Here is a 576,716-nt window from a genome sequence, read left to right on the forward strand (position 1 = left end):
ATCTTCATACTACAATATGGGTTGCTTCACCGGCAATGATCTAGGTGCCGTACGGAACCGACGTCGAAAGCGGAGCCTCATCCATCACGGAGGCTGCCACCCGAGACTGACAGTGTTAGGAGACCCCTCGTCCTGACCGCCTCCATTATGTATGAGGCTTCGCTTCCGACGTCGGCTCCGAGAGAGGCGACACAGTGGTTAGCGCACTGGACTCGCATTCGGGAGGACGACGGTTCAAATCCCCGACCGACCATCCTGATTCAGATTTTTCGAGATTTCCCGAATTTCTTGAGGCAAATACCAGGGTGACTCCGACGACAGGCCACGGTCCATTTTCTTCCCCACCCTTGTGACATTCCGAGCTAGTGTTTTGTTGCTAATGACTTCGATGCCGACGGGGCGTCAGACGCTAGTGTTCCTTCGCTCAGGCGCCGAACCCGCGCGGACTGTAGGTCAGTGTGTCTGCTGCAACCTATAAGTACGAAAGTAAACTCTCCGTGCATAGATGAACACTCACGCAGTTGTTCGTTTGTTTCTTCCAACTCCCACCTAATTTCTGTGCGTTTTTAGGCTTCTGTACATTAATCGCTAAAAATAGAACACTTATAGGATTACTTTGTTGTCCGCCTGTCTGTCTGCCTGTCTGTCCGACTGTTAAAAACCCTTTTTCTGAGGATGGGTAGACATAATTTATCAAGTGGAAATTTTTGGCAGATATTAAGGTTAGTGATCCATTGGCAGTGTAAAAAACGTAAACTTTGAAATCTATAAAATCAAAAGATATGACCATTTAAGGCACATACTTTGATACTCGCAAACTCATTCATCAAAACCCATTGGGTACTTCCCGTTGACCTTGAAAAGTGAATTTTGACAAGAAACAAGTTTAATATCACAAGTAAAGGAAGAAATCCATAATTATTAATTTTCAATAATATCGCCCGAAAACAATTTTTAAAATGGATTCACCTAATGTGTATACATGTTTGGGTCGGTTACTTGTGACAAATGAAAATTAATGCCGCACCAGGACCCGAATCCGGATTTACCGCTCGTATAAGCAATCATCTTAACCACTTCAGCTCTACGAGCGCGCCTCCATCGACGCGACGGTTCAAATCTCCATCCGTCATGCAACCACTTTTGTGTAACTATGCGTAGGAAGACTATTGTAATTATGTACGTCTGCAGGATTTCATGGTCGTTGTCATTAAAGTTAAAATCTTCTGGGTTATTTGCCCGCGTCATATTTCTTCTAAATTAATCGACGTTTCGACCACTCTGCTTGGATCCTCTTCAGGATGTTCTGGTGAGAACACTGTGAGAGAGCAGTGTCGATTTGTATTATAAAGTGGAGTTTTCTCGTTAAAATTCTTGTGGCTACTGCTGGTGGGCCATTGTTATAGGCTAATATTCCCACGCTGATGCAGAAGGGGCATTATTGGTTAAACTCTTGTGGATACTATTGGTGGCCCATCGTCACTGGGTAGACCGGAACACCCTGAAGAAGATCCCAGTAGCAGGATCGAAACGTCGGTTATATTAGAGGAAATATGACGCGGCCTAATAACCCACAAGATTTCAACTTTACTATTGTTATTACCGTCACTTTACTCCCACCAGGCGTGACTATAACATGTCTGAACGACATTGTATTGTAATAAATACAGTTACTGCATCAACACATACACTTTCGCCATTAATGATATATTTTTTTGTCATTCACCTCTCTGTCCGACCGTCTGATAAGACTCCATTTCTCAGGATCAAGGAAGCGTATCAAGTCGAAAGTTATGTCACATAGCAATGTCCACGGTTTCTTGGCGGTGTACAAAAGTTAAGTTTCTAATTCAATGCAGTCAAAAGTTATTTTATATCACTTTTAACAGTCACAAACTCTCCCATCGAAGCCTGTTGACCTACAATCATGAAATTTAAAAGAGGTAAGATTTCTCGGTACAAGTAAAGCAAAAAAAATTAGAAAGTTGTTACTCTGTATTTACATCACACGAAAAAAATATTTCTTTTGTCATATATTAACCGACTTCAAAGTCGAAAACAAAATTAAAAATTCTCGAAAGTCACGGAATGCCCGAAACCGGTATCTTTCCGGTATCAATGTCGGTAATAGACCAAAGTCGCCGAGATTCTCGGTTCTCGGGATCGTTTGGGTTGGGTTGTTTGGGGGAAGAGACCAAACTGCGAGGTCATCGGTCTCATCCGATTAGGGATGGAGGGAGAAGGAAGTCGGCCGTGCCCTTTCAAAGGAACCATCCCGGCAACACTAACCAAAACGGCCTTGCTGTGCTGGTACTGCGAACGGCTGAAAGCAAGGGGAAACTACAGCCGTAATTTTTCCCAAGGGCATGCAGCTTTACTGTATGGTTAAATGATGATGGCGTCCTCCAGGATAAAATATTCCGGAGGTAAAATAGTCCCCCATTCGGATCTCCGGGCGGGGACTACTCAAGAGGATGTCGTTATCAGGAGAAAGAAAACTGGCGTTCTACGGATCGGAGCGTGAAATGTCTGATCCCTTAATCGGGCAGGTAGGTTAGAAAATTTAAAAAGGGAAATGGATAGGTTAAAGTTAGATATAGTGGGAATTAGTGAAGTTCGGTGGCAGGAGGAACAAGACTTCTGGTCAGGTGACTACAGGGTTATAAATACAAAATCAAATAGGGGTAATGCAGGAGTAGGTTTAATAATGAATAGGAAAATAGGAATGCGGGTAAGCTACTACAAACAGCATAGTGAACGCATTATTGTGGCCAAGATAGACACGAAGCCCACGCCTACTACAGTAGTACAAGTTTATATGCCAACTAGCTCTGCAGATGACGAAGAAATTGAAGAAACGTATGACGAGATAAAAGAAATTATTCAGGTAGTGAAGGGAGACGAAAATTTAATAGTCATGGGTGACAGGAATTCGGTCGTAGGAAAAGGGAGAGAAGGAAATGTAGTAGGTGAATATGGATTGGGGCTAAGAAATGAAAGAGGAAGCCGCCTGGTAGAATTTTGCACAGAGCATATCTTAATCATAGCTAACACTTGGTTCAAGAATCATAAAAGAAGGTTGTATACATGGAGGAATCCTGGAGATACTAAAAGGTATCAAACAGGTTATATAATGGTAAGACAGAGATTTAGGAACCAGGTTTTAAATTGTAACACATTTCCAGGAGCAGATGTGTACTCTGGCCACAATCTATTGGTTGTGATCTGCAGATTAAAACTGAAGAAACTGCAAAAAGGTGGAAATTTAAGGAGATGGGACCTGGATAAACTGACTAAACCAGAGGTTGTACAGAGTTTCAGGGAGAGCATAAGGGAACAATTGACAGGAATGGGGGAAAGAAATACAGTAGAAGAAGAATGGGTAGCTCTGAAGGATGAAATAGTGAAGGCAGCAGAGGATCAAGTAGGTAAAAAGACGAGGGCTAGCAGAAATCCTTGGGTAACAGAAGATATATTGAATTTAATTGATGAAAGGAGAAAATGTAAAAATGCAGTAAATGAGGCAGACAAAAAGGAATAAAACGTCTCAAAAATGAGATCGACAGGAAGTGCAAAATTGCTAAGCAGGGATGGCTAGACGACAAATGTAAGGATGTAGAAGCGAGTATCACTAGTGGTAAGATAGATACTGCCTACGGGAAAATTAAAGAGACCTTTGGAGATAAGAGAACCACTTGCATGAACATCAAGAGCTCAGATGGAAACCCAGTTCTAAGCAAAGAAGGGAAAGCAGAAAGGTCGAAGGAGTATATAGAGGGTCTATACAAGGACGATGTACTTGAGGACAACATTATGGAAATGGAAGAGGATGTAGATGAAGATGAAATGGGAGATACGATACTGTGTGAAGAGTTTGACAGAGCACTGAAAGACCTGACTCGAAACAAGGCCCCCGAAGTAGACAACATTCCATTAGAACTACTGACGGCCTTGGGAGAGCCAGTCCTGACAATACCATCTGGTGAGCAAGATGTATGAAACAGGCGAAATACCCTCAGACTTCAAGAAGAATATAATAATTCAAATCCCAAAGAAAGCAGGTGTTGACAGATGTGAAAATTACCGAACTATCAGTTTAATAAGTCACAGCTGCAAAATAGTAACGCAAATTCTTTACAGACGAATGGAAAAACTAGTAGAAGCCGACCTCGGGGAAGATCAGTTTGGATTCCGTAGAAATATTGGAACACGTGAGGCAATACTGACCCTACGACTTATCTTAGAACCTAGATTAAGGAAGAGCAAACCTACGTTTCTAGCATTTGTAGACTTAGAGAAAGCTTTTGACAATGTTGACTGGAATACTCTCTTTCAAATTCTGAAGGTGGCAGGGGTAAAATACAGGGAGCGAAAGGCTATTTACGATTTGTACAGAAACCCGATAGCAGTTATAAGAGTCGTAGGGCATGAAAGGGAAGCAGTGGTTGGGAAGGGAGTGAGACAGGGTTGTAGTCTATCCTCGATGTTATTCAATCTGTATATTGAGCAAGCAGTGAAGGAAACAAAAGGAAAATTCGGAGTAGGTATTAAAATCCATGGAGAAAAAATCAAAAATTTGAGGTTCGCCGATGACATTGCAATTCTGTCAGAGACAGCAAAGGACTTGGAAGAGTAGTTGAATGGAATGGATAGTGTCTTGAAAGGAGGATATAAGATGAACATCAACAGAAGCAAAACGAGGATAATTGAATGTAGTCGAATTAAGTCGGGTGATGCTGAGGGAATCAGATTAGGAAATGAGACACTGAAAGTAGTTTAGGAATTTTGCTATTTAGGGAGCAAAATAACTGATGATGGTCGAAGTAGAGCGGATTTAAATTGTAGACTGGCAGTGGCAAGGAAAGCGTTTCTGAAGAAGAGAAGTTTGTTAACATCGAGTATACATTTAAGTGTCAGGAAGTCATTTTTAAAAGTATTTGTTTGGAGTGTAGCCATGTATGGAAGTGAAACATGGACGATAAATAGTTTGGACAAGAAGAATGCTGAAGATTAGGTGGGTAGATCACATAACTAATGAGGAAGTATTGAATAGGATTGGGGAGAAGAGAAGTTTGTGGCACAACTTGACTAGAAGAAGGGATCGGTTGGTAGGACATGTTCTGAGGCATCAAGGGATCACCAATTTAGTATTGGAGGGCAGTGTGCAGGGTAAAAATCGTAGAAGGATGTAGGTTGCGGTAGGTACTGGGAGATGAAGAAGCTTGCACAGGATAGAGTAGCATGGAGAGCTGCATCAAACTAGTCTCAGGACTGAAGACCACAACAACATCCCGGCATTTGCCTGGCGCGATTTAGGGAAATCACGGAAAACCTAAATCAGGATGGCCGGACGCGGGATTGAACCGTCGTCCTCCCGAATGCGAGTCTAGTGTGCTAGCCACTGCACCACCTCACTCGGTTTCTCGGGATGGATGAACTGTCTGTATAGGTATAGGAACCCTCTGAGCTCGAGTCCCATTAGCACCTGCCCAATGTTTATCATTGTAACTTGTGTTCTGAAATGTATTAAGAGTTTATTCAGTATTCACCGGGATTTCTAAGATTATAAATTCGTCTGCATACCCAGCCGATTGAAGTAGATTGTGTGTTGTCATGCCCAGCCATCTTGTATTTTTAGAATAGGTCCACAATCGAAGTATTGCTACCCAAATCTGCAAGTAGGAGCGCACTTATGTCCTTTGATCCAGAGTACTTCTGTTTCAGGTTAATGCGTGGGAATACTCTTTTCAGAGGAACTATTGAATAACATTAATATGGCGCCCGTATTTTATTTGATTACCCCGGAAAATCATACAGGCAAAGTGGGTGTCATGCGTAATTAATTGTTATCAGGCGGTGACACGTCCAGTACGACTATGCGTAACAAAGTACTGTGGTGCTCAAATTAGCTTTCGATTGAGGAGAGGATTTTTTTTGTACCAAAATTGCTTATTTCCTGTCTTATTCTGTTTGCAGACCTGGGAAAATAAAACGGTGTGTCAGTTTTCTTCTGTTCAGCGTCACTAAGACACCTGATTTTTTGCGATTAATCGAGAAACTAAACGCTTATCTCAAACATGGATTGTGTTTGCTTGAGAGAATAGGGAATGGGGAAAATACAAAATAAAATGGAAGAGTGGAAACTATCTCAGACTGAGAAAAGATTGTTAAAAACAAAGTAATAGAGAGAATTATTGTTTCATGTATTTGTGGCTACATTACACTACGTCAAATGGTTATTCTAAGCGTGCAAAATTTGTGTTACTCATTCAAATAAAGGATTGGAATACGTTGAACAGAGATAAAAAACTAATTCTATAATCGTACGGCTGTACCGGCAGCAGAATCCTGCCAGGCTAATCAGCAGGAGAAAATGGTGTGAGTAGATTTCGTCATCATCAGGACGGTATGGCAGAGAGTGAATTACTGTGAACACTTCAGTGATAGGATGTATTACTCGCGGCAATTCGCCGATTCCTTTAAGAGTTCGAACCTGGTGTGCATCTGTGCTGAAGAGATTATTGGCCGTCTCTCCTTACTTATTTCCCATTATTTTCAGTTAATTATCCCCATTATTTTCAATCAATGCCCGCTCGCCGGCAATGTCTGTAATTCTTTTGTGTCTTAATTCATAATGGCTACTGGATCAAAATTGTGTTTATTCTTTCCCACAAGTAATCATGTAATGAGGATACTGGGAGATGGGCAGTACATTAGTAGTTGTGCAAAAGTTGAAAATATGGGTCTGACGGGAGGCGTCCTAGGGTAGTCGGTGCAGTTGCAATGCCTTCTGTGTACGGATTGCTTAGTGATCGGAGCACCTGCCGATCCAGCACAAATTTTCAACTTTCACCATTGATTTCAATCAATGACCACTCGCAACCAATGTCTGTAATTCCTCTGTACCTCTCTTGTCATTAGAATAGACAGCAAAACAACAACAAAAATGGTTCAAATGGCTCTGCGCACTATAAGACAACTTCTCAGGTCATCAGTCCCCTAGAGCGTAGAACTACTTAAACCTAACTAAGGGCATCACACACATCCATGCCCGAGGCAGGATTCGAACCTGCGACCGTAGCGAACAACAACACCAACTACACTTATGGTATACATACTGACGTCACAACCAAAAGATGACGAGATAGAGTACATACGGACATCTAACGGGTAATTCTGTATGCGAAGGTAGATGAAAATCTAACGAAAAGAAGGAATGATCGTAACGCTGCAAAGAAACCTTGGGAAACACAGGAAATACTTCAGTGAATTGAAGAAATTTGGAAATATAAATATATTAAGAAGAAGGCAGAAACGCAAACATATAAGTCGCTAGGAGTTAAATGAATAAGAAGTGCGAGGTGTAAGGTACCTTGCTGTAGACGGCCGTCAAACTATTAACTGGTATATGTATTGCAGTTACTTGGATTTAGCAGTCTGGCCCGAACCGTCGTGGCCAGCGGTCGCTTACCGGAACTCTCTGTGGTTATTCCTCGCGAGGCAAGCTTGTTTACTTCGTTGGTTGCAGTTTGCACTACTCAACCATGATATTATTGCACTTGAGCTTTGTCGGAAACACACGGTGTTGCAGTAAACGAGTACATTGGGAAAAAAAGAAACACATTGCAGTGTTAATGCTTTCGAATCAGTTGTGCACATACGTAATGTCAATCCTGATTACGCGTTGACTCACGGTAAACGGACCGAATCACCCTCACTCCCAGGCGTAATAATATTGGGTCGACCAATAGCTGTATAGGGTATTTGCTCGTTTTCCGGTATAGGTTGATGATTGATCTTTTTATGTATAATTTTTGGTAATGTGTAAGATCCCTCGTAGTGAAAGATATAACCGCCGTTTGACTGTACAACAGGTTTTACTCCACAATCTAGTTTTCGGCCTCAAGTGTTACATCTGTAACAGATTAAAGCACAATAAAAGTACAAGTATCAGAAAAATAACTGGACACAAAACATTACGTCACAAACACCGTGTAGGCCCTATCAAATGTGAGGACGGGGCGTAAGTCGTGCTTGGGTAGCTCAGATGGCAGAAGCAAAGGTCCCGAGTTCGAGTCTCGGCCCGGCACACAGTTTTAATCTGCCAGGAAGTTTCATTTCAGCGCACACTCCGCTGCAGAGTGAAAATCTCATTCTGGAAACATCCCCCAGGCTGTGGCTAAGCCATGTCTCCGCAATATCCTTTCTTCCAGGAGTGCTAGTTCTGCAAGGTTAGCAGGAATGCTTCTGTGAAGTTTGGAAAGTAGGAGACGAGGTACTGGCGGAAATAAAGCTATGAGGACGGGGTGTGAGTCGTGCTTCGGTTGCTCAGCTGGTAGAGCACTTGCCCGCGAAAGGCAAAGGTCCCGAGTTCGAGTCTCGGTCCGGTACACAGTTTTAATCTGCCAGGAAGTTTCAAATATTTCACTATCTTGCGTGATTGCACTTCTATGTTTCTTTAATTACGATGGTGTAAGTCGCGGTTTTATATGCACACTGGGAAGTTGGCTCTTCACGCCATGTAATGTAAACACTGGCACACTGCCCGCTTAAAAGATAATGTAACCAGCTTGTATATAAAAAAAAAAAGAGTTCCACTACCAGTTCCCATGACGTATCGCAGATCACATGGTGCAAACTGGGATGTCTTTATGATGCTCTTTGACAATCATTTCACTTACGTTTATGTCAGTGGCTGCTTAGATACAGTGTAGCGAAGTTTCAACCTGTGATTTTGTCACCTGTTTCATTCCTCGGCCCTATCAAGCGAATACGTCATAATCATTACCAGTAAATTGGCTTATTACACAAATGTTCTCGCATTTACTTTTCATAAAATTGGTTTATATAATTTAATATACATATTTAGACCATGACTTGTGTTCTGTTCAAGTCACATGATGTACTCTTATTGTGTTTTAATCTGTTTCAGTTGTAACGTCCTGCCGTTTTTCTTATACTTGTGCTTTTATTGTGCTTTAATCTGTTTCAGTTGTAGCACTTGTAAGACCGTGGCGTGTGTTGTATTCAAGTCAAATGATATAAGTAAGAGAACAAATCCTGCAACCCATACATTAATTGGACTGTTTGCCCTGCGATTTTTCTGATACTTGTACTTTTATTGTGCTTGAATCTGTTTCAGTTTTAACACTTGTAAATGGTCTAAGGCCGAGGTCTATATTGTAGAATAAAACCTGCTGTCCAGTCAAATGGGGGTATATCTTTCAAAAAGTTTTATGTGATTGTGGCTCGACACAAAAGTAAAATTATTAACTTATCATTCAGCCGTAAATGTCCTAAGCCTAGTCCGCTTGAAATTGGTAAGTTTGTCACTGACACAGCAGGAATCTCTTTAGACCATACAGTGTGACACTTACTGAAATATGTGAAATAAAATCGTCATAACTTCAGAATGGTTTGCGTTAGGACGTTCAAACTGCACGGGAGGTCGCAGGGGGTGATGGGAATTGGCATGCGCTGCATGGTTTAGTTTAGCGACGAAGACCACTTTCATTTGGGCGGGTTTGTCGATAAGCAAAATTGGCTCATTTCGCGATAGAGAAGTATTTTCATCCTCAATGGGTGACTGTATGGAGTGCAGTGTACAGTCACGGAATAATCGGTACGATATTCCTTGATGGCACGGTGACTACCGAACGGTACGTAAAGGTCTAGGAAGATGATTTCACCCGTATTATCCAAAGTGACCATGATTTCGACGAGATGTTGTTCATGCAAGACGAAGCTCGACTCCATCGAAGCAGGAGAGTGTTTGATGTCCTGAAGAAGCACTTTAGGGATAGCATTCTGCCTCTGGGGTACCCGGAGGCCACTGGCATGGGCCTCGATTGGCCGCTATATACTCCAGATCTGAACACATGCGACGTTTGCAGCAGCATGGACTATCAGCTCGGAGACCATGGCTGCAGTTACCCTTGACGCTGCATCACAGAGAGGAGCGCCTGCGATGGTACACTCAACGACAAACCTGAGTGCACGAATGGCAAAACGTCATTTTTTCGGATGAATCCAGGTCCTGTTTACAGCATCATGATGGTCGCATCCGTGTTTGGCGACATCGCGGTGAACGCACATTGGGAGCGTGTATTCGTCATCGCCATACTGGCGTATCACCCGGCGTGATTGGTTACACGTCTCGGTCACCTCTTGTTCGCATTGACGGCACTTTGAACAGTGGAAGTTACATTTCAGATGTGTTACGACCCGTGGCTCTACCCTTCATTCGATCCCTGCGAAACCCTACATTTCAGCAGGATAATGCACGACCGCATGTTGCAGGTCCTGTACGGGCCTTTCTGGATACAGAAAATGTTCAGCTGCTACCCTGGCCAGCACATTCTCCAAATATCTCACCAATTGGAAGCGTCTGGTCAAGGGCTCGTCACAGTACGCCAGTCACTACTCTTGATGAACTGTGGTACCGTGTTGAAGCTGCATGGGCAGCTGTACACGTACACGCCATCCAAGCTCTGTTTGAGTCAATGCCCAGGCGTATCAAGGCCGTTATTACGGCCAGAGGTGGTTGTTCTGGGTACTGATTTCTCAGGATCTGTGCGTGAAAATGTAATCAAATGTCAGTTCTAGTATAATATATTTTTGCTATGAATACCCGTTTATCATCTGCATTTCTTCTTGGTGTGGCAATTTTAATGGACAGTAATGTAATTCACGTTATTTTTTTAAATATAGTTAAGTGATTCTCACCGTATATCATTGGGATTCTAGTATCGCAGGTAGCTGCTGTCCTTTACGTGAAATGAATGGCTAAGAATTGTGCAATGGAATTGCAGAAACCATTGGATGTGTCTTATGGTTCACGCACTTGGATGGAAACAGCAGCGAAGTGAAAAGTGTCGCGTGGAGGAATGAGCTTTCGTATTGTGGGAGTTTTCGAACTGCCTTTCGAGAGTCCTCCTGATCATATTAGCCGGGTGCTTATTAGTTGACACGGTCGTGTATTTTCAAATGGTTCAAAGGGCACTATGGGACTTAACATCTGAAGTCATCAGTCCCCTAGACTTAGAACTTCTTAAACATAATTAACATAAGGACATCACACACATCCATGCCCGAGGCAGGATTCGAACCTGCCGCCATAGCGGTCGCGCGGTTCGAGACTGAAGCGCCTAGAACCGTTCGGCCACACCGGCCGGCCGTGTATTTTCAGTTTTTTAGAATAAATGGGGTAGCTGTATTCCACTGACAGTGTTAAACGGTGTTCGCCAGGTGAAAATTGATTTGCTGAAACACATTCCGTCGTTCATCACTGTGTCAGGCTATAGAGCCCTGGTCGTGTATGATGGACAGCCAAGAACGTGCGCTACTGGCTGCTGTGCAGAGCTCGTACGCGCCGAGCGGCCGCGATGACGTGGCACATCCAGCCGCACCCGCCGTAAAAAAGCTGTTGACGTAATCAGCCGCGTCTTCGGCCGGCAGGAAATCCCTCCCGTGGAACAGCCACAACAAGTAGACTGGGGGGCGCTCGTCATCCCACTGCCGTTGACTGCGGATTCATCTGTCTGTTTCACTCCCTGGCCTGTCAATTCAAGTAGAGAGTTCTGATACAGATCGCTCCTGCGCTGGCGCAGGGCGAAAAGTAGCTCCTACTGCCGGAAGTCACTTAGGATGTAACCTTTGTAGAGACACGTAAACCGACGAGCTATGACGTTGACTTTGGTTTAATAATTGTCAATCCCAGTGACCAAACATTACAAAAACCTCTGGGGGAGGGAAATACAAGTGTAGAAAATAAGTCTGAGGATTCCGAACCGATGTTGCAACGAAAGAAGAAACAACGTATACCATAGCCCATCTAACGGCAGAGAAGTTCGCTTCTACAACAAGAGAGAAACTCTCACTGTTTCAAAGAAAAAACAGAGCACTGTGTGAACAAAGAAGACAGTGGTGAAATCAAAATTACAAAATAACCTAGGAGCACAATCAGTGACATTTGTTCCGGCGCTGCAACAGTAGCATTAGGGAGCAGTCTCAAAAACCGTGATCCCAGCAAAACCGGCGACGGGTCAAACTAAAAGTCAGAGGCGAACCATGTCCTGGACTTGTCAAGTGACATTGAAAGAGATGGGGATGCAATGCAGGCCGCGGAGAAGACAACAATGTCACTAAACATCTACATCTACGTCTACATCCATACTCCGCAAGCCACCTGACGGTGTGTGGCGGAGAGTACCTTGAGTACCTCTATCGGTTCTCCCTTCTATTACAGTCTCGTAATGTTCGTGGAAAGAAAGATTCTCGGTATACCTCTGTGTGGGCTCTAATCTCTCTGATTTTATCCTCATGGTCTCTTCGCGAGATATACGTAGGAGAGAGCAATATACTGCTTGAAGGTATGTTCTCGAAACTTCAGCAAAAGCCCGTACCGAGCTAGTGAGCATCTCTCTTGCAGACCCTTCCACTGGATTTATCATCTCCGTAACGCTTTCGCGATTACTAAATGATCCTGTAACGAAGCATCTGCTTTACCGACGATTAATTTTATATGGTCATTCCATTTTAAATCACTCGTAATACCTACTCTCAGATAATTTATGGAATTAACTACTTCCACTTGCTGATCTGCTATACTGTAGCTAAATGATAAAGAATCATTCTTTCTATGTATTCGCAGCACATTACACTTGTCAACACTGAGATTCAGTTGCCATTCCCTGCACCATGCATCAATTCGTTGCAGATCCCCCTGCATTTCAGTACAATTTTCCGTTGTTACAACCTCTCGATTTACTACAGAATAATCCACAAAAGGCCTCAGTGAATTTCCGATGTTATCCACAAGGTCATTTATATACACTCCTGGAAATGGAAAAAAGAACACATCGACACCGGTGCGTCAGAACCACCATAATTGCTCCGGACACTGCGAGAGGGCTGTACAAGCAATGATCACACGCACGGCACAGCGGACACACCAGGAACCGCGGTGTTGGCCGTCGAATGGCGCTAGCTGCGCAGCATTTGTGCACCGCCGCCGTCAATGTCAGCCAGTTTGCCGTGGCATACGGAGCTCCATCGCAGTCTTTAACACTGGTAGCATGCCGCGACAGCGTGGACGTGAACCGTATGTGCAGTTGACGGACTTTGAGCGAGAGCGTATAGTGGGCATGCGGGAGGCCGGGTGGACGTACCGCCGAATTGCTCAACACGTGGGGCGTGAGGTCTCCACAGTACATTGATGTTGTCGCCAGTGGTCGGCGGAAGGTGCACATGCCCGTCGACCTGGGACCGGACCGCAGCGACGCACGGATGCACGCCAAGACCGTAGGATCCTACGCAGTGCCGTAGGGGACCGCACCGCCACTTCCCAGCAAATTAGGGACACTGTTGCTCCTGGGGTATCGGCGAGGACCATTCGCAACCGTCTCCATGAAGCTGGGCTACGGTCCCGCACACCGTTAGCCCGTCTTCCGCTCACGCCCCAACATCGTGCAGCCCGCCTCCAGTGGTGTCGCGACAGGCGTGAATGGAAGGACGAATGGATACGTGTCGTCTTCAGCGATGAGAGTCGCTTCTGCCTTGGTGCCAATGATGGTCGTATGCGTGTTTGGCGCCGTGCAGGTGAGCGCCACGATCAGGACTGCATACGACCGAGGCACACAGGGCCAACACCCGGCATCATGGTGTGGGGAGCGATCTCCTACACTGGCCGTACACCACTGGTGATCGTCGAGGGGACACTGAATAGTGCACGGTACATCCAAACCGTCATCGAACCCATCGTTCTACCATTCCTAGACCGGCAAGGGAACTTGCTGTTCCAACAGGACAATGCACGTCCGCATGTATCCCGTGCCACCCAACGTGCTCTAGAAGGTGTAAGTCAACTACCCTGGCCAGCAAGATCTCCGGATCTGTCCCCCATTGAGCATGTTTGGGACTGGATGAAGCGTCGTCTCACGCGGTCTGCACGTCCAGCACGAACGCTGGTCCAACTGAGGCGCCAAGTGGAAATGGCATGGCAAGCCGTTCCACAGGACTACATCCAGCATCTCTACGATCGTCTCCATGGGAGAATAGCAGCCTGCATTGCTGCGAAAGGTGGATATACACTGTACTAGTGCCGACATTGTGCATGCTCTGTTGCCTGTGTCTATGTGCCTGTGGTTCTGTCAGTGTGATCATGTGATGTATCTGACCCCAGGAATGTGTCAATAAAGTTTCCCCTTCCTAGGACAATGAATTCACGGTGTTCTTATTTCAATTTCCAGGAGTGTATATTGTGAATAGCAACGGTCCTACGACACTCCCCTGCGGAACACCTGAAATTGCTCTTACTTCGGAAGACTTCTCTCCACTGAGAATGACATGCTGCGTTCTGTTATCTAGGAACTCTTCAATCGAATCACACAATTTGTCTCATAGTCTATATGCTCTTACTTTGTTCATTAAACGACTGTGGGGAACTGTATCAAATGCCTTACGGAATTTAAGAAACACATTTACCTAGGAACCCGTGTCTATGGCCATCTGAGTCTCGTGGACGAATAGCACGAGCTGGGTTTCATACGATCTTCTTTTTCGAAACCCATGCTGATTCCTACAGAGTAGATTTCTAGTTTCCAGATAGCGAAGGAGGAGATGTAGCCTTGGCAGTTAATTCAGAACAGGTTCGACTTCTGTCTGACTCAATCAGATGTGCAAATCTCAACTCAGTGTCCACTCCACTCTCTGGTGATTACTGTAATATATCCCTGACAAATGGATATCAGCATGGTTACAGACGTCTGTTAAATCATTCACTGTCTTCAATACAGGAGTAGACGTATACTGTAATAACGTTAAACATCAATAGGATACAATCTTCAGTGAAAGCAGTGCATTAAAGGGATTCCTATATGAATCAGTCACAGACATGTCGACGTTACAAGAAGTCAATCTTAAGGTTCTGCGCATTTACAGGTATCCACAGATCTTAAATGTGGCAACCGAATGCTCACGTGGGACATCTTTTATAGTTAAAGAAGGCATACCTGTAGAAAGTGTAAAATATTTGCAGTGTGGGTGAGAGATTAGTTGTAAGGTTTTTAAAGTGACTTATTAATATATAGGTTCGATCAGGGAATACTTCTAAACAGGAAACGACTAGCATTTCAAACATGAGATTTAATACCTGCTGAAAGCTGAACCTGAACATCTGATAATCTGGGGTGATTGGAAATGTGTACTTAGTACTAAGGGCCAAGCACCCAATTTCAATTTTCCGCACGAACTCTCTGATCTACTTAAGAGTCTGCAGTTGAAGAATGCTTGGGAAATATTTTATCCAATCACTCAAGTGATAGGTGTGATAGGTATTCAGGAAAAACGACACCTGTGTACATAAGGTGACCCTCTGACGCACTATCAAAGCTGCGTTACAAAAAGTGACAGAACCTAAGAGCCTCGGCAGTTTGACTACTGCTGCACCAACTAATACCAAATTGAAACGCGTGAGGCAATTCTACATCTGAATCACGCAAAGAAACAAGTCACATACAAACAATCGTTCCATCGTGGACGGGATTCTGCGGAATAGGAAAGGATTCAGAATGGGATAGGAATACCCAAACAAAAACTGGAAGATTTTCTGAAAAATCTCGACACAAACATCTTCTCAAGCGATATGTAGGAATCCTGGTACAGAGTGGTAAACAACGTTATCAGCACCAATGACAGACTTCATTCAGTTGCATTATGCAACGCAAACTTCTGTCAAAAATGCCTTCTCGTAGAAACACTGTGTCACAAATCCATATGCTTAGGGTGCAGAAGCGCTTGCGTTCAAATGCCGAACGAGCCCTCGCGTTTTGTGGAAACTGCTAGGGTGTCGGTGGCTGCTTCCTGCATTTGCTGCTCTTCAGGTCAGCGTAACAATCTGGAAGGAGATACAAGGAAAAATAGCTTGCATTAGGACTGCTAGTAAATATACAGGCATTTCCGAATTGTTAATTCCCGATCAAGTAGCATACTCAGACATGAAAAACAACGCCATTGTCTTGCCTTCCGGAAATCAGGCCAACTACTCGTATATTGCTTATAAGAAAGGAATGACAGTTTGAAAGAATTTCAGAGTTATGTCGAAAAGGAATATTGAAGAGCCCATTCATTAAAAGAGCATAAAGCACATTTTGAGAATATGCTAAACATTCTGTTCCAAAATACAGGTGCAGTATAAGGCATATGTGGCGCCGCATTTTTTTTTTTTTCGGAGAAACATTAGAGGGGTGATTGGCAATATGTAGGGGATTGCGGCTGAGGGCGAAGTACGGTAGGGACTTGTAGGCCTCGAGGCCGCCACGGTTGCCGTGAAGGTCTCAGCAGAACCTTGTATCTTGAAACACATCATGTTTACGCCAAAACATCTGCACTTGATAATGGCCTAAGGTCGAAATTGCAATAGTATAAATAAAATGTCACTGGCGTAAACATGATGTCTTTCAAGAAATTTCACATGACTGTGAATCCCAGTTAAGAAAAGTTAATTAAGAACCTTGTATGTCACCCCTCACACGAACTATCAATAGATACTGAAACTAAGATCGTTTAAAATGTAAACGTGGAAATAGTACCCATAAATAAATTGAAACTCAACTTAAGGATTGAGGAGTCAATAACTGATACATATATAAATCAGGAAGAAGTAACTTTTAGTTTCTACTCTTGTGGTTTGACTTCATTTAGTGTACCATTTTTATATCAAGAGAAGAGACAATTTTTTTCCATAAATTAAAGAAGTTAATTTGGTTTACTTTTATTTTATAATATTTATACCACAAGAAGAGTAATTGTTTTTCGACTAATTGAAGAATACAAGTTTGAAGCAAAAATGCCTTCTCAAGAATTTTTTTTTAGTTCAACACACGAATCTTCGGAAAATCGCTAAAGAAGAAACACAATTATATGTTAATAGAGAGCCAACGATTCTTATTTGTTCATCAGAAAATATATAGTCATAAAGGCGATGATGGCGGTCCGAGAAGGCACAAACTGGCGAAAGCAAACAGGGATATGATAGAGGGGGAGGGGGGAGGAGGTCATAAACTTAAAAAAAAAGGAGATATGGTTCATAATTAAGGTGCAGTAGTTCTCGCGTTCAAATCCCGGACGAACCTACGAGTTTTGTGGAAACTACTCGCACGTTGGTGGCTACCTCCTGGATTTGCTTCTCTCCAAGTCTGCGGAAAAATCTGGCACCTATATACATGTCGTTAAGGCGATCGCTCGATACAGGCACGGGATTCGGGTTCGAGTCCCGGGTCCGGCGCGAATATTCAACTGTCACAAGTAGCTGACGCTAATATGTATTCACAATACGTGAATCCGTTTCATGTCTGTCACAGCAGCAAATCGTCAATGGTAGTTCTGTTCCTTCGGATATGCACGCATGTGATAAATTTATTTTTGTCATTTTTTATCCGACTGTCTCTCTGTCCCTCCGTGCATTAAGACTCTTTTTCTCTCAGGAACGGGCAAACGGATCACGTTTAAAGTTATGTCGGATACTAATGTCTATATGGACTCCTGGCGGTGTACAAAAATTAAGCTTATCAGTCAATGCAGTCATTAGATACTGCCATTTACATCACATATTTTAATAGTAGCAAAGTCACTCATTGAAACCTGTAGGGTATTTCTTGTTGATATAGAAACATGGAATTTGGAAGAGGCAACATTTCACAGTACAAGTAAGCAAAAAAAAATCAGAAAGTTGGCGCTTTATATCACGCGGAAAAGTTTTTGTTTTGTCGTTTGTTATCCGACGTGAAACTTAAAATTAAAACATTCTCGAAAATCTTGGAATTCCCTCGAACGATGTGTTGCCAGTTTCAGTGTCGCAACAGAGAAAAATTCGTCGGGATTCTCGAGTCCCAGGACGGAGAATCTGTCTATATGTGCGGAACCTTGCACGTACTAGCCCTTGGCCATTTATCATTATAACTTGTATTTTGAAATGTATTAGGAATATATTCGGTTTTTACCAGGAATCCTACGTTAAAATCTTCTGCATACCCAGCCGATCGAAACAGATCGTGAGTTGCCAGGGCCTCCTATCTTTATTTTTGGAATAGGTCCACAGTCGCAATATTGCTGTCCAAAATTGCACGTATGATCGTACCTACACCCTTTGATCGAGAGTGTTTCTGTTTCGGGTTAATGTGCACGGATACTCTTTTACAAGAACCGTTGAATAACGTCGATCTGGCGACCGTATTTTATTTTTACTCAAGAAACCACACAGGCAGAGTGGTTGCCAGGCGTAAGTAATTGATATCAGATGGAGACAGGCAAAGGGGTGCGCTACCACTACACTACCCCCAACAGGACTACACTTGGCAAAGGACTGTGGTGCTCAAACTTTCGGCTAAGAGGAGGAATCTTTTTATTAAAATTTCTCCCTTCCTGTCCTATTCTGTTTGCAGACGTGGGTAAAGAAAAGGAAGTGTTAGTTTGCTTTTCTTCTGTGTCACTAAAGACACAAACATGTTTGTAGTAAACCGAGTAACTATATGATTATCTCAAGCATGGTTGCTTAAGATAATAGCAAATGGGATTTTACAAGAAAAGAAGAAAGTGCAAATTATCTCAAATTGAAAAAAGTCGTTAAAAATATGTCAGTAGAAAGTGGTACCACCGGTTCCCGTCAAATCACCGTAGTTAAGCTCTGTCGAGACTTGGATGGGCTACCATCTGGTCTGCCGAGCGCTGTTGGCAAGCGGGGTGCACTCAGCCCTTGTGAGGCAAACTGAGGAGCTACTTAATTGAGAAGTAGCGGCTCCGGTCTCGGAAACTGACATACGGCCGGGAGAGCGGCGTGCTGACCACATACCCCTCCATATCCGCATCCAGTGACGCCTATGGTCTGAGGATGACACGGCGGTGGGTCAATACCGTTGAGCCTTCATGGCTTGCTCGGGAGGAGTTTAGTTTTTTAGAAAGAATTATAGTTTCGTTTATCTGCTGTCAGATTACTTTCCTAAACAGAAGCATAAAAAGGGGTGAGTAGCACAGGGACGGAGCACGGGTTAATTCTGTATTTGAAGACAGACGAGAATCTAATAATAAGCGGCGAATGTAAAGCTGCGAGGAAACCTTGGGTAATGTAAGAATTACTTCAGTGAATCGAAGAACTAAGGAAATGTAAAAATGTTAAGGAAAAGACAGGGAACCAAAAATATATGTCACTTTGGAAAGTGCAGAGAGGACAAGACGAAATTTTTACAGGAAAAATGCGAAGAAATCGGAAAAGAAACGGTCGTCGGAAGGATTGATTCAGCATATAGAAAAGTCAAAAAAAGCTTCGGAGAAATTAAAGGCAAAGGCGGCAACATTAAAGTGTAAGAGGAATTCCATTGTTAAACGCACAAGAGACAACAAATCTGACGTAACGGAACATGTGGGAATCGATGTGGAAGACACAGACACTCAAGAGTTGAACAGAGCTTTGGAGCCGGCCAGTGTGCCCGAGCGGTTCTAGGCGCTTCAGTCTGGAACCGCGCGACCGCTACGGTCGCAGGTTCGAATCCTGCCTCGGGCATGGAGGTGTGTGATGTCCTTAGGCTAGTTAGGTTTAAGTAGTTCTAAGTTCTAGGGGACTGATGACCTCAAGTCCCTTAGTGCTCAGAGTCATTTGAACCATTTTCAGAGCTTTGGAAGGCTTGCGATCAAATAACATGGAAAGCATAGATAACACTTCTCCAGGATCTCTGAAATCACTGTAGAAAGTGGCCACCAAACGACCTTTCAGTTTGGTTTGTAGAATCTATGAGTCTGGAGGCTTACCATCAGACTTTTGGAAAAATATCATTTCCAAAGACAACAAGGGTGGATAAGTGTGGGAACTGTCGCACAATCGGCTTAACGTCCCATGCATCCAAGTTGCTGACAATACTCATATACAGAGGAATGGAAAATAAAATTATGATGTGTTAGATGATGACCTACTTGGCTTTATGGAAGGTAAAGGCACCAGAAGGGCAATCCTGGCACTGCGCTTTATAATGGGAACAACACTTCAGAAAATCAGGCTGCGGCAAAACCGGAAAGGAAGATAATTTTAGTATTTAGGACGTGGTGCTACAGAAAAAAACTGAATACGCTGATAAGGTCTTATATAAGGAGGCTTTCTGCAGAGTCATTGAGGAGAGAAACACATGGAAAATATTGGTAAGAAGAAGTGACAGAATGATAAGACGATTAAAATCAGCCCACTCCATGACTACCGCAGTGCCACTGGTGCAGCATCAGTAATAGATTTTTAGTCTAGTTGCTGGCATGACAGCGCGCGTAAACAGACCACCTTTGTGTTCATGGGGCAGTTTCTCCTTGGGTAAGTTATCGTCGTTACAGTCAGTTTTCCGGTTTAGTGTTACTTCTCGCTTCGTTGCTTCAATTTTTACTAAAAAATTTTAGCTGTTTCTTTATTCTTATTAGCGCCCAGTCATTTTCCAAAGGTGGATAAGCCTAGCCCTTAGGTGGGTGTATTTTGCACTCGTGAGTTTTTTCTACTCCTAGAAGATGCCTATTTGCCTAAGTTAGGTACCCCTTGTATGTTTTCGTAGCTTTCTTTTTTCCCTACTGTCATTACCTTTCTTCGTGTTGCTTCTAGGCGATGTAATGACGCACTGACAATGGCTAGCTGGCTGTTTACTCCCAGTTCTTTGGGATTCTTAATGACGTTTGACGCCTCGGTTACCAGTAGGTAGAATTTTATCGGTGATGTAATGAAGCACTCAGAGTGGCAATCTGGCTGTGATCTCCCAGTTCCATGTGAATCTTAATTACGTTCGACGCCTCGGTTACGATTAGCAAGAATTTCTACTGATAAGTTCAGTTGTGGTACAATATTTTATGAGTTGAAATTTATGCACCCCACACCCACGCGAAACACAAATGTGGCCCTGTGCTCCATAGTCCAGTCGGTATATGTCTTCCTCTTCTCATTTTTAAATTACTCATTTACTATTGGCCTTCATAGCAATTTGCACTTACACCAGTTTGTAATTTCGCCAGATTGTTTGATGATGCCTAGAATAGGCGAAACGAGTCACATGTGGAGAATAAATAAACCTATCTTGTGCAACCAAGAAGTTTCTTCCTAAAAATCTTTTACCTTTGCTGCACCAGTAGCACGCGGTAGTCAGGGAGTGGAGATCCTGGCACTTCTTCTTACCAATATTTTCAATGTGTCTCTCTCCTCGCAGGTTCTGCGGAAAGTCTCCTTATTTATGATCTTAGCAGTGTATCCATTTTCTAACATCCGTCTATAGTACCACATCTCAAATGCTAAAGGATGATGGGACATGTGTAAATGGATGCAGGAATGACAGTCATGGTACATGAGGGAGATGTGGAGGGAAGAAACTGTAGAGGAACATACGTGTTGGAATACATCCAACAAATAATCGAAGACATTGAGTGCAAGAGCCACTCTGAGTTGAAGAAGATAGTACGGGAGAGGAATTCGTGGCGGCGACGCCAAAGCAGTGTGAAGAAAAAAGAAAAAAAAAATGTGGCGGCCGCTGGCTCGTTTGCCGTCTCGTTAGAATGTGCGTTTGCAATTCTACCAGCTGAACTGAAACAATGGTGCCTCATCTGTTAACAATGACAAATTCCGACCGCAGCCCCAACTGCCATTAAACATTGCACAAGATTGCGCGATTTTGCGGCTATCTGTTGACGCGCAACTGCAGCTTTGTACGCGACCTTGGTGTAGATGCGGCATCGAAGGCTCCATGCGAGTTGCTGGAATATGAAAAGCGTCAGGCAAAGTGCTCTTTCACTCAGCCTGGAACACAATATCACGTCGAGAATTCCACTAAAGACAAAGCATTTAATGTCGTTAGCGTCTTTTAAGTTAGTGGCAATAAAATTCATAGTTAGCGCCACGCATGATGTAGCATATAAAGTAAACTAAGCTCTATAAACCTGTATCCCATATTAACGACAGGAGTAAGTTGTAATGAAACTTCCTAGTACATTAAATGTGCGCGCCAGAAGATGAACTCATCTAAAAGGCGGATCGCACCAACTCGTCATCACCGATTTCGTTCAAAGTTATGGTACTTGGCCATAATTGAAAGTGACGGAAGGGGGAGCTCCAGAGCAAAATATCATTTTTTATGCGAGCGGGCATGAACCATTTAGGTCAGCGTAAAATCCCGGTAGCGTTTGGCGCATCGGGGAAAAGTCCAGAATGGTAATTAGAGGGTCATGGTGGTGGTGGTGGTGGTGGTGATTAGTGTTTAACGTCCCGTCGACAACGAGGTCATTAGAGACGGAGCGCAAGCTCGGGTTAGGGAAGGATTGGGAAGGAAATCGGCCGTGCCCTTTCAAAGGAACCATCCCGGCATTTTCCTGAAACGATTTAGGGAAATCACGGAAAACCTAAATCAGGATGGCCGGAGACGGGATTGAACCGTCGTCCTCCCGAATGCGAGTCCAGTGTGCTAACCACTGCGCCACCTCGCTCGGTAGGGTCATGGAGTCGAGTCACTATGCAGAGAGGTTTTTCTTTATTATTTTTAATTTTTGCGTTTCTTACACTGCAGGTAACCGAAATAATGCTAAATATACTGTATTTATAAATATTTTTATAAAAGGCATAAAAAGGAAAGGCAAAGGAAAATTTGGCACTGCAAACAAATTGCCAAGAGAGGTTTGTGCTCCGCGACGACTCTGAAATAACTTTCCGAGAAGAGATTGTAATTGAAGCGTCCAATCAAACAGGTAAGTCGAGAATTCTCATTCGTCACCGCAAATTGAAATACCCTTCCTAATGCTGCCAGTATCATTCGACTTATAACCGCACCATGGACCATCGAGAAGCAAAAGCAGTTCCCTTGAAGCGACAGGAAAAGAGCAAAGTAACCCACTCGTATGCTGCTCAGTAGGTGATAACCCTTTCTGGAAAATTATTGCCAATTGCCTACGTATGTATTCTCGCTCGACGTTTCAAAAAATGGAGGATGAGAAAGCCGTAAAATATAGTAATGACCTTGTAGCGACGCCCCCGCGCGCTAATTCAAGCTCGCCGGTGTGCGTGTGTGTGTGTGTGCGTGTGGTGTGTGGCGTGTGTCAGTGCAGTGCTGTGCGGTCGTAATTACTGTACACGACGTCAGTGTAGTTCCGCGCCCAACCTCTAGGGGCGCTGTGTTTTCTAGCTTTTATATACGTTTTGTTTCTTATTATTATTGCTTGTTTTTTGAGTTAATAAGTAGTTCCGTGCCCCTGGCTTGTGTGGACGATTACTGTTTTTTCTCCTAACTACGGAAGTTTTCCGAGGATTAAGGATCCTTCTGTATAGGCCGGAAGCAAATTTCGTAACTCCGATCAGTCCATGCAGGCCGGGCGCCGTCAGATACGCGCTCGCAATAAAGTTATTGTTGCTGAAGTGAAGGTCTTTATTCTTCTGAATCACGTTAAGCAAAGGTCGGACAGCCACCAGTTTAGCGGAACCCGACAACCTCATTAATCCATCAAAATCTGAGTGACTTACAACACCCTCATACAAACATTTTTGAGTGGTGCGATGAACCCCATTGTGCAGGAGAACAAATGTCTTCTATTTATTGACTCGTGGGGAGGTCAAACAAATCACAATTATACGACGAGCTTTTTTTAGGATGGAGCAGGATGTCATCGTGCAGTTTTATAGTGATTCCTATAAAATTCAGTCTGCTTGTGCAACCTGTTTCTCCATATCGTGTCCTCAAGGTCCGACTACCTCAGACTTTTACTGTCTTTGATGCAGAATTGTTTGCGATCTTGCGGGCACTGGAGCACATAAGACATTCTTCCTCTCCTAAATTTCTTGTCTGTTCCGATTCATTCAGTGCCCTTCACTCATTGCAACGTTTGTATCCGGCAGACAAAATTGTCCAGACCATCCAGGATGCCCTCCTCCGACTACAGCGACTGGGGAAGGTTGTAGCTTCCTGCTGGGTTCCGGGGCATGCTGGCATTGCTGGGAATGAAAGGGCAGATCTCGCAGCCAAGGAGGCGTGTCTCGCCCCACAAGTATCTCAGTGTGCTATCCCCTTGCACGCACTCACCTCGCTGTTGAGCTCACGGGTCATGCGTCGGTGGGAGGATAAGTGGCTGGAAGTGACTGACAATAACCTCCGTATAGTCAAGCCCACAACGCGTGTGTGGTGTACTTCCTTTCAGCGAGACGAGATTCTCCTCACTCGGCTTCGAATAGACCACAGCCCTATGACGGACGGCTTCCTGCTCCGGCGAGAGGACCCTCCAATGTGTGGTGCTTGCGGCGTCCAGGTCACTGTGCGCCACGTTTTATTGGATTGCGTTTTATTTTCTGACCAGCGGGTAGCGGCTGACTTGCCAGCGGACCTGCCGTCTCTTTTAGGCAACACTCGGACGAATGTGGTTAAAGTTTTAAAGTTCTGTGCCCTGTCAAATGTTTTTACGAAGATTTTATGGAGAGGATTTTAATTTGCTCACTGTGTGACAGGCTCACCCATATTTTATGTAAGTGGCCAGCCAATAACAATTTCCTGTGACATTCTTGTTGCTATGTTTCCCCTTTCCTTAGGTTTTACTTTCTTATGTAGCATTTTCCTTCTTTTCCTGCTTTCTTTGAGTGTGTGCTTTAGTTTTCTTAGGTCTGTCCACATTCGTTCCTTTTAATGTGTGTCAGGGCGCTGATGACCTCAATGTTGAGCGCCCATAAGCCCCAACACACCACCACCACCACTTAATCGTCAGCTAATGAATTTGACCAAAAAGCACCAAAATTATCGAGAGGGATAAAGAAATCACATCCTGATAAGACAGTGCGAAATACATTCCACTGTACATTACCAGCTATCCTCCGCAGTAATCCGCAAAATGATGCGTTACGTACGGTTTGCTGCCGAACTGGTCGATCAGAGTCAATCTTTTATAGATGTAAAACAAGTTTGTTTTTCTGTAGGAACTTTAAAACAATCATGCAATTGTAAAAATGCGACGTTTATAAATTGCGGAAGAGGCCGAGAAAATTACTGCTGCCTCTGTTTTTACGATATATGTCATCCAAGCACTTGTAAATCATCAACTGTGAAATAATAGAAGTATCTAATTTTACAAAAAGTGGTTCGAATGGCTCTGAGCACTATGGGACTTAACATCTGAGGTCATCAGTCCCCTAGAACTTAGAACTACTTAAACCTAACTAACCTAAGGACATCACACACATCCATGCCCGAGGCAGGATTCGAACCTGCAACCGTAGCGGTCGCGCGGTTCCAGACTGAGGCGCCTAGAACCGCTCGGTCACAGCGGCCGGCCAATGAGGTTTTGTTTCATTTGTGTTGCACTCAACTGCGCGGTCATCAGTGCCCATACAAAGGCCCAATTTTCACACAGTTCAGTTTTTCCACATTCCAATCTAGAAACTGTCACGAATGATGATGATGATGAAATGATGACGACAACACAAACACCTACTCCCTGGGCAGAGAAAATCCCCAACCCGGCCAGGGATCGAAACCGGGACTCTGTGATCCAGAGGCAGCAACGCTAGCCGCTAGACCACAAGCTGGGGACCAGTGGCCTGATGTTGGACTGCGTTGAAAGCAGGCACAGTCGTCGCCAAGGTTTCGGTAGACCACGTCTTCCACATCAAAGAGGTTTTCTATATTGTAGAGCAAGCACATCGTGACGCCCTCACATCTGTGCCTGCCCTTCTAGAACAAGTAACAGACTCCCCGCAACAGTCTGGGTCATCTCACACCACTGGTCGGAGACTAGCAACCGCGTAACTAGGGAATTATCGTTCTGTGTGCAGGGTGCCGTCAACACCACAACAGACATGGCTGCGTTTCTAATATTACAATGACTAAGGATCATGGACTGATGATGAATGGCTTCGCATAGTATTCGGAAATGAACTGCAGTTCTGCACTACCCTGGAGGACCATTGCAGGCGAGCATGGCGGCGTTCTAGGGCGAAGTCCCACTCCTCCGGTGCTTTGGAGAGGCAATAGTTACTCCTAGAGTAGTGGTGTAGGCAGGTATCGGGTAGGACTTCAGGCACAATTAGTAGCGATTGAGAGAACTCTGACAGCGCAAAGGTACATCACAGACATCGTGTGATACCTCTCATGGGATGACATTGTGGTGCCATTTTTCAACATGATCATGTTCATCCTAGGTGGAACACGTCTCCGTGAACTGTTTCTGTGATGTTCACGCACTCCTGAGGCCATCATGCGATGGTATTGCAGTGCCGTTTTTCAGCAGGATAATGTTCAACTAAATGTGGAAAATGGCTTTGAGCACTATGGGACTTAACATCTGTGGTCATCAGTCCCCTAGAACTTAAAACTACTTAAACCTAACTAACCTAAGGACATCACACACATCCATGCCCGAGGCAGGATTCGAACCTACGACCGTAGCAGTCGCGCGGTTCCGGACTGAGCGCCTAGAACCGCTAGACCACAGCTGCCGGCAACTACATGTGGAACACGTCACCATGGTCTGTTTGTGTTATGTTCACGTACTGATGAGGACAGCAAGAGCCACTGATCTGTCGCCGATAAAACTTGTGTGAGTCCAAGTCAGATTCCATCTCCATCCCAGTTTCAGTGTCCAGGCTGTCAAGGACCAGTTGCGACAGATGTGGGACAGCTTGCCTCAGAAGAGGATACGAGAGACTTATGACATCATTCCCAAACGATCTAGTGCACGCAGATAGGGTGCAACGGCATAATGCTGAGTAGATTCTTACTTGCAGCATCACGCAAATTTGACTCGATTTTGTAATCACTGAAATAAGTTCATGATACACTCCTGGAAATGGAAAAAAGAACACATTGACACCGGTGTGTCAGACCCACCATACTTGCTCCGGACACTGCGAGAGGGCTGTACAAGCAATGATCACACGCACGGCACAGCGGACACGCCTGGAACCGCGGTGTTGGCCGTCGAATGGCGCTAGCTGCGCAGCATTTGTGCACCGCCGCCGTCAGTGTCAGCCAGTTTGCCGTGGCATACGGAGCTCCATCGCAGTCTTTAACACTGGTAGCATGCCGCGACAGCGTGGACGTGAACCGTATGTGCAGTTGACGGACTTTGAGCGAGGGCGTATAGTGGGCATGCGGGAGGCCGGGTGGACGTACCGCCGAATTGCTCAACACGTGGGGCGTGAGGTCTCCACAGTATATCGATGTTGTCGCCAGTGGTCGGCGGAAGGTGCACGTGCCCGTCGACCTGGGACCGGACCGCAGCGACGCACGGATGCACGCCAAGACCGTAGGATCCTACGCAGTGACGTAGGGGACCGCACCGCCACTTCCCAGCAAATTAGGGACACTGTTGGTCCTGGGGTATCGGCGAGGACCATTCGCAACCGTCTCCATGAAGCTGGGCTACGGTCCCGCACACCGTTAGGCCGTCTTCCGCTCACGCCCCAACATCGTGCAGCCCGCCTCCAGTGGTGTCGCGACAGGCGTGAATTGAGGGACGAATGGAGACGTGTCGTCTTCAGCGATGAGAGTCGCTTCTGCCTTGGTGCCAATGATGGTCGTATGCGTGTTTGGCGCCGTGCAGGTGAGCGCCACAATCAGGACTGCATACGACCGAGGCACACAGGGCCAACACCCGGCATCATGGTGTGGGGAGCGATCTCCTACACTGGCCGTACACCACTGGTGATCGTCGAGGAGACACTGAATAGTGCACGGTACATCCAAACCATCATCGAACCCATCGTTCTACCATTCCTAGACCGGCAAGGGAACTTGCTGTTCCAACAGGACAATGCACGTCCGCATGTATCCCGTGCCACCCAACGTGCTCTAGAAGGTGTAAGTCAACTACCCTGGCCAGCAAGATCTCCGGATCTGTCCCCCATTGAGCATGTTTGGGACTGGATGAAGCGTCGTCTCACGCGGTCTGCACGTCCAGCACGAACGCTGGTCCAACTGAGGCGCCAGGTGGAAATGGCATGGCAAGCCGTTCCACAGGACTACATCCAGCATCTCTACGATCGTCTCCATGGGAGAATAGCAGCCTGCATTGCTGCGAAAGGTGGATATACACTGTACTAGTGCCGACATTGTGCATGCTCTGTTGGCTGTGTCTATGTGCCTGTGGTTCTGTCAGTGTGATCATGTGATGTATCTGACCCCAGGAATGTGTCAATAAAGTTTCCCCTTCCTGGGACAATGAATTCACGGTGTTCTTATTTCAATTTCCAGGAGTGTATATTCACAACCCACGAAGTTTCGTTTCGTTTACTCCTCAGCCTCCATGTTTTTTTTTTTTTTTTGTTTGTTTTTTGCCACTGAGTTTACTTAAGATAGAGACGGGTAGGGGAACAGCAACCGCTGATCGGCTATTTTGAAGCGCCTTTCTGCTGTCAACAGAGAAAAACTTGTGTACTCGCTGCCTCTGATAGCCTAGCGGTCCATCGTAAACATTTATTCTCGATGGTGTTCACTTGATTGTACATTTACTTTTACAATTTGGTTATTTTTGTTTCATGAGTAATTGGTAGTCTTCATTGGCGTTAGAAACTGAGAAGGTTGCGTAGAATAATGCGTGACTTAAGAAATGTTTTGTGAGGCTGTTAATATGTTGTGATATTCCAGAAGAACTGTAGTTCACATGTTATCATGCAGATATAATAGCTTAAATGGTAAATAAATTTTAATATTGCTACAGCCCTAGTGACGACTTGATATTCTGAAATTTATTAACTCTACAGAATAACATTTCTGATCTCCTGTGCGATAGCCGTTAACAGTGCTTGTGTGAAACCAACAACAAATTCTCCCTCGCAATGCCCATTATCATGTTTGATTTGTCTTGTACAATTGGGCGAGTAATTTTTTATTATTTTTTGCGTGAACCGCTATTATTAGTCTTACATTGTATTCTCAATCGATATTTGAATATGTTATGAAACAAAGTACATGATAAACTCAGAGACGAAGGAGCAGGGTGTAAGCGGTGAAAAAAGTCGGCAACCTTCCAGCTTTTCTTTCAATTTATTTAAAGTGCGATTTGTGATTTACGTTGAGAGTTTATATGATTCCTTGATCTATTATATTCTCCAGGTGCTAGTTATCTTGTCAACAGATTTAGGTCGTCTTGCATTTGTTTGAAAATGAATTCCAGGCTCTGGATGTATGTATCGGTCGCGGTATTAACGGTGCCTTGTTCATTTTCACTATTAAGGCATTTCCTTCACACCACATCCATTACGACTGTACCACCTTCGCAAAGGCTCGGTTCCAAATTTTAGCCATCTTCACAGTGAGTTTCATTTGCTATTTTGATCTCAAAAACGTCTCTTTATAGCGGTATTTCAAAACCTGTGTATCTTTCAACAGAGGTCTTATTCAATATAGCTATTTATGTTCTAGGATGTGTTTTGTTACATGTAGTTTTCGGGGTAGCGTGGAAGATAACAGCTCTGGATTTCCTCCCAGAATTACTCTACAGTACACAGCGTCTGCCTATTACATATTAATACAGTACTTTAAATGCAGTGAATATTCTGAGACTGCTACTCTGTCACTGGAATTAGGCGTTGCAGTATTTTCGATTGAGGTCTGAGGACTGATTTTCCCAGGAGGCGATTTACTTTTCTCGCATCTGAGGCAGAATGCAACGTTTTTGCTGTGTTTCTACACGGTGTTGGTCCTGCGTATCCTTTGACAAATGGCATAACTGTGACACTGTCACGTGCTGCTGCAGGCGAAAAGGCAACTCTGCCCCACTCTCAGCATCCTGCTGGCGATAAAACTGAGCGGCGGTTCACCACTAGTGACCTCGGCGCCGAGTTAACGCTGACACAAGGCATGTGATTAGTGACAGCGTTTCGTGCCGAGTTAACTCCGGGAACGTGGGGGTGGCGATGGGAAATGGGAGGAGCGGGAACTCACGCTAACCGTCGAGACGGAACAGTCGCACTGCTGCAGCACTAGTACGTTTTCTCAGACAGATAAACGCTACGTATCCTAAAAGGAACGCTAAGTAAACTTCTATTTGTAGTTGCTTGCACATAGAAATTCTTAACCTTATTCTGGGAAGGACGCAAAATGAAGAGAAAGAGGTAAAGAACGGAAGTCAACGGATTGGTAAGTTTTTAAAAACATTAGTAGATATATAATAGGAATTTATGTAGCAGCCTGGATTTGAAAAGTCTGTTCAAACATTTCCATTTTCGGATTACAACATTCAGTCTTCTAATCTACCCTTGTTAAATGTCAAAGAAACGGAATATGGGGTTCGGTAGTACAATTACAAATGGAACACTGCACAAAACCGGGACCGTTGAGCAGCAGCATTAGAACAGTTCCAGTGTAGAGGACGGCAGGGATTCAGTCATTCTGCCCTATTATTCAATTTGTGAACGATACAGGCTTGCCAGACATCAAAGGATGATCATATAAGAACCAGTTATAACAAATGGAAAAACAGCCCTTTCGTTTACAAAAATATCTAGTAAAAGGCTTTGTTTGTTGGAGGGTAGTCTACGAGACTGGATATGTACCATGGGAGTTAGAAAGAGTATCACTCAAACAATCCTGAATCTCGCATGAAACTCAGCTTTCCCTGTACTCCCACGATATCCTACAAACCACTGATGGAGGGCACAGGCAGATCGCTTATCCCTAGATTTCCAGAAACTATTTGATACAATGCCCTACTGCAGATCGTCGACGGAGGTCCAAGCTTACGGTTTAGATTCTCGTACATGAGAGTGGCTCGAAGACTTTTCAAGTGATAGGACCCAGTCCGTTGTCCTCGACGGCGAGCGTTCATCAGAGACAAGGATATCGTCAGGAGTGCCCCAAAGAAGCGTTAGAATGGCCTTCACTCTAGATACATAAATTACCTGGTGGACAGCATGGGCAGCAATCTGAGGCTGTTTGCTGCTGATGCTGTGGTATACAGGAAAGTGTCGAAGATGGGTGACTCTATAAACTGTCACTTAATCCGAGAAACAACAGAACGACTCACATCAAGCCATGGGGCCACATCAGTCCTGCTTCCATATTTCCTATGGCCCTCCACCGCAGAGTATCTGGTAGGCCTCTCCTCTGTGCCATACTGCACCCGTCTGTGACTGTGCACGCAGCGATTGTGGATGTGGAACTACCCGGCGGACACTACCCTGTTTCATAGGTGCCCTGACGTCAACGTTGACGTGATTGACCATTGACCGGAGTGCCATCTTCCGTGCAGAACACGATTGTACGGACATTTGTTGACATTTTGTATGAGTATACTGTGAATTTGACACAACACGGGATAACAGTGGTTTTTTTGCTTTAATTTTGGACAGTGGATTTACTTATTTATTCCTTCATTCAATCATGCATTCGTTCGCTCATGCAGTTATTCACTCATGCTTCCGCTCACTTGTTGTGTTTTCTCTATCATGTCAGCCAGCCAGTCAGTCAGGGAGCAGCAGAAGGCCGAGACACACGCAGCAACAGGGAAGTAACAGAATCTGTGACTTTTAGGAGTTCCCAACCAGGACCGAATTTTATGATATCATATGTGTGCTTCAATAATTTAGTTTCTTGAGTTTCTGCGTGTTAATTTAATATCTAATAACCACAGTTCTCGCGTTTTCGTTTGCGTCGGAAAGTAAACCGATTTTGTGAAATATTAAAAGTTCCTAATCAGGGGACTAGTTATTGAGTATTCACCTCAGTGCTTCACTAGTATGGTTTTTGAATCTCTGCGTATTAATGTAATTTATTAGACACAGTTCCTACGTTTTCATCATTGTTTACAGTTGAGTTGCGCAGCACGTGCCGATAGTCTGTTTATCTGCACAGTTTAGTATTCCACGGTCTTTAGTATGGACAGGGGATGCGATTGTTGTGTGCCGATGCGAGCCGAGTTGGCGACACTTCGTTCTCAGCTTCAGGCTGTGATGGTCACGGTTACACAGCTTGAGGCTGCAGTGGGTGGGCACTACTGTTGTGGACCAGCCGTGGGGATCCAACGGACGTCCAGCACGCCCTAGTCCTCCGATCGGTCCTCACCAGTGGCCAGCCCAGTTACTGCTTGCACTGAGGATGACCCCTCACCTGTGGTCGAGTGGGAGGTCGCCCTGAGGCGTAGCAGGTGGTGAAAGATGTCCCAGAGGGCCGCAGATGAGGCCTCCCCAGTTTGTCTGACAAACAGGTTGCAGGTGCTGTCTGTGGGTGACACTGTCGCTGAGCCAGATGCCGTCGCCTGTCCTGATTCAGAGGAAACCTCTCAGACTGCAAGATCTGGGCAGTTACAGAGGGTGGAATTATTCATAGTTGGGAGCTCCAACGTTAGGCGCGTTATGGGGCCTGTTAGGGACATGGATGTCAAGAAGGAAAAGAAAACCAATGTGCACTCCATGTGCATACCGGGTGGAGTCATTCCAGACGTGGAATGGATCCTCCCGATTGCCATGAAGAGCACAGAATGCAGCCAACAGTAGGTGGCGGCTCACGTCGGTACCAATGATGTGTGCCACTTTGGATCAGAAGAGATTCTGTGTGAATTCGAGCGGCTAACAGAAGTGGTAAAGACTGCCAGTCTTGCTTGTAAGATGAAAGCAGAGCTAACCATTTGCAGCATAGTCGACAACACCGATTGCGGCCCTCTGGTACTGAGCCGAATGGAGGGTCTGAATCAGACGCTCAGACGGATTTGCGACCGTGTAGGCTGCAGATTTCTCGACTTGCGCCAAAGGGTGGTTGGGTTTCGGGTTCCGCTGAGTAGGTCAGGTGTCCACTATACGCAGGAGGCGGCTACACGGGTAGTAGGGGCTGTGTGGCATGGACTGGGAGGTTTTTTATGTTAGAGGGTCTCAGGAAAACACAAGAAGGGCTTCAGTCACAAAGGGAGCCGGCTGAACACAGGAAGAACGTAGATAAAGGAACCACTGGTGTAACAGTTGTAAATTGTCGTAGCTGTGTAGGGAAAGTACCAGACCTCCAAGCGCTAATAGGAAGCACTGATGCTCAAATTGTTATAGGCACTGAAAGATGGCTAAAACCGAACATAATCTCAGCCGAAATTTTCGCGAAGAACCTAACGGTGTTCCGAAAGGATAGGCTAAACATGGTTCGCGGTGACGTGTTCGTCGCTGTCAGAAGTAGTTTAACTTGTCGCGAAATTGAAGGAGATACTTCCTGTGAGTTAGTATCGGCAGAGGTCATTGTTTCCAACCGAAATAAAATAATAATTGGATACTTTTACCGACCTCCCAAATCAGATGATACAGTTGCCAAAGGGTTCAAAGAAAACTTGAGTTTGATTTCAAACACGTACCCGACTCATATGATAATAGCTGGTGGTGACTTTAATTTACCATCGATATGTTGGTGGAAATTCCGGAGGTGCGCATAAAATATTATCCGAAATTGTGCCAAACGCATTCTCTGAAAATTATTATTAGTTCATGAGCCCACGCGAATAGTAAACGATTGTGAAAACACACTTGATCTCTTAGCAACAAATAATCCTGAGTTAATAACGTGCGTCAAAACCGATTCAGGGATTAGTGAACATAGGGTTGTCGTTGTGAGGATGAATATTGTAATCGCCAAATCATCGAAAAATAAGCGAAAAATATACCTATTCAAAAAAGCAGATAAAAATTCACTTGACGCCTTGCTAAGAGACAATCTCCACTCATTCCAAATTAATAATGTAAGTGCGGACCAGATGTGGCTTGATTCACAGAAATATTATCGGCAGCAATTGAGACATTTATACCAAATAAATTAACAAACGACTGAGCTGATCCTCCTTGGTACACAAAACGAGTTAGAACACTGTTGCAGAAACAACGAAACAAACATGCCAAATTTAAACAGACGCAAAATCCCCAAGTTTGGCTATCTTTCACAGAAGCTCGAAATTTAGAGCGGACTTCACTGCGAGATGCTTATAATACTTTCCACAACGAAAGTTTGTCTAGAAACCTAGCAGAAAATACAAAGGCATTCGGGTCGTATGTGAAGTATGTTAGCGGCAAGAAACAACCAATGCCTTCTCTGCGCGACAGCAATGGAGATACTATCGATGACGGTGTTGCCAAAGCAGAGTTACTAAACACAGTCTTCCGAAATGCCTTCACAAAAGAAGACGAAGTAAATAGTTCAGAATTCGAAGCAAGAACAGCTGCCAACATGAGTAACGTACAAGTAAATATCATCGGAGTAGTGAAGCAACTTAGCCGTGCGGGATTAGCCGAGCGGTCTGGGGCGCTGCGGTCATGCACTGTGCGGCTGGTCCCGGCAGAGGTTCAGGTCCTCGAGCATGGGTGTGTGTGTTTGTCCTTAGGATAATTTAGGTTAAGTAGTGTGTAAGCTTAGGGACTGATGACCTTAGCAGTTAAGTACCATAAGATTTCACACACATTTGAACAGTTTGAACAAGCAACTTAAATCATTCAATAAAAGCAAGTCTTCTGGTCCAGACTGTACACCAATTAGGTTCCTTTCAGAGTATGCTGATGCATTACCTCCGTGCTTAACAATCATATACAACCGTTCGCTCGACGAAAGATCCATACCCAAAGACTGCACAGGTCACACAAATATTCAAGAAAGGTAGTAGGGGTAATCCACTAAATTACAGGCCCATATCATTAACGTCGATATGCAGCAGGGTCTTGGAACATATATTGTGCTCGAACATTATGAATTACCTCGAAGAAAACGGTCTATTGACACACCGTCAACATGGGTTTAGAAAACATCGTTCTTGTGGGACGCAACTGGCTTTTTATTCGCATGAAGTGCTGAGTGCTATTGACAAAGGATTTCAGGTCGATTCCGTATTTATGGATTTCCCAAAGGCTTTTGACACTGTACCACACAAGCGACTTGTAGTGAAATTGCGTGCTTACAGAAGATCGTCTCACTTATGTGACTGGATTTGTAATTTCCTGTCAGAGATGTCACAGTTCGTAGTAACTGACGGAAAGTCATCGAGTAAAACAGAAGTAATTTCTGGCGTTCCCCAGGGTAGTGTCACAGGCCCTTTGCTGTTCCTTAGTTATATAAACGATTTGGGAGACCATCTGAGCAGCCATGTTAGGTTGTTTGCAGATGACGCTGTCGTTTATCGACTAATAAAGCCACCAGAAGATAAAACAAATCGCAAAACGTTTCAGAAAAGATATTTGAATGGTGCGTAAATTGGCATTTGTCCCCAAATAACGAAAAGTGTGAGGTCATCCACATGAGTGCTAAAAGGAATTCGTTAAACTTCGGTTACACTATAAATCAGTCAAATGCAAAGGCCGTAAATTCAACCAAATACCTAGGAATTACAATTACGAACAACTTAAATTGGAAGGAACGCACAGAAAATGTTGTGAGGAAGGCTAACCAAAGACTGCGTTTTATTGACAGGACACTTAGAAAATGTAACAGATGTACTAAGGACTCTGCCTACACTACGCTTGTCCGTCCTCTCTTAGAACACTGCTGCGCGATGTGTGATCCTTATCAGATAGGACCGACGGAGTACATCGAAAAAGTTCAAAGAAGGGCAGCACGTTTTGTATTATCGCGAAATATGGGAGAGAGTGTCACTGAAATGATACAGGGTTTGGGCTGGACATGATTAAAAGAAAGGCGTTTTTCGTTGCGACGGAATCTTCTCACGAAATTCTAATCACCAACTTTCTCCTCCGAATGCGAAAATATTGTGTTGACACCGACCTACATAGGGAGAAACGATCACCACGATAAAATAAGGGAAAACAGAGCTCGTACGGAAAGATATAGGTGTTCGTTCTTTCCGCGCGCTATACGAGATTGGAATAATAGAGAATCGTGAAGGTGGTTCGATGAGCCCACTGCCAGGCACCTAAATGTGATTTGCCGAGGATCCATGTAGATGTAGATGTAGATATGATTGAGCCCGAGATTCGTTTCCTCTGCACTTACTTTCTGATACTTAATATTAGCTCTCCACTTAGTCCAGTCACAAGCTTCAGCCCCGTGATGCTATTCGCACTACGTTTTTCTTGAAATGTGTCCTTCAAGCATGCTAGGGACCACGCTACAGCTGTCTGGAGATTAGTTCCCAAATTTCCCATCGATAACGCCACTTGTTTCGATATTAACTTATTTATCACTAGATTTTTATATTACTTACTACGCTGCTTATGTTCATTTACATATTTGTTTATGACGTATGACAACTATAGTTGTTGTGTTTTATTGTTTTATCGTACTTTCACTCACAGCCCGAGACTAACTTTAAGATATGCATGTAATTAGCTGATTAGTTCCTGTTCTGGCATGATGTTTGCACTTGTTGTTTCGCTTCTTTATACTATTTTTATACAGACACTATGAACCACACGAAAGTATATACGAGCTCATATTTTTGTCTTCGAATGTATTTATAATGTGGATAAAGCCGTTGACAGTTCAGTCCAAGAAAGGCAAAGCGTTTGCACTTAAAGGAATATGCCAAGCTGATGATGTTACTTTCATCGAAAAAGGTTTGCTAAACTACTCTGCAGAGCCAAAAAATAATGAGCACCTGCTTAACAACTTGTTTTTCCGCCTCACATCACTGATTCTATGGATCACGCATCCGACAGTTTGATGATAGGTTTGCGGAGGCATGAACCTTAGATGTCTATGCACAGGTCGTGTAATTCGCGTAAATAATGGGCCGCTGTTTTGCGTACGCGGTGATGACACCAGATAGCGACCCAGTTGAGTTCCATTGGACTCTTACATCAGGCGAATTTGGTCGCTGAGATATCAACGTGAGTTAAGTATAATGCTCCTCAAACCACTGTAGCACTGTTCTCGCTCCGAGATATAGACAATCATACCGCTGAAAGATGACATCGCCATCGGCGAAGACATCAAGCATGAAAGAGTGCAAGTGGTTTGCAGGTGTCAGTTTGGCTTCAATTATTATCACGGGTCCAAAGCAACCGCAGGAGAATGTCTACCGTATCATAATACTGCTTCTACCTGCCTGCGTCCGTGGCGAACTGCTTCAAGCCGAAATTCTCTTCGATGATGGTGTTTGTGAAGACAAACATCGACCTTGTGTAGCGAAAATGTGGTTCACCCGAAGAGCCGACACGTTTCTATTAATAGACACTCGAATCCCGATGATTCCGTGCCTACTGCAATCGTAACTGACGATGTCGTTGGGTCAACAAGTGAACGCGTAGGGGTGATCTGCTGCGGTGCTCCATGTTCAACAACATACGATGAATGGTGTGCTCCGAAACACTTTTGCGTGGACCAGCATTGTGCTCTTTCGGCAGAGATATAACAGATCACCATCTAATCTACTTTACAAACTAGCCTTCGAATACCACGTTCTGTGAAGAGTCGTGGACATCCAACCGCATAGTAGGCGCTAAGTAGTTGGACGTCCACAATTTTTCCTGTCCTTCTTTCTCTTTCTGTAGGTGCTCACGAAAGTAGCACGTGAACATTCGATCAACTTTGAGGTACTCGTTCACAGGCCTTGCGTAATAACAATCTGTCCTTTGACAATGTCGCTTATTTCAGTGGATTTCTTCATTTGTAGTGCATGTCTTCGCTAGGGTGATCCCCTGTCCGTCTCGCTGTGGTTACATACTTTACATAGCGCGTTACGTGCCCACAACGTCACCAGTCGGTATCCAGCCTCGCGGTGGCCGGTGTTCATAATGTTTTCGCTTATCAGTGTATGTCCGCACTGACCACTTTACCCCGTTAGGGTGCCCGCCTGGCTAGCCGTGCGGTGTAACGCGCTGCTTTCTGAACGAGAAGGTGTGCCGGTCCCAGGCACGAATCCTCCCGGCGGATTAGTGTCGAGGTCCGGTGTGCCGGCCAGCCTGTGGATGGTATTTAAGGCAGTTTTCCATTTGCCTCGACGAATCAGGGCTCGTTCCTCTTATTCCGCCTGAGTTACACTATGTCGGGGATCGCTACGCAAACAATGTCTCCACGTGCGTGCACACCACAATTACTCTACCACGCAAACATTGGGGTTACACTCATCTGGTTTGAGACGTTCCCTGGGGGAAGGGTCGGGGGGGAGGAGGTCCACTTGGGGCCGAGCTGCACTGTAACTCTGGGTTCGGTGTGGGGCGGCGTTGAGGTGGGCCTGTTGTGGGGTTGTGCACAACTTCGGACTACAGTGGGACGAAGCCTCAATGTCATTTCCAGGTCCCCAGTTCAATAGTTCAATATACACACACCACAAACACACACCCCGTTAGGGTGGGAAAAGTGACCACTGTATAAGGCTTCGGAAAAATGGGTATAGATCTTACACATTGTATATCTTATTACCTGCAAATATTCAATGTGATACCTCATATTATGTAGAGACAGATTACGTAAGTTGCGAACTTTATCAATAGTCATACTTTGATGAAATGTCATTTTCCCTTAGAATGACCACTTTCCCCCACCTTCCCCTACTGTCTCAGCAGATGGCCATCTACACCAGGTCCTCTATTATCGAAATGTGTGCTTGCATCGACCACTGTTCCCCTGAAATAATGTCGATTCGACTGTGCGATCCATTCCACGAACTAAAAGAAATGTTTGCTGAGACGACTCGTGTCCGTCCACTTACATAGCTAAGGTTTTTGTCCCCAGAAGAAGTGTTGAGGCCGTTCCTGACGTGAGGAACACACGCCCTTGGTATCCGCCTGTAACAAGAAGTACGGATGCTATCCGATATGCAGCTGTTTATAGTTCCCTTTTCAGCTCTCTCTGCGCGTTTGGTCTGTTGGTCGATGTTGGAGTAACCGTGGTGGGACGCAGTCCAACAGCTGACACAAAGAGTATGAATCGACATGAAATTTACGCAGTGAGAGATAATGACTACTTGCAGTACTGGAATTAAAACATGAATTTTTGTATTAACTAAATTGGCCACATGAACAGTATTCCTCGCAGCGTTAGAAAAATACAATGGAACGAACCAATACTGAAGCCACAAAAACCGTATTTTGGAGCAAACTAGGTGCTAGCAAAAAGTCAATTGTTCGACTGTTACACACATATATATATATATTTAACAGAAGTCATTAAGGTAAGCAGACATCATTAATTTACCTCTAATTTTCTGTGGTTGCCGATCATACAGTCCATCCACTAAATCTCAATGATTAGCACACACACACATATATATATATATATATATATATATATATATATATATATATATATATATATATAAGGTACGGCCAAACTTTCAGGAAACATTCCTCACACACAAATAAAGAAAAGATGTTATGTGGACATGTGTCCGGAAACGCTTAATTTCCATGTTAGAGCTCATTTTAGTTTCGTCCACCTACGCTCAATGGAACACGTTATCATGATTTCATACGGGATACTCTACCTGTGCTGCTAGAACATATGCCTTTACAACACAACATGTGGTTCATGCACGATGGAGCTCCTGCACATTTCAGTCGAAGTGTTCGTACGCTTCTCAACAACAGATTCGGTGACCGATGGATTGGTAGAGGCGGACCAATTCGATGCATGTATCCTCGCTAACGGAGGACATTTGGACATTTCCTGTAACAAAGTGTTTGAAGTCACGCTGGTACGTTCAGTTGCTGTGTGTTTCCATCCCATGATTAATGTGATTTGAAGAGAAGTAATAAAATGAGCTCTAACATGGAAAGTAAGCGTTTCCGGACACGTGTCCACATAACATATTTTCTTTCTTTGTGTGTGAGGAATGTTTCTAGAAAGTTTGGCCGTACCTTTTTGTAACACCCTATATATATATATATATATATAATTTTTATCACACATAGCTTTTGCTACACAGATTGTTGACGCACGGGTAAAAATAACACGGCCTTTTGTGTGAGATCTAAAACATAAGTACTCTCAAGCGAAATTGAAACAAAGTTGTTATAAAAAGTTGACTATTCCCCGGCCATTGCTCTTTTGTTACAAAGATAATTTTAAAAGCCTATCTTTGCCGTTTCTTGCTGCAATGTAAAAATTTCTTATTACTAATGAGGAAAAAAAAACATTCAAATAAATTAATAACGAGAAAAATAAAAGATATGATATTGAGAGTTAGTTGTTTAGGTATTACACAACTGCCGTTGGAAAGCCAAATTCATGTTCCGTCTTCGAAGCCGATGGCCGAAATATAAAGCATTTTAAATTGCCCTCTACAGTCCTTACCTTTGAGTTAGAAATGCAAATCTCACAATCAGAACTCGAAGTGAGTTATTGCAAATGCGAGTGGTCATTATAGAAGATTTTAAACAGCTCAAGGTCGGATACTCATCGAAGTTCAGTTATCGTGTGAAATCACGCTATAAACATTTGATAAGAGACGGGAATTAATGACCATGCGCGTGGAAACGTTTCTTATCGCTGAAAACAAGCATGCCGTAATACAATTGTTACACATGATAGTGCTGTGTGATATGAAACTGATGTCAGACAAATCAGTACTCGAAGAGTGAAAACGCTTCACTGAGATTAGCGTTGCAACACTGAAAAAAAAGATGTATTATCATTCATCTGCGACTAGGTTATCAATCAATTCTGTTGAGTGCAAGCAATACGTTTTGTAGTTTTGTATTGCTCCAAAATAATGGTTCAAATGGCTCTGAGCACTATGGGACTTAACTTCTGTGGTCAACAGTCCCCTAGAACTTAGAACTACTTAAACCTAATTAACTCAATCCCAAAGAAGGGAAAGCAGAAAGGTGGAAGGAGTATATAGAGGGTATGTACTAGAGGACAACATTTTGGAAATGGAAGAGGATGTAGATGACGATGAAATGGGAGATATGATACTGCGTGAAGAGTTCGACAGAGCACTGAAAGACCTGAGTCGAAACAAAGCCCCGGGAGTGGACAATATTCCATTAGAACTACTGACAGCCTTGGGAGAGCCAGTCCTGACAAAACTCTACCATCTGGTGAGCAAGACGTATGAGATAGGCGAAACACCATCAGACTTCAAGAAGAATATACTAATTCCAATCCCAAAGAAAGCAGGTGTTGACAGATGTGAAAATTATCGAACTATCAGTTTAATAAGTCACGGCTGCAAAATACTAACGCGAATTCTTTACAGACGAATGGAAAAACTAGTAGATGCCGACCTCGGGGAAGATCAGTTTGGATTCCGTATAAATATTGGAACACGTGAGGCAATACTGACCTTTCGACTTATCTTAGAAGCTAGATTAAGGAAAGGCAAACCTACCTTTCAAGCATTTGTAGACGTAGAGAAAGCTTTTGATAAAGTTGACTGGAATACTCTCTTTCAAATTCTGAAGGTGGCAGGGATAAAATACAGGGAGCGAAAGGCTATTCACAATTTGTACAGAAACCAGATGGCAGTTATGAGAGTCGAGGGACATGAAAGGGAAGCAGTGATTGGGAAGGGAGTGAGACAGGGTTGTAGCCTCTCCCCGATGTTATTCAATTTCTATATTGAGGAAGCAGTGAAGGAAACAAAAGAAAAATTCGGAGTAGGTATTAAAATCCATGGAGAAGAAATAAAAACTTTGAGGTTCGCCGATGACATTGTAATTCTGTCAGAGACAGCAAAGGACTTGGAAGAGCAGTTGAACGGAATGGACAGTGTCTTGAAAGGAGGATATTAGATGAACATCAACAAAAGCAAAACGAGGATAATGGAATGTAGTCGAATTAAGTCGGGTGATGCTGAGGGAATTAGATTAGGAAATGAGACACTTAAAGTAGTAAAAGAGTTTTGCTATTTGGGGAGCAAACTAACTGATGATGGTCGAAGTAGAGAGGATATAACATGTAGACTGGCAATGGCAAGGAAAGCATTTCTGAAGAAGAGAAATTTGTTAACATCGAGTATAGATTTAATTTCAGGAAGTCGTTACTGAAAGTATTTGAATGGAGTGTAGCCATGTTGTTGTTGTTGTGGTCTTTAGTCCTGAGACTGGTTTGATGCAGCTCTCCATGCTACCCTATCCTGTGCAAGTTTCTTCATCTCCCAGTACCTATTGCAACCTACATGCTTCTGAATCTGCTTAGTGTATTCATCTCTTGGTCTCCCTTTACGATTTTTAGCCTCCACCCTGCCCTCTAATGCTAAATTTGTGATCCCTTGATGCCTCAGAACATGTCCTACCAACCGGTCCCTTCCTCTCGTCAAGTTGTGCCACAAACTCCTCTTCTCCCCAATTCTATTCAATACCTCCTCATTAGTTATGTGATCTACCCATCTAATCTTCAGCATTCTTCTGCAGCACCACATTTCGAAAGCTTCTATTCTCTTATTGTCCAAACTATTTATCGTCCATGTTTCACTTCCATACATGGCTACACTCCATACAAATACTTTCAGAAACGACTTCCTGACATTTAAATCTATACTCGATGTTAACAAATTTCTCTTCTTCAAAAACGCTTTCCTTGCCATTGCCAGTCTACATTTTATATCTTCTCTACTTCGACCATCATCAGTTATTTTGCTCCCCAAATAGCAGAACTCCTTTACTACTTTAAGTGTCTCATTTCCTAATCTAATTCCCGCAGCATCACCCGACTTAATTCGACTACAATCCGTTACCCTCGTTTTGCTTTTATTGATGTTCATCTAATATCCTCCTTTCAAGACACTGTCCATTCCGTTCAACTGCTCTTCCAAATCCTTTGCTGTCTCTGACAGAATTACAATGTCATCGGCGAACCTCAAAGTTTTTATTTCTTCTGCATAGATTTTAATACCTACTCCGAATTTTTCTTTTGTTTCCTTTACTGCTTGCTCAATATACAGATTGAATAACATTGGGGAGAGGCTACAACCCTGTCTCACTCCCTTCCCAACCACTGCTTCCCTTTCATGCCCCTCGACTCTTATAACTGCCTTCTGGTTTCTGTACAAATTGTAAATAGCCTTTCGCTCCCTGTATTTTATCCCTGCCACGCTCAGAATTTGAAAGAGAGTATTCCAGTCAACATTGTCAAAAGCTTTCTCTAAGTCTACAAATGCTAGAAACGTCGGTTTGCCTTTCCTTAATCTTTCTTCTAAGATAGGTCGTAGGGTCAGTATTGCCTCACGTGTTCCAAAATTTCTACGGAATCCAAACTGATCTTCCCCGAGGTTGGCTTCTACCAGTTTTTCCATTCGTCTGTAAATAATTCGCGTTAGTATTTTGCAGCCGTGACTTATTAAACTGATAGTTCGATAATTTTCACATCTGTCAACACCTGCTTTCTTTGGGATTGGAATTATTGTATTCTTCTTGAAATTTGAGGGTACTTCGCCTGTCTCATACATCTTGCTCACCAGATGGTAGAGTTTTGTCAGGACTGGCTCTCCCAAGGCCGTCAGTAGTTCTAATGGAATGTTGTCTACTCCCAGGGCCTTGTTTTGGCTAAGGTCTTTCAGTGCTCTGTCATTCACGCAGTATCGTATCTCCCATTTCATCTTCATCTACATTCACTTCCATTTCTATAATATTGTCCTCAAGTACATCGCCGTTGTATAGACCCTCTATATACTCCTTCCACCTTTCTGCTTTCCCTTCTTTGGTTAGGACTGGGTTTCCATCTGAGCTCTTGATATTCATGTATGGAAGTGAGACATGGACGATAAATATTTTGGACAAGAAGAGAATAGAATCTTTCGAAATGTGGTGCTGCATAAGAATGCTGAAGATTAGATGGGTAGATCACATAACTAAGGAGGAAGTGTTGGTAGAACAAGTTCTGAGGCATCAAGGGATCACAAATTTAGCATTGGAGGGCAGCGTGGAGGGTAAAAATCCTAGAGGGAGACCAAGAGACGAATACACTAAGCAGATTCAGAAGGATGTAGGTTGCAGCAGGTACTGGGAGATGAAGAAGATTGCACAGGATAGAGTAGCATGGAGAGCTGCATCAAACCAGTCTCAGAACTGAAGACCACAACAACAACAACAACCTAAGGACATTAATTAAAACTTCCGGGCTGAGTTGCCGTGGTCCATATATAAAACTGCTTCTCCTTCCTGACGTTTCGTTGCCTACTGCGGGCAACATCTTCTGAGGTGAGTCGGCGACTGGCTGCTAGGCGCTGAAGCTCCCGCTTATATAGAGCGCTTAGATGGCGCCACCACTCATCACTTGCTTTCGACTTTAAAACTATCTCAGGCTAGTGCCATGTCTCTCGATGATAGGTAATCGATAGTCACCTCGTTGGTAGAGAGTCGATTGCCATATCTTGTCTAGTTGTAATCCTTCTTCTTTTTTATTAAAATTATATTCGTGCTTGTAGATCTCTATAGCTTCTCTATACATGCGGGTATAATAATGTGAGATCCTAGCTATCACGTTTGTCTCATTAAATTTTATTTCATGACCACCGTCTTTGAAAACGTGTTCCGCTACAGCTGATTTGTCAATTTGTCCCAATTTACAGTTCCTTTTGTGTTCCGTTAGGCGGGTATTAACATTCCTTTTAGTTGTTCCAGTATAAACAATGCCACAGCTACACGGAATTTTGTACTCATCTGCGGTAGCTAAGGGGTGTCGTGCGTCTGTCACCGATCTTAAACTTTCACTAATTTTCTTGGTAGGTCGAAAGATTCTCTCCACTTGAAACTTGGCCAAAACTTTCCCAATACGGTCCGTGATGTTGTGAATAAATGGACGGTTGTTGTTGTCGTGTATTTTCGGACACTTTTCTTCTAGGGCGGAGTGCTTGATCTGTTTCATTGTCAGTGTACCCATTTCTCTTGAAAGCCGTTCGCAAATGACTTAATTCATCTATGGCGGTCGACTCTGTACCAGCGAAGTGTCTATCGATTACCTATAATCGAGAGAGATGGTACTAGCCAGAGATAGTTTTAAAGTCGAAAGCACGTGATGAGTGGTGGCGCTCTATATAAGCGGGACCTCCAGCGCCTAGCAGCCAGTCGTCGACCTACCTCAGAAGATGTTGCCCGCGGTAGGCAACGAAACGTCAGGAAGGAGAAGAAGTTTTATATATGGACCACGGCAATTCAGCCCGGATGTTTTAATTAATGAAGACGCCGGCCGTGAAAGCTTACATGTTATGATAACTTAAGGACATCACACACATCCATGCCCGAGGCAGGATTCGAACTTGCGACCGTAGCGGTCGCGTGGTTCCAGACTGTAGCGCCTAGAACAGCTCGGACAAAGTATTGCTCCCTAAGGCACTTTAAAAGATTGGCTCTTCTCATCCAATTTCAGCTGTACTCCGCTAGATCAAATAATTTCCTTCTGCCAAGCACGAACGTAGTCATTCAGCTATTCGAGACACATTCGCACTGTCCAGTCAAATTGATGTAACCACCTGTCAAAAGCCTGAATAACCAGCTTTCGCAGCGTGGACCGTTGAAAGAAGTGCAGGAAGAAAGTCAGCGAGTTTTCTGGAAGGTATTGACAGGATGTGGAGGCATGTAGACTCCAGTGCTTAGCCAGCTGTGCTAGGTTTTTCTGCTGGCATCCGTGGCGTGAACAGCACGATCTACGCTGTACTACGGATTCTCGACTAGGTTTAACCCGGGAAGAGTGACCTGGAGAGCATGGTAAACTCTTTCTGGTGCTCTTAAAAACACGCATCTACCGGTAGATGCCATTGTTACGAGGAAAAACTAACTGCATGTAGGGGTGGACATGATCTCCAAGGATAGATGAATACTTTTGTTGACCCGTTGTGTCTTCGAGGATGACGAAATCACATAGGGAAGGCCATGCAATCATTCCCCAGACCACAACGCTCTCTTCTCCGACCTGGACCCTTCCAATGATTGTTGCGGAGTGTTAGCTTTCAGTCCGATCGAAAATAAAACGTTATTAATCCGAAAATTCGACCTGTTAAAACTCAGTGGACGTCTAGTTGCGGCACTGGCTTGCAAATTTCAGTCCTGGTCGCCGATACAGCACGGGTACATAAACTAGGCGAATCCTGCAGAGCCCTGTACGCAGCAACGTTCACTGCACTGTCGTTGAGGAGACACTGTTGGTAGCCCCCTGGGTTCGGCTAGGCAGTCAGTTGCTCAGTGGTTGCACATCTGCCTGCCCGTACACATCTTCACAGGCGTCGCTACTCTCCTGTCATCTGTGTCCTGTGGAGCACCACTGTTGACTTGGCGCCACTTTTGGGTACCGTCATTTTGCCATGCACAGTGTGCTTTAACCCTGGAGGCAAGTGAACAGTTTACAGACATAGTCATCTAGGGAATTCTTCCACTCTTGGCCCAAGAGCCGATGATCAAGCCCTTTTGTACATCACATAAATAGGACCGTTTCCGCATTATGACAACAACTGCACTGTTTCCAAGTCCCTCCAGCACGCTTTATATACCCTCCACTGCCAGTGCAGCTATATGCCATCTTTAAGTGGTTATTACATGTTAGCATCGAGCGTGGGTGATGGTCCCATTCATGTGAATCGACCGTATATAAGAAAGCATGGCACAGATAGCTTCAAGATGAGAGAGGATGAGTCACTTTCTCACTATTTTCCGTATTCAGAGCTACTGTTTAATGATGATTTTACTCCTAAGATATCATTTTTGTGAGACAGCTGGAAGATGTCAGCATGAGCAGGCATTGATGGAAGCACATAGTTAATGCATGCAGGATTTCTCCTTCGAATAGTATTTTTCTGGAGTTGAGAACAAGCAGGCAGTTTGGTCATTTAACAATAAATCTTGCAGTGGACGTTCGGACCTTGGAAGCCTCGTGCGGTAATTAGGGGGAGAAACATCATGAAGCACTTACCAGGGACACAATACTGCTCCCAAGAATTTCTTGTACCGCGGTGTGCAAATAATGTTGTCTACTGAAGAGGCAGAAAAACTGTCTACCTGGACCCACCTGCTAAGCGCCTCTAGCCATGGCAGGGCAAGGGCGTGAGAGAAATCTAGGCTACCCAGTGAGCGCAGGCCGAGAGTGCCTTTTGTCAACAGGGAAGGCGGCAATAAAAATTCGTGAGTTTCCATGTTCGCCATGGATTGGACGCTATCGAGGAAGTCGTCAGGTGGTGTCGTCCCTCTGCCTCCAGAGTTTTTTGGGAAGCTTCAGGCCTTCTAACCAATTTTAGAATGAATGTAACATTTGTGGATGATCTAGGATGGTCGATGTTGGGACACAAAAGCACTTCTCTTAGTTTAACCGAGGCCCTAGTCAGACACAGTATAGCGTTCAATCCGTCCAGATAATGATCTCCACGATAAATGTGTTGTTCGCTTAAGAGCTAAGTGGAAACTCAAAACGCACAGCGTATGGTGGCCGTGAAAAAAAAAAAAAAGGTCAGGAGCACAACGTTTTCTCTTCTCTGTGCGGGAATCTGACATCAGGGGTCGGCTGCTTCACCAGAAAAGAGAAGAATATGGTTAACTTTGATAAGGATTGGCCAATGGGTAGAGCAGAGACGTGGAGCTCGTCTTATGATTGGCACGAAACTCTTTAGGGAGCAGTTGAGTGAGTGCTTTGGTGGAGTTTACCGATGTTTGATGGAAAGTGATCAGTGGAGAAACTGGTCTTCTGATTCAGACTTCAATCTGGAGGGGATTCTGGTCTTTTGAGTGGGTTGCGTTTCAGACGTTTGTCCTGAGCGCGACTTTGTGCTAGCATTGGTCTTGACTGGGGACACTGCGGTTAGGACTTAGTTATACCGCCAGTTTAGACCTCAGTCCTGTCAGACAACTCACTGTGCCAAGAGCAATCTTGTTCGTGACAGGTCTGTTGCCTTGACATATGATTTCCTTGTGTGCACTTCTGTACAAGTGAATCAAACTGGTCCATGGTACGACCACCAAATCGGAGTGTCACAGCTGAAATCTGTGGAGATTCCAGGGCTCCATTAGATAGTTCAAATGGTTCAAATGGCTCTGAGCACTATGGGACTCAACGTCTTAGGTCATAAGTCCCCTAGAACTTAGAACTACTTAAACCTAACTAACCTAAGGACACACACACCCATGCCCGAGGCAGGATTCGAACCTGCGACCGGAGCAGTCCCGCGGTTCCGGACTGCAGCGCCAGAACCGCACGGCCATTAGATAGTAATTGTGATCTGCCTAACCGATCAGCATCTACGACTTTGCATATTTCATGTCCACACATCGCTGCTCTGCAGGCGCTTGAACCGCAACCATCATCTGAGACAGCACTGCACATCGAGAAAGGGGTACAGCATTGCTGCTCCAGCTTGTCAGGGCAAACAGAGTCACAGGCTCGCGACAGCTGTACTAACGTAGTATAACTTCTCTGTAAAATAAATCCATTTAAGTCTATTCAGCGTTAGATAATCTCGGACTGAGTTATGCATATTTTGAACCAGAGTAAATATTTCAGTCTGACGAAGTTCAGGCTTTGCCAACCGGTCGCCACCCAGTGGAGTGTTAGCTATATGTTGCGTCTATTTGTGTTGCCAACAGTCCACATTTAATTCGTCATCACGCATAACATGTATGGTTTGTCTTATTTATTAATCAATAAACTTCAGCCGTAACTTTTATAAAAATCAACCCCGTATTGACATATTAATCCATCAACAATTGACTATAATATGGCAGTGCCACCTTTACTTTTGCTTTCAGGTTCATTTATAGTCTAATAAATGTGGTATCCTCTAATGCAGGCTAACAACAACAACAACAAACACAGTCAAAGGGCAAAATCAGTTTAGCAGAGGCATGGGCCAGGTAGTCAAGTGGAAGGCTTACTAGTTAAAGTGATTGCTGCGAGGATGTAAACTCTTAGTCTGCTGTAGTCTTTCATATCGTAACGCAAGTCCGGTGTTTTGTGTTAGCAGAAGAGCCAACACCATGTTACGAGTGGAGGTCGAAATGGACGCGTTTTGCCGGCCGGAGTGACCGAGCGGTTCTAGGCGCTACTGTCTGAAACTGCTTGACCGCTGCGGTCGCAGGTTCGAATCCTGCCTCGGGCGTGGATGTGTGTGATGTCCTTAGGTTAGTTAGGTTTAAGTTGTTCTAAGTTCTAGGGGACTGACGACCTCAGAAGTTAAGTCCCATAGTGCTCAGAGCCATTTTTTTGCACGCGTTTTAGCTCACGCAGGCTGGCGTGAAGAGGGAAGAACTATACTGACGTGAGGTCTGGAACATGACAAGGAATGAGAATTCAGAAAGCGGACATAATTAGTTTCATACTTTAATCCATTAATGATGAACGTCGCTCTTGACAGTACATGATTCACAATATTATCTGTTCATAATACATTCTTGAAGATAGTAATGATAGTAACTGAATATGGCGCCTTTCTAGGTCGTAGCAAATGACGTAGCTGAAGGCTATGCTAAACTGTCGTCTCTGCAAATGAGAGCGTATGTAGACAGCGAACCATCGCTAGCAAAGTCGGCTGTACGACTGGGGCGAGTGCTAGGGAGTCTCTCTAGACCAGACCTGCCGTGTGGCGGCGCTCGGTCTGCAATCACTGATAATGGCGACGCGGGGGTCCGACGTATACTAACGGACCGCGGCCGATTTAAAGGCTACCACCTAGCAACAGGGATGGGCTATGATCGCGCTCGAGAAACGCGCGACGCGAAGGCAATTTCTCGAGAATTTCTCGGGTACGCTCGAGAAGTTGACAGTGCTGCGCTCTCTGAGAAATTGCGCAAACCTTCAGCACACGAAGCACTGAGCCGCAGCGGTCGTACTCGTCGTACGATCGTGCTCGGAAAACTTTGAAATTCTATGATTCATATCAACTGTACTACCGTTATTAATGTGTACTGAAGGATTAGTATATGTCTCATAAGACAAAAATCATAGAATTGTTGTTTAAAACAAAGGACAGAATTCGCATAAAACAGAAGCTTCATTCTTACAAAATAAATTACCTTGTACATTCTGCATGTATGCATGCATGCTTAAACGTAAAAGACAAGTGCTATAGCCTTTTTTTTATATACAGAAACTGCGTATGTGCGTTTATTTACTGAAGAAAGAAAGGAAACAAAAGTTGTTCAGCAGAAGGCATTTTTACATCCCATTGCTACACTGCCGTCGATTTTTGTTTAGAAATATGATTTTATTAACCAATTGGCCTTTTAGTCTGCTTATTTGTTTGTTTATAAGTAGTCCTGTTTTCGAAAATATTTTCACTGGGAACAGAAGTTGCAGGTATTGCAAGATATTTTATTGCCACGACAGCTAGACCCGGGTAACTGTTTTCATTTTTTTCCCAATAGTGTTAAGGATTATCATTGCGTTGTAGGTACGGTTCCTACAAATATCGTTGTACCTCCAGGTCTATGCTATCACAATCGCTTTTCATTAGATTTTTGTTGGAAACCTCTTCATCGAAAGAAGCCCATAAGGAACTACTGCCGTTTTGTACGAAATGTTACTCCTGGCTAGTGTCGTTAGCAGCCGAATGAGTAGATCGTACGGTCTCTGCCACGTTTGTGCACTCTGCAATTGGGCTTGCAATGTCATATTTTGAATGAATGGGATTCGTAAATGGTAACGTTTTGAATCTTGGGTCGAGAACTGTGGCAACAGCATGTTCTTTGTTTCTATTAATCCTAGCCGGGCTATCAGTGAGTTGTGCAGACGTTGCTGTAGCTCTTGCGCTGCCGTTGTAGCCCACTTCCCATTGCATACGGTTAGGATTAGCTGTCTGATTACTGGAATAGCTTTCGAAAGAGAGGTATAGTTTTCAGTTGAGATATCACTTGTTACCACTTCAAATGGCTCCAGTACACTCAAACATTCGCTCAAAATTCGCCACTCGTCAGCTGTGAGGTTCTCTACACCCGAATACAAAGATGATAAACAGGCTGCAATGCATTCCTTTTGCTCCACTAGACGTTGTACCATACAAAACGTACTGTTCCATCGGGTTTCGGTTTCCTGAATCAATTTATAAACAGGTTTTTTCATTAGATCCTGGATCTCATGGAGTTTTTCATAAGCATTGCAACTTGTTTTAAAAGAGCTAACAATTTTTCTGACCTTTTCGCGCATTATGCAGAGCTCACTGTTGCTGTTCAAAGAACTTTTCACAACTAAATTGATGGTGTATGCTAAACAAGGCACATGCAGCATATCTATGTTGCCACTGTGAATAAGTTGTACGGCTGCCGTCATGTTACTGGCGTTGTCAGTTGTGATGCTTACAACTTTGTTTTCAATGTTCCATTTTGAAATCACGTTATCTAACGCCTCACTAATATTTAGCGCTGTATGCTTTTCTGGGAAACGGAATGTCTCGAGAGCTAAAGCTTGCAGGCACCAATTAGTGTTAATGAAATGACCAGTTACAGCAATATATGCCTCACTATTGAGTGAGGTCCAAATATCGGTCATTAAAGAAACACGAGTAGAGTCTTCCACTGCCAGGTTTACAGCCTCTTTCTGTTTATGGTAATCGTCCTCAATCATGAGGCGCAACTTTTTTCGATTTGGTATCGAGTATTGTGGGTCCAACAGTGAAACAAAACGTCGAAAACCAGTGTCCTCGACGATTGAAAGCGGTTGAAAATCGTCTGTTATCATGGCCACTAGTGCTTCATCTAGCTGTTGTTGCCGTTTACTTCCCTCTATGAAGAGAAAAGTAAGATTTAGATCAGTGCTCCTGCAATCGGATACGTTATGCTCGACAACTAGTCCAATAAAATTACATATCGTATCGTGCAAAAGCTAGGATAGTATAGGTTTGATTTTGGGGTATGTTGTATGTTATCGGAGTACGATTAAAAAATCAATGTTTTTTAAGCGTGGCGGACCGCTTCGGACACTATCCGAACTTTTGCACGGAATTCACCTTTTGTACTATACGTATCTGGATATTTTGTCTGCCTCGCACTATTGCAAGAATGAGCCTCTTTATCCAAGGACGTCGCTGTTTCATTGCTCGATAAATTGTGCAGTTTAAGATGTATAATCATGCCCGTTGTATTTTTTGATACATTACGGAGATTTTTACGACAAATGTTGCAAGTAACGTTATCTCCAACCTCCGTAAAGTATTGCCAGCACCATGACGTTCGTTTTCGAGTGTCCATATTGATTTGAATAACAACTTTACTCGAATGAAACCTGAGACATACTAGTTACGAGCACAGCGAGCGTGTTTGTATAGCGGCGGCATTCAATTCATAAAACAACAGCAGCGCGGCGTATGTTGTCACAGCCAACTGGCGCGCAGCGGCACACGCCGCCGCGCCATTTCTCGTGAACTTCTCGAGAATCGCTTGTGAACTAGAGGCTCGAGAAATTCTCGGTGCGCTCGATTCGCCTCGCCTCGCCATCCCATCACCGCCTAGCAAGTGTGGTGTCTGGCGGTGACACCACGTCCGCAGCTCGTGGTCGTGCGGTAGCGTTCTCGCTTCCCGCGCCCGGGTTCCTGGGTTCGATTCCCGGCGGGGTTAGGGATTTTTCTCTGCCTCGTGATGAGTGGGTGTTGTGTGATGTCCTTAGGTTAGTTAGATTTAAGTAGTGCGAGGTGCCGGGGCAGGCAGTGTATTTAACACTAAATTCTTCTAGAATCTACATATGTAAATGATGCTCTAAGCCCCCCCCCCCTATTCTAACTCCGACTTTTGCTGTTGCACATGGATTAAAAAATATACGCGAACTGACTGTAATCAACCCTGCAAGTGGAGTAGAAAAGAGTTTGGCACCTGCAATAATTTAATTTGATAAATAAGTTAAATAAAGGAAGGTTTCATTAACGTAGTGAGAAATGATGGGTTGCTCTACCGATTAACAGAATGAAAGTTCTGTCCAAAATAACAATATGATTTATTAAGACTAAACACAAAACAATAAACAAAAACACATGAAACATTTATAATACATCAAATTGGCTCAAATTGGATACTCAAACAAACGCTGTGAAGGTGAAGTTGTCCCTAAACTAGATTGTGAGGTTTATGACGAAGTGGTATGTGGAGCCTATTCCTTGCCACTCAAATCTTAAGAGAGACACACAGCTAACCCAACATTAATTGCTGCTACTCAAGACAGAACAAAGTTAGAAAAAGACGAACAGGCGCGCTCTGCTGAGCTCTGATTATCACCAAGGAAAATCCCTATCTGCCGGTGCTGCGGACATACATTACCAAACTGTCTTCTTAACAGCCAGAACACGATCTGGCGTACCGGAGGCGATGGCTGGTTGCTTCGACGTCCTCGACCGAAAGGCGAGAGCCGACTACCCTAGAGCACCCGTACATGTCGAACACCGAACATTCCCGCCCCCACGACAGTGGCCGTGGTTAAACGTTCCAATCAGCAACTCGAAAACAGGCGGAAAATTCCACTCCATTGCCGGAGCACTACCATTCCACCAATGGAGATCCTTGGCGCCAATTTCTGCGCTGATTTTGCTACGTCACGGAGCTATGCCCTGAGCAAGCCAATCACAGTTACTATTTTGCAGAAAGCGCGGGAATTTTCCCGCCACAACTGCCTGGGTACACAAGTCATTCCCACGCCTCGCTGGTAGCCCGCCAGAAGGTGTTTTCGCTAAGGTTCTGCGAAGTAACGGAACCTCTAGCCCAGCCGCTACTTCAGGCCCCTCCGGGCGTATCTTTTGACAATGTCGGCGTCTGTAAAGCATTCACTCGACTCCCTCACACCCTTTCAAAGTCAGCAGAGCCCGCCTGTCACCGGACGAGAGACGCTGCGTGGGAAGTCCGCATGTGAAGGAATAGCAACTTTCCACCGCATGCAATTAGAGAGGAAAATCGTAAGATAGAAATATGAGAGGGGGCTCATGCCACCTCTCAGTAGTTCTAAGTTCTAGGGGACTGATGACCTCGGAAGTTAAGTCCCATAGTGCTCAGAGCCATTTGAACCATTTGGTGACACCACACGGTGTAATCACGCAAAATCTGTTGAGCAAGTGAATTCCAGTATTGAGGTAGCTGTTTCTGCATCAAGTTCGTATCTTCTCAGACTTACACTCATGCTCATAAATTAAGGATAATTGCAGAATGTGGTGCCACACAGCATGGCACTACACAAAACTGGCGCTAATAGCATAGGCACATAGGGTACACACACGACACAGATCTGCAAGTCCACGGTATTGGTGATAAGTTCAGAAAACCGTACCAAAACACATGCGCTACAAAACGCCACTGCTTCCTACGTATGTACCCCGACATCAATATGGGATATGATCACCTTGCTCACGTACACAGGCCGCACAACGGGTTCGCATACTCTGGATCAGGTGGTCGAACAGATGCTGGAGTATAGCCTCCCATTTTTGCACCAGTGCCTGTCGGAGCTGCTGAAGCGTCCTAGGGGTTTGAAGACGTGCAGCGATAAGTCGACTGAGAGCATCCGAGACGTGCTCGATGGGTTTTAGGTATGGAGAAAAGGCAGGCCACTCTATTCGCCTGATATTTTTTGTTTCAGGGTAGTCCTCCACGGTGGTAGCTCGGTGGTACCGTGCATTATCACCCATCAGGAGGATGGTGGGACCCACTGCACCCCTGAAAAGGCGGACATACTGGTGAAAAATGGCGTCCCGATACACCTCACCTGTTACGGTTCCTCTGTCAAAGACAAAAAGACATGCAGGAGTTTATATGCACCAAGCATAATCCCACCCCACACCATCACACCACGACCTCCATACAGGTCCCTTTCAAGGAAATTAAGGGGGGATGGTATTTGGTTCCTGGTTCACGCCAGATGAAAACCCGGCGAGAATCACTGTTCAGACTATACCTGAACTCGTCCGTGAACATAACCTAGGACCACAGTTCCAATGACCATGTACTGTGTTCTTGACACCAGGCTTTACGGGCTCTCCTGTGACGAGGGGTCAGTGGAATGCACCTTTCAGGTCTCCGGCCGAATAAACCATGTCAGTTCAGTCGTCTGTAGACTGTGTGTCTGGAGATGACTGTTCCAGTGGCTGTGGTAAGGTCCCGAGCAAGGCTACCTGCAGTACTCCTTGGCCGTCTGTGGGCGCTGGTGAGATATCGGTCTTCTTGTGGTATTGTACACTGTGGACGTCCCGTACTGCAGCACCTGGACACGTTTCCTGTCTGCTGGAATCGTTGCCATAACCTTGAGATCACACTTTGTGACACACAGAGTGTCTGTGCTACGAGCTGCTGTTTTTGACCAGCCTCCAGTCGCCCTAGTATTCTACCGCTCATAGCGTCATCAATATGTGTTCTTTGAGCCATTTTCAACACAGTCACCATTAGCACGTTGTGAAAACGTCTGCACACTTACCCGCTGCACTATACTCTGACATACACCAACGCACCTCTACGTATGTGGTCTGCTGCCAGCGCCACCGTGCGACGACCGCAGGTCAAATGCACCGCAAGGTCATACATCGAGATGTTTCACCATGTATCAATATTATCCTTAATTTATGAGCATGAGTGTAGTCTATGAGTCATTGTCTATCTTTGTAAGTAAAGAGAAAATTGTGTATTCAGCAAGGAAATTGATCACAGCATTGTTTGAAGAACGATACTGGCATTCACCTCATGTGACCTACGGCTACCATGGAAAACCCATGAGTGTGGTGCGATTTGATCCTCGATGCTCCTGGATACGAGTCCAGAGCCTTTACATTTGTACTGATCTGAGATGATCTCGAGACAGATTTAACATTGATCGAAGATGGTCTCGTGACAGATACCCTAACATCAATCTAAATATTCTCACTTCATTCGAAATTACAGCCATTCGTCACTCTGTCTCGAATCTTCAACGTAAAACGTCTGGTACATCGAATAGAATGCTTTCGAGAAATGTAGCCCGTTGCATTACCTATCAATAAAACGTGCTACTCACAAGTCTTGAGGTGTATGTCTTGCAGACCGGAAGGATACTTCCACTTTTAAGGGCTTCTCCACTCTTCAATAGTTGCCCTAAATTACCATTCGCCAGTTTTCACTATCATGGCGTTCTTTCCCTTTCAGTTCCCTCTTCCTCATCATTGAAATTACTCTCCTTGTTGTTCTCGGCCGTCCACGCTTCCTCCTTCCTGGCGGCAACCATTCCAGAGGATAGCTTCTGGCCGTGCTCTGTTGGCCGTACACGGCCATACCATTGAAAAGCTGCAGTTCTTTGCACGACTGGTTGTTCCACGTCTGTTATCTCTCTAATTTCCCCATTTCTTCTCCTCTGTGTTCTGTACCTGCTGACTGCCCTCCTTATTCCATCTGCGCTTTACTACTCTGCAGCTCCCACTGATTCCATCCTTCTGCAACATGAGTTAGTATACTTACTACTACTGTTCGCAGAATCCTCTTTTGATGTTGCCCTGCTCTACAGAACTCCATTCATCATCTTAATTGCTCCTTTTGTCTGCTGACTGCCGCGTTCCACATCTGTTTCACAGTTTGCTGAGGAACGAATAATCGATCCCAAGTACTTAAATTGCTTTACAGCTTTAACAGCTCCTTACAGCAGAACAATATCCCTTCCGTGTCCTCCCACTAGTAAATATTCTGTTCTGCCCAAATTTATTCTAAGTTCGCCTCGTTTAAATTCTTCCATTAAGTTCCTTATCATCCAATTCCGTACTTTGTGCTCTCAATACCTGATTATAGGCAAATAATTAAGAGTAAATAGGACCATGCTGGAAAGGAATTCCCATACCTCCACATGACAGATTCCACTTTTCCAGTACATGCAGCATTTTAATACATACTGCAACCATGTCTAAATCCTCATTTTGTTTCCAATGGCTCTTTCACATTTCTCCCTACCTTGTGTATTGTGTATTGAACCGGGGACCCAGAAATGACGGAGAGGCTTCGTCCCGACATAGGCCTCAGTGGTTCACAATCCCACAACAGGCCACAGCAGTCCACCCAACCCACCGCCCCCCCACGCCGAACCCAGGGTTATTCTGCCGTTCGAACCCCCCCCCCCCCCAACCCCTCCCAGTGGACCCCCACCCCCTCCCCCGGGAATATCTCATCATGCCAGACGAGTGTAACCCCAAATGTTTGCGTGGTAGAGTAATTATAGTGTACACGTACGTGTAGACAGTATTTGCGCAGCAATCGCTGACGTAGTGTAACTGAGGCGAAATCAGGGGAACCAGCCCGCAATCGCCGAGGCAGATGGACACCGCCTTAAAAACCATCCACCTGCTGGCCGGCACACCGGACCTCGACACTAATCCGCCGGGCGGATTCGTGCCTGGGACCGCCACACCTTCGCGCTCGGGAAGCAGCGCGTTAGACTGCACGTCTAACCGGGTGGGCTCTCCGCACCTTAATTGCTGCGTACACTTGCTGGTATATCCCCCGACTCAGAAACTTTTGCTGGGCTTCTATACCCATATTCTCCATCACCTCCCACAGTGCGTTGATGGCAAAGGTGCCCATACGACATTTTGTGTGTGTATGTTTGGGGGAGAGGGGGGGGGGGGGGTTACGGAGTATTTATAATATTTTGGAAGACGAATGGCGACTTGTGAATACCCATAAAATGTTCTAGTTCCGACACTGTTAAAAACATGCGTGCTATGACTTTCAAATCATTTACTTGAATGAAAACCACCTGCCTACGCACTACTTTTTTTCCTGAGAGTTAAGAGGGCAGGCAGCGGCTCCTAACCCTCCCCCATTGTACAGAACCATACGCATTTTGTAAACTCACAAATACTAGGTGTACTTCTTGACCCTTGGAATATACTTTCTCACTTATTTGTCTAAGGCTAAAAATATGACCCATACAAGATCGTCCAACGGTAAAACTTGCCTAGTCCTATTGCATCTTTCCCTCAATCACATTTTCCAACCTGATTTTCAGCATAGCGCTAAAAAGTCTTATGATAGATGTTGTAACACTGATTCCTCCATAACTATTTGAGCGCTTCTTGTTTCCTTTAAACATGGCAGTTTTGTATAATACACACCGCTCTTCGTATTTCCTCTACCTGCACAATCCAACTGAACAATTTACTTATAAGTCTCATTATTTGAGGAGGCCCATATTTCCACAGTTTTATCACAACTCCTTCCAGTCCAACTTACCTTTCTATTTCTTGCTCTTTTCAGCATCTCTTTTATTTCTTTCTCTAATATATGATATGCATTACCTCATGTACTGCTTTTGTTCCTGAATTATATTATGTGGTCTCTTCTTTAAGCGCGCATGGCTCGTGTTCATGCCATTTATTGTTTGTCATCCTCTACTACCGTACTGCCGCCTCATTTTGTTGTTCCATTTACTGGCGTCACTAACTTCCTGCCTCACTTGCCCGTGAGCAGTAGCAGCAGCGGGTATCGATAAGTGCACTGTCGTACCATCGCTGGAGCGACCGATAGTATTTCCGGGCCGTCGTGTGTCTGGCGGTCAGTTCGGAGACGGACTGGCAGTGCAGTCGGGATGCAGCAGCAGTGAAGTCGGGGGACGGGGCGCCGCTGAGGCGCCGACAGCCAGTGCTCGCCGACCGCTGGCGACTCACAGATGAACTGCCCGACGGAGGGAGATTGGAGCGGGACGACCGTTGGTTGGTGGTTCCGTTGGTCGTCTCATCAGCCGATGTACATTTTGTCGTTTCACCATTTCCGGGCCTGGGCAGTCAGTCGGTTGGCGTGGAGCAGCGAGGAATTCTCCACGGGACGGAGGTTGGTCGGGCCCGCTGGCAGTCTCTACGCGGCCTTAGAGTATGTGGGGCTCTTCCCATTGCTACGAGGTCCGTGGCTCACCCACCCTGGACACGAAAGTTTTGATTTAATTTATCAGCAAGTCAAGGGTGTTCACATTGTGTCATTTCGATTTCGTTGTCGGCTGTTGGGATATTCCCGCGAGCAACAACGTGGTTTTCAAGTTGGAGAATTCTAGCCACCCTCTGGTGGAGTTTCACTGTATTTGGTTACTTGAATTGAAGTGCGGCAACAGAATCTTCTGCCTTTTGGCCGTTAACGTTCCGGTTACCTGCCCTGGCCGTTGACGTAAATTACAGGCGGTGTAGTTTCCTCATCGTGTTGTTGCTGTCCAGCACGGTGTGTAGTTTGACAACTTCATGTATGATTGGTAGTGGGCGCCAAGATCTTCTACGTTGTTCCGTTGAACTCCCGGTTGTGTGCTGGTCGGGTGAAGCAGAGTTTATCTTGCCGGTGGGTCCATTGGCTGTGGTCGGTTGGGTTGTCGACAGATCGTGAATGGTTGGCCCGACTGCCTGTCTCACCTTAGTGAGCGTTAGTGTTTGGATTTCAGGCTGACCCACGAACATCTGAGCACCCTTGTGTCTACTGCCGTTTTTTTATTTGTTCTTGTTTTTGTACTTGTATGGCTTCTAGTCGATTTTTGTTTTAAATTAAGGTTGTTCTGCCCTTGAGGCGTAAGATTCTTTAGGCCTTCAGCCCAATTTAAAGACCTGTTTCACGTAATACCTTTGGAATTTTTAAAGGTTTTAATGTTGCTGAATTTTAAGCGTTGGGCCTTCAGCCGATTTTGAGTTTGAGTTGTTTTGCTCTTAAGGCCTTCAGCCTAGTTCAACGAACTGTTTCACGTAAGGCCTCTAGCATTTTAAAAAATTTAATGTTGTTGAATTTTAAGGGTTGGGCTTTCAGCCGATTTTGAGTTTGCGTTGTTTTGCTCTTAAGGCCTTCAGCCTAAATTAATGTTTCTAAGACCTCTGGTATTTAAAAAAAATAATGTTATGGAGTTTTAAGTGTTAGGCCTTCATCCGATTTGAACTTCTTTTGAAGTGTCTGGTTCTTTGGGCCTTCAGCCTATCTAAAGAACTGTTGTAAGATAAGGCTTGCCTTTTAAATTTCTGATTATGCTTGCGTTTTAAGTTATTGGCCTTCAGCTGTTTTGTAATTGAAGTGACTTTCAGCTGGCAATTAAGTCCCAAATTTTTTTGGGCTCTTGTAATGTTTGATCAAATAATAAACTTGTATGTTCGAGTGTAACTGACAGCCCTTTATTTTGGCCCCCTCCCCACAATTTGTACTATCTGTCCTGTCATGCGGGTTTAGCAGGGCGTCTCATAAGCGTTTTCTCCACTGTGCAATACAAATACGTAGATTGTATTGTGGGTGCGGGACTGCTAGCCATTTTCATCTTCCTTCTCATCCGCCACACGTCTGCTGTTTTCTTACATCCAAGCGAATGCTCTATTTCCCCACATACTCTTTCCCATTCCTCTTCCTTAAGCTTAATTTCTTATCCCTCTTTTTATATACCACGTACCCATTCCATTCCTCTTCACTCCCAGAGCTTAACTAAATGTGATATAGTTTCTTCTTTCCCTCACCCACTTCCAAAACCTCTGTGGTTATCCATTCAGTTCTTCCCAAAGCCTCCTCCGCTGCTTTCTTAATCTATTGGTCCAGGAAACCACATAGTTCATTGACATTCCAGTCCTCCTCCATCGCATCCAGTTTTTGCTGAAACAAACGTTAAACACTTTCACCTTGCAGCAGACGTATCCTATATGTTGGATCCTCTACAGTTACACTTCCAGCACTCTGCTTATTCTCCTCCTGTTTTATATTGGCCTTTATCGGAAAAGTACTTTTCGAAGTAACTATAAAGTGATCAGAGTCACATTCCGTTTCTCTTTTTACCCTTACATTTTGTAAGTTAATTGCTGTTACATAATCTATTATTGATTTTTAATTCCTTGACGGGGTGATCAGATGTATTTACGTATTTCTTTGTGCTGCAGTTGGCCATTCATTACTGTACACCTCTGAACCTTACAGAAGTTAATCAGCCACATCCGTTATCGTGCTCGACATCCTCTCCTTGTGGTCTTACAATATTATAATTTAATTTTTTCGAGTCTGTACTTTTAATTCCCTATTTCTTAGCCCTCTTTATATACGATGTACCCATTCCAATCCTCTTCACTCCCAGAGCTTAACTAAATGTGATACAGTTCCTTCTTTTCCTCTACCACCTCCAACAACTTTGTGGTTATCACGGTTATCACGTCCGTGTGGACATTCGTCACAAATTTATTGGGTCTCTCCTTCTTCTCAGGAGCATCATCATTAGGGTCAAACACCCCAACTAATTTTGATTTTATTCCATGGACTTTTATTGTTACACTGATTTTTCCACCATTCATTTTTTTCCAATTAATTATTTCTTATTGCATTTTCTTCTTGTACGAACTGCTACTCCAGAATCTGCTCTTTCAGGTTTCTTGACTTCAGTCCAAAAGAGAATGTAGTCCGCAACCACTTCTTGTCCACATTCTTTCATTTTAGCTTCTGTCGTTATCTGGATATCCATTTCCAGTACTTCTGTTTCTTTAATTATATTCTCAGTTTTTCCTGCTAGCCTCTGTACGTTCCGTGTCCCATAGATCAGAGTCCTTGTTCTTAACCGGAGTCGATACCTTTTTACTTTGTCTGGGAAATGTAGCGAAACCTATTTTTACTAGGGTGGGATGCCAACCTCCCCACCGAAACTCCAACTTAGAGGACGAGTTTTTCTTCAGGGTTTACTCCCCTAGTGAGGCTGCCTTCACTGTCCCTAGGAGTGATCCCTACCCTATGTTGCCATGTCAAGAAAGCACACGATCGGACAGAAGAAAGGATAGACACACCTTGCCTGGTTCATCTGCAAGAAACCTACACAGCGTGGCAAACCCGACCACTAACTACGGTACCGCCAGCACAGCCATCTGCTTCTGTGGTGTCACCGCCAGACACCACACTTGCTAGGTGGTAGCCTTTAAATCGGCCGCGGTCCGTTAGTATACGTCGGACCCGCGTGTCGCCACTATCAGTGATTGCAGACCGAGCGCCGCCACACGCCAGGTCTAGAGAGACTTCCTAGCACTCGCCCCAGGTACAGCCGACTTTGCTAGCGATGGTTCACTGACAAAATACACTCTCATTTGCCGAGACGATAGTTAGCATAGCCTTCAGCTACGTCATTTGCTACGACCTAGCAAGGCGCCATTACCAGTTACTATTGATGCTGTAAAACATGTACCGTCAAGAGCGATGCTCACCATTTATGGATTAAAGTTAAGTATTCCACAGCTACGTCCTTTTTTTGCTAGTCTAAATTCCTTGACCTGTTCCAGACCTCACGCCAGCCTGCGTGAGCTAAAACGCGTGCCTTTCGGCTTCCTCTCATAGTGGGTTGGCTCTCTTGCCAATCCACAACAGCTTCACTGAAAAACGCAAACCCTCTCCACCTGACGGACAGTGCTACTTTAAGGCGGTGTCTTCTAGAGAGGGAGACTGAACGATAACGTCTTCACTCCATGTTCTTTGGTTTTGTTTATCATGAACTGAACAGAGCGTTGGTAGATAACCGCTGATAGTTAGTGTTATTTTCTGGAATTTATTAGAGACGAACATGCTTTCAGATAACTGTCGCAAACTAGGCCAAAGACCTGATGTCGTGATATACCTTTCCAGTGTCATGTACGTCTTACTTTGGATCATCGAGTGCAGCAGATTTACATCACACAGGTTTTGCCAGTCGGTACAAACAGTCATATTTTCATTACGCTGTTTTGACAGCCAAATACAATTACGCTTTTGTTGCAGGCAAAAGACGTGACGTCGAAATTGATGATTCGGTTCTGTTAAAATGTATCATGGCTGGCGATACAGGTAAGCGTACCATTAATTGGAACCGCTCAGAATAATTCGCAAGCTATTAACAAACGACTCAGTCAGATTTACAAGGCTTATTTTCATTCTGAGAAATGTATTATTGATAGAGTAAATAATGTCCATGAAGGGCTGAACGGGACTACCAAGCAGCTGAACATACAGATTTCTACTCGATGACAAATTTAGTTGCTCCATAGTCTCAATGATGTCAGGGAAACGTTCTTCCTGTTATTACGGAACCAGCAATATGTTTCACAGTAGCTTGTTGATTTTCGTAGGTCATCGCTTCTTGTGACCTTTTCTACATCTGAACACAATCATTTGGCCGTACCAACTCAGTCTTTGTCAGCCTGTGATCGGATGAATTTGCACACGCACAGGCGTGACTTACTGGTTCTGATGGCTTCTCCACTTCGTAGTCTCCTATTGCATTCTGTCAATGATAATTCACTGCTATGATTTCATCTACGCAACTCTCACATTTGTCTTATTTCATGTTTATGTTACGTTCTACAGTATCGACGTCTGCAAGTACAAACAATTGTGCTAAAGGGTTGCTTGTGTAAGCAAGTAACAAAATATGGTCAGCCAATGCACTGTCAATGATGGAAGCTGATGGCTACAAATAGATGCCCGCGGTACTTTCTGACACCATGGACCGAAGCCGAAGTGACTTTAGAATTTAGATGCTCCATTTACCTAACTTCACATACTATTCAACAAACATACTTTGCTAATTTCTGTTGCAGAGTCGTAGGCTCTTCAAGACACATATAACCGCCATGTTGAAAACAGCAAGGGACTTAAGATCACAGGAAGGAAAGGAACTGGTATAGAAGTACACTGCGCAACACAATTAAACGATTAGTTTTTTGGAAACTCCTATTTGTACCCCCTTGCGAGTATCAATTTTAAATTTGCCTCAGAGGTGTCTACAGCCTTACTCTGTAATCATGCAAAGTCATGGCGGCCTGCGTCGTTACCCTCGAGCTGGGGGACGCCTCAGATAGCAAAGTGTCGACACACGCGAAAAAAGGCCGCAGCTCAAAAGCTCATGTTAGCTGGAGGGTGGGTTAATGACGTCACATTGCCACAAAATTTCACCACAATTCTGCCCAACGACAAAGTGGGCGTGTCACACGATGGGAAGGTCGTCGCAGCCCCTTCTTACCCACATTTCACTCTTTCTTTCGACGCCTCTGCGATTTAAGTCAAAACCGCGATGCCCAGCGTTGAATTCAAGCGGTTTTTTTATGGGTGTCCCAAAATTTTAGACATCTCCGCTCAGTATAGACACGGAAAACCCTCCGGGGATGGCATAAAGGGTGTTAATGAAACCACCCCTTCCTTTGCGGCCTTGATTGCCACACACTGCGTGGTCGAAAGTAATAGTCACAGTGCAATGAGCGACAGGAGGACATTCTTTACTACCTTTGCCACTGCTCACTCCTCCGGACGATTCTCTAAGGACATCGTTTGCCTGCAACACATGGAGCGTGATCGCTCGACTTCCGAGTGTAGAGCGACTGTCATTTTCACTCTGGTGTACTAGGTGAAGCCACCAGCGACCGTTCAGACCCATTTGACGAAATGTGAGCATGATCCAAAGCAACGCTATGCTTTTTCAGTTCTCCTGTTTCGCACCGTCCCGCGTTGTTATCACGGGGAAGTACGATATTGATACATGAGTGAATGAAACGGAAAACGGTCCGTCTACGACCACCCAGTTCGGCAGCACACTCATGCAGGACAATGCTCAGCCCCACACCGTCCGATTCGCCAAAGATCGTCTGAATGCAGTGGTCGACACAGCGATGGAGTAGGCTGCCAACAGCCTAGACTTAAATTCAATTGAAAATGTGTGCGATTACACAGGCCGGAGGCTAAGGCGCAGGAAATCCCAGTCACAAACAGCAGAGTAATTGGCCAATGCCTTAAAAAACATCAGGATCAATATCCCTAAGGACTACATCAGCAGCCGGCCGGAGTGGCCGAGCGGTTCTAGGCGCTACAGTCTGGAACCGAGCGACCGCTACGATCGCAGGTTCGAATCCTGCCTCGGGCATGGATGTGTGTGATGTCCTTAGGTTAGTTAGGTTTAATTAGTTCTAAGTTCTAGGCGACTGATGACCTCAGAAGTTAAGTCGCATAGTGCTCAGAGCCATTTGAACCATTGACTACATCAGCAGCTGTCGTCACCGATGCCAGGCGGTTATTATTGCTAGAGGTGTTGTCATCACTTTATGAATATTCATTGTAATCGATAAAAAATAATTGAATTTACACTTACTTCGGTTTTGAAAATGATTTTCTGGTGCATCCAAACAAAACTGCTGAGCTGCACTACGCCTCTACACTAGCGTTTGCTGACCATATGTCAGCTGTAATGTGCGTCGAAAGAGTTGTCTATACCACCGGCACTTACGTCTCACTGAATGGTCGGTCTCTGTACAGGTACATTTTTCATGTCCTCAACAAAGGAGCATGGTTGGCACCGAGGGTGTTGCCTGGCTGGTGGGGGAGGTATAAACGAACTGTTTGCCGTTTTATGAAAGTATATGAAATATGTCGCACTTCTAGGAGGGTGCTAAACATGACGGCTTATAAAGCATAACTACGCTTTGCAGCTTCGAATCACGTTCACATTAAGCCGGATGGATTTAAGCACTCCCTAGTAGTTCCACCCTTTACATGAGAGCAAAAACTGCAGTCGCGTTATACTCCGAAGCCGTACGGTCACGTCGAGTGGGGCTGCAGACGTACAAAAGTGTGGAATAGTCTGGGAAGTGTCAGCAGTGTCAGTTGTTGTCAACAAAGTCTTCCTCTTGCTCATCGCACTGCGAATTGTCCTTTCGACCGCGAAATATGTGGATTCAACGCCCCAGGGGAAGGATGATTTCATTGAACCATTTTCGCCGTCTCCTGAGGCTATTTCGAGTCAGTTAAGAGTGGTAGTGTCTCTAAAATGTTCTACTCGTCCATCCACAAGAAAGGCGCATGATTTAAACGCTGGGCGTTGCGGATCTGACCTCCATTGCAGAGCCGTCAGAATAGGGGCGAAATGTGTGTGTGAGGGGTTGTGATAACCTTTCCATCGTGTGACACATCTGCGATGGCGTTTGGAAGATTTGCGGTGAAATTTAATGCCAATGTGACATCATTAACCCACCTTACGCCTCACATGAACTGGCTATTTTTCCGGATGTGTCGATACGTTGCTGTTTGCAGCATTGGCGAACCCGAGGGTGACGTCGCAGTGCGCCACGGTTTTGCACAATTACAGAGGAAAGTTTTTGGCACCTTTGAGCGAAATTTTAAACTTATGCGTCACAGTGGGAGGCATTTACGGGGTTTCGGAGAAGTGATGCTTTAAGTGTACTGCGCAGTGTTGTTGCAATCGGAGCACTAGTTCAGGCGACAAGGAAGCATAGAAGGGTACAGCTAAGGAGAGGGAGGGGTTTACGTTGTATGGAAGGGAGCTACACTGAAGCGCCAAAGAAACTGGTGAAGGCATGCGTATTCAAATACAGAGTTATGTAAACAGACAGAATACGGCGCTGTGGTCGGCAGCGCTTATATAAGACAAAAAGTGTTTGCAGCAGTTGTTAGATCGGTTACTGCTGCTCCAATGGTAGACTGTCAAGATAAAAGTGAATCTGAACATGGTGTTACAGTTGGTGCACGAGCGATGGAACACAACATTTCCGAGGCAGCGATGAAGTAGGGATTTTCTCGGACAACCATTTCACAAGTGTACCGTGAATATCAGGGGTCCGGTAATACATCAAGTCTCCGACATCGCTGCGGCCGAAAAACGATCCTGCAGGAACGGGACCAACGACGACTGAAGAGAATCGTTCAACGTGACAAAAGTGGAACCCTTCCGCAAGTGGCTGCAGATTTCAATGCTGAGCCATCAACGAAGTGTCAGCGTGCGAACCTTTCAACGAAACACCATGGATATGGACTTTCGGATCCGAAGGCCCACTCGTGTGCCCTTGATAACTGCTCGACACAAAGCTTTACGCCTCGCCTGGGCCCGTTTTTGATGACTGGAAACATATTACCAAGTCGGACGACTCTCGTTTCAAATTGTATCGAGCGGATGGATGTTTGCGGGTGTTGAGACACCTCATGAATCCATGGACAGTTGGAGTGATGTGGGACACCTGATACGCCTAGATACGACTGTGATAGATGACACTTACTTAAACATCCTGTGTGATCACTTGCATCCATTCGTGTCCATTGTGCATTCCGGCGGACTTGGTCAATTCCAGGAGTACAATGCGACACTGCACACGTCCAGAATTGCTACAGCAACACTCTTGTAATTTTAAATACTTCTGCTGGCCACCAAACTCTCCAGATATGAACATTATTGAGCATATCTGGGATGCCTTCCAACGTACTGTTCAGAAGAGATCTGCGCCCCCTGCTACTCTTACTGATTTATGGACAGCCCTGCAGAATTCATAGTGTAGTTCCTTCCAGCACTTCTTCAGACATCAGTCGAATCTATGCCACGTCGTGTTGCGGCACTCCTGCGTGCTCGCGGGTACCCTACACATTAAGCAGGTATACCAGTTTCCTTGGCTCTTCGGTATAATATTGAAGTTGTTCTAGACGAAGCACTAGTTCAAGATGTTGGGCATGACGTTGGTGAAGGGAACAATCCAGCGTAATTTGATGTGATTAAGAGGAAATTACGGAATATTAAACCTATCTGGCCACGCAGTGATTCGAATCCCCTCTCCTCAATGGAATTCCAGTGACTTGAAGGTAGCGTCTACATTGAGATTCTTAGACACATACCATTCGCTAAGCTGGACGATAAATCTGATGGTTGGTTGGAAGGGAATTTCATTTTCAGTCTTACCAAATGTGAGTGTTTTTACTGGTGCGTTATCTCGTTAGCTACGGTCCTGCTGGCAGTAGTAATGAGGCTACGACTATTTGTACATTATTCGCGCTGTGGTGGCTACAATACAGTAGATTACGTGCGAACTGCTGTTTCGTCTCTATCGCTCTCGAGTGAGCTGGCACGTCAACGGATAGTTTTCTAGCTTTCAAGCTTCACTGAGCCATTACGCTGCGTACTAAACTCGACTGTGTAGTAACTGTGTAGTAACTGTTCTGGAAATACGACAGTTCTGACCCACAGGAGTACGAAAACATATTTAGTGAGTGGTTTCCATCCTTAACAATAAGCCGTGAAACTAGCAATAACAGCAGCAAGTTGCAATGATAACGCTCCTTTATTCTTTGCACGTGTCTTCAATCGAAAATTTTTATAGCGGTCGTTATTAGCTTACACGTATTACATTGCTACCATTGGAGCTTACAGAAACAAACGCGGCATCAAGGCGGAAACTGCGAAGTAAAACACTGGATTTTCTTTCTGCAGTGATTAATGTGCGGCGGTTTGTGAGCGATTGCTAGGGTATCTGCCTAAAAATTATTTGTAGACAGCTAACTTGTATTTTTGTATTTTCATACTTGTTATGTTATTGATTTAATTTTACTTTGAACGCACCGTTCGCGCGTGAGTATTAATACGTGTGTTTGCAGCCATGTCTACGAATACTTCTCCTTAAGATAACTTAGCTCTTTACAAAGGACATTTTCGGGTGAAAATTTCGTATCTCTACAGATACTAAGGAACAGCATTCGAGCGTAGGACGCACATAAGTATAGTACAGCTGCCACTAAGTACAAAAATTCGCTTGGTAATGACGACGAATGAATCTTAAATTTCGAAGGAAAGCGTGAGAAAGTCAGTGTATGACTCTCATACGTCAAAAGTGGAGAAATATTAAAGGTATTGAGAGGTGGTGCAACCAATCTAACATAGCAACCAAGAGAGAAATCAAGATACAGTAGCAAAGGTGGCGCAGCACACAATAAACTCAGCTTAATATATTAGAATAATGTGACACGGTCGTGGTTAGCTCAGTGCGTAAATAGCTGGAAGTACCGCCTGTCTCACACCACGTAGCTTTGGCCTACAGTGCCGTCGGCGGACACAGCTCGGCACAGGTCACCGCAGACACAAGTAGAGTCCGCTGTAATTACTCTCGCGCCTTCATTTCCTCATTGCTGACTACGGGATGTACGAAATAAAACTGTCAGTTCTTATCACATTACCTCGATTCCCTGGTCCCACACAGTTAAGGCGAATAAAAATTTATAAGTTCCATAATTCGCATGAAATTTAGTCATGGATCATTCCCCAGGTATCTTCATCTAACACACGGTCGAAAAAATCCTTTTTGTGAAGATGATGAAAAAACTCTAGGTTCACATCAATCAAAGTTTTTTTTTTTTTTAATGCAAACTGTTTGCAAGCCAGTAAGTCGATTTCATGAAGCAACTAATCCAATATCATCAGCTATTATCAACTAGTGTACCAACTCTCACTCATCAAAATGATATTATAGTTTTAAAACTAATTATGAAATTGTTTGATAAATGCAACCTTATTCTGTAAAACTCCAAAACATTGATACAGGGTAGCATGGCCTTCAGGCCGAAAATCGCAATATGCACACATAAAAAAAAGTTTTGCGTCACCCCGGTTCCCAGAACTCCTGAAGACAGACGTTGACTGTGGATATTGTATCACAGACACAGTCCCTTTGACTGTTCAGAGATGTCACTTAAACCGCCCAGAGATGTAAACAAACATGCATGAGCAACACCTGTTAGACGGAGGGGGTCCGACAGCTTATCACTTCCAGTCATTCCAGCAGGAAGGAGGTACACGGCTCGTGTTGTCTGTAGTCCAACGAAGCCTAGACGGTCAATACTGCGGTTCGAACGCTTTCGCATTGTTAGTTTGTGCCAGGCAGGGCTCTCAACAAGGGAAGTGTCCAGGCGTCTCGGAGTGAACCAAAGCGATGTTGAAACTTTCCTGGCAGATTAAAACTGTGTGCCGGACCGAGACTCGAACTCGAGACCTTTGGCTTTCGCGGGCAAGTGCTCTACCATCTTCTTTTTAATAACATTTTTAACTTTTTATTTTTATTTTGTATTTTTGGATTTATTTTTGTTTCTTTGCAAAAAAAGGTCCTACAATTGCCGTAGCCGAGCGTCCGAGTTGTCTTCTCGTCTGTTTGGAAGGGGTACCCCCCTATTCCGTCCGTAGAGGATCAATATGCTCGAGGATTCTTCTTCATTTTCAGTGTCTCATACCCGGAACGCCCCAGTGAGCAGGAGAATCCGCAAATAATGAACCTAAATAATTTGTGAAACTGGTTCTGTACTTCGGGTTTCGGCTGAGTGTTGCATGTGTCGTCATCAGTAGGGACCAAAAGTCGAGTGTGCTTTTTTGAGCATCGAAAAAATATGTAGTAAATGGCCATGCCTTTTAGCCAGTTCGTCCTGGTTGATGGAAAGTATACGCCGTCGAGGCGCCATATATCGTCAGGGGAGACAGACTCCGGCAATCGCGGCAAGAGTAATGCCAGCATGCGCTGCGTCAGTAGCCAGCACTCGCTGGTCGCGGCACAAGTCAGACGGTGTGCATCCGAGTCAACGACTGAGCACGTCGGACATAAGGGGTCGTCTGTCAGGTGAATGGAATGTAGCGTCTGACGAGGAGCGAACTTCCTATTCACAACCACGTACCACAATGAACTCACCGTCGTAGGCAGAAAAGGCGTGTGTATTGCTCGCCACACCGTGTTCCAGGCAACTTCAGGATGTCTGTGTGCTACCGTATTGATAGGTTGCTGTTGTTGATAGAGGCGATAATAGTCTTTCGTACTGGACATCCGTGTCGTCGGAAGGTCTGACCATCAAGAACTCTCTGATGTGGGCGAGTGCCGGTGAAATGTGTCCTACAGAAACCGGGGGATGCAGAGAGTGTGGTGCCACTTCCGTTATCAGGTGCCTGTCAGAGTGGCGTGGGCAGAGGTCCACGTGCGACACACAGTGTTGAGATAAAGCGATCGCGCACGGTTATGGACATGAATTAATCCGATACAGCCCGCCCGCTGCGGCAGTGTCAAGGTGGCGTATCGGACTTTAAAAACAAGGCCGGCGCTTACGAAATATCCATATGCTGCTTGAAATCTGTCGGCCATCGTAGCCGTCAAAGGAAGGACATGCACAAAATAGTTCAGTTTGGAGACTAGATAGGTGTTGACACAACGTGTTCTGAGAAGCATTGAGCCGTAATAAAGTTAGCTTTGAAAAGCGCGCCGCAGCGCGTAGCGTGAAGCAGTCGCCCTCCGTTTTCTGGCGGTGGCGCCATTGTCGCAGTTTAAGGCATCGAGGTCTCCCTCTAGCGGTAAAGGGGAAAAGTGGACTGTTCGCGTGGGTTTAAGAAGAAGCTGTATGGGCTCTCGTGGAGAGTTGGCAGTCGGGGCATCAAGAAGCGACTTCTCTGCCGGTGATAGAGGGACAGCACGCAGACGGCGGCATCAGCGTAAGCGACGCGAGCAACGGCTCCGTGGTATGGGGCGTTAACAGCTCGTCGCGAAAGGAATCATCCTGAGCGTGGGTCCGCAAGGGGCCTAATCTGCAGTTCGGCCGTATGCTGTCGACCAGCGAGGAGGTTCTGCAAATCGGTGCGCCTTCCTGCGTCCGTTGAAGTTTAATTGAATTCAATATACTTATTCTTGTTAATTATACCAGCCGTATATACATATATATATATATATATATATATATATATATACTCCTGGAAATTGAAATAAGAACACCGTGAATTCATTGTCCCAGGAAGGGGAAACTTTATTGACACATTCCTGGGGTCAGATACATCACATGATCACACTGACAGACCCACAGGCACATAGACACAGGCAACAGAGCATGCACAATGTCGGCACTAGTACAGTGTATATCCGCCTTTCGCAGCAATGCAGGCTGCTATTCTCCCATGGAGACGATCGTAGAGATGCTGGATGTAGTCCTGTGGAACGGCTTGCCATGCCATTTGCACCTGGCGCCTTAGTTGGACCAGCGTTCGTGCTGGACGTGCAGACCGCGTGAGACGACGCTTCATCCAGTCCCAAACATGCTCAATGGGGAACAGATCCGGAGACCTTGCTGGCCAGGGTAGTTGACTTACACCTTCTAGAGCACGTTGGGTGGCACGGGATACATGCGGACGTGCATTGTCCTGTTGGAACAGCAAGTTCCCTTGCCGGTCTAGGAATGGTAGAACGATGGGTTCGATGACGGTTTGGATGTACCGTGCACTATTCAGTGTCCCCTCGACGATCACCAGTGGTGTACGGCCAGTGTAGGAGATCGCTCCCCACACCATGATGCCGGGTGTTGGCCCTGTGTGCCTCGGTCGTATGCAGTCCTGATTGTGGCGCTCACCTGCACGGCGCGAAACACGCATACGACCATCATTGGCACCAAGGCAGAAGCGACTCTCATCGCTGAAGACGACACGTCTCCATTCGTCCCTCCATTCACGCCTGTCGCGACACCACTGGAGGCGGGCTGCACGATGTTGGGGCGTGAGCGGAAGACGGCCTAACGGTGTGCGGGACCGTAGCCCAGCTTCATGGAGACGGTTGCGAATGGTCCTCGCCGATACCCCAGGAGCAACAGTGTCCCTAATTTGCTGGGAAGTGGCGGTGCGGTCCCCTACGGCACTGCGTAGGATCCTACGGTCTTGGCGTGCATCCGTGCGTCGCTGCGGTCCGGTCCCAGGTCGACGGGCACGTGCACCTTCCGCCGACCACTGGCGACAACATCGATGTACTGTGGAGACCTCACGCCCCACGTGTTGAGCAATTCGGCGGTACGTCCACCCGGCCTCCCGCATGGCCACTATACGCCCTCGCTCAAAGTCCGTCAACTGCACATACGGTTCACGTCCACGCTGTCGCGGCATGCTACCAGTGTTAAAGACTGCGATGGAGCTCCGTATGCCACGGCAAACTGGCTGACACTGACGGCGGCGGTGCACAAATGCTGCGCAACTAGCGCCATTCGACGGCCAACACCGCGGTTCCTGGTGTGTCCGCTGTGCCGTGCGTGTGATTATTGCTTGTACAGCCCTCTCGCAGTGTCCGGAGCAAGTATGGTGGGTCTGACACACCGGTGTCAATGTGTTCCAGGAGTGTATATATATATATTTTTTTTTTTGGGGGGGGGGGGAGAGTTCCCGCCATTCATTCCCGTCTCGAAAGGGTGGTCCGTTTGTCCCCTTTCGAGGACGAAAGGGGGGGAGTCAGAGTAAATCTGTGGTTCGGATTGCTTCTTTCCCCTCCCAGCTTACCTACGGGTTTATTCGACTGTTAGCCTCTGCCATGTCTGTGAAAGTCTAAGGCACCAATGACTGTACTGTTTAAAATGCAAGGCGCTAACACCTGATCCATTCTCTCGCCTGCCATAACTAGTATTACTAGACTCACGTGTAAAAGGTACTCTAAGAAAGAAGAAAAATTCCTTTTGCCTCGTGGTAAGAACTAGTCAATTGCATAACGAATTCCTGCTCATCTGGAAGCTGTTACTTACGTAAATTTGTGTTTATGTATATTTGGCTATAATGAAGCAAGGTTAATGTACGCCGTAGTGGATTTTTTTAATATTGTTTCTAGTCAGCAAAAAACTGTTGTGTCTTTTTCCAATTCAGTACCTCTTAAGGCTTTTACTCAATGTGTTTATGTGTTTTATACAGGTAGTTCGTTATTAGTGTGTTTTCTTGCAGTGCAAAAGTTTGCCATTTCATTACAGGTAGAAACTGTTGCCTTGAAAGGAGAGTGTTGTAAAAGTTCACAAGTCTTACCTGGCGAGCGTGTGTGTTCGCCGTAAGTTAATTGGCAGAAATTTGTAAAAAATTTTTTTATATATTTTGGAAATGTTAATGTTATTAACTGTGAATGTGTCCCTCCCCCCTCCCCCGCGTGCATGACTCATGCGTTTTGGTTTTTCTATTTTGAGAACGTTTGTTGCAGACAAGTTAGATTCTGCGCCATTTGGTGAATGGAGTGAAATTCACCTGTAATTTATCTGAGCTTGAAATATTATACAGCGTCGCGTTGTATACGTTAAATTGCTTGCCTGTACTTGCCATTTACTGGCGTGAAATTTTTGTAATAATTTAAAAGTCCTTTCCTATCGTAAGTTGTAACTTATTTGTTAAATGATTGTGGTTTTTTTAAAAAAAAATATCGTAAGTTCTTGCACCAAATCTGAATAAAAATTGTTACTGAAAATTGTGTGTAATTTCACCAGTTATTCCTTGGCACCTACTTCCACTTTACATTTTGTGTATTGATTGAGATTAATAACCTTTGGTGAACCAGAAGTAATTTTACGGTTCAAGCATATCCATGCGACGCAATTTGTTGTCCTACAACAGAGCACGTGTCTGGTGTAGGAGCCGGCAGTACGTAGCCGCCGCCGTGCGGCAAACATTGCTATAGAACTGCGCTGCTAAACATTTGAGTCCGCGCACCTTGTCAAAGGGCATCGCCGTTGCTTGGGAAAGCCCCCTCCGATATCCATGTATTTTGTCTTCTTTACGTTGATGAGGCTCCCATCGACCGCCCCGTACTGGCGTAGTCACTGAAGCGCCATATGCATTTCATCCTCTGATCTGGCCAGGAACACAACGTCATCGGCGAATGCACCACAACGAAAGGTCACGTCCCGCATGGAAATGCCTGTCAATCGCTGCCGTATACCATGTAAAGCTGGTTCAACATCTGCTGCAAATAATATACCGGTACCCGACAAAGGGCACCCTTGTCGCACTGACAGTCCAACAACAATGTGACAAAATTGGTAACTGTTGACCATCATGCGGGAGCGCGCTCCGTCGACCAGTCGAAGGACCACCTGTGCAGACTCTTCAGAGAGGCCCATGTGTTCCAAAACTGCGCGTAGGAAGCCGTGGTCGACGCGGTCGAATGCGTGGTCAAAATCGACGGTGGCAAGAGCTCCACGTATTTTGCAGGCCGCCGTCAAAGCAGTTACGTCGCGGTATGCTCCTAACGCTGTATGAACGTCACTGACTCCACCTAACCAGGTCTGATCGGTGTGGATGGCTTTCCCGATAGCGGTGGGAGGACGCGCGCGGGAGATACGGGCGAAGATCTTGTAGTCGTTGTTGAGGAGTGTGAGTGGGCGAAAGTCCTGCCACCTACAACCACCATTCGGTTTCGGTACTGGGATCAAGATGCAGTCTGTGAATTCTGTGGAGACAGTGAAATCAGGGCTGATCAGTTCTTGAAACATTTGGAGCCACTTGTCACCCATAAGGTCATAAAAAGTGCGGTAGAATTCCAGGGGTAAACCGTCCGGCCCAGGCGATTTGTTCGGTGCTCCACGTGCCAAGGCCGATGTCAGCCCGTCGAATGTAATGGGCAACAACGGAGTATCATCGGGTGCCACGTCCCTAGGGGCGAGAAAATCGTGCAGCAGCTCGTCATAATCACGTACGTTTCGCGGATTTTCCATGTACAAGGTCCCATAGTGTCGGGCGAAGGTGTGCGCTATATCCGTTTGCGTCACTGCGCGGCCGCCCTCCTCCGTGTTTACCGCCGTTATGAGCTGACGTTTGCGGTGGCGCCTCTCGCGCACAATGTGACAGACTGATACCGTTTCGTTGGGGATACAGTCTTGCACTCGCGCACGGATGCGGACACCTTCTAGCTCCTCTGCCTTGATGCGAAGCAGACGAGCTTTGATGCGTTGTACGGACATCTGACGTTCGCGAGATGGCGGTTGCGTCGCCAGCTCACGTAACGCTGTATAGTAAAATTCCAATGTTGTCCTTTGCCAGTTCGATCTGTCACGCCCGGAGGCCACAGGGTCTTTCGGAGTGCAGGTTTGACACAACCCAGCCACCACAGCAACGTGGAAGCATACATGGGCAGGCGCCTGAAACAACGACGCCACGTGTCAGTACCTGCTTGTCGACAGCGCTTCCTCGCGAAGGAGGAAGACGTTCAGCATCCACGGGCCTCTGCTGCGTCTTGTGAGTTGTCGGGGTAAGGTGATAGCGCAGATATACGCGAGATGATCCGTGAAGGCCGTCGGCCAGAGTTCTGCATCACGGGTTGCTGTGCGGAGAGCAAGCGAGACGTATACCCGGTCCAGACGACTGGCAGAGTAGCTGGCAAAGTGCGTATATCCCCGCTGGTTCCCGTGATGTAAGAGCCATGTGTCGTGGAGCGCGAGGTCACGTATCAGTGCTTGTAGCGCCGGGCATGGGACGTAATGCGTTATCTGGTCTTCGGTCCGCAGAGCACGTTTAAAATCGCCGCCCACTATGTAATGGTACATATTTCCTTGCAAAGTGCGGCTACTTCCTCCGAATAGAAGACATGCCTGTCACTACGGTGCGAATTGCCGGAGGGAGCGTAGACGTTAATGAGGCGGACTGCGCCAAGTGTGAGAGCGATGCCTCGTCCGTTCAGCAAGTATGTCACGTCCGTCGCGTCTCTGCCATCTCGGAGAAGGATGGCCGTTCCTTCTGCGCCATCACCAGAGGGTAAGCTGTATGTGGTGTTGCCATATAGGTCTAAACGCAGCTCGAGACGTACCTCCTGGAGAAGGGCAATGTCCAAGTCTGCCGCTCTGATCATGTCGTGTAACATGCGGGTCTTGACAGTGGAGTGGACACCATTGACATACACTGTTACCACGCGGTATAACTGAGACATATCACGTCGTAGAGGCAGTGTGCTGGTGCAAGCCCACAGTGATCTCGCACGCCACACAGCCATCCAGCTGCATGCCGTGCATTACTGTGGCCTATGATCCCCTGACTGGCAGAGCCCTCCGGGCTCAATGTCAGCCATGGCCTCTGGTGGAGGTATCGATGTGTGCTGTGCATCATCGGCCTCCATATCGTGTGCCCAGTAACCAAGAGAGCATTGGGAGATCAGTGGTGGCTGGCCGCTTTCATAGCCCACAGTTTGTGAGTCTGAAGGTCTCGCAGTACGGTGGTGCAACATGCAATGTGTGGTTTTCATGAGCAGTAAAAAGGATGTAAATGATGTTTATTTTGATCTTTATTGCAATTTTCTGTGCAGGTTCAGGAACTCTCGGATACAAAATTTTTTTTGATGTGTATATAAATAAATAACCTTTTTACTATAGTCATTTGTTACCACCTTTGGGCAGTGTGCTCTGTAAGTGACTAAAATACACCTTTTGTCTGCTGTGAAAAAAAAAATTACGTTCAAGGTATGCGAAATAAAATTTTATCGTAATACGGTATTCTCTCTAGTATTTGTAGTGACATACAATCTATATACAGTTCTGAATATTATGGCCTTAGTCAAATGCTAGTGGTTGTACAACACTGTGAAAAATTTGTACTGTTTTTCACTTTTTTTGAAACTTACGAAATTATATAAAGCTGCTCTATGGGACACAGTGCAACAGTTTAATGTGGGACACAGTGATGTAGACAGCGCACCCTTTTTCTAGATGCCAACAGCAATGAACAGGGCCAGTGAGCCACATGAAGACTCTTCCAATATACCAGGTGAGAAGGACGAACCATGACAGAATTTATTTAGTCCTAGTATTTTTCGAGGTTTCTGCAAAGCTGGTGAAAGTACGAGCAACTAGCAAATTGGAAAGAGGGGAAGGACAACAAATAAGCGAGTTAGAAAAGTGCCAAACATCATTCTTGACATTGGAAGATAAAGCATGCAAAGAAAACCAAAACTAACAAGAGACATCTGTCTTCAAAAGAATCAGATTTGCCTGGAACAGCACAGGACAAAACTATGATCTCTTAGATTACTCAGGCAATGAGGATAAAATGAGGGCAAAGAAGAAAACCTCAGGCCGCTGTGAAGACGACTGTGTTTTGGTTGAGTCCCTGACAAGAAATCATTTCACTTTATTGGTTAAATTTTCAGGAGTAAGGATAAATGTGGTGACGATGTAGTGATATTTCTCTGTGTGATGGCTAATAATCCAAATGCATTTGTATAACCTTTTATTGTAGACACAATGTCAGAAAAATGTATAGTAATGGTTTTACCAAAATCTATTTGCTTGGGAAAAACAAAAAAGTAGTAGGCATATATTAAGTTGAAGTTAAAAAGATTTAACATTTGAAGAATATTGTAAAAAAAATGTAAATTATTATCAAAGATTTTAAAAATTAGTTCTTAGTAACATTTAAGTATAGCTTGTATTCTGAAGCAGCTGAATAATAGAAATTACGCCAACATGAATACAATTGCTCGCGCTTGTTACAGTGTACCTCAGTATATGTTACATTCCATCCCAGACTGGAGCACGCTTACTTAATACCAGTTTTAAAGTCATACCAAGTCTGTGGGCTTTAAATGATTGCTAAGGGGTCCTTAAAGAAAAATGCATAAAAAGAACAATGTCTTCAAAAATATATTTCTCAAAATTTACGGAAACAACTTTTTTTACAGTGTGCCCAACCTTTCTAAGTAATTCACCTTAGAGCCAAATGATGTGCTACGGGCACCTCTTATCCATACTTTTTTCCTAGCCTTTCTGTTTAGAAATCTGAATATTTAAAGATACACCCTATTATGTTATGCATAACGTAGTGAAATGTCAGTCTCTTCTGGAACGCTGACAGATGACTTCTGTACTTTACATGCAAAGAGAGTGAACAGAACGCACCATGGCTATTTCAAATATATGTATGTACTAGTCACGACGGCAATGCAGTTCAGAATCCTTTAGTAAGAAAATGTTTAATTGTATTTAAACATGAATAAAGTCGCCACTGGGCACACAACGTAACTGCATGAAACACGTGGAACAAAGAATCAGAATAGGTACAGTACTTAAGCAGGAGTGGGGATGTGATGAGTTCAAATGCTCTAATACTCGGAGGGATAGATATAAACCCGATTCTGCATCGTGCGTCGTGCTCCTAACGTATTGTCTTAACACAGAAAGGGCTCATTCAAGTCCTTTAAATGTTGGAAATAATGTCACAGAAAGCGATGCAATGCGAATAAAAAATAGGCACGCACTTATAGCGCGATGTCTATGAATGCACGACACCCACTGACTTATGAACTACATACATTATGTTCAGGTACACTGAGGTGACAAGTCATAGGATAGCGATATACAAGGTGTTACAAAAAGGTACGGCCAAACTTTCAGGAAACATTCCTCACACACAAATAAAGAAAAGATGTTATGCGGACATGTGTCCAGAAACGTTTAATTTCTATGTTAGAGCTCATTTTAGTTTCTTCAGTACGTACTGTACTTTCCTCGATTCACCGCCAGTTGGCCAAGCTGAAGGAATGTAATGTTGACGTCGGTGCTTGTGTTGACATGCGACTCATTGCTCTACGGTACTAGCATCAAGCACATCAGTACGTAGCATCAACAGGTTAGTGTTCATCACGAACGTGGTTTTGCAGTCAGTGCAATGTTTACAAATGCGGAGTTGGCAGATGCCCATTTGATGTATGGATTAGCACGGGGCAATAGCCGTGGCGCGGTACGTTTGTATCGAGACAGATTTCCAGAACGAAGGTGTCCCGACAGGAAGACGTTCGAAGCAATTGATCGGCGTCTAAGGGAGCACGGAACATTCCAGCCTATGACTCGCGACTGGGGAAGACCTAGAACGACGAGGACACCTGCAATGGACGAGGCAATTCTTCGTGCAGTTGACGATAACCCTAATGTCAGCGTGAGAGAAGTTGCTGCTGTACAAGGTAACGTTGACCACGTCACTGTATGGAGAGTGCTACGGGAGAACCAGTTGTTTCCGTACCATGTACAGCGTGTGCAGGCACTATCAGCAGCTGATTGGCCTCCACCGGTACACTTCTGCGAATAGTTCATCCAACAATGTGTCAATCCTCAGTTCAGTGCAAATGTTCTCTTTACGGATGAGGCTTCATTCCAACGCGATCAAATTGTAAATTTTCACAATCAACATGTGTGGGCTGACGAGAATCCGCAGCACGCAATTGTGCAATCACGTCATCAACACAGATTTTCTGTGAACGTTTGGGCAGGCATTGTTAGTGATGTCTTGATTGGGCCCCATGTTCTTCCACCTACACTCAATGGAGCACGTTATCATGACTATATACGGCATACTCTACCTGTGCTGCTAGAACATGTGCCTTTACAAGTACGACACAACATGTGGTTCATGCACGATGGAGCTCCTGCACATTTCAGTCGAAGTGTTCGTACGCCTCTCAACAACAGATTCGGTGACCGATGGATTGGTAGGGGCGGACCAATTCCATGGCCTCCACGCTCTCCTGACAACCCTCTTGACTTTCATTTATGGGGGCATTTGAAAGCTCTTGTCTACCCAACCCCGGTACCAAATGTAGAGACTGTTCACTCTTCGTGCTCGTATTGTGGACGGCTGTGATGCAATACGCCATTCTCCAGGGCTGCATCAGCGCGTGAGGGATTCCATGCCACGGAGGGTGGATGCATGTATCCTCGCTAACGGAGGACATTTTGAACATTTGCTGTAACAAAGTGTTTGAAGTCACGCTGGTACGTTCTGCTGCTGTGTGTTTCCATTCCATGATTAATGTGATTTGAAGAGAAGCAATAAAATGAGCTCTAACATGGAAAGTAAGCGTTTCCGGACACATGTCCACATAACATATTTTCTTTCTTTGTGTGTGCGGTATGTTTCCTGAAAGTTTTACCGTACCTTTTTGTAACACCCTGAATACATATATAGGTGGCGGTACTATTACAAACACAAGGCATAAAAGGACAGTCCATTGCCATAGCTGCCATTTGTACTCAGATGATTCCTGAGAAAAGGTTTCCGACCTGATTATCGCCGCACGACAGGAATTAACAGACATTGAACGCGGAATGGTAGTTAAAGCTAGATGCAAGGGATACTCCATTTCGGAAATCGTTCAGGTATTCAAAATTTCGAGATCCACAATATCAGGAGTGTGCTGAGAATACGAAATTTCAGAGATTACCTCTCCTCACGGGCAACGCAGTGGCCGACGGCCTTCGCTTAACGACCGAGAGCAGCAGTGTTTGCGTAGAGTTGTCTGTGCTAAGAGACAAGCAACACTGCTTGAAATAACGGCAGAAATCAATGTGGGACGTAAGCTGAACGTATCCGTTAGGACAGTGCTGCGAAAGAAGGCGCTACTGGGCTGTGGCACCAGACGACCGACTCGAGTGTCTTTGCTGAGAGCTCGACATCGCTTGCAGCGCCTCTCCTGGGGCCGGGACCATGTGGTTGGACCCTAGACGACCGGCAAACCGTGGCCTGGTCAAATGAATCGCGATTTCAGTTGGTAAGAGCTGATGGTGCAGACCACAGAGTGTGGAGCAGACCGCACGAAGCCATGGACCCAGGTCGTCGACAACGCACTGTGCAAGCTGGTGGTGCCTCCATAATGGTGTGGGCTATGTTTACGTGGAATGGACTGGGTCCTCTGGACAAAGTGAACCGATCATCAACTGGGAATGGTTATTTTTGGCTACTTGGAAACCATTTGCCTCCATTCGTGGACTTCATGTTTCCAAACAACTACGTACATCACCAGACCACAATTGTTTGCAACTGGGTTCCAGAACGGTCTGGACAATTGAAGCTAATGATTTGACGCCCAGATCGCCCGACATGAATCCCATCTAACATTATGGAACATAATCGAGAGGCCAGTAGGTGCTCATCCTGCAGCGTCAACACTTCTGCAATTATGGACGGCTCAGTATTTCCATAGGGGACTTGAACGACGTTTTGAGTCGAGCTGCTACACTACGTGCGGCAAAAGGTGGTCCAACAAGATATTAGGAGGTATCATGTGACTTTGTCGCGTCAGTGTATAAAAGGGTGTTACCACATCTGCGTCTCTCGAGCATCAGCCTCCGAGTAGATACTCTCTACCAACCACATGCCTTGTTCACCACTCATTGGCTTGTGTGGCTGGGCTCTGCAAAGAGCATCTACAAGACAACCTACTAAGTGTAGCCAAACACAGCAATGCTTCCAGAGATCGGTAACTTTCTATAGAAAATGTCTCTACAAAGTATCTCTGACTTAACAAAACGCGAAAGAAGACCAATACTAAAAGTTGCCAGTTTATGAGATAACTTTCAAATAGTATCATTTAAATGAATGAAAGGGATGTTTCATATCAGTGCTGATTATTTCATGATTCAAAAAATCACCATCGTGTATGTACCGATCTTAAGAATGTAATGGCTTGAGGAAATAAAACATTAAAGATAGCGATATAACCGACCTCGTCAGCTTCATCGTAGTTGCCACCAATAAATGAAGGAAAGATTAGAATATGTCTCATCGACAATGAAGTCGTTAGAGTTGGAGTGTTACCTCAAAACTGTTGTACACAGTTCGCTTGCAGGCCTCTGGTCCTGCGTCATTACGTTTAAGTTTTGAGCGTTTAGTGCGGGAGGACTCACTGGCGTCTTTGCTCTCATATTAATTACATCGAAGACAAACCTACTGATACATAAATACTTTCTTTGGTATATTAGAAACAAATTAGCCCTCGGCTACAAATATTAAGTCAAAATTGACCAGGTTTCGACGCTCCTATAATTATGACACGGTCACTGAACCTAAGCAGCTATGTTCAAACTACTTTACAGGTACTATTCAGCAATATCTAACACGAGCCTATGGCGCCCGCGAGTTGCAGCCCTTGGCTACACGAGACACACGTCTGTTCGCTGCCGACTACCTGGTCTACCTGCTGGGCTCTAACAATAGCCAACCAGCTTACCTACGTGCACGGAGGACCTGGGAAGTCCTCTTCTGCACACACAGTTACAATGTTCCCCGAAAGGGAGCAGATTGTAACGGACAGTCTGACCTGACCAGTTTTCAAACTGCCGTTAGATGGCTCTTACAGAGACCAGTGAGTTATGGAACTTAACATACTCCCACTCTAAAATAAGTCACCTCGTTTTACAAATAGACATAAATTTAACAAACAATAATGTTCAACAACAAGGAAAACAGCAAAAATAATATTAGACACAAAATCAGGGCACATTGTATGCTTGCCGCAATCTATAGTTGTTGACAAACCTCAGCGCGTAAGCCAAGACCCTGTAGGTTTTCTTGAATGAGGAAAATCTATCAAGAAATTCCCCATCAAGCTTAATAATATATATAGCTTGCTGGTAGGTCACTTGTGACATTTTCAACAATAGTAGAAGTGGTTCTGACATGAAAGTCGCTAAGGCTAGCCGACAGTTCAACGTTACAGGAACAAGACGCTGAGGCTGCAAAGGCATTGTTTATACCATTCACAGGGAACGACTGTTTACTTTTTTTCAATTTTAATTTATCTGCCATACCCTTAAATACACAGTACAGCTGGCTCGCACTATCTAGCATCACCCTACAAGACTGCAGCCTACCCTTGCTGTCTTTATTGTTGCTACAACAGTTGCCAACAAAGCATAACAATTTGTGTCACATCTCCCCTTCGTAGCCTGATGGGTCAAGGAATTGCTTCCAGATTCACCATTCTGTCTATCCCTTGAATCAGCTGACTTGTGTAGCGGTATATTGTGTCTTTCCTTATAGGTCTTACAAGGAGTAACCTTTCATTTACTCGGGAATTGACCAGGGCACTTGCACAAAGAACAAAGGTTATTTCATGTTACAACTGTCCGTCGCTCTTCGATATTTAGTGCTTGAAACCCCTTGCATTTGCTGATAGCATGAGGTTCATTACAAAATTGACATGCCCCTTCAGCATCAGCCAGATGAGCCTTTATCACATGCTTAGTTTGATTTGAGTTACTGGCATTTCCTTGCGGATCTCTTGAGGTGATGTCCCTGAATCAGATCAACCCAAGAGCCTGACATTTTGTTTCCAAGAAATCTATCAGTTGACCCAATGTGGCGATCGTGGGTCCCGACGTTTTTACCCCCCACTCACGCTGGTTTGTGCGGCGGAAAGCAGCCAAAATGGCTTAAGAAAGAATCAATCCACGAAGTGGAACGTCAGGTTTAAAAGCTTCTACGGCCTACAAATGGCTACGTAGGTGATTAATTAATTGCCTGTAATCGATTGCCGTGCCATGCTCGACAGTAGGTAGAGCTACCAAAGCCTTTGCATATTTGGTTGCAATTACCTTTGGGTTATCATACCTCTGCATGATAAGTCCCCAAGCAATTGACAGATTTCCTGATGTTACAGATATACTTTGCAAACAGTTCCTTGCTTCGCCTGGCAAAGAAGAGTTTAGGTAATGAAATTCCTGTATGTCATCAACTGAATTATCGTTTATAAAGAGACTAAGAAAGGCATCTCTTTGGGACGACCACTTAAGGTAGCGTCTTCGAAATTTGGAAAATTAATGGCAGGTAGTTTTTAACTACTTGCACTGCTTGTCGGGCTCGATTCCATAGGCTGTAGCTTAGCGTGCCCATTGATTAAACCCTTAATAGTCGATTCAATCAAGTCCCATGAATCCTCGAATTCTTCTCTATCCTTACTGTGATTCGTGGATTCGTCTTCAATTTACAGCCGACCTTGAGACGACTCAACATCAGTCTGAAATCGTGTCAGTTTGCTTAATTTTGCCTCTAGTATTTGAATGCTAGCACTATCTGCTTCTACAAAAAGGTCCCAATGCGTGCTAGAGCGGCATTTGCAACCCCTCTCTGATTTTGTTCTCTCATAGGCATCCATCTCGGGAGTTGGCAGTTGATAACAGGAAGCCAACAGTTGCACTTCCGGGTTGCAGCGGCAGTACGGGGTCTGATACTAACATTTCCTTCAATTTTTTCAAATGCTTCCTGACATTCTTGCGACCAATGGAATTTCGTTCTCTTCTTCAGTAGCTTGTTCAAGGGTCCCTCGATTTTTGCAGTCTTTCACGAACCGTCTATAATAATTACGGAGGCCAATGAACGACTGTACCTGCTTAATTGTTTGTGGTATCGGACACATTTTGAACTGCGTCTGTAAGACGAGGCTCAGTCTGTACGCCACGCTCATTAATCACGTGCCCCAGGTAGTTTACTTGAGTCTGCGCAGAATGGCAATTGTCCACCCTTAACGTTAAACGTACCGATCGTCGCCTATCAACGACATTCTCCACCAAATGTCTCACATGCTCTGGTAAATCCTTTGAGTAGACAATTACGTCATCGAGATAGACTAGTGAAATTTTTGGCTTTAATCTTCTCGGTACCCCATCTTACAACCGCTGAAAAGTTGCCAGTGCTTTCTTTAGTCCAAATGGCATGCGTTTGTAACGAAAATATCATGCTGTGACGGTAAGCTCTGTTTTTGCCTATCTTCAGGCGCCACCTCCAATTGATTGTATCCGCTCCTGAGATTCATAGTTGTAAAGAACCGACACTGACCCAGATTATCTAAAGTTTCCGTGATGTTTGTAATTGGATAAGCATCGGAAACGGTTCGCACGTTTAGATATCTGTAAACACAGCTAAGTCTTTATTTCCGTGTCCGGTTCGCCGACTTTTTTGGCACGATGACAATATTGGTATTCAAGGGACTATCACTCGGTTCTGTGATTCCATACTGTAATTGTTGTTCAATAAATTCCTCTACCAATGGTGGCATCTGTTTTGCTATACGATACGGGTTCCTGTGAATTGGTGTACTACACCTTGGCGGTGTGTGATATTGCATGACTGGGGTTGCTGGTAACCTTCGCACGAAATAGATCACTAAAACTCAACTAGCTCTCCATAGCCATTCGATCATTGCTCTTCAAATGATCTACTTCCTCTGGTATCCCTTATTGACGGTTTGCTTGTGGCTTTCCTCTAGGCTCGACCTATCGATATCCTCATCTTCCTACATTTCCAGAGTGGCTATTATTGCACCCTTTGACAAAGTCACCTCCCTTCCGCCTAAGTTATCCACACTACTCGGAATCATCTGTTACCCATTAATTTCATCAAATTCGCTAACTCCTGCGGATAAAACAATGCGAACTATCCAACTCTTCATTCCTTAAGAGCGGTGCAACCATATAGGCTATAATGTTTCCCTCGGCAAATCGGTATCCACTGAAATCCACCACTACCTTTCCCCTACCTGCTGGTATTTTGTCCTGCTGATCGATCTTTAATGAAAATGTACGCAGTTAGTTGGTTTCACGTCCATGATAGGTGAAACTTGCGCCATTGTCTCAGTTTCAATTGTTGCCCCAGTCGAAACAAAGTCCCCTGAGTTCCACTGTGCGTTGCAAAAGATTAATCTCAGCGCGATGTTTATTGAGAAAGTCTAGCTCGAGACCACTGAATAACCTTCGCCTATACATGGCATCATCTCCATGCGGCGCCCGGAGTGGCCTGCGGTTCTAGGCGCTACAGTCTGGAACCGAGCGACCGCTCCGGTCGCAGGTTCGAATCCTGTCTCGGGCATGGATGTGTGTGATGTCCTTAGGTTAGTTAGGTTAAATTAGTTCTAAGTTCTAGGCGACTGATGACCTCAGAAGTTAAGTCGCATAGTGCTCAGAACCATTTTTTTTTTCACCTTCACGCATTCACTCAACTTAGTTTTCCCGATTGAAAACTCCAATACAGCCGTACCCAATGATTCTACCCTATTATCGCCAACGCCACGTAACCTATACTGTAGTGGTCCGTCTCCTCTTTCCTAAAGGTCCATACTGATAACGGAATCATTCGCACCTGTGTCCACCAAAAATCTCTGTTTCCTGCCAGCCAATAAGCCCACCAAGCTACATTCCGCCTGTGCACTAAATTGTACCGTGTTAGAATCTATGGGGACTGCATTTCGACGGTTGAAGCAATCCCGTGAGTGTTTAATGGCTGCTTCTCTTGCCGGTGCTTTGCACTCTTCCTACGTCTATACTAAAATGCCCAGTAGCCCACATGCCACACGCACACCACTTTGGTTGCTTACAATGCTTCCTTAAATGCCCCTCCCGACCACATCCATGACACTTGACTTCAGAAGCGAACCCGCAGCGGTCACCTCTCTCCTTTGTGTCCATGTCCGCGTCCTCTTTAAGTGTTGAGATCCTAAGAGCTGACTCTAAGTCCTCTGACTTCTCCGTGAGACTTCAGAGGGTATGCCACGCAAAAAAACATCCGCCGCTCTATTTTCTGCTTCCTGTAACAGAACCTATTAATTCTGCATTCTGAGTCTGTACATTACGTCTTTGCATTTAGCTTACAGATTCCATCCGAGAACGCTTCCGCAGACTCTTCGAGCTGCATCGACAAAGTATTTAATTAATCCTGAAAAAACTGTGCACTGTTTTGACTCTGGTACCGCTGGGCAGTGCCATGGCCCACTGCTCGAACAGATTAGCAACATACAGGGTTACTGTACCAAGAAGGGATTAATCAGTGCAGAAAAGAAGGCACTCTTAAGTGAAGACTTACTTCCCGAGTCTCTGATTACGACTGATCGTGACTCTCCTTACGAGTCTCTAACTCGCGGTTAAGCTCAAAATTTCTCTCCTTCACGCTCTCAAACTGCTCTGTTAACGCGAGTTAAAGCAGCAGCAAAATCTGCGGTAGTAGCACGCGTTTCCACCATTTTGCGTACTCTACTTCCATCTTAAAGCAACATAAACTTCCATTCAACACTACAAAAAGAAATGTAAATACAAATTAATTCCTCCGGCGGATCATTGCCCGTCTACACTCAGTACAACTACTGAACAGACGACCAGCACGCCTACATAAAGAGCGAACTGCTGCTACAGCTCTGGTACACAGCAACTCGAACACAGACAATCTGGAAAACACCCCACTACCACTAAATTATCACGTCCACCATTATCTCTAATCAAATATGAGTCCACGAGTTCCTGTGGCTTCACAAAAAGGTATCTCTAAACATCTTGTACCCTAGCTCACACAACTAACTCTGACAACGAGAACAAACATAAAAAATAATATCAATAAAATGTAGACTCATCGCACCGCATTGTGGTGAGCTTGTACCTACGTCAAGTGCCACAGCCTCACTCACCACTCACCAAAACCAACTCTCTCACTAAATATGAAGATAGTAGCTGTTCTTGAAAGAACAGTTACCATTGATGACCGTGCGGCTTCTCTAGAATAAATGATAATTAATTGAAAGCAGAAGCTGCCGACAGGTGTTGTTGACATTCCTTGGTGGGAACAGCTGAAAATGTATGCCCCGACCGGGACTCGAACCCGGGATCTCCTACTTACATGGTAGACACTCTATCCATCTGAACCACCGAGGACACAGATGAATAGCGCGACTGCATGGACTTATCCCTTGCACGCTTCCCGTGAGACCCACAGTCCCAACTGTCCACAATCTACATACGTAATCTTCCTAATAGATACTTTGCCCATCCACTCGTTACTCAAGGTGTGACGCGTGGGATTAGCCGAGCGGTCTAGGACGCTGCAGTCATGGACTGTGCGGCTGGTCCCGGCGGAGGTTCGAGTCCTCCCTCGGCCATGGGTGTGTGTGTGTATGTGTTTGTCCTTAGGATAATTTAGGTTAAGTAGTGTGTAAGCTTAGGGACTGATGATCTTAGCAGTTAAGTCCCATAAGATTTCACTCACAGCTGTACTTCTGCCAGTATCTCGCCTCCTACATTCCAAACTTTACAGAAGTTCTCCTGCAGGAGAACTTCTGTAAAGTTTGGAAGGTAGGAGGCGAGATACTGGCAGAAGTAAAGCTGTGAGTACCGGGCGTGAGTCGTGCTTCGGTAGCTCAGATGGTAGAGCACTTACCCGCGCAAGGCAAAGGTCCCGAGTTCGAGTCTCGGTCGGGCACACAGTTTTAATCTGCCAGGAAGTTTCAATTCTCATTTTTTCTCTCACTAAAGTAGTGTTGAACGTGGACGCAACCTAGTGTGTTAAAAATCGAAATGACCACTTCCTCACGTCAGATTGTTACAACTCCCCGAGCCCAGGAGTTGTAATATGTCAGAACGACAAAGAGACAAGGTTTGGGAGAGATGGAAGACTCACGCTGAAGCGTGCAGAGAAACACAGGGAAGTGTGTCATTCACTTTACTACATCTTAGGTACACAGCCGACCCTGCGCTGAACTCGGCGATGGCGCCGCACAGCGTGCTTGGGTGAGCGTCAACGCAAACGCCGGAATCTGTAGCATCGGCGTCCAGGTTCCCAGCCTTGCAGACATAGCGATCCTACTCGCGCCGTGGCTAAGTGGCCGCCGGGTGCGTTAACTGTGCCCGCGGCCGCCTACTCCGTCAAGGGTGACTCGTGGACCCTATGTAGAGCGACGAAGGGGAGCAGCCGACCGTCGCCGCTGTATTCAGCCTTAGCAGCTTCAGCCGTACGCCCTGGGGTAGCTCGTTCAGTGCCCGCAAATACCTCTGCACCAGGGAGGCCGCGAGTTCGCGACCCGGCCCCGCCCCTGCGGACGGCAGCTTGCAGTTCGCTGGAGGATGCCAACCAGAGAGCTAGGCTAACAACCCTCTCGCTCCTCGCGCCAGCATATTTTTAAGGTGCGACGTGCCCCGCCACAGCAGTGATGCGTACGTGCAGCAGAGATTGGAGGTAGATACAGAGGGCCGGCAGGCCGTCGATATGCATCACCAAAAGCTCGTCGTGGTTGGCCTGCTATGTAAACAATCGTCGTTCTCTTCGATTCTAGACGCGGAGAAAATGGCGAAACGACTGCCTGCATTGAGCCTCTGGGCTCGCTTCTTTATACGTCTTTTCCCTACAACTCTGAGACATTCCCTCTGGAGGGGACAAGTGATGTGGCTCTTCAAGCTTTCCCAGCGGATATGTTGTAAATAGCTTGCCGCCGGATCACGTTGTGCAAATTCCACAGTATTTCCTGTCCGACACCTTCAGGTGGTTCAATCTTTCTGGTGGCTAGGTACGACTGCGGTATCCGCACTTCGACGCACTGTTTCTAGAATACGCGCGCGAAGAATGCGCAGGCGCAGAAATTGCGCATGCGCACTGATTTGCAGATAGATGGCGCCATATTCAAACACCCTCTGCCGAAAATCGCAGAGCAGCTCTCCTGCACGTGCGCTGTACGCTGCGTTTGCTAACAGTGCGGAACTTATCAGCAAGTCGCTAAGAGTTTGCATCAACAGGCTGCAGTTCCTCCTAGACTCTACGACCTACCCAAGATCCATAAGAATGGAGTGCCTTTCTGTCCCATTGTAAGTAACACAAGAGCACCTACTAATTTTGTTACCAAATATCTGACATCACTATTGGGACCTCCCGTAAGCAAGTGCGACCACCATATTCGGAACTCTGAAGATTTCATAGGTTGCCTGAAAACACTTAGATTGCAATCGTCGGATCTCTTGGTAGGTTTCGATGTTGTGTCTTGATTTACAAAGCGCCCTTGCAGGACTCTGTAGCTTATTAGCAACAAGATTGAGGAGGACATAGTAGCATTATTTAAACACATGCTTAGTTCAGCATACTTCTTATTTCATGACCAATGGTTGATCAAATGGACGGTGTCGCCACGAGAAGTCCTCTCTATCCTGTGGTGGCCAATTATTTTATGGAGGGCTTTGAAGAAAAGCACTACAGTCAGCCAAGCCCTCTTGTTTTCCTCGGTATGTGGATGATACATTTGTGGCGTGGCCACATGGCCTTGATACTCTACGTTTCTCCAGCATCTCAGTTCGTTCCATCCGAATACAAACTTCACAATGGAAGTGGAATAAGATGGTACTTTACCTTTTCTTGGTGTTTTGATGCGAAGGAAAGTAGATGGAACCTTGGGACACAGCATCTAGTGCAAGCCAACGCATACAGATCTATACCTGCAGGCCACAAGCTGTCATCATCCTGCACAGTGCGGTAGGGCATTACATATGTTAGTTCATAGAGCACATCTGGTATCTGATCCTGAACCCTGCCGACTGAAATACGGCATTTGAAAGCGGTGTCCTGACAAAACGGTTATTCTGAGAGGCAGGTACGTAATGCATTCAGGCCCAGGAGAGATCAGTCTATGGAGCAGAATGAAGATACGAAGACACCCACCACTTTGGCCTTTTTGTCGTATTTTGGTGACATGTCGTCAAGAACCGGAAGAGTCCTCGGAAGATATGGAATTAAGTGTGTTTCTCAACTATCTGTAAAACTGAGAAACCTGTTAGGTTTGGCATGAGGAAATGTGGTGCGTACAAGATTTCTTGAAATGTGGGGCAGCGTATAGGCCAGACATGCCGCACACTACAAGAACGCCGCGATAACATCAGCGTCATACACGCCTTCGTCGACCGCAAAGTCGGCAATGGTACCATCTATCTACAAATCATTGCGCATGCACGATTTCTGCACCTGCGCATTCTTCGCGCGCGTGTTCTAGAAACGGGGCGTCGATGTGCGGATACAGTCAGTCGAACCTTGCCACCAGCAAGGTTGGACCACCTGAAGATGTCGTACAGTTGCTCCGAGGAAATATTATGGAATTTGCACCATGTGATCCAGCGGCAAACCCGTGAAGACTACACTCCTGGAAATTGAAATAAGAACACCGTGAATTCATTATCCCAGGAAGGGGAAACTTTATTGACACATTCCTGGGGTCAGATACATCACATGATCACACTGACAGAACCACAGGCACATAGACACAGGCAACAGAGCATGCACAATGTCGGCACTAGTACAGTGTATATCCACCTTTCGCAGCAATGCAGGCTGCTATTCTCCCATGGAGACGATCGTAGAGATGCTGGATGTAGTCCTGTGGAACGGCTTGCCATGCCATTTCCACCTGGCGCCTCAGTTGGACCAGCGTTCGTGCTGGACGTGCAGACCGCGTGAGACGACGCTTCATCCAGTCCCAAATATGCTCAATGGGGGACAGATCCGGAGACCTTGCTGGCCAGGGTAGTTGACTTACACCTTCTAGAGCACGTTGGGTGGCACGGGATACATGCGGACGTGCATTGTCCTGTTGGAACAGCAAGTTCCCTTGCCGGTCTAGGAATGGTAGAACGATGGGTTCGATGACGGTTTGGATGTACCGTGCACTATTCAGTGTCCCCTCGACGATCACCAGTGGTGTACGGCCAGTGTAGGAGATCGCTCCCCACACCATGATGCCGGGTGTTGGCCCTGTGTGCCTCGGTCGTATGCAGTCCTGATTGTGGCGCTCACCTGCACGGCGCCAAACACGCATACGACCATCATTGGCACCAAGGCAGAAGCGATTCTCATCGCTGAAGACGACACGTCTCCATTCGTCCCTCCATTCACGCCTGTCGCGACACCACTGGAGGCGGGCTGCACGATGTTGGGGCGTGAGCGGAAGACGGCCTAACGGTGTGCGGGACCGTAGCCCAGCTTCATGGAGACGTTTGCGAATGGTCCTCGCCGATACCCCAGGAGCAACAGTGTCCCTAATTTGCTGGGAAGTGGCGGTGCGGTCCCCTACGGCACTGCGTAGGATCCTACGGTCTTGGCGTGCATCCGTGCGTCGCTGCGGTCCGGTCCCAGGTCGACGGGCACGTGCACCTTCCGCCGACCACTGGCGACAGCATCGATGTACTGTGGAGACCTCACGCCCCACGTGTTGAGCAATTCGGCGGTACGTCCACCCGGCCTCCCGCATGGCCACTATACGCCCTCGCTCAAAGTCCGTCAACTGCACATACGGTTCACGTCCACGCTGTCGCGGCATGCTACCAGTGTTAAAGACTGCGATGGAGCTCCGTATGCCACGGCAAACTGGCTGACACTGACGGCGGCGGTGCACAAATGCTGCGCAACTAGCGCCATTCGACGGCCAACACCGCGGTTCCTGGTGTGTCCGCTGTGCCGTGCGTGTGATTATTGCTTGTACAGCCCTCTCGCAGTGTCCGGAGCAAGTATGGTGGGTCTGACACACCGGTGTCAATGTGTTCTTTTTTCCATTTCCAGGAGTGTATTTACAAGTGGAGAAGTGGAGTTGACAATTACGTCAGCTTTCCTCAATTCACTTCGGCCCCTACACTCATGATAGTAGGCGTTGTTGTATCTACAATGTATGGGTTCTTCACAACACGTCCCTGGTAACTTCAGATTTGCATACAGTGCCCGCCGGCCATGCAGTGTCGTAAACCTGCCTCGCAAAACCATTTGCAAAATATCAACATTGCTCACACGCCTGCCATCTGTTGTGCCTTCCAGCCATAGCTGGATGAGCTTTTCAAGAATTCCCCGAACCCGCGCCTGCACTAGTTCGTGGCACAGCATTAGTGTCCAGGGGACCATCACGAATAGCGGGGACTTGAGTGTAATTAGGATCTCTGAGTAAAAATGTCATTCCTTTTCGTCTCATTGCTTATATTTTTCAGTTATCTTCTGCTGTACCAATTCTTTCAATGTAGCATCCATGTTTCATCGAGCTATGTTATTTGATACTGATACACAATGTGAAAATTACCTTCGTCCTTAAGTTTTGCACATCACTGTATTTTCTTATTCGATTTTTAAACGGTGGCCTTCACTTGTATGTGCTGCAGTCTTTTTTTGAAATAACAAGTTTTTCGCCGAAAACCTATTTTTCTAGGTATGAAAAGATGTTTCAGGGCTCAACACGATCTTGTACTTAGGAACAAATAGTCTACTGAAATTTGAAACCACTGAAATTGATAGAATGTTGTGTGTACTGTATCTAGTTACCTATCTGATACTTTATTACTGTACTGCACACCAATAATCAGTAAATGAAATCAAATTAAGCAGAAGTATTGTCAGAAACCAGTTACAAGTTAAATAAATTTTGGAACTAAAGCTGTTGGAAACTAATACAAATTTCTATTTTCAAGACAGGTAAAACTGTTAATACATTAACGAAAATCAGTTAATTTGCAAATACCACATGCTCCATGGTAAAAGGCCTTGTTCGAAAGTACAAGATGTTGCACTATCGATGAAGTATGATTTAACTGTTCACAAGACATGTAACTATTTTTTTTAAATTATAGAATTTAGCTCGCTATAAATTTATAACAGAAAAATTAAAATGTATTCCTGATAGCTGTAATATGAGTATATTATACTGCACTTAAATGTCCAGAGAACGAAATACTTACAAACGCTGCTCAAGATAGAACCTCATGTGTAACAGCAAAAACTGTAGAAAATGGCGTAAATTGCTTATGGCGGTCTCTAGTGTGCATCCAATCATGTGACTCTAAAATCAGTCACTAGACTGAAGTACCGAGCAGAAAACATCATGTATTCCAAGGCACACCATCCTCTAGCCGGAACACTCTCTCCCAATGAAAATGAAATGCACTTGTAAATATTGCACTTTAAAATAACATTTATTCAACTTCTATTGAAAGGGCTCCATATCTGACTAGCCAGATTCTGATAATAAATTTATGACACTCTTACAAACGCTGCCGTTCCTCGGATACTGGCTTATTAAGACACTTCAGACGTTGAAGGAAAGCAGGGGCATACCAAATCCAATAGCACTGTCGTAGTAATGCACTGCGGTGTTCAAACCGACCATCGAACTGAAGGCAATGTTTACTTTACGCTAACACCAGAAATGGAAACGTATCTACTCTGGAACGCGCTCTTATCCTGTCAGCTATCGAAGTCTTTGTCAGCCATGTATTTCCCATTATGGCTGTTATTCATTCGCTTACCATGGAATCCACTCCCACACCACGATTCCCCATAGTGTTCCCGATCCTATCACGCTAATCTAGTTTAGGTTAAATGAAATCTACCTTTGCTCAAGGGTGCATCCGCGTCCACGCTATGTCCCACATTCTTCCAGTTTTCTTTCCAGTTCTCAGTTTGTTTGTCTCAGCTTTCGATACTCTTTCCTCCTCTGCGTAACGTCACGTGCCTTCCTTTACCCTCAGTTGATCCTTCCGATGGGCTGCCTCGAAATTATTAACAACAGTCGCCTAGGATTGGTGTAGATGTTTCCCTTCTCTGCATATTTTAGAGACATGAATGCTGGCCACCCCCTTGTTTATGTTACGGCTGTGGGTTACTCTCAGTAACTTCGAAGTTCACCTGATGCTGCTGACGTATTGCCCATATCTGAGGTCCCTGGAGCCGTTCTCTCGCTAAACAATCACAACAGGAACCATACTAGTACAATTTATCTTCTAGTATGTGGTCACTCTCACTACAAGACCAACGTGCAAAGAATACCCACTCAGCTACGTGTTAACGTCTCATCGACCGTTCCTTTGTAAGCCCCCAGTCCTTTCTCTCTTGACGTAAACTGGGATGTCTCTCACGATTGGTCAGAAATCGGTAGGAGTCGTTATCACAGTCGTGTTGAGAAGACAGTGATCACAAGACGAGATAAAAACAACGGCGACGTTTATCTAAAGAAAGAAGGCTTCTTGCAACAACGAATAAAGGGTTCATGATGTACCACAAAATGAACGTCTGCAGATCAAGCGTATCCCTAGCGACTGTACCCGCCTTCACCCTAGCAATACAAAGCACTTTCCTCAACGCTCGTTATCAGGGGGCTGGCTGAAGTGGGGAGGTGGCGGAATGGGGATACTTCACGGCACCCAAAAAGTCGTAAAAAGGAGCAGATTTTGTTAACTTTTGTTGACTTACATTAACACGTAATTTTTAAAGAGGTACTAATGTGTAAGTAGGGTCCAGAACCTGAAAATATCTTTAGCACACTCTTAGAAAATATGAGCACACTTTAAATAACATGTGCTACCAAGGGAGGGGTACTTTGCGACCACCACAAAAAATTAAAAAAAAATGCAAATTTCGCTCACTATTCTTGACTTTTACTCGCAAACTAATTTTTACAGATATACTGCTGTGTACATAATGTCCTGGACCTGGGAATATAGAGTATGACATTCACTGGGTATGATGATGATGTTTGGTTTGTTGGGCGCTCAAGTGCGCAGTCATCAGCACCCGTACAAAGTACTAATTTTTGCACAGTAAAATCGAGCCACTATCACGAATCATGATGATGATGATTACGATGAAATGATGAGGATAACACAAATACCCACTCTCCGGACAGAGAAAATCCCGAACCCGGCCGGGAATCGAACTCGGGACCGAGTGAACCTGAGGCAGCAACGCTAGCCACGGACTGCGGACATTTGCTACTTAGACTTAAATTTATGGTTTACGTTTAACGGAAAAACTTAAAACATACACGGATTCTGATAGCAGAATGAATTAAAAACAATAAATATTTTTTTTCAATATTTTAAAATGTCATGTAACTGACTAGATTACAATTTACTTCCCCTTGGCATTGCGAGGGTTAATCTGTTGTGGTAAGAGTGGAATTTATTGGAGGCTATCTGATGACCTAGTAAATGTTTTTATTTACTTAAGATATGATTGTAAGTTATAGCCAACGACAAAATGAATGTGCTAGGGGTGGTCAAAAAATGTAAATATCACGTCGAAGAATATGAACTTATGTAATTAATTTTTTGATTGTTTCCAGGTTCATCTTTGCAGTTGTGGTATACTTAGAAGGACTCGCGCAACTGTATCATGGCACACCTCCAGAAGATCCAAAAGAAAATGGCGTAGACTGTTGATGAAGATAATTATCGTATGATGATTCATTTTTTGCGTTTGAGGGGGAACAACCATGGAACAATTCGTGCTGTGACAGACTACAGCAACAATGCACCATCGTAGACTGCCCAGTCATATTAATGTGAACACCTGCCAAACGCTTTAATAACCACCTTTTGCAGGTCAGACCGCTGCGAGACATGCAGGAGAGAGTCAGAAAGGTTCTGGAAGATACCAACGGGGATATGGAGCCCTGCCGACTCCAGTGCCGTGGTCAACTGCATTACGTTTCATGTTTTAGACTCCATGTAGCGAATGGCCTCGTGATGATGTCCCACAGATTCTCAGTTGTGAAACCGGGGAGTTTGGTGGCCAGGGGAGTATGATAAACTCATCCTGGTGCTCTTAAAACCAACCACGCGCACTGCGACCTGTTGCATTGTCCTGCTAATAATGTCGTCATGTCGACGTAAAGCAAACTGCATGTAGGGATGGATATGGTCCACAAGGACAGATGCAGACTTGTGTTCATTATTTGAGCTTTCCATAATGTGTAACAGAAAAACCTGTAGAAAATGTTGTAAATTGCTTACGGCAGTGACTAAAACATTCCCCAGACAAGAACACTCTGTCCTCTGGAATACACCCTTCCGACGATTGACGTAGGGTGTTTGCTTTCGGGCGTCTCACTCCGAACACGCCAATGGTTATCTGTCATCTGAAAATACTACTTCTTGTCACTCAGTGAACGTCAAGCTGCGGTATTGGCGTGCAAATCCCAGCCTTCGTCACCGATGAACAGCAGTTAGTATGGGTGAATCGACGAGGCGCCTCTGCGGAGTTCCACACGGTGTAACGTTCACTGAACGGTCGTTGAAGAGACGCTGTTGATGGCCCCTCGGCTCATCTGGGTGGTCAGTTGCTCAACAATTGCACGTCTGTTCGACAGTACACATCTCTGCAGGTGCACCATAGTTGCCTCGGCGCCAGTTTCGGACAGCGCCATTTTTTGATGCATCGTACAATTTAACCACGGCGGCTTGCCAACAGTTTACAGACTTAGCCGTTACGGAAATACTTCCACCCTTGGGCCGAAGGCCAGTGATCAGGACCTCTTGGAGCTCAGATAAATCGCTCCGTTTCCACTTTACAACAAGGATTGCTCTGTCTTCCGCGTTTCTTTCCCCTTCGACGTGTTTTCTATACTCTGCAGTGCTAGTGCTGTTACCTGCCGTCTGTGAGCGTTTATCACACTTTGACGTAGAACTTAGGCGTTGGTCACATTAATGTGACTGGGCCATAAACGATATTGTGGTTGTGTGACGTTAGTGTTATGTGGGGTGACACAAAGGAATAACGAAGCGACAAACCATCTGTGATTAACAGGGAATCGCAAGACAAGAGGAGGCCCTGGTGCTCAAAAACTTGCATATCACGATAGAGACAAAATCAATCCTGGATCAATTCCGAACATCTTCCACGGCATTTTAAATCCGACAAAGGTAGCTGCTTGCAGGAATCCGCAACTGGTCATTCACTTACAAAATGCTCGCCAAACCGAGGCAGCAGCGGAAATGATGGAGCTTAACCAGGCCAACCAATATGACTTCAATAGCTGCATGAACGAGACTATGACTATGACCCCCAAGACAGAGGAGCAACGGAAGCGGATGAAACTTGGGAATGGTCACGGTAGAGCAAGGCGAAGAAACGACCATGATTGGACAAGATGATGCTCAGGGTTGCCATGGTGTGATGCAAGCAGATTATGCTCGAAAGGGGGAAATCTGCCACAGGAACATTCTGTCGAATCTCCTAACTGGGTTGGCCGGCCGGGGTGTCCGAGCGGTTCTAGGCGCTTCAGTCTGGAACCGCGCGACCGCTGCGGTCGCAGGTTCGAATCCTGCCTCGGGCATGGATGTGTGTGATGTCCTTAAGTTAGTTAGGTTTAAGTAGTTCTAGGCTCTAGGGGACTGATGACCTCAGATGTTAAGTCCCATAGTGCTCAGAGCCATTTGAACCATTTTTTTCCTAACTGGGTTACGTGAGACTGTGAAGTCCAAGCATCGTGGCAACCTGCTCAAGATGGCGATGTATTCCACAGCAACGTTCCAGCTCATTCCAGGCACAGCTTCATAGGTTGCTTCTTTGGACTGTCTCATTTTGCGTTACCTTTGGTATTGTGCTGCATTGCCACTCAGTGACTTCTTCCTCTCTCCTTGGATGAAGAAACAATTGCGAGGCAGCCATTTTCAGAACGACGAACGGCTGATTATCGAGGCGAATTGATTCTTGAGTAGCTAATATGCAGACTTCTATACCCAATCTCTCCAGGTCATGCTTCGTTCGGAAAAATGTATTGCTTTTAAGAATGGGTATACAGAAAATAACTAATACCAGCACCACGTTTCATGGGCCCAGCTCGATTTTGTCGAGGTGATAATTAAAACTTTATGACTAACGCTAGTAGCTATTCATGACAGTAGCATGATTCTCACACTATGCCAACAATTTTACACTAAATGTTTCCCTTATGAAGTACTAGCTGGAGTACCTAGCTCCACTCAAGTAGTTGATATGAGATTGTGGTGTAACTCGATTAAAAGGATAAACTTTAAAATATAAGAGCTAATTTTTTTTATTGAAAACATATTCTAACTATTTACAATACTTCTTTGTAAACATTTTTCATTTTGTTATTTGGAATATACATGTACAAATTTTTCGAATTTCTTACCCGAGAGCAAGCTAAGTATAGTTGACCGTGGGAGAAGCAGGAATTTTTGAGGTTGATGCCACAATACTTTAAAGTTTGTCCTTGCACTTTGTTAATTGTGTAACGATAGGCAAACTTGATTACAAAGTGCAGTCTTTTAAAATATAATATTGTGACAGATTTGTCCTTGAATGGGAAAAACATAATCGATTTCATCTCTGTTAGTGTTGATCGAAGTGAAACCGAAAGAAGTGATGTAGAAGCAGGCGTTGCACGCTTTTGTATTTTGAGGAAAATGTTTTAATTCTGGAGTTTCCCCAGTCACATAATGCAAAAATTCCTGCGAAGGTGCTTCCAGTGGTGGTAATCGATTTTTTTCGTTCATGGAATAGAATTATGAAGTTTCTCTCCCGAATTTTTTAGCTTTCCAAAACTGGCAGATGTTATACGTTTTTCCAATTACGACGTGTTTGTGCTTGTTACATTCTTTCTTCGGGTCGTAGTGGAATGCTTCATTTGTTAGGTTGTATTGTTTATTTGTCCTCGTCCAAGTTTCTCGTTTTCATGGCTGGCTTGAGTTTGCACTCTTTCATTATAAAATTGTGACGCAATTCTTCATTCTTCAATCCGTTCATTTCGTTATTATTCGGTTTCTTTGCTCCTCACGGTGCTCATTCTCGCTTGTTTGGAACTTAAAAGTGCTTCACGCTTCTCGTCTGTTTCGCTTTTTGTTGTTCTTTTTGGTTTCCTAGTTTTGCTTCAGAACTGGCAACATCTCCTCCTCTTTTACGTTTGGACATAGTCTAAAATATAATTCAAATCAACTTCTTACTAACAAATGCACTATGTACACTTTGCACACTTCATTTTAGATTTATATTTAGTCACTGTATCACTTTGACTACTCACACTTCACTGTTTGTTTTCATTCTCTCACTGCACTTCCTTCTTGGTTCCTTCCTTCGTCACTAATAAGAAACTGAAGTTCTAACCCACGACGGATCTTGCTTTATATACTCCTACCAATGGGACGCCCCACCAGTGGCGAAATCCAGGATACACCAAAAAGGCTTTGAATTGTCCACAATGTTCCAGAACACTCCACAACATTCGAGAGCGTTCTGGAATGTTCCACAATGATCTGGGATGTTGCGGGATGTTCCCGAACATTCTGGGATCTTCCCGGATGTTCCAAACTATCCCGGAACATTCCAGAACATCCGAGATCATTGTGGACCATTCAGGAACATTCTGGGATGTTGTGGAATGCTCTCGATCACTCTCGAATGTTCTGGAATGTTCTATGAATTTCTAGAGGGTGAAACTTCACAGCCTTTATATCTTCAAAATAACGCCTTTCAGGTGAAAACTGGAAGCTTCTCCACTGATGCAGATAGAGGCTACCACCCTTTATAACTCCCTTGATCGTGCTGGGACTCGTTTCTGACTTTTAGCAGCATACACATTGCACACTTACTTTTATAATACATGTCTGCAAATCGAAAATAGTGACGGCATGGATCGAAGAAGATCATGTCGATTTATTGGATTGCCCTACCTGGAATCCTGAACTACATTGACGGAAGAAAATCGCAACATCAAGAAGGAGCCTCGCGACTTTAACGAAAGATGATGTCCATTCATATTTCGCCCCAGTCGCGTAAGAGTGGCGCTAGTATCACTACTATGAGAACGCAAATGAAGTTTGCTTTAAATACACGCTGTAATGGTCGTTAGTTTACCTTTGGAATTGGTCGTGGTGAGTTGATGTTGGTCAATAACGCCTTTGACGAGACAAAGACGCCATTATCAACATCTGACTGAGTTTGAACGAAGTCATGTAATAGGCCTACGAGAAGCTGGATGTTCTTTCTGCGATACTGCAGAAAGACTTGGCAGGAATGTAGCTACTGTACTTCACTGCTGGCAGCGGTGTCACGACCATGTACGGTAGCAAGAAGACCGGGATCTGGACGGCCACATGGCAGTACTGGGAGGGAAGACCATCATATTCGGCGTATGACTCTAGCGCATTGTTCTGCATATGCAGTGGCAATCAGAGCAGCATTTGGCATCGCAGGGGCACAGCGACCTGCTAAAAATCGGTTACTTCGAGGACAGCTCCGAGCTACACTCCCTGTAGCGTACATTCCACTGACTCCAAACTGCCACCATTTGCGAGTTCAGTAGTATCAAGCGAAAGCTCATTGGAGAGCAGAGTGGAGGTCTGTTGTGCTCTCTGATGAAAACTGGTTCTGCCTCGGTGCCAGTGGTACCTGTGTGCTGGTTACAGGGAGGCTAGTTGAGAACCTGCAACTAACCTGTCATTGTGCTAGACACACTGTACGTATACCTGCAGTTATGGTCTGGGGTGCGATTTCGTATGGCAGCAGAGCACACTCGCGGTTATCCCACGCACCCTGACTGCAAATTTGTACTTCAGTCTGGTGATTCGACCTGTCGTGCTGCCATTCAAAAACAGCAGTCCAGAGGACGTTTTCCAACAGGATAACGCTCGCCCACATACTTCTGTGTTAACCCAACATGCTCTAAAAGGTGTCGGCAGGTTGCCTTAGCGAGCTTGATCACCAATTCTATATCCAATCCAGCAGATATGGGGCTTCATCGGACGACAACTCCTACATCATCCACAAATAGTATTAGCTGTCCCTGTATTGACTGCCCAAGTGCAACAGGTATGAAACTCAATCCCGCAAACTGACATCCGTCACCTGTGCAATACAAGCATGAGCGTTTGCATGATTGCATTCAACATTCTGGCGGCTACACCGGTTATTAATGTATCAGCATTTCCCATTTGCAATGGCTTATCTCGGTCTTACATTAACTTGTGACCTTGCAACATTGATTACTTAAATATGTTATTTAGACAAATGTATTCTCGGAATTCCATAACTCGTATTTATTATATTTTGGTGTTGCGATTCTTTTCTCGTCAGTGGATATCCCATCAAACATCTTTCAGGTGATTTAGATGGCCGATACAGTTGCATGTCAGTTCGTTCAAAACCCACCACAAAATTATTCAGCCTGCTACAGGAAGAAAGGTAATAAAAGATACTGTGAGGACAACATTCCGAGAAGTTTAAGCAGAAAAAAGTGAGAATTGTTCTATTGGTAGGCATAACGTTTCCAGCCGCGCCCAAAACCAATATCGCTCGTCCTTCACAACTTCCGTAGTTGATTACGAGCCACGTGGCAGGCAGCCACAACTGCGAGTCTTACGCCATACAAAGCACCACAATCATGCTCGCCAACATGTATTCAGTCGCTTGCAATTCTTCACCTCCGTCTATTTCGGGCTTTTTTTGCGCAATGTATAGCTGCAGTAGTGTTACCGCCAACATTGCTGCAATGAAGCTGCAACACATGATAATATTTCGCTAAGGCGAGGCAATATTGCTGAGGGAACAGACTTTAGCAGGTAATTGGTGACGTATTGCCAAGGCGCTGTCTGTGTCGTGCACCAAAGGTGGAGAATATTTCGTATGGATGGGCCATGTCTGCCTCTATCCTTGTCTGTATAAATGTATACGCTTCCCTCTCACTCTCAGCCTTGTGCCCTCTGTCTCACACCAACAGTGCTGCAGTGCCAAGACACACGAAACAAATTGTCTGTTCAAAAAAGCAAAATGTTATTCGCTTCAGTCCGAAAGTTGTCGTTCATACGTAGAGGTAAAATGTTAACAGCAAAACACTATTAAAGGATCACTTTTTCTGAAAGCTGTAACTGTCTTCCACTGCGAGGCAGAATTTTTAAATCTGGCTCAAAGGTGCCACAAACTTCCTGGGTAATAGTACAATAGTGCAAAAGTCTCCAGGCTAGGCGACGCTTCAAGTGGCAAGGTGTCAACACATGCGAAAAAAAAGGCCAGAGTTCAGAAGCTCATGTGAGGTGTTCATCACTAAACACCTCGGCACCAAATTTCACCGTAATATTACCCAACGCGACCGTGGACTTGTCACACGACGGGAAAGTCTTCACATCTCCCTTAGCCATATTTTACCCCATCTTTTGGCAACTTTGTGATTGACATCAGAATCGTAATGCCCAGGGCTGAAATCACGCGGTGTTCTTAGAGGTGGCCCAGGAAAACGTTTCAGACATACCGCCGTTCAGAACCGACGAGAAAAGGCCTTATGGGATGGCATAGAGGGTGCCAATGAAACCACCCCTTCCCTTGAGACGCTGTTTACCACACATTTCGCTGCCAATAACGCAATTCGCACTGTGGTAAACAGCTGGACGACGTTCTTGACAACCTTTGACAATGCTGACATCCCCAGGCAATTCAACCCTTCTCTAAGGAAACTGTGGGCCAGCAACCCTGTTGAATGTGATCGTACCCCTTGGAGTTTGCAGTACGACCGCAGTTTTTACTCTGGTGTACAGGGTAGAACCATACGAGAACGTTGAAAACCATGCGACGAAATTTGAACGTGATCAGAAGCGAAGGATGTTTATGCTTTTTCAGCCCTCTTGCTTCACGCCCTCCTGAGGTGTAACCATGAAGGGTTGCGACGTTGGCACTTGCTTGAATAAAATGGCAAAGGGCCCCTCTGAGACCACCAGATTCGACAACACCCTCAGTGACATTCGGCAGCCTTTGTTGGGCACTTTGAAAATGTACCTGAACAGAGATAAACCAAGAAGAGAGTCCTAGGCAGGCAATCCCTTGACACTCCTCCGATTCTGCATGCCTACTACTAGGCAGAAGAGCAGCAGCATAGCTTAAAGCAATGAAACCACCCTCTGAACTCTTCTGTATGTTTTATTAATCGTCTCGGAACTTTTTGGACAAACGGTGTATACTCTACGGGGACATTGTATGTCCTATGCTGCCAATGTTAAATTATCGAATTTTGTGGCCCATTATCTTGGAAACTTTTTAAGGGGACCACACCCTGCCTATCCAACCCATGTTAATTTAGGCAAGTATTTGAACAATTTCTGATAAAACTATTTGACGCAGGACCTTAATATTTTTACTGTATGTTACACGATGCTAATAGAGTCAATCGTACTAAAATCTACTTTATCCATTTTATAGTTTTTAAGAAATAACTTTTTAAATTTATGAACAAAAAATATTAAGTTTTTTCTGTAGAAAATATATTTTTGTGAACTTCCTAGTGGGGGAATATTAATGAATGTAGTACCAGAAGTGGCTTTTTATGTTATGCAGAGTCTCTGAAAATTTCATTCATTTATCTGTGATAGTTTCTGATATAATGGGGCATATGTAGTGAAAATTTTAGTTTGCAGGAAATTGACTTTAAAGAAAAAGCTTTAGAAAATTGTTACTTGCAGTTAATTAAAACTGTCCTGCTGCATATGATGGCCTTTCTTTGGCCTCTAGCAGGCCTTCCAACTTCTTTTTCACCTTCCTGGATGCTTGCTTGCTTTCTTGGCCATATTAGACGCAGACCTATCTGCATTGGCTATCCTCATTTTATCGCATTGTTGCAGCCCAGTGATCATATTTTCACCGGGATTAATTCCCAGCTTTTTCAGTACCCAACACTTTCCAATATGACCACAACTGAATGTAATAAATCCTTGTTTCATTGTATGCATGCCTACAAATACAGTTTTAGGAAGGCAGTTCCAAATTATGCTGTTGAAACATTGATTTGGGTTCTGTGTCTGCCCATGCAGACATTTCCTTAGAAGGTCAGGATGAGCCAAGTCTCTGAAAATAGGTTTAATTGCTGTAATAACACTGCAGGAATAGAATGCTGTGAGAATAAGATTCTCCAGTTGCCGGAGCCCTATTGTATTTGCACCACAAATTTGCTCCTGATGGACACATTCCATGACATGGCTTATCATCAGTAGAGGACTTATGGAAGAATATGGCCCAAACATATCTCTTCATTGCCTCCATATTTTCTTTATTTCTCTTAATTGCCTGCCCATAGTATACCTGCAAGTTTTCTATTTCAGTTTTAGCTAACCAACCCTGTCCGGTCAACAATTTTCCCTCTTCTAACATTTTTCTTCTCATATCAACAGTTAGTTTTTCAGCCTTGTTCCCAAATGTTTTTGAATATGGCCTACATATTCTATTTTGCTAATAATGGCATCTCTATATGGCTTAGAGTTGATAGTGAAGGGGCTGACAGTTGGTGACAGAAAAGTGGGCGTGGCACATAAACACACATGGCAGGAAAATGCTCTTTAAATGCTCCAAAAAAATTTTTTTCAGCTAAATTCTTTTCAGAGTACTTAAATAAAACCTTAATCTATCGAAATATGATGAAAACTGAAGATCGATTTTTTTCTACCTGAACCACGGTGTGCTCCCCTTACACCAACTTACAGTTTTCTGTAATTATTGAATTCACCTTTCTAGATACACTGAACTAGAATTATTACTAAAATTGTGTAGAGGGGCATGTTGTCTTTTTTTTTCAAACTCTTAATTTTTTGACAGAATTTTCTATATAAATGAACATCAAAACAACTCAGGATATTTTAATTATTCTAGTTACATATGTTTTGAATCCCACACTTAGCATGCTGTGAAAATTTCATGTCTCTACCATCAGAACTTTCTTAGAAAATGGGTCATTTATTGCAAAAAATGTAGTTCAGGGATATTGAGGTTTAAAACTTTTTTTATTACAAATTCTTATACAGACTTACATTTCTGCATCTTTTATGCACTACAATTGCCCTGGCCCATAGTCTGTGTCTTCTTCAGTGTCACAACAGCCGAGTGCTTGCCTCCTCCTTTTGTTTCTTGCTTTTTTTGTCATTTGCTGAGCACCTAACTCTACTTCATGTACACGAAGCTCATCCAATTCCTGCAGTCCTTTAGCTGTGTTCTGTCCAAATCTTACCCCTAACTTCTCCATAACCTTAAGTCTTTCATAGTTCCCACCATTAAAAGTTATTACAGCATCAGACACTGCAAACTTTAGAGTCATAAGGCCAACAAATACATTTTTAGGCACATTGCACCACACAACATTATTGAAGGACTGATACACATTCTGGGTCTTCCGATGTAAACACTTCTTTACTAGTTCAGGATTTCCCAAATCTGTGTAAATAGGTTTAATTGCCTCAATTACTGCCAAAGGAAGAGAATGTTTATGTGTAAATTTATGCAGGGTGCCAGAAAATTCAACTTGCCTATATTTACACCAAGTGTTTGGTGGAGGTGGACACAAAGCATGACATGGCTTTTCATGGGTGATGAAAGAAAGTGCTCCACACAGCTCTTTTCATCTCACATTCCTTGAAGTTATTTTTGTGCTTAGTCATTTCATTTATGTGTAAAAAACAATAGAAGTTAGCTTACTACAAAAATAGCTGATACTCACACTACATTCAATGATAACTAGTATCAGAAACAAAGGACTGATTTGTTTATTCGTAATGCCAACTTCTGATACATAGCAGTAGGCACAAAACAAAGCAATTCACAGCCTTCTAGACTGCGTAGTTCCCAAGATATGAGTGATCAACTGTGGCAATATAAGCGTAGCTGTGAAATTTGACAGTCACACATCAACATTAAAAATATTATTTGAAGGTCTCACAATTGTCTGATTTTAATGTATTATATACCAAAATGTTCAGGAAAATCCAAAGTACATTATCGAATAGGAAACAGAAAATGTCAAATTTCACCAAATTTCATGTACCATGTCCCCTTAACATGTTTGTGTGGGCAATGAAGTAATATTTTGAAAGTGCTGCAGTACACCAACAGAAAATCTAAGATGGAATACATTTTTCACATTGTGACACATGCAAAACTTGCCACCCTGTACACTGGTTCCTATCGTCCCATGAGCAGAGCTGCCAGGCCCAGTTCCAGTACATTTTTCCACCCTAGTGGAACTGCATTTGCACCATCCACACCCCGCCCCAGCTCTCCCCTGTCCTCCCCTGCCCTTCCACTTCCTTCAGTCATTAGTTGCCTTTCCTTGGACTCATGCTAAGACTTTTAAAACTAAATCCAAATGTAGTGGAAATGCTTTTCTTTTTTTTCTTTTTTTCTTTTAAAATAAGAACCACATAGACATTCCTTGTAATACCCCAGTTAAGTGTGCTCGAATTTCAACTATGGTCTACCTTACCTTGCACAATGTTTTGGAATGTGGTACAAGCATGATATGCTAAATTTTACAGCTGATTTAAGACGATATCTAACACGTTAATATGGTCCAAAATGTATAGGCAGAGCACATTCTGTACTTTGGCCTCAAAGGTTATCTGACCTCAGCCCTCTGGATTATTCTGTGTGGGGCATCTCAAAAGTGAAGAGTAGATCACACCTCTCAATATGGGTGAAGAATTAGAGCAGCAAATTGTATAGTCTTGTTAAGATTGATAAGCTGTGATGGGAGTGTTTGAAAGAATTCGTACCTCACTGCAGAGTCGAGTGAATCATTGTCTCAAAATATGAGCATGGCGCATGCACCGCCTGGTTTAACAGATATGAGTGTAAAGGAAATTGTAACATATAGTGTGCTGAAATATTTACTGTTGAAGTAGGCTTGCAAGAAATTCGGACCCCATTAGATAGGAATTAATTGAAAAATTTACACTTGAAATGTGTATTTACTAACTGGGACAATATCTGATACTAAAGTCCATGGCCGCACACATACTCAACCATCCCACAAATTGTTCATTTGCGGACCCTTGTTTACCGGGGCGTTTTTGCTTCTACTGCCATATAGTTTTGCCCACGTTAGTTTTAACATTTATGAGACACCCAGAATACCAGCTTTGCAACCGGGCACTTCTGGTGTCCCTTTCCGTGAAGTGTCCTGAGGGCCCACTTTCGGCCATTGGACATTAAACCGATCCTGGAACTGGCAGTGGTCTCTTCTGTAGGACATTAATACCAGGTGGTTATAATTAAAGTGCAGCTACTTGCAGAGGTCCAGTATGGCCTCTAAATATTGTATGACAGCGAAAGTTGGTAGATATGCTAATGTGTTAATGCAGAACCAGTTTACACTGAAAAAAAAAATAGTTCCAATTTGGGTCACCAGGTTCAAATCTGGTGCTGTGCAGCATCTCGGCAATATCTTCAGTGCTCATACTGAACAAACTGTGTAAGCAGCAGTTAATAATAAAAACAACATTAGTCTTTTCTCACTGGTTTTACCTTTTCTGCCTACATCCCATTCCTAATCCACCACACATGGAACTATTTGCATGTGTCTTTCTTTCATTCATAGCACCTGGTTTGCATTTGGTGACGAAATTGGAACTATTTTTTTTTTCCAGTGTAAATTGGTTCTGCATTAAGGCACTATGTTATCTAAAAAGTTTTGCCTACGCTGGACCTCTCAGTGTAGCTGTACTTTAATTACAATGACCTGCTACATGAACTTCATGCGTTGGATGCGGAGACGCTAACAGGCTTACAAATAATTTACTCTTTTCACTGGTCAATTACTCATGTGCATACAAAATATCCATATGGTTAGTTATATACATATTTTATTAAATAACTGTATGCAGGAGGTCCCAGGAAGAATGGTTAATATTCAGGGATATGATAGGAAGGATCATTCGAGGCAAAATATTTTAGTGAACGTGGGTTCATGTATACCTTATGAGTGATGAACACTTGTTCAGTAGAAGAGAAGTATTTCACATCAGCACAGATTAACAAGTGCTCATAGCTATCAGAGTATGCACATTAGTTCACATATTTACTGGCTATTTTTTTCATTTTTTGATCCGTGCTACTGTCTCCCAAAACATGGAAAGCAAAGTGTTTGTAGTATAAGAGACTACACTCCTGGAAATGGAAAAAAGAACACATTGACACCGGTGTGTCAGACCCACCATACTTGCTCCGGACACTGCGAGAGGGCTGTACAAGCAATGATCACACGCACGGCACAGCGGACACACCAGGAACCGCGGTGTTGGCCGTCGAATGGCGCTAGCTGCGCAGCATTTGTGCACCACCGCCGTCAGTGTCAGCCAGTTTGCCGTGGCATACGGAGCTCCATCGCAGTCTTTAACACTGGTAGCATGCCGCGACAGCGTGGACGTGAACCGTATGTGCAGTTGACGGACTTTGAGCGAGGGCGTATAGTGGGCATGCGGGAGGCCGGGTGGACGTACCGCCGAATTGCTCAACACGTGGGGCGTGAGGTCTCCACAGTACATCGATGTTGTCACCAGTGGTCGGCGGAAGGTGCACGTGCCCGTCGACCTGGGACCGGACCGCAGCGACGCACGGATGCACGCCAAGACCGTAGGATCCTACGCAGTGCCGTAGGTGACCGCACCGCCACTTCCCAGCAAATTAGGGACACTGTTGCTCCTGGGGTATCGGCGAGGACCATTCGCAACCGTCTCCATGAAGCTGGGCTACGGTCCCGCACACCGTTAGGCCGTCTTCCGCTCACGCCCCAACATCGTGCAGCCCACCTCCAGTGGTGTCGCGACAGGCGTGAATGGAGGGACGAATGGAGACGTGTCGTCTTCAGCGGTGAGAGTCGCTTCTGCCTTGGTGCCAATGATGGTCGTATGCGTGTTTGGCGCCGTGCAGGTGAGCGCCACAATCAGGACTGCATACAACCGAGGCACACAGGGCCAACACCCGGCATCATGGTGTGGGGAGCGATCTCCTACACTGGCCGTACACCACTGGTGATCATCGAGGGGACACTGAATAGTGCACGGTACATCCAAACCGTCATCGAACCCATCGTTCTACCATTCCTAGACCGGCAAGGGAACTTGCTGTTCCAACAGGACAATGCACGTCCGCATGTATCCCGTGCCACCCAACGTGCTCTAGAAGGTGTAAGTCAACTACCCTGGCCAGCAAGATCTCCAGATCTGTCCCCCATTGAGCATGTTTGGGACTGGATGAAGCGTCGTCTCACGTGGTCTGCACGTCCAGCACGATCGCTGGTCCAACTGAGGCGCCAGGTGGAAATGGCATGGCAAGCCATTCCACAGGACTACATCCAGCATCTCTACGATCGTCTCCATGGGAGAATAGCAGCCTGCATTGCTGCGAAAGGTGGATATACACTGTACTAGTGCCGACATTGTGCATGCTCTGTTGCCTGTGTCTATGTGCCTGTGGTTCTGTCAGTGTGATCATGTGATGTATCTGACCCCAGGAATGTGTCAATAAAGTTTCCCCTTCCTGGGACAATGAATTCACGGTGTTCTTATTTCAATTTCCAGGAGTGTAGATTCACAGATCAAAGATGAAGTGCTCACAGCTCATAAGGTATGCAGGTTAGAGTCAATGTTTACTAGACTTTTTTGCTGAGAATATTGTTGTTGTCATGTTCCTGAATATTGACCATTCCTCGAGGAACCCCCTCTACAGTATTAGAAAGAAGACAGACGGTCAGCGGATTATGGTTACCTTCAAATAATACATTTACGAGATTTAACAATCAAAAACCCATCAATCTATATCTGCATCTACATCCATACTCCGCAAGCCACCTGACGGTGTGTGGTGGAGGGTACCTTGAGTACCTCTATCGGTTCTCCTTTCTATTCCAGTCTCATATTGTTCGTGGAAAGAACGATTGTCAGTATGCCTCTGTGTGGGCTCTAATCTCTGATTTTATCCTCATGGCCTCTTCACAAGATATACGTAGGAGGAAGCAATATACTGCTTGACTCCTCAGTGAAGGTATGTTCTCGAAACTTCAACAAAAGCCTGTACCGAGCTTCTGAGTATCTCTCTTGCAGTGTCTTCCACTGGAGTTTATCTGTCATCTCCATAATGCTTTCATGATTACTAAATGATCCCGTAACGAAGTGCACTGCTCTCAGTTGGATCTTCTCTATCTCTTGTATCAACCCTATGTGGCACAGATCCCACACTGATGAGCAGTATTCAAGCAGTGGGCGAACAAGTGTACTGTAAACTACTTCCTTTGTTTTCAGACTGCATTTCCTTAGGATTCTTCCTATGAATCTGCCTTACCGACGACTAATTTTATATGGTCATCCATTTCAAATCACTCCCAATGCCTACTCCCAGATAATTTATGGAATTAACTGCTTCCAGTTGCTGACCTGCTATATTGTAGCTAAATGATGAAGGATCTTTCTTTCTACGTATTTGCAGCACATTACACTTGTCAACACTGAGATTCAATTGCCATTCCCCACACCATGCGTCAGTTCATTGCATTTCAGTACAATTTGCCATTTCCATCAATTATACAGTATTAGAAGGAAGTCATTTGGTCAGCAGATTATGGTTACCTTCAAATAATACATTTATGAGATTTAACAATCAAAAACCCATTGATTATCTTTGAATATCCATTTTCATTAACACACAGAGTAGGCCTATTTCAGGTAGGAGACTGTTTTCAATTCTTTTTTGATATGACTCACTTTTCAAAAAGTCATTGTCAACCCAATTCAAAATTATTCTCTGTGTCTTTGGAGTAATTTTGAATCAATCTAAATGTACCACTCCCAATTTTGTTTGATGTAAGTGCTGGTAAATGTTGAAAAAAATCCTAATTCACCCTTTGAGTTCCCTGTCTTCCTTATAAAGTGACAGTCAAACTGTCAATAATTACAATGCAAAATTCAGTTTTGAATTTTCAGTATGGCCCCAGCCTTTTTGCCATGTCATCATTTGAAGAAATATCTTGAGAACTGTCATGCTTTTTATTTCATTGTCTTTGCCATGAATTCTTCTCACTGTAAGGATGAATGTAAGTGATATCTGTCGTTTGGTTGGCCGCGTGGTTTAGCTGAATGGTCTAAGGTGCCTTGCCACAGTTCGCGTGGGTCCCCCCCGTCGGACATTTGAGTCCTCCTTCGGGCATGGGTGTGTGTGCTGTCCTTAGCATTAGTTAGTTTAAGTTAGATTAATTAGTGTGTAAGCTGAGGGGCCAATGACCTCAACAGTTTGGGCCCATAGGGATTTACCACAAATTTCCAAATTTTTTTCGTTTGGTTTTCAAAATAAGCAAACGTTGGCCTGAGAACTTTGATGTATAAATGGCAACATTTAACTCCTTGAGCCCCAACGCTATGAAAAAAATGTAATTTTAAAATTTTTCACATAATTAATCTTTCTTATCAAGGTAAGAGTCCAACACAACAAGAAATTGGCAAATACCAAACAATCAATCATTATAAGGTGGTGACTGCACAATTTCTGACAGCAACGTTTATTCCAATTTGTAACAAGTCTTTTGCACAAGAAGAAGAACAACAGTTTTTATTTGATATGGAAGAATTGACTTCAGATTTAAATAAAAATTAAAAACAGTACTGAAAACTGAAAGGAAGTCACAGTTGCCAGAACATTATTTGAGAATTTACTTCCTCAAAAGCTAAAAATGAAAATAAAATGAAATGCTGTCAGAAGTCCTATTTTGTTGAGTCTCACAAACTTGCAAATGGAAAGGAGTGGGCTCTGCTGTTAACAAAGTAATGGTTGTCTTTTTTTGATTTCTCTGCAAAGTTATGGGTGTCGAACATCCATCTGTCTTTGTTGAAAAGGGGTTCGAAGCTGCGTTTAGTGACTGAAAGAATGGTATTTTTCACTTTAACTTAACTGAACATGAAAAAATTGTACACAAGAAAACAAGATAGTTCTATTAGCTTTGAACAAGGAGGTTTTATTGTGCTCTTGTGATATAGGTAGAAAGAGAAGAACAATATTGCTGAAAAATACTTGTGTCTATCTCAATGTGACATTTACCTATGTATTGTTATTAATTTAGTTCGATTATTATTTTCAGTTTTACACAGTACCCTTCCCACACAGTTTTTTGTGTTTTTAATTTATAAACATTTGGGTGATATTTATTAAACAACTTGACATCAACAGCAACATCATTTTATTTATAAAAAGGAAATTATCTGGCAGAAAATTAAGTATACCAGTTCCAAATTATTTCAAAAGCAAAGCTAATAAAGAAACATCCTGTATTGCTTGAGGGTAGTACCAACTATTTAAAAAAAATGGCCTGCACAGACATACTTCCTCCACTAAATTTTACAGTCAATAAAATAAATCTCTTTTTCAATTTCTGCACTTCATCAATTAATTCACTTTCCTCAAAACATCATAGGAAATGACTGAATCAGTGGTCTATGATTTTCTCACAAAGTGCTTAAGTGAGTAATGAGCATTTAAGTGAATCTTATCAATCTAATTCCCTTTGATAGGACAGCTAGTTTTAAAAACAGATTATGTACCTTTTGAATGGTGTTTCACAATTTCTACCTCCTTTCGTTCACTATTTTCTATTTTGCAAAATTCCTTTTGCCTGTAATTTAATCATCCCAGAACCATTATACTTTTTTATTACATTAAGGTGACAAAAGTCATGAGATAGAAATATGTGCATATACAGATGGTGGCAGTATCATGTACACAAAGCATAAATTTACAGCGCCTTGACAGAGCTGTCATTTGTAGTCAGGTGATTCATGTGAAATGGTTTCTACTTTAATTATGGCCACACGACAGGAATTAACAGACACTGAAAGTGGAATGGTGGTTGGAGCTAGATGCATAGGACATTCCATTTCAGAAATCATTAGAGAATTCCATATTCCTAGATCCACACTGTGTCAAGAGTGTACCAAGAATACAAAATTCCAGGTATTACCTCTGACCACAGACAATGCAGTGGCTGACAGCCTTCGCTTGACAACCAAGAGCAACGGAGATTATGTAGAGTTGTCAGTGCTAACAGACAAGCAACTTGGTGTGAAAAAATGACAGAAATTGATGTGGACTAATGTAACAACGAAAATAATCAATTATTGATCATATAATCTAAATAGACAGATATAAAGTTACTCACCAATTGGCGGCAGGAAACATACACACAAGAGGATTTAATGTTTACAAGCTTTGGGAGCCAGTGGCTCCTTCTTCTGGAAGAAGAGTTGAAGGGGAAGGAAGAGGGATGAAGGAAAAGGTCTGGAGAGGTTTATGGAAAAGGGGTACAGTTCAGAAAAGTCACCCAGAATCTGGGTCAGGGGAGACTTACTGGATGAAATGAGAGGGAAAGACTTTCCTTATCTCGTCTAATAGGTCTCCCTGATGCAGGCTTCTGGGTGACTTTTCTGAACTGTACTCCTATCCCCAAACCTCTCCAGTCCTTTTCCTTCACCCCTCTTCCTTCCTCTTCAACTCTTTTGCCAGAAGGAGGAGCCACTGGCTCCAAAAACTTGTAAATGTTAAATCATTTTGTATGTGTATCCATTTTTAAGTCAGAATCTTGTGGTGAGCTCAACAACTTTCCCCCATGAACAGATCCACAAAGGCACCTGTATTGCCCCAGATGGTAGCACAATCAATCAGATAGATCATCTGCTGATAGATGAGAGGCACAAGAAGTGTATGATGGACGTGAGATTGTACAGAGGAGCAGATGCAGACACAGACCACTTCCTAGTCATAGCCAAATTATGGTTACAGCTGTGCTATAAAATGAAAAAGAACAACATGGCCAAGAGATAGTTTGATATTGAGAAGCTTAAGGATCCAGAGATATGCCAGCAGTATAACATTAAAGTGCATAACAAGTCTGAAGAATTGGCATCAGACAAAGCTAATGAAATAAGTGTTAACACGCAATGGGAAGGAATAAGGATTTCTGTAACTGAAGCAGCTGAAGAAATTCTAGGAGAGAGAAAGCTAACAACAAAGAAGAAATGGTTCAGTGAGACATGTGAAAAAGCTGTGGAGGCCAGAAAGAGAACAAGGGTGGTGCACATGCTGGACAGACAATGTGTAGTACAACACGAGCACTGAAGATCGTAAGAAGAGAAACAAATAGGATTCTGGGAACAGAAAAAAGAAAGTTCATGAACAATATGATTGATGAAATCAAAAAGAGAAATACAATACCAGACAGGAGGAAAATGTTTCAAATTTTGAAACATGTGAGGAACGGTCACAGAAATGAAGCTTTAATTATTAATAATAAGAATGGAAATATACTAACAGACAAGAAAAAAATTCTGAATACTTGGAGAGAATATTCTGAAGAGCTATTAAATGCTGAAGATCCAGAGAGTGCCTTTCCACATGAGAATAATATAGAGGGTGAAGGAGAAGCCGCAAACATTCAAGTCACTCAACAAGATGTAGAAAGATCAATGAGGAAACTAAATAATAATAAAGCACCTGGAGATGATGGGAAATGGCAGAGATACTGAAGGAGAAACACTTCAGGAAGAGCTATACAATCTCAGAAAAGAATAATTGGAAAAGAGGAAATCCCAGAAGAGAGGAAATCAGCCGTCATTATCCCACTGCATAAAAAGAACAGTAATAGGAATTGTAACAACTACAGAGGAATTTCTCTCCTAAGTGTACATTATAAATTTCTATCTTTAATAATACTTGAAAAACTTAAACCATTTGCAAAAGATGTTGTAGGGAGTCCCAGGCAGGCTTCTAGGAAGGACAATCGACCATCAATCAAATTTTCACCATGAGGCAAATCTGGGAAAAGTGCTTGGAATTCAACCATCAGTTTCTGGTGATGTTTGTGGACTTCTTAAAGGCTTATGACAGTATCCACAGATTAAGTATGTACAACATCCTGAGAGAGCTTGGTATACCAATGAAGTTAATAAATATGGTCAAGATGAGCACAGTGGAGACAACAGCCAAAGTCAAACACCAAGGGGAGCTGTCCAAGGAATTCCACATCAGAACGAGTGTGAGACAAGGTGATGTTATTTCACCACTGTTATTTAATCTGGTCCTAGAGAAAGCAATCCAAGAAATGAAAAGAGAAAACAAAGGGGTGACACTAAATAGTAGGACAGATTTATTGGGTTATGCAGACGACATCGCAGTTCTAGTAGAATCAGAGGAAGAGATGGCAGAAACTGTAGAGGACCTAGCACAAAATGCATGTAAGATCGGGTTATGAACAAATGCTGAAAAGGCCGAGGTAATGGAGGTATCAATAATGACATCCCATTACAGGTCAGGATATGGAAATTTACTAAAGTGGAAAATTTTAAATATCTTGGTATGTGGTTCAACAGGCAAAATAATTTAAGGAAATAAACCAACGTATTGTGAATGGGTCTAAAACTCATTTCAGTCTAAAGCAGATAATGTCATCCAAGAATCTGTTAATCAAGACCAAACTTAAAGCATACAATGCCATGATAGTGCCAGTATTGTTGTATGGGACAGAAACCCTAAGCACAACAAAGAAGGATGAAGAAAACTTGTTGGTCTTCGAAAGAAATATTATGAGAAGGATCTTTGTACCCATCCATGGGTGGAGCTGATGAAGATGTAGAAAAAAACCAAGAATTATATGAGCTGGGGGACTGAACATTGTTCAAAAACTGAAAGTGCAGAGAATAAGCTTGGCAGACCACATTGCTAGGAGACCAGACACCTCTTGGGAAGAACTGATGGTACCCGTCCAATCGGAAGACCGAGGAAGTGATGGGAGGATGAACTACAGAAAGACCTTTGCCAGGTAGGAGTCCATGACAACTGGGAACAAAGTGCACAAGATCACCATCTATGGAGGAGCATTGTGAGATTGGTACATGATCTACAGGGTCCTCAATCATCGATTTGATGATGTTGATGAGAGCATTGTGAGATTGGTGCATGATCTACAGGGTCCTCAATAATCGATTTGATGTTGATGATGATAAATTATTCATTTACATTAGAAATCGATGTGGGATGTATGATAAACATATCTGTTAGGACAGTGTGGCAAAATTTGGCATTAATGGTCTAGAGCAGCAGATGACTTACATGAGTACCTTTGCTAACAGCAAGGCAGCACCTGCAGCACCTGTCCTGGGCTCATGGCCATATCGGTTGGACTCTAAATGACTGCTCAGATGAGTCTCAATTTCAGTTAGTAAGAGCTGATGGCAGCATTAAAGTGTGATGCAAGCTTCTTAAAGCCATGGACGCAAATTATCAGCAAGGCACTGTGCAAGCTGGTGGTGCCTCCATAATGATGTCAGCTGAGTTTACTTGGATGATACTGGGTCCTCTGGTCCAACTGAAACAATCATTGGCTGGAAATAGTTATATTTAGCTGCTTGGAGACCATTTGCAGCCATTCATGGACTTAATTTTCCCAAGCAGTGATGGAATTGTCACCCAACATGAATCCCATTAATCATTTATGGGACACTTTGTGAGGTCAGTTCATTCACAAAATACTGCACTGACAACACTCACACTTACGGGTGGCTACAGAGGCAGCTTGGGTTCGTATTTCTGCGGTGGACTTCCACAGACATGTTGAGTCCATGCCACATCGAGTTGATGCACTACACTGGGCAAAAGGAGGTCTGACATGATGTTAGGAGGTATCACATTACTTTTGTCTCCTCAGTGTATTATTATACATAGTTCATACTTTCTGTAAAGTACTGAGAACTGCATGCAGGATATCAGAAACAAAGAAGGCTATGATAAATAATACATATTGTCTACATTTAAAGTACATCTTCAGCCTTATATTTTTATATATTTCTTTTTATTTGCTAGGGGTAAGACTAATATTTTTGTTAATAATTTGCAGCTTTTATTTTTAGAATATAGTTTATTTTTTAACAGTAGTAAAAACATTAATTTTTCTTTACTTGTTCCCTTATGGGAATCCCTGAATTATTTACAGGAAATCATCACAGATGTCACTGTAGAATGTAAGAGACTATCAGAAAAATATTTTAGGAGAATAGGCTTATATACTTGAAATTTAAGAAAAAGGATACAGACCTACCCCAAATTAATCCATAAAAAACAATTAAAATTTAGCAACAATAAAATAAAAGTTTTGAATTATGAATAACATACACTGACTAGGTAACACTAAATGAGACAGCTAAATTTCCTGTATTTTCTTTAGGATCAAATCTGGTTCTTAATATGAGGGTTCCAAAAAACCCATCTGTAAATGTGAAGATATACATTTTTGTGTAATGTTCAGAAATGATGATTTTGATAGGTTAAATAACATACCATTCTGCTCAGTGTACATTACTTCCATTATACTAGACCTTTATAATATGAAGCATTTTCTAACATTAAGAACCATTTATTTGTATTTAACTGTTGGTATCTCAGAATAAAATTGCATGAATGGAGCACTATTTATTGATTATTTATAAAATCACAGAAGTCATGATTTTGGTTCAGTAATCATTCAACATGGAGAGAAAGTAAATACTTTCAGAAACATTTTGGGAAAACAGTGACCAATTTTCACAGTTGTATGTAGAAAAACAGTCTAGATCACACAAATCACTTTTATTGGTCAACGGTTGCAGTGCAAAGGCAGAACATCTTCAGACCATGCCCCAAAGCTGATGTGTGGAAGTGAATTCACAGACCAGCTACTAAATAGCTGACAGCTTCTGCATTTCCTGTTCTGTGAAGCTGTCTCCACACATTAACTTTCGAGTACAGTCTCAAGATGGTCCACCTTCAGATGGAGAGTAGTCACCAATAAATATGATTTGTGCAATCTAGACTGTTTTTCTAAGGACAATCAACAAAAACAGCTTCAAAAATCACTGATCCTAGTAGTGGTGAAATTCATTCCATTACTATTTTTTGTGTTGACAAGGAACACTCAAATTCTTCAGGTTTTGTGTTTGAGTGAAATAAAGAGAGATAGTGATAGTGGAAAAAATTTAAGAAAGTATGAAAGAATGTCTACGACTTGTAACGTCCCCACAGAAAATACCCTCTACCATGCACCAATTAATCATTGTCAATCAAACCATCCACATTCATTCACTTTGGAAAAGTATCTGATCTGATTTTCTCGTAACTTATGCGGCGACAGCTAGACGACGCCAAAGTATTTTCTAGCGCGTTTATTCTTTGAAATAAGAGAGATGCACATATGCATTCTCCATGGTTGTTAGAGTGGTAACTAGGACAGCTTCTGCAGTAGGGATTGAGGGATTAACTTATTTCTGAGAGATACATATTCTGATTTTCTTCTCGCTAAATCAAGTGAATTAACTTTTGTGCCACTAGCGGTTTGTTTGAATAGAAAGAGAGTGTAAACGGAAAATAATTAAGACGTGGAATCACCAGAGATCTGGACATGTAATGGAGATGGATTTAATACACAATTTCCTTCATAAATAAGGTTTGTGACTTTTTGTTCCGGAGTGAATGAAAGAATGAGTTTTTTTCTGAACCATTTGATGATCACGTTGGCCCTGTTATTAGTGGGGAAGTTTCAGCTGTGTCGAAGAGAGCCTGCAATCACTGAGTCTGTGTTAAATCATCCAAAAAGGCTTCGTACACATCTGGAATTCGCAATCTTTCGTAAAAGGAACAAATTGTCCACACGATTGATTCTCCCGACTGAATACAGTGTTTAACAGTAATAATAAATGTAAAGATCTCTTACAGCAAGCCAGCCGCTGATTACCAAGATGAAGGACTCCACCAAAGATCCTATTTGGCTGATTTCACGTAATGAAATGTTATAATAAAAACTGTACATAGATAAAGGAGAGAAAGAGAGAGAGCGAATGAAAATAGAGATAATACTAATAATCCTCCATTAGTCTAACTTTTCGCCTGTCTTATCATGGATCAGCCAAGACATGGGAGGCCCTTCATTACTGTATAGATTTATGTGTGAAGGTGAAAGGGTCTTAAAGGCAACAGATACACGTCTATATAGACAAGACATTACACAAAGTTAGCGGCTAGCTGCATTCATCATCTATTCATAGAGGAAGAGACGACAACTTATTATCTTGTGAAAGACTGAAACAAATTCAAGAATAAAATTTTTCTCAGTAACAGAAGAGTGTATTCCTTCCCATGGAAAAGTGTGTCCTGCAAAGAAACCATCTACTGAAAGTGATACATTTGATTCCTGAGGGGGCTAAAACAAAACAAAAATATTATTCTGCAGTGATGTATGCATTGTCCAAAATAATAATTCCCAGTAAGCAGACTACAGTTGTACAGTACTACTTACTGATGGCCTGAGGATATGAGAAATAAGTTTCTTGTGCCATCGCATATGTTCTTTCCATGTAACACAGATTTGGCTAGAAAAGAATAACAATATGTGGACAATGGACTGAATTCATGAAGTTGCACAGAGAAAAGTATGTTACAAAGTTTTTTAAATGAGGACAAGGATTTTTAAGATTTTACTAGTTTTGCTTGGTTGGGTGGTTGATTTGGGGGGAAGGGGACCAAACAGCGAGGGCATCAGTCCCATCAGATTAGGGAAGGAAGTCAGCCTTGCTCTTTCAAAGGAACCATCTTGGCACTTGCCTGAAGCAGTTTTTTTACTTGTTTTATTAAAATTTTGATAACGTTAAGGCCAGTAGAGTGTAAAATGACATAGTTATAGAAGAAAAATTAGTCTACGAAAAGGGGGAAAATACCCAGTACTGTTTCCAGCAAAATGCCCCTAGGCAGTCAACTCACTAGTCTAAATACAGAGACATTGAGTACCTAATGCAGTTGCCACCTCCCATGTATCATAACCTTCAGAAAAATCAAGATCCACTCTGACAAACAAATTATTCGAAACAGTGGAAGCACCTTTGTCAACTACTCAGAAACTATTGCAGCAGGAAATTTATTTTGAAACACCAATAATGCTTTGGAAATAAGCTCATAAATAAAATCTGTGACCTTAAAACAATATGCTACACCAGCCAATGTTCTGTCCACAAATAAACACCATCACTGATGAGGTATTTTCAATTCCTAGCAAGTTTCAGGATCTCATTCAAAAATCATTTCTGCTACCCTATTATGAGCAACAGGACAAAAGTATTAAGAAGATAATGGACTTAAGTATCAATACAGACTATTCTGATAAACCATAACAGTTCAGAAGGCTTTCGCCATGACCATGTGTTGTGCTATGATGTGTGTGTGTGTGTGTGTGTGTGTGTATGAGCGCGCGCGCGCGCGCATGTATCTACTATTGGGTCCAAATAAGTTGACGCTGTTGGCTGTGCACCTATGAATGTTACAAGAACAAAGATCAGACTATTCCAACTACCAAAAGAGGTGCTGGTTTACCTGGTAGAATTTTTAGCCATCGAAGCATATTAAGATACAGTATCATGATCCAAGAAGAACATATAATAATAATGGACTCCCTCTCTGCAGTGCAAACAAAATCATCAAATGATAGAAACAAAGCTGCTAAGTGCCATACCAAAAAAGTTCCTACTATATCAGAACTCCAGTTAAATAGAGCAGTAGTCTCATTTCTATAGTCCAAAGCACATGCCAGAATTATTGGGAATGAGAAGGCTGACTGACTGGCAAGGAACTGTGGTGTATCACATTGTTATACCTCTTCCTCATGATTAGATGATAGGTGCTCATGAAAAACTTTGTGTAAGTAGTTGGCATACAGAGAACTTTATACTGTGCATGCGCTGGTTTGAAGAATGTACAGAGTTGACATGAGATACATGAGTATGGAATGTTACCAAGGTGCAATGGCACTTGGCCATTTCCATCTGCTGTGAAGGTGTCGCTTATGCTTTGGCATCATGAAAGAAAGAAAAGAAGAGGCACTGTGTACAATAATAACACCCAGAAACAGTTGAAAGAAGCTGAAGACAAATGTCATTCTCTTTATTCTGTTCTGTGATTTTGTTTGGAGATGTTGTTCTGACTAATGAGAGATGTGCTCATCCAGTGTTGTAATTTTTGCATAAGAGCAGGAAAATACAGATTTCTTTAAAAAGCAGTAATTTCATTTCGTAGCTTGAATACTACATAGTTCTCATCCTGCCCCTGACCCTCTGCAGACACAGATGAAGTCATATGGCGAGAGTTGGCAGCATTGCATAGCAGGTCCACTGCAACAAGAGAATTCTGAGTGACCATACAATAAAATAGTTGAGGTAAAACATATCATTGATAGCATCAGGGTGACAGATTATTTGGAAGGTAAGACTTCCTCTGGGCTCAGTACAGCTACGTAACAGCATCATTACAAGCCAGAACACAGCAACAAATGGAATACAGGAGAGATACATTCCAGTTGGGAAGCTAATTGCTATAATCACAAACATGTCCGGAAGCAAATGGAACAAGTACTGGCAGAATGAATATCTACACAAGGGCAAAGGGGTGCAGACAAACTCACCCACATATATTAAAGGTACTACAGTACACTAAAAAGGGGGATACAAAATGTAGAATCACTAGCAAAAAGAGACAAAAGCAGATTTGTAATGACCATTCAATCACAACTCTACCAAAAAATATTCCATTGTGACTGTGCAGTGATGCAAAGCATCAATAACATAAACTTTGACTAGCCTTGTCACAGAAAGGTACGAAAGGAAGTAGTTAGAATCTAACTATAACTTCCCTCAACTATTTTGGTACCCCTGATGGGAATAAATATAAAGAATTAAGTTATGTAATTGTGCACAAATGTAAGTGTGTGTGTGTGATCCTAGAAACTTATAAAACTTCCTTGGCCATGAAAAGCACAGGTCCCAAGTTTGAGTCTCAGTCTGGCACTCAGTTTTAATCTGCCAGGATGTGTCATATCAGCACATACTCTGCTGCAGAGTGAAAATTTCATTTTGGACCAAGGAACGTATATTTGGGAGACACATGTTTTCTCATTTTCATTTTATTAGTTGGCTTTATTTCATATGAGTTCATTGTGTAATGAAATAATAGTACTGGAGCCATGATACAGGGTTTTAAAACAATCGATCCTCATATTTCATGACATTTGTCCACTGGTACTGCTGAACAGTAGCAGCAATGACACATCTATTGCAAATGGGCCATAGGTGTCATGCCAGATGCATAACAGACCCAAAACACCATTGCATTAGATGCAGCAATACCACTAGTTGGTTTCTAGGTCACCGGACACTTGCAGGTGAGCCACCACTGCAGGTGAGCCAACCAGATCAATGGCGGGTTAGTTGTCATGCCTACTGGCTGCCACCTTGTTTCAATCTACATAGACAGAAGCAGTATTGACAGAACCAGTATAAATACTCATAATGCCTAGCCAAAATATTCACAATTGGCAGTACATACTACAATGGGAAGTCTACACCAGGTGACAGAGTTACTTGATTTTGCAAGCTACCACCTCCACCACTGACAAGCTGACTGCCGTGGCTAAGTCCGTTCATGAGGACTTGGTACCTTCCAACTGGTGGGCCACCTTGAGCTTGCTTCAGCTGCAGCTGAATTCTTGCCCTAAATGGCAGCAGTTGGTGTCCAGATTGATGCAACTGATCAAAGGCCTGTACCTATGCAGAAGAGCTGTTGCTGCATGCAGCCACTCAAAGGGTTAGGCTTCACTGCAGCCACTCACAGAGCTAGGCTTCACTGCTAGATGCTGTCTTTGTTCCGAGTTGTAGAACCGCACCAGACTTGTGTACATGCCACTGTGGGCATTCTGTGTCAGTGGTCCTACTTTGCACTGATACCAAGATGGCCATTAGCTGGCCACTGCCTCAGCAACTGTTGGCCTCAGTACCATTAATACATGCCCAGGATGCGTAACCACTTTGGGTCAATGCCAAGAGTGTTGTAACTTGAAACTACTTAAAATGGTTGGCTATTGATGCTGTTTACATGTGATAACAGTGGCTATGTCCCGACAGTGGCCCACCACCTCCGTTTACTCCTGCCAAGGTGGTGGCTAACTATCCCAGCCCACCATAGTTGCAATCAGAACTTTGGAGCATCACCACTGCTGATGTTTGCATGATGACCTCACTGCTGCAGCTAGCAATGTCCATGTGGTGAGTGAATTAACTGCATGTTTCTCCTACTTTCATATACAGTGGAGATGGTTTCTAAGTTCAGGATTCAGAATATGAAGATTATGTTTGTGAACCATTACAACCAGTTGATGTATCACTATTTCATGGCAGCATCAGGGAGCACTATTTGCAGCCAGTGAGGTGTTCATGTTGCAACTTACTAGTGTGTAGTGCCTCACATCGTGAGTCTGTACCAGTGGAGTGTTTTAAGTGCCACCATTATGGCCATAGTGTTAGCCAGTGTACTGAATCAAAGTGGTTAATGATTATGCTTAGGGTGTGAGTCAGTATGCTATGGTTATGAGTGAATAAATTATTGGTTTGTGTTGTTATTGGCTGTGTATTGTGAATAAAGGTTCTACACTGGCACGGTTCGGGACACAGGGTGTTTCCCATCTGGAAGTGATTGAGCTGCTGGCTAACTAGATTGCACAGTTGTCAGGAAATAATAAGAGTTGCATAGGTGACTATCAGTTAAGAAGGAAAGGGAGATATTGACCAAGCCGACTAGTCCCCTAACAGATTAGCTCCCACTAATTTAATTACTCCCTTTTCTGGCAAGCCAAAAAGGGTGTGGTGTATTTCTTGCACGACCTGGAAGCAGCAGCAAAGATTGTAGGTTGGGTGGATGGTTGGCTATTGCAAATGGCAACATTGAGGTTGACAGGTGAGAAAATGCCTTTTTTGAGATGTACAGAAGGTTTAAAAAAAGGCACAGATTTTTTAAGTTTTAAAATAGGACCTTCAGAATGCTACAAGAAACAAAATAGCAAAAGGTTTCCTGTTAGCAGTTAACTGGAAAACAAAGAAACACAGTGAAGTGATGGAAAGTTTTGCTGATAGAATATGGAGATTTGATGTATTGTGACTTAGTCCACTCCAGTGACTTGGTACCTTCCAACGGGTAGCCACCATATAAGGCTTGATTCATCCATAGCTGGTCTACTGCCTTGGAGGACCGCAGTTCATGTCCAACTGCCTGTACTTGAGCAGGCACACTATCACAATGCCATTTCTTGCAGGCACAGATCCCATTGCTAGAGCCTGTTTTCTGCTGTGAGAATCATGACAGGCTTCATTGTATGCAGATACACCCTGCCTTCAATTGAAGTCAATATCTGGCCAGAATACACGCTACCATGGGCAATCCATTTCAGCAGTTCTACACTACACTGCCATCAGCACATGCCCAAGGGTATGTAACCACTACAGTTAACCACTAAGAGTGTCAGTTGGCTGTTGTAGTTCATAAATGTTACTGATTGCCGACATCCTGACAATGAACCAGCACCACAATCCACTGCCGAGGTAGTGGACAACCACCACAGCCCACTACACATTTATGCATGAGAGCTATGAAGGTAACAATGAAATATGAATAATTTCGAAAAGGCTCACACTACCTCCTGAAGTTTTGCAGACAAGATGTTTGTGGAGTCTTAAAATCATATTTTGTAAAACATTTTTGCCATTTCAGTTATGCATATAAAACCTCAAGCTTTCTATACAAGCATCATTCTTCATCAGAAGCAACTGATTGCCCCTGATGAAGACTAAGGTGGTAACTATAGAAAGCTTGACATTTTACCAAGAACTTACATGACAAGAAATCTGAGAATGTTTTATACAAGAATGTCATCACAAGAAACTTTGTTCTCATATTTTATAAAGCTTACATCTCTGCTAAATATCAGAATTCAATTAACACCAATTTCAGTTGGGCTAGGACTTTATTGCACTAAACCACTCAGTTAATGTTACTGCAAAAATTCTTATGTATCATCTAAAATCAATGGCTTAGGGAAGCTTTTCTATTAAGAACATTTCAATCACCCATCCTACAGTTCCAAGTTTTCTCTCAGAAACTGTCATATTTCTTGCACATGAAACAGTGATCTAAAGATGATGAGGAGCTCAATACCACCATTGTCAACTGGTTCAACTTCTAGGTGGAGATATTCTATGCAGTGGGGTTTAAGAGGCTAGTGCTATGTTACGAAAGTGTTTATAAGTGACTGGCCTTTAGAGTGGAAATGTGAAGTAGGTTTGTAGGGAACTCAAATCTCAAGTGAAAACTTTTTCTAATGAGCATATATAAATCAAGTAGCTCTTGCTTTTTCAGTGTGCCTCATATTATCATGAGGAGTGTTCTTACTGCAACCATTCAACTCCCTCTCCATTGTTACTGCATGTTACTGAAACATAAGCTCATGTTTCAAAAGCATATTCATTTAATGACTATTGTTAAATAATTAGACTAAATGAGCAAATGGAAGCATCATTAACTTTTGTAAGTTTTTAAAGTTCAAACTGCTTGTAGCTTGTCAGGCTGGTAAGGAAAACTTTTTCTGGGGTAGCAGGAGGATCTGAAAAACAGAATGAATTATTTTTTAAATATTTAGTAGTAGCAGCTTTCCAAAGTATAGTCTAAGATTTAATTCCATGATAGTACAAAAATTTAATTGCACACATACTGTAGATTTGTGTTTCATTATGTTTCATGCAAAACAAAATAATTACCAATTTTTGTATGTAATTTCATGTTATTCTTGAGTATGACAGATCATTCAACCTCAGTTGACTTATGAATATCACAGAGGATGATTTAAGTTACTTACTCATCTCAAACCACTTGCCAGAGTGACCTGAATCTTGTCTAGCTGCCAGTACCGCTTCACGTGTTGCAAATAAAGCACTAATGCTCATGCAGAGGGGTGGTTCACCAGTTGCTGTAAATTATAAGTAAGTCAGTAATATGTTGTTTTTCATTAACAGTAACATTTTAAACATGAACTAACCTTTTGAACGAAGAACTCCAACAGGATTAGGAGCATTTTTCCTCAGCTCTATTCTGAAGTCAATAGGGATATCTTTGGCTCCAGGAGGTTTGTAATTCTTAGAACAAAATTACACCATTATTAAAAACCAGAAAAAATGTCCTGATGAATGAAAAAAGTGCACTGTTTTACACTTTCAAAGAAAAACTGAGAATCATACAGAACTGTAAGCTGCAACATTCATTTTCCCTGCATTAAACACAAAAATAATTATTTGAGTATTTTAGGAAATATTGTTATGTTAATATAGCTATTATGTGTTATATATGCTGCTGTTATGTGGGCGAAGTGGAAAGAAAGAGACACAAACTTGAGTGTTTGTATCTCTAAATAAGACCTTTAAAGATTTGTATGGCTTCTTCATTGTATGCATTAAACCAATCTACCGTATTTACTCGAATCTAGGCCGCACTCGAATTTAAGCCACACCTGAAAAATGAGACTCGAAGTAAAGGAAAAAAAAAAAAAATTCCCTACTCTAAGCCGCACCTCAAATTTGAGACTCGAAATTCAAGGGGAGAGAAAAGTTTTAGGCCGCACCTCCAAATGGAATCAAAGTTACTCCTTTGTAATATGAGACACAATTTAGGTTGAATGAATGACGATACAGCTGTAGTAGTTTGGTTCGAGTCGTAAGCTTAGCAGTTAAGCTTTACCAGGTAGCCATTGCTATGCGTCAGGCACTCCGTCTGTATTTATACGGGTACCCTTCCTTTTTCACGTGCTTCGTCTGGTTTGAATCTATTGCTTATTTTGCTTCGATCTGATAAGTGCCGTTTTCTTTGTTATAGGTGTTTATGTCACTCTAAGATGAAAATGCATTACTGTACTGTGTCATGCATTGTTTGTCGCATTCTGATAGTGCGTGTTTACGGTCTGTCGCCGCTCGTGGCATGGCTTGCTTTTGTGCGCGCTGCTGCCGCTAACAATAAAAAAAAAGACAGGAATCGTCTCATTAGCGAAACAATGGCAAGAGACTACTATTTGTTGTTACTTACACTGCTGCTTTCTTAGAAAATGATCAACAAGAACCAAATAATAGACTGCGTATGGTAGAACATGTACTGAAAGAGAGTTAGGCAAAAGTTTTTCTCCGTTTGAAAATCTTTGCGGCCGCTTCTTTAGTACATCAAATTCTGCACAGAAATTAGTCATCTTAGATTTGAAAATCTAGTCAGCTGCCATGCTTCACTTCTGACTGTATCACTTAATACGAATATAAACATGACACGATACGTATATTCTTCCGCGTTTGCTGTTGTCTCACTCTAGTTTCGTAGTTTATTAGGCAGGCAGGATTTAAATGAGATAGCAGCAAACATGAAAGAAAACATGGCAAAATGTTTATATTCGTATTATTCTTATGGTGAAGAGAATACTGCACGTGATTCACAATTCATACAAGTTCCTATTAGCAACCATCTCTTGTCACAGGTAGGAAAAATTTCAGAACGTAGAGTTGGCCATATTGACAAACATTCCAAACAGTCTTGCCGGTCAGATTTTCGTAGTACATTGAAATTCTGCTACATTTGAAGATGAACAATACGGAGTTTGTATTTTCTTCATTGGATAATGTATGAAAATGCAGTGGTCGAAACTCGGGGCGGAGAAAAAAAACCTCGTCTTCCACCTTTTTTTTAAATTTATTTACTGACGCATAGGTTTTGGCGCCAGTATTTATCTTTGTGCCTACAAATCATGCCTGTGTAGCACTACATATATTCGTTGTGGCGGCACCTACCAACATTTTTCACAACTTCCGCTTGCTTTGCACTCGATTCTAAGCCGCAGGCGGTTTTTTGGATTACAAAAACTGGAAAAAAAGTGCGGCTTAAATTCGAGTAAATACGGTAGAGACAAAATATAACCTGCCTTGCTCCTTCTTGTCTTTAATCTCCTTCCCACTACTAGTTTTCACACTTTATATTTGTATAATTTATAAATATATTCTTCTGTCCTTGCAGTCTAATCCAATTTGCTATATAGTGACAAAACAAAGTTCCAAGTTTGCCTTAGCAAAAGTGCTCTCCAAATCTGTGAAACTAACATGTCATCTTCATTTGTAAACTTCATCACACCAACACAGGTAAGGTCATAATTTCTTTCCTTGTGTCTATATCTGCTGTAAACCCAAAGTGATATGTTCTTATACATTTGTGCTAACAACAATGTCACTGAATAGTGAGGGTGACTGGGTGGACTGTCTCTGACTGTTTGGTGTTTATTATTATTTTACTTATGGTTTATGTATCTGGTACTCTATGCCCATCCATATCTGAGTTTCTTTAGTTGAGACCCACAACATCCAAACACACCATTCTTGATGCCAACAAAGCATATTTAAGCATCACTACATACTGATAATGCAGTACAGCTTCGGTGTTTTGCCCTACATCACTGACTGAGAAATGGCCCTTCTGGACATGGAATACCTACTCGACATATTCAGGGCTCTGCAGCAATGCACTTAGCGCTCTCTGAAGAACAAAAATAGAGAAATGGAGTGTCAGTGTAGTGATAGACATTTCCATGCTACCCTAGTAGTTGGACAGTGCTCACAAAACAATGCCCATGCCACTACCACGCCATGCTTGTTCAATCAAATTCTCCAAACCATTCTTTTATACCTGCTGAACAGCATTCAGACATTCTTTCCGACCCATTACTTTGTGCAGTTGATAATGTGTAACCGATGTCACAGCCTGTCATGGAGCACACACTCATTCTTTGTGTGCAGGTACATGTCTATGCTGGTTTCACCTGTGTTTGGACCCCTTTGCATGGAAATGCAATGAGAAAGGCTGTCTGCACTGATTGACAGATGCAACTCAAGATGTCCACCTACTACATACACCAGCACAATTACCAACACACAGGCTGTAAACAACAACCACTGTGATGTCATACTGCAGTGATTATGTCACTTACAGAAGTGTCACACAATGATAGTTACATTACTTTCACTGCATGATGGTTGTACTGCCAGAATAAATGAGATGTTTAACCTACAAGATAAGAAACACAGCTATGGAAAACAGTCTGGCTATGCCTGGTTCCTAGCCCAGCCATGGTTCCTCAGGCGTATCTGCAGGAACATGAAATATCATCAGCACAGTCTCTCTATCACGCACACTCCCTCCACACTACTGGGGGGCATTTGGGAGGGGGAGCAGGGAGCTCTATGGGAAAAACATCATCACTGACCTGTGAGAGAGATAGAGTGCACTGTCTCTGACTGTTTAATGCATTCTGTGTCCTTGTCATGTCCAGACGTATTGTGTATAATTGTGACAGAAAAACCATTATTACTCTATATAGGGGTTGTGAATTGAGTATTCTATTCCCATCCATATCTGAGTTCCTTCACATTCATTAGTTTTTCCTCTTGGTCATATTTTAAAATTCCTTCATGAATATCTTGGAGGCATTAGATAAGATTGATGCCACCTGTAATTTGTGCATTCATATGCTTTTACTATTTTTATTATAGTTATTATCCTGAATTTAATGAAATAATCTTGAAAATTTGTTAGCAGAAATTAAATTCATTACTAAAATCAAGCTTGCAGGTGATGTTGTTAAATGCTTCCACATTCAGTGAAAGGAAATAAACAACATGTTTCGGTGCTGTGTGATGAATTGATGAATAAAAAGAGAAAATCAAATGTAAGTATCAAGAAACACACACAATGGCAGTTAGGAAAAATGTGAAATGAGTCCAACTTGAAGATAAAAATTGTTGGCACAAAAAGTAATTTAGTAACACAATTCAGCTAACTCAGCAGTGTAATTATGAAAGGCAATTAATGTGTAATAGAAGTAGGGAGAAGAAGATCATTGCCAAAATAAGAAAACATGGTTATGAAAAATATTCCTACAAATAAAAATATTTGTGTAAAAATCCAGAAGGCTTTCACAAAATTATTTGTGTGGAGTGCACGTCTTTATGGATATAAAAGCTGGACACTGGAGAAATAAGACATGCAAAAGCAACATTTATATGGCAGAAAATGAGCAGAATAAGTTGAGTGGAAAGAAAAACAAAGGAAAAAGTCCTGCAGGTATCACATGATGAAAGAAACCTAATAAAATAAACACATACCAGAAAAATGAAATTTATTGGATAGATCTTTACAGAGAACTCCTTTCACTGTTAACAGCCATCTCTAAAATTCTAGAAAAATTAATGCACAATAAAACTACTGAACACCTCATAATGAACAGACTTACCAACAAGAGCCAGTTTGGCTTTCAAAAGGGCTGTTCACCTGATGATGCAGTGTATGCAGTTACAAATGAAGTACTTGAATGTCTAAATCAAAAAATGATAGGAATTGGTGTTTTCTGTGATTTATCAAAGGCATTTGATTGTGTAGATTACCACATTCTCATGCAGAAAGCCAAACTACTCGGAATAAGGGGTGTCGCAGGTAACTGGCTGCAATCTTATCTTCAGGAAAGAAAACACAAAGTAATTTTAAACAGCTCAGATGAGTCAAGGGATACCTCCGCTCAGTCTGAATGGACTTCTATTAGTTGTGGTGTGCCTCAAGGCTCAATTCTGGGGCCACTGTTGTTTTTGAAGTTTATAAATGATTTACCATTGTGTGCAAGCCTGCCTTGCAAATTTACTCTTTTTGCTGATGATGCCACCATCTTCATGAGTGGAAAATCAGATGTTGATTTTGAGGAGTCAGTTAACAACATACTGTCTGAAGTGATTACCTGGTTCAGAGTTAATGGTCTCTCTCTAAACTCAAGTAAGACAAATTTTATCCAGTTCCATACAAAAAAAAAAAAAGTGAGAGAAATAAATGAAACATGTGGAAATCAACCAGTAGAAAGAATGGATGTGTCTAAATTTCTTGGAGTACATATTGATAGCAAAATGAACTGGTCCTTCCATATACAACAGACCCTAAAAAAATTGAGCTCGGCTATGTATGCTATCAGAATGATGTCTTCCATTGGAGATTTAACCACTATGAAGTCCGCATACTATGGGTATTTTCATTCCATTATGTGTTACGGAATTATCTTCTGGGGAAATTTAGCTTTGGCAAAGAAAATTTTTGTAGCCCAGAAAAGGGCTATTAGAATTATGTGCAGAGTACCCCCTAGGACATCATGCCGTAACCTTTTCAAAAAGCTGCAAATAATGACCAGTGTATCCCAGTACATATATTTGCTGATGTGTTTTGTAATTTTTTATATATTTAATGAAGATTTTTTTGTATCTTTTTGTATGTTTTTGTTGTTTTGTATGTTTGACTCGTTCCACATCTCATGTGACATGCTCACAATACGAGATCTACGGAACATGAAATAAATAAATAAATACAAAGACAATGGATGAGGCAAAAAGAAAAGAGGCTGCCCAAGAAGTATTTATTTTGAGGATATGAAAAGCATAATAAGATCAAAACAGAAGCAAATAGCAGATCAAAACATTGCTTCAACAAGGTTTAGCCTTTATGAAATGAATGGGATGAATGAATGGATGCAAGATCTGTTCATGTTTTCAAATTTCCTCTACTGCAGAAGCTTTGTGTTTGACTCTGACAGCACCTATGAGTCAGTTTAATGAGGCATTCTTGAGTAGTCCAAATGTTAGCACATTGTCCTTCAGAGGCAAGAGTGTTGTTTCAAATTCTAGTACCAGATGTACAAGTATGAAATGCGAAATTTTTTGTCTTAAAACATGTTCCATTTGGAAGAATGATAAATAGCACTTTATTCAAAGTATGCTCTATCATCTGTTGTACATTTTTCCCACCTTTTGGGTAATTTGTGAATACCACACCAGTAAAATTTTTCCCCTTTTGCTGTGAACCATTCATTGAATCATTTACCCACATCTTCAAACAAACCAAAGTGCTGTTCAGCAAGTGTGTAACCCATTGACGCAAACAAATGGTAATAGGAAGGAGACAAGTCTAGTGAGCAAGTTGTGTGGGTTAGAACTTCCCAGCCAAGTGCTCCCAATGTGTCATGAATTGGTTTTGCCATATGTGAAAGAGCATGGTTGTGAAGAAAACTGAATTTTTGTTGCCTCTTTCAGTATTGTGGCCTTTTTGCAAGCAGCAAATGGTTGAAATTGTGCAATTGTTGTTGGAAATATTTAATATTAACCATTTCCCCAGATTTTAACAGCTCATAATAGAACACGCCACTCTAGTCCTAGCAAACACAGAGCATTGTCTTTCTGCCAAAGCAATTCGGTCTCACTGTCAATGTGGATGGTGTGCCTTGTCCATACATGATTTTTTGTGCTTGGGATTCTCAAAATAAATCCACTTTTCATCCCTTGTAACTATATGATGCAAAAATGACTTCCTTTTGTACCGAGCAAGCAAAATCTCATACGCATTTTTGCACTTTTCGATTTACCCGTCATTCAACTCATCTATCAGCGTTCTGAATCTTTCCCATCTCTCATAGCCAATTGGAAACAGCTTGTTGACTGATGTCCAATTGCTTGGTGACTTGTTTTTGTGTTTGTGTATCATCTTTATTCAACAATGCTTCCAATTCCACATCTTCATATTTTTTTGGTGGTTTTCCACATTTCGTGTCTGCAACATCAAAGTCAATATTTTGAAATGCTAAAACCATCATTCACATGTATCCCGTGATGGAACATATTCACCATAAACTTCTTGAAGTAGCTGGTATGTTTCAGCAGCGGTTTTCTTCAAATGAAAACAAAAAAATTAATGCTGCCACCAAATGCTCTTTGTTTTGTATAAATTTTAACATTTTGAACACAACACTATGCACACACTTTTCCAGTTTATCACTCATGCATGTCTGACATTTGTTGATGGTACAACAAGGTGTCACAGTGTCACATCTTTATAGCTGCATTGGTGTGACAACTATTGAGTCAAATGTAGATTTATTACTTGTATACCAGGTAAAGCATCCAGATTTACTTCATACCACATTACATATTTCACAAAACACTAGAACAGTTTCATATCAGTAGTTACATGGGGCTCTAATGAACCTAAAATTCTCACTATATTCATTCTGCCAGCATGCTATTGTAGAGTTTTAGCAGAGTTTGTGAACAATGGTAAAAAGTGTTTACCAAGATACGGCTCTGAGTCACTTTGTAAGTAGGTTTAGTTAGTGTAAGTCACTACTGCAATCTATTTTTATATTGGAACCAACTATATGTTCCACATGCTTGTTGCAAATGTAGATGAGTTATAAAAGACAGTATTTCAAAGTATTTTCTGCAGATACAGAAAGCAGTTGATACAATATGGACAATATTTGATAGCTATTGAATAGAGATTAATATTGTTTTTTGCATTATGATAGAAGGAAAGAAAGCAAAAGAAATTTAATTTCTCATTACAACACTGCTTTGCTTTCATAACAGTTCTGTAAATGTGTATCAATTTTATGATAATAGCACTGTACATTGTGAATTTAAACATACCCAGGTTCTGTTTGTCAATGCCTTTCCAGTTTCATCATCATAAACCATGAATTCCTTTAACCAATAGCCAAGACCCATCACAAAGGCTCCTTCTACTTGGCCTATATCAATCTCTGGGCTCATGCTTTCTCCGGCATCTTCCAGTATATCTACACGTAATATCTGAAACATTTATATCATAGGCTCATACCTTTCAAATTCAATACTATCTGATAACATGTCTAATCTGATGGGCATCTATGGGAACCTATTTTGCTTTATGTATATGACAGCTGAAAAGTTATCATAGGATGCACCATCACAAAATCTTTATCAATTTTAAACAATGGGAGATGAGGATGGAACATAACAATATTACAAAAATGATAACTGCTACCCATGATATAGTGGAGATGCTGAGTCACAGATAGGTACAACAAAAAGACTGTCAGAAATTGAGCTTTAGGCCAACAAAGCCTTTGTCAAACACACACATACACTGTTTGTCAAAACACACACACACACACACACACACACACACACACACACACACACACACACACACACACACATACACACACACGCCTGCACGTGAAAATGCAACTCACACACTGGGTGGGGATAAGGAGGAGGATGGGTTGGGGCTCCTGACGTGACTGATATTTTATCAGGTGATGTTATTTTCTACCAGCAGCCTTCTATATGATAGACACAACTACAATGCCTCATTATAGGCACCTGTAATGCTGTAAGTTCCTAGTTTGCTGTGAAGAAAAGAGAAATGCACTACATACAAGCCCTTTCTGAGATCAAAGTCCCCCTGAAATCAGTTAAGAGTGTAGAGTTGTTTTTTTCTTCATTGAATGCATGTGTCATCTTCTTGCTGCTACTTAGAGATTCCCATAGGAGGTCAGATGTATTTGTGCATTTGTACTGAAGAAAATGGATCCATTGCCCAGCCAGGCTTATCAATTATTTGAATGTGCAGTGTCTGTTCCTTCAACAGAAGAGACACCACACAGATCCAGCAGCTGTGAAACACTATATGTAAATTGAAGGGGGTTCACTGCTATCAGCTGCTGTGGGACATTTTTGTGGTATCAGCGGCGATGAGTAAAAATGTGCACTGGACCTGTATTCAAACATGGGAACTCCTGCTTACTAGGAGGTGCAGTAACCACTGTGAACTGGAGTATAATGGACAGGGACTGTGGATAGGTGGTGCTTGATGGGAGTGCCGATCAGCCATGAGGTGCACTGAGATAGTCTGTGCAGTTGCGATAATGTTGTGTCCCAGATGGCACAGTGGTTACCACACCTGTCTAGTAAGCAGGAGATCCCAGGTTCGAATCCTGCTCCAGTTCACATTTTTGCTCATTGCCACTGATCCCATAAAAATATACTGCTGCAGCTTATATCAGTGATCCCCCTTCATTATGAATTGAGTTGCCAAACTCGTCAGTCTCAAGAAACAAATGCATTATTTTGCCTGACTAAAGCAATCCAGAAAGAGCTTGCATCAACAGACTTCACCGAAGTCACAGAATATCATGATTGTATAAATGGTTTAATTCCACAAAAGAGGAAATGGATGTCTTCTAAGAAAATGGTACCTTGAAGTTGATACAACTACCTAAAGATAAACTTGTTATCAGTAATCAAATATTACTTCTTGTAAAATATAAACTTGATGGATTGATTGATACCATGCTTACACAACTGTTTGTGGTATGTTTCAATGTCCAGGACTTGAATATGGTGAAACGTTTAGTCAGGTTCTTTGTTATGACACTATTCATAATTTAATAACAATTGCATGAAACTTGAAACTTCATCAGTTCAACATTATAACTACATTTTAGTATTGGGACTTGGACACAGAAATATATACACTGAAATGCCAAAGAAACTGGTAAAGGCTTGCATATTCAAATACAGAGATATGTAAACAGGCAGAACACAGTGCTGCAGTAGGCAATGCCTATATACAACTGCAAGTGTCTGGCCCAGTTGTCAGATCACTTCTTACTGCTGCTGCAATGCCAGGTTATCAAGATTTAAGTGAGATTGAACATAGTGTTACAGATGGTGCATGAGCGATGCGGCACAGCATCTCTTGTTTCAAATTGAATCGAGCAGATAGACTTGTACGGGTGTAGAGACAACCACATGAATCCATGGACCCTGCATGTCAGCAGGGGACTGTTAAAGCTGGTGGAGGCTCTGTAAAGGTGTGAGGTGTGTAAAGTTAGAGTGATATGGGACCTTTGATAGTCTACAGTCAATACAACTCTGACAGGTGATACATATGTAAGCATCCTGTCTGATCACCTGCGTCCATTCGTATCCATTGTGTATTCCGATGGACTTTGTCAATTCCAGCAGGACAATGCGACACCCCACATGTCCAAAATTGCTACAGAGTGGCTCCAGGAACACTCTTCTAAGTTCAAACACTTCCAGTAGGCACGAAACTCCCCAGACATGAACATTATTGAGTATATCTGGGATGCCTCGCAACATGTTGTTTGGAAGAGATCTCCATACCCATCCCCTTGTACTATTATGGATTTATAGACAGCCCTGCTGGATTCATGGTGTCAATTCCCTCCTGCACTGCTTCAGAGATTATTCGACTCCATGCCACATTGTGTTGCAGCACTTTTGCGAGCTTGCGGGGGCCCTGTATGACATTAGGCAGGTGTACCAGTTTCTTTGGCACTTCAGTGTATATGTCAGCCAGGTTTCAATGATGTGTCAGATCATGTTCATCAATTAAAGAAATAATTCTATGAACTTAAACCATCACCTCATTGCTGGAATAATGTTTGATCTACATTCATAAAAAAGTTTTTTTTTGTTCACGTTTCTTTCGACAGAGCAGAACATAAAAATTACTGATTGCTATTTATACCGATATCGTCTCACTGCAGGATGATCTCAGAATGCAGTGAATTTGCTTCTACATTTCTTAAGCCAGAATTCAAAATCTGGGCTCTTTAGTCTCATTTTTAGGCATGAAAATAGAACAAAGAGTTTGGCTTGTGTATGAGTATTTCACAGCAAGCGTACACAGAGAAGCTTCTACATCATGCTAACATGGCTGATTGAAAACCATTAAATTCTCCATGAGATAATGCACAATTTGACAATGAGTCCAGCAACACTCTCAATAGCAGCATTCCTTTCTGTTCATCCGTGGGATCATTAATGCATCTGTCACGTTCTTCCCATCCAGATCTTGCTTGTGCTGTTTCGAAAGATGCTTGATGGCTAAATCCACATCTTTTGTCTGGAATGCTGTAAACACATTTTCAGATATCTTTATGGCACTCAATATTTTTGAAATCTGAGGGTATTTTGAGTGTCTCATATACCTTGCTTACAAGGTGGATTTGTATTGTCATAGGATATTGCAGTACCTAAGTTGTTCAGAAGTACAGTGCAATGTTCATTTGGTCATGCACTTGCACAAGTATGTGGTTGATGACATATGGAAATTGGGATCTGGCCAAGTGTTGTGTTCAGACAGTTTAACCATAAGATGACCCCTTCTGATAAGCAGGAAATCTGGGTATGAGTCCCAGTCCTACACAAATTTTCATTGTCATCATTCCATCATACAGCTAATGGTTGTCCACATTCGCAGCTGCAAATACATTTCATGTACTGTCATCATGGCTGTCCATCCCTAGGATTTCAATAATTCTGAAGAAATTTTATCTACTCTAGGTACCTTGTTTTAAGTGAGGGCTTTTAGTGCTTTATCTGTTTCTTCTCACAGGACCAAATATCCCATCTAATGTACATCCACTTCTTGCTTCCTTTCCATAAAAGTATCCTCAACTTTATTTCCTTTGTGTAACACTTCTACATTTACCTTTCACTTTTCAGCCTTTTCCTCTTTGCTTATCTTATATCTATTCTTTGCTCATCTTCTATTGTATTCCTTGCCCTTTTTTCCATCAGTTGCTCCCTAATGCTTCCTTTGAAATTTTGACACACTTCAGTTGTTGTAACTTACCCAGGTTCATCACCTTAATTTCCTAAAATTCTGCAATGTCTTCAGTTTTAATCTCCAGTTCATAACTAATAAATTATGGTCAGAGTACAAATCTGCTGCTAGAAATATTTTATAGGTTAAAATCTCACTTCTGAATCTGAAATCTCCCAATATCTCCAGGTCTCTTTCACATACACAACCTTCAAGCGTATCTCATTACACATTCTTTCAATCTTTTCATCTTCTGTGGATCCAGTAGGCACATAAACTGGTCTTATGTAGTGAGCATTTACTTTATATTTATCTTGGCTGGAGTAACACATACATTATGCTATTCACAGCATTAACTCACATTCCATTTTTTTAAATGCATTACTACTGTTGAGTTGGCATAAGTTGATTTCTGACAGTAGCAGTGGGCTGGGTGCAGCAGCTTCACGGGGCTATCTCAATGAATAACGAAGCATGATTTTGTAAACACCTCTGTGGCAATGCCTCGCTATTGCCAAAGCTCTGTAGATGGCTACTGTTTTTGCCAATAGTCATTAGGAGTTTGCATTTGAAAGCTGATAATAGCACTATGAAGTGTCAGGGATCTACTTGTACCATTCCACATATAGACTCCACACTTGCTTACCCCCTATTTGATTTTTTGTTTATTACCCTGCACTCACCTGACGGAAGTAATTTTCTGTGTACCACTATATTTCACTAACAATCACTGTACCTAACTTCACATACATATTTCCCTTTTTATATTTTCTAACTGACCTAAAGGCTCTAATATTCTGTTGCTCTGACCTTTAGAATGTCAGTTTTGTTTTTCCTCATGGCACCATCTTCTTGAGTAGTCATTGCTTGATCCAAATGAATGACATTTCTACCTCCAGAATACTTTACCCATGAGAATATCATCAACATTAAACCGTGCTGTAGAGCTACAGTAGAGACATTTCAGGAAGAAGAAGAACAACAACAACAAAAACAAAAACAACATGTAGAACTACACATCCTCAAGAACTGTAACAGCTGTAGCTGTTCAAACTTTCAGCCATTCATAATACTGATATATGAATGCCATGTTGAGATAGGTTGCTAGGGAAGATCAGCCTGGCATCCCAATAGTTTTCCCTGCCACTACTGAAAAGGCAGTTCTCCCTTTTCAGGAACCATATGTTAGTTGGGCCTCTTCACAAATACCCTACTGAAGTGGTTGCACCTACAGTATGGCTGTCTGTATTGTTGAGGCAAACAAGTCACCTCATCAAGGCAAGACCAACAGTCCACGAGAAAGAATATAGCTATGCCCTTGAAACTTGGAAAGTTCTAGTAAGTAAATTTTGCAAGATATTTATACCAAACTGGCTGTTTTTATGTTGATAAGTTAAAAACTGATTTCATTTTTTTCTCTTAGACAAAAGTTTAAGCATTAAGTACAAACAAATTATTTAAACATGGAGATTGCCTTATTCAAATACTATTTTTTATGATCATAAGCTTTCTTTTGATTATGCTAAATTAAACTGAAATACTGTATCAGTTAACTTCATTAAATTTAGTAATTTTCTGATATTAAATTATAATATTTTATTTTGCTGCATATTGTTATACTGACCTGCTGTTGTCCTGTTAGTACATCAACTTCCACTTCAGCTACAGTTACTCCATAAATGTAGTACTGCTTTAGGGCATCTGTGATCCCAGCATACCTGACATACAGATTTCTTTAATATATTATCACAATTATGATACAAAAATGTCATGTCATGAAACAAATTTATCAATTTAGAATAAACAAAAGCAAACAGCATGATTCTTTATATGGCAAATTAAAGGGAAGATTTGAGTAACTGATAAAGTTTTTGGACTAAACAAAACACTGCATTCACAATTGGGAGTCAAAGAAACACATAAGTTCAGGAAGAGAGGGGGTAAATGGTTTTTTCCAGGTACTATCCTGCTGTGACCTCCTCAAATCAGGATCTTGGTTGACTTTTCAACTTAATTCTTAATGTACCTGTTTCCAGAAAACCTTTCAATTGTACGCTGAACTTTAATTTTAGTGTATTACTCTCTATCTGGTTCTGAGTTGCTTTCTGCAACACACTGTTCCCTGCAAGCCACATAATTTTTTTTTTTTTTCAACATTCATTTCTGTAAAGTGCAAGAAAATTAGTAATGTACATGAATGATGTAGCCTTGACACATACATACATCATAAATGTTGAACAGAGATCAACATTTGCTGAATATGCTGCAGCAATAAGCTCCTGCCAAGAAGGGTCTTTTAGCTTTGCTTTGATAGGAGCCAAACGGTTTGAAAGTTCTTCACAAGCACGCAGTGTAGCCTGAAAATAAAGGTTTTACAATATTTTGATTTAGTAGATGAAAAAAAAAAAAAGATCAGATTGCTCAAGCATTTCATAGCTGTGTTCACTTACAAATGCACATGCTTCACTTGCAATGCTTCCACCTGTGACTACATTGTTAGGGGCTGTCAGAACATTACTTGGCTTTACACTCACAAACTCTAGTGGCACTCCAAGTGCATAGGCACAAACCTGAGCAACCTAAAAAAAGAAATGTATTATGTATTAAAACATGGAAAGAGATGATCTGCTGCTACTTGATGTTAATAGCAAATCTTCCAGAAAAGATAATGTTTCATTTGTACTAGTTCTCCACTGTGTCATCTATATCTACATTGTATGTTGTGTTGTAAAATAATCTAAGATCATTAGATAATGTATTCATTAATTGATCTTTCACACATTGACTATTGTGTCACCTTCAGATTGACTTTTCCAATTTTTAAGAGAAGCTATCAAAATTTTTTTGCCACCAGAGAGAGAATACTACAATGGAAAATCCAGAATGGAACCTAACATTATTGTGAAAAGAATAGTTGCTGGTCACCACATAGCAGAGATGCTGAGTTGCAGACAGGCACAATAAAAATACTTTCAGAAAGTGAGCTTTTGGCCAACTATGCCTTCGTCAGAAATAGACAACATACACACACACTCTCATGCAAATGCAACTCATAGACACATGACCACTGTCTCTGGCTATTGAAGCTAGACACACAGTTGCTGGCTTCAGTAGCCAGAAACAGTGGTCATGTGTGTATGAGTTGCATTTGCATGAGTGTGTGTGTGTGTATGTTATCTATTTCCAATGAAGACCTAGTTGACCAAAATCTCACTTTCTTACAGTCTATTTGCTTTGCCTGTTTGCAACTCATCATCTCTGCTATATGGTGAGTAGAAACTTTAGTTTTCATAATATTGTTACAATCCCATAGAAGCTGATATATTTAGTAAAATTATATACTTATTTTTATTATTCATAAGTAATTGAAATCTATTGGACTTCTGTTCTATGAGGTGTGATCAAAAACTAATGGGAATTATTGTTTTTCTTAAAGAATCCTTATTTATTCATCAACATCAACTTTCTCCCTTTCAGAGTAACCCCCTTGATATAATACACTTGAGACAGGAATTTTTCCAATCTTGGAAGCACTTCTGGAACTCATTTTTCATTAAACTGTTTAGCTATTTCAGTGATGCTGTTTTTATCTCATCAATAGTGGTAAAATGACATCCTTTCATAGTTCTCTTCTGTCTCAGGAATAGAAAGAAGTTGCAAGCGATCACATTCAGCAAATATGTTGGCTGAAGCAACACAATAGTTTTGTTTCCTGCCAAAAAATCATGGACAGGCATTAAGGTATGATTGGGAGCAGTTTCAATGAGTGATTTTGTTACAATTCGGGTAGTTTTTTTTGGATTGCTTCGCACAGATCACACATTACTTCCAGGTAGTATTCCTTTTTGACTATGTGGCCATCAGGCAGGAACTTGTGTTGCAATAACCCATTGTAATCGAAGAAAACAAAGAGCACAACCTTCACATGTGATCAGAATTGCTGAATTCTTTTCAGTCTTTGTTCTCTTGGATCTTCAGGCAGTTTCCATTGGGACGACTGGACCATGTTTGGACAACTGGACTTGATTTTGCCATATATTCATGTACCCATATTTTATCACCTGTTATAACATTCTTTAGAAGTTCTGGATCATTGTCGACGTAATTCATAAATTCCAGAGCAATGTCTATGCAATGTCATTTCTGATCGAAATTCAACAATTTCAGAACAAACTTTGCTGCTACACATTTCAAGTCCAAAACAACCAAACAAATTCCATGACATGAACCAAAGGATATGCCAATATCATCAGCAACTTCTCTTATGGTGATTCAGTGATTTTCCAGAACAATTTTCTTTACTTCTTCCACTTGTCACCTGCAAATGATGTGCTAGGGTGTCCAGGGGGGTTGACATCTTCAACATTTTCTTGACCTTCTCTGAAACGTTTATACCACTCATAAAGTCTTCTTGTATTCATAGTTGTAGATCTAACAAAAGCCAAAGTCAACACTTTGAATGAAGTGCTGCCATTTATTCCATTTTTCAAGCAAAATCTAATACAAATTCTTTCATCCATCTTTTATGAAAGTAAAAATTTGTGGAATACTCAGAAGCTCATATGACCTTTTTGACTGTCCACAACAAAATAAATATTCAAAACAGATAAAAAGGTTAACATACATCAGAAACATGTGTGCCAACAAGATAAAACAAATTGAAATAATTTGTATAAAGCTTGATAGTTAAAAAAAAACTCTGGTTACTGTTTGATCACACCTCATATACTACTCAGTGTTCTACTCTGTACAGTACTGATTACAAACTAAAAGTAAGTTTGAGTAATAGCCATTTCCACTTTCATAAGCCAGTATTTTCCTTGTGTCTCTAAAGTAAAGGAATCACAGAGCAGCTGTTCAATTTTTGGTTGCCTGCTGTCAATTTTGAAAGAGTATAACAAACAATTCTTATACAGAACTATATTTTGTGAGAGTATAATATTTATTCACATTATATCAAGTTCGTTTTGTGAGAGAGTAATACTTATTCATACAGTATCTCATCAACACTTCTGCATGTGTGACAGTGTAGTTAGATTATTGATATGAGAGTAGGAATTACATACAGCAAAAGTCTGAAATTTGTGTGCTGTTCTGAACCCACCACATTGTGTTAATTTGCTGTCTCTGTGTGGCACATAGCACAACTAGGAGATCACTAACCATTACTAACATCAGTAAAACTTCTTTCTTTGTATAAAAAGTGGAGCTTCTATAGACATCATATAATATACTATAATGTCCCAGACAGCTTCTCCTGTATGACCTAATGTAAGACTATTTGTAAATGGATAACTATCAGCCATGTATCAAATACATCTGTTTCTCATCAAACACTTATTTTTAATATGTGGATTCTACAAAACAGAGATTAGTTAGTAACATATAATTCCTGGTCATGCACATGGGCTCATCCTCTTGGCTATTGAGTGCCACAACTGGTTCATGGTATTTGGTAGAAGTGGGCTTTGTCCAGCCTGAATACTAATTTGCTTAAGAAGTTTGAGGTCAAACTCTCTTATGCTGCCTACAGAATTAGGAACTTTTTGCCTGAAGGCAGATGTTTTCAAGCACTTGTAGAAAATAAACTTGTGAAGAACTAGTTTAACAAAGCTTCTACATCATGCTTTGCAGAGGGAATGCTATTAGGCAGAACAAGAAATGGTCAGTGAAAACACTTGGATTAAGTCCTTGGGACTGACTATCTGGAACATTAAACATTTTTGTGGAGCTGCGAGGGCACCGTGAAATGAAGAAGTCAGCTAGCAACATTCATATGTGTTTGAGGCAAAATGTTGCCCTCTGGGATGTAGGATTTATTTTAAAGTTTCTAGCATTTTGGAAATCAGGAGTTTGTAATCCTTCTTGATCAACAACCTTTTTAAATACAGAGAGCCTACAAGAATTTGAAAATGCATTCCTGTGTAGGGGTGTGGAGTTCTGCTCAGGCAGTTTCCCAGTTTGTAGTCTGATGATGTTGCACATGTTTGGTAGAATTGAGCCTCCTACAGAGTGCCAAAGCCATTAGTTGGCTGCAAGCTTGTGTTTAAAGAATGTAATGGACTTGGAGAGGTACCATTGAGGCCAATAAGTTTCATTTGTTTCTATGTAAATTTGAACTGTTTTGTTTTGGTGTGATTTTTAACCTGCTGACTTTGACTAGTATCCTGTTTTCCATTTTTTGGAGATTATCTGCAGAAGCTGCAAGGCTCCATAAGGATTCTATGTATGAACTGTTAATAGGGTACATTTTGCCACCAGTGATCAAATCTTAGAAGTAGTTATATAGCTACAGGTCTTCAATCATTGGCTTTGGAGTGGTGATAAGTTTAATTCTGTCTCACAGAACAAAAATAGTCTAGACTGATTACCTTAGTATTTATTCCCTGTCCACATTCAATTCCTCCATGTGAGACTGAGATTGTTCCATCGTGATGATAAACTGACACTATTGCATTAAAATTACCAAAATACTGAAATCCATATCTCATAGGGACAACTGAAATCCCTCTTTTTCTCCAGCGGTTATTCTGCAATTGAAACACAAATGCAGTACACTGTGCCATTAATTAAAGCATATGTTCCTCATTATAGTTGTAAACATGTACCAAATTTACATTTCATTAAAAATATATACTACTGGCCATTAAAATTGCTACACTAATAAGAAATGCAGATGATAAACAGGTATTCATTGGACAAATATATTATACTAGACCTGACATGTGATTACATTTTCACACAATTTGGGTGCATAGATCCTGAGAAATCAGTACCCAGAACAACCACCTCTGGCCGTAATAATGGCCTTGATACGCATGGGTATTGAGTCGAACAGAGCTTGGATGGCGTGTACAGGTACAGCTGCCCATGCAGCTTCCACACAATACCACAGTTCATCAAGAGTAGTGACTGGCGTATTGTGACAAGCCAGTTGCTCGGCCACCATTGACCAGACGTTTTCAATTGGTCAGAGATCTGGAGAATATTCTGGCCAGGGCATGAGCCGAACATTTTCTGTATCCAGAAAGGCTCGTACAGGGCCTGCAACATGCGGTCTTGCAATATCCTGCTGAAATTTATGGTTTTGCAGGGAGCAAATGAAGGGTAGAGTCACGGGTCATAACACATCTGAAATGTAATGACCACTGTTCAAAGTGCTGTCAATGCAAACAAGAGGTGACTGAGACGTGTAACCAATGGCCCCCATACCATCACACTGGGTGATACGCCAGTATGGCGATGACGAATACATGCTTTCAATGTGCCTTCACCACGATGTCACCAAACACAGATGCGACCATCATGATGTTGTAAACAGAACCTGGATTAATCAGAAAAAATGACGTTTTGCCATTCGTGCACCCAGGTTCATTGTTGAGTACACCATCGCAGGTGCTCGTGTGTGTGATGCAGCGTCAAGAGTAAATGCAGCCATAGTCTCTGAGCTGATAGTCCATGCTGCTGCAAACATCATCGAACTGTTTGTGCATATGGTTGTTGTCTTGCAAACGTCCCCATCTGTTGACTCAGGGATCAAGACATGGCTGCACGATCCGTTACAGCCATGTGGATAAGATGCTGTCATCTCAACTGCTAGTGATACAAGGCCACTGGAATCCAGCACGGCGTTCTGTATTACCTTTCTGAACCCACCAATTCCATATTCTGCATATAGTCATTGGATCTCGACCAATGCGAGCAGCAATGTCGCGATATGACAAACCGCAATCGCAATACGCTACAATCTACCCTTTATCAAACTCGGAAATGTGATGGTACACATTTCTCCTCCTTACACAAGGCATCACAACAATGTTTCACCAAGCAATGCCAGTCAACTGCTGTTTGTGTATGAGAAATCGGTTGGAAACTTTCCTCATGTGAGCACGTTGTAGGTGTTGCCACCGGTGCCAATCTTGTGTGAATGCTCTGAGAAGCTAATCATTTGCATATCACAGCATCTTCTTCCTGTCGGTTAAATTTTGCATCTGTGGCACATAATCTTTGTGGTGTGGCAGTTTTAATGGCCAGTAGTGTAGATTAAATATCTAATTGGAAATATACTGTTAATAATACGTGATCACACAAACAAAATAGTAAAAAATCTTTATTTCTTCAACACAGTGCCTTTATTCTTATAATGTCAAGAAGGAGGCTGAAACAAGATGCAACAAAAAGAAAGAACACAATAAACTTTTGCAAAAAATAAGAAGGCAAAATACCATCAGTTAAGGTGGAAGCAATGAGGAAGTGTTAAAAGCAGAGGAAAACAACATTCACACTTTGTGTCAGTTTTTTGTCATAGACATCAGTTGTATATGAGATCAATAGCAATATTTGTTAGATTTTTACAACAATACATTGTGTGCATGTGGGTGCTTATTGAAATATTACAGTGAATGTACACTGGAATCAGCATAGATTAGCATTGTATCATACCCAATTACAGAGTATACTCTGTTAAAAAGCAGCATGTGTCTTTGTGATTACTTAGCTTTTCAGGTGGTTTGGCAAAACGTTATATCTACAATTATTTCATAACTTTTCAGATGGAGGCACACCTTCCAGAATGCACTAATGTTTTACAATCCATATACCCTCACCATACAGTAAATTGTTTTCCTACTTTTTACTTGCTACCCAACTTTTACCAGTTTGTATTGTGGACTTTTGCTTTTTGATCTCCTTCCACTTTATATTCACGTATTGTTTAAGTACTGTTCTTCTTTCATTGTTTCCCACTTAACCTTTTAGAACTGTGATCCCTTCTTATAGTAAATCCTTTTATCAGTTCATTAAGCAGAGACAGAAAAGCCACAAAAATGGCCATTTAGTGTGACTAACTGAATACTGTACAGTCAGCTGAGACTGTTGTAAAATATTGTGATAGTGACCATGAGTGTGTGATCCACATGACAAAGGATGGGAGAAATTCTAGCTTTTTTTGAGTCATCAGACTTCTGACTGGTTTGATGTGACCTGCTATGAATTTCTCTCCTGTGCCAACCACTTCGTCTCAGAGTAGCATTTACAACTTAAATCCTCAATTATCTGCTGGATGTATTCCAATCTCTGTCTTTCTCTACAGTTTTTGCCCTTTATAGCTCCCTCTGGTACCATGGAAGTCAGTCCCTGATGTTTTAACAGATGTCCTATCATCCTATCAATTCTCCTTGACAGTGTTTTCCACATGTTCCTTTCCTCACCAATTCTCTGCAGACTCTCCTCTTTCGTTACCTTATCAGTACACCTAATTTTCTACATTCATCTGTAGCATCACCTCTCATGTGCTTTGATTCTCTCCTGTTCCAGTTTTTCCACAGTCCATGTTTCCCTATCATATAATGTTGTATTCCAAACATATATTCTCAGAAATTTCTTCCTCAAATTAAGGCCTATGTTTGATACTAGTACACTTCTCTTGGCCATGAATTCCCTTTTTGTCCATGCTAGTCTACTTTTGATGCCCTCTGTACTCCATCTGTGATGGTTATTTTGTGCCTAGGCAGCAGGATTACTTAACTTCATCTACTTCATGACCTTCAATCCTGATGTTAAGTTTCTCACTGTTTTCATTTCTTCTACTTCTCATTACTTCCATCTTTCTTTGATTTACTCTCAAATCCATATTATGTACTCATTAGACTGTCCATTCCATTCAGCAGATCATGTATTTCTTCTTCACTTTCATTTAAGATAGCAATGTCATTAACAAACAATATCATTGATACCCTTTCACCTTGAATTTTAGTTCCCCTGCTGAGTCTTTCTTTTATTTCCCTCATTGCTTCTTTGATGTACAGATTGAAGAGTAGGTGACAAAGACTACATCCCTGTCTTACATCCTTTTTAATCCAAGCATTTCGTTCTTGGTCATCCAATCTTATTATTCCCTCTTGGTTATTGTGCATATTGTTCATTACCCATCTCTCCCTATAGCTACCCCTATTTTTCTCAGTATTTTGAAAATCTTGCACCATTTTACATTGTAAAATGCTTTTTCTAGGGTGACAAATACTATGAGCATGTCTTAATTTTTCTTTAGTATTGCTTCCATTATCAATCGCAACATCAGAATTTCCTCACTGGTGCCTTTACACTTCCTAAAGCCAAACTGATCGTCATCCAACACATCTTCAATTTTACTTTCCATTCTTATTTATGTTAATCTTGTCAGCAACTTGGATACATGAGCTGTTAAGCTGATTGTGCAATAATTCTCACACTTCTCAGCTCTTGGCAACTTCAGAAATGTGTGGGTGATATTTTTCATAAAGTCAGACAGTATATTGTCAGACTCATACCTTCTACAAACCAACGTGAATAGTCATTTTGCTGCCACTTCCCCCAATGATCTTAGAAATTATGATGGAATGTTGTCGATCCCTTTTGCCTTATTTGATCTTAAGTCCTCCAAAGTTCTCTTAAATTCTGATTCTAATAGTGGATCCCCTATCTCTTCTAAATTGACATCTGTTTCTTCTTCTATCGCATCAGACAAATCTTCTCCCTTGTAGAGTCCTTTAATGTACTCTTTTCACCTTTCTCCTCTGCATTTAACAAAGGAATGCCAGTTCACTCTTAATGCTACCACCCTTGCTTTCAGTTGGACAAAAGGTTAATTTGACTTTTGTATATGCTGAGTCAGCCTTTCCGACTGTCATTTCCTTTTCAATTTCTTCATATTTTTCATGCAGCCATTTCATCTTAGCTTTCTTGCGTTTCCTATTTATTTCATTCCTCAGCAACGTTTGTTTCCATATTTCTGAATTTCCCTGAACATCTTTGTATTTCCTTCTTTCAGTGATCAGCTGAAATACACTCCTGGAAATTAAAATAAGAACACCGTGAATTCATTGTCCCAGGAAGGGGAAACTTTATTGACACATTCCTGGGGTCAGATACATCACATGATCACACTGACAGAACCACAGGCACATAGACACAGGCAACAGAGCATGCACAATGTCGGCACTAGTACAGTGTATATCCACCTTTCGCAGCAATGCAGGCTGCTATTCTCCCATGGAGACGATCGTAGAGATGCTGGATGTAGTCCTGTGGAACGGCTTGCCATGCCATTTCCACCTGGCGCCTCAGTTGGACCAGCGTTCGTGCTGGACGTGCAGACCGCGTGAGACAACGCTTCATCCAGTCCCAAACATGCTCAATGGGGGACAGATCTGGAGATCTTGCTGGCCAGGGTAGTTGACTTACACCTTCTAGAGCATGTTGGGTGGCACGGGATACATGCGGACGTGCATTGTCCTGTTGGAACAGCAAGTTCCCTTGCCGGTCTAGGAATGGTAGAACGATGGGTTCGATGACGGTTTGGATGTACCGTGCACTATTCAGTGTCCCCTCGACGATCACCAGTGGTGTACGGCCAGTGTAGGAGATCGCTCCCCACACCATGATGCCGGGTGTTGGCCCTGTGTGCCTCGGTCGTATGCAGTCCTGATTGTGGCGCTCACCTGCACGGCGCCAAACACGCATACGACCATCATTGGCACCAAGGCAGAAGCGACTCTCATCGCTGAAGACGACATGTCTCCATTCGTCCCTCCATTCACACCTGTCGCGACACCACTGGAGGCGGGCTGCACGATGTTGGGGCGTGAGCGGAAGACGGCCTAACGGTGTGCGGAACCGTAGCCCAGCTTCATGGAGACGGTTGTGAATGGTCCTCGCCGATACCCCAGGAGCAACAGTGTCCCTAATTTGCTGGGAAGTGGCGGTGCGGTCCCCTACGGCACTGCGTAGGATCCTATGGTCTTGGCGTGCATCCGTGCGTCGCTGCGGTCCGGTCCCAGGTTGACGGGCATGTGCACCTTCCACCGACCACTGGCGACAACATCGATGTACTGTGGAGACCTCACGCCCCACGTGTTGAGCAATTCGGCGATACGTCCACCCGGCCTCCCGCATGCCCACTATACGCCCTCGCTCAAAGTCCGTCAACTGCACATACGGTTCACGTCCACGCTGTCGCGGCATGCTGCCAGTGTTAAAGACTGCGATGGAGCTCCGTATGCCACGGCAAACTGGCTCACACTGACGGCGGCGGTGCACAAATGCTGCACAGCTAGCGCCATTCGACGGCCAACACCGCGGTTCCTGGTGTGTCCGCTGTGCCGTGCGTGTGATCATTGCTTGTACAGCCCTCTCGCAGTGTCCGGAGCAAGTATGGTGGGTCTGACACACTGGTGTCAATGTGTTCTTTTTTCCATTTCCAGGAGTGTATTTCTAGTGTTACCCACGGTTTCTTTGCAGTTACCTTCTTTGTACCTATGTGTTTCTTTCCACCTTCTGTGAATGCCCTTTTTAGAGATGTCCATTCCTCTTCAACTGTACTTCGTACTGCACTATTCTTTATTGCTGTATTTACAGCTTTAGAGATCTTCAAGTATATCTCATCATTCCTTAGTACTTCCATATCCCACTTCTTTGCATGTTGATTCTTCCTGACTAATTTCTTAAGCTTTAGCCCACTCTTCATCACTACTACATTGTGATCTGAGTCTACATAAGCTTCTGGGTATGCCTTACAATCCAGAAGCTGATTTTAGAATCTCTGTCTGACCATGATGTAATCTAACTGAAATCGTCCCATATCACCCGGCCTTTTTCAAATATGCCTCCGCCTCTTGTGATTCTTGAACAGAGTATTTGCAACTACTAGCTGAAATTTATAACAGTACTCAATTAGGCTTTTTGCTCTCTGATTCCTTGTCCCAAGCCCATATTTCCCTGTAATCTTTTCTTCTACTCCTTCCTCTACAACTGCTTTCCAGGCCCCCAGCACTATTAGATTTTCATCTCCCTTTGTGTATTGTGTTACCCTTTCAATATCCTCATATACTTTCTCTCTCTCTTCATCTTCAGCTTGCGACATTGCCATGTTGCCGGTGTTCATTTGCTGTCAATTCCGATAAGAATAATTCTATCACAGAACTGCTCACAGTAACACACTCTCTGCCCTACCTTCCTATTCATAATGAGTCCTACTTATGTTATACCATTTTCTGCTGCTGTTGATATTACCCTATACTTGTCCGACCAGAAATCCTTGTCTTCTTTCGATTTCACTTCACTGACCTCTACTAGATCTAGATTGAGCCTATGCATTTCATATTTTCTATCTTTGCTACAACATTCAAGCTTCTGACGTTCTGCATCCCTACTCGTAGAACACTATCCTTAATTATTCAATCTGTTTCTCACTGTCACCTCTCTCCATATCAATCCCCTCCCACCCCCTCTCTCTTTCCATCTCCTCCTCTATACATCTCCTCCCCCCCCCCCTCCAGGCACACCCTTCTACATGTATAACACCTGCAAAAGATGTCAATAAAGCATCCTGATACAACTCCCACAACACACTATATGCAAAGCCTAAGAAATCTGTTTTTCCCCATGAACTGTAGGCTTCTACATGAAGCAGGATGATAAAGCAGGCCAATTCTATTCCAACACAACATGCATGTTGCACTGTGCAGCCAACATGCCAGGGGCTGGAAGACTGTTTCTTGTCCCTGAGCTGGCCGTGGGTGTCTCGCGGTTCTAGGCGCGCAGTCTGGAACCGCGCGACTGCTACGGTCGCAGGTTCGAATCCTGCCTCGGGCATGGATGTGTGTGATGTCTTTAGGTTAGTTAGGTTTAAGTAGTTCTAAGTTCTAGGGGACTGATGACCTCAGATGTTAAGTCCCATAGTGCTCAGAGCCATTTGAACCATCTTGTCCCTGATATGAAGGCTGCCCTGCAGAGCAAGTAGACAAGGCAGGTTGACAGAATTCCTACACAACACACCTGTTGTGCAGGGCAGCCAGCGTAGCAGGAGCTTAAAAAACATGCATGTCTGTATCTCAGTGAGTATTAGAACTAGAGCCCTATAAGCCCCCCTGTGTTAGCCATCTTGAGGCAAGGAGACTGTGTGTCAGATTTGGCCCACTTCAGTCCAGGGCCTGCAAGGAGTTCTTACACATATATACATATGCTCAGCTTTAAAAATATATAGTAGTCTTTTCCCTGCATGCTCACACACATGTTTGACCCATATACTACAGTTTTCTCCTCCCCCACTCTTGGTCCATCTCCACCTCCCCCACTCTGCCTATCTCCTCCTCTTGTCTATGTTCTCTCTACCCAGTTTCTCTGCCAATATCCTCCTTGCCCTGTGTTTCACTCCTCCTCAGTCCTCTCTCTGACCCATCTCCTCCTTTCCCTCCTGGCTCCAAATCTCCTCCTGCCCCATCTCTCTCTGTCAATTTCCACCTCCTCCTTCTCTCTCTCTGCATCTTGTCATTTCCCACTCCCTGTCCATCTACTCCTCTCACCTCTCACTTTCTGTCCAGCTCCTGCTTCCATGCCTCCCTCTTGTCCATCTCCATGTCTAGCCCTCCTCTCCCTATCCTCCTTCTCCTGTTCCCATCTCCTCCCTACTCACCATATTAATCCCTTCTTTCATCTTTCTATCGATCTTTTCCTTCACCTCTACCTGCCAATCTTCCCCTTCTACTCCTCTCTGTGTCCCTCTCCTGTGTCCTTCTTAATGGTCTATCCCTCCTTCTACCCTCTCTTTCCCAGCCACTGCCCCCCCCCCCAACCCATCACATCTATCCATTTCTACCCCCCTCTCTGTCCACCCCCTCCTCTATCTATCTCAAGCATCACACATATAGCCTCTGCAAAACTGGCCAATAAAGCAGGCCTATACTACAGTGACAACATGCCTGTTGTGCCAGGCAGCCAACACATCAGGGGCCCCTAATGTGTAGGCAGCTCTGCACAGCAGGTCGATAAGAGCAGCCAATACTATGGCCACACACTAAGCCTTTCATGCAGAGCAGCCTAAATGGCAGGGGTTGAAAAAACATATCGCTGCTCTTTCACAACTTCTATTGAGGCTTATAAACCCTAAAGTGCTGATACTCGTGAGTTTGCTGTTTGTGTGTCATATTTGGCTGAAATTGATCCAAGATCCTAAGGTTTGGGAAGACATGACGTAGACACTCACATATATATGCCTTTTCTGCATGGATTTGCCACCTACATATTATCACACATATCGTGTGCACATCTCTTGGTCCATCTCCTCATGCCGCCTTCTCTGCCTATCACTCTCCTCATCTCCCTATCTGACCCTCTCCTCTTACCACCTCTCAGACCAAACCCTCCTCGCTCTCCTCTCTCTGTCCATTTTCTCCACCACTTCTCTCCCTGTTCATCACCTCCTACCCTTCTACTTCCCCTCTCTCAACCTCTCCACCTGCTTAGCTCAGTGGTTATGTGCTTGCCAACCATTCAGCAGCCCTGAGTTTGATTCCTGGCTGTGTTAGAGATTTTCTCTGCTTATGGACTGGGTATTGTGTTGTCCTCATCATCATTCATCATCACTGACATGGAAGTCACCCAGTGTGGCATCACTTGAAATAAAACTTGGAGCCCAGCAGTCGAATTTCCCTGGATGGGGCCTCCTGGTCAACAATGCCACATGATCATTCCACTTCATTTTTTTTTTTTTTTTTTTTTGCCCAACCAATCTACTCCTGGTCCTCTCTCTCCCTATCCAGCTCCTAACCCCAACCCTCCTCTCTTCATCTACTACTCTACCCATCTCAACCTTCCCCCAGGCTTGCTCATTCACATGTGAAATCCCTGCAAAAGAGGTCATTAAAGCAAGCCTCTCACACAGCATGGCTTGTATCCCAAGGGTATGGAAGGCCTTTTTTCCATCATGTGTAGGTTGCCATGCAAAGCAGGTTGATAACTTTCCCACACAACACATCTGTTGTGCAGTGGAGCCTGTATGGCAGGGGCTTAGAAAAAAAAAAAAACTTGTTTGTCTTTAACCCCCATAAATATTAGAGATAGAGCATTGCTTGATAGTCTCTACTCTATGACCACAATTTCCTGAATTATATTACTTGTAGTGTTTCAGGATATCTGTAAACATCGCAAAACACCATTGGAAAGCTGTTAACAAGACATGCCTGTGAATAAATTGAATAAGGATGAATGTAGTGGGAAAGGAAAGCTGTGTGTTTTCCTTTCTTGTATGCAGTGAATGTGGAGCACTGGTGGAGCCGGCAAGAAGAGGACCAGTAAAAATGGTATTACAACCACTGGTTGTCTGGAAGTCATTTGTGCCGTGGTGCAGCAAGTGCCTAAATCCGAGAGCCATGGAGTAAATGACACACCAACAAAGGTGTAATGAACAATTGAAGAGTGGTAGTTGTTTTTCTGGTTTTTCTCTCAGGTCCTACAGTATGCATGTATGGATGTTTCTTTGTACTCAGGAGAGTGGTGTTACTGTAGAAATTGTTAATTGTCTTGTGGAAAGTAATAATAAAAATGTTGGGCAAAATATACCCCTGTTTGAGAGAAGTGTGGTTATTTATTTAGTAGCACAATAGAGAGAACTTGCAGAAGAATTCCAGGGATCTTCACTGCAGCTGGATCGACAGCGGGGGGTGGCACGGGAGGACCCAGACTAAAAATAGGATAAAGGTAATACTACTTTCATCTGGTGGTGCATTGGGGTTGGCAAAATATTGCTGTGTTACAGTATATCAGCCATGGACGCAACTTCCCATTAGTGCTGGACTAAGACCCACCACAAATCTTACCAAATAAACAGCAGCAGGAAAGAAGGAAAGATACATGCCATACTGCAATAATGACTCTTGCCCTTCAACAGTTGAGATAACATTTCCCACATCTTCTGAAGAAGCTGTCCCAGCTGCTCATGTCCCATGCCCACATTGGATTACCTATAACCAGGGAAGGGCCTAACACTGTGATCCTAATTCCTGTCAACCCCTCGTATGTCCCTGACCATGACTTGCTGACTTACTGTGCCTTCTATATACCCAAAAATTTCCTCTATGCTCCATGAATCAGACTGCTCCTAAACACCCATCCCATAACTTTGTTGTAAACCTTTCTGCCAAAACTATGACTCCTGAAAAAGTGTCAGTACTTTCTAACCTTCTCCCAAAACCTAATTTCACAGGACCTTTTCCCTTCACTTATTCTACACAGTCAAAAAGTTCTTTCACCAGAAACCCCACTGACAACAGCCAACCTAAAAGCCATAAATAAACTTGCATAGAACAGTTGCAGCTTTCCTCCAATCCTGACCCTCCTTGCCTTCCACCCGTTCATCTCCCAATAATCTTTCAGGAATTCCTCACTTCTAACGTGACTTCATCTACTTTACCTAAATCCCTTCCTGGTGAATCCAGCAAAAGTTCTATAGAACATTCCACTATCTGTAACCTGAGGAACAATCTACGCCTGATCACCCTTGCTGCAGACAAAGGCTCCACCACAGTGGTCATGAAAAGTAGTGAAGATGTGGCTGATATTCTGCGTCAAGTTTCTGACACCTCTGCATACAAACCTTATGACACTTAACACCTGAATCTATCTCCCTTCTCACACCAGCACCCCCACACTCCTCCTTTTACCTACTACCCATACTCCATAAATCCATTTCCACAGGTCTCCCTACTGGCTGTCCCATTGTGGCTGGATACAATACTCCCACTCTGCCTTTGTTGACTAACACCTTCAAACTGTTGTATGTAATTTCCTTTCTTACATTCAAGAAATTGCTCACTTTGCTCACCGCCTCTCCATAATTCCTGCCCCACGACCAGTGGACTCCTTGTTGGTCACTGTGGATGCAACATTCTTATACACCAACATCACCCAAGCCCATCGTCCCACAGCCATGGAAAACTACTCTTCACAACATCCTCTCTTTCGTAATCCACCTAGCCAATCATACCCTGACCCACCATTAGTTGACTTTCAAAGACCAACTTTAAAAACAAGTATGTGACACTGCCATGAGTACTCACATGGCACCATCCCACGGCAACTTATTTATGGACCATCTGGGGAAATTCTTCCTATTGAGTCAATACCTAAAGCCTCTCGTCTAGTTCAGATTTACTGATGATATTTTCATGATCTGGACTCATGGCAAGGACAGTTTTTGCTCTATCCTCCGTGGCCTCAACAACTATTCTCAAATCCACTTCACATGGCCTTCCCTGACTCACTGGGCCACCTTCCTAGATTTCAATCACCACCTCTCACATAGCTCCACAAAAATGTCTGTACATATAAAGTGCTCCAACCACCACTTTGACAGCTGTCACTCATTCCATGTCCAGTACTCTCTTCCGTAAGCCTAGTCCTCCATGGATGCCACATCTATAATGGAAAGCAGGATTTGTAGAAATCTACCAATAACCTTACCAGAGCATTTACTGACAAACAATATCCTATCCAGCTCATCTGTAAACAGGTCTCCCACTCTATGTGCTCCTCCAACACCAGTAAACCTGTTAACCAGCCACTGAACAGCACTCCTCTCATAACCTAGTATCACCCTGGCTTTGCAAAACTCAACCCCATCCTCCACCAGGGCTTTGACTACCTCACATTGTGCCCTGATATGAGTGATGTCCTACCTAAAAATCTACCCACACCCCCCAAAGTAATGTACTGCTGCCCACCCAACCTACAGAATATCTTTGTTCATCTCTATTCCAATCCTACTCCCATTCCAGCACCCAATAGACCATTTTCTTGTAGCTGGTCCAGGTGCAAGACCTCTGCAACCACCCAGGATCTACTACTGCAGTCCAGTTTCAGGAACTCCCTACAAAATAAAAGGCAGGGCACATGTGAAAGTAGCTATGTTATATTTTAGCTATTCTGAAATTACTGTATAACATTTTATCTGGGTATAACGAGTAATGAACTGCCTACTCACATGAATGGCAACTGCAAAACTGAACTTGCTGCACACCACAATGCAAATGACCTCAACATCTGTTTAATTATGAAGGCCATTTCAATACTCCATACCAGCTTAAGTTTCTCTGAACTACGCAGGTAGGAACTGTCTCTCCAACATATACTGCACTCTTGCAGTCCCCCTTGGTCAAACTTCCACTGACCTGTTCACACTGCCTCATCTTGTATTCTTCCTCTCTCCTCTGTCAATACCACACTTTTTTGATCCAGATCATACACTACTTCATCCCATCACCCTCCCTCCCCTCGCTCTCCCTACCCCACCCTTCCCTCTCTCTCTGCCCCCCCCCCCCCTCGTCACCCTCTCTCCTCTGCCACCGTTTCAATCCCTCTGTCTTCCCCCTCTTCTGCTTTTCCCATTTTCCCACTCAGTTCCTCTTCCCAATCCTCCTACACCAAATTTTGTTGTATCCTCTACACTTTTTTCATCTTGTTGTGTAGCTGCAAAGTCATTTGTCTAAATACCTGCCTCTTTCCTGCTACCTCCTCCTTGCAAACTTCCCTACCCCTCCCCATCTCCATCAGTGCACACAACTGCTTTTCAATAACTGTGTATCAAAAAGTAGTCTTGCCATGGCCATGACTGTGTAGTCGTGTGTGTGAATATGTGTACTATAGCTGGAAAAAGAGCTAGTGTTCAAAAACCAGTGTAATGCTGTTTCTGTTATGTGTTGCTGTGCTCCACACATCGATCCACAACAGGTGAGTGGTTGCCTTTCCCTTAGTTTACATACTGCTCCATACAGGAATTCCTTAAGTTCTCTTTTTTAAAATTTCACTGCAATCTTTTTTAGCCATTGCACCAAATGTTTTATGTTCTACATGCTTATTGCTGTTTATTGTGATTTTTCTTTAATTTGTAGAAGAAATTTAGCTAGTATAAGATACATTAATTTTATATACACTCCTGGAAATGGAAAAAAGAACACATTGACACCGGTGTGTCAGTCCCACAATACTTGCTCCGGACACTGCGAGAGGGCTGTACAAGCAATGATCACACGCACGGCACAGCGGACACACCAGGAACTGCGGTGTTGGCCGTCAAATGGCGCTAGCTGCGCAGCATTTGTGCACCGCCGCCGTCAGTGTCAGCCAGTTTGCCATGGCATACGGAGCTCCATCGCAGTCTTTAACACTGGTAGCATGCCGCGACAGCGTGGACGTGAACCGTATGTGCAGTTGACGGACTTTGAGCGAGGGTGTATAGTGGGCATGCGGGAGGCCGGGTGGACATACCGCCGAATTGCTCAACACGTGGGGCGTGAGGTCTCCACAGTACATCGATGTTGTTGCCAGTGGTCGGCGGAAGGTGCACGTGCCCGTCGACCTGGGACCGGACCGCAGCGACGCACGGATGCATGCCAAGACCGTAGGATCCTACGCAGTGCCGTAGGGGACCGCACCGCCACTTCCCAGCAAATTAGGGACACTGTTGCTCCTGGGGTATCGGCGAGGACCATTCGCAACCGTCTCCATGAAGCTGGGCTACGGTCCCGCACACCGTTAGGCCGTCTTCCGCTCACGCCCCAACATCGTGCAGCCTGCCTCCAGTGGTGTCGCGACAGGCGTGAATGGAGGGACGAATGGAGGCGTGTCGTCTTCAGCGATGAGAGTCGCTTCTGCCTTGGTGCCAATGATGGTCGTATGCGTGTTTGGCGCCGTGCAGGTGAGCGCCACAATCAGGACTGCATACGACCGAGGCACACAGGGCCAACACTCAGCATCATGGTGTGGGGAGCGATCTCCTACACTGGCCGTACACCACTGGTGATCGTCGAGGGGACACTGAATAGTGCACGGTACATCCAAACCGTCATCGAACCCATCGTTCTACCATTCCTAGACCGGCAAGGGAACTTGCTGTTCCAACAGGACAATGCACGTCCGCATGTATCCCGTGCCACCCAACGTGCTCTAGAAGGTGTAAGTCAACTACCCTGGCCAGCAAGATCTCCGGATCTGTCCCCCATTGAGCTTGTTTGGGACTGGATGAAGCGTCGTCTCACGCGGTCTGCACGTCCAGCACGAACGCTGGTCCAACTGAGGCGCCAGGTGGAAATGGCATGCCAAGCCGTTCCACAGGACTACATCCAGCATCTCTACGATCGTCTCCATGGGAGAATAGCAGCCTGCATTGCTGCGAAAGGTGGATATACACTGTACTAGTGCCGACATTGTGCATGTTCTGTTGCCTGTGTCTATGTGCCTGTGGTTCTGTCAGTGTGATCATGTGATGTATCTGACCCCAGGAATGTGTCAATAAAGTTTCCCCTAACTGGGACAATGAATTTACGGTGTTCTTATTTCAATTTCCAGGAGTGTAGTAGTTGCTCCTCTGTATTAATGTATTCCTTGACTGTTTCACACTATTAGAGGTTCTTTTTTATGGTCAGATTTACAGAGAGCAATAAGTAAACCATCAGATTAACCACTAACCAAATTTAATGATGAAACATTATTAATTTCCTATAAGATAGAACAATTAATAATTGTTGATGTACCTTGTTAAAGTCTTGAATAGCCAATACCCTATTAGAATAATCTGATTTAGTCTTCCAATATGGGACCATGTCAGCAATTTTTGTATCATCTTTGGGCAGGTTCTTCAACCTCACCTCAATAGCATCTTTTCCAAGTTCTTTTGCAATGTGGTCCATAATGTTTTCAATGAATGCAGTACCTTCAGCAGAACCTACAAAATAGAAAATTCTAGAAATTTTCCTTTTTTACATTTAGGAATGCAATCATATTACAATGGTAACTGTTCATCTATAATTGAATAAGTAAATTACTTAAAAGCTCTTATGGAAAACTTGAAAAAATATAAAACATCATTCACAAGTGGAGAAATGTTTTATAGTTTGCTCATAATCTATTCTGACCACCCCTTAAATCTTCAAGGTGTAAACTACATTATATATTTTGAACCTGAGTTTTTCGTGTTGATAGTTCACATATACAAATATAATGTTTTGGCCCTTAAATAGGATATTAGATGTCACAATCATTTAAAAGCTGATTACAGCTCAGATATCAACATGTAGCTTTTTTAAAGTAGGTACAAGGCTATTCAAAAAGAAAGAACAGATCTAAAACATTTGTGTTGTTGTGGTCTTCAGTCCTGAGACTGGTTTGATGCAGCTCTCCACGCTACTCTATCCTGTGCAAGCTTCTTCATCTCCCAGTACCTACTGCAACCTACATCCTTCTGAATCTGCTTAGTGTATTCATCTCTTGGTCTCCCTCTACGATTTTTACCCTCCACGCTGCCCTCCAATACTAAATTGGTGATCCCTCCATGCCTCAGAACATGTCCTACCAACCGATCCCTTCTTCCGGCCAAGTTGTGCCACAAACTTCTCTTCTCCCCAATCCTACTCAATACTTCCTCATTAGTTATGTCATCTACCCATCTAATATTCAGCATTCTTCTGTAGCACCACATTTCGAAAGCTTCTATTCTCTTCTCATCCAAACTATTTATCGTCCATGTTTCACTTCCATACGTGGCTACACTCCATACAAATACTTTCAGAATTGACTTCCTGACACTTAAATCTATACTCGATGTTAACAAATTTCTCGTCTTAAGAAACGCTTCCCTTGCCATTGCCAGTCTACATTTTATATCCTCTCTATTTCGACCATTATCAGTTATTTTGCTCCCCAAACAGCAAAACTCCTTTACTACTTTAAGTGTCTCATTTCCTAATCTAATTCCCTCAGCATCACCCGACTTAATTCGACTACATTCCATTATCCTCGTTTTGCTTTTGTTGATGTTCATCTTATATCCTCCTTTCAAGACACTGTCCATTCCATTCAACTGCTCTTCGAAGTCCTTTGCTGTCTCTGACAGAATTACAATGTCATCGGTGAACCTCAAAGTTTTTATTTCTTCTCCATGGATTTTAATACGTACTCTGAATTTTTTTCTTTTGTTTCCTTTACTGCTTGCTCAATATACAGATTGAATAACATTGGGGAGAGGCTACAACCCTGTCTTACTCCCTTCCCAACCACTGCTTCCCTTTCATGTCCCTCAACTCTTTATAACTGCCATCTGGTTTCAGGACAAATTGTAAATAGCCTTTCGCTCCCTGTATTTTACCCCTGCCACCTTTAGAATTTGAAAGAGAGTATTCCAGTCAACATTGTCAAAAGCTTTCTCTAAGTCTACAAATGCTAGAAACATAGGTTGCCTTTCCTTAATCTTGCTTCTAAGATAAGTCGTAAGGTCAGTGTTGCCTCAAGTGCTCCAGTGTTTCTATGGAATCCAAACTGATCTTCCCCGAGGTCGGCTTCTACTAGTTTTTCCATTCGTCTGTAAAGAAGCTGTGGCTTATTAAACTGATTGTTCGGTAATTTTCACATCTGTCAACACCTGCTTTCTTTGGGATTGGAATTATTAAATTCTTCTTGAAGTCTGAGGGTATTTCGCCTGTTTCATACATCTTGCTCACCAGATGGTAGAGTTTTGACAGGACAGGCTCTCCCAGGGCCGTCAGTAATTCCAATGGAATGTTGTCTACTCCGGGGGCCTTGTTCCGACTCAGGTCTTTCAGTGCTCTGTCAAACTCTTCACGCAGTATCATACCTCCCATTTCGTCTTCATCTACATCCTCTTCCATTTCCATAATATTGTCCTAAGTACATCGCCCTTGTATAGACCCTCTATATACTCCTTCCACCTTTCTGATTTCCCTTCTTTGCTTAGAACTGGGTTTCCATCTGAGCTCTTGATGTTCATACACATGGTTCTCTTATCTCCAAAGGTCTCTTTAATTTTCCTGTAGGCAGTATCTATCTTACCCCTAGTGAGACAAGCCTCTACATTCTTAGATTTGTCCTCTAGCCATCCCTGCTTAGCCATTTTGCACTTCCTGTCGATCTCATTTTTGAGACGTTTGTATTCCTTTTTGCCTGCTTCATTTACTGCATTTTTATACTTTCTCCTTTCATCAATTAAATTCAGTATTTCTTCTGTTACCCAAGGATTTCTACTAGCCCTCGTATTTTTACCTACTTGATCCTCTGCTGCCTTCACTACTTCATCCCTCAAAGCTACCCATTCTTCTTCTACTGTATTTCTTTCCCCCATTCCTGTCAATTGTTCCCTTATGCTCTCCCTGAAACTCTGTACAACCTCTGGTTTAGTCAGTTTATCCAGGTCCCATCTCCTTAAATTCCCACTTTTTTGCACTTTCTTCAGTTTTAATCTACAGGTTATAACCAATAGATTGTAGTCAGAGTCCACATATGCCCCTGGAAATGTCTTACAATTTAAAACCTGGTTCCTAAATCTCTGTCTTACCATTATATAATCTATCTGATACCTTTTAGTATCTCCAGGCTTCTTCCATGTATACAACCTTCTTTCATGATTCTTAAACCAAGTGTTAGCTATGATTATGTTGTGCTCTGTGCAAAATTCTACCAGGCGGCTTCCTCTTTCATTTCTTAGCCCCAATCCATATTCACCTACTACGTTTCCTTCTCTCCCTTTTCCTACACTCAAATTCCAGTCACCCATGACTATTAAATTTTCGTCTCCCTTCACTATCTGGATAATTTCCTTTATTTCATCATACATTTCTTCAATTTCTTCGTCATCTGCAGAGCTAGTTGGCATATAAACTTGTACTACTGTAGTAGGTGTGGGCTTCGTATCTATCTTGGCCATAACAATGCGTTCACTGTGCTGTTTGTAGTAGCTACCCGCATTCCTATTTTCCTATTCATTATTAAACCTAATCCTGCATTACCCCTATTTGATTTTGTGTTTATAGCCCTGTAGTCACTTGACCAGAAGTCTTGTTCCTCCTGCCACCGAACTTCACTAATTCCCACTATATCTAACTTTAACCTATCCATTTCCCTTTTTAAATTTTCTAACCTACCTGCCCGATTAAGGGATCTGACATTCCATGCTCCGATCCATAGAACGCCAGTTTTCTTTCTCCTGATAACGACATCCTCTTGAGTAGTCCCCGCCCGGAGACCTGAATGGGGGACTATTTTACCTCCGGAATATTTTACCCAAGAGGACGCCATTATCATTTAATCATACAGTAAAGCTGCATGCCCCCAGGAAAAATTACGGCTGTAGTTTCCCCTTGCTTTCAGCCGTTCGCAGTACCAGCACAGCAAGGCCGTTTTGGTTACTGTTACAAGGCCACATCAGTCAATCATACAGACTGTTGCACCTGCAACTACTGAAAAGGCTGCTGCCCCTCTTCAGGAACCACATGTTTGTCTGGCCTCGCAACAGATACCCCTCCGTTGTGGTCGTACCTACGGTACAGCTATCTGTATCGCTGAGGCACTCAAGCCTCCCCACCAACAGCAAGGTCTATGGTTCATGGGGGGCTAAAACATTTATTGCTGCCAAACTACAAAAGATAGAAATGTAATTCCAACATTCCTGGAAAGAGAAAAGTTGAATTTTTTATGCAGTAAGTGGGAGCATCATGTGTTACCTGACAAATATTAAAACTGTGACTCATTTCCTGCCACAAACAGAGCAGCTGGTCTCTTGTTATCAGATTCACAGCTTCAGCATCACAACGTTGCAGCCTTTCAGGAGTGTCAGGCATGGGGGGATAAAAATGCGGTCCTTTACATAACCCCTCAGATAAAAACTACAAGGGGAGAAGTCAGGGGACCTGGGAGGCCACCAGCAATGAAGTTCATCTTCTGCTCTCACTCTTCCAATCCATAATCCAGGAATGGTGTCATTCAGGTAATGTCAGACACGCTTTAGGAAATTCTCTAAGCAGGTTCGACATTACCTGGGTGGTTTATAGTATTGTTGTAAGATGGCCTGCACCTACGAAAATTTCAGTTTTCACACTGTCTGTGTAGCTCAATGGCTCTCAAAGTTCATAGACGTGATTTCATTCCTCATTTGCATCTCAATTATTTTCTTTTGCCACTCAACAGATTTGCTTTTTGTTTCCAGTCATAAAAGTAAGAAATACTTTATTTTAGCGTTTGTTTTTCTTTTGGTTTAACTATGTCTGCTTTATTTATGATGATTTATAAGCAAAAGAAAAGTCTTTTTCTGTCTTATTTATCACTGAAGGAAATGAAATGAAGCCAGGTTAACTGATAACGAGGAAAATGTATTAACCAACCTGGAGCTCTACACCATGTGTTGTTTGGTAAATCTGTGAAGACAGCACTAGCTGTCACTTTCCATGTACTTTTGTCATAGCAGTTCTCTAGATGGCCAAGGGCAAAAAGACCAGGAGCATCATTGGCTGAAGCCCCACAGTTATGGTACATGTTTGCTTCCATGTATGTTATGGTTCCATCATCCTCCACTCCAACCTAAAAAGAAATGCAGATTTGAATTAATCAATTGCTGAAATTCAATTTTAACAAATATAAAACAAAACACAACCCTTGATCATCACCGGAAGTAGTGTGTGTTCTATTAAAAATAATTATTTATGTAGCACCACACAAAGGAAAATACTGTGAATGCAGACGCACACACACACACACACACACACACACACACATATATATATATATATATATATATATATATATATATATATATAGAGAGAGAGAGAGAGAGAGAGAGAGAGAGAGAGAGAGAGAGAGATGATGTGACTTACCAAACAAAAGTGCTGGCAGGTCGATAGACACACAAACAAACACAAACATACACACAAAATTCAAGGTTTCGCAACCAACGGTTGCTTCATCAGGAAAGAGGGAAGGAGAGGGAAAGACGAAAGGATGTGGGTTTTAAGGGAGAGGGTAAGGAGTCATTCCAATCCTGGGAGCGGAAAGACTTACCTTAGGGAGAAAAAAGGACAGGTATACACTCGCACACACACCCATATCCAACCGCACATACTTTTCTCCCTAGGGTAAGTCTTTCTGCTCCCGGGATTGGAATGACTCCTTACCCTCTCCCTTAAAACCCACATCCTTTCGTCTTTCCCTCTCCTTCCCTCTTTCCTGATGAAGCAACCGTTGGTTGCAAAAGCTTGAATTTTGTGTGTATGTTTGTGTTTGTTTGTGTGTCTATTGACCTGCCAGCTCCTTCGTTTGGTAAGTCACATCATCTTTGTTTTTAGATATATTTTTCCCACGTGGAATGTTTCCACACCACACACACATTTAACTGTGTCAGTTACGACAACATATTACGCCTTCCAGATTGATGACATTGAGGTATTTCTTTGGAAAGTGCACAGAAGGTCCAGAACATGCAGCACATTTTGCGTTGGCTGATGACACTCTGGAGTTTTGGTGACTGGAGCTCACTGTTTACTTGAATCTGATATGGATGGTCAGGGATCCATGTTCTTCAGCAGAAAGGCTGGCTTGGCTCTGTTGATAGAATGGTCTTCTGGCCAGTGGTGTTCCAATAACAAAATGTTGATCAGACCATGAATGTATCAGATTTGGTCAACAATAGATAGGCTGTAGAGATTTTTTCAGAGTATCATGTCCTATGTACCTACATGAAGAGGTCATGAGTTCAGGATGGATGAAGGCAAATGTTGAACATTTGTTGGTTTAAATGATACCATCTTCTGTGCAATTTGAAAATGATAGCTTGGATGCCACACTCCACTGGTGTTGGATGGAAAAATCAATTGGAAGTCTACTTGCTGTGCCTTAAGTCATTTCATTTCTGCAGTGGTACGATTACATTCTGGAATCACATAAGCACGGAGACCCATTACAATTGTTGGCAGATCAACCTAGTCATCTGAAAGTCAGGCTCTTAATGCTGCCTTGATGTTGCAATGCCATCATTCAACTTTGCTGTCTGCTGCTGGATAGTAAGCAGTGGTTTTGATGCAGTGTATACCTAGGGTCCTTGTGAAGTGAGGGAACAATTGATACTCAAACTGCCATCACATGTCAGTGGTGAAGCTATATAGTACTCCAAAATATATGATTCATGATAATAAGGGAGTGCTGGCAACACTTACTGCAGAGATGTCCTTTAGTGGATCTGTCTCTGGCAGACATGTAAACCTCTCAATCTTCATTAAGAGAGGCCTTGAGAGCAACACCTATATGCGTGTGTGAGAGAAGGGACTGTCAACTTCATTGAAATCCCACAAGTACAGGCTGTATGATTTGAAATTGTTGCTTGTTGACAGCAAACCCATGTTTTTGCCCAGAGCTTTACACATTATTTCAATGAAGGCCAAATGAAACATTATTGAATCAAGCCCACTATACCTTTGATGCCACTGAGAGCCAAGTCATTTAATTCCAAATGTGCTGCCAATAACTCATGATCGTAAGGCTATAGTTATGTTGCATGTCAGCAAGATACCTGAAGAGAAATGCAAGTGTTTCAGGTGTTCCATCTCAACACTGGTGTATGGAAGCACCTGCTGCAGCAGGAACAGACACAACACAGAAGTCTAGCAGCACTGTGAGGTTTCAGGGAGTGCATTTCATTGGCATGGACCAAATATGGGACACCAGGAATCTGACATTACCATGATAGATGGCTGCAGCAGGTGTGGACGGCAAAGTGAACACCTATAGCACCATGAGACTGCAGGGAATGCACTTCATGGGTGCAGAAGAAATATGGAACACCATGAAGAGTCACCACCATGGGAGAAAGATTCAGTGGGTATGAATGGAATAGAGAACACCCGGAGCAACTCAGAAGTGCAACTTGTGGTTGTGGACAAAAGATGTAACACTCAGTCTGGAACAGGTGGCAGCTGGAACTCCAGGCTCCACCCACACATAAATTAGGAACCTTGCACACAGGCAGCCAGTCTCAGGGAAGGCTTTACATTATTCACAAGTCCCTCTGGGAAGGAAATGCACCTAAAGATGTAACTACTGGACAAGCTGTGACACAGCAAAGAGAGGATGGCGAGCTCTCTCAACTTCCTCCTCAGATGCATAGAAGGAGATGTGGTACCTGTATTCACCAAATTAAACATCATATAGTGTCAAGGGTAGCTAACAGGATAAAGCATCATGCCAGTATTGCTCAGATAAGGGAAAAGATCCAGACAGGTGACAAAGACTTGACGTCACCTCTAGGGAGCTGCTGTGTCTACATCTGTACTTGAAAGCCAATTTAGCACAAGAGGATTTGGACAGGACAGACAGTGTATCATGGTCACTAGCAGCATCCATCAAGCACAGCACTACACTCCAACAATTGGAAAAATTTGAGCACATGAACGACAGAGTGGAACAAACACATGACAGCTACAAGGCGGTAAATCTGCATAATCGAACTTTGGATGAAGCCACCCGGAAGATACTTGGAAGGAATCTTGACCTTACAGTCACTCTCAGAGACCTACCAGTCGCCAGCTTCATCAGTTCTGTGGAGAAAGTAGTCAACACACTACCTTCAAGTGTGACAGAAGAGGTTCCAAAAGAGACAAGCAGGTCATTAACCAGAGCTAGCCCACGCAAAATGAATATATCAAAAGATGAGAAGATGGCCCTCATGAAGTTGTGGGATGATGACAGCACACTACTATTACACATGAACAAAGGGAATTCTATAGTCATACTGTAGAAGCCTGGCTATGATCTGAAGAACCATCAACGTCTAGAGGACTCTGCTTGTAATCCACTAGAATATGACCCCACCGATACTATGAACAGTAACAATAAGGCTCCATTTAAAGAAAAAGGATGGACTGATTAAGTTGTCAAGTAACTGAAATTGAAGGTACTTTTACCATCCAGACCATATAACTGACCAACTCCAGCTGAATAGGCTTTGGAAGGCTCAACAATATTGACCAAGCCTTCTTCAGCCATTAGACATCACTGGATGCAGATATGGAGGGGCATGGCGTCAGCACACTGCTCTCCTAGCCATTGTCAGCGTTCACAATGAGCTGCTACTTCTCAATCCAGTAGTGCCTCAATTGGCATCTCAGAGGCTGAGTGCACACCAATTGCCAAGAGTGCCCAACAGACCCAGAAGGTCACACATCAAAGTGCTAGCCAAGCCCAACAGCAATTAACTTTGGTGATTTGATGGGAATCAATGTTACCACTGTGGCAATGCCATTGGCTATTCAGAGTATATAACTACTCAAAATCCACAAAGATGTACAGCTCTGTGCCATCATGAGCAACTTTGGTACAGCCACCTACCCAACATATAATTTTCTTAAGAAGATGTTAGCACCATATGTGGGATAGTGCATCCACCACATCCACAACTTGTTGGACTTTGTGGAACATCTCAAAAACTCATGTATCACAGACGCAGATATCACAGTCAGTTTTGATGTGGCATCCATGTTCACCAGTGTAACACTCTGGGGCTCACTTGATTTGATTAGCGAGAGGTTTTATGGAAGTTTACTGGATGTTTTACCACATATTTTAACTTTGACGTACTTCCTATATGAAGGTCAATTATATGAGCAGACTGAAGGTGTGATGAAGGGAACAAGAAGAAGAGACCAGGAAAGTAGCTTTTCCACCACATGCAGGGCCTATCTCTGCTCTGCCAGGATCAGTAGAATCTTGCAGAAACAATAGAGCAAATGTGTGTTCTGTGGTGTCACCGCCAGACACCACACTTGCTAGGTGGTAGTTTAAATCGGCCGCGGTCCATGTAGTACATGTCGGACCCGCGTGTCGCCACTGTGATCGCAGACCTAGCGCCACCACCTAGGCAGGTCTCGTGATACGAGAGTGGACTCGACCCCAGTTGTACGAGAACCAAGCTACCGCCCAGTTGTACGCGAACCTAGCTATCGCCCAGTTGTACGAAGCCTATCTCTCTCATTAGCCGAGAGACATAATAGCCATCAGCTAAGTTAATGGCTACGAACTAGCAAGGAGCCATTTGTATCAGTGCCTATAGCTTACTAGTATTCAAGAGCGATGTATTCCAAGGAATAAAGAAAAGATAAGTAAAAAGCATCTACATACTTTTCTTCTTATTCATTTATAAGTTCTCATGTTCCAGACTTCACGCCCGTCTGCTGTAGTGCGTGCACTATCGGCTACAGCATTAGTCTAGCGTGCCTTTCTTTTGGCTACTACCGTGTGGCGTAACAGTCTTGTTACGTCACTACATGTTCCACCTGGCCAACAAATTCAGGGCTCTTCTTGGAAAGATCAAGGATGATCTGCAGTTAAGAAAACATGGTTCACCTCATTCCTTGTGAATGCAGTACATCTTATATTGGTCAAACCACCAAAACAGTGGACATAAGATATGAGAAACACCAAAGGTGTTCTAGGCTCACAGAGGCCACAAAATCAGCAATAGCAGAACACTGCCCAGGGCATGAATGCACCATGGAGTATGAAATCATATCTTTACATTTTTTCACCATAAAGGTGATATTTTCACTGATAAATGCAATGTTTCTGTACTGATGTTGTTCAGTGGTTAGTTTGCCTGGAAAATGTTGGGCTTACCAGTTTTGATTTCTTGTAAAAATAATAATTTATTTAGCATCACAGGAAGAAACATATATATTTTTTAATATCAGTTGCAATTCAAATGTTAAACAACTAAGAAACAAAGGTTCAGTTATTCAAATATGAGTCTATAATTTACAGGGTTTACATTTCACCGTTCGTGTTAGAGCCGCAGTATCATGTCAATCCATTCATTCTCTTACATCTCCACTGATTTATAAGACAGAAACTGTAAGGAGGTTAGATTATATTTTTGAACATTAGTACTATGGTGAGGAACAATAGTATAAAGCTGTACAGTCTATACTGAATTTACTTCTAACAGTGTTATATAAGTCGTCATTAATTCGTTGCCTTCTTATACATCACCTGCAAATCTGGATGAGGACACACACCTGTTCATATTTTGCTAAAGTTTATGAACTCTCACAGCAACAGGTAGACTAACTTCAAGTACTGATTAGTCACCCATCTTGTTCAAGAAACTATAAGACAATATGAGTGAAATCTATTTTCATATTTTTACAGTGAAAATTGCTTGCACTTAAACAAATCTACCCATGTGGTTGATGACTAGTGAAACTCTTTTCATACTTAAGATATATGTGTGACTATTTTGTACTTTGTAAATAAAATCATATGTCTCATAATGCCCTGGAATGTGTGTTAAATACATTTCATATAGAAACTTGCACCCAGCAATGCTGCACAGAGATGATCCTGTCTTATTTAAATTTTGCTCTATATGAAGACTCAAATTCAGATTTTTGCATTTGTGGGCAGTTTTCTAGCAACTGGGTCATCCCAGTGCACTTCATGACCTAATTAAAAGTTTTGATCTGTCATAAGTTCTTTGCGGACTTTTCTGATGTCATCATGACTCTCCTCTTTCATAACCACAGTTTTAGGAGAAAAGACATGGCAGAGAAGGGCTTAGCCACCATGTAGGTATTGATTTTGGAATGGAATTTTTACTCTGTTAAAACTGAAATCCTGACATATTAAAATTGTCTCTAGGACTGAAACTTAAACCCAGACTAGTATCTTTCATGGACAGCACTACCAGATATCAGTTCCAGTCACAATGTGTCACATAGTTTTAAACTGTGGTGAAAAATTTGTCAGCATCTTACGACAACTGTTGTTTCACTGCACTAATGTGGGACCAGGCCAGTTTATTGCAAGCTTGCAGGGGGCATCTTTGTCAGCATGTGAACAAAAAAGATTTATTCCTGTGTGTCTTGTCACACAATGATATATGAACCTGTAATATATCACTAACTCTTTCTGTGAGTGACATGATATTTTTATGCAGAGTAGTTCCCCCCCCCCCCCCCCCCCCCCCTTTTTCACACCTTTCTTAGCCTTTGGAGTAATTAGGTCTAATGTCTTTCATCAATTCATTTGTTTACTTAATAGTTCCTTTTCTCATGACTGTTGTCACAACTTAACTTGTCTTATGCTGTCTGCTATGACCAACTATTCCAGCAATGCCTTGGGCAGATCCTGCTACATCAAATGGAGAATTATCTATGAGATAATGCATGTCATAAGTAAACTAACATGACCCACTGTCCAATTTTCTATATCAGTATTATAAGCCTGTCACTGCCAGTTATGATAAACAGGAACAATAATAGTATCAATACTGTTAACACTTGGGGAGGCCAGAGGATAAAATAGTAGTAGTAGTAGTAGCTTTATTCATCTGTAGATCTCTTTTCACAAGGATATAGGACACGTCAAACTATTTACAAATTTAGGTCAAATTAAATTAAGCTAATTCATATACACATATATTTACAGACTTCTAGTTAGAGACAATCATTAGATTTACTCCTGGTACACAATACTTTTTTACAAATAACTTATTAAATAATGTAATACCATATTGTTCACTCATACCTCACTATCAGCCACTGCACACACTATACACACATTGTTTTATAATACTTCACTCACTACACACACACACACACACACACACACACACACACACACACACACACACACACGCTGGTGATCTCTGGGCCATTTTCTGTACCGCAACTTCCCATTTGCTATCCTGAAAAGCTGAGTTAGTATCGCTCCATAATGAGTGAGATGTTGAGATCAGAAAGAGGAAGAGGTGTTAGTATTGTGCTATGCATAGCTTGGGGGTAAGAAATTCTAGAAAGGAAAAAAATAAGGAAAAAAACATAAAGTGAAGGTGTTATGTGGAATGTTGGATATTTTATAATCATTATCATTATTATTATTATTATTACTATTATTATTATTATTTATATAACATTTTTCACCAAACCCCTACTCTGTTTTAGCTAAGTAATCCTTCAATGTATAAAATGTATTGCATAACAGGTACTTATTACAGTCATTACATCTATGATATGTATCATGTATACTTCACCACATTTGTGACTTCAGTTTTCTAATTAGCACCTGTTCCTCAGAACTTCAGGCATGGGAACATCTTACACAGCTTTGCTGTTACCACTTGGCCCTGCTCAGTTCATACTTAACTCATCTGTTGCTGCCTACATGCTCTTTGCCCACAATTCCACACATCCTTCCACCTATTCCCACCATTGTCCTCAGAGTCTTCTCATTCATCTTCTCCTTTTCTTCAACGTGCCACTGGCAATCACAGCAGAGAGCTCAGCTGTGGCATCGGCGGCATCATAGTAGTCAATGTGTTAAAAAGAAACTGAATATGTAACAGTAGGTCAACTTTTGAAGTAGTTTTCTCTTACCATTGTTTATATTCCAGCCAGGATTTTCCATTATAGCAAAATAATGTTGAAATGGATCTCAAAGTGTAAAGATTTGCTGTTACAGAATAGTTGTCACATGTGACAAGAACTGCCTCAGAGGTTTTGCATTTCTGTCTCCCAAGAAAGGCAATGCAGTATTTTTGAATTAGTGTATTTCATAAGTAAATCACTGACAGTGTGAACTCCAACCATTGTCTTCTCTCATCATCTAGAATTAAGGGCAACCTGTCACTAATTATCTTACTGGTGCAGTAGACAGTATAGTCAGCTTCTGGGCCGTGGGTGATCCACTTTCTTTTTAGTTCAGGGAGCATTGTATGATCTCATGAAAATTATTTGAAGTTGGATGGTTACTGCAGAACTTATTATGATCTGAAACATTTCTAATATGTGAATACTTTAGATTGAAGATCCTAATGCAGATATCAGGGTGTCATCAAATTGATCATCTCTTTATATCATATCAACTACATTTCTTTTGAGCTTGTATTTAGTTGAGCTAATTGTTCACACTCTTGGCTCAGCTGCCTTTTGCTCAAGTCTGCGTAAGAAGAAGTGTGTGAGTCCTACACTGGAGGAAGCTCTCAAGAACGGCAACACATACTTAAGTTATTGTGCTCACAGTTGATGTACATGACAGTAAATGTTATAGTGTTTTGGTCAGCATGTTTTGATGATAGGCAACCCTCATATGATGTGTTATTTTGTACTAATGAATGTCTTGTGGTACAAGTAGGGACTTATAAGATCTTCACACCAACCTTAGGATGATCTTCTTCAGTTGGATGTCCTCATATTTCAACTATAAGTCGATACTGAATATTGAAGTGTCATTAAAATTAACTGTTTCTGTCAAGAATAACACAGGGTTTCATAATCAGTCACAAGTGAATCGAGCTGATTAGCTATTCTGGGTTATTTAAATATTGGCATTTTAAGTATACAAATTTTTATCTTAAGACTCTAAACTAAATTAAACTCCTTCTGAACAGGCTATGAAGGTCCAATGGTACTGACCGGCCACCATGTCATCCTCAGCCCATAGGAGTCACTGGATGCAGATATGGAGAGGCATGTGGTCAACACACTGCTCTCCCAGCTGTATGTCAGTTTCCAAGACTGGAGCCGCTACTTCTCAATCAAGTAGCTCCTTAGTTTTCCCTCACAAGGGCTGAGTGCACCCCGCTTGCCAACAGCACTTGGCAGTCTGGATGGTCACCCATCGAAGAGCTAGCCCAGCCCGCCAGCTCTTAACTTCAGTGATCTGATGAGAACCAATGTTACCACTGCAGCAAGGCCATTGACGATTTTTATATTGCATGATATTTATACCATTTTTTATTTTTGTTATTTTCTCTCAGTATATCAGTGTTACTGAAAGAGGTGGTATACTGATATTTTATTTGGTGTTTTAGGTACAAGAAATATATATTTTCTTCCTCCATATATTAAGCTACAAAAGCACCAACATAAGTAGATCTCAGTTCTATCTACTTATACCACTTCTTCTTATTTGCTCCATAGCTTCCTTTCTTCCAGCTTTATTTTTTACTTGCAGCTCTGTCAGGTTTTTATTTGTTTCACCAAAATTGAAATAGTCACTGGTGACAACTGATAGTTACAAGTTTGGAATTTGAATCTTGACTGTTAGCTTATTTTTACTTCCACTTCTAATTTATTTCTTCAGGCCTCTAACTTTCATTTTCTTCTGAATAAAACAATGTTGTAAAGGTGCTGGCCCAAGGAATTAGGAGTTTGGTACCAGCCTAGTTAACTTCATGTTCCAGTAAAATCATCATCAAAAGCTGATAAAAACAGTGTAGGAATACTTTCTGCTTGTGGGCTAAGTTATTAAGATTATGTGCTCTTGTATTACCATCTCCTTTCCCATTTAATTCAAGATTTTATTAGTTAGTTTGGCAAGATGTACAGCTTAAAATGAGTATGAAACAGAGATGTCTGACAATATTTGTATGGATGATTGTTGCTCCAAGGACATTTCAGAATTCTGACACTGAACAAATTCTCCATGAAGCTCCTCCCAGCTTCCAATAAGATGCATTGTTACACTGCCACCATATCCTGCAACAGCCCAATTGCTTGAATATTTCCCATTTGCTTCCTGTATTCACTCCATTTTATTTGCATTTGAACACTGTATTTATTTTCACTTTCTTAACTACATATTTTCACTCACACATCTTTGTTACTTCCTTTGTCCTTCCTGATTAAGTTTATGGATTCACTTTTCATTAACTTCAGCACTAATGCATGTACTTCTCCTTCTCCATATCTTCATTCAAATGAAATTCAAATTTCTTCTGTATTTCCAGTTTTATAAAACTTTTCCTTTGATAAATGCTGTTACAGTTATTATTACTGGTTCCTTTCATTCAGGATACAGCATGGGATGTACCATAATTGGAGGATGCACAGCATGTCAAGTAAGAAACTTGAGATCTACAAAGATGTATTACTGGGTGTCTGGTCAAGCCAAAAGTTCAGTTTTTATGTGCAATATTTCGACATCTATGCCAATACCATGCAAACTACTCTGAAATGCGTACAACAGGGTACTGCCCCTTGTACCACATAATAGCATTTCTTCCTCTTCAGTCTGTGATGGAGTGCAAGAGGAAAGATTGCTTGGAAGCCTCTGTGCACATTGAATGTCTAATACTGCCTTTGCAGCTCCTACAGTTGTGATACGTGGGGGCTGGAAAATATTCCTAGATTCCTCACTTACTGCTTGTTCTTAAACTTCATAAGAAACCTTTCATGGGACAGTTGGTGTCTATCTTCAAGAGTTTTCTTATTCAGGTTTCTCAGCATTTCTTTAATGCTTACCTGCGAGTCAAACAAACCAGTGACCACTTGTGCTGCTCTTTTTGTATATCTTCAGTATGAACAGTTAGTCTTTTCTTACAGTTGGAATACATGTAAGCAATATTTTAGTATGCATCACAAAAGCGTTTCATGAATAATCTTCTTTGTAGACCATCTGTATTACACAGTATTCTGTCAATAATCTGAAGTCTGCTACCTGCCTTAACCAGGAATGACCTTATTTACATTTCGCATCTCTACACATTGCTACACTCAAGTATTTGTATGAATTGACTCATTCTAAGTGTAGCTAATTGGTAGTGTAATCATAGGATACTGCATTTTTGCATTTCATAAAGTGCACAATTATATGTTTCTGGTAGGATATTTGTGTGATAACTGCATCAACTGTAAGAAATCACATATTACTATTAATATTATCTACCACATCATTAAGATACAACATGAATGTTAAGGGCATAACACATTTTCCTGCAGTTTGTCTATAATACATCTACATCCACTGATGACTCTCCATCCAAGATCGTATGCTACATCCTGCTTAGCAAGAAATCCACAATCCAATCATAAATTTGATTATATATCCATAATAAGTGTTGGAGTGGTGTGAGTCAAATTCTTTTTGGCAATCAAGAAATATAGCATCCCGATAATTGCCTTCATTTGTGACTTTCAGGATTTCACACAAATAGAGCACAAGTTGAATTTCCCATGTCCAGCATTTTTTGAATCCATGCTGATTAGCACAGAAGAGATCATTCTGTGCAAGAAATCATATTGACTGACCTGACCCAAAAAATGGAATTTCGATCGGGCTGAAATCTGAAAAATATTTCTTCTCAATTACCTTGTGAAAAACTCAGAAACCACAACAAGACATTACATCTCAGGTAATATTTGTTAGTTTCTAAGCAATAAAACACAAAATCATATTTACTTACTTCATAATCTATAGCACAGTCATGTCTTTTTCCTATTGATTCCATGTTTGTTTCAAGTGGAAGAATGAAGCGAACTGGCCTGTTCTGAAGATGTGCTGCTAGAGCACAGGCTGTGCTAACCAACATGTTCCGTGAAATTTTAGCACCATAGGCTCCACCAAGTCTTCTCACCTGGACATTTATGCTGTTAACAAGAAAAACACATAATGAATTATGAAGTATTACAATATTTTTCAACAGTTCACCTCTCCTTTACCACATTACTCATATACACACATATTCAGCAAGAGAAGATTTCAAATCCTAACATAGAAATCATGAATTTGGTTCTTAAGTTTTTCAGGTGAATACCAGAATAGAATCTTATGTTCTGGAAGCAATGTTTCAAAGCACACAGAAAAACTGGATCATTCGAGCTCCTTACACAGAACAGTTCACACAGTAAAATATTGGGAGATAAAGCCAGATCATGTTGGAGAGGATTTGCCAATAAGCAACTATTAATTTGCTCATTAAATGCACACTTCAGGAACAAAGTGAAGCTGAACTTATGGTATGGTTCTAGCTACCTGCCTCATTTTACAACAGACAAATCTATATCTAGGTCTATCTGAGTGATATGTAGGGGGTGTATAACCTTAAGTTATCATTTAATGTCACTTCTTGAAACTTTGTTAGCAGACTTCTTGGAACAGTTTATGTCTATCTTCAAGAGTCTTCCCATTCAGTTTATTCAGTATCTCTGTGGCAATCTTCCATCCCCTTCTCTGTATACATTCAGAATCCACTGTTAGTGCTGTTTGGTATGGCCCCACACATGTGAGCGATATTCTAGAACCAGTTGTACAAGTGATTAGTAAGCAATCCCTATATTGACTGATTGCACTTCCCCAGTATTCTACGAATAAACTGAAATCTACCACCTGCTTTACCCATGCCTGAGCCTAAGTGATCGTTCAATTTCATATCCCTTCAAAGTGTTACACCTGAGTATTTGTACTCGTATGAGTTGTCTGATTCCAACCATTATTCATCAATATTATATTCATAGGATGCTTTACTTTTTTCATTTTTTTAAGTGCACAATTTTACATTTTTGAACAGTTAAAGCAAGTTACCAGTCTTTGCACATCTTTAGAAGTTTATCAGGTTCTGACTGAACACTTATGCAGCTTCTTTCAGGTAGTACTTCATTACTTTGCATCATCTGCAAATAGTCTGAAGTTACCATTAGTACTGTCTGCAAAGTCATTGATATACAACATGAACAGCTAGGGTCCCAACACGCTTCCCTGTGGCACACCCAAAGATACTTTTACATCTGACAATGACTCTCCAACTGAGATAAATGTTCTAAGATAACATTTGCGTCCTCCCTACCAAAAAATTGTCAAACCAGTAACACATTTTGCTTGATACCTCATATGAACATATCCTTGATGATAAGCATTGATGTGCTGCTGAGTCAAATGAATTTTGAAATCAAGAAATACTGTATCTACCTAACTACCTTGATCCAATCTTCATATTACTGATTAATATTATTTGTGGTTATGTAGGCTAAATACACCTACATCTACACAGATACTCCTCAAGCCACTGTAGGGTGCATGGCAGAGGGTACCCCATAGCACTATTAGTTATTTTCTTCATTTCCTTTCCTGTTCCACTTGCAGACAGAGTTAGGGAAAAATGATCATGATGATCATCTATATGTCTCCATATGAGCCCTAATTTCTCATATCTCATCCTTGTGGTCCTTACGTACAATGTATGTTGGCAACAGTAGAATTGTTTGCCAGTCAGATACATATGCTGGTTCTCTAAATTCTCTCAGGTGTTTCTTGAAAAGAATGTTGCCTTTCCTCCAGGGATTCCCGTGAAGCATCTCCATAAGACTTACATGTTGTTCAAATCTACTGGTAATAAATCTAGCAGCCTGCCTCTGAAGTGTGTCGATGTTTTCCTTCAGTCTGGCCAGTTAGAGATCCCAAACACTAAAGCAGTACTCAAGCATAGGTTGCACCAGCATTCTATATGTGGTTCTATTTACTGCTGAACCATTCTTTGCTAAAATTCTCCCAATAAAATGAAGCCAACTATTTGCCTGCCCTACCACACTTCTCGCATGCTTGTTCCATCACATATCACTTTAAAATGTTATACCCAGATATTTGAACAACTTGACTGTGTCCAGCAGGACACTAGCAATACTGCATCTGAACATTACAGGTTTGATCTTCCTACTCACATGCATTAACGTACATTTTTCCACATGAATGACTAGGTGTCATTCATGACACCAACTGGAAATCTTGTCTAAGCTGACTTGTGTCTTCCTACAGTCACTCAACCTCAGTGCCTTACCATACACCATGGCATCATCACCAAACAACTGCAGATCAGTGCCCACACTATCTGCCAAATCATACATGTTTATAGAGAACAACAGCCATCCTATCATGTTCCCTGGGACTCTCCTGACGAAAACCTGGTCTCTGATGAACACTCACCATTGAGGACAACATATTGGGTTCTATTATTTAAGAATACTTTGTGAAAGTATTAATGTTTTAATGTTGTAGTATATATGAATACATATGTATTGTTCATATCCTTTGAAGGTTGTCTGTCACAACTTTCATAAATTCTTTGGTTCATTTTTGCTGTAGCTGTGATGATCTCTGGCTATATTTTGAAATGTGTAGTTGGTGTTTTGTATAATATTGTCATACTGTGTGATGCTTAATAAATTATTCATTTCTAAAATGGCATTTGATGATTTGTCAAAATGGTAGTAGATGTGCATGGTTGATAATGTTTGTATGAAGTGTGACAGTTGTGCCGAATTTGGAAAAAAATTACTCGACAATACAGAAGTGCAAAGACAAGACAATAAGCTACACAAGATCTATAACATGCACTCAGCTGAAAACATTGATCTGCTTAGACATAAATTCCATAACATTGTGTGGGAAGCATCTGGAGGTATATAAGGTAATATAGCCAAATTTGATGATGTACAAACTCAGCTTTCATTGTTGGACAAGCCGATTGATGACAGTGACCTTTGTGCACAAGATTTGCAAACTTCGCCAAAAGAGTTCGATTACATTTATATTACATGGCATGATCTACCTAATGTAGAGTAGACAAGGAATAAATTACAAAAATGGTGTTTTAATTATGGACTAAGAATTACAGAACGTGATGACAAAAGTGTTGCTATAGCAATGATGTTGAAAATGGAGATTAACAAACTGCAACAGAAGCGCAAACAAACCTCCTCTGAAGCACATTCGCTAAAAGTGCCTGATTATAAAAGGAATGAAGACAGAAAATGCTTTTCATGTGGTAAAGCAGGTCACTTATCAAAATAGTGTAAGACAGGGTTGGTTTGTTTCTAATGTAAGAAAAAGGACCATTGATCAAATGAATGTAGTAGCGTAGACAAAAGAGAAGATTCTGCTATGTTGTTAACTAATGTAATATCAGTGGATAATTCAAGAAGCTGCAGCTACACAGACATTTCAAAATCTGTGGAAACAGTATCAATAGTGAGATACAACAGTTTTTCACTAGATGTGAATACACTGGAGTGTGATGAGTAGTACATTGACAGTGGTGCAACACATCACATAACAAATCAGTGTGATTGGCACACTACATATGAACAATTTGAAACTCCAAGGAAGATGGATAGTGCCAAGAATGGTGCACATATTGAAGCATTTGGTAGGCTGAATTGATGTACAGGTGTTCAATGGACAGACATGGACAGAATGATATTTTGAAGATGTTTGGTTTTGACCTGATGGATCCTGTAACTTGTTTTCTGTGAAGAAAGCTGCACAGAAGGGAATAAAACAAATAATCCAAAATGATGGCAAATTATGGGTTTTTCTCAAAAACGATATTGCAATTGCTATGAAAATGAGCTTTATCGTTTGGCTGTGAAGGTTGTTCATCAAGAAAAGTCTTGTGTTGTTACTGAAACTGTTGACATTTTACAGAGGTGGCATGAAAAAATGGGTCATCAAAATAAACACTATGTGCACCAATTTTTGAAGGATCATGGTGTAGAGACAACAATTGATAACAGTTTTTGTGCACGGTGCGTCTATGATTAGATTAGATTTTAGATTAGATTTACTTTCGTTCCAATTGATCCGTAGTGAGGAGGTCCTCCTGGATGTGGAACATGTCAGAAAAACAACAATACATGACAAATATTTACAACTAAAACAAATAAGCTAATGTACCATTCCACAGGTCCCAAGTGGAATGATCATCATTTTTAATGAACACTAAGAGTCATTTTACAAATACTAATGCACTGAATTTAAAATAAAAAACGTTTTTTATTTATTTATAAGGTAATAAACATGTAATACAACTACTGTAATACTTATTTACAATGAACACATTACTGCACTGAAATGGTGCAGAAGTTAGATTATACTTACACACACACACACACACACACACACACACACACACACAAATTTTCAGTGAACACATTACTGCACTGAAATTGTGCAGAAGTTATGTAGTACTTATATACAAATCAGTTGGTTTTACTAAGAAATTCATCAATGGAGTAGAAGGAGTTGGCCACCAATAAATCCTTTAGGCTTCTCTTAAACTGAATTTCATTGGTTGTTAAGCTTTTTATGGCTGCTGGCAAGTTATTGAAAATGTGTGTTCCTGAATAATGCACACCTTTTTGTACAAGACTAAGTGACTTTAAATTCTTGTGAAGATTATTCTTATTTCTAGTATTGATTCCATGAATTGAGCTGTTGGTTTGAAAAAGTGATATATTTTTAATGACAAATTTCATTAAGGAATAAATATACTGGGAAGCTGTAGTTAGTATCCCTAGTTCCCTAAACAGGCTTCTGCAGGATGTTCTTGAGTTCACACCACATATAATTCTTACTGCACGTTTTTGTGCCCGGAAAACTTTAGCTTGGCTTGATGAATTACCCCAAAAAATAATCCCATATGACATTATGGAATGAAAGTAAGCATAGTATGCCAGCTTTTTCATTTTTATATCCCATACGTCTGACAAAATTCGCATTGCAAACAGAGATTTGTTAAGACGCTTCAGCAGTTCTGTGGTGTGCTCCTCCCAATTGAATTTATTATCAAGCTGTAATCCCAAGAATTTAACACTGTCCACTTCTTCTATCTTCTTGTCATCATATGTTAGACATATACTCTTGGGACACCCCTTACAAGTTCTGAACTGCATGTAGTGTGTTTTTTCAAAGATTAGTGACAAAGAATTGGCTAGGAACCAGTGATTAATGTCCACAAATATTTTATTGGCTGATCTTTCTAAGACTACACTTGATTTGCTATTTATTGCAATGTTTGTATCATCGGCAAACAAAACAAACTTGGCATCTGGTAATGTTACTGATGAAAGGTCATTGATATACACAAGAAAAAGTAAGGGCCCCAAAATGGAACCTTGTGGGACCCCACATGTAATTAGTTCCCAGTTGGATGATGCCTGATAGACATGTATCAAGCTCTTTCCTAATAACACCCTTTGTTTCCTGCCAGAGATATAAGATTTGAACCATTTTGCAGCATTTCCTGTTACACTATAATATTCTAGTTTACTTAAAAGGATATTGTGATTTACACAGTCAAATGCCTTTGATAGATCACAAAATATACCAGTTGCCTGCAATTTTTTGTCTAATGAATTAAGCACATTTTCACTGTAAGTGAAGATAGCCTTCTCAATATCAGAACCTTTTAGAAATCCAAACTGTGACTTTGACAGTATGTTATTTGAGATAAGATGGTTATAAAGACGACGGTACATTACTTTTTCGAAAATTTTTGAGAATGCTGGTAACAGTGAAATTGGACGGAAATTTGATGCTATTTCTTTATCTCCCTTCTTAAACAGTGGCTTAACTTCAGCATATTTCAGCCATTCAGGAAATATTCCACTGATAAACGACTGGTTACACAGATAGCTTAATATGTTACTTAGCTCAGAATCACATTCTTTAATTAACTTTGTTGATATTTCATCATACCCACTAGATGTTTTTGATTTTAAAGATTTTATGATGGACATTATTTCTGTTGGGGTAGTGAGGGTCAAATTCATATTATGGAAATTACTTGAAATGTCTGGTCTAAGGTAATCCATAGCAGCATCTACCGAACCTGACAACCCCATCTTTTCAGTAACAGTTATAAAATGTTTGTTAAAAAGTTCTGCAACACTATACACATCTGTCACCAATGTATCATTTACTCTTAATGCTATTTGTTCCTCTTCATGTCTGGTCCTACCGGTCTCCTCCTTCACTATATCCCATATTGTCTTTATTTTGTTATCTGATTTGACTATCTTTTCCTTGTAATATATTTGCTTTGACATCCATATTACAGTCTTTAATATTTTGCAGTATTTCTTATAATGTGCTATAGCATCAACATTGGAAATGTTTCGGATTGACAGATACAGTTTTCTTTTTGTTTTACAAGATACCCTTATTCCTCGAGTAATCCATGGCTTCTTTGTAGATTTTCCTCTAACCTTGGTAAGTTTTGGGGGAAAGCAGTGTTCAAATAAGGTAAGCACTTTATTAGCAAAAATGTTATATTTTTCATTCATGCCATGAGCACTGTAAACATCAGTCCAGTGAATGTCTCTGAGGAGTGTCCTAAAATAATCAATTTTTGGCTTACTGATTACCCTCTTGAGCTCAGATTTAACAGATTTTATATCCTGTTCAGTATTAACATTTAACAGAAGGAACTGCATGTCATGGTCTGAGAGGCCATTGGCTATTGGTTTTGTAATATAATTTTGTTCATTGGACTTTTCTATAAAGATATTATCAATGGCTGTTTGTGAGCAAGTGGCTATCCTAGTGGGGAACTTTACTGTGGGAATTAAGTTGAATGATAGTGTTACTAACTCAAATAAGTTCTTATTCGGAGAGTCTTTAAGGAAATCTACATTGAAATCACCAGCAACCACTATTTCTTTGTTTTTGGTTATTAAATGGGCCAGTACAGCTTCAAGGTGGTTTACAAACAGATTAAAGTTACCTGCAGGTGCTCGATATACACTTAATATTATGAAAGATTTTTTGTGAAAATCTAATTCTGTTGCACATGCTTCCATATGCTGTTCTAGGCAAAATTTATGAATGTCTATGTTCTTAAATTTATGACAGTTCCTAATGAATGTGGCAACTCCTCCTTTCTCCATTTCTGATCTACAAAAGTGAGATGCTAACCTAAACCCTGTAACACTTAAAAGTTCTATACCAGTGGTCACATGATGTTCAGAGAGGCAGATTATGTCAGCTGGGTTTGAAGACTCTAATTCATCTATGCATATAGTTAATTCATTAATTTTATTTCTCAGTCCTCGAATATTTTGATGCAATAAAGATAGCTGACATTTCACATTGTCTGAGTTAAAATTGGGTGGAGTTAAAATATCTGCTGACAGTTGAAAATTCTTAACCAATGGCTGTTTATGCTGATGTAATAAGCTGGAATTATGTTTTTTGATTTCTTTTTCAAACTGAAGGTTTGTCTCAGTTCTAACCTCTCTTAAAATTTGCTTTCTTTCTGTCCTCCCAACCCTAAAAAAGGGTCTTTTCTGAATCCTATAACCACTGGTATTTTACCACTCATGACAGTGCCTCCCCCCTTTAACTTTCCTGCTATTTCCCCAGCCAATTTACCCTTCCCCTTCCTGTTGAGGTGAAGGCCATGCCTAGTATAATCCCACCTACTGAGAGAATCAACATGAACCACACCAATGTGTGACCCCGCACCCGACATGAGCAGCCGTTCCAGCTCCAAATTAACTCTCTTGACAGAAGAGTTCAAATGAGGTCGGTCATGGCGCCCAAGAACAGATACAAACTCAACACTAGTATGCTTCGATGCTGATGCAATCTTCGCCAGGTCACACTCTATACTGTACCCAGGATTTCTGTCAATACTGTTACCTGCCCCACCCACTATAACCACGGTGTCTTCCTTAGTGAAATCTTTGCAAAGTGATCCTAAATCCTCTGTCACCTGTTCCAGACCAGCACTAGGTTTAAAAAAATTGGTGACCTGGTATTCTGATCCTAGTTCATCCTGCAAGAGTTGGCCAACACCTCTTCCATGCATCACCAGATGCAGTCTCGTGAAAGAGTGCAGAAACCCACTAAACCTGGAGGTTAGTGTATGCAGATGTTCATGGTCTGATGGAAGAAAATGATCTGCAGGGTCATCGATACTTTGCTGTTTTTAAGGATGATTTTTTCAGTTTTAGAGGAACATACCTTTTGTGACACAAAGATGAAATTAAAGAAAAGTTGCCACTGTTCGTTAAAATGATAAAGACTCAGGCTGATGTTACTGTGAAAGAATTACGTACCAATGGTGGCAAGGAGTTCCATAGTAAAGATGTGCAAAAATTTGGACTGAAACATTCAATCACAGCACCATATATGCCTCAACAGAATGGAACTGCTGAAAGGGAAAATAGAATCATGTGTGAGATGGCAAGTTCTTGGCTTTAGTCTGCTGAACATCTGCCAATAGCATTGTGGGGTGCAGATGTTCTGGCTGCAACATACATTTTGAATCAGCTGGGTCCCACAAAAATTAAAGGTAAAACTCCAATTGAAATATTTTTGAAGAAAGAAGGTCGTTTTGATAATTTGGTGATATTTGGAACTGAATTCTATGCTTAGGTTCCTACACAGAAACGAAAGAAGTTTGATGCTAAATCTTCAAAAGTTTCAAAAAGATATGTGGTTGGTTATGATGATTGTGGGAACCATGTTTATTTTCCTGAAAAAAAAAAAAAAAAAGGTGCGAGTGTGTTTGCAGAGATGTAAAGATCAATTGCAAGCCATTACAGGAACCTCTTATTGGTACTCAAAAGTCTAAAAGGTTTGTTGAAATATCAGCTATAGATAAGAATACAGATTTTTGGAGACTGAGCATGAAGATGTTGATTTTGAAGAGGATTGCATGAACCAAGATGTAGCTACAAGTGATGAAAGTGTTAACAGCCAGTCATATGACACTGACCAAGAAGTTGGAAGTAACTTAGAAGCAAGAAATGAGGAAAGAGGAAGCCACAATTTACATGAACAGCGAAATTTGAAGAAACCATCTTGTTACTGTGAAGATTCAGTTCATCAACCAAGAATGATGTTTCTTTGTGAGACACCAAGAAGCTATAAAGAGGCATTGCAGTCAGAGAATTCTGAAGAATGGAAGAATGCAATGGAGGAAGACATGGATGCTCTAAAGAAAAATGGAACATGGGAATTAGTTTACAAAATTAAACCAAACAGCATGATCGGAAATCAATGAGTCTTTGCTACAAAATTAAATGCAAATAATGATGTTGTTCGATATAAGGCTCGACTGGTGGCAAGAGGATATACTCAATGTTTTTGAGTAGATTATGTTGACACGTTTATCCCTGTTGCAAGATTTGAGACAATGAGATGCCTTTTGAGAGTTGCAATTCAACATGATTGATGTATAAGGCAATTTGATGTGAGGACAGCATTTCTCAATGGTATTTTGAAGGAAGAAATCTACATGAGTGAACCAGAGGGATTTGATGATGGTACAGGATGGGTGTGTACATTACTGAAGAGTCTATATGGTTTAAAGCAAGCCTCAAAATGCTGGTATGAATGTCTTGTTGGGTTCCTTACTGAATGTAACTTATGGGAGAGCAGTTTGGATCCATGTATGTTTTATGGTGAAAACCTGGTATTATTGTTTTATGTTGATAATGGATTTACTATGGGCTCTACTGATGTCACAACTAAATTCATTGAACAGTTGGGTAAACATTTTCAAATCAGTGTAGAAAAAGTTGATTACTTCTTGAGTTTATAAATAAAGAGATTTGACAACTGTATTGAAATAAATCAGTCTGCATATGTGAAGGGGAGTTTGGAAAAATATGATATGATGGATGCAAAACCATTGTCTTTACCCATTTTAACCAGGATGGACACCAGGTGAGTCACCTCCTTTTAATCATATGCTGTTAATGTTGCCTCAAGAGTTCAAGACTCTCCAACTCAGGCACACTTTGCATTACTCAAATGAATATTTAGATATCTTAAATCAACAATTACAGATGGCATTAAGTTTATGAAGGATAAAGACTGTAGTATTGAAACCTATAGTGATGCTAACCATGGTGGGGACAGAGGCACTAGACGATCAACAAGTGGCATCCTGCTCAAGTTCCATGGGGGGTCAGTTGTCTGGAAAGGTAAATTACAGCAGTGTGTTGCTCTTTCTTCAATGGAGGCAGAATATGTGGCTTCAAGTGAAGCTTGCAAATCACTTGTATGGTTAGACTGACTTCTGAAAGAAATTGGAGCTGTTGATGAGTCATCAGTTCATGTTTTACAAATTTATAACCAAAGTGCTATCAAATTTATTAATGGATCAAAGTTTTATGAAAGATCAAAACACATAGAGACAAGGTAGCATTACATCCATCAACTGGTTAGAGAGAGGAAGATTGAAGTGAATTACATACCAACTGGCGGACAGGCAGTAGGCATTCTGACAAAAGGGGTACCATTCACAAAGTTACTAATCATGAAGGAACTTGTTCATGTAGTGTCTACTTCATCATATATATAAAACATTGCAGGAGAGTGTGAAAGTATTAATGTTTCACTGTTGTTATATATGTATGTATACATATGTATTGTTCATATTCTTTGAAGGTTGTCTGTCACATGTCTCATAAATTCTTTGGTTCATTTTTGCTGTCGTTGTGATGATATCTGGCTATGTTTTGAAATGTGCAGTTGGTGTTTCATGTCATATTGTCATACTGTGCGATGCTTACTAAATGATTCATTTCTAAAATGGCATCTGATGATTTACCAACACACTTCAAGCCACTGAGATATCTGTGAACTTATTCCATATGCTCATACATTCATTGACAGCCTGCAATGGGGAACCGTGTCAAATGCTTTCCAGAAATCTAGAAATATGCAATCTGCCTGTTGTCCTTCATCCACAGTTCACAGTATATCAAGTGAGAAAAGGACAAGCTGAGTTTCACATGAGTGAGGCTCTCTAAAACTATGGTGATCTGAGGACATAAGCTTCTCAGACTCAAGAAATGTTTATTATATTCAAAATGAGAATATGTTCAAGGATTCTGCAGCAAACAGAAGTTAGGGACATTGGTCTGTAATTTTGCAGGCCGATTCTTTTACCCTTCACCTGCACCTTTTTCCAGTTGTTTGGGACTCTGTGCTGGGTGAGAGATTTACAATAAATGTAAACTAGGTAAGGAGCAAATATCATAGAGTATTCTTTGTAAAATCAAACCGGGATTCTGTCCAGATCTGGTGACTTACTTTGAAATCTTTCAGCTGCTTCTTTGTTCCAGGGATGTTTATTACTATGCCATCCATACAGGAGTCGGTCTGATGGTATGTCTGTATGATTCTCCTATGTGAATGACTTCTTGAATGTGAAATTTAAAACTTTGATTTACGTTTTGATATCTTCAACTGCTGCACCAGCCTGGTCAACAAGGGATTGAATAGTAGCCTTGATCCATTTAACAATTTTTCATATGACCAGAATTTCCTTGGATTCTCTGCAAGGTCTTTTGCTGAGGTGTGACAGTGGTAGTTGTATGCTTCATGCATAGATCTTTTCACAGATGCCTGAATCTCTACTAACCTTGGCTTGTCACCATCTGTGCTTTCCCTTTTGAACCACGAGTGCAACAGCCTCTGCTTCCTCAATATCCTCCTAATTCCATTATTAAATCATGGTGGCTCCTTTCCATCCATTATCGACTTACTGGGCACATAGCTCTCTAGGCCAAAATTTACAATCTGCTTAAACTTTGCCCATAATTCCTCTGCACCCATCTTACTGGAACTAAGTGATGCCAATTCACTGACTAAGGGAGATACTAAAAACTGCTTATCACTCTATCTAGCAGAAACACTCTCCTAGCCTTGTTGACTCATTTATAGTCATTCTAGCTGTAATGGCATCATGATCGCTAATCCCTGTTTCTATACTTACATTGTCGATACAGTCCTGTCTATTTGTAATTACGAGGTTTAAGATATTTCTGTTGTATGTGAGTTGCTGAGCTAGCTGTTCAAGACAGTTTTCAGAAAATGTGTTGAAAAGTATTTCACATGACTATCTGTCTGTACTCACCCCCCCCCCCCCCCCCCTCACCCCACAATGAATCCATAGACGTCCATGTCTGTATTCGGTAGGTTAAAATCGCCTCCAACTAGTATTGCATGATCTGCTTATTTACATGCTATTGATCCTAGACTTTCTTTGAATGGCTTCAGAACCATCACAACAGAATTGGGTGGCTGGTAAAAACATACAACAATTAAATTTGTTTCACCTACACTTGTTATACATCACCAAATAACTTCACTGTCACACTCACTAGAGACAATATCTTTGCCAGCTACAGTGAACACTCCTCCTCCTATAGCCTATTATCTGTCTTTCCCATAAGTGTTCCATGACATGCTAAATATCTCAGAGATTTACACTTTGGATTTCAGCCAGTTCTCGGTCCTGAGAATAATTTGAGTGTGAGAGCTTCCCTGGAGGTCAGTAAATTCAGGAATTTTATTACAAACACTTTGACAGTTTACTGATAAAATTATGTCAGTTGAAGTGTTGTTATTCTGAATGCTGTTTGACATTCCTTGCTGCATACTGACTGGGTGAGTGTTCATCAGAGCACCTCAAACTACTCCCTAGCCAAAAAAAACCTCAGGTGCACCCCACAAGTACTCTCCTAAGGTCGGCCGAAGTGGCCGAGCGGTTAAAGGTGCTACAGTCTGGAACCGCACGACCGCTACGGTCGCAGGTTCAAATCCTGCCTCGGGCATGGATGTGTGTGATGTCCTTAGGTTAGTTAGGTTTAACTAGTTCTAAGTTCTAGGGGACTTATGACCACAGCCGTTGAGTCCCATAGTGCTCAGAGCCATTTGAACCATTTTTGAACTCTCCTAACTGAGTAGCTGCTCTGTTTGTGTAGTTAACCCCTGACCCATCAAGGGGATGCCTATGACTTCCCACACGATAACACGTGTCTTTAAATCTGCAACCAAGATCATCACAGAGTCAAGGAAACCTTTGGTTGAGACTCTCCACTTGCCTCCAAACCAAAGAACCCCGATCAACTCTGGGACAAAGTTGCAAATTGTGAGTTCTGCTTGTACCTCATGTGGAAGGCCACCAGTCTTCAGCACATCCCACCAGTCACCTGTAAGAACTGAGGATTGCCTTAGAACTCATGCAGCAAGCATCATTGGTGCTGACAAGAGCCACAACATGCAGATGAATGCACCCTGCACACTCGATAGCTGCAGACAGGGTCACCTCCACATCTCGGATGGGGCATCCCTGGCAGACATACTGAGCACACAATGGCTTCCTTTCCTGCCATGAACACTGTCTGCCTAAGGGACCCCATAATGTGCCTAGCATTGGAGCTCCCAATAACTAGTAAATCACTGCCCCATGTACCTCATCAGACCCAGCTGAAGGAGTGGCCACCTGTCCGCTCACAGGGTGAATTTCCACGAACTGCTGCCAGCTTCTCCAGTGTCAACACCCAGTATGCACACATCCTAGCAAGACTGACTGAAGAAGTAAGCTACAAAAGTGAACAGAATTCTGTATATGCAACTTGCTACCTGCTGATGTGTCATGAACAGATGAGGATACATTCTAGTAAATTAGCATGATAGCCACTACTTGGTGGTGGGGAGTACGCCTGCTGTTCCCTCAGTTATATTAAATAGCTGCTGCTTATCTCCTACTGCTGTCTTAATATTTAATTTCATATATAAATATCTTATAAGAAAATAGTTACCTTCATCTGTATCATTTTTAGCAGTACTGTTAACCACCTGCAGCAGAAGACTTGCTTTATTAGTGATCCAAGATTTTTCCTATTTTGAGTAGTGCTATGCTTTGGCACACTAATTTAAGGTGTCCGTATCTCAGCTACGTACAAAAACTGTGTATTTTGCACATGTATTTATGCATATAACACTACTTCAGTTTTTTCTTCTGTGTGACACTGCATGTATAAGACATGTCAATTTCCTTAAAATGAATCTTACTTGGCAGCCAGTGTCTACGACATACAATATTCTTACTGCTCCATTCTATTGAATAAATATTTTATACCTTAGATGCCTTTTCCCTTGGACAACAGAGAGTGAAAATATGAAACCTAATCAAGCACTCCTGTTGGATTTTGTTCAACACAATGGAGGGCTCTTCTGAGAGTAAAAAATGTTTAACTGAGCATCTGTCTATGTACTGCCCTTATTTCAACATGTCGCGCTGTTAGACACCAACAAATGTAGCCCATATTATTGCATGTAGTGTATGACTCAAATCCAAAAGCAAGGTTGTCAATGAGGGATAATGCTTAGCACTGAAAGTGTGTTTATTATGGATAGCAGTGTACAGAAAAATCAGATCTGCCTCCTGTATGCAGAGTGCTGATATTTATACAGACATCAAATAGTCCAGAATATAGAAAAATTACAACCATAAGAAATTTCTAGAAATTTTTAGAAATGCTAAATGGTAAACAACAAATATTTCCTGTTGACTGTATCTGAACAAGAGACCCACAGCCTGTTAGCCATTGACAATAACTCGAACTTCACACTGTGTGCAGCACAGCTTGTGGATAGACACCCACAGCATGTTAGCCACTGATGATAACTGCAACTCCACACTGCATGCGCCACAGCTCATTGCAGTGCTCTTGCTGCTGGAGAAACAATGACCATCTGTTTCACAAGCTACAGCATCCCACATTTAGGTCTTGTCCGTGGTACTCTGTATGGCAGTGTTGTGGAATCCTCATGTTGTAGTTGTGTTGTTATATCCACTTCATTTTGATGAGCATTGAAGATAGCCCCTACCATCAAAGGTTCAGGATTGTCAAGTGGGTCTTCAGTTTCCTTGAACATTCCATCATCAATTTGCACCTCAGGACTTTAGCAGGGCTTCATATAGAGGATATGGATGATGTCTCTGTGTATCTGTCTTGTTAATGAAGGGTAATAATCCTCAATTTTGTATGAAATGTCGTGACAAGTGACAAAGGACATTTTATGGGCCAATGTGGTGTTTTAGTAACTTTTACAATAGACTCACATTCCACACAGGTACAAAAATCCATATCAAGTCTCTCAGGTTGTATAACACTGGCCAGTACTTGATACCCATCATCATTTTGACCTCATGACTATTGAGGGGAAAGAATGGCATGTAGCCTGTAATGCCTTGTTTTATTGTTAGTATAGGCAGTATTGTACCCCCAACCTCTCTGTTTGACATGAACATGTGATACAATACGCCATTCTCCAGGGCTGCATCAGCGCATCAGGGATTCCATGTGACGGAGGGTGGATGCATGTATCCTCGCTAACGGAGGACATTTTGAACATTTCCTGTAAAAAAGTATTTGAAGTCACACTGGTATGTTCTGCTGCTGTGTGTTTCCATTCCATGATTAATGTGATTTGAAGAGAAGTAATAAAATGAGCTCTAACATGGAAATTAAGCGTTTCCGGACACATGTCCACGTAACATCTTTTCTTTATTTGTGTGTGAGGAATGTTTCCTGAAAGTTTGGCCGTACCTTTTTGTAACACCCTGTTTATCTTATCTGCTAACATCTTATTAAAATGTTATGGCAGGCCATTCATCTCTGGGTGGTAGACAACTGTCATCCTACTGCTGACACTACAATATGAAATTACCTTTGACACTACTATCGACAGCAAAACTTTTATGCATTCAGAGACCATCACATGGTCTGCCACCATGCTTCAAAATGATATCTTGTACAAGAAATCTTGCAGTTTTTGGAGCTTCATCAGTCACAGCTTTGGTGACAGCATAACTGATGAGGTAATCAGTCAGGCTATTGTACATCGGAATCCATTTGTTGATTTCTGGACCCTCTCAAGAGGTCAATTCCAGTCCAGATGAATGACATTACTGCCGACAGAATAAGTATCAGTGCACCGTAGGTGACTGTGACATGTGCTCCCACTGCTGGCATTTCTTACAGTGGCTTAAATGGTATCTAATGGATGACAGAGATCTAGCTAATGATATGTGTATCTGATTCTGTCTACACAAACCCCTAGTGGCTAGATGATGGAGCATCATAACTGGCTCTAAATGAACTGGGATATCAGGCAACCTTTTCTCCCACATTGGCTAATAGTTCCTCTTTTATAGTGTTCTGTTTATTAACTCGAACTGTCCTTTGGCATTTTCCCCTCCTTCAAGTCTCCTAAGGTTTTTAGCAAAACTGGATCTTCTCTCTGTTAAGCAGCAACATCATTTAATGCAGATAAGACTGACATTTCATCCTCAATGTTATGTTCTGCCAAAGGTATCCATGAAAGGCAGTCAACATCCTTGTTTTTGCATCCAATTTCATATACTGCTGTGTTGTCATCGCCAGTCAACCTGACAGATCCATCAGGCTAGTCAGCCAGCATAGAGAATGGTGGTCAATCACAACAGTGAATAGTTTGCCATTAAATACACCAATAACTTGTTGATTGTCCAAACAACCACAAGGCACTCTTTCTTGCTTGTAGGGTGATTCATCTAGGATTTGCAGAGTACTCTGTAAGCATATGCATTTCATTTTTAGCACTTACTCCAGTTTGTACTGGTACTGCCCCTATCCCATAAACACTTACATCAGTTTGAAGTGCTCTCTTGGCAGTCTCATCATACAGTGCACCTCGTCCAGAAAATTTGGCATCTCTTTGCAAGAGAGGTACCTCATTACATATGTCCTCCATAATCACCAGTAGCATGAGAAAATTCCAAGAAAATTCCACACATCGTGATTGTGCCAAGGAGACAAAAAATCAGGAACTGTATTTATTTTCTCTGTATTAGGACAGCCTTCACTGCCATTAAATAGATACTGCAATATTCTTATTTTTTGTTGACAAATATGTTATTATTATTATTATTATTATTATTATTAAGAGGGCAGCATGTCTCCTGAACACACTTTACTACAATAGTCAGGTGGCTTAGATGTTCTTAAAATGTCCTAAAAATGTCAATGCAAGCCAGTGACACTAATGGCTATCCAACATTGTACACAGCTCAACTCACAGTAGTTTACTTGCATCATCAGCAAACACTAGTTTGCAACCTATTCTTTAAAATCAGAATTTTGTAGGCACGTAGTCAAAGGCCTTGGCAATATCACATAATGTATGATAGGGTAATTTTTCTTGTTTATATCTGCATGGGTTTAATTTGTGAGATCTTGCATGGATTTCCTGCAGAGAGTACTGTACAAAAACCAAAGTGAGAGGCAGTTAAAAATTTCTGCTCAGGAAATTGAGTTGATATTCTGTCATTGATGGCTTTCTAGAAAACTTTTGAAGAGACTGGAAAGAATGAAGTGGTTCTATAACTAAAAATGATTTCTCTGTCTCCATTTTTAGACATGGGTGTTACTATAGTGTTTTTAAGTCTGTCATATGCCCAAAGTAAGTGACTGATTACAAAGATAGCATAAGGGCAATCCAATTAAAGTGAAGAAAAGATTTTAACAACCTGCTAGAAACACCTTGATATTCAACAAAATTACTACTTTTTAATGATCTGGGGAGTTCTATAACGTCTAAGGAGTTGAATGTTTGAAACCAATGTGTGTTGATGGTGCATGCTGTGTCTGCCGAAGTACATGTAATACAATTGTATTTGGTTGATCACTAGTGAGTACAAAAATTGCAGCTGTTGTGAGGAATTTATGACTGAATTCTATGATCAATGATTTCAATCCATCTTCTTTTCTTACAGAGATGTTTTCTGGAGACTTATTAGTTTCTTTTCTAATATTGTTCAAAAGCATTTCTACTTTAAAGAAACTGGACAATTTTACAGTACAGGTGATTTTGGACTTCCAATTCCGAACTAGACTTCTTTGTGACTTTAACATTTATTTATGGCCTTAAGGCTTCTTTGGTAGTTTTGGTCTAAGAGTTTGCCCAATACAAATACTCAGGAAGAGTAATTGCTAGTGAACTGCTAGCAAAGGGCAGGTACTGAGGTCTGAGAGTACATCTGCCACATCATTTCAATTTGTCACATATAATCACCACAGTATTTACTCTACATACAGTACAAGAATAGCTTATGCGAAGTGTAGTTAACTACCACAGATAAAAATCAAAATTAAAAAAGAAAAATTTAGTGAAATGATATTATTTCTGTGGAAATTTCAATACTGTAAGAAGCAATATAAAGCTTTAGCTGCAAGCAAAATATTACCTGTTTTCTGGCATTTTAAGAACTTCTGATATTGCTATCTGAGTCTCATCCATCCACTGTGTAGCAGGATAAACATCCATACCATCTTCTATTGGAATGCACACAGCACATTGTGTTTCCATTGTGTAGTGATACTGAGTGCCAATGTCAAAGCTGCCTTTAATGACATGTTTTGTCTTTCTCCTTTCTGAAATAATAATTCTTTATTCAAATAAATACAAAATAAAATTATAGGAACCCACTTTAAAACCATTAAAGTATCCTTCCTCCCTCCCTCCTTCCCCGCCCCCCCCCCCTCTCTCTCTCATACAAACACACACTCACTCACACACACACACACACACACACACACACACACACATCAATCAAAATTCCTCTTGTGCAGTGACTTATGATGGTTTCTCAGCATGATTGACTGATGGTATGTTTTTGAATTTTCAGTGAAGAAGACTGTTTCATTTAGCAGCTAATATAGCTGTCAAATTATTTAGAAACTCTCATGACACTGGAAATAATCAAGATACAACTTGCCATCACTACTTCAAATTTAAAAATTTTGACAGTTTTCATTTAATACACAACTTTCTTTTATATAAAAACATCATCAATATGTCCATGGTCCATTATTAGTAACTGGCATGGACGAGAATTTCTAGGGTTAAGACATAATACTGCCCCTGATCACTGTTAAGTACGTCAGTCAAAAACTTCACAATCATTTCTTTATATCCATTCCTTTATTGACACAAACCATGATTAAAATTAAAATTATGATGAATACTACGTAAAATTCTGCTCACTGTTTTGGAGGCTTGTAATCTATTCCTGTGTAGTTAATTCAGAAAAACCTTTGTGTTTGCTATGGATAAGATGTTCTTTGTACTCCCTGAGTTCCTTTACTTCCCTAGGTCCAATCTTCAACTTCAGATTAATAAACGTTGCTTTACAACTAATGAAGTATGAAGCAATATATTGCATGCTTATTTGGTCACATTACATTGCATTGATATTTATAATGATACAATCTTATATTAGAAACCATGCCATTATTATTTTCATGATGCATGTGCTGAGCAGCACCAAACATAATTAGTAAATACAGGAAACCTCTTCTAATTCATACAGTTACAAACTTTGAGTGGCAAGATAGTTACAAAATGTGGTTTATCATGAGGAGAAAAGAAAATCAATTGTTCATAAGAACATGTAAAAGTATTGCAGCTTAACAGAAAGAAAACACTTCCTTTAAATAGAAAAAGAAAATTAATAAAAATGAGAATATGTTATCAGCAATGAAGTTATAGTTTTACAAGTTCTTGGCAAAAACAGAAAAATAATTATCAAAATGAAGTCACCTTATACTTGTTGTATTTGCAGATGAGAAAGAAAGTCTAATGGTAATGTGCCCTAGAAAGTGTGCAGAAACAACACTAAACAACTTGTACAACTTTTCATCCCTTCCCATGCCATAACTGTTGCTACTGAACATTTAGAGAAACTAATGTTTTTCTCTTTTTGTGGATGTATGTGGCTAAATGGATACATGTTGATCCCAATTTGGTCCTAGATTGTTTTGATTACTTATTCTTCCTTCTTTTGCCAAAGACAATAATTTTTGCATTTTGAAAAATTCTAAGTGGCATCATGGTTCAGAATCCACATTAAGGTGTAAACCACTGCCACTTTCACTGTATTTGTCTTATGAGTCCATTAAGAGAATGAAGGCAGGAAATAATGGCTATCCCCCAACAGGAAAATGCACAATAAAGCATTATCATGTTGAGATCAATCTAGGGGTTAAGGACAGCAGTACTTTCTGTAAGACTAAAGGTATTTTTTTCCTATTTGCACTTCTAAAATTTTAATGTTGTGATTTGGCAAAATTGTGGATAAATCAAACACACACAGACCTGGGTGCATACACAAACATAGACTTTCAAATGATGCTGAATGTCTCAAACTGAGACAGTACATACAACTTTGCAGTTTCTTTTACTATGGTATGCTAAAATAATTAGAAGCAGACATTTAAATACAGAATCAGCACATTACAGAATGTTGTTCTGTAAGTACCATTTCTATTTATTTTGATGGAAAATGTGACAGCTGCTATGAGCCAACTTATACATGCACACAGAGTGAGACTTTCACACATGCCATAATTTTCACAGGCATGACTATTGGTTATGTACTACTTTCATCAATAATGAACAACAACTTGGAAATGAGAGAATGAGAGAGGGAGGAAGGGAGAAGGAAAGAGAGAGATGAGTCTGCCAAAAGATAAATGCAACTTTTAACTCTTTCAGCTAAATCTTGTTATTTAAAAATGTTGTCTTTGCAGCCAGTTACATAGAAGTGCAGTGTGAAGAGACAATGACAAAACTATTTTTCAAGAGGAACCTACTTGTATAAAGAGAAATAACTAGGAGTTCAGCATAAATTTACACTCCACAGATTTTAGTAGCTAATGGTGGTGGTAAGTTCCTATGGGACCAAACTGCTGAGGGTATTGGTCCCTAGGCTTACACACTACTTAATCTAACTCAAACTAATTTACACTAAAGACAACACACACACCTATGTCCGAGGGAAGACTTGAATCTCCGATGGGGGGGAGCCACGTGAACCGTGGCAAGATGCCTCAGGCTGCGTGGCTACCTCACGTGGCAGCAGCTAATGGAAACAGTTGTAAATTGGACTATACAGATACTAGTGTAGGAATAGCAGTACATTCCACCAATTGATCTGCTCCAAATATATGTTACAAAGAATGCACAGGCACAGAGCATATGTTACAGCCGGCCGAAGTGGCCGTGCGGTTAAAGGCGCTGCAGTCTGGAACCACAAGACCGCTACGGTCGCAGGTTCGAATCCTGCCTCGGGCATGGATGTTTGTGATGTCCTTAGGTTAGTTAGGTTTCAATAGTTCTAAGTTCTAGGGGACTAATGACCTCAGCAGTTGAGTCCCATAGTGCTCAGAGCCATTTTTTAGCCATATGTTACATGTAAAAACTTACTACGTATCACTCAATTAATACTCTATTGGCCACACCTGTGTATAAAGTGCACTAGCCTCTAATAACATTGTCTTGAATTGCCCCATTGTTGTTTTTCAATTGCAAGCCCACACCTATTCCTTCATTATTGCTTCAGCTAATACTGTGATAAGCTTATTGTCATATGTACAAGAGAGCAGCAGCGATATGAAATAAGCTGTGACTAAGTGAGAAAGAAATCATGATTGCTGCAAGAACATGACCAAGATTCTGAGCTTCAGTACAAACCCACAATGAAGCAGTTGTCTCTGAAATAATTAGGAAATCAGTTAGGCAGTTGGCTGGTATCTGAAACAACTGTGCTGTTTAATGGTGTGATTGGGTCATTACTGGACGGTAACACTTCTACATGACAATATACTGATATAATGTAAGTTTATTTTATCATTGTTTAATTAAACTGAACTATACTAATAGTGTTACAATGTCGTGTGACTAGGGCCTCTCATCGGGTAGACCGTTCGCCAGGGGCAAGTCTTTCGATTTGACGCCACTTTGGCGACCTGCGTGTTGATGGGGATGAAATGGCGATGATTAGGATGACACAACACTCGGTCCCTGAGTGGAGAAAATCTCTGATCCAGCCGGAAATTGAACCTGGGCCCTTAGGATTGACAGTCTGTCGCGCTGACCACTCAGCTACCATGGGCAGTCATTAAACTGAACTTAAATTATGGTATTGTTCAAACATGTTTACCTTGGTAAAATTAAGAAAGTAATTCTTGACATGTGTACAAAGTACACACTTGTGTTATAAAAGAATGGTGTGCCCACTTAAGGGTTAAAAAAAAAAGAATCTGGTTGACAAATTACAGTGGTGTTTTTGATGCTGACAATAATAACTTACATCTAATTTTGAATAAGCAAATATTTGGCATCATATAGGTAGCAAAACATAACTTAAAAATCCCAAGGCCAAAAATCAACACTGTAGTGGAACAGCTAAGTCTCATAATAAAATAAAAACTATTAATAATGCTGCAGACTACACAGATCAGAAAATAGTTTCTTGCAATGTCTACAGTGACTGATCTCTTTTTTTCAGGATCAATGTAGTTAATTCACCTTAACACACAAAATGCTAAAATTGTTTGCAGAATAGTATTGTTCAGTGGATCCTGTGCATCAAATTCCTAATCCATAAATTTCTGATTTTGTCACTGTCCACTGCATTCATAGAGGGCCTATTTAATGCAGTGGGTGCACAGGTTGTACCATGTCACTTCTTTGCCAACTGATACAAGGTTTAGAAAGCAATTTGTGCCAACAGTTCAGTTCTGCAGACTCTGATGATTGGAAGCTCCATGCACATAATCCTTAGCCCTTGATGAACATTTTTTTTTGCACACATGAAAACCTTTGTTTATCTACTGCAGCTTTCCACATGCAAATGCTGTATGCTGCTACATTGCTATGCATTATTAAGCCACCTTACCCACTCATTGTCTTCTGGCTTGAATCTAAACTAATCACATGGAAAGCCATTAAAACGTGTCCAATCATGCATGTTACTAGTCATCCACACAGGAAGTGCTGCAAAGTGAATTCCTGCTGCTGTGTGACTTTTGGGAAAAATGACAAGCTTTGCAAAGAAATGACCATGAGATATACTACTACTTGATGCTAATCACTGTCACCCATTCTCTGTGTGCAGGTTGACATGTCATCTGCTCGATGCTAGCCTGTGTGACAGCTGATGGGTGGTGCATGCAAAAACAGATTTGTGTGTCACTACAGAATTCGCACCTTGTGGGAGGTGAGTAGTTGGTTGATGGACATGGTGATCAAAGCCAGTATCATTCAGCACTCTGAGGTGAGCAATGATGGATGCAAGTGGTACTCTGTGCCTCTGGATGATCACCTGGTAGTGTGCCTGGGGGTGGTCATGTGCTGCACCACTAGTCAGGAAGGGGGCTGTCGAGATGTCACAGCCAGCTGGTGGGACTGGACACAGGCTGCAGAGGGTGTGGCAGCCTGCTGGCACCCAGGCAAGTCATACCAGGTGGGTGACACAACGTGAGTCCCACACAGGTGGTATACTGCAAGCTGTCACCTGATGGTGCCACAGGTTGTTATGACCTGCTGGTGAAAGCATGAGTCAGGTGCTGCCATGGGAGCATGGGCAAGTACTGCATGGTTGAGGCAGCAGCAGCTGTCATGAGCAACTCTGCCAGTGTAGGTGATGATAGGGATGGCAACGTAGTCCCCTCTTGGAGTCTCTCATATTGGTTGCTGGGGTGGTGGTGGCAGCCAGGGTATTGGCTCTGAGCACTATGGGACTCAACTGCTGAGGTCATTAGTCCCCTAGAACTTAGAACTAGTTAAACCTAACTAACCTAAGGACATCACAAACATCCATGCCCGAGGCAGGATTCGAACCTGCGACCGTAGCGGTCTTGCGGTTCCAGACTGCAGCGCCTTTAACCGCACGGCCATTTCGACCGGCCAGGGTATTGCTTATAGCATCCAATGACAGCTTGATTTCAACAGTGGATGGTGTGCACAGGCTGGGAAGGTCCTTCATATATGCCAGATTTAGATGGTTATGGAGACTGTGGTGGGACTACCATGGAGGCAGGTGGAAAAATCTTGTTTCCTCTCTTGAGCACCAGGTATAGACTGGAATACTGTGGGTGGAGGAGTGGATGATGGGCATCCACTCAGAGCATGCCATACAGTTGTGGAGCTGTTCAGTGAAGGCTGGAACTTGATTGGTGGTTGGCATTGGCTGGCACTTGATACCATCTCCTAAGATGATGAGCGGTTGTCCACACATGCTTTCAGTGGTAGATGCTGAGCCGTGGTAAATTTGCTGTTTTGAAGAGTGCGCCGCAGCACCTAGTGTGAAGCAGTCGCCCTCCATTTCTGGCGGTGGCGCCGCTGTGGCAATCACAGCTTTGGTGTCCCCCTCTGGTGGGAAAGGGGAAAGGTAGCCTGCTCACGTGCATTTAAGGGGTGCTATGGACTCGCTAGGCGGAGAGTCTGGTCAGTTGGTCAGCCGGGTCAGTGTGGGGCAGTCAGTGTCTGTCTGTCGTCTGGAGTGCTGGTATGTGTTAGCCCACCAGTATGCTCGAGTTTGTTCAGACAATGGTCATTGGCGGTTGGATCGATCGGTTGGTCGGTCGCGCACTGAGACACAAGATGACTTGAGCATCGGCACATGTGAGGTCGCCACGTCAGTATAGTGGGCCACACTGTATAGCGAGGGGTAGTGGCTTTGCGGCTGACATGAGAGCAACAGGAGTCAACGCACGACATCGGTCTGGCCGGTGCAAGCTGCGACGCCGTGAGACAGGAGATCGGCGTGCCTTCCTGTGTCCATTGAAGCGGTTGGCAGCGGACGGTGTGGGAGAGCATTTTGGGGGTGCTGTGCTAGGTCTTCACCAGACATCGCAGTTTATTAGAAGTTAAGTGATTTGTGATATGTTGTTTCATTTACTTGTTAAATTCTATGTGTTTTCTTGGTCAGTCTCTCATCCCCAGCTTGCTCGTCTGTCTCTCGTCCGCATTTGTTATGCAGTTAGTGTCTGTTTGTCTGTCTGTCAGTCTGCCATACATTAATAGCTGCCTCTGTCATGTTTGTCGGATTTGGTGTTAACGAATTTATCGCTTGAAGTGTAACGGCCGAATTCCTGAAATATGTATTTATCTTGCCTATCACCTTGAAAGGCAGTATGTGTGTAATGTAGAGCATGTTTGGCCAACCTTGTATATTCTATGTAAGACTACATTTCCTAGGTTTTTATTTAAATGGTCATTTTAGTATATAAAGTTGCCACCCTTCCACTGTAAGAGTTTTTTAAAATCAAATTGCACCTTTGGCGGCAAGTCAATCTTCTAATGTTAGTGTTTTGTACCATTTCCATCCCTCCTATGGGGTGCATAGTTTATGTGCTTGTGTGCGTTGTTAAAATTTTTAGTTTAAAGTAATCTGGTGTGTTGCAGATTTCCACCAGTGTAGTCTTTCAGAGGTTGTTGTGAACCGTCGTGACTATGGCCGTGTCAAAAGGGAGTGGCAAGGTTCTCAGCCCAAAAGCTCATACTGTCAAAAATTTGTTCTTTCTGCCTCTGAATAAATTGTAACTTGATATTTAGAGGGTGCTTTCTGATTATAATTTTAAATCTTTTTCTAAAAAAAAGGGGGTTCTAGGAATAAAATTTCCATTTGTTGAAAGAAATTTAGTTTGTTTTCATCAGTTACCCACTGGCAACTACTTCCAAGCTCACATAATGTGATCAAATGTGTTAATGAATCACTATTAAATAAAGTAAATTCTTAAGGAAAGGTTTTGAAAGTAAATTCACGGTTCAGATGCAACCAAGTTGGCTTTGTGGGCCACATGCAAACCTATGAGAACTAGCAGGTTGTATTATGGCATGTGAGGGCAATTTTCAATGTTCTGTGGAAACTCCACCATGCCATTTGCGGCAGGGTAGCAACGGGTGTGAAATGAATGAGTGTGCTGCTAGTTGTGGCTAATCTTTTAAACAGGCATGATGTGAACTGTCAGCTGTGGTCTCCTGTTATGTGGCAGTGGTAGCCAAAATGTTATTTACTGTTGCTTGTGACAGTCATAGCCACCGTATCTGCCATGGTGTTGGGCAGTGGTCCAACCTCCTCCAGTCACTGTGTGAACCTACTGGTGCCAGTGAGTATATACTTGTGGCCATTTGATGATGGGATGGGTCTAACAAGGTCAATATCAACATGGGAGAAACTATGGTTAACCAGATGGAAAGAGGTGACTGGAGTGTGGGTGTGGCAGCCTATTTTTGACATGCTGACAAGGGAGGCAAGAGCATGGCCAGACGGTACGATCTCATTGTATGCCAGGCCATACAAAGCATTCTTGCACAAGACTCATGGATTCCTGAGCACCAGGGTGAGACAAACTGTGGAGACAATCAAAAGCCAGGCAGCATAAGTTGGGGGGTAGGTAGGGGCATATTCATTCCTTAGGGCCGTCATCTGGACAGTCAGAACTCATGCATAAATCACACCAAGTCTACACCATACCTGGGATAGTATATGGTTGAAGGCTAAGTTTGGCGTTGGGATCAGTCCGCAGTTTTTATAATTTGGGTCAGCTGCCTGGGTGCTCCCAGGGGAGTGTAATCAATGGGAGCTGTAATGGTGGAGGAGCGACTAAGATAGTCAGCAACAATATTGTCAATATCTGCCATGGGTCATATGTTGGCCATGAATTGTGAAATGCATTCTTGTTATCAGAACTGCTGAGGAGAAATTTGGCTGCTTTCTTTTTGGCAGAAACCTGAGGTGGCTGGTTGGTGGTCAGTGAACACTGTAAAGGGGCATCCTCCAACAGAGAGGTAGAAATACTTTATTGCCTCATATATGGCAAGAAGATTTTGGTTTTATGTGGCCCACCACTGTTTCAGTTCTGACAGCTTCAAGGAGAAGCTACCAAGCACCTTTGACACATTACTGTAGGACAGTACCAATGATGGACTGGTTTGCATATGCTGTGCCCACCAGGGGAGCAGATGGGAGGCAGTGTGCTAACAGGGAGGCATCAGAAAAACATTTTTTTGTGAGCTCTGTCATTTGGGCTGTCCAGGGAACAGGCCTCTTGCCTTTGCTGTGGTTGCTCTGAAGGGTATTATTGAGCAGTGCCTGGACATTAGCCACATTCTTTAGTGGTGCCTGTAAAAATTCGCTATTGAGAGGAATCTGCAGCATTCTTCAAAAGTTTTGCAGGAATTTAGTGATATTGTGGGTCTTCTTGTGTGGAGGGTGGGAGCCAGTAGGAGATATCCTATGCCGCAAGAAGTCAGTCTCTGGGACATCAAAAATCACTTTTCCATGATGGTTATCACTCTGGAGGTGGGAGAAATCCTCTCAGAGGTAGCAAAGGTACTCTGCTGGGTTGAACAAATAACTGAGAACACCACCCAAGTATGTAAAGCAGCCTGAGGCACCTAGTAGGATGACATTGAGGAAATGCTGCCAGGTATGGGTGGCACTGCAAAGCCTAAATGGCATAAAGACACTTTTGAATACATTGAAAGGCATGATTGTTGCCATCTTTTCCACATCTCCTAGGGCTACCATAATTTGCCTAAAAGCTATTTTGCTGTCTAATTTGCAGAACACAGTTGAACCCAATAGGTTGTCACTGCTTAATAAGCATAAACGAGGCCTGTAGTAGGCTGTAACATGATTAAATTAAATAAAAATCACATTACAGCCAACTACAGATCATGTTTACATTTATTAAACATCTGGAGGCTGTGGACACCCACAAATACAAAATTTTAGGGTTTTCACTGTAGCTGTGTAATAGTAGGACTGGATAACAGTCAAGAACTCTTCTAATGTTGAGCATGCAGAAGTCGCTGCATGGGTATCAAGTCTCGTTCTTCTGTGAATGAGGTGCAAGGTGGAAGTCCAGGGGCTTTTTGAGAGGTGTAACAACCCAGTAGCAATGGCTGCTTAGACTTCAGCCTATGACTCCAGCATTTGACAGGTGGGAGATGGCAGAGGTTGCAGAAAACTGGGGACTGGTGTCATTGCATGTGTTGAAGTACACTGTGTCATACCTCACAGCAGGCACTGTAAGGGTGGGTGAAGACTGGAAATTTCGAGAGGAGGCTGACAAAGGGACCAGAATAGAATAATTGCCTAATGGCAAAACTAGTGGTGGTGTGGGAGTCACAGGTATGGAGTGGAGAGAAGTGCTGTCAATGACACAGTGGTTCGCCACTTCAAGGAGACAACTGTAGTGGGTGAAGGGAGTCTGTAATGTTGGCCAAAGTCAATGTAACAGGTGTCAAAACAGTAAGCAGCAACTGGTGAACCATTTGCTGTTGTGAGAAATAGGGGAGAGGTGGAAAATGGCCAGCAGCAGGCAATAACCAGCAAGGGTAGATGGAGGGGTCTGATCCAGCGTCCAGGAGGTAAAGTGTTGAGGAGAGAGGTGTATAATGATTGCACATAAACAGGCACTATGACACTGTGGAACAGCCAGGCTGCTGTAGGAGTTTGGGTTGCATGGGCAGTGTGGGTGATACATGGCAGTGTTGATGCTGAAGAGCTAGTGATACCTGCAGATGTCACTTGCGTCTGGGTCGAACTTGTTTGCTACTAGTTGGAGGGTGGGGGGCATGTCTAGACAGGTGAGCATGCTGGAGGCTACAGACAGGGTGAGGGGAGGATGCCACGTAATGCCAGGTGAGTACATGCCAGCCATGGACATCACCATGTGGTGTCAGGCACCGTGCGGATTTGAATTGGTGCATGCACACCAGAATGCTAGTGGGTTTGTTCATCTCCATAATCATGCAGTTCATGAGCTGTGCCATGTCTGAGGGGCATTAGAGGCAGTAAAGGGTGAGGAAACTGACACTGGATGCAGGTGGGAACAGCTCTGTGGAAGGGGAAGATGGCAGTGAGTTGTGGTGACACAGCATGGGTGTCGAATGATTCAAACACCCTGCACCACAATGATGACTGCCACATTGACATTTATGTAGTTATGGGCGGCCAGTGCCATATGGACAACAGCAGGCAGGCACCCAAGCCAATCTGCGATGACCATGTGCATTGGATCCCTCACAAGGTCAACCAGCCTACCAGTCAGTCTCTGAGTGCATTGAATTTTCTTGATTTGAGTAGGATGGTGATGATGTTGTACACTTCTGCAGTGATTGTAGGATCCAGCCGTGAGAGAATCACAGCAAACTGTGTAGATTTGTTAGTTACCAAAGAGCCTGAAAAAATTGCTTCTTCAGAGGCAAACACAGCCGGGGTCCTAAGAATTGAAGGCATCACATGGAACACGGTGTGAACTGGCCAGATGGGGGAAGTAAATGTGTGGGCAGTGACAATACTGTTTTGTGCAAAGCCCATACTGGCTGTGGAATGCAAAATTGCTGTTAGTCCTGTTATTTTGGAGTGCCATGGGAGGGGGAGTGTTCTGGGTGCAAGCCTGGCCCGAACACAAAGGAAGAGGTTGGCCAGCTTCAGACTCATTCTCAGTTTGGCCTACTAGGATGCTAAGTTCTTAAGGTATCTGTTGTGCAGTTCAAATGGGATCACCATTGTGGAAACGGAAATGCGTTCCAGCAACTAATCTGCCTGAAATAAATGTTGCAAGGGAATGGACAGGACAGAATGGCCTAGTCCATATATCACTTGCAACAAGTTACTACATATCACGGAAAAAGGTTACTCATTTAAAAGAAAGAATCTCACTGACAAAGTATAGTGATGTCTTTGATGCTGTCAATAATAATTCACGTCTAACTTTGAACAAGTAAATGTTTGTTGCCACAAAGGGAGTGAAACGTAAATTGAAAAACCCACCAGTTCTGAAATCAACAATGGCATGGAACAGCTAAGTCTCAATCTTTAATAATGCTTCAGACTACATGTGTCAGACAATGGCTTCTTGCAATGTCTATAGTAACTGATCTCTTCGCTTTCAGGTTCAATGTAGTTAATTCACCTTAACACACAAAATACTAAAAGTTGTTCTCAGGAAAATATTGTCCAGTGGATCATGTGCATCAGATCACTCAGTTATTAATTATTCCTAGTCTATAAGCTTCTAATATCATCACGGTCCAGTGCATTCTTAGAGGGGTCTACTTAGTACGAGGATGCACATGTGACACCATGTCACCTCTTTGCCAGCTGATACAAGGTTTGGAATGCAATTTGCACCAATGGTTCAGGTCAGTGCACTCCAATAATTGGATGTTCAGTACATATAATTCTCAGTCCCTGGCAAGCTGTCTCTGTCTCCCCCCCCCCCCCCTTTTTTTGTGGCAAATGCTGTAATTTCTATCACATGAACAAACTCCTTTTATAGTCACTAACAAAATTTGGGAGAGCATGTCCTAGTGTGCATATTGATAGACATGTCTACAGGATGTGCCACTGAGAAGAATGCCATGTGGCTTTTTGGGAAAAACACCACATGTTGCAAAGAGGCGAGTTTGAGAAATACTACTGCTCAATGTTACACAAGGTCTGTGATTCTTTGTGCGCTGGTTGTCATATTGTCTACTTGGTGCTAGCCTGACTGTCACAGCAGGCAGATGATATGTATGAAAATGGATTTACCTCATGCCATAATAGCAACAACTTCTGAATACAAACAAATGAAGCAAAGGAGAGAAGTGTGTAAAGAGATGGGAGAGAAATGTTGCTAGATGTTGTGATGTGTTACAGAAGGATGGCATGCAAATGTCATAGATTATTGCAAATCATATAAGGCAATTACTGACTTTGGGTGAAGTAATACTGCATGAAGTAGATGTATAATTCTAAAAGCTGTCACATTGTTATAAGAAAGATGCACATTTAATTAAATACTTACTTTCAGGATCAGTTGGCTTAGTTTCACCAATCACCATAACCCTGCTCTTTTCTCCAGATTTAAGTGCATCTCTTAAGTGAAGAATGGGTTTGTTAACAACATCATAATTTATTTTCACCAATTTGGCAGCTTCAACAGCAATATCATGTGACTCTGCCACAATCATTCCTACTGGTTGTCCATTGTACTTTACATTTCCAGAGCAAAATATCTATTAAGACAGAAAAAATATTTAATTAATATGTGACACAGAGAACCAATTGGTTTGTAACAGAAACTACTGCATGCTGTATTTTAATGATTTTTCTTTGCCTTACCTCCTCCTCAGTAAAACTGAAGAAAGATTTTGGGTAAAAGCTGTTCTTTCCTGGTATGTCTTTTGCATCATAATATGCCACCACCCCAGGAACAGCCTAGAGCAATTGCAGGAAAATCATATAAATGATATAGGATGAAAGCTTCAATTTTTGCATTTATACCTTTTAAGGGTAAAATAAGAAAAAGGCTTAGCATTGTGTTGGCAATGAAGTCATTCGTGCTAAAGCACAAGTTCAGATATGACTAGGATGAGGAAAGATACTGGCTATAGGGATCCTAATGTTTCCTTAATAAATTTTGGGAAACAATAAAAAATCGAAATCTGCATGAATTAACAGGGATTTTGACCTCACAACAACCAAAAGCAAATTCAGTGTCTTTAGTGCTGTGTCACCATCTTATGTCCACAGCAGTTCTGTACAAATCACAATGCACAGACTTTAAAGTAATGTGGATGTCTATTTAAAATACATGTCACTATTGTACATGACAGATCTGAAGAATGATGTACTTTATTAGTCTAAATGTGTATCCCGTTTAATGAAATAGTCCAACTTTGCCTTTTTTGCATCCATGAAGATAGAGGACCGGAACAAACCCACCATTACCAGCATTCATTTGTTAATTTTTAAACATTATGAGTACTTTGTGTGTGCTAGTCATCTTTATAACAATTTATCCACAAATTTCTGTAAGTCTTCAATGAATGCCAAGAGTCTAACTTTATTTGCCTGCAAAAAACATCTCAGGCTTGCCTACTGACTTAATTGTCACAGACTGTTGCATCCTGGACAGGAAGAAGGTCAAGGTACTAACTGCACTTAACATGACTCAACACCCACATACAGAAAATAATGACTATTACAAAATTGTTAGAAGGTTTTTTTTTTGTAAATGCTTTTTACTTTCTGGAGCTCTTTAGTTATGATCTAGAAGTTGAAAACCAGTTCACAGCAAAATATAAAATACATATTGTCATACTTTAATACTGTGTGCTTCAGTTTTTAATAGAAAACACTTATATTCTGTAGCATATTTTAACATAAGTAACTACGGTGAAAGAGATTGGGAGACTCCAGACACCAGCAAAACAGAGACAGTTTTTGTTTATGAAAGCCATTGAAAAAGATTAATGAAAAGCTATAATCTTTTAGTGTTCTCTTGACTAGAATCAGTCTGGATGTAAGCTGTTCTATCTTTTTAAATTAATTTTTCCAAAACTTTTTGTACAATTCACTATTGCTTACCAAGGCATCACTGGGATCTGTATCTTTTATGTGACCATTTGCAATAGATGTAACAGCAAACGCACAGTACAATTCATCTGGTATGGTGAGCACATCATTTACATATTTTGCTTCTCCTGTAATGATAAAAATATCTTTAAATGACATACATATTTTTGTTTATGTCTTTTTTAATCATACAAAGAAGGGAGTGGCACCTGCCCTGCCCCCTCCCTTCCAACATGAAATACGTGTTGGGGATGTCTGCCTACAATTTAGTTCTCAGTGATAACATCAAATTTACATCTTATCGTGTTTTGCCCTGCTAGTTGTCTAGCTCTAATGGATCTCTTTCTTCAGTAGTCTGGAGGCATTGCACTACTGTCTGACGTATTACCAGAAATGGTACTGATATTCTCAATTATATAGTTTGGGTGAAACTGTTAAACATTACAGACACCCTCATCATTTATAACATATTCTTCATTAATATTATACCAAGGATAGCACAAATCACTGGTTAAATGTGACATAAAATACAGGTTACATGGTATTACATATTCCAAGTTGACTGTACCAGTTCTGACATTCGTGTGTCAATACTAACCTCTGTGACACCAATTTGTAATACATACTTGTACCAGTACTGTCAAAATGGAACTAGTCTTTTATGACTACCAATATGCTTTTGTCTATTAATTCCAAGATACTGGAGACATAAGAACTAGTACTATTATCCTTCAGCATGCCATAATTTTTCTGTTTTGTTTGACTGGTTGTCCTTAACCCCACTATGCCACTTCTACTGATATTAACCCTGCAAAGTGTAACTCTCAATTGTCTGGACTCTTTATCTGTTACCTCACAGTGGCCACAGTTTTAGTCTTGTTCCATAACTATATAATAAAGTGCATAGCTATCATATTGCCAGCAGCATGTCACAGTGATTCTGAAGTGGGCATGTCATCCATTCACTGTATTTTATGGAATCCATCATGGGTACTCTTGAGATTTTGTGCAAGAAGACAAGGTATTCATTAATTAAATGAATCAGCTGTTAAAAAGGGTATTAATAACAAAATATTTGTTTACATTTAGACTTAATTGGAATTAGTAAAGTAATACTTTCAGAACCAATTGATTAGCCACATCTTAGTGACAACTCTTTGTGTAATCTTTTTACAAAATGTAGCTCTGCAATTTATGTCTGCCATTGCTCTAAAGAGAATCTGCCAGAATAAACCTAATATATCAGTATTTGGTTGTTTATTGGCATGTGTATGAAAAGAACAGTAAGGAAGAAGTCTAAAAATATAGACCAGTATCAATATACCCTCTTGTAGAAACATATTTTAAAATTTGATCCCATATTAGCTTGATGCCTTCTTGATGAGATACATACTTCATGAGGCACAATTACACCATAGCTCTACAAAAGAGCTAAACATTATGACCATAGCAGTTACACATTTCTTTCATGTTTCTGCTGGGCCAGAAGATGCAGACCTCTGTTATATATTTTAGATCTGACAAAAGCTGTCAGATAGGTATAGCTTATAGCTTCCACAGTAAAGTGTGCAGATGAAACTTCAGCTTTATTCTGTGTCAGAAACTATAAGGAGTTGGAATCTTTTCTGACTAATAGGTCATTGAAATAACTAAATACTCCAGTGATAAGGACCAAAAATGAAAAGTTAAAAGAAACAATAAACACAATGCATTTTCGTCTTCTTCTACCTATTCATTTGAGATATTTGTGACTATCATGACTATAACTTCCACCCATGTGTGACATTCATGTTCTTAAGTTTCCAACCCAAGATGTTTTTTTCATCCCTTGCCCTCTTACCAGAGTTTTTCCTTGAAGAGTTCTGTTTTCAAATAACTGAGATATTGCAGGTTCCTCCATTTCACTGTCTTTAGGACTTCTTTCTCTTTCTTCATTCTGAGGAGAATACCATTAGTAAAACTTCACAGAAGCTCTCCTGCTTAATCTAACTTAAACTAACTTACACTAAGGATAACACACACACCCGTACCCGAGAGAGGACTCAAACCTCTGATGGGGGAAGCCGCACGGACCATGACAAGGTGCCTCAGGCAGCTTCGCTACCGCATGTGGCCCCTGCTATGAGATTATCAAGAATAAAGATCCCTCATGTTCTTAGGTGAGAAAGGAGCCTTCCACAACCAAGATTTTGGGAGAATGTCACAATACACAATATGTGTAAAATTGAAAAGTAACCAGATCGGCAATAAACAAAAATGAAATTAGCATATGAACAAGTTGCTGAATAAGGTATTCCATTTTCTTACAGCTGGATATGCTTCTACCATTATGCGTATAGAAATTTTAATCCTTTTTACACATTCACTAATGTCATGTGTCACTTTTATGAAGTGAACCAGTTAAAGTAATGATGTGCTCAATTTCCAAATATATGCTTTTTATATAAGTATCACTTTGGAAATTCATCTGTCACCAGATACAGGATCTGGTGATATCATAAGCACTAAGTGAAACATAATTTTGTTAAATTTCAATGCTAATCAACATAATTATAAAAAAGTGATTCCTAGTTTGATTCTGTTGCCTTTTTTAGAGTTCAAAACTAGTCTTTTTAATATCACATTTTATGTCTCATTTCTGTAGCTACCTGGCTAATGTTTTCATATCCAACTCCCTCTTCTATTCATCATATTCTATAAGTCTTTTACATTCTACTTTTTTCATTGTCTATGTAAATGCTTCTGACTCCTTTCTCTAGATTTTATTATGTTTTATTTCCATTTTCTCCCTCCAGTGCTCTCTTTGAACTCAAACCTTATCATATTCTACATTGTTTTTTGGTTTTCTCTATTTTCATGTAACATGCACATCATGAATTCCTTCCAGATTTAGCTACCATATTTTATTTATAAACTGCTGGCATCCAGTTATTAGTACTTAGATTTTGAATCTTAGTAGCTACATTTCACTCTTACATCTAACTCCTTTGTACATTTTACATCTCTCTTCATCCATTATTTATTGAAACATTTGCTTTCCATTAGCCGCACTATCCTATTTTACTTTTTTCTTTCTGTCTGCATCTTACAAACAAGAAACAGCTAGTAAATTAAAAAGTCCAGTGGTCCAGTGTCTATTATCTCATTATTATTTCATTTGTGTGTCTGCCAGTATTCTTCCACTAGGTGTGTTGTTGCCATATATCATCAATCACAATTAATGAGAACTTAGTGAGTGTTTTTAAAAAATATTTAGCATTGCAATATTAGGACTTGCAGAGAGCTTCAAAAATATCAACTGAATTTTTCACAAACATCAGTTATGTTATAATATTATTGTATAATATTACTATTGAATGTTCCCCTCTGGTCCACTGTGTGATCAGAAACAGTCTATTCTAATATCATATTATTTTATCTTGATGTTTCCTACATTTAAATAAGTGATATAGCCCACTAAAGTTTCAATGTTCTTTCTTTTTTCCCTCAAAACAATCATCACATTGCTCTTGTTTATTTTGATACAGGCTGTGAAACATTTTCAAATACATCTGAGCACTTACCAGAACATTGAGACAGAGCTTCAAGTTTTGATACTGGTTTTCCTAATGGCCACAATTCCTTCTTTGTGTCATATTCCTGTTTTCCAGAAGAAAGTGGCCTCTTTAACATTTCACCCCCACTTCTCAGGTTTGGTTTCAAGCTCTCAGGGGACATGCTCAGCACAAACTGGATTGATTAAAATAGACTATGGTTAGTGACTAAATGATTGCTCATGTCAATACATAAGAAATACAACCATATTCTACAAAAACTGCACCTGAAAGAGTACAACAGAGGTAGGAACAGATGCAACCCATGAACTTCAATTTATATTAAAAGAAATTAAGTGCCTGAAATTAAATTAATATTAAGAAATTTAAAGAAAGTACAAACTGATTAGAAGGGATGTGATAACCAGCTGGGAAATAACTTTTTCATTGAGTATATTAATCTAAAATAACTCTTTAATATTTCTTGGGATAATATAAATCTAAACTCATTAAAAAACAAATAGCATAGACTACTTTTTATAGTAATGTCATATAAAGATAAGTTAATCACTTTTATCAAGCTGACTGCTGAGAGAAACATGGACAAAAAGCAATTAAACTCTAATTTTGACACAAGGAGGTCATCAGTAATAGAAAGTAAAGATATGGAAGAAAAGTAACTACTCAGCAGTTACATAAAATAAGCCATGGAGGACCTCCATTCACAGAAGACATCACATAACACAATAAAATGGAAAGTATCAATAAAATCAACAAAAGGTAAACATGAAAACCAGACACTAGAGAGAGAAGAGAAGGCAGCTGCCATGAGACAAAGACTGGAGCAGAAATACTGGATGCTGAATGCCATAGAGAGGCAAAGTGGGCAGCTATGGACAAAAATGAAAGAAGAATCAAGTAATGGAAAAGCAGCCAAATGAAAGAAAACATATTAGGGAAAGTCCTGGAGATCTAAAATCGAATGAACAAATGTGACAAAGTAGAAAGATAATTATATAAAAAAGAAGTAGCATCAAGTGTCATCATGGCAGTAGTGATAGGGAGCCAGAGAAGATGCTGAAGAAGACTGGTGAGAACATAAGTGACAGAGTTGGATTAAAGCTAACAGAATCAAATATATGGTATTGAGCACATTCGCAGTTGACAAATTCTAAAGTACTAACTGTGTCTGAAGATAGCATAGACACATTTTATATTTTTCAGATTGCCTGATAGTTTGTTGCATAACATGCACCCAGCTTTAGTGCAATTTTTATCATACACTTTTAGTCAGGTTCTGTTGATGTGATGATCATTTTTGACACTAGTGCTGTAATTGCGCAGTTCTCGTTGAGCATCAGTGTACAATTTATTTTGAGGTACTGGTACATGATTGATTCATATTGTCAGAAAAGTATAAAGTTGACTACCACAGTGCCATTTATAAGTGATATATTCACAGGATATGGCCCTATTCAGTAACAAAACAAATTACAATGGTTTTTTTTATAAAAATCAGGGGCTTTTCAAAATATCATAGCAATTACTGTGAACCCACAAATATTCTTCCTTTTGTTACAACATTTACTCCAAAAGGAAAAATCAAGAAAATAAAAAAAAAGTTACTGTTTGGACTTCCTGGAAGTAAATTTCTGCACGTAGTAAATTACAGTGGATTCATTTAAGTCCGTTCATAAGAAAAACAGGTTGTAAACTATTCAGTAACAGAACAAGTTACAAAAGGTTTTTATGAAAATCAAGGGTGTTTCAAAATATCATGGAATAGATGTTGTAGTCAACTCACAAACATTTTTCCTTTTATCATAATGCATTTGAGACAGACTTCAGATTTCTGAAAAATAACCTGAATACTGTGGTACAAAATTCATCAAGGATTTATCCAAAACCTCAAAACTGAGATGTTCCCTGCATCCCTAAAAATGTTTTTAATAGAGGAAGAAGTTTACAGTGTGGCTGAGTACTTGAGCACACAGTGAGAAAAAGTACATACTGTAATTAATAAATATTATGTATAATATTAAGGGAAACTATAATTACAGATCAATGTAGGGAACTAAACTAGAATTAAAACCACTCATGTACAGTAAAAGATACACAAAAATGTATTTTTATATCTTGTGTAAATCATTTAGCAATATGAATGTCCTGTGGAAGCTATTGTATGTTTTTACTGTGGAACCTGTAATAGGTATATTGTGTAGATGTAAGAAAAATGGTGTGACCTATAAGTACAAACCTATACAAAAGATAATCTACAGTGTCAATAAAAACCACAATCATAGTGCACATGCACTGAGGGGACTGTCAAAATTTTAAAATCTTTGAATTTACTACATCTTATTACAATTCTCACTTAAGCACTCTGTCTTCCCTTCTTTGAACTCCAAATTGATTTCATAAATGATAGACATATACCTCATAACATTTTCATATCTTGTATACATTTTCAATCATAAAGTGATACAATATATCTCCTTTACCATTACTGTTCTTGTGTTTTTAGTGAACCATCTAGCTTCAATTATCTTATTCTACATCTGTGTACAATAATTTTTGTATAAATGCTCTCATTAGCAGAAAGGTGAAACTGCTCATAAGATATCAATGTTCTTTATTCGTTCAATGTGATAAATCAGTATTTCCTTTTGCAAATCAAGTAAGTCAGTTACTCTGATTAGTATTTGAAATACTAGCTGATAATTTGAATATGTAAACAAAAATGAATAAAATAATTACAATATAAATGTTACCAAATAAAGATGTTTCAGTTGAATTTTGTATAATTTTAGATGAGTTCTTTTATCAAAAGTTACTTCCATGTATCATTTTGAGCTACTGTTTATACTATAAGAAAGTGATTAATTGATTCAAAAAATGAGAATGTACTATAAAAATACCATTTTACAAAATTTAATATAAAACAAATATAAAAAGTGTCAAGGAGACACTGAGTTACTGTCTCACATTGGCTACAGGTCAAGACAAAATTATTTATATGGCATACCTTGTAGAATAAAGCTAGTGCCAAACCTTTGCGGTATTCAGGAGAGGCTTCAGGTGGCATTTTTTTGGGCTGTATTTCAGAATCCAGAATTCTGAGAGCCTTCTGAAGTGTGTTCATTTCATATATATTTTTGTCTTCAAGATACTTTTCTAGCTCTGTAGCATGTATCTGTGGATATAGAATTATGGGTTTTAATATCTATAAGTAAGAAAAATACTTTGCCAATATTAACAGTAGACTACCGTTAATGTTGAAGCTCAAGTGCAGTATTCTCTGAATATACCATGAGCTGAAGAACACATATAGTTATGAATTTCCTTGCTCATTCTTAAACAGTTTTCATGTTGATAGAGAAATGGAACATTTACTAACAAATCTGAGCTACTGCAGGTTTTATGATTATGTGAACTTTAATACTTCAACTAAATGTAACTATGTGATAAAGAACATACAGCCACTCAGGAATATATGTGTTTGGATTTATACCATGCACAATTTTTCCAGTAAAATATTGCTGTGATGTTGGTAAAAGACTCGTGATTGAAGTTCATTTCTATAAAACAAATGCAAACACTTCTGGGAATGGTGACAGCTGTAATAAAATCATTTTAGCTATTATACCACACTTTACTGTAAAATGAACTAGATAAACACCGATAATTTGACCAATGAAATTCTTATTATTTAGGCACATGGTGAGACACTCATAATGTGGTATAAAAACATAGAGTTTACACTAGAGACAGAAATGAATGGCCTAATTCCATTACCAAACATGTCTAAAAAATCATTAGGAAAGAAGATTTCTGGAAAACCTACGCATACCAACATGGGCCTACAGGGAGAACAACACAATCTTCAACAGAAAAAACACACACACACACACACAGACACACACACACACACACACACACACACACACACACACACACACACACACTGGCCATCCAAACTCTCCAAATATGATGTGCTCAAATGTGAGCTAACTGAGCTAGTAACAAACTTCCAAGCTAACATATACAACAACAAAAATATGCCATCAATCATGAGGTACTACCAAAATAAAGTAAGTTCGAAGAGGAACATAAGAACAACTCTGTGTTTCTCACTTAAGCTTAAATATGATCAGTGATCATGTAGGCAATGAACTATAGATGGGCAAAGTCGTTCATCCTTGGGAATTAGTTCACTGGTGATTGCTCTTTTTTGGGAACAGTTCATTTTTACACATTCACTCTTCATAGTGCTTGGTATACAGTTCTTATGAAAAACTGAAAATTAGTGCCAAAGATGACTGAAGATGGAAGGCGCCAAGAGGGGGCACGTGCCTCCCCCCTGGAGTACCGAGTTTTTATTTCATAACACAATTCTCACACACTTGTAATTTTCGTGATTCTGCAAAACATTTCATTCAGCCAACTGTAGCGTTATGTGGCTGATTGCAGTGAAATAATATAAGGTGGCACATGAAAAACTGGTCCTGAGTACAGACTGCTCATCAATTACGCACAATTTGTTAACCGCTGTAAGCAGAATAGATAAACATGTAATAATTAGGCAGTGAAGAAATAACAAATAAGCTAATCTTCAAAACAATAGATGATGATTGGTAAGTGACAATGAGAAGTCTATTAATAGGGGCCAATTTTTCATGCGCCTCCCTGTACCACTGAAGTAATATTGTAGGAGTTATCATATTCTCTTTACAAAATGTGACACCATACACTCAATTATGAAGTGCGGGCTTCATTCGGTTGTAAGTCAGTCCCTTGGATCAAAAAAATACAGAAAATGGCCACCACTCATGTGTGCCGTGCCGATGTCCTCTGCATGTGTAATGACAAAAAATCTTGCCTTTTTACAAGTATTTCTTCTGCTGTTTATTGAAAGAGTGAAGTAAATTGATACAACATTTTGTTACCTGAAAATATGTATTTATTACGTACTACATAATTTTTATGCAATTTACATAATTATAAAGTACATTTTAATTACCGTTCGTGGACACTGAAGAGAATACAAAAAGAACGAGAAGTTCTAAGTTCAAAAAAGGTTTGAAACAGATCTAGAATGGGCATGTGAAGCAAGCAAAATGAACAACTCGATACTGAACTATGAGCTGTCGGCAGTGGAACTGTGATGATTTCCGCCACAAAAAAGGACAAGTCCGGCCGAGCAAGACCGAGACCGAGACTGGCAGGAACAGGGCCAAGGCTGGAACAATACCAGCCATTGTGCCATTTGGGAACATGACCAACCGTTTCCCATTCCTGGGAACTATAAGTAGAAAGCTGTGACTGACACTTAGACAGACGGGAATAGGTCTGAGGCTGGAATGAAACTGGCCAACGTGGCGCTGTGGGAATGAGACCGACCGTTTCCCATAAGTAGAAAGCTGCAACTGAAGTGAACTATGAAAGACCGTTCCTTAGAATTCATTCCTAACTCATCCTGTTCATCTTGGTGAACCGTTCCTTTGCACCCATTAGTTCTTGAACGACCCATCTCTACAAGGAACTTTACAATAGAGATATAAGGCTGCTTCTCACAGTGACTTGAAGGATCCATGATACACAGCTACTGTAATTGTTCTCCACAATACAGGAATTTAAGAGATTAAATATGAATATAAAACTTACTCTGTGCTGAAACTGGAAAGTATATAAGCACAAGTGTCTTGGAGCATGAACAAAATATGAGAGTGGACAGTCATGTTTAAATGGTATCAGAGGAACACCTCCTGGGCTGTGAGCAGCCCATAACATTTCAGGAGATGAGCATTTGCTGTGCCACCAGCAGACACAGTACCAGAGTGTATCATACAACAGGCTGTTTCAGTGTGGCACCGCAAACAGTAAAGTCAGTCCCTTCCTAGATGGTGCCAAGAACTACTTTATACAACTTATACATGAGATTCAAATAGTCCTTTATTCTGCCAGTAGTTATTTCTTTGCATCACAAAGAGTGCTGAAACCCAGCCCTATTTGATGCATCTGCCAAATAGATCACAGCTGCATATTTATATGTTGATCACCAGATTTAACTGACCACATGGCAACACAGAGCCCAGTTACTGTTCGAGATTCAGTTCCAGTTGGCTACAGTAACTGGATAGTTCTCATCTGCAATCATCAGTTGCCAACCAGTTCCAGTTACTAGACAGTTGATGTCAACTGTTGAAGATTAGGGAAGGTGGTAGTTCTAGAATTTATTTATTGAGAGGTTGAACTTTTGAACTGTTGGATATTGACTCCTTAGTCATTTGACAGATTCTAAAGTTGACTTTGATGAATGAAATTATGTACACTGTATTGTTAGGAACACAGATGATCAAACACTGTATATTCAACAATAAAGTTGCAAGACGAAAATCCAACAAACTACTGTACAAGGCTTCAGTGAAGGATAAGACAGCTTTGTTCCCAATATCCCCATGTTTTCCAGATGTAAATTTGTGAACTCTTAAAGTCACAGAGCCTGGCAATACCAATTATGCTTAACCTTTGACAGTGCCTTCATCCAAAAATCGGCTTGCTTTTTGCTAGTACTGACTGTCTTGACACTGAACTTTCCTGCATTAATTAGGTCATGAATATTGTGGTGCCTCATGTCAATGTGTTAACGTTTGAGCACAATGCACACTGTTGTGATTCAGTGCAAAGGCATCTCTATTATCAAAGAACACAATTATTGATGTTTCACTATGTATAATACACAATTCATGCAGAATTTCTTGATAGGCATGTACTCAGCTTCAGTAGTCAATAGAACAACTATTTGGCACCATCTAGAATTGCAGAAACTGCTGCCCCAATTAACTTGAACATGAAGCCAGTCGTTGAATGCCATTGATTGAGATCTGATGCAGAATTGGCATCCCAGAGGCCTCCATTTTTGATTGTTCGACTTTTTCAGAACATTAATTCTAAAAGGAATGTGCCTTTGGTGTATCTCATAATTCGTTTGACTGCTTTTGCTTTGATTTTTTGACAACTGGAGTTATTTACTTACAACTCTAGCAACACGTACAATGTGCCTTGAGCCAAATATAGGAATGACCCAATGGCTTTCTGATAAGGAATGCAATGCAATGCAAGTTCTCCTTCATATGTCAGTTTTTCTTCAGATACTTGCAGCTTCAAACGAGGTTCAAGTGGATGTGCAACTGCACTGATCTCTTGATTCCTGTTTCATTTTGTTGTCATGCCAAGACACCTATTGCATTCACCAAGATCTCCCATCTGAAATTGATTCATTAATTCTGTCTTCATTTCTTCCTTCCACTTATTATTTCTATTTAAGATGATGGTTAAGTCACCTATAGAAATTGCTAGAATGAGTATACCATGCTTCTCAGTTCTATAGTAAATTCAGAGACCATATTCTGATTTTCTCAGGTTCATTTCAAATAATGTTGCATCTGATTTCTGATACCAGATACATTACACCTCTTGTAGACCACATTGTCTTCTTCACCTTGCAAACCCTCGTCTCCTCCCTCTTCTTCATGTACCCTTCAAGTTCATGGATGTAAACTGCTTCATCAGTATCACTATATAGGACTGCAGTTTGAACATCCATGTGTTTGAGGTGAATAGTAAACTCAGTTGTTCCAGCCAACATGGTATGAAGTGAACAATGACAAACAACCAGCAAGGATGTTCCACAAAGTCCACCCCTGGTATCTGGAAATAAACTTATGTGACAAAATGAGTTTTGTAACATTCAATTTGACCACCTGACATTTCTGATTTTGAATACCCATCTCAAATTGACTGTCTTCCTGTTTGGTAGTAAATCAGTCAAACTCCAAGTCTCGATTCCAAGCAATAACTTACATTCATCACATAAAACTTGCTTCCACTTTTTACAATCATCATGACTCATTGTTTCTATATATGGATTTGGCTCAGAAACCACAGCATTGCAACCAAAATTACCATTCAAATATTTAGAATTCAGTTTTCTCTCATGTGATGATTTTTCATTTTCTGGCTGCACACATGATCAGTGTGCCTACCTGCTCGTCACTTTGTGCCAGTTCAAGATAAATTTTATTTCTGACAACATAGCAGGTTATGATGGTTCTGCTTCTTCTTCAGTGAAGTTATGTGCTGTCATTGGCTGTACATTGCCCACGCCATTATCACCAGTCTGATTACTGTTCAATATAGTGTTTCCTCAGGTGCTCTTTGAATTTTCAATAAATTGTACATCAGGAGTCTTTGGTGAATTTGGTTCAGTCAGAAGGTATTACATTCAACAAAAGAAATTCCTTGGATTTGCGTTCTAACTTTGTTTGTTTTTCTTTCGGTACATGTATAAATGCTCAGCACCCAGGGCCATTCATGATTGAGATTTATCTGAAAACAGCTCCACAATTCTTTAGGAGTTACATTTCAACCAGCTTTTATTGGAGACTGATTCTTCACATAAATTACTGTGTTAATGGCTTCAGTCCAAAGCTTTAGTCCTGCATCTGCTAGCACTGATCTTTCTTTTTCAGTGATTACTCATTTCAAGCATTCCACAATTTTATTTTATTCTGGTGTGTAAGAAATTGTCCTTTCAAATCAGATTCCCTCCCCCTTTTAGAATGACTTCAAACACTGTTCAACAAGCTCTTTTCCATTATCTGTTCAAAGTATTTTAATTTTTTGACTAGGTTCATTTTCTGCTCAACATTTGAACTCAATGAAAGTATCATAAACTTCTTTTGTTGATTGTAGCATGTAACCAAAAGACTCTCTTGACATACAATCTGTAAAAGTGAAAAGAACAAACTCCTCTCCACTGAGTCATGCTCATTCATCCAGAAACTTCAGAATCCACCTTGTCATGTAGATATTTTGCTCTTCTACTTGTTTCATGGAAATGTTGTTGAGACTGTTTTCCTTTTATGTTAGAGATACACGGGCCTAAATTGATTTTCTTCCAGTTCAGTACATCAGAAAACTTTTTCTTAGGTAAGTCATGTTTGTATAGTTCAAATATCCCAAGATTCAATGTCCCAATTTATAAGTGTTGACTTCTACAGCATTTGCATGGACACAAAGTTCAGCTAATCAACACATGCCACTTGTTGATTGATTGATTGATTTATTTATTTATTAATCCATTTTCATCTACAGCTGAACAATGTGCAAGAGATATTTGGATTTTTATGTTAATATTAACAGTTTTACATGTAATATACCTTTGTACTTAACAACATACATTAATTTATCAGTTAACGATGAATACTTAAATAAATGTTGTTACGCTATATACAGAGAAATGAAATGCAAATGTACTTCTGAATTTCATTTTATTTTATTATCTTCCTGTATATCATTTACATGATGTAGGAATTGTCACAACAAAGTTATCATACTAGTACAAGTACTACAGACATAATAATGGAATATCACTTTCAAGGCATTTTTTAAAAGTACAAATTTAGACATATAAATTAAAATTTTTGGCAATAAATTTACACACACTCAAAGTACTCATCTACGTCATAGAAAGTTTTGCTTAAAAGGTAATTTTTAAGCTCAGTCTTAAATTTTACTTCATCTATTATTGGCTTCATGTACACTGGCAGAGTATTGTAGACTTTTATTCCAAAATAACTTACATGCTTTTGGGTTTGTGTTGTCCTTACCCTTTCTACATACAAATTCTTACAAGTTCTAGTATTATAATTATGGCAGTCCTCATTTGTACGTAGATTTTTCATATGTGCTCTTGTACACAGAATGCTTTTAAAAATATACAGTGATGGGATTGTGAGTATTTGCAGTTCTTTCAAAAGGGGCCTACAATGAGTTCTTGGAGGGTTATGTGTTATGATTCATATAGCTCTTTTCTGAAATTTGAAGATACCTGTTAAGCTTGATTTAGTTTTACCCCAGAACACCATGCCGTAAGACATGATGGACTGAAAGTAAGCAAAATACACTAGTCTAGTAAAGTCTGTGCTGCATACTCTAGATAATATCCTCAATGCAAAACATGCCGAATTGAGCCTTTGGGATAAGTACTTGAGATGGTCTTTCCAGCTTAAGTTTTGATCAATGTGCATTCCCAAAAACTTTGTGGATTGTACACTCTCTATCTTCTTATCCATTAGTTTTAACTGGAGGTCCATATCTTGAGTTGCTTTGCCATACTGTATATAATTTGTTTTACTTAGATTAAGTGTTAACTCATTAGCATTAAACCAATGTTGAATATATTTCAGGACTATATCAGTTGTGGTAGTTAATGATTTTTTATCATCACTTATAATTATGCTAGTGTCATCTGCGAACAACATTATTTTGGTAGAAATATTAGGATTTTTTATGTCATTTATATAAAGCAAGAATAATAAGGGACCAAGAACACTGCCCTGTGGGACACCTATTTCCAATTTCTTTGCATCTGAGACCCACTTGATTTTCTGATTTTTATGTTCTGCGATGATTTCTACTACCTGAGTTCTATCTTGAAGGTAAGATTCAAACCACTGCTTCACAACTCCCCTTACACCTATTGCCTCCATCTTGTTTAACAGAATTTTGTGATTTACTGTATCAAAAGCTTTAGATAAATCTAAGTTAATTCCCACTACACATTTTTTAGTGTCAAGACTCCTGACAATCTCTTTGGTATAGGCATGGATAGCTGATTCTGTGCTGTGGCCCGAGCGAAAGCCATGTTGATTGCAGTTTAGAAGTTTGTGAGCATCTAAGTAATTTATGAGTCTGGTTTTCATTAATTTCTCTAGAATTTTTGAATATGATTGGAGAAGGGATATTGGTCTATAATTTTCTACCTTGTATGGATCTCCTTTTTTAAACAGAGGTCTAACCTTAGAGATTTTCAACCTCTCAGGAAAAACACCTTCACTGAAAGACAAATTGGCAATATGTACCAGGGGCTTTATAATTTGTTTGGCAACTTTTTTTATTATTGACACAGGCACTTCATCCACATCTGCAGACATTTTTGATTTTAGACTCTTTACCACCTTTAATATTTCATTATCATTTGTGGGAGTTAACAACATACTACTGTCTACTTTTGGGGCTGTTAATTTCTCATGTTTGGTAAAGTTTTTACTTAATGACACTGGTACACTTAAAATGTAATTATTAATGTAATTTGCCAGAGTTTCATCTTCTAATTCAATATTTTCACTATTTTTTAGTACTATTTCCTGATCCTTGAGGCCCTTACCTGTTTCCCTTTTCACAATTTCCCAAATAGTTTTTGATTTATTGCCTGATTTTCTTATTATTTTATCATTGCTTAGTAATTTTGCTTTTGTAATTACTTTTCTATATTTCTTTTTGTAATTTGTTACATATTCTTTAAACTTGGGGTCAGTCCAACTTTTCAGTCTATAGTTAAGCATTTTCATGGTCCTGGAGGAATTTCTAATACCTGTTGTTATCCAGGAGTTAGCATGTGTATGCCCAAATGTGTTTGTTTTGACAAGTTTCTTAGGAAAACATATTTCAAAATTCAACATAAACAGGGAAGAAAAAACATTATATGCAGTGTTTGTGCTAGTTTGTAACAGTACTTCTGCCCATGATTGGTTAGTCAGTGTAATTATGAAGTGACTGCAACTATTTGTGGAGAAGGTTCTTTTGTACATTTGGTATGAACTATTTTTGGTCACAGGGGCTATGGAAAATTTAAGGATAAGTGCATTGTGATCAGATATTCCTAGGTCAACATTTATTACATCTATATCTGTGGCATCTATATTTGTGAAGATATTATCTATGAGACTTTTTGAAGAGTTTGTTATTCTTGTAGGGTTAGTTATATGTGGATACAAATTGAAGCTATGTGAAACATTCAGGAACTGATCTTTGGATGCACCTTCAGTCAATAAGATGACATTAAAATCTCCACTTATAATAATTGTTGGTTTTTTATGATGTAATACACTCCTGGAAATTGAAATAAGAACACCGTGAATTCATTGTCCCAGGAAGGGGAAACTTTATTGACACATTCCTGGGGTCAGATACATCACATGATCACACTGACAGAACCACAGGCACATAGACACAGGCAACAGAGCATGCACAATGTCGGCACTAGTACAGTGTATATCCACCTTTCACAGCAATGCAGGCTGCTATTCTCCCATGGAGACGATCGTAGAGATGCTGGATGTAGTCCTGTGGAACGGCTTGCCATGCCATTTCCACCTGGCGCCTCAGTTGGACCAGCGTTCGTGCTGGACGTGCAGACCGCGTGAGACGACGCTTCATCCAGTCTCAAACATGCTCAATGGGGGACAGATCCGGAGATCTTGCTGGCCAGGGTAGTTGACTTACACCTTCTAGAGCAAGTTGGGTGGCACGGGATACATGCGGACGTGCATTGTCCTGTTGGAACAGCAAGTTCCCTTGCCGGTCTAGGAATGGTAGAACAATGGGTTCGATGACGGTTTGGATGTACCGTGCACTATTCAGTGTCCCCTCGACGATCACCAGTGGTGTACGGCCAGTGTAGGAGATCGCTCCCCACACCATGATGCCGGGTGTTGGCCCTGTGTGCCTCGGTCATATGCAGTCCTGATTGTGGCGCTCACCTGCACGGCGCCAAACACGCATACGACCATCATTGGCACCAAGGCAGAAGCGACTCTCATCGCTGAAGACGACACGTCTCCATTCGTCCCTCCATTCACGCCTGTCGCGACACCACTGGAGGCGGGCTGCACGATGTTGGGGCGTGAGCGGAAGACGGCCTAACAGTGTGCGGGACCGTAGCCCAGCTTCATGGAGACAGTTGCGAATGGTCCTCGCCGATACCCCAGGAGCAACAGTGTCCCTAATTTGCTGGGAAGTGGCGGTGCGGTCCCCTACGGCACTGCGTAGGATCCTACGGTCTTGGCGTGCATCCGTGCGTCACTGCAGTCCGGTCCCTGGTCGACGGGTACGTGCACCTTCCGCCGACCACTGGCGACAACATCGATGTACTGTGGAGACCTCACGCCCCACGTGTTGAGCAATTCGGCGGTACGTCCACCCGGCCTCCCGCATGCCCACTGTACGCCCTCGCTCAAAGTCCGTCAACTGCACATACGGTTCACGTCCATGCTGTCGCGGCATGCTACCAGTGTTAAAGACTGCGATGGAGCTCCGTATGCCACGGCAAACTGGCTGACACTGACGGCGGTGGTGCACAAATGCTGTGCAGCTGGCGCCATTCAACGTCCAACACCGCGGTTCCTGGTGTGTCCGCTGTGCCGTGCGTGTGATCATTGCTTGTACAGCCCTCTCGCAGTGTCCGGAGCAAGTATGGTGGGTCTGACACACCGGTGTCAATGTGTTCTTTTTTCCATTTCCAGGAGTGTATTTTGAGCAATGCCTCTAACTTATTTCTAAAAATTTCAGGATCACCACATGGTCATCTGTACACTGACATTATTATTAATTTACTCTTTTGCATATTCAACTGTATTGCTGCAGCCTCAAAATGTTTTTCTTCATTCAAGGATTCAGTTACAGTCATATTTTTAACCTTTACTCCAGGTTTTACATAAATGCAAACACCACCATGTCTTGTTTCCTTCCTGCAAAAACGGCTTACTAATTTGTATGGAGAAATGCAAATATTTTCTAGTTCATAACTCATGCACCAATGTTCTTGAATGCAAATACAATCTATACTAGCTTCATTGGCTGCAATCTCAAGTTCTAATATTTTATTTTTAATGCATTGTATGTTAAGGCTCATTATTTTTAAATTATTGAAATTAGATTGAGAGGAGTTTGTACTCATGTTTCCCAATGTTACCGGCTGTTCCTTGCTGAGGCTGGGTACCAAAAATCCTTAAGAATTACACGTTTCCTGCTCCTTGTATTTCTTACCCCTGGACGTGTCACCATACTTGTTGTATCTGTAGTTGTAGCTGCTGTTTCAGTGGATGCTGGAGGTGTTTCTGAAGCTGATGATTCAGTGGATGTTGGAGATGCTGCCAGTTTTGATGCTGAGTCTGGTTTTGTAAGTGATGTTCCAATTGATACTGGAACTTTCGCTGAAACTGTATTTTCGTTTACATCTTGAACTACAGTTGGCACTGACGTTACTGTGGACATTGAAGCTGTGTATGAAGCTGATAAATGATGCTCCGATGGTGTTGATTTTTCTTCTGTTGATGATATCTGAGTGGCATTTTGTACCACTGTTCTTGCCTCTGTTCTTCTGATTGATGGACTAGTCACAGATTCTGGACTTGATTTTGAACCTGCTGGGGAGGGTGGTACATCTGCTGCTGATGATAATGGTTCAGCTGTTTTTGATGATTTCAACACTACTGACAATTTGGCTGATGTGGCTGCTGTACTGGACGACACATCAGATGAGACTACATTAGGTTAACAAAGAAAAATTTAGTTTTGTAGGTATTCATTCACTGTGTAAAAGCAGTGATCAACCAAGTACGACTTCAATTTACATTTGAAGTGACCAATGTTTGTATGTGTTTAATGGTATCTGGTAAGGCACTGTATAGTTTGATACTAGGATGGATAAGGCTGTTTTGAAATGACTTTGTGTTGACACTTCAAACATGTACATCCAGTTTTTGTCTTGCATCTTAGCTGTCTATAGTGTGATTTTGAGTGATGAGTGGTCTTTTTGTATGTGTTTTGCTTTAAATACATTATATTTTCAAGTACATATATGCAATGAAGTGGCAGGAAAATCCTTTTTTGAAAAACATAATCCCATACCAGAGGTGAGACTGTACAACTGCATAATATACACACTGAAGGGTGTTGTAGCTGGTACAATTTTTGTTCATTTGTGTAATATCTGCTTTCCATTTCAAGTTGACTTGTAGATGAAGTCCAAGAAATTTGGTACAGGCTGTTTTGGCAGTTGTCCGTCCATATAGCTCTAGATTTGGTTATATAAGATTTTCTGTATGTGCTGTGTGTATATCCTTAGCTACAGTTTTTTCAGTGTTTATTGTTAAGTCATTGTCATCAAAGTAACATGTTAGCCTGTCAGTGGCTCCTTTTATGTTTTTTACAAGAGTTTCTTCTGAGTTTCCTGTAATTAGAACACTCGTATCATCAGCAAATTGAAATATTTTACTGCTATCATTGCTTATGTTTACGTCATTGACATAGAGTACGAACAGAACAGGACCCATCACTGATCCTTGTGGTACACCATATTTAACAGTCAGTAGCTTGGAATTATATTTCCTAATGGTATTGTCCCTTTCTTGATCTATTTCCACATTTTGTTCCCTATTCTTAAGATAAGAGCTGATCCAGTTGTTAGCTGTTACCCTAATGCCAAGAATTTCTAGCTTGTGTAGCAATTTGTCATGATTTATGGTATCAAATGCCTTTGACAAATCTAAAAATATGCCCATGGTAAGTTTTTTGTTGTCTAATGCTATCAGTGCCTCTAATAGAAAGAAGTGAACTGCTGATTCGGTTGAACTGTTTGCTCAAAATCTGACAGAATGCCATTATCCTCTAAGAAGTCTGTTAGCCTCTTATTGAAAAACCTTTCTAATAGTTTTGGAAAAACAGACAGCAGTGCCAGTGGTCTGTACTTAGAAATATAATCTTTGTTTCCTTTCTTGTATAATGGCTTCACTTTTGCTATTTTCAAACATGAAGGAAAAATTCCTTAGCAAAAGATAGGTTACATAGGTCGGTTAAGGGCTCAGTAATCAAGTCCCCACACTTCTTTATAATGAAATCAGGTATATCATCTACACCTGCAGAGTGTTTCATTTTGAGACTTTTTATTGTAACCTGTACTTCTACATTTGTTGGGTGCGGAAACACTAATCTGCTTGAGGGTTTTTTCCCTGTTTCTGTATGCTGTTTTCTATTAGAAGTCTGTTTTAGTAGTTTCTCTGTTACATTTATAAAATAGTTATTAAACATATTAGCTACTTCCTGTGGGTTATTAATGTTTTCCAAGCCAGCCTTTAATACTACATTATTAACTCTGTTTTTGTAAGATTTGGTTTCTTTTTTTTTTTTTTTTTTTACAACTTGCCAGGTTTCTTTGGTTCTGTTTGAAGCATCTTCTATGTATTTGTCATTGTCTCATTTCTTTGCCTCCTTTGTTATTTTATTTCAGATAGATTTACACTTTTTTAAAGTAACTATCAAACTCCTGAGTTGTGTTGTAGCTTCTTGCAATATTGTGAAGGTACCGATTTCTAGCACAAGATTTCCTTATACCACTGGTAATCCACTTGTTGCTTTTAGTGGTTTGGGTTGTTTTGACTTTCAATGGAAAAGCAAGATCAAAATAATATTTGAAAATATTCGTGAATGTCTGAAACTTATCAGAAATATTATTTGTATTATACACTAACTCCCATGATTCTTGTTGGAGATAAATCTGGAATGTTTGTACTGCAGTATTACTGAAAGTTCTGCCAATGTGTGTAGCCTTCCTCATATAATTATAGGATGGATTAGTGTTTACACAAAAGCTTATAGCCTGTGCATGATGGTCTGCCAGTCCAGCTTTAATTACAACTGATTTATATTTTATTTTGGAGCTAATTATTATTTGGTCTATAGTAGTACTAAAATGACTCATTTCACGTGTAGGTGAGTGGATTGTAATCTCCAAATTATTGGCTGTTAATATGTTCATCAGCTCAGATTTTGAATTGCTTCACTTATTAAAGTCTACATTTAGGTCTCCACATATAAGAACTGTTTTTCAATTTGTCACTACTTTATTTAGTATAGTGTCAAGCTGAGTGTTGAATTTTTTTAGGTGGGTATATGGAGATCTATATAAACATATTACAATTAACTTGAATGCTGGAATTTCTATGCCTGATATTTCCAAATCTTTCTTAGTGTTTAATGATTCAACATTGTCTAAATAACTGAATTTAATATCTTTCTTTATGTATATGCAGTTCCCTCCATGTTTTAACTGATTTCTACAAATTTGTGCTGCCAATGCATAATCCGTTATTTTCACTGTCTTTAATTCATTTCCTTTCAGCCAGTGTTCAGTTAAGCAAAGTATATTGACATATCTGAGTTCACTTGATAGCAAGATTTTGAGCTCTCTTACTTTATTTCTAAGTGACTGTATATTCTGATGAAGAAGAGTGACTTGGCGAGAATTTAGGTTTGTTTTGATTGTACTTGGTTGACCACTTACCTTTATTCCTGAATTTAAATTATGTGGGAAATCTTCATTCTCATCTTACTTGAGTTGCAGTTAGTACTGGTGTTCCAGAGATGGTTCCACCACTTTACAGTATATGCCACACTGTGCATTATAAAATACATCATCAAACTACATGCACAGTCCATATGTTATTGTTTGACTAAGTGACAGCAGGTTGTATCCAAGGCATGGAACATACATGACATCATTCATGGTTATCTACTTACTGTTGTCATCACTGGTAACTTCGAAATAAATGTGACCATCTGCAATTGCTCCAAGATTCCTGTTATCTGCTGCATAAGCTTTTAGAGCTGTGATCAACTGGAGACTGTTGAATGAATCTGTTTTATTCATCATGTAGCATGTACATCTGGAATCTACATATCAGCCTTCACCGTGGTGCAAAGATGCAGTTAGAGTGATCAATGCATTTTTGTTTTCAATTTTCACATTATTCACAGCATTTGAAGATTTATTTGGTTTCTTCTTAGTTCTATACTTACTCACATTATGACCAAGTTTCTGACATTTATAATATTTCCATGAGTTGGAATTTGAAACATCACAATAGATGTTTGACTTCTGGCATTTATTGCTCTGCTTACTAGCTGCCAGCACCAAATCTGTAGTCTTATTTGTGAAACCAAATTCACAATTCATATATTCTTGAATTAATCACAGACTCACTAGACTCACTAAATCATTTGTAATATTGATACCTGAATTATCAATTGCCATAATTAAGGGTTGGAAATATGCTGGAAGTTCACTTACCATACTTGCAGCTCCATTTTCCTACCAACACTTAGAATTTGTTGAGCAAGTGACAGTTTTTGACAAATACTTTTCCATATTTTTCTCAGAAGTCAATCATACATTCATCAAGCATTGCAGCAGCAAAGAATAACTAGGTAAACTGTTGCCTTTGAATGCAGGTAATAAATTTTGCCATGCATCTTTAGCAGTAGTGCTCCATGGGGTTTTCTATATACAGATGAATTTATAGTTAAACATATTTTGCATAGTGCTTTTTGAACATTCTTTGGATCTTTGTCAGTGTCAGAAACTGTTTCCCACAGACCCTCATGTTTTGGTTACATTTCCATTGCAAATTTCCTGTCACTTTAGTTAGCAATGCCAATTAACTTTCCAGGATAAAACAGCAATTGCCCACCCAAAGGCATCTACAATACATTCAGCTAGTTCAACAAATAAATCTTGAAAACTTCTTAAGAAAAATATGACAGAACCACATTGAATATATGTGAAATATGGTAACTTCATGAGTAAAAATCATAACAACTGTCACAACAATTGATGCCATGCAGATATTTGTGATCTACTTTTATCAGTTTCTGAACAGATGATCCTTTTCCAACATGGAAGCTTCACTAATCTCCTCCTGTGTCCATAACCTATTGGATACTGACTCCAATTAGTCCTTCACAAGATTATAAAGCAGGTTATCAAGCACTATTTATTCAGCAGTATATTCACAAAACTGACAAAAAATGAAAAAAAGAACAGCAAACTACTACACAAGGCTTCAATAAAGGATAAAACATCTTTTTTACCAGTATAAACATTTTAATTGTGTTCCAAACTGAGCTGCAATTAGATTTGTTAGTCACGTGTACTGTGTTAGGTTAGATTAGGTTCAGAACTTTACATCAGTGCCACACCTTCTCAAAAAGCAAAAGATGAGTATACATAAAATAAGAGAAAGGCACCCATACACCTCTAGCAGTTTGATGTACGGAGCACAGTAATATGGCAACACTCTTAGTTAAGGGAGTGTGCAGTTTGGTGTCTGTGTGTGTGAATATGCATGCTATTGCTGTAAAACGCGCTAGTGTTCAAAAGCTAGTGTGAATGCTGTTTTCTGCTCTGTGTTACTGTGCTCCAATCATCAATCCAATATAGACGAATGGTTGCATTTCCCTTATGTTACATATTGTTCCATCCAGGAATTTCCATTATTGTTATTCAAAAACTGAGTGTATTTAGACGTACATTATTTTAGTAAATAAAGTTCACTGTTTATCATGTGTTGCCACAGTTATTCTGTTTTTGATATAATTCCCTGTGACTTGACCATGGTAAGTTGTAAGTACATCACTTTCCTATAATTACAGAATTCTGTAGCTTGGGGTTTGCTTCCTGCTACCATTATGTTGGGTGCCTAAATTATTGTTGAAAACAACATCACACCTGTCATGGAGCACCACATACAATAGTTAAAATTAAGTGAAGCTACAAAAACAAAGTGTCTGCATCCTGGATACCACTGATACCTGTTGAACAAAAATTCTTGTGTGCCTTTGATAGCAAGTCCATGAGACAAGGGTGCAGCTACACAAATATACAATTTGAAGACAACTAGTTTATTTCACTGACAAATGCAGACAGGAAAACACTATCACTGTTAATAACACACTAATTGATGACTGACTGTCAGTCAAAGATATTAATGTAGTGCAGGCTATAGTGTTCCATACATGGAGGTATAAGGAGGGGAGATGCCATGACGTCACAAACTCGAAGCCGACAGAAACCGAGCTCCGCCATTGCAGTTTGGTCAGAAGACTCGTTTCCGATTGTGCTACTGTCTAGAGCTGCTGAAGGTTTTTTCATTTTAAAATGCCGGTTTGTGTTGTTTACGGATGTACTAACCGTTGGAATAGTGCTATCAAGTTAAAAGGAATCACGTTCCATGCGTAAGTGGCCCCGTTCGTAAAATATTGTCGTTTATATTCGTCAGATGTGCGGCCTTGTTTACGTTTTGTGAAACTGTTTTCTTCTTATTTTATTTCAGATTTCCGATCAATGAAGCTCGTAGGGCTCTGTGGGTTCATATGCTTATTTTTCTTGACAAACCACAAACGATTTTTGTATTTACAAATGAAATTTTGTATAAGTGTGTAAACGAGTAAGAAATATCATCCGGCATGTAAAGTAGCATAGCTTTTGGGTTCTTCTTTCAGTTTACATTGACACAAATACAGTAAAAGGTGATTTGAGTTTGAAAAGAGCTTTGTACACTGTTATTTTTCATCATTCGAAGTTTGTATCCAAAAGAAACACTTAAGTTAACGAGACCAAATCAGTTGTATTGCTGGGGCAAAAACGCATTAAAAACAAAACGAAAACACCTGAAAAAGCTATTCTGTCGTGTTATGCATGTAAACATTGTAACACTCATCATCTGAAATTATTTCGCAGACATAACGTTAAATATGAAGAACACACAATTCTAACAAGAGCTCTGTCATTGTTTTGACCAATCAAACATGGCGGCCCACCAGCTTCAAACAGACGTACAGCAGACGGCCATAGTGCCATCTCCCCTCCTTATACCTCCATGGTTCCATAGGACCTTTCCTCCCTCCACCTCTTGTGATTCTGATAATATCATGACATCTTGAACAATGATACTGGTTGTCATATGATACCATACATAAAGTACTAATCTATAATGTCATCACTTTCAAGATCTCACACATAAATCTATCAAAATATGGCCTCTGGAGTACATTAAGCATACTAATAATTTTCCATTATCACCTACCAGATCATGGCTGATTCCACCAAACACAATTCTTGGTTTTGAAATCACTTTTCCCACATTCTTCATGTCCAATTTGAATAGAAACCCAGCATTTACATAGGCATGAGCATTTTGTGCTCTTGGCATGATCTGAAATAAACAATGTTGCTGCTAATAATATAGTAATTTTGAGGTTATTAATAATAAGCAAAAATGATATGCAAAGATTGTAATCAAAACAATAAATGTTTTGCAAGTAAAAACACAAAATTAGCTATGTATTGACCAAACTGTTTATGGCTTCCATAAGAAGATAACATTTTTAGCACCCAAATAGGAAATAGTTGTGCTTTGCACTTGTGATATAGATGCTCATGAACTTGTACCTCATCCTACCACCCCCTCCCCACCTCCTAATCATTCTCCTCTCTTATTCCAGTTTGCACATACAAACCTCACCTAATCAATCTCATCTGCTATCCCCCATCTATATATACACCTGCCTACTGACCTGCAAGCCACCTTATAATCTTTTTATTTATTTTTGTCTTTGATGTCATTGTGTTTTCATGTCAATTTCCATTCATTTTCACCTTTCACTACCTGCAGCTCCCTTAGTTTTCATCTTGTTTCCCCATATTTCATCTGTTCCATCCTTTTTGTGGTTTTTATGTTGTATTTTGGCATATTTTTGTGGACTTATTGCACCTATTTCTACGTTATTTAGGTATATTTTCCTGCTCCATGGATCGATCCTTCCTTCTCTCATATGCGCCAAAGTTTCATTATCCCTAGCCAAAACTTAGTCACACATACTGTTCCTGCATTGTTGCTTGGCTCATGGAATTCCCCCAAATGGCCTTACCATCAAATTACCAAACTTTGGCTACAGTCATCCTTCCACAATGCCCTCCATCCTTTCATATCCTGCCAGTCCTTAACCCTCACCTACATAGTCCTGGAAAAGCATGTAAATCAGGTGCTAATCTCCTTGCAATACTTCCTCTCTATCCATAAAATTCTCACACCCCAAATTCCTGGAACCCATCTCACACATTGAAATTGTTGCCTTCCAGGAAGTAGAGCAGTACACACAATGCCACCTCAAAAAACTCTCCAACCTGTTCACTTCCTACTCCTGCCTTGGACTACCAGTACCCACCACTTCTACAACAGCCTCCAAACCTCCCCAGATCACCTCATAGCTAACAAATGCAGCCTCAAAAACCTACTACATTTATCCCATCCTTAAAAACTCCCCACTGCCATACACAATACAGAACCTAAACAGACTTGAAACAGAGTCACGAACCTTTCCTCTGAAAGCCTTTGCACCACAGAAGTTTCAGTCCTTTCCAAAGGCCTTATCTTTTGCCCCTCTCTCAAGTTCAATCATACTGGACTTGTTGTAGACCTTCTCTCCTTCTTCCAGTCCATACAGAGGGAAAACTTTTTTGCCACCAACCATGCCACTCGGACTAAACCAAAGACCAATGCTGAACCCTGTCTGACTCAGATCTCTCCACCCCTGCTGCCTCCTAATCACTCCCTGTTACCTTTCCAGAATTTCTTAATCTCGAGCCCTGTCTCACCATCATTCCTTAATCCATCAACATCCAAGCTAACCTTATATCCACAGAAATAACCACAATCCACCACCTAAAACTGGATCCTGACCTTATAATCATTACTCATGATAAAGGCTGCACCACTGTTGTTTTGAATCATAAAGATTACCTGGCGAAGTAATTCTGTCAGCTATTAGATTCATCCAGCCATGAGCCCTGCCACAGTGACTCCATTCTAGAAATCCAGCAGGGACTCTAGTCTCTCCTCAAACCCTTAGGCCTATCCCAGAACCTCTTCCCAGAATCTATCTCTCTCCTCACCCCTACCACTCCTCACATTCCAACTTTCTAGACACTTCCTAAACTCCATAAACCCAACTACCCAGAATGCCCCATTGTGGCCGGTTGCTGTACTCCCAATGAAAGAATATCTGTTCTCATAGACCAGCATCTTCAGCCTATTACCTGCAACCAACCTTCCTATATAAAAGATACCAACCATTTGCTTCACAGTCTCTCCACAGTTCCTGTTCTTTTACCACATGATGATTGCTCGTCACTATTGATGTCGCCTTCCTTTACACTAACATCCATAATGCTCATCATCTTGTTGCAATGGAACACTACCTTTCCCAATGCCTGAAGGATTTCATATCTACAACCTCCTTCCTGGTCACCATGACCAATTATATTCTCACTCACAATTACTTCTCATTTGAAGGCATTGCCTACAAACAAATCTGGGGTGTGGAAATGTGCACTTGCATGGCACCATACTATGCAAACCTATTCATTGGCCATCTAGAGGAATCCTTCCTAATCATCCAGAAATCCAAACCCCTCATCCAGTTCATATTCATTGCTGACATTTTTGTGATCTGGATCGAGGGTGAGGACATCCTATCCATCTTCCTCCAGAACCTCAATGGCTTCTCTCTTGTTCACTTCACCTGATCCTACTTAACCCAAAAAGCCACCTTCCTTGATTGTGACCTTTCTATACCAAATAGTCCCTGCCAAACAACCTAGCCACTCAAGGTCACTGCATCTGTAGTGGTGAGCAGTCCCTCTCACAATATACCAAGGATCTCACTGAGGCCTTCACAGACCATAATTACCCCCTCCCCCATGAACAGATACTGATCTCCTGTGCCTTATTGCTCTAGTCACCTACCATCTCCCACAGTTTCACACCCAGCCACAGAGGAGCATTCCCCTTGTAACTCAGTACCACTCTGGGCTGGAACAACTGAATAACATTCTCAGCCAGGGTTTTGAGTACCTCTCACTGTGCTCTGAAATGAGGAATGTCCTTCACTATCCTTCCCACCCCTCCCATGGTGTTATTCTGCCATTCACCACAATATCCTCATCCATCCTTACACTAACCCTGCTCCCAATGCATTGACTCTTGGTTCATATCCTTGTAATAGATCTAGATGCAACACCTGTCCCATACATCCTCCTACCACCACCTACTCCAGTTTGGCCAGAAGCATTCCCTATCCCACCAGAGGCAGGACTACCTGTGAAACTAGTCATGTGATCTATGAGATAAGTTGCACCCACTGTGCTGCCTTCTACATGGGCATGAGATAAGCTGCACCCACTGTGCTGCCTCCTACATGGGCATGACAACCCAAAGAAACAATTGGATCACCCAGTTACTGAATATGCTGCTTCACTTCACTGATTGCTTCACACCCTGTGACATCTGGATCCTTCTTACCATCACCAGCTTTTCCGATCTGTACAAGTGGGAACTCACCCTGCAATATATTTATATTCTATGTTCCCATAACCCTCCTGACTTTGAGCTTCATTAGTCACTGTCCTTCATCCACCTATCCTCTTCTTTGTTCCCACTCTAGCACTCTAGCAGTACACAGCCTTCTATTCCACCAATTCACCCATTCATTTTATTTCTCTCCTTTTCTGTTCTCTCCCTCCCCCTCTACCCCCCCCCCCAGCCCCATCTAACTTCCTGACTACACCTAGCTGCCCTACTCTCTCCCCACCTCATTCCTGTATGCTCCCACAAGCATCACTTTACCGGCCCCCACCCCTAACATGTTATCCATCCCCAACCCTGCCCCAGCCTCCTTCTTACCCCCACAATCCAGATCGCTTCTCCCATCATGCGATGTAGGTTGCAGTCCGGCTTTGCAGCCAGGGACAGTGGTCATATGTGTGTGAGTTGTGTTGCCTGAAAGTGTGTGTATCTTTTTCAAATGAGAAAAAGGCCTTTTGGCCAAAAGCAAACATCGATTAGAGGAAGATAAACTTCTTTGCCAAAGTCGCTAATCATAACTTTCATTCTTGATAACCAGTTTGAGTTATCAATGTTACCATCTTCAGATCTCAACTGACAGGTTATTGCATATTTCTTAAACTAACAGTAAGAGTACTTTAGATGACCAATGCATCAGCATGGTGAAACTAAAATAACTATATGCACAGTCATTCACCACATACATCTGCCTTATAACACTCGCAATAGAGCATATAATTGCAGCCTGGATAGCCTAGCACATTGAAGTGCCCGCTTCAAGGACATGCAAAGGAGCACTGGTCCTGGACTGAATCCACCTCATGGATTAACAATGGGAGCTAGTATACCAGCCAGCATGGACATGGTTTTTACGCAGTTTTCCACATTCTTCTTGGTGAACACTGATATAGTTATCATTTTTATGATGTGTAAAAATTTTGATAAAACTTTGCCACATTTGGCCATGCAGAGCATACTACATGCAGACACAAGGGTTCATTGATTTCTCACCAGGGGTAGCAAACTGTAGCTTTAAATTGCATTTGCAAGTGATGACCCCACCATAGTAATAGCTTATATACAGATATGGTTGGTTCTCCTCAAAATTCCAGAAGCTACATACCACTGCCTACTCCACACTGGCTGGATGAAGGGGACTGGAAAGGAAAGGAAGGAAGGAAGCAAGAATACTGAGCAGAACTATATTGCTGGTGTGAATATATTGTAGAATTACGGAACAAGTTGTAAAAAATTGATGGTCATGCTGTCTTTCATGTAACAAAGATTATTTATTGTTTGGGTTTAAGCTTCAATTAATTTCAGTGTCCTTACATTCATCATGGGGTGAAATTCCTCCTTCCTAGCATCTGCATTTCCTACAATTTGACAATATGCTGATATCTCCCTTGCCTTCATGAAGGCATTCAGAAATTTCTACACTATCACTTAATGAACAAGATATAAACTTACAGAATATTGGATAAGCTTTGTGACTGGTTTGACAGTAACAGAAGCATGTGCGTAATTCTTAATGGGGCAAAATCAACATTAATAAAATGAACATTACTACCCTAAGGGACTATTGGTGGATCATTGGTGTGCTTCATTTAAGGATGATCTGGTGTAAGATGCTGGAAATGCCATGGGGCAGTTCATGAGTGACACTGCTCTATACAGGAAAGTTACATTATAAGAAAAACTGCACTAAATTGCCGGAAGGCTTATAGCACTCCATCTTCAGGCAACAAGTGGCCCATCGGGACCATCCGACCGCCGTGTCATCCTCAGATGAGGATGCGGATAGGAGGGGCGTGTGGTCAGCACACCGCTCTCCCGGTCATTATGATGGTTTTCTTTGACCGGAGCCGCTACTATTCGGTCGAGTAGCTCCACAATTGGCATCACGAGGCTGAGTGCACCCCGTAAAATGGCAACTGCACATGGTGGCTGGATGGTCACCCATCCAAGTGCCGGCCACGCCCGACAGCGCTTAACTTCGGTGATCGCACGGGAACCGGTGTATCCACTGTGGCAAGGCCGTTGCCGCAGGAAGGCTTATGCAGAATCCAAAATTTGGGCAGGGATTGACAGAAGACTATTAACAGAAATAAGCTTAGAACATTTTTCACAAATAAGCAGACAGGTCAATTAGTTGCAAAGATCTGAAGTGTGGGGTGCTTCCAAGAACTTCATGATCTTTGTAAGTGACAGTTCTTCTCACTATGAAACTAATAAAATATAACACCATCATAAACCTAGAAGGGAATATTACTTATACTGTGACATGAATCTCACTTCCAATTGATATTATGTCCCTATGAAGTAATAAATTATTCTAAAGTAAATTTAAACAATTTTTCAGCATGTAGAGGAGGTGCTGAGTCGCAGCCAGGCACAATGAAAAAGACTGCTAACATGTAGGTTGATTATTATTAAACTTTCACTACTTGAGCCAGTGTACACAGCAAACTACTTAGCATATGGGTACCTAACTTTGGTGGAATGACATCCAGACTGTGTGCTGCAAGATTTGTATTATTAGCAGCATTATAGTGATGACTTGCCATTTGGTGCCAATACTGGTGCAGTGACATAAGGTTGAAACACAAGCATCAATGTGCATTAAAGTTGCAAACAGTCGACACAGGTCTGGGAAACTTTAGCAAGGCTTTACTCGTAAAGCTGTTTTATCAAGACACTAGCAATAGTGCTGCTGGTCTTTGCAAATATCAACACATTAAAGGAATACGGAGAGGATGCTCAAATTAGCTGGCAATTTGGGAATTCCTCCTAGGAGAGGCTGACAACCAATTGCACCACCAATTGTTGATAAAGTTACTGTTGCCATGGCTGAGAATTCTGGATGCAATGTAGAGTCCTGAAGCAGTGCATGAGCTGTTTCACAACAGCTAAACATTCCAAGGTCAAGATTCATCAAATGCTCTGAGCAATTGTGAAAATGATATCTGCGTAAACTTAATATTACCACCAACTTTTGTCATATGAAGCAGACATTTGAGTAGACTTTGCTAAACATTCTTGCAAAGGCTGAAGTTGATGATGTGTGGCCATGGAAGATTTTGTAAAGTGCACTTCACATTCACTGGAGCAGTGAACACTCATAACTGTCACATTTGGGATCATCATCACCAATGACCTTCCATGGAGCTCCCCTGCATAGTGAATGCATCACTGTGAAGTATGTTTCACAGCAAAGTTCATGATTGGTCCACTTTTCTTTGGGGAACTCACATCACAAAGACCAAGGATGTACAGTGTGAGTGGCACATGTTACTGTGATCTGCTTCACCAATATGTGATCCTTAATCTACAGGGCAGGGAAGTTTTGGACTCAATGCAGCACCACTTCACATTGTTCATGAGGTCAATCGGTTACTCTGTAAAACATTTGGAAAAAACTGAATCATTGGCCAATTGTTCCAAACTGCATGGCCGCCAACATCACCAGATTTGAACGTGTGTGATTTCTAGCTCTGGGATTACCTGAAGGGCAGAGTTTATCAGTGGGACACTAACAAACATTTTAGGTTGAAGATGAACATAGTGAATGGGGTAATCAACATCCCACCAGAGACATTTCAGGCAGCACTATGACATTCTCTAGTGCACTTTCAGGCTGTCGTCGATTGAGAGGGTTGTCACACTGAGCAATGTTTGTAACCTGGAATGTAAACATGGTACACAATTAATAAAGGTTACCCTCTCAAGTATAAATTAAAATGTGTTTCATTCAGTGGTTTATTTATTATTCCTGTTCTGCACGTCCTTACAAATGTTTCCACAAAGTTTGTCCCACAATCATTGATTTTTTATGAGAGCCCTCTCAAGACATGAAAGTTTAATTACAACCACCATGTACTAAGCTTTCAGGCAAAGGAACTGAAATGGAAAACATGCACACAGTCACACAAGTACAACTCACACACAAGTTGTCACTGTCTCTGAGTCCTGGCGGCCAACTGCACCTACTTATGACATGAGCAGAAATATGTTGGGGTTGTTAGTGGGATTTTGGGGAAGCATGGAGCAGAGAGAGGGAGCATGGTGTGCTGCCTGTAGGAACACACATGGATGTGGTGTGGGAAGGATAGGGCTGCTAAGTGCAGTATTTGGAGGCTGTGATGGAGGGAGCAGGGGAGAGCAGTATAAGGGAAGGGAGAGGGGAAGAAAGAGGGGAGAGGAGAGAAGCAGAAAAGGGGAAAAGACTGGTAAATGCATTGGGGGATTAAAAGGTATGTGTAGTGCTAGAGTAGGAGAAGGTGTAGATATGTGGAGGTCACAGATTAGCAAATGTTCAGCCCAGGGGGGTTATGGAAATGAAGGATATGTTGTAAGGTGTGTTCCTGTCTGCACGATTCAGAAAAGCTGGTGTTAGGAGGAAGAATCACGATGGTGCAGGCTGTGAAGCAGTCTTTAAAGTGAAACACATCATGTTGGGCAGCATGTTCAGCAACTGGATGGTTAAGTTGTTTTTGGCCACTGTTTGGTGGTGGCCATCCATGTGGACAGATGCCCACATAGAAAGCAGGACAGTAGCTGCAGCTCAGTTTGTAGATCATATTGGTATTTTCAAAGGTGGTTCTGTCATTGATGGAGTAGGAGATGTCTGTGACAGAACTGGAGTAGGTGGTAGTGGAAGTATGTCTGGGTCATGTCTTGCATGTAGGTTTATTGAAGGGATATGGACCATGATGCCATACAGGCAGCCACCCTTTGGGGAATATCAGAAAAAAATTATTGCATATTTTCCCAGGCAGTCTGAGTAGCCCCACCAAAATGTGGACATCAGCATTCAAATTTCTCTGGATGATTACAAAGAGGACACAAAAATACCAACAATGGAACTGAAACTTAAGGTAACAATCTGCACAGCATTAGGGCACAGATCAACAGTAGGTACTGCTATGACAGAACTACTTGGCAGTTAGGAATATGGCAGAACTGAAAACCAGATGAGAATTACTGTTTATTATTGGCAGCAGATTGCTGGCAGTTGCTTCAATGCCCTCATTTGCAGGAGGACCTACTGATGATGTGGACTTGCTATTCCAAAACATCCATGAGATGGCCTGATTTTGCATGTGGCCCTACGTTTTTCTGTTGTATGTGGCACATTTGAAGTTAATTGGGGGTGTATGCACCTGTGCCAAGTCAGTCCATATTTTGAAATATGCTGAAACATTTGAATCATTGGCAAAAGGTCTGGTAGGGAAGTATTCTGACAAGCAGGGTGTTACTTATTACTATGATGATGTTGTCCACCCCCAGACAAAAGTCAGGAGAAGACATGGAACAATTTTCAGATTGCATAAGAAGTATTTTGTGTAAAACCTGTACCTTTGCTCAGTATACAACCTGCAATGAAGTCTTCCTAGAAAACTCCAAAGCATGAGCAAATGATGTTTTCATCCACAATATCAATCCACAAATTAGTAAAGAATCTAAAGTAGCTCCCCCACCTCATTCTATGAAGCAGTCCACCTGGCATCATTACGTGAAGAAGCTGAATGCTTCATTGCCACTATGATGCATGAGAGTGAGCTGTGACATGTGTTTGTTAATGAATTTTTTTGTGGCCCATGGAAGTGCACCACTTACATGGGTGAGAAATGCTTAGCGCCTTATTGTCCTAATTGCCAAAAGTTCAGGGATTTATGAACGCACTGCCCACACAGCAGTAATAGGCTGTTCTGTGGCCTAAAGAAGAGTGCTTTCCAATCAGAGAAATTGCAGAAAGACCAGCATAGCTACCCAGTCCCACCTTGGTCAAGTCAGTAAACCCCATAAATTACTGAGTTTTGAAGAAGGTGGCAAATGTAATTGTTACAGGAGAAATGCAAGGAAGACCACCCAAATTTTGGTGGATAAGGGCAGCCAGATAAGTTTAGAGTTTCTTTCTCATGATGACAAGCAGCCATGGGAACCTTGCTGATGTTGTATTACTGATTTAGTTGCTGAAGTTATAAATCCAGTGGGTGCATGTTCAATTAAAATGAAAATTAATCATACCACTTATGAATCTGAGATGGAAGTGAGAAGACAGAGAAGGAATGATTTTGACATCATATTGGTAAACGATTTCTTACACCAATTTCAGGCTGTGATTGATTTCTGGTCACACACAGTCAAACTCAGTGAAGCAGTTCATCATTTTGGCAGTGACAGCAACTCAAAGACACAAAGGAATCCTGAGAAGGGACCCATTCCACAAAATTCCAACACACCGCATATCTTGGGCTCGAAAGTAGCCACCCCTGTACATATAAATGATGGTACTGGAAAAGTTCTCTGGTAGACAGCCAAAATGCAGGAACCTAGGGGGAATTACTTTTTGATTGATTCACTCACTCAAAATGATGTACTCAACAGAATGCAAGTTTAGGTGAAATGAAGCCTTTGTGAAACAGAAACTGAGGGAAAGAAAGTCTGAATTCCTGTGAGTTTATATAATTTTGGAGTCCAAGAGGTAATGATACTGAAGGGAACTATTCTGGCCAGTATGCAAGATGTAACTGAGAAAGAAGAATCCATTCATAAAGGAAAAATTAAGAAAAGAGGAACATCAATACCAATCTAAGAAGTGAATACATCCATGACACTCCTGAAGCTTCAGTTGCAAATTAAATTGTCTTATTTAAATGACTCTGAGTGAAGCTTACTGTACTCACTCTTAAAGGCATATTTGTGGTTATTCAAAGAGGGAAAATACTTGCCACCTACTAGTCTGGTATGCAATGAGAGTCCCACTGGAAATGCAAGGCCAGTTGCCCAGAAACTTACTGATATCCATATCAATTACAGTCTGAAGTGAAAGAAACAGTCCAAAAACAATATGATGCTGGAATTATTCAACCATCAGTCAGTCTCTGGCTGAGTCTGATTGTTGTCCTGGAAAAATTTATTAACAGCGAGAAGACACACAACTTACCTGTGGACATGAGAGCTGTCAACAAGGTCACCACTCCTGATACCTATCCCTTGTCACGTATTAATGAAATGTTGGACAGGACAGGAAACTGTAAGTTTTTCACTGCCCTGGATATATGCTGAGGCTGTAATCAGATCCTGATAGCCTCTCAGGACTGACCTAAAACAACTTTTGTCATACCGTCTGGCTTGTAAGAATTTTTGCAAATACCTTTTGACTTAAGAAATGCACCAGCCACATTTCAAATATTTGCTGGTATGTTATTAAGATGTTTTAAAGCCACTACCTGTATTGTTTACCTGGATAATATTATAATTATCCGTCAAACTATTGAAGAACATGCAGAATGATTGAGAAATGTATTGGAAAGAGTACAGAATGCTCTTCTAACTTTGATTTTGGAGATTTGTTCGTTCAGAGTCAAGTGTCCTGTACCTGTGACACTTTATCAGTTCTGATGGAATAAAACTGCACCTGCGATTGACAGAAGCCATGGATAACTTCCCTACTCCAACCAATATAAAGGAATTAAAAAGCTTTTAGGGATTAAGTAATTACTATTATCATTTCATAAAGGATTACACTACCACGACTAAGCCCTTAACCAAGTTATTAAAGAAAGAAGCAGCTTTCAAATGGGTCATAGGTTGTGAAACTGGCATGAAAAAAGTTAAAGAAGTTTTGATGAGTTCACCTCTGTTGACATTCAAAACCATTTATACTCTCATGTGATGCTTCAGACTTTTCAGTTGGTGCTGTAGTAAGACAAGAGCACAATGACAAAAAAAACCTATTGGTTTTGTTTCTTGCCAGCTCAACAAAGCTGAGGTCAAGTACAGTACCACAGAAAAAGAGTTGTTGGCCTTAATGTTTGCTGTTAACTAATTTAAATGTTACCCATATACCATCCCATGGACTCTCCCTTCAAAATAGATAAGCTACCACTGGTCATAGTCTTAAAAGAAGTGAGGAGTTTAGAACACAGACGTAAAGCAATCGGGTGTCACATCCAACATAAGATTGTGAAAGCTATGTGTATATTAGTTCAATTCTGCTATTTGTCTTTACTTATAAGTTCTATTTACAAGTAAGAAAAACCCTATGCTTGCGCAAATTTCAGTTTCTGAACAGTTACTTAGAGAATTACATGCCATCAGTGCCAGAATTACACAACTATCACTGCTAAGACCTCAAGGTACATTAATACATAAGAGTGATACACAGACACTTTGTGGTTAGATGAAGAAGATGATAAATGATTGTGCTACTTCTGCTGACTCCTTGCTTCACTGCACTCTTATCTATCACCAAATCAAGGACCCAGAGTACCCCATCCAGTTGTGCCTATTTGCTGACCAGAAGATTCAAAACAAAATTTGTACCATCACTTCCTCAAGAACACCACACATTGACAGCACAAAAGCAAGAGTAGGTCATGAGTTTGGATATTTGCAATAGCTTAGGGAACAACCACTCTTTCCATGGATAAAAATGTTCCACAGTTATTACAGTTCCTTTACCCCTTTTACATAATAGGTAAATTTTCACACTATCTGACAACCACTGCTGAAAACACCAAGGTAAGCAATGGGAAATGGTGACACTAAAATGCAAACCAACATGTAACATCCAACATGTAACATGTAAGCCAATAGCTGAGTATCACCATTCTACATGCAGCAGTTCCTAAATTTGAGAACAACTATAATTGTCACATATTGCATCACTTGTACCTCCCGTACATGCCCTGATGTTTGAGAAAGGAATATAAATCCCAATACTTCACATTTACACAGTTCATACTAGGAACACTATGTGGATTGACCCTGTGCCCCACATGCTGAGAAATCTGCTAAGTTGACACACACTGGTTCAGCCACTGTACCTTTTCATTCCTGTTTTATTCATGCACTGTGTACCTGTATCTAGAACAAAACTTCATTCTTCAAAATATCCACTAACTACCCAGCACAGAATTGAATATGTGTTTTGCTATTCAAACCACAACCATTGTATTAACAGACTGATCACACACATTAAGCTCCAAATCTACTTCATTTTTCTAATGGAAACCTCCTTGTTTAATTTATTTCAGATTGAAAGGCCTGGTAGAGGTAGGCAACTGCCAGCACAAATATAATAAAAGTAATTCTAAAAATGCTTGTTGGTTGCTGAAGGAAATCTCGTAGCTGTTTCTGGATTTTTTTTTTATTTCCATATGCACAATATGTTTCTGGACTAGCCTATCATCTGATGACCCATCAGCAATTAAAATTTGATTCTGCAAAATCTTCCCATAATATGAGGGTAAATATATACAATCACAAGGTTCGAAAACAGGCAAAATAATTAAAAATCAAAGATTTCAAAACACGCAAAAAATGTACAAATCCTATTCAATAACATAAGCTCAAGAGGCAGGTATAAATGTCATACATCAAGAAATGCATATGGTATATCAGGCTAAGCAGCCTTTCACTCGCACAGATGGAAAACAAATGTACCATCACCAGAGTGGCTGGCAACATGTGCTGTGGCTGACAGACAGCGGCATCTTGGGCTAGCACAATGCCATTTGCTGGAATCACCAGTATCATAAGGAAATTTAATAAAAGTTGTATATCAAGATAACTAACAATGACAAAAGTAAAGCTCAAAGACATAAACTTGTGCTAGATATGACAGAAACTATTACATGTGTGAAAATTACAGCACGCTGTTCAATATTCCACTCCAGTCTGTCCAGTGCAAAACTTGTCACAAGTTCCACACTTAATCCCCCCCAACAACACCTAATTACAAAATTTATGAACAGGCTGCCCTATACTATGTTGGAGGAGCTTCCCCAATTTTTAATAGCATTAAAAACCTACCAGCATGTTACGTTTTTTAAACTCATTACTAATCTTCAGAGAGGGTGGGCCAACATACATCACAGCAGCACATATAATTTCTTCATTTTCTACTCTGGTTCCTTCATGTGTACGTGACAGAGTTTTTTCACCCATATTCCTAATATCAGTTTCTCTAAATTAATTTGCAGCCCCTGTGCCTATAGTGATGCCTATTTCCCTATCGTGGCCTCCTAATCCAGTGCAAATTTTTTTAACCTGTGGAACACTGAACGAAAAATGCTTTCTTTAGTGTTGGGGATGATTAGAATTCACAGCTTTAACAACATCTGCTGTTGTTGGCTTACAGAAAACCTTATATTCTAAACACTGGCCATTCCTACTTATCTGTAAATCTAAAAAGTAAAGATAACACTGAACCTCAAACTCCACTGTGAAATTTAAATTACAGTGTAAAGACTTAAAAATTTCTTGTAGCGTGAGAGCCTCTCCTTAATCCCCTTAAAAGTGATGAATATCTCATCAAGCAATTTATACTGCCCATGCAAAATATCAATCGAAGGTTTTAATATAGGTTTACATTGTAATTTTATTAGGTAGTTCCAAACAAAATAAATGAGGTTATGATGAACCAAATAACCCCATACATTTCTCACTTAACTATTTAGCGTGGTCAGGCCCACCACCTAGTCATTGGTCTGCAGTTGTATAATCTTTCACCAATCAATAGTAGAAGCCAAGCAATAACTCTATGTATTACTGAACATTACTCCTCCTTTTTGAAGGTGTTACCCTTTCACTGATCTGAAGAAAACAGCCCTGTTTATTAATGAATAATATAGTAAGTAACATTGCAACCTCCCTCCAAATAATTTTTAAGAATCCATCTGGGCAAACTATTCTTCCAGGGAATGGGTGACACCCTTTTGTAAACAATATGAGTCACTACTCCTGTGGAAGTGAGAAGAGTATACAGGCAGCCCCCTGCTCAAATAATATAAGAAAAATTTATTGCAAATTTTCTTTGAATGTAAGGCTGTCTCTGCAGTTCATATAGACTTGTAGTGTTGGTGATGCAAGTCGGCCAGTTCATGAGCATTAGCTGCCAATAAGAAGCACAGAAGAACATCATGTGCACTGTGGAGTTTGCAGACAGACAGCAAAACTGAGAACAGCACTCTCTCTGCCTGCTGCCTCTGACCTGGTAACATGTTTCCTCTCCCACTCTGCTGTAATATATCATAATGATTCCTCTGGGTCACCAGCTCAGAAGAGACTGATAGATGCATTGCTGGGATAGGGAGCATGTGTATGAGAGAAGGGAAGGGGATAGATAGCTAGAGGACAGGGACTATACAAGGTTGAGTCCACGGGGTTATGGGAATGGAGTATATGTCATAGGAAGTGTTCCCAGCAGTATATGTCAGAAAAGCTGGTGTTGATAGGAAGAATCCAGGTGTTGCTGTCTTTGAAGCAGTGATTGAAGTGAAACACATCATCTTGGGCAGCAAGTACAGCATCTGGCTCACACAGTTGTCTCTTGGCCACATCGCCACAGTTTTTGGTGTCCATCCATACAGACAGACAGCTTGTTAGTTGACATGCCCACATAGAAAGTGGTACAGTGGTTGCAGCTCAATTTGTAGATCACATGCGAATTTTTGCAGCCTGCCTTACCTTTGATGGGGTGGAAGATGCCTGTGACAGGACAGATTTTGGTGGCAGTGGGAGGATGTATGGGACAGTTATTCCATGTAGGTCTTTTGCAAGGATATGAACCAAGAGGAAGGGGCTGGGAGCAAGGGTGGAGTGGGGTGCAAGGATATTATGTAGGTTTGATGGGAGCAAAATATTACTGTGGGAAGGGCAAGGCAGAAAGTTGGGAAGTTATTCCTCATTTCAGGGCATAATGAGAGGAGGCCAAAAGCTTCATGGAGAATGTAATTCAGTTGCTCTGGTCCGGAGTGGTACCGAGTCATGAGAGGAGTGCTTTGAGACTGGGCAGTGGGTAATTGGGTGGGGGTTGGTGGGGTGGGGGTGGGGGGGGGAGGAGTGATAGGTGGCTAAAGGCATTGTATATTTGTTTCTGGACAAGTGTGGGAGGGTAATTTATGCTTGTGAAGGCCCTTGGAATATTTGGTGAGGGACTACTCATCACTACAGATGCGGTGACCTTGGGTGGCTATGCTGTATTGAAGGAACTTCTCGATATGGAATTGGTGGCAGCTGTTGAAGTGAAAGTATTGTTGGTGGTTGGTAGGCTTGATTTGGATGGAGGTACTGATGTAACCAGCTGTGAGGTGAAGGTGGTTTGTTGGGTCCAGAAGGACCAAGTGAAGCAAATGAGGGAGAAGTTGCTGAGGCTCTTGAGAAATGTTGATTAGGTATCTTCACCCTAAGTCCAGATCACAAAGGTGTTATCAGTGAATATGAACCAGATGAGTAGTTTGCAATTCTGGGTGGCTGGAAAAGATTCCTCTAGATGGCTAATGAATAGGTTGGTGCAATGCATGTGTCCACTGCTGTATAATGGATTTGTTTGCAGTTGATGCCTTCAAAGGAGATGTAATTGCGAGTGAGGATATAACTGGCCATGATGACCAGGAAGGAGGTTGTAGGTTTGAAGTCAACCGGTCACTGGGAAAGGCAGCGTTCAGTAGCAACAAGGGGATCTTAGTGCAGAGGAAGACGGCATTAGCAGTGATGACAAGAGTGCTATGTTGTAAAGGAACAGGAACTGTGGAGAGTCAGTGAAGCAAACAGTTACTGCCTTTTATATAGGAGGCTAAGTTATGGGTGACAGGCTGAAGGTGATCCATGAGAGCAGATTCCCAGTCTCCTTTCTGGTCACCACCACGAACTATATCCTAGCCCAAAATTACTTCTCCCTGCAACATACCTTTTGCTCCTGTAAGCACCCTGTCCTCAACCTTCATTAATCCTTACCTATCTTCTTCCTCACTCCCAGTTCCTCATTACACAAACATTCCATCCCACCAATGCAGCTACCAATCTTTTCCCTTTTTTCTACTTCTCTCCTTTCCACTCTACCTTCCTCCTCCACCTCCCTGCAACCCCACCCCGGCAAAACCTCCTGACATTGCACTTTGCAGTCCCACCCTTTCTCCACCGCATCCCTGCATGCACCCACAGGCAGCACACTATCTTCCCCACACCTACTCTGGTACGTATCCCTCTTCCCACCCCATGCCTCCTCCTTACACCACTAACAACCCTGGAATACCCTTGCAAACACAGTCAGACCCCAGTGCACAGATAAGTAGCCACGAGATTGTGTGGATGTGTGTGATATGTTTTTTATTTCGAAAAAAGGACTTTGTCCTGAAAGCTTAATATTTTATCAGTGTTTTTTATTGCGGCTGTCTGCAACTCAGTGTCTCCTCTATGGGATGAGTAGCAATCTATCCATTTTGTGGTGCTGATATTCCATTCTGGACTTTCCATTATTTATAACAATTTTTGCTTCAGAACTCTTCTTATTTTAACAGTCACAGATATTCATTTCCCACTTATTTCTGTTTGCTATGCTTGTGCTAATTGTATTTTTTTACTGTTCCTGTACTAACTGTATGTGTTTTATCAAACATTTTATATACTACAATACATAATACTGTTCTTTCCTATGAGAAAAATCAAGATTAATAAATATGTTATCCATTAATTGTATACTGTACCTCATAGTAATGTGCAAAATTGTAATTAACTTGTATGCAAATTAATGCAAATTATATGTTCATAAATTAATGACATATAATAACATGCAAGTAATAAAATACTGTTTTGACACATTCCACATACTTGCATATATAAATGCACTTGTGGATCTACATAACATCCATTGAAAATAATAAATAAATAAAAAACTGAGGGTTTCAAAACTGCTTCTTTTATGTGTGGGCTACACTTCCTGAATATTCTTCCAATGAATCTTAGTGCCTCATTTGCCTTTCCTGCAAAGTGTTTTTGTGGTCATTTAAGTAGGTATGTATGCATTTTCCAATAAATCAGATGGCTGTGACTGCTTCTAGTGTTTGTTTGGTAATCATACAATAACATAATAATGGTTTCTTTCATCTGTTTATGTGGAATATGTTACATTTGTTTACAGATCAACTGCTAATCAGTGCACCAAGCTTAACACCTGCAGGTCTTTTTGCTACAATTCTCTAACATTGCAACTGCTGGATATATAACAGTGTCCTCCATGAACAGCCTCATGGAACATATGATCTTAATCACATGGACATTTATACACAGGGAGTCCATAATTAAATTTCCAGTTTCAAAACACTGTAGAGAAAAAAAAAACACTGCTCAGAATGACATCAAATCTGAACAGAATATTATTGATGCACAGGGAAACATCATGGGGAAAAATCTGACTAACAGGGGGTGCTGTAACCATCAGAATACACACTCCAACAGATGTGCAGTACATCGTTCCTCAGTTTTGGCCAACGATGCCCAACATGACTGTCTCTATGAAGGATCATGGACTGCGCACATAGCTCTTTTACAATGCCAGTAACTGTGCATCCATAGCACTGCAGAAGTTCTGGATGCCAAAGGGAATAAAAAGGCATTGATCTGATGTCTGATAAGGGTCTGGAGAAAATTATTACAAAATTAGAAAAGACAGGTTCTTTTGAAGCGCAACATGCAGCATGGCAGGGGGGGGGGGGGGGGGGGCAGTTTATTTGATGTCTGTTAAAAATGTGGCAACAGCATTGCAGGTAAGGTTGAACAGTGGTGGTCAAACATGCAGTGCTTGGGAAATTGCTTGAACACTGAACATACCTGTAAGCACAGTGCATAAAGTCCTACGAAACATCCTGCACTGCTATCCATACATTCACTTTGGAATTTCTTGCTCATGTGAAACAGGCCAATGAATGGCCACAGAACATTCTGAGAAATGACTAAGCCCATTTTCATTTCCCAAGGACAACATCAATATGCAGAAAGGTAGTGTATGAGTAACAGAAAATCCACATGTATATCAATCTCTACCACTTAATTCTACGAAGGAGACTGTGTGGTGCAGGTTGATGGGATTGTTTATTTTGTTTATTGTAGGGCTGCATACCATCCATCACTGATAAGCACTATGAGAGTCTTTTGTGCACCAATGCCATTCCAATCCTTCAAGAGCATGGTTGTGTGGGTAGGAACATTTTTACATAAGACAGCACTCCTCAGCAGATTGCACAGCCCATGAAATGGCTGCTGCAGAGACATTTTGGAAATGCTAGAATATCAGCTATCATTTTCCTATAGTCTGGCCATCCACATCACCTATGTCATCTGGGTGCCTTCTGGCTGTGGGTTTATCTGAAAGATGCTGTGTTCAGTGCTCAAATCACAAATGTAGCTGAACTGAAGGTAAGCACTGTCAAACACAATTTGAACATGTCCCCTGAGGCACTCCAATCTGTTGTCAAACATGGTTTCTCATTTCAACTTGTGACAGAAAACAGCGCACAGCATATTGTGAATGTTTTGCGACAGTCTCACAACAATTAGAAATTGTTATTTTACTTTTTTTGGCCCAGGAAACAACTAAAAGCTGATGTCATTTTGCTTTTTATGCAGTTTTGACCTCAGGACAATTAACAATTGATTTTTCCATGATAGCCTTCATGGATGAGCTTACCTAACTAACAGTGCCACAACTGTTAACTGCTGAGCTTGTGGAGTCCTGGTCATTGAACACTATGGATAGTGTAATGTGCAAATCAAACAATAGCAATCATATTGCATTTCATCTCTCATTTATAGCTAACCTCCTTATTTTAAAACACTTACAGCACCATCCAGTGGTAAAATTTTCATTAATTTTTTTTATCCCATGATGTTTTCCCCTGCAACAATGATATGCTGTCCAATTTTGACATCGTTCTGAGCAGTGTTTTTTTTTCTACATTTTGAAGTTGGAACTTTAATTACAGACACTCTTTATATAGTGAACAGTAAAGGTCCTAAAACACTCAGTTCAGATAGGCTTGAAGTTAATTTTACATCTGAAGACTGACGTGCTATGTTCTGTTTGCTAGGAATTTTTCAGTCCAATCACAAATCTTCTGTCTGTTCTAGCTGTTTGTATTTCTACCAGTGAGTAACAATGTGAAGCTGTATCAAAACTTTTGTTCAAGCAGAAAGCATAGGTGTCACATTTATTTTATGCTTCTAATTGTTTAAAGGTGATAAAATTCTTATTCAACACAATGAAAAAGAGAAGTACCACCAGAATAACATAGAAGACAGGCAAGTATTCATAAATGGGAATATGTAAAACCTCTACATGGAGAACAAAGGAAGGAGGGAAAAGGAAAACAAGTGTGAAACCTACAAGAGCAATGTAAGTGGACTGTGAGGGAACACGCACACACACACACACACACACACACACACACACACACACACACACACACCACGCACACATACAAAAACCACAAAGTCTTTCATCATTCAGTGCTATAAAACAGGTGAGTATGTATGGTAATGTGAACATAATTTAAATACATACTTTAAAATGTTAGTTTACTATGCAAAATACAAAACTGCTACGGAAATTTGTAAACTTTTTTTTCTAGATTAATATTATTTAAAGCAGTGTCTCATACCTTATATGTCTTGAAATAGTAATTGTCATCATGGGATGGCAATGTTATATTTTTAATAATTTTGTGGTTCATGTCAGTTTTCAAATACTCTGCTGGACTGACAGAAATTTGACCTCCATTCTTGTCAGCTATAAAGCAATAACTAACATTAGATTATAACATAAATTACTCTCAGTTATAGCACACACCCACACACACACACACATACACACACACACACATTTAACTTGTATGTCGTACATCAGTAATGGCTGATAGAACTTTTTCTGCAGCTGATTATTACTGGCCTAGAACATAGCTTTTCATTATACCTTTGTGTGACTTATCTACATTTCATGTCAAGGTACATCCCTTTGTCTCTCTGGAGATGTAGTCCTATGTGGGAAGCACACAGAGACAATCTGTCTTCCAAGAAGATTACCATGTACTGCAAAATACAGCCACAACTCTAAATTTATCATTTTAAGTGACATTTGTAACACAAGATTGCCATGTTTCATTCCATATCAGTGTACAAGAAGTATCAACAACAATATCACTCATCTGTGAAGGGAAGGTGCAAAATAAAAATATCCAATGGCTATTTGTACAACCTATGGATGTATGAACTACTTTTACAATAAGATAATAACTTTCACCATCAAATTAGTTTGTGTGTATATAGTTTCTGGCTCCACTGCCCCCCCATTTTCATTTGCAGCATTCCTCTCCCACTTCTACATTTATGATCAACTGAATCAAAGATATCTACCTAGTGCATGTAGTACCATCCTTTCTCCAAATGAAAGGGGGCATCTCACATTACACTCCTATGGGCTACACACAGAAATGTGTATGTTAGTATATGTTTTGCCCAGCTGAATGAGGGATGGGCAGGCAGCACATGCAAGATCTGACAGGTGGATGCAGCTTGGAAGAGAACTGTGAAGGTGGCTGCAGTTTGTAAACTCACAGACAACAAGATCTTTCATGTGTTGTGTCCATTGTAATTAGCAGACAGATGTAATCACTACGGTAGAAGATGAAGATGTGGTCAGTTTTACTGGAAGTGACTGCTATGGCTTCATGTGGACTACATGCTCCCAGTAGTCAAGGTCCCACAAGCTATAAGAAAGACCAGTTACTAATGATAGCATGCTAACCCATAAAATCAAGAGAAGATGTAATAATCTTATGGAAAGATCGTGATGAAATAAAAAGATTGATACTATGTACAAGCAGTTATGACAATTTGTTTGGAAATGATAACATGTTAAAAATGGCAAAGAGCTGAAATCTTGAAGAAAATCTCTTCTCTGCAAATACAGTATGGCTTTCATTGATGTGACATTTAAAAACCAATCAGATGTAGCTTTTTATAAAGGAACTGTTAGGAATTTACCATATTTTTGTAAGATTTTTGGAAATAGTAATTCATATAAAATTAATCTAGAAACTTCCAACACAACATCAAAAGTACTGGAAGAGACTAAGTGACCGAGGTGCCAAATCACATGGTGCACATGAATCTCACCTGGTAGATTGGCATTTGTCACAATGGAAAGGTCAATCACAATAAAAAAAACAGCACCCAAACCTAGAACCACATCTAATAATGAAGCACCGTATAAGAGAAGGTGATCTTTCTTTTGAAAAGATGTACTAACATCATAGTTGTATGTTAAAAATAAGTATGTTTTGGTTTTTTAAGATTTTAAAAAGGAAGAAACTGATTTCATTTATTTACTGTTCATTTCAAAACTACAGTATTTCATATAGAAAACTGCAGATGTTTCACCAGAGCAAATTTATTGAGCATGAATTACCACCCAGTGAGTACTTAATTGAAATAAGTGGTAGAAATATGTGTCTGATGACAAATCACAACATAATTTGTGACAAACCACAGCTATGTAAGGATTTTGCATCGTGTGAAACTGCCTGGCATTGAATCTTTCCTAATGAAACACCAACTGAGATAGAGTGGCCATAGCATACGCATGAGTGACAGTAGACTTTCCAAAGTGGCGTTCTGCTCAGAGCTCTCATGTGGAAAGCAGCGGCAAGGTGGCCAACACCTGCGATATAAAGACACCATCAAACACCACATCACAGCCTGTGGCATTCCAAGCAAACATTGGGAGGAGCTTGAATTGCACTGATCAGAGTGGCGCTCAACTGTATGCAAGAGTGTGGAACAATTTGAGCATAACCGCCTAAAGCACCTGGATGATAAACGCAAGCTCCACAAATCTAAGACCAAGCCTAATTACATCTATACATATAGCTCCACTGGGCAACTGTATTACACTTCATGTGACCGGATCTTCAAAGCAAAGCTGGGTTTTGAAAGCCACATCTGAGCCTACCACAATACAGACTAAACTACTGGTGGAGTCCCTGTCGCCACACATGGCGAGGAAGACATGATGATGATGATGATGATGAAGTAACGATGACTTAAGTGATGCAATTAGTAGTCAGTTGTAATAGTTCCTGGAGGTAGACTGTACGTATGTGGGCTTCACTCATACCTAGGCTGTGTCAAGTGATCATTTTCATGTTTTTTTTTTAGGACTGTGTGTTTTTCCAGTGAGCTTTGGAGTTTTGTTTCTTTGAGCATGTCCAGGACTTACACATTTGTAGAAAGTTTTGTACTTCATTTATTTTAGAGGCATTTGGAAATGTGCTTAGAGAGCCACTTCTGATTGCAAGGAAGATCAGGCGACTGCTTTCACTTGAACAGATTCCCAACTGTTTTCACTTGGACGGATTCCCATTTGCTTATAATTAATGCTTCCCATCTGTTCCAAATATTCACACTCAGTGGAATCTGAAGATATTTTGTACAGTTCACATTAGTAAATGGCAGCTTCTCCCCTATGGGCCCATCACACACATAGAAGCTGATATGACAATTTTTTTGAAATTATAACATGTCCAAGTACAACTAAAAGTAAGCCCAATTAGGAGGCAGAATGCTTACACAGTGTATCATGACGTGGACCATGTAAGGAATTGAAAGCATTGGAGGGGCCAATGATCCATTTTCATTCAACCACCATCTATGATTCATTCAGCAGTCCTATGAGCCGAGCGCAAGCTGCAGACATTTTACTCAATGGTTCCCAAATGTGCTCTTAAGGCTTAAGTTCATTTGCTTGGAGTGTGCATGTAGAAGTAAGGATGGTGGAGCACACAAGCATCCTCATGTCCACAGAGTGATCTCTAAATTATTTTAATGTAATTTGGAAGCAAGGGGTCTTTAGAGTTGGTGCAGAGCTGCTGCTGTAGATAGGAAAGTGAATGCTTATGATGGGGCAGTAGTTTTCACAACTGCAAGACATTGGGAAATCTGTCAGGTTCCCCATTTCATCCCATTTAAGCATTTTCCACAAGAAAATACCTCCACAAACTGTGTGAATAATTCCCTGCTGAAGCTGGGATGCACCATCGCATGTGGTTTCTGATGTTCACTACTCAGACCTTGTCATCAGCTTTGGAGAGCCAAAGAATATTTTTAAACTCCATTGCTAACCTCTGTCCAATGTGTCTGAACAGAGTTATGCTTGTTGGGTGCTGGATTTTGTTCTGCTTACAAAGGAGGTGCTTTTGGACAATATGGTTGTTGATTGGCTATTTATGTGCTGTTACAAATCACAGTAGTTGTTGGCATCCTGTATCATTGACTTATTTTTGACTCTTTCTGTCACAGTATTCCTTGAATCAGCACAGTATTCTCTTGACATGGTGACATATTAAAGCCCAGAATTTGGTCCATTCCAGAATTGTTATTTCTAGCCATGATCAAATACACTGGTTCTACATGACTTAACCGTCCTGGGCTTGACTTAGATGCTGAAGGCCAGTATAAGCTTTGCTGATATTCCATTAATGTGATACAATAAACTATTTCATTCACTGTGGCAATGGTAGCAATATCTCTTTAACACAATGGATGCCATTAATGTAAATGAACATAACCATAACTACATTTTATATTTGTTCTTTCTTTAACATCTACAAGTCCACAGTTTCTTCCACTTTGCATTCTTTATTTTTTATATTTTCATAAAGTCATCCCCTTTTTGCCACCATGCAGTCATGTCTCTATTACCTTTATCCTTAGATGTCTCTCAACTGCAGTTTTCATATGTGATATAGTGATTACTGGAATGTTATTGCTGGTGCTTTGTGGCTTAAATTTTAGCTGTTTGATGATAAGTCCCCAGCTGAACCTTGTGTCTTCCTTTGTCAAGATTTAGGATTAACTTTTCATTTCCTTCAGTGTCTTAACCTTTCTTTCCCCTACTTTCTATTTCCAGTCTTCCCATGTATCCTACTCAGCAAACTTTTTAAAGTTCTGAAATCTAGGGAGTTTGTCATGCTAATCATGTTCAGAAGTTCACGATTAGATCCTCATTTTATGTTTTCTGTTAATTTTTAATGCACTATTTTGAATTTATATGTCTTTTCAGCTTTGGCCAAAATTTTGTCCTCATTCTCCATCATTTGGAATACATTATTTTGCCTATGGACATCTCTGTTAAATGGAAGTAATGTCATAGTGGCTTCAGTTGCTACAGTGAACTTCTCTCATTGACCCTACACCAACTTGTATTTGCTACATTACAAAAGCCAGTTTTGTCTCCCACAAAGTAGTTTAACAGAAAAATGATTTTAGAAAATATCGAGATGGGTGACAAAATAGTTTTTCAAAAAGCATGTTGCTGAATCATGTAATTAATTTTAACTGACATGAAACAGATCACTCCTCACTGTGATACTTTATAAACTAAAGAAAATACTGATGACAGTGAACAGTTATTTTCTATGCAAAATTCTCAAATTCTTGTTCTGAATGAAAGAGGAGACTGAACTTTGAAACAATATTTGTGTGAATCTTGAGACATCCTCTGTTTTTGAAAAGGAAAAAACACTGAATTTCTAAATTTTATCACATGGAACTGTGCTGTCTAACAAACTTATCTATAATTATATATAAATTGTTCTAAAGTATTTGTTGGTCATGCAATATGATATTTCTAAAACTGAAGACCTGTCTTTTTTTCAAAATTGATTTTATTCACTGAGAAGGAGCTACAGCCTTTCGAGTCTATTATACTAGAAGCACTTCATCATATGACAAAGGTAAGAAGTTGTAACAAAGACCAAAACATGGTGTTTGTGTTAGCGCTATGAGTTTCTTTCATTCAAAATGTGCTTGACAATTGGCAATGAATTACATTAGACCAGTTTTAGGTGTGTACTTAATAGTTGCCATATTGTTTTTGTGTTGTGATGTGGACACATTTCTGCTATGGAAAAAGAAAAAAAGAAAAGGATAGTAGTAATATCTCAAAACATTGCTTACATGTGAAAGTTTGATGGCATAATGCACAAATAAATGGGCAGAATGTACTACAAGTCCTGTGACAACAATTCCAGCAAAATATGTAAAAAATAAATAAAATTAAATAAATAAGAGAGAGAACAGGTAAGTATTTGATTTATACACTGTATGGTTTCATTCTTGTGAGAACTTGGTTTGACTCTAATGTGACAGGGAAACAGCATACAATTCATGCATTTAAGTATTTAATTAAGTGAAATGTGAAGTGGAAATGTACCTAGTGTAATAAGAACTGTTTTTAAATATATTGAAACTAAAGCAAGTAACCTTTCCCATGTTAGTTGAAATGCAAATCTAGCCTATCATGCAAGTTTTATCAAATGAATTGAAAACAAATTTATTTAATGGCTTTTATAAGCAAAATGCAGCTATGCAAGGTACATTTCTAATGGGTTTAATGAAAATACTATCAGTCTCCAGGCAATGCACTGATAAATATATCAAACTTGTGAACAGTCATCATCAATACAGTGTAGTGTATATGGTTCCTTAAGGAAAAGGAGGTCATTCCAGAGTCTGCATAAAACATTCATGGACATATATTATGAATAAACTGAATATGGGTCAAGTGTCATACCATGATAACAATGGTTGTGCATACAACTAAAAATATACTGAGGATGATATTCTACTGATAAAGCAACATGTACTGTAAATTCCAAAAGAGGAGACTCATTATAGTAGAAGGAAATCTTCTAAAGAATACTTCAACTGTTATCTTAATATTAGTCACTTATACAAAACATTTAAAGTCAAGTTTCCAGAGCCCAAAATTAATGAAATGTAGTATAAAAGGATATTTCTGAAATATTTCCAAAATCTATCATTTAAAAGACCAAGGTCAGATACTTGTAAGACATGTGACTCATTGCATCTTGAGGGGAAAGGACACTCACCAGAGGACAAAAAAGCTCAGAAAGCACTAGGACTGCACCCTAGGAATGCAGAAAGTGAACTGACAAACACGAAGAATGATGCAATTACACCAGCTTTTGTGTTACAACTTTTGTGTTCACTCTCATAACAACGGTGAGGCAATAACAAGTTTGTGGCATGAAGGTGAAGGGTCTTGTGAAGCTAACAACATAGCATAATATCTGTTCCATGTCCTGAATTGCACTAAAAATACAGTCAATCTAACTGGTAACAAATAGAAACTTGTGATTTTGAGTGACAACCGCTGCGGACAAAACAAAGACCATGTACTTATATACATTTACATGTTCAAAGTGACTTGTGGCCTATTTGATTGTATAGTACATAAGTATATGGTTTCAGGCCACAGTTTCCTACCTTCTGATAGAAACTTTGCCTTAATAGAAAAGTGCAAGAAGGTAGTTGAGTGTTATATAACTGATGATTTGCAAAAAGTAATTACTTCACCACACCATTCAAGACACTCAGAATGTAAGAAAAGGACTTTATCAACCTCCAGGTGTCTTCTGATAAAGTCATCAACACAACAAAACTGCACATCAGTTCTGCTGCACAAATTAAAATCATACCCACCTGGAATAGTGTACATCAAAAAGACGTTTAGTGGCACTAAACTGCAAGCTGAAGATGTTCATTGCATATTTTTTACATCTCTTATATTTAGGTACATTTTGTCAACCATTGCAGCTTGATATCTCTGTTGGTCTTAGTACATTTAGTCTGAATAAGGTAATGTGTAAGAAACCTTCAGCTCTCAAGTTTCTATTTTCTTTTTCTGGACAATTTAGTGCCATTTTCACTGCACTTGCAGTATAGTTTATATTTCCTGGATTTTAATGCATGTATTAATATAATAAAATGTGTGCACTAGTTTCATATGTCATACAATACTTTTTTGTTATATCTGAAAACATTACTATTGGTCCTTAGCATACTCAGAAGGCCAGGTCTTCAATTATATATGGCTGCATTGACAAAACAATAAGCAAAGAAACACTGGAACTTTCTATGAAGTAAAGGGAATAAGGACTTTTCATAACACTGTAGAAGTATGTTAGTATTCTGGGAATAATTTTCTTTTTAAGACAATGTTGACATCAGTACATACAGTAAACATTTGCAAAACAACCAGAAAGAGTACTGTGCACAACAAATACAAATAAAATCATGAATCTAGAATAATAAAAGTATAACAACATTAACTACGTTCCTTAGCTTTACTTTCTGGTATGGTATAATTAGACTAAATACAGAATTTTTCAGTTCTTCATACCTATATTGATCCTAGCATCTGCAGCTTCCAGAATGAGAAAAATATCAGATGGAAACTCTTGGTACATGTGTTTAATTGACAGATTTCCAGCAACTGTTCCTGCCTGTAATAAAAGAAAGATAAAAACACATTTTTCTGCTACCCACTAAAGTGCAATGTCATAGAGACATAAATCATGTTTCTAAAACTGTTTGAAAAACCCAAGTGTGATTTAAACTCAATACGAGTGATACTATGCAACATATTCTTACATTTCTAATTGGAACATTTGCCACGAGGTCTATGTGATCTGCAAGCATTTTGGTGTAGCTAAAATTTTTGTTTGATTTTGAAATATCATAAAATAGCTCCATAACTTCAGTGAGAGACATATTTCCACCAATTGTTATCTCCGAATCAATGGTGAATTTCTTGAGTTCCTCAACATCACTAATGTCGATGAATAGTTCAATGTCTGGTTTCCTTCGATATACACCTGGAATCAGCAATGAAGAACAAGATACAAACTAGTATTTTTTTTAAGCTAGGTGTGAAAAGCAAAGTAAATGCTAAAATCTGAATAGGCTATTCTGAGTGAATGTGGGAATAAATGCATAACCACTTTATGGCACAACAGGAGCGGCTACTTACCAGCCACTGAAACAAATATACCTTCAATTTGTCTATCAGACTCACAAATTTAAAAACACAAGCTATGACAATCAAACCATTTTCCTCTAAAATTACATTAACATTTCAATTAAAAACTAGCTTATTTTCTCAACAGAAAAGCCTCTGTTGAGGGATATGTAGGGCCTCTATTGAGGGATACGTAGGGACATTTAACATGTGATTATCAGGAAAGTGCATAAACAGAACAAGACTGCAAGACTGTAAATCTCTCTCTCTCTCCCTGTGTGTGTGTGTGTGTGTGTGTGTGTGTGTGTGGGAGGGAGGGAGGGGGGAGGAGAGTAATACCAAATGTGCAAGTTGGGCTACAATGCTACAATGAAGAAGTTCTTGTTAATGAGCCTAGCCATTGCTTAATGCTTCCTCTGTCCAGTGAGTGACTTTTTCACTCATTTCATCATTTAATAATTGAATCTACTGAGAGGAGTAAATAGCAAAAATTGTAAATTATGATCTTACACTGTTTGAAATGTATATAAACCTCATACCATTTTTATTTTCTTCCACTCTGTGTCACTGCAGGGTGTTTAATGCACATTGTTTCCAATTGTGAATAATAATAGCTGAACCAGTTGCTACACTAAGCCCCATCAATGTTTAATGCACATTGTTCACAGTTATGAGTAATAATAGATGAACCAAGTTGTTACACTAAATATCATCAACCAGAGATGATTCAGATTACATAAGCACAACTGAGGAAGTGGAAATGTCTTCACAAGACCACTAATTGCCATGTCCAAATTTAACCACTCTTTAAACAACTTCAACAACAAGAAAGTGATCCTAACTGAGAATGCTGGATATAAGGCAAAATAACAACTACACAGATTTATGTTTTGAAGACAAAACACTACCAACCAAATTTTAAAAAACTAACTGCTATACCTAATAAAAGAAAAGGCAATGATTGTTCACATTTTACATGCTTCAAAAATTCTACTAAAAGCTAAAATTAACCAACATTTTTGATTGGATTTAAGAAGGAAAAGAAACCAAGGAAGCTATAGCAATACTACAAATGGTCTTAGTCTTTAGAAAAGACTTAGATAAACAGGAAAATGTATCCCACAGTCATTGAACTAGAGAAGGCTTTTGAAATAATGGACTGAAGGATGCTGTATGGAGAACTGAATAAAATTGGAAGAGGCTGGTGAGATGAAAGCTTGATTTTCAGTCTATGGAAAAACCAGAATACATATATAGGTACCAATGAACTAAGAAAGAGGCTAGAATAAGCAGAGGTGTCAAATGATGGTTTCCTCTCCACCCTTATTTATTTTATTTATATAGATGAAGTGCAATAAAAGCAATGGAAATCAACACCGACAGGATCTAAATTAATGTTAAACATATACAGTATTTGATTTGCTGATGATAAAGTAGTGTTAGCAGATTCTGAAAAGGTTATGAACTCCACATTAAAAAACTGTCTGATGCCTTTGACAACCATAAAACAAAAATAAATACAAACAAGACTAAAATAATGATGACAGATTAATCAGACAGATTAGTAAGGACAAACATTAAGATAGGAAATCATATGCTAATGCAAGTAAATAATTTTTCTTCTTGGGTAGTATATTAGAAATAACAACAAAAGGACCATGTACATTAAAAAAAAATTGAAACGAATGAATAAGTATCTGGAGATAACAGTATTTTATTTATAAAAAACCCGTACTATACAGACAAGAAAGTAAGTCATAAAGACATTTATATGGAGCTTCTATTGCTAGAGTTGTGTAGGATCGACACTGGGGAAACCAGGAAAGAAAATATTAGAGGCAACAGAGATGTGCACATAGAGAAGAGCCACAAAACATCCTGGACTTAAGGAAAAACTAATGAACAGATACTAATAGGTATCAAAAATAAAAGCGTGTTGATTACCAAAAAACAAAGAAAAAACTAAATTATCTGGAAAACTTATTTCACATAACAGCTTTACAAACACATCTTGGGGGGAAAAAATCAAGAAATAGGTGCAGAACACCCATATTACAAGCTGTTATCTGTGGAACGAACTGCTGCAACAATAACCAAAAGGTATTTAATTGTTGAATTGTGTTCTATTCATCTCATGACATACATTTACAATCCATTTGGTTTGTGTACATGAGACATGTCAAAAATTTATAAAACAATTACAATGATTTTTACACTAATAAATAATAGCACTATAATAAATAGCAACACTATGAGGATAATACATTGTACCCAGCTCAAATTTTCAGTTTGTCCTGCATGAATTCATCCACTGAGTAATAACACTTCAGTGTCAGTACCTCATATAGCTTTCCTTTAAGTGAACCTAAATTCAACTGCATGAACTTGTTGCCTTTTAATTTATTACAAATTTTCATTCCCATTTATTGAGGTCACTGGGCATACAGTCTGAGGTGGTGGGTGGGAAGCATAAAATTTTCTTTGTTTCTGGTATAATGTGAATGGACAAAATGGTTTCCCTCAAATAATTCATGTCTGGTGTACAAAAATATAATAATCTCATACGTATGTGTAAGGATGGAGAGTTAATATTTTAAGTTTTCTAAATAATGTTTGACATGGTTATCTGTGATATGCAGTGCACATATTTTGTATGATTTTTTCTGTATTTTTTAGTATCTGCACTATGTTTGTCAAGTTACCCCAAAAAACAATACCATACCTAATAATGGATTTGAAGTAGCTTTTATATGCTACATTTTGTGTGTCCATGTCAATTGCAGTTGACAGTATTTGTATTGCAAATGCAAAGCTGCTCAGTTTGTGTGCCTGCCAGCTCAAATTTTTATCTACATTTAAACCTAAGAATTTGACTGAGTCAACTTCTTCTATACCTTGGTTGTTGTGTACAATCCTAATTTGCTCACATTTTGACTGTTTGGTTCTGAAATGCATCATGTGAGTCTTAGATATGTTTAGATTCAACCCATTTAGCTGAAACCAAGTTTCTAAGATACTGACAGTATTGATCACAGATTTGGGAATTTTTTACAAGTCCTGATCTTCAACTAAGACAGAAGTATCATCTGCAAACAGAACTGATGGGGAGCTGATATTTAATGGTAAGTCATTAACATAAAAGAGAAATAGGACTGGGCCTAATATGGAGCCTTGTGGAACACCCTGAGATATTTTTTTTTCCAGTCAGAAAAATAATATGTGCCATTTGAATAAATGCTAACTCTTTGCTTTCTGTTGGAAAAGTAGGATCTAAGCCATTGAAGGGCACTGCCGCTAATGCCATAGTGGTACATATGACAAGCAAAAGAGAAGGTCGGCTACATCAACAAGGCATTGCCTTCAGCATTCAATGATGATATTAGACTTGATAAATTTCACCACAGAGCAAGAAGATTAAAAACTGACAAAACCACATTCTGCACTATTAAAGTCCATTAAAATGTACAGAACATGTGGAAATGGGACTGGTTGCAGCTGTCAATTCTGAGAAAGCCTGTATGTGCATATAAAATGTGGATGAATGAAAAGTCCAGTACTGTTAGGCTACTTTTTAAATACCTTATACACAATATTTTTCAGAGCAGATGTACATTGCAAAATATTGTATCCTCTATTTTTGTTGTGAAAATGTTTTCTGCCAAACTTTTAAGATTTTTGAGGTTTTTCTTCTGTTATAAATGCAAAATTTGTCTGATGGTATCATATTATTTGGAATATAATACAAAAAGCATTTGATTTTGAAAAAAAACTATAATTATTCCAAAAATTATGCCACAAATACAGTGAACAAAAGAAACATGGATTAAGAAATTAATGAATTTTAATGGTAAGACCAATTTGTACAAATGACAGTCGTAATTACATAATGAAATAAGTAAAAGTAACGAGATCCCTTAAAGCTGAGTCGTCAATAGGCACATAACCAAGGCTGACAATGTTGCTAATTTTCAGATAATATCGTTCTTTTGAGCTATGGAATACATATACATCTGCACCTGTCTTGGGCATTTGTCGCAAGGGACAATGTAATGTAACAACCTTAAATTTTGTATGGAAGTACGTGGTTTTTAGCGTATTAATTGATATGTTTTACTCTACTATTACACTACAGTTTATTTATGATTGTATTTATGATTGTGATTATTCTTTTCTCATTTATTATTAATTATCTATTACGATTTTTGAAAAACTAAATTCTCTAAACAACAAAGTTTTTCTAAATAACAAAGTTGGGTCACTATTTCATTTGTAAGATTATAAAACTTGATAATTTGGGCTTTTTGCAAAATTCTGTTTAAAAACAATGTTGCTTCATTGTCATTTCTGACACAACAACACTGACACACTGTGATTGCACATCCATTAACTAACACTGCCCACACATAACTGACTGGCCAAAAGAATTGTTACAGCACAGAGTTAAATGGGTTCCAACTTATAAAATTTTTAACAGAGCTCAACCACTTTGGCACAAGGTAAGCTGGTTATGCCAGGATTAGTGGCAGACCAGTAAGTATAAGACAGATGGGCAGCACAGTCTGCAACTCTGCAGTAGCGGAGTGAGAGAGAGCATACACAGCGGGAAAACAGAAGAGGACAGTGACTAAGCAAAATAACATGTACACTTGTTTACGTGGTGGGATGCCACAAGAAGCAATAGACACAGCTAGGGAAAACACTCACAGACCAATTTCACTAGCTGCTAAGAGAGTATTAAAGCAAGAGTAGCAGAATAAAAAGGTCACATGCAGTCATCGCTAGTAAACTGCATGTCACAGAACTATGGAGAGCTCTTTAAAATCCAGTTCCCCAGCTTGAAGTACGTGAGCATGGTTCAGGGCAATGGGAACAATGGAGTTCATGTCAATGACATTCCATTCCATGACCATGTTGTTTTAGTAAGTCTTGTCTCAGATCACCCAGAACAGTACCATCCATCCTTAGAGTGGCTCGGAGCTGAAGTCCCCTGACGAACTTTGTGCCATGTCACACCAACCACTACTGATGGGAGACCTGATGAACTACTAGCAGCAGTGCAGTAGCAGGTGCTGTACACTCTGAGTGTGGAACGGAAGGCAATGACCAGGGTTCCTGGTGGATTACCGGGATGGATAGTGTACATCCTGATTAAGATGACCTTATGATCAATGTATTGTAGTGGCAGGGGGGAATGTTCATGGTATGCATTCAGTCATGATAAACATGGCTCTGCATGCACCTACAAAAATGCACTTGAGAACTAACTATGCTTGGCTGTTGGCTGGGCCCCTACTGATCAAACAGAAACATCAGTCATTAATTTAATGGGAGCATAGCAAGCACTTGTCAGATTCTAGTAAGTTATAAAATGATGGAACAAACTGAGCAGTGATACTGTATAAAATTTTCACAAAAGCTTGGTGAACCCAGGTGGAAACTATTCACAAGATTCAATACGCTTTTGGGGAAAATGCCATAATCAACTCATGTATAAAGGTGTGATACAAAAGTTTCAAAGATAGCCACATATCAGTGGACAGCAAACTGCATTCAGGCAGCCTCTCTAAAATCCAAGTTGATTATATCATTGACCAAGTGCTGACTTTGGTCATAGAATACAATCTTATCATAGTACAAGAACTGATGAATGAAATTGAGGTAAGCATTGCATCAGTATATTCAATTTCAACTAACAATTTGTGCATGAATAGACAGTCCATAAAATTTGTACTGAAACTGCTGACAATGGAGAAGAAGCAATGGTAGATGGAAGTTGCACTAGACATGCCTGACAATATAAAACAGTAGCACCAACTTTCTGAACATCATGATCACAGGTGATGACTTATACATTTATTTATTTACTTATTCATGTTCCATAGATACATTATGCAAGAGAATTGTACAGATGTGGAACAAGTCATAATTATACAGGGGAACAGTAGCCTACTTATAGATGCTAATAGATATAAACTGCAATATATGCAAAGCAACAAAATATGTTAAAATTTACAAGCTTAGGCACTTCCTAAAGTTAAACAGATGTATAAAACAGTACAATAATGGAAAATGAAGTCCCATGCTTCTTGACAGAGCATAAGAGAATGATGTGGGTGACCCACAGCACTGTACTAGGCAAGGTCTAATGGAGATGTTTTGCCATTGCCTTCCTCAGACTGTAATGGGGATGAATGATGATGAGGAAGATGACACAACAACACCCAGTTATCTCAGGGCAGGTGAAAATCCCTGACGCCTCCAGGAATCGAACATGGGACTCCGTGCTCTGGAAGTGAAAACACTACGGTGAGACCATGAGCTGCAGGCAAAAATGAAGTCTCATGCTGATTGACAGAGCATAGGGGAACGACATGGGAGATCCACACCACTCTACTAGGCAAAGTCCTAATGGAGGTGGTTTGCCGTTGCCTTCTTCCAACCGTCATGGGGATGAATGATGATGATGAAGATGACACAACAACACTCAGTCATCGACGGGCAGGTGAATATCCCTGACCCCACCAGGAATTGAGAACATGGGACCCTGTGCTCGGGAAGCAAGAACACTACCATAAGACCATGAGTGGCAGACAGAACAATAATAAATTACAATTATTCCATATTAAGTTATCACTTTTTTAGAAGTCAAGTACATTGTTATTCTAACATAGGTCATCATGTTCAGTTACACAGTGGTAACAGCAAATATTACAACAAGTCAATGTGTCATATCTGACTTACAGAAATGGATATGTCAAAGAATTCGTCAAGAGAGTAAAAAAGTGTTTCAGAAGATATTCTTTTAATTTACTTTTAATTTGTGGTATTACATTATTAAGATTTTTTATGACCATAGAAAATGCATTAAGTATCTTTTTTCTTGAGTAGTGTACACATTTTAGTACTAGATTTTTTTTTAGTTTTTTTAGTTTTTTCTGTCCACACGCAAGTCGTGTTTTGATCTTGTGCCATAGTCATGATAGTTACTGTTGATTTTGTGCATGGGTAGGTTCTTAACTAAAAAGGACACAAGGGATGTATTGTGATATCACTGTTAATATTTTGTGTGTTTTAAAAAGATTTCTGTGTGAATGATTTCTACTCACTCCACTTAAAATTCCAATTGCCCTTTTCTGAGTGACAAATACTTTATTTTCATTGGTTGATTTCCCCAAAACATTTTGCCTTATGACATCAAATGAAAATAGCCAAAATAAGCAGCCTTAACAGCATCAGTATTTGCAGTCGCTGCTATAATGCGTACAGAGTAAGTCTTTTTGTCAAGTTCCGAATATGGCACAACCAATTCAATTTATTGTTGATGTATAGGCCTAAAAATTTAGGAGAATATACTTGATGTACATCTTGATTATTACAGCTTTGACTTATGTCCTCCTGCACTTTCTGAGACCCATGTAAATGAATGTACTTTTCTTTTTTAAAAAAAAAAAAAAATTAAAGTCAGGCCTTTGCAGGCGAACCATTTATGGAGATTATTGAACACAAAGTTGTCAAATGTTGCAATATCACTGTCAGGCAGTTTTTCTTCTTTTTTTTTTTTCCAACTAAAAGCGATGTGTCATCTGCAGACAGTAAATTTGGTAGTAGCTTTTGCAAAGTGTGGAAAGTCATTAACAAAAATAAGAAAGAACAGTGGTTCTTCACAGAACCTTGTGGCATTCCTGTACTTACTATTCCCCAACCAGATGAGGTTATTGTGCCATCTCCATGACTAAGTGATCCTCTGTGCTTTCTATCAGTTAAGTATGATCGAAGCCACATTCCTCATAGTGTCATTTAAACCATAATAGCCAGCTTTTGAAAGAAGGATTTCATGGTTCACACACTTGAATGCCTTGGTTAAATCACAAAATATACAAACTGAAGCTAATCTATTGTTCAGTGCTTCTAAAACATTATTGATAAATGCAAATCTATCTTCATCAGTTGACAGGCCTGCTTGGAATCTGAACTGATAATGGATTTTCCAGTGCTCCACAATTCTCTTATGTATAAGTTTCTTAAGGACTTTGGAGAAACTTCTCAAAAGGGAAATCGGGCAGTAGTTAGAAGTGTCAGATTTATCCCCTTTCTTGAATAGTGGTTTCACATCTGCATACTTTATTCTGTCTGGGGTGATACCTTGTTGAAGGTACTCATTAAATATATGACAAAGTATTACACAAATGCCATTATGAGAATGTTTAAGTACCTTAGAGGAAACATTATGAGATCCAGATGACTTTTAGGTTTGCATTTTAGTGAGGATCCTTTTACCTCACTGACAAAGACTAGGGCTATACGCACTAGATTTATTTTGCACAATCCAGGTTCTTTCAGGAGATCCGTAGCCTCATTGACTGAGTCCTTACAACCAGTTTTCTGGGAAGCTGTTAGAAGGTGCTCATTAAGGACACTTTCAACTGCATCAGTATCTTTAATCAAACCACCAATATGTCTTATTTCTATGTTAGAAACACTGTCATATTTTTCCCCAGCTCCCTTTATATAGCACTCCAGTTGGTTTTAATTTTATTGTTTGAGTTGTCTATTTCAGATTTAATATGTAATGTTTTAGAGCACTTTATAACTCTTTTCAGTATTTTACAATATGATCTGTAATGTTCTTTTCAGCCGGCTCATCAGAACCTCCTTGTGATGTATATAAATCTCTTGTTGTCTTACATGAAATTTTTATCCCTTTTGTAATCCACAGTTTCATTTTGCAAGCCTGGAGATTCATTTTTACAATTATTTTGTGAAATACTGCTTCAAAAAGGAACATGAATTCATATGTGAATAGGTTGAATTTAACATTAATATTTCTTTCTTTATACATTGGGTTCCAGGCAATCTGCTGCAAGAGCTTATTGAAATGTATTAATATTGTTCTGGAACACCTAATAACTGGTTTACATTTAAAGCTGAAACATATGCTATTAACAGTAAGCAACTGCCCATCATGGCCAGTCAGACCATTGAGAATTTCACTTACAGCACTGTGACTACTGCTAAACTTATCAATAAAGATGTTTTCAATAAGACTTACACTAGCATCTGTCACTTGGGTGGAAAATTCAACTACTAGAGTTAGATTAAAAGCTAGTAACAAATATTTTACTTCTCTTCTATTGGAGTGGCCTGTAAGTAAGTTTACATTTAAGTTACCCAGAATTACTAAATACTTCACCTTTGAATATATTTTTAACGAAACTGATTCAAGCTGTTTTAAGAAGACACAAATTATCCCTGCAGGAACCCTATATATTGTCACCACTATAACAGACATATTATCTGCGAAAATCTGAGATTCACAGGCTTCAAAATGAAAATCTTCACAATGCATATTTAAGTTAAGTGATTTATGAGCTATACCCACTTTGACATATACTGCAGCACCACCTTTCTCTCTATTTGCTCGACAGTAACTATCAGCTAGGACATAACCCTCTAACTGAGGCATCAGCATGGCAGACTTTACCTGCTGCTCCATGAAACACAATAAATGGATTTAGGCTAGGGAGTAATTTTCATTTATGTTAAGAGCCAAAACCTCCACTTTTATCTCTTGGGCTCCTGATATTTTGGTTGAATATACATAATTTATCATTCATAATAGATTTTAAGCTATCATATTTGGGGGTTAAATTAATGTCTCTCAATACATAAGGATTGGTACTTGATTTACTGACAGGCTCCCTTTTATAGGCTCTGCTTGTGTGCTCATTACTTACAAATTGACCAAAGTCTTGCCATGTTTCTTGTTGCACTGATCCCATAAAAATTTGTCACTCTTCCACACCTGTCACTTTTCATTAGTGATGGAGTTTGACAGATTGTTGGTGATGAGTTGGTTATTGCTTTTGACTGGCTGGTGTTGCTTAATTCCACACCGTCGTGTTGCTTCTTGTGAATAACTCCCTGGTTTTACGCTGTTTGCTACAAAGTTCCACTACCTGGTTCTCTAACTTGTGCCTTACATTTCTGTTTAAATGGGGTCCATGTCTGGCATGTTCTTCATGCTTAATTTTGCTCATATCTAGTACATGCACATGATTTAATTTTTTATACAGCTTCTGTAGTTCAGAGCTGTAGTGCTCAATTTCTCTGTTCACACACAACCACTAGGGGAGATCATGCCATACTAGTATGTTTATTAAGGTGAAATTTGTGTTGTACAGTTTAGGTAATAACTTCCTGTAAGTTCCGAGTGCTGTCATGCTCTCATTTTTGTAGATGTTATTTGTGCTGCCTATAATTACAATGTGATCATCTTTTTTCAAATTATTTTTTTCAATAACTAGGTTTTTGACATTTGTTAACCCAAGACCTACTATCAGTAGTATTTGTCATATTTATATTTTAAAGCTTGAAACTCTTCTAACAGCATGTGAGCCAGGAACCAAGAGACAGTCATCACAGTGGAAATAGCTGATGTCCTCAAAGCCAAAAAATGAATGGCAGATTTGCTGCAATGTCACCATCATATTGACCATCTTCTTTAACTTCAGGGACAGTGCAATCACAAGGCCAAACCATAACATTCATGATGTTGTGTAATGCAAACGACAATATCTGTGGGTAGAAAAATTTGGTAGCTCCATCATCATAATGCACACACCCATTCTGGACATCTTATTTAGACTTTCCTCAACAAACACAACGTTCTTGCAGTTAGTCAGGCTCCCTAGTCCGCTGAAATGCCTCTGGGTGACTTTTGGCTCTTTGCAAAGCTGAAAATTTCCCTGAGAGGAACACTGTTAGAGTCAAGAGAAGACATCATACAAAACATGACTACCTGGCCAATCAAACTCCAAAAAATAAGTTTCAGGAGTGTTTCCAGCAATGGCAGACATGCTGGGAGAAATGTGTGCATTACTACAGTGACCAGTTTCAAGAGGATTAGGGTTCTGTATCTCCAAATCAATAAATATATTTCTGCCAACCAACGGTTGATGCTTTTTGAACAGACGTTATGATAGATATGTTCTTACATTTACTCCTTCCATTACTTATATTCCACCACAGACTTTCCATTAGAATACTCATATTTGTATCAGGGAATCTGAATACCTCTGAGCCATCTTGAAACTTCCAAAACAGTGTATTTATACTGTAATGATAATGGGGAAACCTTAATGATAAATTTTGGATATCATTTATCCTTCACTAAATGAGATACAAAAAAAGTTTTGCAAATGTGCAAGATTATCCAATATAAAGAAATTTATTTGTCCTCATATTAGAAAGACAAGTGGGCTTCAAACAGCTGAGTGCTGCAAGTAAAAACTTATGGATGAGATTGCAGACAAAAAATAAAATGTATGGAAGGGTTTCTTCAATACTAACCATGAGCTGTGTTGCCCGCTACAAGCATGTATTTTTTATCAGATTTTGTTGCTAGAATATTGAAAATATCATCAATTTTATCAACTCTAAACCATTCTGAAGACTGTGTTTCCAAATGTAGTGGCGAGAGCACATTCTGTTGACTGCATGTGTCACTATCATTGGCACATTTTTCATTACATGGTTTCCCATTTTTTGCACAAATCTTTTGAGTTATATCCTGAAACAAATACAGTGTTTATCATGGAATATTTTAACTACTGCTGATTTAGTACTTAGCCTAATAATATTGCTATATTCTACAGTGTATTTTAAAACATTTGAAATAAAAATTACTAGTATAATTATATCAAAATTTCATTAGACAATAAAATATCATTTTCTCTGCAGGAGGGGCTTTACTAAAATGAATCTGACAGTAACTGATATGCTATCACTGGGGAAGTACTTTTCCTAACAAAAAAGTGAAGAACTGGAAGGGGGAGGATTGAGAGAGAATGTAACATTATTTAGGTGATTATAAAAACAAATCAATTTCACAAAGAACTTTGCAGTATGAGACTTGTTGACATGATGTTGCATCACCTCTGGCCTGGACAAATGCACTGCTTCAGTTGGGATGGCTGTCATAAAGCTGTTGTATCCTCTCTTAAGCCAAGCTTAGCCAAGCTTAGCCACATCTGTTGTAACTGGTCCTCAATATTCTTGATATAGGCACTGGGACAGGGCTGACATCCAGATTGTTTCCATACATGTTCCATTCGGGACAGTCTGTGGATCTTGTTGGGCGTTGGAGTACCTCAATATACACACAGACAATTTTCAGAGACATGTGCCATGTGTGGATCAACAACATCCTGTAAAACATGGCACCACAATACTGTCACATGAAAGGTAACCATGAGGACACAGTATGTTTGTGACATACCGTTATGCCATGAGTTCCCTTATCACAGCCAGCCATGACAAGAAGTCATACCTGATGATTCCCCACTCCATGATACTAGGAGTAACACCACTGTCTCCAGAACATTGGGACCTCTCCCCATGTAACCACCATATCATTAACTATGGTCTTCTGTGGTAGTGCAGAACTGCAGTTTATTGTTAACCTCATACAATGTCATTCATTGGCAGAACATGATTCCTAGTTTCAGGAACATTCCAAATGCACCCATTTGTGTTGTGGCACTAATGGCAGCCTAGCATGGGACAGTAATTTCCCAGTCCACCTGCTGCTAGCCTCTGACCAATGATTGTGGATGACACAGAAAGCTCTTGTCCTGTAGGTGTAGCCATGTTTTCACTGAATGACTCACACCCTCATCATCTTCAAAGTGCATTCCCCATAGAGAATCTTTAAGCGGACTAAAGAGATGGTTGGTACAAATAATTCAGCATGTCTGGAGCAGTGGCTGTGAGAGGATGTCCCGAGCATGGCTGATCGTGGAGCTCTGTTTCTGCATTTCCTGAGGCTATAACTTTCTTTCCTTGTTGCCCAACTGTACTCCTATCAACTGCAAAATCACAATACATTGCACACAAATGTTTATGGATGTTCACCAGTGTTTCTTTTCCTGCACAAAAGAGTTCAATAACAGCACACTGCTGGTAATGTGAGTCACATGTAGATACAATTTTGTCACTGTACTATGGCTCTGCCATCTGCTAGGATGGTTCGAAACTTCGCTGACACACACAAAAAACATCAAATGTGAACCACCAACAAGGATGTTTATCTATGTATATTAATGGCTTCTTAAAACAATGTGGGCATTACTTATTGAATGACTCTCATATTAATACTGATTGCTTTTGAAGAAAATTATGTGATACCTTGTATAAGAAGGAGAAATGTGTCAAACTTCAACAATGCTATAATTATTATCTATCAAGTCTTCAGTTTATCATTCCACAATATTGCTGATCATTCAGGTTGGCACCCCATGACTGTCATGTGAGCACATACTCAATGGATTTGGAATGGACATACTCAACATCATGTAGGATCTTAGTGATCTGTGAGACCACATATACTATTCACTTGATCTTGCTCAATCATACAGTCATGCCAAACACCTTGAGCCAGGAAACAGGCTTTTTTACAGCAAGACTGACAGTTCAATGATTTCCAGAACATCTCAGATTGTAAGCACGATGGCCACTATTGCGGCTTCCATCAACATGGCAGCAGAGAGAGACATGCTGACAGTGGTGCGACCAGTGACAATACTAGACACAGGAGTGGCAACGTGCCATCTTTTCTGATGGGTTCTAGCTCTATGTAGGTATGGAGACTCCAAGGGGACTGAACATTGCCCGATTGAATTCATTATCTCCTTCAAGTGCAGCTTCTGGTGTGATGGTATTAGGTGATTTGGATACACAGCACAATCACCCTTGGACCACATGGCTGGTAATTTCAACAGCAGCCATTATATTTCTGATGTTTCAAGGCTGGTGACTGTGCCCTGTCTTCAAGGTTCCTGTTATATTATAATTCAATACGATAATGCAAGGCTGCATGTTGTCCATGGTGTTGTAACCTAACTCAATACAGAAGGTATTCAACTGTTGCTGTGACCTGCACATCCTTCATTATCTCTCACACACTGAAAACATTTGGTCATGGTTTGTTGAGAGAATGGCACACCATCACTCAGCAGCCACTACACTTGATTTATTCTGGCACACAGCAAAACAACATAGAACATTGAACTGGTATCTGCCATCCAAGTTCAGGTCAGCTCAGTTCCCAAGAAAGTTAGCACCATTGTTCCTGCTGGAGGTAACAGCTTTGTGTGGTATATTTTGCACCCTGCACATCATGTAAAAATGTAATCATATGTATATACTCTGCTGTAGTGTTTATGCACAATAAGTAACATTTCCTTATTTGCTATCCTTTCTGGTGTTGCAATATTAATGGCCTACAGTTTACATTTTGTTGCTCACACACTGGCTGAAATGACATTTGTAAAATCTGCTGGCATTCTGAAATTCATATGGAATAAACAGATTTATAAGGTGGCCTATAACCTCTGTTCAACAAACTTTCCACTTAAAAGCAGTTGTCATCATCTTTTGGTCAGATAAAATTGTTATTGTGTTTTACTTTATTTAATTCACTGATTATTTATAAATAGGTTTATCTTTCTGGAAAACTTATCTATTATCATTCATGTATTTATTTAAGTTAGAAATCATATGCAAGAGAACTTACAGCAAGCTCTGTTGTTAATCTTCATTATGTCACTTATATCTCAAATGAGATTACAACCGAAATGTATGTAGACTGAATTTATAATCCTGAAATGAATTCATTATTAAAGGGTTGTTGCCATAAAATTCCATTCCTTCAAAACTTTCTTCAAATTCTCTAAAGTTTTTGATACTTTTGAAGGCCATGGGAGATGCTGGAACAAAATCTGTGAAATGCTTGTATGATCTTTGCAGTCTCTGTTCACTTTTTGAAAACTACTTTTTTAATACGTCTTATACTTTCCTTTTTTAATACCATTTTTTTATTTAATTTTATTTTTAAAGTTCAGGCTGACAATGAATTTTCATTAATGATCATTTAATTGTGTCTAATAATAATAGTATCTCATTCCGTAGCTCATGACCCTAGCTTCTAATTTTACTGTAACTTGTAGGTATTTCATTCTGTTGGCTAAACTGTTAGCCCCAGCTAATTCCTGGTTGCTTTAACAGTTTCTCTGCATACATCTGAGTAACCTGTGCATAGTGAATATGCTACTGAAAATTTCATGACTGTTACATGTACAAGGGTTTTTTCCCAAGGTGAGTACCTAGAGAACATACATTGTACACCAAATGTTGAAAAATGAATTTAATCATTTTTACTGGATGTAACACATCACAAAATATATCATTAAATATTTGACAACAGGTTGGATAAATTGCAATATATTTATTAAATACAGCTGAAGTACTGTGACTAAGGTACTATGAATGGTATAAAAACATTTCTAGTTTTAGTACGTTATTGCAGACCTTCTTAAATAATTTTTTAATGTGCCCCGTGTGGTTAGCCAACTTATTTCACAGAATTATCCAAATTGAATTCTTGTGGAATATACTCCTTCACAGATTAATTAGTACATCCCCATTTCATCACGTAATGTAACTGCACGGACTTTTTCAGAGTAATAATAGTTCTTTCTCAGTATGAGATTTTATGATTTTTTTATATTATATAAGTGTGAAGGACAATATGGTTTTCATAATTTTCTGCTGCTTGCATAATCATAACTCTAACAGATGTAATAGTGCAGCTTGGTAATGAATGTGCATCAGCAGAGTATACAGCATGAGAGTAAGAGAACTTACATCACTACATGGAATCCACCCATTTCAAAGGTGTCTTAAACTGACATTAAATCTTTCTACAGAAATTTGTGTAATGTATTATAATGACACTTTATAAAGCCTAAGAATATTTGCAAAAGATATGTTGATACCTGGAACCTGGAAATAATAATATTTTTGTTAAGGAAAGCACTAGGTATGACAATGTACTTAAAATAACAGGTTAGCTATGAGCTAGAGAAATATGTTAATATACCTCAATATCTGGATATTTGCCTTTAAGTTCTGTTGAAGCATCAGAGGAAAGAGACTTAAATGCATCAAGTATTGGGCGATACCCAGTGCAGCGGCAAATATTTCCACCAAAAGAATTTTCAACATCTGCCATTGAAATGTCTTTTCCCCTCTGCAACAGACTGTTCAGGTAACACTATGAAAATACATGAGGATAAATTTGTTAGTTCTCTGCATGTTCCATGGATCATAATCAAGGCATCTCCCTATGATATGGAACAAGACAGTTATACAATTATAGTACGCCAACATCTTCTCAGAGGAAAATATGGCAACATTCTGACCATTTCTTTTTAAAATACATGCTTGCAGACATGCATATAGCATTTTATATGTAGCTCTGTTATTAAATTCCATGTCTCTCATTCTCTCAAAAAACACACACACATACACAAACATCATACTACTACTACACATTCAGAAATCCTTTTACGGAGCAGACAGAGTTGTCAACCAGAGATGACTTCAGTTTGTGCTTAGGGTTAATTATACTATTCATTAAAATCTCACATCACTCAGCAGGTGGTCAGAGTTTTGTTACAGTTGAATCCCACTTCCTTCTGTGTTACACACAGCTGAGTCTTGGATAGTGTAAATCATGTCTCCTTCTAGTATTATATTTATGAATATTACTGTTGTTTTGAAAGTGTGATTGAGTGTTGATAGCAAACTTCATAAGAGTATTGTACTGTAAAATAATGTGCATGTAATGGCTGAGGAAAATTAAGGCATTGCCCTCAGTTGCTGCAAATATCCAGACAAGTCAACTGAGCAAGTTACTCAGTAGGATGTGCTATTTGGCAGGAACTGTGACTCTGGCAATGTGGCAGTTACTTCCACTGTCACTAAGCTTAGTGGCCACAGTAAGAGAAGTACTGACTCAGCATAAGGACAGAGTTTCTGTGATGTGGATAGTCTGTTTACCTCATGTTCAAGCTGAGATTCTGTTATGACATGAGTGAAAGAAACCATTGCTGTAGCAAACAAGCATGAGCCAGGATCTTATAAGTATTTTTCATTTTCAGGTGATTTCAGTCTTCTGGCATCTAACTACAATGTGGGATCTATGATGACCTGCAGTCTTTGTGTCTACTGCTTGATGAGTTCCTTGGATCCGCATGTCTTCTCCTGTGGATTTAGGCACTGCTAGTCATAGCCCTGTGGACATGCAGTTTCAAACACTGGGAACTTGGCACTCTGCAGCTGCTCATCCAGTCCCACTTGTGCAGTGCTGTCTGCACTGATTGTGTGGGCAGACTCCACCACTGGACACTGTTCCTTCTGCATGCAATCTTCATCATGTTCATAACCACCCTGTTCATCTACTCCCCAGAATGGTAGTGACCACTGGGCCATGTGGGTGACACAGTGAATCGGTTTGAGGGGTCAGTGGCCTTGCAGTGTCGTTGGTGCTGGTGCTGCTACTTCCTCCACTGCCACCAGCCTGCAGGTGCAAGCCATGTGATGAGCAGCACTTACCTCAGCAGCCACGCATTAACAATGCCCTGAGAACTAGCTGTCTGGAGTGACATCACACACACTGCTGTATTCGGAATAACGAATATATGGTTTGTCAACACTATTTCAGTTGTTCGTTGACATCCTGACCTTGATGAGCTCATCACTAACATAATGGCTGGTGAACCCATCCATTACAAGAAAGTAAGTGTAGTGTAATGCTGTTGTCAGTATGCTTAACTGTTTAAAGAGCTGTTTATAAGAGTTCTAAACTGTACATCAGTTATTGTCATTACTACATTCTTCTGTGCTACAAACACATTTTTCCTCTGAGACAAATTGCCTTAGAGTACAATGCCATTAGACATTAATGAATTAAAATGGAAAAATCAATTTTTTGACATTTTTGTCATCAAAGACAGATATTATATATGAGGCAAAAGTTTCGGATCATAGAAAAGGTATATGATGACATACAAGATATCAGTGTCAAAGTCACAAACATGTTCTTATCAATATAAACACATAAGAATTTAGAGTGTGATTATTGATAAAATTCACACCACCAAGAAATAATTAATGTAGAGTAATGAAATTTCGGGAATACATTTGTCTAGATGACATATGTAAGGTATTAACAGTGCAAGATAAGCCATTGCAAATATGAAATACTGGTACATTAACAACCAATGTAACCACCAGAATGTTGAATGCAAGCATGAAAATGTGCATGGATTGTGTTGTACAGGTACTTGATGTCAGTTTGTAAGATGGAGTTCCATGCCTGTTACACTTGGTCATTCAATACAGGGGCAGTAAATGCTGTTTGTGGATGATACTGTATTTGTCTTTCAATGATGTCACATATGTGCTTGACTGGTGACAGATGTGGTGATCAAGCACACCAAGGCAGCATGTTGACACTCTTTAGATCATGTTGGGTTACAACAGCTGCACTTGGGTGAGTGTTTGTGTGTTTAAAACATTACCCTGCTTGAAAACACCTGCTGCTCAAATTGCTGCTGCAGATGTGTTATGATGCACCAGAGTCATGATGGTCTTCCCTCTCAGCAGTGCCACATGGCCAGTCTCCTTATGACCATACATTCTTGTGACCACTGCTGCCAGCAATCATGTACAGTGGCTACATTCCTGTCAAGTCTTTCTGAAGTACCACAGAAGCAACATCCCCCTTCTCATAGCCCTGTTACATGAATTCATTCAAACTCACTTAGGTGTTAATGATGGTGTCTTTGTTGCCTTAAAGACATTCTTGACTAACATCAGCTCATTACTCCAGTGTCCGCCACAATAGCTGACAGATCAGCATAATGTATTGCCATCCTACAGGCCCAGGTTCGATTCCCGGCTTGGTCGGGGATTTTCTCCACTCAGGGACTGGGTGCTGTGCTGTCTTCATCATCATTTCATGTCCATCTGGCATGCAAATCACCCAATGTGACGTTGAATGTAATAAGAACTGCACCAAGATGACCGACCTGCCCTGCAAGGGGCCTTCCAGCCAATGACACCAACCACTCAGTTCCATTTTACCACCTCCAGTCTCAAAGGTAACTAACATGCACAACTGTTACAGTATATATTTAATGCAAAGCATCCTTAGAGTGGCACTACTTGTGCTGCTCTTTTGTGACTAGCACAAAGTCATTGTGTCATTGTGGTGTCAAGTGGTACTCAATGACCACAATACACAAAAGGAGGTTGACCTCCACTGATTCTCAAAAACCTAACTCAGGTACAGGAAGTTGTACAGCATTCCAGTATTGCCAAATAACATCAAAGGCCCACATAGTAACAGTGCATTATTTAAAATTAAAATACAGATGTAATTACTTGGTAGAACTTGATATTTATTACATGGATTTTTTAACACAGACATATAAACTTTTTATGCATATATTTAAATGTGTTTTTGCCATGTACTTCACAGTATGTGCTAAACCCTGCAGTCTTGTTGTCTTCTTTTCACTATTCTTCTGTTTTGTTCTAGTTTTATGTTTTCAATTCCCCTGCAACTGTTTTTGTAAATTAACTATACTATGTAATCTACATTCATATATTCCATAAGTTGTTCCACTCCTAGTGTTTCATTTGCATAAAAATTTATGGAATGTGTATATAAATAAAAAAATAAAGTACTGAACTAATTATGAATGACCTATTTGAAAGCAGCAATTCACAAACAATGGGTTTCAGTTGTTCTAAGGAGAAACTACTAGTATTAATACATTTGAACTGGATTTAATTTTTGCATGCATGGCAACTCCTCCTTTCCTCTTATTTTCCCTACTGAAATGGGTTGTCAATTTATAGTTCTCTATATTTAACTTATGGAGTCCTGTATTTCTATGGTAATCAGAAAGACATAATACACCAGCTTCTTTTTCACATTCTACATCAAGTAAACAAATAGGGAGTTAGTTAAATTTGTTATTTAGTCTTCTGAAATTATGATGCATAACAGTAAGGTTTTCATAGTTCCTTTTGTGAATTCTGTAGAGTACACTCAGAACCACTCCAAAGTTTACTAGGTGTTCTGCTGGAAAAATAGGTAGTGTCTGTGAAACATTAACATAACTGAGTCCTGTAATTTGTAATCACAAGTGGACAAAACACTAATTCAGTCATTGGAATAATGGTTTTTACTCATCTTACTACAGGAGCAACAAGTTATTGATGGAAATCCACAACAAAAATCACAAAATAAGTGTGCAGAAGATGGTAGATATTACTAGTGACACAATTCAACAACTGCACTAACCTCCTCACAAAAACTTTCAACATAAAAAATTCTGCATTTGCTGCATGCCACAGTTCTCAAGTTTTGACCAAAAAATGATGTAGCAGAATATTTCAACTTCTTGTATTGATTTATATGATGAAAGAGATCTAAACTGTAGAAGACAGTCTTGAGTCCATGTGAATATCAAAATGATGTATATATGCCTCTGAAACTTCAACAAAGAAGGTACAGACCCTTTCTCAGATGGATTTTCCATGAGCAAATAGTTGACACATAATTCTGACTGTGCATCATTCAGGGAACATTTCAATATACAGCTTCAAAAATAAATGAAAAGACTGACAAAGAAGAAGTTAGTGTTTCAGCCAGATAGTACACAAGTTAGAGAAATGGCAAGAATACATCTGTTGTCATTGGAACTGTTTCCTTATTTGCCTTACTTAGCAGTAACAATTTTCATTACTGGTATTTACCTTACTTAGCAGTAACAATTTGCATAAAATGAGGAAACACATACCCCCATATTGGAATGCTTACAGCATTTAACTCTCTTTCTTTCATGGGATGAAAAATTTGTATGTAGCTGAATCAAGATGATAGTCATTTAAGAAGATTTTTATCAGAAAGACATTGTCCTTAATCTCTCATTGCTTTTTAGTTTGCCATATACTTTTTTCATACAAAATATTCCACTGAGTGCAAGGTGACTGAAGATGGAGCACATTCGCAAACTGGTCAAAAAAATGGGAAAGGACATACACCGCATGGCTTTCAAATGAGCCACCCTGGATTAGCCTTGTGTGATTTTGGAAACCATAGAAAAAAGGGTATATCAGGATGGCTAGGTAAGAATGTCAACCCTGTTACTGTTGAATATGAGTCTATTCTTTGGCTTAATTCATTTCTGGAGTTACTACAGCGAGGAATAGCTGCAGACTAACAGGTTTCATTATGTGGTGGCAATGAAGGGACAGTGATCATCTGAAATTAATTGGAAACACAATATCAAAGCCATCAGGGCCTACTAAGATTATGTAAAATTATGCTGATAAATATGTATTTCTTGGTGAAAATGCAATTTTAATATCTCTGTAGTTTTAACATTACAGTAAGCTGCTTCTGGGGAATCTCAGTGCCAAGAATTCGTTATTGCAATAATTTTTACAGTGTTTCCATTTAGTTTGTCTTGGCAGTGACATAAACTGAGTAACTAGAGACATCACTCATAGTGCTCCAGAAATATTCAGCAAAGCGTGAGCAGGGCAATTGTATAATTCAGCACATGATAGCAGCTCATCTAAATACACACAGTTCATGTAGCCAGATTAGACATCCTTAAGATGACAAATAGGAACTGTGGCTGCAGCAGCCAAAGAGTTAATAAAATTATCACCAAATAAAAAAAAATTTACCTTACCTCCCACACACTTTATCCTACCTCAACAATATCTATGGAAAAGTAAATAATATATCTCTTTTCCAACAAACAGCTCAGTTCATACATACAATACCAGGAACAAAAATGATCTGCACAAAGACTTAAAAGCACTTACTTTAGTTCAAAAAGGCGTCCACTACTCAGGAACATTCATCTTCAATAATTTTCCAGCAAACATAAAAAATTTAATTACAAATAAAGGTCAATTTAAAAGGAGCCTGAAAGACTTACTAGTGGCCAACTTCTTCTACTCCATAGATGAATTTTTTAATAGAAACAAATGATGTATTGTATATATTCATACAATTAGTATTGTTATTTCAGCTATATATATATATTAAAAAAAAAGTGGACATGTTCCACATCCACGAGGATCTCCTCAGCATGGATCTTGTTGTTGTTGTGGTCTTCAGTCCTGAGACTGGTTTGATGCAGCTCTTCATGCTACTCTATCCTGTGCAAGCTTTTTCATCTCCCAGTACCTACTGCAACCTACATCCTTCTGAATTTGCTTAGTGTATTCATCTCTTGGTCTCCCTCTACGATTTTTACCCTCCACGCTGCCCTCCAATACTAAATTGGTGATCCCTCCATGCCTCAGAACATGTCCTACCAACCGATTCCTTCTTCTGGTCGAGTTGTGCCACAAACTTCTCTTCTCCCCAATCCTATTCAATACTTCCTCATTAGTTATGTGATCTACCCATCTAATCTTCAGCATTCTTCTGTAGCACCACATTTCGAAAGCTTCTATTCTCTTCTTGTCTAAACTATTTATCGTCCATGTTTCACTTCCATACATGGCTACACTCCATACAAATACTTTCAGAAATGACTTCCTGACACTTAAATCTATACTCGATGTTAACAAATTTCTCTTCTTCAGAAACACTTTCCTTGCCATTGCCAGTCTACATTTTATACCCTCTCTACATTGACCATCATCAGTTATTTTGCTTCCCAAATAGCAAAACTCCTTTACTACTTTAAGTGTCTCATTTCCTAATCTAATGATGGATCTATGGAACGAAAAACTAATCTAATCTAATCTCTAATCTAATGGTATCATCTGAAGATCATGATCCCATACCAAAGTTGGCAATGTGCATTGATACCACAGACATCAACAATGACTCACTGAAATCTGCAATGAAGGATGGGAGGTGTTCCTCTCAGCACCACACTGCTATCACATGGAGGTTCATATAGGGCCAAGAATGGACTCACGCTGTCCCAGTCTGTGACCTCTGAAGAAGCAGTCAAAGCCACCAAGTTATGCACCAGTGCTATTCAAGTCTCTATTAGAACTCTGCTACTGCAAAAGCTGAACTTTTACTTCAGGAGAAGAGTTTGTAATTGTGTGCATCAAGTGATTCTTGCTCTTCAAAGACAGTTGTAAATGTTTGACTCAGTTCCCTGGCAATGGATAGTATACAGTTAAGTGAATCTTTTTTATCATTCTTGTAATAAAGTGAAGCAATGTTTCATATGTTGTAGTTCCAATCAGCCATCTCCCAGAGTGATCAAACAAACCACAGTTATTCCCAGACAACTGTAGTTTTGTCAGGTCATATCATAAAATATTTCAGAATTTCTAGCTGGAAACTGTGTAGCTCATTTGTCAATGGTAAACTGCCAGACTGTGGTTTGAAAGGTCTCAGGATTGATCTCATTCTTGGACTTTTACCTGTCACTTTTCATTTCTTCATTCTATGGTAATGTTTTCTAGGGTGAAAATGCCAAGTTAAGCTGTGTTTTGGAAACTTCAGTAGATCCCCAATAGCTGGCTGGGTAAGGCAGTTTAAGAGCAAAAGGAAGGAAACGCCATCCCACCTCCAATAAGACCACATTTAGTTTAGAGTAGATTACATTAATTCAGTTTTCGTTCCACAGATCCAAAAATGAGATCATTCTCATGGGTATGGAAGACATCAGAAAGTATAACACAAAAAAAAAAAAAAAAAAAAAAAAAAAAAAAAAAAAAAAAAAAAAAAAAAAAAAGACCAACAGAACATTTGAATGTAATACTCGCTGCCCAGATCATTTGTCAGGAGATTATCAAAATATGTGAATGCATTACAATAAACTCGAATTGCTAATATTCACAGAATTAATGCACTGTCAGAATGAAACATACTTATGCACTTTTAATAAATTTATCATACACAAGCTACCTAACCTTGACTTGTGACAAAGTGTTTTCAAAACTGAAATTTAACAGACATTTTTATTTAAGGTGGTCTGTCAGTCTCTATGAATCTATTCATCTATATAGTAGAAAGAGCTGTTTACCAAAAAATCTTTCAAACTCAGTTTAAACTTTGCTTTATCTGAAACCAAGTTTTTGGTGGATGCTGGAAAATTACTGAAAATGTGGGTTCATGAATTCTGGGCCCCTTTTGGACCAAGGTAAGTGATTTCATGTCTTTATGTTGATTGTTCTTATTCCTAGTATTGATAATATGTATTGAGCTATTGGTTGGAAACAGACATATTGTTTGCAATAAATTTCATTTAGGAATAAATACACTGGGAAGCAGTGGTTAGAACACTCAGTTTTTTGAACAGGTTTCTACATGATGTTCTTGAATTTACACCACAAATGAGTCTTATTACATGTTTTTGCACTCTAAAAACTATTGCTCATTTTGACGAGTTAACCCAGAATATGGTCTTCTATGACATAACAGAATGTCAGTAAGCAAAGTATGTACTTTCTTTACATTTATATCTCCTACATCTGACAAGAGGTCCTAATGCACAAAGATCAGTGTATTACAATCAAGACAACAGAGAATATGTGAAAATCAGTCATGGAATAGTTTCCATCCATCTTACATGGCATTTTCAACATGGCAATAATGTCACCACCATCTGATTTCTGGGAATGCTCACACTCATTCAAAAAGTATGCTGAACCAAGGCAGTAGTAGAAATGAGGACAATGTCAGGCTCATTTGGATGACTCCTTTAATAGCCTGAAAAGATGAATACCCTAGTATCATCTGACAGTATGATGCTCAGTTTTTCTTTGGAACTGTCCTAGTGTGGGACTAACAGATTATCCTAAAGGCCAAACTGGTAGAGTACCAAAATCTCATGATGATGTTATGGCAGGCTGTCAAGGTGAAGCAGTGTCAAAAGCTGTCTAGAGGTGTGCTTCTTCTTTATCTCAATGCTCCAGCTCATTACCACAAGACACATTGAGAGAGGCTGTTTCTTTCAGAAATGAAATTTTGTCTTGTCATCTGTATTCTCCTGACATGACAGCAAGTGACATCTTCTTCTTTCCTCAGATTAGAAAAGCATTGGTTGGCTGACATTTCCATAATGACAACAAAGTAAGTGCTGAGGTGGAAAGTTTCCTGAACAGCAAACCAATATCTCCACGTTATCAGTCACTGGTAAAGGCAGTCACAATGAAGGGTGAATATGTAGAGAAGGACTAACACCAACAACAAGTTTTATGGTTGGAGCTTGATTTTTATCACTACTCCTCAGATTTGATTATAAAAGGAGTCCATGCATATTATTTGATTAGTTCAGTGTTTATAGAAAAGTTAAAATGGTCAGGGAGATTGGGATCAGTATTAATGTCTCAGCAAGCATCATACCCCCCCCCCCCCTCCATTGTCACAGTACAGGGCAATCAAACATTTCACATGTAATGAATTTTAATCAGTTCGCCCATCCTTACCCTTCTTTTCTTTTTATGAGAGCATTTGTGTGTACTGCAAGTGTAGCATGCAGGTTGGGCTATGGTCTACAAATCAGTTTTGCAAATGCATATTATCGTTACTCATTGGTGAAAACGTGGGTGGAATGCAGCTTCGACATTAACGACTGCAGCCATTTTATGTAATCAGTCTTGAGGGAAATGTTAGTAGAAATCTACAATGTTTCTCTTGTTACTGAATTTGTCATTATATTCCCTGTCAAACTACAGATCAGTTATTTCAAGCAGCAGATCAAAGTGAATGGCATCAAGGTAAATATGGAGAGGAAAACAAATGAAAATCACTCTGTAGTGCTGTCAAAACTGGAAATCTTCCTTAAGATTACACAAGAAAGGTGGATATAATTCAGAAGCTGTTAATACCAGAGTCCTTCAATGAAGACAATTTGGAAAATTAATTGCATATTCTTTGTCAAACTGATTCTTGACACAGAGGAAATTTCATTTTGAATACTTGTACAGGATTTATGAAATGTGCTTTCAACAAATCTTTACCCTGAAGTGAAATGTTAAGTCATTTGGATGGCTGGTTGAGTTGGTAGGGAATGCAAGGCTGCTTTTCCATGAGACCAATTAAGATCAAGTGCACAAGCATTACTAATTTCCACAATTATCTCATTCAAATGACAAAAACAGGTCAATTTAACAATAAGCCCCTACTACCCTACTACACCATTGCATCTTATTGTAATAGGGCAGGGTCCAATCAATATCTTCAAGAAAAGTTTCTAATTATTGCTATTAAAGTCCATGATCTGGTATATTATTAACTGTATGCATTGCACTAGTTTTTTTTCAGAGTGTCATCATGTGCATATACTTTCTCCTGGTGACTCATGTACACAACACCTTTGATTTCACTGGGTGCTGGTAGGGTTTTTCTTCTTCTGATTCAGTCGCACTACAAGTCCTGATTTATTTACATCTCCAGCATCTTGAATGCTGCTAAGAATATTCTTCATTGCTATTGACAAGTCCAGTACCAGTAGCTTCTCCACCTCAATTTCACTGTTTATGCATTTGATGAAAATGTCTAACTGTGTCATGACAAACTCTGTATAAAGTTTTACAAGCTGACTGTGAATGTGAAGACATTGGTGGTGTTACACAATGCTGCCTGGCCATTCCCACTTAGGCAGCTCCACTGACCCTTTCCAATTTCACAGCTGTTGCATCTGCTGTGATTGCTTGACCACAGATTGTGTGCACAGTTCCCCTTACTCCCCACCATGCTGCAACTTCTCTGTTCACTAGCAGGAGGCTGACCAGGCACAAGTGCCCACACTGTAAATCAGCAAGTTGTGAAGCACTGGTCTGATTTGAAATCAGAAAAAAGGTTTAAAATTTTAAGTCATGGATTTCCTCCTGATGATTTTTTTGTATGTTACCCAAATATGACACTTCTAAGAATAACAGTAACAAGGTCACAAACGTTCTTAATAAAGAAAGGAAAGTATTCAACAACAAGAAGGAAATAAATGTCAAGAACATTAACTGTCAAACATCTTCATACAGAAGTTTAATGGTTGTAAAAAAGGAGCTACTGGGAATCTCACTTTCAGTTTCACAAGCAGTGATTTTCCATTAGTTGCACACTGATAAAACAATCTGTGTTTTACCTCTCTGTTTATCTGTCTGTATTGGTTGTGACTTAGCTCTGAAATAATTTCTATCCTTCCCTTTTTGTAACTGTCCACTATGAATGGAGAGCAAAAATCAGTGAAATACTATACTCATAGTGAGTTTTCCTTACACCATTCTATGTGAACAAAGGGAAGAAGAAATATGCAAATAGAAAACCTTGTCTCTGATGTTGAAGTATATCAAAAATAAGGTTTTAGAAAACTTTGAAGAAAATTAAACATACCTGTACATGTTCATAACCATTCCAGGAGAACAGTACCCACACTGTGTACCATTGAAAGCAGCAAGTGTCTTTTGCACTGAATTATACCCCATTTTTTTGTTGCCAATTCCTTCAACTGTTGTTATCCTACAGTTGTGGCATGAAAATACTGGCATCAAACACTGTAAGATAACCATAAAATCATGTATTTTGGTGATCCGAATGTAATAGTGAATTGTTCACCAGAACATTTTTGACAGATCTAAGAGGTGATGAAGGAGACCAAAACAAACAATTATTGCCATTAAAATATGTTCATGTACACATGCTAATAGGTATTGCCAATAATGATAAATCATTAGTCATTACAACAAGCATCACCATCAAGAGCTTTTGGCTCAGTGAGGATATTACAGACATCGTTTTGAAGCAACAAATCAAAATGTATGAGCTGTTTGATATATGGTGTGACTGCTCATTTTTCTACACACGTATACTGGACCATGACCATGACCATCCGATCTGTCAACTTTCCACTCCAATCCTAATGACTGGAAATGTAACAAAATGTCAGTGACAGTGACGTGTGGCTCAATGATGTGTGGTTTACATGCATATTGGTAATAAGTTGTTTGAACCAATACACCATATAAAAATGAAAATAACTAAATTTAATTGGATTTAACCTTTGTTTCCCTCTCTCTGTCAATTAAACATCACATCTGCTTTTACAGACGCACCTCCTGTGATAACAGTTGTTTATTTTGGTCCCCTCTATTACCTCTTTGAGTTTGGCTGTATACATTTGGAGTATCATATACAAACTATAAGACATTTTTCTGCACAACTAGTGTACGAACATAAGCATTCATTAATACTACAACTTTTTTATATAGCAAACTTACAGAATTGACTGCAAATGATTCCACTTTTTTGCTGACAGGATGTTTCTTCGTAACCATAACGATACATGTTCCACAGCCTCCTTCATGGCACATTGCTTTAGTTCCTTTGAGGTTGGCATAATTTCTTATGTAAGTGTTTAATGAGGTACCCACAGGAACTGTGTTGTCCACTGTAAAATTAAATTATGATTTTCATTTTCTAGTTTCTTGCTCAGGGAAGAGTATACAAAATCAGCCATTCATAGTACAATCTATTCTAATAATAATAATAATAATAATAATATTTTCAGTATTGCAGTAAACTGCTCCATACAACAATGGAAGGAACTGTTTCAATTACTGATAGTGAGAGGGATAAAGATATCAGCATGCCAAATAGCTGAGAAATGGAGTAGTCATAAGAACATATACAAAACTGGAAATGGTGATATCACCAAGAGCAAAGTCAATCTCCTGTAGGTATAACATTCCACTAAGAATAATGTGCTCAGCTTCAGTAGATGTTTCACAACCTGTGCCCCATTACTCCCTCCTCCAATAACAGCCACTATGAAGAAAATAAATGCAATGAATTTTAGTTTGAGGAGGAAACTGACGCTGTTGCATTAAATTTAGATGGTACCTCAGTAGACTACAGAGCAAACACAGAATTTCTAGCTCTGAATATTAATTTCCAGTTGAAATTGCGTGGTCACACAATAATAATTGCAAATAGAATGTCATCAGCATGTTACAAACTTCCTGTCATCAGAGTGTATATTATTCATATCTACAATCACATCTTGGCTACAAATTTTTTATGTCGACTGATGCACCTACCGTGATACTCCTTTCCATTGATGTGAAACACTGCCTCCTTCTGAAACCTGAAATTATTGAGAGATATTATTAACAATGTTGGTAGTTTTTGGAGAGCTCTGAATTCTAAAATATTAAATACTAACAACATTTCTTTTCAACAAGATTGTTCAGTTCAGTTGTCTATGTTCTGAATGACATTAGACTAACACACCATTGTGATGTGTTTTAAATGCACTATAAAAATGACAAGCAAATTAAAGTGGATAACTGCCAATGTAAAAATGTCAAGTGCTAAGAAAAGACAGTTACTCAGTTAACTTCAAATGGTTCAAATGGCTCTGAGCATTATGGGACTTAACTACTGAGGTCATCAGTCCCCTAGAACTTAGAACTACTTAAACCTAACTAACCTAAGGATGTCACACACATCCATGCCCAAGGCAGGATTTGAACCTGTGACCATAGCGGTCGCGCGGTTCCAGACTGTAGCGCCTAGAACCGCTCGGCCGCCCCGGCCGGCTACTCAGTTAACTGGGAAGTAATAAAAATATATATTTTATGAACTATGTAAAACAGCATAAAACCTAATTTAGAATGGTGGTAAAGGCAGAAAAAGAAATTAACACAAAAAATTTATTCTGAACCAAAAAAATTAATGAAAGGCAATGTGATCAGTCATAAGGTCTGATCTTGATGCCACAGCTGGCAGTCTACAAATCTCAAAAATTCAATTTAGGTGACAAATTCACAGTAAATCCTTCAGAAATATCATAATAATGTTGATGTAAGTGGTTACCAATGCAACGTCCATCTTTTCAGCTTCAATCAGGATAACAGTGAAGTTGTAACTAGATTTAGAGGAATTTCAGCTTTGAATATAGAAGAAGTAGTATAACATTACAAAAAATAAGTAAATAATTCAACTGGTGGAATGGAACACCCACTAGAGCAATTAAAACAGTTTCTAGTACACCATAATATCTGGAACCCCTATAATAACTTATCTGTCTGTAGTGACTCAGCAGTGATTGTGTCAGCTAACATGGGGAAATCCTTCTGGTCAGTGGTGCTGTGGTACTGCAGTATTATCTTTGGTAGTTAGTTTGTTCTGAGTTTCTATAGTATGTGTACATATTTTACTTATTTCTGCCAAGGAATAAAGCGTACTATTATGAGCTTGTAGTCTCAGCCATTTTAACTGGAGCATTCTCACCCAGGGTTTCTCTACAACTAGACCTACCTGCATTTTTTGTTTCATCTTACATGTCACAACAATCAAATGATGTCAAAACTTTAGTGCCAGAGAAGTATTAACACAAGACAGTGACTTATATAGTGTTCAGTTTAGTACTTCATATCAAAAGCAACAGCTTTTGTCTTTTGTGTAATGCAAAAAACTTTCTTGGGTGCAGTGCCAGCAGTGTTGACAGTACCAACCTGCATTCAAACAATGTGCACTGACTACTGATCTTTTGGTTGACTTTGGTAACAAATGCAACTCATTTGCTTACCAACAAGCTGTTGCTCAACATGGACAACACAGTGTAATTTTGCTTGATCTGTCACACCTACCACACTGTGTACAATTCTGCTGAAACAATTTGCACCACCATGTGGAGGCTATCCAGCTGGGACACAAACACTTCTGCAGGATTTCCTTCCAAGACACGACGGCTCAGAAGAACTCATATATTGTTGCTCTCTGACAAGCTGTGATACTAAATGCACACCAACAGTACCATTCACCTCAGTCCACAAACCAAAGCTCCACCCTTCTGCCCCAAGCAGCCAACTGTGTGGATCGCCATTGCTGATTGCATTCTCTATTGCCATGGCATTTCTGATGATAGCTTCAAGTTCGTCACATTATCAAGCAATCAAGGCAAGCATACTTACATTATTGGTGACTGTTTGGTCAACCCTGGCTATCAGCAAATATGACATGGCAAAGACAATGTTTCTTCAATGCCTCAGCAGAATGCCAGAACAGCAGTTATGCCAAGTTATTTATGATAAACATTTACGCACTGAAACACCCTCCCAACTCTGGTGATGCCTTTGAACATTAAACAACATCACACTCATGCCAGATCCTGTAGAAACTGTGGTTAGATAAGTTACCTTCTCATTTACAACTAGTAATGCTCTTGCATAAGGAGGAGATATTAGAAAGACTTCTAGCTGCATGACAACATTGACAGTGCATTAATTGAGTGGACAACAATGACTATATTCATTTCAGTCAGGTAAAATGATGCAATGGGTGGTGCAGTCAAGCAGAACCAAGTATGCACAGGTTCTGAGGGCAATGTCACTCATACCACCAGGGCAGTGACCTCCAACTGGTCCATATAAACAATTGGCTAGCTGATGACAACACTGCCCACATGGACAGAAAGATGGTGCCACACTTTTTTAGGTTTCACACACACACACATCAGTGATAAGGCAAGCAACTGCACAGTACCTTGTGGTCACCCAAATGGGAAGAATGAAATGCAGTAGGCACTCAGATCATTGCACAGCTACTGATCACCTGCCTACTTAACATAAAGCAGTACATGTGTGGGTGGTTGACTCTATATCCTGGATCATACTCACAACCAATACTTTCTTATTGATACTGGGTCTGAAGTGAGTATCACATGGTGTGAGCCACCACTGCCAGAAAAAAATTTTATCTGCCTTCCAACTACATTTGGCAAACAGTTGAAATACTGCAACATATGGAAACACATTACAAACTTTGGGCTTGGGTTTGGAAGACATGCTTCCATGGCAATTTTTCATCATTGACTTCAAGGAACCCATACAGGTGACTAACTTTCTAAAACATTTCCATCTCTCCCCTGATTTGGCACATGGAACTCTTCTACATCTACACCTTCACACACAGTCCACACCACTCTATGGTGCAAGGCAGAGGGTACCTTATACCACTACTAATCAATTTCTTTCCTGTTCCACTCACAAACAGAGCAAGGGAAAAAATCTGTCTAAAAGGCTCTGTGTTAGCCCTAATCTCTCGCATCTTATCTTCATGAAACATGTATTGTGGCAGCAGTAGAATAGTTCTGTAGTTGGCCTCAAATACCAGTTCCCTACTGCAATAGTGCCTTGCAAAAAGAGCATTGTCTTCCCTCCAGGGATTCCCATTTGAATTCATGTATCATCTCTGCAATACTTGTGTGCTGATTGAACTTGACAGCAAAACAAAATTAAATAAATAAATAAAATAAAATAAAATAAAATAAAATAAAAATAAAAATAAAAAAAGATCTAGCGGCACACATCTCAATTGCTTCGATGTCTCCAACACACACAAACAAGATCAACAAATGCTTCAAGACTTGTGACTTATGACCATAGATGTTTAGTCCCATAGTACTCAGAGCCATTTCAAGACTTGTGGCAGGATCGTTGATATTAGAACTCACTCAGTGCTACCTTGATATCGAACAAGAAACACTTCGCCCACATCTTCTATAGTGGATAACGGTGCTGGTACAGGATGGACAGTTTACCCCCTCTAGCAGGAGCTATTGCACATGTGGGTGCATCTCTAGATCTAGCCATTTTTTCACCACACTTAGTAGGTGTACCATCAATTCTTGGTGCAGTAAACTTTATTACAACAGCAATTAATATACAATCAGAAAGTATAACTTTGGACCAAACAGGAGCCCAATGATTAGGTCTGTTTGACCTTTAAATTCTTAGATGATTTGAGTTCAGAACAGCATGAGCCAGGTTGTTTCTATCCTAAGACTATTAACCCATATTAGTGCGAAAGGACCATATGGTCAAAATATTTTTTATTATATTGATTAATATTAATTAATTTATTATTTTGACAAAATAATGTGTTGAATTTAGAATTCATTTTTGTAGATTTTTTCTACAAATAGTATTGATACTTCATGATTCATTTTTGTTTATTTTAAATTTTATTTTGTTAGATATTTGTGTTTTAATTAGTGTGGCTTTTTTAGCTTTGTTGGAGCGAAAGGTTTTAGGTTATATTCAGATTCGTAAAAGTCCAAATAAAGTAGGATTTGTAGGGATTCCACAGCCTTTTAGTCTATATGTGATGAAATCGAAGCACCTATGAATGAGCTCACAACTGCACATGCATACTTGGAGCATCTTACTAGAGAAAAATCTTATCGTCACAATATTATCACCTTGAATGAGGCAGGAAGTGTGGGGGAGTTGTCAACAGTCAGACACACCCCATCAGAGCAGCCTGCATAGTATACACCAATACTGATTCAGCTCAATCCAATGTATCCTTCTTCAGGCACATATGAGCTTACTGTTTATGTCCTTCCAACACCAACACATTCATGTGTGCATTACAGACTAAGTGCTGTCCACAATGGAACAGTTCAAAAAATTAACACCATGTCAGACTCTCTAGTCTGGCGTAAGGTGCATGGATTAGCTCTAGATAAACTTCACATGGCCAAGTTGGCTGTAAAGTAATTATTACAAGGTGGTATGGTCAGGCAGTCAGATAGTCATTGGCACCCAACCATTCACCTTGTACCTGAGAAGGATGGTAAATACCCACTGTGCAGTGACTATCTGGCTCTCAACCCCTGCACTATCCTGAACAATTATACAGTTCCAAATATGCAGGACCTAACTCATAATTTAGCTTGTGTCTCTGTGTTCAGTGTGCAGCACGGTAGAAAGGCTTATTTGTAGAGTTCAAAGAACCAAGAGGTCGTACTAAAGATGACTATTATCACCCCTTTTGGACCTTTACATGCCATGTGGGCTCAAAAATACAGTATAGATTAATCAAGGCTCACAGATTATGTTCTTTTCATGTTTTCCTTTTGCTACACCTTCTTAGATGATATTTTAGTCTTCTTTACTTCCAACATGAGCACAACAAGCATCTCAAATTAGTTTTGATGACTTCTGTAAAGTTGATGTCTTAGTCAATGATGACAAATGTCAACTTTGTCAATCAGTTAGCTGTGAAGGCATACAGCCTGCAATACAATGGAATGAGATGAATAATCACCTAGCATGCCAATGGAAATTTCAAGAATTACACTGATTCCTCAACATGGTAAATTTTCATCACAACCAGCAACATCATGTAGCTGCCATCCAAGCACCATGGATGAAAGCATTAGGAGGCAAATACATGTCAAGCAAATGAGACATCCAACAGATTCCGCAGATGCAATAGGCATTTGAGCAAATTAACCCTAGGATGCATATACAGGGCTTCCGAGGCCCTTGTATGTCTTCATTTTTCTAAAAATTATGTAATTTTTTGTTTGATTTCAAACTGCTTTCCAGTACTCTTTCACTAACAGTGTGACATTCCTCCTATCCTTTTTAAGTTTTTTTGTATAATTCAATACGTTTACCCATACACTGTGAATGCATAAGCAGGGCTTCAGAAGCCCTCACACATTTATAAATGTTCTTTAGCCTATATTGTCTTCAACATTTGTTTGGGAGCAGTTACTGTAGACCTGCACTGGTTTTATTATGACATACAACAAAGAACAAATTTTTAATTCTACATTTCCTTGCTTTAATCAGGGCAAACTCATTCATTGTGTCACTGAGGTCACATTTAGGACATGTGTCATAGACTATTAACGAGATACTTGACAACATTTGACACTCTGCAAAAACCTATTCGAAGTTCAGTAGCATTTTATTATCTGTAATTTGCTGCGACTGCTTTCACAAGATGTTGCAGTCACTGGCATATTTGAGTAAGCATATAAGCCTATTAATCCATATTAAAATTAAAATTAAAAAAAAAAAAAAACAACTTCGAAATATGCAGTTGGGAAGCCATGTCAATGCACCTCCTTACCAACCTCTTTCTCCTGGAAACCAAAATGATCCACTTATTTAACTGTACAAGTATCTCTAATAGAATTTGATAAACTATGGATCAGATAAGCGTTCTTGCCTGTTTCCTCCTCTGCCGGTAGAAATTATCGAAAATCAGAAGTCAAGAAACACATTGTTTCAGCATCATTGGCATTTTACAACAAAGCAGCGAAGTTGCAACAAGAATTCCATTGCAAAAAACGAGGGACCTTTTTAAATGGCTGCTCTGCTGACACATAGACCTATAAACTATGTTACTATAGATGTCTATTCAGTAGCAGTCGTTTCTTTGTTACGCTACTTGGACTACATTACACTATAGAAATGACACTGCGACAACAATGTGCATTTACAGATGTGGGCCGAGGGAAAGGCTACTTCTGGAAGGCGGAACTTACGTCCCATAAAACGGGATCACGAATCGTAAAGGAGAATTCGCGTACATACCTCTCCTGGTTAACTATTAACGTGGCTTCGTTTCTTGTTTCTTTTCCTGGTCAGAGTTTGCATCTTCTCTCGCCTCTTCTGCAGTACGACACTGATCTGTCAAGGGCTCGGCAAAAGCTCAAATTTGCTTATCAAAGACACTGAAACGACACTGAAACTCTGTTTCCGACCTACAGTATTGTCAAGCGAAAGTTTACAGGTAAATGGTCTGACGCGATGATGAGTAGCACCGGTAGTTGGTAACTTTCACATTGCCAATTGACTTGACCCACGAGACATACATTGACGTCTTATTCATGAAGAAATTATCTGTATTCTCATTACTGTGTGTGGTTGTCGTTTGTGTTCCAGAAATATAGCAATAGATTGCGAGCTTGTGTCCATAATGTAGTTGACTGGGTTGTTGGTGTAATGTTTGGAGTGCTTTCAGCACTGCAGCTGTGATGAGCTGTGGCAGATCCTTCACAATGCGGAGCATCGTGTCCGTGGTTTGGTGCATCATGCTCAGAATTTTAGCCCGGTCTTGAAGTCCAAAAGGAACAGTTCCATCGCATGCAGGTTGGACTTTGCTAGCTGTTTCGCAACTTTGTTCATCATGAGCTGCTGCATTCCTGGGCTGTTGAGAGCCAGTAGCGATTCTGCATTGAATGAATACTTTCGTGATTAGTAGAGGCGGGATTGTGTCGCTGATGGTGCAGTGAATGGCAGTGTTGTGGGTTGAGGCGCCCAATTCAAGAACATAGCTTGAACGAACACTATTCTATGTCTTCTTATAGCTGTGGGGGGTAACGAGTTCTTTAGGCTAGCGATGAGTCGTTTGAATGGGTCACATCCTCTCTAAGTGGCGACATGTCTAGGTCTTTTGCAGTTATGCAGGAAGGGTTGTCATCCTTCTTGCATACAGTGCAGTCCTTGCTGTGGTGTTCTTAGCCATATTTTACACAGCACACTCGCATAGTACAGTGGAGCGCAATGTGGTTATCTCTTCGCATCGCATACTGTGACTACGGTTTACTAAAGTCCTCAGTTGTGTTCTTTATTGGTGGGAATAACAAGAACCGTTGGCACTGAAATGTGTGTGCAAAGTGATTTCATGCTGTGGACGAGTGCACTTTATAACCTTGTTGTTGTAGTTAATCTTTTACGACGTCCAAGAACATCTTCAGAGAGGAATGCCTCTGCGGAAGATCTTAAGTGGTTTTCCTGGCGTCGAGGTATAAGTGTGGAAGCCAATTGCACGTTCGAGTAATACAGTGGTACTCCTCCACTGAGCGTAGCAATATTTTATAGATGTCTTTTCCACCTGTTTTGACAGAAAACTGGAGCCCCTGCACTGCTTGCTGCACATCGTGGTAGAAAGATCTGCGCGGAAGTCTATGGTCATGTCATGCCTCGGCCTCTTGTCAGCAATGTCTCTCAGTGGGGCAAACGTATTACTCGTTGTCGCAGGGTCTTCTGGCTCAAGCTTGACAGCTATCCTCTGTGAGGTGGCTTAAAACCTTGTTTATCCTCAATTTGGTGCAAGAGCAGGCTTGGTGTCTTTCTTGGAGGCATTCTTGAATGTGATAAGAATAACACACTTGCTGCAAGAGACCTCGGATGACTTGCTGACGTTTTTCTAGCCCATTTCTTCTGCTTCCACGTGAGAGCTAGAGGAGTCAGGAGACAGTCCCATTAACATAGAAAGTCCATCATTAATGCTGTAATATGCCCATTCGATAGTGATGTGCATGTCATCGTCCTGATTCGTCGCAAGGCCCATCATAGGGGGAGACTGACTGAGAACTTACGACCGACTGACAAACGTGTGCCGATCCCGAAGTGGCCGAACGATTCTAGGCGCTTCAGTCTGGAACCGCGCGACCGCTACGGTCGCAGGTTCGAATCCTGTCTTGGGCATGGATGTGTGTGATGTCCTTAGGTTAGTTAGGTTTAAGTAGTTCTAAGTTCTAGAGGACTGATGACCTCAGCTGTTAAGTCCCATAGTCCTTAGAGTCATTTGAACCATTTTTTGAACTAAGGCACTCTTCCTTGCAAAGGTTTGAAGTCCAGAGCGACCTTACGTGGAATGACCCCATAAAAGAAACAGTAGGAAAAGCAGATACCAGACTAAGATTCATAGGAAGAATCTTCAGGAAATGTAACCCATTCACAAAGGAAGTGGCTTATAAGGCGCTTCTTCGACCGATTCTTGAGATTTGTTCACCACTATGGGATCCTTAGCAGGTAGGCCTGACAGAAGAGATAGAGAAGCTCCAACGGTGACAGGCGCGTTTCGTCTGGGATCGTTTAATTGGTGAGGGAGTGTTACCTATATGCTCAACAAACTCCATTGGCAAACGTTACAAGAGGGGCACTGTGCATCACGGAAAGGTTTACTTTTGAAATTTCGAGACGGCACTTCCCGAGAAGAATCGGACAACATACTATTTGCTCCGGCACATACCTCGCATTATGACCATGACGACAAAATTCGAGAAATTAGAGCCAATACAGACACTTACCGCCAATCATTCTCGCCACACGTCATTCGTGAGTGGAAGAGGGTAGGGCAGACAAACAGTTGTAACAGAAGTACCCTCCACCACACATCATTACGTAGCTGGCGGAGTATGATACAGCTGTAGATGTAGAAGTTCCACAGTAGTTACACAAATGTGTTCACTCGGTAGTTACAGGGAATACAAACATACATTTTACCAGAAGTCAACGTACTACAATTGTTCTCCCATCCCCTATGAAAATTTGAAAATAATACACAGATTCGTGCTTTCATTATTGGATCTACTAGTGAACACTGTATAACTGAGAGTTTACCAAATGTTGTAGCATTCAATATGGTGGAAAAACGTTCATCCTATATCATACAATCAACATGTATAAGTATGCACTTCGCTGTAGAATGCTTTTGCTGCATAATGGTACCTGGCATAATAACTACGTACACTGTCACTAAAGAACATACTCAGCAGCGAGACGCTACATTATTCAAAGCAGAAATACATACTCATTCCACGACAAGATGCGACATCATTCAAAGTAGAAATACATTCTCATTCCTTGAGAAGAATGTAATAAAGCTGAATACCAATTCTGTCAAAACTGCTATCATAGAGTTCTTAACTAAATGCGAGAAAATAAATGAAACAAATGTGAACAAAAATAAAGTAGATTACAAACACATACTTACAACGCATCTAAATCGAGCCATATCACACATAGACTGATAGGAAGGAAAAAAAATGTCCACAGAACACTACGCTACGAAACCAGTTTCCATTTTATACGGTACCAAAACAAATATGAATCCTTTACTCCATCCAATATAACGGATGCGAACAAAAACCAAGCAGAATACGGTCAACATACTCACAGTGCAATTATAAGAAAGTATAGCGGCAAGTGATATCCCTCTGCGGACAGAGACGACAATGATATGTCTCAGTGTGTTTCGTCTTTATGTATGCATTTCTTTGTTCTGATGCTCGCTCTCGATATGTTTCTGCGCTAACTCTCAGTGTTCGTAATTTGCGTTTTATTGTATATATATTAAGTTAGCTTGCATGTGTGAACTTTATTCTTTCTTTCCATCAGTTATATTCACTTAAGATAGATAGCTAAAATGACGACGTCGATGAAGAAGTAGAATAGTGATTAACAATACTGTCGACGCTACAATCCAGTCTGAACCACAGCAGCAACCTCAAAATGCAGCTACACAGGACACCACAGCAGAGGCAAGCTCTTCAAAAGACAATTCAAGGTAGGAACTATAGAAATGCTGAACTTCTCACCTTCTGGACGAAACGACCGCGCCTGTAGCTCAGATAGGCAGAGAGCATATTTTTGTGACATGGTGTCCCAGCTTCACTCGATGTGCTTCATTGTATGGTGGCACATTTGGACAAGGCACAAATTATGTAAGCAAAGGTCTTGTTAAGTTCATGGAGTTACGAGATTCTAAAAGCGGATTTAATCAAAGAGTATTTTTAATCCCAGAGAACAGATTGCATAAACTGCTGCAATAGATACCAACTGGTGACATCTTGCTCAAACGATGTTGGTACAACTAAAATCACTAGGTGGCAATGGTTTGTTGCCTGAGGCTTCCCTTCGGTTGTTATGGCCTAGGAAACTACCACCAACAACCAGCACTGTCTTAGCAGATGCACCAAATTACCGTTGGCAGTCTTGGCCAACAAGGCAAGATGATGGCTGAATATTCAGAGCATAACTGTCAAACAGTTATATGACTGTGTGGTGTCTGTTCTTTCGGACATGTTCAAAAGAACAGACACCATGCAGAACCCACAGCTGTTATACATTAAATATGTAAATTCAAGTTGGAGATCCCGGGTTCGATACACATTTTCACTCATTGCGCCGATTCCACACATTGTCCCAAGGTAGCTGACAACACTGATCCTTCCCCTTCCCTTTCCTTCCTTCCCCTCTCCACCTTCAATATACATATACTGTCAGACTAGTATAGCTGAAGGCCCCAAACCGAGGACTGCCAGTACAGACAGCAAGGCGTTGCTGATTCAGGTACAGTGTGCCAGCCATGCCCGTAAGAAAAGCAGAACAAGTGATGGACTGTGTGAGGGCATTACAAGCTATGATGGTGGCTCTGAAATGAGAGTCAACAGCCACTGCAGGAGCAAAAGAAAATGCAGTCAAATAAAAACCATCAGTTCAAACGTTGTGGTGTTCGTTCTATCGGCGTTTCAGCAGAAATGCACGTCAGTGCATCAGTCTGTGCAACTTCCCAAACTAGTTCAACGACCCCACTTCTAACCTGCAGGATTTACAGGGCTCGATCGCTGCCAAACGTAGGCAATGTGGAACATATCTGGGTATGTCACTTGAGTTGACTTCCGCGGGCTCACCGTTCGAGTGCCACTCAACATTTCACTTACCTTTGATGAGCAACAGGACGCATAAGATTGTTTTTATGCTGATGGAAGGCACTGACTACTGTGCAAATCAAAGCCCTAAGAGAAGAAAAAAATGGTTCAAATGACTCTGAGCACTTTGGGACTTAACATCTGAGGTCATCAGCTCCCTAGAACTTAGAACTACTTAAACCTAACTAACCTAAGGACATCACACACATCCATGCCCGGGGCAGAATTCGAACCTGCGACCGTAGCAGTTGCACGGTTACAGACTGAAGCGCCTAGAACCGCTCAGCCACCGCGGCCGGCCCTAAGAGAAGACAGTGCATAACATCTCTGGAGGGATTCGAAAATTATAATTTTGAGGAGCTCCAGCTTTGGTCTTAAAACGCCTCACAATCATGTCAAAAGTTTATTGACCACATCCTTACAGGGCTTCCTTTCCTGTTTTGTTACATAGACGACATGCTTGTCTTCTCTTACAATAGGGAACAACACAAGAAACACCTATGAATCGTTTTCAGAGACGTAAGGGCTTCAGAGTGGTAATCAACAAAGACAAGTGCATTTTTGGGACTGAGAGAATGCAGATTCCCGGGCTCATCATTTCTGCAAAAGGTCTGTATCCAAACCCTAAGAGAGCACAAATTATCTGTGACTTCCCAGTTCTGAAGATTTTCCAGGAATTATGAAGATTCTTGGGAACGATTGATTTATACCGACGTCATCTTCCATAGGCAGCTACAAAACAAGTTCCTCTGATTGCACTTCTGAAGCGAAAGTTCACCTAATGAACAAGAAGGTACCACAGAACGAGGACCTACTGGAGGTCTTTAAGGATGCTATGGCACAGGCTGTGCTAATACACCTCTGAAGCGAAAGTTCACCTAATGAACAAGAAGGTACCACAGAACGAGGACCTACCGGAGGTCTTTAAGGATGCTATGGCACAGGCTGTGCTAATACACCTCTGAAGCGAAAGTTCACCTAATGAACAAGAAGGTACCACAGAACGAGGACCTACTGGAGGTCTTTAAGGATGCTATGGCACAGGCTGTGCTATTACACCATCCTATTCACGATGCCAAACTGGTAATCATGGTCGACGCCAGCGAGGAGGCAACCAGCGCAACATTAAAATGAGGATCAATGGTGATTGGCAGCCCTTGTCGTATAACTACGTAACGATAAAGTAAAGTTATCAGTTTAAGTTTTTAAAGACATTAAACCCTCCATGAGTCCACTTCTCCCTGACGAGCAATAACAGTTAAAAAATTTGTGTTTAGCGGTGGCTGGTCGAACCAATCTGAGATTGAACGACCGTTTAAATTCAGCTGTGGGAAGGGCCAATCCAAGACCGAAATACGGCGTTAAGTATTGTAAGGAAGTGTAATTTAGTCATAAAGGGAATATTTTACAACACTGACGTCCACTCAAATGTTGGATATCGTTCGCCTGTCTGCGACCGCGGCAAATTCTGTTACTAGGGCAGATAGAAAATAGTCAGAGCTGCGCGATTCGTCTCGGCTTTAGGCATTCAGAGAGCATCGCCGAAATGCTCAACAAACTCCAGGGTGAGACGTTACGAGAACCTACACTGACTGACAAAAAAGGAAGTACCCAGAGGGGGAGGACGAAACGACATGAAACTTCAGCGATTCAAAGGGTAGGTGATATTATTCCAGTGATTATTAAATCGAGTCCAGTTTACAAAGAAATTGGTAGTATGAGCCCAGTTATCAGTATGACCTTGCGCCCCATCTGGCCAGGGCGCATCCACTGTGTCAGTTTGGAAGGGTGTCATACAGATCACAATTAATAAAATATTCCGGGCTATTATGACGTGATCTAAGGAATTTCACTTCAAAACCCGACGTTTCGTCCCCGTCTGCGGAGGACATTTTCAAGGGGAACGTAGCTTTATGCAATTTTGTCGTATGATGACGTGGTTGGAGACCGTGGCTGTTATTTGAAAACAAATGTTGATGGTGTTGAGACAGCAACCAGCTACAAATTTATTTTAAGTTCCTTCATTCAAAAGGTACCATTACCGGTTTCAAATCATTACAATATATCATCAGACGGCTTTCACGCTTTCATTATAACATGAAGTGCGTTTTTTTATTGATTAGCTGTCGTGAAATGTCGGTCTTGAGTATTTGTTTTCATAGTTTTCGTCCAACAAATTAGGTTCGTAGTTTTCACCACTTTCTTGTCGTTGCACACATAAATTTGTACCTAAAGTGCTCAATGGTACAAATTTATGTGTGCAACGATAAGAATGTGGTGAAAACTACGAACACCATTTGCTGGACGAAAACTATGGAAAGAAATACTCAAGACTGACATTTCACGACAGCTAGTCAATAAAAAAAAAAACGCACTTCATGTTATAATGAAAGCGTGAAAGCCGTCTGATGATATATTGTAATGATTCGAAACCGGTAATGGTACCTTTTGAATGAAGGAACTTAAAATAAATTTCTGGCTGGTTGCTGTCTCAACACCATCAACGATCGTAGCTTTGTTGAACATCCGATTCACACTCTGGCTCGCTACTGAATGCAGCAAAAATCTGCTTCAGCGAGCTTCCGCGCAGTGGCGTGACGCCACGTGTTTTGAATACGCGAGCGCAGCTGGCCGTTGTCGACTGCCGTCTGCAGCTGTTGCTATTATCCCATGGTCGAAGACTAGTACATATCTTTGTCAGCACCGGAATCCAAATTTCATTCAATTTCACGCTCTCCTCCTTCCTTGTAAAATTCCTGGTTTGTTTCACAATCTCTATGGACACTTTGTATAACATTTCGTTCTATCCATTTGTGGCTGCCAGTAGTTGAGTCCAGTCAAAATGACTGTGATGGTCTCCTGGCTGAAAAGCGTGTTCCGCAAAAGCTGATCTGTCTCTCTCTCCTCTTCTGCAATTGCCCTTGTACTCTTCGAGTCGTTTTTTGATTTTTCTTTTTGTAGTACCCACGTACACCTCCCCACATCTACACTTATAAATTCCAGCTTTTTCCAGCGGTTGGTGAGCATCCTTGGCCGATTTTAGATGATCTTCCATCTTCCGTGTGGGTGTGTAAATTACCGCGATGTCTCGCTTTCTCAAGATTTTTCCTATGAGGTCAGTCACATCCTTAAAGAATGGTAGGAAAACTTTCAATTTCACCGACCTTTGAGAATCACTATGATTTAACGCTCTATTCACCTCAGTGAACGAATAATCATTCTTGTGCAATGCAGTGGTGAGATGTTTTAATTCTGCGTCAAGCAGTTCTGGTTCACAGATTTCCCTTGCTCTCTCCGCCAACGTTTTTATGACGTCCCGCTTTTGTTATGGGTGGTGATTCGAATCCCGAAGTAGGTAACGGTCTGCGAGGATTTTCGGTAAACTGTGTGGCCCAAGCTACCATCTTCTTTCTTGAAAACTAGTAAATCAAGAAAATTTAATCTTCCGCCTGCTCCTCCTCCTTCGGCAACCGTATCGTTGGATTGATCCCGTTCAGATGTTTGTGGAAACGATCCAGTTCTTTCCTGCCATGCCCCCACAAAACAAACGTACCATCCACGTAACAGAACCAAATATTCGGTTTATTGTTCGCAGTTTCCAATGCCTGCTCATCCAATTTTTCCGTAAAGAAGTTCGCTACAACCGGGCTTACGGAGCTCCCCATGGCGACACCGTCTGTTCATAGAACCCCTCGCTCCATTTGAAATACGTGGTTGTGAGGCAATATTTAAACAGTTCCGCAACATCGGGAGGAAAAATCCGATTCAGCTGTTGCAAACTTCATTGAGTGGAGCCATAGCGAATAGCGACACCACGTCAAAACTAACTAATATGTCCTCCAGCTGTACCACTATGCCACTTAATTTACTAATAAAATGTGCCGAATTCTTGATATACGAATCCGATCGCCCACATACGGTCGAAATATTGTTATCAAGAACTCGGCAAGCGAGTAGGTGGGCGAACCAATAGCACCCTCTATAGGCCTCAGAGGAACATGTTCTTTGTGTACCTTGGTGTTCTATATCAACCACGCGACAGTTCTAAGAATTTTGTCAGTGGGGTCTTTGCCTAGTTTCCTATATATTTGCGGATCTAATAAGTCGTTAATCTTACTATGATAGTCGAACACCTTCAAAACAACCGTTGCATTTCCCTTGTCAGCGGGGAGAATCGTCTCATCGTCTCATTCAGGAGTTTTAAAGCACTCCCCTCACCCACAGTTAAATTACTTTTTGGAGACTGTGTGAGAGACAATACTCTTACAGCTTTTATGCGGACTTTACAGCAGTAATCTTGTCCACATTTCGAAAGGCCTCTTCTGAAGTGGCTATTGTTTCTTCCTTGTCCGTCTGCTTAGCTGGGTGGTAACGTGCTTGCCTCCCACGAACTGGACCCGAATTCGATTCTCGGCCGGGTTGGAGATTTTCCCCACTCGTGGAATGGGTGTTGTGTTGTCATCACCATGTCATCCTCATCATCGGCCGCAAGTCGCCCAATGTGGCTCCGACTGAAGTAAGACTTGCACTTGGCGGACGAACCCGACTGGGACCTCCCGGCCAACAATGCCCTACGATCATTTCATTTATATTTCTTCCTTGGGCAAAACTCACGGGATAATGGCCAAATGTCATGCAACTGTTGTATCCCTTCCTTATACAAGCTAGCATACAAATGCTGTAACTGGTCTTCAGTATCTTGGATACATCCACTGTGACAGAGTCGTCGTCCGAGTTGATCCCACAGATGTTCTACAGGGACAGATCTGGGGATCTTGCCGGGCATGGGAGTACCTCCATGCAGGAAGTTCACAGACACACGTGCTGAGTTAATCCCATGCATATTCTATCGAGGACAGATATGGGGATCTTCCTGGCCACGGGATTACCTCAACATCACGGAGGCAGTTCATATGTGGTCGAGCAATTTTCTCTTGAAAAATGGCACCATGACACTGCCGTATGTGAGGTAACAGATGCCCTTAATGTACTGTTGTGCTGTCAGATTTCTTCCAATCACTACCAACCGTGACATGAAGTCATATCCAATGGCTCCTCACACCATGGCACCAGAAGAAACCCTATTGTGCCTCTCTGGATTATTGGAACAATGGGATCTCTCTCGAGTTGCAGAATCACAAGTCGTCGCTGAACAGAATGAGACGCCATTCATCAGCAGTCCGTGCGTCCTGCTCATGTGACCACTCCAAAAGCAGCCTTATGAGCCGTGTTCTTAATGATAGCATCCGATAGGATCATAATTCCCTAATCTAGTTGCTGCTTGCCGTCGACCACTTGTGTGGGATGTACAGAATGTTGCTCTTGGATGGCAGGCGCAGATGTGAAGGGGTTATGATGTGCTTGGTGCACAATGTGGCAATCTCTTGTGAAGCTGAGACATGGTGAAACAGGAAACTTGATGACGAGTATGCCAGCCTTCACAGTCCCATGCAATACAACATCGGGTCCCTGTCAAATCTGAATGACACATAAAGCTGGATATTGTCTGGTTCAGCCAGCTGACCAAATGGAGACCCACAATTAGGCTCTTTCCGATTCTTTCACGTGCTGTTAACGCTGTCTCACACGAGTACGAGGATGCTCCGTGTCTTTTACAGTAGCCAATCAACATCAGACACTGTTCACGCCCCTCACATACCTCACCAGGCCTGGTAACAAAACTAAACATGAATAACACAAATGTATTCCAGTGGCCGTTCTGCCTGTCCCAGAGAACTGGAACCCTAATCATTTACATACCTGCCCATGGTGTATGAGTGTGTGTGTGTGAGTGTGTGTGTGCGTGTGCCTGTGTGTGAATTTACATCGTTATCCGACCATGTCTCAGGGTGTTTCACTTTTTTGTCAGTCAGTATAGTTGTCCATTGACCTACACAGATAGCCGTGCGTGCTAAAGCGCCGCTTCCGGGACGGGGAGATGTACGGACCCCGGATCGAATCCGCCCGCCTTATTAACGACGATGGTCCACAAGCTGGCCAGCCTGGATGTCGTTTTCTGGCGGTTTCCCACACACCACTAGGCGATTACTAGCCTGATACCAAAATCTCGCCTCATTTACATGATTCGAAAACATTTAGAAAACTTACACTCACTATCGCTTAGGACAACGCTAGACGCAAACAGCTGGGGCACATGTTCCGTCCCCGGAGGAAATGGGGTGGCATCCGGCCACCTCTTAAACTAAACATGCCAAATCCGTAACGAACTCTGTATACCCTGCGCCGATGCAGGACAGAGGCACAAGGAAAAGAAGTGGAAGTGTAGCCGTGCATTATAAGTCTAATAACATACTCCCTCTCCAAGCAAATATTACCCTTTATTGACCACGAGAGAAAAACAAAAGAAATACGGGCTTGTACGAAACGTTACCGATAATGTTTATCCAGCCGTGCGATCCACCAGTGAAAAAAGGTGAAAATGGTTCTGGTAAATAGTGTAACCTCCGCCGGTGGTTTACGGGGTTTTATCTTGACGTGAATTCGTCCTGATTTTCGACGAACAGTAGACCTGCAGAAAGCTTATACGGGCGCCGGTCTAGTGGCAGGTCTCCTTCTTTCCAGTTCACTCCTGCCGCCAACGACCTTCACCTTCGTAGTGCCGCCAGATCGGCGATCACTGACCCGAACGAAGTTACTTCACCTCCAGGAACCTTGCCACGCGCGGGAAGAGTTCGCTAAGGAGTTCCAGGAGTATAACAGCAAGACCGCGATACGCTTAACTGGTTTGTTATGGTACCGGTCTGTTTACTTATCCTAAACAAGTCAATTAAAAAGATATCTGATGCATAAATATGTAGTGCTGAACTGAATACTTCCCAGAGAAATATGACAAATAATTCAGAAGACTGTCTATAAAAAAAGTTTTGTTGACGTTGGCACCAAAATTTCATGCCGGGACCGCTAACTACTAGCACTGTTGCGTCTGTGTGTTGCATTCGGACTGTGACATGACTGCAGGCAATCGTAAGCCTTTTTTGGGGTTGGAGCACTTGTGCAGGGTGACACTTCTACGGAGCCTGGGGCTGGGATAAGCGACTTTTTGCTGGCAGCATACAGGCAGAGAAGGAATTTGTTTCTTGTCTAGCAATTAAGCGCAACGTTCTGCAGTCTACGACACATAACTGGTAGCGGTTTCTTCACTATTTTATTATATCAACCGTCACAGTGTTCTAACATCCATAACGGATAAATAATGTTTATATGTTAAAAGATGTATTTAAGAAAGAGAGAGAATGAGCGGATGTAGCTGAATGTCATTTGCCTGCGTTTCCGTTGCAACGATTTTATATTCGGTGTGCATTAATGCCTAAAATCTCAGAATCTCTGAAGCGGAATGCCACGATGATTCCTTGGAAAAGACATGCATGACCTTTGAGACTGGCTTGTTGGTCTTCATCAGCGGATATTTTACAAACTGCAAGAGACATTTAGCTGACTTTGTGTCTTTTCTAGGGAACACAACGAAGTGGTAATCTCTTTTCGACCCCATTAAACTTATTTATAATATTTACAAGATTGCCAATGGGTATGACGTGCATTAATCTTCCTTTAATATTTACATAATTTAGAGTGGTTGTGATGCTTCCTTATTCATTGTAGTTCTGTGTGTAGGTCACAAAAATTAGAGATGATTTTAAGTTGTCAATTTGGAGTCTTGTTAAAGTCTTCGCAATAAGCTCTGTAATCTTAACCGCTCATTAATTTCTTCTTTTACAATCGAAATGTAAGCTCAGACTGGTGGCCGTGATACTCTGCGTCGTCTCGAATACTTTTACCAATTAGTAAACATTTGGATGAACGTTTGATATTGATGTATTTATCCTTTGGAGCTATCTTTCAGAGACGTGTTTACTGCAATGGCACCTTCCACTGGACTTCCACATTTGTCTTGGCATATGCTTGTTATCGACCCACTGGTCCACAAAAAGGTTTTAGAAGTCCTGAATGTTAGGGTTTTCAGGCGCGCTCTCCCCGATACACAGGCAACTATCATTCAACGGTTCCAAGGGAAAATATGCTAGATAGGGATTTCTCAGTAGTATGGTACGTCGCAGGTAGCGGGGAACAGGCCAGTGTATCCTGCTTATGGGACAGACTGTTACGAGGTGCACTAGCTAAAGGGTCTTGTGCCCCGCAGAAATGTCAACTCATTCCAGCTCCGCATAAATGTCACTCCGCGCAACCGTCTTTAACTCCTTGTGTTTTAACGTTGGCGTCCCCTGCGTCGCCAGATTCCGCTATAATTGCACGAGCGCGCTTAATCCACACATATTATAAAACTGTTTGTGTGTGTCTGTGTATCTGTATGTATGTGTGTGTGTGTGTGTGTGTGTGTGTGTGTGTGTGTGTGTGTATGTGTGTGTGTGTGAACCACCTACCTATCATAGTTCATGGGATATAACCTCATAAATACTAAGATGCATGAAAAACTGCCGCATTGTGCACGACGTTCAAATTTATTACTTCTTTGCTACTACTTCTATTCGCACCTATGCTGCTGAATGTACTTCCAAGATTATGTTATTCTTCGACACATACGTCAGGAGAGATGACGTCAGAAATACCGAGATGCGAGAAAAAATGCCGCATCATGCGTTAAGTTTTAATACGTTTATTCTTTACTATTACTATATTCCTACATCCGAGTCAGCTGAAGGAAATACGCGACAGCTGGCAGCTATATTGACAGCTTCCAACTGCGAAACGCAAACGGCTATAAGCGAAAATAATAGCCGTCTATTAAGCTACGAAGAAGCGTTACCATAGAGAGGTTTTCAAAATCGCGTCGTAGACACGTGAAGCAGCTGCGCTTGTCGCACAAAAACTGTCCGGAATACGCTCACCCCGCGTCTGCGGCAGAATATACATAAGGTTTCCGCTTCTAACAGAAAATTGGCAAAATGAATACCCGGAAATTGCCGGGTTCGTCAGCTAGTTGTCTATATTCCTGCTGGGATTGCACATCGGTTTATATACACCACACGCTAGCGATCCAGCACATATTATCCTGTCTTTTAGCGTCTGACGACACGTTCACAGGAAGTTCTTCATTTCGCCAAAGACAACGGCGTCACCCTTCAAAATTTCCGGACTGAAAAAATTCTGATTTATTAATACCGAAGCCTTAAATGTTTAAAAATCTATAACTTGGCCGCGATTCAGCTACTGTATAAATTTGAAAAGGTTGAAAAAAAATCAATCAGCCAATTGCAAACCAAAGGTTTATTTAGTCCTTGACCTAGGTTTGGCCTTTGCCTCTGGCAAAATGAATACTTATGCAAATATTTTATTCTTTAGACTCCTGCTATAATTTTATGTAGACAAGAGCCTTTACCAGTGAGCGAATACATTTGCGCATATATTCTGACGTTCGCTGAATGTAATCTGGCTGCTGTCTTAAGCCATAGCATGGGTTTTTCCTGTTTTTTATATGAATTTTATATATGACAACAACCGTCCAGCTTCAGCTAATGTAATTTACCACTTTGTGATGTAACAAGGTCCACTCCTTCTGAAGAAGATATTTTTATAAATATCGAAACCTAGGTCAAGGGCTGAATAAACCTTTCGTTTGCAACTGCTTGGCTGATTTTTTTCAACGTCTTCCATTAAAAGTTTATTTACTATCGGCGCTAACAACTTTCTTTGACGGTTTCTTGGTATTGTTTAAGCACTTTAGCACATGGGTAATTTATAACTGCAATTGCTAGTTTTGTAACTGTAATTGCACCTACGTAACTGAGTGATCAGCGCATTTGACTGCCATGTAGTGGACCAGAGTTCGATTCCCCGTACTGCCGGGCTTCTTACCTTGTTGGGAGGACTGGTTCGAGATGCACTCAACCTCGTGGGGCCAATTGAGGAGCTACTCGACCGATTGCTAATGGTTCCAAAGTCAAGAAACCCGGCAGAGCGGTGTACTGACCGGATGCCCCTCCATACCGCATTCAATGACGTCATTGGCAGTGTGCGGCACAGCGGTCGGTCAGCTCGATTGCCCCGTCTAGGGCCAGAACGCCTAACTTAACTTTGTGTTGCTGTAAAATGTAATTTATACGGGTACTATTCCCAACAGAAAATAAGTAACTATATGTTAAGGCTGGGCAACGGCCTTGCCGCAGTGAATACACCGGTTCCCGTCAGATCACCGAAGTTAAGCGCAATCGGACGTGGCTGGCACTTGGATGGGTGACCATCCAGACTGCCATGCGCTGTTGCCATTTTTCGGGGTGCACTTAGCTTCGTAATGCCAATTGAGGAGCTACTCGAGCGAATAGTAGCGGCTCCGGTCAAAGAAAACCGTCGTAACGACCGGGAGAGCGGTGTACTGACAACGCGCCCAAGCTATTCGCATCCTTAGTGAGGATGACACGGCGGTCGGATGGTCCCGATGGGCCTTGCCGCAGTGAATACACCGGTTCCCGTCAGATCACCGAAGTTAAGCGCAATCGGACGTGGCTGGCACTTGGATGGGTGACCATCCAGACTGCCATGCGCTGTTGCCATTTTTCGGGGTGCACTTAGCTTCGTAATGCCAATTGAGGAGCTACTCGAGCGAATAGTAGCGGCTCCGGTCAAAGAAAACCGTCGTAACGACCGGGAGAGCGGTGTACTGACAACGCGCCCAAGCTATTCGCATCCTTAGTGAGGATGACACGGCGGTCGGATGGTCCCGATGGGCCACTTGTGGCCTGAAAACGGAGTGCTATATTAAAACTAACAAAAAATACATACAACAAAAAATTCCTTTCATGGGGGGCCAAAATTACACATTACAAGACAGTGATTAAGCCAGAAGCACTGTATGCAGCAGAAACACTAAACATGAATTTCAAAGGTCAAATGGAGAAACTTGAGCTAAAGGAAAGAAAAATTTTAAGAAAAATGATAGGATCAAAATTTCAACACAATAATATTATTATATACATCAAAAATAAAACTCTCAACAAGAAAATCGAAAAAATTTCAGATACTACACGAAAAAGGGGGACAAATTTTTATGCTCATCTTCTCAGAATGAATTCCAGCAGATCAACCAAACAAATCTTTGACTTTTTCCGTAACCGCAAAACGAAACCCAACTGGTTTAAAGAAACTGAGAAAGACCTATTAGAATTAAATATTTCAGAAAATTCACTTATCAGCCGAACAGCTAAATTAACTACTAAATAGGAAAACATAAGGCTCCAACTCCAACACAAATCTACACAAAAGTCCAAACCCTTCATCTCGGAAGAAGAGGGGAAAAAAAGATAAGAAAGAATGAAGAAATACTGAGCCCTAAGAAAAGAACAATGCACAAAGAAATGATTGATCCAGCGTGCCGCAAAGAGGGTGAAACGAAAGAAGAAGAAGGAACAGAAGGTGGTGATGCAGATAACGGTTAAAGCTTCAATCATATCTACGTCGCCTCCAGTGGACAGGCAATTACTCTGACTGTACCCTGTCAGTCTAAAAAGTTTCGAGCCTGGAGCAATAGGAAAAAGAGAAACGTTTTAATGCCTCTGGTGTTCTATATAGTCTCCCCCGACTTGAGTACAACGCACAGAATGTTCATAGAGCCATACGAAAATGTTAGAAAACTCGTTCTTTGGGATGCTGTTCAACTCCGCGTCGCATTCACTTAAATGTCGGTTATGTGGTCAAAACGTTAACCCTTCATGGCTTTTCTGCACTTTGCCGTTTTGTGGTAGGTTCATACTGACAACACCCAAGTCTCGTCTCCCGCGATGATTTTTTGCAGAAAAGAATTATCAGTGACTTGCATTTCTATCACGTCACGGCAGGCGTCACACGTCGTTGTTATTGTTCGAGTGTCAAGGTGTGCAAGACAAAAGTTGAACGCAGTTTTCTCTTCTTCAGAACATTCTGGTGAATGTCTAGATAACTTTATTTAGAGGTGTTGTTCCACTGCGATTTGTGACATAGCAATGTTACGCACTATGGTCGCACGTCCACTACTTTAACACTGCCTGCTCGCAACTGACTAGGCGAATACACGTTTGTTGTTCACAGTAATTGTCAGTCCAAGCTGCAATCGTAGTTACTGCTCTGACGTCGCTTGTACGCCAAAGGAAAATCAGTCTCGGAACTTTTTGGACTGAGAAATGTACACCGAACTGCAGCAGTTCCTTGCACTAATTGAAGCATCATACAAAAGAAGTGTTTCTGAAACTTCGTGTTTCTAATGCTTTCATTCTGAGTTTAGAGTTCACTGAAAATTGATTGTTTGGATTAGAAAGCACACAGGTACGTACAGGGTGTTTCAAAAATGACCGGTATATTTGAAACGGCAATAAAAACTAAACGAGCAGCGATAGAAATACACCGTTTGTTGCAATATGCTTGGGACAACAGTACATTTTCAGGCAGACAAATTTTCGAAATTACAGTAGTTACAATTTTCAACAACAGATGGCGCTGCGGTCTGGGAAACTCTATAGTACGATATTTTCCACATATCCACCATGCGTAGCAATAATATGGCGTAGTCTCTGAATGAAATTACCCGAAACCTTTGACAACGTGTCTGGCGGAATGGCTTCACATGCAGATGAGATATACTGCTTCAGCTGTTCAATTGTTTCTGGATTATGGCGGTACACCTGGTCTTTCAAGTGTCCCCACAGAAAGAAGTCACAGGGGTTCATGTCTGGCGAATAGGGAGGCCAATCCACGCCGCCTACTGTATGTTTCGGATAGCCCAAAGCAATCACACGATCATCGAAATATTCATTCAGGAAATTAAAGACGTCGGCCGTGCGATGTGGCCGGGCACCATCTTGCATAAACCATGGGGTGTTCGCAGTGTCGTCTAAGGCAGTTTGTACCGCCACAAATTCACGAAGAATGTCCAGATAGCGTGATGCAGTAATCGTTTCGGATCTGAAAAATGGGCCAATGATTCCTTTGGAAGAAATGGCGGCCCAGACCAGTACTTTTTGAGGATGCAGGGACGATGGGACTGCAACATGGGGCTTTTCGGTTCCCCATATGCGCCAGATCTATTTATTGACGAAGCCATCCAGGTAAAAATAAGCTTTGTCAGTAAACCAAATGCTGTCCACATGCATATCGCCGTCATCAATCCTGTGCACTATATCGTTAGCGAATGTCTCTCGTGCAGCAATGGTAGCAGCGTTGAGGGGTTGCCGCGTTTGAATTTTGTATGGATAGAGGTGTAAACTCTGGCGCATGAGACGATACGTGGACGTTGGCATCATTTGGACTGCAGCTGCAACACGGCGAACGGAAACCCGAGGCCGCTGTTGGATCACCTGCTGCACTAGCTGCGCGTTGCCCTCTGTGGTTGCCGTACGCGGTCGCCCTACCTTTCCAGCACGTTCATCCGTCACGTTCCCAGTCCGTTGAAATTTTTCAAACAGATCCTTTATTGTATCGCTTTTCGGTCCTTTGGTTACATTAAACCTCCGTTGAAAACTTCGTCTTGTTGCAACAACACTGTGTTCTAGGCGGTGGAATTCCAACACCAGAAAAATCCTCTGTTCTAAGGAATAAACCATGTTGTCTACAGCACACTTGCACGTTGTGAACAGCACACGCTTACAGCAGAAAGACGACGTACAGAATGGCGCACCCACAGACTGAGTTGTCTTCTATATCTTTCACATCGCTTGCAGCGCCATCTGTTGTTGAAAATTGTAACTACTGTAATTTCGAAAGTTTGTCCGCCTGAAAATGTACTGTTGTCCCAAGCATATTGCAACAAACGGTGTATTTCTATCGCTGCTCGTTTAGTTTTTATTGCCGTTTCAAATATACCGGTCATTTTTGAAACACCCTGTACTTACTCTATAGTTACCAAAGGGGTGATAACAACACGCATGCAAAACAAGAAAATTTCTTTTGTACAGAAAAAGGGCTTCATCTTTGTATACAACCAAGATCTGTCGCGCTATGAGCGATGAAAGAGGGAGGTAGATATGTTCTCTTCAGCTTTCCTGACGCACTAATGCAAAGTGGGAACAATGGCAGATGACGTAGCCTAGAATGCTGATGATATTCGAGGCATACCGTAGGACAAGGTTTTGCTGTTTGTCTCACATGACACACCAAACTGCAAACGGAAAAACGCGTCGCCTAACGTATAAATAACAATGGTTCTCATCTTCTCATCAGACATCATCTATCGTCCACAGGAAAACGCACAGACAGTTGAGCAGTCTCCAGTGGAATCCATTCACAAAAGGTCATTTGGTCTACAATGAATGGCAAAAATAAAAAAAGAGTGTGAACGAGTTATCTGACACAATATAGAGTAGCGAACTGTATCCGGCTGTGCTGTATGCATAATTTTAAAATGTCTTATCTAGCTGAAGAGTGTTATGCTATGATGAATGTGCTCTGTATTGCAGTTCATACAGCTGTAAAGTTTCTTTCTAGTGTTTTCAACCCGCCTCATTTCAGTTCATTAAATGGGCCAGGATGCCATCACGATACCTGGTAGGACCACGTTTTTGGATAGTAAATGAGTGAGAATTCTTACTTGGACATATCGAAAACGTGGCTGATACCTCAGCTGAAAGACGGGGGGATCATGTTGTAGTTACTGCAGGATAGACTCCACCACACAATCCTATTCTTGTACGTTGAGTTCCTTGATAAACAGTTCCATGTGCACTGGATTGAGCGTGGTTTAGCATTGTCTCTACCCCTCCCTGAAACTACTACCAAGAATACATCTACATCTACATCCATACTCCGCAAACCACCTGACGGTGTGTGGCGGAGGGTACCTTGAGTACCTCTATCAGGTCTCCCTTCTGTTCCAGTCTCGTATTGTTCGTGGAAAGAAGGATTGTCGGTATGCTTCTGTGTGGGCTCTAATTTCTCCGATTTTATCCTCATGGTCTCTTCGCGAGATATACGTAGGAGAGAGCAATATACTGCTTGACCCTTCGGTGAAGGTATGTTCTCGAAACTTTAACAAAAGCCCGTACCGAGCTACTGAGCGTCTCTCCTGCGGAGTCTTCCACTGGAGTTTATCTATCATCTCCGTAACACTTTCGCGATTACTAAATGATTCTGTAACGAAGCGCGCTGCTCTCCATTGGATCTTCTCTATCTCTTCTATCAATCCTATCTGGTACGGATCCCACACTGCTGAGCAGTGGGCGAACAAGCGTTCTGTAACCTACTTCCTTTGTTTTCGGATTGCATTTCCTTAGGATTCTTCCAATGAATCTCAGTCTGGCATCTGCTTTACCAACGATCAACTTTATATGATCATTCCATTTTAAATCACTCCTAATGCGTACTCCCAGATAATTTATGGAATTAACTGCTTCCAGTTGCTGACCTGCTATTTTGTAGATAAATGATAAGGGATCTATCTTTCTATGTATTCGCAGCACATTACACTTGTCTACATTGAAATTCAATTGCCATTCCCTGCACCATGCGTCAATTCGCTGCAGATCCTCCTGCATTTCAGTACAATTTCCCATTGTTACAACCTCTCGATACACCACAACATCATCTGCAAAAAGCCTCAGTGAACTTTCGATGTCATCCACAAGGTCATTTATGTATATTGTGAATAGCAACGGTCCTATGACACTCCCCTGCGGCACACCTGTAATCACTCTTACTTCGGAAGACTTCTCTCCATTGAGAATGACATGCTGCGTTCTGTTATCTAGGAACTCTGCAATCGAATCACACAATTGGTCTGATAGTCCATATGCTCTTACTTTCCTCATTAAACGACTGTGAGGAACTGTATCGAACGCCTTGCGGAAGTCAAGAAACACGGCATCTACCTGTGAACCCGTGTCTATGGCCCTTTGAGTCTCGTGGACGAATAGCGCGAGCTGGGTTTCACACGACCGTCTTTTTCTAAACCCATGCTGATTCCTACAGAGTAGATTTCTAGTCTCCAGAAAAGTCATTATACTCGAACATAATACGTGTTCCAAAATTCTACAACTGATCAACGTTAGAGATATAGGTCTATAGTTCTGCACATCTGTTCGACGTCCCTTCTTGAAAACGGGGATGACCTGTGCCCTTTTCCAATCTCTTGGAACGCTACGCTCTTCTAGAGACCTACGGTACACCGCTGCAAGAAGGAGGGCAAGTTCCTTCTCGTACTTTGTGTAAAATCGAACTGGTATTCCATCAGGTCCAGCGGCCTTTCCTCTTTTGAGCGATTTTAATTGTTTCTCTATCTCTCTGTCGTCTATTTCGATATCTACCATTTTGTCATCTGTACGACAATCTAGAGAAGGAACTACAGTGCAGTCTTCCTCTGTGAAACAGCTTTGGAAAAAGACATTTAGTATTTCGGCCTTTAGTCTGTCATCCTCTGTTTCAGTACCATTTTAGTCCCAGAGTGTCTGGACATTTTGTTTTGATCCACCTACCGCTTTTACATAAGACCAAAATTTCTTAGGATTTTCTGCCAAGTCAGTACATAGAACTTTACTTTCGAATTCATTGAACGCCTCTCGCATAGCCCTCATCACACTACATTTCGCTTCGCGTAATTTTTGTTTGTCTGCAAGGCTTTGGCTATGTTTATGTTTGCTGTGGAGTTCCCTTTGCTTCCGCAGCAGTTTTCTAACTCGGCTGTTGTACCACGGTGGCTCTTTTCCATCTCTTACGATCTTGCTTGGCACATACTCATCTAACGATGGTTTTCAACTTTGCCCACTGATCCTCAACACTATCTGTACTTGAGCCAAAACTTTTGCGTTGAGCCGCCAGGTACTCTGTAATCTGCTTTTTGTCACTTTTGCTAAACAGAAAAATCTTCCTATCTTTTTTAATATTTCTATTTACGGCTGAAATCATCGATGCAGTAACCGCTTTATGATCGCTGATTCCCTGTTCTGCGTTAACTGTTTCAAATAGTTCGGGTCTGTTTGTCACCAGAAGGTCTAATATGTTATCGCCACGAGTCGGTTCTCTGTTTAACTGCTCAAGGTAGTTTTCAAATAAAGCACTTAAAAAAATTTCACTGGATTCTTTGTCCCTGCCACCCGTTATGAACGTTTGAGTCTCCCAGTCTATATCCGGCAAATTTAAATCTCCACCCAGAACTATAACATGGTGGGGAAATCTACTCGAAATATTTTCCAAATTATCCTTCAGGTGCTCAGCCACAGCAGCTGCTGAGCCAGGGGCCTATAGAGACATCCAATTACCATGTCCGAGCCTGCTTTAACCGTGACCTTCACCCAAATTATTTCACATTCCGGACCTCCGTCAATTTCCTTCGATACTATTGCACTTCTTATCGCTATAAACACGGCCCCCCTTCACTGTCCAGCCTGTCTCTGCGGTATACATTCCAATCTGAGTTTAGGATTTCATTACTGTTTACGTCTGGTTTCAGCCAACTTTCTGTCCCTAGTACTATATGGGCATTGTGACCGTTTATTAATGAGAGCTCCTGCAGTTTACTATTAGCAGATTAATATTGTTATTCCATGTTGCATTTTGCCTAATCCTACCTTGCCGCGTCTCAGGAGGCGTCTGGTCTGGCCTAGGGAGGGAATTCGCTAACCTAAAAAACCCACATGTGCACTCCACACTACTCCGCTACCCTTGTAGCCGCTTCCGGCGTGTAGTGCACGCCTTACCTATTCAGGGGGACCCTACATTTCTCCACCCGATAGCGGAGGTCGAGAAATTTGCACCTCAGATCTCCGCAGAATCGTCTGAGCCCCTGGTTTAAGCCTCCTACTCGGCTCCAAACCTGAGGACCGCGATCGGTTCTGGGAACGATGCTACAAATAGCTCAGATTCCACCCCGCGAGCGAGGCTTTTCGCCAATTCCGCCAACCGCCTGTACGAACTGAGGATGACCTCTGAACCCAGAGGGCAGGAGTCATTGGTGCCGACATGAACAACAATTTGCAGTCGGGTGCACCCAGTGCTCTCTATCGCCGCCGGCAGGGCCTCCACATCTCGGATGAGACCCCCGGCAAGCAGACAGAGTGAACACTGGCCTTCTTCCCCGACCTTTCCGCTATTTCCCTAAGGGGCTCCATCACCCACCTAACGTTGGAGCTCCCAATAACTGATAAACCCCTCCCCCCGTGTGCCTGCTCGGACGTTGCTGAAGGAGCGGCCACGTGTCCACTCACAGGCAGAGCGGGCGATGCCACACGGCCAGCCTCCACATTGACCTTCCGCCTCGTGCGCCACGAACGCTGCTGAACCCGCCACTCCCCTTGGGGAGAGGATGGCCCAACCGCGCCCGGTACCCGCGAAGATGTCTCGACAGCAGGGCCAGTGGGTGAAGTTTGTAACACCTGGGGTGTACCATGCGACGCACCAGACTCCCCACTGCCGCTACACTCCGAGGCAGCAGCCTGAAGACGGCTGACCGCGGCCATCAACACGTTCGCCGGCCGCGGTGGCCGTGCGGTTCTAGGCACTCCAGTCCGGAGCCGCGCTGCAGCTACGGTCGCAGGTTCGAATCCTGCCTCGGGCGTGGGTGTGTGTGATGTCCTTAGGTTAGTTAGGTTTAAGTAGTTCTAAGTTCTAGGGGACTAATGACCACAGCAGTTGAGTCCCATAGTGCTCAGAGCCATTTGAACCAACCATCAACACGTTCAGCTGTTCGCGAACAGTGGCCAGCTCCTCCGTCCGTACACAGCAGTCACACCTTACGACGTCAAACAATTCATTATTGGGAATAATCAATCCCCATGTGACTCAACCTGCCAACGGCTTTGCCACAGTGGTAACTCCGGTGTCCGTGAGATCAGCGGGGTGCACTCAGCCCTTGTGAGGCCAATTGAGGAGCTACTTGACTGAGAGTTAGCGGCTCTGGTCACAAAAACTGACAACGGCCGGGAGAGCGGTGTGCTGACAACATGCCCCTACATATCCGATCCAGTGACGCCTAACGACAGAGGATGACACGGCAATCGGCCTTCCGAGGCCTTTCCGAGCGAATTTTATGTGACTCAGTGTCGGTACAAGCTCATTGTAAAATAGCGTGAAATTACTAAGCAAGCCTTTGGAACAGTAGAGAGACCTCTGTGTAATGTACAGTGGTGCACATGCAGATCAGCAGACGATATGTTTTTTATATGTAAGTATTCCAGTGTAGAACATACTGCTGTGACGTAGGGGTAAAGGTTCTCTAACCAGCCCTGTTTAATCGATTACTTGCACGATATTATCCTAGATTCCTCTCGATGAATTTGTTGATGCTATATAATTATTTTAGCTCGTCACTAGGTTGGATTTAACGATGCTATAGCAGCGTTCCTTTGTTGGAAGCAGGTGGTGTGCTGGCTGTAGAAACCATTCCGCCGACGTAGAACTCGAAATCATTAAAGAAAGGGCAAATAAAAGGGTGTAGGAAGGAAATAAATCTTTGCCTTGTTTATATGGTCTGTCCCTGCACTCGATTCAAGTGACAAGACAAACGATGGATAATCTAACTTTGGATGGACGAACGAAAATTTGAACGAGACTTCTCCGTAATACGAGACCAGTGTTGTACGAGGGCTATCCACAAAGTACTTTACGTTTTGGAATTAAAAATAAATAAAGAGTTGGAAATTTTTTTTATTATATACAAATGAAAGCCACACTTCAATACTACTTTTCTACATAGTTGCCATTTAAATTGAGGCACTTATCGTAGCGATGGACGAGCTTGGAAATTCCTTCGTCCTAAAATTCGGCCGCCTGCGCCTCCAACCACGTGGATACCTCTTCTGGAAGCTGTGCGTCGTCATCAAAACGCTGCATAGCCAACCACTTCTTCATTGCTGGGAATAAGTGGAAGTCGCTCGGTGCCACGTCGGGACTGTACGGCGGATGAGGAAACAACTTCCACTTAAAAGATTCGGGAACTTCACGAGTGGCATTTGCCGTGTGGGCCCGGGCGTTGTCGTGAATCAACACGATCTTTGAGCGCAACTTTCCCCTGCGCTTGTTTCGTATTGCTCTTCTGAGGTTGTGCAGAGTTTGGCAATACCTTTGAGAGTTTATTGTAGTGCCTCTTTCCAGGAAATCCACAAAAATCGTATTTCTACCGGGTTACTGATTAACCACGTGGTTGAAGTCGCAGGCGGCCGAATTTTACGACGAAGGAATTTTCAAGCTCGTCCATCGCTACGATAAGTGCTTAATTTAAATGGCAAGTATGTAGAAATGTAGTATTTAAGTGTGGCTTTCATCTGTATATAATAAAAAAATTTCCAATTCCTTATCTATTTTTAATTCCAAAACATAATGTACTTTGTGGATAGCCCTCGTAACAAAAGTGCTACTTTGTTCCTTATCTTTATTCGAAATGTGATAAAAGATAAGAATCTAGCCATTCTTAAAAAATTTAAGAACATCTCACGCTCTGTGGCTCTCCTTGCAATACTCCCGCTGTATCCTTGGCTTGTTCCCACCGCACGAGATCTTTGCTCCCAGCTGTGTTTCTGTACCAACCCATTGTTCTCTGGCTACCCAAATAGAGTCACTTCATACTTACAGGTCTGTCTTTCCACAAGATGGCGAAAAATTGAAAACACAATAAACGTTCGAGACACTTTTAATCAATACTTGTTTAACCAAAATTCTGTTAAGAAAGTATAATTCTCACACTCTGAAAAATTGCTTGTTGATCAGCAAAAATTTGATGTTGTATTCCAACTTTGTATCAAAAATGACTGCGCATGAGCGCCAATGATATAGAGTTTGGATTATTTGTCACATATGAACCCCCATTTGTTGGAATAGCTTACAATAGGACAAATCATATGCAAGGGCGTCCATGCGACAGTTGATAGGGCGACCCAGACGTGGAGGTATGGAGTATTTTTCATATTTTGGAAGACGAATGGTGACTTGTAAGTATCCATAAAATTTTCAGTTCCAACACTGTCAACAACCTGTGTAATACCGTCTTTTAAAGCATTTTCTGTTTTTCCCTTTCGTTGTGAGCCTGCGTGGAAGGGGGGAATGGGGGGTGTGGAAGGTGGGGGGGGGGGGGGGGAGACGTCCCCTTTGCCCGCGGGTATGGGCGCCCTTGATCGTAGGTGTATTTGGTAAATATTTTAGTAAGTTGCAGTAGATGGTAGTAAATTTGATCTGCAAATACACAATAATATGGGCGAATACTGACTTTTGTTTCTCCTTGTGATCACTTTATCCACAAAGGAAATTTCATGCCATATGCGCTGAACGTTGCTCATAGCATATTCAAAGGGATTCGATCTTCGTCACGAGTACAAGGACTTAGGGCTTTGGAAGTCAAAGTGCTCTCTAGCAAATGACAAAGATGAATTCTGATAAACTTCTTTGAGTCAAAGAACTGTCGATGAAAGTACCAATACGGCAAAATAGCTTGACGTGGAAACCACAATCAAGTCCAGATTCCAAGGCAGAGTCGTCAATGAAATACAGCGCTTAGAATTGAGAGCACATTTATTACTGTTACCAATGTACAGCCAGAACAGAACCGAACTCCTAGATTGAGAGTGCGTCTATTTACACGAATCTCGCATATTTCATAATGCTCGTATTTCTACAAGTGTCGAATCTTCCAGAACATACGAACAGAAAAAAATAGCATATTTCAAGAACATTCCAGAAACGACAGATCCTAAGTAAAAAGTAATTTCTTGTGGTCGGTTTTGCACTGGCGAGCCGCAAAGCACACCAGACAGCGACGCGACGCGAAACTCTACACTATGCTGCGTGCGCCACAGCTCCCGGTATCGTCTCTCTCCTGGAGAAACAGCAGTCCGCTGTTTCAGAAATTCTTATTGGAGCCAACTACAACACCTTGGATCTATATCTTGCAAATGGACCTCTGTACGGCGGCGCTGGCGAATCCTCGCGTTCTGGTCGTGTTGTTACATCCTTTTCGCTGTAATGATCAACGACGGTAAAACCCTCCGTCGAAGCTTCACGATACTCGAGTGGATCTTCAGTTTTCTTGAACCTCACTTCGTCGATCTGCGCTTTCTGGACTGCAGTAGGGCTTCATAGGAGGACACGGATGACTTCTTGGCCCATTTGTCTTGTCGATTAACGGTTATAATACTCGACTTCTTATTTGACGTCCGACAGGCGACGAAGGATACGATACTGTCCAAAGTAGCACTTTAGTTTTTCCAGTAGTCCTGCTTTCCGCACAGGCGTAAAACTCTAAACTAAATCTCATAGGCTGTATCTTACTGGTCGTTGCTTGTGGTACTGCAGCGCATTCAGTCATTCTCTTGGGCGTCCAGGGTGCATATGCGAGTCAGCTATATTTCTTCGTCGCTCCTGATGACGATGTGTTTCATGAAGTCACCCTGAGTATCGACCAGTTTTAACGGGAACAGTATATCCATTTTCATTTCGGCCTCGGGACACTAGAGCAGAAAGAACGGTGCAAGAATGTACTGTCCAGCTTCCCCAGCTGTCTCAGACGTAACGACGGGTAGTGCTGCATCACAAACTCTTTGTTCAACAAAATCGCACATCGAGAGGATATCTGCCAGCGGCTTATTAAAGCGGCCTGTAAGGCCATTTGCATATGGAAAGCAGGAAGTTGTCGTCCTATAGGTGATGTCGCAACATGATATTACCTCTGATACCAATTTCGACTGGAAAACTTTTCCACTGTCATAGATCATCACAAGGGGCTGCTTGCTTCAAAATGGTGTCTTCTACAAGGAACTTTGTAACTTCCAGAGCTTCAGCATTCGGCACAGCTGACTGAACAGCGGGCACGGTAGTCACTGCAGGCTATTACCCACCTGTTTCCGATCGTCGACTTAGGGAATGGGACTGCGGTAGGTGTGAATAGATACCAGATTCTCCAGAGACAGTTGGCATTCCATACAGTGAATCACATAGTGTAACGGATTGGCAGAGACCTGGCCAGAGATGCCTGCCTCTGACCCTGTCTAATGTCTTAACGAATTCCATAAATCCTGTGTGACAAGATGCTACAGCATCGTGGAAAAATGTCTGGATAGTTGGCTATAAATGAGACTGGATAGTAAGCTACCGTTTCTACTCCTTGCGACATCGTTCCTCTTATATAATGTTCCGCTAATTAGTTAGAATTCTTCTTAGGTGAGTTCCTCCTTCTTCAGGGCTTTTCTTTTATCAGTGCTGGAACTTTCCTCTGTTCTGCAATAATGCAGCGACAACTGAGATTCCATCCACATTACTCTGTTCCGCAAAGGCGTTCTTGTGTTTGCGTCTGTTTTTGTGTAGCACTGTGACGTCATACTCATGAAGGCTCAGTCCACATGTCGCCAGTCGAACCACCAGATCTTTCAAGTTATCAAACAGCAGAGAGAATCGTGGTCGTCAAACGTTGAATGATTTGCCAAATACATTCAGACGGAACTTATTGATGTCCCAAACAACTGCAAGGTACTCTTTCTCGGTTGCAGCGTCGTTCATCTCCGGTTTTCAGAGTACTCAGGAAGCTTAAATTATGACCTTTCCAGCGCCGTAATTCAAAACTGCTAACGTCATTGTGAAGTTCTGTCTCGGCTTTCTCGTCATACAACGCTAAAACTGGAGAAGATCTTGGCGCCTCCCTAACGACAATGAAAGATCTTTCTTGTGCCTCGTTCCGGGAAAACTTGGCGCATCTCTGCAGTAGTTTTTACAAGGGAATATATTCTGGTTCAGAAGTTCTTCACGAACCACCTGTAGCACAAGCACATTAGAGAAAAATAGTCACATGACGAATGTGACAAGGAACCGGAAAATCTGTGACTGCTCTTATTTTATTTACGTTGGGGAGGACTCTGTCGCCATTCATCAGGTGTCCCAAAATTTTTATTAGGCACTTTTTCAGAATCAGGTGCAGACTCGTAGTCTGAACACATTTCAACATCTTTGTCTGGAGCTTCCATGGTCTTCAAATGTCATTGAAAAACTGAATTGTGCCGGCCGCGGTGGTCTAGCGGTTCTAGGCGCTCAGTCCGGAGCCGCGCGACTGCTACGGTCGCAGGTTCGAATCATGCCTCGGGCATGGATGTGTGTGATGTCCTTAGGTTGGTTAGGTTTAAGTAGTTCTAAGTTCTAGGGGACTGATGACCATAGATGTTAAGTCCCATAGTGCTCAGAGCCATTTGAACAATTTGAACCAAAAAATGAATTGTTATCTGGATAGCAAAGATACGTCGTCTGTTTAAGGTATTGAAGCAAGTTATCCATCATCTGTCTGACGGACACTGCAGCGTTACACATTCCAAATGGCATAACTTTAACACGTAGAGGCTGCCAAGAGTAATGAAGACAGTCTTTTCCGGGTCAGCCTCACCAGCTACAATTTGCCAGTAGCATGCATCATGTCCATAGCTGAGAAGTACTTTGCTCGTTGGAAGCACTCTAGGATGTCATCAATGCATGGCAAAGGACAGACGTCTTCCTTCATGATTTCGTTCAGTCATTGGTAGTCGACACAGACACCCATGTGCCGTCCTCCTTCATTGCAAGGGCCACAGAAGAGGACCAACGACTCTCTGAAGGTTCACTGGTGTCACATCTCAGCATCTTCTCCTCTTGAACCCGGATCGTCTGTTGTTCAACCAGGTACACTCTGTACGAGCGCTGGCTATTTATTCGATGATCTCCAGTGTTGGTACCGTGTTTTGCCATGGGGCACTTGGTCTGTCTTTTCTCTAGTCCTCATTCTGGAAAACGACTGTTCAAACCCGCGTCCGACCATCCTGATTTTGGTTTTCTGTGATTTCCCTAAATCGCTTCAGGCAAATTTGGGGATGGTTCCTTCCCCATCCTTTCCTGATTCGAGCTTGTGCTCCGTCTCTAATGACCTCGTTGTTGAAGGGACGCTAACCACATATATCCTCCTTTTCTCCACTCCTAATTAGAAAGCATCAAAATAGTCGCAGGATGGCTGACATTCGCTGACATTGTTCCTCAATCAGGCCAAATCCTACCAGCCGTACTATAGTAGCTTCCTCTCCTACGTTGTCTGCTGTGATAGCGGAGCACAATTCTTCATTTATGTCTCTAATCTGTTCTTGCAGTCCCTATGCTCATTTCTTTATGGGTGAGTTGTGCCTTCATGTGATAATTAGCGATCTAAAGTTTTCCTTGGTCACCTACAATGCTTATGATTGTCGCTAGCATGTAATTTCTTTTGTGAGCCTGGGTAGCTTTCTACAATCTAGGGAAGCTTCTTAGTTTAACTGAGCATCTCGATTGACAGCTGGCACTTGCCTCGTTGTTGATGACGGGATAACCACGTCTTCAATGACAATAAACCTCTCAGAGCAATTGTTTGTTATATGTACTTCCTGGAACAAATTCGTCAATCCTGATCTCTTATCTTCCACAGTGTGTGACTGCTTGTGGTATCTGCAAGGAGTCCCATTTGAGAATAACATCATCACTACATTCTGTTAAAAAGACAAATTTGAATGGCTGCTTTCAGTCATTGATAGTTACTCTTGCAGTGTATGTTCCTGTTCGTAGGACGTATTTCCGATTTGTGATCTTCGGCACAGTCGTTTTTGTCATGGGACATACTCTTCTTTAGTTGATAACGAAAAACATTCGAGTGGGCAGGTTAGTCGTTGATGATGACGTCAATGAGATTTCCTTACACCTTGGCAACTGTCGTCCAGTGAGGATTTGCATCTGCGGCGGCATCACGTCTGTACATGGTCGCCTCAATTGGCCTTTCTGAAGTCGGTGGCTAGCTGAAGGGCTGGTACCCCCGAAAGGCGTTGGCGATCGGCTTTGGCTGTTGGGCAGCGATGTCGTCCAGGTTACGGCGATGGGTTTCGTCCAAAAGGTCGACTATAATCGTCTACAATCGACAGGCGTGAATAAGACTGTTGTGATGGATGACGACTTGTGGCGTGATAGTCGTCGAACAGTCTTCTCTCTAGAAAATTGTTAAGGCTTTCGTGGCCACTTGTTGACAAACTGCCTATTGGCTTCAGTCTCGGGTTCTTCGGCCGACGTTCATCTAATGATTTTTCTGACGTTTCGGCAGCACGAGTGGCTGGCATTGTCAAAGCTTCACCCTCCATTGCCGGTGGTGAACTGGAGCCGAGCTCGCGGCCGCAGACTATATGTAACTGGCGCGCCAACGTCCGAGGGCTTCTCCGCGGTCATTTCCGGTGCGGTTCTCCTCTTGCTACCAGCGACGGTCGTTCGCTGCAGTACGGGAAGCCAGGATCCGTTTACCTTAAGGCTTTCCTCTTTCTTGTTGAAACTGTTCGCGTGTTTTTGTTTTTCTACAGCTTCTCTGAACAAGCGCGTGTGATAGTGCTTCTCTACAGCCAGAACTTCCGTGTCGGCGAATTTTATTACGTGGTCGGTCTCATTCAGTGCGTGCTCTGCCACGGCCGATTTCTCCACCTGCCCCAACCTGCAATGTCGCTTATGCTCTTTGATCCTGGTGTTAATTGATCGTCCAGTCATTCCGACATAAACTTTTCCGATCAATTAACACCAGGATCAAAGAGCATAAGCGACATTGCAGGTTGGGGCAGGTGGAGAAATCGGCCGTGGCAGAGCACGCACTGAATGAGACTGACCACGTAATAAAATTCGCCGACACGGAAGTTCTGGCTGTAGAGAAGCACTATCACACGCGCTTGTTCAGAGAAGCTGTAGAAATACAAAAACACGCGAACAGTTTCAACAAGAAAGAGGAAAGCCTTAAGGTAAACGGATTCTGGTTTCCCGTACTGCAGCGAACGACCGTCGCAGGTAGCAAGAGGAGAACCGCACCGGAAATGACCGCGGAGAAGCCCTCGGACGTTGGCGCGCCAGTTACATATAGTCTGCGGCCGCGAGCTCGGCTCCAGTTCACCACCGGCAATGGAGGGTGAAGCTTTGACAATGCCAGCCACTCGTGCTGCCGAAACGTCAGAAAAATCATTAGATGAACGTCGGCCGAAGAACCCGAGACTGAAGCCCATAGGCAGTTTGTCAGTCTTCTCTCTCTTCAGTAGCGTATAAAGCATCCATGGCGTCCACGGTGGAAACATACTGTCGTGTTGTTTTTTATCCTCCAAATTCATGTTGTCCTGCGACGGTTTGTACTTCTTCGACAATCTCTACTACCTCCTGAATTATGAAGTCAACATTCATGGCTGATATCTCTTGCTTACTCGGTCCGACATTTATGGCTGCCGTACACTGCATTACCTGTTCCCTTACAATCTGGCGTACCAGAGAAGCGAGCTCATTGTGGTGTTCCGTAACTGCCATAGGGGGTACGTTTGACAGTCGATAGTACTCCCTTCGTCCGACACTTTTCTGTTGCAATTCCGGGACGCCCGTGCCGTCAAAATAAAAGTACACATTTTCCAGAATCAATGTGTCATCGACCTGTTGTACTCGGCGACTTGGTCGAATCCTTTCGGCCATATCGTCAGGTCCTGACCAGCGTCTCGGAAAATACTGGCGGATGCCTGATGTGCAGTTGTTAGTTAGTTAGTTACGTGTTCCATTGATCAATCTCACAGTAACGGTTATGATGTGGAACGTGTGAAGTGCATAAGAAACGCACACACGAATCGAGGTTTCTTTTAAGCTTAAAATTTTTATTACTTATCCCATTCCATTAAACGACACAAAATGCATATGTTATACCCATAGATTTATTTATTCCTATTCGAGAATTCATCTATGGTATAGAAGGAGTTGTCAAGGTGATATGATTTCAATTTATTTTTGAAACTATATCGCTATGTGTCAGACATTTTATTTCATCGGGTATTGTATCTAAAAGTTTCACAGCAGCATATTTTACCCTTTTCTGTGCCAAAGATAGGTTAAGTAGACGATATTGTAAGTCTTTCTTTCTTCTGGTATTATAATCATGGGTGTCACTGTTTTTTAAACTGGTCCATATTATTGAGAACAAACTTCATTACTGAGTAAATGTACTGTGAGGCTGTTGTAAGAATTCCTAACCTTTTAAACAGATGCCTACAAGATGTGTGACTATGAGCCCCACACATTATTCTAACCACATTGTTTTGAGCAGTGAATACTTTATGCCTAAGTGTTGAGTTACACCAAAATATTATTCCGTGTGAGATCAGACAGTGAAAGTGGGCAAAGTATGTTAGTTTGCTAATTTCTATGTCCTCAAAATTAGCAATTACTCTGACTGCAAAAGTTACTGAACATAGTCGCTTTAGGAGATAAAAAATATGAATTTTCCAATTAAGATTCTCGTCTACAAAACTTTCAAGGCCACCAACAGACGGAACTCCAGTACCACCTCGTACAATGGCTACAGTAAGCCAACCATTACCATGAGTAAAAGAATCGTTAATGTCGATGCTAAAATTAAGTCTACATCCACAGAAAATACATGGTCCATCGACAAGTGCAGTAGCAGCGATATTCTTCACTGTATTCTTCTTCTTGTCTGCAGCTGATGTGGTGAATTCGATGTTCTCAATTGTTTTATAAATTGTGTGTCTGGAACGACGACGATATCTTCTGTATGGCATCTTGGCAGCGTTCAATGCAGTTGCCTGTGCAGCAGCAGCAGCAGCAGCGCGAATGAGCCGCTGCGCGGCGATCGCTCGCTTTTATAGAAGCGCGATAGCGCGTGACCTTGATTCGGACTTAGAATATTTCACAGTGCCAGCGGCGCGTTATCCCGGACGGGAGCACTAGCCGTACTAGGTGCTCCCTAGAATATTTCACAGTGCCAGCGGCGCGTTATCCCGGACGGGAGCACTAGCCGTACTAGGTGCTCCCGTCCGCTGTGCGCTAAGTCCGCCGCTGGCGCGCTGCCAAGATGGCGTCAGACGGCCTTATCGGCGCGGGGTCAAAGGTCAACTGCTCAGTGTGGTGACGTAACATGCTGTTACATACTCTATGCCGACAGATGTTGATATGTTATATTTATTGCAGGAACTGTACTCCTTGCAGTAGAAAATTGGATGTACTGCGTTTTTTCAATGTTCAGAAACCCAATCAATAACTTTTCCAAAGATGTTATTTGTATACTTTTCTGTTTGAGTTTCTTTTACTGGATTAATAATGATGCTTGTCATCAGCAAAGAGTGTCAGTTTAATTTGTTGTTTCAGATAAGAATGGAGACCATTCACATATATCAAGAACAGATGGGGACCCATGATAGAACCCTGTGGAACACCTAATGTAATTTCGCCCCAGTTGAATGAAATGGGAAACTTCATTAAATCACTTAAATCATATAAAGAATCTTTTTGCTTGCTGTTCTGTAGATATGACTTAAACCACTCAAATGCTGTTCCATTTATACAGTAGAATTGTAATTTCTGTAACGTAACGTCATGGTTCACACAATCAAATGTTTTGGATAAGTCACAGAAAATTCCTGTTGGTGACATCTTACTATTTAAAGACTTTATTATGTGGGCAGTCATATTGTATATTTCTGTTTCAGTAGAACAGCATTTTGTCTTACTACTGTTTTCGAATCCATCCGTCTCTCGTATATGCGCATATAAAGAACGATATAATGTATATAATGTTTGCACTCCGGTTCCTGTCCGTGTAGACGATGGCTTTTACGTAACCTAGTTGGAGCCACGGTGATGTAGATGGCAGGGTTGTCAACGTAGTTCAACAGTTCGAACTGATATCACATTTGTTATTGATATCAATAAACAAGCAGCACGGAACTGAATTCCTGAACAGAGAGTACAGCTGTTTATACAAACATCGAATGTTGAAGAATACACAAACATCATAAACAAAGGATATTTCAACAATCTCTCAGCAATTGTAAACACTAAACAACGAATAACTGCTGGTGTCCGGATCTGAACTGTCGAGAAGTAGCGTATCAACCAGAGACGCTAACCACTACGCCACATTGAGTGCGACAGAGTTAGCGGTGCTATCTTTCTGCCGAGAGTGAAGTAAAATATGTTGGAATTCGAAAAAGAGGAATTGGGTTATTGTGTTTTAGCAGCCAAAGAAAGAGGGTTCATGAATGATAACAAGAAACCACCAGTTCTACTGATACTCATTTATTATGTCACGACCGGTTTCGTCGAAAGAGCATCTTCAGGTTACATTACCAACAGTCTTTATAAGAAACCCCCCAGAGTCGTGCCAGTATCGTAGCCTAAGAAATGTAGTTATCTTTCGTAGCGTTAAAAGCACATACTGGAACATGACGATCATACAAGCAGTAGTCTACTGCACACAGCATGACAAGTAGCCTGCAGTCACTGTTTCTGGCAGGCGCTCGCGGAGTATTTATACGATCGTCATGTTCCAGGATTTCACTTTAATGCTACGTAAGATGATTAGACTTCTTAGGTCATGATACTGACTTAACTCAGTGGGAATACTTACGCAGACTGTTGGTAGTGTGGCCTGATGGTGCTCTTTCGAACAAAACCAGCCGTGATATGATACATATGTACAGATTCAGCCATAGAAGTTAATTACGAATATTAACAAGAATTAGCTGAGGAGCTAAAAATGATCAAGATTACTCCATGTAATGACAAAAGATCTACCGTCTATGCGAGAAGACCATCCAGATGTGCTGAACACCACTTATCGACCTAAGTACACCAGTAGCGTTCCTGAAACGGAAAGGTTAGCGGGATTATACAACTTGCACCCCGTGTGGAGTTCTGCTGGATTAGACAGTCACTGCGCAGTGAAGAATAACTGTAAGTATTTCAGCTCGAATTCTAAGGATGGGATGCTGTACATCCACTATATTTTGAGCTATGTGTCGCCCCGATGACGCCTCGGAGATTGTCTCGTATTTGCTTTGTCAGTTTATGTTTATACTCTTTAAACGATCTAACTTCCTGAACTTTTTCACCTTGTGCTGGCCAGAATATAAATGTAATATGGATCCGTTGGTTGCCTAACAAATTCGTAACAATCTCCTTGAATTATACTCAAGCCTCTCTGTCACTCATACTCATTTTTTATACAAAGTTGGAAGAGAACATTAATTTTTTCATTATCACTAAACTTATTTTCGTACTAAGAGGCCCATTCTTTCTTTGCGAAATCTGTGATGCTTCTCTGATATTTATTAATCCCAAATTCATTACCAATGTGAGAAGAACAAAAATAATTACAACCGCTAGTTGTATAAATTGGTTGGTGGTATAGCTGTTTTGTTGTAATATTAGGAATCAATACGCTAAAATAAGCCGCTTATATAAAAATAGCTTTTTAACATCGACCTGAGTACTGAGATGAAATTCACAACACGACAAAAAATGTGAAGCACACAAAGATGTCATTGGATGTCAAGGTATCTTCATAAATATACACACCATCCGCGGGTTCGTAAATGATATCTGTGACAGGTAAACGGCCATCAGCGTGCATTGGTGTTGTTTGTCTTTAGTGTTGATACCAGGTCTACTAGGGTCTACAAGGGGCGGGAACAGGATAACTTGATGAATGATGGACACAGATATGCTGCGTACACGATTGAGACAGCGTTATCAGCACTTGACAGAGTTTGAAAGTGGCTTCAGTGTGGCTCTCCATTTGGTGGCCTGGTCGAGTGTGCAATATCAAGATTTCTGGGGTATTTGGATGCGTCAGTGGTCCGATGTTGCACTGCCTGGGAACATGATGACAGGCACACTTGTCGTTAAGGTTCTGGTCAACGGTATCTGACCACCACAAGGGAGTATCTCCGTGTTGTGTTTCAGGGACACTGAAATCCATCATATCTGCTCCTGCCATCCTAGAACAAGTAATAGGGTCTGTACAATATTCTGTGTCCTCCCACACCATTTGTCTGAAAGTAGCTGCTGCTGGACTAGGGAATTACCAAACAGTGCGTGGGCTGCAATCAAAACCACAACATATATGGCTGCTTGTGGCGTTGCCGCCTGACCAGGAATTGCTGATGAAAGGCGTCGAACTGTCTTCGGCGATGAATCGCTGTTCTGCATTACCATAGATGACTGTTGTCGGCGAGAATGGCGGCAATCTGGGGAGAGGCGTCCAATGTTTTGGAGGGGCAGAACAGTGATACTCGTGGCGTCATTATGTGGGGAGCCACCGGATATGACTTCATGTCACGGTTGGTAGTTATTGAGGGAAATCTGACGGCACAACAGTACATTACGGATATCCTGCTTCCTAATGTGTTACCGTCGTGCCATTTGTCAACAGGACTATGCTCGTCCATACATGGCACTTTTTTTTACGCTTTAGTGAACTGTACAATGTAATGAACATTTGTGACAAGTTGAAATTGCGAACCAGGCCGTGTTAGAAACCAGAAACCAACTTTTGGCAAGTAGTGTGTTATCTGTTGCTCTATCCGACTCCTACCAGAATGACACTTTCAGAATTTGATTTGCGAGGATAAATAATATAAAAATAAACCTTAACGAGACAAAACAGTGCTGAATACGTGGCATGAAGTCAGTTACATTATTCAGTGCAACGTGACCCGCACAAACAGGCGGCCAATCACTGGAAACAGTAACATCCGGCAGTGTGTTTACGGAGCTATTTAACGTGGGGCGGCAAAATGCAGTAATTGTAGAGTGGTCAGGCGCCAGACTGTCAATTATTAGAATGATCTTGTGGAAGTGTAGTCTATCGACTATGAAGGAGGTAGCTTAAAAAATTCTCATTTGTCCCATACTCGAGTATCGCTCATTAGTCTGAGATCAGGTACATCTTCATCTACATCTACATCTACACGATTGCCCCGCAATTCACATTTAAGTGCCTGGCAGAGGGTTCATCGAACCATTTTCATACTACATCTCTACCATTCCACTCTCGAATGGCGCTGGGGAAAAGGAACATGTAAATCTTTCCTTTCGAGCTCTGCTTTCTCGTATTTTATTATGATGATCACTTCTCCCTACGTAGGTGGGTGTCAACAAAATATTTTCGCATTCGTAAGAGAAAGCTGGTGTTTGATATTTCGTAAATAGATCTCGCCGCAAAGAAAACCGCCTTTGTTTCAGTGACTGCCACCCCAACTAGCGTATCATATCAGTGACACTCTCACCCCTATTGCGCGATAACAAGAAACGAGCTGCCGTTCTTTGCACTTTCCCGATGTCCTCCATCAGTCCTACTTGGTAAGGATCCCACACCGCGCAGCAGTATTCCAGCAGAGGACGGACAAGTGTAATGTAGGCTGTCTCTTTAGTGCGTTTGTCGCATCTTCTAAGTGTTCTGCCAACAAAGGGCAGTCTTTGTTTCACGCTCCCCACAATATTATCTATGTGGTCTTTCCAATTTAAGTTGCTCGTAATTGTAATTCCTAGGTATTTAGTCGAATTGACAGCCCTTTGATTTGTGCGATTTATCGGATTTCTTTCAGTACCCATGTTGATGACCTCACACTTTTCTTTGCTTAGTGCCAATTGCCACTTTCCGCACCATACAGAAATCCTATCTACATCATTCTGTAATTGGAATTGATCGTCAGTTTACTAGACGGTAAATTACAGCGTCCTCTGCTCAAATTGTCACCTAGATCATTTATGTAAATCAGAAACAGCAGAGTGCCTATGACACTATCTTGCGGAACGCCAGATATCACTTCTGTTCTACTCGATAATTTACCGTGTATCACTACGAACTGTGACCTCTCTGAGAGGAAATCACGAATCCCAGTAACACAACTGAGACGATACTTCATATGCACGCAATCTGATTAATAGTCGCTTGTGAGGCACGGTGCCAAAAGCCTTCTGGAAATCTAGGAATATGAAATCGATCTGAGATCCCTTGTCGACAGCGCTCATTACTTCATTCACAAGAACGATATTTTCTGAATCCGTGTTGGTTATGTATGAATAAGCCATTTTCTTCAAGGTGGTTCATAATGTTCGAGTACAGTATATGCTCCAAAATCCTACTACAAATTGAGATCAGTGATATGGGTCTGTAATTCAATGGGTTACTCCTATTTCCTTTCTTGAATATTGGTGTGACCTGTGCTACTTTCCAGTCTTTAGGAACAGTCCTTTCGTCAAGTGAGCGGTTGTATATGATTGCTAAGAAAGGCGCTATGTGTCTGCATACTCTGAAAGGAACCTGACTGGAGTGCCATCTGGACCGGAAGACTTGCCTTTCTTAAGCTATTGGAGCTGTTTCGCAACACCTAAGATATCTATTTTTATGTCACTCTTGCTAACAGCTGTTCCGGTTTCGAATTCTGGAATATTTACTTCGTCTTCTTTCGTGAAGGAATTACGGAAAACTGTATTTAGTAACTCCGTTTTAGTGGCACCATCACCAGTAACATTTCCATCGTTATCGCGCAGTGACGATACTGACTGTTTCTTGCCACTGATGTACTTAACATACGACTTGAATCTCTTTGGGTTTTCTGCCATATTTTGAGACGATGTTTCATTGTGGAAACTATTAAAAGCACCTCGCATTGACGTCCGCATTAAATTTCGAGCTTCCATGAAGCTTAGCCAGTCTTGGGGATTTTGCGTTCTTCTGAATTTGCATGCATTTTTTGTTGCTTCTGCAACAGTTTTCTGACGTGTTTTGTGTACCATGGTGGACCAGCTGATAGTTAACATCCAAAGACTAGTAGCACATTTTGTTTTGTGTGGAAAAGCGTTTCGAAGATGCCCACGCACTCCGGTGTCAGGCGCAACAATGCGTTATGCATTACTGTGTGGCTTACTGTAATAATTCCGAGAACATACTTTCCAATAACAATGAGAAGAATATCGCTTCCCCCTACATATATCTCTCAAAAAGACCATGAAAGTAGAGAGTTTAAAGCGCATGTGGTGGGGTCCCAACACTTGTTCATCCAGCGCACCATTCGCAACTGGGACATGGATGGGAGGAAATGACAACGGCACACGAAGTATCCTATGCCACACACCGTAGGCGGTCCGCGGAGTGTAGCTGAAGGTATTAATGGTTTATGAGAGACCTAGGACAGGCAAACATTTTTAGGCGCTTCAGAAACTGAACCACAATTCCAACGTCTCGCAGCTTTCAAGCAGAGCAGTATGGTGCCGCATGTCTGCAGACAGCAACCGATGGTGACCAAACGTTATAGGAGATGGATTATAGCGTTGTATCTATTCATTCATCCAAAAAAGGCCTGACTGTCATAGAGTTCTACATCACAGTCGCACAATGGGTATGCCATTTTGTTGGAAGAGCCGGCCAAATTACGAGGGCAGTTCAATAAGTAATGCAACACATTTTTTTTCTGAAACAGGGGTTGTTTTATTCAGCATTGAAGTACACCAAGTTATTCCCCAATCTTTTAGCTACACAACACTATTTTTCAACGTAATCTCCATTCAATGCTACGGCCTTACGCCACCTTGAAATGAGGGCCTGTATGCCTGCACGGTACCATTCCACTGGTCGATGTCGGAGCCAACGTCGTACTGCATCAATAACTTCTTCATCATCCGCGTAGTGCGTCCCACGGATTGCGTCCTTCATTGGGCCAAACATATGGAAATCCGACGGTGCGAGATCTGGTCTGTAGGGTGCATGAGGAAGAACAGTCCACTGAAGTTTTGTGAGCTCCTCTCGGGTGCGAAGACTTGTGTGAGGTCTTTCGTTGTCATGAAGAAGGAGAAGTTCGTTATGATTTTTGTGCCTACGAACACGCTGAAGTCGTTTCTTCAATTTTTGAAGAGTAGCACAATAGACTTCAGAGTTGATCGTTTGATCATGGGGAAGGACATCGAACAGAATAACCCCTTCAGCGTCCCAGAAGACTGTAACCATGACTTTACCGGCTGAGGGTATGGCTTTAAACTTTTTCTTGGTAGGGGAGTGGGTGTGGCGCCATTCCATTGATTGCCGTTTTGTTTCAGGTTCGAAGTGATGAACCCATGTTTCATCGCCTGTAACAATCTTTGACAAGAAATTGTCACCCTCAGCCACATGACGAGCAAGCAATTCCGCACAGATGGTTCTCCTTTGCTCTTTATGGTGTTCGGTTAGACAACGAGGGACCCAGCGGGAACAAACCTTTGAATATCCCAACTGGTGAACAATTGTGACAGCACTACCAACAGAGATGTCAAGTTGAGCACTGAGTTGTTTGATGGTGATCCGTCGATCATCTCGAACGAGTGTGTTCGCACGCTCCGCCATTGCAGGAGTCACAGCTGTGCACGGCCGGCCCGCACGCGGGAGATCAGGCAGTCTTGCTTGACCTTGAGGCGATGATGACACACGCTTTGCCCAACGACTCACCGTGCTTTTGTCCACTGCCAGATCACCGTAGACATTCTGCAAGCGCCTATGAATATCAGAGATGCCCTGGTTTTCCGCCAAAAGAAACTCGATCACTGCCCGTTGTTTGCAACGCACATCCGTTACAGACGCCATTTTAACAGCTCCGTACAGCGCTGTCACCTGTCGGAAGTCAATGAAACTATACGAGACGAAGCGGGAATGTTTGAAAATATTCCACAAGAAATTTCCGGATTTTTAAACCAAAATTGGCCGAGAAAAAAAATGTGTTGCATTCCTTATTGAACTGCCCTCGTACAATATGATTCTTTTGTTATTTTACACTGTCCAGTCACATTAACGTGACCACATGTCAAAAGCGTGAATAACCAATTTTTGCGTCGCGGGTTGCTGCGAGACATGCAGGATGAGAGTCAATGGAAGGTATCGACAGGGATGTGGAGACATGCGGAGACCAGCAGCGCTTTTCTCGGTTGAGAATCGATGAACCAGTGACCCGATCGAGGGGGTCCCACACTTTCTCCATTAGGTTTAAATCCGGGTAGTTTGGTGACCAGGGGAGTACGGTTAACTTATCGTGGTGCTATTCCACCCACGTACGTTCCCTGCGAGCTGTGTGACACGTTGCATTGTTCTGCTGGTAGATGCTACTGTGCCGAGGAAAAACCAAAATCCATCTAGGGCTGGACGTGGTCCCTAAAGATAGTTGCATATTCATGTTGATCCACTGTGCATTCCAGAATGACCAGATAATCCAGCGAATTCCACGAAAACATTCCCAGACTATGGCCATAACGTGTCCTCCTCTGGCCCAGTCCCTTCCGACCGTTATTGCAGGGTATTTCTTTTCAGACGTTTCATGCCGTTTACGCCAACGACCATCCGTCCGATGGGGCTTAAAACGTGATTCATCTGAAAAGGAGACCTGTCACCACTCAATGGATGTCCACCTACAGTAATGAGGTGCAGATTATAGCCTTCGTCGCTGATGAACAGCAGTTACCATGGGCGCATGAACCGAGCACCTGCTACAGAGGCAGCAACGTTCGTTGAACTCTCGTTGAGAAGACATTTTTGGTAGTCGCCTTGTTTCACCTGGACAGTGAGTTGCTCAACAATTACACGTCTATTCTCCTGTACACATCTGCGCACCTATCGTTCACCCCTTTTATATACTGCCCGTGGTACATAACATTTCCCCTCTGCGCCGATTTTGGATAGCCTCATTTTGCCATGTACGGTATTCTTTAACCACGGCGCCACGCGAAAAGCTTACAAACTTAGTCGTTTCGGAAATGCTTCCACCATTGGCGTGAAAGTCAATGATCACATCCTTTTGGACATCAGATATATCGCTCCGTTTCCGCATTACGACAGCGACTGCACTGTTGTCTACATCATCCCTCCCCCCCCCCCCCCGACATGCTTTATATACCCTCCTCCGCCGGTGCTGCCACCTGCCGTCTTGGACTGTGGACATTGCACATTAGCGTCGAACATTAACGGTGTTCGCATAAATGCGACTGGACGGTATATGTTGATGATGATGTACAATGAACTAAATCCAATGTGTATATTGCTCTTCATTGTGTTAAACTTTACACGTAGGAGTCCTACTGAGATGACAAATTAAAAAAGAAAAACAATAAATAAACTTCTCTCAGCTCGGTTATTCTAGTTTAGAATCGGGATTTAAGAAGAGCGTTGTCATTTCTATCAAGAACGGTTTTTGCTAAGGCGTTTTGGTTTTTTCTGGCCTCAGCTTGGTATATTGCTGGTGACGTACATGTTGGAGAATGAGGCAAAATTTTGAGCGTTTTTTGCACAAACTTGTACACTTTTTTGAAGTAAATGACAGCGCCCGTTGCACTTTTATTTTTAGTTTTTATTACCACGATCGGTTTCGGCCGTTAAAGCCATTTTCCAATGGTTACCTTAGCAAAATTGAAAAAAAAAACAAAGTACAGTAGAAAGTAACAATAAACATAATCAAAACAGGCATGTTAAAAGAAATAATTTTGTGTAGCTACAAGTTCAAAATCATCATCAAAACAGCATAGTGAAACAAGTATGGTTGTATAGCAAATCATCTACAATTTAAGAAAGTAGTATGCATGAAACAAATAAGAGTACACCGACAGAATGGCGAGACATGTGTGAAGGCAATGTTTAAATAGGGGAGGTGCGGATTACAGAGATGGCCTGTAGAAGGAAGTGAAGCCGTACAGGAGAAAGGGAAGAATAATAAGGACATAATTACAACGCTTTAAAGGTAAAATACAGTACAGAAATACATAGCACTTAAAAATTTACGTAAGAGAAAGCATCGCAAAAAGAAGTAATACGAAAAAAGTCAGGACAATGAGTGGCGCTCAGAGAACGTAAGACGAAAGAAGAGTCGTGCCTGAAAAGCCAGCGATGGAAGCAATTGGATTCTGCAAATGTATCTCCTCACGCAAAGAGAATGTTTATAGAACACGAAATCGCCTTTACTGAGCATGGAGCGTGAGCGTTGAGGGACACCTAATGTGCAGCGATAAGTAACGGCGATCGATTCATTTGGATTGCAACACACAGTAAAAAAAAAAAAAAAAAAAAAATGTTCAAATGTGTGTGAAATCTTATGGGACTTAACTGCTAAGGTCATCAGTCCCTAAGCTTACACGCTACTTAACCGAAATTATCCTAAGGGCAAACACACACACCCATGCCCGAGGGAGGACTCGAACCTCCGCCGGGACCAGCCGCACAACACACAGAACCCATTCTGAAAAGCATAAGGAAAATCTATATTTTTTATAATTTTTTTTCATCTTTAAGAACATCGTCCCCACTGTGGTGCACATCTATATAAATTCTTGTCTCTTCCAAGATGTTCATTTTGTGCAAAACCGTAAGATTATTGTAAACATTTCTTTTTGCATATGGTTTTGAAGTTTCTGCCTATTTGGCCGATACACTTTTCTCTCCGCCGCTGTAGACTAGAAAGGACATTGCTGTCATTTGCATACAGCTGCTTCCTGGAAACAACTTCTAGATGCATATATAGGACAGAGCGCAAGAGATGAACAAAACTACCGTCACCTTCTTGAATGCTACGTCATCCTTAATGGTCTGCATTGTCATGCAGTACGTAGTCATATATTTCCTCACGCGATATTCTCACATGTCAGAGTTACGAGGCAAAATGCCTGCTGTATCCCAGCCTTGGGCCCATCCTATTAAGGGGAGAATGAGTCGGCATGCGGCTGACCTCGATGCCATCTGAGCGGCGCGCACGCCGATTGCAAAGCGAAGTGTGATGCGGCGTGGCGCCGGTGTGGGGCGTTGTGTTGCAGTCAAGCTAGTGCGGCAACGCGTGTTGAGCGAAGCGAGAGAGGTTCCATTCACATCTCGGCCTCGTCACTCTGATTAAAGTCTTACGTGATTTCCTACTTTAACAGCTCCGATGCTGGAGCTGCGTATTCTGTACGAATTTGGCTGTCATTTGTCACAACAGTTTGAGCAACATTACAAAATGGTTCAAATGGCTCTGAGCACTATGGGACTCAACATCGATGGTCATCAGTCCCCTAGAACTTAGAACTACTTAAACCTAACTAACCTAAGGACAGCACACAACACCCAGTCATCACGAGGCAGAGAAAATCGGCAACATTACAGGAAGTGTAACGTTTTACATGCTGAAGATTTTGCCCTCGGTTGCATTATTACGAGGGTCATTCTGAAAATAGAGAACCTTTCTTTCTTCAGACATTTTTATTCGAGATAACGAAAGGAAACTTACTTTACACTATTTTTGATTTCTTAGATTTTTTTATCTAAAGCCATCGTTCAAATTTGAGCATTTGTCGTAGTGATTCATAAGTTTTCCCATGCTTTCTGTATATTCAGTTGCTGCCAAGTTTTTGAACCAGTCACCAACGTCGTCTCTCAGTTCGTTGTCATTTCTGGGGTAAAGCGCGGGTTGTAAGGCGGATGTTCAGAAACTTCCATCCTAAGCTCCCGAAGAAAATCCTTCGTCCCCGCAGTAGAATGTCTGCAGGCGTTATCGCGAATAAGCACAGTGCTGCTGGACAACAATCCACTCCTTTTGTTTTGAACCGCGATGCGCAGTCGGTAAAGGGTCTGGCAGTAGGCCGCAGCATCTGCTGCCTGTCCTCTAGGCATAAAGTCGATGAGTAGTCTAACAACCCTACCACAACAAAGGTCAAAATTTAATAATGATTGTGGTGTTGCTCACGCTGCTAAATACTGTATTTTCGGGCAACAACAAAGTTATTATGTGGCAGGTGTAATTAGAGCACAGTTAATAAAGTCATTTCATGTAATAATGAATAAACTAGGCACTCATCTTTTCGTGTTTCCGACGCTGGTCTCGTTGTAAAATCATGGCTCAATCGTCGAAAATCTAGGTGGTGATGATTCCAAGCTTGGATGCAAAGAGGCCTAGGTTTTATTCTGCTATATTCAAAAGTTTTGTAGATGCGCTTCACACACCATTCTTGAAGATTAAACCTTTCAAAGTTAGCACAATAGTGATGTAAAAAAAAATATCAGCACTCCGAATTTAAGTTACATTTCCTTTTAATTGCTTTTATTGCAATATCACGTAACACACAAAACATCACTTCACAATACGAAACATACTTGAAAACATCTTCCTCGTTTTTAAAGTTCACATTTTATAAGCTAACCACAATTTACGTCTTTTCAGCATGACGTCCAAGACTTGACCTTCTCAAAGTCCGACACTCTAACAACAAATAAAAATCGCTTACGCACCCAGAAATCAGAGTTACAAGTACGTCAAAGATCATAGTGACAAAAGAAAGAAATCCCATAAGAATAATGTCATTGCAATACAAATATATCGATGTATCAAAGTACCTCTAAATTAATGAAATTAAATCTGAATGTTGTCTCAGAAATATGGTAACTACTTTACAGAAACACAGTAGAATATTGCTGGTATCGAGAGGTCAAGTTGAGGTGCCGTAACGGTTACGTGATTCAAGTACCACGCCAGCAGGACGCCCTTTCGGAATTTGTTTGACTCTTTTGGTTTTGTTGAAGACACCATTGACTTGTTTGCTTTGTTCATGGGCTTTTTTGCAAAACCCAGCCCTCGTCGCCAGTAACAATGTGGTTCAAAAGCTCCTCGCCATCCTTCTACATCTACATCTACATGGATACTTTGCAAATCACATTCCAGTGCGTGGTAGAGGGTTCATCGAACCACCTTCACAATTCTCTATTATTCCAATCTCGTATAGCGCGCGGAAAGAATGAACACCTATATCGTTCCATACGAGCTCTGATTTCCCTTATTTCCTCCCTATGTTGGTCGTTGTCAACAAAATATTTTCGCATTCGGAGGAGAAAGTTGGTGACTGGAATTTCGTAAGAAGATTCCGTCGCAACGAAAAGCGCCATTCTTTTAATGATTTCCAGCTCAAATTCTGTGTCATTTCTGTGACAGTCTCTCCCATATTTCGCGATAATACAAAACGTGCTGCCTTTCTTTGAACTTTATCGATGTACTCTGTCAGTCCTATCTGGTAAGGATCCCACACCGCGCAGCAGTATTCTAAAAGAGGACGGACAAGCGTAGTGTAGGCAGTCTCCTTATTAGGTCTGTTACATTTTTAAGTGTCCTGTCAATAAAACGCAGTCTTTTGTTAGCCTTCCCCACAACATTTTCTATGGTTCAAATGGTTCAAATGGCTCTGAGCACTATGGCACTTAACATCTGTGGTCATCAGTCCCCTAGAACATTTTTTATGAGTTCCTTCCAATTTAAGTTGTTCGTAATTGTAATACCTAGGTATTTAGTTGAATTTACGGCTTTTAGATTAGACTGATTTATCGTGTGACCGAAGTTTAACGAGTTCCTTTTAGCACTCGTGTGGACGACCTCACACTTTTCGTTACTTAGGGTCAACTGCCACTTTTCGCACCATTCAGATATCTTTTCTAAATCGTTTTGCAGTTTGTTTTGATCTTCTGATGACTTTATTAGTCGATAAACGACAGCGTCATCTGCAAACAACCGAAGACGGCTGCTCAGATTGTCTCCCAAATCGTTTATACACATAAGGAACAGAAAAGGGCCTATAACACTACCTTGGGGAACGCCAGGAATCACTTCTGTTTTACTTGTCGTACCGAGTAAGAAAACTCAGTGCAGCTCAGATTGATTGTTTTTTTTTTTTTTGTGTTCATCTGCCAAAAGTCGAGGAACTCACCTGTCACACAGTTTTCTGTAGCCCAAATGACGTATAATATTATGACCAGAAACTGATAGTAAGAAAGCGGACGTTTAGTCTATCAGTAGTGGTATATCTATCCTGTTGATTTTTTTCCCTGAGTCTTTCATTTGAGTCCGTCAGTCGCGACTGAAGGTCGGCCTGATCGTTCTTCATCATGAGTATCCGTGCGTCCGCCATGACGCACCATTTTCCACATGGCCATGGTTCGTGTGAAAGCAGGCTTCAGCAGATTTCTTCATTGATACCCTTACACGTTCAAAAATCGCACACATGTTCCAAATGCTTTAACAACCGAAGTTCATTAACACTATCAACAGGGCTGGAATTCACCAAAGCTTCTGAACGTACCCACACAAAAGAATCCAACGGGTGCAAGCCACGGGAGACTAGACAGCCGAACGTACTGGCAAGCTACAACAGACACACTTGTCGAAACACTGTTTACCAGTAATTATGTATCCAAAATAATTATAAAATCAGACGACGACAGTTTACCACTTCGTAATTTACACCTCACTTGCGGCGGTTCGTGATAAACGGAGTCTTAGTGATTAACAGCATTGTAACATTGGCGTGACTCCACATTTGCATACGTCGTATAGTGGAAACAATTGATTTCCAGACCTATGTTTACCAGGATTGTTTGCTTTCTTTCATCGCTCCATTAGCTTGAATCTACAACAGTCACATACCTTGTAGATACTTGCCAGGGTGAAGGATTAATTTACGCATATCGTCTTATAAATTAACTGCTGAAACCGTTGACTTGTTAATGTAGAGATAAACAGCTACAAGTTCGGTATTATTTGCTTTATTACTAAGAGGGCGTTTTGAAAAGTAAACCTTCGAATTGTTCTACATCTTTATCCTTCATGTCTACATATTTGCGCTCTCTATCCCTAGAGGGTTCCAAACCGTAGTGTGTACCAGGGCTGTGTATAACTTAACTGTGATGATGCGTGAGGAACAGTATGCTGCAATCGCGTTTCGAATTCGGAGGGTTCATCCACATACGGAGCACCCTCTCCCTGAGCATGGCAGTGCCATCTCACCCAGGAGCGCTGCTACTTTGCCACAATCCGACGCCTTGGGTTCACTGCCATCGATCATCCTCCATGCAGTCCCGATTTGGCCCATCCAATTTTCTTCTGCTTCCTAAGTGTACAGGACACCTTCGATGGTGACGAAGGTGTGCAAGCAGAGATGACGTCCTGGCTCCGTCAACATTCTGCATTGGCAGTATCGAACTGGTCTCTCATTGGGAGAAATGTGTTCGTCGCCAGTTCAGAAATAAATATGTAGATAAGAAGAATAAAAATGTAGAACGTTAAAAACGTTTGTTTTATTTAAAAACCTTTAATCGTTTTCACACATAAAGTTCGAAGGCCTTACTTTTTCATCAGGCCCTCGAAGTAACACTCTACAGACGATAGTATTTTAAGATATTCATTGCCCTGAGGGCAACACTTTAAATGTTGAAAGCTCTGCTCAACGCTATTGTCAACACAAAGTAGTGTAACTTGGATGCGCAGTGGGTATCTGAAGATGGACACGCCTCTAGAGTGAGGCTGGTAATAAAGCAAATGGTATCGATCTGTGGAAGATTATCTGTACAGTAATTTCTAATAGTCGCTTTGTCGTCTGCGGGCGGTACCTACGTTTGTGCATGGCACTTTTTTTTTTTTTTTTTTTTTGCTTCATCATCACGTAAGCAATTTGAGGAAATCCATATATTCTCTGATCAAAAGTATCCGAACACCCCTATGTATTGCGAGACTGAACACTAAATATCACGAGAGGTGGAGCTGCCAATATAAAAGTAATCAGGGAGTATTGTGTTGTCAGTAAAAAAAATGCAACAAAGATTTGTCATCCCTTTTAAAGTTGTCAAAGTTGGCTGCTGGTGATACGACTGTGAAGCGGAAACGCGGAAGAACAACTGCAGCTGAACCAAAGACAGGAAGATCTCACGTGTTGGCGGCACGGACCGCCCAACATTGCCGGTTGGTGTCTCTAACAAATCCGCATGAAATCAGTGGATGGAATGACTCGTGAGACCCAAAAGTACCGCCAGCAGTCCAATGACTGTGCATATGGGATTACATCGAATGGGATAGAATGGTCGAATAGCTCATAAGCCACACTTTCTGTGGTCGGTATTAAGCGACGTTTGATGTAGTGTAAACAGCAACGCTACTGGTCAATATGTGATCGGAAACGAGTGATTTGGAGCGACGAATCACGCTATAGTCTGTGGCTACCCGATGGAATGGTTTTTGGAAAGCGTTATCTGCCATCATGTGCAGTGCCAACATTAAAGTACATAGGAAGTGGTGTTACGGTATGGGGTGTTTTTCGTGGTTAGGGCGTGATCCTCTTATTGCGCTTAGGAAAACACTAAATGCGTAAGGATGAACACATTTTGCAACATCGTGTACTGCGTTCGGTGAAGGAACAGTTGGGAGACGGTGATGTTTGTATCAGCGTGACAATCGACGCTGTCGTGAAGCAGCATATGTGAGGCAATGGTTTGTGAAGAGTATCGTTCTTGAAATGGACTAGCCTACTCAGGGTTCCGTCCTGAACCCAATGGAATACCTTTGGAATGAGTTAGAACTTCGACTTTACTCCAGACTCCTGCGTCCAACGTCACTACCTTCTCGGTTTCGGCGCTTGAGGAAGAATTGGTGCCATTTATCCACACCTCATTGAAAGTGTCTCCAGCATAGTTCAACTCGTCATAACGGAGGAGAGTTGACACAACTCACATTAATGTCCACTAATAGGTGTGTGGATGATTTTGATCTGTCAGTGTGTTTGATACATGATGCCCTCTTTGTTTTAAGTCTTCTTTTTCCGCAGTTGCAGTTATACAAGTCATATAGGTTAATACAAAAGTACACGAAATGGCGAGTTGTCAGTGCTTCTACAAAACATACAAATGGAAATGTATTTTGCACAGGGAATGTATCCACAGTCGGTTGTATTCTGTAATGACGACAATGAAAATTTGTGCTAGACTCGAATCCAGATTTAACATTTTATGCTACGAGTCACCTTAACCACTTCGGCTATTCGTGCACGAATCGCAGGCCTAAACTTCCATGTGTCGTTGTTCACTTGTCACAACCTGCTCTCATATGTTACGTATATGCCCGTCGTGGGAGGACATATTTATTGAGTATCGAAAGCCTGGTATTGGCGAATAAGTACGACATAGCGGTGCCTGTGTTATTAAGAAGTACGATGGGAAGTTCCTTTGGACATGCATGCATGGAATGTTGCGTTGAACTTCTGGAAAGTACAGCACTACTATTTCGAATGTACTTTGTGTCAGTGAAACTGCTGTGTGCAATAGTCTAACACATATGTGAAGAAGAACGTTAAGAATGACGTAAGAAACAAACAAAAAAAGAAACCTGACTACTGCAGATATTCTAAAGTAAAACGAAACACATGTGGTCTTAATTAGGCTTTTATTCTAGTCTCAAAAGAAGATATGAATCTACGAGGGTTGTAACTTAAATAGTGGCAACTATTTATTTACAACCCATACAAAAGAGTTCCATGTTTGCACCTGTTACTGTCCTTCAAAGTTATGTAGAACCCGTTACCAGCGATGTGGAAGGCGTAGTATACCGTTAGCAGAGCCTGTTCTGTTAATAGTGCGAATAGAGCGGTCTACTGCCTGTCGAATCTCTGGAACAGTTCTGATGCTAATGCCACGAAGTGCTTCCTTCATCTTCGGAATCAAATCAAACTCACAAGAATTTAAGTCCGGGGAATATGGTGGATGGTACAGTACTTCCCAGTCCCATCGACCGAAAAGAGCAGCCACAGCTTGAGCTGTATGCGCCCGTGCATTGTCGTGCAAAATGATGGGTGGGTTGCGCAGAAAGTGTCACCGTTTCTTTCGCAAAGCCTTTTCTTGGAGCATCGCTTACGACCACCTTTGCGAAAGAGGCGGCAACGCTTTCTGCGCAAGCCACCCATCATTTTGCACGACAATACGCGGGCGCATACAGCGCAAGCTGTGGCTGCTCTGTTCGGTCGATGGGACTAGGAAGTACTGTACCATCCACCATACTCAAAAATGTTCAAATGTGTGTGAAATCTTATGGGACTTAACTGCTAAGGCCATCAGTTCCTAAGCTTACACACTACTTAACCTAAATTATCCTAAGGACAAACACACACACCCATGCCCGAAGGAGGACTCGAACCTCCACCATACTCCCAGGATTTAAGTTCTTGTGACTTTTATTTGATTCCGAAGATGAAAGAACCACTTCGTGGCATTCGCTTCAGAACTGTTCCAGAGATTCGACAAACAGTAGACCGCTCCATTCGATCCATCAACAGAACAAGCTCTGCTGACTGTATACTACGCCTTCCACATCGCTGGCAACGGGTTCTGCACAACTCTGGTGACTATTTTGAAGGACAGTAACAGGTGAAAACAGGGAACTCTTTTGTATCGGTGGTGAATCAATAGTTGCCACTATTTGAGTTCCAACCCTCGTATATAGCTTGTGAAGTATTTCTGAATATAAAGCAGGTGTTCGTCAACATGGACGAAAAAACTACGTTCGGATTACTGCGGAAATGGGGTCTACTGTTCTCCACTACAGCTCGCTGGGCACGCCCTTGTCTGCACGGTGACACTTGAACAAATTGGCTAATTTTAATGACTGTCGATCGCTGATTATTTCAAAATGACAAGTTTCAGGCAATGACACCTGTCTTCAGATTATATGTCGAAGCTACAGGGCCAAATACAGCTATCAGTTCACTGCCATACCCTAAATTGTGTTATATTACAGTGAACTGATAGATCGATCAGGCCGGGTTACTCAGAATAACTTACAGTATCTGGTAGTAAAGCGACAGCTCCGATAGGACCAGTTACTCTGTAACTACGAGGATGAGGAGCAGATTTGTGTTTAATGGCCCGTTGAAAACGAGATCATTTCCTAGGACATACACTTTCTCTGACGAACAACGGCTATCTGGTAGCTACTGGAGTTTTTTGGACATCTTGTAGCGCTCTCGTGCTCTCATCCCGTGATGTACTGCGCCTCTCTCTGTTGTATTTTGTCTACCTCTTCTATTAATGCAACCTGGTAATTGTATCAGACTGCTGAGCAATGCTCAAAAATCGGTTGAACAACTGTTTTTTTAATTCAGTCTTTTCGTGTATAAATTCTGATTTCTTATGGTTTTTACTAACGAGTCTTGGTCTCGCATCTGTTTTCCCAACGGTTTACTCTCTGCGGCTGTTCAAGTTTAGGCTGCTCCGAATGGTTATTCCTAGGTATTTTGCGATTGTTACTACCCAATCTTTTGACAGTAAAAGTATAATCGAGCAGTAGTGAATGTCTTCGCCTATGTCTCTACAATGCGTAATATTCATTTAGGGTCAACTACTAGTCCGTGCACCTATCATCCTGCCTTTGAAATTCGGTACAGACTTCTGGTATCGCAATCTTCTTATATAAAACAGTGTCGTCTACGAACAGGCTCATGGAGCCTCTGACATTACCCATTAGATCATTCGCACTGATGAGCCAAAGCATTATGACCGCCTGATTAATAGCTTCTTTGTCCGTCTTTGGAACGAAATACATGACTGATTCTGCGTGTCACGGTTCCGACAGCTTCTTTGACCATCCACGACTGGTCCTTATGCAAGCAGTTACTGGGGTTGGCTTTGATTGATAGAGTTGTTAGACGTTCTCCTGCGGGTTATCATGCCAAATTCTGTCCAACTGGTGTGTTACATCGTCAGAATCACGAGACGGTTACTGAGGCTTGCCCATAATGCCCCAAACGTTCTCAATTGCAGAAAGATCCGGTAACTTTGCCGGTAAAGGTAGGCTAAGCACGATCAGTAGAAACTCTAGCCGTGTGCGGGCGGGCGTTATCTTGCTGAAATGTAAGCCCAGGATGGCTTGCTATGAAGGGCAACAAAATGGGGAATAGGATATCGTCGACGTACCGTTGTGCTGTAAGGGTGCCGCCGATGACAACAAAGGCGGTGATGCTATGAAATGAAATGGCATCCCAGACAATCATTCCTATTTGTCAGACCGTATGGCGAGTGACCGACGAGTTGGTGTACCACCGCTGTCTGGGCTGTCTCCAGATACATTTTAGCTGGTCACTGGGGCTCAGTTCACAGCAGAACTCATCACTGAACAGTCCTGCTTAGCCGGCCAGTGTGGCCGTGCTGTTCTAGGCGCTTCAGTTTGGAACCGCGTGACCGCTACGGTCGCAGGTTCGAATCGTGCCTCGGGCATGGATGTGTGTGATGTCCTTAGGTTAGCTAGGTTTAATTAGTTCTAAGTTCTAGCGGACTGATGACCTCAGAAGTTAAGTCCCATAGTGCTTATAGCCATTTGAACCATTTGAACCAGTCCCGCTTCAGACTGAGCGCCCATGTCCAGTGAAGACATATCTGGAGACGCCCTAGGCAGCGGTGGAATACTTATCACTGAAAAGTCCTGCTTCGAACTGAGCACTGACGACAGGTGAAAATGTGGAGATGCCCCGGACAGCGGTGGGATACTTACATGACTGTCATCCGCAATACTGCTCGACAAGCAGAGTGATTGTCTGCAGTGCTATTTCATTTCGTAGCCGGCCGCCATCCGAGGCATCCTCTCAGCCTCAGCGTTGACGATATTCTACGCCCCGTTTTGCCGTTCTTCATGCCAAGCCACCATGGGCTTACATTTAAGCAAGATAACGCCCGCCGCACAAGGCGAGAGTTTCTACTGCTTGTCTTCGAGCTCGCCAGTTCTTGCCTTGGCCAACAAGTTCGCCAGAGCATTATAGCAGGCCACTGCAGCTATCTCGGGATTCTGACGATCTAATCCGCCAATTGGACAGTATTCGGCACGATACACTCAGGAGGACATCCAACAACTCTATCGAGCATTACCAAGTCGAACAACTGCTTGCATGAAAGCCAGAGATGGAACAGCGCATTATTGACTTGCTCAATTTGTTAAGCTCTTTCTCTGGACTAAATCATCCAGTTTCCTGAAACTGTGATCGTTTGTTTGTCAGTACACGTATTTTACATCTACCGATTTCCATCCCATTCAGATAATTCCTTCGTGGTGTATCTTTTTCGTCTTAGGGTGTATCTCTGTGTCGGTTCCCATGGAGACTTTCTCTACTGTGGTACGGACCATCCGTCAGTAGATAAGGCCACATACTCGTATATGTGTTGTTCAATCTTTACGCTCTGGAAGCCACTGTATGATCAGACGAAAACGTCACAATATCACTTTAGACCAACTTAGTACATTTTTTTCTGTTCTGTTCCTTTTTCTCTCGATAACCGAAAGGAAACACATCTATTGCCAGTTATTATGATTTGTTGTTGTTATCGGTCATCAGATACAGTGTGCTGTAGGTGTGCTTACATAAATTTATGTTCACCAGCCCACTGCAAATAAATCTGTTGGGAGAACAGTCAATAAATACGACAGAGTGCAGTTGAAAATTACCTGAGAGACGACTGTTGTAAGTTTAAAGCAATCATTGTAACGGAAATCGAAAGAGTGAACTTTTGGGGATCAGTAGCCAGATAATAACCAACAGTTCAGATATGTAGTAACCATCTGAAGTAAGCTTACTGGAAGAAAACTTTGGTAACGCCCTTACAAGACGACACTGGTAGTTTTGCAGAGCTATAGGCAGTGTAGAACTCATACCATGCGGTCAAATAACCATCCAAGTAGACTGATATCATGAAAGCGAAATACTGTGTGCGTTGGTTGTATACAACAGAGCAGTAATAAGATGGGTCGACTGGGGACGTCGCAGAATGGCAGAAACGAGCTATCGTATTGAATGTCCCATGGCCACAAAGTGAATGAAATAGCCCGATTTTTTGGTTTAGTACTTCGGACTGTCCAACACGTCTGCAAGGAATGGTGTACCACTCGTACCCACGCAACACCGTATAACAACAGTGGTTGTAAAAAGATCCTAACCAATGGGGACGGGAGACGAGGGTCAAGTCTTGTCAGTGATAATCGGTTTAAGTCCGACAGGTATTGGTGCTGTCTGTGAACGTAGTTCCATCCCAGCCAGTTTGCGAGCAAACGTTGCGAACGATACTGCATCCAGTGGACATTTGGAGTTGGGTATCTCGCAAAATGCCATTGCTTACAACAGCCCGTAAAACTGCACATCTTCGACGGTCCAGACAACGGACAAACTGGTAAATAGCTCACTGGAGACGTGTACTGCGATCCGATGAGTCACGGTTTTGCCGCTTTTCAAACGATGCAATGCGCTGAGTCCATAGAGGCCCCAATGATGCATTTAAACCACCGTGTGTAGAGGGTGTAGTTTTGGCCGGAGGTGGTTCCATGATGTTATGATGGTGTTATCGTACTATGACTTCGGTCCACCCTTCAGGCTACCATAACCAAAAACAAAGGATGTTTATTTCAACATTCACGGTGACCAAGAGTTATCCTTTTCCTGCATTCTCGTGACGAGACTGCTGTCGCCGCTCTGAGAATGTCAATAGCTGTTTTCACAAGGCTGCACGGATACAAGGTGTAACGAACACTGTGGCACTCTAACGTACTGCGACTAGTCCATTAAATCACCTATTTTAAGCCTATATAAGCCGGCCAGAGTGGCCGAGCGGTTCTAGGCGCTTCAGTCTGGAACCGTGCGACCGCTACGGTCGCAGGTTCGAATCAATGCCTTGGGTATGGATCTGTGTGATGTCCTTAGGTTAGTTAGGTTTAAGTAGTTCTAGGGGACTGATGACCTCAGATGTTAAGTCCCATAGCGCTCAGAGCCATTTGAACTATTTGAATCCTGTAGAAAATGGAACTTCCTGGAACAGCAGGTGAAACTCAATTATCAACATCTGCTCAATTTGGTAACTTTATGGGAGCTATTCATCAATCAGGGGGCTTTTAGCTGGAAGGTACATACCTGAAGTACTGTGGAACTCTCTTTCTCGTTAAAATGAGATCATTATAACGACATGAGGCCATCTTACACTGTATTAGCGCGATCGGTAATTCTTGGTCGGTGTGCTTTTTTAGAGGCGGCAAATACTGGATGTATCTGTGTGAGATGTCAAGGTCTAGGGAATGAGTGAAAGTTGCAGTTTGTATCTCAGCTGCACAGCTGTTGTTCGCTTGCAGTGAAGAACATTTACTGTATTTATACATTGCCCAACAAAATTAAATTGTCATCCTGTAATTGTCACTCATTCCGACTCATAAGTTTGAAATTTGGCTCAACGGTGCCTACAGCCTTCCTTTGTAATATGCGAAACGGTGGCGCTCTGCGATGTCATCACGGGCCCAGCGACGCTTCAAACAACAAGACGTCGGCACATGCAAAAAAAAAAAAAAAAAAAAAAAAAAAAAAAGCCTTGAAGTTCATGTGTACTGTAAGGTGGGTTAATGATCTCACATTGGCATTAAATGTCACCACAATTCTGCCCAACGCCACCGACGAAGTGTCACACGATGGGAAGATCGTAGCTCTCCCTCTTATCCATAGTTCGCCCCTTCTCTTGAGGCCTCCGCAATGGAGGTCAGAAACCAGCCTTAAAATCACGCGGTTTTCGCGTAGGTAGCCGTGGTAAGCATTTCAGACTCATCGGCGCTCAGGATAGACGTGAAAAAGACTCAATCTGCGGCATAAAGTGCGTCACTGAATCTGCTACTTCCCTTGGGACGTTGATTCCCACACATTTCGTGATCGCAATTTTTGCTCTGGTATGCAGGGTGGAACCATTAAGGGCTATTAAAAACCATACGATGAAATTCGAAGGTGATCAGAAGAGTGTTTTTATGCATATTCATCTTTCCTTTTTCATGCCCTCATGCAGTGTGATCACAGAGAGGTGCGACATTAATATGTCTCAAGAAAACGCCGAACCGTCCTTCTAAGACCACCCAGTTCGACAACACCTTGGTGCTACCCGCGCAATGTTCTTGAACATGTTACAAATGTACACTGAAGCTCCAAAGAAACTGGTATAGGTATGAGTATTCAAATACAGAGCTATGTAAATAGGCAGGATATGACGCTGCGGTCTGCAACGCCTATATAAAATAATAAGTGTCTGGCGCACTTGTTAGATCGGTTACTGCTGCTATAATGGCAGGTTACCAAGATTCAACTGAGTTTGAACGTGCTGTTATAGTCAGCGCACGAACGATGTGGCACAGCACCTCCGAGGTAGTGATGAATTGGGGATTTTCCAGTATGACCATTTCACGAGTGTACCGTGAATATCAGGAATCTGGTAAAACATCAAAACTCCGACATCACTCCGGCTGGAAAAGGATCTTGCAAGAACACGACCAACGACGATTGAAAAGAATCGCTCAGAGTGACAGAAGTGCAAACCTTCCGCAAATTTCTGCAGATTTCAATGCTGGGGCATCAACAAGTGTCAGTGTGCGAACAGTTCAACGAAACATCATCGATATGGGCTTTCGGAGGCGAAGGCCCACTCGTGTAACCTTGATGATTTTACGACACAAAACTTTCCGCTCCGCCTGGGGCCGTCAACACCGACATTGGTCTATTGATGACTGGAAACGTGTTGCCTGCTCGGACGAATCTCGTTTGAAATTGTATCGAGCGGATGGACGTGTACGGGTATGGAGATAATCTCATGAATCCATGGACTTTGCATGTCATCAGGGGACTGTTCAAGCTGGTGGAGACTCTGTAATGGTGTAGGGCGTGTCCAGTTGGAAATGGGACTCCTGACACGACTAGATACGAGTATGACAGGTGACACCTACGTAAGAATTCTGTCTGCTCGCCTGCTTCCATTCATGTCCATTGTCCATTCCGACGGACTTGGGCAATTCCAGCGGCGCAGTGCGACACCCCACACTTCCAGAATTGCTGCAGAGCGGTTCTAGGAACACTCCTATGGGTTTAAATACTTCCGGTGGTCACCAAATTCCCTAGACATGCCTGGGATGCCTTGCAGCGTGTCAGAAGAGATCTCCACCCCCTGGTACTTGTACGGGTTTATGTACAGCCCTGCAGGATTCATGGTGTTATTTCCCTCCAGCAATACTTCAGACATTAGTAGCGTCCATGCCTCGTCGTGTTGCAGCACTTCTGCGTGGTCTCTGGGGCCTTACACGATATTAGGCAGGTGTACCAGGTTCTTTGGCTCTTCAGTGTAGCTGTCAGAAACTTCGACAGCAATTCAGTCTTACGGTTTCTCTAGCGCCTGAAGGGAGGGAAAACTCACCTAATGGGTGTCGAAAGGGTTACCTAACAATCAGTCACTGAACAACCGCTATGCTGAATGTGTTTCTAAGTTTCTAACATGTACAACAACGTTGCGTAGGTGCCACTGAGGGTGTTGTCTAGCTGTGAGGTTTTAGAGGGACACTTTGCCGTCTTAGTCACACACATGTTTCACAAGATCTCTGTTTGCAGAATTCATGTTAATTTTTATAGAGGAGAATTTCGTTCTCTAGAAAACGTCATAATTCATGAGCACAGAACTTGTTCCATATTTCTACAAGAGACTGAAGTCAACGATGCAGACTTATAATTATGTGCCCTCTATTCCACGACGGGAATAACCTGCATTTTTCCAGTCTCCGGGTACCTTTCGTTGCTCTAGCTTTTCTGGAAGGAGAGCAATTTCTTTCTCATAATCTCTGTAGAATCGTACAGGTATCTCATCTGGACCTGATGCCTTTCCGCTACTGAGCGACTGCAGTTGTTTTTCTATTCCGCCATCAGTTATCTCAATATCTGTGATATCGGCGTTTGTAAGATGATTGGAGGAGGGACTGGTTACGATCTTTCGCGGTGAAACAATTTTGGAAGGCCGAGTTCAGTATTTCGGCCTTCTCTCTGTTATCTTCCGTTGCGGTGGCAGTATGTCACTGAGTGAATAAGTAGAGGATATCGAACTACTTACTGATTTTAAGTGAGACCTAACCTCTTAAGATATTTACTCAGATCGCTTCACAAACTTTTACTTTTAAAGTCACTGAATGCCTCTCATTGCTCTCCCTTCGCTCATTTTCGCTTCGTCCAGCTTTTGTTTGTCAACTAGGTTTTGACTTCTCTTGAATCTGTGATGAAACACTCTTTGTTTACGTCTCAAGTTTCTAACACGGCGCCGGCCAGAGTGGCCAAGCGGTTCTAGGCGCTACAGTCTGGAACCGCGAGACCGCTACGGTCGCAGGTTCGAATCCTGCCTCGGGCATGGATGTGTGTGATGTCCTTAGGTTAGTTAGGTTTAAGTAGTTCTAAGTTCTAGGGGACAGAAAACCTCAGATGTTAAGTCCCAGAGTGGTTAGAGCCATTTGAACCATTTTTTTCTAACACGGCTATTAAAGCACTGTGCGTCCTTCCCATCCATTAAGAGCTTGCTCGAAACATTTCTAAGGTATGCTGAACGATGCTTTTGATTTTTTTCCTTTGTTGCTCTTTGTCCTCGGCACCATGATGTTGACCACTCAGACACTCTGCAGTTTACATCCAGTCACTCCTGCTAAGCAAATATATTTTCCTACGTTTCTAAACAGTTCTTGTAAAACCCGTAGTCATAATTACTGTCACAGCCTTATTATAGCTAAAACCTTCCTCTACATTAATCGATTCGATAAGTTCAAGTCTGTACGTTGTTAGGAGGTCAGCGACGTTGCCTGCACGATTCGGTTCTTTGATTATCTGCCCGAAGTAAGTTTCAGACAACATCCTCAGAATATTTTCACACGAATCCCTGTCTCTGGCACAAGTTCTGATGGCATAACTCCCCCAATCTATAACTGGCAACTTGAAGTCACCTCCTATTACAACGACATGATAAGAAGAATTACTAACGATATCCTGCACGTTCTTTCTGAAACGATCTGCCAATACGGTTCCTGCCACAGGAGGTCTATAAAAGCGCAAAATTATCGTTTTAGACTGATCTTTGTTGCCTGGCTTCGTCCAGATTAATTCACATTCGGAATCCGTAATAATCTTGCTTGACATTATCGAATTTTTTTACTGCAATAAATACGCCGCCACCGATGGTAGCTAACCTACCCTGACGATAAGTATTCCAATGTGTACTTAAGATTTCATTGCTGTTCACATCCGGCTTCAATCAGTTTTCTGTTCCTAACAATATCTGCACATTATAACCTTCAATAAGCGATACTACACTGAAGCAATAAAGAAACTGGTATAGGCATGCGTATTCAAATATAGACGAATGTGAACAGCATAATACAGCACTGCTGTCGGCAACACCTATATAAGACCACAAGTGACTGACGCAATTGTTAGACCGGTTACTGCTGTTACAATGGCAGGTTATCAAGATGTAACTGAGTTTGAATGTGGTATTATAGTCGGCGCACGAGCGATGCGTTACAGAATCTCCTAGGCAACGATGAAGTGGGGATTTTCCCGGACGACTATTTCACGAGTGTACCGTGACTATCAGGAATACGGTAAAACATCAAATCTCCGACATCGCTGCGGCCGGAAAAAGATCCTGCAAGGACAGGACCGACGACGACTGAAGAGAATCGTTCAACGTAACAGAAGTGCAACCCTTCCGCAAATGGCTGCAGATTTCAATGCTGGGCCATCAACAAGTGTCACCGTATGTTCAACGAAACATGATCGGTATGGGCTTTCGGAGCCGAAGGCCCACTAGTGTATCCTTGATGGTTGTACGACACAAAGCTTTACGATTCGCCTGGGCCAGTCAACTCCGAAATTGGACTGGAAACATGTTGCATGGCCGGACGAGTCTCGTTTGAAATTGTATCGAGCTGATGGACGTGTATGGGTATGGAGACAACCTCATGAATCCATGGACCCTGCATGTCAGCAGGGGACTGTTCGAGCTGGTGGAGACTCTGTAATGGTGTGGGGCGTGTGCAGTTGAAGTGGTATGGGACCCCTGATACGTCTAGATACGACTCTGGCACGTACGTAAGCATCCTGTATGATCACTTTCATCCATTCGTGTCCATTGTGCATTCTGACAGATATGGACAATTCCAGCAAGACAATGTGACACACCACACGTCCAGAATTGCTGCAGAGTGGATCCGGGAACTCTCTTATGAGTTTACACACTTCTGCTGGACACCAAACTCCACAGACATGAACATTATTGAGTATATCTCGGATGCCTTGCAACGTGCTGTTTGCAAGATATCTCCACCCCCTCGTACTCTTACGGATTTCTGGACAACCCTGCAGGATTCATAGTGTCAGTTCCTTCCAGCACTAGACATTAGTCGAGTTCATACCGCGTAGTGTTGCGACACATTAGGCAGCTGTATCAGTTTCTTTGGCTCTTCAATGTAATTCTGAGATCTTTCCTCGAATGTTCCTGTAGCTGAATAATATCATATTAACTTATTTCTATATCCGTTGTGCGACGACGAAAGGATTATCTGATAACATTGTGGCTGATTTAACCTCTGTCTGCTACAAACAGCTTAGCCTGCAATGCTAGTTGCCTTCGCCAAATCAGCCACCCGGCGAAAGGAACTGAGGAAAGCCTCAGAATGCAACTGGCTGCCGACATTGGTGCAGATATGTGCCACTATTTGCAGGTAATTGCATCCAGTGCGCTCTATAGACGCCGGTAGAGCATCCTCCTCCTCGTCACGAACGATAGGCCTCTCCCAGTAAACATATCGAGTGCACACTGGGGTTCTTTCCAGCCCCGCATACCATTTCGCTGAGGGGCTAGATTACTGGCCTAACGTTGAGTTCGCAATAACTGGCATATCCACTCTCTGCTCTTGTCAGGACTGGACAGGGAAATCGATCTCTGCCTCGAAAGGTGAGGCATTACGTGCTGGCTCATAAGCGTTATCAATACCGGGTAGCACCGAATATCTGTTGCGAAGGCGTGAGGTGCCAGCCTTGCGGCCCGTTCTCTCTTTCCCATTCCGCCCAGTGACACGCGAACTTAACACTGCCCGGCATTCACTCTCAAGCGAAGACGAAGCGGTCAGATGCTGAGTATCAAAAGACGCAGCGACAACCTGGCCACCAGGGGAATCCATTTAAGGGTGTCTAGGTTCTCGTCACCGGCGTCCTGAGACCGCGGTAGTCAGAGGCCGGTCGACACAAACCCGTAAAAGAGAAAATTACACGACTGCGGCGCTACCGAGTTTGGAAAGTGGGCAAAATATAAACGTGAGAATAAAAATATACGAAAATCTGCTGTGCGGAGTTCTCGCTACAGCCAAAATAGAAAAATCTGCAAGCACTTAAAACGGAATAAAATCTCTGCAATGAAAATGGGTGTATCAACAGTTGCTTTTTGCTAGAAATCCTGTCTACGCAAAAGCTACAGCAGGAAATAAATATGCTAACGCTATACCCCTGGTCTAAACAATACACTGTGTACTAGCACGAGATTTAAACGAAGTCACGTGACGCGGCTTTTCAGACGGCAGATAGCCTCACACAGATAAGCACTAAGATTTACGCAAAAAAAGGAAACGTTGCTAAACACTAGTCTACACACTAAAATACACAAGTAACGGGTGTCCAGGAACTAAGGACGAATTAGAATTTTGCACCATTTTGTCATGTGACAACTGAACAATGTATCCAAATGACAAAAAGTTATTACACGAACATCGAAAGTCCCACTGCAGCCGTTCGTGAATTGCGTGTGACACACGGACGTAATACTGCTCCAACCGAATCAGTTCGGAAGCTGACCCGGAAGTTTGAGACCACGGGTTCTGTTTCAAACGTCAAAAAAACAGGGCGACACCGTTCTGTTCTAACACAAGAAAACATAGCTGTCGTGCATGGCAGTGTAACCATAACCTACAGAAAATCGGTTCGCCGACGAGCTCAACACTTCAATTTATCACCCAGTTCACCACATGAAATCCTTTCAAAAGATCTAAAAATGCATGCGTACAAATGCGACTTACACAAAGTTGAAGCCTGTAGATCATGCAAAGAGACATCGATTTGCTCACATGGTCTTGCTCGACAAGCGGAGAACGAGAACTTCACAAAAAGATGAGGCGCAGTTGCAACACGGAGCGAGGTGGCGCACTGCACTCGCATTCGAGAGGACGACGGTTCAATCCCACGTCTGGCCATCCTGGTTTAGATTTTCCGTGATTTCCCTAAATCGCTCCAGGAAAATGCTGGGGTGGTTCCTATGAAAGGGCACGGCCGACTTCCTTCCTCGTCTCTTCCGTAATCCGATGAGACTGATGACCTCGCAGTTTTGTCTCTTCCCCCAAACAGCCCAACCCAGCAGTTCCACCTCAGTGGATACGTCAATAAGCAGAAATGGAGAATTGGGGATAATGTAAATCAGCGAGTGATTGTGAAAGATGAGATGCATCCACAACGCACAACTGTGTGCTGTGGATTCTGGGCCTGTGGAGTGATCGTCCTGTACTTTTTGGTTTGAAAATGATGAGGGAGCTGCCGTCACGGTGAACATCCACCGTTACCGAAACATGCTTCCTTATTGATTTTTCCCTCTTATTGATGCAAGCGACGATTTTTAGTTTTAGCAAGGTAGTACGATATGGCACACATCCCATGAAACGATTGTTCTGCCAAATGAAAATTTAGAAAATTATCTTTGTGTGGCAAGCAGGAATGGTCTTCCAGACCATGAGATCTTACACCTTGTGGTCTTTTTTTGTGGGGATATGCAAAATAAAAAATGTACGTGAGCCAACCACAAACAGTAACTGAAGAATGAAATTAAAAGGTATATTAACGGAATCCCACCAGATGTCTGTGAACGCGTCATCGTGAACTTCACTGAACGCATTGCTCGTTGCCGCGCGGCATTGGGTTGCCATACGGAGGATATAATTTTTCATACACAAATAAGAGAAGTTACTTAATATGTTTGTCAAAAATTACATTTTCAATAAATTTTGTATGTTCTATAGCACTTTAATATTCGTCCCTACTTCCCAAAGACCCTCTACAAGTCACTTTTTGCACTGTCGCCTTGACTGTATGCACGGGACTTCGAGCATCTGCACCTCCACCTCTCTTGTGATTTCCTGCTCTTCAAAGAGAGATGGATTACGACTTCATTCTTCGTTATCCAGACTTTGACCTCACTGGAAGCACCTGCGCCACCTAATTAATGTGTCGTATGATGGTGCTTTGTTTCTGCACTCTTTCACCAGCGCCGGCCGGGGTGGCCGAGCGGTTCTAGGCGCTACAGCCTGGTTCGAATCCTGCCTCGGGCATGGATGTGTGTGATGTCCTTAGGTTAGTTAGGTTTAAGTAGTTCTATGTTCTGGGGGACTGATGACCTCAGCAGTTAAGTCACATAGTGCGCAGAGCCATTTGAACCATCTTTCACCAGCACAGCATGGATCGTTGCAGCATTTTTCACTTTCAGATGCAGAAACGAATCATTACTCTATACTCTACTTTATCAATGGGCTGTAGCAGCACCAGCGTGCTACGATGCCGTGGCGAGGTGATTTCAGCGTGTAAAAGGACAGCAAAAACATACTAGCTATCAAATCAAAAAATTAATTGCATTACTGTATTTTTTGAGGTGATAATAAAACTATGTTACCAACTCTCGTATTTAAGTATTACGAATCGCACTGCAAAGACATAAACCTGATTATTTTTCTAGGCGTCATCTTCTTGAAAGTGGTATGTGACTATCGCTCTATGACCTGAGAAGTGGCCAGTATAAGTTGACACACAGTTTTGATAATAAAAATTTTCATTCTGCAGCGAGGTGTGCGCTGATATGAAACTTTCTGCAGATAAAAACTGTGTGCCGAACCGAGACTCGAACTCAGGACCTTTGCCTTTCTCGGGCAATTGATCTACCGACTTAGCTACCCAAACATGACCCGCTACCTATTCTCACAGCTTCAATTCTGCCAGCACTTCGTCTCCTACCTTTCAAACTTCACAGCAGCTCTTCTGCGAACCTTGCAGAAATAGCACTCCTGGAAGAAAGGATATTGCAAGACATGGCTTGGCTATAGCCTGGGGGATATTTCCTGAATGAAAGGCACTCATTCTGGCAACATCCTCCAGGCTGTGGCTAAGCTATGTCTCCGCAATAGCCTTTCTTCCATGAGTGCTCTTTCTGCAAGGTTCGCAGAAGAGCTGCTGTGAAATTTGGAAGGTAGGAGACAAGGTACTGACAGAATTGAAGCTGTGAGAACAGGTCACGAGTGGTGCCTGGGTAGCTTATTCGGTGCCGGCACGGTAGCCCAGCGTGTTCGGTCAGGGAGCTGGTTGGCCTCTGTAATAAAATACTGGGTGGAAGGATAACAAACGAACTTTAACGGATGTCATGTGACGTCCTCAACGACCAAACCCAACGATCAACAACGAACAAAAATGAAACAAAAAAGTCGGTAGAGCAGTTGCCCACGAAAGGCAAAGGTCCTGAGTTTGAGTCTCGCTCCAGTACACAGTTTTTATCTGCCAAAAAGTTTTACAGTTTTGATGTCTGTGCAGTTCACATTTAAAAAACATTGCCAGAAATGAACTTCACGTTAACTCCCAAAAACTCTACCAGACCGTCAGGTGGCCTGACAAACGTTTGGGTTTTGTACAGCGATGGTTGCTCTTGGGGCCACCAACACACTCTCTAAGTTACAACTGCAGCATGCAATATACCTGTGGGTGCAGAACGTTTAATCAATGCATAAAATAGCCGTGCAATATAAAATACAAAGAAGGAAGGCTACAGCTGCTAGGTAACCGCGACGTCGCACTCAGTTAATGGTAATACGACCTGTTATTGGTTTAAGCGCGTTTAATCTAGGGAAACAGAGATAAGCGAATGGCTTGCAGTGATAATGATACGAAATACAGCAGGAACAATAAACCTGCTGGCCACTGATTTAGAAGTGTCTATCGATTAAGCGCTATCGTTCCGATTACGTCGAAGCACTGTTCTGGAGAGACACAACATCGCAAACAGATAGCGAACATCATACATTATGAAAAACTTTGAAGGGTCACAGTTTGAAATAAAGCACTCCCCAGTCCTGTGGTAATACGGTGTCCTCTGGAGCAGAACTGGTTTAAATACGTTGGCTGCTGTCGGGTTGCAATTACTGTTTTTATGTGGCCCGAGCCGGAAGTTCGTCAGCTGTCATTAGTGTCCTCCAGTTCAGTCGAACTCGTTGTTACTAGGAACTAGTTTCTTACCGACGCTACAAAATTTCCATGTGTAGAACGGCTATCTCATATCAATCTCTGACAATCCTATTCCTCGGCATGAAGATCTGTAGTTTCTGAGACGAACTGGTGAACGAAGAAACGTTTGTGATTAGCGACTCTGCGGTGCAGAAACAGAGGATCATGTGAGCAGAATTCGGTCGTCGGCTTATCAAAGGAATCAGCCAGGCACTTGTCTGAACTGACTTCACCGAAAATCTAGCTCTGCGTGACTGGATAGCGATTCGAAACCCGCTCCTCCAGATTGTGAGTCTAGTTCCTAAATAACTTCTGTACCCGTGCTTTCGGTACATTGGTTGACGTTATATTCGAGACTGTATTCAGCAGTTGTCGGCTTAGAGCGAAAATGACACAATGGTGGCTCAACAAGGCACATAAACATCCGAAAAAGCGATAGTCTACTAACTTTCACGTCGCATACAGCAGAAATAAGGGTAAAATGTAAAGTTGGATGAAGATAATTTGAGATTGTGCTGATTCATAGTACAAATTTACGCGCATCAAAAAAAGTTTTGCATCATCCTGATTACCAGAACTCCTGAAGATGGACGTTGACTGTGGATATTGAAACACACACACAGTCTGTTCGACTGTTCACAGATGTCACTAAACCTGCCCAAAGATGTAAACAATCATGCATGAGCAGCGCCTATTAGACAGAGAGGGTCCGACAGCCGATCATTTCCAGTCATTCCACCAGAAAGCAGATACACGGCACGTGTTGTCTGTCGTTCAACCATGCCTAGTCGGTCAATACCGCGGTTAGATTGCTTCCGCATTGTTACTTTGTGCCAGGAAGGGCTCTCCACAAGGGAGGTGTCCAGGAGTCTCGGAGTGAACCAAACCGATGTTCTTCGGACATGGAGGAGATACAGAGAGACAGGAACAGTCGATGACATACCTCGTTCAGGCCGCCCAAAGACTACTACTGCAGTGGATGACCGCTACCCACGGATTATGGCTCGGAGGAACCCTGACAGTAACGCCACCATGTTGAATAATGCTTTTCGTGCAGCCACAGGACGTCGTGTTACGACTAAAACTGTGCGCAATAGGCTGCATGATGCGCAAATGGCTCTGAGCACTATGGGATTTAACACCTGAGGTCATCAGCCCCTAGAACTTACAACTACTTAAACCTAACTAACCTATCACACTCATCCATGCCCGAGGCAGGATTCGAATCCTGCGACCGTAGCGGTCGCGCGGTTTCAGACTGTAGCGCCTAGAACCGCTTGGCCACCCTGGCCGGCCAGCATGGTACAGATGGACCCAACAACATGCCGAATGGGTCTCTCAGGATCGGCATCTCGTTCTCTTCACCGATGAGTGTTGCATATGGCTTCAACCAGACAATCGTCGGAGACGTGTTTGGAGGCAACTCGGTCTGGCTGAACGACTTAGACACACTGTTCAACGAATGCAGCAAGGTCGGAGTTCCCTGCTGTTTTGGAGTGGCGCGGGTTGTCATGGAAGGCACCTTAACTGCTGCACGATACATGAATGCCATCCTCCGAGCGATAGTGCAACCATATCGGCAGCATACTGGCTAGGAATTCGTCTTCATGGACAACAATTCGCGCCACCATCGCGCAAATCTTGTGAATGACTCCGTTCAGGGTAACGACATCGCTCGACTAGAGTGGCCAGCGTGTTTTCCAGACATGAACCCTATCGAACATGCCTGGGATAGATTGAAAAGGGCTGTTTATGGACGACGTGACCCACCAACCACTCAGAGGGATCTACGCCGAATCGCCGTCGAGGAATGGGACAATCTGGACCAACAGTGCCTTGATGAACTTGCGTATAGTATGCCCTGACGAATAAAGGTATGCATCAATGCAAGAGGACGTACTACTGGGTATCAGAGGTACCGGTGTGTACAGCAGTCTGGACCACCACCTCTGAAGGTCTCGCTGTGTGATGGTACAACATGTAATGTGTGGTTTTCATGAGCAATAAAAAGGGCGGAAGCGATGTTTATGTTGATCTCTGTTCCAATTTTCTGTACTGGTTCCGGAACTCTCGGAATAGAGTTGATGCAAAAGTTTTTTTGATATATGTATAAAGAGGAATCTATTGAAATCGAATCTAAATTTAAGTATTATGAAGCCTTTTCTGAATGTACAGGATGAAAACGTGCGCCGCAAATATTGCGGAGATGGAGTGTCCTACTGATGTGCGGTTTTCAAGGAATAGATTGGTAGTCAGGGGTTCATATTTTTAACCAATCAACCGATTGTAATAGTACTTAAAAGTGTTTTTTTGTGCACACACACAGGTACGTTGGAGCAATGATTACTGACACTAAAAACTTAAAAGTAGTGTACATTAGAGTGTCAGTGGTGTTTGCTACAGGATTCAAGTGCGAGTTGTTTACGAGATATCGCGTTTTGAAAAGTTCTCACACCGACACTTGTACCATACCTGTGGCAGCACACACCAAAGAACAATACAAGTGCGTACACTATATATGTGGATTTCGACCAGTAACGAGACAATTAACATCACAGGCTATGTTCATAACGACCACCGGCAGGGGCAATATACACTCAAAGTTGGGTATGAAACGACTGCTGCACACGTGCTAGCATTTCAGCGGACATGTCCGAGCAAGCTGCAGTAAAAGATCGTTGTATATCGTCGGGTGTAGTTGGTATGTCCTTGTAGACAGCGTCTTTCGGTTTTCCCCACAGAAAAAAAGCCTGCAGGTATCAAATCTGGAGGACGCGTCAACCAAGGTACAGGTCCTCTGCATACAATGCAACGATACGGAAATTATTGTTGAAGACATGTTGTAGTACTCCGTGCACTACGGGCTGCACAGCCATCATGTTGGTACCACAGGTTCCTGCTAGTCTGCAGAGGAACACCTTCTAGCATCCGTGGAAGATGGTGTGTTCGGAGGCTGTGCTACATGTGCGCGTTCAGAGTTCTGTCTACGAACAACGAGACTATGAGCTTACACTGCATGGACGCTGACGTTCCACCTCACAAAGCCGACGGGGACTGTCAAAAGACCAACAAGGAATGTTCGGTCGTGGTTAGTAAATGTGAGTTCATCTTAAACATTTTGGGTCTCTTAAACAATATATATATATATATATATATATATATATATATATATATATATATATATATATATATATATATGAAGATGGTTTGTTCTTTCGGACATGTCAATGGGGACAGTTGAAAATATGTGTTCCAACCGGGCCTCGAGCCCGCGATCTCCTGCTTACATGGCAGACGCTCTATCCGTCTGCGCCACCGAGGACACAGTGCTACTGCAGGGACTTATCTCTGGCACGCCTCCCGTGACACATGATGTAGACTATCTGGAGTATCCTGCACAGAAGTTAACACGTTTCTCATAATCGTTTCCATCCAGCTCTTGATAGAGAGAGATGTGATAGGGATGGAACTTACGTCGATGGAGAATGCATGGAACACTTGCTGACTCATGCCACTTTTTGGTGCGATTGCGCGGGACCGAACATGCGGCCGGCTGGAGTGGCCGTGCGGTTCTAGGCGCTACAGTCTGGAACCGCGAGACCGCTACGGTCGCAGGTTCGAATCCTGCCTCGGGCATGGATGTGTGTGATTTCCTTAGGTTAGTTAGGTTTAACTAGTTCTAAGTTATAGGGGACTGATGACCTCAGTAGTTAAGTCCCAAAGTGGTCAGAGCCATTTGAACCATTTTGAACCGAACATGCGGATCAACGGCAACAGCAGCAAGAACATTAATTTCCCCCTTTTCGGTCATCACTCGTTTCCTTCTGTTACGTTGTCTAGGTGTTGCGCTACCCCTTTCACGTAACTATTTGAAGAGGCTGATAACTAATTGCCGAGGTGGTTGACGTCTATTGGGATATCTTTCACCATACATCATACGAGAACAAACTGCATTGTTCCTACACTGTCCATATACCACAAGCATGTCAGATTTTTCGACAATAGTAAATCCCATCGTCCACTCACGACCTACTGCTTGGACTGTCACACACTAAATGACAGGCAATCACAGTGCACTCAAGGAACAAACAAACACACTGTATACAAACATAACAACGTCGTACCTACGTAGCAACTACACAGGTGGAATGGCACAAACAAGTGTGAGTGTGAAAACTTTCCAGAATACGATATCTCATAAAGGACTTGCACTAGAATCCTGCAACAAACACCACTGATATTCTAAAGTTTGTTAATGTCAATAGACATTTTTCCATTTCAAAAAGTTGACAGAAATACACTTTCTAAGTATTATTACAATTGTTTATTGGATAAAAATACGACCTCCTGAGTACCAGTCCATTCTGTGAAAACCGCGCATCGATAGCACTTTCCGTCGCAGTGCAAGTTGTAGGTGGTTCACGGTAGCCAAGTACGGAAATAAAACGTGGACGATGCAGACCAGACAAGAAGAGAAGCTTGTGCTACAGAAAAGTGCTGAATATTAGATGGGTAGATCGAGAAGGTACTGAATATAATTGGGGAAAAAGGAAATTTCTGAAACAACTTGATTAACAGAAGGAATCGGTTGACAGGCGTCGAGGAATCGTTACTTTGGTAATGGAGGGAACTGATGGGAGTTAAAAATGTTGGAGGGCGGACAAGGGTTGTGTTCAGTAAGCAGGATGAAGCAGCTGTAGGTTGTAGTAGTTATCCAGAGATGAAGAGGCAAGACAGGATAGACTAGCGTAGAGAGCTCTATCGAACCGGTCTGCGGACTGGAGACAAGAACAACAACCAGGGATATTGTTGGAGTCCAAACATACAATATTATCACAGAAATGTGCATCTCGACGGCTGTGCTCAGCGCTGCAGAATGCCATTCAAAGGGCCCGGGTTAGACTACCGGCTGGGTCGGAGATTTTCTCCGCTCGGAGACTGGGTGTTGTGTTGTCTTCATTATCATATCATTCTCATCGCCAAGCAAATCGTTGAAGTTGCGTCAACTAAAAAGGCTTGCACCAGGCGACCGGTCTACTAGACGGGAGGCCCTAGCCACACATTTCATTTATCACAGAAATGGGAACGAAGCTGTGCTGCTAGTCTTGACTTGTCAAAGAAACCCCCGACGAACTAGGAGGGCATTGCTCCAGTACTTGAACTACAGGAATTATCGCAATAGGTCTCTTCTTTCTGGGGCGGTTTTCAATGAGTGAACGTGGTTCCTCACCTTAGCAACGTGATTTATCGGGATCTTTGGTGCTGTGACCATTGATAGGGCGACAGCTGTTCAGGGCAAATGCGGTATACCTAATGCAAAAAGAGTGAGCGACAGTGCAATTTCCCCAATGTGGAGGTCTTTCCATGCAATGAGGAGTAAAAAAAAAGGCAGGGCAAGGTCGTCCGCGAGCAATATTCCTTTCTCTGGGTCCTCCGAATAGATGGCAGAATGAAACTTGTGATGACCATTTTCAGGGGCACGAGAAATCGTTTTGTAGGTGCTGGTCTCTTCACTAATTGGCCCGACATGGTATCGATAAATTTCATTCTACAGTTTTGGCGACGTGTAGTTTATTTTTATTACGGCAGGTTCCTTTAAAAGTAACAGTTGTCTAAGTAACGCAAGTACGTGTTTCTGTCACATCGAAACCAATGGCATAGTAAAGTTTTAATATATCATTTTTTGTAGAATTCTATTACGTGCGTGTTTCTGTCACTCCGAAACCAATATTTAATAAAGATTTAATATTTCATTTTTTGTGGACTCCGTTTGTTCTAAAAATTATTTCATTTTGTAAAATTCATTTCTGTAAATTCAATTATTGCAAAAAGCCTAAGAACACTTAAAACGCAGATCAAAGTTTAATGGCACTTTCACTCTGTTTTTATCACCCTTGCATGATATAAATCAATTCGAGCGTCGCGTGCATAGTGTGTCAGTAAAAGTTCGAGCACAGGCTTTAACACGTAGAGTTGTGACACACCTCGTCGTTTGTGTCAAACGCTGCGACAGAAGCGCACCAAGCGAACAGCATTCTACACTATTGAATCCGCTAACTGATGATCGCGAATAGTATCGTCTACGGACGGCCAGTGTGGCCGAGGGTTTCTAGGCGCTTCAGTCTGGAGCCGCGCGACCACTACGGTCGCAGGTTCGAATCCTGCCTCGGGCATAGATGTGTGTGATGACCTTAGGTTAGTTAGGTTTAAGTAGTTCTAAGTTCTAGGGGACTAATGACCTCAGAGCCATTAGTATCGTTTACATTGATTTGTAACAAAGTTTATACAAAAGGGAGCGTACGTTGAGCGATTAATTGTAGCAATAACGGAAAGAAGACACAAAATCAGTTTTCTTGCATTTTTATAAGATGCTTGTTGTGGTTGCTGATTCTCATTATTTTCATTTCTTGTTCCATATTTGTAGGATGGTGGTTATGCTGTTTTAAATGTTCTGCATATGTAGAATAGTTTGATTCGTACTTCTAACTCCTTATATGTTCTTTGTATCGGGTTTTTAAATTCCTACATGTGGTGATGCTATTTTAAATGTTCTGCAAATGTGGAATAGTTTGTTTCGTACTTCTAACTCCTTATATGTTCTTTGTATCGTGTTTTAAAAATTCTACATGTCATGTCTATGACAACTTTGACAATCAAGTCTATATATTCCTGATTGTTGGAATTTGTCCCTCTTGGTAGCTGGTTGGCTTAGGTGTGATTGGAGGGTTTGCCCTGCCTTGTATGCTATTTGGAAGCCCTGTCTGTTTAGGATGTTTGCAACTCTGTGTGTTAATTTACCTGTGTAAGTCATGGTGTACCATCTGGTTCTTTTCTGTGTGGTATTGTCATGGTGTGTGTTTCTTGAGTGTGTTTGTAAGCATGCAGCTTGTGAGTTCTCTTGTATTCTGGAAGTGTTGTGTTTGTTTTGTATTTGTGTTCTTATTTTTTGATGTGTGTTATACCCATTGTTCCTATCTACTTGTATGACTGTACTCATTTCTTTTTCATAGTTTCTCTTGTTGAGTGGGATTCTGTTTAATATATGTAACGTATGTCTTAGTGCTGCAAGTTTCTGGTTGTGGGGATGGTTAGACGTGGAATGTATTATTGTGTCTGTGGCTGTTGGTTTTCTGAAGATGTTAAATGTATGTTTGCCGTTTTCTTTTTTTACTGTAATGTCAAGAAAATTTAATTTGATTTCCTTTTTCTTTTTCAAGTGTGAATTTTATGTTCTGATGAGGTTTGTTGATTTCCGAGTGGAGTTTGACTATTTTTTCACTTGGCTCATCTACTAGACAAATAATGTCATCTACATATCTGTACCAGTACATGATTTTGAAACTTTCATTAGTGGTTATATTTTCAAATATCTGATTTTCTAGATGACTGATGAAAATGTTTGCTAATGTTCTTGATATTGGGGATCCAATGGGCAGTCCAACACTTTCTAGATAACATTCATTCTCGAACTGAAAGTGGTTTTGTTCAGTTGTCAGTCTGTTTAACTGTCCCCCGTATTTCCATACTGTGTTTTAGCTGCCTCATCTCCTCATTATTCAGACCGTTTACATAAATTCACTGGTTATAGGCGATAAGGAACATAGCAGAATCCTATGAAAAATTACAAAATTACGCATTTATTGGCAATAGTCTTCTCCGCGTACACTCTTGCGAAAAATGAATTGCAGTTATGCATCTACTAGTATTTATCGGCTGTCGTCTCATTGAATACTGCATATTAGAATTCAGTAGCCTAATTGCGGAACACGTCTCTCAGTTTATGGTTTTCTGAGTAGGGTTCTGAAAGTTTAGGACTTTCCTGTGTCATTCACCGCCAGACAATCTGATTTCACTTCTGCTACGCCTGGGGCTTGCGTTAGAACTATCCAGAAGTACGAACTTATAGTTATTAATTTCATCCGCACTTTATTTTCCGCTGTAAACCGTATGGGAGAGAATAAAGCGGCCATTATGATAAGATTTTCGCCACATGTTCCTTTCTTCCTAAAGTCTGCAAGGAACATGAAGAAAGGCTACATTTATGCTGGGGTTTCTCTCCGTGAACTTAAAATTTCACGAATCTGCATGAGCAGTATGCCAGCGTAATCGACTGTAGGGCATCATATTTCATCCTCTCACTGTTCTTATCAACAACACAGACGCAAAACTACATTGTGCAAGCAGCCGTCATTCACTTACGCAACGCTGGGGCATGTTTGACAGGTTGGCATACAAGCCGTCGGAGCGGCTTCCAGCCGAAAGGCTTGATCAACCTGGAGCCAGGAATGTATGAATTCTCCACCCTGCGAACCTTCAGCCCCACTAGAAATCTGCGAACTCTCCACCTGCGTCCATTGTGTCCCGTCCTACCTGCAGCCGGACCGTGCTAATCATCTTGCTCTACCTGTTCCCTGGACTCGGTCGAACTCTGCCCGCACAGTCCCGTCTGCTCTAGTTTTCGTAGACTTCATATCGTGCCACTTGGATATTACCATCTGAGTAGCTGTGATATGGAAGTTTCAACGACATTTCGTGGTAAGCCTAGTTGCCACTATGAAGGATATTCTTACACAGTGAAGAAAGCGAAGGAAGATGGGACTGTGATTTGGCGCTGTCCAAAACAGAAAGAGAAGCATTACCGAGGAAAGCTTAAAACCAAGCATTCTACAGTGTTCTTTCCGCACGAGCATCAATGTGGTGTTCCGGATGACGCAAGGTTGGAAGTACAGAGGGCTCTGAACCAGGCAAAGCAGAGGGCACGAGAGGAAAATACGTCTATTTCCAAAATCCATTAAGAGGAGCTAGGTAGCTTGCATAATCGAGGTTACTACACTGTGACAGAAATGCCAGAGCAGCGAACAACGAAGAGGACGTTATACAAGCAAAGGGCAACTTCGCAGGGAAGTGACAGCGATCCAGAGATAAGAGAAGAGATTGAACTTAAAGCAGAGCTATTAACTATGAATGAGGGCAGCAGTTTCCTGTAAAGTGACGATAAATCAGGAGGCAGGATATTAGTTTTTTGTGGAAGAGCAGGGAGAGAGTCTCTAAGAAGTAAACGAGACTTTTTTATGGATAGTACGTTCACGTGCTGTAGCAAACAGTTTTCACAGATATATACAATTCATCCAGATTTTGGAAATAATAAAAATGAGACTAATATCTACCCATTTGCATTTGCATTATTACCAAATAAAAGGAAAGAGACATACATCCGATTTTTCAGGAATGTGCTGGAAAATATTCCAGAATGGAACCCGCCAAGTGTGACTGTAGATTTTGAGTCAGCAGCGATTTCTGCAATTATACATATGTTAGGCCTACCAACTTCCTCAGTGGATGGATGCTATTTCCGCATGAGCAAGTCACTCTGAAGGAAAGTACAGGATCTTGGACTCAATCGCGAATATAAAGAAAATGAAGAAGTGAGACAACAAATTCGCATGTGTGCTGTGCTGGCGCTTCTACGGCCTGAATATGTATGTGATGAGTGGCTGGAGATCCATTCACAGACACTGGATGTTCCTAGGCTTTCTGACTTTTTCGACTATTTTGCAGAGAGATGGTTGGAAAATGATAAAATCCTATCAGCCTTTGGAGCTGCTACAAACGGCTCCATCGAACAACTAACTCCGTAGAGGGCGGGCATAACAAAATTAGTAATATGCTTTCCAAACCAAATCCTAAAATTTAGTGATGTAATTACTTGCATGAAAACAGAAGCAGAAAATTCAGCGTGCGCGTTAATGAGAACATGTTGAGTATGGAAGGCAAAAGAAAGAAAACAGTGTAAATGAAACGAGATGAAAGGCTGGAGAAAATATTGAAAGAGTACGAGGAGGATGGTGAGGTTATCTCCCACCTTCAAAAACTATACTAAATAATGTATCAGAATATGAATATTAATAAAAAAATATTAAATGTAAATAGCAATCTCTAAAAAAATACAAAAGAAGACGAAAGAAAAACAAAACAGATAAAAAATTGACGAAGCTTATAAGCTGATTTTAAACACGCCTAAATGACAATAAAATTACTTTTGCCATTTAGCCAGTCCAAAGCCTGGATAAAGTGCGATGGGAATCAGATTATTTTTAAAAGTGTAGGTATGTGATTTCTAATGCATCTAAACCCAAAGCGCCACTAATCCCATGCCTCAGTAATGTTTACAAATTAACAGTTAAAATTAAGCTACACTATACATGTGTGAACATAATGCCACTTAATATTTCCGTTTACTTAGTAAGTGCACTTTTTTTGAAAATATATCTATTGACAATGACTGCTGTCTGGTTCTGTATGAGGACCGAATCTTCTTTATGTACTGAAATATTCTAAAGTCTCTGTGAAGTCTTATTTTGTTCTATCTACTGTCTATTTGTTGTTTATCGTACCAAGCGTGGTTAGCGCAGTGGCTAACCAGGGCTCAATCATCTGGCTGTCCATAGTCTACTGTACTTGGTTTTCCTTGTTTAAGCAAATGCTGTGAAGGTTCCTTAAAGTATAAATATCTATCCTCAAATGTAGCATTTGCGTGTCAGCATTAAGTATGGGTCATATTGTCCATTTCAGTCTCGTTTCACGCCATAAGCCTTCCAATCAAGAACCTATGAAAGCTAAATTTTTACCTATCGATGAGGGGTGTACGAGTAATAACATCAGGGAAAGCTACCCGGCTATACTTCTAAAAATAAAATACCGTCCTATCTCTTGAAATGAGAGTATCTCACCATCTAGGAAATAGTTTGCAACTGCGTACTATCAACGGTCATTTCATATGCTTACTTTCTTTATCTCAGACCCTTTTCTTCTCATTTATTCTTTTTACAATTTTCTTTGAATTTGATAGAATTTTTTACGTCTACGTGTCTGTTGTTCTATGAAAAAAAAAACAACGTAAGGTTTCTGACTTAACTTCTTTACTTGAAATAGTTATTTATTTTATCCGTGATCCATAGATCATTTACGTAATTCCTTTGGAAATGTGGTGTCGAAACAATCAGTAAACAGGCTACATACACGCCACTTGTTTTTATGCTGGCCATTTACTGATTACGAAACAGGATAATGACCCCCATTTAACTTCAAGTAGTTGATACCATCTATACGGAAAACAGTTAAATTTAACAAGAAAGTGAATATGTTTATTTTCCTACCATGCATGCCACAATTTAATAATCATAAAAATTTCACAGAAAATGCGTTTACATTTGCATTTTTCTTGTAGGTTCGGCGGCTTCAGCTGTACAATATTCCAAGTTTATGCCACTGTCAATGGAAACAAGAGTTACGAGACGAAATACGTCATCAGTGCTTCAGAGGAACTGAATTAAGAGCAGCGGAACGACTGCCTTTGTTGGTGAAGTTCGTTATAAGTTACGCTGGATTTGGTATACACTACCTACAATTTTTTTTTCTACACACATTTACATCGTGGAATCACTGTGCGTTAGGAGTACACTAACTTTTATAAATTAAGTTACGGCTGCCATTGTACTACTTTATGGAACGTATCATCAAAATGTGTGAAGAGCAAACAATCTGCATGCAGATTTGTTCCGAATATACCCCATTTGATAACTACCAACAACATCGAAAGGCTTCGCATACTGATGAAACGAATTAAAAGAATGAAAAATAAAGAAAGGATGATGCCAACTCAGCATTAGAAGTAGCAGGTCTTGCATAGAGAGAATGATATCTACCTAGTAAGTTATCTGCATATTCTTTGTAGAACAGAGGAAGAACATTATTTTAAGTATCGTCGACGACAAGATCATTAGAGACAGATCACAAACTAATAGGACGAGGCAGTAAACGGCCATGACCTTTGTAAAGGTTTGAAAGATTTAGGGAAACCATGGGAAACCGTATTCTGGATGGTCGGACGAGGACTATACCAACTACAGCGCATCCACGCTCAGCAGCCATTTACATCATGCTGTTCGCTTCTCACGACATCAAGGGTTGGATGACAACGACTTTCGCATGATTTGGAGTTTGTTAGTAAGTCCTCCAGCAAAGCTTCAAAATGGCTCTGAGCACTATGGAACTTAACTTCTGATGTCATCAGTCCCCTAAAACTTAGAACTACTTAAACCTAACTAACCTAAGGACATCATACACATCCATGTCCGAGGCATGATTCGAACCTGCGACCGTAGCGGTCTCGCGGTTCCAGACTGTAGCGCCTAGAACCGCTTGGCCACCCCGGCCGGCTCCCGCAAAGGCAAAGATTTTGCGGAGAAGACACTGGAAGCTTGACGACACATCTTTGCGTTGAGAATGGCTGCCTCCTAGGCAGTTCAATCCGTTGCAACAACTAAAGAACACCCACAGTATTCCAGTTTCACCATTTCTTATCTTTCCTCCGAAATATTTGCAGAACTGAAATGTTTTCCCAAAGAACTGTTATTCCATTCGACGTAACGATTTTGATGTCTTCATTTTGATGATTAATGGTATAAGTTACTATTTAATGAACATCTACTCCAGTAGACGAGGTCGCTAATGGGCACATGTGCTCGACTCGGAGAAAAGGTCGTTCAGATGCTGGTGGTGGAAGAATTTTTCGACCTTAATATTTGGCCTGCAAGGGGAGGAGAACTGGTACCGTAAAACTCGTGGTCACCAAAATTTACCCCAATGTCGTGGATTATATTTCAAATTTCTCCACTGTACCTCAAAGACTGCGTAAAAGTGACGCTGTTGATGGTGATCCATTCGGCGAATGGAGTCGTTAACCAAGTTGATATTCGAGAGGATTATAGCAAAAATATGACGCAACACAATACACATTCATTAGTCACCTACACTCAACACACCTACACTTAACACACAACTCGCACACTTCGTGAGGGAAAGATATCATTGTCCGCGAAGAAAAGAAAAACGTCTGTAATTACACGTCTGAACCTACCCTTTGTGGTCTTACAGTGAATCAAGAGATACTATTTTACTTTATTTTATTAGTCTTTGATGACTATTCGTATAGGACAAAGCAAAATGGTTCAAATGGCTCTGAGCACTATGGGACTTAACTTCTGAGGTCACCAGTCTCCTATAACTTAGAACAACTTAAATCTACCTAACCTAAGGACATCACACACATCCATGCCCGAGGCACGATTCGAACCTGTGACCGTAGCGGTCGCGCGGTTCCAGACTGTAGCGCCTAGAACCGCTCGCCCACCCAGGCTGGCAGGACAAAGCAGATCACCGATACCTTCAACGTGAAATCTGAGGTATAGAAACTTAGCAGGCGCTATACTCTTGTGTATCCCTTAGTTATTTAATAAATATGTTTATTAAATAAAATACAAGGTACAGTATCTCAAATGAATTAATTTCACTGACATGAAATGTGTGGAGTAATTCCAGACCAGTGAAATGAAATGTCGTGTGCCGGCTGGAGTGGCCGTGCGGTTCTAGGCGCTACAGTCTGGAACCCAGCGACCGCTACGGTCGCAGGTTCGAATCCTGCCTCGGGCATGGATGTGTGTCATGTCCTTCGGTAGTTAGGTTTAATTAGTTCTAAGTTCTAGGCGACTGATGACCTCAGAAGTTAAGTCGCGTAGTGCTCAGAGCCATGTTTTTGAAACGTCGTGTGACTAGGGCCTCCCGTCGGGTAGACTGGTCGCCTGGTGCAAATTTTCCCACTTGACGCCACTTCGGCGACTTGCGTGTCGATGAATATAATATGATGGTGACAAGCGCAATATGTGTTTATCTCTTTTATAGGGTGTTCAGTAATAAACAACTGAAATCTGTTATTCACTTTTTAACTCAGTTCCAGAGTAATAGGAGGAACACCAGCAACAATTAATATTCAGTCAGGCCTGGAAACGGGTTCGTGGATAAGACGATTGCTCGCTTAAACCAGGGGATTCAGGTTCTAAGCCCGGTATGGCACGGATTTTGTTTAGTGATGTCGTATTCGGTATATTATCTGCTGTGGTGTAGGAGGCTAACGTAAATAAGTGTGGAAACAAGTAAATAATTAATATTAAACTGAAACTCCGTGACAGGTCAAAACTCTGTGCTGTACTGCGATTCGAACCCGGAACCTTGCCATTTGCGGGCTCTTACTGACTGAGCTATCCACAGATCACCCACCGGGATCATTGCCAGTAAAATGTTTAAGTTCTGGTTTCGAGTCCCGGTTCATTACACAGTTCTAATTTAGAAGAAAGTTTCAAAGCAGTGCTGTAACCTCCGTCCCACTATACTTTTCTGGTTCTTAAATGAAATATTTTTCTTTGAGGCGGTCGGCATCGGTGTGGTGCAATTAACAGAGAAGATGCACACCGTACTAAACCTCATTATGTTGCCTAAAAAGAAAGCGTTTCTCTTTTCATTACGTGTATTTAAGTCACCATTCTTCAGTTTAACTGAAAATGTTGAATGAAATGGAGAAACTTGAAAGTTATTCGAATCCAAAGACTTTAATTGCAGTTTACTTGGATGAAAATGCAATTCAGTTCATACCTTATACCTCGTTAAGTGAGTTCATAACAAAGATTGGACTTAAATACGTTTATATGAGTAGCTAAATTTAGTTCTACTTTCACAGTGAAGTTTGCCATCCCTGTGTCACGCTGTAAAAAGCAGATGGTAGAGTTAGTACATCAACCAACAGATGCTAGTGACTGATAATGGCAATACTGATTTGTGCAGTGAGTTCGTGTCTAATTACGCGCAACCCCCAGTGAATAAAACGATTAACCACTCATTGTCGCCCTACCACGCGACGAAAAACTTACAAACTGATATTTCATCTACATCTGCAAACTGTTCATATTTTTTGATGCGACTCTCCCGTATACGTCCTTTCCATGTGTAGTATCTGAACAACTGTCCTCTCCTCGCAATTAAAGGCACTTGAACAGTAGCGCAAGGGAACTGTTGAATCAAAACGCTCGCGCAGCTCAGAATCTTAACCCTAGTAGTGTACACTTTGTACGCCTTTGAAACGCACGAAGTGTACGACAGGGTCCCATCGAGCCTCAATTATTTAAAATAAGAAATTTGCTAGTTAATTTGGACGCTAATGTAATAACCTCATTTTATTTCTCCTCTCTCATGTACTTCTTCAATCCATAATAAAATTAATGCATCCAAATCTAGACTAAATAAAAAATGTGATAGAAACTTTTCAATGGAGAAACTTGAAAGTTATTTGAATCCAAAGACTTTATTTGCAGTTTACTTGGATGAAAATGCAATTCAGTTAATTAAATGCACTTCCTGCACATATATCTTGAGATGTTCTCAGTTTTCATAAATCCATTCACTCATTAATTCCTCACTCTTCGAATATAGCACTCCGTCTTCAGACCACAAGTGGCCCATCTGGACCATCCGACCGCCGTGTCATCCTCAGTTGAGGATGCTGATAGGAGTGGCATGTGGTCAGCACACCGCTCTCCCGGTCGTTATGATGGTTTTCTTTGACCGGAGCCGCTGCTGTTCAGTCGAATAGCTGCTCATTTGGCATCACGAGGCTGAGTGCACCCCGAAAAATGGCAACAGCGCATAGCGGCTGGATGGTCACCCATCCAAGTGCCGGCCACGCCCGACAGCGCTTAACTTCGGTGATCTCACGGGAACCGGTGTATTCACCGCGGCAAGGCCGTTGCCCTCTTCGAATATAGACTACAATGTTATCGGTAACTGACACGCCTCTTCCATGAGGGGCAGTTAACGTGGACGACTGTATTTTATTTATCGTTGTTGAATATTTGGCAGACCGATCCGTTTCGTCATTTTCCGTAACTGCCGGAGGACTGTCAGCTTCAGAATGATATTCATCACTTCATGTCTGAATTCTTCTGACAGAGCTTCCTTTATAGCATCTTCCGTTAGTAAAATGGCATTCCTACGTATCATTTTGACGTAGGAGAACTTCAGACTCAGCGAAAGAACTGTGACGCAATGTGTACTCCATGGTCACAGTGACCCTTCGAAATATATTTGTGTCAAATTGATTAAACAACAACGTCTCGCAACTGCGATCGTCCGTCCTCTACTAGGTCTCACTCAATGCTGAATGTACATTGGTGGCAGCGAGCTGTGTATGTGCAATGGCGCGTGCACAGTAACAAACAAAAAACTTCAGGATCAGAGCGATCCTGGTGTACACTTGTAGCGGTAAGAGAACCTGCGGTGCGGAATGATTACGCACTACAACACACCACTATCGACACTATCGGTTGTGGTACCCCTTACAGTCCACACGGAAGATTTGTTCGGGAAATAGTGGGCTGTTTCATAGTTTGTGGAACAGCACAGAAGTAGTTGCGGAGAATCTGAAGCAGCAATCGCATCGGCGATTGACGGAATGAAGCAGAGTTCCAGATGAGGTACTCACTCAGTAGAAGCAGAGGCGCCCATTGTGCGGCCGGTGTGCTGTCGGTATCTGCAGGCCTGCAACTCCAGCCGCTGTGCTGGCAGCAGCGCCGCGGCCCTCGCAGAGGTGTCTGGGCCTACCCCCACTCCAGTAGGGGCCCCCTCTCCAGGACGCGGGTGCTGGAACGAGTTTCGGAGAAAGCGCATCTTTTTCTGTATTGAGGTAAAGGTTCTTCCACGCAGGTAATAACTACGCGTTAGATACTGTGAGGAACCAAATTGCTGCGCTAAAACACATACAAGAGATTTTCAAACAATCCACGCATTTTATCAAGCCTTTTCGTTCATGGTTCTCTACAAAAAAGAGTGTGTATCTGATATCAGGGACTAGGGAACGGAGAAATTCAAACTAAACAGGCTGACACGACCAAGGCCGAATACAAGTAATCAGCTCAAATCGCTTGCATAGAACACCACTGTACAAGAAGTAGGCGTATAGTTTTTCTAATCATCTCGAAAATATAACATTACGTAGCTAATATTTAAGAACCTTCAACATCGCAGCGCGTCAGCAATCGTTGGTTAATATATGAAAAAACTATAAACCCGCCTCGATTGCGAAAAAAGCACCTAGTGTTAACCTAGGTTTCGGCCTAGATAACTACACCTTCTTCAGAACAATAAAACCCACAAGTTTATGGCGGGTCATGGCCCATCGTACACAGGCCAGTGTGAGGTGGAGCGTACGCCATTAAGTTAAGTAGTGGTTTAGACTTTGTACATATGTACTGTTTGTGTTCCCATTTTTTTGTTTATAAATGTATAGCTATGGTGTTCTTTTAATCACTGACAAAGGTCTTCTTGGACACTGGGCGGTTTTATTGTTCTGAAGAAGGTGTAGTTATCTACGCCGAAACCTAGGTTAACACTAGGTGCTTTTTTCGCAATCGAGACGGGTTTCTAGTTTTTCAATATAGCTAATATTTGTTTGTTAACACATATGTATCTACAGTCCTGGTGCATGTTGAGGTCCCCGCGCCACAGTACCGTATCACGCCTCTAGTGTAGCCAAAACAGAAGCCCACGAGAAAGAGGCCATGGTGCGTACATCACAGCATGTGACACTGCAGGTCTTACGGGTGCCAACAGAATTTTCGGAGTGGAGCGAATATGGTAATTCTCGACTGGGCGTTTAAATACATACAATCTGTCTATGGGGCACAACGAAGTTAAGACCAGTATTGAGCGCCTTCTCAATTACATACTTTCCGGAAGCCTTTTGACACGGTACCACACATGCGGCTCGTAGTGAAATTGCGTGCTTATGAAATATCGTCTCAGTTTAGATGTGTGATTTCCTGACAGAGAGGTCACAGTTCATAGTAATTGACGGAAAGTCATCGAGTAAAACAGAAGTGAATTCTGTCGATTTCCAAGGTAGTGCTTAGGCCCTTTGCTTTCCTTATCTATATAAACGATTTGGGAGACAATCTGAGCAGCTGTCTGGGGTTGTTCGCAGATGACGCTGTCGTTTATCAGAAGCTCAAAACAAACTACAAAACGACTTAGAAAAGATATCTGAAATGTGCGAAAAGTGGCAATTAACCCTAAATATTGAAAAGTGTGAGATCATCCACATGAGTGCTAAAAGGAACTCGTTAAACTTCTGTTACACAGTAAATCAGTCTAATCTAAAAGCCGTAAATTCAACTAAATAGCTAGGTATTACAATTATGAACAACTTAAATTGGAAGGAACACACAGAAAATGTTGTGGGGAAGGCTAACCAAAGACTGCGTTTTATTGGCAGGACACTTCGAAAATGTAACAGACCTATTAAGGAGACTGCCTGCACTACGCTTGTCCGTCCTCTTTTAGAGTACTGCTGCGCGGTGTGGGATCCTTACCAGAAAGGACTGATGGAGTACACCGAAAACGCTCAAAGAAAGTCAGCACGCTTTCTACTATCGCAAAATATGAGAGAGATTGTCACAGAAATGACACAGGATTTGAGCTGGACATCATTAAAAAAGAAAGGCGTTTTTCGTTGCGACGGAATCTTCTCGCGAAATTCTAATCACCAACTTTCTCCTCCGAATGCGAAATATTTTGGTGACACCGACCTACATAGGGAGGAACGATCACCACGATGAAATAAGGGAAGTCAGAGCTCGAACGGAAAGACATATGTGTTCACTCTTTCCACGCGCTATACGAGATTGGAATAATAGAGAATTGTGAAGGTGGTTCGATGAACCCTCTGCCAGGCACTTAAATATGATATGCAGAGTATCCATGTAGATGTAGATGTAGATTTCTCGCGGACCCTGTCGGAGCCGTGAGTTGCCGAAGTGTGACGGACATGCTGACTGGTGTGACGTCACAAGTTCGTGGTCGGGCCCGTGTTTCTCGTGGGCCAAAACAATACGACGCAGCCCCCTGCTATAGATACACATAGAATATAAATCCACTTCATTTCCTTGTAATTTTCTTAATTTATTCCACGAAGCTTAAAGCTTCATCTTGAGGTGCCACCAAATAATTATGAAAACATGAATGTGTGGCGATCGGGTCAGTCATTAGGGATCACAACCATGTCAAACTAACGCATGGGAGCGTAGGCCCAGCAATCATAGCTCCCTCCTGGACAGCACATAAATATCCTCCCTCTGTTATTCTGCATACAGTAGACTTTATAAATGGACACTAACGCAACAATCGTCGTTAGTTTCTGCGAAACTATGTGAAGAGAAGTGGAGTTTAACTCCCAGCTCCTTTGCGGTCCACATGCCGGTCGCGTGACCGACTTGTATTGCGTCCTTTACCTGTGCGAGCACCTAGGTACTCAGCAGCCAGCCAGCCAGCCAACAGATCGTATCATACAAATGAAATCTGGAACATGTAAGAACGGTGGACAAAATAATTGCCACTCCTTTTAAAAGACCACACTAGTCACATTTGGGGCACTGTGCATGATGTACAGGGTGGTTACAACTGAACTTTCCCTACTTGAGCTATTGTGGACGGCTAAGCAACTTTTCAGGCAGTGTACTTCAGAATTTGCGTTGTTAATTTAGTGTCATGACTTGACTTAGGAGCCAGTAATGGTATGGCGACATAGGGTTAAAATACAAGCAACAGTCTGCACTACACTTGTGGACAGTCAGAATGGTTCTGGACAGGGTGAGAAGGGCTTCGCTCTTGAAGCTGTTTCATCGAAACAAGACCAGAAGTGCTGCTCCCCTTCGCGAATGTCGAGGCTTTAAAGGAATATGGAGAGGTTCTATTACCGCACGGCGATTGGAGAATTTGATTTGGAATTTCGGATTAACTGGTGATTAGGGAATAGATCCTGGGAAATTGCGCCACAAATTACTGAAAAGTTACTGCGGCATGGCTGAGAATGCTCGACGCAACGTGAGATTTTCAAGCAGCTCATGGGCTGCTGTGTCACGACAGCTGAACATTCCACGGTCCATCGTTGTTTCGGGCAGCAGGAGAGCGCTGCAGTGCTGCTCCAGACTGTCGTCGATCCAGATGGTCGTCACAGGGAGCAACGTTTGTAATCTAGAACGTGCACAAGGCACGCAATTAACAGATGCTACCCTCCCTCACGTGGAATTTAAAATGTGTTTCTTTCAATGTCTTTTTTGCTATTTCTCTTCCGCATGTCGTTACAAATGTTTCCACAAAGTTACGTTGTCTATGATCACTCATTGTCATATGGGCCCTCCTCAGCACTGAAAGTTCAACTGTAACCACCCCGTATGATAGGTACCGGGCGGCCGTAAGACATAAGTCATGGCAATGGAGTCAGCTGTATGGAATCAGCGCAGCAAGATCTATGGACTTGAAAACATGACTGTATGTCACAAAGCAACCTTCGTGTTTGGGAGTGGCCACGACCACTACGTCAATTAAGTTATCAACAGGAACAGCCCGAAGTGATCTAATCTGACGGAAATTTTTTCTATCCGTAAATTCAGGCCTATTTCGAGTTTCCGATCGCTCATTGTGGAGGGAACTGCTTGCAATGGGCATTTGCACTCGGGTGCCTCGCGAAAGGTCATTACCAACAGCGACAAACAAAGCTGTACGTTTTCAACGGGGGACCAAATATACACAAAGTCGGCACTACCTGACAGGAGGTGTATAGTGTAGTTCTACGAAATTAAATTTTGTGTCTTTAAAATAACGCAAGGCGCCAAGTGCACCGACGGTCCAATGACGTTTCTAACGCATAATGTATGTAGCTGAGGTGGTTTGTGATGTTTTGTGCGTGAACTGTGCTTATTTATTCAGATTATAGCCTAGATATTTATTCCAACACTCTTGGTATCCAAATGTTGTCCTTTCCTCTACATCTTCATGATGGATATGCCGTGGAGACACTCGTCTCCCCAGCCACGTGTTCACAGGAATGCACGCATACGTTTCTTGTTTTGACAAACGCTCAGGTACAGTACCACAACTCGACTAACCCACTAAAACACCCGATCTCCATCACGTAGAAAATGTTTGGGGCTATAGGGACAACGCCGGTCGTAGTGGCCGAGCGGTTCTAGGCGCTACAGCCTTGAACCGCGCGACCGATACGGTCGCAGGTTTAAATCCTGCCTCAAGCATGGATGTGTGTGATGTCCTTAGGTTAGTTAGGCTTAAGTAGTTCTAAGTTCTAGGGGACTGATGACCTTAGAAGATAAGTCCCATAGTGCTCAGAGCCATTTGAACCATTTGTAGGGACATCACCTGAAACGTAAAAGTCAACATTATCGCTGTTTGGTAGCTGAGGATTCAACTGGATATAACATACCTGAATAAAGTTGTGGATTCTCTCCTTCGCCAAACTGAGGCCATTATCAAGGCTAAAGGCGGTGTTACACGTAATTAGCGTGATGTCTCCTGGCGCGATTAATTTCTTCCTTTAGTGTACTTACTGAAATTTGTTGACATTTTCGTGAGCAAATGGGCAATTGCGACTCCCGCGTAGCAGGGCGTAGCTCATTCCTTTAAAGAAGGCAGTGACACTTTGTGGCAAGAACTCCACAAGACACTTAACAGTTTGGGGACCGTTTTCTTCCACTGGACAATAGCCCCTTTGCCTCAGCCACAACTATTATTTGTCGGAGCAGGTCCAAAAGGAGAGCAGATCTTGTCCGATGGCGTCTCAGCTACGGCTGACAGGATTCACATCGGAAGCCCTGGAGACTGAACTACCCTTCAGGTGGAGTGAGACACATAGGCAACCATATATCGGTGGACTGTTGCTCCATTTTGATGCATGTGTTTTTGGAGTCTTTTGTGGTGTCCTGCCTGAATAGGTTTACAAGCTCTATCACTTCGAATAAAACATTTGTGTTTTAGAAAGTTGCCTTTGTCATCGTCATCAGGTGTAAAAAGCCATTGAGTGCTGGCGTTCTCATGCTGTTCCACTTATACAGATGAGATAGTACCGTTTGCAATCTCCCAGTGGCACGGGGCTCATGAGAAATACGGGCCCCACAACAAACTGGTGACGTCACAATAGTCGCTTTGTCCACCATCCTTCGCCAACGCTTGACTCTGCGCAGGGCTCACGGGAAATCAATATGTCAAGGAAAATGTATCCACTAAAGGTCGTAACTCCATTGTGTTCTGTCGAGAGCTTGTATGCATTTAAACATGCACTTAAGAATTATTAAACACGTCGGGAGTAGTTACTCGCACCCCACAGGGACTGCTCCTGGCACTTGTAAAACCTTCAGTGTCAAATGCTGGGCCTCGCTGCTTTACCAGAGACATCAGGTGGCGCAAGGGGCTGCCACCGCTTTTGAAAGTGTGAGTCGCAGCTCTCTAGAAACGTCAAGCATCCGTCTTCATTTTCGTTCGGTATGCAAAGCCCTGATCTCCTAATGACAATGGTGAAGCAAGCTATTGAAAACTCGTGTATTTTATTCGAAGTAATGAGGCTTGTAAACTGAGAAGATTTTGTTCACATCTTGACGCAATTAGAAAGAGTTGCGATTGTACACAGTCTTATTAAAAGTATAGGTCGTTTGGAGGATGCTGTAGGCGAACAACCGGATACACATCAGCGGCCATTAGGTTACTGTAGCGTTCATCGTGAGATATGTTCAAGGCTGTATCGAGGACCCTGCTCTGTACCATGAAAATATCTCCAGCTGCCAGAACGGTACTCTGTTGGCAACCAGTATAGTCGAACATCGCTTCACGTGGTTTTCGACGTATTGTCATCGTCGTGTGCTAGCAGATATTGCATAAGTATAGCTATACTATTAATTACGAGTATTAAGTTACAACATTTAACTGTTCTTACACCTTAAGACACAAAAAAAAAGAATCGCGGCAGATTAACGATGGTCAGCTGGTACAACGACCTGCAAGAGTGTGATTTTTAGGCAGTTTCCTAATCTCATTTAGGCAGTTGCCAGTTCTTGTCCCCTGATTCCGCCTCAGAGTATACGGTATACAAGCAATTATAATACGAAGTTTACAAGATCCACAGACAGATAGCGCACACGATTTCCCACGGACCGTCGACTCAGGAAGGGCATTCAGCCACATTGTAAAGTAATAAAAATTCGAAAGTTGCCAAATCCTGTAAGAAGCGGACCCTGAACTAGACGGGACAACTTTAGGGAATCTAAAGAAAAAGTTACAACGTTCCATCCCCAACCAGATAATAACTGCCAGAAACACATTAATTATTTAACATGTTCCACGTAGACCATGAAATACACTGAAATCAACAAACTATTTCGCATAACTGCATTTTATGTCGTTAAGGTAATTATTTTGAATTTGGATTTTTTTATGATTTAAGATTGTAAACAATGTATTTATGTTCCTCCCAACAAATAGCAAATCATAGTTCAAAAGCAATTCATCTTCCTGTGTGCGTTGTTTTTGTTTTGAAATAACGATTTTATTTTATCATTTGTCTATTAGCTAATTTCGCCCCTTGGGCATTTTCAAACTTACACCACAGACAAATTGTAATTACAAAGCATCTCATATGTCACACAATGGCTCCCTCAAAATCTTCTTCTTACAACCATGGCAATTTCAGGCACACCTTTTTCAGGCATGAAGTGCGTAGGAAAAAGAGAAAAACGAAATCCTTGTGTGGGGTTTGGCACTGTGCCGGCGTACAACACATTAAAATACGCTAGAGTAACATTCAACATCAAACTATACCCAGCACGGTCAACGCCCTAAGCTCGAAGAGGCGCAGCGTTTGTCAAGGTGAGCAGCTCTGGTGTGGCTGGTATTGTAGTGCCAACTATTGCACCGCTGTGTTTCAGTTTCGTCATGGGGTCTGATGAGGACGACGTCTCTCTTACTGAATAAGGAAATCAAAAAGAGGAAAATTAAAAGGAAATTTTGTGTGCATACGTTTCTAGATGGAAGAATCTAAGGGTTTGTTTCATACATTGTATGACGACCTTCAACAGGGTGACAATTTTTCTGTGTTTGTATGTCAGTCCTTCAGATTGAAGGTTTGTGGGACTTTGGGCACTCACTTACGTAATGAAATGAAGCACCTGCAGCAGTCCTTCCGATGTTATTTATTATATAGTGACCAGGTTCACTGACTCGGTACACCGTCTCCAGGCCTTAACCTACACTGAGGGAGTGAATTTCAATCGTATACACGATTCTATCGTTGACCAACTTCTATGAACTGGCCTCCGTAGACTACTCTGTAAGCGATGTTGTGTCTGCAACCATCAACTACGAGGCACAACATCACTTTTAGACTAGTCTATGGAAGCCAGTTCATAGATGTTGGCCACTGATGGGATTGGGGTTCACCTCCTCAGAGTCAGTTAAGACCAGAATATGGTTTATTGTCACCGAAACCGGTTCCCACATCATTAATAACATCGAAAGAACGGTTGCAGGTGTCTCATTTGATTTCATTTTTTTCTGTATTTTTGAATGTTACGGGGATCTTTCGACGAACTTTTTTTCTGTGGGTCAGCCTGCTGTGCAGGGAACAAATGACACTATGCGACCTTGCAGTCCAGCAAATGAGAAGCTTGCCCTCACGTTAATGTAAGAACTAACGTACACTCACATCCATCGTAACATTGATTGATATTGTTATAAAGTATAGTTAGACTTTTTTCAACAGGGCCGTCAGAGCTGTTAAGTACGTATTTTGATTATTCTTAGGTATGTGTTAGAGAAGCCTGTCCTGATCATCTGGCTAGCGGCTTTTCATGCGAAGGCTCTTGGTTTCCACGAAAATCGATGCTGAAGTTTTGTACGATTCTCCTATACCTGTAACGTTCAATATTTTTGTGTAATTATAGGCTTGGAAAAGCACAGGAAATGCTTCTTGTCGTTTTAAGATGTGTTGGAGTTATAAACACGACGACAGATCTTAACCTACAATATGGAGCTGGTGGTGGTGGTGGTGGTTAGTGTTTAACGTCCCGTCGACAACGAGGTCATTAGAGACGGAGCGCAAGCTCGGGTTAGGGGAGGATTGGGAAGGAAATCGGCCGTGCCCTTTCAAAGATGGAGCTGGTCTATGAGCTATACCTAATAGCGATAAGTCTTTCAAGCTACATAGTAGTGCTTGATACCTGTCTGCTTCTCTCTTCTGGTTGTAGACCAACATTTGGAATCTGGTTCAAAATGGTTCAAATGCCTCTGAACACTATGGGACTTACTTCTGAGGTCATCAATCCCCTAGAACTTAGAACAACTTAAACCTAACTAACCTAAGGACATCACACACGTCCATGCCCGAGGCAGGATTAGAACCTGCGACCGTAGCGGTCGTGCGGCTCCATACTGTAGCGCCTAGAACCGCTCGTCCACTCCGGCCGGCCCTGGAATCTGGCACAGCCTTTGGAAGGACAAGCAATTTCCCTAGCTGTATGGCAACCACTAAGTGTAATTAAGTCAGCTGACAGTGAGTCGCTTTATTACAATTATAAAAATTGTTCTCCATATTGTTGCAAGCCATGTATGATTCCCAGTACAGATTCACGTTCATTGATAATGGTGCATGTGGAAGATACTCAGACTGAACAGTGTTCAACATTTCATTGCTTTGTAAGAATTAATTGAAGATGGAGCCAAATTATTATCGGTTAGACCTGAAAGTTATGTGTAATGTGCTTTCAGCATTCTTGCTAAGAAATCGAGAGTTTTTCACAGACCTTTGTTCTCCACTACTTGATGAGGACATAAAAATAAGCTGTGTTTAACACAGTTTTGTCGTGTTTGATATGAATGGAGATTTGAAGGAACTTCGATTATTTTGATTTACATGTTGTGTCAACACATGCGGAAAGAAAAGTGGAAATGTATCCCAGTACAAAACTGAACTGCATTCAATTTCCTACAGAAATGTCGTGTTCACTTTTTTCTGTAGGACTAATATCTTCCACGAAGCCTGCAAGAAAATATGAAAATCTCGCACATCAGTTTTGAAGAATAAATGTAACATTGCGGGTTGCATGAAACGACATCGGTAGGGGCCCCTGAATCACCTTGTATAATGCCGATCGGGCAGACACTTTTATGAGGAACACTCGATCTTTATTATCAATATTGTCGATTTTTTCTTCTCCTTATCTAATTTAAACACTTCACAAAAGTATAACAGAATAACTACTTTTTTGTTGCTTGCAGGCCTTAACCGCTTTGAATTTTCTGACTGGCAACATGTTTTCACAACGGGCAGAATTTTTAACATTCGTTGTGATACCGCATGTTCGGCTGTTAGCCATTTTGAAATACTTGAAATGAAGTCGGTTCTGTCAGCACGTAGCTTTGTGCAAATTACATGATGTAAGAAAATAAGTAATCATTTTGAAAACCATGATTGCTCAGAGGAATAATCAAGAACCAGAGAGATTTTCCATAAGACAGTCATAGTAACGGCGAAACACAAAGTTTATACGTTGACGAATACTAACAGAAAGATGAAATTCTGTAGTAACTCAAATAAACGTTACAAAATCAGCCAGTTTTGGAGGCATTTTGATCAAAAATGGCTCCGAGCACTGTGGGACTTAACTTCTGAGGTCATCAGTCCCCTAGAACTTAGAACTACTTAAACATAACTAACCTAAGGACATCACACACATCCATTCCCGAGGTAGGATTCGAACCTGCGACCGTAGCCGTCGCGCGGTTCCAGACTGTAGCGCCTAGAACCGCTCGGCCACTCTGGCCGGCGGCATTTTGTCATTTGAAGATAGTTAATTACGTGAAGTAGTGATAAGTTCGTATGTCTTCTCGCTAGTAGTGCGTAAATACCAACTTGGCGGGTAGCCTTGACTTCGTCACGTTCTCTCCAGTTGCTGGCTAACTCACAGTCGGTGTCCACACTGCTTTGTCGATATCGGGTACTGCTTCAGATGGAGAAGTTTGTAGGAAAGGATTCGATCTTTTGCCTGCTGAAGGACGCATCCAGCCATTTGAATTCCTGAGTTAGGGAAAGCACCGGTTTCCCTGCGTGGGAGCTAACCTCATGAAAGCACATGCGAAACGTACTTGCGTATGAAAGTTAAACGATGGTCCTTTGAAGTCTGCATATTCTTGGGGTGGCGGCTTGCTGCTGTTGTTTTTCAGCGTGCACACTGACCCAAGGTTGATAGCTGGCCGATGTTACATCCCGACAGCCTCCACTGTAATTCGGTGGAGCATTCTGCAGTAATTCGTACCTCTGCTTTAGATTACGGAGTAGTGAACGCTGATTTTGTTTTGGGGCTCCGAACAACCCTATATTTAGCACAGAGATCTGCGATACTATCTATACCTCATCGGACGAACATATACTGTTAGGTACGCAGACTGCAATATTCGCGACTGACTGCAGAAGGAATCTATCACGGCTAAATAGAGAGAGAGTGAGAGAGAAGGGGAGGTGGTGGGTAGGGGGGGGGGGGAGGGGGGGGGGACGGGGGAACAATTTACGCTATTGTAATTTCATGAATTTCTGTACTAGCATGAGATCACATGTTTATGTAACCTTCCTCAAAAGGTCAGTTTACTCATTGTAGACTAGAAAATCGAGTAAAGAATTTATCTATCTATCGATCAACATATTTCTGAAATCTTTTAAACATGATTTCAAGGAAACACAGCTCACATTTTCACAGCAAATCAACAACTTCGTTCCTTGGCAGCGTAAATAGCATGGCATGTAATAACACGCTGCAGATTTTGCGCAACAGTCCGTGCTGTCACAGGACTTTTTTTTTCCAGAGAATATAATTTTCAGCCTTTAATAGCTCCAGCTTGTATGTCGGTTGCCAATGTCTGGCGTCGCACGAAGTGATTGTTTGTATACATATACAGGAATATAACACTGTGTCGAACGAGATAACAGTGACGTTGTATCATAATTCTAAGGAAAAAACAGCCTAAATCATGTTTTTTTTTTTATTGTAATTGCCCGTTTCACCACAATTAGGCCATCTAAAACTTCGGAGAGCATGCTGAGTACGATCAGGGTCGGGGGGGGGGGGGGGGGGGGGGGGCTCGTTGCAACTCAAAGTAAATATGATTTACACACTTCAGACCCACATCTTATGTAACGCTGTGGGATGCTGCTAAGGCAGAGTGCGGGGATGTGTAGTGACAGCTGAAGCGCAAGCACAATGTCGCGGCTGCGTTTTCAAGGCAGAAAACGTGTTTTGCAACGGAAAATTACTGCAGCCTCCTTCCGCGCCTTAAGCATATTTTAAATTGTTACGTAAGGTCACAGCACAATAAACTCCTTTTTCTGTCAACAGTAACACATTTTCAATGCAACCATTAGTGTTGGCCACGAGGTAACCGTTAACTGACAAGTGAATGCTCTTTCTCTACGCGTGTCCGACGTTACCTGAATGACACCATTCCAGGACGTTGGATTGGAAGAGAGAGGCATAGGATGAACTTCATCGCCGGTGACCTCTCAGGTCTCCAGACCTCACACCTTGTGACTTTTATCTGTAGGGTTACCAAAAAGATCGCGTTTTTATCCCGCCTGTATCTGACACTCTTGAAAGTCTGCGACATCGTATTGTTGAAGCTGTGAATTCGATAACGAGCAGGAAATGAGTCACCGTTTGGACAATTGGATGCGTAAAAATTTGAACTTTTCTCTTTTCAGGAACGATGGAAATAGTGTTTCTATCTTGTGTATTTTGGAAGCAATAAATGTCCGAAATCTGTTCCTTCTTTTTGAAGAGCCCTGTATTACAGTATTCGGTAGACAGCAGCTGTATAAAACCAATGTAAGTGAAACGTAAGACCCTGTATGATGTGCGTACATCGGCTCATTACTAACAGGCCTGTGTGATGAGGAGACAGATGGTGTAGCAACGTGATCCCTCCTTTCACCATTAGCAGCAGACCTCTTCGTGAAAGTGTATAAATAACTGGCACTTGATTCTGCAGTGCTGCAGTCATTACGCTGATTTCGCCATGTTGACGATAAAATTCGTCCTCTGACCGTAGGGGTGAAACAGAACTCCCACCGGAAATGTTTTCGCTGGGTGGGCATTCTGTCGATCCATTGGAGCAACACTAAATTAGAGACCTACTGGGGTCCATCAATGATTCGTAGATACGCTGCAAGCGACGGGAGTTTCCGGGTTCAGCTGAATATATAGAGCGATTTACATAGCACAGACAAGGGACGACCTACAAGTACACGGCTTAACAGAGCACAAGCGTCACGTACGACACGGACATGATAAACCCGGGATGGCAGAACGTCTCATGCGGGAAACATACGAGGGTTGGTCGTAAGATTTTAAATATCACCGGGAAAATGTAATGTTACGTAATTGCAGATTCATGCCTAAAGTCCTGGCATATTTCAAATTCCCTGCACCACAGTACCGTAGCACGCCGCCAGAGGAGTCAAAAATAAACTGACGCAGTCCATCTACACTTTACCAACGGGCTGCGCCGCTAGATTAACCTATCTTGGTCCCTCTAGGGGCGTGCTGCAGTGCTGTGGCGCTGGCATTTTAATATCTACCAGTACTGCAGGCATAAATCTGCAAATACACAACTTTATTTTCTCCAGGTGATAGTTTAACCTCTTGACTAGTCTCGTGTACACATTGCCTGACGAAACAATTGAAGCACGTAGAAGACATTGTAATGTGAAATGTTCGGTTTTTCTTATTCTATGACTGAGGACAACCGTGTAAGTTGAAATGACATGTTTAATTTCTCAATATTAGCATAGAAATACACGCTTTTACACAGTCTACCATGTGACAACGTTAAAACAGTTGTCAGAATAACGCATTTCATCAAAATCAAAAGTGAAATAGTCCTCAATACAACAATATTAAATATTAACTCACAGAAAGTTAAATTATCCTAAACACGACAATGTTAAAGTTTAACTAGACGTTTCTTTACAAAATTATTCTTACGATTTCGTTATGATGTTGGCCAGTACTACCATAAATCATCCGTTTCTGCTTCAAAGTTCGGTACTGTTTTTAGGATGACAATCAAATCTACAGTGGATGGTTAGTTATGTACAAATTGAGCAAAAGATTACCCAAGGTCGCTCGAGTTTACAATGGACACAAGCCGGTGAACCAACAAGTTTACGCCTCTGCACGCGATATTTACCTTAAATTGTGATGTCGTCTGCTAGGCCGCTCTCCCCTCTGAAATTCCTATAAAACTAATCAAAACCTTTGCTGACATTTTTCAGTATAAACTCTCCCTATGTTTATCGTTATGCGAGAAAACCTGTACTCATCCCTAGTCTTAGAATATGGCTATATACACGCGCAGGCTGGAGCAGCGTGCATAATATAATGCTCTCTCAGTTCTCGCAAGAACAGTTAACTAATTGACTGTTTCGTTTCTCCAGAGTTGGAGCTAAACGACGCTACAACTAATTTCTAGCTGGATGTCAGTCGCTGTGAATGCAGTGTTCACCCAAATTTCTTCTCTCCATCGTACACAGCGTTATGTGCTCAGTTCTGCACTAGACGCCAGTTCAGAGAAGAGTCCCCCACAAAATTTCCGTCTTGTCTTTCTCATAGCTGACCTGTTCCCCGCGTGTGTTCTTTCGTTCTTCACATCACAGCTTTTTTCGACCAATAGGAGCGCTCCTCTTACTTTGTGGAAACTCTCTCTACCAATGTCAAGGGCCCTACCATTAAACTGCGTCGAAACTTCCGGCTCTTTACTCCTTCCTAGCGCGTTTCCGTCAATCGGACGTTTTGTGCCCGCGCCAGACATCAAAATGCATACATTGTCTCTCACGAGTGTACCACTCGCTGGACACGTGATCGAAAACGCGTCACTGGTCTTGTCAGTATCCATTTGGAATTCTGAAACGCAATTTTTTTAAAAGCTTTCTTTCCTGTCCTCCCTCAGATGGCCTGTTAACTCGCTCTCCCCTTCTGAGTCACCTGGTCGGTCGTTGACCTGGCTTGGGACGGCCCTTTAAGTGATTTCTGTTGTATCTCCCATGGTGCGGCCTTGCCTCTGCTCTCACTCCTCTGAATTCCAAATTAAAACGCCTCTCGCTACTTGTTGCACCTTTGTTGCACCTTCGGCTTATTGACATGCATTATATAGGAACAGTGTGTTAATTACCGTCAATTGAGTGTCATCCCTTTTTGCATTACTTACTGATAGGCAAATTTGCTCATAACCGCAGAATTTAGGTGTCATATTCACCTTCCCATTGTGATGCATACAGCTCTCATGTAAGGTGCGAGTCTGACCTTCATTTATTCTGCCACCTTACAACATGGTCGGATGTCAGTGTAAATTAGTACACGTACACATCATCGACTGGCATGTAAATGATTATAGAGCTGCAATTTTCTTTGAAAGAACGTCCACCGGTATGAATAAGGGGGGCCAAAAGCGTCAGATATTGAGTGGTGTGAAGGACACAGAAATCCTGTGTCCTTGTGTGAGACAGCATTATCAACGCATCAAAAAGTTTGAAAGGGGCCTCATTACAGGTCTCCATCAGCTGGGTGAATCATTCAGTATCCAGATTTGTGGGGCATTTGGGTGTGACAGTGGCCCGATGTTGGACTGCATAGGAATGTGAGGACAGGCAAGGTTCCGGTGACAATGTCTTACCACCACAAAGGCGGGTTCCTCTACTGTGCACTAGACACATTGAACCCTCTCACATCAGCACCTACCATATGAGAGCAAGCAATGAACTCACTGTACTGTGCCGGCCGTTGTGACCGAGCGGTTCTAGGCGCTTCAGTCCAGAACCACACTGCTCCTACGGTCGCAGGTTCGAATCCTGCCTCGGGCATGGATGTATGTGATGTCCTTAGGTTAGTTAGGTTTAAGTAGTTCTAAGTCTATGGGGCTGATGCCTCAGATATTAAGTCCCATAGTGCTTAGAGTCATTTGAACCATTTGAATCATTGTAATGTGCTGTCTCATCTTGCACCATTGGTTGCAGACTATCAGAAGCCCAGACAAGCGAACTACCATCCCATGCATAGGCTGCCGTTAAAAGCGTTTGGGGTGGTGCAGTGACCGGGATGCTTGGACTACTGACGAGTGGCGTCGCATTGTGTTTAGCGATCAGTCGCGGTTCTGTGCTAGCCCGAGTGACCGTCGTTGGCGATTATGACGGCGACCTTGGGTGAGATTCCATTCGGATAATGTTTTGAAGAGGCGAAGTGGTGTTACTCCCTGTGTCATGGTGCTGCAAGACATCGGGTACGACTTTAGGTGATGGCTGGTAGTGGCTGAGTGAACTCTGACGGTACAATGGCACATCACGGGCATCCTGCATCTCTCATGAGTCAATATCGTGTACCATTTTCCAACAGAACAATGCTCTTCCATATATGATACGTGTTTCTATGAGATGGGCACGTCATGTTGAGGAACTCCTGTGGCCAGCAAGGTCCCCAGATATGTCCCCGACAGAAAACGTGTGGGACCAAGTCGGAAGTTAATCCCATCCCAGTTCCAATAACCAGATTGTCAGCGTCTAGTTACAACAGTTACGGGCCAGCTTTTCACAGGAGAGGATACAACGCTTTTAAGACATCCTTCTCATCCGAATCAGTGCGTGCATCCAGAGCAGAATTGCTGCAACCTCATACTGATACGTTAACTCATACTGTCAAGCCCTCTGTAATCGTATGATCTCTCAATCCGTTTCTTCCTCCCCTTTCGGGTACACCACTCTTTTTGTTAAGCTCACGAAGAATCTTACTTGCTGCTAGGCAGACGCTTCCACTGAAAACGAAGATAAAGAAGGCGATCGACGTAGGCAAGCTGCCCACCAACATAAAGCGATTTGATGGACGCAGATTTGCATCGTCTTGGTTGCCATCAGTGGTTTTAGCGTTAACTCTAGGATTCATGGTGCCGAAAACACACATGAATGCATGTGCAGGGCCTCCAAGGCCCTGTCCTAATTTAAAATTTTCCTCTTTTCATATAATCGTTCTTTGGAGTTAAATTTATTTCTGTCAAATTTATTGTCATGTTGAAAGATTCCTAAGATACAGTAACAGGATCTGGTGGGCCTGATTAACATTTTATTAATTTTTTAAAAAAATCTCTAAGAGTGAATTTTTATTAGTTACATCCATTTACATACAACATATACGAATAATTTTATTAATTCACTTAAAAGTTGCAGTTTACATTTTATAACATTTATTATAACCAATTTCTTCAATTAAAACATACTCATTATTCACAATATTATGTATGTAGGCAATATTTTGACAAAAGTTATTATTCATTGTTCACATAAAATTGCATTTTTCTTAGTTTTCAACATGTGACAAACAAGAAGCACAAAGAACGCCACTTTGTTCCTTACAAATGTTGGTTTTACTTTTAATGCATCTCATAGCACTTTTCCTGTGTTTATTATATGGACAATAATTGCATCTTCTTCTTTTTCCTGGACAGGAAGTTGGTTCGACAATATGACATCTTTTTGAACACCACAACTTTGCATGGCATCAACGATTTTCTTTGGAAGATGAGGGATCTGAATACGAAGTTCCATTAGTGGTCTTACCATTTCCTCTGCTAAATCTCTTAGGAATAAACGCCTTTTATCACTTCTTCCATTATGGTATGTCAGATGTTGGGTGGAAAATAATATTTCACTGTTCATTGCTGCGACATACGTCATATTCATCCATAATGCAAATGGCCATCTTCTTGTTTGCCTCTTGCAAGTGTAATGCATTGTACTAATGAGAACTACAGACTTTTTCTTTTTGAGGACATAACTCACCATTGTAATGTCACCTCTAAATGCAAACAAAGAGGAATGAATCGCTCTTGAGGCAGATGGTTTCAGCTCATTAGGAATTTCTGGTTTATTTTGTTTGATTGTTCCCACCACTGTAATTTGCTTCTGAAACATCTCTTCTGCCAGCTGCACATTAGTAAAGAAGTTGTCAAAGGTAATATTTTTTGATGATCCTTCAATGCTTTTAGCAAGATCTTTCACCACATTCAATCCAAGATTTTTCTGAATAGGTTCATGGGGTTTCCTTCCCGTGTAAACAATTCCGTCTAAAGCATATGCAGATGTAGCATCACATAACCAAAATATTTTTATGCCATACTTGGCTGGTTTAGAGGGCATATGCTGGGTGAAGCTGCATCTTCCACGGAATGGGACTAGCTGTTCGTCAACTGTGAGCGAATCATTGAGAATCATTCTATTTCTACACTTGTCAAGAAATAGTTCCCATACATAGCGAACAGCTTCAAGTTTGTCATATGCAGATCGAGCTTCACGGGTACGTCTGTCATCAAAGCTAATCATTCTCCTTATATCCTCGAATCTATTTACTGACATGGTGGCCTTATATGTAGGATTTGCCTTTTCATCCAAGAACAATTCTCTAACAGGGACATCCCAACTCTTCTCAACACCAGAAAGCAGTAAAAGACCAAGAAAACCCTCCATTTCAGCAAGCGAAACGTTGTTCCACGTTTTACCATGTAAAGCAGCCACTCTTCTGCCTTCAATATTTGTGCAGTTGATGATTTCCTCTAGTATTTCCTTGGAGATGAAATAGTCCCAGGCATCCTTAGGTTTACAGGTTTTCAAACCACAGGGTGGACCAGGTGCCTTCTTTACGATATTATGGACAGGCGTACAGAAAGTTGCAGGAGGATCCAATTTCCAAATCGTTCCATTCCGACTAATGTTTGTGTGGTCTTCTATACCTTTTTGTGGTGGTTCTTCATTTTCAGACTCTGATGAAGTACTATTATCGGAAGTACTGTCATCTGCCTCAATATTCACATCTGCGGGTTCAATGGCTGATTCTTCACTATTTGCCTCTTCAAAAATATTTCCTTCCTCGCAAGAATCATCTTCTTCAAACCACTGAGTCACAACACTTTTAAAATTAGCTGCATTTGCCCGTACTGACTGTCTTGCTTTGCGTGTCGAAGCCATAGCAAAAGGCGTGTCTCTCGAACAAGAGCTTGTGCAGCACTAAACGAGTCATACTCGTAACAATATGGGCCTTGCAGCAACAAACAAACTACAGTAACAATGAGGCTGACAAGAGCAGCATAGGATAACAATACTATGGAATAATAAAACATTTGATAGCAAAAAGATCAATAATACACCGACATCGCCAATATGTGAAAGTAGTGTGTATTATTTTTTAGTTATACTATTACTACTACAGCTACTGCTGCTGTTGGCACTCCTGTTGCTGGAAATACCACTACAGTTATTGTTGAATTAATAACTGCTCCCAAACAAATGCTGAAGCCAATATAGGCTAAAGAACATTTATAAATGTGTGAGGGCTTCTGATGCCCTGCTTATGCCTTCACGGTGTATGGGTAAACGTATTGAATTATACAAAAAACTTAAAAAGGTATCTCGTTCAGACTTGATAGGAGGAATGTCACAGTGTTAGTGAAAGAGTACTGGAAAGCAGTTTGAAATCAAACAAAAAAATTACAGAATTTTTGTAAAAATCAAGACATACAAGGGCCTCGGAGGCCCTGTATATGCATCCTAGGGTTACGGACGGTTAGTGTTCGCGAGGTTGCCCAGCCGTAAACATTTTCACGGAAGGGAAGGCACGCAGCGTGCTTGCTCGGACACGTCACAAAGGAGGGATTTGTTGTATCTTCTAAGTGTCTGTCAATAAAACAGAGTCATTGGTTTGCTTTACCTTCAATATTATCTATGTGATCGTTCCAGTTCAAATTATTCGTAACTGTAAATCTTACGTATTTAGCTGAATTTACAACATTTAGATTTGTGTAATTTATCGTGTAATCAAAATTTAGCGGATTCCTTTTATTAGTGTGGAAAACTTTACACTTTTCATTATTTAGAGTCAATTGCCACTTTTCACACCGTACAGATATCTTGTCTAATTCATTTTGCAATTGGGCATCATCATCTGATGACTTGTAGTGTAAATGAAAGCACCATCTGCAAACAGTCTAAGAGAGCTGCTCATATTGTCACTGAATTAGTTTATGTACAGCAGAGGGTCTGTAACACATCCTTGGGGAGCACCGGATATTACTTCCGTTTTATCCGATGACATCTCGTCAATTACTACAAGCCGTCATCTTCCTTATAGGAATTCACGAATCCACTCGCACAACTGATGCGATACTCCATAGGCACCCATTCTGATTAAAGTCGCTTGTGAGAAACGGTATCAAAAGCCTTCTAAAAATCTGAAATCAATTTGACATTCCTTGTCTATAACACCGTACTTAGTGAGGACAAAGAGCTAGTTGTGTTTTGCAAGAAAGATATTTTCTGATTTCGTGGTGGCTGTTTTCCAATAAATCGTTTACTTCGAGTTGATTCTTAATGTTCTAACACGGTACATGCGACAAAAATCTACTGCAAATCGACGTTAATGACATGGGTCTGTAATGAGGCGGATTACTCTTATTTCCTTTCTTGGGTATATGCAAACAGACCTTTTATATGAAGCCTCCGTAAAGACCTATTCCCTTGAGGGGAATGTGTTTGCTACCGTAACTTAAAATATGACAGTGGGATGTTAGAAGCACAGATGAATGTTTTCGAAAATCTAGTGCCCATTTCATGAGACACTGTCCAACAGTGGAGCCCATTACACGCTAAAATGGTAGTATACCTAGTGGCAACACGCACACTCTACAGCTACATCTACATCTATATGGATACTATGCAAATCACATTTAAGTGCCCGGCAGAGGGTTCATCGAACCACCTTCACAATTCTCTATTATTCCAATCTCGTATAGCGCGTGGAAAGAATGAACACCTATATGTTTCCGTACGAGCTCTGATTTCCCTTATTTTACCGTGGTGATTGTTCCTTTATATGTAGGTCGGTGTCAACAAAATAATTTCGCATTCGGAGGAGAAAGTTGATGATTGGAGTTTCGTGAGAAGATTCCGTCGTAAAGAAAAACGCCTTTCTTTTAATGATGTCCAGCCCAAATCCTGTATCATTTGTGTGACACTTTCTCCCATATTTCGTGATATTACAAAATGTGCTGCCTTCCTTTGACCTTTTTCGATGTACTCCGTCAGTCCTATCTGGTAAGGATCTCACACCGCGCAGCAGTATTCTAAAAGAGGACGGACAAGCGTAGTGTAGGCAGTCTTCTTAGTATGTCTGTTACATTTTCTAAGTGTCCTGCCAATAAAACGCAGTCTTTGGTTAGCCTTCCCCACAACATTTTCTATGTGTTCCTTCCAATTTGTTAGTAATTGTAATACCTATAACACTACCTTGGGAAACGCCAGAATTCACTTCTGTTCGATGATCTTCCGTCAATTACTACGAACTGTGACCTCTCTCACAGGAAATCACAAATCCAGTCACATAACTGAGACGATATTCCATAAGCACGCAATTTCACTACGAGCCGCTTGTGTGGTACAGTGTCAAAAGCCTTCCGGAAATCCATAAGTACGGAATCGATCTGAAATCCCTTGTCAGTAGCACTCAACACTTCATGCGAATAAAGAGCTAGTTGTGTTTCACAGGAATGATGTTTTCTAAACCCATGTTGACCGTTTTCTTCGAGGTAATTCATGTATGTTCCACAATCCTGCCGCATATCGACGTTAACGATATGGGCCTGTAATTTAGTGGATTACTCCTACTACCTTTCTTGAGTATTGGTGCGACCTGTGCAACTTTCCAGTCTTTGAGTACGAATCTTCCGTCGAGCAAACTGTTGTATATGATTGTTAAGTATGGAGCTAATGCATCAGCATACTCCGAAAGGAACCTAATTGGTCTGGACCAGAAGACTTGCTTTTATTAAATGATTTAAGTTGCTTCACTTCTCCGAGGATATTTACTTCTACGTTACTCATGTTGGCAGCTTTTCTCGATTCGAATTCTGGAATATTTACTTCGTCATCTTTTGTGAAGGCCTTTCCGAGGGCTGTGTTCAGTAACTCTGCTTTGGCAGCACTGTCTTCGATAGCATCTCCATTGCTGTCACGCACAGAAGGCATTGATTGTTTCTTGCCACTAACATACTTCACATACGACCAGAATCGCTACACCTTTGAGGACTGTCGTGTTGTTTATATCTTGACGAATGAGACTATAGATTCACCTACGCCAAAAGCCCCTTCGCTCTTCTGGAGATAGTAAACAATGTGGAAGACGCATTACTACGATGGCGTGATAAAACGTTAACTCGAACTGAAGCGTTAGATGCTCGATGCTGACTGGCGAGAGTCAAGGTAGATCCTACTGATTTACGTGGGACTGTGCGGCTGATACATGCAGAAAGTTGTCACACCTGCACTGTAGTGGACATACCGTTCTGTAACTTGTTGTGGTCTTCAGTCTGAAAACTGGTTCGATGCAGCTTTCAACGTTACTACGTTCTCTCCAAACCTGTAATGTCTGCGTATCTACTCCTTACTGTAGTCAGTTCTTCGTCTCCCACTAAAAATTTTACGCCCTACCTTCTCCAGTCATTACCAAAAGTGACGATCCTTTCTATTAGTCAATTACTGCCATAAATTACTTTCCACCGCAGTTAACTCCTCATTCGTTATTTGATCTACCCATCTAATTTTCAGCCGTTTTCTACATCACATTTGAAAAGTTTCTATTCCCTTCTTGTCTGAACTATTTATCGTCTACGTTTCATTTCCGTACGCAATTGTTTGTATTGCCAGTCTGCATTTCCCCGCTCCCTCGGACAGCGTCAGTTATCTTGTTGCCCAAATAGCGAAAGTCATTCACTACTTTTAGTGTCTCATTTCGTAACATAATTCTTTCAGCATCACCTAGTTTAATTCGATTACATCCTTTCACACTTGTTTTACTTTTGTTGATTGTCACCTGATAAGTCCTTTTTAAGATTTGCACTCAGTTCAACTGATCTTCCAAATCTTTTGCCGCCTCTGATAGAATTACATAGTCATCGGCAAACCTTTTTTTTTTTTTGGTTTTGCAAATATTTCTGTGCTTGCTGCGTAGGATGGCCACACAAACAAACTTAAATTGCTTCCTCCTGATTTTTAAATTTTTCTCCAAATTTTTCCTTGGTTCCCATTACTGCTTGTACAATGTACAAATCCTTCCATGTCCTTCAACTCATGCGTCGTCAAACGCTTGATTGGCTACCTCCAAGGAGGGGTATGAAGAATTCAGTTACTCAGAACGATACTGGGCGTCTGGTGCAAAACCGGATGATTAATTACCTAATCAAATAATCCAAATATAAGCGGCGACCGATGCAGTGTAGATCAGAGGTGCCTACGATGAGGTTCCAGTAAAGCTGAACAATGTCTACTATCGTATTATGGTCAGTGATTAGCAGATTGTTACAACACCCAGGTCTGATGTTAATGCAGCAGAGCAGATAGACTCCAGAACAGTGCCACGGCACGTGACTTAAGCATTACATATTTACCTTCAGAAAACCTGTCTCTGAACGGATACGGTGAAAGTTGTCGAGTCCGGTTTGCAGCAATCAGTTGCCAAGTGCCTACAGCAGGTGTATAGAACCGACCCTGGTACACTGTAAGCTCATTTCCTGTACCGAGTACTATACGATCTGGTGTCTCCTGAACTTCATAGAAGGATTAAACTTTCCAGCACTGTGAGTGAGTGGTGGAGTTATGCAATATGACAACCCAATCTTCGACTGCGCCACTCATCAGAAAAACTCTAGCGTCACTGTTCCTGGGTTCGACCCCGTCTTCGGTATGCAATCGCTTCATCATCAAATATGCTAAATATTACAGCAAAATTTGTTCTCACGTCGAAGATATCAGGCGACACAGCAATCATGGCACGAGGATTACATTGGAGTAACGTGGTTCACATCCGAGTCGTACACCCACAGGAAAATGTGGTAGCACCCCAACTACTTTACACACACACACACACACATATATATATATGAAGGAGGATACAAAACGAGTTAAACAAAATTTCTAGTTGGCCTGATAAATGGTAGTTAGCTCTAAGTGTAGAAAAATACAACTTCACTCAGATGAGTTGGAGAAATAAACTCGAATACAGCGTTAGCAGTGTGCTGTTTGACACAGTCACATCGGTTAAATACTTAGGTGTAAAGTTGCAAAGCGATATGAAATGGAACGAGAATGTGAGAACCACGTAGTGGGGAACGCGAATGGTCGACTACGGTTTATTGGAAGCATTTTAGGAAAGACCGGTTCATCTGCAAAGGAGACCGCATATAGGACACTAGTGCGACCCATTCTTGAGTACTGCTCGAGTGTTTGGGATCCATACCAGGTTAGATTGTGAGAAGACAACGAAGCAGCTCGGAGGAGGGGTGCTAAATTTCTTACCGGGAGCTTGGAACAACACGCAACTGTTACGGAGGGTTACCAAAGTGGCGTCGGCTAAATAGACTTGCACTAGGCGGCCGAACAACCTCACATGGGGCTCCCGCTAATGCCATAAGATCATTCGTCTACTCATTCATTACGGAAATGCTTCGAAAAATCCGATGGGAATCCCTGGAGGGAAGGCGACGTTCTTTCCGTGAAACACTACTGAGAAAATTCAGAGAACTTGCATCTGAAACTGACTGCAGAACGATTCCACGGCCGCCAACGTACTTTTCACGTAAGGACCACGAAGATTATATAGGAGAAATTCGGGATCGTAACGGAGCATATAAACGGTCGTTTTTCCTTCACTCTATTTGCGAGTGGAACAGCGAGTGGTACGATGTACTCCCCACCGCGCACCGCACCGTGGCTCCTGGCGTGAGTATGTAGATGTACACGCAGATTAAAATTTCTCGTTCTTTCCCAATTGCAAGATAGATCCTTCGAAAAGTGCATGGCCGACTTCTTTTTCCGTTCTTCTTCCCTTCGTTTCTAATGACTTAGTCATCGACGGGTTGTAGAAGATCTACGAGAAATATGCGGGACACTTACTAGGCAGATAGGTGACATAGAGAAAGATGTTTTAAATCTGTATATATGATAACTTCCATTTCTGAGATGTCCTACATACTAGCTTTGCCAGTTATTATTTTGATTATCTATCTACATGTACATCTAGACCCTGCAAAAAACCGTGAAGTGCATGGCAGGTGGTAATTCCCATTGTACCACTTACTAGGACCTCATCCAGGCTCTTCACACATTGAGTGTAAGAAAAATAATTGCTTAAATGCCTCTGTGCACGCTGTAATTAGTCTAATCTTTTCTTTGTCATGCCTACCTCAGAAATACGTAGGAGGTTGTAGTGCATTCCTCACTTAATTCTATTCCTTGACTTTCGTTAAGTCTTCATGTGTCTGCCAGTCCAGCAGCATCTGCGTAACGCCCTCTCATGGGTCAAACAAATCTGTTACAATACGCATTGCCATTCTTTGTTTACTTTCAACATCGCCTCGTAGTCCTACTGGATATTGCTTGAGCAATATTATAGAGTGGGCGTCAAGAATGTTATGTACACAATTTCTTGTGTAGGCTGACTGCTTTTTCGCAGTATTCTGTCAATGAAATGAATCTGACACTTGCTTTGACTTTAACTGGGTCTATATGATTATTACATTTCATACCCATGCAAAGTGTTACACTCAGATATTTGTTTCAGTTGACAGATTCCAGTTTTGTAACATACATACCATATTCTTAGATTACTAAGTTATCTTCGTTTTATCTAACTACACATTCCGTTTAATGAACTTAACACACTTTGATCATGATGCGACAGTTTATTATTTGACAAAATAATTTTTTCTCATTGTGATTTCCACACCTGAAACACCTAGGCTGACTTCGTGTTATAAAATGACCTGCAGTACGAAGAACTTTATTTACTCTTGATAGTTATTTAATTAAAGAGATCGAGGAATTCCAATGAGGATTTTGTGTAAGTCATAATTCCATTTGGCTGACGTAGTTAGTACGCTCATCTTCCATCAACGTAAAAGTACTTTACACGAAAACCCGTTTAGAAATGGTTCAAATGGTTCTGAGCACTATGGGACTTGACACCTGAGGTCATTAGTCCCGTAAACTACTTAAACCTAACTAACCTAAGGACATCACACACATCCATGCCCGAGGCAGAATTAGAACCTGCGACCGTAGCAGCAGCGCGGTTCCGGACTGAAGCACCTACAACAGCTCGTCCACAAACGGCCGGCCAAGTTTAGAAATACTTGTTTTTGTGTTGGGCGTTCTTTGCTATATTTTTGTCCATTTAAAATAGAAGCAAAAAACTTTATTTAACCGAGACAATTACTAGCCGGCTTAAAATGAGACAGAACATAATAGGATCCAAAATGGGTATTTTATGTCACGAAATAAAAGGTTGGGAATTTGTAGTCTGGTCGCGGATGAGGATCAAATTGGAAGAACAAATAATATTGGAGTCAAGCAGCGTGACAGGTGATCGCAAATTCTCTCTCTCTCTCTCTCTCTCTCTCTCTCTCTCTCTCTCTCTCCGTCCGAACAGACCTCGGGGGACCCAGCATTACCTACCGCCCCTGTTCATTCTCAGCCCACCACTTGCCTGGCCGTTGTCAGTTTTCGTGACGGGAGCCGCTACTTCTCAGTCGAGTAGTTCCTCAGTTGGCGCCAAGCAGCGGTAGAAAAAATAGAAGGAAGCAAGGCTGCACGTAGCTTGAGAAACTGACGTGTTAGTGTTATTGGTGACTTTTCCGTATGATCCAACACAATCTTCTAAAACAGACATGCTATAACAGTTCGCAACCCATAACATCACGGTGGCATCAATGACATATAGTCGTAGTAGATCCCAACAATGGTGATACATGTCTCCCATTTCGGATGGCGTCCGCTTAGAAATTTTTTCCTTACATGTTATTTCTTATTGTCAATGTTTTCCGCGTGTTACTCTCTACCCATCGCTTCTTATCTTACCAGTCCATCTAACTTTCAACCTTTCAGACGCTTCGAATCTCTTCTTTTCCGGTTTTCCCAGAGTCCGTAATTCTCTTCCATAAAATGTTATGCCCCAAACATGTATTATCAGACATTTCTTCTTCAAGTTAAGGCCGATAATGAGTAAACTTTTTTTGTCCTAGAATGCTCTCACTGCCTGCGCTTATCTGCTTTTTATGTTCTCCTTCCATCGTCCGTCATGTGTTACAATGAACAACAAATAAGTTTCCAGTATTGGTGTGCCTATCAGACAAAATCGCCTTGAGCACAGAGGCAATCATCCCTCTGATGCATCAGGTTGAAAATACCACTTTGGTAAAACAGCATTTTCTGCTGCGTGAAGATGTCTGGCGGGGATCCTTGACCATTCAAGGTCTTTTTTAAGGGACCCAAGGTCCTCGATGGTGAGTGTTCATCGGAGGTGAAGGTATCATCTGGAGCGCCCCAGGGAAGTGTGGTAGGTCCGCTATTGTTTTCTATCTACATAAATTATCTTTTGGATAGGGTGGATAGCAATGTGCGGCTGTTTGCTGATGATGCTGTGGTGTACGGGAAGGTGTCGTCGTTGAGTGACTGTAGGAGGATACAAGATGACTTGGACAGGATTTGTGATTGGTGTAAAGAATGGCAGCTAACTCTAAATATAGATAAATGTAAATTAATGCAGATGAATAGGAAAAAGAATCCCGTAATGTTTGAATACTCCATTAGTACTGTAGCGCTTGACACAGTCACGTCGATTAAATATTTGGGCGTAACATTGCAGAGTGATATGAAGTAGGACAAGCATGTAATGGCAGTTGTGGGGAAGACGGATAGTCGTCTTCGTTTCATTAGTAGAATTTTGGGAAGATGTGGTTCACCTGTAAAGGAGACCGCTTATAAAACACTAATACGACATATTCTTGAGTACTGCTCGAGCGTTTGGGATCCCTATCGGGTCGGATTGAGGGAGGACATAGAAGCAATTCAGAGGCGGGCTGCTAGGTTTGTTACTGGTAGGTTTCATCATCACGCAAGTGTTACGGAAATGCTTCAGGAACTCGGGTGGGAGTCTCTGGAGGAAAGGAGGTGTTCTTTTCGTGAATCACTACTGAGGAAATTCAGAGAACTAGCATTTGAGGCTGACTGCAGTAGGCCTACAATTTTACTGCCGCCAACTTATATTTTGCGGAAAGATAAGAGAGATTAGGGCTCGTACAGAGGCATATAGGCAGTCATTTTACCCTCGTTCTGTTTGGGAGTGGAACAGGGAGAGAAGATGCTAGTTGTGGTACGAGGTACCCTCCGCCACGCACCGTATGGTGGATTGTGTAGTATGTATGTAGATGTAGATGAAGAGACAACCGCATAGGGAGACATCAGGACTATAGGGCGGGTAAGCGAGTATCCCCCACCTGAGTTGGCGTAACGTCTGCATTACGATATTTGCAATATGGGGAAGTGCATTATGATGAGGCAGCAGCACCTCATGTCGCAGATTGCCCAGACGTTTCTTCTTAATTGCATAGTCATTCTTCATTATCCGTAGAATGTCTGCCTTCGGCAGCCAAGAAAAAAATAACAAGACGTTGATCCTGTTTCGTGGCATTTTGTAATAATGACGCCACAGTTCACGTGTCCACATTTGCCGCATGCACGTCGGGAAGATACGAGTGTCACTCCAAATTCTTGACTACATATGGTTCCTTATCCACTTATCCACTTTGTAGTGGTGCTACGTTGCACATACTCATACCCTGCAGCAACGCCCTCAAACGGGAGCTTTCTGATCACTCTTTATATTTTACTTCCCAGGAAGCAGAATTCCTTCACTGCTTCTACTTCGTGATCCCGAATTTTGAAATTAACTTTATGACTAATCTCATTTCTACTACTCCTCATTGCTTTCACCCTTCTTTAGTTTACTTTCATTAGATCGTAATTCTCCCTCAGTTTCACAGAGGTAGCGATGTCATATTCGAACCAGAAGTTCCAAGGGGCTTGTCACGAATGATGCTGTTGTATACGGTTAAGAAGCAACGCCAGAAAATTGTAGCAAAATGGATGAAGACCTGCAACGGGCCGACACTTGGTGCAGGAAGTAGCAATTGGCCCTCAACATGAACAAATGAAGCGTACTGCGCGTGCATAGACAGAATGACCCATTATTGTTTGATTGCAAAAGAATCACTGGAAGCTGTTATATGCATTAAATATCAGGAACTATGAGTTTGGAGTGTTTTTAAGTGGAACAGCCACATAAAACTAACCGCAAGTAAGTCACAAGCCAGAATAAGAATCATTGGAAGAATTCTCAGGAAAAAAAATGAGCGTATGGCATCGTTGGCCGGGAGGCCCCCATTTGGGTCAAGAGCAAGTCTTATTTCATTCGACGCCACATTGGGCGACTTGTGCGCCAGTGATGAGGATGAAATGATGATGTGGACAACACAACACGCAGTCCTCGAGCGGAGAAAATCTCCTACCCAGCCAGGAACAGAACCTGGGCCTGCTTGCATGGGAGGCGAGCACGTTACCACTCAGCTAAGCAGGCGGACTCTCAGGAAATATAGTCCCTTGACAAAGAACACAGCTTACAAAACCATCGTTCGACCAGTGCTTAATATTGCTCGACAGTGTGGGATCTCTGGCAGATAGCATGTATAGAGGAAACAGAGAAGGTCCAAAGAAGAGCAGCACGTTTCCTTGCAGGTTCATTTAGTAAGCACGAAAGCGTCACGGACATGCTCAGCCAACTCCAGTGCAAGAGAGTCTTTCTGAATCTCGGTGTGGTTTGCTGTTAACAGTTCCGAGAGCGTACGTCCCTAGAAATGTCAATCAGTGTATTATTTCCACCGACGTATACATCGCAAAGTCCACCCCTCGTGGTCTCGCGGTAGCGTTCTCGCTTCTTGAGCACGGGGTCCCGGGTTCGATTCCCGGCGGGGTCAGGAATTTTTCCTGTCTCGCGATGACTAGGTGTTGTTGTGTCGTCTTCATCATCATCATTCATTCCCATTACGGTCGGAGGAAGGCAACGGCAAACCACCTCCATTAGGACCTTGCCTAGTAAGGCGGTGCGGGTCTCCCGCATCGTTCCCCTGCGCTCTGTAAAGAAGCTTGGGACTTCATTTCCATTTCATATATCGCGAAAAGACTGGAAAAATCAGAGCGATTTGAGCACATATGGTGGCTTACCAGCAATCGTTCCCATGGAATATTCACGACTGGAACGAGAAAAGTACAGAATGACTGTGGTAAACAAAGAAAAAATCCTCCGTTGCACATCGTAATGCAGACTGCGGAGAGTACATGTAGATTTATCATTGATATCGTTTAATCGCGAGTGTTGATCACAGTCCTGAACGTCTTTTTCTGTTTTCGTATTTGCTTCTTCAGTGTACAGACCGAACAGACTATGCACCTATCGTATCCTTTCTAACCCAAACACTTCGTTCTTGGTATTCCATTCTTATTTTTCCCTCTCCGTTCTTCTACACACTGGTATTATATATGGCCGGATTGCCCTATAGCTTACAACTATTTTCCTGAGGATTTCGAACATTTTTCACCACTTTACATTGTTGAACTTTTTTCTAGATCAACAAATGCTATGGATGTGTCTTGATTTTTCTTAAATCTTGCTTCCATATTTATCAAGCGCAGCATCAGAAATTCTCTCTATGATAACTTTATCTTTCCTAAATCCAAACATTATCTAATAGATCCTCCGTTTTACTTTCCATTCTTCTAGATTTTATTCCGTCAGCAGTTTAGACACATGAGATATTAGACTGTATGACAGTTCTCGCACTTAACCGCTCTTGCTTTCTTCGGTATTGTGTGAAGGAAACTTTTACAAAAGTCAGACGGTATGGCTCCAGATTCACAGATTCTTCAAACCAATTTGAATAGTTGTTTGCTTGCCAGTTCTCGCAATAGTTTTAGAATTTCCGAAGGGATATCACCTATGCCTTATTTGATTGCAGCTCTTCCAACAGTCAGTAAACTCAGACTCTAGTAACGGACGCCTATGTCTCCATATCGATTCCTATTTATTCTATCACATCACCAGGCCGTTCCTCCACATCATAGAAGCTTTCAGTGTGCTGTACTCCTCCTACTAATCACTCTCTCTTCTTCGTTTACAGTGGAATTTATCTTGCATTTCAGATGTTGTCACCTGCGCTTAGAGTATCACCGAAAGTTGTTTTGGCTTTTCTGTGAGCTGAATTAGCCCTCCCTACGATCCTTCTTCTTTCGATTTTTCTCGTTTCTCGTGCAGCCATTTTGCCTTGACTTGCCCTCACATTCTGTATATTTAGTTCTAAAGTTAACTATATTCTTGTATTCGTTTCTTTTCGTGAACATTTTTGTATGCTCTTCCTTCAACAACCAGCTGATGTGTTCTCCTATTACCGAAGGTTTCTACACATTTACTTTCATCGTATATGTGTGTGTCTAGGTTCTGTGAGTGTCCTTCTTAGAGATGTCTATTCCTCTTCAACGGAATTGTCTATTGTGGTATTCAGTATCGCAGAGAAAAACAAATGCTCCTCGCCATAGCTCAGTGCTTCAGTATCCTACATCTTTCCATAACTGCTTCTCCAGACGATTCTCTTTAACTTCAGTTAACTCTTCGTCGCTGTTAAATTGTGATCTGAGCCCATAGCTGTTCCTGCCTACACTTGTCTTATCTCAGAACCTGATTAATAGGTTGTATTTTCTCATTTGCCTGGGCCTCTTACAAGTATACCTCGTACTCATGCGATTTTTGAACAGTGTTTTCGGTATTACTAATCCAAATTTATCGCAGGACTTAATTAGCCTTTCTTAATTAGCATTTCTACTACTGAGCCCAGTTTTTCCAAGCACGCTATCATCTGTTTTTTCCTCTACTACAGTGTTCCAGTCGCCCATGATTATTGCTCTCCTGAGTCACATTTATATGACCACCACCTTTGTTCGATATCAATGTGCAATGACCACTCACAGACGGTGCTTGCAGCTCTAGCAGTGGTGGGTATATAAAGCATATTAGGAGACGCAGAAAACAGTGTAGTCATTGCCGTAATATGGAAACAGAGCGATTTATCTCAAATGATAATTAAATCAAGACCCTACACTGCCGACAGGCGTTGATATACATCAACGGGGACAGTTGAAAATGTGTGCCCTGACCGGGACTTGAACCTGGGATCTCCTGCTTACATGGCAGATGCTCTATCCATCTGAGCCACCAAGGGCAAGGAGGATAGTGTGACTGCAGGGACTTATCCCTTGCACGCTCCCTGTGAGACCCACATTCCCAACTTAATGTCCACACACTACACTCATAGTGGCCCTGTCCATTACATCATTACTCGCGGCAGACAATCTTATCGAGTCCTGTAAGAGTTCGGGCAATACATGTGCATCTGCACAGAAGAAGAAAGTCAATGGCCGGTTAGCCTTAACTATATGAAGATGGTATCTGTTCTTTCAGCCCAAGGATGGCAGCATTTCCGAAATGACTAAGTTTGAACAGTGTTCGTGTGCCGCTATAGTTAAAAGTACAGCATGCATGGGAAAATGGTGCTATCCAAAACCGGCGCCGAGGAACTGTGGTGCACTATGGTCCATAGATGATGGGGTGAACAATGGCTAAGGAGATATGTATGGGTCAATAGACGTACAACTGTTGAGCAATTTTCGCCAGATGAGCCAAGGAGCTACCAACAATGTGTCTTCAAGATCACTACATATGGGCCTCCAGGGCTGGTGTCTGGTTCAGGTACCTAAGCTTCCTGGTGTTAATCCGTGACGAAGTCTGGAATTTGCACCACATTACACTAGACATCCACTGACTGGCAACAGTGACGTTTTCAGATGAATCACTTTTTATACTTGATTGTACAGATCTTCGTTGACGTGTACGGTGAGAAATGTCTGGCAGAAAACCCCCTGCAAAGCATTATGATCATGGAAGTAATTTCGTGACATTTCCTGGGTGACCTCATCATTCTTTTACATACAATGGATCAACACAACATGCATCTGTCGTTGGGGACCATGTCCACCCCTATATGCAGTTAGTTTGTGATCAACACGATGGCATCTACCAGCAGGATTGTGCAACATGTCACACTGTTAGGAGTGTACCTGCATGGTCTGAAGAGCACCAGGATCAGTTTACTGTACTCCCCTGGCCACCAAACTACTGGATTAAAGCCCAACAGAGAATCTGTGGAACCACCTCTCACTGTTCACACCATGGATCCTCAACCGAGAAATGTAGTGCAGCTGGCTGAGACATTGGAGTCAGCATTGCTCCACATCACTATTGCCACCTTCCAGAACCTCATTGACTCCCTACCTACACATCTCACAGTGTCTGTGTGTTGCAAAGGGCTTTTGACAGGTGGCCACATTAAAGTGACTCGACAGTGTATTTTCTGCTATGTGCTTCAGAAGGTACAAGACAGCCTACATCAATGAGTGCTGGGCTGCCGATGGTGCAGCTGGAACATAATTAAGGTTAAACTCCAGAGGAGGTGCTTATGGCAAGGACTATGTTTTGCATCTGTATTACATCACACAAATTGTTCCGAAGTGGGTGTAAGCAGACGTAGGGCTCTACTCAGCGGGCAGTACCTTAAGACAGTCATCGGTCAATCATCAGTATGAGAACAATACCTCCTCGTGTGTCTCAGGGCTCATCTACAGTCTGCACAAAAAAGAGTCAAACTATGCACTATAGAAGAGAGATTAGTTGTCATTTACTGGATTGTGATCTACACTAGAATAAAGATGGTTCAGTACAAGTGTTTATACTGCAGTTAAGTATTGTGAAACTTCTATTAATAAATCATTGCAAATTGTTACTAATCTCTGTTGCTATTTATTTTTTGCCATAGCTATTGCCTACCTCTATCTGACCCAGTGACTAATCTGTGTAGTTAGTGTGTGTGAGTGAGTCGCCTCGTAACAGCAATTACTTCAGTGGTAGAGGGTTCTCTGATGCCACGTTTACATGTTTAACATCAAGTGCATTTGACAGATACAACACTTTCTTCTATTAAAATGTTGTATACTATTTTCACTAATTTTCTTAGCTGATTGTGGCTTATCTTGTATCTGTACACTCTTGCTTATACTGGGTGAGTAGGTCTGTAGCTTACCAACGGCGAACATGTAGTGATATATCTGTGATTTGTACATCTGAATTTGTATCAATACAGAATTGGCATAAAATTATTTAAGTGAAACAACTAACATGATACCATGAAGTTTTGACCGTAATTATGTAACTGACTGTAAACAATTGACAACAAAATACAAAATCTGATGAACTGTCTGACTGAGTACTTACATCATTCAGTTTAAGTGAGCATAAGAAGTTGTTTCTGCTTGTAAGATGAGTTTAAAAGAATCTTTAGTTTAGAATAAAATACAATGTAATTCCATACTTTATGTTTATTACAATAGCCTGCATTTTAAAAATAGTTACTTATAATGAGACTTTTCATGTGAATAACCATATTACTGAGAATCATCAATATCCTTGAAAAATATAACTAACATTTTTTCTTGCTGTCTGGATAAAACTCCATGTAGGCCTACCATTTGTCAGAGTACCTGGATAACTATGTGGGTCCATTTTACAAATGTACATTGACAGACAGAGAGGAGATTTGAACCACTGTCACATTTATTACTGCTTCTTTAAAAGACCACATAACACAGTTAACAGTAGTTAGGAGAACTATGTGGTAGGAAGGATGAGAGAAAGAGAGTCATGCCTATACTGCAGATTTTTCTTTAAAGTTTTTTTTCAAAGGACCTCCTTAGGCAATTGTTAGCTTGGTAAGGTTGCAGAAAGTAATGAAATCTCACATTGGTAGGTCATATGGTAGATTTTTGCATATGTGTATTACTGGTCTTATTTACATTTTTCATGCATACTCTTTTAGTTCAGTGATACGTGTTTTTAATCTGGAATATTAAATCACTATATAACTAAGTCACTATAAATTGCCATAATATGTTCCTAGTACCTACAATCTCTTGTCACCCATTTCTTTGATTGCTTTTGTATACCATGTGTTCTTCTGATAAAGTAGAGTAAAGTAACGTGCATAGGACTGGAGGGAGGGAGGGGTGGAGGGCAGAATTTGTAAATAGCACCTTGATTGCTTATCATAGGACACATACACTCCTGGAAATGGAAAAAAGAACACATTGACACCGGTGTGTCAGACCCACCATACTTGCTCCGGACACTGCGAGAGGGCTGTACAAGCAATGATCACACGCACGGCACAGCGGACACACCAGGAACCGCGGTGTTGGCCGTCGAATGGCGCTAGCTGCGCAGCATTTGTGCACCGCCGCCGTCAGTGTCAGCCAGTTTGCCGTGGCATATGGAGCTCCATCGTAGTCTTTAACACTGGTAGCATGCCGCGACAGCGTGGACGTGAACCGTATGTGCAGTTGACGGACTTTGAGCGAGGGCGTATAGTGGGCATGCGGGAGGCCGGGTGGACGTACCGCCGAATTGCTCAACACGTGGGGCGTGAGGTCTCCACAGTACATCGATGTTGTCGCCAGTGGTCGGCGGAAGATGCACGTGCCCGTCGACCTGGGACCGGACTGCAGCGACGCACGGATGCACGCCAAGACCGTAGGATCCTACGCAGTGCCGTAGGTGACCGCACCGCCACTTCCCAGCAAATTAGGGACACTGTTGCTCCTGGGGTATCGGCGAGGACCATTCGCAACCGTCTCCATGAAGCTGGGCTACGGTCCCGCACACCGTTAGGCCGTCTTCCGCTCACGCCCCAACATCGTGCAGCCCGCCTCCAGTGGTGTCGCAACAGGCGTGAATGGAGGGACGAATGGAGACGTGTCGTCTTCAGCGATGAGAGTCGCTTCTGCCTTGGTGCCAATGATGGTCGTATGCGTGTTTGGCGCCGTGCAGGTGAGCGCCACAATCAGGACTGCATACGACCGAGGCACACAGGGCCAACACCCGGCATCACGGTGTGGGGAGCGATCTCCTACACTGGCCATACACCACTGGTGATCGTCGAGGGGACACTGAATATTGCACGGTACATCCAAACCGTCATCGAACCCATCGTTCTACCATTCCTAGACCGGCAAGGGAACTTGCTGTTCCAACAGGACAATGCACGTCCGCATGTATCCCGTGCCACTCAACGTGCTCCAGAAGGTGTAAGTCAACTACCCTGGCCAGCAAGATCTCCGGATCTGTCCCCCATTGAGTATGTTTGGGACTGGATGAAGCGTCGTCTCACGCTGTCTGCACGTCCAGCACGAACGCTGGTCCAACTGAGGCGCCAGGTGGAAATGGCATGGCAAGCCGTTCCACAGGACTACATCCAGCATCTCTACGATCGTTTCCATGGGAGAATAGCAGCCTGCATTGCTGCGAAAGGTGGATATACACTGTACTAGTGCCGACATTGTGCATGCTCTGTTGCCTGTGTCTATGTGCCTGTGGTTCTGTCAGTGTGATCATGTGATGTATCTGACCCCAGGAATGTGTCAATAAAGTTTCCCCTTCCTGGGACAATGAATTCACGGTGTTCTTATTTCAATTTCCAGGAGTGTATGTTTTAGTTAAGGAAAATCAATTTACTTTATTTTGCCTTTGGATTTAGGGCTGTTTGCATATTTTATGTTGTTGTTGTTGTTGTTGTGGTCTTCAGTCCTGAGACTGGTTTGATGCAGCTCTCCATGCTACTCTATCCTGTGCAAGCTTTTTCATCTCCCAGTACCTACTGCAACCTACATCCTTCTGAATCTGCTTAGTGTATTCATCTCTTGGTCTCCCTCTACGATTTTTACCCTCCACGCTGCCCTCCAATACTAAATTGGTGATTCCTTGATGCCTCAGAACATGTCCTACCAACCGATCCCTTCTTCTGGTCAAGTTGTGTCACAAACTTCTCTTCTCCCCTATCCTATTCAATACTTCCTCATTAGTTATGTGATCTACCAATCTAATCTTCAGCATTCTTCTGTAGCACCACATTTCGAAAGCTTCTATTCTCTTCTTGTCCAAACTATTTATCATCCATGTTTCACTTCCATACATGGCTACACTCCATTTGTCGTGTCAAACATGTCAAAAAGCTTTCTATCATGTAATTTGTGTTTAATATACATCTACATAGATACTCTGCAAGCCATTGTAAGGGGTGAGGAGGAGGGTATCCTACACCACTACTAGTCATTTAATTTCCTGTTCCACTCATGAACAGAGTGAGAGAAAACAACTGTCTATATGCCTCCTTATGAGCCTTAGTTTCTTGAACCTAATATTCCTGATTGTTACATGCAATGTATGTTTATGACAGTAGAATCTTTCGGCAGTGAGTATCAAATGCCGGTTCTGTAAATTTTCTCAGTAGTGTTTTTCAAAAAGAACATCGCCTTCCCTCCAGGGATTCCCATTGAGTTTCCAAAGCATCTCTGTAACACTTACCTACATGTTGTTCAGATCTGCCAGTAACAAATCTAGCAGCTTGCCTCTGAATTGCTTCAACGTCTTCCTTTAATCTGATCTGGTATGGATCCCAAACACTTACGCAGTACTCAAAATAGGTCACACCAGCATCCTATATGCTATCTCCTTTACAGGTAAATCACTCTTTCCTAAAATTCTCATAATAAACTGAAGTCAACAATTTGCTTTCCCTACCACGGTTCTCACATCCTTGTTTTGTTTCATATCACTTGGCAACATTATGGCCAAATATTTAAATGACTTTACTGTGTCAGGCAGGACACTCTATAGTAATACTTAACTGCACATTACAGGTTTATTCTTCCAACCCATCCACATTAACTTACATTTTTCCACATTCAGAGTTAGCTGCCACTCATCACATAAACTACACTCCTGGAAATTGAAATAAGAACACCGTGAATTCATTGTCCCAGGAAGGGGAAACTTTATTGACACATTCCTGGGGTCAGATACATCACATAATCACACTGACAGAACCACAGGCACGTAGACACAGGCAACAGAGCATGCACAATGTCGGCACTAGTACAGTGTATATCCACCTTTCGCAGCAATGCAGGCTGCTATTCTCCCATGGAGACGATCGTAGAGATGCTGGATGTAGTCCTGTGGAACGGCTTGCCATGCCATTTCCACCTGGCGCCTCAGATCCGGAGATCTTGCTGGCCAGGGTAGTTGACTTACACCTTCTAGAGCACGTTGGGTGGCACGGGATACATGCGGACGTGCATTGTCCTGTTGGAACAGCAAGTTCCCTTGCCGGTCTAGGAATGGTAGAACGATGGGTTCGATGACAGTTTGGATGTACCGCGCACTATTCAGTGTCCCCTCGATGATCACCAGTGGTGTACGGCCAGTGTAGGAGATCGCTCCCCACACCGTGATGCCGGGTGTTGGCCCTGTGTGCCTCGGTCGTATGCAGTCCTGATTGTGGCACTCACCTGCACGGCACCAAACACGCATACAACCATCATTGGCACCAAGGCAGAAGCGACTCTCATCGCTGAAGACGACACGTCTCCATTCGTCCCTCCATTCACGCCTGTCGCGACACCACTGGAGGCGGGCTGCACGATGTTGGGGCGTGAGCGGAAGACGGCCTAACGGTGTGGGGGACCGTAGCCCAGCTTCATGGAGACGGTTGCGAATGGTCCTCGCCGATACCCCAGGAGCAACAGTGTCCCTAATTTGCTGGGAAGTGGCGGTGCGGTCCCCTACGGCACTGCGTAGGATCCTACGGTCTTGGCGTGCATCCGTGCGTCGCTGTGGTCCGGTCCCAGGTCGACGGGCACGTGCACCTTCCGCCGACCACTGGCGACAACATCGATGTACTGTGGGGACCTCATGCCCCACGTGTTGAGCAATTCGGCGGTACGTCCACCCGGCCTCCCGCATGCCCACTATACGCCCTCGCTCAAAGTCCGTCAACTGCACATACGGTTCACATCCACGCTGTCGCGGCATGCTACCAGTGTTAAAGACTGCGATGGAGCTCTGCCACGGCAAACTGGCTGACACTGACGGCGGCGGTGCACAAATGCTGCCATTCAACGGCCAACACCGCGGTTCCTGGTGTGTCCGCTGTGCCGTGCGTGTGATCATTGCTTGTACAGCCCTCTCGCAGTGTCCGGAGCAAGTATGGTGGGTCTGACACACCGGTGTCAATGTGTTCTTTTTTCCATTTCCAGGAGTGTAGAAATTTTGTCTAAGTCATCTTGTATCTTCCTACGGTCACTCAACTTTGACACCCTACCACACACCACAGCATCATCAACAAACAATCACAGACTGCTGTCCACACTATCCACCAAATCATTTGTGTGTTTACAGAACAACAGTTGTCCTATCACACTTCCCTGAGACTCTCTTGACAATACCATTGTCTCTGATGAACATTTGAAGGGCTTATTTCAATAGTGGTACAAGTCCATTTTTGTTCATTTTGAGATACAGAGTCCCAAAGTTAAATGAGTGCTGAAAAATCTGCAGTTGTGATACCAGAAATATTGAAATGTATGGCTTCTTGTTAGAGATGAACCTTTCTTTCTGTTTGTTTGGATCATTAATATCAGAAGCATTATAGGCGGAAAAGTAGAGGTAATGGACTTGTACCACTATTGAAATAAGCCCTCATTTGTCATCAAGAACAACATACTGGGTTCTATTACTTGAGAAGTCTTTGAGTCACTCACGTATCTGTGAACATATTCCATATGCTCATACCTTCATTAACAACCTGCAAGTACTTTCTGAAAATCTAGAAATATGGAACTTGTCTCTTGCTCTTCATCCATAGTTTCCATTATATCATTTTAGTGCTTACTGGTATTTGTATCTAACTTCATACCTTCTCTACTTTGTGATCAGACTTTCCCATTTATTATGTGAAATTTATAGGTTCACACAATTTTGTGCAGCTTTGTGTACGATACTGTGTGTGTGTGTGGGGGGGGGGGGGGCAGTATTATAATGGAACTTTACACAGACAATATGGAGTACTGTAGTTGGGGATACAGCCACAAATCAATCATATATTACAATATCTCATTTATTCCTGTTATATTTTGTATCTGAGACAGTATATATTTTTTCGATGTGAGGTTAATTGACTGAAATCCTATATTCTCATTATTCAAAATTAAGAAAATATAACTACATCTTGGTGCATATATCTATATGTATCATACTCTGCAAAATGTCAATATAAATGTATCCTTGGCTTATGTTTATGCTGCTGGTGGCTAAAGACATGGACAGTTTGAATTGTGCTGTGGAAGAGAGTAGTGATGCTGTATTCTGTCTCCACTGTACCAAACTCTGATATAAAGGCCAGATTCTCATTCAAAATGGTTAAACGTTCAATTTTTTAAGTGCACTTTTTGAAAAGTTTGTATCCAGAATGTTGGGACAAAAAGATTTTTAATCTGTGCATTACAAAGTTTCTACAGCCTTTATTCAAAACAGTGTCATGGTCGCTGCTGGACGTTCTCAGCTAGAGATGCCCACTCAGGCAGAAAATTTGTCAAGCCATGATGCACATTCACAAAATGATTTATCTTGTAGTATGCATGAAGCATATTTGCTGAAAAAGCTGAAGAACAATGGGTGCAGGATGCCAAACACAGCATATTCAGCTCAGTCAGCTTTTGTCACCAAGAAGAACCAAGGAACTGCTCTTCATGAACAATTTGAGTTAGAGGAAGGGTTAACACAGGCCTGTAGCTGTGGGCTAAATATAATTTTTTTTTTTTAACTGGTCAAAACGTCAAAACACAATTTTTGGTCCACAATATTGGACTGGCCATTTTAATTTTGAAACTAACTTCAAATCTTTGTTCCCTGACATCAAAAGTATATAATAACATATAGTTTTATGCAAGTTGAACTAATAATACATTTAAAAGTTTTCCCTAAACTTTAAGCAGGCTTTTCTTAAGAATTGATTTTTCAAAGCTGCTTGCAGTGTGAAATAAAAACGGTTCAACTATTAATTTCTACCTTTAACCCCTGAAAAATAAACATTTTCCTTGGGAGCTTATACCTATAATAAAAGAGATTTGTTAATATCAACTATTTTTTGTAAAGCCATAAGGAGTTAAAAAAAAACTCCAAAAATAGAGCTTAAATTTTGAGTTAACGCCATATCGTAAAATTTAAGAATATGTTATTGTGGTTAGGTAAACGCTGTTATAAATTTAAGGTAGTACCGGTATTGACTGAAATCATCCATTTTTGATTTCAGATAACTCCTGAGGGGCTACACTGCACGCAATCTGCATACTTCAAACTGACAAACCCTTGATCAAACCATTTTGTTTTTTTGTAAATAAAGTTCAAAGTATGGACAATCATAATCCCCAAACAGATCCTTTGTACGTCTTTTCACTGTCTCAAAATTTTTTCGAAATTTTGCCTGACTTTTGCTCATTTGAATGATAACCTGGCTTTAATGTATCAAGAAATGTGTATCAGTTATTTTGTGATTACTTAAAAGTGAAGATTATGTATGCAAGTTATTTTATCTGGCATTTCATTTTGAAGAAGTTACACTCAGTACCTCTTCATGATATTTTGACAGCACAGCTAAGTGCATTAGTGACTACTTTGTTTAATTAAGAAAATAAACATATTGTAGTTAAACAGTTACAGGACCCAGGGAACCTCTTAGCAAGAACATATGCTGATCAGTTTATAAAACATTAAATTACAACAACAGCAGTAACTACTTAACATGATGAGTGACTTCAATGTCACACAAAAATATGAGTATTGTGATTATTACAAACATTCTGTAACGAAAAATATTAACAAAATTTGTTGTAGGTTCTTTGTCCTTAGCTAACTGAAACAATTCTATATCAGGTTAACTTTCTCCAACAGAATTTTTTCTGAACTTTATTTTGTCAGTCATTTGACAATGTTAGGATTATAAGCAGGTTGAGGCCTTACTACATGTTTCACAAAATGGATTCAGAGTTATGATGTCCACCTTCATGGTCTAAAAGAGTTTTCTGAGAATATACGTGTGATATGTTCAGAATCTTGTTCTACACTTTGGCCAACCGTCTTTTGATGTCTAGCAAGTCAGTCCTGTTCAGAATGGTTACACTGTCTTCATTACATTCTGTGTCAAATATTTCTCTACAGGTGGTACAAACTTGCTTTAGAACCAGATTTTAAGGATTCCTGAATTCATTCATGCTTTCTGTTGTGAGTGTAAACTAGGGACAGTGATGCCTGATTTGTCGAATTTTTGAAAGCTCCAGGTTTCCATGATTTCCCTATTAATGTGAACCTAAGCTAGTGGTTGGCAGTCACATTACTGCAAGCCAATATGGTAACTCGTTCCTCACTTTTCTTGTACTCGTGCACTGCAGCTTCACTTTTTTGAGGAAATGTTTTTTATAGGAAGTACCTTGTAATTTAAACCACATCACTGCATTTGTACTGCTCATCAGAAACACCCTCCTCATAAATTAATTTCAAAAGATACTCTTTAAACAATGGCACAGCCCCTATGTTAGAAGATAAAGTTTCTCCACTAATTGTAATCTGGGGGATACCTAACTGTTTTTTTTTCCATCAATCCAACGACTGATCACTGGCAGCAAATTCTGAATCTGTTGCTTCTATTTGCCACTTAAATTGCAATGACCAAACAAAATAACAATTTAACAATGCATGCACTCTGGATATCTGATATGCAAATGAAGAAACAAAAAATATACGGTTCTCAACAGAGTAGTATGTACTTTAATCATGACTCCAGATGTGCTATAAGCACAAAAGATGCATAAAAAATATTTCGAAAAGCCACATAGCATTGTATCTGGTGCCCACTTGCTAAAGCTTTGAAAAATACAGTATGCACAATAAATTACTCCTCATTTTATTACAGTATAGAAAGGTATTATTATGCTATTAATTAATTAGGCCAGATTAAGTAGACCAGTTAGTACTGAGCTGGTTAGTTATGAGCTGATAGTTGAGAGTATACTGTGTTCTGGCACTGATTCCAATAATTAAGGGAGTAACACAAAACGTAAATCAGAGACCTGGAAATGGAAATTCAGTGACTTCTCTTTACAATATAGTGCTCAGTGGCTTGGACAATGGTGGTTTAATATAATGGAAATTAAAATATAAAACTTTTACTTTCTGCATTTGACTGAATTTCTAGTACATTAAAGAATAATGAAGTCTTTCTTATAATTATTAGCTTTTTGGTTGTTTCGTATTTGATAATATCTGAGTTTCCACACATGAATAACAGAAATAACCTTTTGTGCAAGAAAGTCTCAGGAAAGGTAAAAGTTCCATGTAGGATGCAAACTACCATTTATATATCTACCAGTGACACAAGGGGGTCAAAGGCCATGCTGCAGTGGTAACACTGGTTCCTGTCAGATCACCAAAGTTAACCACTGTTAGGCTGGTCTAGCACTTGGATGGGTGACCATCCAGTCTGCTGAGCGCTGTTGGCTAGCGAAGTGCACTCAGCCCTTGTGAGGCAAACTGAGGAGCTACCTAATTGAGAAGTAGCAGCCCTGCTCTCGGAAACTGATATATGGGCAGGAGAGCGGTGTGCTGACCACATGCCCCTCCATATCCACATCCAGTGATGCTTATGGGCTGAGGACGACATGGCAACCAGTCGGTACTGTGGGGCCTTCATGGCCTGTTCGGGAGGAGTCACTAAAAACTAGACACAAGGGACACAATTTTTTCAAGGCAACTTATTATATTATGACTTTTTTTTAACATTACATAACATTACTTGTTATTAATATCAGAATATGTTATAGCTGCCCCAAACAGACATGTGTGATTGTGCTCCACATTTCACATTCTCTCAGTGAGATACCCTGATGCTGCAGTGTTCATCTTTGGGACACTAATGTAAAAGGGGGCACGAAATCATCTGCGGGAAAAATTCATGCACTTTGCATGTTTCTTTACTTATATGTACGTATATGAGCTGCCTTCCACTATTTCCATTGTATATAAGTAAAATCATGTTTGTCAAATAAAATCACCTTGCATACTTACATTAAAAACTTGATTTAAAATATGAAAGTGTTTTTCGTGTTGACTGTATAAAACCCATGCATGTGTCATGTTATGTTGTCTATTATCGTACATTGTGTACTGTTAAAAATATGATTTTTGCTATTGCATTGGGTGTAAAAAATATTTATGCTTTGTAGTTTCAGCAATAACATCCCTGCTTCAGTGACGTGCGGGTGTTGCATCAGATAATGTTGTGAAAACTACACAATATTTCAAAGGGACGGCTGTTCATTATCTTCAAGTGCTTACTGATGTGTAACTACTATGGCTCGCCAATACGAACACTGGCTCACTACAAAAGCACAGGTGCCAAGGGATGGGGCTATAATGTTATCAAAGACAAGTCATAGAGGACGATGACATCTAGTGCCCACTGCCACTGAAATGGACCAAGGTCTTCGCACTTGCAACGTGGGAAAAGCACGGTCACAAATTGCACTTTTATAGTGTTGGCGTCCATTTTAAGTTCCCGACTCCAATCTCCGATCTATGTTGACTCAGATTTGTTTATCTACAGCCTACAATGCCTTAGTACTGCCAATGCTGGTCCTCATGTCTTGCTGAGTTGAAATCCCACGTATGTTAATCAGATCATTACTTATGCGTATTTTGATTGCTTCTTTAATAATGGAGTCCCAGTACATGGTGGCGGACTGAAGGATCTTTGTCCCTCCATAGCTAATGCTATGTCCTGTGTCAAGACAGTGTTCAGCAAGAGCAGACTTTTCAAACTGACCCAGTCTGATATGAAGTCTGTCTTCAGCACATCTATCTTTAATGGTGTGACACATCTGGCAGGGGCTTTTATTTGTTCCTGGTCTCCGTAGGCCTATGTTGTATTTAACATAATGCAGCATCATTTGCACTCACACTGGAGGAGGGAAGACATGTTTTATTTGATGTTTCCTGATCAGTCTGCTGATCTTAAAGGACATGCCATGAACATAGGGTAGAAGAACCATCCTAATGGTGTTCTCCATTTCTTCTGGCTGTTCTTGAGGATTAGTGCGTGCAGGTTGAAATGCATTTCAAAGCTGTTTATCAGTGTACCCATTTTGTTAAAACACAGAGTGAAGATGGCTAAGTTCTACTGATAAGCTCCTTGGATCTAAGATAACTCTTGCCGTTTGAACAAGAATTTGTAATACACCACTGCATTGAGGTAAGTGGTAGTAGTTAATAGCTCACAGATATAGGTCAGTGTGAGTTGGTTTTTGGAATACACTGGGACCCAAGGAAATACCTTCTTTTCTGAAGACCAAGACGTCTAAGAGTGGGAGGTCTCCTTTTCTCTCCACTTCCATGGTGAAGCAAATCCTTGGCTGGACGAAGTTAAGATGTTCCACAAATGCAGAAAGCATTGCTACGCCATGTGGCCACACTACAGAAGTGTCATCCACATACCTCCAGAAGTATTTAGGTTTCAAAACTGCTGACTGAAGTGTTCAATAAAAAGGTTAGCAACTATGAGAAACAAAGGGCTAACCATAGCAACACCTTCACTTTGCTCAAAATATTATTCATTAACTGAAAAGTAAGTTGATGTAAGCATATGTCTGAGTAGATGTAAGATGTTCTCCTCCAGCTTAGCTTCTACATGTTTTAATGAATCATCCAGAGGTACTCATGAGAAAGAAGAGACCACATCAAAGCTTGCTAATATGTTAGATGGTTTAAGGTGTAAAGTCTTCAGTGGCTGTATAAAATCTTCTCAGTTTCGAATATGATGTTCACATTTTTTAAAAATAAAAGAGTGCAGAAGTTGAATCTATTGCTAGGTAATATGTTGGAGCCCCAATATTTCTCACATGAGGCAAATTGGAACCCTTTTTTATGTACTTTAGGCAGCCCATAAAGTCATGTGGAACTCGTGTTTGTACTCTTAAGCTGTTCTTAAGATGTCCAGGAAACAGGATGAGTTTGAAGAGGATAATGTCTTCCATTATACTGCATCAATTGGAGCCTTCTGGAGATGAAGATAAGCTGAGCTCAGCAGAAAACCCGTCACATTGTTAAAGTAAGATGTTACAGGCAGAACAACAGTAGCATTTCCCTTGTCAGCAGTAAAATTATTATTTCTTTGACTTCTCTTAAGGAAAGGAGTACTTTTCCTTCTTCATTGTTGATGTTCTGCTTAGGTGCAGGCATCCTAGTTATGGCCCTGCAAATCTCTCACCTTATTTCTTCAGCTGTCTCACTGGAAAATTTCAAGACACCTTGCTCAATGGGGCTGATTAAATCCTTGATGGGCAAGGACATAGGAGAGGTTGCAAAATTTAGTCCCCTTTCCCACACAAATATCGCAGTGACACTCAGTCATTTATGTATGAAATTAAACACAGTATGTCTCCATAGTTTATGTCCATGCAATGATTGTTGTATAAGGTGATGTATCTTGGAAGTATGACCTACCACAGCTTACTGCCATGTTCAGTCTGGAAGTGACCACACAGCACTACCCTACCCACTTCCCGGGATCTGTTGACACATGCGAGATATTCTCTGGCAGAGGGCACTTGATGTTGTTGTCATCTATGATTTGTCCGTGATGACATTATAGCTCCATCTTTTGGCATAGGCACTTTTCTTGCGAGCCAATGCATATATCAGTTAGCCACTGGAGCAATACAAAATTAAGCACCTGAAGATGATGAGCAACTGTCTCACTGAAATACTGATGTGATGTCTGTGAACTACTAAAGTAATTCTTACATCTGGAAAGTCTCAAACAGTAATATTTCTGTTCAAAGAATTATTCACTTTGATTTTCAGTGTATACCATTGTGAATAAACATTCACCTTTTAGAATTTTCAGAAGTTAAGAGTGTTGTGCATAACTTAATTCACAGTTTATTGTCACTGATGGATTAGTTACTGTAGCACATTTTGTTCTAGCAACTAGCTATTATATCATGTTTCTTTTGTTTACCCTTTCAGCAGGAGTGTGTAGGCATATTGTTTGCGTTTATCATAAATTAATGCTATTTTCTGAGTTTGCTAGCAACTATAATCTTGTAGGGTACAAGTTTTACTGTTACCCTAACTGCAAATGGGCTTCAGGGGAGGTCACCAACTGATGCCTGTGTACTGTTTTGGAGCAGGGACATGACTCTACACCTTTCTTGTACAAACTGTAGATGCAGGAAGGGATCAAGCAATAGTGGGCACTTGCATTAAGCAAGCATGTGGGCAGTAAGTGTGGTTTGATTATCAATGATATGTTCAATATTGTTCCTCTGTTTTCAGTCCATGTGATATACCGGTGCACTGGGGACCTTGGGGAACTTGCATTTGATGTATCTGCATAGCAGGTTCTGACTCGTCCTCACCCTGTTAGCTTCAGTAATCATAGTAATAAAGAATGTAACAAAGTTCCCAATGTACTGATTTTGAATGTGTTTGGATAATATATGCATATTGGTATGAGTAAGTGCAGGTAGAAAAAAGTTTATTATGCTTGTTGAAACTCTTGATTGTCTGTTTGTGTAGATGATACATTCTGTCCTATGAAATATAGTGGGATTGTTACTTGGAAATATGTACACTGAAATAATATTATGGTGCAGGTTTGTTTCATGACATCAACTTTTTAATAAGCATCAAACCTCTTTTAACACCAGGTGACAGACAGTGTAGCATTACAACACTCTCAGTTCGCTAATTAAATGTCCTTGCTGCATAGTGCAACAAAAACAGACAGACTCCTACTTATTCCATCACTGCATGATAGACAGATGCCAGCTACTTGTTGACAGTTACAAAAATATTTTAATTTTACTTACAAAGATATTCATGTAAAGTTGATAGAATCCGTATTTCTTAACCTTTATCAATTTTAACTATTTTAAATCATGGAAAGCAATAAGTATGAGTATAATACTGAATTTAAATATTCATAACTTTAAATAATAGTGCCCTGTCCACTTTTGTGCTTCACAGACAAGAGTGTGTTGAGCAATTCCGTTACAACGTGTAGCAGGATGCGGGTCAGAAGTGGTTGTATCTCCCAGCACAGGTGTTGTCTGCTACGGAGCAGAGGGGATGTGGCCACTGGTGATTATTGTGCAGCTGCTTGTGCCAGTGAGTTGTGTAACTGTTCTTTTATTGAATCTTCAATAAAAGCAGGTTTAGTCACTCAGCTGAAACAGTCTCATTTATGCCACCCATTTGGATGATGAAAGTGTTTGTTCCTCTTGATATTACTTCCTATGTGCCAGAAAGTGAAGAAGTGATAAGTGTGCATACAGTGTAATAATGCAGCCAGACATGTGACTATGTTTTCAACTCTTTGAACACAAACAGAGGATTTTGTTCATGGCATTGCAGGTTTTGTAGGTGTACATCTCAAATGTGCAACTCTAGCTTTTGGAGAAAAAAAAAGTGGTGTCATTGGACAGCTGGGCTGTTGGTAGTGCAATAAAATCACCACATACTCACAGTTGATCACCAAACACTAGCTGTGCTGGAAAACAGGACAAATGTTCTTTTACAGCTGCCCAGAGACCAAACAGAGCCCTTTTGTGGCACATGAGAAGAGATTTAAGTGAGTGATGCATGTGTACTATCAGACTGTTACTAGCTGGGTGGTAACTTGTGATTTGAGTATTATGGCTGCCACAAATGTTAAGAAGCTTGTTGAATAGTAATCCCTCAAACTAATGGCCTTAGTCTGTGGTTATGTGGTAAGAGGAATCCCATGGCGAGAAAACCAGACATTCACTGGTGCCTTGGTGATGGATTCAGCCATAATGCCTGCTGGTTATATGGGTTCTGGTCATTGGGTATAAGACCAATGATTATTAGTAGGTAATGGTGATCATCTATACATAATAACAGACTGACAAGGTCTAGGTGGTTATGCACAAAACGTGCCATTGGTAGAGCAAAATCCTGAATGGTTGTGTGCATATGTCATGAAACTTTGTTTATTTGACACGAAACACAGAAGAGAGCCCACATGTGGCTGTGTATTTTGACACCTGAGCAGACAACTTTGCTTGACACAAGTTTAATCATTGCTTTGATACCAGGGTGGGAATGAATGGCATTGAAGATCTCTCGGTGGTGTTCCTGCAGTATTACAGTCTGTAAACAATTGCCGCTGCAGCCGCATGACATTTCAGTTGCAGATCCATCAACTGGTATATGCGTCAGGTGAAGGAAGGCAAGTGCTTATGATAAATCAGCGTCTGTGGGAACTCTTTCTCAGTTAATGAAAAATGCCATACTACCTAATTTCTGGCCAGAAATTGGATTCATTTTCATTTGTATTATACATAACTGTCCATGTTCACAGAGTTGTCCAGTCTTCAGGTGTAATATTTATGTAAATATATTTCATCATTTGCATACTGTGAGGATAAACTATGATTTGTTTGCTAATAATTAACAGCTCTAAAAACAAAACTACATGGTTTACTATTATTTTTACCATACAATCTTGAATGCTGGCTAAACATGTTATTATTTATATTTCTATTTTTATAATATTGATACGTAACTGACATCACAGTATGACAAGAATACTGTCAACATTTCATAAATGTTATCAACAATGGTCATTCTAAAAATCTTTAAATGACTACATTTTAACAAGAATTATTTAATAAATTATATCTGAAGTATAATATAAAACTGGAAGTCGCACTAACACTACATTGACTTGTCGAATGTTCCAGATAGTTTAAAAAGAAATTATTATTCCCCAGCGCTAATTGCATCAGACCAATTTTGGAGTTGATATGTCCTCTTAGCAATAAGTAACAAAGTAAGTGATCGTAAGTTGTATGTATGACTCTTGTGTCTTGAATCTGTGTTAAGTGAATGTGGATCGACTGATTGTGAATAAAGCTACATTTTTTTGTGTTATGGGAACTATTGGTTTCATGCCTTGTTGCTAACCTCTCTATGCTTCATGCCTTGATGCTAACCTCCCTATGCTTCATGCCTTGTTGTTAACCTCCCTGTACCTAACAATTGATATTAAAATGGTGCTCTACATAGGAGCCTGTAGACACTGATGCCATTTTGAAGTTGAGTAAAACTTTTAAAATACTATGTGATGTTACCTTCCATAAAATTGGAAATACATTGCCTTAAACATGATGCACAGTAATTTTGAAATGTCTGAAAAAAAAACTGTTTTCCAATTGCACTATTAAGGGAGGGCCAGCTGGTTGCTCTAGCCTGTATCATAGACTTGTTTGGCAGGGGCACTAATAGTTTTTTCATTACAGATAAACATCAGAAGAATAAATATGTATTATGCTCATAATAAAATACTCTAAAGAAACATGAATGTTTGATTGAAGACAGAAAAAGTACTTTACACTTAGACTGAATGTGAGTAAATGAAAGTAAAATAACTACCATACAACTTTTGCTTGGAATTACATAAGCAAAGATGAGATAAGTACATAAGAATTGTCAAACTCCCCATTCTTTGGGGTAAAGTACTTATAATCATGTTAAAATGAGTGAAAATAAAGAAGCAGGCAGTGAAGCTTCACAGGGGGTCTCAGATGTGAGTAAAGGTATTTTTGATGATTCAACTGAGTGGAAGTGAGCAGGAAACCAGAATTAAATGAATTATTGATAAGCATATTGAGATAAATAGACATTTAGTCTACCATAAAATCCAACAGTGACTATTTGGCTTAATGTAGAATCCACTATGAAGTCTAAAAATCAATGAATTAATGATCAGATTGAAGGATTAAATAAAAGGATGGAGGCTGGCTTAAAAAATATGGATGTAAGGGTAGACACTATTAAAAATAGAGTCAGATATTATAATGGAAATGTCTAAGACAGACATTGGAAAAGATCTTTTTGGTAACAGGAATAGAAGATGGGATATAGGAGATTATTTGAAGAGAATGAAGGTGACTGGATGAATGCTAGTATTGGGCATCAACAAACTAAGGACATGATGCTAAGGGAGGAACAAGATTTGAATAGGACACTTCTAGTGATTATGATGAAGATCATGATGATAATATTGCTAATAGAGAGGAAAGTGATGTAGAAATGGAAGACAAAGTTTATGACAATATTATGAAAAGGGTAGAGTGCTACTCACCATATAGTGGAGATGCTGAGTCACAGATAGGCGCAACAAAAACACTGTCAAGCAAGTAAGCTTTCAGCCTCAAGGCCCTCTTTCATATCTCTCTCTCTCTCTCTCTCTCTCTCTCTCTCTCTCTCTCTCTCTCACACACACACACACACACACACACACACACATATGCACACAATTGCAACTCTCTCACACACATGACCATACGACAATGTTTGTGTGTTAGAAATAAACATAGATGAGGTATTGAAGTTAGAAAATGTTGGAGTTCTGGGTAGTGGTATAGTAGGGAATTAGGTTATAACAAAAATACACCAGGGAAACAGATGTTGCCTATCAGTACCTGTCAGCCCTTAGTCATTTGAAGAATTGGAAAGACAGAATAGAGAAAATTCAGATTAGAGGAAGTTATGCAACAACTTAGAAGGGAAAGGAGAAAAAATTTTAAGATTAATGTGGATGCTTACGAGAACAACAGTAATAATGAAAATTCTGGGGAATGCTTGCCAAAGCCAGTAAAGCCTCCAGTTGCAGCTTGTGGAAAGTTATGCTAATGTCCTATAATGTGTGATGGTCCATAGCCTTTTGACTTACAATAGTAGTAATCAAAACTAAATTGAATATATTAATTTTACATGTAGAAACTGAAGTATCTGAATACATTTTAATTTTGTAATCAATGGTTTAACATTGTGAGGAATAAACTAAAATAAAAAAAAGAGAGAAATGTTGAACCGGTACCAGTCTATGTGTACACTACTCACCAATGGTGCAGTCATGACAAGAGTGATTTAAAAATTCATCACAATCTCTGCTTGCACAATAAGCTAAGTGCTGTTCCAAAGAAAATATTGACCTGGTGCTGTGAAAAATGTAACACTCCTAGTGCCAGAAGGTATTATGTCACAACAGAGCATGCACAGTAGAAAACAGACAACTGTGTCTCTTCTCTGAGTTAATTGTAGAATGGCTGACCATCATTTCAGTACTTAGCACTGGTTTCTAGTTATTGCAGAGAGAATGCTACAGCACATGTTTTCATCCATTTTATTTGTATACTAGCAAGCATTCAAAGAGGAAAATCTAATTTTAGTGTGATTTCTGACTCACATTAGAAGAGCAATGGGGTAATTTTAGTGTGCATTCCAGCTCTCTTTTGAAATGAAATGGCATAATGTTAGTGCACTATTTACAATGTGCTGTAGAACATTACCACATGTAACTATCTGCTACTGAATGCCTCTTATCCAAATTCATGGAAATAACTGAAAAGTAAACTGAATCAAAAATTGAGAAATATCTGTAGCTTATTTTGTACACATAATTGTTAGAAAATGATGAAAGAAGTGGTCAGGAGTGGCTGTTAATCTGTTAAAAGCTGAAAATGAGGAACCTTTTGAAACAGATATAGTAAAAGATTTAAATTTTAAAGAAGTTTAAAATTATTTATTGTTTGAAAATGTTGAGGGAAAAGATCTAGGTGATGGGCTATACTGCCCTTGTATAAAAGTGAAAATAGATGACTAGGAAGGTAAATGCTTGATAGAAACAAGAAGACCAATTCAGGAAGTAACAGAGAAGCTCAGAGACAAAATTATTAAAGGAAAAAATGTTATTGAGTTACTAGCAATAGGGGCAAGACTTAAGGGACTATCAGGAAGACAGCAAAATGGTAAAGAATCAAGTGCTACTTACCTTTGAAACATTTGAACAGGGATGTCTAGTGATTCCAGAATTGTCAGAAAATTACTTTTGCAGATGGATTGGACAGTAAAAGTAAATGCAGGTTTTGACTGGAATTGAAACAGCACAATAACTACTGAATCTAAGAAGAACTTCATTTTCAAGACAGATGTGTTCATTGCACACTGTGGAACTGAGAGTAACCCATGTTAGGGAAGTAAGAACCCACAGAGATAATCAACTCTTTTCTGACAAGATATTTTTAAATTATTCAGGTGATCAAAGCTTTGAGGAACTTATAAACAGTAAAGTCAATGAAGCTGTAACTTTAAATCCTGAACAGACATAGAAGTTAAAAAAAATGTTGTGGTAATCGCAATATGTATTTTGTGATAAGCCAGGGTGAGTCAAACACTATTAGTTTAATTTACACCTTAAAGCACACCAACCATTCTTTATGAAACCTTTACCTGATCTTGTTTTCAAAGAGAAAACCAATAGAGCACAAGATTTTTAGAAAAGTGGAAACATGCCAAATTTTAGAGAGAAATAGCAGTGAATGCAACAATTCTCTGGGAATTGTTGCAAAATGAGATAGTGGTGTCAGACTAGTCCCTGATTCCAGACATTTGAATAAGTTCCTTATAAGACAGACTGACCATCCTGAAAATATAGTGGAACTCCATCAGAAACATGAATGTCTTAAATATAAGAGTAGCTCATATTTGATCTCAGATTTGCACCAAATCTGTCTGGAGCAAGATACTGGGTAAACATTGCATTTTTGTATAAAGGTAAATGTAGTATTTGTTGTGCCTTTTGGAATTAATGTATGTATTGCTGAGTTTATTACAGCTTTAGATTTTGTTTTGAGGCATGAAGTAAATCCAAAAATAATTGTATATACTGATGAAATTTTAATAGCAGGAAAAACATTGAAAGATCACTTTGAACTACTAAGAGAAGTGTGTTTAAAATAAAAAATGAAACTGAAGTTAGAAATGTGTAAGTTTAGGATGAATGTGTTAAAATTATTGGGACATATTATTTCAGAAAATAGGACTTCACCTGACAGAGATTAAATTAAAGCCATCACTAATTTTTCTGCACTAAAAATAGAAACAATTGAAGTCATTTTTCAGGTTAGTGGGATTCTGTAGAAACTTTGTCAGTAATCAAGCTTTGAATACCACTTTTTTATGTCATTTGTTGAAGAAAACTCTATGGAGTACTGTAATCAGGAATGTCAGAATGCATTTGATGAAATCATAAAATAGGTGTGTCAAAGTCAAATCTTGCATAAATCAGACATGTCCCTTCCTTTTTTTGTCACAATAGGCAGCAACAATATAGGACTTGGTGCTTATGTATTTCAAGAAATAGAAGCTGAAGGAGAAACTGAACATAATCCATAGCTTTTGCGTATAGGGAATTGTGTAAACATGAAAGATATTACACAGTGATGAAAAAAATAACTCCTTGATATTCATTGGACATTTGACAAATTTAAAATTATTGTTTGGGTCATAGAGTAACTGTCTACACTGACCATAAAGCATTATGTTAGCTACTGGGATAACAACTGTATCACAGATGGGTATAATTTTCAGTTTGACTGTGATATTAACCCATTAAGTGCAATGCTTCTGATCTGAAAAGGGCAGGGTGTCCACCATACCCAAAAATCATACCTTTCAAGGGTTACAATTGAATTCAGGACTTCTAGAAACAGACATATGATTGAACACACAACACTGGGAAAACAAAAAAAATGTGCAATTTGCAAGAAAAATGCGAGGAAAGAGTGTTCTGTGTGCAATGTGGGATTCCATAATGATTGTTTTGCTGTCTGGCACAAAAAAATAAAAGAAAATGTAAAAAGAGAGTGGCACGTGCCATGATCCCTATTTGGGGATCAATTGAAATAAATAATTTATTTCAAGGTTATTGCATTTTTTTTTTCTTTTGTATTCCTTTTCCTCATCTCTATGTCAATCAGGCAACTCAGAAATAAATGTAGATGAAAGAAAAAAAAATTGGTACTTAATGGGTTAAATGTGTTCAAGATAAATAAAATGTGATAGTTGATGCTCTATCAAGGTTATCTGTGGGGTAATTCAAAAAACGATATGGGGAGGAAGAAAGAGTTTAAAATTACATTGGAATATCTGAAGTAACCAGAATCACGACAATAGCTCGAAATTAGCAAAGAGTTTTCTAACTAAAAATGAGGCAGAAACAAAATATCGCTATTACAAAGTACACTAAGGAATTTTATATAGGAAACTCAAACTATATTTAGATGACTGGAAACTGTGCGGGGCTGAACAATCTTTTATGGCCTATATGGTGCACACTTTTATTCAAAATATTGCCTCTGAAATTCGGTTGCATTTTATACTTGAAATTAATATAAAAATGTCAGGTGTTTATAATTCTCACCAGTGTTAAAAATCACCATATATTTAATTTTGTTGGAAAGATGCTTTATTGAAGAACAGTCTTCTGCTAGATCAGTTTAGCAGTCATTCTAAAAATTTTGTGAAATGGAAAGTGAGACAGTGAAATACGGAGCTTGCTGTTATTCCAGGAAGGCTTACTTCACAATTGCAAACTCTTGATGCTTTGATAAATAAATTGTTTAAGATTTATATTAGGGAGGATGGAAGAAATAGATGATGGTTGAAACCCAACATGAATTCACACTAAAGGGAGCTTTAAAATGACCTAAAATCAAACAATGGTGTCAATGAATAAAACAGTCATGGTCTAGAGTGTGAGAAGACATTGTTGTAAATCTTTCAAGAAGTGATGAATAAGTAATGCTCTCAATGACAGTGAAGACCATTTTATATATGAAAAGGACAATGATGATAATGAAGAGGAAGAAGAAGAAGAACAAAGTTCAGATAATGATTTTTAGTGATTTTAAAGGTCAGTTTGGTTTTATAAACTAAGAAATTTCCTTTAGTCAGGCTTTGCAGTCTAATAATTCAAATGGTAAAAATATTAATTTTTTAAAAAGTTGCTTAAAAATTAAGGTGCTTCTTACATTTTGCAATGTCTTACAGTGTGTAAAATATGGTATATCAAGGTTTTAATCACTTACGCACGTGAAAGTTTGGACACTGTGAGGCAAGAAAATGGTTTAAAATGGTGCAATAAAACATCTGTTTTTACAACACTGCGAGAAGAGTAAAAATGACACTTACCATCAATGATAAATACTGTTCTCCAGTGCCAACTCATCAGACCAATTTAGGGCTTGAAGTGCAAAGGTGAATGAAGCTCTTAGCTATATGGAACAATGTAAATGGTCTTAAATTATATGCATTCATCATGTGTCTTCAAAGTGTAAAAGTGAATGTGGATAAACTCTAGGTGATTGTGATTAAAGTTACACTTCTTCTGTAATGAGAACTATTTGATTCAAGCTTTGTTGCTAAACACCTAACAAGTGCCATTAAAACTATGCACTACAGAAGAGCTTCGAGACACTGATGTCATTTTGAATTTAAGTACGACTTTTAATATGCAGTGTGATATTACCTTCCATTAAGTTGAAAATACACTGCCATAAGAATGGTGCATATTATTTTGCAATGTTCTGAAGAAGAAGAGTGATTTTTTTAAATTGCTGTATTAAGGCAGGGGTATTACATGCTTCATTGAGGATGTTCTGTTGTACAAAGGCATCTATCAGCTAGCTATCTGCAATATTCACCCAATCCTCAATTGTTATTCTGGATATGTTTCTTGAAAAGCAATCAGTCATGGTATTGTCTTCAACTTTGATGAATTGTACATCCACTGTAAACTGTGTGACAAATTTTACACGTTCCATCAACAAGATGAAATAAGTTTAATTGGCTGCCGTAGAACAGAAGAGTGGTCAATGGTCCATAAACATTGCAAAATGTTGGCACTCTAACCTGAGTTGAGAGTGTATAATTTCCAAATACACAGCAAGAGATTATCTATCTGTAGTGCTTCATCTAGTTTGCATCTCTTTAAGACACGTGGAGAAAAATGCCAGGTGCTTCCAAGACCCATGAAACTATTGCTTAAGGCAGTGCCCACTGCTACCTGGCTGGTACATACAAAGGCCTATTCAGTGCACCATGCTTCAGATGTGTTAGCACTGTTGTCTTAGAAAGTGCTGTCTTCAAATCTTCCAAACACTTTAGATGCTTCTGTACATCACTCAATTTTTCTGTTGTTGCAAGTGTTTTTCCGGGTGAGATGCAGATTGAGAGGCTATTGCACAACTACGACATGTGGTAAATGATGTCGATAAAGGCACACAATGCTCATAAATCACTAAAGTCCTCTGTATATAGTAGGACACTGAATATTTTTCTTGCAGTGGTGCCAGCCCTGTACAGAGACCTTGTCACCCATAAAAAAGATTTCTACTTTTTTGAACAACCATTTCTCTGCGTTCACAAGAACACCAAAATCTTCAAGATGTTGAAAGATTTGGGGCAAATGTTCCAAATGTTCTCACAAGGACTTAGAAAAAATCAAAATATCATCAAGATATCAAAAGACAAATGGGAGATGACATAAAATACTGTGCATGAATCTCTGCTATGACTGTGTGGTGGTTCTTAATCAATACAACATAAAGTGGTCATGATGTAATCTGAATAGTTTGATGATGGCCATTTTATTTAGTTATCCTTGACCATCGGAACTTGTAAGAGATGATTGACAACACCAAATACAGATGTACCATTTACTGCATATTTAAAATTTGTGATGATCGGCACCAGATAGCAGTCTGGTATCGTGCATCATGCTCAGTAATTGTTGTATGATCTCTGTGTACTATCTTTCTTTTCCACCATGTGAAGTAAAAATGCTCAATCACTATCTGATACAGACACAATGCATCTGTGAACAACATGTGACATAATAACACTTTCATCATGTTTATTACACATTATATTATTATTGCTTAATGACTACATAATGTGAGCATGGATGTATATATTCTCTACTCACAGTATGTGCAGTTGTTAATTAGGTGAAGTGTAAGGAAGAGACTTGAGTATTTAGAAAATTTAAAATATTGGTAGGAAAAGTTGTGATATGTTTTATTTTGGCATAGCCAGTGTTATTTTCCTTTAGTATGACATGTACTCTGTGGACACTTAGGTTTCTATTTGTTTTTTAATTGTAATTAAGAAATACATTTCTTGGAACTGACTTTTACAGTGTCCTATTTGCAATAGTCCAAAGTAAAAGTAATTGGTGGATAGTGAATCATTGCAAGCAACTGCTCCCTAGTATTGATCTATACATATAATAACTATGCTGTGTTTTCTGTAAAATCTCTGAGTGGTCAGCAGTTTCTAACAGAGCAAGAATGGAGCTGTGGTGTGAAGATGACAAGGACAATTTTAAAGTAATGTTTTTCAAAGTTGCTGTGCTATTTGTATAATTTGATGTGTAATTTTGTGTTAAAGAATAGTGATCAATAAATATCTTGAGTTTAAATTAAAACATCTGGACTCAATAACTCAACATCATCATTGAGTGCAGACTGAGTGTGTGAAATTATATTTAAAGGGGAGTAAGCTAGCTTCAATACTAACTGCTAGATTACAAATGTTCAACATGAAGCCATATTTACAATTTAATTTGTAATGGAAATGTAAAATACTCATTCCCTATCATTATGATTTATCTTGCAAATGATCCATGGAAACTGAAACAAACTAACTAACTAACTGACTAATGGTTCATACAATTGTTTTTGTTGTTATTCGAGTGGTATTTATCTGTATCATGAGTGTTGCCACCCACTAACACTTGTCGTCCCCATTTGGGTAACTGCACCTTAGATTGTCTTGCATTGTGTCCAAACTTTTTGTGGCACCAAGTTGTCTTCTGATGTGAAGCACTTCCATTGCTGTCAAAATTTTGTTCTTTGTACGCATGTTTTATTTGTAGGTACTTAACTGTGTGTGAACTGCCATAGATTTTTACTGCATGAGCTGTTTTCTGGTGGTGATAGCACCATCTTCCTCATGAAGTCACTCAATACAGCACCAGTAGCAGCTGCTAAGGCTGTCATGTACATTCTGGGGCCAGGACCATTTTCATTATTTAGCAAGCATGTTCTAGTGCTGCTCTCAAAAGACGAAGTTTGGTTTCAAAAATTATCTTCTTGGTAATTAGCCGCTACGTCTGTTTTCTCTGGTAGGTTTTATACTGGTAGGTTAGTATCCATCACCAACACATTTCTGTGGAAAGTTAGAAATAATGCAGTTTCTGTCAAGAGAGTTGTATTTACAAACATACACAGGTTTCAGTTGTGCATAAGTCTGAGTTGAAAGCTGATTTTTCAAACATTAATGTTTTGGCAAGGAATAATGTTTGATCACAGTGTTTTTTACATGAGTATATGATTATTCATGTGTTTTTGAAGTGATCTTTGTCTAATTCTGCCAACACTAACACATGTCTGCTGAAGTCATTGAGTACTTGGTCCGCCCCAGTAGCTGAGTGGTCAGCGTGACGGATTGCCGTCCTCTGGGCCCGGGTTCGATTCCCGGCTGGGTCGGAGATTTTCTCCGCTCAGGGACTGGGTGTTGTGTTGTGTTCATCATCATTTCATCCCCATTCGGCGTGCAGGTCGCCCAATGTGGCGCCGAATGTAATAAGACCTGCGAAATGGCGGCCGGACCTGCCCCGCGAGGGGCCTCCCGGCCAATGACGCCAAACGCTCATTTCCATTGAGTACTTGGTGTTTGTGGAAAATCCCTTACATGTGAAGAAACCACAAATCATTGTTGAGCAGAATGACAGGTATTTCACATTACCAGTGTTTTGTAGATATGAATGATTTGGGTTGGTGTGGGAACTCAATGGCACATTTGTAGTCAGAAGTGAAGTAGATGGAGTAGAGAAGCATGTATTTTGTACCAATATTATGAAAATGATAGTTACTGCTCACTACATGGAAGAGATGCTAAGTCGCAGATGAGCACAACAAAAAGACTGTCAGAAAGTGAGCTTCTGGGCAACAAGGCCTTCATCAAAAAATGCACACACACACACACACACACACACACACACACACACACACATACAAATGCAACTCAAACACACATGGCCACAGAGTCTGGCTGCTGAGCCCAGACTGAGTCTGTCTGAAGCCAATCACAACCCACTGGTGGGTTGTGATCGGTTCTGAGGACAATGCTGCACATTGTGAGCTTCTCTGAAACTTCAATGTTGGTATTCTCAACCTTCTTTGCAAATCGCCCCAATCATACACGTATGACCTCAGACCCCAAACAACAGGAATTGTTTGTCCCAGCATGCATCACAATCTGCAGTTGGCTACATCCTGTTTCCTCTGTGAGTTATGGAATAGCCTCTTCAACAAGTTGAAGCCCACAGAAACACATTCTGTGACAGGCTGGGCTGTGACTTCCTAGACTTGCACCACAGGGTTGGTCCTCCTAAACTGGTCATGTGCAACCAACATTCAAGGCTGCTAGCCAGGTAGCTGGCTATCTGAGGTGTGTGCACAAGCAATTCTTAGGTCAGGTGACTCTTGATCCATTCCAGATCATGAAAGCTATTGGTGACCTGGAAGTATCAGTGTAAGATTCAAAGAAATGCTCCCCACAAGAGAGAGTTTTAAAACCTTGGGGGAAGACACACTTCCTGATGTAACTGAAAACTTGAGTGAAAATCTCAGTTTGCTTGTACAAAAAATTCACCAACTATATTGCAACCACTGGAGGAAACTTTAATCATCTAATAATCACTTTTGATAATTACAATTTTGTTAGTCATGGGCATGAAAGACATCAGATCTCAATCAATGAATAGCTATATTTACAAGTTAGTTGGGCAGCAGTTTCATGGAATTCAAAGTGGCTAAAAATAGTTGCTCTCTCAGTTACAAAAGCTGAATACATACCCCTATCAACAGCAGTGGAAACAACTATATATGTCCAAGGATTTAGCATGAATTGAGTGCTAAACACAGTAAAAAACCAATGAGGTGCCACTATATGGAGTCCCAAGGGTATGCATTAAACACAATGATGTGAGGCACAACTATATTAGTGATCTAATAAACAGAGGAAAGTGCTGCATCAAGTCAGCCAGTACCAACAAACAGAAATCTGATTTTCTGACAAAGGCACTCCCAAATGTTAAGCATCAGTGGTGTTGCCAAGCAGTGAGACTTCCGGAGTTCCCAAATTAACATCTTGAGAACTTCTGAGAGTTTTGGCAAGAACTATGTCATTTCCTTTGTTTGTTTCTTGTTTAATAGTTTATGTTTTATCATCTTTGGTATGTTTATGTAAATAAATTGTTGAATGAATAATATTGATAGTAAGTGTTCCCGATAATAAGATGACATGAATTTCATTCATCACAGCAAACTTAATAATGTCGCAAAGGACTAACTGTAGTCAATATCCAATAGTATAATTTTTGTGCCATGAGTAGTAAGTTCTTTCATACTTATTTGATTAAGGCTTTTTGGATCTATGTAAAGTCTGAAATTTTTCATAATGTTTTGACATCAAGAATAAATCTCTAAAGTTCCTGACTCATTTTTATACAGTTTTCATGTACACTTTCACCTATGCATTCATATACATATCCATATAGTGTTTTTTACTTAACAAGATCTGGGTGATATTTATCACACAGCTTGGCCCAACAACAGCATTTTACTTAACTTTCATGAAATTACACAACAGAAAATAAAACACATGAGTTAAAAATCATTGCCACAGTGAAGATAACAATGAAATGTCCAGTAATGCTCAACTGGCAGTATGAACTGTTTAAGAAAAGCCTGCATAGTAATGCTTCCTCCATTAAATTTTGCAGTAAATAACAACATCCCTCATTAGTCACTTTCTGCAAGTCATTAGATAGCCTTAACATATAATGTTATAAGTAATGTATCACAATACTCTTCATTGTTCACAGTCAATCAGTTACGTATTTTGTGCTATTGCCATGGTGGTTAGGTATCATTTTCATGCCTTTTCTGGTTTCTGTCTATGAATGTTTTCAGCTCCTTTGGTTGTGCTTATAGTTTTACAGTTTCCTGATTTTTGTGTTTCCAAGTTCTACACTTCAGAAGTCAGCTCTTTTTCTCCAAATCTCACAGATGAAAAAGTGGTCTATGATTTCTCAGAAAGTTGTTATGTGAGTAGTGTCATAGTCTACTTACTTTTGAAAGGACACTTGGTCTTTAAAAACTGGTTACGTACTGGTATATTTTGATTTATGCTACATGGTCACTTTCTTGTTTTATTCTCTAAGTTTCTTTAGCTAAGTTCCTTTTGCCAGTAATGCAGTCATCTCATAAAGATTATGTTTTATTTATTATTAAATGTAATTCAATCTTTTTGTAGGGTAGTGTGAACAGCATTTATGATGTAAGACTCTAAGGCTATAAAAAAAAGAATTATTGTCTATATTCTAACTACATAATCAGTCTTAAATTTTTATATGTATTGAACAAGTCACTTTTACTTGATAGGAATAAAAGCAATAGTTATATAAAAAAAGTGCAATATTTGTCAGAATGTAGTCTAGTAACAGAAACAATAAAAATCCTTAAGGTGTTTACTGGAAATCATCACAGATGTCACTGTAGAATTTAAGAGAGCTACAGAAAAGTATTTTAAGTGACAAAGATTATATATCTGGGGATCTAATGACAAATATGTAATCATAATAAAACCTTTATATTGTATTTTGCATTTAGCAAGTGCAATAAATGGCAACAATAAACAGTTTGAGATGGAACAATTAAAATTTGACAAAAGAAAAATAAAAAAAATTGAGTTATGAATAACTTACACTGAATACATGACATTAACTGAGACAGTTAACATTCCTATGTTTTAATTAGCATCAAATCTGTTTCTTAAGCTATGGGTACTATAAAACCCCATATGTAAATGTGAAGATGGCCTTATTGTCTAGATCATTTTCAGAAAAGATCATTTTGAAAAACTGAATAGCATATTATTCTGCTGAGTGTACATTACCTAAATTGAACTGTTTCTTTATAATATATGGCAAATTTGAAAATTTAGGGATGATTTACTTGGAATTAAATCTTATCAGCACAGAACAAAGTTACATGAATTTACTATGTACTAACTGTTTATAAAATCACAGGAGTAACTCTCTTGATGCTCTAATTATTTGCCTGTGAGTGAAAGTAAACAAAACTGGTTTCAAAAATTGTTGCTACCAGTAGCTGCAAGGCTTGTTCTTCAATTTGATTTTTTGTGTTGAAAAGGATCTATGATTATTGAAACTCATCAGAAGCTGTGTTTCAACTCATATAAAAAGTGATGGTGATAGTGGATAGAAATCCAAGAAAATAAATATTTTTTTGAAGGGAATGAGTTGGAGAACAAAATTTTTCCTCAAGGTAGAGAGGAATATATTTCCACCTCCAGAAAAGTGATTTCGGGAAGAAGTCACTTACTGAGAGCTATACCTTTGATTCCTTAATGGGCTAAAATAATATAGAAAATGGTGGTTAAGAGAGAGTGCATGTTGTTCAAAATAGGAATTGTTCATCTGAACTATACATTGTTTCTTCTTGAATGTCTGAGCATATAGGAAACAAGTTTCTTTTGCAAGCACATATGTTCCTCCCATGTAACACAGATTTTGCTGTAGTAGAAAAGAAAACATATCACCTAGATCTTAAAGTGAACTCATGAAGAAGAGGAGTCAAGACTATTTATACAAAGTTTTCAGAATGAGGTCTAAGAATTATAAATAAATAAAACATTGATAAAACAAAGAGCCAGTTGGTAAGTAGAAGACATCATTGTTAAACATTTTAGTTTCCGTTTTACATAGATGGATGTGCAATTTACAGTTAAATAGGTATAGGAAAAAAATTTGTGTGCAGAAAGTAAGAAAAATGCCAAGTTGCTTCCAAAAAATGCATCCCTAGGTAATCAATAAACTAATCTATATAGAATGACATTGTGTTCCTTATGCAGTTTGTACATTCTGCATGTCATATTCTAAAGAAACCTCAGGATCCACTGTGAGAAACTCATCATTTGAAACTATTGAGTGCCTTTATTGATGCAAGGCAGTAAATATTTTCTGAAATGCCAATAGTGCTTTGGGAATAAGCTGATAAATAAAATTTACAATCTTAAAGTAAGATGCTACACCAGCCAGTATTGGATCAACAAATCAACACTACCTCTGTGGAGTGGGAGCAGAGGATAGGAGGAGGGGGGAGGGGGAAGGGAGGGGGCAGTGGCATATTTTCTACACTAAGCAAGTTTCAGAATCTCATAAAAAAATGATTGCTGATAGGCTATGGTGAGTAATAGTATGAAAAGGCTCAACAATTTAAAAGGTCTAAGGTACAATGTGACAAATCAAACTGAACATACTGTAATAAAAAGAGAATCACTCTCTACATTACAGACATTAATGTCAATTTGCCATACCAGAGAATTGAGAAGGTAGAGTAGCTGGCAAACAGCCTAGTAAAGAATGAAATGCAAGGGAGACGCATTCCAGAGGGGGATCTAATTACTGTAGTTAGAAACATAGCTAGACGCAAAGGAGACAAATGATAGGAGATTAAAGATCTGTACAAAGGGCACCTGCTACAGACAGATCCATCCACATATACCAAAGGCACTCTGATACATAAAACAGGGAGACATGAAATGTAACTCCACTGGCAAAAGGAACAAGAGGTGACTTGTAATAACCATTTTCAGTTTATAAAAGTCAACAACACTTCCAAATATTTCACATCTTCCTGTCACCACATTGTGACTATGCAGAGGTGTGTATGTCAGTCACATATACTTTGTGTCTAGAAAGGAATCAGAGTGACTACTTATGGAGCTAGTTAATATAAAACAAGAACTTCCCTTGAATGTCATCATCAGAAACATCATTCCTATATTTTGTAAAATTTATGTGTTCCCTAAATACTGGGGTTGAATAAAACTCTTTCTTTGAAGACTATAATATCATTAGGATGGAATGTTATTTTACTAAACTAGTCAGTTAGAGCTCATGTGTACTGAAAAATGCTCATGTAACATCTAAAATCATGGCCTGGGGAAGCATTTAAATTAGTAACCTATTGACCACACACCCCAAAGCTCCAAGCTTGCAGTCATCAACTATCACATTTCTTGTACTTGAGACAGTAATTTGGTGGAAACAGTGTGAAGATAATGTGGAGCTGAAGACCACCATTGTCAACAGGTTCAATTCTGTGTGGAAAAGCTTAGTGCAATTCGGCTGAAGAAGCTAGTGATATGCTACTAAATGTCCTTACAAGTGAATTGTGATCACATGGAAAAGTGAAGTAGATTTGTATGGAACTAAAACCTCCAATAAAATCTTTCTGTAGTGAGCATATATTTCTTTATGACCAAATAGACATTACTTTTTCAACAAGTCCCATATTAACATGAGGAGTCTCCTTATTGCAACCACTCAACTCTCTTTCCATTCTTACTATGTGTTACTGAAGCATAAGTTCATGTTTCAAAACCATATTCATTAATGACTGTTGTTACATAATTGATATACATAAGCACAGCAAAAGTCTCATTAACTTTCCAGGCTTTTAAAGTTCAAATTGCTTATAGTTTGTCAAGCTAGCAAGGAAAACTTTCTCGGGGGTAGCTGGAGGATCTGAAAAACAAAATGCATGATACTTTTCAATGTCCTGAAGACACAGACTTTTTAAAGTATAGTCTATGATCTCATTCCATGGAAAATACAAAAATTCAGTTTTTGCTATTTATATCATTTATAGTTAAGGTACACAAACTGTCGGCATGTGTTTCACCACATTCATATCAAACAAAACATTCATGAATTTTTGTATGTAATTTCATGTTATTCCTAGTACAGCATATTATTTCTCTAGAACTGACATAAATATCATAAAGAATGAACTAAATTACTTACTCATCTCAAACCACTTTTCGGAGTGTGCTGAAGCTTGTCTAGATGCCAGTACCGCTTCCCGTATTGCAAATAAAGCACAAATACTCATGCACAAGGGTGGTTCACCAGTTACTATAAATTACAAACACATGAGTAACATTTTGGTTTTAATTTAACACAAACACTTCTAACAGAAACCAACCTTTTGAATGAAGAACGCCACCAGGATTAGGAGCATTTTTCCTCAGTTGTATTCTGAAGTCAATAGGGATATCTTTGGCTCCAGGAGGTTTGTAGTTCTAAGAACCAAATTATACTGTTGTTATCAGTCAGAAAGTATTTTCCTCATAAGTAAAAAATAGTATAATTTTACAGTTTAAAATAAAATCTGAGCAATCGTTAATAATTATTATTTGAGGAGGTTTGCAAATATTTACAAATTTTATCATGATGATTAATGTTGGAGAAGCTGCCATTATCTATGAGGGGTAGAATGAAAATTAGAAGACAGCAGTTTCATTTTGTTTGTATGGCTAATTAAGTGTACACACTTCTTTGATCTGGGGACAAAGAGCAACCTGCCTTACTCCTTTCCTGTCTTTAATCTCCTTCTCATTAATTTTTGTAACTGATAGTTGTATAATTTATAAATATATTATTCTGTTCTCACAGTACAACCCAATTTAAAAGCATTGCGCAAATCCATGAAAGTAGTATGTCATGTTCATTTTGTCTTCTCTGCAGCACTAAATTTAGAGAGTAATTTCTTTTCAAGTTCCTGTACCTGTCCTATCTTAAAGTGGCCTGTCATACTACATTGATCGTTTTTTTTCCTTTTAGTCATATTTTCTAAAATTTGTTCAGGAATATCTTGGAGGCAAGAGATAAGACTGCTACCACTTGTAATTCATCCATTCAAATGCTTTTACTGTTTTTGGTACAGTTATTTCTTAAATTTTATGAAGTGCTATGACACTTTTGTTTACATAATTTAAGTCCATTAATGAAAATTGGATTTACTGCTTATACAATGCAATACTTCATCCGCCACCACAACTGGCTGCCTAGCGGCGGAACAGTGTTTGATTCCTAGTGCTGCCAGGGACTCCTCCATGGTGGGAGCACTGGAACAGGATGCATTCAGTACTGTGACACCCACAGAGGAGCTACTTCAATGTAAAGGTGTGTTACCAAGTCTGTTACACTGACAAAGGCCTCCTCTCCCCCTCTCCTCCTGCTCCATACCACATTCCAATGAAGCCACAGACAGAGAATGGCGTAGAAGTTGGTTGGTCTACATGGATGTGCCCATGGCCAGAGCAGCAGTGCTTTAATGCTTAATTAGTATGATACTTTCTCATTCAGAAAAGGAAATGAACAAAATGTTATGGGTGCTATAAGCTGCACAAAAAGAGAAAATAAAATGTAAATAACAAGAAAACAAGTGTAATGACAATTATGGAAAAGGTGAAAAGAGTCCACCATGGGGAGAAAAACTGTTGGCACTAAAATTAAAAGAGAAACACAATTCAGCTATCTCAGCAATGTAAATATGGAAGACAGTTGATGTTTAATAGAAGTGAGAAGAAGAACAGCATTGCCAAAACAAGAAATCATAGTTACAAAAAATATTGCTACAAATAATCACATGGATGTAAGAATCAAGATGTCTTTCACAAAATCATCTGTGTGGAATGCACTTTTTTATGGATACAGAAGCTGGACACTGGAGGAATAAAAGATTCAACAGCAATGTTGATATGCTAGAAAATGTTCTGAGTAGGTCAGGTGGAAATAAAAACAACTGCAGAAATCATACAGAATCATAGGACAGAAACCAAATGAAATAGTATAAATCAGAAAAATATAATTTATTGGCAGATCTTTACACATAACATCTTTCATATAAATGCACATGAAGCTGATGCATGAATAAAAAAAAAAAAGAGAGAAAATCTGTGAAATATTTATTTTACAGATACCAGGAGTATAACATGATGTAATTATTATAAGAGATGAAAATAAAAGCAAATGACTGATTAGCATAATTGCTTCAACAAGATGTAGTCTTTGTGATAAGAATGAATAAACACAATATATGTTCAAGTATTTAAATGTCCACTACTGTAGAAGCCTTGTTTCTGACTCTGAGCTGGCCGTGGTGGTCTAGCGGTTCTGGCGCTGCAGTCCGGAACCACGGGACTGCTACGGTCGCAGATTCGAATCCTGCCTCGGGCATGGGTGTGTGTGATGTCCTTAGGTTAGTTAGGTTTAAGTAGTTCTAAGTTCTAGGGGACTTATGACCTAAGATGTTGAGTCCCATAGTGCTCAGAGCCATTTGAACCATTTGAACCATCTGACTCTGACAAAACCTATCAGTCAGTCAGTGGGAGGTATCCTTGAGTAGCCCAGATGTTAGCACATTGCTCTTCTGCTGTTTCAAGTGCTACTAGAGTATCCAATTTTACTTCATATAATCAACATAGCATAGTTCCACAAAAGTGTAGAATAATTCTATTTCAATAACTACCTTTGGACTTCGTCAAAATTAAAGTTCTTACTACATACATTCTCCCAGAACACTATTTAGAGGTTTTGTAGAGTTTGTGGGAAATGAGGAGAAGTCTTTAGCAAGCTAAACCCCTGAGTCAATCTGTGATATAGGTGTGGGTATTGCATGTCATAGTACTTTGCTCACAAAAAGACAGCTGTCTGGCACACAGTTTTAACTTATCACATGTTATTGAGGGATTTCGTCTATTGCAGTAATCACACCTACATCTACTCTCTGTGAATCATGGCACATAATACTTTTTTGTTCTATGAATCCCCACAGATGGAGTGCATTTGAAATGATTGCTTCATAGTCCCTACAAGGCTGATACTTTTTGGGCTGAAAAATATTTGTAATATTTGCTCTGAAACTGTTTCTTGGAACTATAATCAGTTTATCATTAGACATTTTATGTGTTCCTTTGAATGTTTGTCAATTATGATGTTTAAATATTTCTGCTACAATCTCTTGCTAGGCAAGTAATCATGAAAATATTTTTCTTGCCCTTCTTTGTATTCACACAGTATCCATTGTTAACTTGAAATGGAATGGATACCACACACTTGAGTAGTATTTGAGTATTCGATACACAAATGGCGTAAATGCAACCTTATTTGTAGCCAACCTGCAGCTCCTCATATCCTGCTAATAAATTAAAATATGCTATTTGTTTTACCATCCGCTGAGTTTTGCAGAAGTCGAGAACCATTGAATCCACTTGTTGCAAATGGAATTTTATACAAAGAGTTCATAATTTTGTTCTAAATAGGTCACTACATTTGAAGTCAACACATTTTCTAAATTCTTGATACAAATGTGGGTGAGTGATAAGAGGACAGTATTTCAAAGTATGTTATGAAGACACAGAAAAAACTTGACATAGTATGAATGATATTTGATCACTAAATAGAAGCACAAATTAATTTTCATCATGTTGATGACAAAGAAGGAAACTCAAATTTAATTAACTGTTATGTGACTGCATTTTTTACATTGTAGTTCACTAAAGGCAATAAAATTTTTTGATAAAGCATTATAAATTATGAATCTGAAACATACCCAGGTTCTGTTTGTTAATGCCTTTCCAGTATCATTATCATAAACCATGAATTCCTTTAACCAATAGCCAAGACCCATCACAAAGGCTCCTTCTACTTGACCTATATCAATCTCTGGGCTTAGGCTTTCTCCAGCATCTTCCAGTATGTCTACATGAAGTATCTGAAACATTTATATTACAGTCCCTTTTCTATCAAGTTCAGTGCTACCTGAGAATGCACATATTGAGCATTTATGATTATTATTTTTGTTTCACATACAAGGGGTACAAAAACATGTAATAGAAACTTTACAGATTTATTCTTGACATCAAAACATCACAAACTGATCTTAAGATCATGGCGCTGGAAATCCTGCATTAGGGAGGTATGGCAAGAATTCCCTGTTGTGACTTCTGGGTATGTAATTTGCCTCAAATGTGCTTTTTTACTCACTTTCTTGTTCATATCTCATTATGGTATTTGTTTTGTTTTGCTGCTTTTTTTGTCCTCTTTTAGAGTAATTTCCAACACTCCACATCACAATGATGTATTCAATATCTGAAATAATGACCATGCACTATGCATACAGCATACCAGGCAGGAATCCAGATGCAGCATGTCAACATTATGCTGAATGTTACCCTGGGGGCCACTCATATTATGCACTATCATTTGTATGTCTCCACCAACACTTGTGTGAGGCAGTCGTATTTGAGAAGAGTTACAGCTGGTAGGAAACCATATGATGTAAGGTAACCTGAGCTTGAAGAACTGGTTCTTCGGACTATGGCTGAAACTTCATCAACTGGTAAAAGGAGTATTCTGAGAAGGGAAGGCACTAAGCAAATGATGATTTGCTATATTCTACATGAAAATCTTCTATACTGTGTTACCACCAGTGGATGCAAGGATTAAATGAAGTAGGCGCTCAGCCGGGAATAACTTTCTATCAATGCAGGTTAGGGTAGTGTGCTGTGTTTCTGCATATCTTAGATGTTATTCACTGGAAGGCCTGGCTTTTCACATGACGGGGTCTTAAAATCTCAATAATCTTGGAAATCTGTGTCTTGTCAGTAGCCTTTGTAGGAGTGATGTAACACATAGAGGATCCTGCATACTTTGTGACATGTCACTTGCTTTATTTCCTCATTAATTGTCCTCGGTGTCAACATATTGTGTTGCTACACTGGCTGAAAAGTGGGGTGTGGAAGTACAACACTCCAAATGCTTATAATTACACTTGTGCTCATAAATTAAGGATAATTGCAGAATGTGGTGCCACACAAAGTTTCACAACACAAAACTGGTGCTAATAGCAGAGGCACATAGGGAATACACATGACACAGATCTGTAAGTCCATGGTATTAGTGATAAGAGGAGAGAACCATCCCAAAACACATGTGCTACAAAATGCCACTGGTTCCTGCGCATGTACTCCAACATCAATATGGGATATGATCACCATGCACACGTACACAGGCCACACAACAGGGTGGCATACACTGGATCAGATGGTCAAGCAGCTGCTGGGGTATAGCCTCCCATTCTTGCACCAGTGCCTGTCAGAGCTCCTGAAGTGTTGTAGGGGTTTGAAGACGTGCAATGATATGTCGACCGAGAGCATCCCAGACGTGCTCGATGGGGTTCAGGTCTGGAGAACAGGCAGGCCACTCCATTCGCCTGATATCTTCTGTACTCCTCCACGATGGCAGCTCAGTGGGGTCATGCATTATCGTCCATCAGGAGGTAGGTGAGACCCACTGCACCTCTGAAAAGGTGGACATACTGGTGCAAAATGACATCCTGATACACCTGACCTGTTAGAGTTCCTCTGTCAAAGACATGCGGGGGTGTATGTGCACAACATCAAACCATGACCTCCATACAGGTCCCTTTCAAGGACATTAAGAAGTTGGTATTTGGTTCCTGATTCACACCAGATGAGAACCCAGTGAGAATCATTGTTCAGACTATACCTGGACCCGTCCGTGAACATAACCTGGGACCACTGTTCCAATTGCCATGTACTGTGTTCTTGACACCAGGCTTTACAGGCTCTCCTGTGACCAGGGGTCAGTGGAATGCACCTTGCAGGTCTCTGAGCAAATAAACCTTGTCTGTTTAGTTGTCTGTGGACTGTGTGTCTGGAAACAACTGTTCCAGTGACTACGGTAAGGTCCCGAGCAAGGCTACCTGCAGTACTCTGTGACCATCTGGAGGCACTGATGGTGAGATATCGGTCTTCTTGTGGTGTTCTACACTGTAGTGCCTAGACACATTTCCTGTCTGTTGGAACCATAGCCATAATCTTGAGATCACACTTTGTGGCACATGGAGGGCCTGTGCTATGACCTGCTGTGTTTGACTATCTTCCAGTCATGCCTAGTATTCTACCCTCATAATGTCATCAATATGTGTTCTTTGAGCCATTTTCAACACACAGTCACCATTAGCACGTCTGAAAATGTCTGCACACTTACTCTCTGCACTGTACTCTGACATGTACCAACACACCTCTGCGTATGTGAACTGCTGCCAGCGTCACTGTGCGATGACCGTAGGTCAAATGCACCGCATGGTCATATGCTGAGATGATTTAAACCCACAAATCACCGACCAGAGCATTGTTTCACCATGTATCAGCATTATCCTTAATTTATAAGCATGAGTGTAGTACAGAATTTATATTTCTTTTTATGAGGTATGAGCGATGGCAACTTGCAATTAGCTAATTTCAAGTTGCCGCAACAACATCTTTGCCTCTGTAATTCCACCTCGACTTACATCTCTGCCCAAACTCTTTGCCTTTACATATGTCTGCTTGTGTCTGTATATGTGCAGATGGATATGTGTGTGTGTGTGTGTGCGAGTGTATACCTGTCCGTTTTTCCCCCTAAGGTAAGTCTTTCCGCTCCCGGGATTGGAATGACTCCTTACCCTCTCCCTTAAAACCCACATCATCTTGTCTTGCCCTCTCCTTCCCTATTTCCTGATGAAGCAACCATGGGTTGTGAAAGCTTGACATTTGTGTGTGTGTGTTTGTGTTTGTTATTATCTCTATCAACATACCAACGCTTTTGTTTGGTAAGTTACAGCATCTTTGTTTTTAGATAATATTTTAATCAATTACACCAATTATAGGCTAATAAGTATAGTTTAGATTTAAAACTTTCTGACCATTTTGCTTTGTTTATGGAGTTGAACTGTTCTACCTTGCTCAAAAACCTGTATGCTAAATGACAGTTCAGTGCAGAAAAAATGAACTCATTCCATCATAAATTAAATAAGATGCAGTGGATTACAGGACATAGTAATTGCAGTTCTGAAAATTTAGGAAATTCTGGATAACGTCCCACACATTTTAATGTAACTTTCCCGATTAATGTATATTTTAAATGAGATTTATGATGCAACAAACATGTAGTGATAGGAACAGACAGCCACACAGCTAACTAAAACACAACAAAATTCCTACCTTCGTTACTTACACAAAAAATTACAAAAATATTTTTAAGGAGGTTGTAAAGGCAGCAAAAGAATTCATAAGCAATAGACTTGCATTGTAAAGTGTAAACAAATCAATGGCACTATGGTCAATAATTAAAGCTGAAACCAGCACTACTGTTCAGGCCCATTATATTTGTAAAATCAAAATAAAGGACTAAAATATTGTAAACCTGGTTCAAATATAAGAACTGCTTGATTATTTATTTAAAATTGAAACAAAACACACACTAATGCAGAAAGTCACACAGATAAGATAAATTTTTTTGGTAATCTGTAATTTGGAGGTGGCCTCTGTCAGTAAAATCAGCAAAACTACAACAAAATATGTATAAAATGCAGTACCATCACTAAATGACAAAACATCAGCATGGTGCTATGGAATAACAATGAAAATGTTAAAAGCAGTCCCTAAAATAGTTGCGCAGCCACTAAACACATATCAAAAAGGTTAGGTTTTAGGTTCCCTGAAGAATGTAGCAAAACCACTATTCAGTAAAGACACAGATCAACATATGGAAAACTGCCCAATCATTCTTCTTCAACCACTCTCAGAAATACCTCAATAGGTTGTCACAAAACAAATTCAAAATTTTGTACAAAAAATTAATATAATTGTAAAAAACCAATATGGACTTAAAAAAGGCAAAAGAGAAGTATTTGCTGTCAACCAGTTTGTAGACAAAATAAGCTCCTTTGTAGACAACTCCCTCTATGCCTTTAAAGAACCACTCCTTGCTACTCTGTAAACTGGAAAAATATGGAGCTGGGGGCTCTACATTTGAATGGTTTAGATCCTACCTAACCAATAAAAAATAAAGAGTGGTTATAACGTCGGAGAGAAGAAATAGTGCTTCAGAATGGTAAACCATATCAAGGAGTACCTGAAAATTAATTGTTAGGTCCCATTCATCTTCTGTTTACTGCTCAATATTGATGGTCATTCAGGTTTATTTGTAGATAACATATCTGGCATTATTGAAACAAATAGTACTGACAATTCTTCAAACTGTCATTAATACCACAGATGGATTGTTTTAATTTTGTTGTAATAAAATTAAAAATGTTAAGGTTCTGTGTAAACTGCTATTCCATGATTTTTTTAAACTATCTTTGAACTTTATAGACGCTCCTTTTACAGATTTTTGTTATAGCCCTGACCATATCTAATTAAAGAAAACACACAGTTTTAGAATAAAACTGACTTAAATAATTAATACTTGAAAAGTATGGCCTTAGCGGCAGTGCTCTACAATGGCTTAAATCCTACTTATCAAACAGAAAGCAAAGAGTTACCAGCTCTTCAAATGGCGCATATTACTTTTCTGACTGGAAAAAAATATCTCAGAATGTTCCACATGGCTCCATATTAGGCCCAGTCCTATTTCTCTTCTATGTTAATGACTAACCATTAAATATCAACTCTCCATCAGTTCTGTTTGCAAATGATACTTCTGTCTTAGTTGCAGATCAGGATTTGGAAAAAATTCCCAAATCTGTGATCAGTACGCTCAGTACCTTAGAAACTTGGTTTCAGCTAAATGGGTTGAATCTAAACATATATAAGACTCACATGATGCAGTTCAAAACCAAACAGTCAAAATGAGAGCAGATTAAGACTGTACACAACAATGAAGATACAGAAGAAGTTGACTCAGTAAAATTCTTAGGTTTAAATGTAGCTGAAAATTTGAGCTTGCAGGCACACACTGAACACCTAGCAAACAAACTGAGCAGCTTTGCATTTGCAATGTAAATATTATCAACAGCAAGTGACATGGACACACAAAAAGTAGCATCTACAAGCTACTTTGAACCCATTATTAGGTATGTTTTTCTTCTTTTTTCTTTCTTTTCTTTTTCTTTTTTTTTTTTTTTTTTTTGGGGGGGGGGGGGGGGTTACTTCACAAACACAGTGCGGATACTAAGAATAAAGAAAGAAATCAGTCAAAATATGTGCGCTGCACATCACAAAGCACCATGTCAACCACTATTTAGAAAACTTACATATATGAGATTGTTATATTTTTGTTCACCAGACATGAATTAAAAGAGGGAATCCATTTTGTCCATTCACATGATAATAGAAACAAAGAAAATTTTAGGCTCCCCACCAACCACCTCCGACTGTATGCCCAGGGACCTCAATAAATTTGAATGAAAGTTTGTAATAAATTAAAAGGAAACAAGTTGAGGCAGATGAATTTAGGTTCACTTAAAAGAAAGCTATATGAGGTACTGACACTGAAGTGCTATTACTCAGTGGATGAATTCATGCAGGACAAACTGGAAATTTGAGGTGTATACAATGTGTTATGTTTTCCAAGAAATATCCTTATAGTGTTATTAATTATTGTAGTGCTATTATTTATTAATATAAAAATCACTGTAAATGTATTATAAATCTTAGACATGTCTCCTGTATGCAGACCAAATGGATTGCAAATGTATGTCATGAGATGAATAAAACACAGTTCACAAAATATGGTAATGCTAACTTTCTATAAGAACACTGCTCCTAATCTTGATTATAAAGTCAATATTAACAAACTTGAAGGGCTTGATGATTGGGAAAAATGGAAATGGCTTGTCTCTACAATGCTTTTTTATACTATCTCAAGGATATTATTAACAGTATGCACAGTAATATAAATAAATGTGAGACACGCACATGCATAATTTGAACATTGCAGCACACAACACTTAAATATGTTAATTCAAATGTCTTCTCATATCAAACATTACAAAACAGAAGATATTAGCAGACATGCAGTTAAGCTTCAAAAATTATCTGTAGATCTAAATGATCAATTAAACACAATGTAAGATAGATTGCTGCTTACCATAAAGTGACACACTAAGTTGCAGTCAGGCATAACTAAAAGTCACTTACACATTAGTTTTTGGCCACAGCCTTTGTCATAAAAGGTAAAACACACACACACACACACATAACTGCCATCTTTGATAGCTTGGACCTGAAATATGAGATCCATATGTCTATAAAGACCTTTCATACTGTGTCCTGTGTCAGGCAGAGGTACTTCTTCAGGCCCCAAGTGAAACTATCAGTGACAGGAAGGAGATACTGGTGGCCACTGGATGATGGCAGGGGGTGTGTGATATCCATAAATATGTGGGAGAAGGAATGGCCTACCAGGGGGAAAGAGGCAATGCTGGCATGCTGCCACAGGGCACTGGCACTGGCACTGGCAGTGGCACTGGCACTGGCTCATTTAGTGCAATCGTGCTGGATACTAGGCCAAATGAAACACTCCTTTAAGAGTGTGGCAGATGCATGGACACCAGCCTGTGTAGTGATCTATGCCATTCATGGAAGGGCATATATCACGTACATCAAATATAGAGCTCAGAGTAAAGGTGTTCATGATTGCAATTAATTTGTAAACACTGGGTCACATACACCGGGAAAGTTTTACTCAACAGGTGCAGAGTCTATCTGCTGGATAGCATTTGTAATCTCTGTAGGGAAAGGAGGAATGAAGGGGCTCAAACACCATGGAAGGCATCAAGGAAGGCCAATATGATGTATATAGGTGACTGTTGTTGTACACTATTTACAGACATGTTAATGAGAGATCTTTGAGACAGTAATATTAGTTGGTTCTGGTGGTATAACTTCACATGTAACATTTAACTGTTTGTGGAAGTTTGTGACAATATACAAAGTTAACTAGAACCAATACACACTTTATTTAAGCGGAAAAGCAGTGTTTTGCTTCATAGTCACTTCACTTACAGAAATATACATGAAAGAAAGAAGTTTGATGCCAAGGAAAAAATATCTGTACTCTGTGGTAAATCATAAGAATTGCAAGGTTAAATATCAACACCAATCTAATAAGGGAGTGTTAAGGCAGTGGTATTAGATGTAGCTGCATGGAGTAACAGGATTAGAACAGACATTGCACAAGCAGTCAAAATGACTAATGAACACTGTGCCTGGGACAGACCATGCAAAACTCTAAGGCTTCCATGCGAAAATCTGGAGGAAGGTACAGGTGGATGTGCTCCAAGGGGAGTGCCTGGATGGCCAATACTGATATAGACATTGCACCAGGTGGGTTTGTGCATGCCTGGCATCATGCATGGCTGAAGGTTGAGATTCGCATTTAACCTGGTATGTACCAGATGTCAGTGGTGAACGGCATTGAAAACTCATGCTGTTGGGATTGGCAGGGTGATATCTAGGTGTCCTCTTCATGGTAGAAACCCATTGTCAATAGGCACTGTCCAGTAAAAATCATGAAATGGCACCCCTACAATGATGGAGATACCTAACCACCTCATACACAGTAAGGAGCTTGTGGTGATACACAGCCTAACTCTGCTGTGGCTCTGTAAGCTTCACTGAGAAAAATGGCAAGGGCTGTCAAGTCCCTTCAACATGTTGTTGCAGGATTGCATCTAAGGCAGACTGGCTGAGGTCAGTGACAATTGCAAAGATGGCAGTCAGGTGCTGCTGTGCTAGGAGAGCATCATGCTAGAGGTCATGCTTTGTTCGTTGAAAACCGCTCAAAATTTGTGATATCAAGGGAATGGGCCTGTTGCCTTTTGTACAGACGCCCTGGAATGCAGGCCTCCATGGCACTTGCATGTTCCTGGATTCCATTTAGATGGTACCTGAAAAAATTTGCCATCCTGAGGAACCCGCAGAGTTTCTTGTATTTAGGAATCATGGGAACTCAGACACAACACAGACCTTCTTGCTGAGGTGCCAAAAGCATGCAGATGATATTCTGTGCACCAGTAAGTTGATCTACACAACATTAAAAGCACACTTCTCCAAGCTGATGGTGAAACCAGCCTCCTGGAGATGAAAGCATAGCTCTTGGCGATGGTGGCAATCCTCCACGAGATCACATGAATATGTCAGCTGGCATGAGGTGTAGATCAGAGTTTCACAGGCTCTTGAAGGAGCAGAGCACACATGCACTGAACACTGTCTCAATCTCAGCTGGCATGATTCTCTTATTGTTGGACAGAAGTGGCAGCCTAGGTGTTTGGCAGTGTGGTGGCAGGTGTTATGGTGAACCTCAGGGGGAGCACTTGAGGGGCAGGTGATGAAAGACAATGTCGAATAGAGGGTGACAAAAGTGATGGAGTAGGAGAGCTGTTTAGTGGAGCAAGAGGTGGTGGGGCAGGATTGACACAGGGCAGAACGATGGGCAGTGGCATCAACAATATATCGGCTTGGCAGGTCAAGGCAGAGGCCACAATGAGAAATAAAATTGGCGCCGAGGATGGGGCCCATAATGTCAGCTGCATGACAGATTGTGTGTGTAAACAGTAGGTTTTGATGGATGAGCCATTTGCTGCAGTGATGAATATGGGGGGGGGGGGGGAGATGGATGATGATCAGCAGAGGGTAATAGCTGGTGGGGATAGATGGAAAGGTCTGAATCCATGTCGAGGATGTAGGATATTGAGAAGTGGAGGTTACCACAATCAAATACAAACAGATGGTGTGAAATTGTGGAACAGCTGGTTGTGTCTACTTCCAGTTGTTGGTAGTATTTGGGGCCCATGCACATGGTGCATTACAGTTTGCAGCACCTCTACTGAAACATTTGTGGCACTTTTTGCCAGCCCACAGCCATCATGAACTAGTACAGAGGGCAGCAGGGGACGGCGGTGCACCTGTGTGAGTGTGCATGCTGGTGGTTGTAAGCACAGCACAGCAGAGGCGAGCAATGCAGGTGTGGGATGGGCACAAGCACTCAAAGGCAGCACGGGTGAGCTTACCCATCATGCTAATCATCTGTGCTATTAACTGCACCGTGTCTGCAGAGGTCCAGTGGCTGGGGAGAGTGTGGGATGGTACATGCTGCATGAGCATGTGGTCATGTGCATGAGCACCATGACACTGCATGGTTGTGGTGACAGTGTGTCAGCAGATGGTTTCAATAACCTGGTCAGCATTGGCAGCTGCTGCATTGGCACTCTGAAAAAATTGCTGTGCATACTGTGGCAGACAGACAAACTATCATCAAATTGCTATTATCAGTGTGTCTGGAAGCAGTGCTGATGCAGCAAATGTGTGTAGGTTTTGGAATAGCTGTGAGGACTGCATGTTGGTGCACTCCTTGGATGAGAATAGCATGTGTGTGCACTGTGGTTCTGATATGGCTAATTGTTCTGTATGCCTGGCATGTAGGGCACTGAATTTGTCAGATTGTGGCAGGTTTGCAGTGGTGTTGTACATCTCTCCATCTACATCTACATCTACATCCATACTCCGCAAGCCACCTGACAGTGTGTGGCAGAGGGTACCTTGTGTACCTCTATCGGTTCTCCCTTCTATTCCAGTCTCGTATTGTTCGTGGAAAGAAGGATTGTCAGTATGCTTCTGTGTGGGCTCTAATCTCTCTGATTTTATCCTCGTGGTCTCTTCGTGAGATATACGTAGGAGGGAGTAATATAATGCTTGACTCTTCAGTGAAGGTATGTTCTTGAAACTTTAACAAAAGCCCGCACCGAGCTACTGAGCATCTCTCCTGCAGAGTCTTCCACTGGAGTTCATCATCTCCGTAACGCTTTCACGATTACTAAATGATCCTGTAACGAAGCGCACTGCTCACTGTTGGATCTTCTCTATCTATTCTATCAACCCTATCTGGTACATATCCCACACTGCTGAGCAGTATTCAAGCAGTGGGCGAACAAGTGTACTGTAACCTACTTCCTTTGTTTTCAGATTGTATTTCTGTAGGATTCTTCCAATGAATCTCAGTCTGGCATCTGCTTTACCAATGATCAACTTTATATGATCATTCCATTTTAAATCACTCCTAATGCATACTCCCAGATAATTTATGGAATTAACAGCTTCCAATTGCTGACCTGCTGTATTGTAGCTAAATGATAAGGGATCTTTCTTTCTATGTATTCGCAGCACATTAAACTTGTCTACATTGAGATTCAATTGCCATTCCCTGCACCATGTGTCAATTCACTGCAGATCCTCCTGCATTTCAGTACAATTTTCCATTGTTACAACCTCTTGATACACCACAGCATCATCTGCAAAAAGCCTCAGTGAACTTCCGATGTCATCCACAAGGTCATTTATGTATATTGTGAATAGCAACGGTCCTATGACACTCCCCTGCAGCACACCTGAAATCACTCTTACTTTGGAAGACTTCTCTCCATTGAGAATGCATGTTGCATTCTGTTATCTAGGAACTCCTCAATCCAATCACACAATTGGTCTGATAGTCCATATGCTCTTACTTTGTTCATTAAACGACTGTGGGGAACTGTATCAAATGCCTTGCAGAAGTCAAGAAACATGGCATCTACCTGTGAACCCGTGTCTATGGCCCTCTGAGTCTCGTGGACGAATAGCGTGAGCTGGGTTTCACACGACTGTCCTTTTCAAAACCCATGCTGATTCCTACAGAGTAGATTTCTAGTCTCCAGAAAAGTCATTATACTGAAACATAATACGTGTTCCAAAATTCTACAACTGATCAACGTTAGAGATATAGGTCTATAGTTTTGCACATCTGTTCAATGTCCCTTCTTGAAAACGGGGATGACCTGTGTCCTTTTCCAATCCTTTGGAACACTACGCTCTTCTAGAGACCTACAGTACACTGCTGCAAGAAGGGGGGCAAGTTCCTTCGCATACTCTGTGTAAAATAGAACTGGTATCCCATCAGGTCCAGCGGCCTTTCCTCTTTTGAGCGATTTTAATTGTTTCTCTATCCCTCTGTCGTCTATTACAATATCTACCATTTTGTCATCTGTACGATAATCTAGAGAAGAAACTACAGTGCAGTCTTCCTCTGTGACTGCTGACTGCTGACTGCTTACTGACAGTTCCAGTTGTGTAACACAGTGTGCAAACTGCATTGCATCTTTGTAATGGAAAGCCTACAAATATCGCCTCTGCAGAAGTGAACTACAGGTGTGGGTTGTGCACACTGAAATGTGGCAAGTGCACAGTGGCATGTACAGATGGACGACTGGGAGAGGGTGCATATGCTCTCATGGTGGCAGTGTCTGCGAGCTGCCTGAGGTGACTTAGGAATACATGAAATTCACCAATATGTGCCTGTTGGTCAGGACAGCTGTGGGGGTTTGGTCACAGGTGAGGCCAAACCTGCCATCAGTGGTGTTGTGGGATCAGTATGTACCATATACTTTGCTAGCAGTGGCAGGCAGATGGGTGGGAATGAATGCATGACACAGCTGTGGGATGCATGTGAACCAGTGCAGCAAGTGGAAGCCAGGGGGTGGGGGCAGTTCAGTTGAGGGTAATCAGTGTAGGTCATTCCTCCATTGACCATACTACGTAGCCCTGAGGTACACTAGTATCTATGGCTGTCAGTGGGGAAAAAAGGCAAACAGGACACAGAAAGTACTCATGATTTTTCAGTTCTTTTACTGAGACAGGACACAATTACATAAAAATTAACACGTGGCATTAACAGATTGAAATTACATAGCGATAAGAGTGAACACAGGTTAAATTATTCCTATAGCACACAGTATCCTCATAGAACATGGTTCTAGTAAGTGGCAAGTAATAAATTGTAGCTGTCAAACATTATACACATTTAGTTCATAGTTTAGTGAAGTTCAGTAGCAAGAGGAACAAGGATTCTGCTCAGGTTATAAATACAGGGTTATAAATACAGAATCAAGTAAGGGTTATGCAGGAGCAGGTTTAATAATGAATAAAAAAAGGAGTGAGGGTAAGCTACTACAAACACTACAAACTACTACAGGGTTATAAATACAGAATCAAGTAAGGGTAATGCAGGAGTAGGTTTAATAATGAATAAAAAATAGGAGCGTGGGTAAGCTACTACAAACAGCATAGTGAATGCATTATTGTAGCCAAGATAGACATGGAGTCCACACCTACCACAGTAGTACAAGTTTATATGCCAACTAGCTCACCAAATGATGAAGAGATAGAAGAAATGTGTGATGTGACAAAAGAAATTATTCAGATAGTTAAGGGAGATGAAAATTTAATAGCCATGAGAGACTGGAATTCAATAGTAGAAAAAGGAAGAGAAGGAAAAGTAGGAGGTGAATATGGACTGGGAGTAAGGAATGAAAGAGGAAGCCGACTGGTAAAATTTTGCATAGAGCATAACTTAATCATAGCTAACATTTGGTTTAAGAATCATGAAAGAAGGCTGTGTATCTGGCAGAGGCCTAGAGACACTGGAAGGTTTCAGACTGATTATATAATGGTAAGACAGAGATAAAGGAACTGGATATTAAGTTGGAAGACATTTTAAGGGGCAGCTGCAGACTCTATTCACAATTTATTGGTTATCAACTGTATATTAAAACTGAAGAAATTGCAAAAACATAAGCATTTAAGGAGATGGACCTCGATAAATTGAAAGAGCCATAGGTTGTAGAGTTTTTCAGAGAGAGTTAGGGAATGACTGACAAGAATAGGGAAAGAGATGCAGTAGAAGAAGAATATGTAGCTTTGAGAGGTGAAACGGTGAAGGCAGCAGTGAATCAAGTAGATAAAAAGATCAGGCCTAGTAGAAATCCTTGTGTAACAGAAGAGATATTGAATTAAATTGATGAAAGGAGAAAATATAAAAATGCAGTAAACAAAGCAGGTGAAAAGGAGTACAAATGTCTCAAAAATGAGATCAACAGGAAGTCCAAAATGGCTAAGCAAGGATGGCTAGAGGGCAAATGTAAGGATGAAGAGGCATATATTACTAGGGGAAACTTAGAAGAGACCTTCGGAGAAAAGAGAACCACCTGTATGGATATCAACAGCTCAGATTGAGAACCATTCCTAAGCAAAGAAGGGAAAGCAGAAAGGAGTATACAGAGGATCTATATCAGGGCAATATTAGTGAAATGGAAGAGGATGTAGATGAAGATGAAATGGGAGATATGATATTGTCTGAAGAATTTGACATAGCACTGAAAGACCTAAGTCAAAACAAGGCCCCGGGAGTAGACAACATTCCATTAGAACTACTGATAGCCTTGGGAGAGCCAGCCATGACAAACCTCTACCAGCTGGTGAGCAAGACATATAAGGCAGGTGAAATACCCGCGAAATACCCGCAGACTTCAAGATGAATATAGTAACTCCAATTTCAAAGAAAGCAGGTGTTGACAGGTGTGAAAATTAGTTAACTATCAGTTTAATAAGTCACAGATGCAAAATACTGACATGAATTCTTTACAGACAAATGGAAAAACTGGTAGAAGCCAACCTCAGGGACGATCAGTTTGGATTCTATAGAAATGCTGGAATTTGCGAGGCATACTGACCCTACAAATTATCTTAGATGGATTAAGGAAAAGCAAACCTATGTTTCTAGCATTTGTAGACTTAGAGAAAGCTTTTGATGGTGTTGACTGGAATACTCTCTTTCAACTTCTGAAAGCGGCAGGGATACAATAGAGGGGGCAATAGGCTATTTACAATTTGTACAGAAACCAGATGGCAGTTATAAGAATTGAGGGTCATGAAAGGTAAGCAGCGATTGAGAAGGGAGTGAGACAGGGTTGTAGCCTATCCCTGATATTATTTAATCTGTATATTGAGCAAGCAGTAATTGGAACAAAAGAAAAATTTGGAGCAGGAATTACAATCCATGAAGAAGAAATAAAGACTTTGAGGTTCGCTGATGACATTGTCATTCTGTCAGGAAGAGCAAAGGACCTGGAAGAGCAAGTGAACAGAACGGACAATGTCTTGAAAGGAGGATATAAGATGAACATCAACAACAGCAAAACAAGGATAATGGAATGTAGTCAAATTAAATCAGATGATTCTGAGGGAATTAGAATGGAAAATGAGGCACTTAAAGTAGTAGATGAGTTTTGCTATTTGGGGAGCAAAATAACTGATGATGGTTGAAGTAGAGAGGATACAAAATGTACACTGGCTATGGCAAGAAAAGCATTTCTGAAGAAGAGAAATTTATTATCATCAAGTACAGATTTGAATGTCAGAAAGTCTTTTCTAAAAGTATTTGCATGAAGTGTAGTCATGTATGGATTTGAAACATGGACAATAAACAGTTTAGACAAGGAGAGAATAGAACCTTTTGAAATGTTGTGCTAATGCTAAAGATTAGATGGGTATATTACGTAACTAATGAGGAGGCAGTGAAGAGAATTGAGGAGAAGAGGAATTTGTGGCACAACTTGACTAGAAGAAGGGTTGGTTGGTAGGACACATTCTGAGGCATCAAGGGATCACCAGTTTAGTATTGGAGGGAAGTGTGGATGGTAAAAACAATCCAGGGAAACCAAGAGAAGAATATATTAAGTAGATACAGAAAGATGTAATTTGCAGTAGTTAGTCAGAGATGAAGAGGCTTGTGCAGGAGAGTTGCATCAAACCAGTCTTTGGACTGAAAACCACCACAGCAACAACAACAACATTTCATACCTTGCAAACATAAGAAACGAAAACTTGTGGGCATACATATAGTTGACTACTGTAATCAAGCAATATGCTGCACGCTATCTGCTATGATACAAATGTTACTGACACTTCTGTGATTTGGAAGTACTCTACTGATCCCGTGAAATGCCGGGCCAGCATGAAAAACATAAATGTCAAATTGTTGCATACGAAGAAAATTCCAACGTGCTGCCACTAGTGCTCAGCAAGATTTCTGCAGATAATTCCGATCATTGTTCAGACAAAGAGTGTGGTACAGACTCACTACAATCATCTCTGTGACCACACATGTCCAGGATACCATCACTGCACCTTGTGGCACATCCCATTTTAAAGTCCACACAACACAAAAAACAGTCACCATAAAACATTATCGCACTTGGGTGATCATGTAAATCATTCAGCATCAGTGCAGGATGTGCTGGTTATGCAGCTCTCTCTCCAACATGCTTCTCTCCAGAAAAACTCCAGGGCTGCCACAAGGCAGTGCATATTGGAAAGAGATGTTATTACTTTGGTCTACTTTGCTCACAGTTGATACATGTCACCTGCTGTTGCTGTCTCTTGAAGCAGATGGTTGATGAGCATGCATGCACTGTAGCATGTCACCACAAAACTATACAGTAAAGCTGCAAATTCTCAGGAAATTTGAGAGCTGTTGTAGTCTTTGTCTGAGCTGTTCACAATTTCAGGCAATCATGCAGACATTTTTCCCTGCAAATGCTGAATATGCAGCTGACTCTTTTCAGGAACTATGTGTTAGCCTGGCCTCTTGGCAGGTACTCTGACAATGCAGTTGGACTTACAGTATGGGTATCTGCATCATTGACAAACAGAAACCACCTCACTGGTGCAAGATATGCATTTCATGATGGCAACTATAACAGTGGTCTTGAAACTTGAAGAGAAAGTTCCAGAAAGTAAATTTTGCAAGACATTTATACCAAATTGTCTTTTTCTGTGAAGGTAGGTGAAAAACATATTTAACATCTTTTCTCTCATATAAAAGTTTAAACTCTGCATAGAAATAAATTATTTTAAGATGCAGATTTCCTTATGGCTGTCAGCTATATTTTGATAATGCTAACTTAAAACATTAGCATTATATTAGTTAACATTATTAAACTTAATAATTTTGTGATATTAAATTTATATATTTTCAGCTAATGTATTTTGTTATACTGACCTGGTGTTCTCCTGTTAGCACATCAACTTCCACTTCAGCCACAGTTACTCCATGAATGTAGTAATTCTTTAAGGCATCTGTGATACCAGAATACATAACATTCAGCTTTCATTAATACACTACTGCAATTAAGATACAAAGTAATCATGTCATGAAACACAGTTGTCAATGTAGAATAAATACAAAGTAAATCTCCAGAAGAAACTAGTTCCTTATATGGTACATGAAAGGGAAGATATCAGTAATTGAGACTGTAAATTTTTCCTTCCAGATCTAATACTGCTGTGTTATCTTCAAACTTGGATCCTGGTTGACTTTTCAACTTAATTATGAATATATCTACTTCCAGAAAACCTTTCCTTTCTATACAAAATTTTAGTCTATTTCTCTAACTGGGATTGATTTGCTGTCTGTAACCTGCTTAAGATACATTTTACAACATCCATTTCTTTAGAGCATAAAAAATTGGTAGCATATAGGTAAAATGTAGTCATAAGAGATACATACATCATAAATGTTGAACATAGATCAACATTGGTGCATATGCTGCAGCAATAAGCTCTTGCCAGGAAGGGTCTTTGAGTTTTTCTTTGATAGGAGCCAAACGCTTTAAAAGTTCTTCACAAGCATGTAGTGTAGCCTGTAATTACCATTTTTGCAATATTTAGTTTTAGAAGACAAAAAAAAGATCAAATTACTGAAGAATTTCATAGCTGTATTCACTTACATATGCACAGGATTCACTTGCAATGCTTCCACCAGTGACCATATTGTTAGGAGATGTCAAAACATTACTAGGCTTTATACTCACAAGCTCTAGTGCCATACCAAGGGCATAGGCACAAACTTGAGCAACCTAAAAGAAAAATAAATGTATTACCAATTAAAAGGAGTAAAAGAGGTGATATGCTGCTGGTAGTAGTTAATCATAAAGTTTCAAGGAAATGCAATGTTTCATTTCTAATAACTCTTCATTTGGTGATCTACAGTGGTCACCCAGAAAGTAATATTCTCCATATTTTTCTCAGTTGACAACAATGTTACAAATACAAAATGTTTGGCAGGAATTCATCAAGGTTTCCAGGGTGTGCATGCAAACTGTCCAATTCCTCTGACAGAGTTACTGCATAATTTTTTTCAGAATGACACCTGGAAGTGATGCATGTACTTGGCAGTGTTTTTCTTTGAATTTTATGTGCTGAGAATGAAACTGTAGGAAATATTCACAAATTGTTGTGTGTAGTCAATGGAACATCTGCAGTCAACAAGAGTACAGCTGGTCATTGGGGGCAAACAGGGTGAGGCCTTCAGTAGGTAGTTCAGTGGACCTCCATATCCACAGTGCAGTGGGAGACTACCCATTGGTGTCACACCTGACATGCTGCAGCATGCTGATTTTCTAATTCATGAAGACTGATTCATTATGACTCAGAAATTGTCACTACTACTGTCTATCAGTTTATGAAGGTGGATGAAAAACATTTGTTCTGAGTTTTTGCAATATTTTCAAGATGGGCAGGATGACTTGTCACTGACTGTGACTGCTGATGAAAACTGGGTGAGATGATTAGTGCCATGAAGAAATGGCTTTGTGACCAAAACAAGGATTTGTGCTCACAGGGCATACACACCCTTGTGTCTCCTTCAAGAAGTGCTGTAGAAATGGAAAAGATTATGTGGAGAAACAGGGTGCGTAAAAAAAATGTCATTGTTTCATGTGTGTGAGTTTCACAGTGGAATAAATAATTATCAAAGGAAAAAATGTGACCATTACTTTCTGGGTGGCCTCAATGTATCTGTATCTTATATTGTTTCCTGAAATTATTTGGGGTCATTTCTGTGATGTTTCCTTAATTAAGACCATGACATATTTCCTTTCCCATCCTAATACAATTAATGCTTGTTGTCTTTACCTAATGGCCTCAACATGAATTTAACATTAAACTCAAAAATTTTTTCATTATTCACTAATATTAATATCTGCAATAGTTTTTTCATATTAAAAAGAAAAGAACATGAAGGAGGAACAGTCATTCACTTTCCCCTCTCTATCACATGAGTTCCTAATAGATTATTTGACAAAAAATAACTTAGTTTAGATTGTATACTTCATTATTTGAGTTCTCACACATTGAATGTTGTATCTGCAGCTATGATTCTTTATTTTTAAGAGAAGCTAGAATATATTTTTCTAATCAAAGTAAGAATATTGCAGTAATTTTTAATATAATATTTTTAGTATTTTGTGAGAGCATAATAGTTATTTTTATGTTACCAACCTTACTTCGTGGGAGTATAATAGTTAAGTTATTTATATTTCAACTCAGGAACATTTTTGTAGATGTGACAGGATAGTTAAATTAGTGATAGAAGAGGAGGAAGTAATTGCCACTCATGACTGAAAATTGTGTGCTGCTCTGAAACTGGCAACACTGTATTAATGTGCTGTCTCTGTGTGCCACATAGCAAAACTAGGAGATCATATATTATTATTAACACCAATAAAATTTGTTTCCCTTGAATAAAGCATAGGTGGGCAACCAGCAGTCCACTGCTCACATTGGGCCTGCAGGAGAAATTCTGGGTAAACGTAAAATGAATGTTTTCTCAAAAACAAGTGTTTTGAGGTATTATTTCTTGGCATTGCATGTAGGGCAAGGGGTGTAGTCAATATTGGTGCATTACTCCATAAATATTAAAGTCACAGATGCTATACTTTTGATTTTACGCACTGAGAGTGTTGCTGTTGCATTGTGACAAGGTGGCCTTTGAGGTTAAGTTCATATGTGAATCAGACCCACAGATGCAGAAAGTTGCCCATGCCTGGTATAAATCATAGAGCTTCTTTGGATGTTGTATCATTTAATATACCACATGAGGTCCAACATTAAGCTGTTTGTAAGATAACAAGAACAGGTTTGCACTACCTGGTGATTATTGGCTTTGTCTAACCTGAAGTTAATGGGATTAGGCTTTCCACTAATCTGTCTGAGTGATTTGTCTCTACTGCTGCCTACAGGTCAAGTGACATTCCCCTGAAGAAAGATGTTTTCAAGCACTTGTTGAAGGAAAACATGTGAGAACTCCTCTAGGAAGACATACTTTGGAGAGGGGTGCTATTAAGTGGAGTAGGAAGTGACCAATGGGACTGCTAGCACTCTGTCCCTGAGGCTGACTGGCCAAAAGAGTGAAGTGTTTAAACATTTTCGTAAAGTTTTGAAGAGCTTGTGCAGTCAAGAACTGAGTGGCAAACTTCATAGGTGTTTGTAGCAACAAATTGTCCTCTGGTGAATAGGTTTTACAAGGTCCTCTCAATAAATAACTGGAAATGTTCTATAAAAATTAAAAAACTTTGACAAAATGGGCTTTTTTTCATTGTCTTAGAACTATTACCAGTTGGTGCTGGCATTTATGCCTTGTGAAAAATATGCAGGGAACCTGTTAAAGAATATGGCGGCACCATTGAGTGTTTGCACCAATGTGGAGCAATGGAGTGTCATTAGATTTCTGTTATCTAAATGGTTGACTACAACAAAACTCTTCATCAGATGACAGTGTAATGTAGTGGAAGTTGAGTCAAACACAAGTGTATGAGGGGCAGATAAGTTCAGACAGGGTGTAACAAGTGTCAATGATTCATCAGGCCCAGGATGCTCTGACTGTGGGGTCACAGAGAACAACATTGCAAGTGTTGATGATATGGGAAAACAAATATATTATTGTGTGTGTTATTCCAGAAATTATGAGCATTTGTGTTGGATTATCCCACCATACTGTTCATTACATACTGATGTCAAGAAAGTATGCACAATGTGGGTTCCAAATCATTTGACATCAGAAATGAAAGAAAAGTGCATGGATTTGTGGAGGGAGACCTGAAGTTTGTGTGCTTGCCCCAGGCCTGTGTATTCCCTGGATCTAAAAACTTCACATTATTATATTTTTAAGCTACTGGAAGAAGCTCTTTGTGGCTCAAGGTTTGCTAATGATGAGGAAGTCCAGGCAGCAGTGCATAACTGCTTATACAAATGTCCGCAAAAATTATTTTTGCATGGAATTGAGAAGCTTGTCTAGCACTGGTGTAACTGCATAAGACTTGTGAGGGATTTTGTTAAAAAGTTTTGTATTCCACTCATGTAATAGATTCAATAGACCTTTGGAGACAAGTCAATTGGAGGACAATGTATTGAATCGCGACGCAATTTGTGTGTTCCATCATCATTAAGAGGGTGAGAACATTGCAATTAACTGTCAGTTTTGCGCCGGATTCGAAAAACTTTACTCACCGGAGAACAACCATCAGGTGACCCAGCTTAAAACATGTTTGTTATTATTATTATTATCATTGAATGACTTTTGAATATTATTGTGATTAACATTTTGGGAATCTGGAGTTAGTAATCCTATTTTATCAGCAAAGTTACTTTTTAGATACAGAAAGCCTACAAGAATTCAAAAGTGCATTCTAATGGAATTCCACTTTGGAAATTTCCCAGTTTGTAGGAGAGTGTTACAGTCTAGTAAGGGTACACATGTTCATTAGAAAGGAGCCTCATACAGAGTGTCACAGCCATTAGCTGGCTGGATAGTGGTGAATAGCATATGAGGCAGACCTCACAAGGTTTAATTGAAGGCCATAAATAACATTTGTTTCTGCAGAAACTTGTGTAGAGTTTCAATATGAGTTATGACTTATTCACTATGACTGGTATTCTTTTGTTTTATTTAGTGGTGATTATATGGAGAAGTTGCTAGGATACACCTAGAGGCTATGTATGAAATGCTAACAGTGTATATTTTCCAGCCCAACAGTCATACTTTGGAGCCATTGTGAAAGTAGTTTGATAGTTACAGTGCTTTGGAATTACTGACTTTCAATTAGTGACAAGTTTAACACTGTATCACAGAATAAAATAGTGTAGTTTAATTAGCTTAGTATTTATTCCTTGCCCACATTCAATTCCTCCATGTGCAACTGAGATTGTTCCATCATGAGCATAAACTGATACAATTGCATAAAAATTACTCAAATAATCAAATCTATATCTCATAGGGAAAACTGAAATCCCTCTTTTCCTCCAGTGGTTATTCTGCAATTGAAATACAAATATAGTAAACTGTGGCATTAATTAAACCATAAATTTTTCATTATAGCTCTAAGAAAGTGCCATAGTTATGTTACAACACAAATATAGATTAAGGATCCAATTAAAAGTAAACTGTCAGCAGCATATGATACACAAACACATAAGTATAAAATGTTTTCTTATAATATCAGAATGGAAGCTGAGAAAGACAATGTATTTCAGAACTCTAGGCCAAGAGAGGCATTGCAGTGTACAGTGTGTGACAAAAATAGTCAGTGCTCCTGTCTCTGACATGTGTTACAGAACAAGACACTCACATTAAATTCCTAACATGACCCAACAGAATCAGAATTGTAAATCCAATGTCATAGTTCATTCTGAGATTTTTGTTAAACTGAAATAACATATAATATTGAGATTATGATTGTTTCAATTTTAATTTTAAATTGCAATTATATTTTAAAATTATTGTCAATCTTTCTGTTTGTACAATTTATTCTGAGAATGTTTGTAAGACAAGGATTTAATTATATATAGAAATCTTAGCTGTAAAAGTTCATTGTGTCACAAGATCACTGAACTGAGAATTTTTGTATCTTTGCACTTGTCAGTTTGTGTGACAGAGTGAGTTAGTTGCTGAGTTATGGCATGAGTTGTTGTGAAGTGGCTGACATAAAGGTGATACAAAATTGTTATGCTCAAAGGAAGGGATTGTTTCAGAATGACAACTGGATTTGTAGCACTTAACGTTTTGTTGACTTAAATTGTGAGAGTGGGTCTGGGTTATACTGATTTATTTCCCCAAACCACATTCCACTTCTTTACTTGGTGTCTGCAGCCTCTCTTCTTTACTGGACAGCTGGCTGCTGGAAACTCTCTTCAGTCCTTCTCCGCCAAGTAATGCTAGGTACAGGAATTTTCAAGCCTCTTTCTACTTGTGAAATAAGTAGCCATACAAACTTTAAATTTCATCAATCAATGATGTATTTGACTTTCAAGCACAATAAAAATTTTCAGTTTCAAGATAATATGTAACATCAGTAAGTCAACCATACAGTTGTATGTTAGAAACAAACTGATTTACATTCAAAAGAAAGTCTGCTTAGACACCATGACTTTCAGAAAAGGAGATAGAAAAAAGTCTTGCCTCTACCAAGACTGAGTCAAGAGTCTATGTGAGTACTTTTTCAACTGTTCATTTCACATAACAATAGTTAGTGACACTATAAGCATGAAGCTACATATAGGTTCCACAGTTCTTCTACGCACACTCACTAACACATCTATGATTGCCCAACAGGTACTTGGTGCCGTTTGATCGTCGCGTCTACTTCCTTCCCGCAGATGATTTTAAACCTGCACACACAAACATGTGACACACAGTAGGTAGGATGTTATCAAGCTGCACTCATATCTAGAATATCGTGAGTTCAAGACCGCAGAAGGCTGAGTCGTTCTAGCATTTACACAGAAATTCTCGAATCACTACAACCATTTTACTGAAATATGAGGTGATGAAATTCAAAGTTCTGATGAAAAAATGTAATGATGCAGTGCCCACAGTGTCAAACATAACGGAACCTGTTCATACTGCCTAGACACTTGTTTTCAGTGAGCCACATTTTCAACAGGCCGTATTTCCGATGAAGATCAATGAGAACCAGAAGAGCTTATCTTGGATTTAAGTATTATTTGAAACTTCCTTCTTGCTTAAAAATTAATTAACAGAGAAGAAATTCTTCATATGTGGAATGGAAAATTAAGAAACTGCAACACATGAAACATAATTTTTAAGCATTTTAGGACACAAATGTGGCAAAAGAACAGCCATGCAATTCAACAAAAGGATTGAGCAGTTAGTCAAAATTTGAGCAATAGTAAATGAACAGGAAATGAATTCCAAAATGAAAAGAGAAAGAAAATGTCACATGTAGTACATCAATGCAGGAAATGAACAGTATCAAAGAGAAACAGCAGATAGAACCAGGCAAAAGACAATCAGTTAAGATTGAAACAATCAGGAAATTTTGAAAGGAGAGAAAAGTGACATAAGAGCTTTCTGTCAAATCTCTGTCAAAGACGTACACACCATATTGTATATGAGGTCAGTATTCAATCTGTGTTAGCTTTTTATAACAGTACAGTACTGACACATGCATGTGGGTGCCTGTTGGAATATTTCATTGAACATACACTGACAGCCATCACAGATTGCTTTTACACAGTACTCCATTGAAAATTATTTGGCAAACTGTTACTTCTACAACTATTGCATGACCTTTGAGGTGAAGACTCACTTTCTGGTATGTATTAACATTTTACTACCCATGTACCCTCAGCCTGTAGAAACTGGTGTTACTACTTATTCTTTGCTAACCAAGTCCACTGATACTAGCCATTTACATAATTTTCTTTATTCTTTGTTCCTCACTTCACTGTTTAGATTTGTGATCTCTCCTTATGTCAAATCTCTATCTTAATCCCTCAAGCAGAGACAGAAAAATGACAAAAATGGGCATTCAGTGAGTCTAGCAGAATACTGTACAGCTTGTTGGAGATGTGTTAAAAATGCTGTGACAGTGCCCAGGAGTGTGTAGACCATGTGATAAATCAGTTAAATTCCTTCCATCTGTTATATTTTTCTTCCCCCTAAAATTTTTATTTCTTTTTATTTTGTGATTATTTTTGAAATGATAATTTATATGGAATGTGCCGAGTCCCTAAGGATTTCAAATACTGAATCAGAGCATATCTGAAACAATATTGTCTGTTACATTACTTGTTTTTTAGAATCTATTACTGTGACTAGTTTGCCTGGAAACTGTGCTAATTACAAAATACTAGCAATCTAATAGTTTGCTATCATTGTTTGTATGTAAACTTACATTCAATTACTATCTTCCTGATAAAGTAGATCACAAACCTATGTAAATAAATGGTAATCCCTCCAGCCAATGATAAAATATCTTAGAGCATTTGCACTCATTTGATTCTGGAATAATTAACACACATAGTTAGAACAATGTTTCTGAAAAAAATCTCATGTATAGGCAAAGAAGCCAGCATAATTCAGTAGAAATTACTGTTTTATTTGAAAGCCCTTCGTCAAACAGATATCCCTCAACAACTCAGTTAGTTAGGAATTTAATATTTAAGTGTAAGCTATGAAAAATCATCAATGACAATAGCAAACTTTAGTGGTAATTATTGTCAGCTTATATAAAAGAGTGGTCTTGGGAACCATTTTAAGTCAGACTTCAGAAGATTATGAAATGACAAAGATCTATGTCCAAAAATGCAGGGCAATGTACTGCAGATCATTTAGTACAGTTTACAGGTCAGAGAGTGTTCAGCAGTTAATCGAAATTTTGTGTCTTGGAGTAAGTTCCATGACTGAGTGAGTGTTTTAATGATTACTGTGAACTTGTAGTTAATTTTATTAACTGTGTTAATCTTCAATAATGTTTATTGTGTCAATAGGGTCAGACAATGAACTGTGTTACTTCCAATAAATACTTACTGTACACATTGTTTTTTGTACTGCTATTACTGTTAAACTTCAAGGACAGTGATTTAAGACTGTGTTAATTTTTTGCTTGCCACACATGGACCATTGCGTCAATCTGATGTTAGGTTACCATAGTCAAACAATTACATTATAGATCACCAACTGAGTGTAATATGTGGCTAGCCAATTACCTGTGAATAAATTAAGTAGATGAGACTCAAATTGGACATAAACAGTGATTCTTTCAACATCTGAGTGTAATGAATGTATCTCAACTACAAATCTGGTGTAGAATACATCACTGACAGAAGCCTACTTCCATCAACCACTTATCTGCCAAATTATATGGAGGTGCAGTTACTCAGGTTATATTTGTACGGGTAACAATCGCACTACAACTGCATTATACACATTTGGATGGAAGATCTAATACTCATCCTAAAGCTGGTAAAAAACAATATGGACTGTAGAATTATTGTAGCTTTGCCCTAACATTTTGTTTATGAAAGATTTTAAATGGATCATTGGCTGTCGCATTGTATTCCGGAAGCCAGATAGCAAATCTTCTAATGTGAGCCTAAGAGGTATCAATCAATATTTGAGTATCTTACCCTGCCAAACAGGACAGTAAATGGATGCTGCCTACACATATAACATCCTTCTGGTGATTTCTTTGAAACTTAGAAAGCCTAAGATGGGAACAGAACTGTCCAAAGACCTTTCATCCTGAGATGCACTTAGGATAGCATAAATTATTATTTATGAAGTGTCCAATATCACAGTTCACTTTTACTTTTCAATTAATTTAGTTATGTACACTCCTGGAAATTGAAATAAGAACACCGTGAATTCATTGCCCCAGGAAGGGGAAACTTTATTGACACATTCCTGGGGTCAGATACATCACATGATCACACTGACAGAACCACAGGCACATAGAAACAGGCAACAGAGCATGCACAATTTCGGCACTAGTACAGTGTATATCCACCTTTCGCAGCAATGCAGGCTGCTATTCTCCCATGGAGACGATCGTAGAGATGCTGGATGTAGTCCTGTGGAATGGCTTGCCATGCCATTTCCACCTGGTGCCTCAGTTGGACCAGCGTTCGTGCTGGACGTGCAGACTGCGTGAGACGACACTTCATCCAGTCCCAAACATGCTCAATGGGGGACAGATCCGGAGATCTTGCTGGCCAGGGTAGTTGACTTACACCTTCTAGAGCACGTTGGGTGGCACGGGATACATGCGGACGTGCATTGTCCTGTTGGAACAGCAAGTTCCCTTGCCGGTCTAGGAATGGTAGAACGATGGGTTCGATGATGGTTTGGATGTACCGTGCACTATTCAGTGTCCCCTCGACAATCACCAGTGGTGTACGGCCAGTGTAGGAGATTGCTCCCCACACCATGATGCCGGGTGTTGGCCCTGTGTGCCTCGGTCGTATGCAGTCCTGATTGTGGCGCTCACCTGCACGGCGCCAAACACGCATACGACCATCATTGGCACCAAGGCAGAAGCGACTCTCATCGCTGAAGACGACACGTCTCCATTCGTCCCTCCATTCACGCCTGTCGCGACACCACTGGAGGCGGGCTGCACGATGTTGGGGCGTGAGCGGAAGACGGCCTAATGGTGTGCGGGACCGTAGCCCAGCTTCATGGAGACGGTTGTGAATGGTCCTCGCCGATACCCCAGGAGCAACAGTGTCCCTAATTTGCTGGGAAGTGGCGGTGCGGTCCCCTACGGCACTGCGTAGGATCCTACGTCTTGGCGTGCATCCGTGCGTCGCTGCGGTCCGGTCCCAGGTCGACGGGCATGTGCACCTTCCACCGACCACTGGCGACAACATCGATGTACTGTGGAGACCTCATGCCCCACGTGTTGAGCAATTCGGCGGTACGTCCACCCGGCCTCCCGCATGCCCACTATACGCCCTCGCTCAAAGTCCGTCAACTGCACATACGGTTCACGTTCACGCTGTCGCGGCATGCTACCAGTGTTAAAGACTGCGATGGAGCTCCGTATGCCACGGCAAACTGGCTGACACTGACGGCGGCGGTGCACAAATGCTGCGCAGCTAGCGCCATTCGACGGCCAACACCGCGGTTCCTGGTGTGTCCGCTGTGCCGTGCGTGTGATCATTGCTTGTACAGCCCTCTCGCAGTGTCCGGAGCAAGTATGGTGGGTCTGACACACCGGTGTCAATGTGTTCTTTTTTCCATTTCCAGGAGTGTATTTTGTGACACTTTTTACCAAATTCAAGTTTTACCGTATGTAAATTACATCACATTCTACACAAGTAATCACTTTATATTATTAATATACAGTATATACCACATATACAGTCCAGTCACATTAATGTGACCATCACTTATGTTCGATGTCAACATGCAATAACCACTCACAGACAGCCGGTGGCAACATAAGCAGTGGAGGGTACATATAGCATATTGGGAGGATGCTGGAAAGAGTGCAGTCATTCTCATAATGTGTAAATTGAGCACTTTGTCTAATGTCCACAAGGGAATGACTATTGGCTTTCAGGTCACTGGTGGAAAAATTTGGGAAATGGCTATGTTCGTAAACTGTTCAGATGCAACTGTGGTTGAAGTATGCCATGCATGGCAAAATGGCACTATCCAAAACCTGTAGGAAGGCATCTGTAGTGCAACATGGGTCATAGATGACTGGGGTGAATGACAGTTGTGGAGATGTGTATGGGAAAATAGATGTGCAACTATTGAGCAGCTGACTGCCCAGATGAACCAAGGGGTTACCAACAGTGTATCGTCAATGACCTTCAGCAAACATTGCTGTGTATGTGCCTTTACAGAAGTTGCCTGTCTCATGTACCCATGCTGACTGCTCCTCACTGGTGACATAGATTGTAGTCTGCATGTCAGTACCACAACTGGAATTCCACTGCATGATGATAGGTTACCTTTTCAGGTTAATCACATTTTATATTCCATCAGACAGATGATCATTTTCTTGTACGCTGTGAAACACCTGAAAACAAATAGTCACTAACAATAGCCAAAAGGGGAGTGTTTTCTTGGCATTCTCTGGGAATCTCAGTATTATGAAAGGCACACTGAATGAATCAACAGAAATATGTAATTTTCCTTCTGGACTACATCCACCTCTACAAGCAGTTTGTTTTTCTTTGGAATGATGGCAACACCCAACAAGGTAATGGACACAGTGTGTAGTGTATGTGCTTGGCTCAGACAACACCAGGATGAGCATAACATGCTCCCCAGCCACCAAATTCCCTGGATTTAGACCCAGTCAAGAATCTGTGGGGTCACCTCAATCTGGTTGCTCGTGCCATAGATCCTCAGCTGAGACACCTAGGGCAGCTGACCACAGCACTGCAGTCAGCAAGACTCAACATCCTTGCACTATCCTCCAGAATCTCACTCACACTTTTCCTTCATCTCTTGCAGTGATGTGTAGTGCAAAATGTGGTTATTCAGGCTTTTGAAATGTGGTAAGATTAATGTGACTGGACAATGAGGGTAAGACATGTTATAGTTAAAGTTTGTTATTTCATTACTCTTTTAAGTTAAAATAAATGTAAATAATCTGGGTGTTTTACAAGAAATTTGTAACTGTTTAGTATTGAACATTCCTATAAAATACTTTATATTATTTGCAGAAGATTGCTTATAGGTACACAAAATTTTAGTCATCTTATTTAAAAAGTGCACTTTAAAAATTTATAGCAAAGACTGGAGATTTTGGTTTCTATGTTAAATTAAAACAGGATTAGTCAAGTTACAGATGAAAGATTATACTTAAATCAAACATGTACTTTGGTAACACCTGTTCACACCTGTGTGTGTAATGAACATTCTGATACAATACTTATCCTTGCAATATTTTCTTTAGCATTAACAAAACATGTTTTTCCTGTGTGTGTTTACACATCGATTTTGGTACTTATGGACCTATATTTAAAACTTATTTTTACACTATTTCCATTAAATTTTTTGAGTATTCATTCCTTCATATTTTCACCTTTTATCTGAGAACATTGATTATCTCATGTAAACTGTCTTGCTTTCAGAACTAGATGTCCGAAACTAAACTTATTCTAGGGAAAAACAAACTACAGAAACAACCCATTACAAAAATTATATTTACAAATGACCTATCAAACTGTATTTTACAAAATATGCTCGTTATTTTTTACATATATGTTATATCAGTTCAAATGTGTTGATATTAATGAAAGTTTGTGACTTGTTGGAACATGATATCATTGTATTGCTTTTATATCTCTGAAGTTGATTTGTAGAGTAGTTGTAAAGAAATTTGTTTCAAGTGTTGCTAGTGGATGGGCATTCGAAGGCAAGTTTGAGACTTATCCTCATCACAACAACGTAACACATTTTCTGCAGTTATGAAGATGTAAAAAAAGTGAAATACTTAAGTTTTCTTCTGAATTTTATCATTTGATATATAAGGAAGTGATATTTAAAGGATGTTTCATTTAAAAATCCAGTCAGACATATTTTTGCAAATGTGAATAGGAGTTATTATCAGAATTGTTTGAAGACTGCAGAGAAATTGGTTATAGGGATGTGGATTTTGGTCAGAAAGCCTTTAACACCAAGATCATACCCCATTTTGTTACAGGACAATGAGCAATGACAATTACAATAACATCAAGATGATTAAGATGAGTATGACTTTTTAACTATTTACTTGATCAACAAACAACTTTGGGCATTTTTGATACGTAGACTACTTCCTGTAAAGTGAACACACCATTTCTATGTCTGTTTCTTTAGACAGATATGTAGTTTGTGACAGTTAATCATCTTTAGCTCCAGTTGGGTTGCAAAACTGAGTTGTTTAGACCTGTAGGCTTTGTTTGGAATGATTTTTTTGTGAGCAAGATATTAATCTCTTTTACTTTTCCAAATAATATGATCTATTATAAATTGAAAGAAATCCCACAGCAAAAAGAGTATAAGATACAGCATTTGGAACTGTTTGGACAATATCATCACCAAGAGGAATTAAATCCAAAAATAGTGATCAGAAAGGACAAAAGAATGCCAAATAATGTGGTGCAGGAATCCTCAAGATAAACAGTAAGCTTAAATTTATATTTTTCTTCTTTTTTGGTACTCCAAGCAGTGTGATTATGTTAACAATGACTATTAACAAGGAAGTGTAACAGGTAGTTGGGGCAGGGGGGAGTCTCATGTACAAGTCAATCCAATGTGAATGAAAACCTAGATGATTTGTAAACTGATAAGAAACTGGAACTGGGGGAGTACTTTTGGCTAACACAGGAGAACTGAAAACCAACAATGGCATGGTCAATTTCAAATTATTAAACATGGACTCAGCTATAAAAGCCAACAGTGACCTTTTAAGAATTGAAATGATAATGAGTGATGACCAATTAGGCTCCAAAACAGAAAATGCAAAAGCAATTACAAAATTGAATAACTAACTTTTAGAAACAGAAATTCCAGAATAAACAAGTCAATTAGTAGAAGTTCAGAAACATTAGCTAACATAAAATCAGTACATGAATAACTGCATTATTCAGCTTAATGTTTTTTAAGCAAAGGTCCCGAGTTTGAGTCTCGGTCCATCACACAGTTTTAATTTGCCAAGAATTTTCATATCAGTGCACACTCCACTGCAGTGTGAGAATCTCATTTCGGAAACATCCCCCAGGCTGTGGCTAAGCCATGTTTCTGTGATATTCTTTCTTCCAGGAGTGCTAGTTGTGCATGGTTTGCAGAAGAGCTTCTGTGAAGTTTGGAAGGTAAGAGACAAGGTACTGGCAGAACTGAAGCTGTGAGCACAGGTCGTGTGCTGTGCTTGGGTAGCTCAGATGATAGAGCACTTGCCCGTGAAATGCAAAGGTCCTGAGTTCGAGTCTCGGTCCAGCACATGGTTTTAATTTGCCAGGAAGTTTCATATCAATGCACACTCTGCTGCAGAGTGAAAATCTCATTCTGAAAATTCTTAATGAATTACCCGGTTGTATGAATTGTCTGATAGGCAGTGATGTAACATTTGAAAACAAAGAGAAAAGCTTCTTCCCACAGCTCCTTTTATTCCACAAAAGAATTTCTGACATGTAAAACGTAGTGTGTAGTAACTCACACACACACACACACACACACACACAGATATATATATATATATATATATATATATATATATATATATATATATATATATATATATATATATATATATATAAAAAACAAAGATGCTGTGACTTACCAAATGAAAGTGTTGGCAGGTCGACAGACACACAAACATACACACAAAATTCAAGCTTTCGCAACAAACTGTTGCCTCATCAGGAAAGAGGGAAGGAGAGGGAAAGATGAAAGGATGTGGGTTTTAAGGGAGAGGGTAAGGAGTCATTCCAATCCCGGGAGCAGAAAGACTTACCTTAGGGGGGAAAAAAGGAAAAAAGGACGGGTATACACTCGCACACACACACACATATCCATCCACACATATACAGACACAAGCAGACATATTTAAAGACAAAGAGTTTGTCTTCAAATACGTCAAACAGACACATACATACACACAAAATTCAAGCTTTCACAACAAACTGTTGCCTCATCAGGAAAGAGGGAAGGAGAGGGAACGACGAAAGGAAGTGGGTTTTAAGGGAGAGGGTAAGGAGTCATTTCAATCCCGGGAGCGGAAAGACTTACCTTAGGAGGAAAAAAGGACGGGTATACACTCAAACACACACACATATCCATCCACACATATACAGACACAATCAGACATATTTAAAGACAAAGAGTTTGGGCAGAGATGTCAGTCGAGGCGGAAGTGCAGAGGAAAAGATGATGAATGACAGGTGAGGTATGAGTGGCGGCAACTTGAAATTAGCGGAGATTGAGGCCTGGTAGGTAACGGGAAGAGAGGATATATTGAAGAGCAAGTTCCCATCTCCGGAGTTCGGTAGGTTGGTGTTGGTGGGAAGTATCCAGATAACCCGGACGGTGTAACACTGTGCCAAGATGTGCTGGCCGTGCATGAGATCCATCCTTCATGAAATCCTCCCCACTCCACCAAGAGTGTCTTTCCGCCATCCACCTAACCTTCGTAACCTGTTAGTTCATCCCTATGAAATCCCCAAACCACCTTCCCTACCCTCTGGCTCCTATCCTTGTAACCGCCCCCAGTGTAAAACCTGTCCCATGCACCCTCCCACCACCACCTACTCCAGTCCTGTAACCCAGAAGGTGTACACGATCAAAGGCAGAGCCACATGTGTAAGCACCCACGTGATTTACCAACTGACCTGCCTACACTGTGATGCATTTTATGTGGGAATGACCAGCAACAAACTGTCTATTCGCATGAATGGACACAGGCAGACAGTGTCTGTTGGTAATGAGGATCACCCTGTGGCTAAACATGCCTTGGTGCACGGCCAGCACATCTTGGCACAGTCTTACACCGTCCAGGTTTGTGGATACTTCCCACCAACACCAACCTATCTGAACTCCGGAGATGGGAACTTGCTCTTCAATATATCCTCTCTTCCCGTTACCCACCAGGCCTCAATCTCCGCTAATTTCAAGTTGCCGCCACTCATACCTCACCTGTCATTCAACATCATCTTTGCTTCTGCACTTCCGCCTCGACTGACATCTCTGCCCAAACTCTGTCTTTAAATATGTCTGCTTGTGTCTGTATATGTGTGGCTGGATATGTGTGTGTGTGCGAGTGTATACTCGTCCTTTTTTCCCCCTAAGGTAAGTCTTTCCGCTCCCGGGATTGGAATGATTCCTTACCCTTTCCCTTAAAACCCACTTCCTTTCGTTTTGCCTCTCCTTCCCTCTTTCCTGATGAGGCAACAGTTTGTTGCAAAAGCTTGAATTTTGTGTGTATGTATGTGTCTGTTTGTGTTTCTATCGACCTGCCAGCGCTTTCGTATGGTAAGTCACATCATCTTTGTTTTTGAATATATTTTTCCCGCGTGGAATGTTTCCCTCTATTATATTGATATCATTAATTTGAACCCAACAATTACGTTTGTTATTGTCACTGTTGCATTTCAAAATCTTTTCTGTCTTCTTATTATCTCTTTCTGTTTTTGCCAGCAGTTTCACTTTGTATTCACCTTCTCCTTTTTACCGTAATCTGCTATACAATTTTATCCCGCCTATGTATACTCAATAATACGTAAACCCACTTCCAAACCATAACCAAAAAAATTTTTTTGCCGCTTTCAACACTATCGCCGCTATAAAATCCACCATTTCTAGTTCACAAACAGTTCCTTTCACCTTTTAAACAACCATTTCGGCTAGTTCTAATAACTTTCGCTTTATTTCCATTTCCGTTTTTCCCACATCACTGATAATTTTTAGCCGCTTCCCACAGGTTTTAACGTCATTATTTCTTCGTCAGACAATTGTTAGCCTCATTTTCATAATCTGCCACCACAAAACCACTTCTTTTAAAATATTACACGCAGTTTTTTCGAAATTTTCCCGAATTTCTCCGTCCTCTAACGTGTTTTGGCGGCAACACAACCACCTAACCTTTGTGCACATCATTGTCTACCAACCCAAGTCCAACATAGCCCAGCTGTAACCAACACCTTTTCGCCTTTTTTCACACCAGAGCTCCAGTTACTTTCCAGTCCACCTTTATCCCTCCCCATATATTTTTATTTTCATTTTCATTTCCTCATGTTACACTTTCCACCTTCTAATACCATGTCACCCTCACAACACCCCCACAACGACCCCATTAAGTTTTATTTACATTACATCCGCAAACATGCCTTCGCCCTAGCCAGATTACGCTCCCATATTCTATTTTCTCAGGCTTGTCTGACATTTGGCATTACCCCCAAAGGCCTCACACTTAAAGTTCCCATCTCTGGCTGCAACCCTTCTTTCCATCAGTCCCTATACCAGTTCCAAACTGAACAATCCATTGCCCTCACCCACCTAATCCTTCACCTACACATCAACTCAGCTAATGAACACACCCGTCAACTCCTATCCTTAATAAAAGTCCTTAATCTTACCTGTCGCACATCCACACCAGCTGTTCAGAGCATCCTCCTACAGGCCAACCGTAAATTAGAACAGCATACCACCCTCCACCTCAAAAAACTATCCAATCTCCTGGTTTCCCACCTCCAGAAAGGCAACTCACTCACCCTTCACAACCTTTCCAGCAAACCTCAACCTCCTCTCATTGCACACAAACCCAGTCTCTCCCATCTATTCAATCTCCCACTTCCAGCTCCACTCCCTCCAAAACCTCAAAATTCCAATCAACACAATCTGGAACCACAACATCCTAATTCAGTAGTTAACCTTTCCTCCAAACCTCTCTCCCAATCCAAAACCTCTGTCCTATCCAAAGGCCTCACCTTCAGCCCCACTCCCAGATTCAACCAAACAACCCTCATCAAAGATTTACTGTCCTACACTCGTACTCTCTGCTGGAAATATCACTTTGCCACGAAGAAAAATGATCCTAATCCTACTCCTAATGATCCAACTCCCCAAGACACCATCCAAATTTAACCCTGCCTGGAACAGTTCCATCCTCCGTCACAGTGGGACCCACATCCTCTTCCTCAAAATCACCCTCTCCAAACCTTCCAGAAATTTCTGACTTCCAGCCTTGCATCTCAATCCTTCTTAAAAAACCTTAATCCTACTCCCAACATCGCCACTCCTGAAGCCCAGGCTATCCGTGATCTGAAGGCTGACTGATCCATCATCATTCTTCCGGCGGACAAGGGTTCCACAACCATGGTACTTGATCGTCGGGAGTATGTGGCTGAGGGACTGTGTCAGCTTTCAGACAACACCACATACAAAGTTTGCCAAGGTAACCCCATTCCCGATGTCCAGGCGAAGCTTCAAGGAATCCTCAGAACCTTAGGCCCCCTGCAAAACCTTTCACCTGACTCCATCAACCTCCTGACCCCACCGACACCCCGCACCCCTACCTTCTACCTTCTTCCTAAAATCCACAAACCCAATCATCCCGCCCGCCCCATTGTAGCTGGTTACCAAGCCCTCACAGAACGTATCTCTGCCTACGTAGATCAACACCTTCAACCCTTTACATGCAGTCTCCCATCCTTCATCAAAGGCACCAACCACTTTCTCGAACGCCTGGAATCCTTACCCAATGTGTTACCCCCGGAAACCATCCTTGTAACCATTGATGCCACTTCCTTATACACAAATATTCCGCATGTCAAGGGCCTCGCTGCGATGGAGCATTTCCTTTCACGCCGATCACCTGCCACCCTACCTAAAACCTCTTTCCTCATCACCTTAGCCAGCTTCATCATGACCCGCAACTTCTTCACTTTTGAAGGCCAGACATACCAACAACTAAAGGGAACAGCCATGGGTACCAGGATGGCCCCCTCGTATGCCAACCTATTCATGGGTCGCTTAGAGGAAGCCTTTTTGCTTACCCAGGCCTGCCAACCCAAAGTTTGGTACAGATTTATTGATGACATCTTCATGATCTGGACTCACAGTGAAGAAGAACTCCAGAATTTCCTCTCCAACCTCAACTCCTTTGGTTCCATCAGATTCACCTGGTCCTACTCCAAATCCCATGCCACTTTCCTTGATGTTGACCTCCACCTGTCCAATGGCCAGATTCACACGTCCGTCCACATCAAACCCACCAACAAGCAACAGTACCTCTATTATGACAGCTGCCACCCATTCCACATCAAACAGTCCCTTCCCTACAGCCTAGGTCTTCGTGGCAAACGAATCTGCTCCAGTCCGGAATCCCTGAACCATTACACCAACAACCTGACAACAGCTTTCGCATCCCGCAACTACCCTCCCGACTTGGTACAGAAGCAAATAACCAGAGCCACTTCCTCATCCCCTCAAACCCAGAATCCCCCACAGAAGAACCACAAAAGTGCCCCACTTGTGATAGGATACTTTCTGGGACTGGACCAGACTCTGAAAGTGGCTCTCCAGCAGGGATACGACTTCCTGAAATCCTGCCCTGAAATGAGATCCATCCTTCATGAAATCCCCCCCACTCCACCAAGAGTGTCTTTCCGCCGGCCACCTAACCTTCATAACCTGTTAGTTCATCCCTATGAAATTCCCAAACCACCTTCCCTACCCTCTGGCTCCTATCCTTGTAACCGCCCCCAGTGTAAAACCGGTCCCATGCACCCTCCCACCACCACCTACTCCAGTCCTGTAACCCGGAAGGTGTACACGATCAAAGGCAGAGCCACATGTGAAAGTACCCATGTGATTTACCAACTGACCTGCCTACACTGTGATGTATTCTATGTGGGAATGACCAGCAACAAACTGTCCATTCGCATGAATGGACACAGGCAGACAGTGTTTGTTGGTAATGAGGATCACCCTGTGGCTAAACATGCCTTAGTGCACGGCCAGCACATCTTGGCACAGTCTTACACCGTCCGGATTATTTGGATACTTCCCACCAACACCAACCAATCTGAACTCCGGAGATGGGAACTTGCTCTTCAATATATCCTCTCTTCCCGTTACCCACCAGGCCTCAATCTCCGCTAATTTCAAGTTGCCGCCACTCATACCTCACCTGTCATTCAACATCATCTTTGCCTCTGCACTTCCTCCTCGACTGACATCTCTGCCCAAACTCTTTGTCTTTAAATATGTCTGCTTGTGTCTGTATATGTGTGGCTGGATATGTGTGAGTGTGCGAGTGTATACCCATCCTTTTTTCCCCCTAAGGTAAGTCTTTCTGCTCCCGGGATTGGAATGACTCCTTGCCTTCTCCCTTAAAACCCACTTCCTTTCGTCTTTCCCTCTCCTTCCCTCTTTCCTGATGAGGCAACAGTTTGTTGTGAAAGCTTGAATTTTGTGTGTATGTATGTGTCTGTTTGTGTTTCTATCGACCTGCCAGCGCAATCGTATGGTAAGTCACATCATCTTTGTTTTTGAATATATTTTTCCCGCATGGAATGTTTCCCTCTATTATATTGATATCATTAATTTGAACCCAACAATTACGTTTGTTATCGTCACTGTTGCATTTCGAAATCTTTTCTGTCGTCTTATTTTCTCTTTCTGTTTTTGCCAGCAGTTTCACTTTGTATTCACCTTCTCCTTTTTACCGTAATCTGCTATACAATTTTATCCCGCCTATGTATACTCAATAATACGTAACCCACTTCCAAACCATAACCAAAAAAATTTTGGGGAGTCGTTCCGGTCCCGTGAGCGGAGGGACTTGCCTTGGGGGGAGGAAGGACGGGTGTGCGCTCGCACACACACGCATGTCCATCCACACGTTTGCGGATCCAGGCAGACATATTTAAGCTTGTGTCTGCATATGTGTGGATGGATGTGTGTGTGTGAGCGTATACCCGCCCTTTTTCCCCCTAAGGTAAGTCTTTCTGCTCCCGGGATTGGAATGACTCCTTACCCTCTCCCGTAAAACCCACATCCTTTCGTCTTTCCCTCTCCTTCCCTCTTTCCTGATGAGGCAACAGTTTGTTGCGAAAGCTTGAATTTTGTGTGTATGTTTGTGTGTCTATCGACATGCCAGTGCTTTCCTTTGGTAAGTCACATCATCTTTGTTTTTCGATATGTTTGTATATTATGCATTTCAGGAATTTTTCCAAATACTTAATTATTTTATCAGCCTTATCACCATATTGTCTACAACTCAATGCTTCCTCTATGTGATGGTTAGAAATCTATCCTCTCCACATTGTTGTTATCCGTACAAGACTCTCCATTGCTTGAAAATGGAATATACACATTTTAATCCGTGAAAATGAACAGAAAATGGACCATCAATAAGATGAATATGTTAGCAGAACATTCTGTAGGCAATGATACAAGAGATAAGTGTTTTTAAGTATTTTTGTATTGTTCTGTTCTCAATAGTCATTCATAGTGGAACATTAGTAGTAACACCTCTAAAAATGCACTTATCACTAAATGTTGTCAGTAAGGTAATCAGAGAAGGGTTGCATGTCAGCCCCTAATGCTACACTTTATGGATAACAGTTATTATTTTTACTAAGTTTTAGACATCCTATCAAACCTCTGCTTGCAAGATAATGGTTATATGTTACTGAAAAGCCTGGAGTTTCATCCTTTTTCTCATAACAGCAAACTATACTACAATGAAAATAAAAGCACCTGGATGAATGAGCTTTATTTTTGGGAAATTTCTGAGTTCTATTCTATGCCCAGCATTAGAAGAAAGTCTGTCAAGGTTAACCAACAATTAAAAAATTGGAACTATGGGTTCAAGGGACAGGTTCTACATTTTTCATCAGAAATGATCTTTTACAGAGGTTCCAGCCACTCTTGTATGTGTAAATTATGCAAACTTCATCTGATACTGTGCAGCTTTGACCATTTGTCACGTACATTTTAAACAATATCACTTTGCAGTACCCCACTCCACTATATCCTATTAATGGTAAAGCATGGAGCACAAACACTGATAATTGATTAAACAATTATTTTAATAACAGGTTAATAATTTTCAATATAAAAACCTGTTGTGTTGAAGAATGGTGTAGCTCTTCAATCTGTAGGCCTACTTCACATTAATATTACCAGCTTTACAATTCAAAGGAAGCATTTCTTAATGGTACCTCTAACAATTTTTCAAAGCATGGTTATCTGGAGTGATGTTCACCAAGCTATGCATAACATTGGCAGCAAAAATCATTCAATATTGGATGTAGCTTTGCTGCATATAAGCCAGTACTCTGAATGATATGCTCAGTGGCTTCCACTGTATTGTGAATGTACACATATAATAAAATCATAACTTGAAGATGTCTGTACACAGGAGATATTTAAGAAAACTGAATGTGAGGTTGTTTTTTATAACAACTATCAAAGCAAAGAAAAAAAAGTATTTTCAGAATTTTTGTGTGTGCCTGTATGCACACTACACAAAACTAATGTATGGAACTGGATACAATTTTCAGTTGTGTTTTTGCAGGTCTTACTTAAAATGTGATACAGCTTTCATTTTGACACACTGGGTAGAATCAAAGTTATCGCAGTTTTGTCAAAAAAAGCATGTGCTGTTACACAGCATAGGACATTGTTGCTTGCTGCAAAAAATCAAATGTGGCAGCAGTAAAGTAAAGCTTTGTGAGCCTCCTACACTGGCATCTTTTATGCACAGACAAAGTCATGGGTAAAAGCTAGTCACAGTATAAAAATGTATGAAGCAGAGATGTCTCTGGCATCAGTTACAGACTAGTAAAGCAAGTGAACAGTCTCAAAACCATATGTCATGGGTAGAGGCAGAAAAAATATATGTGCAGGAGAGTGGTTTATTGTGTGTGGTATTGGCTTTTTTAATGTCCATTGAACGAAACTATGTACACAATTGTAACCATTTGGTAAATTTTTAGCAAAGAGTGTTTCTTGATCTGTTGTTTTCAATCATTTTAATTTTTCCGACAACAGAAATAAGTCAAGGTATATCACAGACAGTCCCGCCCTGCAATGTATAGCCTTGGATGCGGCTAATGCAAAGACAAATCTGGAGAAAGCCAGACTTCTGACTACTCTAAACCAGTGGGCAACCTTCTTTCACATGCTTTTATCACCATTCCAAAAATGGCAGACTCTTTAGTTACATGTTCTTCATACACTGACAAGGTTTTGTGACCTGAAAACTATTATGGAATGAAAACTAATTTACTTCAATCTTGTATTATTTTAGAAAACACATTTTCTCACAACATCCGTCAGTATTCCTTGTCTATAAAATGACCAGTCTTCTAAAATATGATCCCTATAAAAGAAACTCTGCTCATCTCGTGCCCCTAGTATGCACATTGCTTCTTTTAAAAGTAGAAGCAGAGGCAACATTAAGTGTTGATCAGCAGATACTGTTGGCATGTTATGTTGCTTTTTATAGTATTACTGGTGCACAGACTGCACGAGTCTGTCATCTTTCATCCCTATTTGATAGGAGGATGACCATATGTGATTTCTAAAATGAAAATGTGCTTATACGTAGCCTGTCTGTCGAAAACTCACATAGGCATAGTAGCTAGAGTGTCATTGAGAAATTCTTTACACACAGTAAATATGACTGTTTCGTAATGATACCTAGTTGTTTTGTTTTAGTAAGATGGATTACCTTTCGCCCCACAATAGAACACTAATTGGATATGTCCACCCATGTAACAGATTGTATTGTGGCTATAATGTCCCATTGCTCAATATATTAAAGTTGCATACCATCACGTTATTGTAGCATGCAATATTAAATTTATGTAGATCGATTATGTTGACCTTTGAAAACATGTGTACATCACTTTCTACCCTATTCACTGTTAACCCATAGATCATTTTTCTTTTAATATTTAAAAAATCTTATTAATGGCCCTGAAAGATTCTCTTCTTTTTAATCTTCCAGAAAGGGACAGACTGTTTCATATACTCCTTTGCTATCATTTCAAGCTATTACTGACAATTTTTAATCTTTGGAACAGTCTTAATTATCATTTACTTCCTCATTTTACTGTCCATTGACCTTACTACCATTGGAGGTTGTAATGAAGCATCGAACATCAGTCCATTTTTTGCATCTTCATTTGGAAACTTGTCTATGATATTTGCAACAAAACTGAAACGTATAAATAAGAATGTAAAGAACATACCACATGCTTGCATTTGCATGTGAAACAGCTGGAAAATAATGCTTTTAGTCAGTCATGTCTTAACTACCTCTTGCTATTTTACATTTAGCCATTTAAATTTTACTGTCTTTCCTTCCAAATATAGGAACTGTCGCACTGTAGCTCATAGGTAGCCAGTAAGTTGAGGTTATGTATGTACTTTGCACTTAGGTTTAAAATGGCTGCAGTGTGACGGAGCGAGTGATGAACAACCAGTGTACACGAGTATAGTCAGGTCTTAACTGCATACTGCATGGCCCACATTCTCAAGCTAGGTCATTTGTGGGAACCAACACTTTACCAGTGTGCTTCCCTTATTAAATAGAAAACATGAAGCCAAGTGGATGATGTTTTGTTGATAGTGCCAATTATGAATAATTTAAACATATGCCTGAGTTAATATTGATGGGTACAACTTTTCTCCTTCTTCTTCCTGTATACTATTTATGGGCAGAGATTCAGTAGGTCTCGATAGGTAGGAAGTTGTAGTAATCTAAACTCTTTGAAGGCAACTGTCAGTTTTGTCTCGCTCTCATATAGTGCTAGTGAGCAGACTCTCGCTTCTGCTTACATGGCATGTCTCATTTGCAGAAGCTATGTCAGTGAAAAACTCTCATATGTTTAGCTTAGCATTTGTGCAATCAGTTGGCACTTGCTTCAATAGAAAATAGATGTAAATTATTTATGATACTTAAGCATTAGACAGTCTGATTAAACAATATTGTTGAATTTTATGTTGTAACTTGTTTTCCCTTCTACATAGATCGAGCTAACCACCATGAGCAGCAGACAGAGAGATACTGAACGCCACTTTGCTTCTGGAAGTGCAAAGCATAAAGAAAGAGCTGAAAAGGAGAGAAAGACACACACTGTTATACCTAAAACACAAAAACTTTCTGAGTGTTTTTTAATGTTCAGAATGATTTTGCCAAATATACAGGAAATGAAGTACAAAATATGAAAGGTGTAGTTGATTGTAAGGATGATAGCTATACAACAGAAGATTCATCAGAATATGGAACTTTTTCTGATGTAGTTACACTTTCCACAAGTGATAGAGCTATTGAACAGATGGTAAGTCTTCCCAGTTCAGCCATATTGTCTCCAAGCCAAACTGAATTGAAAAGCATAGGAAGTCCCATCAGCCCAGTGACCTCATCTTCAGGACAAAGGAAGTCAGAAAAATGTTACAGGCTTCTGATGTTACTGCATCTTGCATTAGTTGAACACAATGTGAAAGTAAAATGTATTCTAACGATATTGGGGAGTGACCAAACAACTTTGATAGTGATTGGATTATGAAAGGAAGTAGCAAAGTTCAGCATATGAACAGTAGTTTTTTGTCTTCAGTGAAAATATATGAGAAGGAAAATAAGCCAAGATCCTGTAGATAGTCATTTTCCACACATAAACATTAACTAACAAATAAAACTTACATGAGAGATTGGTTGTGCTACTCAGGAAGCAGAGGGCAACAGCTCTGTTTTGTTTGCAAAGTGATAGATTCTATTGGCTCACCACAGTTTACAAAAGACAGATGAGATGACTGGAAGAATGCAAATATTTTGCTGAAGCGACATGAAGAAAGTAGTTTACATAGAAAAGTGATAATTTCCTTGTTAGTTCTAAAAAACAAGGATGCACGTGTCGATTCTCAACTTGTAAGCCAAACTGAGAGCAAACAAATATACTGGCGAACACTCTTAAAATGAACTGTTGTGGTTATAAGCTTTTTAGATGAGCAAGGGCTAGCATTTCGAAGTAGTGATGAAATTGTAGTTTCCCCCCACAATGGAAATTATTTAGGGTTATTAGAATTACTAGCCAAATTTGATGTTTTTCTGACCCAATAAATACGTATTCATGCAAATAAAAGAAAGGAACATATGTCATATTTGTCAAAAACAATGTGTGAGGAATTTATCCATCTATTGCATCAGCCATACTGAATCATATTATTTGTGAAATTAAGAGATTCAAATACTATTCAGTTTCAATGGATTCTGCTCCTAATATATCTTGTGTCTATCATCTGACTCTGATAGTGTGTGATGTCTGATCATCCAGAAGGTTATATTGCTGGACAGCTTCCACAAAGCTTACTACCTTTTTTTAACAGAGAATGGCATTAATATCAGAGATTTTCATGGGCAAAGCTGTGACAATGCCAGTAACATGAGCAGCAGGTACACCAGCTTAGAAGCACGAATTAAAGATATAAATGAGTACGCTGAATATGTTCCCTGTTTCTCACATTCGCTAAATTTGTTTGCCAATTGTGCTGCAGAATGTTGTACAGAAGCATCAATTTTCTCAGGTTTCCTTGAAAGTCTCTGTACATTTCTTTTCTGCTTCTGCCTTCTTTTGAAAGCACTAAAAAATGATAGTGCTAAAACTCCAATTTTGAAAAGATTATAGGACACTAGGTGAATGGCCAGAGCTAATGCTACAAAGGCACTTTTATTTGGTTTTCACATGATCAAACAAGTAAAATGGGTAAGATGAAACAGTAATAATGTGTGTCACATGGAACAGAATCCTAGAACACCTGCAAGCGACTAGCACTTCGCTGCAGTTGTCTGATCGAGATCTGAGTACCCGGTATGCACTTTATAAATCCTTACATGAATATATCCAAGTGCTGAGGTTCACATTTTCAGAAATTGAGGCAAAAGCCAATCCCTGACTAGCTGTGAAGAATATCAGGAACAAACGTCAAGAAGACACAAGTGAAATACAAAGTACCGCCATTTTAGAGGATCAACTACGCTCAGTGAAGTTGTAGAAAATCAAACACCTGGACAATATTTTGAATTTCAGGTGTTTATTGTGATAACTGACAATGTACTGGCTGCAATAGCTAAACATTTGGAAAAATACCACCACCTGACTAATGCTTTTGGAATATTATGGGACTTTAAATATCTTACAGCAGGAGAGATCTTGAAAAGGACTAATATCGTGAATGCTTACCCAGATGATTTACAAGAGTTACTAGGCAATGAACTGGTGCAATTTGCTGAGCTGCTGAAAATGGATATCGCTGCTGCCATTGACAGAAAAAAGAACGAAGGTTTGGCATTACAAATTTGCACATATTTAATGGAAAATTTGTTAGGATTGTGTTTTCCAAATGGAGAAATAGTCTTATGCATTTACTTATCTTTAAAGATCACCAACTGCAGGGGAGAACATTCTTTTTCAACATTAAGGTGCATTAAAAATGAATTAAGAAATATGATGTGGCAGGAACATCTAAATGACCTCAGTATTATGAACATTGAATATGAATTGCCCAAAGAGATTGATGTAGCCTATATTATTTCTAAATCTGCTGAAATTAAATCAATAAAAGTTTATTTGTAACAATCTTGTTTTATTTTATATCCTAAACCATATTAACTAAACAAACCAAGGGCCTTTTGTCAGAATTTGCTGTGGGCCTCACACTTGCTTAATCTGGTTCTGTATTTGAGTATGCTATACTGATAATATAAGACTTATTTGTCGAGAGAAACCATAGGTACTACAGTATGCTTGTGTTTTTCTTTTTTTTTTTTTTTTTTTTTTTTTTTTTTAAATGTTGTAGTTGTAAAATGTCACATACCTATATTTGTACAACAATCTTTGTACAGCTATGAGTTCTCACTGATGTTGTGTGGATAACTGTTTAATATTAAGTTCTCTGACTGTGGCCTAGGAAGCTGAAAGTTGATTCATAATGAACTACCAAATAAATGCTATTGTGGAACACTACTACTGTGTATTCAAGTTTTTAGTTAAATTTCATATAAGACAAAAACAGTTAACAGCTTTTAATGTATGGTACCTTGTTAAAGTCTTGAACAGCAACTACTCTATTAGAATAATCTGATTTAGTCTTCCAGTAAGAGACAATATCAGCAATTCTTTCTTCATTTTTGGCCAGGTTCTTTAACTTCACCTCAACAGGATCTTTTCCAAGTTCTTTTGCAATATGTTCCATAATGTTTTCAATGAATGCAATACCTTCAGTAGTACCTAAGAAACGGAAATATATAATGTAAATATTTAAAACTCTAGAAAATTGAGATTTTTCCATTATGGAGCCCAAACATATGACAATGGTAACAGTTCACCTATAGTTAAAATGATAAATTTTTTGTGTGGAAAAATGGAAACTAATACAAAAACTTCATCCTCACTTTATAATTTATTCATAAGCTGTTCTGTTTACTTCTTATGTCTGTAACTTGTAAACTACATTTAATATTTTGAAGCTGAGTTTTTCAGATAGTCAGTTCATATACACAAGTATAATTCATTGTCTCGTTATCACATTTTAGTGTCCTACTTATTTAAAAGCTGATAACATTTGAGATATTATTGTTCAACATTTTTAAAGCAAGTATATGGAATAAAAATTTGGAATAGGTCACTAAACCATAGAAAATTTTGAAATATTAATGTAAGGCACTTAATTTTTCTATATCAATATGACTGTTTGGCATATGGCAGTGGAACTTATAAATTTTCTCATAAAAATCTCAGTCGATTTCGTATATTTGTTACCCTTCCTGAGTTCACTATAATTCTTAAATTGCATATCCTTTATTTTAGCACTTGTTTTTCTATTAATTTAACTTGATCGCCTTTGGTTATGATGATTTATAGGCAAAATAATGGTCTTCTTCTGACTTGTATATCAATAAAGGAAAGAAAAGGAAGCAGCAAGGTTAATGAATAATGAATGAAAAGTGTCTTACTAACCTGGAGATCTACACCAAGTGTTGCTTGGCAAGTCTGTGAAGACAACACTGGCTGTCACTTTGCATGTACTTATGTCATAGCAGTTTGGTAGGTTAGCAAGCATAAAAATTACAGGATGATCATTAAGAGAATCCCCACAGTTGTGGTATGTGTTTCCATCCAAGTATGTTATGGTTCCATCTTCTTCCACTCCAACCTAAAAAGAAGTAGGGATTTGATTTACATTATTACTTTCCTGATGAATCTGATGAGAACAGGGCGGTCACAGAACTGTTCACAGTAGCTCACTCTCTGCCCAACTTTCCTGTTTCTAACAGTTACTGACATTAAATTTTAACAAATGGGTACAAAATTGAATAAACACACTTCCTCATCATAACTGAAAGTGTCACAGCAGTCCCTAATGAATCCTACTCACTGTTTTATCATTACCTTCAATCCTTGTCATCTACCCTTTTCACTTCAATGGCACCCTTTATATCAAGATTGAGCCTTTGCCTTTCCCTTCTCATATTTTTTAGCTTTCCTACTATGTTCAGACTTCTGACATTCCATGATCTGACTCATAAAATGTTATCCAATCATGGGTTATTCCATGTTTTTCTCATGGTCACCTCCTCTTTGACAGTCCCCTCCTGGAGATCTGAATGGGGCACTAACATGATATCTTTGCCAATGGATGCTTTTGTATCGTGTTGCCATTGATCATTGATGATTCTTCCACTTTTTCTGGATGATTCCCACCCCAAGAGCAAGGAGCATCCTGAACCTCTGACCAAACTTCCATCATCTTTGACAAGCCCATTGGCAGAATGATGGTAGCTTCTTGTGCAGAAGTCTCCGGTCACCATTTCTGTTGATTTGTTATAAAAAGTTCAGCAGTGCATGTATTCTAACCTGAGACTCTGGTTGTTTTGATTATATTTAAAGATACTACCCATAGATCACATGACTGCAAGAAAGCTTCTAACAAGGCCAGAAGTTCTTGGTTGTAAGCTGACCACAGTTACTATCATCAATAAGTTTTCATGAGAAGATACATAGTAGCAGTTGTTGCTCATTTACAGTTTGTTGCAAAACTGCCCCAAATGATATTTCATGGGTATATGCCATTATGGGCTTTTGTGCCAAAGGTGTTGGGTATTGCATAATGGTGACAAACAGAGGGCACTCTTTCATTATGTCAAATGCAAGTTGCATGTTGGAGATTCATAGCAGGGGAATACTCCAAGTATTTTTACCCAACAAGCTATTATTTAAGGGAGCCTGAATTTCCACAGCATGAGGAATTTGACACCTATACAGTTAATCATTTGAAGAAATCTTCAAAGTTCATGGAATGGGGTGGTGTATGGAGTCTACTGGATGAGAATTGTGCATTCATGTGTTAGTCTGACACTGTCTCACATCACTGTGTGTCCCAAGAATGTAATCTTCTTCTTGTGTAACTGGCATTTTCCCTTGTTTACCACTATTCCAAATTCATCCTATACACAGAAGGCAAATTGCAGGTATTCCTCATGCTGCTTGGACAAAGAAGAGAAAATCAGTCTATTTTCTATGTGCAGAAAACAGAACAGAAGGTGATGTTATGTGTATTTGGTGGCGTAGTGCCATGTGTAAGTGGAAGCATGTGAATTGCAGCTGATAAGTAGTTTCTGAGCCAGTGTACTGCATTTTGTGCATGTTCCTATGATATCTGTTTACTCCATGATGTCTGTATGTTCTGAGTTTAGTTGGTCCATATTACTGTTGCTCCTGGTAGTGATGAGTATCCTACTGTTCTTGAAATATTATTATGCCCAGGAAAGATTTTGCTGTTGGTTAAGCATTTCTGAGCTTTCATTCATCTTCTGTTACAATATGTTTTACAAGGTAGTAAATAGACTCATTATCCATCAATAAAGATTTTTAATCTAGCTCAATTTCTAATCTCAGAATGAATATGTTATTTCAAATATCAGTCAGCTCAAATTACACTGAACCTGATGAGTGGTGACCCTCACTTGATCTGAGCTGTAGAAAGTGGGCAACCCCCACTGGATTTAACTATTACACAAGATGACTGGTGGACCAACAGTAGTGTCCTTGCCTCTGCTCTGGCCACACAGTCCTACCCTATGGCTCACACATAAGCAGAAGCCACCTTTTGATATGTAGGAATTATGGCTGACTCAACAAGATTCATTCTTGTCTTGAGTCAACTTGAACACTGCAATGCTGTGGAAGTACGAGATGTGATTACTGCACCACCTCAAGAGAATTCATGCAAAAAGCTTAAATATGAATTAATCCAAAAAGTTGCAGTGTCACACAAGGAGCAAATTCAGCAAGTGTTGACATAAGAAGATGCAGTCAGTCACAAACCATTACAATATCTGCATGACCTGTGGAACAAGGTGAGTACAGTTACCATTCCCGACAATTTATTAAGCACACTGTGGAACAGCAGACTACTGCTGTAGGTCAAAGCGATCATAGTGTCACAAATGGAAATGTCATTGGAAATGGTGGTGAAGTTTGCCAACTGTATTCAAGATGCCATTGCACCCACTCACGTTAGCACAGTGAGAGTGCCGGGTGGTAGTGTAACAGAGACTGCAACAGCCATGCGCACAGAGTTCAACGCACTGGCAGCAAAAGCGGAGACATTATGAACATAGATTGGTGCACTGCTGTTGCAAGCTGGTGCTTGAAATGGTGGAGGATCCTATCTATGGAGATCCAGAAGTGCACCATCAACCAATGTTGTGTCACGTAATATGGACCAACCCATGTAATGGTACCATTGTAAGTTTATCCAGTAGGCATGGAAATGTACAGTACCCTGCTCATTCCCAAATACCAGTGGCAGCCAGTCATAGCTAAAACCAGCTGCCCTATGAAGTCCCGATGTCTGCTCATTAGTGACAGAAGTTCTGGCCAGAAGTACCAAATAGATGCTGGTTCAGACTTAATATCCTTAACTTGCAGTTCAATACATTGCTACAGCCGCACGGAGTGGCCATGCAGTTTGAGGCATCATGTCACAGAAGTCCTCCCTCAGGCATGGGTGTGTCTGTTGTTCTTAACATAAAAGTTAGTTTAAGTAGTGTGTAAGTCTAGAGACCGATGACCTAAGCAGTTTTGTCCCTTAGGAATTCACGCACATTTGAACATTACTACACATTGCTGACTGCAGTCTGTTTGTCTGCCACTAATAATTCATCAGTCTTCACAAATGGAACTCAGCAGACTGAACTGAGTTTGTGAATACACCGACAGCTCACCTGGGATTTCACCATCATGGACATCATGGAAGCCATCATAGGAGCTGATCTTTTGGCACATTACCACCTCACATCAGCTGTGTCCAATGCTCAGCTGGTTGATGATGTTACCCAACTGAAAGCCACAGGAATCCACTGAGATGCAACTGTGCAAAATTTGGCTCCCAAGTACAAATAACTACTGATTGCAGCCAGGAGTTTGAATCAAATTTGTTTGCACAGCTGGCATGGTTCTGTGGACACTAAACAACCAGCTACCATCCCCCCTCCCAATAATGGCAAAATTGAGTGCTGTCATCATTCTCTGAAGATGGAGCTCATGTGCCATGGGACTGCCTGAATGACTGCCCTTCTTACAGGTCTTCTGGGACTACCACTGGGACTATCACTTTGCAATGTTAAGCATTTATATTTAATCGATGTGCCTTAGTCAAGCAGCACACTTCTAATGCTACATTCGAACATTAAGGGGCTGTTTTCCCTATTCATCTGCACTTACTTACATTTATCTACATTTAGAGCCAGCCATTCATCATACCAGCTATAATTTTTGTCTAAGCCATTTGTCCTTCCCCATGAACCATGGACCTTGCTGTTGGTGGGGAGGCTTGTGTGCCTCAGCGATACAGATGGCCGTACCGTAGGTGCAACCACAACGGAGGGGTATCTGTTGAGAGGCCAGACAAACGTGTGGTTCCTGAAGAGCGGCAGCAGCCTTTTCAGTAGTTGCAGGGGCAACAGTCTGGATGATTGACTGACCTGGCCCTGCAACATTAACCAAAATGGCCTTGCTGTGCTGGTACTGCGAACGGCTGAAAGCAAGGGGAAACTATGGCCGTAATTTTTTCCCGAGGGCATGCAGCTTTACTGTATAGATAAATTATGATGGCGTCCTCATAACATCTCACCAGCACTTATAATTCTGCAATTTTACTTCTGTGATTATTCTTTCACTCCATCGTAGCTCACGGAGGAGGGGGGGGGCAGGCTACAAACCAATAAGCCGTTTTTGAGCCACAAGCATTTAAACCGATGCAGATAGTTTTGAGATACACTATCTGACCACCAGATATCACGAGTCAGTATAAAAGGAGGCGAGGAGCATTGCGTTGTCTGTAGAGAAGCTGTAACAACAGAAATGGTCGGTCTCGAGAGCTCAATGACTTCGAACGTGGACTAGTCACTGGATGTCACCTGAGTAACAAATCCATCAGGAACACTAAAACCGTTCTAAAGCTCCCCAAATTGACGGGGTAAAATAGGCCCCCATTCGGATCTCTGGGCAGGGACTACTCAAAAGGACGTTGTTATCAGGAAAAAGAAAACTGGCGTTCTACAGATCAGAGCGTGGAATGTCAGATCCCTTAACTTGGCAGGTAGATCAGAAAATTTAAAAAGGGAAATGGATAGGTTAAAGTTAGATATAGTGGGAATTAGTGAAGTTCGGTGGCAGGAGGAACAAGACTTTTGGTCGGGTGAATACAGGGTTATAAACACAAAATCAAATAGGGGTAATGCAGGAGTAGGTTTAATAATGAATAAAAATATAGTAGTGCGGGTAAGCTACTACAAACAGCATAGTGAACGCATTATTGTGGCCAAGGTAGACATGAAGCCCATGCCTACTACAGTAGTAGAAGTTTATATGCCAACTAGCTCTGCAGATGATGAAGAAATTGATGAAATGTATGATGAGATAAAAGAAATTATTCAAGTAGTGAAGGGAGATGAAAATTTAATAGTCATGTGTGACTGGAATTCGAGAGTAGGAAAAGGGAGAGAAGGAAACATAGTAGGTGAATATGTATTGGGGGAAAGAAATGAAAGAGGAAGCCGTCTGGTAGAGTTTTGCACAGAGCATAACTTAATCATAGCTAACACTTGGATCAAGAATCATGAAAGAAGGTTGTATACATGGAAGAATCCTGGAGATACTAGAAGGTATCAGATAGATTATATAATGGTAAGACAGAGATTTAGGTACCAGGTTTTAAATTGTAAAACATTTCCAGGGGCAGATGTGGACTCTGACCACAATCTATTGGTTATGAACTGTAGATTAAAACTGAAGAAACTGCAAAAAGGTGGGAATTTAAGGAGATGGGACCTGGATAAACTGAAAGAACCAGAGGTTGTACAGAGTTTCAGGGAGAGCATAAGGGAACAATTGACAGGAATGGGGGAAAGAAGTACAGTAGAAGATGAATGGGTAGCTATGAGGGATGAAGTAGTGAAGGCAGCAGAGGATCAAGTAGGTAAAAAGATGAGGGCTAGAAGAAGTATTTGGTTAACAGAAGAAATATTGAACTTAACTGATGAAAGCAGAAAATATAAAAATGCAATAAATGAAGCAGGCAAAAAGGAATACAGACGTCTCAAAAATGAAATCGACAGGAAGTGCAAAATGGCTAAGCAGGGATGGCTAAAGGACAAATGTAAGGATGTAGAGGCTTATCTCACTAGGGGTAAGATAGATACTGCCTACAGGAAAATTAAAGAGACCTTTGGAGAAAAGAGAGTCACTTGTATGAATATCAAGAGCTCAGATGGAAATGGACGATAAATAGTTTGGACAAGAAGAGAATAGAAGCTTTCGAAATGTGGTGCTACAGAAGAATGCTGAAGATTAGATGGGTAGATCACATAACTAATGATGAAGTATTGAATAGAATTGGGGAGAAGAGGAGTATGTGGCACAACTTGCCAAAAAGAAGGGACCGGTTAGTAGGACATGTTCTGAGGCATCAAGGGATCACAAATTTAGCATTGGAGGGCAGCATGGAGGGTAAAAACCGTAGAGGGAGACCAAGAGATGAATACACTAAGCAGATTCAAAAGTATGTGGGTTGCAGTAAGTACTGGGAGATGAAGAAGCTTGCACAGGATAGGGTATCATGGAGAGTTGCATCAAATCAGTCTCAGGACTGAAGACTACAACAACAACAACAAGTCATTTGTATCATACTACAGTCACTAAGCTTTGACACCTTCCTGTACACCACAGCAACATCAGAAACAACCGCAGATTGCTGCCTATGCTGTCCGCCAGATCATTTAACAGTGGTTTCATCACACATCCCTCGGGTATTGCTGACGATATTCTTATCTCTAATAGACTCTCGGCGCCGATGAGAACACACAGGGTTCTGTTACTTAATAAGTCTTCGAGCCATTCATATATCTGGGAACCTATTCCTTATACCAAACTTTGAACTTGTTTTCCGCCAGTGAAAATTGGTTCCCACATTACCGCAGAGCAATATCTACCAAGCTTCGATGCCATACGATAATTACAGCTCACACTGGGCCTCTGTGAGCAGCTTAGCTTTAATTACAACCAACCAGTACTTGCGGAGAGTCTGAAGTAGCAACTACATCATCGAGTGACAGAATTAAACAGAGTTCCAGATGGGGTACTCAATCAGTAGAAGCAGTGGCGCCCATGATGAGTCGGTGCACCATTGATATCAGCGGGTCTGCAGTTCCACCCGCTATGCAGCAAACAACGCAGCAGTGTATGCTGAGGCATCTGGTCGCACCACCTTTACCCCTAGCCCCACCAGCAGGATCCCCCTCTCCCCAGCCTATGACTGCCGGCACGAGTTTCGTCTAGTTTTTGGGAAAAGTCATGTTCGTATCTTCGTTGAACCAAGGGTCCTTTCACAGAGGCCCATTATTACTTTACGGCAACCAGTTACTATACTGAAACACTCGCAGGAGATTTTAAAAGATCCATACATAGTTTCTGGAATTTTCTCGAGCCTTTTCATCCCTTCTTCTCTATAAGCAAACTGAGTATCAGGTACCAGGAACTTAAAACGTGGAAGGATTAACGAAACAGCCTCAGACTGATCAGGACTGAATACTGCAGTTTGCCCATATTGCGAGTACTACACACCACTGTACAAGGAGAAATCACAAATATCTAATTTTCACCTCTAAAAACTAAAGTTATGTAACAATTTTTATTGTTTCTTACTTACTTCTTTCTTACAACTAAAAAGAAAAATAAACTAAATAGCGGAATAAGAATTGGAATGAATAACTTAAGAAGATGGAAAGAGTCAAGTACTTAGGAAGTGTGATGAAAGAAAATGGAAGAAATAGGAAAGAGACCAGTGAACGTAGCAGACAGACAGAAGCACTCCTGCGAAAGGTTAGGAGCCTGATTTGGTAAAAGGAAAGAAGTAATATATAGAAGTTACTACATCCCATTACTAACATCTGCATGTGAAACACGAATAACGAAGAAAACAGATGGAAGCAGATTTCAGGTATGTAAAATCATACTCCTCAGAAGTAGAATAAGTTTAAGGAGGAGAGATAATATGATGAATGAAAGGTTAAGGAAAATAGTGAAAGAGGAACCCTTGCAGAGAAGAATAACATGATATGCACCCCTAAAGAGAATGGAAAACAAGGGTATTTCCAAGAAGATACATCAAATGGATATGCACAAGAAGTGACCAAGAGGAGGGCCAAGGCACAGATTGCTGCAAGGTGTGGAGGAGTGTGCTGGAAACGAGGCAAGGACTGGACCAGAATGAACACAGGGAGACTGTGGAAAAACAGGAGTAGGTGGTGAGGCTAATGTTCCAAACAGACACAGTCTGGAACTGGCAACTGTTGAAGACGATGATGATGAATTACTCTTTTATCTGTTTGCAGGTACTTGCCTGCAATCATGGTGCACGTTGAAATTCCCACACCACAATACCACAGCACTAAACTGAAAATGGTGCAACTAATTGACTGTAGCAGCAGCAGTATCGTAGCACACTAGTAGAGAAGTGAAAACAAGATGACACGACCTATTGTTAAACAGAAGATCACCTGATCCATTTTGATTTGGCTCCTCTGCGGTAGCTAGAGTTGATGTGATGCTCGAGTTGGGCTATTTTGTTTCCAACTCCTTAACAGTGTGTTGCAATACTGTGGCGCAGATTTCAATGTGCACAAGGACTGTAAATATATACCTGCTAAGAAACAAATTAATTACTCACCATTACTTTTTGAGATGATGATCAAAACGTTATGACTGTCCACCGCAAATGTCCTTAACATTTTGGATAAATAGTACACTCAATACTGATCCCCAGAAATGGACACTAATGTTTCTGCATAACTCAGTGAGGGCATGTACAGTTCAGCTCCTATCTTCTTTGTGGTTACATTACTGACTCTTACCTCATCCTTTAGAGATGTGAGCACCCACATACTCAGCAGCAAGCCAGCCAGTCAGCAGTATGGTACCATACAAGTAATATTTGGAACAAGTAAAGTCACTGGGCGGCGACCTGGCAGTGAACAAAATCACAATTTGTCGTTGGGTGAGATGTCTGTCAGTAGTGGAACAAGCTTTGTTCTGGTGCAGTTTGTTAGTGCAGGTTGCCTACATCAGAGGCAGGTATGCACTCACAGGCAAACCTATTGTTCTCCTTTGATTCACAGGCACTTAACCCATTGTTCTCCTTTGATTGACAGGTACTTAAATTATTGTTCTCCTTTGATTAACCTATTGTTCTGTTAAAAGGATCCTTCCTTTTGATTAACAGGTCCTTAACTTACTGTCCCCCCACCCCTTTCCCTTCTCCTCCCTCATCCTCCTCCCATTCCTCAGGAAACCTCCCCCTTCACTGCTACAGGTACAGTTTCAGGTCTGAGTTATTGGAATAGCCCCTCTCACTCTTATCAGTTTGAATGACTACTTAATTAAATTGATCAATTAATTAACCTCTTCCTCTCTGATAAAGCCCCCCTCACCTCCCACCCTCCCTCCTGGAAATTGGCAGGGAAAACTCAATTGATCGGTCATTTGGAGGGAATTTGGTTGCAGACAGTGTATAGAATATTATTTACTTATTTTTGGGAGTGTATGGAATATAGTTTATTTTTTTAATTAAACAATTTGTCCAGAAATCGATTGCCATGTCTGGAATATTGTTTAAACAGTTTAGACAATGTGTGGAATATTGCAGCCAGTGTATGGAATATATGATAATTGGTGGCTCTTTGGTGGAGAGGAAGAATCTCATAACAGGAAATTCAAGGGTATATTGTTTATTTATAAAAAATTCAGTTGGGAGGATTGGGTTTCTCTTGCTCACCATTCTCTGCTGTTTGGGAACATATAGGTCTTCTAAGAAGTAATTCCATGGGACAAACATGTTGCAATGTTTGGCATTGTACTCTGGATACCTTAATCAAATGTTCATCTCTTTGTTGGCACTTAACCTATTGTTCCGTTAAATGGTTTTTCATGTCACCCCCATTTCCTTAAACTATTGTACCGCCTTTCATACCAAATTAAGTAATTAGTTATGTCCTCCCGCCATTTTCTGGTACACTTTTCGAATTTCACATGCTTTTGAACCCCATTTCTGGCACATTCTTCTTTGTCACCCACACCCTTAAACTATTTACACAAAAATTATGCAAACTGACCTAGTGTTCTGCACTTAACCTGCTGTTCTGCTCCATGTCACCCACTCATGCACTCTCTCCTCTTAACTAATGTAATTCTAACACCACAGTGATACAAAAAAATTTATGCAAATTAATTAAATAGATATTCTTCACATTATGAGGTAGTTCGTTTTATTTGCAGCATACCATTGGTCAGTGAAATCGATGGAATATAGTTTAAACAAAATATCACTAGTAAAAAACACATCCCACTACCCGACACTCGACGATGTGCCACTAGGAGTTGGGGTGCACCAGCAGCCCCCGTGAAGTGAAGGTATGACTGTCAGCTGCTGAGCCATGCACAGGTGTCCGTTCAGGTCCCGCAAGCATGAGGTGGCGGCAGACCATTCATACTTGACACCTGAGAGATTCCTATCGAAATACATGTTCACCTAAGCACCATTGCTGGTGCAATGACGCATAGCTGCAGGTTCAGCACTGGGAGATATTTGCATAGCAGCCAAAAGGCTCTCAGTGTTATACCAACATCACATATCTATGTAAATAACAGTCAAATCCCCCCACTGGACGCACTATAGAAATCTGTTGCAATGCTTCCCAGAATAACACAGCCTGCATTGTTCCTAGCAATCCTAATGGCACATGTGAGCTGTGTCTAGCCGTGCACACATGATTACCTGCCCAGTGTGGCTGATGCATCACCATGAAATGTTTGTCCTGTTGTCAACACACATCTCAGAACATTAAACGTTCTCACCGCTAAAAACCTTCATCATGTCTGTGCACGCCCGTGAAAACAGCGTTAGTCATAAAAGCATTCTTGTTGTTTGAAAAGAGAGCACTGTCTGTTTAAGCACAGACAAGGGGAAATCAGAACAATCATGCGAACAAAAGCTGAAGCACTGTCTTACAGAAGAGAAAAATTATGGTAAATTCCAGTAACCTTCAGCTACTGGTCTGGAAATGTCCCAATGCCACAGTGGTGGATGAGTGATGGCGTACCCACTAGAGATGGATGATCTGTTTCAGCTTGTCTTTGAACACTTGCTTTCTCAGAACTTTCGGTAGATACCCTGTCTCCATTTTGTCCAAATCAGTTTGTAGACACTCCAACGTACCGGCACAAAGGATGTCTTGTGAATGAATGGAGCATTATGATTGGCTCTTATTGAATTCACCCACCAAACTACTGATACTGCCAGTGTGGGAGCACTGCCCGCTTTCTTTTTTTTTTCGTCCTGCAGGTGAGATATACGGCGGCAAAAACTATTTTCTACAGACCACCATATTGCACTGACAATTAAACCTTGCGAAGTGGCCTACAGATCGTCAAATACGGAAAGACCTTTACTCAGTTACACTGCAGTGCCACTGAGGATGGGAGGTTAAGTATTAGAGCGTGAAACCGATCTCCCACCCGGCAATATATCACCACGTACCATGTCAATGTAGTAAACATACAATTCGTATTCTGCGCCATACAAAATCGCACCTAGTACATCATTCGTATAGCTATTGACCACCAGACACTGATACATACACTGCAGAGACAGAGAGCATACGCACGTGCACCATAGGTATAATCCTCGCTGCACTAGATATTTCCCATGAGATCGGGTGATCATCCACTCCCTACGTGTGACCAGAGTGCCCTGAATGGGTCAAAGTCACTATCAGAACTGTTGTATAAAGTCTGGGTCGACTCCCCTCGGCACAAAGACGTTACTGTTTTTTGGTCCTGACCTGCTTGATTGATTGCTTGCTTTTCTACACCCATCTCCAGACTGGGATTACAAGAACATATGTACTTTCACATGGTTTTTCAGAATATCGTACCATTTTCGCGATATTTCTCGATATCAAGCACATAGCAATATTGCTGCATATCAGTATCGCTCACACAACATATTTCCAAAGATATAGACTGGAAATTATTTCTCTTGAAACCCGAAACTTCAGCCAGGTGAAGAGTGCTGACCTTTATGTGAAAACTCGAAAAAAATGGAGGAGAGTGAAGTTTCCACCCGCGAATACCGATGTTGGTGATATAACAGATTCCAAATCATCCCTATAATTTACAAAGTCAACTAAGGTGTATCTCATGTCTAGAGCACCTGCAATCGTGTCTTCCACCTGTCTTTCATCAGCTAGACGCGAAATCTACAGTCAATGTTCTCACAACTAAATAAAGGCGCGAAATGTGCAGCCACACGTCCATATTGAATCTTCTCAAATTTCCACGTGATCACTAAAGCTGTCCAACATAATACAGAGGATTAGTTCGGTAGTCGGTTTTCTAGAGGACGACATGGTTAAGTAAGTTACATTCCTACACCCCAACAGGCCTCTCCATTAGGACAACTCCTACCATTAGCTGGAAACGTGAATCATTCCCACCACAGACCACTGGCGCGGCACGCCAAGCACACATAGACAGAATCGTCCTAGGAAAAAACCTGTCCTCATATATATATTTTATCCCTGTACTTAAAATTAAATATTACGATTGTGGTCTCAATTGGACGACATTCGACAATGAGCCAAGTATCAGAAATGCACCCTGCCAACAGCTATGGCTCTGGAAATAGAAATACCTGTACCATTCTTATGACTTGACATACTCTTCCCTTTGCTACCACAGTATTCCACGTCAAATCCATACCTTCCTTACGACTGCACATGTCGGAACACACACACACACACACTTTATAAGCCTGATGCTCATGACGAACCTATCACGCACCTCCTACTACTAAGTATAATACTTGGCCAATAACTGATTAATAATACTGAAATAATACTGACCGGAAATCAGTGATGGGTGGACATGTCTCATAAGCTTTTCTTGCAAGTGGTACCACTGTATATTAGAGAGACGTAATCGCCTTACAAACTGCCAGATGTTAAAAACCACGACCATATTACTATCAAAAGCAGTCTTGGTTCTACAGGTCCACACAAGCATCCATGTTAATAGCTATACCGGTTTTATAAATCGAGATATGGCACTACCTCCGAATGAAGTGGTTTTTCCAGACAGATACTGGGACACTGAATATAGACTGACAGTGCAACCTCGTGATAAAATTACTGAAATTTGAAACTGATTCGACTAAGGAACATGGTATGAACCTGGTATTTGCAATTCCCTCATGCTGCTGCTAGATATTTCTCCAGTGTCTGTAACGCATTTTGTCTCGATGACATGTCAGAAGTTCTGCGATATATCCACTGAGTTATAGGCGATGGTTGATTGAGAAGGATCACAAAAAGTAGCTGATGGCGTGCTGATTGAGGTTGTAAGAAATGTACACTGGCTTTTCAGATCTCTAGTGCTACGCTTTCGGTAGAAATGACATCTATGATTTGGAATCAAGTCTTTCTAAACCGACATTAACACATTCTGATCCACTGCCTCTTGCAGAAAAGTAGACATTGCACAGTGTAAATCATGTTGTTACTGCTACTACCATAGCACACCACACACACTGGATGATTTTAAATAAAAGACAGTTACAACATAAGGAAACTGGAAGAGCTTGTTGGTGTTGTGGAGAGTTTCCAAACTGCTGTCTGAAGGTGGTTGATGAGCTCTACGTTTAAACTCATCTGTCACAGTGATGGAATAGCTGATGGCTCTGGATTCCATTTCGACTAAATCCACATATTGGAACAAGATGGAGACAGGATATGTACAGAAAGTTCTGAGAAAGCAAGTGTACAAAGACAAGTTTAAGCAGACGATCCATCTCTCGTGGGGATGCCGTCACTCATCCATCACTGTGGCATTAGGACATCTGCATACTGAAAATTCCCGTTACTTATCTCTTCTGTAAGACAGTGCTTCAACTTCTGTTCGCGTAATTGTTCTGATTTCCACCCGTCTGCGCTTAGACAGTCCTCTCTTTCCAAACAATGAAAATGCTTTTATGATTAACAGTGTTTTCACGAGCGTGCACAAACATGATGAAAGCTTTTAGCGGTGAGAACATATAATGTTCTGAGACATATGTTGACAACAGGACGAACATTTCGCGGTTTTGGGACTTGGCTGTTATTTACACAGATATGTGATGTCGGTATAACACTGAGAACCTTATGACTGCTTTGCAAATATCTCCCAGTGCTGGATCTGCAGCTATGCGTCATCATGCCAGCAACGGTGCCTAGGTGAACATGTACTTCGACAGGAATTTCTCAGGTGTCAAGTATGAAAGGGATGCCACCACCTCATCCTTGTGGGACCAGAATGGACATCTGTTCATTGCTCATCGCTTCACAGGGGCTGCCGGTGCACCCTGACTCCTGGGAGTACGTGCGGAGTCGGCAGCGTCAGTGTCGAGCATCGGGTGGCGAGATGTGTTTTCTTGGTTCAAATGGCTCTGAGCACTATGGGACTTAACAGCTATGGTCATTAGTCCCCTAGAACTTAGAACTACTTAAACCTAACTAACTTAAGGACATCACACAACACCCAGTCATCATGAGGCAGAGAAAATCCCTGACCCCGCCGGGAATCGAACCCGGGAACCAGGGCGCGAGAAGCGGGAACGCTACCGCATGACCATGAGCTGCGGACGATGTGTTTCCTACTAGCGATCTTTTGTTTAAACTATGTTCCATCGATTTCAGTGGTATGCTGCAAATAAAAAAAAAACTACCCCATGCATGTGATGAATATCGATTTCATTAATTTGCATTTTTTTTTATATCAATGTTTCCATACATTCCATATATTGCCTTGAATCAACTAAATCGTGTTGCTTTGCCTCACCTTGCTTTGCCTCATCTCGCCTCACTTCACATTGCCTCACCTCACCTCATTTCTCCCTGCCTCACCTCTGCCCACCTCGCTCTCCCCTCACCTCACCTCAAAATGCCTCGTGCCTCACCCAGCACCTCACCCAGTGAGGGCACTGCACCTTGCCATGAGCCTCTTCCCGCACCATGCCCCGCACCTTGCCTGGAACCCCGGCCCGATCCCCACTCCACGCTACATTCCTGAGTACGCTACAAACTGAAACTCCCCGCCCCAGCCCACCCCTTGCCAACCCATCCCACCATGCCCCACCTGCGTCGACCCATGCCTCATGTCCTGCCAAATCTGACGCCTTGCCTTGTGCTATGCCATGCATCATGCCTCATGCCTTGCCTCCCCTCTCGCTGCACCTTGCCTCACTTCACCTCGAGTTGACTCGCCTTGCGCCAAGCCTCACCTTGTGCCTCAACTCATGCTTGCCTCGCCTCCCACCTTGCCTCGCCCTTCACCATACCTCTCACCTTGACCCTCATCTCGCCCCTCACCTCCCATCACACTGCCTCGCATTGACTTTTGTGCCAAGCCTCCCTTGTGCCTCGCCTCATGCTTTGCCTCACCTCGCCTCACCTTGCCACACCTCACCTCGCTTCGTCTCACCTCATCATTCCTCAGCCTACCTCACTTCCACTTGATACCCGCCATGCATTGCACTTCGCTTTCCACCTTGACTCGCCCCTCGCCTAACACCACACGTCGCCCCTGGCCTCGCCAAGCCTCATGCCTCAATGAAGTCCTCCCTTTGCCTCACCCCCATCTTGCCCCTTACCTCACCTTGCCATTTCTCACAGCTCATCTCGCACCTCACCCCTGCCTCACTCTTCGCCTTAACCCTCATCTCACCCCTCGCCACACCATTTGCCTCGCCTCACACCTAGCCTTGTGCCTCACCTTGCCTAACTTCCCCTCACCTCACCTTGTCACCTTGTGCCTCATCTCTCACCTCGCCTTGGCCTTTGCCTTGCCTCATGCCTCATCTCGCCCTTTTCCTCACCCCAGTCCTCGCCCTGTGCCTCACCTCATACCTCGCCTCATGCCTACCCTTGCACCTCGCTTCCCACTTTGCCTCTTCCTCCGTCCCGCCCTTCACCTTGCCTTGCCATTCGTCCCACCTTGCCTTGCACCCCGGCCCTGCCTCAACCTTCACATTAAGCCTCACCTCTCCCCTTGCCAAATCTCACACCTCTAATCACGCCTTGCGTCCTGCCTCACCTCGCACCTCTCCTCGCACCTTGCTTCCCACTTTGCATCACCACCCGCCACCCCTCACCGCCATTTGCTCTTCAATCACATTGAACCTAGCCTGAAGTTGTTTTCCTTTGACTTGCCATGCACTTTGATTTGCCTGGCCCCTCGCTTGCCCCTGCATCCCCTCTTCGTGTCCCACACTTGCCCACTCGCCATGCAGTGCGGCTCTCCTCATGCCTCATCTTGCACCTCACCTCACCTCACCTCACTTTGCCACCTGGTCTCGTATCTCACCACACCCCTTGCATCACCTTGCCTTTCAACTCACCCCTCATATCACCCCTCACCATGCCCATTGCCTCACCATGACCCACCTCGCCTTGCCTCGCCTCATCTCTCACCTTGCCTCTCTACTCACATCAGGTCATGTCTCGCCCTTTGCCTCGATATGCCTCCCCTTTCCTTGCCCAGCAAATGCCGCACCTCGCACCATGCTCCACATCCTGCCCCCCACTATGCACCCAGCACTGCATCATTCACTGCACCACATCTGAAGTCCCAGTCCACGCCTCGTCCTGCTGTGCCCTGGCCCAATCTGCCCATGCACTGAACTGGCCTGCCACATCCCACCCCCCCCCCATACCACCACTTCTCGCCCTGCCCCAGACACGCCCTCTGGCCCATCCCCTGCCCCGCGCCCCAGCCCATATCGTTCCCATTTCCCACCTGCACTGTACATTGTGCAATGCTCCACCACCCACCTGTGGCACGAGCTGCACACCCACTACACCCGATTCCCAGTCCACCATCCTGCAACCTGCCCTGTGCCTCACACCGCACTTCGCCAATCACCATACAAAGCCTCCATCCCGCCACCCACACTGCACCGGCCATCCCAAACCACCCTGCCCTTCCCTGCCATGCCTCCCTCGCATCTCGCCTTGTACCTGATGTTGCATCTCCCCCCACACCACGCTTCACACTGCACCCCACGACTTGCCCCACGCCTGTCCCTGCACCACGCCCCTGTCCTTACCCTGTGCCTAGTCCAGAGTGTGACCGGCACTTAGCAGACACCTTGCCTAGCCACACAGCAGCTCTTGCCTCGTGCCTCACTCTCACCTTGCCTCTCACCACACCTTGCACCTCAACTCGCACCTCGCCTTGACCCATGCCGTGCTTCACCTCACCTCGCCTAGCCACGTGCCTCACCTTGCCTCAGACTCGCCTAGCCCTGCACCTCGCCTCACCTTGAATCTTGCCTCACCCCGCACCTCACACTACTTCTCACCCCAAGTTTCTCCTCGAATCACACCTGCCCATGCCTTCCCCAGCACCCCACTCCACAACCTGCCCTGCCCCCCCCCCCCCCGCGACACCCAACCCCACCCTGAACTGCCCTGCATCACAATACCATCGCCCCTCCCACCACCCCAATGCTGGCATCCCCACTGCCCCACGCACCACACCACGTCCCACACTGTGACATGTACCATTGCCTGCCACATGCCACATTCCACTGCACACCCCACTTCCCATGCCGTTACACACCTCACTCCACCCCGTCATGCAACACCTAGACCCCCCCCCCCCCCCGCCTGCCTCATGCCTCACCTCGTGCCTTGCACCACATGCCTCATATCATGCCTCCCTTGACCCGCTCCTTGCCATGCCCCATGCCCCACTTCACACTGCACCCCTCGGCTCACGGTGCCACACCCCCCACTTCAACCTGCACTGGGTCATGCCACGCCCTATGCCTCGCCTTGACACACCTGGACTCTTGCCTAGCAACTCGCCTTGCACTTCACCTCATGCCTCACCTTGCCCTGCTCCTCTCCCTGCACCTCAACTCACACCTCGTTTCACCTCACCTCACCTTGCCTTTCCTCCCTTGCCTCACCTCGACTGGCATTGCACCTTGCTACGCCTCAGCCCACTCCTGGCCTTGTGTCTCACCTTGCCTTACACCTCACCCTGTGCCTCACCCTGCACCTTGCCTCACGCATTGCCTCATGCATTGCCTCACGCATTGCCACACCTCGTGCCTCACCTTGCTAGCCACACCTAAATTCTTCTTGCCTTGCCTCGACTCATGCCTCTTTTGCACCTCACATTGTCCCTCATCATGCCCCTCACCATGCCTCGCCTTCGCCATGCCCCTCACATTGTCCCTTGCCTAGCCTCGCCTCACCTCGCATGGCCTCACCCCACCTTGTGCCTTGCATCACCTGACACTGCCTCAAATCACATCACCACACCTCTCCATGCCCCTCACCTCACCCCTAGGTAATACCCTTGCCTTGCCTCATGCCTCGAACTCCACATGGCCTCATGCCTTGCCTCGCCTCACCTCACCACACCTCGCCTCATCTTGCCACGTCTCACCTCCCTTTGCCTCGCCTCGACTCGCCTCGCCTCCCACACCTCGCATCTTTTGCCTTGCCTCATCTCATTCGCCCTAACCCTCGTGCCTTGCCTTGTGCTACACCTCACCTTGTGCCTCGCCTCTCGCCTTGCCTCTCCTCATGCCTCATATCACTCCTCTCACCTTAGTTTGTAGCTCACCTCGCACCTTGCCTCACCTCGCCCCTGCCATGCTTCAAGGCTCAACTCGTGCCTCGCCTCCTGTCTCATTTCGCCTTGCCTTACCCTGCCTCACATCGCCTTGTCTTGCCCCTTTGCCTTGCCTTGTCACTCGCCACTTCTCACACCTCGCCTGCACCACAACCCGCACCTCGCCTCATCACACCTTGTCTCCCACCTTGCACCACACCTTGCACTTTGCCTTGTATCTCACCTTCAACCTCGCCTTGCATCTCACCACTCGCCTCGTCACTCACCACGCCCATCGTCACACCTTGTGCCTTGTCTCGTGCCACACCTTGCCTCTCATTGCCTAGCCTCATGCCTCTCATTGCCTCGCCTCATGCCTCACCTTGCCCCCCACCACACCTCACGTCTGGTCTTGCCTGGTGCCTCAACCCATGCTATACTTGCCTCACACCTCGCCCTGTGCCTAGCCCCTCTGCATGCACCTCACCTTGCTTCTCACCACTCCCATTGCCAAGCTTTGGCTCTCGTCACCTCCCTCACTTCACACCACATCTCGCCTCGCCTGCCTCGCCTCATCTCATCTCACATAACCTTGGCTCGCCTTGCCTCTCTTAGCCTCACCTCACCTCACCTTGCCATGTCTTGCATCGCCCTGCAACTACTGAATCTCCTTGAAGTATACCTCGCCTTGCATCTCACCTCATGCCTTGCCTCACCTCGCAACTCATCTCACATCTCGTGCCTCACACTTCCCCTCACCCCCACACCATGCATCGCCCTTCACCTAGCTTCGTGTCACCTCGCTTTATACCTCACATTGTCCACCACCTAGCCTCGCCTCACTACGCCTCACCTCACGTCACCTTGACTCACCCCGCCGCCGTCTCACAGTCACCTCTTCTCTCACCTTGCCACTCACCACACAACGCTCCTCAACTCACAACATGCCCCACGCCTTGCATCGCCCCACAATATGCACCTCAACTCGGCCTTCGCTTCGGCCCTCGTTTCACCTAACCTCACCCAATGCGTCGCACTGTGTCACACCCCATACCTTGTCTCACACCTTGTCTCGCCTCGACTCACACCTCAACTCACCTCAAATTGTCTCGGTTCATCTCACCTCACCTTAAATCACCTCGCGCTTCGACTCACGCCTTGCCTCATGACTCTGCTCATGCCTTGCCCATGTCTCACCCTCACCGCAGCCCTTGCCTTGCCACTCACCAAGCCTCGTGCCTCTTCTCATGCCTCATCTTGCACCTCACCTCGCCTTGCCATGCCTTGCCTTGCCTCATTTCGTGACTCGCTTGGGATCACACCGCACCTCGTCTCGCACCTCACGTTGCGCCTCATTTTGTGACTTGCCTCACTCTGCGCCAGGACCATGCCATGCCCCATACCATGCCCCACACATCACCCTATGCCTCACATCGTGCCTCACCTCACACAGTGCCTCGCCTCATGCATTGTCTCACCTTGCACCTTGCCTCATGCCTTGCCTCGTCCCTCACCTCCCCCCTTGTCAAGCCTCACCCCTCAACTCACCTCACTTGCCCCTCAAACCTCACCTCGCCACACCTCACTCACTTCGCACTTCCTGCCCTTCCTCACTCGGCCCCACCACACACGACCCTGCCCAACCCTGCCCCACTCTGCCATATCCCATCCTGCCTTCCAGCCATTCCTGCCCCAACCTGCACCAAGAACCGTATCCCAGCCCACGCTTCACCCTGTGCACTGCGTGTGCCCCATTGTGCACCCTACCCTGCACCCCATTCTGTGCCTTGCTCTGTTATCCCACATACTCCAATCCCTCCTCGACTGCAGCCCCACTACTTGACTCGCACTTCCCTGCCCTATCACTTCATGCCCCACTCCACCGTGCCTTCCTAACACCTTGCCTCATGCCTCACCTCACACCTCACCTCATGCCTCATATCGCATCTCACCTTGCCCTGAACTTTGCCTCTTGCCACTATTCACAGTTCGCCCCGTGCTACACACCACGCCGCTCCCCACACCTCGCCCTGCACCTCACCCTGCTACTCACACCGAACTGAGCATGTGCCTTGCCACACTCCTCACATCACCTTGCCTGTTGCCTCACACCTCACCTCATGCCTTGCCTCATGCCTCACCTCTTGCTTCACCTCATACCTCACCTTGCACTTCGCCCTGCATCTTGCCCCTCAGATCACCCCTCAACTCATACCTCAACCCAACTCACACCATGACTCACACCTCACCTCACCTCACCTCGCACCTCGCCTCCTGCATCACCTCGCTATACTGCCCCATGCCTTGACCCACAGTGCACCCCACGTTTCGACCCTAGCCCCACTTTGCACCCTCTCTTGCACCCTGCCACACACTCTCCCTCTCACACCGCCATGCACCACACCACGCGCCCTGCCATACCTCAGCCATTGCCTCGTGCCATGCCTCACGCCTCACCTCGTGCCTCATCACGCGTCCTGCTTCGTGCTCCATGCCACACCAGGCACCTCGCCCTGTGTCTCTCCCAGCACCCCACTCCATGCCACGCCCTGCTCAGTGCCCAGCACCCACACATCTCCCTGCCTGTCCCCTGCAAGCCCCCTCCCCACTGTCCATCCAGCACCACACCTTCCACTCTATGCTGCGCTCTGTCCAACAGCACACCCTGGACTGCACTGCGCTAGATGCCTGGCCACATGACTGGCTCACGCATCACCCTACACCCCACCAGGCACCATGCCTCGTGCCCTGCTCAATGCCCCACCCCACCTCATGCCACATTCCCTCCCCAGCGCCTTGCCCTGCCCTCTGACCAGCACTCCGCAATGTGAATCACTCTGCACCCCACCCCAATTCCCATCCTGTGCCCTGCGTCTGGCTCCACCCCCACCCTCTGCCCCACACGACCTTGCCTGGCCTCATCTGCCTGGCAACTTGCCTCACACATCAGCCTGCACCCCAAACCTCACCTCGCCCCATGCCTTGCCACACGCCTCGCTTCACCCCTCATTGCACCCCGTGCCCTTTCCCACACCTGCCGTGCATACTGCCACACGACCCTCCCTGCTGCACACTTTGTGCCCCACTTTGTGCCCCAGCCCACGCACCTCCTCCACGCTGCTGCAACAGCCCACCTTGCACACCGCACTGTGCCCCTTCCCACACTCTTCCTCACACCCTGCCCTGAACCATGACATGCACCCCACGCCTTGCCTCGTGCCTCGTTACACACCGCGCCTCACCTCAAACCTCACCACGCCTTGCGCCTAATCGCCCTGCCCCGTGCTACCTTGCCCTGCCCCACTGCGCAATGCCCCTTCCCACCCTGCCCCAAGCCGCCCCACCCCACCCCACCCTGCTGCACCTCGCCCTGTCCCACCCCACCCTACCCTGCAGCGCTCAGCCTCACCCCACTGCACCCTGCCCCACCCTGCCTAGACCCACTTCACCCTGCTGGAATATGTATTAACACATCAGGGAGTAACTTCTACAGTACTACAAGAAGCAGTAGAGGGTAATGGGAAAGCAGGGGCCTAAATATATCCAACAAATAGTAGAGGACATAGGGAGTAAGTTCTAGTTTGAGTTGAAGAGGTTGGTACAAGGATGGTATTTGTGGTGGGGTGCATCAAACCAGAGTGCTGATGACTCAGAGGGAAAAGAATCTATTCTACATTTATTAACATCCTGCCACTACTAGCAAAGAAATTAAAAAAAAACATACCATCTGTAATCATGGAAGTCACAAAATTACAGCAATATTTTGAAAATCTTTTTATGTGTTATGGCACACTTTCAGATTTAACTCTTTGAATCATTTTTATTGCTATAAAGTGATTATGTTAAATAAAAATACACCCTGCTGCAGGAAAAAGTTTCATGGATTATTAGGCGCCGCCATCCACCCCATGGAATACACTGCTTTCGCCTTGTACTGTGATACATGGAACGCTTTCCAACAACAGCCACCAAAACACAACACACTGCAGACACATGGCTCCTCTCCAGCATTGAGTCAATTTAGTTCAGTGCCTGCAGCCAGATCAGCACATTCTCTGAAGACCACTGTTTACGGAATAAAAGGAGAATCAAGAGTGTCTACAATATTTCATTCAGTCATAGTGGCAATATCAGAGATTGCCAAAAGACATCAAAGTTATTTTGATTCGATAGTATAAGGTATAGGACAACAGATGCCATGTCTCAAACTGTACCTACTTAAGTACTATATTGTAACTTGCTCTTAATAAATGCTTTCGGTTACTTCTTATTATGTTTGCACACTGTCAATCAAGTTTTTCAGTTGATAAACAGTAAGCGCGAAATTCGCCACACACACAAAAAAAAAAAAAAAAAATCATAGCAGAAAAACCACTTTTCAGCTACTGTGAATGTTTGGGCTGAATTATTAGTAGCATTCCCTTACAACATTCCCCACAAAATCGACGTCCATCCATAGAGAGTTAAGCTTTCCATAGTTTGCCTGAATGACGTAAGGCCAATCTCGGGTCAGTTCCTTTGAAAAGGACAGTGCTGAATCCCTTCACAAACCTCGTCGCCGACGGGTCGCTAAATGCCATTCCTACTTTTTTCTTTGCTCTATATTTCATGAGAATCATGGAGCTGGAACACATTTGTTAGTGTGCTAATTTCAAGCTTCACTGCTGTAACACTTCGCTGTTTCTCTCTCAAAACTGCCGATTGCTCGAGCTCTCTGCAAAATTCACTCCCTTTTGGTCAGCTTTCGAGCCCACAAAGACTGCCAAATCAACAGGCCCTTTCCATCGGCAGCGGCAGAATTCCTCCAAACGGGATTCTATTCTATCTTGAATAACCTGGCTGCGAACGGCCCATTCAGCAAGACTAATCAATGGAGGGAGGGAGGGGTGAGGAATTTCGCCTCCAGCCCGCGCTCCCGCCACTCACCCCACCCCTCTCTTCCTCCCCCTCCCGCTCTTCCTCTCCTTCTCACCCTCCCCTCTCTGTGTCTTTCTCGCAACCTCTCTCCACTCGCCGCTGTAACCGCAGACTCGCGGCCCTGTTGATGGCCGGCAGCGGGACCGCGGAGCACTTCGTAAACTGCTGCGACAGACCCGGCTGTCTGCGTCGCCATATCGTAATAAATGTGCGGGCGTGTCCAGCAGCAGCGCGATAATGCTACTTGTACTATTGACTGTGGGGCCAGCCAGGCACACATAGTGGCGAGATATGAGGGGATTACAAAAAGACCCCACGATTGCATACCGTTACATTATCACCAACACTCAGTATGAATACCCGATCCTTTAAAGGATCGAAGTATCACGCAAAACACAGCTTCAAAAGCCTTATTACTTTACAAATGAGTTGATGTGTGAAATATTTCATGGCTGCAGATGAAAACCCTAATTATCCTGGTTTTATTAGTTTCGGATAATTCGCCCATAAAATAATGAAAAATCCAAAACCAAAACTTAAAACAGTTATGTACATTTTTAGTAAATGCGTAGTAGTGTCAGATATAATGAGAATCATGTTCGTTTTTATTTGGCAATCGCAGGCATATATTCTAGAGTCACATAAGAACTACCTGCCAAGACTCTTTTTTAATTCTCTAAACTTTTACACAACAAATTTTGAAAACTACGAGTATTTAGATTTTTCTAAAATGCTAGTTTTTCTCCTAAACTCTGAGTCATGCAATGACATAATTCTGAAGGTATATTTCCTGCTAAGCAGGATGGTCAGACACAACCTGAAAAGCTTGTCTCGACGCTGCAGGATAGTTTGTGCTGAGAAACAACTGTTAAAAAAATTCGATACTTTGCGACGTCTCCGACTTAATTAGCATTGAAGTTAATCAGGGCGTTGGGCGCTTAGATTCAAGAGGCCAACTAGATACAATTAGTTGTTCTCACGGCTTAGATGAGAGCGCACGAGACAGCTTAACCTTTAGCTTGGGTTGGATCCTTACTACTGCCCGTGTCCAATTTTGATATCACTCTCTTCTTTGGTTTTACGAAACCAAACTAAGACCAGGTTTGGCGACACCGTCTCTGGCGAGTCGCTTGAATTTACACACGCTACGCCGGCCGGTGTGGCCGTGCGGTTAAAGGCGCTTCAGTCTGGAACCGCGTGACCGCTACGGTCGCAGGTTCGAATCCTGCCTCGGGCATGGATGTGTGTGATGTTCTTAGGTTAGTTAGGTTTAATTAGTTCAAAGTTCTAGGCGACTGATGACCTCAGAACTTAAGTCGCATAGTGCTCAGAGCCATTTGAATCATTACACACGCTACGCCCTGATTGACTTACTTCAATACTAATTTGGCTACAGAACCCTGTTTTTCAACAAAATCTCCGTTCAGTGCGACAGCCTTACGCCACCTTACTGGGAAGGCTGCACACTACTGGTCATCGTCAGAGCCAATGTCTTACTGCATCAATAATCTCCCCATCATCCGCGTACTGCTTCCCGCGGATTGCATCGTTCATTGCACCAAACAGATGGAAGCGACGTGTGAGATCCGGGCTGTAGGGTGGATGTGGAAGAAGAGTCCAATGAAGTTTTGTGAGCTCGTCTCGGGTGCGCAGACTTGTGTGAGGCCTTACCTTGTCATGGAGAAGGAGAAGCTCGTTGTCATTTTTGTGACTGAAGTCGTCTCTTCAGTTTCCTGAGGGTCTCATAATACACTTCAGAGTTGATTGATACACGAGAGGAGGGTCATAAAACAGAATAACCCCTTAAAAGTCCCATAAGACCGCCTCTTTGACTTTACAGGCTGACGGTGCAGCTTTGAAATATTTCTTTGGAGGAGAGGTGGCGTGTCGCCACTACACAGATTGCCGTTTTGTATCCATTTCGAAATGATGAAGTCCTGTTTCATCGCCTGCTATGATGTTCGACAAGAAAATGTCACAATCAGCCTCGTAACGCGCATGCAATTCCACCCAATAATCCTTCGTTGTTAGAACAAATCTTTGAGTACCCCAATTCGTGGACGTATGTGTCAGCACTATCAACAGAGACGTGCAGTTGTACAGCGAAGTGTTTGTGATCCGTCGACCATCTCGAATGAGAGTGTCCGCACGTTACAACGTTGCAGGAGTCACAGCTGTGTGCGGCTGGCTGGCACGCTGGAGGTTCGTGCGACATTGTTGTGATTATGACAGACGCTTCGCGCAACCACTTATCGTGCTTTTGTTCACTATCAGACAATCTTCGTAGACTGTCTTCAAATGCCTATGAATATCTGTGTTGCTCTGGTTTTCCGCCAAAAGGAACTCAATGACAGTTCTCTGCTTGGAACATACCTCCCTTAAAGACGCCATTTTCAAGGCTACATATAGCGCCGCCAGCTATCGGTACATCATTAACTGTAGGGGCTGAGAATTGAATATTTCACTATGTTAAGCAACAAATTTCACAGTTTTCATTAAATACTGAACGCCTCTCGTATGTCTGTTCAACAAGGGGCGCTATTGCCAATAATCTGTATCAGTCACGCGTACATATAAATATTACTACTACTGAAATAACTACAGTGATTTATTCAGTAATAGAAATATTCAACTTTGTTGTGGTCGTTGTACAGGTGGTCCCAGTCTGTGGCACTGTCCAATTTAGAGATTAACTCAGGAGTGATTAACAGGGCTACTTTATTTCTTGTGTAGACGCTGCTCTGTGGCGATGTCCTGCGTTGTCGCCAGGCTTCTGATATCCCGTAGAATTCACGATTGGCGTGGCGATTTCTACACCGAACAGGTCTATGCTCCTCGGTAGGTCAGTTGTGCTACAACTTCTGAGCTCGGTGGAACTGGAATTGTAACTACCTGTTATACCGTAGAACGCGTCTTATACCCTGGTTTACAAAGTGATGTGAAACTGCGCCCTAATTGTTCCACGTGACTGCTGACGTGAAGTCATTCCGGTGATCTGTATGGAAGGCTGAACGGTTGGCCAGCGATCTCGCTCCGCCAGGCGTGTAGGCTGCCCCGCGCAACCTGCGTTGCCAGAGGGAGGGCTAGCTTCCAGTGGAGCTGCGATCACGCAACTCCCGATCACAGTATGGCCAAGTTACCGCTCTGTTGTAACAACTTTCGAAAAATACGTTTTGGAGAATGTTGCAGTTAGGGAACTGTTCATGAAAAATTTTACGAATCGGCTTAAATGAGTCTGTACCGATGTGAACTTCAATTATACACACCATTCCATTCACAGAATTTGGCGTACTTAACTTGAATACCTCACAGCACTTTTAAGCAACAAGTAACAAATGGAGCTGCGACAGTTAGCCCCACTCGTGACGAGATGGAAAAACCGGACGAGCGGGGAAACTAAAATCACATCGCTTTTATCTTGAACATGCAGTATAACGGTATACCGTAACAGGGCTTATTAATTTCTTCAAATAATGTCCTTTCTCCCACTAACATTTACAATGCTTTAATCTTAATACTCTGACGATTCGTTGGAGAATGTTCGGCGTAACGTCTCACTACAAGTCACGCACGTACGAAACATTTTCGTTACGAAAATGACCTTGTCTTTCGTCGTTTATGTGTGGCAAACTGTAAGTGGCACATGTAACATTTTTGTATCATTTTGCACCTTATGATTTTACGTCAATGTCCCAACTATAGGTCTTACAGGTCATTTTACCCTGCTTGTGGGAACCACTAGATTGAGAAGGGCAGAACTTTATGCGTGCACACTAACACAAGAACACGTGATTAGTTCTCTTGACACAAAAAAGAACTTTACCAGGAGCAAATTTTATACTATCGTCTGTGTGCTTTAATAGTTTAGTTTCTTCAGTTTCTGCGTGTTAATTTAATATCTAATAGCCACAGTTCTCACGTTTTCGTTTACGTCGGAAAGTAAACCGATTTCCTAATCAGGGGCAAATTATATAGTTTCATCTAAGTGCTTCAGTAGTTAGGTTTTTAACTCTCTGCATATAAACTAATTTATTAGACACAGTTCCTATGCTTTCGTCAGCGTCTGCAGTAGAGTTCCACAGCACGTGCCGATAGTCCGATGATCTAGGTAGTTTAGCTTTCCACTGTCTTTAGTATGGATAGGGACTGTGATTGTTGTGTGCGGATGTGAGTAAAGTTGGTGACACTTCGCTCTCAGTTCCAGGCTGTGATCGTGGTATGTACTTGAAAGACACACCTTTTTAAACCACCGAGTTCCGTGGGCTAATGGATTACTGATACCACGATCTAATGGATGACACAGGTAAGGTAAAAACAAATACCTCGTCTCAAATGTTTCTCTTACCATGTGCTTCCAGCAGCTGTTTGAACCATGGAACTTGAAATTTGATAGAAGCGGAAACCTTTGCCTTGTGATGCAATGTTCTTACTAACTAACCTGCCCAGCCACTATTCACGAATCACCAACACTGTTGCATTTGTGCCGTTATCTGTCATCTGTCAAACTTCGCAGAAGCACTCCTGTCCATATCGCTGGATTAACTCTCCTGGAAGAACGGATAATGCAGAGAAATGTCTTACCCACAACCTAGGTCATTGTTTCCAGAACTATATCATACACAAGATAATAACTACGTGGTCAATCCATTAAGTCCCTGAAAAACGTCGTTGATGATCGTCATGATTCATTTCTCCTGGTAGATGTCAAGGCACGTAATGAACTGTGATGGCTCCACTGCTAGTTGCCCCAGGAATCGAGTCATCGGATGTCTTAACCAGTGAGAGGGCTTTCTCTCTCCTTAAAAGAGACGTACGGCACATTTCCGAACTGTTTTGGGCCGTTCCCCGCTCTCCTCTCTGCCCCAGCAGATTCTGCTTAGAGGAAAATAATGATGAGTGCATGTTTCCCCGTTCCATTTAGCAGAGCTGTCCCAAAAGAAAGCCTATGAAATGTACTCTAGGCAGGGTGTTCTGGAGCATACACAGAGAGTATAAAAAAAAGAGGCAGTACTGGTCAAAGGCAAAAAAAAGGAACCGAAAACCAATACCTGTTGTTATATGGCTCGTAATCTTTGTGACAGTAATTTGTAGCGTTCGTTACTCTAAGCCACCTTATTTTTGTACTTCATAGTAAATTGCCACAATACCCATGTGCGGACAGATGCAAATTCTCGAGCAATCCTGGAGGTGAGCTACAAGTGTCGCTTCGATATCAATATATGTGCAAGAACTTTTTGGCGACACTCATACAACCATACACTTTGCCAAACAGATCAATAGGTGTTGTGTATTACCGATTACTATGGAATGAACTACAAGTGCTATTGGAGAACGTTACTCTTGCAGAAAGGTAATGACTGTGGGTCCTCCATGACAGGGCACCACACCATTTTCTATAGATCGTGCCAGAGTAGCTCACCGCAACATTTCGTACGCGATGGATTGGTTGAGGAGGTCTGGTAGCATAGCCTATTTGGTCTACCCGTTCACAGGATCTGAATCTGCTGAAATGTTTGCTATTGGTGTGTGCCCAACCCATCGACAATGTGCAGACGTTCCACGAGAGTGTGATCAGTGCATGTGAAGCAATCCGAATGGAGCTTGATGTATTGGACAGACTGCGTGATTCACTGTGAAGAAAAGCTGAAGAGCTGAAGCTTGTGCCGTGATCCGTGGTAACAATATGCAGCATTACGTACTGTGTAGTGCCTACTTGTACGTAACAGAAAGATGGGAATGAGAGGACAGACTGGTCCATATCTCAACAGCTATTGGATTCCGGACATATCACTATAATAACTTTTAACGAAATGCAATGCGATCGAATTAAATCAGATTCTGCTGGTAGATATAGAAGGAAGGGAGGAAGAAGAGAGTTTGGGTTTAACGTCCCGTCGACATCGAGGTCATTAGACACGGAGGACAAGCACGCATCTGCAGGTGGTCGCTCATGTCGGCACCAATGATGTGTGTCGCTATAGAGCGGAGGAAATCCTCTCTGGCTTCCGGCGGCTATCTGATTTGGTGAAGACTGCCAGTCTCGCTAGCGGGATGAAAGCAGAGCTCACCATCTGCAGCATCGTCGACAGGACTGACTGCGGACCTTTGGTACAGAGCCGAGTGGAGGGTCTGAATCAGAGGCTGAGACGGTTCTGCGACCGTGTGGGCTGCAGATTCCTCGACTTGCGCCATAGGGTGGTGGGGTTTCGGGTTCCGCTGGATAGGTCAGGAGTCCACTACACGCAGCAAGCGGCTACACGGGTAGCAGGGGTTGTGTGGCGTGGACTGGGCGGTTTTTTAGGTTAGATGGCCTCGGGCAAGTACAGAAAGGGCAACAGCCTCAAAGGCTGTGGGGAAAAGTCAGGATATGCGGGGATCAAGCAGCAATCGGTATTGTAATTGTAAACTGTCCAAGCTGCATTGGTAAAGTACCGGAACTTCAAGCGCTGATAAAAAGCACCAAAGCTGAAATCGTTATTGGTACAGAAAGCTGGCTGAAGCCAGAGATAAATTCTGCCGAAATTTTTACAAAGGCGCAGACGGTGTTTAGAAAGGATAGTTTGCATGCAACCAGGGGTGGCGTGTTTATCGCTGTTAGTAGTAGTTTATCCTGTAGTGAAGTAGAAGTGGATAGTTCCTGTGAATTATTACGGGTGGTTACACTCAGCAACCGAGCTAGGTTAATAATTGGCTCCTTTTACCGACCTCCCGACTCAGCAGCATTAGTGGCAGAATAACTGAGAGAAAATTTTGAATACATTTCACATAAATTTTCTCAGCATGTTATAGTCTTAGGTGGAGATTTCAATTTACCAGATATAGACTGGGACACTCAGATGTTTAGGACGAGTGGTAGGGACAGAGCATCGAGTGACATTATACTGAGTGCACTATCTGAATATTACCTCGAGCAATTAAACAGAGAACCGACTCGTGGAGATAACATCTTGGACCTACTGATAACAAACAGACACGAACTTTTCGACTCTGTAAGTGCAGAACAGGGAATCGGTGATCATAAGGCCGTTGCAGCATTCCTGAATATGGAAGTCAATAGGAATATAAAAAAAAGGGAGGAAGGTTTATCTGTTTAGCAAGAGTAATAGAAGGCAGATTTCAGACTACCTAACAGATCAAAACGAAAATTTCTGTTCCGACACTGACAATGTTGACTGTTTGTGGAAAAAGTTCAATGCAATCGTAAAACGCGTTTTAGACAGGTGCGTGCCGAGTAAAACTGTGAGGGATGGGAAAACCCACCGTGGTTCAACAACAAAGTTAGGAAACTACTGCGAAAGGAAAGAAAGCTTCACTCCAGGTTTAAACGCAGCCAAAACCTCTCAGACAAACAGAAGCTAAACGATGTCAAAGTTAGCGCAAGGAGGGCTATGCGTGAAGCGTTCAGTGAATTCGAAAGTGAAATTCTATGTACCGACTTAATAGAAAATCCTAGGAAGTTCTGGTCTTACGTTAAATCAGTAAGTGGCTCGAGACAGCATATCCAGACACTCCGGAATGATGATGGCACTGAAACAGAGGATGACACGCGTAAAGCTGAAATACTAAACACCTTTTTCCAAAGCTGTTTCACAGAGGAAGACCGCACTACAGTTCCTTCTCTAAATCCTCGCACAAACGAAAAAATGGCTGACATCGAAATAAGTGTCCAAGGAATAGAAAAGCAACTGGAATCACTCAACAGAGGAAAGCCCACTGGACCTGACGGGATACCAATTCGATTCTACACAGAGTACGCGAAAGAACTTGCCCCCCTTCTAACAGCCGTGTACCGCAAGTCTCTAGAGGAACGGAAGGTTCCAAATGATTGGAAAAGAGCACAGGTAGTCCCAGTCTTCAAGAAGGGTCGTCGAGCAGATGCGCAAAACTATAGACCTATATCTCTGACGTCGATCTGTTGTAGAATTTTAGAACATGTTTTTTGCTCGAATATCATGTCGTTTTTGGAAATCCAGAATCTACTCTGTAGGAATCAACATGGATTCCGGAAACAGCGATCCTGTGAGACCCAACTCGCTTTATTGGTTCATGAGACCCAGAAAATATTAGATACAGGCTCCCAGGTAGATGCTATTTTCCTTGACTTCCGGAAGGCGTTCGATACAGTTCCGCACTGTCGCCTGATAAACAAAGTAAGAGCCTATGGAATATCAGACCAGCTGTGTGGCTGGATTGAAGAGTTTTTAGCAAACAGAACACAGCATGTTGTTATCAATAGGGAGACGTCTACAGACGTTAAAGTAACCTCTGGCGTGCCACAGGGGAGTGTTATGGGACCATTGCTTTTCACAATATATATACAGGGTGAGTCACCTAACGTTACCGCTGGATATATTTCGTAAACCACATCAAATACTGACGAACCGATTCCACAGACCGAACGTGAGGAGAGGGGCTAGTGTAATTGTTTAATACAAACCATACAAAAATGCACGGAAGTATGTTTTTTATCACAAACCTACGTTTTTTTAAAATGGAACCACGTTAGTTTTGTTAGCACATCTGAACGTATAAACAAATACGTAATCAGTGCCGTTTGTTGCATTGTAAAATGTTAATTACATCCGGAGATATTGTAACCTAAAGTTGACGCTGGAAACCTCCGACGTTCAGTTGCGTGTTGTAGCAAACACGGGCCACGGTCGGCGAGCAGCATCTGCAGGGACATGTTTACGATGACGACCGTGTTTACGAGTGTGGCTGTAGTGCACTGTTGTGGTTTCGTCTAGCTGTCGCAGTGTCCGCATGTAGCGCTTGCTGCTATCGTTATTCTGCATTCGTCTCCGCACGCAGACCAACTGTAGTACACCGTGTTACCAGACGTCTGTGATAGTGTAGTGTTGTAGGAACTGTGACCATGGTGTATTCGAACTCTGAAAAGGCGGAGATGATACTCATCTATGGCGAGTGTCGACGAAATGCAGCTGAAGCCTGCAGGGTGTATGCAGAACGGTACCCGGACAGAGAGCATCCAACGTGCCGCACATTGCAAAACATCTACCGCCAACTGTATGCAACAGGTATGGTCGTAGCATGCAAACGGGTCCGTAACAGGCCCGTCACAGGAGAAGCGGGTGCAGTTGGTGTGTTAGCTGCTGTTGTCATGAACCCACACATGAGTACACGGGACATTGCGAGAGCCGGTGGACTGAGTCAAAGTAGCGTCATGCGCATACTGCATCGTCACCGCTTTCACCCGTTTCATGTGTCGCTACATCACCAATTACATGGTGATGACGCTAATCATCGAGTGCAATTCTGTCAATGGGCATTAACAGAGAATGCGTTGCAGTTCTACCTGTTTACCGATGAAGCGGGTTTCACAAACCACGGGGCAGTGAATCTACTGAACATGCATTACTGGTCCGTGGACAATCCTCGCTGACTCAGACAGGTAGAGCGACAGCGACCGTGGACTGTAAATGTATGGTGCGGAATCATTGGCGACCACCTCATTGGTCCTCACTTCATTGCAGGGGCCCAAACAGCTGCAACATACATCGCGTTTCTACAGAATGATCTGCCAACGTTGCTCGAAAATATCCCACTGGAAACGCGTCGACGTATGTGGTATCAGCATGATGGTTCACCTGCACATTCCGCAATTAACACTAGGCTGACCCTTGACAGGATGTTCGACGGGCGTTTCATTGGACGTGGAGGACGCATAAATTGGCCAGCCCGTTCTGTGCGGTACTTTAAAGGAGAATGTGTACCGTGATGTGCCCGGAACCCCAGAGGATATGAAACAACGTATTGTGGCAGCCTGCGTCGACATTACACCAGATGTACTGCGGCGTGTACGACATTCATTACGCCAGAGATTGCAATTGTGTGCAGCAAATGATGGCCACCACATTCAACATCTATTGGCCTGACATGTTGGGACACACTCTATTCCACTCCGTAGTTGAAAACGGAAACCACGTGTGTACGTGTACCTCACCCCTCATGGTAATGTACATGTGCGTCAGTGAAAAAGACCAATAAAAAGGTGTTAGCATGTGGACGTAATGTGCTGTTCCAGTCTCTTCTGTACCTAAGGTCCATCACCGTTCCCTTTGGATCCCTACGTAATTCGGTGCTCCCCGATACACACGATCGAACAGCGGAGGAGTGGTACTCATGCGTCAACTATAGGTTACAATATCTCCGGATGTAATTAACATTTTACAATGCAACAAACGGCACTGATTACGTATTTATTTATATGTTCAGATGTGCTAACAAAACTAACGGGGTTCCATTTTAAAAAAACGTAGGTTTGTGTTAAAAAACATACTTCCGTGTATTTTTTCATGGATGTATTAACCAATTACACTAGCCCCTCTCCTCACGTTCGGTCTGTGGAATCGATTCGTCAGTATTTGATGTGGTTTACGAAATATATCCAGCAGTAATGTTAGGTGACTCAACCTGTATATGACCTAGTAGATAGTGTCGGAAGTTCCATGCGGCTTTTCGCGGATGATGCTGTAGTATACAGAGAAGTTGCAGCATTAGAAAATTGTAGCGAAATGCAGGAAGACCTGCAGCGGATAGGCACTTGGTGCAGGGAGTGGCAACTGACCCTTAACATAGACAAATGTAATGTATTGCGAATACTAGAAAGAAGGATCCTTTATTGTATGATTATATGATAGCGGAACAAACACTGGTAGCAGTTACTTCTGTAAAATATCTGGGAGTATGCGTGCGGAACGATTTGAAGTGGAATGATCATATAAAATTAATTGTTGGTAAGGCGGGTACCAGGTTGAGATTCATTGGGAGAGTCCTTAGAAAATGTAGTCCATCAACAAAGGAGGTGGCTTACAAAACACTCGTTCGACCTATACTTGAGTATTGCTCATCAGTGTGGGATCCGTACCAGATCGGGTTGACGAAGGAGATAGAGAAGATCCAAAGAAGAGCGGCGCGTTTCGTCACAGGGTTATTTGGTAAGCGTGATACCGTTACGGAGATGTTTAGCAAACTCAAGTGGCAGACTAGGCGCTCTGCATCGCGGTGTAGCTTGCTCGCCAGGTTTCAAGAGGGTGCGTTTCTGAATGAGGTATCAAATATATTGCTTCCCCCTACTTATACCTCCCGAGGAGATCACGAATGTAAAATTAGAGAGATTCGAGCACGCAGGGAGGCTTTCAGACAGTCGTTCTTCCCGCGAACCATACGCGACTGGAACAGAAAAGGGAGATCATGACAGTGGCACGTAAAGTGCCCTCCGCCACACACCGTTGGGTGGCTTGCGGAGTATAAATGTAGATGTAGATGTATATTGTGTCAAGAATGGTGAAGGTTATCGGCCGTGTCCTTTCCTTGGAACCATCCTGGCATTTTCCTGAAACGGTTTAGGGAAATCATGGAAAACCTAAATCTTGATGGACGGACGCGGGTTTGAATCGTTGTCCCCCCGAATGCCAGTCCAGTGTGCTAACCGCTGCTCTCCTCGCTCGATCTAATAGAATCAGATAAGACGATAGAATCATTCGGTGAGTTTTACTAACTAGGCAGATAAATAACTGGCGATGGCCCAAAAGTAAAGAGGCTGCCGACAGCAGGAACACCGTTTGTGAAAAAGACAGGTTTCTTAAAATCGAATATAAATGAAAGTGTTTGGAAGTCTTTTCTGAATGTATTCGTCTCGAGTGTAGGCTTCTACGGACGTGAAATGTGAATGATAAACAGTTCACACAAAAAACAATTTAATCTTTTGAAATACGATTTCATATAAGATTAATATCTAATATTCGGTGAATTCAATAAGTATGGTGTAATTGTAACTACACTAGAAATTCAGAATGTAATGGCTGTCTGAAAACATAAAATCTACATTATTTCCTCGTAAATGTGTCGATGTACTTAGTAAGTATTGTACCAATGTATAGCGCACTTACTACAAAAAATTTGGGAGACTCCTTTTTTTCCAGTTGGTTGAGACTTGAGATGAGGGATTCACTAAAAAGTAATAACTATCGTAACATCCCGAACTTCCTCACATATAACTCGCGTGTAGCTGACAGTCACTTTACAGCTTTCGGTTCTCTTTTCAGTACTGTACTGCATGATGTGGACTGTAAGTAAGAATGTTATGGGCCGTCTGGACCAAATTTGCTTTCAATGTTCTTGAAAAGTGCAAGTGTTAGCGCATGTTACCTACAAGCAGGAGCAGGGGTAATGATCCTGAATGCAAGTCCTGCCCATTCTTATCAATAACATCATCAAATCATACCTCTCCCCTCTCATGCGTCTCCAGCCAATCAAAAAATTCAAGATGGCGGAAGTAGCTCAGCTGCGTTAACGGAAAATTAAAAATCCTCTCCAATATCTACAACCAGTGGCTTTCTAGTATTAAAATGAAGCAGACAATCGAAATCCAGTGCGGTAGAAATAGCTCGACTACATTTTATGCTCCATTCCCTTCCTCCTCTTCTAACAAATCACAGTGAAGTATTAAAATGAGATTGCCACGAAAAATTTATTTTCAATAATTGTGATTTGTACCCACTTCCCATCCCTAGCCTCTCCAGCACATCAGAGTTTTGTATTTCTGCAGCTTTTTAGAATAATGCAACATTTGCACTTGACAATTGAAGTAAGACGGACGAAAAATCAAGGCACATTCATAAGATTTATAGATCTATAAAAAGCGTATGACAATGTAAAAACAGTGCAAGTGATTCGAAAAATAGGGGGAAGCTACAGGGAAAGACCGGTAAAACGCAATAAGTACAAGAACAACAACTAAACAGAAAGACTGGAAGACCACAAACGAAGTGCTCAGATTAAAATGGATATAAGACTGGGAGTAAACTTTCGTCCCTACTGTTCAATCTACACATCGAAGAAGCAATGACGGAAATAAAACAAAGGTTCAAGAGTAGGATCAAAAGTCAGGATGAAACGATATAAATGATAAGATATGATAATGACACTGCTATCTTCAGTGTATGTAAGAAAGAATTACAGGATATTTGGAATGGAATGCTCTAATGAGTTCAGTATATAGATTGTGAGTAAATCGAAGAAAGACGAAAGTAATGAGAAGTAGAAGGAATAAGAACAGAGAAACACTTAACATTACAATTAGGGATCACGAAGAGGACATTTTTTAAGGAAGAAAAGTTTAATTAAACAATGGCTTTTATTTGAGGAAGAAATTTTTGAGGATGTACATTTGGAACACAGCATTGCATGGTAGTGAAACTCTGTTTGAAAACCGGAACAGAAAAGAATCGATGCATTTGAGATGTGGTGCTACAGAACAATTTGGAAAATTAGGTGAACTGATAAGGTAAGGAATGACGAGGTTCTACTCCCTACTCACAGTCACTGCGCTGCCTGGACTGCTAGCACAACTTTGGAACTCACAGGCGATTCATTCCACAGATTTCGTGCGACTTTTAGAACCACGCTCCACAATGGTCGTCAGATAAGGTTTGCCTGGTCTTGGTTTAGATATTCCTTGGCTTTTCCACTTCACAGTCACATCACCAACAGTTGACATGTGTAGCTTTAGAAGGGATGAAACGGATCTGATGGATTTGTTTTCTTGACATCCAATGACTAGCCAACGTTCGAAGTCACCGAGTTCAAGTGACTGACCCATTCTTCTCTACTAACAGCATAATACGCTATGGTGTAACGAGGCATGACGTAGCATGAGCGTAGTGAGCTCCAAATCTTTGAACACGGTGCACTCACGGATCAACGTTCTTGTGACACTGTACTTCTTTCCCACATTCCTCTTTTCGCGGATACTTTCAGCCCCGACATCCATTTTTTTTTTTAATGAGAATGCGCTACCGTATTGGACTACGCAAATCAAGGAGCTCTTGGAAACATAGGACATTCGGCGAATGGACTGGCCAATCCCATCAGCACGTGTGCGATGCGTTGAGGATACATACTGCAGGACGTCCACATGCACCAGTGACCGTCCAGTAGTAGTCAGCCGCGATGTTGGAAGAATGGAAGACCCCACCATAAGAACTCGTTACCAACCTGGCTGTCAGCATGGGAGCACGTTTCAGAGCATGCATTTTCGTCCACAATAGTCACACACACTATTGAGAACCATGTCCCGCCTTTTGTAATGTTGAGCCGTGCGTGGCTCGTGTTCGTGTGATCTCTCACTCTTTACATTCTGTTTTACTGTACTGCCACCTCGTTTTGTGAATTCAATAACTGGTGTTACTGAGTTGCTGCCTTGCCTGCTCGTGAGCGGCAGCAGCACCGCTTACCGATATATGCCCCGCCGTATTATCTTTGCTGGACTGCTATGACTTCCCGGTTGTCGTGTGTTGGGGGGCAGTTCGTATCAGGCAGTGAGTTGCCACGCCAGCAGTGGCGTTCGGACCTGGCAGGGATCGGTCGGGTTGGAGCGGCAGTGAGGTTCGGATAGCCATCACTCGCCCGACCATTACCGGCACACATGGTTTCAATAGGGACGGTCTTGGTTGATCGTCGGTTGGTCGTCTTACCGGACAACGTGATTGCTCGCCGATCGTTTATGGGTTGGCGATGTATGTGTCTAAACTCGTCCTTCGTCCTCGTCACTGCATAGTCACTGTTTTTACTATTGGTCGTGTTCTTCGTCCAAGGGTTTGTGATATTGTGTGTAGCTTGTGATGTCGACTGCCCAGTTATTTTAGCGCTGTTTCCGTGCTGATGTGTAGCAGTTGGTCGGTTGGCGCAGTCGCAAAGTAGCACCAGTGGGGCATGCAGCACCAGGAAGAGGCGGATATCCATCACTTCCCCGACGACTGCCGACACACATGTTTTCAGTGGGGACGACTTTGGTCTACCGTCGGTCGGTCGTCTTGTTAGACGACGTGAATTTGGCTGGAGATTGCTGATGGTTTGGCTGTGTGCGCCGACTCGTGGTTCCTCCTCGATATTGCACAGTCACTGCCATGAGCATCGCCTAGTCCTCGTGCAGATGTTCGTGGGGCTCTGTGTAGTTATGTGATTTTCACTGACAAGTTTATTTAAGTGTTGTCGGCGTACTGCCTCTGAGTTAGTCTGTCGTTTGATTAAACGGCGTGGGTTTTCAGGGCGTCCACCCCTTATGGGTTGCCTGGGATCCGTTCTTGTTTGGTTCCACAGTCTCTGCTGTCAGCATCGTTGGAATTTTGGTGCAAGTGCGGAGCGCAACTCGCCTTGAGCATTGGTCTGTTGACGTTCTGTCGGTTGGGTTGCCGTCGGATTGTGGATGGTTCGGCCAACTGCCTGTCTCACCTAAGTGAATGTTAGTATTTCAAGTGCTGGCCGACTCTCGAACATCTGGGCGCCCTTGTGTGTACTGACTTATTTTTTTTAAATTTGTTCTTGTTGTTAGTACTTGTATGGCTTCTATCCGGTTTTGTGTTTTAAATTAGAGTTGTCTTACTCTTAAGGCCTTCAGCCTAGTTTAAGGTACAGTTTTACGTAAGCCCTTTGGCATTTTAAAAATTTTATGAATTTTTAAGTCTTCGGCCTTCAGCCGGTTTGAGTTTCAGTTGTTTGTTCTTAAGGCCTTCAGCCTAAATTAAAGAACTGTTTCACATAAGGACTTTGTTATTAAAAAAAATTAATGTTTTGTAGTTTTAAGTGTTCGGCCTTCAGTCGATTTAGCTTGTTCGCTTCAGCCTAACTAAAGAACTGTTTTAAGATAAGGCTTGCCTTTTAAATTTCTGCTTATGCTTGCGTTTTAAGTTAGTGGCCTTCAGCCGTTTTTGAATAAAAGTGGCTATCAGCCAGTGATTAAGTCCCAAAGATTAAAGCTGTGTGTTTAAAATATTTTTTTGGACTCCTGTAATGTTTGATCAAATAATAAAGTTGTATGTTCGAGTGTAACTGACAGCCCCTTATTCTGGCCCCTTTCCACAATTTATTCTGTCTGTCCTGTCCTGCGGGTTAAGCAGGGCATTTCAAATGTCTAGGGAGCCATAATAAATGGCGGTGACTTCTGTATAATTATTGTTTTTGTATCACTTCTGTTCGTCTCATAGCGACTTTCTTTCAGTTACCTTCTGTACTAAACTGTGACTGTTCTTTTTATGTATGGTTCAAGTTTCATAGAGCTATGTTATTTGTCAGCGACACATCATGCGGAAGTTACTTCCATCCTTATGTTTTGCGCAACAGTTTAGTTACCTGTGGTGCAATGACTGCAGAACCGATGTTGATGAATGGACTCAGGACAACAGTGTGGAAGGAAAGGCAGGCACGGATGCTTCCTGAAGCAGCACACCAGGAGAACGTCGCTCTATTATTTGACTGGTTCTCAGTAAAATACGGATGATAACAGCTGAAATTCTGGCGGAGATTACAGGCAGTGCGTCTTCACGAATCGCAACTTTCTCGCAGAAATGGAAATGTGTCATGACTTGCATTAACCACGTAGCAAATGTAGGTGGACGGAGCGAGGTGACGCAGTGGTTAACACACTCGACTCGCATTCGGGAGAACGATGGTTCAGTCCCGCGTCCGGTCATTCTGATTTAGGTTCTCCGTGATTTCCCTAAAATCGCTCCAGGCAAACGCCGGGATGGTTCCCTTGACAGGGCACGGCTGACTTCCTTCCCCGTCCTTCCCTAATCCGATGAGACCGATGACCTCGCTGTTTGGTCTCTTCCCCCAAACAACCCAACCCATATGTGGGTGCTACATACTATATTACCTACACACAAAGACAAAAAAAAAAGACGCACCACAAGTGAATTATCCGAATTGGATGGAAATCAGTGGATATGATGTACATGTACAGACAAACAAATTATTACAGTTTAAAAAAAACTGGATGACTTATTCAAGAGAAAGACCTTCAAAAATTGAGCAAGTCAATAACACGTTTGTCCACCTGTGGCCCTTTTGAAACCAGTTATTCGGCTTAGCATTGATTGACAGAGTTGTTGGATGTCCTCCTGAGGAACATAGTGCCAAATTATATCTGACTGGCGCGTTAGATCATCAAAATCTGGATCAAAACGTTCTCCACCGGGGAGAGATCCTGCGACCTTGCTGGCTAAGGTAGGTTTGGGAATCACGAAGACAAGCAGTAGGAACTCTCGCCGTGTGCGGGCACGCACTATCTTGCTGAAATGTAAGCCCAGGATGGCTTGGCACGAAGGGTAACAAAACGGGATGTAGACTATCGTCTACGTACCGCTGTGCTGTACGCGTGCTGCGGGAGACAACTAAAGGGAGAATGCTATGATAAGAAATGGCACCCCAGACCACCACTCTTTGTCGTAGGGCTGTTCGGCGACATTCATGTTGGTGTCCTACCACTGTCCGGGGTGTCTCCATACACGCCTTCGCCCTGGAATCTTATTGCCTTCAAGGATGAGTTCCGCTTCGAACTGAGCCCTAATGGCCAGCGCCACTCTTTACACCACTACATGTGTCTCCTAGCGCTGACGGCGGAAATGTGTGGCTTATGAGGAACTGCTCGACCACTGAACCCTAGTCCTTCTTCGAGTGATTCCAACCCCATGTTTGATGCGACTTTTTTCAACAACCCTCCGCAGTGCTCGATGGTCCCAGTCCGATGGTACATGTGGTCTCCCTGATCTTGGTTTAGCAGTGATTGTCCTTTCGCATTTCCATTTCACAGTCCCACAACAAAAGTTAACTTGGGGAGCTTTAGAACGGTTGTAGTGTTCCTGATGGATTTGTTACTCAGGTGACATCCAGTGACTAATCCACGTTCGAAGTCACTGAGCTCTCGAGATCGACCATTTCTGTTGTTACAGATTCTCTACAGACAACGCAATGTTCCTCCTGGTGGGCCCACCTCTCGTAACATCTGGTGGTCAGATAGTGTATCTCAAAATTATCTGCATCGGTTTAAATGCTTGTGGCTGAAAAGCGGCTTATTGGTTTATAGCCTGCCCTGCCCCCCCCCCCTTTCCTCCGTGAGTTACGATGGAGTGAAAGAATAATCATGAAAGTAAAATTGCAGAACAATAAGTGCTGGTGAGACGTTATGAAGAAGAAGTGCATGTTAACGATAGCGAACAGGTCCGAGACCCAGCAACCGGATGGATTCAATAAACATGTTTTGTTTCAGTCTTCATTTGATTCATACCAAAGGCATGGCCACGTTGGACACACCGGCTCACCTGTGGTCACCGAAGTTAAGCAACGTCGGCGCTGCTTACTACACTACTGGCCATTGAAATTGCTACACCAAGAAGAAATGCAGATGACGAACGGGTATTCGTTCGACAAATATATTACACTATAACTGACATGTGATTACATTTTCATGCAATTTGGGTGCATAGATCCTGAGAAATCAGTACCCAGAACAACCACCTCTGGCCGTAACAACGGCCTTGATACGCCTGGGCATTGAGTCAAACAGAGCTCGGATGCCGTGTACAGGTACAGCTGCCCATGCAGCTTCAACATGATACCACAGTTCATCAAGAGTAGTGACTGGCGTATTGTGACGAGCCAGTTGGTCGGCCACCATTGACCAGACGTTTTCAATTGGTGAGAGATCTGGAGAATGTGCTGGCCAGGGCAGCAGTCGAACATTTTCTGTATCCAGAAAGGTCCGTACAGGACCTACAAAATGCGATCGTGCATTATCCAGCTGAAATGTATGGTTTCGCAGGGATCGAATGAAGGGTAGAACCACGGATTGTAACACATCTGAAATGTAACGTCCACTGATCAAAGTGACGTCAATGTGAACAACAGGTGACCGAGACGTGTAACCAATGGCACCCCATACCACCACGCCGGGTGATATGCCAGTATGGCGGTGACGAATACACGCTTCCAATGTGCGTTCACCGCGATGCCGCCAAACACCGATGCGACCATCACGATGCTGTAAACAAAACCTGGATTCATCCGAAAAAATTACGTTTTGCCATTCATGCACCCAGGTCCGTCGTTGAGTACACCATCGCAGGCGCTCCTGTCTGTGATGCAGCGTCAAGGGTAATCGCCACCATAGTCTCCGAGCTGATAGTCCATGCTGCTGCAAACGTCGTCGAACTCTTCGTGCAGATGGTTGTTGTCTTGTAAACGTCCCCATATGTTGACTGAGGGATCGAGACGTGGCTGCACGATCCGTTACAGCCATGCGGATACGATGCCTGTCATCTCGACTGCTAATGACACGAGGCTGTTGGGATCCAGCACGGCGTTCCGTATTAGCCTCCTGAACCCACCGAGTACATATTCTGCTAACAGTCATTGGATCTCGACCAACGGGAGCAGCAATGTCGCGATACGATAAACCGCAATCGCGATAGGCTACAATCCGACCTTCATCATTGTCGGAAACGTGATGGTACGCATTTCTCCGCCTTACACGAGGCATCACAACAACGTTTCACCAGGCAAAGGGTCAACTGCTGTTTGTGAATGAAAAATCGGTTGGAAACTTTCCTCATGTCAGCACGTTGTAGGTGTCACCACCGGCGCCAACCTTGTGTGAATGCTCTGAAAAGCTAATCATTTCCATATCACAGAATCTTCTTCCTGACGGTTAAATTTGGCGTCTGTAGCACGTCATCTTCGTGGTGTAGCAATTTTAATGGCCAGTAGTGTACTAGATAAGTGACCGCCTGGGAACATCGGTGCAGTTGGCTCAAGGACAGGAAAGTTGCCGAGGTGACGTTCAGTTGAAAGACTTGCACCGGCCGTTGCGCCGTGCGACATTGTCATTTTATTATTATTATTATTATTATTTGTTTCACGATACCACTGACCGACCTATTCAGATTTACCTTTTAGAAAAAATCTTTACACTACTAGGCATCTCCCAGACATGGAGTGGTATACTGCAGATACCGTAGAGAACGACTCAGGAATTCATCTTTAGGGTTGAAGAAACAAGGAGACTGTTGCTGCTTCTGAGATGCTTCGCGGTAGGCTGGAGTTCCCGCTGTATCTCGCACATCCGCACAGATTTTAGCGTGCTCATTCGCACCCGGTGCGTCACGGCTAGGGTGGATGCCAGGTGGTTTGGCAAGCGGTTTCTAACAAATCGCGGCAGCCTGCCAGGAGCCGGAAGGCGGCGACCAGGATAGCTTCTGTGGCGTGCCCCTCGCCACATGCTGTGTGGGTGAGCGTCCGCCAGGCTGTTAGCTCACAGCGCAACCTTAGCGGTAACACAGGTTACCGCCAGAAGGTAGCCCGAGGCGGCGTTCGAGAGCGGAGAAGATCAGCCGTTCCGACAAAGAGACAGTGCTACACTGTCAGACAAAAAAAGCGAAGCACACTCAGGGGTAAGAAGCAACGAAATGAAACTTATAGCGTTGAGCGAGTATGTGATGTTATTACGGTGATTACCAATTCGCATCAAATTTACAAGGAACTTAGCAGTATGACGTTCCACCCCCTCTGGCCGGCTGCATGCAATGATTTAGTTGGGAAGGGTGCCGTAAAGACGTGGTATCCTCTCCTGAGGTTAGCTGGCCCACAACTATTGTAACGGCACTTCATGTGCTGGATACTGGCCCTCGGAAGGAGGTGATGTTCGATCTGGTACCACGCATGTTCTGTCAGCTACGGAGGACACATCTACTGATTCTGCTGGACACGAGAGTATCTCATCGTCACGAAGACGGTTCACAGAGACACTTACCATGTGTAGAGGAGCATTGTCGCTTGAAGAAACTTCACCATGATGCCATTGCATGTGAAGTAACATATCAGGATCCAGGATGTGCGTGACCTGGAGCCACATCGGATAACCCCACCTCCATGAAGCCAGGAATAACATCGCCGAACCTCTCCAAAGCACTGCAAGAATGAGACCTCTCCCTAGGTCGCCACCATACTCGCCGATGATGATCATCCAGGGTAGTGAAGGACCGTGATTCGTCGCTGAACATAATACGACGCCATTTAGCAGCAGTCGACACTTCGCGGCCACGGTACCACTCCAAAGGCATCGGACGGTAATTTCCTTGTGCGGCTGCAGCTAGTTTCTGACCAATTGCGCGGGATGACAGAAAACGTTACATGGAGTTTGTTACTTGGATGGTAGACGCAGATGTTCAAATGTTCAAATTTGTGTGAAATCTAATGGGACTTAACTGCTAAGGTCATCAGTCCCTAACCTTACACACTGTTGTTGTTGAGGTCTTCAGTCCTGAGACTGGTTTGATGCAGCTCTCCATGCTACTCTATCCTGTGCAAGCTTCTTCATCTCCCAGTACCTACGGCAGCCTACATCCTTCTGAATCTGCTTAGTGTACTCATCTCTTGGTCTCCCTCTACGATTTTTACCCTCCACGCTGCCCTCCAATACTAAATTGGTGATCCTTCGATGTCTCAGAACATGTCCTACCAACCGATCCCTTCTTCTAGTCAAGTTGTGCCACAAGCTCCTCTTCTCCCCAATTCTATTCAATACCTCCTCATTAGTTATTTGATCTACCCATCTAATCTTCAGCATTCTTCTGTAGCACCACATTTCGAAAGCTTCTATTCTCTTCTTGTCCAAACTATTTATCGTCCACGTTTCACTTCCATACATGGCTACACTCCAAACAAATACATTCAGAAACGACTTCCTGACATTTTAATCTATACTCGATGTTAACAAATTTTTCTTCTTCTGAAACGCTTTCCTTGCCATTGCCAGTCCACATTTTATATCCTCTCTACTTCGACCATCATCAGTTATTTTGCTCCCCAAATAGCAAAATTCCTTTACTACTTTAAGTGTCTCATTTTATAATCTAATTCCCTCAGCATCACCCGAATTAATTCGACTACATTCCATTATCCTCGTTTTGCTTTTGTTCATTTTATATCCTCCTTTCAAGACACTGTCCCTTCTGTTCAACTGCTCTTCCAAGTCCTTTGGTGTCTCTGACAGAACTACAATGTCATCGGCGAACCTCAAAGTTTCTATTTCTTCTCCATGGATTTTAATACCTGCTGCGAACTTTTCTTTTGTTTCCTTTACTGCTTGCTCAATATACAGATTGAAAAACGTCGGGGATAGGCTACAACCCTGTCTCACTCCCTTCACAACCACTGCTTCCCTTTCATACCCCTCGACTCTTATAACTGCCATCTGGTTTCTGTACAAATTGTAAATACCCCTGCCACCTTCAGAATTTGAAAGAGAATATTCCAAACAACATTGTCGAAAGCTTTCTCTAAGTCTACAAATGCTAGAAACGTAGGTTTGCCTTTCCTTAATCTTTCTTCTAAGATAAGTCAGTATTGCCTCACGTGTTCCAACATTTCTACGGAATCCAAACTGATCTTCCCCGAGGTCGGCTTCTATCAGTTTTTCCATTCGTCTGTAAAGAATTTTGCAGCCGTGACTCATTAAACTGATAGTTCGGTAATTTTCACATCTGTCAACACCTCCTTTCTTTGGGACTGGAATTACTATATTCTTCTTGAAGTCTGACGGTATTTTGCCCTTCTCATACATCTTGCTCACCAGATGGTAGAGTTTTGTCAGGACTGGCTCTCCCAAGGTCGTCAGTAGTTCTAATGGAATGTTGTCTACTCCCAGGGCCTTGTTTCGACTCAGGTCTTTCAGTGCTCTGTCAAACTCTTTACGCAGTATCATATCTCCCATTTCATCTTCATCTACATCCTCTTCCATTTCCATAATACTGTCCTCAAGTACATCGCCCTTGTATAGACCCTCTATATACTCCTTCCACCTTTCTGCTTTCCCTTCTTTGCTTAGAACTGGGTTTCCAACAAAGCTCTTGGTATTTATGCAAGTGGTTCTCCTTTCTCCAAAGGTCTCTTTAATTTTCCTGTAGGCAGTATCTATCTTACCCCTCTAAATCCGTACATTTGTCCTCTAGCCATGCCTGCTTAGCCATTTTGCACTTCCTGTCGATATCATTTTTGAGACGTTTGTATTCCTTTTTGCCTGCTTCATTTACTGCATTTTTATATTTTCTTCTTTCATCAATAAATTCAATATTTCTTCTGTTACCCAAGGGCTTCTACTAGCCCTCGTCTTGTTACCTATTTGATCCTCTGCTGCCTTCCCTATTTCATCCCTCAAAGCTACCCATTCTTCTTCTACTGTATTTCTTTCCCCCATTCCTGTCAATTGTTCCCTTAGGCTCTCCCCGAAACTCTGTACAACCTCTGGTTCTTTCAGTTTATCCAGGACCCATCTCCTTAAATTCCCACCTTTTTGCAGTTTCTTCAGTTTTAATCTGCAGTTCATAACCAATAGATTGTGGTCAGAGTCCACATCTGCCCCTGGAAATGTCTTACAATTTAAAACCTGGTTCCTAAATCTCTGTTTTACCATTATATAATCTATCTGATACCTTTTAGTATCTCCAGGGTTCTTCCATGTATACAACCTTCTTTCATGATTCTTAAACCAAGTGTTAGCTATGATTAAGTTATGCTCTGCGCAAAATTCTACCAGGCGGCTTCCTCTTTCATTTCTTAGCCCCAATCCATATTCACCTACTATGTTTTCTTCTCTCTCTTTTCCTACTCTTGAATTCCAGTCACCCATGACTATTAAATTTTCGTCTCCCTTCACTACCTGAATTATTTCTTTTATCTCATCGTACATTTCATCAATTTCTTCGTCATCCGCAGAGCTAGTTGGCATATAAACCTGTACTATTGTAGTAGGCGTTGCCTTCGTGTCTATCTTGGCCACAACAATGCGTTCACGATGCTGTTTGTAGTAGCTTACCCGTACTCCTATTTTTTTTATTCATTATTAAACCTACTCCTGCATTACCCCTATTTGATTTTGTATTTATAACCCTGTATTCACCTGACCAAAAGTCTTGTTCCTCCTGCCACCGAACTTCACTAATTCTCACTATATCTAACTTTAACCTATCCATTTCCCTTTTTAAATTTTCTAACCTACCTGCCCGATTAAGGGATCTGACATTCCTAGCTCCGATCCGTAGAACGTCAGTTTTCTTTCTTCTGATAACACTCTACTTAACATACATTATCCTAAGAACAAACACACACACCCATGTCCGAGGGATGACTCGAACCTCTGCCGGGACCAGCCGCATAGGCGCAGATCTGAAGGGGTTCCTATGTGCTTGGAGCGTATCATGGGGACCATTCCGTGTGGTGGTCAGGTGTGGTCGACTCGAACCTTGACAATGATCATGTCTGTCCTCACATTCCTGTGCAATCCAACATCAGGTCACGGACAAACCCGAATGCTCTGCAAATAAGGATATTGCACGATTCTACCAGCCATCAGAATGGAGATTCTAAACGAGGTCACTTTCATACACTCTCAGTCGCTGAGAACGCTCTCTCACACGAGTACGGGGCATCTATGAGTCCTTCGCAGTGATCACTAAATATCTCTCGTTTTCCACGTCTCTTCTATACACCCTACCAGGCCTGGAAAAAGCATAAACACGGATGCCGAGAATTCTTCCGGGCTGTGTGGCCGTGGTCCATGGAACTCTTCTATCCCTGACGTTTCATACAAAGCTACGTTGGACATCTTCAGAGGTGCTCCTGGTTGGACTGAGTCTTGTCTACTGACAAGTCGGACGTCGAACAACGAGCTAAATACCGTAGATAATGGGCGTGGTCTGGACTTCACGTGATAGTAGAGATAAATCTTGTCAAGGATAAAATATAACTATCGATCATAGTACGTCAAAGGTAAAAACTTCTCATCGATTCTGTGGCACCACTGTCCATATATCACTAAGTTTCATAATTTCTTTTCTGTTAAAATTATTCGCATGTTTATATATTTCGATGACTTCTCTATATAGCCGTGGATAACAGTTCGTCATAGCACATAAAACTTCAGTTTCCGAAAATTTCACTACGTGATCACCCTACTGAAGAGCAAGTTCGGGAACTGAAGTTTTTGTACTATGGCGATCTATTATCCACGGCTATATAGAGAAGCCATCGAAATATATAAAGATGGGGATAATTTTAACAGAAAAGAAGATGTTCAACGCAGCTTTGGACGAAACGTCAGGGATAAGAGAGTTCCATGGACAACGTCCACACAACCCGGAAGAATTCTCGGCAGCTGAAACATCCGGTCGTGAAAGCCTTCATTGTATAATACCCTCTGGTGGCCATTAAAACTGTCACAGACAATCACAACGCCAGTCATTTACATATCCACGGAAAGTGTGCAGAAATGTACAAAGTTACAGTGATATCTGACCATGACTTCTGGGTGCTTTGATGTTCTTTTGTTAGGCAGCTGCCCAGGTGGGTGCAACGTCATACTGACAGCTAAATATAGCATTGGCTTGAATATAATCTGCACCCAAACAAAAGCCGCACCCTTATTTTTGAGATTCGAAAAAGAAAAAGAAATTCAGTGGCGATATCGTTCATCTCATATTGGCGGTTTACAAAAGCTGTTCAACATATGACCACTCTTCGCCTAGTTTCGATTCTCAGTCGGGTCGATGACTTCATCCGCCTGGGGACTGGGTGTTGTGTTGCCCTCGCGATCAACGACTCGCAAGCCGTCGAAGAGGCGTCAAATAAGAAGACTTGCACTAAGCGGCCGAACAACCCGACCGAAAACTCCGTACGATCATTTCATTCCATTTCACCACATGTTGTGTCCTTTGTAGATTAATTACAGGTAAAAGCACCCTGCTGATTGCAGTCTTCTTTAATACTCCTGATAACTCTGCTACAGGTATTGGTTTCATCCGTGTCAGTATTTTCGTCACTCTCGTCCCATTGTACGTTCTTCTCACCACCATCCAGGGCACTGGAGGCGCACCAAACCTTGAACCCTTTAATGATGGTATCTAAGTAATATTGTGCACGAAAGAAAGAATCCTAGCTTCAAGTTCCAAATGCATAGATTTTCGACCACTTCATTATTTCCTTGTTGAAACGGCATTTTACACTTTATTCTCCAATGCGAACCAATGGTGTACATTAGATAAGTGCAATGCATATTTTTTACTAGTAACTATATTAAATGTGCTCTTCGCATAACGAATAGTATGAGTTTCAAATTTGCTTCGTAACTACGGTGAATTCTGGAGTCTGTTCATGATTTTCTTTCGACGCTACCAATCATTTGTAAAGACTAAGTTTTACTCCTTATTTTCAGAAAAACTGTGTCTATTCTGGAATGTAAAATGACGAAACTGCAAGCACTACGATAGTTGCCACCTAACGAAATGTCCACAATCGAGGGCGGGTACTCCTATCATGGTTGATAAGTAACACGCAATTTTCAACGTTGGGACGTCTATGTTCCACGTCTGTCTGGTACTGCCGTCTAGCGGTAAACTTTCGGAAAATGTTAGAAAATATTAGGAATTATTAAGTCGATATACAGAGTGTTTGAAAAATGTCACATGTTCCTACTGGAGGTAGTATTTGAGTATACGCAAAAAAAGATAGAGAGAGAGATCCTATAAGTGATAGGTCGGGAATTCAATATCTGTTGAGATACGGTCAATTGAAAATACGCTGTTCACAGCCTACATTTGATTCAAAGAGGAGTCAGTATTCAGAGAGATGCCAGAGTAAATCATCACAATACGCACGTGTGGGCAGAGGCAAATCCTAGAGAAATCACGGAGGTGAGGCATCAGAATCGCTTCAGTGTTAAGGTAGGGGCAGAAAATGTCGATGACAGACTCATAGGGCCATACACGTTACTAAGCAGACAGACAGGTATTGTGTATCGCCAATTTCTGCGGGATTAATTACCAGCGCTGTTGAAGAACGTTACCCTTGTAGAAACACAACGGCTGTCGTTTATGCACGACGGATCGCTATCATGTATGACAGTTCTGGTTATGGGGATGTTTGAAGGCATCAGTGTCTCCCACAACCATTGGTAGCTTGCATACGTTACAGGAATATCAGTCTCAGGCATTTTACCAAATCCGAGGGCTCACAGGTGTGATCGATTTTTGGACAATGATGGCTGAAGAAGAATTAACATTGAGTACCCGTCCTGTCAAAAGACAGATAACTATCAAAGGGGAAAGAGTCCCATATTTCAACAAGTATTTGTTTCATGATCGGGAAAATCTTTTCCTAGTCTGACTGGATTTAACTACTGTAAAAAGAACAGACACTTTCATAAACTTCCTGCACATTTTAAAGAGTTTCGTTATCAAATGCCTGTATTTGAACACAGAGCATAGTTCACACTAATTAAAAAAATTGAATTTTTTTTTATATAGTGCTACGTAATTTTTAATAATACGAGGGTTGGAACTTTAATAGTGGCAACTATTTATTTACAGCTCATACAAAAAAGATACGTGTTTCAAAGTTTTACTGACCTTCAATGTAGTCACCAGCATTTTGTACAACCCGTTTGTATATACTCTTATCAGTGTCAGTTGTGTTGACAGTTCGAGCGGAGCGAACTACTGCTCGACGAATTTGTAACAGTTCTGATGCGAATGCCGTGAAGTGTTTCCTTCAGTTTAGAAATCGAGTTGAACTCACGAGGGCTTAAGTGAGGGGAGTGCAGTAGGTGGTAGAGCACTTAGCAACCCCATCAGTCAAACAAATCAGTAACAGCTTGCACTGTACGTGCTTGAGCATTGTCCAGCAAAATCATGGTCAGGTCCTGCAGAAAGTTTCATCACTTCTGTCTCTATGCTGTTCATTTCTGGAACACGACCTACGACCAGCTTCACAGAAGCTCTTCTGCGAACCTTGCAGAACTAGCACTCGTGGAAGAAAGGATATTGCGGAGACATGGCTCAGCCGCAGCCTGGGGAATGTTTCCAGAATGAGATTTTCACTCAGCAGAAGAGCTTCTGTGAAGTCTGGAAGGTAGGAGACGAGGTAGTGGCAGAATTGAAGCTGAGAGGAGGGGTCGTGAGTTGTGCTTTGGTAGCTCAGATGGTAGAGCACTTGCCCACAAAAGGCAAAGGTCCCGAGTTCGAGTCTCGGTCCGGCACACAGTTTTAATCTGCCAGGAAGTTTCATATCAGCGCACACTCGGCTGCAGAGTGAAAATCTCATTCATCTACTTTAGTGTTATTTACACGGCATACAGGTAGTAGCTTTGAGGTATTAACTTATCTCTGCGTTGTGCAAGACTTAAATTACATATGCTGTATAACTTTTAAGGTAAGTGCCAACAGGAATATTTTCATAAAGGCTGGGATAGATCTTCTACACAACTAATCAATGATTCTTCGCACGTTACCCAGACCCATTTTTTGGTGTAGCAACCGAAATAAACAGAGGTGACAAAAGTCATGGGATATCGACATACGTTAGTAGTATCGCGTACACAAAGCATAAAAGGGCAGTGCATTGGCGGAGCTGTTATTTTTACTCAGGTGATTCGTGTGAAAATGTGTCCGAGGTGATTATGAGTGCACGTCGGATATTAACAGTTTTAGAACGCGGAGTTGTGGTTGGAACTAGACGCATGGGATATTCCAAATGAGAAATCTTTGGGAAATTCAATATTCTGTGATTCACAGTATTAAGAATATGCCGAGAATAGCAAATTTCAGGCATTACATCTCACCACGGACAACCCAGTGGCCGACGGCCTTCACTTAACGACCGAGAACAGCGGCGTTTGTGTAGTGTTGTCGATGTTAACAGACACACAACACTGCGTGAAATAACTGCAGAAATCAATGTGGGACGAACGACGAACGTATCCGTTAGGACAGTGCGGCGAGATTTAGCGTTAGTGGGCTATGACAACAGACGACCGACGCGAGTGCGTTTGTTACCAGCATGACATCGCCTCCAGCGCCTGTCCTGGATGACAGAAAACCGGAGCCTGGTCATATGAGTCCTGATTACATTTGGTAGGAGCTGATGGTATGGTTCCAGTTAAGCTGTGGACTAATGTTGTCAACAAGGCACTGTGGAAGCTGGTGGTTACTCCATAATGGTGTGGGCTGTGTTTACATGCAATAGACTGGATCCTCTAGTCCAACAAAATCGATCATTGACAGGAAATGGTTATGTTCGGCTTATTGAAGACCATTTGCAGCCATTCATGGATTTCATGTTCTCAAACAACGATGCAGTTTTTATGGATGACAATGAGCTATGTCACCAGGCCGAATTGTTTGGTTAACCCGGTTACCCGACATGAATCTCATCGAACGTTCATGGGACATCATCGAGAGGACAAACCGAGCACAAAATCCTGCATCAACAACATTTTCGCAGTTATGGATGGCTACAAAGCATTATGGCTTAATGTTTCCGCAGGGGACTTCCAGCGACTTGCTAAGTCCATGCTACGTCGAGTTGCTGCAATACGCCGGGAAAAAGGAGATCCGACACGATATTAGAACGTATCCCACGTCGTTTCTCACCTCAGTGTATAGTGACTGAAAGAGAAGTGAAGCACCCAGGACACATGGTTGCATGTCAGTTTAACTTCGCACTAAATATACCCCATCGGAGGTTATATAAAAGATTAGAGTTGAAGTTCTTTGTTATAGGTAGACCGGCCATCAACGTGCATTGGTGTTGTTCGTGGTTGGTATTGTTAGTAATCCTGGTGACGCGCATAATGGGCACGAACAGCGTCAGATGTTGAGTGTGAACGACATGAAGATGCCACGTTTTCGGAAGGAAGACTAGAGTTTAACATCTCGTAAAGTCGTGGTCACTGGTGACGAATGTTTCAAAGAAGGGAGAGTAAACCGGCCGTACCCTTTCATAGGACCCATCCCGGCATTTGTCTGCAACGATTTAGAGAAATCATGCAAAACCCAAATCTGGATGGTCGGACATGGATTTGAACTGTCACCCTCCCAAATGCGAGTTCTTTGTGCTGACCACTGTGCCTTCTCGTTTGGTGCGTACTCGTATGAGACAGCGTTGTCAGCAACTGACATAATTTGAATTAACCGGCTGGTTCAAGTGTACAGTATCCAGATTTGTGGGGCATTCGGATGTTTCACTGGGAACATGAGGGCATGCATACTCGTCGTGGAGGTTCTAGTAAACCACGTCTGATCACCACAAAGGAGGCACGGTGTACTGTGTGCCATGTGCATCTTAACCCCTTAACATTTGCGCCTCCATTCCGAGTACAAGTAATAGACCCCCTGCAACACTCTGCGTCATCCCAATCCATTGTATGAAGTCCAGCAGCAGGCAGACTAGGGAATTACTGTTCAATGTGTAGGTTGCTATTAATACCACAACACAAACGGCTACGTTTGGAGTGGTGCCGTAACTGTATGTGTGGACTGCTGGTCAAAAACGTCCGTGTGTTGGGTGATGAAACAGTGTCCAGCACCACCCAGGCTGACCACCGTAGGCGAGTATGGCAGCTTTTTTGGGAGAAGTTCAATTCTTCCAGGTTCTACAAATGCGTTTCTTTTGGCGTCATGGTATGGGGCACCATTCAGTATGAATTCAGGTCGCGGCTGGTAGTGGCTGAGGGAATACTGGCTGCACATCAATACGATCTCACATCCTGCATCCTTCTGTATTACCCCTCATGTGACATTATCATGGTGCCATTTTCCAACAGGATGATGCTCGTCCGTACCTCCCACCTTTCTCTATGAACTGTGTGAGGTCGAGGTAGTCCAGTCGACTCAGAGATCCCCAGATCTGCCTCCAATGGAAAAAAAAATGTGAGACCAGCTGGGACGCCAACTCCATCCAAGTGCCAGCATCCAGTATATGAGGGAGTAGTTACAAGTGATGTGAGCCTGCTTGAATCAGGGAAGGATACAACGGTTTTACGACATCCTTTCCATCGGAATTATTGCATGCATCCAGGCCAGAGAAGGTGCACCATCATAATGTCAAGTTTTGACTCGAATTTGTAATCACTGAAAAAACATCACATGCCTTATCAACCAGCGTACTATGTCCCTCCCACAAGAAATCAATAAACTCGCAAAACTCGAGTCCCATGGGCGGCCATGCTTCAGGCATCGTCTGCCACTCCCAGGCAAGTAAAACACTGGTCTGTGCTCGTTTGGTGTGTTGGTAACTGTTTCAGACAACAATCTCAACAACAACCGCAACAACAACACGCCGATATGTTGTCCTAGTACTCTGTGGCAGTCGCTACGAGACGGAGTCAAGTCCGCTGTCGGCAGAGCGCTCGTCCATTATCACGGCGTAGCGATCGTGGGCACTTCTCTCCTATGCCATGTTAAGTGACCGTCAGCAGCTCGGGCCGTATCGGCGTGCAGCGGCAGTATTTAGGATGCGTTCAACCAGCGATCGGTAGCTCAGCAGTCAGTGTTAGTTAATTGTAGTTGATTCGAGAGCACAGTGTTAAAGGGCGCAGGCGTGTTTACGAGCGCGCCAGACGTAGCTGCCTCTGTCACGCAGCTGCCAGCTGATTCCTGTCCGGCATGGACATCAGCCGATCCTCCAACGACGACCTGGCAACGGCAAAAGGAACCTGAGTGGCAACTGACCAGCAAATGGATACGGACGACGACGTATATTACAATACAGATTCGGCTGATTAAAGCATGGACCTCGACGCGATTCTCTCTACATCAGGGCACAAAAGGGCGGCGGCTCATATGGCTAGCGACACACATCCATCCTCTGCAACCAGCGTTGGCGGCTTCAACAAAATGCCTTAGAAGAAGGTCTCTGGGCCAAAACAGGAGACTGCACTGCCTCCAGAAGAGCTCAGCAATGCTTACAGCGTTATTGCAACATTCCATGATCCAGCGACCATGGAATGATCTTCTGTCAGCAGACAGAGGACCGTCAGCATGAGAAAAACTCCATCCAATAGTGATTCGCTACCAAGACAGTTACAAGAAGCTGGAGAACTGACTGAACCAGAATTACAAGCATCGCTTCACAATGAATGAAGCCAGTGGCAATAAGTTGATGCTCGCTCTTGCCACCACAGAGGACTATGTGAAGATCATAGGCACGTTGGATGAAGCTGACATACCTAATTACTCGTTTACCACAGCCCACACAAAGCTCATCAAAGCACCCATTCTCACCAATCAGAAAATCAAAAATGACCTGGAAGACATGGATTTGTTGCCACTGTCATCACCTGGTACAAGTCGTCAGAAGCAATGCAGGCCACTCCGATGAAGGTAGCCACACTCCTGTACACTGAGATACACTGTAAGATTTTTCAAATGAAGCGCCTTGGCCGCCTTGTGGTTACAGTTCAGAAACTCCGAGCTGCAAGAAGCCAGCATTTTTTGTCTCACACATTCACATTGGCCAGGCTGCATCCGAACAGTGTCATTAATATGTGCTCCAGTACCTCCACATCTGGAATGAGCTCTGCATACACGATACTTTAACGATAGCCCCATAACCAGGAATCACATGGGTTGAGATCCTGTGAAGGAGCAGGCTATGCAGCTGGATCCCTCATCCAATCCATCGGCCAGGGAAGACACGATTGAGATGCATCCAGATGTTAACGGTGAAGTGAGCTGGAGCACCATTGTAGTCACATAACCATTCGAATCATCAATGGCACTTCTTCCAGGGGGGAGGGGGGAGTAGTCAGCAAGAAATGGCAATAGTCCCCCCTATTAGGCGATGTGGAAGGTAGACTGGTCCCAAAATTCGGTCTCCAATTATCCCCTCCCCCCCCCCCCCCACACACACACCGATACTGATGATTTGCTATCACCATCCCATGGGGGTTCAGCATACTATCCCGCGCATTTCCGGATAGGTGAAGATTCAAATGGTTCAAATGGCTCTGAGCACTATGCGACTTAACTTCTGAGGTCATCAGTCGCCTAGAACTTAGAACTAATTAAACCTAACTAACCTAAGGACATCACACATATCCATGCCCGAGGCAGGATTCGAACCTGCGACCGTAGCGGTCACGCAGTTCCAGACTGAAGCGCCTTTAACCGCACGGCCACACCGGCCGGCAAAGGTGAAGATACCACTCCGTGTAAAGGTGGTCTCATCTGTGAATAGGGTGAGTGAAACAAATCCCAGAATTGTGGTTGCCTGGTGAAGAATCCAGAGACAAAACTGCTCCCAATGTCGAAAGTCTGTCGCTAGTATGCACACGCTGTATGTGATAAGGGTAGTAATAACTGTCATGGAGAACGTCCACACGGTCATCTGACTTACCCTGTACTGGGTTCCCAACTGCCTGGTACTGGCATGGCGGTCGCCTTCCACGGTTTTTATCACATTTTCCTCCAAGCCTGGTGTCCGACCATTCGGGTATATCCTTCATGATAACCTTTTTCCTGAAACGACCCTGCCCCCGACAAACGTCCAAACGTTGTTGCAAACATTGAATACTGTGGTTGTTGTCGGCGGGGACAGGTCACCTGATACGGCTTTGCTGTCCGCCATCAGTTGTCATTTGCCTTTCCATAAGTAAACTCCATGTTGGCAAGTTCTCGATTTAAATAAGGAACCATTGTGTACAACGCTGTATCACATTCACTACAAGGTGAGTCAGCAAAAGAAGTGAATCTGTTACAACATTACGAATTACTATGGCAGGAGAGGGCACTACGGCATGACGTATGAGAAACAGTACCACCCTCTAGGAGGAAACCATGCACACTGTAACTGTCAAGGCGTGGTACAGCGTGTATTATACCGCAGTCTCTGTATCAATGTATGACTGAATAAATGCCCTATGGAATGGAAACCATGCATTTCCGGACATCATTAGATCTTTTTTGTCCCATATCCTGTGATCAATCAACCCCTAGAGTTTGTACACGGTGGAAAAGATTACCTTGTGTAGGGAATGCAAAATCACGCCAGCTGTCGGATGCGAGGACTTCCACCATTGCAGATGGAGAGGAAGAGAGGAGCCGCTGCCACGAGACGCCAATCTATGGTTCCAAGTACCATCTCGCCAGATGTACCCCAGTGGACTGATACTCTTGCCTCATCACTCTCAGTACTCTGAGGTCTGAAGCTGTCGGGCAGGTCTTCAGTCGCCCTACAGATGCATTATTCCTTCGCCACTTTGGCAACGCTGCCCCTTCTGACACTAACTGCATCTTCCCGTCTGGACTTTGGGGTTCCAGATACACCCCAGAAGATGCCCGGACACAAGGTGGCTGTTCGAGGCCCTTATGAAGACGACATTTGAAGACCATGTATCCACCTCTTTTGGAGTTTCAGCATTTCTTATGGAAGCATGAGATCGACATATGCTTGGCGACAAAAACCCACCTCAAGACAGGGATCCGTGGCAACTTCGCGAATTACGCCTGCTATCGCAATAACAGACTCGCAGCAGACAGCTACTTGCCTATCTATCTGCGCTCCACGCTACAACACTATGTTGCTCGACCACAGGCGTTGCAAGTGACAGTGGCTACAGCAGTGGATGTGATGACCCTTTTAGGCACCATGACGTTCCTGTTTGCCTACCAAACTCCTGGAAGATCACTTCATGTCGACGACGATGCGTGAGCACTGTTCCAACGACAGGGCTGACTGTCTGATGCAGGTGACTTAAATGTAAAGTACATGGGAGTGAACTCCCGCCTGACGGGAATCCAAGTATGCCTCCTTTTCACGCTGCAGAACACGCTGGAGTGCAAGTCATTGGCCCTGACGAACCAAACACTACAAACGGTACAAATCATGCCTCCTTGACTTCGGTATTTCAAGGGGCTTTCGCGTCTTCATCTCCAAAAAAAGCTGCCCTCAGACTACCTCCCAGTGGTCTTTCGGTTTTCTGAAGAGCCTGCACTGCGCGATGGTCGTCTCAACCTCAAGACTATGGATTGGCAACATTTTTGTGGGGATGTCCTCCACAACTTCAGGAACGAGGGCCAGTCGACGGCAAGGACGTTGATGGCATGGTGACCAGCCTTACCACCTCCATCACGGATATGCTAACGACTGCAATGTCGCACCGCCAGAAGACTTGACTGCACAACTCCATGGCTGCCACAGTGTGTTTTCGCCACGATCTGTGACAGGAATTACCTCCAGAGGGAATGGCGGCTCACACGTGACCTGTAATGAAGACACAGGCCAATCTCTTCGCCGACAATTCACGCTGCCCTGATAGGAGTTAGGAACCGTCAATGGCGAGGAAACCTGAAGCCACTTCCCCGGACATGAAGCGCCGCTTCCCTCACACCCACGTCTCCCACCATATCAGAGGCCAGTTTGCCACTCTGCGAGCCGCAAGACATGAAGAATGCTCTTGTGGGCATATTTGAAGTCAACATCTGCCCTATAGACGAGTCACAGGATGTTCCATACGTATAAATGGTTGAGTGCAAGCTCCCAACTGCCTTGCTGCAGCGGCTGCCACCGACATTCTCCATCCTGGCTGTAATTCTACAGGAAGTTCGCTCCTGTCTTCCGATTCTACCCATCTCCAAGTCTCTTGGGCACAATTTAGTACGGAGTCAGGCCCCGAGGGCACTACCGAGGGAGGCTGACGCCATAACTGGAAACTCGTTCAGTTGTACCATCTGCAGCAAGACATACGCTCACTCATGGGAATACGCTCTCATTGTTGCTGCTCCGAAGCCGAGCAAAAATAGAACTGATCCGAAGAGCCTAATTCCCTTTTTGAGCAAAGTCTTTGAACAAATCCTCTTGCTGTGGATCGCTCAGAAAATTACGAAAGATGAATTTGTACCACCAGAACAATCAGGATTCATAAAGGACAGTTAGCCACGCTCCAAGTTCTTCAGATCGTGACCGCCTTCAAATATAGAGAATATTGTGGCGTCCTCTTTCTGGATGTGAAGCGAGCGTTTGATTGCATTTAGCACCCAGGCCTATTGTATAAACTTTTTGCCTCTTGTTTCATGGCCCCTACGTTCAGCTGATGGGAAGTTATCTCCAAAAATAAATACGTAAATAAAAACTTCCCTGAAAATTTTTATTTTTATTGCAGAATGAATCATAATATATTTCAGTATGTGCTGCAGAACATTCAAGACGTCAGGAAGCAATTACCGCCGTCATCTTTGGTAATATATTGCTGCACCCTCATCAAAGTTGCTAGTGGCAATGGTTCATCTATTGGAGCCAATGATAACCTTTCAGAATGATCTTCTTTGTCTTGTCATACAAATTGATAGGCCAAAATTCTTCAGGTAATCTCATTTGACTCACAGTTTCTGTTTCCACTGCAAGGAATTGTGAAGAGCTCTTGGATTTGAGACAGCTTTTAAGAAATTATGATAGAACCATGGCAAAGTATACTGCTTTTCGATGGATTTTTCTCTGAATCGCCTGACCTGATTTTCCCAAGTTTTTCTGCGTTAACTGTACCTTAAGATCATTTTCAGTTCACCATTTTAATTTCAATAATAATAAGATGGTGTAAAAAATATGGCTCTTTAGTTTCCTGTTGTTACAGATGTATGAAAATAGATGAACTACCGAGGAGAACACGGAAAGTGCCATAACACTATTTCCCAGAAACATAGCTCAGTGGAAGAGGATTCAAAATGAGCGAACCCATCTCTCGGCTTATCTGCAGACTGTCGACCGTTTCTGAGAAAACGACCGTCAAAGTTTTCGATATAAGTTACGTGCCTTTTAGCACGCAAGCAGCTCAGCCTAACTGATGATATAGCGGCTAGCGTCGGGACTTTTCGTTTTCGCGTCCTGTGTTCGAAACCCGATTATTGTTTTATTTATTCTACCTTTTTTCATTTTCTACCGATGTCCGTAGAAGGCTTCTACACGAATGTTTCTTATCGATTTATGGGATATAAGGACATTATATTATCTGTAAAATTACAACTGTATTTCCCAAAAACGGTCATACATTTATTATATACTACTATATATATATATGTGTGTATTTTTAGGAGTTACAATTTTTTTAAATTTTCATATTCTTATATTTCATTATTACATCAATTCTTACTTCTTATATTTTATTCTTATGTTTATTCTTCAGGCAGATTTGGTCCATTCACTTGAACGATACCGACTTAGAAACATTCTCAAGATAGAAATTCTGAACAGCACGAGCATCACGCGAAGACAGATTTGCCACAGCGACATTTCTTCGTATCAATCTCTCTCCAGTAAGAAATGTTATCATTGCTGAAGATTTCATACGTTGGCAATAATTTTGTGGCAGGCCACGCGTAACGGATCACTTTTCCGAAAACTTGCGCTTGCAATGAATTATGGATCAAGGTACACTGCAGGAATTTCACCAAAAACGTAAATAATTTTCCCATTGATTTATTTTTTTAAATTCATTCACCAGACGTACAATTAGTATTCGAATAAGGAGAAATTTATTTAAATGTACACTAAAGAACATCCGTGTGTTGATCTTCTACGGACATGAGTAGATAAATGAAGAGAAAAAAATAAAAATAATATTCGGGCACCGAACCCGGGATGGGGGTGGACAGAAGTGCGAAGCCGAAACTCTAGCTACTGTGACAACACTTCGATCGCATTGTTTTCTCACTAAAAGGAACATAAATTACTTGGAAAACTATGACTGTCGTTTTCTCAGAAACGATCGAGAACCTACGGATAAACCAAGACACGTAATCGCTTGTTTTGACTCTTCTCCCAGTGTGCGAAGTTTCTGGAAAATCTAGTTATGGAACTTGCCGTGTTCTTGTAAGTAAATGTAGAGGGACTAAATGACTTTGCATGTATCATTAAAATACTTGTAATTTTTCCTCACTGACTGTAAAATGTGAAGGAACTACTTCTTTAACAGAATTACTTAACATTGTGGATGTCACTGGCGTGGCACGACCGCCACTGTGAACACCGCAATGCAAAACAAGGGGTTTGAGCCTCCTTTGGCGGTAAATCACTGCTTACCACCAGTGATTTACCACTAGAAGGAGGCTTCTGCTCATATAGTATTTTGGTTCGAAGATGACCGCAGACGTGGTCGAAACCGGTTACCAGAATAAAGAAATTTGCATTCAGGACTGATTTTAATAGTAACCATTACACAAATGTTTGTTTTCTGGATTTGGTGATCTGGACACATTGCAAATGAGTATATACGGAAGTGTCACAGCCAATTTTTGTTCTTTTGTGCCATGAATTTCGAAATAAATGGGTGATGCAACACTTTTGTTGATGTGTTTATATTTATATCGATTTCCAAATTTCTCAGCCAATTTTGGAAAATTAAAGTAGTATCAAAAGTGAGAGTCTAAAATGGAAAGGATTTCTAGAAAATTATGAGCTACTTTTGACAGAATATTTACAGTCGCTCGTCTATTGATGACCTTTCGACCTGACCTGGTATGTAGAGGCGCCCATTTTCGGACTGACAGAACCTGTTGCCGATAACTAATTCAACACGGTTAGTGCATCCACCACGTAGAACCGGCAAACCACAGGAAATACCATTCACTGGGATAAATATGACAGAAAGTTCGACACTCCCGAACGCAGTTGGTACAGACTGAAATAAACAACGCTCCCCAACATTTACGCGTTCCCATGGGTTATAGTCTGTGTCAAGGGCCTTGCCGCAGTGGTAACACCGGTTCCCGTCAGATCACCGGGCTGGGCCAACACTTGGATAGGTGACCATCCGGTCTGCCGAGCGCTGTTGGCAAGTGGGGTACACTCAGCCCTTGTGAGGAAAACTGAGGAGCTACTTGACTGAAAAGTAGCGGCTCCGGTCTCGGAAAATGACACACGACCGGGAGAACGGTGTGCTGACCACATACCCCTCCATATCCGCATCCAATGACGACTGTGGCTGAGGATGACACGGCGGCCGGTCGGTACCGTTGGGCCTTCATGCCCTGTTCGGGAGGAGTTTAGTTTTAGTGTTTAGGGGTTATAGTCTGCAGATCTCCGTTCACAGTCACTGTGAAAAGTAAAGCTGTATGGCGTTGTTGGCTGGAAGACCGCCAAGGACACATTCAGCCACCTAATTGGGACGTTTATCCCATCCTTCGCGCACAATGGCGCCTTTCCATCGCGATGTGTGAGAGTGGTTTGTTTAAGTGTATATAGTATGTACTGGTGTGTGTGTGTGTGTGTGTGTGTGTGTGTGTGTGTGTGTGTGTGTAGTGTGGTGTCATGTTTGTCGCGGGTGATGATTAGAGAAGAGAAAGGGTAGAGCCCGGTGTCGGCACAATACTTACGCCTCTCGAGCAGCATTAAGGGGGTAGCCGAGCTCAACGTCTCCATGCGGCGGGCCGATCACCAGCCAACAGCGGTGTTACATGCCCTTGCTGCATTACGCGCTACGGAGAGGATGTTGATTAAAGACTTACTACATAACTGCTCCCTCCTTTGTCGTAAAGGCAAAGGGAAAGCAGCCAGCAGCATGTGGCGACCCAGACGGTCACCCGTCCAAGTGCTAACCACGCCCGACGTCGCTTAACTTTAATGATATGACGAGAACTGATGTATTTAAACGAGGCAAGGAGGTTGTCAACAATCGCAATGACGAGTGAAATATTGATAATGGTGAGTACACACTTCCATTTTATACTGTGTTGATTAAGACACTGTCGAAATAATTTGTGAGACTTCGTTGTTGTTACTGTTTCTTCCGTCACTGTACGTTACGTACACTTCTAAAATTTTCGGAAGACTTCTTTTCGCAAGCTGCATATTTCTGAATGGCAATTCTTGAAATTTTTGATAAAGTGATGTATTGAACACCGGTAAAAACCACATTAAAATCATTAATATTATTATTATTTGAGAATAAGTTCATTACGTCTACGCAAAGTACTTAGAAGCGGGCACTTGCCTTTCTTTGTGCCCATATTCCTTTTATTTTCTTCCCGTGAGCTTCCTTCCTCTCTTCAGACAATTTTGTTCCAGTATTCTTCTTTGGCTTTGCCCCTCGGACAACTTGTCATTTGTGAATTTTCGACCTGAGGGTTTCACGGTGTAATTCTTGCCGGTAACAAGCCAGTTATGATCTCGTCAATTCATTCCATCGTGTCCGTCTTTGTGTTACATCTCTTGTCAAAGAATTCGATTACTTGTTTTGCAGGCCTTTCTGGGTTCATTTCTTTATGAAGGCAGAGAACCAAACAAAATTAGCCTACAGAATGCACAGGAAATTCAGCATCATTTAACAGAGCCCGCAACGTTAATGACTTGTACACTTTGATTTAATCAGAATTATCACTTTTCCTGATATATGCCAAACAGTCTATTACTCAGAAATATATGGAACAACATGAGAAACATTTTAATTTACTGAGCACGGTGTGACAAATCTACAGTGAAACTTAAAGCTTCTGCTCGCAGTCGGTCCCACAAATATTTTACAGCAGTGTAAATTAATGTAGTCAGACTCACATAGAGCTGTTGCATACATTCGCCATACAGTTCGGACATGGAGAGAGCTGCTTGTCAAGTGGGTACACACTTACACACACACACACACACACACACACACACACACACACACACACATATACACAGCTCGAACACTAAGCGCAGTCCTCACACTCCAGAAAGTGCACAGCAAGGACTACTGTAATGAAACCGCGGCGGACGAAGCGTACTTGCTTCCATCAGACAATGCGGTCTTCTTCCCAACCGTCTGCCAGCCAACGGCTACCCAAGTGTATCTATCAATGTTTCCTGTTTGACTGTTCCGCTCTATGGACGTCAACCTTCTTCTCTCTTTGGAACTCGACGTCCCGTCCGTAGTTCACGGCGGTCTCCCCGGATGGTACTGGTGTGGCGTCGCTATCGATGGCGCGTTGCCTTGGTGATACTAGGAGCTACTTTGGGTTCTTTCAGATAAGCAAACGAATGCTGATCGCCCGATAGTAGGATCCTATAGCGTTCGTTAGTGTGGTACTATGACCGAAATATCAGAAGCCCTTTTTCATCCCGTATAAACATTCCACACACAAGAGGAGCTCTGCCAGTTTCCTCAGCGTTGTCCTAAGAGCAGAAGGGATGTTGCTTTTGGCCGTACTGATATTCTGCTTTTGACGAGGATCTATGTGTACTCATCACTACAGGGGACCTTTTCCACAGCCCGAGCGTTGGAATGTTCATGTACAGGGTGATTATAATTAAACTTCCAGTTTCAAATGGTTCAAATGGCTCTGAGAACTATGGGACTTAACATCCGAGGTCATCAGTCCCCTAGAACTTAGAACTACTTAAACTTAACTAACCTAAGGACATCACACACGTCCATTCCCGAACCTGCGACCGTAGCAGCAGCGGAGTTCCGCAGTGAAGGCCTAGAACCGCTCAGCCACAGCGGCCGGCTCCAGTTTCAAAACGCTGTAAAAAAATAAAGGAAAAAAAAAACGCTGCTATGAAAGACGCGACGCTGAACAGAATATTATCGAAAGAGGAAGAAGCTTTATGGAAATTTTAAAAAAAGTTTCGAAAATTCTTCCGCTAGATGGCGCTGTTACGTTGTAAAGTAAATGGGCTCCGCTACAAATGACAGGTGAATCGCAATACGGCGGTTATTGTGTGAGTTATGCATTAAACGGTCGTACTGTGCGATCTGCAAGACCACACAAGTTTGGCATTCAACAGTTGTGGCACTTTTAGCTAGGTAAGCCCCTACACCACGACAAGGTCGCGCCACCTCGACGGGTAAAATCGGTTTTTAATTGTTCTGTGGTCAAAGAAACCGCATAAAAAGCAACAATGAAATCGATTTTTAACTGTCGTGAGGTTGGCGCAAGAGATCTTCAATATCCTGTTCGCTGTTTTCTGCCACAAACTAAATTTGAGAAACAGCATGTTCTACAACGGACTGAAATGTCTCAGAGATAACTTTCAGAGTGCGTTGTGCAATGTGTATCTTCAGTTCAGCTACTTTTGTAATATAAGCACTGAACATGATCTTTCAGATAATCCCACAGCCAGAAGTCACACGGGTTAAAATCAGGTGATCCGGGCGGCTAGGCTGTAGGGAAATGACGGCAGATAATTCTAGCATTTCCGAAATTCCTCTGCAGTAGCTGCTTCACTGGCTGTGCAATGTACACAGGAGCGCCATCTTGCATTAAAATTGATCCTTCTTACACGCCCATGCTGTTGAAGCATTGGAATGACGTTGGTGCGCCAAATAATCTCATAGTATTTATCATTGATGGTACAGGTAACAGGGCCCGCAGGGCCCATCTCCTCGGAAAAATATGGCCCTACGGTAAACGGTCCCGTCAACCTGCACCACACCGTCATCTTCGGAGAATGTCAGCATTCGTTTGCTTATCTGAAAGAACCCAAAGTAGCTCCTAGTATCACCAAGGCAACGCGCCATCGATAGCGACGCCACACCAGTACCATCCGGGGAGACTGTGGGAGACCACCGTGAACTACAGACGGGACCTCGAGTTCCAAAGAGAGAAGAAGGTTGACGACCATAGAGCGGAACAGTCAAGCAGCGTTTTCCGTTGCCCATATTCTGCAATTTTGCGTAATGATATGTCCTAGGAGGTGCAAATGAGCTTCGACTGTGTGGCATGCATAGTTACGATGCCACAACGTAGGTGCACACTCTCGTAAGTTGGCACTACGAGAGGAGACTAAGCCGACCACAGCGCCCTCTGGCCGACTCTGTGGAGCTCAGGGAATGCCGTCTTGATTTCTGCCCCATGTCATCAGGAGCAGACGGCCTGGAAACATCGCTTCTACTACCGAGTGGGCTAGCTTCCTATTGAGACTTTGTATTAGTTACGTTCAGTTAAAGTTTGGACAGCAAGGAGTATTTGTTAGTTTTGAGATTTTACAGAACAGTCATCCTAACTTCACAGGAGTAGACATGGACTACGGCTTCAGATCTACGTGCTCATCCTAACCAAAGTTATGTGTGAATTTGATATTTACTTGTGTTATGGACTCTTTTGAAAGGGTTAAAGTTACACGCAGTACCGAAGTGCTTCACCTCTCCTGCTCCCACGCGCTTCCTTCACTCTCGACCTATATTACAGAAGCAGTTCACAGGAGCAGACCCACGTACCGCCTACCCAGGCGGGATACAAAAGTCTGTCCACAGAATGATCCATGGTCATTCATTGTCCACTTCCATGCGAGGAAGAAATTCCAGAGCAAACGTTTTTCTTACTATCAGGTCAGCAGCAAGCAACTCCTGGATATGGGTGGTTTTGTATGGATAGAAATGCAGGATGTTTCGCAGAATATTATGCGCAGCGATAGTTGGCATGTCCAAAGTCCGGTTAATTCCCCGTATGCTGTATGTTTGGACACCACCGCTCGACTCTTCCTACAATGCTGTGGCCACATCATCTACTGACGTCAGATCAAACATTTTACTCATTATAAAAAAAAAGGTTGACACAATTCGGACTAACCCATTTTTTCATGCGCTTGAGTGTCCAGAAGTTCTACAGAGCTACTGGCGCGCAGTCACCATTCTTGGAAAACAGCTTTACCAGCAGCGTGCGATTCTGCATCGTGACTGTCATCCGGAGCATTTCAGATGCAAACTGAGGAAGTGCCATGTACACTGCCCCTTTTGTTTGCATATTCTGCGGCTTACAGCACCAGCTAGTGGTAAAATTATCGTTATATTTTCCCACAATGTTTACCCGTTCTCTAAAATATTCCCTTGAAATTTCACGTCGTTCAAAGCAGTGGTTCTTTTTTACAGTGTTTTGGAACTAGAACTTTAATTATAATCACCCTGTACTTATGCTTAAGTCTGCAATCCGGGAAAGGCATTAGACCACGATATAAATGTGGCGCAATGGATTCTGTACCATAAAGCAAGAAGGTGCTTCCGGTGATTTTTCTACTACTCATTTGCTGTTGGCCATTAATGAATGTCAGTTCATATCATCCGTCTAATATCACAGTCTGTGACAAAGAGTCGCGGAACTCTATAGGGGAAAAAAATATAACGTTCTGACATTTCAAAAAAAATGGTTCAAATGGCTCTGAGCACTATGGGACTTAACATCTATAGTCATGAGCCCCCTAGAACTACTTAAACCTAACTAACCTAAGGACATCACACAACACCCAGTCATCACTAGGCAGAGAAAATCCCTGACCCCGCCGGGAATCGAACCCGGGAACCCGGACGCGGGAAGCGAGAACGCTACCGCATGACCACGACCTGCGGACTCTGATGTTTCAAGCGACTAGCGTATAGTAACGGAATGGCATGACACGGACAGCTAAATTTCTATTTTTAATTGTGTTACGTCCTTATTTACCAGTCACTAAATGGTATGGTGATTTTTCCAATACGATTATACAAATGTAATTAAACTAATATAATACGTCCTCGCTAATGCCAACATTTAGTAATAAAATCCAAGTGCAACGATTCACAAGCCGAGTCGCATTCACATTATCGAAAATTGTTCAGGACGAGAAATTGTAACCTGATGTAGTTATTAGCATATCCACGTGCTCGGTACGTGTTTTGTGCTGCTTTAAGCTGAATCAAATGAGGCAGCCTTTGTACTTTCAACCGCATGGTGGGCACATACTGTTGCACTACATTCCCCTTCATCACTGGTATCTGCTTCTTCATAACAAGTACAGTGCATCTGTTGAATAATTATCGTTTGAGTGAAACAAATCGTGCTTGGTTCAGATGGCTCTGAGCACTATGGGACTTAACATCTGACAAGGGAACCTCCCCATCGCACCCCCCTCAGATTTAGTTATAAGTCGGCACAGTGGATAGGCCTTGAAAAACTGAACACAGATCAATCGAGAAAACAGGAAGAAGTTGTGTGGAACTATGAAAAAATTAGTAAAATATACAAACTGAGTAGTCCATGCGAAGATAGACAACATCAAGGACAGTGCGAGTCAAATAGCTCCGTGGTCCCGTGGTTAGCAAGAGCATCTACGGAACGAGAGGTCCTCCCTCCAGTGAAAATTTTAATTTTTTATTTACAGTTTATGTGAAAAACTCTTATGTTTTCATCACTTTTTTGGGAGTGTTATCACATCCACAAGAAAACCTAAATCGGGCAAGGTAGAAGAATCTTTTTACCCATTCGCTAAGTGTACAAGTTAGGTGGGTCGACAACATATTCCTGTCATGTGACGCACATGCCGTCACCAGTGTCGTATAGAATATATGAGACGTGTTTTCCTGTGGAGGAATCGGTTGACCTACGACTTTGCGATCAAATGTTTTCGGTTCCCATTGGAGAGGCACGTCCTTTCGTCTACTAATCGCACGGTTTTGCGGTGCGGTCGCAAAACACAGACACTAAACTTAATGCAGTGAACAGAGAGGTCAATGAACGAACGGACAGATCAAAACTTTGCGAAAATAAAGAAAGTAAAATTTTCAGTCGAGGGAAGACTTGAATCAAGGACTTCTTGTTCCGCAGCTGCTCACGCTAACCACGGGACCACGACGCTCCTGAGGCCACATTCTCCTTGATGTTGCCTATCTTGCGCATGGACTATTCAATTTGTATATTTTACTAATTTTTTTCATAGTTCCACTCAACTTACTCCTGTTTTCTCGATTTATCTGTGTTCAGTTTTTCAAGGCCTATCCACTGTGCCAATTTATAACTAAATCTGAGGGGGGTGCAATGGGGAGGTTCCCTTGTGAGGTCATCAGTCCCCTAGAACTTAGAACTACTTAAACCTAACTAACCTAAGGACATCACACACATCCATGCCCGAGGCAGGATTCGAACCTGCGACCGTAGCGGTCGCGCGGTTCCAGACCGAAGCGCCTAGAACCGCTCCGTCGCAGCGGCCGGCCAAATCGTGCTTCATTAGGAATATCAAACAATGTTGGCACAGCATTCCACCCTAATTTTGAGTTATCTGCATTTGTAAACTGGCATGCTTCAAAATGGAGGGCAAAATTTTAGTATCCTAGTGTAGATACTGCGCATTGTTCTTCGTAAGACTGTCCCTTCTCTTATTAATACGCCATTTGTTGCTCTTGGGCAGCGAAAATAAGTGATTACTCTACGACTAAAAAGAGAAAAAAACAAATTGCATGCATCTTATAGCAGAATTTTTTTACACTGCCTGTATTATTGATGACGATATTTTTGTTTATATGGGGATAATATAATGCAATCCAAAAAGTTTTTTGTTTGCACGAACTTTCTTGTGATCTACTGATCTTTATTTCTTGGCAATTTATACACAGTCATATTGGTTACTTGCAAAAAAGTGCTAGGCATTTCCTTATTGAATCTAGTAGGTGACCCCCCCCCCCCCCACACACACACACACACGCACAAACACGCACATACATACGTACATACAGGCACATGTATCCGTGAAACTGAAGTCCGAAATAAATATCGAAAAACTTTTCGACTGACATGTTTGTTTCATTTGGGAAAACCTTCATACAGCAGTAACATCATGAAACATTCGTTAAAATTTTACGTCACATTGACAGCAGAAATTCTGAAGACACTGCGAGTGGATGGAAAAGTTAAACATCACCTCGCCTGCCTGAAACGTGTAACTAACTGTCCTAACGAGAGCATTTCTTCTCATAACATCCCCTATTTACCTCTTAGCCTCCTTCGGATATCGTAACAATGATATTCCCGAATCGTAGCACCGTTATTTCAGGATTATATTCCTGAATGCAGTTTATAGCGTCACTATGGTCTCCGAAATACAGCAACACACTTCATAACATGTTTAATACACAATACAAAGAATAGGTAGGAAATGTTTATTCGGGCTTGTTCTTGGCAGCGCTGCAGTTGTGATGTTGCAGAAAAACTGTAGAAGTTTCGTGACTCTTTGTCTTTGACTCTTCTGATATTCTGTCGCTCCAGCGATATGGAGAATGGAGAACGACGAACGACATGAACAATGGCGGCGCATAGTTCCGCCTTCGGCTGTCGCGACTCCAGAGATAGCGGCAAACACAGCAAGCGAGTATGGCCGTTGGCCTTCGGAAGGAGATAAATACCCGACCCTGCTAGTAGATAGGCAGCTCGTATCCCGTTGCCAGAGCCTTTGTTACACGAATGCTTGGATACAACTGTCGCCTTGTTTCTGGATATGGGTTTTTACTTGGATGGCGTAGTAGCGTTGTGGGCCTGTGACATGGTAAGGAAAGTGTCCGAAAGAATAGACACCATGCATTCATGTAGTTTATTCGCCTATATGGGCAATGAATCCACAACATTCAGTGCGGTTGCACATTTACGTTCGACCTCCAGCGGGAATCTAAAATTAGCGACATAGACGGGGACTGCAGGAGGGTGGGACGAGGTGGAAATGTGAGGCGGCCGGGGACTGGACAGAGACAGTAGGCGCATTTGGAATAAGCACTGTGCCTGGGTGGTGCAGTGGATAACTCAACTGCCTAGTAAGCAGGAGATCCCGGGTTCGAGTCCTGGTCTAGTAAAAATTTTCACTCGTCGCCGCTGATTCCGCATAAAGTCGCGATGCAGTTGATATCACTAATTTCTTTCCTTTCCTTTCCTTTCCTTTCTCTCCCCTCCACCTTCAGTTTACATAATAAAGACTGGGAGACTGGGATGGTGCCTGGGAACGAGTTTCTCCGAAGCGCAACCTGATCGACTTTTCTCGTGCATCTGTCGTGAGCATCAATGAAGGAAACAAGGTGAAGGACGCTGAAACATACTGTTTCAAAGCACATTGTTCAACATGGGGCCCTGCAGCAGATAAACTTTACGTGTTCCTATGTTGACCAAATGACATTGGCAATTACGACTGCAGCGAACACGGAATCATCGAGATTGGATGGTGGATCAATGGAATGAATCACGTTTCTTGTTACATCAGTAGGTCAGAATATGCCGCCGCTGCTCGAAACAAGCACCACGCCGCAGCTGCGCGCCTGTGGTGGTGGCAGTATTATGCTGCGGGGGTGGGTGAGTGGGGGGGGGGGGGGGTACGTCGACCAGTAGTTCCATGATAGGACCGATGGTAATAACCAAAGGCACCACGACAGCTGTGGACTATGTGAACACTACTGCAGATCACCTGCATGCTTCCAATACTTGACATCTTTCTCGATGGTAATGACACCTGCCAGAAAGATAATTGTCCCTTAGCCACCAGATTTGCCTTACCACAACCCGACGGAACTCTCATGGGGCCATATCGGGCGCAAGCTCTGAGCTCATAAGACTGTAATTCAAGGAATGCGTCACCTGTGCGTAGACTTTTTGTGCCACGTACCTCCGCAATAAATTGTTGAATCCATACCATGCAAAGTCGCTGCCGTACTGCGTTTCAAAGGTGGACCAGCACGGTGTTAAACAGGCGGTCACAGTTTGGCTCTTTGCTTAGAAACTTGTAAGTGTGACATGTCAGATTGATCCTCCTACGGTTCTCACATTCATTCCGTTGTGCGTTCTAACGTAATCCATTGTATCATCATTACATTACCACATTTTAAACACATTGTAAAAGAACTATTTCAGCACGTGATTTTCTTCAGAAGACAAGCCAAAACATATCACAACATGTCGGCGATGAAACGGATGTCGTTAAAGCAATAATAATGTGGTGTCACCGCCAGACACCACACTTGCTAGGTGGTAGCCTTTAAATCGGCCGCGGTCCGGTAGTATACGTCGGACCCGCGTGTCGCCACTATCAGTGATTGCAGACCGAGCGTCGCCACACGGCAGGTCTAGAGAGACGTCCTAGCACTCGCCCCAGTTGTACAGCCGATTATGCTAGCGATGGTTCACTGACAAATTACGTTCTCATTTGCCGAGACGATAGTTAGCATAGCCTTCAGCTACGTCATTTGCTACGACCTAGCAAGGCGCCATTATCATTTGCTATTTATCTTGTGATGCATGTACCGTCAGACCGATGTTTACCAATTATGGATTAAAGTTAAGTATTCCAGAAGCTACGTACTTTTTTTACTAGTCTCATTTCCGTGTCCTGTTCCAGACCTCACGCCAGCCTGCGTGAGCTTAAACGCGTGCCTTTCGGCTACCTCATAGTGGCTTGGCTGTCTTGCCAAGTCACAACAAATAAAATATATATTTAACTTGGATTCTGAATAAACAGGTTCTTGCGTAAAAAGACTTGCCGCTGATTTCTCATACGTTTTTATTTCTTCTTTCCAGGTGAGGAAGATGATTACAGATCTTTTCAGAGTCACGAACTCCGTCACATACAAATTCCAGTCCTGTCTGCACAATCCTAACACAGTAAAAATCTGAATATCAGAAGTCTTTTGCCCTTTTGGGCGTTCTGTATTAATGTTGGACCATGCCTCTTTAGGCAGTTCGTAGTTTTAGTGTGTTCCGAAGAAGGCGTGGTTATCCGCGCCGAAACCTAGGTCAACATCCGGTTTCTATCTGTAATCGAGGCGGATTCTTTATAATAATTACATTGGACAACGCATGGCATGAAAATGATTTTCTCGTGTTAAGGAGGATCGTTTTGACATTAGTGACTCTCCACGTTCAAGAAGACCTTCGACGTTTGATGGAGGTCGTTTAAACGCATCAATCCACAGTAATGCACGTCCGTGCTCTCGAGGACTGGCAAATGTGATGAACTGTCATCACTCCAACATCAAACGACATTTGCGTGCGGTGGGGAAGGATCAATAATCGAGTGACCAGAATGAGATTTTCACTCTGCAGCGGAGTGTGCGCTGATATGAAACTTCCTGGCAGATTAAAACTGTGTGCCGGACCGAGACTCGATCTCGGGACCTTTGCCCTTCTCGGGCAAGTGCTCTACCAACTGAGCTACCCAAGCACGACTCACGCCCCGTGCCCACAGCTTTACCTCTGCCAGTACCTCGTCTCCTACCTTCCAAACTTTGCAGAAGCTCTCTTGCAACCTTGCAGAACTAGCACGCCTGAAAGAAACGATATTGCGGAGACAGAATGAGAAGTTTGGAAGGTAGGAGACGAGGTACTCGCTGAAATAAAGCTGTGAGGACGGGGCGTGAGTCGTGCTCGGGTAGCTCAGTTGGTAGAGTACTTTCCCGCGAAAGGCAAAGGTCCCGAGTTCGAATCTCGGTCCGGTACACAGTTTTAATCTGCGAGGAAGTTTCTTAATAATCGAGTGCATGGGTACCGCAAGCTCTAAGTCAAAATCACAAAAAAACAGCGGATGGTCACATGTGCATTTATGCTTGATCGTCTATCAAACCGTGTCACATATTGCGCGTCCCCTCCCGCCGGAAGTTCGATTCCACCTTCGGGCGTGGGTGTGCGTGTGTTTTTCTAAGCATAAATTAGTTTAAGTAAAGTGTAAGCCTAGGCACCGATGAGCTCAGCATTTTGATCCCTTAGAAATTCACACAACATTTGAACATTTTTGTCTATGAAACAGCCTTCAAGGAACTTACTTCCAGATGAAAATGTGCTCCGAACATCGTTCGAAGTGTTCGTTTCAGTACCACGGAATCGAAAAGTTACTCGCGTTGGCAGATTATCGTAAATAGTGAAGGAAAACACATTATTGATAACTAAAGTCTCTGTTATGTACCGGTATATTTGTTGTGTTTCTTAAACTAATGCAAAAACGCTACGAACTTATGCACAGTCTAATAATTAATCTTCTTCCCCTCTTACAGTAAACTTAACGTGTAGTGTCAGAGGCTTGCTAAGACTGAATCTGAATGTGAAGCAAATCAGCTTGTCACCATAAGGTTGTACTGAATTTTGGCGTTTTCCTTGAACGGATTTAGTTTGGGTGGATTTCAATTTAACTATAAGGCTTCGATGTTTCTTGAACAACTTAGAATTCGGCAGCACCATTACACTTACGTTGAAGAACAACCAAGTGTAAAGGGAGAGAACATGTGGTAGTAATAGCGTATCAGATGCGTATCAATAGGGCAGAAATCAGTAAATGACGGACCCCTTTTCATAATTTGCAACTGCTACTATGAACATTTAACTGGGCTCCCACTTTCTTAGGCTAGTTTCACATTGTTGGCAATATGCTGAAGAACGCCCAGTATGGTTCAAATGACTCTAAGCGTTATCGGACTTACTTAACATCTAAGGTCATCAGTCCCCTAGACTTAGAACTACTTACACCTAACTAACTTAAGAACATCACACACATCCATGCCCGAGGCAGGATTCGAAACTGCCGCCGTATCACTAGCGCGGTTTCGGACGGACTGAAGCGCCTAGAATCGCACGGCCATAGCGGTCGGCCACTCAGTATGAGAGCGAATAAAATGAAAAGCGCAACAAAGGAAGTGAAAAGTTAATTATTTTGCACCTCTCAGCAAGGCGCTCTTATTCCAGAAGCACCTGCTTGAGGTCGTTGTTATGGACGTTCCCAGCGGGGTTGATCCGCACCACTCATACTCTAACTCCGCCTCCCCGCATGGACAGGTGAATCAACTCAGCATGTTTGTCACCAACGTGTAACAAGAAAAACGTATGCCAATGAAGACGGCGAGAAACTGTGATCAGACGAGTAGCCAATGGCATGTTCTAAAACTTTGTGTTTCATGAGGGGACAGGGAGTTCACATCAGCTGTTGCGGATTTCTACAAAGGCTGAGACCTGCATACATTTGAGATCAATTAGCTGATATCAATATGGGATATTCGCCCTTATGACGGAGTGAACTCAGCTGGGGTACTTTAAATGAGGTGCCTGAATGCCTGTGGAGCAATGAAAGCGCATTCTGCCTCAAGAGCCGAAACCAAAGAAGGTGATGGGATCTGGAGTGAAGTTTACATTCTAACTCAACCTAAAGGTGTTTCATTGGGTTCAGGTAGGGACTCTGGACAGACCAGTCCGTTTCAGCAGTATTACTGTACACAAGCCATTCTCCCACGGATGCAGCTTTATCGGGGGATGCAATGTCATGCTAATACAATCATCGTCCTCGAATTGTTCCTCTACTGTATGCAGTAGAAAATCCTGCCTAATGTGATCATATTATTCCGCATGTACCGTTTTCTTAAGCGCATCAAGGAGACCACACATCCACATCGCAACATCATCCCATCTGTACTTCACTTTTGGTATTAATACATATGAGATTACATTGATCAGATATACTTTTCGTTCCAATATACCCATAGGGAGGAGATATTCCAGGACGTAGAATATATCATAGAAACAAGAAAACACAGTTAGTATTGATAAAGAAAAACAAATACGCTAAAATACCCTCCACAGATACCAAGATACCAAGACTAATGGTTGTGGACTAAGTAAAAAAAATCTTAAACATATTTTTATTTAAAAGGTAACAAATGACTTGATGACTTGCCACAAAACATGTAAAATACACTGAGGTGCATATGATAATTCATAAGCTATAAAGCATCATCAGATATAAATATCATTTTACAACACTTCCTTACAAGATTGCTTTACTGCACTGAATTCGTACAGAAGTCAGAGTGTACTAATACATTATTTGATATTTTTAGTAACACGTACATATTAGTTGGTTCTACTTAGAAATTCATCAGTGAACTAGACAGAGTTGCTACAGATGACTTAATATGTTACTAGACTCAGAAGTACACATTACTTCACGATGATCTTACTGCACTTGGCCTTTTTTGGCCGTTATCAGAAACAGGCGGTAAAGATGCAGTAAACAAGTACAGTGGCGACTAAGAAAAGCGCGTCGCATTGTGAAATGATTTCAAGACAATTGTTCCCATAGTATCAAATGGTTCCGCGAGTCCTCGTGAAATTTCACGATAAAAACTTTTTATAAGCCGACCGAAGCGCCCAGGCGCAATAATACTGTGGGCGAGTGCACATACAGGGCGGGGCAAATAAAAATGGCCCGGACGAGCGGGTACCATTAGACGTGAATGTATGCATATAACCACACCCCATGACGCGCCCACCACATGGATACCCACCAAGTGATCCACACTGTCTGAGAGTGTAGCGCAAGCTGTGTCAGTGTGAATGGAGCAGTGGCAACCTGACGATAGTACTCGCAGTAGAGCAGCGGGTGTTCAAAAAAAAAAAAAAAAAAAAGGTTCAAATCGCTCTGAGCACTATGCGACTTAACTTCTGAGGTCATCAGTCCCCTAGAACTTAGAACTACTTAAACTTAGCTAACCTAAAGACTTCACACACATCCATGTCCGAGGCAGGATTCGAACCTGCGACCGTAGCGGTCGCGCGGTACCAGACTGTAGCGCCTAGAACCGCTCGGCCACTCCGCCCGGCAGCAGCGGGTGTTCGTCGTCGAAAATTACGTGACAACAAAGTCGTAGAAACTGTGTGGTCAGTTGTTAGCTGAGAAGCTTAATGGCGTCAAAGTGCCAGCAAAGAGTGCCAAGCAACGCTTAGTCTGGAAATGGCGTCAGACATGATCTGTTTTGAACACGTCAGAAAACATTCCGAAACGTGCCCACACACTAGAAAATATGACTGCAGTTCATCATAAAATGCTTCAGAGTCCTACCAAATCCACCCGATGCCTGTTGCAAGAGACCGGTATATCAAGTCGATCATAAGGACGAATACTCCACCTGGAACTGCACATGTATCCCTACGAGTGTCCGTTGTATTTGCACTAAAACCAGCAGATACTCCTCAGTGCCTCCAGTTTTGTGAGTGGGTCTTCACTGAGATAAAAATGAATGCCTGGGACATGGATCTGTTTTTTATGTCTGATGAAGCATGGTTTCGTCTGAGTGGTTATGTCATCTCAAAGAATCACCGGTTCTGGGCATCAAAGAATACTCATAACTTGCCGCGCAAGGCACCCGTGCGGTCTAGGCAGCCTTGCCACAGTTTGCACTGCTCCACACATCAGAGGTTCGAGTCCTCCCTCGGGCAAGGGTGAGTGTGTTGTCCTTAGCGTAAGTTAGTTTAAGTTAGATTAAGTAGTGTGTAAGCCTAGGGACCGATGACCTCAGCAGTTTGGTCCCATAGCAGCTTACCACAAATTTCCTGATTTCCTCATAACTTCCACGAAACACCAATTCATGATCAGAAGGTTGGGGTTTGGTGTGCAGGGTCTGGAATCTGCATTTTTGGTTCCATCTTCTTTCATCAGACGCTGACTTCGGCGCGTTACATTGTCATCTGTGGCATCATTAACTGAGGAGGAGAAGACCTGCAATTACTTCCAACAGGATGGAGCAACTGCCCATACAGCCAGCCGAGCCTTGGAGCACATATACACAATCTTCACACCTGACAGAGCCGTTAGCAGATGTCAGTCTGGTCACTTATATGGCTGGTCACCCAGGTCACCTGATCTGTCAGTGTGCAATTACTTTGCGTGGAGAGACCCAAAGACTAAGGTGTATCGCAATAACACTCATAGTCCTTGAAATATGATTTCACCGGACAGAGCGGATCAGGTTATGGTTGTGGAGGGGGACATAATCAGTTACTGTTAGTTGCACAAAACTCACAAACTTTAGTTTCCTAAGAACCACTTAATTCCACATTCCTTAAAAGGATCAAATTGAAACAATACAGCTGAAGGCCTAGTTAAGAAAACTTGCAATACCTCCTGGGCTGAAGGCCCAAAACTACACCAAAAACAAGAGTGGCTGAAGGCCCGAACACAAGCTGTAAAAATTACCTTAAGGAATACAAGCAGCTGAAGGCCTTACTTTAAAAAAAATATTTCACGTAAATACTCGGCTGAAGGCCACAAGCAAGACATTGGACAACACAGGGTTTAGGGCCTGGATAACAAGAATTTCAGATAGAGCAATTTAAAAAAAAATACTTTTAGACAAATCAATTTTCAAAATTTTAAGATGGCTGAAGACTTATCTTAAAAATATTTCACGTAAAAGCTCGGCTGAAGGCCACACGCTCGACATTGAACAACTCAGGACGTAGGTCCTGGATAACATGAATTTCAGATAGAATAAACTTACAAAATTTTAGCTATTAAACAAATCAATTTAAGTCGGTTGAAGAACTTATTTTAAAATTAAAACAAACTAAATTAATAGGCAGCTGAAGGCCTCACACAGTACATCAGACTAAAATGAAAATCACAATCTAAAACCAACAGAACAGTGGTGCTCAGAAGTGTTCCAAGAGTCGGACTTATGAGGTAGCTCTAATGTAAGGTGAGGTGAGACAGGCAGCCAAGAGTAAGATTAAATAATCAAATGGCAGCCCGATCCAGGGACGGCTGAATGACCGACCAACAACCTAATCAATTCCCTTCTGTCCGACCAACGGTACGACGACGCAAAATATCAGCCGAGGACGAAGATACCAGCCAGACTACATCTTCAAAATTGGCGTCTAAAAACAACCAAAGCACAATAACCACTCTTAAGAAAAGATATGAACAAACAACTAAAAGGCTGCCAAACTACACGCTGTGCCAGACAGCATCAACACGGCGAGGAAAAACACAATGCCGGAAATCGACGCTAACGACCAGGACAGGTAACTGGGGCGTTAACGGTCACAAGGCAGAAAATACCGCTGGTGCACTTCACTGATAAGTAACAACCAAGTTAATAGTTAAAGACCATACAGGAAGACAGCTGCAAAATTTCGCCGACTCGAACACACCATACGTTGCTGCTAGCAGGAAGCAACAACCAGCAATCAACAAAGAGATGTCACAGCAGTTGAGGTTTCATAACATGTCAACTGATCACTCAACTTCAGTGTCCAGGTTCGGTGAGTAACGAACTTGGTAGCTCTCGCAGCTAGCGACTCACAATCCGACGGCGCGGCCGGCCGCGGTGGCCGAGCGGTTCTAGGCGCTTCAGTCTGGAACCGCGCGCTTCAGTCTGGAACCGCGCGACCGCTACGGCTGCAGGTTCGAATCCTGCCTCGGGCTTGGGTGTGTGTGATGTCCTCAGGTTAGTTAGGTTTAAGTAGTTCTAAGTGCTAGGGGACTCATGACCTCAGATGTTAAGTCCCATAGTGCTCAGAGCCATTTTTTGAACCGACGGCGCGCGCACGCCGCCAGCGGTCCTGGCCTGACCTAACGCTGTGGAGACTTCCTTGCTGCTCTGTGCCAACCGACCGACTACGGAGAGCGCAGAAGCGGTCAGCGACCAAATACACGTCGTCCGATGAGACTACCGACCGAACGACCAACCAAGGTCGTCTCCTCTCAAATCAACTGTCAGGCAAGTCATGGCTGTCCGGACCTCACTGCTGCTCCGTCCCGATTGAACTCCCGGCACACAACGACCCGGAAATACTAGTGGTCGCTCCAAAGATAGTACGACAGTGCACTTATCGATAAGTGCTGCTGCTGCCACTCACGGGCAGGCAAGCTAGCAACTTAGTGACGCCAGTAAATCGAATAATAAACGCGACGGCAGTACCGCAAAGACAATATGTCAAGTAATAAACGGCACGAACATGAGCCTCGCGCGGCTCAGTCTTCAAGAACAGCAGCAGAACATTTTGGATGAGACTGCAGCAATTCCAGCTGTCCAACTTCGATCCGCCTTCGGCGACTTGGTGACCCTGGGGCCTAAAAGAGCCAAGATATGAATGTTGGTCACTTTCAGCATCTGCTACAGTGAGGTTAGTACCGTTATTTCCTTTCCTCTGCTGTGTTTCTTTGTACCCTGGAACTCTGTTCACTGGGCCGCTTTTATTTGCTCTATCCTGCAGTATTAAGTGGTTCCGCGTGTCCTCGTGAAATGGCACGATAAAAACTCTCTACACAGCCGACCAAAGTGCCGTCACTCACAGGTGCAGTAATACAGTGATCGGCTAATACATGCACAGTGCTCATCTCGAACTGCCTGAAATATCATTTCCTACTATTGGTTCCTTGTCTCAAAATAGTTTAGGAGCTTCTAACATCCAAAACTCTGGAGATACACTGTGTAATTTCTCAAGATTCAGGTTTTTTTGTATGTCATTCGGTTTAAATTAAAATGCTAAATCATAACAACCTATCGTAACTATTCCTATAACTCTACTTCGAATTACAACAATGAACACGAAAGAAAGATCACCATAAAGTCATAGAACGGTAACGTCAACAACCTTATTGTATTAATAGCAACATGACAAAAGAGGTAGGATTGAAATTATGAATTATAGTGAACGTTAAGACAGTTTTCCAGTTAGGAGGAAGAGGGAGAGTATAGGCAGACTTGACTAAGTAACAGAGATTGTTATTATAACAGAAAGTACGGCTCAACAGTCAAATGAAGATGAAATTTCTCAGAAACGTTGCGTAATTCGTTCTAAACCTGGATGTCTGAATGATATAAAGATTTTGTTCTGGTGAAAACAAAAACTTCATCTGTGGTCTCCAGATAAGAGGTGTTAAAACCAAAAACAGTCGAAGACTACAGAAATAGAGTAGAAAGTAAAGCAAAGAGAGGTATTGTGGGTATCTCTACATTTGTTCGCAAGCACCGCCGTGGTGTGGGCGATAAAGCGAACTTCACACATGTATCACGCATAGCACTCACCGCCATTTACAGACTGTCTGTATTCTCATGTGAAAAATCTTGAGAATATCGTCCCCACAGTTGAAGATGAAGATCAACAATCTTATTTTTCAGCTAGAGAGAGAAGAAATTTTTTGTTAACTGCAGTCCAAGCAAAAACATGGATGTGTTCATGCCGGTAGCTGCTACGTTTTCAGTCCTCTTTAACTAACTGTTCAATATTTAGGACTAGAGCTGTAACAGGTCGTATTGAAGACAATGGCCTATTTGGGAAAATAGAAGTGCTTGGTTTTTAGGTAGCATGAGGTGGAGATACGTATTCCTCACTTAGATAAAGCAGCTAATTCAGTTTAATTCAATTGTGTCATACGATGACATGGCTGGAGACCATGGCTGTTATTTGAAAACAAACGTTGATGGTGTTGAGACAGTAACCAGCCACAAATTTATTTTAAGTAGTAAATAATACATAATTATAAGCACGCCACATTGATGGTTGCGTTGCAGATTTGCACATCCTAGTGCAAATCTGTAACGCAACCAACCATCTGAGTGGCGTGCTCATAATTATGTATTATTTATATTTTAGGACAACTGATCAATAAGAAACGCACCACATGTTATAATGAAAGCATGAAAGCCGTCTGACGATGAATTGTAATGTTTCGAAACCGGTAATGGTACCTTTTGAATAAAGGAACTTAAATTTGTGGCTGGGTGCTGTCTCAACACCATTAACATTTGTTAGCTAATTCAGTGTTGAGATACTTGGTAACTGTTCTCGATTTCCTTATTCTTGCACTGAGGTTTAACTGAAGGTCGATAATGTTCAAAAAATCATGTGACGACCTTTAACTAATAAATAATGCAACGCTGCTGATTAATGTTCAGTACGTACCTCACTTAAAATTCGACCTATCGCGAAGCGTCACCGTTACGTGCGCCTCTAATTTAAACACAATGGCAACGTAGAGAAAAACAGACACCTGTCGATCTCACTATTAGCTGCTATCGTACTTCACGGTACCGAGATCAGCATGGAAGAATCACATAACAAATGAGCAGAAAATGGTGTTAAAGTCTGTTAACTCATAATTTCAGCAGTTGGCACATATACGCATTCATGGTAGCTCTAACACACAAATATGAAACACAAACACATGAAAAACGTGAGTTATTCTAAAAGTAGACATCTAAACCACAATTCACAATTCGTCGCACAGACTTCACGACTAGATATAGGAAACAAGATTTTCAATAGCAATTAACAATAATATCTCGCTCACGCATTCGCATCAGCGGGAGCATTCCACTTTCATACATTTGCAAGGAAAAGTTTGTAATAAAATGTAAGGGTGTTCGTGTCCATGAAGGGATCACAACTATAAGACGCTCACAAACAGATAAAATCACGATGTTAAATTGCGGTACAGCTATTTCAGCATTCAAAATGTCTGATCTTTCCTTTTTTGACCTCACGTGAATTTGCCGAGGTAGGATGGCTCGTACGCATGAACGACACAGATAGGTCTACCATAGGTGTAAGCACAAAGAATCGGTCTCCGCCGCTCGTGGTCTCGCGGTAGCGTTCTCGCTTCCCGAGCACGGGGTCCCGGGTTCGATTCCCGGCGGGGTCAGGGATTTTCACCTGCCTCGAGATGACTGGGTGTTCGTGTTGTCCTCATCATTTCATCATCATCCTGGAAAGTGGCGAAATTGGACTGATCAAAGATTGGGTAATTGTACGGGCGCTGATAACCACGCAGTTGAGCGCCCCACAAACCAAACATCATCATCATCACAAAGAATCGGTATCTGTCGAGAGGTCAGACTAACGTGCGATTCCTGGAGAGAGGCAACAGCATTTCTTAGTACTTACAGCGGGAAAACTCTGGTTGATTGACTGATTTGGTCTTGTAACATTAGCTTTGCTGTACAGGTAATGTGAATAGCTGAGAGCATACAGCTCTACTGTATAGCCTCACGATGGCGGCCTCTTGGGTGAACTATTCCGGAGTTAAAACAGTCCTCCATTCAGATCACCGGGCTGGGATGACCCAGGATGATGTCATTATGAGGAAAATGACGTGTGAAACTCTATGTTTTGCAACGTGGAATGTTAGATACCTTAATTTGGTAGATAGTTCGCAGAATTTAAAAATGGAATCGAATAGGTTGAAGTTATAAAGTGGGGATTAGTGAAGTGTAGTGGCAGGAAGAACAAGATTTCTGGTCAGATGAGTGCAGGCTTATCTACACAAAAAGGCCTAGTAATGAATGAGATAACAGGAATGTAGATAAACTACCATGGTTTTCATCGTGAATCCACTATCGTAACCCACAGAAACACGAAGTAACTCTCAACATAGTAGTACAAGTTTATATGGCTACTAGCTGAGCAGATGATGAAGAGATTGAACGAATATACAATGATTGAAAATAAATTATGTAGATGAGTGACTAGAATTCGTTTGTAGCGAAAGAAAGAGTAGGAAAAATAGTTGGAGAACGTGGACTGGGGAAAAGGAATGAAAGAGGAAGCTGCCTGGTAGAACGGTGCACAAAGAATAATTTAATCACAGCAAACCCTTGCTTTAAGAATCAAGAAGATCGCGTACGTTGATAGGAACACTGAAAGGTTTCAGATTGATTACATAATAGTAAGACAGATTTTGAACTCAGATTTTAAACATTAAACATTTCCGAGGGCACATGTGGACGCTGACCATAATTTTTGGTTATGTATTGCATACAAAATAAAGTAGGAAATTAAGGAGATGGTATCTAGATAAATTGGAGGAACCACGATTGTTGAGAGTTTCAGGGGAAGCATTAGGCAAAACTGGACTGTAATATCCACTGCAGAAATCACCACTGATAACGTGGTTTCTTCAATGGACGTATTGAACCACGGCCTGTATTTTATGATTTGAGGACGGACATTGCTGTCTGGAACCGATCACTTCCTCAGAAATAAGCATGGGTACCGGATAATTAAATTATTTTCAAAACGATCATGTCCATGGTTTCCTGTTCGACAGAAAAGTCGTTCCTTCCAAGTTGCTTTACGTCTCTCACTGTTTTGTCACAGAACATTCAGTAAGAACAGTTGACACGGAATTTCCATAACTTGAATAGACTAATAGAGTTAGCGTAATATCTCATTTTATGATGTGGAAGATGAAGTAATTGGTAGTTTTGGAATTCACAAGAGAGTGATGAGGAGTGCAAACGTGGCGGCGGTGCTAGTATTCTCTCAGAAACTCACAGAGAAGCGGGGCTAGGGGGCTTCCTGATGTTCTAGAAGGCACTGTGTGATGTCTTAATGAATAGCCTGTATAACACGCAAGCGGCAGCAGGTGAATTTTCCTGCCTCTGTGAAAAAACCCATAGTTGAGGAAGTCTAAAAAGCACATTTTCAGGTGTGGGCCGAAACTCATATGTTGGAAGTTTTGCAAAAGAAGATTGTTATTAACAATTCTGAAGCAGTCAGCGGGGAGGTTTTATGGTAGGACATAAGAGGCACGTGATTGTTCAATGAAGCGGAAAAGGAACAGAAGATGAGGCAGACTGAAAGGAAACACACGACGTGGCAGTGACCTGGTTGTATGACGATACGTGGTCAGCTACAGAACAACAGGTGGAACGAATGTGGTAGAATGTTGGCTGTGGCAGCGAGCAGATGTTCGGCCAACGAAACCCTAAGACCGTGGACCTGTTCTTTAAATTAGTTGGGTGTCGTTGTGTGGAAAAACAGTGAGGCATTCTGACATGAGGATGTATGTAGCACAAAGGAAACGAGCAGCAGATGTACGGGGAAATCGCACATTATGCTTTCGATTGGAGACTGCAGAAGGGTGTGTAATCACATACGAACCCAGCGCTAGGATAATCGTGAGGGTATGTGATTTACTGTATTTTGTTACTTTAAAATGCGAACTACTTAAATGAAAACCGAATAAATATTATTTTGTAGTTCTATCTGTACTCAAGTGATTCTATGCCAGTAGTCAGACCATGGTTTTGGTTGTTTTGAGTGTTTTTATATTTTTTGTTATGTGCAGTCACGTTCAACTGAAAATCTCCCGGTAATTTCTCTAACGCAATGAACGTACATCAGGTCTTA

At 41.7% G+C, this 576,716-nt stretch overlaps 2 protein-coding genes and 2 pseudogenes across 3 annotated transcripts; 1 reads left to right on the forward strand and 3 right to left on the reverse strand.

The window, feature by feature from the left end:
• Window positions 1–125,083: 125,083 nt before the first annotated feature.
• LOC124711115 (indole-3-acetaldehyde oxidase-like) lies at window positions 125,084–378,423 on the reverse strand. Of its 2 annotated transcripts, XM_047240979.1 has the most exons (28): window positions 378,327–378,423; window positions 289,122–289,168; window positions 288,303–288,472; window positions 287,419–287,579; window positions 276,118–276,277; window positions 271,614–271,749; window positions 271,530–271,580; window positions 259,814–260,037; window positions 259,563–259,665; window positions 251,962–252,089; window positions 232,199–232,327; window positions 214,459–214,626; window positions 211,464–211,629; window positions 207,913–208,028; window positions 206,665–206,760; window positions 206,348–206,558; window positions 193,945–194,131; window positions 175,540–175,723; window positions 163,700–163,895; window positions 159,065–159,255; window positions 144,095–144,253; window positions 140,174–140,302; window positions 139,947–140,080; window positions 139,348–139,441; window positions 133,751–133,912; window positions 126,259–126,355; window positions 126,079–126,189; window positions 125,084–125,826 (listed from the first exon to the last, which is right to left on the reverse strand). In XM_047240979.1, the coding sequence occupies exons 1-28, from the start codon at window positions 378,347–378,349 to the stop codon at window positions 125,759–125,761; spliced, it is 3,801 nt and encodes a 1,266-aa protein (XP_047096935.1). In that variant the 5' UTR covers window positions 378,350–378,423; the 3' UTR covers window positions 125,084–125,758. The 2 variants fall into 2 exon arrangements, with proteins under 2 accessions (XP_047096935.1, XP_047096934.1); XM_047240978.1 differs by having other exon boundaries at window positions 271,530–271,749.
• Window positions 237,445–237,561, reverse strand: LOC124712823 (annotated as a pseudogene).
• LOC124712691 lies at window positions 310,452–310,569 on the forward strand (annotated as a pseudogene).
• A 64,748-nt stretch (window positions 378,424–443,171) lies between the features above and the next one.
• LOC124712396 (xanthine dehydrogenase-like) lies at window positions 443,172–510,881 on the reverse strand. The gene is made up of 7 exons (XM_047242693.1): window positions 510,773–510,881; window positions 491,351–491,541; window positions 463,950–464,078; window positions 463,223–463,327; window positions 447,111–447,272; window positions 443,700–443,796; window positions 443,172–443,239 (listed from the first exon to the last, which is right to left on the reverse strand). Exons 1-7 carry the CDS (start codon window positions 510,879–510,881, stop codon window positions 443,172–443,174), a joined length of 861 nt encoding a protein of 286 aa, XP_047098649.1.
• Window positions 510,882–576,716: the final 65,835 nt, after the last annotated feature.

The sequence above is a fragment of the Schistocerca piceifrons genome, chromosome 8 (assembly GCF_021461385.2).
Source record: "Schistocerca piceifrons isolate TAMUIC-IGC-003096 chromosome 8, iqSchPice1.1, whole genome shotgun sequence".
NCBI lineage: Eukaryota > Metazoa > Arthropoda > Insecta > Orthoptera > Acrididae > Schistocerca > Schistocerca piceifrons.

Bases quoted from the DNA above. Each gene is read 5' to 3' on its own strand.
- LOC124712396 (XM_047242693.1), bottom strand. From the start codon at position 510,881: ATGAGGCTAGGCAATGAGAGGCAAGGTGTGGCACGAGACAAGGCACAA. The intron at 447,273-463,222 runs GTCAGTATAACA...TAAATGTTTCAG, and splicing joins TGCTAACAGGAGAACACCAG to ATACTTCATGTAGACATACT. The intron at 443,240-443,699 runs GTTGGTTTCTGT...TTTGTTTTTCAG, and splicing joins TGGCGTTCTTCATTCAAAAG to ATCCTCCAGCTACCCCCGAG.
- LOC124711115 (XM_047240978.1), bottom strand. From the start codon at position 378,349: ATGGGCGCCTCTGCTTCTACTGA. The intron at 271,750-276,117 runs GTATATTAACAT...TATTTGTTTCAG, and splicing joins GCAAATATCCAGATATTGAG to GATATAACTCAAAAGATTTG. The intron at 211,630-214,458 runs GTATGCCATATA...TAATCAATCCAG, and splicing joins CACTAGCTTTATTCTACAAG to TTTGTGCTGAGCATGTCCCC.